Genomic DNA, 425157 nt, shown 5'->3' on the forward strand with positions numbered 1-425157 from the left:
GTGACTTAGTTACAGGCTGTAACATGAAGCCAGTCATTGTGTTACCATGTAAGTCAGGTCACACCACTCTCAGCCCAGCGCCCTGCCCTGGCTCCCTGTTTCTCTCAGTAAAGCCAAATTCCCTACAGCGGCCCACAGGGCCCTACAGAATGTACACCAACTGCCCTACGCCTGTTTTTCTCCCCCACACCTGTTTTTCTCCCCCACACCTGTTTTTCTCCCCCTTGCTTACCCTGCTGCAGACAACCTGGCCTCAGGGCTGTGCCTTGGAACATTCCAGATGCTCCCATATTAGGACCTTTACATTGGCTGTTTCCTCTGCCCAGAATACACTTCCCTGGACACCTGCATGGTCAGCCCCTAAACTCCTCTAAGCTTTCTTATACGCCTTCTTTTCAAGGACGCCACTCTGGCTGTTCTGTTTAATATGACGAGTTATCTCAGCTCCTACCTGTCATCCCCTCCCCATTACTAAAACCCCCTACCTGAGCTTTTGTTACTTTTTCCATAATAACTATCACCTTATAATAAGGCATATACTTTACTTATTTATTATGGCAAGAGTTAATTTTCTGTCTGCTCCCACTATTACATAAATTGTGAATGGGCACAGTCCTCTGTCTGCTTTTTCATCATGATCTGAAGCACCTAGAACAGTGCCTGACCAATATTAGATACTCAGTACATATTTGTTGAATGACTTTTTGTAATTATTTGATAACTTTACACTCCACCAGACATGTAGGTCCCATGAGAACAAAGCCCACATCCACTTTGCCCATCGCTGTGTACCTGAAGTCTGGCAGATACCTGACATAGAATAGGAGCTTATTAAATATTGGCCTTACAAACAACCACAATGGAGGACATGTACCGAGAATTCATGTCCTGTTACTCTTGGTCTAGTTTCTTTCTGCATTATGTGTATAATGTTAAATCCTTACTGTACTCTAAACTCCTGCAGGAAGAGAACAGATTAGTGAGTCTTCCACAGCACTTTGTATAGAGCGAGTTGGCTGGTTTACTTATAAAAGGAACAGTCCATCAACCCATTTGTCAACAAAAATAGTTTTAGGGCTCCCTACTTCTGCTACCTATAACTCAGGAAAGGAAGTAAGACATACATGTATTAGCTTGAGAAATTCTAAGAATACTTGTGTGCTTTCAGAAATACAAGAGGAGACCCAAAAAACCCCAGAATTATCTTCTTGGGGGTGGGCCCCTTGTAGTACAGGCTTCCCCTGCTAGGTGAGTGTTCTAGGAATCCACCTGTATCAGTGTACCAACTGGCATTATTGTGAGAGGCTGCGTTTAGCTTCAGTGAATTTTTTTTGAAGACTCTTTCAGTGCACTTACCCATTTAATGATGGGTGATTTACAAGTGCACCTGCTCACACTGCACTGAGTGGTCAGCAGTTTTTAACCCAAAATTGCAGGACCCCCCCATGCCCCACCCTCTCTGTTCATCTGATATCACCCCAAGCAACTTCTTTTGGTTTCCCTGGATGAAAAAGTCCTCATATGGAAACGTTTTGCCAATGTGGAAAAGGTGAAACAACAAATGGCAGAAGCACTAAAAAGCATCAAAATCAACAAGTTCAAAACTGTTGAGCAGTGGGGAAAAAGTCTCGATGGGTATAATGCATCAAGTGGAGAGTTCTGGAGGTGACTGAAGTTTAAACATGTAAGAATAAATACACAATTTTTTACAAATAAATTACAGTCTTTTTGCCTCCCCCTTCATACACGTGTGCTCTGTCATACCCGCGTTTGGAAACCTTCAGTGGATCCCAAGCATACACAGAAAGATGTCTGTTCCAAGACCTTTCAGTTGGAACAAAGCCCGTTTGTCCAGCCAGCTTCCTCCCTCAACTATCCCCCAAATGTCCTCCTCTGTCACTGGAAAATTGCTCTTCTCTGAATCCGCTATGCCTTTTCCAGCCCCTGTTCCTGCGTTGCCTCTACTGGACAAAACTGTACCCACCCTACCATTGCAGGATATAAATATGCAGAAGAGGTGATCTGATGTGCACATACAACTGAGGAAATTTACAAATCAGTAATTCGACAGAAAGGATCCAGCTGGGACTTAGAGCAGACCTGCCCATCGTCTGGGACAGCTTCGGGGTCAATGTCTGGCCTTGCACTTTGCATGCGCAAAGACTCAATTTGGTTAGTTTGCACGGGGTTTGCCATACACTGTAGAATGGGGTCACTCTGACTAAACTCAAAAAACATCAGTATAGTAACTCAAATGCCAATTTATTAATTTATGCCCTCAAAAAAAAAAACCTACCAAATTAACTTGAACTCTTGCTTGAGTGAATAAGCATAAACTTGTCACAGCAGCAACGTCTGCATAGAAAACCAGTTACGATATCCTCTGTTTCTGTGATTTTTGTAGAAGCTAAGGCAATACCCCCTTTTTCCAAACTCAATATCAGTGATTTATACTGTTTCTTTTTATCTTCATCAGTCTAATTAGAATTTACCACTTTTACTTATTATTTTAAAGAATCTTTGGCTTTATTAATAATCTCTATTGTGCTTTTTTTGCAATTTCATTGATTTTTGCTCTTATCTTTATCACTCCTTTTTCTTCTCTGTTTGGTTTTCTTTTGCTGTTTTTTTTTTTATCCCGAGATAATCATGATGGATACTGAGACCACGGTGTTCAGCTTCTTTTCTTTTCTAATATATGCATTTAAGCCTGTTAATTTTCCTCTAAGCATAGCTTCATCTGCATCCCACGAGTTTTGATATGTATTACTTTATCATCCAGTTCAAAATACTTCTCATTTTATGTCTAGGGTTTTTTTCCCATTTGTTCATTAGTTATTTAGAAGTATACTGATTAATTTCCAAATAGTTGGAGATTTCCTAGTTATCTTTTTATTACTAATTTTTAGCTTAATTTCACTCAGGTCAGAGAACATAGTCTTCTATGAATTTTAGTCTATTGAAATTTGTGTTGAGACTTGCTTTGTGACCCAGCCCATGACCCGTCTGAAAGTTGGAACTGTTCCGTGTGCACGTGAAAACTGCGTGTGCTCTTCCGTTGTTGGGGCAGTGTCTGTAGATGACAGTTTGTACTTGTTAACTTTCATTATTCAGTTCTTTAATGTTCCTATTGATTTTCATCTGCCTGTTATATTAGTTACTGAAATAAATAAAATATTCCCTATACTTATCCAATTCTCATTTCAGTTCTCTCAGTTTTTGTTGTATATGTTTTCTGAGGCTATATTATGAGGTTCACATAGATTCAGGATTATTATATCATGTTGGTAGATGGACTGTTTTTTCAATAGAAAATGTCACTCTTTACCTGTAGTAATATTTTTTGCCTTTTTCTAATATCAGCTTTCTGTTGGTTAGTGATTATGTGTATATTTTCTCAAGTTTTTGCTTTCAACTTTTCTGTCCTTTTATATAAGCCTGAGATACTTACATATCTATCCAGTCTGACAATCTTTGCCTTTTAATTTGACCATTTAGTCTATTAACATTTAATGTAATTGAGATGTATTTAGGCTAAGTATACTATCTTGGAATTTGTATTTTCAAAATGAGTAAAAACTTGAATGGACATTTCACCAGAAAATGATGTATGAATGACCAGTAAGCTCATGGAAGAGAGCGCAACATCCCCAGCCATGAGGGAAACACAAGGAAATGAGGTCACTTCACACTGCAGAGACAGTTGACATGAGGAGGACAAACGACACCGGAGCTGGTGAAGATGTGAGCAGCTGGACCTCTCAGACATTCATGGCGAGCATGTAAAATGGTACAACCACTTTGTAAAATTGTTTGGCAGTTTATTATAAAAGTAAACATATATTTTCCCTATGGCTCAGCAATTTCAGCAAATCTTAGAAATATATCCAAGAAAAAAGTCAACATGAAAGTCATCATAACAAGCCTGTATGAAAACACTTAGAACACTTGATTCTTGATTTAAAACACTGGAAACTTCCAGCAATAGGGGAATGGATAAATAAACTGAGGTGTATTCACATCAGCCATGCACTGCATAATGATGAGAGACTGCATGTGCAGTGGTGGTCTGATAAGGTTATAATGGAGCTGAAAAATTCCTGCCTCCTAGTGATGTTGTAGCCTTGATCAGATCATAGTGCAAAGGCTACTCACATATTTGTGGTGCTGATCATGTAAAGGAGCCAGAGTACTACATTGTCAGTTGTATAAAATTGCAGCATATGCAATTAATTATGTACAGTGAATAAAACTTGATAATGATAAGTGACTATGTTACTAGTTTATGTATTCACTATCTTACATCGTTTGCTATTATTTCAGGGTGTAGTCTTTCTACTTATAAAAAAGTTTGCTGTGAAACATGCTGCATTACGCCAAACAGAAGCCTTACACATTTCATGTTTACCACATTCCTCGATTGCATCATTTTCTTCTGTGCTACATTTAATCTCCTGTTTGTTTTATGAACTCAGTTGCTATGTTTCTAGAGTCTATAGTAGGGTACAGTAGTAATGTCCTAGTGTTGGGAATTGCCTTACCTGGTTTCAGAAGTTGTAACCCCCCATGGCTCAGGCTGAGTAAAGAGACTTTGGGACCATAAACCAGTAAGGGACACCACCTTTGCCCCCTTTTACTTCACCCTGCTTGTCCTCGAGCGGATGACTGGTTGTCCAATGATGGGCAAGATTCCTCAAGGGAGGGATGATCTAAGACAAGCATGGTAGCGATGGGGGAATCAGGGAAGGACTTGGGGGACTATAGAAAAAAGGGAGTGATGGACCCTCACCCCTTGGCTTTGACATAGCCTGAGTTCTCATTCTGTCTGTAGGAAGTCTCTTAATCTCTTGGCTGCCTTATTTCCCCAGCCTGACTTAAACCTCAAACAATGCCAGAGGTGGGTGTAGGCCTGTGTTAGAAAGGGTGGGTTCTCTGGGGTAAGCAGGCCTAAGAAAGAATGCATAAAATCCTGTGAAACCTACTTTGCTAAGAATGTCTTCAATTTTCTGATAAGGGTCCAAGCATGAAATGAGTTTGTTTCCCAAAGTTTTATGGCCCTTTGGCTATCTGACCCTGACTCAGAATAAACCCTCATAGTTCTTTGAATGTTATCTGTTGTTTGGTCATTTCTGCCTGACAATGATTGATGAGCTTTACATATATGCCCTGTATTCCTATGCAAATTAAACCCAATAAAAGCCCATTGAGGAACAGGTTCAAGGCCCTTCTCCTTTGAGAGATCTGCCACCTTTCCTCCCCAAGCAGATCATGTCTTGGTAGACTTATTCTCACCTGTGGTGGTGGAGGTGGGGGGCTCTGTGGGTGGAGTCCCCCTACATCCTAGGCCTCCACATTCACTCCCCACACACTCACTGACTCACCCAGAGCACCTTACAGTCCTACAGGCTCCATTCGTGGTAAGCGCTCTATACAGCTGTACAATCTTTTACATTTTATACCATATCTTTCCTATGTTTAGATGTATTTAGATACACAAATACTTACCATTGTGTTGCAATTGCCTACAGTATTCAGTACAGTAACATGCTGTATAGGTTTGTAGCCCAGGAGTGATAGGCTGTATCATATGCCTAGATGTGTAGTAGGCTGTGTCATCTAGGTTTGTGTGAGTACACGCTGTGATGTTCACACAATGGCAGAATCACCAAACAGCGCATTTCTCAGACTGTATCCCCACCATGAGGTGGTACATGACTGTAAGGAATGCTAGTCAGCAATAACAAAAGAACGAACTACTGGTGCAGACAACAAAATGAATCTCACAGACAATATATTGAGTGAAAGATGCCAGACATGAGAGTATATAGCAAATAATTTCATATAATTATGTTAACTTAAAAATATAACAAGAGTGACATGATTTCTAATAATTCTTTTAATGAGTACTTGAGCAAAAGATTTTAAGGATCATATCTGTTATCCATGGGCAAGGAAGCTCCGTGTTAGCAGCTGTCTTAGTCTTCCTCCTCTGGGGGCAAAATTTCTTAGGTTCCTGTCATTAAGTGATGGTTAAACCCAACTTACTATCCCTGGAATACGGCCATCAGGCTGAACAAGCCAGGCAGAGGAATTTGCATGAAGCCCACGGTGCCAGCAACACCTGGCCACCAATGCTGGGAGACGGCCATGAAGACCATCATTAAGAATTTCCCAGGGCATCTTACATCACTTACTATAACCCAGGCATCAACGAGGGCCTCCCCAGTCCTTATACGCTTGAGGAAATATGCTTTAAAACCCTCAGTTTCACAATTTTCATCCTCAATTTTTTTCTCTGAATCTGGGTCCACCCATGTACCATTCAAGGGCAAAATGCCATCCTTTCATGTTTCCGTATAAAAAGAAATCTACCTATACCCCCAAATTACAGAGCTTTAATGGAGAGTTTGGGGTCAAAGGAAGCAGTGACATCAGGTAGCAAGATTTTGCCAGTCCCGCCCCAAATCCCACTTACCTCCTCTCTCCCTTCCTTTTTCCTTTCCCCCACTTTCTGAGGAAAAACCAACTCTTCCGGTCTCTCCCACAGAGCATTTTCAGGTGGGCTGCACTTACCCTTGGTTTTGGGGGCAGGGGTCTTCTCACTTTCCTTCCCAAACAGGCTTTCCAAGAACTTCTTCAGAACAAACCTGGTATCACCTTTGAAGAGAATTCTAATGAATACAATGTTCTGCATCTTATTGCATTTCTGCTCAGATTTGGTTAACTCCCTGATGAAGACCCAGTGGCCATGAACTTCCAAACAGAAGCAGTATCTCTGAATTGCTTGATCTTTAAAGCATGGAAACGGCTTAGCTCCCAAGAAGGCGAGCCGGCCAGAGCCCCTCAGGCCAGGAGCAAGCCTGAGCGTTGTTCCGCTTGGTCCTCCCTCCACACAGTTGGCCCTTGCCAGTGGTTTGCCGATGATGAGGAAGGGGAAAAGAGGACATGTCAGAAACGGTTGTTTGAAAGGGCTTGTTATCTGTTCAACCTTTCAAGGTGAAGGGGTTGAGAAAAGTCATAGGCCTACATTTCCCACAGAACTCAAATATTTGACTTTTGCTAGAAATACTCAATTGAGCTTAATACCCATTAATTCCAGCCACTCTGAATATCCTCAAAGCATAGACCCCAGCACAGGAAGAGAGAGCGAGGCCCTACCCTGCAGCAGGCCCTGCCGAGATGGAATGGGCCCTGCTGTTGGTACACCTGTGACTTAAAGCATGACTTTCCAGCCTGGGCCTCAGGGAAATCTTGAGAAGAGTCTGGCCTTAGCAGGGGAGGAAACCAGTTACAGTGAGGGGAAAGGCTCATGAGTTATTTTGAGAAGCGCACGTTTGTCTCCAGCGCCAATACCTCCACTTGTTTTTCTGCCCTTTTCTCCCCACCTCACCTCTCCCCTCATCACTACTTTCCCCTCTCAGGAGCCACCTAGTCTCAACAAACTAATGGCTTACCCACTCAGTAATATTTTCATTTCAAAAAATGCAAAGGCTGACCCAAAGGAATGAATGGCTAATGGTAAAAGCTTATTTCCCATTTTTCAGGGAAGATCTATTTCTCACTTCCTATTTTCTCTGCTAATTCTGTTTTTCTATATGTCAAGTGAGAATAACAGTATGTGTTATTGAAGGACTGACTTTAATACAGTAGGTAAGAAGCCTATTCATCGCAGTGCCTGGCACCACAGTAATCCCCTCTCACCCAGTTTTGCTTTTCTCAGTTTCAGTTACCTGCAGTCAAACATGGTCTGAAAACACCAAATGGAAAAGTCCAAAAATAAACAATTCATAAGTTTTAAATTGTATGTCGTGGAATAGCTCGATGAAATCCGACGCTGTCCCACTCCGCCCCACCAGACATCAGTCGTTCTCCCCTCCAACCCCCTCGAACCTCCTCCCCCCTCCCCTTCACACCCTGCCCCACCCCACCCTACCGGGACATCAGTTGTCCCTCCCCAGCCCTGTCTACCTGCCCCTCGTCCCCCCAGCACCCATGCTGTGCTCACACCTGCCCAGCACAGTCACTCAGTAGCTGTCTTGGCGATCATATCACCGGTGGTGTCACCGCTCTGCTGGTGTTAAGTAACACTTATTTTATTTAATAATGACCATCAAATGCAAGAGTAGTGGTGCTGGCAATTCAGATTCAACACAGAGAAGCTTTAAAGTGTTTCCTTCAAGAGAAAAGGTATGTGTGTGTAGGAACAGACATGGTATGTGCAGGGTTTGGTACTATGTGCTCCTGCAGGCATCCACTGGGGGTCTAGGAACACATTTGCCACAGATAAGGGGTACTATGGTATCCCTACTACTGCTATTATTATTATTATTATTATTATTATTATTATTAAACTTTGTCCCTAAGATAACAACATGAAATCTTCCATTGTCTTCTTCTGAGGAATAAGCAAACATTCTGGGTCCATCTAATAGATATGAAACCTGGAAATATAAAGGTTATGGAAGGGCTATAAGTTATAGCCCATGACATTAAGAGTTTAAAATCCAGTTGAGTGTAATATACAATATTCCAGCAAAAAAGTTAATTGACAATTTAAAGTATTAAGTTATATTTAGTGACAGGTAAATGGGGACTGATCTTTGGGCTGCAGAATTTCAGAAGAAAGAGGGGTCACTCTGGGCTGGGGAGGGGCAGGGAAAGTGAGGGTCGTGGGCGGTAGATGAAATCTGGACAGGTGAAGTGGAGAAGGGAGGTTGAGGCACAAATATGATGCAGAGTTGAGAATTCATAACAATAGAGAGTAGCTCATATTGAATGGAGTACGCCGATAATGGAAAAAATAGAGACGATGATGGCCTTGAACGCCAGGATCAGAAATTTGACTCTTATGCTCATTGAATTATACTGAGGGTGAGCAGACACATAACACAGAAAGAACTTCAATTCCACAATCATGAAAACTCCATCTGGACTCAATAGGGAGAAAGGTGCTCAGAGAAAACCATGTCCAGTAGCTGGTACAGCTTATTGGAGCAGCAGGTCTACTGGCACTTCCCAAGGTCACATCCACATTTCGATGTGGGCACAGGGAGGGAGCTGATGGGGTGGCTGAGTTGTTTCAGTCACTGTGAATGGGGGCTCCTCCCACGGGCCCTCCCGGCACTGTCTCCCCTGCAGCTCCACCAAACACCACCCCCAGTCGTCGCATACCCTTCGTTCTCATGACCTTCACAGTTGTTCCAGCTTTCTGAATTTCCTTCCTCATGATTCTGACTCTGCCATTATAGCCTACCATAGCATCGCCAAATGAATGCTTAGTTGCATATCATCCCCCAAATTTACTGTGCTTTCTTGCTTTTCAAATTGTAAATGGTCATCTGTAGCTTGACTTGTCATAATATGGTTGGCCCACCTCTGTGATGTCTGGTTGAAATTATACTACCTGAGAGAGGTCCTACGGGTCCTGGAGGAGCTATTTATGGTGTTTTACCACTTAGAGGAGGTAAATAAAGACAATAGGAAAAGGAGACACTAAATACCGGGGGAACGACAGATGGAATCCTTTTCACTGACACAATCTAGCATGAATGGGAAGGGACAACAAGGTTATTTCCATAAGTTTACTAAAGAAATTGAGCACCAAAAAGCAACACCTTTTAAAATAAAAAAACAAAAATATGTATTTCCTCACAGTCCTGGAGATCAGAAGTCAAAATCCATGTCAGCAGAGTCACACCCACCCCAATGGCTCTCGGGGGATCTGTCCTGGCTCTTCCAGAGGCTGGTGGCTCCAGCGTTCCTTGCCTTTGGCTGCGTCTCTCCAGTCTCTGCTTGTGTCTTCACACAGCCCTCTTCTGTTCTCCCTGCATGTCTCTCCTCTGGGCGTTCTTACATGTATGTCCAGCGACATGTGCCATTGGATTTTCAAAACAGAATGAAGTATAAGCCCCCACGCCCTTGGCAGGGCGATCCTTGCTTCACCCTCTGCCTGCCCCTGGTGCTCTGCCCTGGCTCCGTCCTCTTACCCAGGCTGGGACAACAAACCCAGCCCCAGGGCCCCAAGCTCAGGGGTGCCCTCCAGCTGCCCCTTGTCCTTCCTTCTTATAAAGAGTAGGCCTGGTTTCTTCCCTCCTCTTCCTCCCTGTGCGTCTCCAGCATAACCAAAGCCTCCTTGTCTGACCCACTTAGGAGCTCTGTCCCTTCTCCAGAACCTCTGGTATAGAGGAACAACAACTGGAAGCAGAGGAACTTGCAGATGCCCAAAGCCTGAGGTGCCCAGACAGCCGACGCCCAAGAGGAGAAGGAAGAGATGGGGTGGGCCTCCTCCTATGCAGGCCCACGGATGGAGGCAACCACACGAGTGCTGGAGGAACTTGCAGATACACTGAGTTGACTGGGCTGAGTACTTTGCATCTCACTATTCTGCCTAGAGAGAATGTGCTTTCTTCCTGCCATGGACAACTTCACTCCACTGGGCTGTCTTCATCTTTTCACATTACTCCATCTTTGGAGAAGTTATTTTGTGATTTCAAATCAGTGTTTCAGGGTTTTACTGTTTGGGGATTTTTTTTCTCCAAAGACATCTGGGAAGTTTGGTTCTGTATTATAAAACCAAAAGTAATCTATTTTAGTAGTCTGAGTAATCACTCTGTATATTCTATATATCTTTATATAACACATATAATGCAAATTGTTACCGTGAGCCATTCAGGACAGATGGGGAAAAGACTATGGGTTTTGAAATGCAACTTCATTCCCATAATTCTGCGGTCCTTTCACACACCAGCTCTACATTTTTAAAACAGTATTGCCCAAGGCCAGCACCCCTGAGCTCTTCCACAAGAAACACAGCTTTGCACTGAAATATGTACATGGCTGCCACTGTGAGCTTCTTGAGTTCCTGCTGTGGCATGAAGGATATTTTTACATTAAGAACATTTCTTTCTGATTATAAATGTAGTTCATGATGATTATAGAAAAAGGTGATACAAATCAGCTGTGATTCTACTACCCAAAGACAATTATGTTAATATTCTTACTCCTTTTCTACTCATATATATTTTTTAATTAGAATCATGTTCACTTTTTATTCTGCTTTAAAAGCTTTTAACATTATGCTTTCTGGGCTGATAGCACTCTCACAGATGTGGTGAACATTCCTAAAGCCCGCTGGACTTCCTGTAAGAAGTGTGGTGAACACCAGCCCCACAAAGTAGCACAGTACCGGAAGGGCAAGGATTCTCTACGTGCAGGGAAAGTGGTGTTCAGACAGGAAGCAGAGTGGCTACGGTGGGCAGACTAAGTTGATCTTCTGCAAGAAAGGCTGAAACTACAAAGGAGATTGTGCTGAGGCTTGAGGGCGTTTGAGCCTGACTGCAGGTGTAAGAGAACACTGGCTGGTGGAGACGCCAGCGCTTCGGACCGGGAGGGGGTGAGAAGATGAGGGTCCAAGCAGCCCACTCCTAAGCTTCATATTTTGTCTTATTATGCGACAATAAAATCTCAAGAATGTGTTCACTTCAAAAGAAAGTGTTTTCAACATTATATAGTATAAATACATGAAATGTTAACATATTTGTATAAGACCAGCAAAGTATTTTTCAAATTGTAAACTCAAATATTAGCTGATATATTTTGTTGATTTAGAAGATTTGAGGCTATTTTTCTTTATCGTAGAGCCAAATTACTTCTCAAAGGGCAAAGGGTTTTGTTTAAACAAGTGATTGGCCCAACCAACTGGACAACAAAACAGGAAACTCATTGTTCTTGGCTCTGTGTGCTTCCCAGGCTGTGGCACTGCCCAGCCCAGCCCAGCCGCAGCCAGAGGATGTCACAGCAGGGAAGGACACCTGGAAGTTTTGTAACAGATCCTCAGACTGCCGTCGATGTTTTGAAAATGTTTCTGTCTGCAGATAGTATGCTCAATGTATCTACACATATTTAAATTCTGTTTCGGTTTTGGTATACATTTGGGTGCAGAGTGGGCAGCCTGGGGACCAGCAAAAAAAAGAAAAAATGGAATTGTGGGGAGAAGAAAAACAACTTTAGGTTTATTGCGATGATTAACAAAAATTATGAAGACAAAGGGAGAACGAGCTGCAGAATGCTTTAGCAACGTGCAGCCTGGGGTAGGGAAACTGACTTGGGTTCGAGTGCTGACTCTGCCACTTATCTTTTCTGAGCTTTGGTTTCCTTATTTGTAAAAAGTGAAAATAACACCTTCCTCAAAGCACTGGAAAAAAGTTCAAATGAAAAGAAATATGTGCAAAACCTCAGAGCCTGGCCTATCACGTAGGCATGTTCAGTGTTAGTTTCCAACACTCTCCCACCACCAAGCCACACTGGTTTAAGAGCTAAGAATGAACGGATTATGGAGGGAAAAATGTATTAGTCACACAAGTAATCCTGACAAGTTAGTGTGTTCATTGGACTTAGTTCCACAGTGCATTGCATTTATTATTGTGCATTGTGGGAGTTATTTTCTTTCAATAACCCTGATACCTACAACCACTCTGAATCATAACTACAGGGTCCAGCAGAAGTAACCACTGAGTGTGGTTGGCAGGCGACGTGACTGTTTGCACCAGATGGACAGCAATGTGAACATTTCACCTAAAATGTCACATGGTGTGCTTGAATGTGATATTGTTATGTTACAGAATTACATGCTTGTGATTTTGCAATAAAATATTTTTAGGTAATAAAAAGAGGCATTATTTGTGCCAGACCTTGGACAGTTTGCAGTAATGGCACCCTTCAAAAGACATTGATAGACAGTAGTTGGCATGATTTTTCCAAGAATGCAGTAAGACAGGTATTTCCTAGTGTGTATAACACGTAGATTAGGGCCCGCGTACCCTAGCGGCTGACACTGAACTTGCACAGCTAAAGACTGCTATGATCATTAAGAGAAAAAGTTTAAAAGCTATGTTCTGCAAAAGTAGGTCTGTAGAGTCAGGGAAAATATCAAATGTCTATAACTGAACCAGAATGACAGATAATGCAATTAAAATGCACAGGATTTTAACAAAGGCAAACACATGTGATTGCAAGAAAGGATAAATTCAAAAATCATCCTCATGATTTAAAGTCTGGGTGCTTTTGCACCAATACTCCACCAGGTGGCACTGTTACCCTCCATCGGCGCGGACCCCGTGCCGCGTCCAGAGCCGTTCTAGGCTAACGCGCTAGGCGCCAGATGCAGTTCACAATTTCCAGGTCTGATTGCTCCTCCCATTTCTTAATTATTTTGCTTTGGGGATAAGGTGCCTCAAGTTCAAAACATATGGTTGAGATATTTTATTTACAAGTGTCACGTTAAAGCACAATCCCCCCTTTAAAAAAATACAATTCATTTAACAACTCTTACATTTTAAAATAAAGAGGGAAAGGAGGTCGTGAATTACATTTGATCTTCAAAACGACCCTATAGAGCAATTCGTTTTTCTATTTTACACCCGAGGAAACTGAGTTGCAGAGTAAGTAATGTGCCCAAGGTCAGGCAGGTTTTCTAAATGCTGAAAATTCTTCATAATAAAATGTTTACAAGAAAAAACAACAGCAGCGAGCAGACACTTCGGCCTACAACTGCAGACCTAACTCAGCTGGGAATGGTTCCTCTCTGGCACACTCGGAGAGGCCCGGGCAGCACTCTGCTGCTCACCGACTGTGCAAGTGAGGAAAAGCCGAGTGTGCTCAGACAGACTGGAAGCAACCTGGCAAAGGCCTGGAAATACTGGGCTCTGAGGGACCTTTGGTGACTTACAAAAGCGCTCTAAGCCTCCTGAAGAACACTGATCAACAGGGAGTGAGGCTGCCAGTGGCACCTGGAGTGGCTCACGGAGAGCAGAGGAGATCATCCAAGACCTGAATTTCATCATTCCAGGCTGCACATGATTCACAAGTACCCTAATGAAGTGTCTTGATGACTAAACTTCAATGTGTATTGGAATAGTTAGAAACATCTGCAATTCTATGGACAATATGAATATAACGCTCTGGGACATTTTGCTGTCATTTTCTCTTTTTTTTTCTGAGTTAATCTAAGGTGGTAACCTGTTTTGTTCACCGGTTGCAGGTGGAGCCAGTAACTAGTCAGCCGTTGCACAGTTGGCGCGCAGGACCACCGGATGATGCAGGCAATCTTCCTGCGTGGGATGCTGGTTGGAAGCGATGGTGATGCAGGCCCACCCAGGACAACTGATGGACATGGGGGGAGGGCAGATAGGAGGTGGGCCTGGGCACCTGAACTACTTGTTTATTTATTTATTTTAAATTTTATGTTAAATTTATTTAAACTAAAACAAAAACCAGTTCATCTATTTCCTCCCCACCCCACACCCTGCCTCTTGTAACCACCACCAATCTATTCTCTGCATCTATTAACTTGGCTTTTTTTTTTTTGAGGGGGATTGTTTGTTTGCTTTTTGTATCCACATATAAGTGAGATCATGTACCATTTGTTTTTTTCTATCTGATTTATTTCACTTAGCATAAAGCTTTGAGGTCCATCCATGTTATCACAAATGGCATGCTTTCATCCTTTTTATGGCAAATAACACTCCATTATATATAAGATATATGACATATGATATATGATATATGATTTATATACCTCTCACATCCTCATACGTTCATTCATCAATGGACACTTATGTTGTTTCCATATCTTGGCTATTATAAATAATACAGCAATAAACATTGGGGTGGATACATCTTTTCAAATTAGTGCTTTGCAACAAACAGCAAGTGTTGGAAAGGTTGTAGAGAAAAGGGAACCCTAGTACACTGTTGGTGGGACTGCAGACTAGTGTAGCTACTATGGAAAACAGTATGGAATTTCCTCGGAAAACTAAAAATGGAACTGCCTTTTGACCTGGCAATTCCACTGCTAGGATTATACCCTAAGAGCCCTGAAACACCAATCCAAAAGAACCTATGCACCCCAATGTTCATAGCAGCACAATTTACAATAGCCAAGTGCTGGAAGCAACCTAAGTGCCCATCAGTAAATGAATAGATCAGAAAACTATGGTACATTTACACAATGGAATATTACACAGCAGAAAGAAAGAAGGAGCTCCTACTCTTTGCAACAGCATGAATGGAACTGGAGAGCATTATGCTAAGTGAAATAAGCCAGGCAGTGAAAGACAAATACCATATGATCTCACCTTTAACAGGAACCCAATCAACAAAACAAACAAGCAAGTAAAATATAACCAGTGACACTGAAATAAAGAATAAAGTAACAGTAACTAGAGGGGAGATGGGAGAGAATAATGGGGGGAAAAGGGTGGAGGGTTTTCAGGAACAACCATAACGGACATGTGGACAAAACAAAGCAGGGAGTGGAATCAGCAGAGGGAGTTGGGGATGGATGGGGCGGTAAAGAGAGATGAGGGGAAAAGGCAGAAAACTGTACTTGAACAACAATAAAATGTTTTAAAAAGTAGCCCTTTGGATTCCTTTGGACAAATGCCCAGAATTGAGATTGCTAAGTCAGTGGTAGTCTTATTTTTAATTTTTTAGGAACTGTCACACTTTGTCTGCAGTGTCTGTACCCATTTACATTCCCACCAGCAGTGCAGCAGGGTTGTCCTTTCTCCACATCCTCACCGGCACTTGTTATTTGTTGTCTTTTTGAGGGCAGCCCTTCCGGCAGCCGCAAGGTGATATGTCATTGTGGTTTTGATTTGCATTTCCCTGATGACTCATAATGTTGAGTGCCTTTTCATATAGCTGGAGTCCATTTATATATCTTGTCTGGGAAAATGTCTATTCAGATATTCTGCCCACTTTTTAAATCAGATTGTTTTTGTTTCTATTCAGTTGTATGTGTTCTTTATATATTTTGAATATTAGCCCCTTATATTCAAATATATTCAAATGTACATTTATATATTCAAATACACATACACACATATATATACATATATCAAGTCTCATATGACTTGCAATCATTGTCTCCCATTCAGCTGGTTGCCTTTTCCTTTTGCTGATGCTTTCCTCTAACATACAGAAGTTTTGTTTGATATAGTCCTGCTCGTTTATTTTTGCTTTTGGCATCAGATTCAGAAAATCATCACCAAGACCTATGTCCAGTGCTCGCTGCCTATGTTTTCTTCCAGAAGCTTGATGGCTTCGGGGCTGTGCAGATTTGCTTCTGAGCACTTCCTGTGTGTGGTGTGAGACGCTGATCCGCTTTTACTCTTTTGCATGTGACTTCCAGCTTCACCAGCGCCGTGCATGGAAGAGGCTGCAGCAGAGGCCTGGGCACCTGTGCTTTGTAAAGCCACCCTGATGATTTAATATTTATCACATAATTAGACCTTACATTCTTTAAGCTAAAAACCCTTCAAACGGGACTGCAAAAATAAATAACTTTACTTAAATGAACGCTGTTTAAAGATTCGTAAGGTCTGAGGGCGTCTGTTCCCTCCAGCTCTCAGACATATATATCAGTGTGACGGGTTGATGAGTTCACACTGTAATAGAACAAACTTCAGGTCCAGATTCCCAGAAGCAATAAGATCTCATTGGCATAAATTACTCTAATCCTGTAGAAGCTGATATCTGTGAAGGTGCTGCAGGTTTCCCTAATTCTGATGTGTGTATTTCTGGCCACCGTGGCTGGATTTCCCTATGAGCAGGCTAAGCATGTGTTTAGGGCAGGCTCCAAAATATTCGCTTGAAAAATATTTTATACTTAATATTTCAAAAGTAGTATTGAAGGAGTCACTACAGCCAAAGTAAATAAAAATTAGAATTGTGTTGGCATTCCTTACACTTATCCTATCTGTGAAAGGTGGGGAGGCACTCCTAGACTGGTTGGGGTGTAACCATTGCTTCCTACCCTCTTACCTCCCACCCCTGTGGACGCCCGTCAATCAGAACGTGCAAGTGCCCCAGGAGGGAGCTTGTGCCTGGCTCAGAGGCTTTAACACTGTGAACTAGATTGAGAACAATGTGCTAACTGTTCTTTGTTTGCTGAGCAGGATCTGATGCCAGCACAGAGCTGGCTCAGAATCCTCCAGAGCCTGGTGAGCAGGTGTTGGAAACCAGGCTGGCTGTCCTGCCGCCTGCCGGGGAGGTGTTGGTGCTGGTGGGCACACCGCAGGTGCATCGTAGAGGGATTAGAAACTTCATGGAACTTACAGGCCCGGAGTTTTTCTAATTAGAGCAAGGGACAGAAGACGGCTGACAAGTCAGGCCAGTAAGAATCAACTCAAAACACTAACTTCCAGGAAAACGCAATGAGTTTATCCCACTGAACTCTGAACACACAGGCCCTCCCCGGAGAAGTGGTCTCGCCCAAATGTCAGGAGTCTTCTTGGCCTTCAGGATGTTTGACTCCCCCCACTCCTGAGGGAGGGGGCCAGGTAAAAGACCAAACTGAGCCTCCAGAGACCTGCTGGATAATTCTTTCCACTGCAGGGCAGCCCCAGGGTGGGAGTAAGAAAGAACCTCGGGGAAGTAGCATCCCTCAAAAGCAGGGCTGTCTGTGTAGGAGAACACAGGCTTTTCCCCCTTCATCACTAAGCATTGAAAGGATGAAAACTATAGAGCTAGAATTTTTCTATTAGTCTTTCTGATGTAACAATACAGGAAAATGTAAATAATGCAAAAGGAAACATGCCTTTCAAAACCACACGCACAAAGTGGTCATGAGCAGTTATCTCTGGGTGGTAAGAATTTTACTCTTTTTTTCTACACTTCTAGACTGTCTTTCTTATTTTATGTGTGTATTTATATGTGTGTCTAAAACTCAGGAAAGCTCTGAAGCGGGTTGTGTAGTAAGATCAGAATAGAATTGCAGGTGTCGCTGTCCGTGCATGCATAGTGGGTGTGTGGTACACCGGTCTTTGCGCTGGCGTTCTCTGTGCCACATCCTTAGGGAGGGAGGAGACATTTTTTAAAAGCATGTTTTCTCATTAGCATGACTGAAAGAATAGTGATAGTTTGTTCATGGAGGCTTCTGAAAGGATAGAGGGAGACTTACAGCTCAAGGAAAATCTTCAGGGTGCTCCTTTGGTCATTTAAAATCCATAAAGCCATCAAAAACAGGGCGGAGACCTCTTGTCTGCCACTCTGACAAAATGCCACTAGTTTTCTTTTCTTGGAAACAACAGTTTTTAGGTCCCATTCTTAGCTCCCTGGCGATGCCAGGCAGAAGAAGGTCATTAGGATGGCATCAGTGCCTTACCGCCTTCCAGGCGTGCTCTGGTCACTCTGTCTGCCTTTAACCCTTCACCTTGTTTCCCTCCATCTCCAGTCTCTAGGTCACAGCTACAGTCTCTAGGTCACAGCTACAATGCAAGGAAATATCAAGTAGCCAGGGAAAACAAAACCAAAGGAAAAAACAAAACAAAACAAAACCTAAACCCTGTGAGTTTGCTGGGACTGATATCATTGCCCTTACTCTCATTCTAAAGAGGAGAAAACGGAGACGTGGAAAGGTTCTGGGATTTGCCCTGAGTCAGCTCCCCCACTCGGCTCTGCTGCTGCCTCCCGCACCACAGTGAGGCAGAGGCCAGCTTGGATGCCATCAGTGTTGGCACGGGCCGCAGGAGCTGCCCTACCCCACACTGCAGACTCACAGCCACTGTGCATTGACCCACCCCCCTCAGCCTTCGAGCTCCAACCACTAAGGACACGGTGGTGGTGACTTACTGGGGCCCAAGTGGACTGAACCCCAGTTTATTCTAGTTTGTGAAAATCATTTTATATACTTTTTATTTTAAATTGTATAGGAACTACATGAATGCAGATACAATATAAGAAATTCAAACTGTATACAAATATAATATAAAAAGTAAAAATTCTTCTTAGTCACCTCCTGTGCTCAACTGCCTCCTGCCTCAAGGTACACATCCTACACCTCACTTACCTGTTAGGGGTTAATCTTACCACCGAGATCTTTGGTACATTTTATCCAGCAAAACTTTTGTCAAAACAGTTGCCATGAACAAGTGATTGCTCTGTGCCTCCTGTTCTCCTAACTATTTTCAGTTTAATGTTCTGTAAATATGAGGGCCTGGGCTAGGAGAGCGCATAAGGATGACAATTCAAGGTAGGGGAGGAGCAGTGGGGGTCTGGCACAAGCCTCGGTGGTAGAAACAGCCCTGAAAAGCACAGGCGTGAGTGGACCTTATTCAAGCGCAGCATGTGCGTGAGCACATCACGGCTTGCCTAGCCTTCAATCCCTCATCTCTTCTTCCACCATAGGTGAGCGCTGAACACCTCTTTCCTCATTCTCTAGAACCAAAGCTGGCCTTAAGAAGGGGGATTTAATGAGCTCTTTCTCAGCACTCTGTAACTCAGCTTTTGGTCTTGGTCCAACCTTGTTGCTGGTTTATACAGTGTGTCTCCAATCCTGATTTTATACCCTAGATCTAATCAGTGGGTCCGTAGTATGTCTCTTTCTTGGAAACACGCCGATTTTATCAGATCCTCTTAACTTGGTGGACTGTCGTCTGCCCTTTAGTCTCAGTCCGAGAGCGAAGCCTGTTGGTCGGTGGTGGATTTCCCCAACACAAGGCTCTGCATGCTTGAGTGAACTTCCTCCTGGCATCTGCAACTCAGCTGATCTCTTTAGCACCTCCCTCCCCATTGTGAGTGGGGCCAGTTATTGGTAACTAGTTACGCCCTGAGACAAGGCAGGTCACACAAGCAGGAGAGAACTAGAAGGCAAAGACATATGCTGCCAGGTACCTGGGCCACATTGATTGGCGTGAGAGGCAGGAGTGGCAGAGAAGCACGGTTCAGAACACTTGTCTGAGAGCTGGGGAAGGAGTGTAGGTCACTGACAACCTCCCAGCGATTTCTGTGGGCATGCTCTACAGCCTGGGCACCAGCCACAGAGGTAGTACCAGTTGACCAACCAGTGTTGCTGGTGGTGTTTTCCTTCCCCATCCACCTGAATCCTGTGGCCCACTGCAGGACATGCTATGCTGGGACCAGTGTGAGATACCGGCTGCGGAGCAACTTCAGAGTGCCTTCACCCTAAACTTTACCTTAGGAAAAGAATGCATTCTGATAGTGAATAAAGCAAGGAAACCTGCCTTTCACTCTCCTGAGATGCCTGAACATTGGTGAGAATCCCCTAAGCGTCTGCTGTCTGGACCACAGCGTTGGGTGCATCAGTGCAGTTGCCCCAGAGCACTGAGCTACTGCTTCAAGACAGGGGCAGTTACGAAGACGTGAAGAGAGGAGGCAAGAGCTCAGGACTTGCAATGGGAACCCAGGTGGAGGTTCCAGATCTGACAATAAGAAGCTGTGATTTTGAGCTTGGCCTTCTCTGGGCTTTAGCCTCTTTACCTGGACAGGGGGTGGGATGGGTTCACATACCTTCAAGGTACTTTGTAGCTTTCACATGTGATGAGTTTATGCTTCCCTCCATTACTGAAACAGGAGAAACCACTAAGTTTCATTCTCACCCAAGCCACCCATGTTATTAAGACCAGGAAATGGCTGATGCATAGGTTTAATCAAGATGATGCACCTGACCACCACCACCTAGGCATTTGCTTGGTGATACTCTCCAAGTTGGGTTGACAGACAACCAGATTCCAAGGTCTTTGCAGAAGCAAACTCTTGATTATTCTTCTTGCTTAGGTTAGCACAGAGTAATGCACGCAGTAGGTCCTCAATAGTGTTTTGAATGAAAAGGTATGGATTGAGACATCCTACCTTTTCCACCTAATTCACAATTGCACAAAGAAAGTCCTGTGGGAATTTTCAGCATTGTGAAATGCCTCTTGTAGAAAAGTCTCTGTACTCAACTAATTGCACCAGGGTCAACACGCACCCTGTGTCAACCCGCTAAGCAAATAGATTCAGACACACAAATCTGCTCAGATGAAAGGAACTTGGGTTACAAGCCTGCTCCACTGCTTAGAAAGTTTCTAACATACCCAAGAAATGTATACTAACGTGCCTCAGAAAGCCATACAAAGGATGACAATATAATCGAATGGCTTTATAGTGTCCTCGGGAAAGGAATGACTGACATTCGCTATTTAGAATTAAGCAGCAAATTAAAGCTTCTTACATGTAAAAGACAGGGTTGAGTTCAGTAAAAAGGATCTTTTTGTCCTCAACTTTCTTTAGTCATTATTAAATACCTTTAGAAATAATCATTTGATACATTATATACCATTCTTAGGGTTTATTCCAAGTACATTCTAGACATATTGAGAAATCACAAAAAATGTGTGTGGGAGGGTGAAGGGTGAGTTAATAAAAATTAACTCACACCCTAGGTTATTTTAATGTTTCCTGCTTCTTTATTTGCAAACTGACTTCAGCCATCTTCAAACTGTGGGCTGAAAAGAAATGGCTTATAAAATACACACCACAGAGCTCAAAATGCAGTTGAATTCTTAAAATAATTTTTGAAGCATGATTCAAGTATGTAAAGGATAAATGCTGTTTTAAAATATATTTGTATGTGACTTCACCTTATTCCAGAAAGCACTTACGGTGGCCTGACATAAACTACAGTAAAAACCAGAGAAGAAATCAAGGTTGGGCCGAGCTCCAACACAGAATGCCGTGTAAAAGGTCACTAACAGTGTTCTCCCCATCTCCCTTGTGGAGAGACGCTTACTCAAGTATAGCATGAAATATTCAGATGAGTTAAAAAAATTGTCTTGTCTTTGACTTGCTTGATATTTTCTCAAAGTAATCTCTCATGTGAAGTGGGTCCTATGTGAGCACCATGCAGCTTTTTGAAGACGGCAAACATAAAATTTTACAGGGGACTTGAAGAGGTTAAGTAATTTGCTTATAGTCATATGAACAATTTTGGAAAAATTCATAATTAAGATCTTGAAACAAAAGAAAGGGCTTCTGAAAAATTGTCTGTCCAGAAAAAATCTAGTCATTGTTAATATAACAAGAATGGTTTCCATGACATTGGCATAACCTGGAAAGCAAGGAGAGTGGACCAAAATGCACAGGTGTGAAGAATGATGACTTCACTGTACTAGTCAGTGGGGGCAGTAGACACCACTGAGTGAGCGTGTGTGCTGTGTGGTCATTATATCAAAGAGACTGAGTGAGTAGAGCAACAAATCTGCATCGAATTTTGCGTTAAGCTTGAACATTCCTCTGTGGAAACTATTTGGATGATTCAGAAGGCCACAGCTATGGGCAACTGATGATTGGCAGCTTCATCACAACAATGTGCCCATTCATGCATCACGTCTTATGCAGAGTTTTTTGGTGAAACATCATATCACCCAGGTGACTCCGCCCCACTACAGCCCAGATTTGGCACCCTGTGACTTCCGCCTTTTCATAAAACTAAAATAACCTTTGAAAGGGGAGAGATTTCATACTCTCACTGAAATTCAGGAAAATACTACAGGGCAGCTGATGGTGATTGGGAGAAGTGTATGAGGTCCCAAGACACCTAGTTGAAGGGGACTAAAGCATCATTGTCCTATGTACAGTGTTTCTTGTATCTTGTATCTTCTTCAGTAAATGTCTCTATTTTTCATATTACATGGCTGGATACTTTCTGGGCTGACCTCATATACTCTTCCTTCCTGTGGGCATTTAAGAAATAAGATAACCATATATCTAGGGTTCCTTACATGTCATTCTGAGAACATTAATTAGCATAAATTTTATCCCTATAAGTTTAACTGTTTACAAAATTGTAGTTTTCAAAACATTTAAAATTATTAACAACTGTATGGACTACACTAACTAAGAGAATTTCTACTTAAGCAGATTTAATGAGTATGGGGAGTGAGACATGCTAAGCTTGTGTGGACGGGGGTTTGGGCTGTGGGAACTGGGCAGAATTTCTGAGGCAGGAATAAGCTTCATGTCTTCAAGATGTACACAGACCAGTTTGTCAAGAACCACGTGTGTGTGTCACTGAGCTGGCAGGAACTGAGGTTTAAGACACTTGGGGGTCAGGTGATATGGTCGTCAGCAACTGCAGAGAGCCTGAATTAATTCTGAATATGATGAGTCACCATGTGTGAGGACCAAGTCGGAGGCCACAGGAAGTGAGTTTCCAACCAAAAAGCTGTGTCTGGCTGCTGAGCAAGACTAGACATTACAGGGCAGGAAGGGAAGCCAGGAGCTCAGCAGGTGGACATAGCAGGGTCCAGGGAAGAAAAGCGGGTGACTTGAGGTATAGCTGGAGGTGATAAGAAGCAAATTGGGGAGCCACTTTGCAAGTAGGTGATTTGGGGAATCAGGTTATGGTGTTTTGAAGATAGGACTTTTTTTTAGCACAAAGGTTGGCCCCCCCGGGCAGGTAAGCAGTCATATGACATGGGCCAAAAAGTGTGGGACACTGACTAGCAGGTGGGGCACTCCTTTCAGCAGGTAAATCATACTGACAGGTGGACCAGCCACCTCTCTGAGTAGATTGTGTCATGGGCTGAACTGTGTCCCTTGCAAATTCCAGTGTCTAAGTGCTAACCCCTAGTATCTCACGGTGAGACTGTGTTTGAAGATAGGCCCTTTAGAGAAATAATTAAGGTACAATGAGGTCTGACAGGTGGACCCTAATCTATTATAGCTCGTGTCCTTATAAGAGGAGATCAGGACACAGGCAGGCCCGGGGGAGACCATTGGAAGATACAGAAGACATAGGACCACCCACAAGTCGAAGAGAGAGTCCCTCAGGAAAAACTAGCCCAGTGTACACCTTGATCTTGGACTTCTAGCCTCCAGAATTGTGAGAAAATAAATTTCCACTGTTTAAGCCACCCAGTGGTGCTTTGTTACATTAGCCCTAGCAAACTGATCCAATTGGATAATGTTCTTGAATCTCTGGGAGGCCCTGCACGAGAGCTACTGTAAGCAGTGCTCCGTGTATGGGAGACATGGCAGAGTAACACAAAGTGAATGAGCTTCTGCAGGGGGGGAGGTCTACAAATCTTTGGATGACCCTGGCAAAAATCCAAGGTGATAGCAAAACAGTTTATTGTCACAGAATAACTGAGTGCTCCAGATGAATTCCACGCAGAAGAAAATGAGAAGATACAGGATTTGGGTGAACAGCTTGGTGGCTCCACTGAATCCCTAGATGTTGAATAGCAGGGGACCCTTGAAAACATTTGGGCCTATGGTTGAGAAACTTACGTGGGCTCCTGAAAGCCATGGTGCTGGGCGTCATGTGGGGAGCTGGGTGGAACCAGTAATGGTACCACTATCATCTAAAGCAGCAATGTAAGAAGTCAGGACTCCACTGACTTCTGGAAAAGGGCCAGAAACTAACCTTTTTCACTGAGGTGGTACCTTGGAGCTGAGTGCAGAATCTGATATTTTCCTCCTACCAAATATTTGGCTTCACCACATTTCTTGCTACCTAATCCATGTCCGGGTTTGCAGGATCTGTTAGGAACTGAGCTAGGTCTGGGTAGGCAGCACACAGGGGCTGCTCAAACACTGTGCTCTCATCTACACCTACAACTTTGTTTTATTTTATTTTATTTTAGGCCTACAATTTTAGAGTGATCATCTCTTTTCCTTTTCCAACTTTTGAGTTTCACTATAAAGAGTGGCCTTTATTAAAGTTCCCATTTTGTTTGTTTGTATGATTTGAACTACAAGAAGCACTAAGACAATAGAACTACCACTGACCGATTTTGTCCTGCTTTTAGAAACATGACTCTAGGAAGCAGAAGCAGCCTTCTCTGTGCCTCCGACAAATTTTGCTAACGGGACAAGTCACAATGCTTGGGGCTCCTGCACCTGGAAAAAAGATGTGTGACATTTACATAACTGCCCCAGATGGCTTAGGTTAAATAAGGCGTATTGCACTCAGGACCAGTGAGAAATAGGAAGGCCCCAGCTGGAACTCCTCATGGGAAATAAGAGAAGACAGGTATCTTTAGGAATGAAAATTCACCTAAAACAATCTAAGGCAGTTCAAAGCAAATATGAAGTTATATGGAAATCTTGCATATAATTATAAAAGTCATGCTATATTTTTCATCTTCCCCTATAATGTACTTGTATTGTTTTGTTGTGTGTGTGTCTCAACATTTAAGGGAGTTGGGTGCTAACCTTTATACTGTAAGGATAAAGCCATCACCAAGACCCCAGAGTCTTGGAAGCAACTACAGGGACAGTTTGGGGCTGGATTATTCTGTAGATTACTAGTTTGTACCTTCATAAGCGTCAAATGTCAAGGCTGGCCTGTGCTTTGCTGATTTGGGGCATCTTGGATCACCAGGCTGACAGAGCCACAAGGCAGGGCAGAGGACACGTGGTTCAGCCCCCAACATCTGCCAGACCTGAGTTTGAACACTCGCTCTGCCACTCAGTAGCTGAGCAATCTTGGGCCAGCATCTCAACCTGTTTGAGCCTCCATTCTCATCTGAAAAATAGGCCCTCTTACATTCCTGACCTCTTAGGGTTGTTGTCCAGTAAATGAGGTAATAAAGCAAGTAAAGTACTCAGTACCATGTCTGACATGGTGAGTATTAGTGATTATTTGCACTATGAATGTTCTCCAACCTGAACAATGGTCAGGGGAAGACTGAGTTCTGGGGGGATTTATGTAATGTCCAGCTGAGTAAAACTTACATATCCTGGCATTTGGGGCATATTGTCATACAGATCCTATGTGTTCATCCACTAGGTGCATTATGGCTTAAACAGCAGACAAAACTGACCACTGTATAGATCAGATGTGTAACTGGGGACAGGTGAATGGGCATTAGGATAATGGGCTCCTTCATCCACTGCCACTGCCCATGTGGCCGGGTCAGATCAGGGCTCAGGGCTCAGCTCTGACCTTCCCACAGAACCATAGGTGAGCACCCCCGCTCTGCGACTTAGGAACAGCCAGGTGTAAATGGCATACTTATTTACAGGCCAGTTGTGAAAGTCAAATAAGACCCTTATGTAAAAGCACGTTATAGGCTTAAAGAACCAAGCAAATTCAAAGTTCAATTATTATCCTAGACCCTCTTCACTGGTGTGAGCATTTAGTGACTCTAAATTGCCCTGTGCCAATATGAGGTGCCTTTCTCTTCAGTGAGAAGGGCCCCCGTGCTTCCCATAATAACCTCTTCCTATGTCAGAGTGTCCCTGTGGCGTCCTGTTCTCAGGTGCCGTGTGAGATTTACTGGATCCACATCTTTAGGATAGGGGCATTTTTAACAAAAGTCACGGGCGATTCTGGGATTTTGCAAGTTTGTGAAACAGGGAGCTAATGTATGCAAATGGGTTAGTTCAGTAATATATTATTCTATCTGGACCCAACCCAATTAAAATGTTTGGCTTCTTAAATATGCTGAAGGAGTTATACTAATTCTGAGGATTTCAAGCAGAACCCTGAAAGTAAGTTATGGGTAAAGAATTCCTTAAATCATACTGTTAGTAGAATGTTTATTAAATTCTACATACATTTTTTGTAGTTCCATAGTCTAAGAGAGATATGACTATCCTGGTAAGAAAATCTAAAATCTATAGATTGATCAAATGATTGGAAACGCCAAATAATAAAAAAAAAAATGTACATATAAAATAATGTGATGCACTTAAGTCCAGAGATGAGCCACTTTAGCAAGAGTCTTTACATTTGAGAAGAGATATTTTCTTACTTCACAAATTTTAAAATTTATATTTTTTCACATTTTAACATCCCTGAAATCAGACTGTATCAAGCTGATTAGCTACAATTTTTCTTCATGGTCCATAATATAGTAGGGCTTCTTGACCTAGTGTCTTAGAGTCAATGAAGTGCTGAAATGAAGCTCAGACAATGGTGTTCCCCTCCAGCCCAACCGACACCTAATGAGTGATCGGGCGCCTCCTGCCCCTCTCATCCCCACAAGCCTGGCCACACCTGGAGCTCCGGCAGCCGATCTCTCCACCCCAGCTGCGCAGGCTGTCCTGCTCACCCAGGCTGCAGGGATCTCGGTCTTCTCACAGCCCTTACTGTCTGAGGCGCCTCTCTCTGTTTCTCTTGCTTAGCATTTCTGCTGCTGCCCTGTTGACCGATTAATTTTTCCACTACCTTTCTGCTTTATAAACATCTTTAGACCCTAAAACTAGATGGTAGACACTTTGGGCACAAAGTTTGCCTCTGTCTCTTGCTTTTCCTCAAAGCCTAACACAGAGCTCCTATTTTGTAGTATTTAATAAATATTGCGTATCATGGCACTTAAGTGGGGGAACCACATACTGTATAATCCAAACCGGGACACTTTTTAGAATGAAGCAGTGGTGGGGGATGGGCACTATGAATGTTTATGTCGGAAATGGACAAAAACTGACACTATCTTGAGCAAATGTGGTTAATCTACATATAGGCCTTTCTCTTCTACTAGACTGCAAACTTCTGACCCCAGGGGCAATATTGTATTTCCACAGTGCAAACAACACAGAGCTTGGTATCTCATTACCTACTAAATCAAGTATAGCTACCTCCCTGTCTACAAAACGACATGGCTTTAACCCATCCAGCCTCAACCCTAACAACTCCTCCGATATATATCATTATTTTCTAGAAAAAAATGGAATTTCTCTAAAGGACTAACACACTTTTCTGTACTGATGTTATTCCCTCAGCCAAACTTTAATGACTTCCCAAAGATGTCTACCTTGTATAGTAAAAGGTACTGCACAGATGTGATTAAGGTGAGGATCTTGAGATTGGGAGATATTATCCTGGATTACCTGGGTGGGCCCAGTGTAATCATGTGGTTCCTATAAGGGAAAAAGGAGGCAAAGTCAGAAAGAGAGATTAGAAGATCTTTGAGGACAGAGATTAGGGCCATGAGTTAAGGAAGGTACTTGGTCTCTAGACAATGGAAAAAAAACAAGAAAACAGATTTTCTCCAAGGGTCTAGAAGGATTACAGTCCTACTGGCCCATGCTAGACTTCTAATCTGCCGAATTGTAAAATAAAAATTTTGTGTTGTTCAAGTCACTAAGTTTATAGTAATTTGTTGCAGCAGCCATAGGAAATGACTAAACCGTTTAACCTGCAAGAACCAATAAAAACCAGCTCATCCAGGATCCATTTCCTGACTCCTGCTGCTGAATTTAAAACCTGCGTGATTTAACCTCCCCTTCTTTTGGGTTTCTCCTATAGCATTTGCATTACTTGATAATAAAATGTAAGAAAATGTTTGCTTTTCTTATCTCCTTTTTAAGATAAAAATGATATAGACCCAATGAAACCCAGCTCTTAAAAAGGAGAATTGAGCCATGTGAATGGAAGAATGCCAGGATGGAGCTTCAGGGAAACGGGGTCCAAGTGCTTGATGGCATCGGTGTCAGGACCCCTGCCGTGGCTGTGCTCTCCCTGAGCTGGCTTCATTCCCAGGCAGACATTCCTGACGCAGTGACAATGATGATCACCAGCAGCTCCAGGCTTATATTCTACCCATTTAGGTGATGCTACTGAAAGACTGAGTCTCTCTTAATTATTCCAACAACAGTTTCAGGATTGAGTCTTTTCAGTATAGCCCAGGGCCTGTTTCCATCAGGGCACCAAATCCTGTGGTCAGGGGAATGGAATTGGCTCTAATATGAGCCTGGAGCTGCTGGTGACCCGCTCATCCCAGTTTGCCTGGAACTTTCCTGGTTTCAGCACCAAAAGTGTCCCAGGAAACAGTTTAGGGCAAACCAGGATAGTTGGTCACCCTAGCAGCCCGTGCTGGAGCTGGGGAGACTTGTGGCCAGCCTCACATGACTCTTGCTGTTACTGGTGGACAAGTCCATACCCTAGTCCTGCCCCTTCTTGGTGAGCCAAGGTGCCTGATGCTCAGCAGACGGTGCCAAGCTACGGGGAGGAGGAGGTGCCCCTCTGCAGGTGGACGGAGAGCCCCCGTCTCAGAAGTCAAGGCTCTGCTGATCACTGCAGAAGACCCTCTGGCTTTCTGCAACCTTGGCCACATGACTTCCCAGCACAGAGGTGGCAGGAAATCCTAGCAGACACTGCAAGTGGCAGGGGACCACCTTCCCCCTCAGTGGGAGGGGTGGTGGGGTCAGGCTGCGGTGGAGTTTTCGCTCAGAGATGGCAAAGCCATAGTGACTCAGTGGGAGGCTGAAAGTAGAGAAGCCAGGTGGCCCCAGCATGTGGCACAGCCTTGGGAGTTGCCCCCATCAGCTGAGATGACAGTGAGGTAGGTTCTTGCCCTGAGCATGGGAAAAGCCCTCCGCTTGTCCCTCAGGTACCAGACTGGGGGTGAGGCAAGGGGAAGGCAGGCACATGCGTGTGGAAGTCAAAATGACAGCGGGGGAGGTTCTGAACAAGAGAGTGTATCAATCTAGCCTGGGGAAGGAGAGGATTGGTTGGGAGGTGGACCAACCCAAAGCATGGAAAAGTTTGGGAAGTTGATTGATCATTTTGGGAGAACACCTGGTCCATCCCATACTCAAAACTAATATAGGCCCAAGGGAACAAAGAAACTCTCTTGCTTGTGGCTCACTGCTTGGGACCTGCACTGAGACTGTGCACTGGCCTGTCCTCTCCAGTGGCTCAGGGCCTCAAAGAAGGAGGTTCTCTCGCTTTTTCATCCACCTGGTGATGCCTGAGCCAGTGCATTTGTGAGACCTTGCGACCCTAGCAGTCACATAGCCCATGGCTTCCAGGAGAGAGCCTGAAGTGGACAGGAGCCAGGAACAAGCTAAGCTACAGGGGTGGCCACTGAGCAGCAGCTTGGGCGTTCTAAAGGGCGGTACCTTAAAATGGAGCAGGAACTCTGGGCACTGGGTTTTGTTTTGATCTTGCTGAGGACAGTTGTACTTTGCCTTGATTTTGTAGAGGACATGAGCTTTAAGGTGGGGAGTCTACTGTTCTCCCAGGTCATGCAGCATCTGAATGAAACCGCTTTCCTTTATTACTAGCAAATGCCTCACGAGCTTGGCTTTCGTGGTGACAGGCAGATAAACTCCCCTTTTTTGTTCAGTAACAGTTTTGATGACCCGGATGTAACTGCGTGGACATCAGTTAGTCCCAGAGTTCTCGGGCACATGTCCAGCTTCCTGTGGCAGGCAGACCTTGAGAGCGGGACTGTGGGGATTTTCCAGGCTGGGGGAATTTCCCTGAACTCCTGTTTGCCCAGCTGGTGAAAGAAAATGGGTCTGGGGATGAGACGGGCTCCAAGACTGGGTGAGTCAAACTGGCAAGCACACCAGTGATCCTCCATTCCTGCTGCTTTTGTGTTGCATCATTTCAATCCAGTTAGACCATTTGTGGTACCAGCTGGCAGGCAGATAAGGCACTAAAAACTTGCTTGTGAGCACTCATTTGGAATAACGGAAATACAGATTCAAGTTTTGTTTATATGTTCCCTCTTTATGTGGGGCCTTGTTATGATTATGGTTTGGGATTTGTACTTTCATGTGAATGGGAGCCCAGCTGGGCCAAAGTTTGGCAGTTTGGCCCATGTACAGCTATTATGCAATGTCTTAGAAGGAACTGGTTTTCTACTGTAACACTGCTTGGCTTTAGTATACTTTAGACTAGAGTGGGAAAGGACCCCTAAATGGTTCCCTAAATTACTGCAACATCATGCAATTAAAATTTTTTTGGCAATGGTAGGGAAATGGAATAAAATCCTTTATATCCAGTAATTTATAAAGTCTGTCCAGAAGGTATCCAGCCATGTAATATGAAATATATATTTATTGAGAAGATAGAAGGTACAAGAAACATTGGACATAGGACAACGACACCTCAGTCCCCTTCAAAGTAGGCACCTTGGGACCTAATGCAGTTCTCCCAGTTGCCATCAGCTGTCCCATTGTATTTCCCTGAATCTCATCAACAGTCTGAAATCTCGTCCCTTTCAAAGGTGATTTTAGTTTTGGGAAAAGCCAGAAGTCACAGGCTGCCAAATCTAGGCTGTAGTGGCGCTGAATCACCTGGGAGATTTGATGTTTCACCAAAAAAACTCTGCATGACACGTGGTGATGCACGAGTGGGCGCATTGTTGTGATGAAGCTGCCAATCACCAGGTGCCCATGGCTGCAGCTTTCTGAATCATCTGAGTAGTTTCCACAGGGGAATGTTCAAGCTTAAACCAAACTTTGATGCAGATTTGTTCGTTGTTCAACTCACTCAGTCACTTTGAGTGTGACAGCCACACAGTACACATGTTCACTCAATGGCGTCTACAGCTCCTACTGGCTAGTACAGTGAAGTTGTCACCATTCATGCATGTGCACTCCATTCTACTCCCCTTGGCTGCCAGGTTACACCTATGTTGCATAAACTGTTCTCATTATATTAACAATGGCTGGACTTTTCTGGACAGACCTTGTATATCCTTACACAACAAGGGTTCTGCAAAGAAAGGGAACCACCTAATGATGTAGAGAAAGGAAGGTGGCTTCAAAACCTCTCACTGGGAATAAGATAAAGGACAATGAAGAAATGAGTCTCTTTAATGCCCTGAATCCAGTGGACACAGGAGTAGCAATAGGAAGATTTCTGCTCTCACCACCCCTATTGCTAGAAGGAATGGTTTTCCCCTCAAAGACCCAGCAGAGCACCCAATTTGGCCAGGGAGCATACCTATCTGGAGCAGGACAACTCACTTTTATTGAGCAAAATGCCCCAGATATCAGAAGGAAACTCCAATGTTTAGATGGTGTGTTGGGAATGAATCTCTCCTAGCTGGTGGATATAGCCTTTAAAGTTTACCATGCCCAGAAAAAGGGAAATTAAAGCAGGCTGCCATTTTCTTAGAAACAGTGTGGATACACTGGCCATCCCTGGTTTTTGGTGTGTGACAGGGAGCTAGGAAGCACAAAGGATGCTCTGACCTCCCTCAGCACCCATATTTCCCTCTCTTATGAGGATGAAATGGTTTTCTCTCCCCAGAGACTCTGGATTTCTGAAGAAAAGGACTTATCAGTATTTGGCTTTGTGAAAGCAAAGTCTGCCTTTGATATGCAAAAGTACGGTCTCCTAGATTTTATCAAGACCAAAAGCCTTGGCCATCTGAGCAACACCAATTGAACTTCTTTCACCTGTAACTTTAAATCACTGAGTTTTGCTTTATAATACCTGTCCCATGAAAGTATGCCTCTCAAAAGTGTGAGTATTTGCCAATCAAAAAGCCTATGTTTCTAGAATTTATGGAATGTATTTGCTAATCTAAGGAATGCTAATTGCCTACCTTTAGCTGTCTAATACACAGTTGGAGTTTGGTCCTTTTCACTGCTAAAAGGACAAGGATTTTCACTTATGCTTTATACATTTTCTCCTTACCTGAACCCTCAGAATTTGGCAATATTTAGTAGGTGAGTCATGACAGTACATTTCTTTCCATAGACCAATTTCCAATCGTGGTTTTAGTAACCAAGACTGTGACTGGGATGTCATGTCGAAAAGAGACATGCCTGGACTCTGAAAGTCACAAGAAAGACTTGAGGAATTGAAATTGACTTTAGAAGCTAATGAAAGTCCATTGCGGAAATAGCCTGATACAAGGTGGCTGGGTCACCTGGTTCATGGAAGTGTTTCCAGGTAAGGAACCAAAGCTGAAAGAATGCAAGGAAGGAACCTCAACACATGCTGGGGGACCCCAAGAGCTTGAGGAATTTACCCAAACCTTTAGGTATTGCAAGCAAAGCCTTATGGGAGGTGTGTGGCTTGGCTTCTATGCCAAGGCTGACTAAAGCTTGGTCTAAAAATTCCTTGTGTAAAGAGCCTATGTAGTGAATTGCTATTCTTGTTCTGTTTATGCAAATGATCAGGCCAAATTAAAACTGTACTCAATGCAGTCTCTTTGATGACAATGAAGATGATTTTAGGGAGAAAAATTATGTTTCAATGAAAATCACAATGTCTAACTATGGATATTGGACTCTAATACAGCTTACTATCTTCAAAGTTTTGTTTTCACTTGGAAGCTGAACTGGTTCCTGAATTCTCCTAGTTGCCTTCAACTCTTCAAGCTAATGTTTCATTTTTTCCCCTCCTGTTTGGACTGGTAATTATTGAAAACTAAACTTTTTTTTAGGACTGCATCTGTTTGTGCCGTAGAGACTTTACCTTGGCACCTGATGACATCACCAGAGATGCTCAAATTACAGACACGAAGAATTTGTCAAATTGTCACTGCTTAATTTTATTACAGCAAAACCCTTGCTATTGGACATCTTCTGAACTGACAGTCTTACAGGCTCAGAGACTGGGTTATGATTTGCTGGGCTCATAAACCTTTGTATTCTTCTTTCCGTTTTCATATGATGCATGTTTATGACCTTATTTACCTGGTTGCTTGTTTACACAATGGGCCTCACTTTAAAAGCTCATCTGTATTGCCTTCTCCTGAAATGAGACTCTATGGTTTGGCTGGATTGACTTGTCAGGACTAGATGGTTGAACTGTGAAATATGGGGCAGTCTATCAGCTTATTTAAAACTACTTTCTTTTTCTGCCTTAATAGTTAAGATAGAAAAGGCCCACAATTCTTTGGGGGGGGGGGCAGAATCTTAGAATATTCCCTTCAGCCTAATTTGAGTTAAGTATGATGGACAAAAGGCTTCAGACAGGTGTGGCATGACCTTTAGTTGCTGTAGTTCTCCTCATTCTTGGACTATGTCTGTTAACCTCTTGTCAAGTTTTTTACCTCTAGAATACAACAACAGTGCCCACTTGTTCAGCAATGCCATCCTTTGGACATCACATATGCCACTTCCTAGGGACAGTCAACTGATCTGGACTTTGTAAAATCATTCTCCCTCATAAAAAGGCTTCCCCTTCATTCCTTGAGCCTTACCTCTTACCTTTGTTAAATAGCAAGACCCTCTAGCCCCAGAGATAGGTAAGATTATGCCTTTGTCTCAGGAGGACAAAGAAACTCTTGCCCACAGTTCACTGCTTGGGACCTACACTCAGATGGTGCACTGACCTGTCCTCTCCATGAGTCATGTGGCTCATGGCCTCCAGGAGGGAGCCCCTCTTGCTCTCTCACCCACCTGGTAATGCCAAAGCTGGTGCGTTTGTGCAACCTTGTGGCCCCAGCAGCTGCATAATCCATAATCTCCATGTGGAAGCCTAAAATGGACAGCAGCCCGGAATAAAGTAAGCTACAGGGATAACTACTTAGCAGCCACCTGGGCGCTCCAAAGGACAGTACAGTACTTTAAAATAGAGCAAGACCTCTGGGCCCTGGCTTCTGTTTCGGTATTGCTGAGGAAAGTTGTACTTTGTCCTGGTTTTGTAAAGGACATGAGCTTTGAGACACACAGTCCACCATTCTCCCAGATCATACAGCATCTGCGTAAAACCTCTTTCCTTGTACAGCAGCAACTGCCTCGCAAGTTTGGCTTTTGTGGTGGCACACAAATTCCCATTTTTTGTTCAATAACACAATGACTAAGAGTGAAAATGGAATGGTTTCCTGAGGGATCATCAAAAGATGAGGAAATGAATTCTAGGCAGGCTAAAGCAAGAGAATCATATCCCTCTCCATTCGGCTGTCTAGACTGGAGGCACATTGAGGACAGGGACAGAATCTTACTGATTTTTGTACCTTTTGAAAAATTGAGCCCATTGCCTTCCACATAGGAAAGCTTCAAAAGAATTTATACTGTTTCTTGCACTATTTTATCAAATACTTGAAAAAATTCTTTAGAGTGAAGAATGTCTAACACTAAATAGTTTGTGATGAATGTTACAGAACCACTTTTTATAGGAGCATTTAAAAACAGTTTACAATCTTGATTGAGATTATTTAAATGCAACCTTGCTGAAAATGTAAAGGGTGAAGAGTTTTAGTTAAATAAACTTTCAAAATCACTAAAGTACTATGATTTCTAAGGCCCTCCTGTAACAGAGAGGTCAGACCTAATCACCAAGAGAAGGCAGGGGGCAGGGAGAAAACCCCAAGGTAAAATTGAAGGTTAGAAGTGGCTTGTCCTGCCCTGGCTGGTGTGGCTCAGTGGATTGAGTGCCGGCCTGCGAACCAAAGGGTCACTGGTTGGATTCCCAGTCAGAGTATATGCCTGGGTTGCAGGCCAGGTCCCCAGTAGGGGGGATATGTGAGAGGCAACCACACTTTGATGTTTCTCTCCCTCTCTTTCTCCCTCCCTTCCCCTCCCTTTAAAAATAAATAAAATCTTTTTTTTTTTAAAAAAAGATGTGCAAATTGCCAGTTATAAAAAAAAAAAAAAAAAGAAGTGGCTTGTCCTCCCTGTGAGGCGGGGTGGGGTGGGGGTGGCGCCAGAGAAAGGAGCTTGTACAGAGCATGTATGACTGGAGTGTTTGTCCCCTTGTTGAACGTGGTGACCAGAAGAGGGGCAAAGGCACACATGGCCAACACTGGCCCTCATTGGCTTGAAAGCGGGGCACTCCCACTGGCTTTCAGAGCACATGGGGTGCTGGGAGAGGACCTGTGAATGGAGCACACTGGAAAGCATGAAGTCAGTTGGTTGTTTTTCCTCTCCTGGTGAGGGCATGCCAACAGTCACCTGTGGGCCTGCCAGTGGTGGCCAGGGCAGGCCTGTAAGCAGAGGCCTGGGGGCACAGACTGGGAAAGATGCCTGGGGCTGGACAGAGACTGGAGACCAGCTAACCCACCTATGTTTATGATACCCTTGGGTTCCTGGTACAACCTTGAACTGAGCTAGAAGAGGGTGTCAGGGTGATTTTTCTTTGGGTGTCTTAGAGGAGATGGGCTCCTCTATGGAGATCAGGTGAAAAATTGCCATTACTTCCAAACACCATGGTGATAATAGTCAGCACTGTAAATAGATTTGTTATTTTCAGTTCGTGAAGGTATGTAGTAGTTATAATGACAAATATTTAAAGAGCTATTTTTGATGCATGGTCTGACTTTTTCTTTCCCCTTATTTTTATTACATTATTAAATGAAAGATTCTTGTCTTTTCCACTGAACTCTGTCTTTGGAGATTTGCCTGGTAGGTGGCGAGCTATAGGAACCCCGCCCCCACTTGTTGGGTTCGGTAAGACTTCCCTGTTATATTTAAGATAAAACCTCTTTGATGTTTTTGCATTGACTTAATATCTAATGTATATTAAAAAGTGAAACTCAAAATACTCTCCTAATGATTTCAAATTCAGTTTACTAGTTTCAGTTTTGTTGTTTAATCAGAGCTGGGCAGTGGACAGGAATTGGGCAGGGTGTGGCTCTTGCTCTCAGAATTTTTTCCTGTAACTTCTAACTTTTGACCCATTTCCGTCAGCATAATTAGGAGTTTAAAAGAGAAATAACTGTATAAAGAGCTGTCTTTTATTTTGAAAACAGGGTAAAATTTTAGAAGTAGTTTATGCTAATGAATAAATGCTAAATCTTAAGTCTAGATAATGGGGGTGCATTATGGAGCTGGGGGTTGGGGAACTGCCTTATCTAACATGCTGTTGGGAAACCTGACATTGACATGAAGGTGAAGACTGTATTTCTACTTTAGTTTTGTAAAGTTAGCCAAGTTAGTTGGCTCTGTGATAAGATGTTCATTTATAAATGACAGATTTAAACTATTGCTCCTGCTGATGGTGGAAAAAGCATTCGTTCACAGGATCGAAACAAAAGCATTTCACAGACTCACGTGTAGGAGGTTATGGTGTGGCAAGATTTATTTGGGTGGAAACAAATGGTTTCTCTGTATCACATTTCCATTTGGCCTGCCATGGAAATAGTCCAAATGCATCTTCAGCAAAGGTCAAAACAAAAGCCAGTGTCCAGGTTTCTGTTTCATACTAAAGCTTAGTCCTTTGAAGCCTGCAGGTGGCTGCTAAGCAGTCTCAGTTCCCATCCAGGTAGCTTAGTGGTGTTCCTGCCTTCACTGCTGCACCCAGGCTCCCTCCTGGAGCCTGCGTTTAGAGTCCACACGGGCTGCTAGACCTGCATGGTCACTATGGAGAGAATGCATGAAAAACCGGGTGAGAAAGAAGGAAGAGAGAGAGAGAGAGAGAAGGGGGAGAGAAACATCAGTTTGTTGTTCCACTTATTTATGCATTTATTGGTTGTTTCTTATAAGTGTCCTGACCAGGCATCCAACTTACAACTTTGGCATATTAGGCTGATGCTCTAACCAACTGAGCTATGGGCCAGGGATATGACTAATATTCTAAATCCATTTAATTGTACATTTTTAAGCACCTGCTGGAGCTACAGTAATGAACAGGAAAGAAAATATCCTCGTGGAGCTTGCATTTTAACAGTGGGGATAATAAATCCAGAGCACCTTAAAACATTTCATTAAATTCAATAATCATTTAGTAGGTACTTTTTCTATGCCAGGTTCTGTATTTAGCACTGCAGATACAAAGAGAAAAACGATTCTGTCTGCTGTATGCCAAGTGTACCTGGGTAACCAAAGTGTTAACAAATAAATTTACTTCTGTTTGGTAATTTCTCTTTCTACTAGTAAGCTTAAAGTTACCACAACTGACTAAATTTCCAGTTAAAGGGATGAGCACAATACCCTGTGCAACTGTCAAAAGAGATACCCGTTTCTTTGCTGATACCGATTATTAGTTCCCTACTGCAAGGGCTGTGTTTAGGTGTTTCTTGTAATTTTGCTTGAAAACTGCCTCAGCATTTTCCGTGTAAAGGTGCTCACCTGTACAGTAAGACAGACAGACAATGCTGTGATGAAACCACGCCGTATTTATTCAAGCTCACCGGGACTGGTTGAAGCTGCTCCAGATTTATGCTAGGTCCTGGTGACTCCAGAGTCGTTTTCCCTGGGGACACCTAAACCGCAGGGTGTACATTAACTAGGGGAGAAAGTGGGCGTGGCAGTAGGCGGGGACTGAGCAATAGCCAGGACCTTTCCAGGACTTACTTTGTTGCAGGTCCCCTGAAGGGCACTCAGCCCTAGGATGATATGAAAGGGGCCTGGGAGAAGAGAGGAACGAATCTCCTTCCTTAAGTGCAGTTGGACTCTACCAGAGCAGCTGTCGCCAGGTTGTACCTGAACCTAACCAATCGGAAAGAGAGTTACATTTTAGGCTGCTCCGGCATCCAATCCGAGGACAGGTCTCAGACTCCACCGCCCGCGGCGTCCCGCCGGCTCCAAGCCTGTTCCGCAGTCGCCTGCGGGGCAGCTGCGCACTTTCTGAAGCGCCCCAGGCCGGGCAGATTCCGGGAGGCTGGGGTTGTCAACCGCTGTAGGGGCGCCCGTTATTGCGCAGGCGCCTCAGGAAGAGCTGCGTCTCGCTCTGGTCCCTTCAAGTCTCCCTCGCCCCCCGGACCCGCGAGCGCGGCATTACGCGAGCGCCGGTTGCGTGCCCTGGGAAGAGGAGGTGGCGGCGGGTGAGTGTGAGCCAACCGCGTGCAACGTCCTGGAGGGAAATGCCACCCGTGCCAGTCCACTAGGGGCTTTTAAAAGTACAGGTGGTGAGAAACAGCCACTTCCTCCTCGTCCCCCTTCCTCCCCCTCACGACTGTGCCCCCGACCCCCGCCACCAAGTCCTGGGACGCCGGGGGCGACGTCCTCGAAAGGACCTGGCGGGCACGGACGTCGCGGCGGAGGCGCGGGAGGTGGGCAGCGTGGGGAGCGAAACGACAGTTTAGCAGGTGGGTTAGGGGTGGGGTTGGGGAGGGCTGTGGCCTGAGGGGTGACGAGAGGGAGGTTGGCTGGAGGCCGCGGAGGGACCGAGGTGGGCGAAGGTGAGGAGGGCGGGCAGGCGGGCGGGGCGGGCGTTTGATTCTAAAGAAACGCCGTCACAGGCGTTGACGTGCACCTGTCTGAGAGTTAGATTCGAGGTCATGGTGATTCTATAATCCCATTTAAAAACGAATTTCCTACAAAGCCGGGCCTTAAAAGTAATACCTTAAGTGCTTTTTTTAAAGGCCGGACTGCTGTTCGTCAGGCACTTTACAAACAAGGCTTCCCCTCGGGGCGCAGCAGCCCTGCGCGGTGACGGCGTGCTGTCGCACAGCGAGGGTCGGGCTGGGGGACGCGGCGGACTCCGGAGGGTTTTGCTGAATCACCGAGTCATTGGTGGACCGGGCCTTGGCGTCTTGCCAAGTACAATACTATGTAGGAAGTCGTCTAATCATTTTAATATTATGCTTTTCTTTTCTTTCCTCCTTTTCCCAGAGTTTGTTCCAGGAAATTTAATATACATAAAATATCTCCTCCTTCCTCTTAAATTAGCTACAAAATATTTGGGAGAAATTTTGTTGAAAGCACAAGGAGTATATGGGGAGTATTCTATTATGTAGAAAGTAACATAACTGTAGCTGTTTTGAAGATATTTGGTAGACAGTTTTCTGCGCTCTGGAAAATTGGAGAATCCTGAAAAAGACTGAGAAAGTCTTTTAGAGAGTAGTTACTGTTTTCCTCTTCGTATAGTAAGATAATAACTAGTAATAATTTAAAGGAAATTATCTATGTTATTTGTGTGCATAGACTTTAAAGCCGTATGGGAGTTTCATTACAAATAGTATTTGTGAAGTGCTGAGAATAAAGCTTTTGTGTTGTGGAGCAGATGGCACACTGATGGTGACAAATATCTTTTACCACATCCTGTCACAGTTAGACTCTCCCGACTTCACATGGGCTAAGAGTGCCAGTGAGAACTGCCTGACAGGCATTCCATCCAGGTATGAAAGTAGTCCCAGGCGAGGCAGAGTGTGTTTTGTCTCCCCAATTGAAAAAGACTACCTACTCCTTCTGGGTACTGTTGGGGATATTTGGATGTCGTCTACATAAGTCTGCTTTCTTTTCCCTTCTTTTTTTTTTATTTTTTGCCTTGAAAAATTACAGAATGTCTCCGAATGTTTTCTAATATAACAATTAGTGATTTTTATATCTAGAAAACTATTTGAGAACTCACTGTTGTTTTGTTTATATTTTAATACTGCCTGTTAGAGTGAAACAGTATGTGGTAGATATAGATACAGGCACTGCTAATGAAAGATGTCCTGGCAGGGAAAGTTCTGTTAATAGTTTGGAGATTATTACTAGACTTGTAAACTTGTAGAGGACATGAAATTGGTAAGGGCACAATAAAGCTACTCATTGTCTTCTGAGCTTGGGCAACCACTGACCTTCAGCTTCATCATATGTAAACCGGTATTAGACTAAATTATTTCTAGTTATTTTATAGTTTCACACTAATATCACCTGCCCTTCATGGCACAGACTTTTTTGCAACATAACAGCTTGTAACTAGAATAGATAAAAGGAAACAAAATTTGATGGTCTGTTCTATAACACTTTATGCATCCCCATTTTACACATAAGGAAACTGAAACCGGTAAAAGTTAGATCTGTCTAAGACTGCCCATCTGGTAAGCATGGGCTCAAATTCTGGGATCCTTATGGTTTCAGAGCCTATAATCTTTCCCCATTGCCTGTGCTTCTAGTCCTGGGGACAAGGACTGGGGCACCTGGATCCTAGCAGTGTACTAAGGGATTGCTAGCCTCAAGATAAACAGCCTGTGCACAATGAAGCTCCTTTTCACTCAAGATTTGGGGAAGAAAGATTTTGATTTACATGTATTTCATGAGAGAGAGGAGCAGATGCTGGTTTTTGTTTGTTGTTTTGCATATGGGAAGTAGTATAAGATATTTTTATATTAAAACACCCAAGTCTATATTGTGAACTACAAATTTCACATAACTTTTGAGGGAAAATGAGACTTCAAAGATGTTTCCTGTTGTGGCAGGGCATTTTCAGATGCTTTTAAGATTATAATTTCATTTTCTTCTGTTATATATGTAATTGTTTCATTGAGATATAATCCACATACTATCCAATTCACTCATTTACAATGTAAAATATTACAGAATTGTGCAACATCACCGCAAACAATTTGAGAACATTTTTATCACTCAAAAAGAAACCTACCCGTTGGCATTTGTCCCTCATTTCTCCCCAACCCTGTGCTCGAGGCAACTACTAATGTACTTTACATTTCTATAGTTTTGTCTATTCTAGGCATGCTATCTAAATGGAATTACAATAAGTAATCTTTTGTGACTGCCTTCTTTCACTTAGCAAGGTTTTAAGGTTTAGCCAAGTTGTAGCGTATATTAGTACTACATTCCTTTTTATTTCCAAGTAATATTCCATTGTGTGATATGCCAGATTTTATTTATCCATTCACTTGATGGGCATTTGAATTGTTACTACTTCTTGGCTTTTAGGAATAATGCTGCTGTGAGTGTTTGTGTACAAGTTTTAGTGTGGACATAATGTTTTAATTTCTCTTGGGCATGTGCCTAGTAGTAGAACTACCGGGTCATGTGGTAACTGCTTACAAGGGTTCCCCTGGAGGGTGCTGCTCCAGAGAGTCTGCAGGACCTCCAGGCATGGCAGCTAGGTGACATGCCTTCCAGTCCTGCCACTCCCTAGCCCAAGACATCACTAGTCCACCATGGTGAGATTTCTTGCCAGGTTGGGGCCATGTATGTTTTCTCAGTATGACACTCTAGGAAGCCACAGGTAGTGACTGGAGTTGGAGCTGGGAAGAATGGAACCTGTTTATTCTCCCTGCTCTGGGGAGGTCCTGGCGTGAGAGGTGCCCTGCCACGTTCCACACCTGCTTGGTCACTCCCCAATGTAAGGCGCAGTTGGACTGCAGGCTGCTGGGCTGGGGTGGGGATGCATGAACATTAAGATGGAGAGACCTGGGAGTGAGGCCAGCAAGGTAGGGGGCATCTAAGTGGTTGTACCATTTTACATTTTTACTAGGAGTATACAAAAGTTCCAGTTTCTCTGTATTTTTCCCAGCATTTGTTACTATCTTTTTTATTATCATTGTTATGTTACAGTTGTCCCAATTTTCCCCCTTTGCTCTCCTCTGCCCATCCCACCTACCACCCCCACACTCAATCCCCACACCATTGTCCATGTCCATGGGTCATTCACACATGTTTTTTGACTCATATCTTCCCCTTCTTTCCACCATTACCCCTCACTCCCCTCCCCTCTGACAGTTGTGTCTCTTCCATGTTTCCATGTCTTTGGTTCTATTTTGCTCATTAGTTTATTTTGTTCATTAGATTCTTCTTATATGTGAGATCATATGGCATTTGTCTTTCACCAACTGGCTTATTTCACTTAGCATAATAGTCTCCAGTTCCAACCATGCTGTCACAAAAGGTTACACAAAGTCTTCTTAGATACAGCACCAAAAACATGAGTTACAAAAAAATTAACTTCCTTGAAATTAAATACTCTTGTGTTTCAGAGGATACCATGAAAAAAAAAGACAATCCACAGAATGGAAGAAAATACTTGCAAATCATATATCTGATAAGGAATTTGTTTCTGGAATATATAAAAAACTGTAACAATTCAATAATAAAAAGTCAAATAAGCCAATTAAAATATGAAGAAGGAATTCTAAAACACACTTCTCCAAAGATATATAGATGGCAAATAAGTACACGAAAAGATGTGCAACATATTATTCATCAGGCAAATGCAAATTAAAACCACAATGAAATGTCACTTCACACCCACTATAATGGACAGATACAGCTGTTATAGGTCACCTGTAAGTCACTTAGATAAATGATTATTGTCTTTACATGTTTTTGTAATTCATTTCAAACAGATTGTGACAGTGAAGTATGATAAATGGAAATTAAGGCTGGCAATTATTTCTTTAACTATTTTATAGTAATTTGCATGTGGGTTGGGCCTGGGTAATGGAGGGACCTGAATGTCAGGCTGACATCTTGGGGGACACTTTGAACATTCTTTTTAAATTAGGGGAGCATCATGAACAGAGCTATGCCCGGAAAGATTACGGTAAGTTGGAAGGAGATGCTGGGTGAGAAAGGGGAAGGTGATTGAGGTAGAAAGGTCAGTTAAGAGGCAGAAGTGTCCCAGACAGGAAATAGTGAAGACTTTAAGGGCAGCAAGCAGCAAGGATGGAAAAGAATGGATAGCTGTTAAAAATGCAGGTTCCTGGCCCAGACTCTAGACTGACTGAATCACAATTTTCTAGTTGTGGAGACTAGGCAGCTGTGCTTTTAGCAAGGTCCACTCAGTGATTTGTGTGTCTACACTACTGTAGTACAGTGATTTTCAACTGGTGTGCCACAAGAATTTTTAAAACATGCCACATCTGACTATTTAGTCAGGGGCACTGACCTCTTTTCCCTTAAATTGTCTAATAAAAAACAGTAACAGCCAACACAACAATAGCCATCCTATGTGAATGAATAAAAATTATATCTATGTTTGTGAAATTGGGAAAAATATATTTTTGGTGTGGTGTGGAATTTTAATAATTAGTATGTATGCCATGAGATGAAAAAGGTTGAAAATCATTGCTGTAATAGATGATATGAAAATAGAGTTGACTAGGCTGGCAACTGATGATATACTCAGGACATCTCTGTGTGACTCAGAGAATGGTGAGCTGTTTTAAGATATTAGGGAACTCAGGAAAGGGAGAAGGTTTGGAGGTGCAGAGAATGCATTCAGTTTGCCATAAATCAGATTTGACCTGGCAGCAGAGTAGTTTGTGCAGTGGGATTGGTTGGGAAAGTAGAAGGGTGACTCGGGGCAAGAGTCAGGGCATTAAATAAAGAACTTTTGGGACTGCTTAAAGGACTGCTATCTAGATTCTTGATAGCTGAAATTGCTGAGATGTGTGAAACTGCTGAAAAGCCTGGGCAAAGTATGTCTCTTATATTTAGAATTGTTACTGTTTTCTATGGAGAGGTGGTTTTTGTTATTCTATACTGGTTTTGGTTTCTTGGATGGCAACAACAAGTGATCCATGTACCACACTCAGAAGACAGCCCATCTCAGGCTAACATGCTAGATTTTCCAGGACTACTGGTATGGCTCAGTGGATTGAGTGCTGGCCTGTGAACCCAAGAGTCACTAGTTTGATTCCCAGTCAGGGCACATGCCTGGGTTGAAGGCAAGGTTCCCAGTAGGGGGTGTGTGAGAGGCAGCTACATATTCTTGTTTTTTCTCCCTCTCTCCTTCCCTTCCCCTCTCTCTAAAATAAATAAATAAATAAATAAATAAATAAACAAACAAAGAAATAAAATCTTTTTAAAAAGATGCTAGAGATTTTCCAGACCCAAAGATCTTCACAAACACTATTCTGTGTGCCTTTGATCTTCAAAATCTTAATTTCCTGGTTTTTAGAGGGTCACAGCTTCAATCAGTAAGTATTTGAATGACTACATACACAGATCATATGGGTAGCATGTTTGAAAAAAAAGTTTCTGCCTTCAAGTAATTGCAGAGTAGTTGGGAAAAAAAACAGCACTCAATAAATGACTTGTGAACTTAATCTTCCTGTTATTTCACTGCTGTTTATGCCTGGGACCTCCAGGGGCATATCCCCATGGCCATACCTCAAGTCTTCTTACACTGACATAGTGAATTCATTCACTTCACTCTGACTACAACCCACATCCTAGCAATGTTCACTGAAAGGTACATTTAAAACACTGGTTCTTTGACTTCATCAGAGGCTGTAGTCTAAAAACCTCTCTACTTGCAACTATATTAATTTCAGTTTAAATGCTGCTGCCCAAATCCCATTCTTTAGATTAATATCAACTTCAGCTTCCTTCATCAAACTTCAGTTTCTGGCAGAATCTGAAGCCCCAGGTGTGTTCAGCCACCTGTTTTGTTCATGCCTGAGCCAGGAAATTGCTAGAGAAGACCTGTCAACAGTGTCACTATAAAAATTCATGGCACCGGCTCTCAACATTGACCACAAATCCTGCTGTTTCCATGTACTCTCTCCCATTCTCCACATTGGCCATTTCTTTGTATTCATCAAATCTCCAACCCTTATACCACCCTATTCCCTTTCAATGAATGACCTACCTCTTGTAACTCGGAGAGACTGCAACTCCCTTCACCTCCAACTCTCAAACCTGTTAGCTCACCCCTCTTTGCTGCTCTTGCATTGTTATGATGGAGGAGGTATCCTGCCAACCTACAGCGAAGCATTCTACCTAAATCACATATCCTTTTTATCTTAGGGCCCAAAGAAGAGAGAGTCTGAAGGCAGCAAGATTTATTAGGGGAAAGCTGTTTGTAACTCATGGATTGTTTAAAAAGAATGAAAAATCAGGGAGAGCCCTGAGCCTGGGTTATTAAGTAGAATGATATCTAAGAGGGATGTGGTAATTCAACTCATTTCAACAGCTGTTGGATTTCTTCAGAAGTTACTGTGGCATCCAAGTCCCTGTAGGCTTTCTCTGTCTGTCGACCATGGGGAGGTACAGATTGAGGTGGCACCTTTCTGTCATATAATTTATATATTTATTTCTTACTCCTTTTGTATGCCAATATTTTTCAACAAGAACTGGTGGTGAGGCAATGTGGCAGAATTTCTACCACCTTTGTTAGCCATTAAGCTAGAAAATGATCTCCCGCTTTGGAACTTCTGAAAGCTCGGCATTATTTCCATTTCGTAAAAAAAATAATAATTTTCATTTATCTGTTTTCATTAAGCTTTTAGGATAATTTCTAAATGTCTAACTGCAGACAAGCAAGGTTGCCAGACACAAGTATTATATGGATTAAAGGAATGGCCCAATTCCCCCTTCAGAGCATGAAGGCTGGGGCAGGGCGTATATAAGTAGGAAACTGGACAAGTAAATACAATTTTTAGTTTTTCCAATTTCAGCTTTATTCAGTTGTCTTTCAATAAACAGTGTTATTTAACTTTTAAGTTGATAGAAGTAAAGCTGGTATAGAAAAAGTTTGTAAATGTTGGTTCTCTTCTCTTGATGGTTAAAGTTTTAAAACCTAATCCAATTCAAATAGCATTACTATTTATGCATTGTGTTTTTATGTTTTAGGAACCCTGACAGCTCTTCTTCAACACGTTCAATATGAAGTTATTAGGAATACTTTTATTTTCTGGACTTATGACTGCTTGTAGAGGTAACTCTTCTAGTTTTCCACCAAAGTTACTACTGGTATCCTTTGATGGCTTCAGAGCTGACTATTTACAGAACTATGAATTTCCTCATCTTCAGAATTTTATCAAAGAAGGTGTCTTGGTAGAGCATGTTAAAAATGTTTTCATCACAAAAACATTTCCAAACCACTACAGTATTGTGACAGGCTTGTATGAAGAAAGCCATGGCATTGTAGCTAATGCCATGTATGATGTAACCACAAAGAAACATTTTTCTGACTTGAACAAGGATCCTTTTTGGTGGAATGAGGCAGTACCTATTTGGGTGACCAATGAGCTTCAGGAAAACAGATCAAGTGCTGCTGCTATGTGGCCTGGTACTGATATACCCATTCACAATACTACACCTTCCTATTATATGAATTATAGCTCCTCAGTGTCATTTCAGGACAGACTGAATAATATTACCATGTGGCTGAGCAATTCAAATCCACCAGTTACTTTTGCAGCACTCTATTGGGAAGAACCAGATGCAAGTGGACATAAATATGGACCCGAAGATAGAGGAAACATGAGCAGAGTCTTGAAAAAAATAGATGACCTTGTTGGTGATTTAGTCTACAGACTCAAGATGTTAGGATTGTGGGAAAATCTTAATGTGATCATTACAAGTGATCATGGGATGACCCAGTGTTCTAAGGACAGACTGATAAACTTGGATCTCTGCATCAATCGCTCAGACTACACTCTTATAGATTTGTCTCCAGTTGCTGCAATACTTCCCAAAAGAAGTAAGTAAACTTTTAACCAAGAGATAGTCTAATGGGGCAATGGATTGGGAAGCAAGGTTTTGTAAAAGAATGAAGCTCTGGCTTTTGCAGTTCAGGACCATATATTCTTACACTTAATCAGAATGGGATTTTATGTTTTTCCTCTACAGGTTTTTAAGCAATTAGCTAAAGGTTTAAGTTCAGAACGATTATTTCTTTGCTTTTTGATATATATAATTATTCATATAAACAAAGACATTTTGACTCTTAAAAACATCTTGAATTTTTGTGTGACATATACCCTTTGTTTACTGATCTTCAAATTAGTATTTGAAGATCATAATTAGTTAATTATTTACTACATATCTACATAATTAGTTAATATTTACTTAGGAAGATAGTAGCTGTGAGAACTGCCCTCTTTGTATAAAAGGTCCATCAGGAATAATAACAAAATGAAAAAAGCTATATGAATGTTTTGAAGAAAGTGTGTGTGTGTGTGCATGCGTGCCTGTCAACACTGTCACATGATTATTATTGCTCTGTTGTATAAGAATTAAAAGTGACTCAGTAGGTGATATTGTTCAGTATTTTTTCCAGTTATTCTAGGTAGAGGTACCTTTTCCTTATCAATTAACCATGACTTTTTTCTTTACTATTTCCTTTTGCTTCAGATAGAACAGAAGTTTATAACAAACTAAAAAACTGTAGCTTTCACATGAATGTTTATCTCAAAGAAGACATTCCTGCAAGGTTTCATTACCAACATAATGATCGAATTCAGCCTGTTATTTTGGTTGCTGATGAAGGCTGGACAATTGTGCTAAATAAATCATCACCAAAATGTAAGTATTAATGTAGGATATTTCTTGTGTCCTAGGAATAAATCATACATAACATTGTTCAGTTAACAAAGAACTTTGATTTAAAGATGTTGCCACAGTATAATTAGTTCAATTTTCAACTAGATAATTGTGAGGTCTTCATTCAGTTTTCAGGTTTTTATTTCATAGCAATTCAGAGTAACCACAATTTCACCCTTACATTAGAAGGTTGGGTGACTTTAAGGGTGAAGGTGTAGTTTTACTTTTGTACCAAAACTGCAGTTACTTTCAGTAACTTTCAAGACTGCTCCTCATGATTTGTTAGGCAATGAAAGAGAAATAAGGAAATAAAGAAATAAAAGGAAAGTAAAGGACAAGGTAAACAGGGAGGTATTAGTTCAAATTTCTCTTTATTTTTTTATGTTAAAAAAATTTGTCCAAGTAACCCTAAGTCTTTCCCCAATGATGAAACCATTTGCCTGAATGCAGCTGTTTAGAACATAGGACAGGAACGAGAAAGTAAACAAACAAAAATCTACTAGGTAAACAAAATAGATGTATCAAAATCTTTCCTAAAATTGAGGAAATGTGTAGGGGAGAGTTATAGGTCTTTCCTGAAATAAGCTTATTTAATGTCACATTCAATTTGAATACTTTTTTCTAAGTCTGATTTTGTAGTTGATGGCAGGGATCAGAAAACTTTCTGTAAAAAGCCAGATAGTAAATACATATTTTAGACTTTGTGGGACATCTTGTCTCTGTCCCAGCTACTCAGCTCTGCCTTTATAGTGGGACAGCAGCCATAGACAGTATGTGTAAATAAATGGACATGAAGTGTTCCAGTGAAATTTTGTTTACAAAAGCAGGTGGAAGGCTGAATTTGGCTGGGAACTATTGTTTGCAGATCCCCGATCTATAGCAATTCAGAAGTATCAGGCAAGAAGACTAAGGGTCAACGGAATTACATATTATTTATATTTATTCATATTCCCATTGTTGAAAACTTAGAAAATACAGAAAAGTTTAAAAAAGAGAACAAAAATTATCCATAATCCCTCAGTACAGAGGTGCAGACAAATGTTAATTGTGGGAGTTTTTCCCCCTTCTAATCTTTTTTTTTCTATTACATATACTTGAATTGAAATCATAATATCTATATATGTATAGTATTATATTCTACTTTTTATTATATTGGTCATATGTATTTTCCTTATGAAATATTTTAAATATACAATTAAAGAATAATAAAACAACCACTGGACTTCACTCAGTCCCTGCACTTCATATGAAAATGGGAGCTTATTAAATGTAAGTGGTGTACATTAAAAGGCAATATTTGTTAAAATAAAGCTAAAATTTGAGAATCTGGTATTGGAGTTACATTACGGACCATCACATTTGGGCTGGAGTCATCTGGGTAGACTTCACATTCAGTAGTACAAGAATGCTATCTGTGACATTGGCAGTTACCAAGCCCTCCAGGTGTTGAGTGTTCATTAACCGTCAATAAACCAGTACTATATTCTCATCACAGGAGCAGTTGTTAAAGGTAAGTCTGCAGGTTTACAGTACTTCTTCACCATTGACTGGTTTTAGCTCATTCCTGCTCTCCCTAGTTATTCAGGACTTTACCTGTACCACACTTTTTATCACTGGTGCTGTTTACAGTGGGCTTTGGTAAACACTGCTGGAGATTAACAGGTGAAATAAGTGGGTCTAGGACTGAAAAATAAGTACCTAAGATTGAGAAATAGTTTTAAAGCCTGAGACCATGACCAGTTGGGGAAAGGGGTATGTGTATAAAAAAGGGACATGGCTGAGTTGGAAAAAATAGAAAATTTTATTTCTGGCCCCCAATTGGTCCAACTAATCAGAATTCTAATGGATGGGAATTACACTGGCAAGACTAGTATTTTACACTTAAAGCAACTTATTTTGTAATAGAAAGATTAACCTTATTTGCTAACATCATTTTGTTCTTTTTCAGTAGGTGACCATGGTTATGATAATTCTTTGCCTAGTATGCATCCATTTCTGGCTGCCCACGGTCCTGCATTTCACAAAGGCTACAAACACAGCACAGTTGACAGTGTGGATATTTATCCAATGATGTGCCACATCCTGGGATTGAAACCACATCCCAATAATGGAACCTTTGGTCACACTAAGTGTTTGTTAGTTGACCAGTGGTGCATTAAACTCCCAGAGGCCATTGGAATTGTTATTGGTGCACTCTTGATCTTAACCACTCTAACGTGCCTCTTCATAATCACGCAGAATAGACTATCTGTCCCACGGCCATTTTCCCGACTTCAGCTACAAGAAGATGATGATGATCCTTTAATTGAGTAACATGTGCTGGAGCTTATACAAAGTGTTTTTGCTTAGTCCTAAAACCAAGGATACACCCAAGGTATTATAACTATGAAAAAGTATACTTGGAAAGACAAAGAATTTATACCAAGCACACTAAAATTATTTTGTTTCCTTTGTGCCTTCTTCTGGTGCATTAGCTACTACCAAAACAAACAAACAAAAAGCAACCAACCAAACAAAAAATACACCCAACCCAAAACCTGACCATGGCAAAAATTGCTAGTAAATCATTAGTTAACACTATGTCTCTAATTAGAAACATTTATAAAGAAGAATACTGCCTTTTTTTCTTTTTTCAGTGAAAACTTGACACATTTTTAGATGAAAGAATACTAAAATTTAGTAGGCATGCTTTTCTAATAAATTTTTATATCTGTAAATCAAACAATGGAATCTTGTAATTAGTGGAATTTGTGTATCAGGGAGGAAAAGTTTCCTATATTTTTATATTTACCTTTAATAAAGTTTGTATCCCAAGTAAACCCTTGAGTTAGGAAATTCTCTGTGATGGTTAATAAAATCAGTTAACCAGGCAGAAAAGATTACACATGTGAAGATATTATTTTAAGAGTAGCTATTATAAAAAGACTAACAAAAACAATGTGATACAAGGCCTCTGTCTTCACCTCTGTGTCTTTGTTACGACCCTTAAGCTATTGAAATCTTGAAAGTTTTATCTTTTGAAGATTATTGCTAATAAGAAATTAAGAAAATAGAGAAGTGCATGTCCCTGTGCTTAATGCCTTTGTGTAAGTTATTTGTACGTGTGCACAAGTGTGTTAGCATGTATGGGAGTGCAGACTTTATGTGACCTATAGAGGTGCTCAGAGATGGACTTGACCGTAGGTAGGCTTCCACATTCCCATGGAACACAGCTGTCGGGAACGGTTCTGTTTTCAGTCCATACTTGTTTACCTTCTTCTAACTCACAGGTTCAAACCACAATTTTGAAAATTCATTCATACTTGTTACCATCGTTAACTTCTCATGATAATTATTATAATCAGAGGTATCTAAGTGCTACAGAAAAATTTATGACCTGATTACAGATCTTGTGTTGATTGGGTCAGAATAAGGAAGAGAGATTTTTAAGTTAACCTTTGGGACTTTATGCCTTACTCTTTGGACAACAGAGTAGTTATATTTAAAATGGAATTTAGTATCTTTTGCTCTTTTACATTATTCTTATATTAAGTGGTAGAATAAACTCAACACTGGCTAACATTTCCTAGTTTGAGTGCAAGTTGGTACCTTTTAATAATCAAAATTAATATGAAGGAAAGTTGTGGCAGACTAGATTGTATCTATCAGAGGAAAAATTGGGTTAAAGAACAATTTGTTAGGACCTGAGGCAAGGTATTGATATTAATAGTGTGATCTTTAAAGTTTTGACAATATTAAATAAACTAGGCAATTGTTTGGCAGACACAAAAATAATCTACAGTATTTATGCAGCCAGTTAAATATTGAGTATCTGAGTATATTGGCAGAGACCTATTTGGTCTCTGCTAATTTCCTGATCCTGGTATTTAGTGCCTATAGTATTTGGGATACTGGAGAAGCATTTCCACATCCTGCATAAATAATTCATGCTGTTATTGGTCATAAGTTAACTGTATTAAGAACAGCATAGTAAATAAATGAAATAAACCAGTAGAGCTAATTTTGCTTTTTTACAAATTTTATTTCTGATTTTTTTCTTCACATAAAAGTTATCCTAAAAGTTAATAGTTGATCTGAATGAAATAATAGAAATTTTCTTTTCTACTTCAATTACCATTAAAAAACAATAACAAAGGATAGAACAGTCACTTTTAAAGCTGTGGACATTTTAAAAATAGTAGCAAGTTATTTTACATTCTTTGAATAGAGTTTGGTCCTTGGAATCATGTGAGTTTTAGTGACGGTATTAGCTCGATTGGTGGTTATGACTTTCAGAGATCTGTATGTGGCATCCAGTCTGCGAGTAGATTTTATCTAGGATAGAATAGGAACGGATGCCCTGTATGTGTCTTAACCTTTGAACAAAAGACACTTACCTATTTGTCTTGCCTTTCATTCTCAAAATATTAACTTTAAAATTGTAAGTCTACATATATGTATATATATATACATACACACACATACATATACATATATACACACATGGGAGAAGAATAGAATTTATTTAATCAAAGAGATGTTTATATATTGTTACATTGAACTTTGTGTTAACTCATTTGTATAAAGCATTATCACTGTTAAAGCCAGTGACCCTTTAATGCACTGAGAAAATCTTTTAGTAAAACTGCCCTTTTACCTTAAGATGTTGCTATATTTTGTTAAATAATTGACAAATATGCTGCTATGTTTTCTGGTTTGTAGAAAGTATTTGGCTGTTTATGACATTTAAGTGCTTATGACAACAATACACAAAGGTAATAAGAATGCTTTTTATTAAGTATTTTTTTACTAATTCAGTGAATGAATTCAGAATAAGTACATTTACTTATAAAACAAGAACAGTTCTGCTGCTTTCACTATTGTGCAAGTTGTTCTGGTAATTATTTCAATGCTTAAAGTAGGCTTTGTGTTATTGTTCCATTAAGCTTGGTCTAAGAATTTATGGATACATTTTTGGATTAAAATGCCTTCGAATTGTTCTTGGGTTTCTCCTTCTTTAGCACATATCTGATAAACTTTAAGGGTGATTTCATTTAATTTCATTTATTTGGAGGGTTTTACTTCATTGTTAATACATAAAGCTACAAATGAAGGACAAAGATGAGATAGAAATAGCCTATTTATTGTCAATTCTTAAACTAGTGTGTAAATAAAATGACATGAGTGTGCTTTAAAAAATTTGTATGTGGTGCCTTAAAGTTAAAATAAAACATATTTTGATTATATTGTTTGAATTCATAGTTCATGACTTTGTTTATGATTTTAAAAGTTATCTGAATAAAATCTGTCAAAACATTTTACTGTAATACTAAATATGGAGTGCAATATCATTGATAATATTTTTAATTTGTCAGCTTGCATTATATACATACTGTGACAGATTTTGACATGACTTGGTAATACTACAAAAGTCCACATAAGCAGTCACTACAGATTTTTTTAACCAGGATTAAATGTATAACATTTAAAACAGTGTATAAATATATAATCCAACATAAGTACATTATTGGAAAGAAAGCCAATATAAATTTTGCAGAGCTTCAGAACTATAATTTACTGGATTACAGTAGAAAGGAAGAAGTTTGAAAAAGCTGATTAGAAAACACTAGAGTTAAGTGGGGGGTATAGTATTTAAATTGTGTTTTGTACATAGCAGTTAAGTATTTAATGTCTAAGTGAGTGTCAGTTCAACAAAGTTTCCTCTGGTAGAACAGTGACTAATTCATCCCCTACTCTTACATTCAGTAAACACTGCTAGGAACTGTGGGAAGTACGATAAAAGGCACTTCCTTTACTCTGGAAGAGTTTGGTAGTGTTTCAAAAGTGGTAAAACTAACAAATTACTTCACTTTTATAGCCAGAGGTGGTGGAAAGGATCAATAGAAAGTAACCCCAAAATAATTCTAGACAACCCATAATAAAAATACACATTTTTATAAAAGGGTTCCATGTAGGTCAGACCCAGACACTAGTATTTATACATTGTTTGAATTGGCCACGGAGGAGAGAATATTTTTTATGATTTTATAACATCGATGTGAGAGAGAAACATTGATCAGTTTCCTCTCAGACATGCCCCAACTGGGGACCGAGCCTACAACCCAGGCGTGTGCCCTGACTAATCAGACCAGGGATCTTTTTCTTTGCGGGATGATGCCCAGCCAAGAGGCACACCAGTCTGGGCAGAGAGTGATATTTTTTACACAGCATTTCTGTGAAGGCATGTGTGTGTGTGTAAAGATATGCAGGAGTTGTGTTTCCAGTAAAATGGTAGAGTATGTCGTTCAAACCAACCCTCTTGCTGAGGTCTAGAAATCTGGTTAAGATATAACAGATCTGCACTATGGCAATGAGGAATTACCATGACAGTGAAGAATCAAGAGGCCAGGATTCTGAAGAGGGAAGAAATCTGTAAAAGTGAGCTCCTAGTGCAATCTGAATTCTGCAAGAGGCAGCTGAGAGCCTGAAAAGCTAGTCAAAAAAGGAGTTTCAAGGGGAAATGTAAGGACAGAAATCAATGTAAAGAAGATGAGGAGAAGCAGAACACATATAAATCCTAAGAGCTTACTGTACACAATTTGGCAGAAATAACTTGAAAATACAGATTAAATGGGTAATTTCCTAGGAAAAAAACATTTAATAAAATTGATTTCAGGAGAGAGTGAAATCTAAAGCCAATTTCTGTATTAAACATTGGGAAAATTATTAACTACTGTACAAAAAAGTATCAGGCCCAAAAGACACTAGTACCCTTTTTCAGTGCCTCTTTATCAGGTTTGACTATAGTTAAAGTTACCTCATAAAACTAGCATTTTACTAAAAGAAAAACATGAGTTTTGAGGTGAATATAACATTGATCTCTAACCTGATAAAAATAGCACCAAAGAAATAAAACTATAGAACAATCTCAAATGAGGGGAAAAAATTGAAAATCAAATCCACTACATCAATAGCTAAATGGAAATAGACTGGGCATTCCAGGGAAATGGCAGAGATTGTCTGACGGGATGATAAAGCAAGATCCAACTATATGTAGCCTACAAGACATAAACTTTAAATACAAAATTGCAAATTGAAAACAAAAGAATAGAAAGTTGTATCCCATGCAAACTGTCAGATAGCTTGAGTACCTACATGGTCCAGTACAAATAACACCCCTTGTTTATTACAAAACCATAAGCATGAAATTCTGTAACATAACAATATTATACCCAAGCACACCATATGACATTTTAGGTGAAATGTTCAAATTAAAACTATAAATTATTACACCCATATTATTACCCTACCAACCACACTCAAGCAGGCATTACTTCTGCTGGGCCTTGTATATGAATATTAGATAAAGTAGCTTCAAGAATTCCCAGAGATAGGGACATTTCACAACAACAAAAGGGCTAATACAGATAGCAATTTAAAATGTTCACACCTAAAACAAACCTTAAAAGTTCGTGAATCAAAAAAGTGATGGGATAGAAGAAAGATAACCATAAATGTAATTGAAAAATTTAGCTCCTTGCATAAGAACTGATATAACTAGACCAAGAAAAAAATCAGTAAGGACATAGAAGAAGACGTGAGTGATGGCATCAACCACATTGACTTAAATGACATTTAGAGAAGATGCAGCCCCAAACTGCAGAAGACATATTTTTTTCAAGTGCATGTGGAATTACCACCAAAAGAAATTATATGTATGGCCATAAAACAAGTTTCAGTAATCTCAAAAAATTGCAATCCTACAAAGTATGTTTTCTGGCCACAATGAATTAAATTAGATTCCATAGTAAAAACATTAAGAAAAACCTTAACTATTTGGAAGTTAAACAATATACTTCTAAAAAGAAGCCATAGCATAAATGAGTGAATGTACTGAACTGAATGAAAATGAATTTATAACATGCCAAATTCTGTAGTCCACAGCTAAGAAGTACTTAAAGGTAAGTTTAGAACCTTGAATGCCTGTCTTTGAGAGGCAGAAAGGTTCAAAATCAATGATTTAAGCTTTCTCTTTAGGGAGCTTGTAAAATGATGGAGAAAATCCAAAGTAAGTAGAAGGTAGAAAATAGTAAAGATAAAATTAGAATTAATGAAATAAAAGTAGAGAAAATCAATAAAGCCAAAATTTGTTTTTTTAAATATTAGTAAAAATTGGCCAGCCCTTAACAAAACTGATGAAGAAAAAAGGAGCTGGTACAAATTAGCAGTATCAGTAATAAAAGAGGGGCCATCACTATAGACCTCATAGCAAAAAGATATTAAAGGACTATTATGGCAATAAATTTGACAGCGGATAAAATGGCAAATTCCAGAAAATACAACTTATCGAAATTGATACAAAACCAAATGGATAACTTTAATAGTTATACCTATCACAAAAGTTAATTTGTTATCAAAAACATCCCCACAAAGAAAACTCCAAGTTTAGGTGATTTTACTGATTAGTTCTACCAGTAAATGATTTTACTGGAAGAAATGATTTTCACAAACTTTTACAGACAACAGAGGAAGAAGAAACATATCCTAACTGAATTTATGAGGCCAGTATACCACTGCAACGAGAACCTCACAGAGAAATTAGAATCATAAGCCAACCCCTATGAATAAAAATTTCATAACAAAATATTGTCTAATTGAATTCAGCAGCATTTAAAAAGGATAATGCACATGAACAAGTGGAATTTATCCTGGGAGCACAGCATCAGCTCGATATTTGAAAATCAATGTTACCCATATTAATAAGGAAAAGAAAAAAAGGAAAAACAATAATAAATGTAGAAAAATCATTTGGCAAAATTTACTACCTATTTATTATTCAAAACAAAACAGCTCACCAAATTTGGAATAGAAAGGAACTTAAAGCTGATAATTAACACACATAAACATATATATAAAACATATCACATATGTAATGCCACATCTATATGCCACAAATCTACAGCTGATGTCATACTGAATTCTAATACTTAAATATCATAAACCTACCACTAAATGACTGAATGATGAAATATTTATTAAATTTTTTTCTCCTATTCCCAGCCAGGGTACATTCCTGTGTTGCAGGCCAGAACCCCCAGCAACCGCATATTGATGTTTCTCTCTTTCTCTCTCTCTCTCTATCTCCCTCCCTTCCCTCTCTAAAACTAAATATAAATTAAAATCTTTAAAAAATTTTTTTCTCCTAAAATCAGGAACTCCTAAAATAGGACTTACTCTATATGATACCAAGAGCTATCATAAAGTTATAATAATTAAAACAGTATGGTTTTGACACAAGGATAGTCAAATAGATGAACAGAATTGATGACCTTTATTAAACTGAAGAATCCATACATATGTGGGTGTATTAGACATCTTTTGTATACACCTCAGGTTCACTGAACCCACCCTTTACCCCAGTCTCATCCTGGTTTAGACCAGCTTCCCACAGATGCAGCCTAACAACGCTTAGCCTCTTTCTTCCTGGCCCAGACACTATGGCACTAGGTGTCTATGAGATCACATTTGGCACTTACGCATGAACTACCCAGGAGTAATTGGAGTTAATATTCATGTACCGCTCACCCAGTGGGGTTGGAGGTTGATGGGAAAATGCTGTGCTTCCCTCTTCCATTCCTCAGGCAGGCAGTTCTGGGATACATTTGATAAGGTTCCTCTGAAGAACCTGTGGGAACTGGCACTCATAACTGGCCAATTCTCTAATTTAGGCTTTATAGGCTTTCTCTACTTCTTTCCTTCATTCCCTGTCCTTCACTCTCATTTCTTGGGATCACTTCGTAGATAAATTGCCTGCATAACAGGCCTTTGTGTCAAACATGGCTTTTGGGAAACCCCAGGTTAAATAGTGGGTTCACATACTATATCCAACAGAAAATGTATACGTATATGCACCAAAATACACATAAAAGAATGCTCATAGCAGCATTACTCATATTATCATCAGATTGGAAATGATCTAAATACCCAAAACTCAAAACAATACATAAATTGTGGTATATTCCTAATTGCATGAAGCGATGAAAATAAAGCACTGGATGAATCTCACATAATCTTGAGAGAACAAAGCCAAAAAGAAATGGATATATATTGTATAATTCCATTCAGATAAAATTTTAAAATAGGGGAAAGTATCCTATTGTGTTCATAGTCAGGGCAGTGTTACCTTCAGGCATGAGGTTGGAGGAGTGCTGGTAATTTTCCATCTTGTATTTCCTTTCTAAAGTGAAGTTACATGAATTTGTTCACTTATTGATAATTAGCCACATTTATCATTTATACACTTTTGTAGTATGTTTTACTTCAATAAAAAGGTTAAGTAACAGTACGTTTTAAATTTCTTACTGATTATGCTATTACAGCTGTTCCAGTTTTCCCCCCATTCCCACCCCCCCCCAACCAGCAACCCCCCACTCCCTTAGTTCACGTCCATGGGTCATGCATCTACCTTTGTTGGCAATTGCACTTCCTACGCTTGCTCTTAACATCCCCCTGCCTATTCTGTAACCACCAATTTGTGCTTTTTAATTCCTGCACCTTTCCCCCACCATTCCTCCAGAACTCCCTCTGCACTGGCCACCATCCCAATGTTCTCTGTATGATTCTGTTTCTCTTCTGCTTGTTTGCTTAGTTTGTTTTTTAGACTCAGTTGTTAATAGTTATGTAATTTTGCCATTTTAATGTTCAGTTTCGATCTTCTTTTTCTTAAATAAATCCCTTCAGCCTTTCATATAATAGTCATGATGAACTCCTTTAGTTTTACCTTGTCTGGGAAGCATTTTATGTGCCCTTCCATTCTAAATGATAGCTTTACTGGTTATAGTAATCTTGGATGTAGGTCCTTGCCTTTCATGACTTTGAATACTTCTTTCCAGCCCCTTCTTGCCTGCAAGGTCTCTTTTGAGAAATCAGCTGATAGTCTTATGGGAACTCCTTTGTAGGTAATTATCTGCTTTTTTCTTGCTGCTTTTAAGACTATACCTTTGGTAGTTTAATTATGATGTGTCTTGGTGTGGTCCTCTTTGTGTCCATCTTGTTTGGGACTCCATGCTTCCTGGACTCCCATGTCTATTTCCTTCACCAAATTAGGAAAGTTTTCTTTTATTATTTTTTTCAAATAAGTTTCCAATTTCTTGCTCTTTGTAGTCTCCTTCTGGCACCACTATGATGCGAATGTTAGAACATTTGAAATTGTCCCCGAGACTCCCTACACTATCTTCAACTTTTTGGAATCTTTTTTCATCTTGCTGTACTAATTGAATATCTTTTTCTTTCTTATGTTTCAAATTGATTTGATTCTTGGTTTCATCCACTCCACTGTTGATTCCCTGTAACTGTTCTTTATTTCAATTAATATATCCTTCATTTCTGCCTGGGATTTTTTTATGCTGTTGAAAGTACCCACTGAGTTCTTGGAGCTTCCTTATAACCAGTGTTTTAAACTCTGCATCTGATAGATCGCTTATCTCATTTGTTTAGTTGTTTTTTGTGGAGTTTTGTTCTGTTCTTTCATTTGGGCTGTATTTCTTTGTCTTCTCATTTTGACAGCCTTCCTGTGTTTGTTTCTATGTATTAGGTAGAGTTACTTTGACTCCCTGTCTTGGTAGCATGACCTAATGTAGTAGGTGTCCTATAGGGTCCAGTGACACAGCCTCCCCTATCACCCAAGCTGGGCGCTTGAGGTGCTCTCTCCATGTGGTCTGAGTACTCCCTGCTCTTGTATGAGTCTTGATTGCTGTCAGCAGCTCAATGGGAGGGATTTACTCAATCCAGACAGCTGGTAGAACTGGCTGTGACCTCTGACCAGCAACTACCTCCCTCTGTAGTTTGTGGAGGTGGTTGAGTCATGCTCCAATGTGGTCTGTAACTTTCCACTGGGTGCTCAGGCTCTGGGGCTTCCTGGGCAGTGTAGGCTAAGGTCAGCCTCCACCTATGTTCTGTCTGCGGCCCACTGGTGTAAGCTATAAAGCAACTTACACATGGCTGCTGCTAGTGTAAGGCCTGAGGCCACTCAGCGAGAGGTACGGGGGCTGGGTCCAGCTGTTGCTTATTTGAGCAGATTTAGGAAGGTCTGAAGCCTGCACCTAGCCCAGCCTTTCATATGGAAAAGCCTCATGGCTTTGGGTGGGTTTGTAATTTGGATGGGGTGGACCCTTAGGTAATTGTTTGGTTGGGGTTTACCGTGTGAGCCAGGTTGATGGAAATTCATACATGGTGCTGCCACACTGTGGCTCTATTAGGGAAGGCGGCTCAGAAAAGGAACAATGGCTGCTGTGTACAGTTCTGTCTGGGCAGAAGCTGCCCCCCAGCTCTCGCCCTAGTGCTCGTCACTTCTTTTCCCCTCCACATGCTACTCGTGCCCTTCAAGATGCTGCCCCTGTGCTTGAGCCCAATATGTGTCTGGGTAAGTCCATGCGCAATGTGAGGCCCTTTATGAGAAGAGGCCTGAGAATCCCAATTTCCTCTGCCAACCCAATCACCACTGGTTTTTACAGCCAGAAGTTATGGGGACTTATCTTCCTGGCACTGGAACCCTGGGATGGGTGGTCTGGTGTGGGGCTGGGATCCCTCACTCCTGGGTTTGGGACCAGCTGGTTCCACATCTGCACAGTTCTACCCCTCTACCCTTCCTACCCGTCTGGATGAATGCGGTTCTTTAACTGCTTGGTTGTTGGTCTTCAATACAGCTCGATTTCCTAATGGGTCTGAGTGCTGCATGTTCTGTAGTTTAGCTGTAATTTCGATGTGGTTGTGTGAGGCGGCGAGAGTTTACCTACCCCTCCATCTTGACTGGAAATCCTCAGTACCAGTACATTGTACAAAGAAACAGAACTTCAGACAAATAAAAATTTTGAATGTGTAAAAAATAAAAGACTAAGGTTTGGAAGATGAAGAATCTTAAATGGTGAAATGAAAAGTTGGAAAATATCGAGACGAACAACCAACCAGTTCAAAAGGTTCAATGTCCAACTAATGTGAGTGCCAAAAAGGGTAAACAGAAATGAATTAAAGGAAAATATAAACTAAAAAAATGAGAATTTGCTAGAATAAAAAAGAGATACAAGCCTTAAAATGAAAGGGACCCCTAAGAGGCAAGTATCCTTAGATAGTAAGTGTAACATTTCAGGGAACTGAGGATTTTAAAACATGTTATGAAAGGAGGGATGGGGAGGGGGTAGGAACAGAGGCAAGGAGAAACATAAACTGGCAGATTTCCCAGTAGCAACCCTGACCCCCTTTGTAGATGATAATCGAGTTAAGAGCTATCAGTACATTTTCTTGTCCAGATTCCCATTGTTCTAGTTTTATTGTTTTTGGTTTGCAGTCCCTGCCTGTTACGGACTGAACTGTGAGCCCTCAAACTTCATCATACGAACTCCTAAGCCCCAAGCCGGATCAGGACACCGGGGTCCGGCTTCCATCTCACACTAATATGTCACACAAGCCACTTCACAGCTTTTTTTAAATAGTCCCTCAGGTCCCTCCTGGCTTATTGCTTCTTGAGCGTGTTGCCCTAACAAACAGCTGAGAAGAAGAGAACTAGAGGAGCTGGGGTCTTCATTAGATTTTTCTAGAAATGACAGGGTTTTGTAAGAAACTGAAACTAATAGGATTCTAGTTTTACCTTAAGAGGTCAGAAAGCATTTTGAAAAGCAATTTTAAATTTACTTCTAGAAATTCTAAGTCAAAATGGCAGATGACAAAGGGAGAAGTTGCAAAGCACACAGTAAGAAAAGTCTTTTTTTTTTAAGATTTTATTTATTTATTTTTAGAGAAGGAAGGGGGGGAGGAGAGGGAGAGAGAGAGAGAGAGAGAGAGAGAGAGAGAGAGAGAGAGAGAGAGAGAGAGAGAGAGAGGGAGAGAGAGAGAGAGAGAGAGAGAGAGAGGGAGAGAAACATCAATGTGCAGCTCCTGGGGGCCATGGCCTGCAACCTAGGCATGTGCCCTGACTGGGAATCAAACCTGCGATACCTAGTTTGCAGCCCGTGCTCAATCCACTGAGCTATGCCAGCCAGGGCATAAGAAAAGTCTTAACTGAGTAATTGTACAAAATAGGTGCTAGAGGATGTTGAACAAAAATGATGGAATAGGAAAAGTTAATTCTTCTGACCTTTTACAAAGTCTTATTTACAATTAGATTAGCTACTGTAAATTTCATTTCTATGTACTAATTTTTGTTAACTGCATACAAAGTATGACCATGAAGATATACAGGTAAAACCTAAACAAAAAAGCTTATCAAAGGATGATGAGTGACTAGATTTTCCCAGCAAACTTTAAAATTTTATTTTCCTTCTGGTAAACTCTCCTAATATTTCACAGGAAAAGAATTATCAGTAAACGAAAGAAACCATTCAATAGTCAAATGTTTGTATCAGAATTTTAATGATTTCATCAAAGTTACAGAATTTACTTTGTTCTTACTATTAAGGTAATAGCACCTTCTAAAAAGAATTTAATGAAACAATTTGATTAAATGTACAGATAGCACTTAAATAGTAATGAATAGACCAATTTCCTTTCAGTCATTATATTGGCATCTCAACAATGCAGGTAAGTTCACAGCTACAAAGCAAGCCAAAGTGACTAGTCCCATTTCTACAATGTCTAATCCAGAGTTCAGACTTCTTGAGTTTGCTACCTGCCATCTAACTTCTTAGTCTTTTAATCCGTAGTACACTTCCAGTGATTCCATTCTATCCTATTAAGAGGTTGTATAATAAAATGAGAGTTAGGTGCTAACATTTTTTATATTGGCATCCTTTTAAAAATAATTCACCCACCTCATTTTAGGATCACTTAAATTCAATTGTATTTTTAACAATGCCACATTCATTCTTTACATCTAATTTATCCTTTCTTTCTGAAATACATTTCCCATTTTTCCTAACTGTCCAGTTGGTGAGTATTTATACATAAAATTACAGTGTCTTCTATGGGCCATGTGTTTCTATTGGTTTCTATGTTCTTCAAGAAAAGTTGTTCTTCACAGGGATTCCTCTTTCCTCTGAGAAACCATGGGCAAACACTCAAATGTTTCATGAAACAAGGCTAGAATCCAGCCGCCTCTTGTTTCAACGCCCGTTACTTCTAAGCGTTATTTTGCTAGTTTTTGCCATCAGGCAGCTTTAGCACTGCACTGTGGACAGTGATGGTCCTGCCTCATTTTTCCCCCAGGCTCCACACACCTCATCAAGGACTCAGTGGCCTACATTTTATCTAAGAGTTTATGCTAATTCTGGAGCCTCAAATATTCACATCTAAAAGATGCCTGCACTCTGTTACTGCGTGTTACCAGAAATGAAACACTGTTTTTATCTAATTTGATTTTTAATGGAATTAATAATGTTTAGTTTTCAAAAGAACAAATAATTGCAGAACAAGAGAAAACATTGCTGAGATGATGCACGATTGCCAAAATTCAAGCCAGTGTTGGACTACAGAGGTAAGAAATGTATATTCATGGTGTTAAAAAGTTAAGAGTAAAATGACCAATCAGGAAATAGCAATAATGAAATTTATGACAGAAAGAATCTGTTTAGACTGAATCTGCCAGTATTTTTCAGAAAATAAAATGAAAACCCCAGTCCCTTGGAAAAAAATATGACAAGGAATGCCAGACACAGCCTGTTGTTAGGACTGCTGCTCTCCAAAATCCGATGCACAAAGGTCATCCCATTTAACTTTCAACAGTTTTCACTTTGTTCTAGCTCTCCCAAGTTAAGTAAATTTCTGTATTGTTCAGGAATTATTAGAAATTTCATTCAGTTTGAACGACAAACAAGTATTGTGACATGGGCATAAAAAGTTGTCTTTTTCAACCAGATCATAAGACATAATTGTCAATAAAGTGCATTTTACATAAAAGTACCCACTAGGAGAGTAATTTAAAGTGCAATATATAAGGTACTTCAAATAGTGCAAAGTTGCTAAATATATACATTATATATGCCAAGTCAAAATAAAGCAGGATCTTATCTCTCTGTAAGCCAGACAGGACAATGGAAACATACTTCCACCCTTTTAACGCTTTGCAGATATGTGTGTTTTGGTCCATCTGTATGTGCATGTGTATGAGGAAGAGGCTGTGCCTGCATATGTGTATAACTGCTTAATGGTCTGTGCAAAGGTCTGAAGGTGGTTTCCTAGAATTTGAAACCTTTAAACACTGACAGAATTACGTGACTTCCACTCCTAAGCAGCATTAAGCTTGTAATAATGGTTGAACTATTTCAGCCTGCATATCTGGTAAGGCAGGCATCTGACTTCGAATTAAATGTTTAACAAAAATGATAAAAAACACAATAACTATAACGCTACCGAGAGAGACCCCTATGAAATATGCATATGATTCTTCTTGCTCATATTCTCCTGGTTTGACACTACCGTGGAGGAGTGTGGTACTCTGCGTGTACGGAAGTGCTCTCGGAGCTGCCGAACTGAGCAGGTCCTGGACGTTCCCGAGTGACCCGTTGTGTGGCATGGCAGGGATGTTGAGAAGGTGGCAGAGCAGTGGGTACAGATCTGTGGAGTTCATGGCTTCTCTTGTGAAATTCTTTCTGAAGGCAGGTCCGTGGGCTAAAAATATCGGATGCATTTCTGCTAACATATTATCATAACCATGGTTGCCCACTGTAAAGATAAGATACATGAAAGGTTAGCCAACCAAAAGGCATTAAAGCAGAAATAACTGTTGTACTGTCAAAGTCTGAACAAGTAAATGCAATTTTTATCCAATTTGACTTGTAAAATAGTCTTTCACAAACCATCTTTTCTGTTGTCAACATTGCAATTCACTTCAGGAACTAAAACAGCAAATTACTGTAAAGCGCACTCACAGGCCAATGCTGCCTCAGCAGCACAGGAGGGAGGGTGAAGAGCAAAGCTGAGCCAAGTCGAGGGAAAATGGATCAAACATTTTTTTTTGGAGGCAGGTGAACTACTTGTTAGGACCCTACTTGTTCTAATGATTGTTCTAACAGTGCTCTTAGTCATAAAGACAATAGAGCCATAGTTACTAACAGAGGGGGAGAAACAATGGATAAAGCAAAACAAAATATACCCCCAAAATCACACCTCTAGTTACAGTTACAATCTCCTATCGAAAAATCGAGGTCAGGACTTGAGGGTAAAATCTTGACGTTTGTGGTTCAGATCAGCATCCAACTCGGCACGACGTGCCTCAGTAGGTGTACAAAAAGGAAAACCTTGAGCGGTCTTCCGACTCACCAAGTGATACAAAATCAAAGGGTGAAAACTGCAGAATCAAAGCTGCACTTTATGTATGTGGTGATGGCACTGTGAATTTTTATTTTATTTTTCAGTTACTGTTTGCAGCCAACATTTTTTTTGTATTTAGTTTCAGGTGTACAGCACAGTGGATAGATATTCATATAGATTATACAATGTTCCCTCCAATAATGCAAGTGCCCACCTGGTACCATAGATAGTTATTACAATATTGTTCACTATATTCCCCATGATAAAAGCTGCAAATTAAAAGCATGTGTGCCGAGCATGGCATCTGCTGCAAAGGTGAAGAAGCTACTGTTGATGGCAACCTACGAGACAGACTTTATTTTAAAGGTGGTGAGGACAATGTCTAGCAAATCAGCCTCTAGTACCTACATTGCTATGGGGAAATATGTAACAGGAATACAACATTAAAAAAATAATAATCCTAAGTCAATTTCTCCGCAAAGTCATGAAATGACCCTTAGTCATATCCTCAAAGCAATTCCAAATCTGCCTGGCCAAATCCATAAAAAAAAAAAAAAGTCCAAATGCCATGATTCTTTTGTATTTATTCAAGTAAAAATAATGCTGGGATTATGAAACCATCTGTAATTATTTGACAGGGTACTATGCAATTGTATGGAATTCTTTGAGAACATCAAGATTGGGAAATCGGCTGTTATATAACTGGTAATTGATGGGATATTCCTTCATTTCTCTAAGAAGTTGGGATCTAGACTCTCGGTCATGAAGGTGAAGGTCATTCTCCCAAATCCTACTTTTTACTAGGAAATCCGATTTGACATGAAACCATTCTGACTTATAAAACCTTCCCCATGAAGAGGGACTTTGTCTTCTAGTGGTAGCCCTACCAGAAGTGCTCGACCCAGTGGGTAACATTTAATAGTGGATGCCTGCGGGCAGCGGTTCTCAAACTTCAATGTGTCTTCAGCTCCTGAGGGCACATGTAAAATCAGACTGCTGGGCTTTGCCCTCACAGTTTCTATTCAGTAGATCTGGGTTAGGCTCTAGAATTTGCATTTCTAACAATTTCCCAGGTGATTGGGTTGCTGCTGGTCCAGGGAGCACACTTTGAGAACCTCTGCTTTTGAACATCCAGGCTTAATCTCTTACAGAACTCAGGCTGAGAAGAGTAGTGGTCAATATTTAATTATTTTGTTGAATAAATGAATATGATGTAATATAAACAGGAACATTATTAAGGTTTTCTGTCAAAAATAGGTGTGACCAACCTATTGTGCAATTGTAGTTCCGCAAACCAAATCTGAAGAGGGCCCCTTACAGTCACATCAACTGTACAGTTCTGGGCAGCTCCTCTGACGTAAGAGCTGACTGCATGACACACGGAAATCTGAGCAGGTAAAGCTGGCAACTATTCTCATGGCCGAAGAAATTATTTTTAGAGGCCATCTTAAAATGGTTCCCCTGATGCGATTACATATCAGTTTACAGATCATTATCTGTATATAAAACCAGTTTTTAGAACTAGAAACCATGTACATGTACAAATTATATAATAGCATCTACTCTGTCACTATGAATCATGTGTGCTTTACAAGAGTCACCGACAGACAACTGCTTTTCTTTTCCTCAGTAAACATGCTAGGAACCTAATTCTACCTAAATGGACATTTTTGTACATCTCTTGAGATACACACACACACACACACACATCAAAGACAAATACCCCAAAAAGCATTTCAAGATAGTTTCACACAATGTGGTTCCTGCAACATTCAAATAATGAGGAGTAGAAACAAATCCCAGTGAACTGTTAACTGCTCATCAATGTGTGCTATCCCTCATCTACCAGGAAGGAGCCCATGCCAGGTGGTCCAATACAGGGGGCTGAATACAGGGACTAGTCATAAAAGTGTTGAAGATCTGAGAAGCAAATGTGATTAGGAACAGTGGGAACCTCCTATGGACCCGAGGGGTGGATGGACAGCAGTTTTTTCAGTAAGAGCTGAGGCCATAGGAACAGTTGTCCAGAGGGAGCTGGGATCACAGAGGAAATGCAGCCAGTTAGGCAAACAGCCTAAGGCCGAAAGTAGGGAACAAATACTCTGGGTGTGAAAATGTTCCATTGGCCAACCTCACCAGAAACCAGGTCACAAAGGAGCCTAGGAATTTACCATAATTTGCCGTGCATAATGAGCTCCTGTGTATAATGTGTACACATAACATTTTGTGCACATTATACACAGGATTATTATACCCATGGTATGTGACATTATAACCCTGTATAATGTGCATCCTTATTTTACCCTCAAAAATCTGGGCAACAGTATGCATTACATATGGCAAAATGCAGTAAATCTGGAGGGTGATACAAAGCTGAGCAGGGAGTTTGAGAGCAAATATGCAAAGGACAGAAACAATGAAGATGAGTAAAATCCTGTCAATGGGATTTCCATTTGGCTAGCTTGTTAAAAGTGGTATAAGAAGAAAAATTACACATTAAGGATGGCAGAAAGTGCCTCATTTTGCATGTTTGAATTTTAAATGAAAGTTCCATTATATTACAAATTCATTCAGTGGCGATAGCTCCAAAACTGTATCACTAGGTATTGGGAAAGCACAACTTGATATATATATATAATTTTTCATGATACATTCACTTCTTTTTAGAAATGGCTCCAAGGTGTAAAGCAAAGCTGGCCTACATTTGGTAGAGCCAGAGGGGCAAACAAAACAAAACAAAACAAAACAAAACAAAACAAAACACACAAAAAACCGAGAATGCTAACAATTGCGAATAAAAACTAGTTCAAATTCTAATGAACTCAGAATATAAAATGGATAGAGAAAATAATTCAATTCATGAATTTCAGTTACGTTTTTCTCAGAAACAGAATGGTTATTATAGCTGACAGTATAGGTCACTGTGCCTATTTTTGGTTTGATGGCTTCAAGAGAAATAAATGTTTCGTTTTTAGAAGGTTGCCTCTCATAAAAGCCCCAGAGATCTTTAATTTGCTATTAGTGTATGATATTAGCTAGTTATTCAATCAGTAAGTGAACTGCTGTGTTATCCATAGTGTCCACTTTAGCAAATGGTGATGTAGAATGGGGAGAAATAACTGTAACATACTTACACATAAAATCATCTGACTTATTCTGTAAAATATACCACCCTTCGTCAGCCACTGCTATAATTGGCTGAATGCGACTGTTGTATTTGTAATGCCATCTTTCTGGAATCTCTTCTTTTTTGTAAACAGTCATATTAGGATGAGCATGAGCTAGTGCCTCATAGACGTCATCAAATTTTCCTATAAGAGAAAGGAGAAGGGGGCACTCAGAACAAAGCTGTCAATGCTATAATCAAAGAAAACAACCGCAGCAACAGAGGTCGATCACTGCAGATGCCCCACTGAGGGAAAAGCCAGCAAGCTGCACATAACGGAATCTAGCCGGACACTTGAGAACTCCTAATCCCTTTGAGAAAAAAACCTTGAGGGAGGAAACAGAGAGAATTCATCTCCTATTCTAAGGAAATTCACCTTAAACAATTAAGAGATCATTGTAAAGAATCTGAAATCTCTAATTTGAGATTTCTTAAACACACACACACAAACACACACTAATACTGCAATACCCAAGCTAAAACAAAGGGTTACATTCTGGTAGTTATTGAGTGCAGAGATAGAGAATCTCTAGGTAAGAAAATATAGTGAGTGGAGGGTGAGGGTTGGGTGGAAGGCAGATTGTAAAGTGGAAAAGTTCTTTAAAACCCTGGAGGTCTTGCAAAAGTGCTCCCGATAACTTCATACACAGTGAACCTGGGCAATGTCTCCATTCCTTTTCTTGTTTTTCAAATCCACTCAGCAGGGGTTCTTCCCTGCCTCCCACACCCAACAAGGCAACACATATGAGTTTTATAAGGGAAACTGAAGAGTTACTGCGATTTTCTGAAACAACAAACTTGCTATTTGATATTGAATTTGTTGAAATGTCTACATGTAGGCACATGTGCATATTTTAACATTCACTGTTTCCTATGATTCTCTAAATTCCCCTTTGAGGGATAGATCTCTCATTTGTTCGGCAGACAGCTTTTCAAAATCTGTTCTCTCATTTGATACCTAGACTAACCCTAGGAGGTGATAAAACACAGGTCAGAGGAGTTGGCCCAGGTCTTGCTGTGCACTTACACTAGGATCTGGGGATGTAATACCAGGTGACAGGCTATGAGGCTTTGAGGAGAGGTTATAAAAACTCAAGGTATTGTTATTACTTCCCCTACTCGTTGTTAGGAAAATGAAATCTCAGTTTGACCAAAGCTTTCTCCTTCCTCCACTCCACTGCTTTGCTATTATGCAGGCCCTAAGGATCTACAGAAGGCTTTGTGGGCTTCTAAGAAACCACTGCCATTCTGTCTTTCCATTTCAATCGTTCTGAGAAGGGGGCTATAGCTTTCATCATATTCGATGATTCCAAAATTGTTAAATCCAACTGCTATAAATATATGGAGAGCATCAATTCTAATACTCTAGGGAAAAGGTGAAAAACTACACTCCAAGTGATTGGAGTTGGTTTGAGGAAATAACAAAATATTGTTAGGTTGCTTTAAGGAAACAACAAAATATTCTGTTAGCCACTGACAGCTGTCAGAGGGGAAGTGGTTGTGGGGATGGATGGGTGAAAAAGGTGAAGGGGGTAAACAAAGAGAAAGAAACTCTTAGGTACAGATATTGGTGTGGTGATTACCAGAGGGAAAGGGGGTGGGGGAAGTGGAAGAGAGTAGAGGGGGATAAATGGTGATGGAAGGAGACTTGACCTGGGGTGGGGAACACCCAACACAATATACAGAGGATGTATTATAGAATTGTACACCGGAAACCTATATAATTTTATTGACCCATGTCACCTCAATACATACAATAAAAATTAAAAAAAATATCCTGTTAGTGTATATTCCAGGGAGTAGCTAGGGCCTGCAGGTAAACACCTGCAGGTACCACTGAAGGAAGCCAGAAAGGAACCAGCTCCAACAGGTTAAGGCATCTATTACAAACTTAAGGCAACCAAGAGCTTGTTATAAAAATAGTAAAACCCCTGCTTCTGGGAGGGCTTTGAATGCCATTTTCTGAAAATAGGACACATGAAGAGGCACGGCCTGCTAATGTGCCCGTGCCTTCCCTACACCAACCCTTACCACTATGACAAAAATTTCCATCAAGAATACGCATTAATTTGACAGGATAAAAGTTGCTTTGGATGTTATTCCCTGTGGGCTCCTTATCCAGCTGCAGATAAATGTCACTCTGTGTGGCAACCATTCTTGTAAATTCTGGTACCTTGCTCACCCAGAAGTGAACCCAATTCACCAGTTCTGTAATAAAAAAAGAGAGAGAACTAGAGAGAGAGAGAGAGACAAGAGAGGTTTTATTTTTTCAGGGCCTAAGGATTAAATCCCTGAACACGACCACGTCACAGGCAAGCATGTTAAAGCCACAGAAATAGAAACTCCCCACCCAACTGCACTGCACACACGCAGACCTGAGTTTTGACTCAGGTAGAACTTACCTTCCTTTGGCAAGATGGCTGCTACTGGTGACTGGTCAATCAGGACATAGTGGTCTTTATCCAGGTACTGGTCAAGTTCTATCACCCTTTCCTCAGAACACTGGGTCATCCCATGATCACTCGTGATGATCAGGTTCAGAGTGTTCCACAGCTTTGCCTTTTTCAGCATTTGTATGAGATACCCTAACTTGTTGTCAATGTCTGAAATGACAGGGCCCATGAGTGGGCTGTCAGGCCCCAAAGTGTGGCCCATGTCATCAGGGTCTTCCCAATAAAGGAGACCGAGATTGATGGGTTCTTTTGACGTAAACCATTCAATAATTTTGGCAACTCTATCTTCAAATGAAACGGACTCATTGTAAAGCATGTAGTGAGTAGGAAAGCTCTGATGTATTTTTACATCTGTTCCAGGCCACATGGCTGCACCACTAGTGTGTCCGGCCCTCTGATTTGTGATCCATATTGGCGTTGCTTCTTCCCAAAACTCAGAATCATAAATATTCATGGTATCCAAGGAGAAAGATTTGTTCAGAATAGAATCAAACATGTCATTTGCAACAATCCCATGATTCTCTGCAAAGAGGCCAGTTACCAAAGTATAGTGGTTAGGATAGGTCTTCGTAATAAAAATATTAGTAACCTGCTTCACATGAACACCATTTTTCATAACGTAATGAAAATGAGGTGTTGGAACTCTATATAAGTAATCCCAACGGAATCCATCAAATGAAACTAGCAGAACCTTTTGCTCGTCTGGTTGGAGAGAAAATGTAATTGAAAGTGTTAATGTAGCAAGTATGAAGGCCACCCAGATGAATTTTGAAGTCATTTTCAAAGTAGTTGATCAGCTCAGCATAAGATAATCTGTATTAAAAAGATACAGAAGTTAGTAACATTTGGAAAATAATTTTATTTTGTATACTTTACCCAAAACTGAGAGTGATAGTGCTTAGTAATCTCAGTTATATCATAAATCGTAGCCTTGAAGGATTATGTTGCAGAACTCCATCTTAAACAAGATACCTGAGACTACCTGTAATAAAGCTAAGAATTTAAGCTGCATTAGAATGTTTTAGTTTCAAGAACTTAACAAAAATGAAAATATTTCTCAAAGGAATTATTTTAATAGGTTCTCAAATATCATTTTAAAATATGATATAATTTGCATACACATTTTCAGGTTGACCCAGACTTCTGACAGTAAAACACCTGTGAACATTGGCAAATCCAATAATAATGCTTAAAAAAATGTATGGTTTTCAAAGTCAAAGCCTTATATTGGGTTGGCCAAAAAAGTCCATTATATTTTTTTACATAAAATAAAATAACTATTGATTTGAGTATTTTGAGTATGTCAGCCAGCTCCTGCTATTGGTTTCTAATGGATAGAGGCCAGGGGTGCTGCTAAAAATCTTCCATGCATAAGATAGCCCCACAGCAAAGAATTATTTGGTCAAAATGTCAATATACCAGAAAACTTCGCAAACCACTTCTGACATGGATGATCAGTCACAGCACCTTCTCCATATACTGCACAAACCTTTTTTTTGTGCTTAGTTGTGTTTTTACCTTTCTTGAAATAATAAAGCATGATAATGCTGAAAATATTACATATTTTCTTCCATTTTCAATATTAAAATGGATGCACAAAAATGCACCAATTTTGATTTTTTTAAATGCATGTTGATATGACAGCTGCACGATACAACACAATTGTTTCAAATGAAGTTAAAGATAACTAAGCACTACTAGTTATCTTTAGAAAAAAAGTAATGGACTTTTTGGCCAACCCAATATTTGGCTCATCATGATCAGAGCTGTTGCTAGAAAAAGGAGAAAATACACTGACTTAGTTTCTTGAAGAGACATAAAATTTGTGACATTAAAATATATTTGTGAAATGTAATCTGCATTAATTTAATAATCAAATTATAGCCTTCTTTAAACTAAACAATTAGATTCTGAAGTAAGTACGTACAGAAACATATTTCTGAAATTTGATGTTGACCTTCCTAATGTCAAAATTTGTTAACATTTAATCTTATCAGTGACATGTGGAAAAAAAGCACTTCCCAGATTAAATATTATCTCTCTGGACCAAGGTTCTTGGTGTATTCATTTTTTTAAATCTGCACATATTTCTAAAAAGTTTTTATTCTATTCAAGAAAGCTAATAAGAGGCCATATGCAGACCTCCTGCCAAGATGGAGGAGTAGGTAAATACATTTTGCCTCCTCTCACAACCATAAGAAGGACAACAAATTTAAAAACCAAAAATAACCAAAACTGCCAGAAAATCGAACTGTATGGAAGTCCCACAACCAAAGAGTTAAAGATGACACATTTGTCCAGACCGGTCAGAGGGGTGGAGACAGGCAGCCATGCAGAGAGGATTCATGGCAAGGCGGTGACTGGAGGATGGGCACAGGCGAGGTGGTGGCTGGCTGAGCTGGTGGTCCCACATTTGCATGCGGATAAATCAGGAAGAACAGCTGGGGAGCAAGACAGACCATGCAACCCAGGGCTCCAGTGTGGGAAATAAAACCTCAAAACCTCTGACTAAAAAAACCTGTGGTGGGTTGAGGCAGCAGGAGAAACTACCAGCCTCACAGGAGAGTTTACTGGAGAGACAACACAGGGTCCTAGAACGTACACAAACCCACCCACCCGGGGAATCAGCACCAGAAGGGCCCAATTTGCTTGTGGGTAGTGGAGAAAGTGATTGAAAGCTGACTGAGAACAATGCAAGCAGCATTATTCCCTCTTGGACCCCTCCCCCACATACAGCATCACAACACAGCAATGTGGGTTGCCCCACCCTGGTGAACACCTAAGGCTCTGCCCCTTACTACATAACAGGCTCGCAGAGACAAAGAAATATGGCCCAAATGGAAGAAGAGATCAAAACTCCACAAAAAATACAACTAAGTGATGAAGAGATAGCCAACCTATCAGATGCACAGTTCAAAACACTGGTAATCAGGATGTTCACAGAATTGCTTGAATTTAGTCACAAATCAGATGAAAAAATGAAGGCTATGCTAAGTGAGATACAGGAACATGTATGGGGAACCAACAGTGAGGGGAAGGAAACTGGGACTCAGATCAACAGTGTGGACCAGAAGGAAGAAACAAGCATTCAGCTAGAACAGAATGAAGAAACAAGAATTCAAAAAAAATGAGGAGAGGCTTAGGAACCTCCAGGACAACTTTAAACATTCCAATATCTGATTCATAGGGGTGCCAGAAGAGGAAGAGCAAGAAATTGAAAACTTATTTGAAAAAATAATGAAGGAGAACTTCCCCAGTCTGGCAAAGGAAATAGACTTCTAGGAAGTCCAGGGAGCTCAGAGAGTCCCAAAGAAGTTGGACTCAAGGAGGCACACACCAAGGCATATCATAATTATGTTACCAAAGATGAAAGATAAGGAGAGAATCTTAAAAGCAGCAAGAGAAAAGGAGACAGTTACCTACAAAGGAGTGCCCATGAGACTATCAGCAGATTTCTCAAAAGAAACCTTGCTGGCAAGAAGGGGCTGGAAAGAAGTACTCAAAAGTCATGAAAAGCAAGGATCTACAACCAAGATTACTCTATCTAGCAAAACTATCCTTTAAAATGGAAGGGCAGGTAAAATGCTTCCCAGAAAAGGTCAAGTTAAAGGAGTTGATCATCACCAAGCCCTTATTATATGAAATGTTAAAGGGATTTATCCAAGAAAAAGATAATCAAAAATATGAACAGTAAAATGACAACAAACTCACACCTATGAACAGAACCAAAACTAAAACCAAAACCAAAACCAAAATGAATTAAGCAAACAACTATAACAGCAACAGATTCACAGAAACAAAGATCAAATGGAGGGTTATCAGTGGACAGGGGAGGGGGCAGAATGGGGGAAAAGGTATGGGGAATAAGGAGCATAAATGGTAAGTACAAAATAGACAGGGGGAGGGTTAGAATAATATGGGAAATGGAGAAGCCAAAGAACTTGTATGTACAACCCATGGACATAAACTAAGTTGGGGGAATGATGGTGGGAGGTGGAGGTACAGGGCAGAGGGGAATAAAGGGGAGAAAAAATGGGACAACTGTAATAGCATAATCAATAAAATACATTTTTTAAAAAAGAGACAATATGAATAAACAATACATATGTATATTTTGTCAGTTCTCATTGGGCCTGCAAATCAACTGAGGATGTTTTGTTTTCCCTTTTTCCTTTCCATTCTTGCAGGAAGGTATTTATAAGCCCACCAAAAATTGTAACCAACCATATTTTGTGACAAGAAATCTCTCTCTCTTTTTTAAAGATTTTATTTATTTATTTTTAGAGAGGGAAGGAAGGGAGATAGGGAGATAGAGAGAGAGAAAGAGAGAGAGAGAGAGAGAGAGAGAGAAACATCAATGTGCGGTTGCTGGAGGTCATGGCCTGCAACCCAGGCATGTACCCTGACTGGGGATCGAACCTGCGACACTTTGGTTTGCAGCCCGAGCTCAATCCACTGAGCTATGCCAGCCAGGGCACAAGAAATCTCTTAAATTCAGCTCTGACATCTTCCTAATTTGAGTACACTTAAGACATTTTTAAACCTCAAAAATAGACCCTGTCTTGCCCTGCTCTATATATTATAGCTATAGGGAAATAAAAACTGCTTGGCATACTTGCATTGTTTGTTTTTTAATCATGATTTCACCATACACAGAACTGAATTAGTTAAACTGAAATTGTCTTATTAGTCTCTAGACAATGGTTCAAAACACATTTAAAAACTATTGCTCAGATGGCAGTAGTGTTTCCAATTCTGGAAAGGACCTTAAAAATCTGTTCCAATGGGGAACTATAAATATATTCACTAACATACGTGGATGAGGATGGTGGTTACTTCTTCTTTCTCCTTTTTCTATTACCTTCCTAACACAAGAAAGGTTAATATGAACCAAATATAATTTAGGCCAAAAAATGAATCAACTACGTGAACCACCTGATTTTCCTCTGCTAAGTAAATTAATTTAGCAACTGTGGTAAGCAGTAAAGAACTGCTTTCCTGGGACAAAGGAAAACAAACAAAGGGTAAGTGTTGTCTAAAGCTTAAGAATGTTTGCTAAGCAGAACCAACGTTATCACATGGATGACACAGAGCAATGCACAGAGAGTGGGGGTTGGGATGAACGAAATCTCAGTTTTCTTTTTTTTATGTACAAAATGCTGCACAGTGCAACGGAATCCTTAGCTCTGGGTCCAGATTTCACTGGGCTGCTTTCCAGTTCCTTTTCCCCTCCACCCCCCACCCCCACCCCCCTGCCCCAGACAAGTCTTGAAAGTCGAAAGTCTGGAGCGAAGGACGCTAAGAAGCGAGAAGAGGGGAAGTGCAGGAGGATTAAGTGTCTATTGAGCGAATAGACCTTAAGAGGGTGATGCATCGCCCCACCGTCTCCACAGGCTTCCATCCTAGACTTTGGGCAGGGTTTCGACGTAGGGTACGCCCACCGATGCTGGCAGATGCCCCAACAAGAGCTGGGTGTGGAACTGAGGGGTCGTCTGGGGGCCTACCAGCAGCCCACTGGAGCCGCGTAGGTCCCTGGGAAGGAAGCAGCTCATTCTTACCTTCGCAGCGATCCGGTCAGTGCCCACCGGTTTCGGACAATGGAAGGGAGGATCTAGAGGGGGTTCCCTTCGGCAGTCCCTGGGCAAGAACCGGCAGGTGGCAGAAGCGAGGGGCACCCTCGAACCCCCAGCCACTCAGCAGCAAGCAATGTCTGCACGGAGCACCTGACCACCACGCTTCCACCCCGTAGGCCCCGCCTCTTGGCTTTCATTTGCTCCAGTGGGGCTGGTTACTGTTAGCGGGCTCCTGGGAGTCGCTGAACTAACTGTCAATCATGGGGAAACGGCGGGTGCTGCTTGGGTTTGGATGACTGGGGGTGGGAGGCGGGAGCCCCTAGAAGCAAAAAGCCATAGCAGACTGCGCTGGGAGGTCGGTGCGGTCGTTCCTGGTACTTGGTGTTCCCAGCGGTCCTCTCTTTGTCTGGGCACCAAACCTTTCCGACGTGTGCCTTTTCTAGACGGGCAGTAGTGCTGTAAATAGTGATGCAGAAAGGTTATAAAGCTCTACCCCAGTGGTTTGTGCACTCGCTGTTTTTGTTAAGAGAACTTTTAATTCTCTTACCTGTTAAGGGGTGTTGTGTGTGTCTTACCACATTGGTCAATGACGCCATACCCTGGGTTTTGTTCTGAGGAACGCCAAGGGATATCAATAGGACGTTAAAATTTAATATAAATCTTTTTATTAGTTGGTGTTGGCACCTCACAAAAAATTTAATTTAAAAGGATTTAATTTAGCTCTCTGGCCCCCATGGTTGTTGTCCAGGTTTTGGTAATACTTGCGTATAAGGTCTCAGGGATCTGCAATAGCGACGGACCTGAGAATGAACAAATTAAACCAAGCCAGGTTCAGGATTAAGTTAATTTGCACAGCCAGAGAGGAAGAACAGCTACTGATAGTTCCATCTAGGCTCTAGACTCTTTCAGGCTTGGCTTCCAACCATGCGTTAAAGCTGTGAACTTGGGGTACTACTGCTCTTTCAGGAAATCTTCTTTGACCCTGTTTCTTCTGCTCCCTTACTGTAGTGAATTAATTTTTCAAGTTTTTTTGGTAATTGGTGGTAGTTTTAGGCCGGCAGGAGTGTGGTGGGCAAGTGCACAGGTTGCCAATTTGATGCTAACTATAAATATCATAAATTGTAGCGGTGACTTCCAGCTCCCCTGAAAGGATTTGTCCACTTAAAACAATTTCCTAGGCCTAATTCTGACCACCCTGCAATAGATGTTACTGCAATAGGCAGTAATGTCTGCTTGGTTGTCGCAACTTAGGTTTCAACATCTAATCACCCTGTAAAACAGCGAGCAAAACCAGTGGCTTCGGCTCTGTCTGGAGTTCATGTTTCCTGTCTGATATGCAGAAGCTGTGAAATAATAGACATTCCTGTTAATATTTAAGTGAGACAAGCATTTTGGTCATAGTTCTTTCTTTTCTCCTTATAGATGGGACAGTCCCTACCCCATTGGCTCCTTTTTGATTATGTCACACCATCCCAAAGGGCATCTGGTCACTCTGCTTGGGCCTTTTATTTGCAGTAATGTGAGTTTATGGTTTTCTACATGTGGGATGGGGATTAAAAGGGAGGCTGGTTTTGTAATTAGCCAGACACTGTGACAATGAAATTGTACGAGTTGTTCCATGACTCCAAAGCCCTGTCCCTTGAAGTTGCCCAAACCTGGAACAAGTGGTCCAATATTATAAATCCTTAACCCCTGAAAATAAGCCAAACCTGTGTTCTCCCCAAACACTCAAAGAACAGCTTATGCTGATTAGAGAGCAGAAGTAGGGAAAACGAGCCTTTTATATGGGTCACTGAACACTCTGCCTTGCTCTGCAAAGTTTTTATGGAAGGCATGACTGTATTCTCCAGCCACCCCTGTGAAATAGGATGGTACGGCTGGTAACCGCAGTACACAACTCAGAAAATGACTCGTGAGGGGCTCAGTGAGTGCCAGACACGCTTTCCAGATCTCCGTGTAATGATATTTAGTGTTCCACTGGTAGGCCTATTATACAGCTCATGTCCCTAATGGGAAAAAATCTGGCTAAAATAGTATAGTTAGAGGAACAATGGTAAAAACATGGAATTCTGCTTACACAACTGTACCAGCCCTCCTGCCTGACCCGTTGCCTCAATTTCTGTCCCACTGCAATAACTACTCAGCAAATCATTGCAGCATAAGCCATAATCTGACACTGACTGTAGCTCTTCCTTTATATTATTGAATTAATATAATCATCATTGAGCTAGTAATGATTTTCTGAATAATGGAGGGACAGAAGAGTCAACTTCTCTCATGGGTTTTGGGGAAAGAGTGAGGGTCTCTGTTGCCTAAGGCAGTCAAATCGGGATTTGAGGGTCGGATTCTTTTCTTCTTCCTCAGGAGCTGGAAGAGGTTTGTGCTAAAACTGAAATATGATCTGTTCTTGATGAAATAGCTAAGACTGGCTCTGCCACAGAAGTTCATTTTCAGATCTGGTCTGTATGCTGTGGTGGGGAAAATGAACAAATGATTTTACAATGTTAAAAATCTGTAAGGTTGCAATACATCAAACGACTAAACTAAAAGTCTACCTCTTAATCCTGTACACTAACATATTCTGCAAAATGTGGACCTCACATATTAACAGCCACAGGTTAGGAACCATTGGGACTGTGGTTCTGGACTGACCTTCGTTTTTAATGCATAGTAGGAGTTCAGTAATTTGGACTCATCAGAAGTTCAGTAAAAAGATGATTTATAGATTAGTCCAAGTATTTTTATGCCTATTAGTAATTGATATATTGTACTAAATAGAACTATATTTTTCACAAAAACAAGTATCATGCTTTATCCTCTAGAGGCTTTATGTAAGTCAAATATTACCTTATAAACTTCTGTGTATTATTGTATTTTGTAAATTGTATCACACTGTATTATTTTCCTAGGAATACTGTAACAAATGACCACAAGCAATGTATTCTCTCACAGTTTTGGGGGCTAGAAGTCTGAGATCAAGATGTCAGCAGGCTACACTCCGTCCAGAGGCTCTAAGCAAGCATCCTCCTCCCTGACCCACGTGGCTCAGTTCACTGGATGTTGTCCCATAAAGCAAAAGTTTGATTCCTGGTCCTGGTCAGGCAGGTCAGGGCACATGCCTGGGTTGCGGGTTCATCCCTGGGTTGGGGCGGTATGAGAAACAACCGTATCTGTGCAAATTTACTATGATTGTGGGATGACCTAAAAAAGAAATATTATCTTTCTCCAAGATAAAAGGACATTTTTTCCATTCTAGATATTTATATTTAAAATGTAAATGTAAACATCCTTTGCAACTATTACGTAGCTTGAGAGTATACTGGGTTCTTTGGTAAGTATTATGCTTCATGAATATGCAAAGCAGGTAATAATGGCTTTATGCCTTTATTGCTTTCTTGGCACGAGGCTGGGAAAGCCATGGGAGGGCGTTCCCTGCCCCATTCCTGGATGGCTGCAATTTCATAATTGGAAATTTGTTTCCCTGTTAAGGCTTTTCTTCTAGGAGTGATGCCAGATTCATTTCTCCTAGCCTTTTACTCACATGTGTGTGCATGTGTGTGTGAGAGTCTAAGTCTGTCCTATTTACTCAGAGTAACGCAATTTCTTGGGGAGAAAGGCCCTAAGAGGAATGGGGCAGTTGATTGAGCATTTTCATTTGAGAGGCAGCTAAAGGAATAGACTGGGACCCCTAGAGGAGAGTGAAAACAGGATAGAGAGTAAAGGGAGCACACCCAAAGCTGACATCTCTTGTGATTCCTTTCACGTAGCTCTGCTCTTTGACAGACATGAAGCAGCAGTTCCCTGAAGGGATACATAAAGTCACAGGTGACAGAGAGGACACTTGGTTTATAGAGGCACTCCAAGTTTTTCCTTTAGTATTTTGAATAGCTTTTGATCTAAAAACTTTATACTCGATCACCAACTTACACCATACACAAAAATAAATTCAAGGTGGATATAAAACTTAAATATAAGTCGTAACACCATAGAAGTCCTATGGAAGAACACAGACAGGAAAATCTCAGATATTCCATGCAGCAATATTTTCACTGATATGTCCCCTAGAGAAAGGGACATAAAGGAAAGAATAAGCAAATGGGATCTCATCAAAATAAAAAGCTTCTGCACAGCTAAAGAAAACAGCATTAAAATGAAAAGACAACCAACCGTATGAAAAAACATATTTGCCAATGATTCTTTAGGCAAGGGTTTGATCTCCAAAACATATAAAGAACTCACATGACTCCACTCCAGGACAACAAACAAGCCAATTAAAAAATGGGCAAAGGGCTGGGCGCAGTGGCGTGTGCCTGTAGCCCCAGCTACCCAGGAGGCTGAGGCAGGAGGACCGCTTGAGTCCAGGAGTTCTGGGCTGCAGTGCGCTATGCCGGTCGGGTGTCCGCACTAAGTTCGGCATCAATATAATATGGTGACCTCCCGGGAGCAGGGGGGCTACCAGGTTGCCTAAGGAGGGGTGAACCGGCCCAGGTTGAAAATGGAGCAGGTCAAAAAATGGGCAAAGGACTTGAATAGACACTTCTCCAAGGAGGACATACAAAGGGCCCAGAGACATATGAAAAGATGCTCAGCATCACCAGCCATTAGAGAGATGCAAATTAAAACCACAATGAAGTATCACAGGTTTGATTCCCAGTCAGGGCACATGCCTGGGTTGCAGGCCATGACCCCCAGCAACCACACATTGATGTTTCTCTCTCTCTCTCTCTACCTCCCTCCCCTCCCTCTCTAAAAAAACAAATAAATAAAATCTTAAAAAACAAACAAACAAACCACAGTGGGATACTGATTCACACCTGTAGGAATGGCCCTCATAAGCAAATCAAAAAACACCAAGTGTTGGAGAGGTTATGGAGAAAAGGGGAGCCTAGTGCACTGTTGGTGGGAATGCAGACTGGTACAACCATTATGGAAAGCAGTATGGAATTTCCTCAGAAAACTAAAAATGGAACTGCCTTTTGACCCAGCAATTCTACTGCTGGGATTATAACCTAAGAACCCTGAAACACCCTGAATCCAAAAGAACCTATGCATCCCAATGTTCATAGCAGCACAATTTACAATAGCCGAGTGCTGGAAGCAACCTAAGTACCCATCAGTAAATGAGTGGGTCAAAAAACTGTGGTACATTTACACAATGGACTACTATGGAGCAGAAAAAAGGAACCCCCACCCTTCACAATAGCATGGATGGAACTGGAGAGCACCATGATAAGTGAAAAAAGCTAGGCAGTGAGGGACAAACATCATATGATCTCACCTATAAGTGGAACCTAATCAATAAAACAAACAAGCAAGGAAAATATAAACAGAGACACAGAAATAAAGAACAAACTGACAGTAACCAGAGGGGAGGTGGAAGGGGATAAGGAGGGGGAAGGGGGAAGGGTTTTCAGGAACATGTACGAAGAACACATGGACAAAACCAAAGGCGGGTAGGATCAAGGGTTGGAAGTGGGAATGGCTGGGGTGGGGAAGGGATTGGTGTGGGAAAAATGGAGACAACTGTACTTGAACAGAAATATAAAAAATGGGGAAAAAACTTTATATAAAATGTTTCATCACAAAATTCAATATCTTGTGAATTAGACAATACCTGTTGTCTGATTTCACAAAGGACTCTGGCCCCCACACCTTGCTATGAGCCATCTGCTTGCCAGGTCTCTGCCCTTTAATGGGGACTCTAGTTCACAGGAGAATCTATCCAGTGTGAATGGAGTTTGGCTGATTAACTCATCTATTTTTGCTTAGAATCAAAGACATATGCATGTCTGGGCTCATTGGCTGGAATTAGTGGTGCTATTCATGGTGGTGGGCCAGAGTAAACCTACTGACCCATCTGTACAGAGATTTAAGCTGCTATTTTATAAATAATAGTTTTATTGAGATATAATTGACATAACATAACATTCACTCATTTAAGGTATACAGCGTTAACCTGCCATTTAAGGCTTCATTGGCCTGCTTTAACCAAGTGATATAATTGAGAATGACCATTCTGTGGAGTCAGACAAGTGTTCATTCACAGGCTAAGATAGAGTAGTGAGACCATTTTACATTTGTATAGTGCTTGATAGTTTTTGAATTATGTATTGAAGACCTTCACAACATTATAGAGTTTCTCATGGCCATTTACTATGTTCAGTGAGACTGGATGAATTAACCAAAGCTATATATCTAAGCATTTAAATTCAGGGCAAAATATAGTAATTTCCTACAAGAGAGAAACAAAGGGAGGTGATACAGAAATAGACAGTACTGAGATATCAGCTCTGACTGAAGAAAACATTGGGATTTCACAGCTGTAGTGCGCTTGAGAGTGGATCATGAAGTGGCTCATATTCAAGCAAGACCTTGAGAGATGGGTGGGATTTCAACAGAGTAGATGCAAATGACACAGAAGACTGTAACCAAAATTGTGGGGTGAGAAAGTCCAAGACATATTCAGGAAAAGTGAATTGAGGCCATGTACTAGAGGGCATTGAACACTGGGCTGGGAATTGGGAGTCATCCATGTGGGCAGGAGGCAGCTGAAGGTTGTTGAAGAAGGGCCATTGTGACCAGAGCAGTGGAGATCATTTAGAATCAGCAATAATGCCAGCAGGCACATGATCCAACACATTGACAATTTAATTAATGTCAATATTTAATTGACTTTAAAATTAACATTACTTTTTTAACTATCTCATTTGGCAGGAATTGCCAGTTCTCATGCCATATCAGGTTAACCCATTCTTTTGACACTCTTACTGGAAAATATAAAGACCTTTGGTTTTTTGATTAGTGCACATTGAGAATCAATATTCTTTTCTTGTATTTTTTTTTCTGGGTAATCTCTATCGGTCTATTCTTAGTGTATTGTGTGGCATGTGTTGCCATGTCCTTGTTTCAGTACCACCCACTTGTCATCGAATCATAGCCTTGTGAATGAGAAGACATGGGGGTGTCAGTATGAATGCATGTGTGCTTTCTAGTCATTTATGGAGGTGACCTCATCGCCATATGCTGCAAGTTGGTTTTCACATTTTTATTAATGACAAGGTCAATAGAAAAGGGGGAGAGGTGCAAGGCAACAAGAAAAGTAGGAGGGACAGTTTAAAGCTTTCCAGAACACGTACTAAAACCTCATGGAAAAAATAAATTCCGCTAGGCAGCTGTATGTAGGTGTAGGAGGAGTATAAATAAAATGGGTACAGAGGGACAATTATAAAGCTGGAATAAGAGTCATCTCCATGGGAGGGAAAGTGGGAATAAAATAGAGTAGATAACAACATTAATAGAATTATAATAACAAAGCTTATTATTTAGTGGCAAGCAAATACCAGCCCCTGTGCCAAGCTGGTGAAATCCAAATGGGTCTTTTCCAATGCTAGCTCAGGGAAGGGGACCTAGAAGAGACTGAAACTCATTTTAGATCCCACAACTACTGCCGTGGTCAGTGTGACTCAGTTGGTTGGAGCTTTGTCCAGTAAACCAAAAGATTAAGGGTTTGATTCCCAGTCAGGGCACACGTCCAGGTTGCAGGTTTGGTTCCCCATTGAGGTGCATGTGAGAGGCAACCCACTGATCTTTCTCTCATCTATATTTGTCTCCCTTCCTTCCCCTCTCTCTAAACTTAGCTTGGTAGGAATAACTCAGTTCTCTTATCATGTGGTAGAGACAGGGAGGTCTCACAATGTCTTCCTTCAACAGCCAGCACACAGACACTGTGAGAGAGAGGTAAGCAAACGGGACTGGCATGGCCATCCAGAGAACGGCCGTCCTTAGAATTGAAGTCGCATTGGGCTAAGAATGGCCATTGTATATTGAAATAAGAGGTAGAAAGATCTGTGGGTAAGGGTTTGAAAACCTTGATGGATGGTGTATAGAAGAAAGCATGAGCATCAATAACCAGGGCAAAGTAATCATGGCAGAATTGGGAGTAAGAGCCCCAGGATGGCGTGTGTGAGGATTGATCAGTCTATTGAAAATTACTAATTTGAGTAGCTGCTGTGATCCTAGCCTTGTGATGGGAGTGGGGGGAGTTGGACACAAGAAAGCATAAGATACACTCCTGCCTCCAAAGAGATGAAAATGCTGATAGAGAGATGACATAAAAACACATGAAATCATCACAAACAGTACAGAGTTGTATTTAGTCAAACACCAACTTGCTACTTTTCCAAGTTCTCAGAGATTTAGACCATTTTCATTGGGAGAGGTATTATTCTCACAATGCCTGAATGCTAACATGTTGCCTTCCCCACTCATACCGTTCTCACTTTCCCTTCAACTGCTATGAGTTCTTTTCTTTTAAGGAATTTTACTAGTAATGAATTTTTTCAAGAAATAGCTTTAGCATGGAACAGCACTGGTCCCGAGAGTGTTGTGGAAGGCTGCCTCCCATTCCTTCGTCACCCCTTGTCAGATCTCTGTGTAACATGGGCACAGTGCATGGTCTGTTTTGTGTGGGAGGAGAAGTGCCCATGGTAATGGAAACAGAATAGTGGTGAACGACCAGGCTCATTTATCAGGGCCTCCAAGGGACCAGAGCTGAAAGTGTGAGGACAAGGCGGCAGGAGGAAGAGGTAAGGGGGACCATTGGGTTAGAGGACCAAGCACACAGATCCTTCTGTCTCATGTCAGTGCCCACAAGGCTCCTTCTGCAAAAAGGGATCTCAGTCATCTGGTGGACAGATGACTAAACCTGTGAATGTCAGCCAAGCTCTCTTCTTGGTCATTTCAGTGCTAGTGCAATAGGGCCCATGAGCACACAGTCAATAGATCATGGTGGCACCTAACTGAATGGGACTCAGTTCACCAAGGCTTACCTAGTCACTGCTGAATGTCAGCATCAGAGACTGATGCTAATAAGCTCACACTTGAGGAAAACAGCAATGATTGGTCCTTACTGAAATTTATACCTATGCCAGTAATATCTCCATCAAAAGGCATCAGAACACCTAATCTATCAATGTGATATCCTACAACAACATTCCTTCAGAGAAGGGGCTAATTTCATGGCCAGGGAGGGGTGGCACTGACCCCATGTATTTATTCTCTTGGGCAGACACAGTTGGCCTAGTTGAATGAGGCTGTGGCCTCTCAGAGAGCACATCCTGTGGGTTAGAGTTTAGCCCTCTATTATGGAGCTTATGCACTAAAACAAGGGCAATACATGGTGTTATATCCCCGACAGTTAGAATGCACATGTCTGAGAACCAGGATATGGAAGTAGGAACGGCCCCTATACTGTCACTCCCAGTGACCATGTGTGGAATGTGTTCTTTCTATCCCCCAAACATCAGGTCCTGTTAGGTTAGAGACCCTAGTGTCCCAGGAAGGGCTATGTCTACACCTGTAGCAAAGTAAGGGCTTTACTGATTTGAAGATGTGTCTACCGCCTGGCCACTTGGGCTTCTCATACCAGTGGATCAGAAGGGAGCTATAGTAATGGTGGGATAATTGATTCTAATTCTCTTGGCGGGGGAGGAGGGACACCACATAATAGGGCCCGTAGGAAGTATGCTTAGCTTTTCTATTTTCTAACTCTTTAGCCTTCTGAGGACTGAGAGATTTCCTTCATGTCTGATTTTCCAATTCACTAATTCATTCTTTATCTGTTTCTGTCCTGTTCTTTATTCCACCCTTTGTGCAATTTTTCAGCTATCGTGCTTTACATATTTCCATTTTTAGTGATTTCTTATTCTTCATATTACTAATACGTTGCTTTATCTCTTTAAGAGTAATTATTGTGTTTACATGAAATTTTTGACTTGCTTCAATATTTTTACTTTAGGTGGAACATCTTAAAGAGATTTTGTTGGGAACTGCCCTGTCTGGTATCAGAAGCTGTAGCCCCCGCCAAGGCTAAGGCTGAGGGAGTGACCTTGGACTGTAAGCCAGCAAGGAGACAAAAGCTTATCTCCCTGGCAGGAGCACTGCTTCTGCTGCTTCATTCATAACTGACCCCCAATGCTTGGTTGGTTAGCCAATGATGGGTAAGATTCCCCAAGAAGGGAATGATCTAAGACAGGCACGATCAAGTAGGCAGCCCCCAAGGAAGGACTTTGGGGGCTACAGCAAAAGGGGTGATGGACCCTCACTCCTCGGCTTTGACAAAGCCTGAATCCTCGTCATCTGGGAGAAAATCTCCTAATCTCTTGGCTGCCTTACTTCCCTTGCTCCACTGAAACCTGAGACAATGACAGAGGGTGGTGCAGCCCTGTGCTGAAAAGGGCGGATTTCCTGGGTGATCAGGCCTAAGAAAGAATATGTAAAATCCTGTGAAACCTGCTTTGTTTAGAATGTTCTCAGTTGAATGATGAGGGTCCCAGGAAGAAGTAAGTTTGTTCCTTAAAGTTTTTTACAGCCCTTTGACCCTGACTCAAAATAGGCCCTCAGACTTCCTTGTTACCTATTGTTTGATCCTTACTTTCTAGCAATGAGTAATGAGCTTTACCTGAATTCTTATGCAAACGAAACCAATAAAAAGCCTCTCTGGAGGGGGAACGGCGCTCTCCCCACCCGAGAGACTGGCCATTCCGTTCCTAGTTTCCCACAGAAACTGCTTATCTCTGTGTGTGTCTTTCTCGCATTTCGACGAGCCATCCGCAGCATTCTGTGCTCACTGCCGGCCAGTGAGCATGTGCCAAGATTTGTGTCCTTTTTTGAGTCTGAGGTGATTATACTCTTTAATTACATGGTAATTTTGGACTTTGAATTCAGGTTTCTCTCCAAATATATAAGGAGGTGCTGGGAAGGACCCTAGCCAGGCCCTAGCCTAGACTAAATCAATCCTGATGCATTTAAGACGATCTGAGCCTGCAGGCCGATGCTGTCTCTTATACACTTTACTTCAAGGTTCTCGAACACCCTTTTGTAGATCTTTCCACTGTGTAGAATTGATTTTTTGTGTGTGGTGTAAAATAGGGATCCAAGCTTTTTGTTTGTTTGTTTGTTTTCCACATGGATAACCAGTTGTTCCAGTACCATTTATTGAAAAGTATTTTATTTGGCTTTGAATTTCTTTGATTCCTTTGTCAAAACAATATACCTCAGAAGTGTGAGTCTATTTCTGGACCCTATTCTGGTCCATTGACCTATCTGTCTATCCTTTTGCCAGTACCACCCTGACTTGATTAGCAAAGTTTATAGTAAGTCCTGAAGTCCTGTAAGTAATGTGAGTCTTCCAACATTGTTCTTTGCAAGAGTGCATCAGCTAATCTATGTCCATTACCTTTTCACATACATTTTAAGATCAGCTTGTCCATTTCTATAAAAACACTGACCTAGACTGTAATTGGGATTACATTAAATCTGTAGATCAGTTTAAGGAGAACATTCAGTTTACCAATAATAAGTATTCCAGTTCATGAATGTGGTGAACACTCCCGATTTTTAAATGAGCAAACTGAGGTTTAGAGGGCCTAAGGGACCTGCAGGGTCATAAAGCTAAAGCAGCAGAAACTCTCTTAATTTACTTATAGTTAACCCGCTCACCAGAATGACCTATGTCTTCCTCTGCCCTGCAGATTGTATCAACTCCACCCCGTAGCACAGGAGGATTTGTTGGCTACTCTGTTTCTGTGTAATATTTATGCTTCTGCCGGGTGAATTGTAGGCTCAACAAGAGTCAGTTGTGTTTTTTCCCCAGTATCAATTTTTGCTGATAATGTGCGTTGTTATAATTAAATAATTTTAAAAAAAGAATATAAAGTCTGACTTTGTAATGTTATGTTTTTAGAATTTATCCTGTCAGAGATGGGAACAAAGATTTTGGTATAAAAATATTCACCAGAGTCTTATCACTAATATTCCACAATGAGAAACAACCCAGTGTCTCCTACAAAGAAATGATTGAAAACATTTTAACATTTTTATATGATGGTTATTATTCAGCTGTTGAAAAGGACATTTTCAAGGAATAGTTAATGCTAAGGGGAAATTCTTATGACAAAATGTTAAAAGAGAAAAGCAGCATGTAAACTCTGTGTAGAGAAGGATATTTACATGTATGGTATTTATATTCCTGATTTTCCAACTACCCTTTGCCTAAATTTGTGTGGTCTTTCTTGTCATATGAGAGGACATTTCCATAATCACCCCAGTGCTTTGTGTAAAGCACACAAAGGGCCAAGTCGGCACACCAACACTGACTTTGCCTTTCCTACCCCCAGTGGCTTATTACCAGGCAATTCCATTTCACCACAGTTCTCCCTACCTGTGTGCCCAGTCTGTGCTCTGCACCTGGGAAGGCAGGTGCAGAAAAACAGTACAAACTTCCAAAATATGAAGCAAAGTAAATCCTTTCAAGAATTGCTTGATTTGGGTCTGTAATCCCCTTTCTAGTAGAAAAATAGAGAAAATAAAATTCTTTCTTCTTTTCCTTCTCGTTCTCCTCTCCCCCCCCACCCCCCTTCTCCTCCTCCTCTTACTTCCCTTCCCTTCCTCCTCTAAGAACAGTTCAGTACTGGAGATTCAAGTCACCTCTGAAAGTCTGACCAGAGCTCTGACCACATACTATATAGCCTTTTTGTGCTCTTATTTCTCCCTAATATGATGCCCTATGCTGCTGTGTACCCTGTGAAGAACAATTTTAACAATTTCCATGATTAAGGGCATTTTGTGACATTTAATTTCCTCTGTGGGATCTCAGTATACACTGATCTGTTTTGTAACCCAGAGCTGGCCATAGAAATTTCCCTTTTTTGTAAATAATGATAGATGAGTTTTCTCACATTCTAGATGATGCCTGTGTGACTCTGTTTGTATCACTGTTTATACTCAAATGATGGATTATATTTCTTTTTATAAAAATGGGCAGAAAAACAAAATAAACAGGACCAAACTTATCTCAGGATTCTCAGATCTTCTATATACTTGTTCATAATTTTCCTGAGAAATGTCAATATCCTGTACATTAGATTCACTGTCTCATGTTCATTGCATCAGAGTTAGAAGGGGAAGGAATCTATGCCTGGAGGAAAGTCAAAATGAAATCAGGAGGTAAGTAATGCTCACACATAAAAAAACATGCCTTGCCCAGTATAGTCACTGGCTCAAGAAAATACAGAAACCCCATGGGTATTATCTGACAAGGAATAGATAAAAAGACTGTCAAAGATGACTGTGGGTATTTCAGTTGAATGTGATATGTGGAAAAGTACATTGCTACTATAGTGTACTGTATACCAACTACATGTTACATTTATTATACTTTGCCAACTGCTTTAGCTCTTGGGCTGGTTCTAAAGTAAGTACAAATACAGCATCAACTCACTATGGGGCCACAGGGAATTCTCGGGTGACTGGATGGGATCCACTGGCTGCATTCCATGCCTACTCCTCCACTCAGAGCGTACCTGAGGGCCTGGAAAACAGAACTTGATATAGGACTTGACAAAATCCTGCTGGAGGAAGCTACTCATTAATTTAATACTGGTAGAAAGTCTGTAATCAATTTCTTCCTACTAATTTTTAGTTCTCATGTGACCCAGTGAACTGGGTACTACTGTTATTCTCCATGTTACTTACCAAGAAACTGCCCCAGAGATATTAAACAACTTGTCTAGTTCAGACAGCTCAGATTGGTCAGAGCTGGGATTTGAACCTAGGGAATTTGGCTCTAGTGTACAGGCTTTTAAGGGTATCCTGTCTCCAATATATCCTCTAATGCTAATAATAGCACAAAGATAATTTTTAAAGCAATTTGTTAGCTTGCACCTTCAAGTCTACACTTTGGCATTTTGTTTAAGTTTATTTCCTGTTGATTTTTTTCTTTCTTGGAATGATTAGTTCTCAATTTAGCAATATTGTGGAAATGAATCTAGAAATCTCATTGTCTCACTGGTATGTGTTTAACTTGGACATCACTTATGGCAAAAGACATATACAAAAGAACAAAATACATTTTTTATTGTCAAGCCATTATTCAATCTAGTAAAAAGGAAATCAGAGAAAAAAACACGCCATCTCATTTATAACATTTTCTTTAGTTCTGGGCAAGTGTGATGCTTCCAGAAAGCAATATTCACAGCTATAGATGAAACAGCTGGGAGGAGAAAGCTCATGCGGACACTTCTCTGTCTACTCTTTGCCTGGTTACCACCTTTGTAGTTTTAAAGACCAAACTCAGGAGTAACCTCTTGCAGGAAACCTCCCTGTCCCTCAGCCCTGCCTGGTTATCTGCCTCTCTGCTCCCAGAGTGCCCTGGATATGTCACCATTGCACTTACAATTGTTGGTTAATGTGCCAGGTGGCTGAGACTGGGCCTGATGAATCACATATGAGCAATAACTGCTCAATAAAAGTTTACTGAATGAATGGATGAGCGAATGAGGAAGAGAAGAAAAGTGTTGAGAGATGCAGAGTTAAGTTACCTTCTTGGGTTCTAAACTTTGATGTCTTTTGAGAGCAAGGGCTGTGCTTTATTCATAGCACCGGACCTGACACATCAGCCTTGTTCAATGTTCTGAATTCACTGTTCTTTAATAGCTGAGGATGAATCTGTTCATTAAGTTAAATAAGGCTTATCTATGAATGGTTTGCCACATCTGGCAGCTGCATATTCACAACAGCTTTTCTACCAACTCGTTTTATTTTTAGTGGACACATGTGGAAAATTTGCAGGATAGAGACTGGCATGTTCCTGGGGATGAATACAGCAGGAACAACTGGTGGTTGGGTGATAAGGAATAGTCCCCTGATCCCGAACAGAATCCACATGGGGAAGGAGTGGGAGGGGAGATTAAAAAGACAATTATGGACTATATTTTACTGACTATCTTAAAAAAACATTGTAAAAACCCTGTATGGTGTCAGGATGATCACTTCACAAGTTACATCAGAGTCTAATTGCTATGCTGCTCACCTGACATTTCTATAGTATTGTCTGTCAATTGTAACTGAGTATTTTTAATTTAAAAAAAAGATTAAATAAATGAGCAAAAAAAAAAAACAAGGCAATTGTGGAAAGCTCTGACAGCCACCGAGGAGCTGGCCTGTAGGCAAATGGAAACCGTAGAAGGCTTTTGAGTTATAAAATATGAAGAATACATATTTACTATAAGAGATACCTTTTAAAGAGAAACTTAAATGAGCCTATTATCTGTTTGAAATGTATCTTTAATAAGCCCCTGGATTTGGAGCTTTATTGGTAAGCACAGTTTAGTTTGCCCTCAGTAACACCTCAGTGCCTAGAACACTGCAGGAGCTCAATAAATATGAATGAGTGAAGGATGCCAGCAATTTAGTCACTGCAGAAGTAAATCCAAGAAATAATGTTATGTGTTTTTAGACCCAAACATATAGAGCAAATAGAAACCATAAGCTCCATTTAACCGTCTGAGGGTGAGTAGAGCAGCAATCTGTGGGCTGAGGAAAGGCCGAGCAACGGGACAGGGGCCTGCAAGCGTTTTTCGCAAAGAGCCAAAGAGTATATGTATTTTAAGTTTTGCAGACAATGCATGGTGTCTGTTGCTTTGTTTGTTTGGGGATTCATCTTGTTTTACAACCATTTGAAATGTAAAACCATTCTTAGTCTGATGACTGTATGAAAATAGGCTGCAGGTCAGATTTAGCCCAGGACCTCCGCCCTGGGAATTCGGGTCATTAGTAAACTTATTCTTGATCCCTTTGCTTTCAGTTTTTTTTCTTTTTTTTTTTTTTTGAATAGGCCATAGTAAATTCAGATTTTGATATTAACTTTTTAATTTTACTAAGACCCAGCATTAGTAACTTTAAGAAAACTCAGTGAATGAATTACTTAATCTCGGGGACAGAATTCAAGTAGGAGACAAGGAAGCAAGAGAAATGTCAGTTTTTTAAAGGTCTTTGTAAAAATAGGGAGGAGACACAGAAGGCAAGAAAAAAAAACAGCAGCAGCAAAAACAAAACAAGAAATAAACCAGGACCACTTACTAAGAGCTCCTGAGTGTTTATTTTTAAAAGAAAATGGAATTATTTTCTCAGATTGCATTTTGACCTGGAAATATATTCTTGTTCTTCTCACACTGCTAAAACAGTTCCATTTCTTAGAATCATAGCACATATTCGTACTGGAAGCTCTTTTATAATGAGATTGTAGTAGGCAGTTAGACTGGTGTGAGCAGAGCAAGGATGATGGGAGAGGCTCAGAAGGTCACTAGGTTAGAAAACCCTGGGTGCTCCTGGGAAAACAAGGAGCTTGCCCCCAGGGTAACCTTCCCTCCCCTAGCATGTCACTGGTCACGTGGTTTGGACCCTCCCCTGGCATTTCCTTCCCTGGCTTGTTGCTAGTCATGCAGGTTAGACCCCCTTGGAGGGAGAATGAACAAGGGGGCCAGTAAATAGTCCTTAAGCATTAAGACCCCAGAACAAGGAGGCTCTGACCCATAGTAACTATATGCAGGCCTCCGGTGTATTTCAGGTCCAGACCCAGAAAAGCAGCAAAACTGGGTGGGTGATGCCAGAACCAGCTGCATTGACTAACTTCCCCCTGCCCTGGTGCTGACCAATCAGTGGAGACCACGACCCTGAAAGGGCACACCTGGGGGATGGATGAATATTGTATTGAAACCCTCTCCTAAGACCTCCCCTAAGATTCCCACCTGCAAAAGAGAGCTAAAACCTCAAAGTGCACACTCTCCTCTGGGGAGCACACCCAGTGCTTTTCCCTTCCCCTTCTTCTTCCCACAGGCGTTCATCCCCTCAACTCTAAGGGTCCCTGCAAGACTTGCAACCAGGGGAGCAATGGGCAGCAGCAGCAGCTTGTCCTGAGCAAACCCCCTGAATGTGTCTCCAAGGCCTGCTTTTCTCTGGCTTCCCAGGGAGCCAAAGCAGCTCGGCCTGGGCTCTCCTGTTGCTGCTTCTCTGCTAAGCTCTTCCTTGTTCACTGTCCCCACTTTAATAAACGTTCCATCTGAGTGTGCTTTTGTTGCGGCCAATAAATGCTTTCTTTCTTTGCTGCACTTTTGTCTCTTGACTGAAATCTTTCCTTCAAGAAGACAAGAACCAAGGTCTTGTCATTTTGCCAAGAACAAGATGTTTTAAACTCTATTTTATAAAATCAGCTCTGATTGAAGTTGAACTGCAAAAGACTATAAATCTGCCCCAATAACCAATTTCAATTCCACAACTTATTTTATAAGAATAGTAGATAGAAATAAACAACCTATTTCCAGTCATAGCCTTTTTATAAAAAGGTGGGTTGACTAACCTCAGTTTTTTGGAAGATGCTATAACAAGTGAGAAAATAGATTTGCTAATGACCTTGATGCCCCTTCTTGGATTGGCTGTTCAAAGAAAATCAGTAAACGACATGATGTACTATGTTTCAAATGTAGTATGAAGCTGGTCCCTTCTCTTCATCCTATTTTGAAATACCCTAAATACATTTCTGGCTTTGGTTGACTCTTCAGGTGGTGTTGATACTTTGAAGTTTCCCTGGCTTGAGGACTGAATCTAGTGAAGAATAAAGTGGTGAAATTATCCAGAAGAAGGCAGGAAGCTGTTGTCTTTGAAGGGAGGAGTGACAGTACCCTTGAGTGAATTCAAGTTTCAAGGCCCTCGCTGGACTTCTGTCCAGGTTCAAAAAGTTTTGAGAGCACTGCAGATGAAATTTCTGAAATATGGTCTGTAGAGCAGACTTAGTAATCACAAAGAATGTAAATAAAAAGAATGGAAAAGAAATATTCAGAGGGAAAAAGGAATCACCTGTTCACAACATGTTCCACCGAAATTCACTTGTCATGGAGACTGTTGATTCTAACCCTTTCCTTCTAATGACTGGCTCACATGCATGTACTTGTGTAAATGCACCACTGACTCAGCCAGTGTCTGGCTCAGTTAAAAGACAAATCATAAAGAAATCCAAGAATCTGACTTCTCATCTATTCTTTAACTATGCAAGCCTAAGCTATTATTCTAAAATTCTCTAAAGCAGTAGGAAGTTATAAAACTTTATCATTATAGCCTTTAGGAAAAATAACAGAAAATTGTTTTGGGGGCGTTGGAGATAAAACGTCTTAAGTAGAAAGGAAGAATGAAAATACAACATAAAATAATAAAAGCAGAGGAGCATTTTCTCAATTTGATGAGATTTTGCTTCTTGGCAATTGTCATCAGTTTGGCTCAAGTAAACTCATAAAAATCTAACAATAATAACAACAGCAACAACAGAAGCTGCAAAACAGAGTGGAGTCCACCGTCCTCCCTCGCTCTGCCTCCTCCCAACCCGGCTCTGCTTTCCCCAGCAGCCCCCTGACTGTGCCCTGTTCCCCAATGCACACCTTACGTGTCTATTGAATCACTCTGGACCGAGGCCAGTAAACCAGGCTGGCCTGGCTAAAGACACAGAGTCCAAAGGGAGTGACTGCGAGGGACGCCAGGTTAAGGGGAGTTATTTTTCTTGAAACTACTCAGGACGTAAAACAAGCGGGATTTCAGCACGGGTTAATCTGGATTTTAGGGGGGAATATCCTTTAAGACTCACTTTGCCATTGTAATTTATTTATTCAAATGTAAATGTAGTGCTAGCAATTGTTAAACTTGTTAAACAGGGAGGTTGTTAGACTGAGGTGGCTTGGGTGCCACTGTGGTTGTAGGAAGCAAACCAAGGTCTAGGCTGTCAATGCCTCATGGTTATGAAACTGAAACCTAAGTCACGAATTGCCACCTGGGCTTTAAAACACAGCCAATCAATAATTGTCTTAATTTGCCTCTCTTTTTTCTCCTGTCAGTGGGGCCCTCCTTATCACTTCTGGTTTGGCCCTACCCAGTTAGAATTTATTTTTGCTAAAATAAATTTAAAAATTTTAATATGCCTCTTTTTTTTTCTTTTAATATTATGTTCAAGGTATTTACCAATGCTAACTCATTCAATAAATTTTCTGAATGTCTTCATTTACGAACGAGGTAAGTAAAACACAGAAATGTTTATAGGAACTTGCCCAAAGTCACACGGATGGTAAGTGACAGAGCCAGAATTAAAACAGTGAGGACCTACTTGGAACGTCTGAGTTGGTATAAAGATTATTTTTTAAGCTGAGGACTTTAGAGATTCGACCGTGGCAGAAAGAAGCTCTCAGAGCCTCCCTTATCTGACTGACCAAAAGCAGCAACTTCTACTCCCAAGAGCAAACCTCCCCCAAATCCCCCGCTCAGGCGGCTCTGTGGTCCTGCAGAAGGGGAAACACTGCCTAGACCTGCAGAGACAAATATTACCACAAACCTCTTTCCTGCTCATCCTTCTGAAAGCCCATTTGCCTTTCCTAACGAAACCGGTATTTCTGCCCACAGAAGACTTCCTCCCTCTCCCTTTCCTCTACTAAGTTCGGTACAGAATCTTTACCCCGTTACTGAGCCAGTGACCCCTGTCACAGGCCTTGTGTATGCACATGCACACACCCTGTTCTCCCATTAATCTGTCTTTTGTCCATTTAATTGGCAGGCTTGAGTCATCACCCCTAAGGGAGCTGAGGAACACGTTTTTCCTCCCACACAAAATGCCGGCATCCAGGCCACGGGCTCCATGCTCACAACCCAGGTTTTTCAACCCCGGGCACACTGACATTTGGGACTGGAAATTTCTTGTTGGGAAGGGCTGTCCTGTGGATCATATGATTTTGTCTGCATTCCTGGCTTCTACCCACTAGATGTCAGGAACATCCACCTCCCCCAGTGTGACAACTAAAAATGTCTCCAGACATTGCCAAGGTCCCCCAGCTCAGGGGCGGGGCACAAAAGCTGGCCCCGGTTGAGAACTGCTGCTCATTGTGTTGCCCGGCCTTGTTCAGGGGTCCCATCCTCTGGGAAGGTCTCCCTGATTCTCTGTGGGGGCTCAGTCAGTACTCTGTGATTCTATAACAGTTCATGCTAATAATTATTAATATTTGTTGAGTTCTTTCCATGTTCTGGGGGTATACTCAGCTTTTTATAGGACTTTTCTTATTTAATCTTCACAAGAAACCAATGAGGCAGCTCTTACTGTTGCTTTTTCTATAAACGAGAAAATGGAGTTAGCAAGGTTGAGATCTTGGCCAAAGTCACAGAGCCAGAAGCCCTGAAGCTGAATGCACAGGTGGGTCTGTTAACTTTCCAATGGGTATGCTCTGAACCACCCACTCCTAGGCCTGGGGCCCTGTTGACGTCTGTGCACCTTATGCGTCTCCCCTTGTCTTTGAGGCCTTTGAGGTCAGAGACCGGTGCGTCCCTAACACCCACCACACAGCACTCAGCTCACTGTTTTTTTTTAAGCAAATAAATAAAAAGCAGTAGATTAAAATCCTAGCTCCCTAGGCAGGGGAAGATTGGGTAAAGCAGACACAATTTTCTTATACAAGAGAGGGATGCATTCTATCTGCAAGAAGCAGTGTCCAGGAGCTCACTGGCTCTGAGGTCAGAACTTCTGCATTCATAAAGCTAATTCAGATGTCCCAAGAGAGAGGACAAATTAAACAGACTACACATTCTTTCTAAAAAAAAAATGCTGTACAGGCTTTTAAGATTAAATCACAAAAGTTGTCCCAAAGTTGTTTAATAAATTCATCCTAAGTAAAGCTTTATAGGTAAATATTGTTTAATAAAATGTAACTTGAACCTAATATTACTTCCCCTCTCCCAGAAATAACATATTTTCTACAGTGTCAGAATCTCAGCACTGGAAAGATGCTGAGGTGGTTTCGAGGCCTCGGGGACAGACCCGTCACCCAGAGCTTTGTCAGGCGCGTCACCTTGTTGCTCCCCTCCAAGATGCTTTCTGCCCCTTCGTCGCCCGACAAGCCCAAGGAAAGAACATTAACCTTGGAGTGACACCTGGATCGAGTCTTGGCTCTGCCACCTGCTAGATGAGTAACTTTAAGCAAATCTCTGCTTTTCTGAGTTGTTTTTTTAATCTGAACATTGGGAAAGTTTGCATGGTCTTTTTCTTGTTTCCCCCCTAGTGCTGTTATGAAGTTAAAAAATAAAGGAATACCTTACTTAGGTTTTTTAAAAATATGTTTCTCCTAGTTGAGCAAAGAGTTTAACTCTGTTGGGGGTGTTGGAAATGGCTAGTGCGTGAAGTGATTTCCCTGCAGCTACAGCAGGGCCACTGCAGCTCCGGGTTTCTTCAGGGGCAGTTCTGTCTTTGTCTTGTCGCTCTCTCTCCTTCCCAGACACTTATCAGCCTCGTTGAGGAAGGCACAGACCCCTCTTGGGGGCATTAAGGCAGGGAAAGGTACGCTGTGTTCTTTTCTGTCCCCAGCACCCACGAGTTCTCGGGCTAAGGGAAGTGTAGCTGGTGGCCTCATTGGAATAAAGGAGCCCTGCAGTGTGTGGCCTGAGGGGTTTGTGGGGAAGCAGGGACGGGCAGTCCCACAACGCTTATTCTTTTGATTTGGACCAAGTAGTGGTTTCTCAGTGAATTGTATGCCTGTGTACCTTCAGGTATCTTTAGCTCCTGCTCTCTGGGTAACTTCTTTCTCCATCATTAACTTGAGTCAAGAGTCAAGTGCTCTTCTTTGGTCAAGGCTGGTTTTGGCATATGCCGGAACAGTTGCATACTTTATTTATCTTATCTGGTCCCTTTTTTGTATCTTAAATCATTCAGCATGAACTAGAATCTATTTGATCTTTAAAAATGAGATTCTACAACTTTTGTTAGTGTTAAATGTTAATTTCTGTTTGAGTGGTTGAGAGGGTGAAGTGCTTACAATATTGCTCCATTCTCATTTTTAGGACTTCTAAAATCTTTTAAAAAAATTCTGTTCATTGTGCTTTCTCAGGAAATATGGAGAAAGGTCTTCCTTCCCTGGAAGACAATGATCAAAGGTGCATTCACACACATGCACATCCCCAGGCACAGTCCCCGATGCAGTGTCCAGCCAGTCCCTGGAATGGAGTGACTGCTTCCCAAGCAAAGCATCTTTCTTCCCAACGGAACATCCATTGTTACTATACCCAACTGGGAAATGGGAGGGCCATTTCTTCTTCAGTTACATGGGCATTTTGAACATATTTTCTTTTTATTTGAACATCCTGGCTTTTAGAATCACCACCCACAGGAGAAAGGAGAGAGGAGAACATCATGAAAAATTGTGTCATGAAGATTCATGGGCTCTGCCAAGGAGAGGTTTTCTGACTCTTATTTCTCCCAACCCTACCTGGGAATTGTCAATTTAAACAAAGTCTAGGAATGAAACTGTTTTGTTATTGTTTTTTATGCTTTGGATTGTGACCCGGTAGCAAGCCCTGAAATCAATTCAGCGTGATACTTTGTCCCCTCTCTCCACCTCCCGGCTCCTCTGGGCTGAGACAGGGTTGTGGCTGACTGACTGGGATGGAATCTGTGCACTGAGAACAGAGGTGCTGGGAGTGAGAGGGAATTTACTGCCAAGCCCCACAGACATTGCTCCCATCAGAGGAGAAAATACTCCCCTTGAACCACATTTCTTTCCGCTTATTAGTGGATATCCCACTCCGCTGTAATCTTGTGGGACCACCGTCCTGCATGTGGTTTGTCATTGATGGAAGCATCACATGTGCCCCAGGATTGCAGTCTTCTCTTCTGTAGGCTGGGGGGTATGACGGGACAGGGTTACAGGCTTAGTGTGGCTGTTTTGTAAGTAAATCCCATGAGGGATGTGCCTAGTGCCTTTCTTCAGAATGTGGAGTTACTTTTGTTATTCTCAGAATCGAGGCCTTAGATGTGTTTTTGAGCAATCTGGCAAAAGGCACTATGCCAGGCCCCGAGAGTACAAGATAAAGAAGACTCCCGGGGCAGATCCTTGGTGGAGCAATTCTCTCACTTCCCAGTAGCTGCTTTCTCCGAGGCAGGGAGAGCTTCTCCGTGAGGACAAGGAGGAGCAGGAAGCCCCGGAGTGCCTCTGAGAAGCAGAGAAGGAAAATGTGGAACTAAATGAATCTTATTTAAGGAAACAAACTTAACTCACATTGGTAGAGGTGTTGATTCCCCAGAAGACCACCTGAAAACCTGTTGACCAAGCGGTGTTAATTAGACCTACTATAGCTAAGAGAACTTCACTTTGACAGTATTATCAGGGCCCAGGGAGAAGGTCAGGAGAGGTTATTTGTAGGCTTTGAGGGGGTCAAGGGGTGTAAGGTGGGTCTTTCCCGGCAGAGAACTAATCGAGATTTGGACAAAGTTTGTGGCAGTGTGTACTTTGGATGGGTAGGCACAACAAGCGTTGAGTCTTAAAGTGAGTCTAGACACCTACTGGCCAGAACTGCCGTCTGGCTAGCCAGCCGCTTCCCCAGGTAAGCGATCTGTTGTCTTAGCAGGAAAACTGCTTCTTCATTTAAGCCAGTTCTTTGTGTTTGCAGGAATTTCCTGACAAAATCAAGTTATTTATTGGCTGTATATTTTCCTGGGCAAAAAAAAAAAATTGGCATAAAAGTTAAGTCATATTGACTCATGAATGAAAGGGTTGACTTATTTTGGTTATTGAGAACTTGCTGAACAGGATCTCTAGACATAAAGAATTTATGATTTTTTACAGTTAATTTTTATCCTGCCTAGAGTTTTTAGAAAGAGCTGGAGTCATTAATGATATGTTATCAGATACCACTATTGTGTTTAAAACTGGATGAGAAAAATGTGAAGAAAAAGAATGCTTGGGATTAGGATATTGAATTTTATTGCAAGGTTTGAAAATTTCCAAGATAGAATAAGGAAAGTCAAAATAAAAATGTTCTAGAGTCTTTTTTCTTTTATAATAGATTTATAATGTATAAGAATACTGAGTTTTCTTTCCATATAGAGTCCTTAAAATATAAATGGTATTATATTGTATGTATTATTCTGCAGATTGTTTCTGACCAGTTAATATAATAAGTCTTGGGAGATATATAAACATATACACACAATTATATATAATTACATACAATATACATAAATATAAAGCTACGTACAGGGTGGGGGAAAGTAGGTTTACAATTATTTGTATGAAAAATAATACAATTATTAATAGTGATACAAGAATAAACTCTATGTTTTGCATAATCACAACTTAAACCTACTTTCACCCAGCCCCGTATAGCTATGCAATATATACTTTTTGAACAGGTAGGACTTAGAACAGCATCAATATCCGACTTTATCTTTATCTCTGCCATCCCTTTACATTTTGTCTTTGGGGTAATTGCCCCTACACTAGATGAAGCCTGTGACTGTTCTGCTTGCTCTTAGGTGGTTGACCTTTCCACGGTGATTTTAAAAAGCAAACACAGCATTAGTTCTGGCATGCTGGTGATTATGGGGTGTTCAGTTACACATAAATGTTACAGATGGGAACTGGTGGTTTCTACTGAAGCGGGTGGCCATAGATCCCGTGGGTGTCCTTGCAAGGGAGGCAGGTCTCCAGGGGGTCTGAGACCGTCTTCCTATTTCTTTTCCTGCCGTCTGGTTTCCTCTGTTCTTCCCACAATGTCTTCCCCAGCTTTCTTCCTAACCTAGCCTTTACGTGAGGGGTAAGGCAATCAAACTGGCTGCTATTTTATTTGCCTTTTGCTAAATTAATTTTCCCCAGATCTTTCTGACACAAATCCTCAACCACCATATGGAAACAGCACAGCACGGTGGGAAGTAGCATGTGTGAGAGGTGGCTCACAGAATTTGAAATCAGGTGGATATGAATCTAAGATCTGGTTCTTACTAACTTTGTAATTCTGGCTGAATTATTTAGCCATTGTGTCCTTTAAGGTTCCTGTTTGTAAGCTGGAGATAATGTTTAGGCAAATATTGTGAGAATTTAATAAAAAATGCATGTGTGCGAGAGAAAGACAGAGAAAGGGAGAAAGGGAATGGGAAATGTTATTTGTCTGGAATAGTACTTAGAGCAGTATAAAAAACACTCAAGAAATTCATGGTAGCTTTTCTGTATATGAATGGCAACTATATGGGAAATAATTTAGGAAACTATATTGTTGGCATTGGAAATCCACAGATAATTCAAATACAATCAATGTTAATGAAAAAATTTAATATTCAAACTGATAGCGGTGCTGTTATTCAGTGAGGGTTCCTGTCTTCCCCAGCAAGGCACCAGAGGTGAGAGTCAAACCACTTAGCGCCCTGCTCTCACCAAGCTCTCTGTTCTGCTAGGGTAACAAGACATGTGCAGAAAAAGAATTCAACTATAGACATTACAAAAGGGAATATAATCAAAACACGAATTATGTGAATCAGAAAATGTTTTAAAGAATAATGGTAGAAGTGACTCATTTACATTTAACTTATTATCTTTATCATTATCATTTAACTTCTTAGTTTAAAAAAATTCAGTAGTCATAGCCATTAGGAAGTAGTAACCTGCAAATGATGCTATAGAGTTGAATATGACAATGGGATTTGTTATCCTGCTTAAAGCAAGCCAGGGTAGATTCGAGGTTTGGGTATGTCAAGAATCCAGCTGCATTTCTTGTTTCTGCTCTGGTATCCTCCAATTCGAACCTCTATGATCATTAGTTGGCTGCCACAGCTCCACACATCTCAGCCTTCCTCCACTTCCAAAGGCACAATAGTTGACTAAATAATGGCCTTCCAAAAGATACCTGCACCCTAGTGCATGGATCCTGTGAGTTCTATTTTAGACGGCAAAAAAAAAAAAAGACTTTGAGATGTGATTAAGTTAAGGATCTTGAGATGAAGAGAGTATCTTACATTATTCCAGTGGGCCCTGAACGTCATCACAAGTGTCCTTATAAGAGGAAGGCAAAGGGAGATTTGACACACACAGAGGAGAAGGTGACATGACCCCAGAGACCACAGAGGCTGACATTGGGCTGATGCGGCAACAACCTAAGGAATGCCAACAGCCACCAGAAGCCGGAGGGGGCAAGAAACAGATGTTTCCCTCAAGTCCCCAGAGGGCATATGGCTGTGCCAACACCTTGACTTTGATCAAGTGGTACTGATTTTGTACACCTGGCGTCCAGAACTGTGAGAGAATAAATTTCTGTTGTTTAAAGCCACCAACTTGGTGGTAGTTTGTAACAGCCATTGGAAACTAATATAGGGAATGAAAGGGACATTTCTTTTTTATTTAATTTTTAAAGATTTTATTTAGTTATTTGTAGAGAGGGAAGGGAGGGAGAAAGAGAGAGAGAGAGAAACATCAATGTGCGGTTGCTGGGGGCCATGGCCTGCAACCCACGCATGTGCCCTGACTGGGAATCGAACCTGCGATGCTTTGGTTCACAGCCTGTGCTCAATCCACTGAGCTATGCCAGCCAGGGCAGGGACATTTCTTGTATGTTTCATTTTATAGGGAGGAAACCTTCCCAGAAAACCCACTATAGACTTCTTTTGATGTCCTATGAACTAGTCCTAGCTTCAAGGATACTAAATAAAGTATCTGGTATTTTTAGCCTCTATAAACCTTTACCAGCAAGGAAAAAAAATCTGGTGTGATAGTTTGGGGGAAAGCAACTAATAGCATTTGCTGTAGCAGTAAAGTGACCACTTCATGGACAGTAAAAGGGAGATGGAACAGATCATAGTGTGCGGGCCAAATCCTGGAGTCCAGCATTGGTACCTGAAGAATCCGGGAGCTGACTGCACCAACATCAGAACATCGTGCTGAGTTTCTTAGCCAGAGAGCCAATGGGTTCCCATGTTCTTCCTCGAGGGAATGACAGACACAGCCGAGGAAACTGGCCACTTTTTCCAGGGGTCCCTTCTTATCCAGCCATGGCTTGGCCAACCTTCCGAGTAGCACACAGCAAGGGAAGTTCTTCTGCAGGTAGGTGAGTTGTCGTAGCAACATTCTTCTGCAGCATTCCGTCCACAGCAAGGCTCTTAGGTTTGTAGTCCTCTATACATGGCTTCCCTACAGTCCCATATTTCACTCATACTCAGTAGTCATCTGTGTTACTTTCCCGGTGGCTGTTCATTAGTGATTTTTGATTGGGGTGGGGAGGAATCTTTGTCTCATATTTAGGGTTTGGGGCCTGCCTTTTATACCCTTTGTGCTGGCTGATGACTTGAAGGCTCTGGAATAGCTCAGCGTCTACTTCAGAGACAGGAAGAAGCCCTTGCCAGAAGACCCCATACTTAGGCATTTGTTGGAGTTCAACATCCCTCAAATCTGACTAGTATTTCCACCCCCAAGTACATGCATTTTCTTTTTGCTCGTTAATTTTAAAAATGTAGAAGGTTTCAGGTTTGGCTCGTACAACATTGAAAAATGCAGTCTTGTCATCTGGTAAATGCCTTTTTTGGATGTCCTCAGATAGGACTAAATTTAAAAGGAACCCACACAGAGACCACCAGGTAAGGTAGTGGCTCTTTGCCCAAACAATAGTTGGAGGCAAATGCTTCTGCTGATCCTCAGCTGGGGCCCAGTGGGGTTTTAAATCTATTACTTATGGGATCGTAACGCTCCTACTGGGCCATTAATCTGATTGTTTATTGAAGTTCTGCTGACTTGTTCATTTAATGGGTTTCACCAGCACAGCCAACACTCTTCAGAGAGAAAGTGCAATAGGACTCGAGGCTCTTAATGGAAACTGACAATATATCACCGGCGGTGGAGGCCTTGAAGGCTTTAAGCAGAGGATGGATGAAATCCTTGGCCTGCAGTCCATTTCAAGAATAGTCCATCAGTTCTGTGTCTGAGTTAACTGCTTAGGTTTCTGCTGAACAGAAAAACATTTGTCACTTGGGTTCCATTTGCTCACCTTGCAACTAGAATTCCATAGTAACTCCAGGGCATTAACATCCTTCATCATACCCGGAGTCATGGAAAGTGCTAAAGGAAGCAGCAAGTAAAATAGCTTCTGGTGACCGGCAGTCCCTGAGACGGTGACTGAGGAGACAAACTGTACAGGAAACAGAGAACCACCCAATGAGAGGGACCGGACGGGCCCCGGTGGGATGGCACGATACCCTGACCACGATTTTGGAGCCAGCTGTCTTCGTGAAGGACGTTCCCTTTCCTCTACGTGAAACTAAGTTTGCTCTCCATTTGTCAGACTCACCCCACTTAGATCTCTCCTTTCCAATCTCTCTGTCCTCCCCATGCAAATGCCCACATCCTGTGGTTCATCTCTTGAAAGCTCAGTTTTTTTAATCTGGTAAACGAGATTGGGCCTCTGTGTTAATGAGAGCCATCATGTTGTAAGCAGTATTTTCTAGTAAAAAAACAAACAAACAGTGAGAGCTACATTATAATTCATAAATTTCTAATGACCCTATTAAAATGAGTTGTGAATAATAGGTAAATTAATTTTAGAAATATATTTTACTTGAGCCCAATATATACAAAATATTTTCATTTCAAAATAGGAAACTGGCCGCATTTCAAGTGCTCCACAGTCACAAGTAGCCAGTGGCCACTGCAGCCCTCGAGTCGCCTTTTGCCCGATCATCTGTGCCTGATAATCCTCAAGACAGCACTTCAGCCAGATATTGGCATTTCCAGGTAGACTACAGACCAGGTATTTTGTAGCAGGCAAGTCCTCACTGGGTCCTTAACTTACACAGGTTAGGCACACATCTACCTATAGATATTTTTGCATATTACCCATATGATATTTATACATATCTCTTATGGTCCTAAAATACCACCCTTAGAGATTTTTAGGGAAGGATCAGAATAAGAGGGAAGTCTCATAATAAATTTACTTCTGTGGGCAAAGTCTAAGGCCCATACTGTAAAAGCTTTGGAAATTAAGGGTTGATGTTGAATACGGTCATATCAGTACGCTTTTCCCCTCCCCCTTTGATTGTTTTCTCTTTCAGAGGGTCTGCCTTATTTTTTCCCCTCACACCTTTTCTCTTCTTGCTTCTTCTTTGACATAATATTGGCAACTTGACTATGTGGAGTTCTCACTGTCAGAAGTATAATTTTAAAGTAAATATAATAAATTAATAACAATAAGAAGAACAAATGGAATATATTATGAAGTTCTCACAATTTTTCTGCATTTATAGCATCTACAAGAGCTTACACAATATGGAGAAAGATAATTTTAAATCTTGGATTGATAGAGGTTGTGACTTTGGCCAAAATTCCTGACCTAAAATTTCAGATATTTGAGTTCCGAGCTATTGAAACATGTATCTGTTAGAAGTGCTTTCAACTGCAAATAGCTCTTTTCCAAAGTATTTGTACCATTTTACAATTTCCTGGACAAGAGCCAGCAGGGCACCAGGGCCCTCAGTCCAGCAGACCTTGAGGAACAGAATTTGGACAATAACCCTGTGACCCTGTAAGTGGATCAGTCTCCAGTCACACCTTCAGGTGACATCACAGCTCTGTCAGCATCTCGATGCAGCCTTGGAATAGATAAGACCTGGAAATAGATAAGACTTGAACTTGATGATATCCTGAAGTAGAGGACCCAGCTAAGTGAGATTCTAGACCCACAGAAATGAAGAGAATAGGTGTGTGTTGTTTAACCACTAATCTTGTGGTCACTTATAGAATGGCAACAGGTAACCAACACAAATGTTGCAAGTCTAGCTGTGAGAGCCAGGACCCACCCACGCGGCAGTTAGCCGGGGTATATGCTCACCGGAGGCCAAGAGCCAAGGGAGAGCAGACTCTCTTTGCGATTCAGGAATCCTGCAGAGAGATTGCTTGTTGATGGAAATAAATTAATCAGTTGGCCAATTAAAACCAGAACAAGGACCAAAACATTTGGTTCACAGGAAAAATGAGAAAACCCCAAGAGGGATGCAGCTATATTTAGGCCAGACATCGAGCAGTGGCCTCTGGCGTGTGAATGAGGCTGAGACTGGCTGTGGAAGTACAATAGACAGACTATGGGCCTCGGGAGGTAGATAAACATTAATCATAACCCGACAGCGAAAGGCTTTAGACAGGGGTGAGAGAGCCAAGTAATCCTCAAGGGGAGTATCAAGGGAAGTGGTAGATTCTCCTTTACTGGGATTCATAAAAAACTGGTATGGTTGTAACTGTTAAATAAATGACATGAATCCTAATTGATAGTCAAAATCATTCAGTATTTTCATTCTGTGAGCAATTTCCTTTTTTTCCTTTCTCCTTGCCTATTTTCTTACAATAACCACTGATGCATTCATCTTCTCAGGCTGTCATAACAAAACACCACAGACTGTGTGGCTTAAGCCTTTGTCATGGTTATGAAAAGGGGAAATCCAAAGTCAAGGTGCCATGAGGGGCAAATCCTGGTGAGAACTCTCTGGCTTCTAAACAACCACCTTCTCTCTGTGTCCTCACGTGACCGTTCCTCTGTGGGAGACACAGAGATCTCTGGTGTCTCCTCATCTTCCTGTAAGGACACCAATCCTATCATGCATATTAGGACCCAAAGCTTGTGACCTCATTTGTTATTAATTTCCCCCCTAAAGTCTTTATCTCCAAAAACAGTCATATTGGGTGTTAGGTTTTCACTGTATGAATTTCTGGGGGACATAATTCATTTGTAACATTTTCCAACCACTAAATGCCTATAAAAGTAAACTCAGGGCAGGAACTCAGATTGTATTTTTCATTGAGTCTCATTTTTCTAAGGCCTATTACAGTGCCTGGAACACAGTGGACCTTCAACAAGTGTTTGTTGAGTAAGTATGTGATGGCCTCTTTTTCCTCTATCTGACTGAGATTATGATTGAGGAAATCTGTGAGAATAGGTGCATAGTTTTCATGTAGTCTTGTATAAAGTCCTCTTCCATTTTTTGTAATTTATACCAATGAGATTCCAAATCATCTAGTATTTTTATCCATTTCATTCATTAAGGATTTACTTAGCGCCTAATAGATGCTTGGCACAAGATCAGGTACTGTGGGTCAAACTAAGAAGGATAAGACATCATCCTTGCTCTCTAAGCATTTGCTATCTGCTTATTGAGGAATGTAGACAGCACAGGAAGCAGTTATGTGACCACACAATTATAACATGTATCAAAGAACATTGAGAAGATCACACTTTCCCTCCCTGAGAAATGATAAGAGAATACAGCACTAAATAAAAAAGTAAGGTACCTGCTAGATGAAAGGTAGAGATTCCTTTGTGACAGGGCTGTTTAAGAATTGGTAGGACTAATTCAGGTGAATTTAAGAGGCACTTAAACCTCATTAGTGTAAAACTCCTGTAAAAAGGCACCTGAGATAATGTGAAATGAGCACGGCTGTCTCTGATCTCCTGCCACGCTTCCATGCACGAAAAGGAGCAGGCCCCAGTGTTTATCTTCACAGGTGCAGACAGGGCAGAAAGGAGCACAAGGAAAGGAGGGAAGGCCCTTGTGGGGAATGGCAGGTGACTGTCTCCAGAGGCAGGCATGGAGGGTAGGGGGTAGGTTCCCATTCTTGGGGGTCCTTCTAGACTGATCTTCCCAGGCTGGGGCAACATCTACAAGGAAGTCCCTTGACTCTTTGCTGCTGTCCTGAGGACCCCAGAGAGCAGCAGGACCCAGCGATGTCCACACTGGTATTTGTGATGCAGAGGGCAGCCACAGCCAGATGACGTCAAGTCGCTCCCTGAGCCTGATGCCCAGCATTTTGGGCTTAACTTCTGTTAATCCAGTCTTCCTCACCTGCAAAATGAAGAAATAAGAATCAACTTCATAGATTGCCTTAAGGATTAAATGAAAAAAAATTCATGGAAAGAACAACACCGAGAACAAAGTATTCAATAAATGCTCCTGTAGCGAACAGAGGCAGATGCTGACTTTTCTTAGGTCTCTTTCCCTTTACACTTTCTTTTCAACACAGTGAGTTCACACTGTCACCCAGGTGGCAGTGGTCTAGCTAAAGGCCAGAATGGGGCATATGATTAGGAATTGTAACAAACAATGAAAAAAGATAATGCCCTTCTGTAGGCTGGGGAAATCATCACCTTATAGGATATCACACGAGGCTTTGAGAAGAGCACAGGTGTTAGAAAGCTCTTGTCCAGCACTGTTCTCATTTGTGGGAAACTGATAAATGCCGGTTTTTGGAGGTTTAAAAACCAACAATTGCTTGTCTCTTCTCCAGCTTCACCCAGGTAACTTGACACATTTCTTACTGCAACACATCCAATAGAGAGGAGAACCTCAAGTCCCATTTTCAGAAATCCTGTAATTGTCTGCAGAGGAGAGAGGGTATGAGCGACTATGAAGGAGCACGTTCCTTTCAGGAGGGCTCCATGCTGCTGAGCCCTCGGGCCACGAAGAAAGATCAACAACATATTTTCAGCACAAAGATTGCTACAAAAGAAAGTGACTCCAATTTCTGGTTACATATGGTGAATCAAACCCACGAGTTTATTTTATTGTTTTCAAAATCTTAGTGGAAAGAAAAAGAAAGTCCTAAGGCCAAAAGGTCAAGGAGAATGGAAAAAGAATAGCAACACCACTTTGGCAGCTGGAGACCTGGAGTGAGCATGCTTGCTTACTTACTGCAGAGGCTAGAGAACAATGCTCAGCGGGTGCCAGAGGCAGGCAGGAGACTAGTGCTGGGGGTTTATTAGGCCCCAGGTACTTCTGCAAGTGGGGGTGCAGGTGGGGTTAAAAATAGGAAGATTATTTGAAACATGAATGAGAGACCACTAGAATCCTTGCTCAGCCTTCGTGCCCAGCCAGACACACGGTTTCATGTGATAGATTCTTGTCATTTTCTGCTGTCAAGATCCCTTGTTCCCATGGTGATATAATTTGATGTTTTCTGTTTTGGCTGCTTTTTTTCCCCAGACTCCCTAGACTCTCTGGGGAGACTGAACCAGAAAGACTTGGGTGTCGGGGACACTGGGCACCGCTCGGGGTGGGCGGGGGTGAATGTGAGCCCCAGAACTGAAGACACACTGCAGACTGAATGGCTGTCTTTCTGTTGGCACCTAGAGTTCCAGTTGCCAGACTTCAACCCTCCAGGCCGGAGACAGGACACAGCTCTTCTCTGGGGAACTGACTCACTATGAACACTAGTTAATGGTAATGTATTCATATTGGCTCATTCATTGTAACGAATGACCTTGCTACTGTAAGCAGCTAGGAGTGGGGGAAGCTGGTATATATGAACTCTCTGTCGTAGCTTCCCAAGTTTTCTGTAAATCTAAAACTGTTCTAAAAAAATAAAATCTATTAGGAGAAATGGCTGCAATGTATCTAACTCCATAATTATGTAATCAAATTATTCTTAAACTGCACACAAAAAGGGTTTGAAGTTTTACAACAAAAGTGACATCCAGATCAACTTACTGTCACATCTGCAGTCTTGTACTCACAGCCACAGAAGCAATTCCACCGCATTTCCAGTGTCCCGCCTAAAACACGAGCAAAGCTCCAAGCACCACCAGACGTTGGAGAAAATGTCTAACGCAGGGTTTCTTAACCCCAGCACTCCTGCCACTTGGGGTCAGGTGATTCTTTGCTGCGGGGCTGTGCTGCGCATTGTAAGAGGCTTGGCAGCATCCGGGGCCTCACCCACCAGATGCCAGAAATGCAAGTCCCAGCAGTGACAAACAAAAGTGTTCCCCGGGGTCAAAATCTTTCCCTATTGAGATAGAGATAGAGATGGAGATAGAGAAGTCAAATTAGAAAAAAATAAATAGGAAGAAAACAGAATGTGCAGGAAATAGAAAAAAACAGGCAAAAGATAGAATCTCCAGGGTAAGAAGAGAAAATATTGTATAAAACAAGAATAAAAGGCAATAGAGAAGAAACCTTCTAGGAATAAACAATATTCTCAGGAATTACATACATGCAAACAAAAAGAAAAAATTAAATAGGAGATTTGGAGAGGAAGTTGAATAAATTTTACAGAAAGTAGAACAAACAGGCAAAGTGATGGAAAATTGCAGAGGGAAAGAATTAGGGGATAATTTCAAATATTTCAAAAGAGAGTAGAAAAGATAGAGAGAAGGGACATTTCAAATAATTAGTCAAGAAAAGTATCCATGAAAGCACCCATGAAGTATTTAACATACTTCACAACAGTAGGGACAAAGCAGTCTTGAAAGCTTCCAGGGAGAAAATGAGGGCGACATAAAAGAATTAGAAATGAGAATGACTCGGGGCTTATAGAAGCTAGAAAGCAAGGAGAGATGCCTTCAAAATTCTGAAGACATTCCAACAAACCAAACTATCATTCAGGTGTGAAGGTGCAAACATGCAAGGTCTTGTGAAATTTACCTTTCATGCTTCCCAGGGAAGCCACTGGAAAATGCCCTAAGTAACTGGGGAGCATGTGTGTCTCTCATCCAGTCTCCAGGGAAGGTAAGGAATGGTTGTGAGGCCCTGATGGACCCCAGGTCCCCGTTAGGAGCACACACCAGGCAGCCCTTCGCTTCATTAGAAAAAACGTTTTGGGGATTTGGCTGTGGGGCATTTCTGCAGCTATAGATAGTGGTAGCGAGGGGCTTAACTGGCCTCCGGTCTTCCAAAAGCAGCCCTTTTATTTCCTGCCCACTCCTGTGTGTACTTGCTGACTCTGGGCTCAGAGCTTCTCCTGGGCTCGGGTGGAAAGAATGGCTTCCATGGTAGCCTTCCCCTGGACAGGTTTCCTGTTATGGCTTTATCAGGTCTAGTTTCTCCGTTAACCTGCTCTCAGCATTCACTCCATAAGTGACTCCGATTCTGTGGACAACACACTTTTCTTGGGTTTCAGAGCTATTGTGTATATTTTCTTTTGATGACATTTTTGGCAATATCTTAGAGATTTGAAGGTATCAGCTGGGCAGTAAATATATGCGTTCCATTTACCATTTTAAAGAAAAGACTCATGAATAGAAGATTTTGCCCCTCCCCCACACAGGCACATATTGAGCTTCTCCTCAACTAAATCCCTCAAATGTTTATTATACTTTCCTTCCTAAAATAATCACTTCCTCCATAGGCTTGTGTATTTTTTTAAACTGTTAAACATAGGAGAACTTAAACATAGGACTTTACGATTATGCCTACTACATTCTCTTTACTATTTAGCTGGTCATTCCCTCATTTGAGAGTTAGGAAACCCCACTTACACTGGGTTAAGCAAGAGGGAAGCTGTTTGCATCTGAAAAGTCTAAGATGATTTTAGCTTCAGGTATAGTTTGATCCAGATGCCCAAATAATGACATTAGAATCTCCTTCCAATCTCTCCTTTTCTTTTTCAAAATCTTTCAGCCCTCCTTTTCTTTGGATTGTCTTCATTCTTATGGAGAAAATAGCCACATGGAAACTCTTGGTCTTTCAAGTTTAAAATGTCCAATTTAATAATTTAAGTAGAAAATATTTTCCTTCCCATTAGTACCTGCAAAAATCCTGGTATTGGTTCCGATTTACCTACCTTGGATCATGTGACCATCCTGGATCATTCACTGTGACTGGGGGATTGGCCAGACCTGAGAAGGTACTGGAACCTCACACTGTGAGATCCCGATTGACTTACAGTAGGATGGGTTGGCTCCCCAAAGGAAGTCCAGTTGCCACTAACCAGAAGAGGGAGCGGGTTAAAAACAACCTAAGCAGTAAAAACATAAAATGGGTGCAAAATGGTTTGCTAGGTATAATACACATTAACACTTTAAGCACTCATTCTGGAAAACTTCCAGCATACGTGACCTCTCACATACCAGCAGTGCAGGTGACATGGTTGCTGGGTCTGACAGGTGGAGTGGCCGGCCAGCTGGGGGGAACTGGAGAGAGGCAGGGTCCTCTGCTTAAACTAGTGCAATTGCATGTTGTAGAAAAGACATTCTTTTATAGAGAGCTGCAAAATTAACATACCTATTTATTACTACATTTTATTCATTTGAAGGTTCACCTCTTCAATTTTGTAAGGCTAATGCAAAATTGAGTCAATTATGATAATACGGACCGTCTCTCTACTAAGTTATGGTAAGCAGAATGAAAGCCAGGTGAACTGTGTTTAAATGCTGTCCATTTGTTGAGGGTAAAGGGAACTGGCTGCTCTTTGTAGCTCATCATCTGCCCTTTTTTCAAATCTGGGAGAGGGCTCCTGCTGCTACGGCCCAAAGGACTGTAATCCACGGTTTGACTGGGTTCTGGGTTTTGGAACTTACGTTTCCCTATGTTGGAGGAGGTCATTAGGAGGGCGTGACCGCCGAGATGACCCAAGAGCTGGACCTTGGCCACTGGAGACTCCTCACCCCTCCCCTGTCCTTCCATGTGGTTTCCTCCCACACTACGAGCTGTTTCAAGGATGCACCCTTGAGAGAGCAGAGCATGGTTGAGCCCATCTGAACAGAGTATGTGACTGAGTCCAGGTAAGGTCTCTATATAACTTGAGAGATTCTGACAGATGGGTGTGAAGATCTACTCAAGACAAGCCTGTTATGTAAATTCCCCTCGTTATTAACACTGCCACCTACCAATCTGGAGTGGCCTGCGTCTTTCTTCCATCTTTTCTTCCATATATAGGGGCCAATTCCAGATTGCACCAAGGAAACTCCCGAGGTTCAGAACCACACTCTGTAACCAGGTTCATCAGCGTGGGAACAACAGAGTAACATGGTTTCCCACATTCCAGCATGGTGTCTGAGAAAAAGGATAAAGGCAGTGGCTTCCTTGGTAGTTCACTTACCCTAACTAGAGGTGATGACTTTATTTTGGTTAGCCCAGTGGACACCGGCTTGCCTGCCTGAAACCACCCTGTTATTCCTACTATCTCTGGGAGCGTTTGGTACTCAGAACTCTGGCGTGCTGCTCCTGGGGTCACCGCCTTTCTGGAGCTCACACTGTAGCTTATGAGAAGCACTATTTTTTTTCAAATTTTTATTAAATCATGGAGGTTACTTTGGTTAATAGGACCATAGGTTTCAGGTGTATATTTCTATGATACAAGATCTGTATATTGCACTGTGTGTCCACCACCCAAAGTCAAACCTGCTACTGAGGCATAAGGAAAGATGAAGTACAGCCATTTACAACAACATGAGAATATTATGCTAAGTCAGAAGCACTTTTGCTGGCGATCATTGGAATGGCCATTGGCAGAGCTTTGTCTGAGCCTGAATCATGGCAGTAATACCTCAGTGTTTTAGTCAAAACGGCAAGGTCAGAAAATGGAAAGAATGTCTGTGGACAGGGAGGGAGAAGTCAGCTTGGTCAAACTAACGATTACTTGGAGAAAGGAAATTATACACTTTGAGCACTTTCTGGATGACCACTCTGTACACAGAAGCAGTTACAAGTATCTTCTCTGCTGTCATAGCTCTGCTAGGACTTGAGTGCTTTTTAATCGGCACCCTGCATAGCAGTGATGGGAGGGAGGATCTGGTTAAAACGTAGGTTCTGATTCAGTAGATCAGGGAGAGGCTGAGGCTCTGAATGCTAACCAGCCCCCAGGGGATGCTGGTGCTGACGTGGGCAGTGCATGGAACACTCTTCAGGTATCACATCTTCAAGTAGCTCTTTGGGGCTTCAGTTGCCTCACATGTACAATGTGACATCAGTGCCTTCTTCATAGGGTCATTGAGAGAATTAAATAAGAAAGTACAGAACTCAGAAGAGGACCTGACATAGAGTAAGCACTCCAAAATAACAACTATTATTTATGGAAAATGAGAGCAGTGAAATCACCACCGAGAAGACCAGGTCAGAGTACGACTGTCAAGTGCTCCACCTGGGACTTGAGGCACAAAAGTGTTGGCTGTGGATCTCCTATGTGCCCAGCTCCTGAAATGTTTCTCACTTAATCCCTCCTATGAGACAGTTACTAATATTCTGCCCCTTGGCAGATGTGCAAAATAAGATTTAGTCTAAGAAACTTGCAGAAGACCATGGGTTTACTAAGCAGCACAACTGGGGTCACGTGACATCAAAATTTGTGAACTTAGTCACGGACTTTAGTAATTTGCCTAAAGTTAGGTACATCATCTCTATCTCTTTCCCATACATGAGGCTGGGCCAACGTGGCACACAGGGCCCTGATTTTCTTGCCACAGACCCCTCTGTGTTTTTCACAAGGGCCCTGACCGTATCTGAAGAGGTGTTCATCATCTTCCTCATGGCCCAGCAAGTTTGGGAGAAGCTCTCCTTCCTGCTTGGTGACACTTGTTACCAGCGCTGCTTCTGGCCCACCACGCACTTAGCCACCCAACACAGAGGAAGCAGGCTGGAGCTTTGCTGTGCTGCTTTTGGAAAAGTTCACCCCCAGATAAGACTGGTCCATGTCAGAAATGCAAAGGCAATGGGATGGATGGAAAAGCACTGTATAGTTCCGGAGAGCACCAAGTGATGGAGAGGATGAGGATGTAATACCGTGTTAGGCCAGTCTGTCTGGGAAGACATGCACACAGGAGTTTTGTAGGGGAGCCTTTGGTGTCACACCTATGGGAGGGTGAGGGAAGTATGTTTAGGCAGAGGAAAGAGTTGAACTGAGATGCAGAGGCCTCAGGCAGTCCCATAAGTAGCTCTGGAGCTGGGGTAGCCCTGGAGTAGTCATACTGGGTCATCCCACTACTACATGACCAATCACCGTGTACAGGCTCTCCCTGGGGTGGGGGATCTCTCCATCTGAGTGCAATGCCTGGCCACTCAGTGGAGAGTCATGAGCCACCAACACCCCAGTATGTAAGGTCATGAGCACCTCCATCCTGAAGGGGGCGCTGGGATGTATGACGCGGTGCACACTGCAACACATCACGTGAGCTGCTAGGTGCTGACTTCGCAGCATTATGAAAACAGCGATAAATCTTGGTTTAGGGATAACATGATGCCATAGGCAAATCCAAAGACTGTTCGGGGAATAATAATGATTTCACTAATAATGGCAACTAGCCAAGGAGGCCCTAGTCACTCCCAGCCTTTAAAGTTTTCAAACTCAATTATTGGATAAGATTGAGAAATAAGACAAAAGAACCAGAGAGGTGGTATGCATTAAAACTTTTAGCACAAAGTATTTCAACCATTTTGGCCTATTCTGGATTTCCTATCTCCAGCTCATACCAAATACACTGGAATGCACACGCACATGTACACATGCATACCCACACGCCAGCTTGGATACGGCTTCCTTTTAGAGACGTAAAGTCTTCTGAATCAACTCCACCTACGTTTCCCTAGACTATCTTTGAAGGGAGCAGATAAATGAGTTTGACAGAAAACTTTTTGCTTGAAATTTTCCCTTCCTCAGATTGCATAAATTTAAGGGGAAAGTCTGCCAAGTGTTCAGTGACGCTCTGCATGGTGGCTTCTGGCAGGGACACACTGTACCAGCAGCTAAATGAATGTTTCCCTGAATCACTGACTTATGATTCTTTATCACCCACTCTGTTCCCCCTTGCTTGCACCAGGGCCTTCTAAATGACTTGGAGAAAGATAGAAAAGAGAAGCAAAGTTTTCTGGAACCATGAACCGCCCTGTGTATTGACATCAGCTGCTGAGAAGGTGTTTGGTAGATAAACTGCAGTGATGAACACCCCTGGTCAAAGCTATCTTTTCAAGCCTAAAGTGGGCCGCAAGGGGTCAAGCCCCCCAAACCAGACTATCTGGAGATTTAGGACTGTGGCTTTGTCTCAGGAAGCTTCTATGAAAATAAAATGTCTCACGATAAATTGAGTCATTTAATTCCCCTGCTAAAACCCTTCTCATTGTGCTTAAAATAAATTCCAACCCCTAGCACGGCCCACCAAGCTCTACAGAGCCCAGACCCGGGCCCTTTCCCAGCCTCATTCGGGGCCCACATTCTCTGCATTTCTGCCACACCAGTGACACCCATAGGCTCCTCCGACACGAGCAGGCCTTTTCAGTCCATGGCCAGCACCCTGCTCGTTCCTTCTTCAGTTCAGCTTCAATGTCACCTTTTTAAAAAATATATTTTATTGATTATGCTATTACAGTTGTCCCATTTTCCCCCTTTTGCTCCCCGCTGCCCTGCACAGTGCCCCTCCCCCGCATTTCCCCCCTTTAGTTCATGTCCATGGGTCATATATAATAAGTTCTTTAGCTTCTCCATTTCCTATACTATTCTTAACTTCCCCCATCTATTTTCTACCTACCATTTATACTACTTATTTTCTATACCTTTTCCCCCTCTCTCTCCACCCACTCCCCTGCTGATAATCCCCCATGTGCAGAATCCATTTATGTGATTCTGTTCCTGTTCTAGTTGTTTGCTTAGTTTTGTTTTTGTTTTAGGTTTGGTTGTTAATAACTGTGAGTTTGTTGTCATTTTACTGTGCATACATTTTTATCTTCTTTTTCTTAGATAAGTCCCTTTAACATGTCATATAATAAGGGCTTGGTGATGATGAACTCCTTTAACTTGACCTTATCTGGGAAGCACTTTATCTGCCCTTCCATTCTAAATGATAGCTTTGCTGGGTAGAGTAATCTTGGATATAGGTCCTTGCTTTTCATGACTTCAAATACTTCTTTCCAGCCGTTTCTTGCCTGCAAGGTTTGTTTTGAGAAATCAGCTGATAGTCTCATGGGCACTCCTTTGTAGGTAACTGTCTCCTTTTTTCTTGCTGCTTTTAAGATTCTCTCCTTATCTTTAACCTTGGGTAACTTAATGACGATGTGCCTTGGTGTGTTCCTCCTTGGGTCCAAATTCTTTGGGACTCTCTGAGCTTCCTGGACTTTCTGGAAGTCTATTTCCTCTGCCAGATTCGGGAAGTTCTCTTTCATTATTTGTTCAAATAAGTTTTCAATTTCTTGCTCTTCCTCTTCTCCTTCTGGTACCCCTAACATTTGGATGTTGGAACATTTAAAGATGTCCTGAAGGTTCCTAAGCTTCTCCTCATTTTTTTGAATTTTTGCTTCTTCATCCTGTTCTAGTTGAATGTTTCTTTCTTCCTTCTGGTCCACACCGTTGATTTGAGCCCCAGTTTCCTTCCCGTCACTGTTGGTTTCCTGTACATTGTCCTTCATTTCACTTAGCATAGCCTTCATTATTTGTAATCTAATTTGTGACCATATTCAGCCAATTCTGTGAGCATCCTGATTACCAGTGTTTTGAACTGTGCATCTGATAGGTTGGCTATCTCTTTGTTGCTTAGTTGTATTTTTTCTGGAGCTTTGATCTGTTCTTTCATTTTGACCATTTTTTTTTTGTCTTGACACACCTGTTATGTAGCGAGGGGGTGGAGCCTTAGGTGTTCACCAGGGCGGGGCAACCCACATCACTACTTTGTGATGTTGAATGTGGGGGAGGGGTCAGAGAGGGAACAGTGCCACTTGCTCTGCTCTCTACTGGTTTTCAGTCACTTCCTTTGCTACCCACAGGCAAATTGGGCCCTTCTGGTGCTGATTCCCTGGGTGGGCAGGTTTGTGTATGTTCTAGGACCCTATGGGTCTCTCCAATGAACTGTCCTGTGATGCTGGGAGTTTCTCCTGCTGCTTCCTTAATCCCCACAGGTGTTTTCAGTCAGAGGTTTTGAGGCTTTATTTCCCCACACTGGGGCCCTGGGTTGCACGGTCTGTCTGGTTCCCTAGTTGTTCCTCCTGGTTTATCTGCACATGAATGTGGGACCTCCCAGCCTGCAATACAATGCCTTGCTGCAAGTCCTCTCTGCCCGGCTGCCTATCTCCGCCTCTCCTACCTGTCTGGATGAATGTTTCTTCTTTAAGTCCTTGGTTGTCAGACTTCCACACAGTTTGATTTTCTGTCAGTACTGGTTGTTTTTTGTTTTTAAATTTGTTGTTTTCTGTCTTTTGGTTGTGCGAAGAGGCACTGTGTGTCTACCTGTGCCTCCATCTTGGTCAGAAGTCCAATGTCACCTTTTCAGAAGGGCCTTCCCTGCCTATGACCATTTCTTTTTATTCTCTATTCTCACAGTGTATTCTTGCTTTTCTTCACTGTGCTCATGTACCAGAATTTGTAGTTATTTATTGGCTTATTTCCTTGTTTATGGTCTCTTTCTCACACTTGATTTTACTCTGTGAATGGTGTGGACCCTAATATCTACCTGTTCACACCTGGAAAACCAGTATCAGGCACACAGTAGGTCCTTGGTAAATATTTGTCATTGGAGTGAACAGTGTCTCATCCGGCGCTGCAGTCCAATGCTTTCTATTTTATAAAATACACATAGATGTTAAAGAAAGGCTTTGTATGTATGGAGATATCTCACAGGCATAACCTGGATGTATTTTTAGGATGGGGGTACATTCCAAATTATTTTCACAACTAATGGCTCCTTCCGCCTGGTCTCACAGTGGTTTTGTTTCACTTGAGGTGTAATTTACATACAGTGTTGCCCGCATTTTAAATGAATTTTGCATATGTGCACCTCTGCAGAACTCTAGATGGAGATGTGGAATGCTTACCACACCCCAGAAGGCGCCCGTGTGTCCCTTCTCAGTCACGGTCTCCAGAAGGCAGCCACTGTCATTTTTGTCAATGTTGGTCACTGCTGACTATGTCTTACCATCATAAGTGGAGTCACACACACATCATGTACTCTTCCATATCTTTTTTTTTTGCTCAAAAGGATGATTTTGAGATCCATCCAATGTTGTTCTATGTCCCAGTAATTTGTGGTTTTTATTGCTTTGTGGTGTCCTTTGTGTGAGTGTACCAGTGCTTGTTCACCCATTCTGCAGCTGAAGGACATTTGGGTTGTGCCCTGCTGCTGGCTGCTGTAAGTGATACTGCTGGGGATATTGTTGTGCCCGAGCTTTGGCAGATGTGAAACTCGTGTCTGCGGGGTGTATACCCTGGAGAGGGTGGCTCCCAGCGAGGTGAACGTTTGCTTTGCCTTGGTGGGTATTTCTGGTATTCCAAGGTGGTGGCGGCACCAGCCTGTACTCTGCCTCGCTGCCTCTTGTCACCAGCACTTTACATGTCCCCATACGCAATTCCAGCCATTCTGATGGGTGTGTGGTGTGCCCCTTTGAGATTTTGATTTGCCTTTCTCTGAAGGGCCATATGGGTATTTCAGGTATGAGTGTGTATGCATAAATTGCCAACATATGTGAAGTGTCTATTTAAGTATTTTGACCATCAAAAAACAAGGAAGTACTTGCCTTTTTCTTATTGATTTGGAGGAGGTTTTTTGCTTGTTTGTGGTATATTTTGGGTATGAGTTATTTAACACCTACATGTAGTGCAAATATCTATCTTTTCCCAGCCTGTGGCTTTCCTTTCTTACAATAGTGTCATCTGGTGAATGGATGCTCTTAATTTTAATGAAATACTACGTACCCCTTTTTATGATAGTGTTTTTTTTTTGTATTCTATGTGGCATTTTGCCTACTTTGGGTCTTGAGGGTCCTAGTACACTTGAGAAGGCTTTTCGGACGAAGAAGGTGCAAAGATGACGATAAACGGGCTGTTCCACCTCCCTGATCAGAGCCCAACGCGTCCTCCTGGCCTGGTCCCAAGTCCTCCTCCTCCAAGAGGCCTGGCCTCACCCTCCGCGCTCGCCCAAAAAAGCTCAGGCGAGACGGTCTCCTCCGAGGGTGGCGCCGCCCTCCGCCAGGATCACCCCGCCACGATCACCCCGCCAGAACCACCCCTCCAGGATCACCCCCACACGGTGGGCTACGCAAACGGCAAGGAATCAACCACACGGACAGAGTCATTCACCAGGTTTATTTGAAGTAGAAGCTCTTTGAGCTATGCACGTGCACAAATGATTCAGTTGGTGGAAATCACCCCCTCCCCCCATATTTAAACTCTTCAAACTTAAAATAGTGCTAAAGAGGTTTGCATAATGTGCGTCATGGAAATGCTGAGGCAGTTCTGACTTGCACAGTGCTAGGAGCTTCCTCTGAACCGCTTCCCGCCTCCTGCGAAAAGTCCCTCTTCTCCCTCCGAAAGCCCAATCTAGTGAGAGAATTGCTTCATCGGAGACCAATTCACACGGACACTTTGCGGTCAAGTTCAGCAAAACTAACCATTTAGGTCACACACTCCACTGAGCTTTTATTTTATGGCTACACAGACCGGTCGTTTCAACTTTTACTAAATTTGGTTGGAAGTGCCTTATGTATGTGTTTTTAAGCATTGAAAAGCCATTTGCAAATATTTTCTCTCATCCAGACTTTCCTTAAGACCTGCATGCTGAAAATTCTGAGTATCTGAAAAAGTCAACCTGCAGATGACTGGGAAGATTCAGCACAAAATGGCCGGCAGCGGCCCTTCTCTGTCCGGCTCCCTAGCGGAGGGCGGCGTGTCTGCCACTAGAGGGCGACATCTCCCCACTAGTGCGGCTCATCTCTTGTTCGTCCGAGAAACACCGAAAACCTCCGCAGCAAAGGAAAGTCAAAAGCATTTGCTTATTATACACTCCTCAGATCTTATTTTTAAGAGGAGCCTTCATTTTTCTTATGAAAACTCGGGACTTTACAAGCAATGCTGTCCTCAGTTTCACCTATACTGTGTCCAGTACTATATTGCTATATTCACAGTAGAACGGACTTTAATTTCTGAGTGATCAGTCTGTTTTAAGTTTCTGATAAAACTAACATACACCTTAGTCAAAAACCACAACAGTCCTTCTATCGGTTGGCTGTGTTCTTGTTCTCGCGTGTTTTTCTGAGGCTTGGGTAATGAAAGTATTTCCCCACTCCGTCGTAATTGGCATTTGCATCTAAAGTAATTCATTAAAGTACAGGAGTAGACGAGGCCTGGCACATGGAGCAGAAGGTAATGGTTCTATCGGTGTATGCTCTGTAATGCACTTTGGGCTAGAGAAATAGAAAAATCACATGTGACGAAAACAAATAGGTTTCTGGGCATATGGGCATTGCATGAGTAGTGTCGGCGTACATTTACCTACCATCCTTTGCCTCTCAATACGCTCAGCAGCTGCTACATTCTGGAGATTTGGCTTCATCCGCATTGTCTACAGCTGACATTAGCATCTTTATTTTAAAACAAGTCGTCTTGATAGCAAAGATGTTGGCTAATCATTTAGATACTGGCATGAGAAGTTTTCTGCCCTTTCAAAATTCAGCATTATCCATAATAGACTGTAATATTATCTGATTATCAGCATTAGTATATGAATGCATTCATAAGCAATGCACATATTATGCTTTTAAGCAGCAAATGGCTGAGCAATCACTAAATAAAAAACATCCAGATTTTAAAAGCACAGCTGAAACATTTGTACAAATATACAAAGAGAAAAAACAATCGTTCAGACACCATGAAACTTCTGTAATAAATAGGTTTGTCTGAAATCAGTCTCTATCATCCTGGACCAGCCTCCCCAACGAGGCTGGGGAAGTTCTATATGGAAGTGGTGTTCAAAAATCTACTGAGGAATATCTTTGGGGCCAAGCTCAATTTTGCCTCCAGGAATTCTGATAGAGCTATGAAGTATTGACTCAGAGTAGTGAATGCACCCAGACTTGTTGAGCTGGACGATGCTGATACTTTTCCTAATCTACGTAGGACATGGCTGGATGCTGACAATCTGTGAGTCAATAGTACATCCTCAAATCATGAAAATAAATGCTGGTGATCATGCATGTCCTGGGAATGTCGGGATGCAGAGGACTGAGTGAGACCGGATAGGGATATCTCATGCAGTCAAAGTCAAGTTTAATTATGGTCCTACTTAAGTGGCCAGGAATAAACAACACACACGCACATCAGGACTGGGACCGAAACGGCTCACAAACAACACAGGTGCTATTTGTCACTGATGTCTCTGGCTTGGATCACCACGAGAGAATGAAGATATAGGCTGTGCTGATTGTTTAATAAGAAAATACTACTTTTTTCCTAGAACCTTCTAGCTAAATAATGGATTACACTTGATGGGTATGATATGATCAGGAAACATATCACCTTTCCTAGCCCTTTTGTCTGAGAGGCTTAATTACAAGGGAGGAATCTCAAACAACCGAACACCCAGTGATTTAAAGGCAATTTTTTTTCAACAAACAACAGGAGGGGAAAAGCGTGATAAAGAGGAGACAGATATTATTGTCGAGGCGGAGCGGTGAGCTCAGTTGGACACGGAGGGCGAGGGTGGCAGCCCAGGACGCCGGGTCTGGATGATTTTTGGCTTTGGGGAAGTCTTTGGGTCCTCTTCCTCCTCGATGTCACTGTCGCACACGTGCACGACCACACTCGGGGTGGACTCAGTCCCTGCGTGGAGCTCATACTTCTCTCCTGTAAAGCAAGAAAAGTGGGAGTGAGAAACAGATGCTTTGGGGAGGTTTTCTTAGGAAGTGAGAAGAATTTACAGTCTCAGGAGACCTGGGATCTTACCCAGGGGCAGCTCGGGGCAATGGGGAATGGATTGCGATCTACCTGTCACTGTGTCCCAGACCTGCCACCTGTCAACTGTACAACACTGAAGAGGCCACTGAACCTCTCTTAGCCTCAGGTCCTCAACTTAAATGTCAGAATGTCAATGCCTGCACACCATGGGATTGTGGCGAGGCCTGAATGGGTCTGTTGGTGAGTTACGGGTTTCTTTTTGATCTCCCAGCATTGCTGCTAATTCCAGAGTCGCCCTGAGCCAGTCACTACACGTCTTCACCTTTTGGATAAGGTGGTCTCTAAGTTCTCCAGCTGGACATATCTTACAGCAAGAGCTGCCCCAGGATGGAACAGGTGGTGAGGCAGGATCACTGCTCTTTTGGAGTTTGTCGCAGTTATTGGGGAACTGAGTTAGGTGACTATCAAGGTCCTTTTCAGTCCTTTTCAGTCTACCATTCTTAACTTGCTTATCTTACAATCAAATTGCCGTCAACCAATTGGATTCTTTCTGTCTTTCTTCACTTCAGGAGGTATTGACTGAGCATCTCCCAAGTTCTGGCCCATGGCTCACCATAGAGGTTACAAAGCACAACAAAATAAGCCGAGCCTTTCACAAGAGCACAGCCCAATGGTGGCATGTGGAAACAGGAAGTGTCACAGTTTCCATGCAAGTGCTGGGTGTCAATACATGTCGAGGACTATGGTACCCAACTGTAAGGAGCAAGTAACTCTAAAAGGCTGCCTAGTGGACATGACAGTTGACCTGGGTCTGAAAGATAAGGAGACCTCCAGGGGGTGGAGCAGGAGGAGGGGCATTCTCATTCTGCATGCTTGCAACTGCTCCTCTTAACCTTCTCCTGACATCCTATCCTTTACTCACTATCCTTCATGAATCAAAAGAAAAATCTATAAGCAATGTCTCCCAGGCACACTCCTGTTCAATGGGTCTCCAGGTCTCACTAAGATCAAGTCCTAATTTTTTAGGCTAGGACAGAAGACTCTGTATAATCTCCTCAATCTTTTCCAACATTACCTCCATCGATTCCCTGTTTGCTTTGGTCAAACTGGCGTACCTGCTGGTTCCTACTCATGACAGCCACGTGTTATACCCAGCAACCCAACAACTTTTACTTGGCATAGCCACAGCTCTCTCTGAGATTCCCTGAATCCTGTCTCCTCTCCAGGATCACAGCCAGACACCACCCAGTCCAGGAACCTTGCCTGTCACCCTCAGTCTGCAGTGGCAAATGCCCCTTCTGGGCCACTAGGCAAGTATTGTCAGTTCTGGGTCTAGGGTATGATTTATGTGCTGCTGTGCACACCTGGGTGAAAACAGCAGCCTCTAGCAGAGGACAGTGTTAAATTCTGGGGCTGACATTGGCTAATGAGGAACACTGATCATGCAATAAATGTTAAAGCTCTTCTAAGTCACGCTGGGAAGGATTGAAACATTCAGAGTCAGCTACTGTTATGGGCTGAATTATGCCCCCTGCTCCCCTCAGAAAAGATGTTGAAATCCTAATTCCTAGGACCTACTAATGTGACCTATTTGGCATTAAGATCTTTGCAGATGATTAAGTCGAAAACAGGCTGTTAGGAGGTCCCTATTTTAAAACGGCCAGTGTCCTTGTAAAAAGGGGAAAACAGGACGCGGGAGAGCTCCTTGTGCTGCCACACGCCGGGGCCGCCAGAAGCCAGGGGAGACTAGAGTCGGTCCTTCCCTAGCACCTTCGGGAGGGAGCATTTCCCGGTCAACAGCTTAACTTCAGACTTCCAACCTCCAGAAGTGGAATTCATCAGTTTTGGTGGTTTAAGCCTCCCTGTTTGTGGTACTTTGTTATGGCAGCCCTAGCAAAGCAATGTAGTCTCACGCTGCTAAGCGTGCCCTCTTTCTGTGAAGAGTCCCCTGAGACCAACCAGAACCATAGATGCATGGCTCATACAGACTCCAGATCTGGTGAAAGTGTAAGTGGAGAGAGTTGTGTCAACAAGTACTAAATCTCTAACATAAACAAGCTGACATGGACCAGTTTAGATTCAGGGGAGGACAGCGGCACAAACAGGGTGCACAGAGCAACGCCAGGAAGGAGACACTGGGCGGGATCACTCCTGCTACACTTCACGTGTCCCCTGGAGAACAGAAACTGATGGCACAGCCTGACGGCACTGTCGTCCACTCTGAAGTCATGTTGCATATCCTTGCAGCTGGGGTGTATATATTGATGCTACCTATAGCTCATTTAAATGTTTATTCTGTTCCCTTAAAGCATTTTGTCATTTTTGTCAAAATCCCAAGGTAGAAGAACCATTTCAGATACTGCTAAGGAGAGGAGCCCACATGAACCGGCTCTTTCTGAGAGGGGCGTGAAAGGCTTTGGGCCGGGGTGGGCGGGCTGGCTGGAGAAACCTTTGAGCAGGGCTTCTCAGACACCTGATAGCTCACTGTTACAGACAGAGGTCTCCAGGTGCTCCACGGTCACCGGGCTTTGTGTGGCAGGCAGGAGGCTGTGGTCTGGGAGGGCGCTGGCGTGCCAGAACATGCCCCCTCTAGTCGGCCACTGAGTGTCATGATTTTTCACTGGAAAATGATAACGGTGCAGGCAGAGGGCAGTGCAGGGAGGGGTGCTGAGGATGCACAAAGGAAAAAAAGCAGGGAGTCCAGGTCAGCCCCGCAGCCACCCCAGCCATCAGAGCTAATTAATCTCTGACATTCTCATTTTTTTCTGGGAGAAGAGGACGTCTTGAAAAGTTCCACAGCAAATGGTGACTGAGTTCACTGAATCCAAGGTTTCTTCGATTTTCTCTTTCCTCGGGGAACACTTTGCGGTTCTGAATGAGAGACTCTCTCAATGAAGACACAGAGGAAGAAGTGATGTCTAAGTAATGAAATGAGGTGGCTCTTGTTTCTGTGGGTAGAATTTCTTCAAAGTTCACACATTGGGAGAGGTGCCTTTTGAAGAAACACAGGTGGCCGCTGAAATGTCCTTCACAGCTCTGCTGGTTGTGACGCAGGGAAGAAGGAGCAGCAGTCTCTTGTCCTTGGAGGTGGGGATGACAGAAAAGTCAGTCACAGCAGGGCGGGCATGGAGACTGTGGGGCCTGGGCATGAGGAGGTGACACAGGGACCCTGTCCGGGGGCTAACCAGACATCCTGCCCCTTTCCTCCTCTGTTGGTAGGAAGTTAGCTTTTTTTTTAAGTGGTAGTAAAATATACATTAAGAACCTAGCCTTTTGATCAAACCATTGGCTTGTCCTGGCTTGGATAAAAAACATCCCCTTACAGATCCCTCTAGTCACGGTGTGTTTACTCTTCGAAAGTGGGTGCCTTCCCCTCAGTCTGGGGGTGCGGGGGCCCAGCACCTAGAGGGGGAGAGGGGCCAGCACACCGTGCAGGGCACCCTGTGGTGGGGGACACCCTGTGCAGGACAACTTTCACACCAAGGGGCCAGCATCAGTTCAGCCTGGTGGTAGACATATTTTATTGCCGTGACTCCATTAATTCTGACATTCCACTGTTCTATTTTTGGAAACGTTCTTACTATAGAAGTCTAGCAAAGCTAAACAGCTGTTGAGAGCCCACAAAGTAAATAGCCCAAATAGCTTTGGTCTGGCTGGATTGAATTTCCCTTTTTTTGGGCCTCTCTTTCCCCTTGGTCTTCAGCGTAGTCCTCCTGTACCATGAGGGCTGACGCCGATGCTGCCACCCTGCATTGGGCTCAGTAGGGGACAAGGGGCTGATTGTGCCTCATGTTCACAGGGCAGGCAGGTCACGTCCCCGTCCAGTGGGCAGGGCCACGCAGAGCAGCATTTCTTGTGAAGAAAAAGCAGAGTTTCACCCAGCTCTCTCTCCTTCAGTCTGTGTTCAAACTGTCCTTTCCCCTGCAAGCAGGAAGCAGGCCAGGCTCAAGAGTCCCCAGAAATCGCAGTGATCAGGGTTTTATAGCCACCCCCATGAAACAAACTCCCAGATGTGCAAATGCAAAGTCCTCTAGCATGCGCTCAAAATTAAATTGTCATTCAGGCCTTTGGAATTGATATAGGCTTGGTCACAGCTAAAAATAGATGCCGAAGTTCAGTCGCCTCTTTTCCTGAGTGGATGAAGACGGGTTGCAGATGAAGTCTCTGTTCCTGCACGTCTGGAGGAAGTGGAGGTGCCCACGGGCTGCTTTCTGTTCTCAGGAGGGGGGAGGTTGGGTCCCTGTGCTGATGAGGCGGCTGGGGGACATCGTGACATGTTCTGGCACAATCACAGAGAAATGTGTTGGTGATCGTTGGTCCCAGTGACCCAGGAAGTTCTCCATCACATTATCTTTGACGTATGGTCCATGAGTTGGCCCTTCCTGAATACAATAACCAGTATGATTATGCGTGGTTTGCAAAAGTCAGCATAATGCAGCTATGTTAAGAGTGAGCTGACAATACACAAAATACTATATTTGTGTGTAGCCAAACAGAGTGGAGACTGCTCCTATTCCTCATAAGAAAGCTTTTGTGATGGAGGGCAAGAGAAGTCTTCCTAAAACTTCAGCACCTCCCAAAACAAGTCCTTACATGAGTTCTCCCAGGAATAGGTGTAACCCCTCCCCTGGAGGCTTTCAAAACACAGCAAAGTTCAGCAGGCGTAAGACGAAGGTTTGCATCATTTCCCAGCATTACTGCTGTTCTTCTTGGAAGATTCCTTCTCTGGAACAACAGGAGCCCCCATTCCTGTCCCTCTGAGAAGCTGTGTGCGTACTCAGACCTGATCTCACACTTGATGCACCAACATCTCCACCTGCGTCTCCTACTCTTTTCCAAACTCACGTGTCTAAAGTAGAGCGATGTCTTCTCCCTGCCAATCTGCGTTCACTTCCCAGCTATCCCATTTCTCTTGGCGGCTTCTAGATGCAATTCCTTGGAGTCGGTCATCCTTGAATCTGCTTTCTTCCACCCACTGTAACTATGTCACAGAGCATTGCTGAATATCGTTTTGAAAGAGTTCTCGTGAGCTCCCTCCGCATGCTGTGTCCACGGCTCACCTCCTCCCACCCAGAGGAGTCTCAGCTGGTTTCCTCACTGCAGGAAGTAACCTCCCTGCCAGAACAAACTTCCTCAGAACATTCGGAAGCTTCACCTTTTCACTTGCTAGTGATGTGACTCTCAGTGTTCTACATTTCCATGCATCAGTTTCCTTATCAGTTAAATGGGAATGATCACCACATCCTTGCGATACCACAAAATAAAGACCTAGGTGTCAAATACTTTATACAGCCCTCCCCAAATGCATGATATCATTATTTAAGGTGTTACTGCGGTCAATGCTGCCCTTCAATTTCTGGTTTTCAGCATGATGGACTAGTCTAGTCATGCTACACGATAGTTAAAGAAAGAAGCAGCTGGAAAGCACTTTGACACAGTGGAGCCCCTGTTAGAAACAGAAGTAAGGGGTGCACGATGACTCCCTGGGTCCCGAGGAACAGTGGGTGTCATCGATTCTGATCCTCAAGACTGAATGATCCTTTCCCCCTTGACCACCATCCCCTTCTCTCCTTGTTGGTAAGTTCCTCGCCTTTTCCTTCTTTCTTCCTCCCCATTTCCAAGTTGCCTTTTTAATGAGCTCTCTGATTTCCTTTTCCTGAGATAGTGTGAACCTCTCATTTATAATGTTTGATTAGATCACCTTTTCTATTATTCATTATTTTATCCGGTGATGTTTCAAACCACAGAAGCCAGGACTTGAACTTCTTTTGTGACTGCTGCAATTTAAGGTGTAAGTAAGTGCTCAGTAAACACATGACTGATTTATGAGGCATCAAGCTCGACTATTTATGGCCTACTTGTGTCATATCTAGTACACATATATGCACATGTGTATTTTTCTTCTGTAGTTAAATGTGTAAGTTTTAGCTTTTCAGCTGAGCTGAAAACCATCGAAGGGTGGGATTTCGCTCATTTTCTGTGGGCTGTCAGTGCTAGGCCAGAGAGACTCACCGTCTGCCTTAAACGTAACAGCTACTTATGGAGCACTTGCCAAATGCCAGACCCAGCTCTTAAATACTTCACATAAAGTAGATATTTAATTACGACGGCAGTTCAGACCCATGGGGTTTATAACGTCTTATTCACACAGGAGGAAAGTGAGATCACCCAGGTAGTAAATGGCAGAGCCGGGATTCAATCAAATCCAGTCAAACCCTGTCCGACTTCAGAGGATGCGTCGCTGGGTACCACTCCTGTCACTCCCGCTGTTCTCCTGCTGCACAAGAGGATCTACGGGAAGGGGCCTCGTTTTATCTTTTACTTTTAATGCATTTTCATGGCAACCCATATTTTCAGTGAATGTTTGTTCTTTAGCTAAAGACGCAGTATCTGTTCCTTTTGCATCCTGCCTCTTTTTGTTTGGCTAATCGCTAGTTCTTCTAGGCATGATCTTCAAGCAATGAATCTTCTCAAAAGATATCATTTAATAAATTATAAAAAGAAAAGGACTGTAAATTATAGACAGAGTTAATCCATATCTCTTATAGTGACTTTGGACTCTGAAAAAAGACCCTCTATGTTTCCTTCTTGCTTTGAGTTTGTTATCTTTCATGTTAAAGGTGAGTTCTCAACCTAGGAAAGTCATGGGTTGTAGCAGCCTATTTCTGTTTTGTGAAGACAGCCACACTACTTCCTGCACACAGTGCTCTTCAGTAACCTTGCTGCTCCTTCATGAAGGCCTGTCCCTGCTGCCCTCTCTCCCCTCGGACCTGGTAGGCCTTTATGCTGCCTTGGCTGATACAGCACAGTGGTAGTGACCAGTGTGACTCCCGAGTCACATCACAAAATGCCACGCACTTCCACATTATTCTCTCAGCATGCTCACTCCTGGAACCTCACCTCCATGTTGTAAGGGAGCCCGAGCAGCCCATGAAGGGCTCAAATGGAGAGGCACCAGGGCCCCTGACACGCAGCCTTCCTGAGCTCACAGCCAACAGCCACATCCCACCTGCCAGCCATGTGAGCAAACCATCCTGGGAGCTGATTGGCCAGTTCCCTGCTGAACTGCCCCAGCAACGATGCACAGAGCAGAGATGAGCTGTCCTCTTGGGCCCTGCCCAAAGGGAAGGAAAGAGGGAGAGACAGAGAGAGAGAGTGTGTGTGTGTGTGTGTGTGTGTGTCTGGGAAGGGGGAGGGCAGCAGGTGACACTTCTTTGTAGTGTCCTCCTCTTTGTTCCACACTGGCACCTAGAGCTCCTTACACGACAGTCCTTGCCTCTATGTCTCTGTCACATTTGAGAACCACCTAATAAACACTGCTAAGGTGTAATTAGTGCAGTTCTCAAACACTCCCAGTTGTATCTGAAAATGTGATAGGGATTTTTTTTTGTCATAGGGACTGCATTGGGTGTGGGTGCCGGGATGTTTGTAGGTGATGCCTGAGGATGCTAAATGTACTGCAATGTGTAGGACAGTCAGTTCCAAAGTGCCACGTTGAGAAAGCCAGGGTTAAAAGATTAAAATAGGCACTTATATTTTAATAGGAGACTAGGACACGGTTTGAAAAACAAGTTATAATAAAGAGATAACACACACTGAGCATTTACTATGTCCAGGGATGGACATGTGGATGTATATGGATTATATTTGTTGATGCTCACACCAATCTGATTTTACTCCAGAGGACAAGGGGGCATAGAGAGGTTAGGAAACTGTCTCAAGGTCACGTGGCTACTCAAAAGTTGAGTATGGATTCAAACTCACATCCTGAATTCTACTCATTCATCCTAAAGCAAGAGAAATACCTCTCCTTTTGTTGGAGCTTCATTTACAGAAAAAAGTAAAAAGAGGAGTTATTTCAGGGCAGATGGATTTATTGGGAACTTAATATTACAACTTCGATTCGAGGGTGGAGAAAGAACTTATTTCTAAGTAGAATTGGACAGAGTGATTTAGTATTAAAAGAAATCTTGCAGGATTCCAGGGCAGGAAGAGCTTTGCAAATGTTTTCCTGTCTAATTTCTTTGGGTTTCCATGAGCCCATAGTTAGTTTTGGCGGGGCCTGGGCATGAGGGTGGGGTCATCCCTCCGCAGCAGCTCTGTCCCGTTTCCTCTGTGCACCCGCCGTTTCCGTCCAAGAATGCCCTCTAAGCCTGGGCACCAAAGAGGATGACGCGAAGCATAGGCCACCCCAAATATTTCACTGGCAGTTCGGAGAACAGGCACATTTAAATAGCACCCATCACCACCTGCATATCGTTCTTTCTGGCTGGTAGACACTACTCTGACAGCTCCACCTCCCTTAATTTGCACGATGGCAGAGGGAACGTCTGTCTGAGGAAGCCCTGCTCATCTGTGCTGCTCAGAGGACAGTGATCACCACCATGAAGGCGACAGTGTCTCTGTGCCAGCCCCAGGGCCAAGTAAGTGCTTCACCTGTATTAATTATTCCATCCTCAAGATGACCTTGCAAATCGTCAAATAATTACCATTACTAAAAAGACCCTGACAGGTGAAGTACATTGGTCAAAGTCACAAACAAGTGGTGGAGCCAGGACTCTGAGGTTGGCGGAGGTCAAAGCACAGTAATCACGTGGGCTCCGAGGTTTAGGAATAAGGTTCGGATGGTGCATACCATCGACTTCCCTGCCTCAGCAGGTGTAGTATTTTCCTATAATGAGAAAATACTTTTGACGTGAATGAATGGAGTCTTTATTCTTGTCCTATATCCTCAGTCCTTCCCCACATCAAAGTAGGAAAAAAGAAGGGGTTTTTGGTAAGATGAAGGTGTGTGTGTGGGGGGGGGGGTGGGAAGAGAGAGAGAGAGGAAGGAAGAGGGGGAGGGGAGAGAGAGAGAAAGAGAGAGAGAGAGAGAGAGAGAATACTTCTGTGGTTTCGTTGTACGTGGTGCTGTATTCCACCTAAAGAAAATGTGCTTATCTTCTGGGGGTTTCCCCTAAGACTGGATTAGGGTCGCCATTTGTCTTCATTCCCTCCTTAGCTCCTTAGGATCTAGGTACTTTGCGGGACAACTGATTGACTGCAGACCTGAATTAGTGGTCGCAACAGAGAGGTGGGGCTCTAGGAGAAAGGTAAGGGTGAGAAAGGCTAAGGGAACCAGAGAGGGAGAAGGATGGGGAAGGTCAAGGCTGACCAGAAACAAGGGACCCTCTACAGCTTGTGAGGTGAGGCCCGTCCACATGGGGTGAGGGGAAAGTCGCCGACACAGGAGAAGAAAGAGCTGTCTGTCCGAGCTCTTTGTGTGCGGGTCACAGAGCCACGAGGTTCCGCCTTGGGAACAGTCGCTCTGCTCTGCCTTTCCCAGTGTGGGCGCCTGGCGGAGGGAGTAGCTGTGGTCATGTCTTCTGTTTTTCCTACAATGTGTATGTTTTACCTGTGAATTTTAAACAAGGAAGCATTTTCTGTAGCTACTCAATAGTGATTGAAGATAATTGTGTAATATATGCTGAGACGAAAATCCATTTAACATTTTTTCCAGGAAAGATTCACTGAAAGGAGATGGAAAATGTGAGCCTGTGTCCCAGGATCACAAGTCCATGCCCCGTGGGCGAGAATGACCCAGAGACCACACTGACTGCAGCCCTGGGGATGGGCTGTTTTATCTGCTTTTCATATTTGTGGTCAGAAAATAGTAATTGTTTAGCAAGAATTAAGGCTTTTACAATAGTTACCTGACATATGCACCCAGAATAAAGCTGTTCATGTATATCTTCCAAATGAAATGTTTGCTCCCTTTGAATCAATGAGCCTGGGCTTAAATTTGTCTTGTAAGTTACGTGGATTAATGAAATACATTTTCCATTTAGAGAAAACAATACATATACCAAGCAGCAAACTGGCAAAATCACTTTACTATGACATGTTTTGATGGAGAAGAATTTGGAAAAAAGCTAAATATAGCAGATGTACATAACTTGAAACTCGAGCACCTTTTCAAGCCTTCCTCTGCAGTTAACTAAAATTGATTTCCCTAACAAGAGCTAAAAATAGCAGGCAGAAAAAAGGGACTAGACAATGACTTTTCATATCGCTCCCTGCAGGCATTTTCGGTGACAATGAACATGACCTTCCAGAGCCATCCTAGAGAGCCGAACAAAGCCTGGCATTTCACGCCTGCCTCTGATTTACCCCCCACATTCAGTGCAGCCTACATCTCTATTTTGCCATTTTTGCTGATTGGTCGAGATAAGCGCTTTTGCTGGGCTGGGTTTTTGTTTTTCCTATTTTGTTTTACGTTCAAAAAGAACACAGCGCTATACTCTCTCTGGACTCAGGAACAATGGGTATCAGACAATAAACTGACATAAACATTCTATTCTTTCTCCCCCTGGTCAAAGCCCGTCTTATTCTGCCTAGGTCATTGTTGAATGATGGCTTCTCCAAATTCCCCAGGGGGACGAACACAAATGTAAAAGCCCCTGTTTTACAAAGGTGATGACTGCGCTTTAAACCGAGGGGAGGAAGGCAAGTTCTGATCCACTGGTTCCACCGGACCGGAGAGGGAACGCCGAGCTGCTGCGGGGTGTGTTGTGGGGTGCCAACGAGCACAGAAGTGAAAAGTGCAGGAACCAAATGGATAAGGTGTTTTGTATTTTTTTAATTTCCTTTTGCAATGATCTTGAATTTTTTCAGGATAAATTAATTTTATTCTTCAAGAAATCTCCCTGGCTTCTCAAATTTTTTTACTCCCTGGGGCAAGGGTGGGGGCATGATTAATCCCTTCTGCTTCTGGCCAGTGGTAGAGGAATGTATTTTAACTTACCAGCTGTGCGGCCTCGGGCAAATTACTTAACCACTCTGTGCCTCACATTCCCCGCCTGAATAAATGAGGAAAATAACAATGCTTATCTCAAAGAGTTTCTTTGGGCATTAAATGTGATACTATAGTAACGTGTTTAGAGCAGTGCCTGACACACAGTAAGCCCTATATAAAATTTTAGTCATTGTTTCTATTTAATTTTTTCCTCTAATTTACCTGTTTATTTACTTTCTGGATCCAAAACAGAACATACAATCATGGGGATATTTTCCAGAATACAAAGTTGTTCTCTCTGATAAATGGAACTGAGAGATGCCTCAGTGTTAGGGGGCTCTGGCCTCACACTGTACATCCTGTTAAGGGTTTCGAAGGCAATCCACAGGTGTGGGTTGATCGAGGTTCCTTGGAAACCGCCCTGTCCTCTCCATGCTTGTTTCAAGGGCCTCTCTAGAATTCTAGGGCGTTTTGGACGACAGCCACCAGTGTTCCTTTCTTAAAGAACAGGGCTGCTGTTTTGCCCTGCTTGTCTCAGCCGAGTCCTGTGTCCTCATCCTCACCTTTCTTCCATGAAAGAGTCCCAATAAGGCATGGCATTAACAGCTTGAGATGTTAAAGCTCCCACAAGTCAGCGGTTTGCGGAAGCGATCGGATCCCAGCCCTGGATCCTAGTTCCAGGATGCTCTTTCTTTAGACTTACTTTTGTCAGCACCTTTCGATTTCTGCATCTCCCCTGTCAATTTAGCACCATTAGTCATTCCTCGGAAGCAAAACCCCACTCCTTCAGTTGTTCGAATGGCTGTTCTCCGCTCTCATTCTAATCTGCCCCTGTACTCCTGGGACTGAGGTCGTCATCCCTTCACATGGAAAACATTATACTTTGGTACCGAAATGATTCTGCCAAAGGATTAAAAATGAATTTTGCTAAATCATTATTTTTTAAAAATTGAAATGCTAGAAGTCGTCTCATTGGACAAAAACATTAATTTAGTGCTTCCTGGCTCGATTTGGCTAAAGCCATAAGAAAGCAAAAATTCACCAGTGAAAAACTTATCTCTAGGCAGGGTGATAGTTCCATCTATTCACTTATTCACTAATTGTTTTTAAATCCTCACCAGAGGATATGTTTACTGATTTTAGAGAGAGAGGAAGGGAGAGGCAGGGAGCGAAAGAGAGATAGAGATAGAGAGATAGATAGATAGATAAAGAGAGAGAGAGACAGAGACAGACAGAGACACCGATGTGAGAGAGGAACGTCGTGTGAGAGAGGAACACCCACTGGTTTCCTTACGGACCCTGATTGGAGATAGAACCCACAACCCTTTGGTGTTCAGGATGACACTCCTACCAATGGAACCACTTGGCCAGGGCATCCAATATGGATTGAGCGTCTGCTATGTGCAAGGTGCCATCAGGCACTGGGAGTACCAAAATGAGTAAAACATACTCATAAAACTCTCTCCCCTCAAAAAGCAGGGAAGACAGTAACTTAAATGATAAAAAATTACCATGTGGAAAAGTGAGTGTTGTAAGAAGTGCCACGAGGAGACTGAAGGCGGGACTCCTCCTGTCGGCACCCCCTGGGGAGGGGGCTGAGAGGTGGGTGGGGAGGAGGCGCCCTCGTTGTTGCAGCTGAAACAGCTGCCAGAGGCCCAGGCCTCTAATAGAGCTTTCTGATATTTTCAACTTGATCGCTGGATACAAATCATTCATCTTTATGGGGCGAAGAAGCTTCAAGGACACAGGAAAAGGACAAATGGATGACTAAATCAAGAGAAATAGCCTCAAATTGCTGTCAAGGGATGGAGAGAAAGCTACCCTAGGGAATTTGTCCAAATTACAGCTGTTTCATGGGACGCAATGTTAGTCATCCTTAAAAAGCAGGAAACCTGTGAGATTCGCTCTTGCACATGTAGTGCACAGGCCTTCATTTGTACACTCACCAGACCCTGGGTTAGGTGTCGTGGAGTCACAGTGGTGTCACAGATAATTGTCAGTTCAGGGACAGGATGAACGTTTTGCCCGTGTCAGAGCACAGCGGACATAAAGTCCACCGAGGCAGCCGGCGCGTCCTTCACCCGTCCCTGGATCTGGCCAAATGGGGAGTCAGAAGAGAAATAGCCACCAACCGGCTGGTTCGCTCACCTTTCTACAGCTCAGTGTTCTGATCTGTTAAATGGGGGAGTTCCTATCTTGTTGATTGTGCAGCAGGGCACTTCAGGGATGGTAGACAGTACAGGAACGGTGAGGCTCATAGGTGAGTAGCACAGTTAAGCATTCTTATCACTGTTGACAAGTTATACACCACTCTTAAAAAAAAAACCCTGTTTTTTCTCTGCCTCCTTAAGACCATTTCATTCTTCCTCCTCCCTCGTCCATGCTAGGCTTGTGTGCATCCCTTCAGAGGCCGAATTCCCATTCCATCCATCCCTTCTGCCTCTGTCAGCCCCTGGCCACCCTGGTCCCTGGAAGTGCCCTCCACACCTAGACTCACCTCCATTAGCTGTGAGGTGTCGAGACTTGCCTGTATCTTGCTTTTGCATCAAGCTTTGTAAACATGAACTACATAGGAATTTTCTTTCCCATTTTGGATAAAACATGTTTTGAAGTCATTGAATTACCAGCTCCAAGTGAGCGGACAAGACGCCCCTGGGCTTGGCTGGTCAGAAAGTCTGACTCGGCAGGAGGAGCACGGCGTAGGAAGCCCTGTCATTGCAGGTCACTTCTCCTCACCCCTGGGCCTCAGGGTCATTGCAGGTCACTTCTCCCCGCCCCTGGGCCTCAGGTTTTCCCTCCTGTAAAACAGAAGTTGGCCAGTGACTCCTAGTTCCTCTAGCCAAGACCTTAGTGATTCTGCAAAGGACTCCATTTGTTGACTTTCAGATTAACTGCACAAAGTGTTTAAATGTGTTCTCATTAATATCTGTGCACAGGAGTCAAACAGGCAGTGCCAAGGAGCTCGGCTCTGATTGGTCCATTTTGGGAGCTGTGCTTGCCTGTTTCTGAAGCATCCTGAGTTACCTTGGGAAGTGGCTTTGCAAGGCTTGACTTGAGACCGACTCAACTTTTACATTCGACGTTTATGCATATCACAGACACGGCTCTCTTTGGACAGGGAGTGCATATGCTCAGGATTCCTGTATGTGAGTCAGACTCTTAAGGAAATCACCCTTGACAAATATCTCCCTTATTATTATACTGCTTCTTTCGTCTGCCATCTTAGTTAGACATCTCCTGCTTCTCACAATGGCTCTTTGAGGGAAAACAATGGCCATTTTAAAGGCCCTAGAAGCTGAGTGACTGGGTGGTGATTTCACAGAAACCCCCAAAGAGCTTGCTCTTGAGAGCCCCATAATTTAACTGCTGGCCACACGTGGGACAGCCAGTAACTGTCTTGCAGGGAGTGCTTATTAATCAAATTAGCCTCATGCTAATTTGAGGATCCCATAGGGTGACCAGCTCTTCCTGCTTTGCCTGTCAGTTGCCTGGTTTTAGCATTGAAAGTTCCCAGGAACCCCTCAGTACTGGGCGAAACAGGACAGTGGGTGGCTCTAATTCACCAGTTTTCAAGATTCAGTGTATATAAAAATCAATATGTGTGATGATGAAAACTGCAGTTTTCTGAGGTGGATGATTCTGGTCCCAGTGTTTTCCTGCCCACACTAAGGAACAGAGCTTAGAAATGTATCGTCCCTGGCATTTGGCATTTGGCCACCAATGGTTCTTGAACTCATCTGTACATCAGAATCACCTGGGGAGCTTTTAAAAGAAGTGCTAATGCTTGCACTTGATTCAAATCAATGAAATTAGAATTTGTTGGGATGCAGTCATGGCATTGGGGTTACATATTTAAAGCCCCACCCCTCATACTGGAAAACTACTGGTAAGTGGAGCAGACGCAATGCCATTACTTCCCTTGGGATCCATAGTGCCTTAAACCTCAGCTGCCACTGGTTGTAGCCCCGCCACCATCCCCTCACCTGCTATAATACAGGAAACATACTCTGGAGTGCAAGGTGGCAACATCTGCTGAAATTGAGGACAACATCACTTCTAGGTATAAAACAGGTAAGAAAATTTGGGAAAAGTGGATAGGAGATATGCACAAGAATGTTAACTGTAGATTTAATTGTAACAGCAAGAAACTGAAAACAATCTAAATGTCCATCAACCAGAGAATGGATGCATAAAGAATGATGGTTTATTCACCCAATGGAACACTATATTGCACTGAAAATGAGTGAATCCGAGATACATATCCCAACATTGGAACAAAGTGACCGTAGGACTTTTCTAAAGTTTGAAGCTACTGTGACCAACTTCTTAGGGACTCAGAAGCTTCACTTTGGCAACCAGACTGTCTTGTAGCAGAGGGCTCCTGGGCCCAACTGTGACAGCAATAAAACAGTCACACAGCATAGTAGCCTCACACCAGCTGCTAGAGTTCATGCTGCTTGTTCTGAGGAAATAACTTTACTGTGGTATAGAGAGAAATCCCATAAGAATTAAGTAGTTTTTTCTGATCTTAAACTGTCTCCACTGCAATCCGGATGCCACATTTTAGAACTGGTTCCTGAGTTGCTTTTAAACAGCTACAAAGTCTGATGCTGCAGTCTCATTCCTCATGCCTCTCGTTGTCCACATACAGCAATAAATCCATTAGAAATGCAGATGTGACCACGAACTCTGGATTTCAAGGTTGTTAATCTCATTTGGCTTTTCTAGGTTGCTGACACATGTTTAATTTTAAAAGGGCCACAGAGCTTACCTGGTCCTAGTTTGGCCACGGCATAGAGGAGGTCGTAGTTGAGGACTGGGGTGGCATCGCTGATGGGCTGCCAGCCAACAGGAGGAGATGCAGGGGGTGAGATGAGAAACTGTTTGGCCGGCTGTGGTGGGGCCAGATGCAGTTTGTCTCCATCTGTCTCTGGAGTCTGAACCTTTTAAACAGAACCGAAATGAAGACACATGATTCATCATGGCTCAGATGCACCACATTGGTACACTAAGGTGCAGAGTCTCACTTTTAGCCTTAATAATTATTCCTTACCACCCACCATGTGCTCAATTATCATAAAACAGTGGCTCTCAACCTTTAGTGAGCATCAGAATTGCCTGGAAAGGTTACCAAAATACAGATTGCTGAGCCCCACTGTGGAGTTTCTCACTCAGTAGATCTGGGATGGGGCCCAAGAATTTGTGTTGCTAACAAGTTCTCAGGTGAGGCTGATAGTTCAGTTCTCAGATCCACTCCAAATCCATCCATCTATCCTCCCTTCCTTCCTTCCTTCCTTCCTTCCTTCCTTCCTTCCTTCCTTCCTCGAGGTGAAATTCACAAACTATGAAATTAACCAGTTTGAAGTAATTCAGTGGCATTTGGTATATTTTCAATGTTTGCAATCACCATTTCTATCTATATCCAAAACATTTTTATCACTGCCAAGGAAAACCTATACCCAGTTACTACCATTTCATCTCCAAGCAGAGTGTGGCAAGCACCAATATGATTTCTACCTCTGTGCATTTACCTATTCTGACCACTTCATATAAATGGAATAATAGAATATACAAGCTTTTATGTCTGGTTTCTTCAGTTAGCATAATGCTTTCAAGGTTCTTCCATGTTGTTGCATGTATCACTATTTCATTCCTTTTTATGGCCAATAATATTCCATTGAATGAATAGACCACTATTTGATTACCTGTTCACTCACTGATGGACATTTGGGTTGTTTCTACCTTTTGCCTATTTTGAGTAATGCTGCTATGAACATATGTGTGCATGTATTCGTTTGACATCAATTTTCAATTTTCTTTGACAAATACCTAGCAGTGGAATTGCTGGGTCAGTTGGCACCTCTATGCTTAACTTTTTAAGGAAATGGTGGGGTTTTAACTGATGAGGAAACTGAGGTTTCTCCAAGGCACACACGTTATTAGCAGTGTAGGCTTTGAACAAGGGTCTGAGTCCAAAATCTAAGTTCTTTTTCTTTTGTAGTTTTTATTTTATTTCATTGTGGTGAGAGCACTTAACATGAGGCCTAACCTCTTAACAAACCGCTAACTGTACAATGCACGATTGTGGGTGGTAGGCACAGCCCTGTATGGCAGGCCCCTGAGCTTACTCACCTTGCCTGACAGAAACGTTATGCCTGTTGATCAGTAACTTCTCATTTCCCTCTCCCCTGCCCCTGGCTATCATCATTCCACACTTTGGTTCTATGAATTTGACTATTTTAGTTACCTCATATACATGGAATCATGCAATATTTGTCTTTCTGTCTTTCTGTCTTATTTCACTTAGCTAATGTCCTCGAGGTTCACCCATGTTATTGCATATTGCAGAATGTCCACATTACCTACAGTAATCTACAGATTCAATGCAATCCCTAGCAAAATCCCAGGGATTTTTTTACAGAAATAGGAAAAAATAATTCTAAAGTTCATATAGAACCATGAAATACATCAAATAGCCAAATCAATCTTGAGAGAAATAATATCACACTTCCTAGTCTAAAAATATATTTAGCCCAGCCTGGCATAGCTCAGTGGATTGAGTGCAGACTGCAGACCAAAGGGTCACTGGTTCAATACCCAGTCAAGGCACATGCCTGGGTTGCAGGCCAGGTCCCCAGTAAGAGGCATGTGAGAGGCAACCACAAATTGATGTTTCTCTCCCTCTCTTTCTCCTTCTATTCCCCTCTCTCTAAAAATAAATAAATAAAATAAAAATATATTTAAAAGCTATAGTGATCAAAATAGCATGGTACTGCAATTAAAACAGACATAGGAAACAATAGAACAGAATAGAAGCTCAGAAATATATCCACATATAGAGGGTCAACTGATCTTCAACAGTGGCATCAAGAACACACAATCAGGAGAGGATGGTCTCTTTAACAATAGTGCAGGGAAAACTGATTTTCACATGTAAGAGAATGAAACAGTATCCTTATCTTACACTATACACAAAAGTTAATTTAAGTGAATTAGGGACTTAAAATGTAAGATATGAAACTGTAAAACTCCTAGAAGAAAATATAGGGGAAACATCTTCATGACATTGGCCTTGGCAATGATTTCATGGATATGACACCAAAAGATAACCAGGCAACAAAAACAAAAATGAACAAATGGGACTACATCAAGCTGAGTATTTCGAACAGAAAATAAAATAACAAAGTGAAGTGGCAATCTACAGATTGGAAGAAAATATTTGCAAACCATGTATAGGATAAGGGGCTACTCCCAAAATATATAAGGAACTCCTACAACTCAATAGTAAAAACACAAACAAAAACTGATGATTAAAAAGGGGTGTAAAGACTTCAATAGACATTTCTTCAAAGAAGACATACAAATGGTCAATATATATATGAAAAATGCTCAGTGCATTCATTATCAGGAAAAGGTAACTCAAAACACAATGAGATATCACCTCACACCTGTCAGGATGTCTATTTTAAAAAACAAAACAAAACAAAACACAAATCCCAAAACAAAAACAAAACAAAAAGACAAGTGTTGGAAAGAATTTGGAAAAATTGGAATCCTAGCCCTGGCTGGCGTAGCTCAGTGGATTGAGTGCGGGCTGCGAACCAAAGCGGGCTGCGAACCAAAGCATCGCAGGTTCGATTCCCAGTCAGGGCACATGCCTGGGTTGCAGGCCACAGCCCCCAGCAACCGCACATTGATGTTTCTCTCTCTCTCTCTTTCTCCCTCCCTTCCCTCTCTAAAAATAAATAAACAAAATCTTAAAAAAAAAAGAAAAATTGGAATCCTTGTATATAGTTGGTGGTTCTTCAAAAAACTTAAAATAGAACCAGAGTATGATCCATGAATTCCACTTCCAGGTATTTACCCAAAATAATGAAAACTAGGCTCTTGAAGAAATACTGGCACCCCCATGTGCATTGCAACCCTACTCACAACAGCCAGACATGGAGCCAACCTAAATGTCCACTGACAGGTGATGAAGGAAGAAATGTGGAATATACATAAAATGGAATGCTATTCAGCCCTAAAAAGAAGCAACATCTGTACCACCTTGTAGAGTCCAAAGGTGGAAATGATGCTTACTGACCAAAAAGAGATGGATCAAAATATTTACTGATGGCACATATGGCCACTGATTGTCCACTGTGTGGTCACTGTGTGCTTTGCCAAGAATTACCCATTCATTTTTGGAATAGCTAGAATTTGATTTTGGATTAAGTAAAACACAAAATTAGTTTCCTTATGTTTGTACCTTTTATCCTGCATGTGAACACTGCAAAGTATACAGTCCACTAAAACTGTCTTAAAATTTAAGTTTTAATTATAACCTTGCCAGGAAGGTTAGGGGTAGTTGTGATTAGAGCATTCTTTACAACTATTAGCTGGCATTTCTTATGCATCTACCGAATGCTAGGCAATTCAATACCCAATAATTTATTTAATCCTCATAACAACAGTCTTGGGTATATATAACCATCCCCATTTTATAGGTGAGGAAACTGAGACCCAGTGATACAATAATCTGGGTTAAAGCCCAGACTGTCAGTCCTCAGAGCCTGCTTTCTAAACCTCTATGCTAGCCCAGCTGGAGAATCATGATACAGGCTTATTTCTCAGTGGCCTACTTACAGACTACAAACCAACCTGAAAGTAGAAAAGAATTCCATTTGCATTGTTTAAAAAAGGCAAGAAATACTGTACGGCAAGAGGATTAACTTTGGTAAAAATTACTTTACCTGTGCAAAGTAGAGTTTTAATTTCTTCCCTCTGAACTGGGTTTCATGAAGCTCTATCCTGGCCCGGGCTGCAGATTTGGGGTTGCTGAAGTTTATCCGGACACGTCTGAAACTCTTAAATAGCTGGAACGTCACACAGTCATCATAAGTCCGGAACAGACCCTCAAATTTTTCCTGGTAAAAACAAACACAGAGAAACATCCATGGGTCATGTATTTCACATGATACCTGATCTGACAAAAACAAATAACTAAGTAAATGAACAGGCTGTTCCCAACATAAAATTAAAACAGAATACTGTTTATGTATTTGTTTCATCTGTCAGTCTGTTGCCAGGTGCCAAACATGCCTGTGGATTCAGCAAAGCATCCATAACCTGGCTCCAGAGATCCGTAGAATACAAGTGAATGGGGTTTAAAGTGCACAAGGAATCTAAACATTATGCAAAATATTTAGTAAGTTTCTGTGTATATGTGTTTTCTCCTCAGGGGAGGGATCTTAGCTGTCCTAAGATTCTCAAAGACACCCACTATTTCCAAACTGTTAGAACAATTGAGTAAAGCATGTGGCAGATGTTGTTAGTGACTCTTGATCTTGGTGGCACTTTTCTTGCCTAAAGGGATGGGAGCCCACACTCCTCAAACTCTTCTAGCATCATGTGATTAGTCCTAGTCAATGAAATGTGTGTAGAAGGCAGGAAAAAGCTCTTGAGAAATTTTTCAGTCTTTTTGTCTGCAGATGCCTTGTGTTTGAGGTGGTACAAAAGTTGGAAGCAGGGAGAGATCCTCAGCCTGAGTTCCTGAGTGGCTGCATGGAGCACAAATATATTTCTGCCTAACTCTCGCCCCATCCTATAGATGACTCTGCTTTAACAAGGGAAAAAAAGGCCTTCTGTTGCATTCAACCACTGAGAATTGTGGATCATTTTATTCCCTCAGCATAACCAAGTCTATCACAATACAAAGCAATCATTTAAAAATTTTGATTCAATGCAATTTTCAGTTCAACTGAACGACTCTGTTACAGGTTCACTTTGTACATTACATGGTCTCCAGGCTTTAGGAGGATACAGAAATGGGTATCATTTTGTTTCGACTCACAATGATCTAACATAATGTGAGAGGCAGACAGAGACACAAATAAGAGAATTCTCATATGATTAGGAAAAGACATAGAGGGCTAAAAAAATTGTGCATTAACACCATCTGTCTGGTTCCTCTTAGCCTTAGAAAAAATCCTTATTATAAATAACAAAATGAGTGCCTGTTAAGTTATTGATTGTTCTTAATGGAGAAACTACCACTAAAGACATAACTTCTATTAAAAATCCCCAATTCTTTTATTTTTACAGTTAAAGTTATTTTTTCATAAGAGTGAGTACAAGTGGGACTGAAGATGCACAAAAGATTCTGTGAGACTCGATGAATTTTGATTTGAAAAGGACCTAAAGGATAATTAACTCAACTTTTTCCTTCTCACCTCTATCATTTTACAAATCAGGACCTCGAGGTCTACAGAGAGAGGACTTGCTCAGAGCCTCACTGGCCAAAGTCCTTGAAACCCTGAATACAAAGATGCTTTCAACTACAGAAAAAATTGCGCCACTAGAGTGAGAGGAAGAGATAGTTGCTTTAATGAGAGAAAGAGATGGATGGCAATAAAATGACCCAAGCATCTAAGAGAATCAACAACATAATGTGGGGTTGTAAAATCCCTGACCTCGAGGTTGCATAGGAAGAGGAACTCACACGTCACAAAGGTCTCCTGGGGCATCCAGATGAAATTGTCTCAGACCCTCAAGTCCCTGGTGATCCTTCCAAATGCTGTTGCCCATTTCTGAGATTCCCCAGAGGAATCAGTTCCCCCATTTCAGACTCCTGCGTCTGTACACTTTCTCTTTTATACCAGGTCTATTCAGCTCAGAACCCCAAAGAATACACTCAAAGCAAGTTTTATTTGTTTTGTTTTGCTTCGTGAATGAATGGAGATTTGCTCCTATCAAGAGCAAAACCACAATCTTTCCTTGTCTGTTCCATGGCAAGTTTTTTCTTATCTTTAAAGCCTTGGGATTGGCCAACTCCCAGGCCCAGGGCCTGAACTACACGCCCCCATGGGGACTCATCATGGAATTCTGTGCTTTCCTGAACAGAAATCCTAGTGAATGCAATGTTTTCTGGTCCCTAACAATGATGGCATTCCCAGCTGGTCAAATAACAGCTGGTAGTTTGATTAACTTGGAGAATTTTTAGGAGTGGGGGGAATTAAGAGACTAAAAGCTCTTATTGCTATACAGAGTATTGCCTTCTTGAGGACAAAATCTTTGGGTCATCTCTGTGGCTCTATGCTTTTCCATTTCCAGTTTGGGAGCTCCATCTCCCTATGGCCACCCCAAGGCCTCAGCAGGAACATTAAGATTAAGAAAAAATGGGTGGTGGGGGGAGGTGCTCATTTCCTTTGGGTCCAAGTCACTACTTTTTAGTCTCTATTTCTCCCTAATGCCTCACATTTCAGTCATTCAGAGCTGTTTGGCCTCAGGGGCCTGGATCACTGAGAAAGGAATCAAGGAGTCCTGGCCCTGGGCTTAGGGGAGAGGTGACAATAAATGGCCTTTGTGCTGCCTCTGCTGAGAGGCTTTGGCAGGTGTCAATAACGATTTGTAATTTTTTCTCCACTGCTCCTCAAAAGAGGGATCCAGACAGCTACTACCATCAAGTTGGAACTGGCAAATGACAGAAACCTCTTTGACATCCCTTGTTTGGGGCTGGGCCATCTGGGGCTCAAACTCGACAATGATGATGATGATGATGATGATAATAATAATAGACAAATTACACTTGATGTGTTCTCTCTGCACAGGTCTTTTAGGAGTTGTAGGGGCAGGTGGGAAACAAATGAGGTAAAACCTGGCCAAAAATTAGGGACTTGCTGGCCATCTCTATTTTTTTCATAAGTTATATGACAAACATTTCATTTGCTAAGGTGATATGATACCAGGCCAAATTGATTAGAGGCAGATTTAGCACAGTGAACCTGCCTGACATACTCTTGGCCAGATGTATCCTTAGGCAAAATGGTGCCAAGAACAAAGCCAGCCACAGGGGCCCTCCACCTGCCCTTACAGCAAATTTCCCGTGTTTTGAACGCTCAGTGTCCCACCAGGCACATAGCAATATTTTGCTGACCACAGTCTATCAGACTGCTCGCATTTACTACCCAACAAATCCAATAAATTACTCATTTTTCTCAATGGTTAGTTGGTTTTTTTTTGTAGTCACTGTTTTGAATAAGTTCTACAACAGTGATCTTAAATTTTGGTCTCAAGAGCTAGCTATAGTCTTAAAAATTGTGGAGGCTCCTAAAGAACATTTGTTAATGTTAGTGTCATCTATCCATGTTTATTGCACTAGAAATTAAAACTGAAAAATTAAAAAAATATTTATTTATAAATCCATTAGAAGTAATAATAATAAAACAACTATAGTTAAAATAATCTTTTTTTGGAACAATAACCTTTGCAAAACAAGAAAAAAATTAATAAGAAGATTGGCATTGTTTTACATTTTTTTCCAAATTTCTATAATTTCTAACTTAATAGAAGACACCTGGAATCTCACAACGGCTTCTGTGTTTTCAATCTATTAACACTTTGCTGTTTTGTCTACACAGGGCATGAAGAAAAGTAGAGTTCCGGCCAAGACGGAGGGGTAGGTAGAAACCCTTCACTTCCATGCACAACCAAAAGGAGGATCACAACCAATCTCAAATCAATAAACAATCAGAAGTGCCAGAAAATGAAACTGCATGGAACTCTGACAACCAAGAAATTAAAGAAAAAGTCAATCAGAACAACCAGACAGTAAGAACCCACAACAGGCAGTGGATTGTGCAGACGGGGCTGGCTGAAGGCAAAACTGAGACTCAGAGCTGACCGTGGACTATGGCGGTTGCCGCTGCAGGAGAAACTCCCAGTCTTACAACAGGCTGCGCTGAAAAGTCTGCTAGAGATGAGCAGGTGAGCTGCACAGTTCCCTCTCTGGCCCCTCCCCCACAGGCAGCACAGCAAGGAGGTTTGCCCTGCTTGGGAGAATACCTAAGGCCCTGCCCTCTTATGACCTATTGGGTGTGCCACAACAAAGAAATAGGGCCAAAATGAAAGAACAGAGCAAAGCCTCAGAAAGAGAACTAAGCGATGAAGAGATGGATAGCCAACCTATCTGATGGAGAATTTAAAGCCCTGGTAATCAAAATGCTCACAGAACTGCTTGAGCTTGGTCAAAAAATGAAAAAAACAAATGAAAGATACCCAGAATGAAATGAAGCAAAATATTCAGGGAACCAACAGTGACAGGAAGGAAACCAGGACTCAAAGCAACAATTTGGAACAAAGGGGGAAAATAACCATCTAACTGGAACGGAATGAAGAAACAAGAATTCACAAAGGTGAAGAAAGACTTACAAACCTCTCAGACAGCCTGAAATGTTCCAGTATCCAAATTATAGGGGTGCCAGAAGAATAACAACAGCAAGGAATTGAAAACTTATTTAAACAAATAATGAAGGAAAACTTCCCCAATCTGGCCAAGGAAATAGACTTCCAGGAAGTCCAGAAGCCCAGAGAATCCCAAAGAAGTTGGACCCAAAGAGGAACACACCAAAGCACACCATCATTAAGTTACACAAGATTAAAGATAGAGAGAGAATCCTAAAAGCAGCAAGAGGAAAGGAGACAGTTACCTACAAAGGAGTTCCCAAAGGACTATCAGCTGATTTCTCAAAACAAACCTTGCAGACAAGAAAGGGCTGGAAAGAGGTATTTGAAATCATGGAAGGCAAGAAAGGACCCACATCCAAGATGACTGTATCCAGCAAAGCTCTCATTTAGAATGGAAGGGCAGATAAAGTGCTTCCCAATAAGGTCAAGTTCAAGGAGTTCATCATCACCAATTCATTATTATATGAAATGTTAAAGGGACTTATCTGAGAAAAAGAAGATAAAAAATATGAACAATAAAATGACAACAAACTCACAACTATCAACAAATGAACCTAAAAGAAAAGAAAAACAACAAAAACGAAAACTAAGCAAACAACTAGAACAGGAATAGAATCAGAAAATGGAGATCACACAGAGGGAGTTCAGTGGGGAGGAGGAAGGGAGGGATGGGGGAAAAAGTACAGGGAAGAAGAGGCATAATTAGCAGGCATAAAATAGATGGGGAGAGATAAAAAATGATATAGGAAATAGAGAACTCAAAGAACTTATATGTACAACCCATGGACATAAACTAAGGGGTGGGGAATGCTGGAGGGTTGGGAGCACAGGGCGGAGAGGGGGAAAGGGGGGAAAATTGGGAAAACTATAAAAGCACAATCAATAAAAATACTTTTAAAAAAAGAAAAGAAAAACTGGCCTTACCCAAATATGTGGTTGCAAAGGGAGGAGTATTTTAATAGCCTTGCAAATAATTGTGAATATTCTTTATTGATACATCATTAAAACTCAACAAGTGATATTTTCTTAAAGTATATTGTGATGCTAAATCAGAAACCATAATCAAATACCATTTTTATTTGATTACTTTAAAATCCATTTATCTATTGGATATATTTGATGGATTTTTTGGCCTATGTATGTTCTGTAAGTGTGTGAATTGGTCATTTGGAAAGTATGAGGTCCCTGAGTTACACAGCTTTTCCAAATGCTGACACATTTCATTATACATTATCAAAAATCCCACTCATTCGTATCACTGTATATCTTAAAAGGTGTCCAGAGATGGGAAAGCTGTCAGATTCATGTTGGTACATACACGTTTTCCAAAATGTTTGCAGGAAAGTTTATCATTCCTTGATGTAATCCGCTTGCTCTTTCATTTTTGAGAAAATGGCTGTCAAATATCAAGGTCTGCACAACTATTGTGTGTTTGTGAGATGTTTTTTTTCAAGTCAAAATGGTGTTCCATGAAAGAAATTAGTGCCCGGTTCAGCTTCGAAGAGCTCAGGCTGTCTCCTCAAGTCGAACGCTGTACTTTGGTGTGCTACAGGGTGCTGCACGTCTACTCCCCATCTTGTTACTCAGATTGTTAAAAAGGCTCAAAGACATTCTTATGTGACAGTGGTATTTTGTTTCTTAATTTTCTTTTCCTTTTCCTTTCTTTTAAACCTTGAGTGTGAGGCCATGAAGGATACAAATACTACCACTAGGACAGTGTGAAGTGGCTGCACTGATTTATCCCTAGAGACTGTTGCTTTTGCACGTTTGGTGTGAATGCCAATGTGGCTGAAAGGTCAAATGTTCTAGTACTGTTATGAAGATAGTTTTGACCTCAAGGGAAATGGTCTTGGGAATTCCCATGAGTCTGTAGACCATCCTTTGAGAACTGCTGTGCAATAGAATCTCAGAAAAAGTAAGGATTTGGTCAGCTCGGGGTGAAGACAGGAGGGCTAGTGAGAATCTTAAGGATAAGAGAGATCGTTCCAGGACATGCGATGAGAGCAGGGGAAAGCTGTGGTAAGGCGAATGGAAAGAGGTTGGTCTTGGCAAATGAGAGGCTGCTGGTGACCCTACTGAAAGCCATTTGAAAAGGCGTGGGGGTGAAACACAGACTGTTCAGATTGTGGAGTGAATGTGGCAGGGAAAAGGTCGGAGAAAGAGAGTTTGGCAAAGCCAAGGAAGGAACTGGGATGATAACTATGTGGGAAGTCAGGGTCACAAAAAAACTCGGTCACGTGGGGAGTCACTCCTTTGTTGAAGGAATGAAACTACTGATGAAGGAGAGAGAGAAGACAGGGAACGGGAGGGAAGTGGATGGTGGAGATGTGAAGAGGGGCTTCAGAAAGAGCTGAACAACTTTCTTCCTGTGAAGACGATGTAAGGGTGGATGAGTCTGGAAACAGAACAAGCGGAACTAAATTGCTATTTTTAATGTTAGGGAAATGGAAGGTGAGGACCTCTGTTCAGAGTCGAGAAGGAGAAGGAAGACAGAACTTGAGGAGCTTGAGGAAGATGCAGAACAGCTGCTGTAGGCAGAAGTAAGAAGAGTCAATGTGGCTGAATCTGAAGACTGTCCTGGGTTGAATTATGTCCCCAAAAAGATAATCTGAAGTCCCCAGTACCTCAGAATATGACCTTATTTACAAATAGGGTCACTGAGCATGTAATTAGTTAAGACAAGGCCATGCTGGAGTGGGGTGGGCCCCTCCCTAACTCAGTGTCATTGTTGTGTTTACGAGAGGACACCGTGTGAAGACAGAAAGACACGAGGAGGACATCACACAAAGACAGGGGTGGGGTGATGCATCTACCTGCCAGCAGGCTGCAACTACCAGATGCTAAGAAGAGAGGAGGAATGGCCTCCCAGAGGTTTCAGAGGCAGCATGGCCTTGCTGGAACCTTGATTTTGGTCTTTCAGCCTCCAGAACAGTGAGACGATAAACTTCCATTACTTTAAGCCACTGAGTTTGTGGCACTTTGTTCCAGCAGCCCTAGGGAACTAAGATAGGCAGTTATGCAGTGCTGGTGACCACCTGGGTCTGGGAATAATACAGTTTGAATAGAGCCAGTCAATACAATTATGGCATTTTTCCCCCAGGACAGCAGTAAGTAGAGAGCTGGGTCTTTCTAGGGTGGGGTGTGCAAGACAGGTGTGTGTACACATGTGTATGTGGTGGAGGAGAACAAAAAGAAAGAGCATTCAATTATTCTACTTGATTAGTTGATACAAAGCCCCAAAGTATTTTGTAGAAAATCTGAATATTGAAATATTACTTTCAGTGTAACTCTAAACCAGGCTGGCTGCAGATAAACAATATCATCTAATATACTATCACATTGAACCCTCACTTTCCTGAACAGGCCCTTTGAGGGAGAGCTGGAGTTGCTATTGTACTTGAGTGGCATATGAGGCAACTGAAAGCCAGAGGGGTGAATGACCTTTACGAAGTCACACAACTAACTAGTTAGCGAATCCAGAACTAGTAAGCTCAAGCTGGTTATACTACGTAAAGATCACTGATGATGTACAAACGAGTGAGAAGTCTGGACATCAGAAACAAGAAACTCAGCTCTCCTTGTCCTTCTGAAAGGACTGGGCTGTCACGGGAGATGTGGCTGCTAAGAACTCCAGCGACTTTATCTTCATTCCTAACGATGCTGTGTGCCTTCATGCGCTTTTCAATTTTCTCACAATCTCTTTGGGTATAAATTATCTTAATAAGAAATTCAGCTTCTCTTAAAATCACAAGGCTCTCATCTGTCAGATAATACCTCCCAGAAACTGCCGAAGAATGAATGAGACAATTCATTTAGGTTTATCACCTCCCAGTGGATACCACCGACGGGTCGTGCGCAAAGCCCAGTTGAAGGAGCACACTGGGCCTCCCAGGGCCTCTGGTCCAAAGGGCTGCCATGGGACATTCTCCACAGTGCAGGCTCCTTATGCAAAGGGTGTAACTAGGCCTGCATGTGTGTGGGGTGAGGGGGGCCCTACATCTGCATTTTAACCTGTCAGGATTTCTCAGGCCAGGTGGACATGTCTTAAATTATGTGTTGTTCCACCTGTGGTCTTGATATTGTCTAAATAAAAAAAAATCATCATGAAAGGGAGGCCTTCTTTATTGATAAAAGAAATGGACAGACTTCATGTCCCAAAACTGCTTTGAAAAAAGGTATTTCACTGATAAAGGCACAGAAGCCTTTATCCCTTCTCCCCGGAGTCCCTGTGCCAGACAGAGATCTAAAACTTGACCCAAAACTCCAAAAGGACCCGCTTTGTCCCCAGACCTTATGGATTCAGCACTCGCTTCTCTCTGCAGAAGGCTTTCCACGGTCTGTGTTCGACCCCATTCCTCCCCTCCCAGGGGTGCTCTAAAGCTCACTGGCTGGATGGCATCCCCATGCAAGAGTACATTTTACTTCTCTTTAGTTACGGATGTCTTCATTTCTCTGATCCCACTGAGCCATCATCTATGCACTTAGAACTGGAAAAGCAAAAACCAAAAACACCTCCTCCGAAACAAAGAAAATGCACAGGGGCTATAATTGGAATGATCTTTGAATAGGGGTGCATCTAAGTATTGTGTAGCCTGGAGCTTTGCCAACACTGGAAGCCCCCTTTCAGCAAAAATCATGCCAAATCAGGCACCAAAGGGAGATTTTATTTTTTTACAACAAGAACAAAAACATAAGGAATAACTTTTGCAAATTTTATAGAACCACATGGCCCCGTGAACACACTGTCAGGGCCTGCAGGGTTCGGTGGAGGCCCATGTGCGTGAGGGCCCTGCAGCGGGTGCGTCAGCCACTTTTCAGGAAGCGTGACTAAGACTGAGTCTGCTGCGCCATCACCAAGCAGTCTGGAGTCTGGGTTTTCAGAACGGCTAAAATCAGTACAGTGCTTACATCACTCTTACTGATGAGGTTCATGTCCCTAAGTGTTTGAATCACTAGAATGAGAGCCCAGAGATTTGCATCCATGAAGTTACAGCCCGTGAATCCTATTACAGATGGCTCTGTGGCTGCCTGACTTGAACCCATTTTGTAAATGCACCCGATGGAGAACAGGAGAGAAACGAGTTAGGGGGTCTTGAAACCTGTCCTGCAGAGGCTCAGTAAGGGGCAGTAAGGGCCAGATGAGTGGACCAAGGGAGGAAACTGCAGGTGGCACCATCTGCATGCCCAGGACCCTTCAGATGAATGAGACCCTTCTAGCACTGGAATCCAAGGCTTGTTCTGGGGGGTCACACTGTCCCTACCAAGTGCCCAGGGGCTACAGAGTCTGGTTGTGCCAAGCAAGATACCATTTGTATCTTGCCTCCTTGTGTCTTCTGCCTGCCTCCCAGGAGATTTGTAAGCTCCCAATGGGTCTTTGAGTACCTGGGGATTCTCGGGGAGGAGCATGTATGGGAGGTGAGGAGGGGGTGGACCAGGAAAACTTGGGACCTCTGAGAGGGCAGTGATGAGCACAGATCTCTTTTATGTGCCACAAAATCAGACATGTCTGCATAGTTATAAATGCAAAGAAACGATCTGACAGCCCTTTTGTAGCTGCCACATTTCAGTTTACAATTCCAATGGCTGCCTTGGTTCAGGGCATTCCTGAAGGCTAATGACAGCTTCATCCTTCTCTGGGCAAGCACCTCCTCTTCTCTGATCATCAGTCTGCAAGAGTGCCCGTGGCTGTCATCAGCCTGATTAGATATATGCTCTCACTGTGCATGTGCAACTCATGAAATGCATAGCCTCCTTTACAGTTTGCCCAATCTTGTAAGACAGGCATTGCCTTCCAAATTCATCTAAACACTGATTCACCTGTTACATATAGGTAAAGAGGGGCCATATAAAGCCATGTTACTAGCACAGACTCTAGAGTCACTCTATCTAATTCAAATTCTGGACCCAGGGCTTGTACAGCCTTGAGCAACTTACCTATTGACACCTCAGTTTCCTTATCTGTACAATGGGGACAGATAACAGTATCTATCTCATAGGGGTATTCTGAGCATTAAGTGCATTAATATTTTTAAATCACTTAGAAAGTTGCTGAACACAATAAGTGAGTGTGAGCTGTTACTATTATAAATCCCAGATTGAAAGATGAGCAATGTTTTGTTTTTATGACTGTATTTGGCCTGCTAGCTCTAGCTGCACAAATCTCTCGATCTATAATTCAAGTAAATCTTTATCTATGCCTTCATCTATCTATGTTTATATCTATACGTGCACCTGTACCCAATCCTTACAGATTGTGAAGAGCAATTAAAGGAATACATGGAGTAATATCTCACATAAATTAAATCTAATTCTACTAACATGAGCTTATTAATGTTATTACTAACTTAAAAGGTAGAGCCCAAATTAACCACCAAGATTTCTTTCTTGCCGGCTAAGCTTTAAAAGTTTCCCTTACAAAACCAGCATGGTAAATTAAATAATTCTAAGGCAGAAATCAACTGCATAATTGCTTTCAGTCCTTCCCTATGGACACCCTGCACCATCCACAGGGGCTGTGGCTCAGCCAGTGAGCAAATGACAGGTGCCAGGCACTGGTGAAAATCTCTGACACTCAGACACTTAAGAGAAGTGTTAAGGCCCTCCCACCTGACTCCTTCCCCTGTCCCAACACACCTCAGCCACCTTTTCAACAAAACCATCTCCACAAATTCTGTTTTCTATATTCAACTGTTTGCTGAACATTTCCTTTGGGATATCCAACAGGTGCTTTACACTCAATGGCGGCGGCCTCTAAATCTGCTGTCTGTCTGTCTGTCTGTCTCCCCACCCCCAAATGGCCCCCAGCTACCCAACTGCTCAAGCCAGAAAGCTTGATGTCACCCCGATCTTTTCCCTCGCCCTCACCTCATTTACCACCAGTTAGTAAGCCTAGTGTTCTCTGCCTTTCATTGTCTGCCCTTGATCCTTCCACCAAGTCTGTGGCTCATCACAGCTCTCACTATTACTGCAGTGGGTTTCCGCAGTCCCAGTTCAGCTACCCTTGAATCATCCTTGAAAGTCTGCTGCAAGAATGTCTTGCTTAAAAAGAAAATTTGGATTATATTTCTTCCTCTATAAAATCCTTCAGGTGCTTCACAAAGCTTTCGAATACAGGTTGGCTTAGCATTAAAGGCCCTTAATAAAATGGCCATCACTCACCCTGCTAACTTCACATCCCACCTTTCCCCTCACCTATCCCCAGACTCCAGCCAGACTGGTGCCTCCAGGTTCCCAAGGGCAGGCTGCTCTCTCTCTCCAAGCCTTCTCTTACTCGTTCTCTCTTCAACCAGAGACACCCTTTTCCTTTAGATAACTTATTGTTTCTGTATTCTTATTTTTCCAGTTTTACTGAGATATAGTGACATATAATTGTATAAGTTTAAGGTTTTTACATAGGATTTCATAAATGTATATATTGCAAAATGATTACCACAATAGTTAGTTACTATCTAACGACTCACAAATTACAAACAATTTTTCTTGTGACGAAAAGTTTCAGATCTATTCTCTTAGCAACATTCAAATACACAATCCAGTTTTGCTAACTATAGTCATTGTGCTGTTTATTACATCCCTATCAGATAACCCCCAATTGCCTCTCGAGTCCCAGGTTAGATCTCTTATCTGAGAAGTCCCTCCAGAATCCCACTGAGGTTTGTACATCGTCCACTGTGCTCCCACAATAGACCTTCTAGTTTGCGAGGGTAACTGCTCCTCATTAACGCGATTATAAGAACTTCAAGGGCAAGGAGGGTTCATTTTCTTTCTCCTGTGTCCTCTGCTCACGTGTTCACCATTGCATGCCAAGTGTGCCCCGTGCAGGATGCCTGTATGGAAAGGGCTCACGTGGCACTGAAACGCACAAGGCCCCATGGATGAAACAGTGGGTGCAAGGGGAGCTTTCCTCTCCCCCTTTGAATATTTTTTTTCTTCTCTTCAAAGATACTGTTCAATAAAACCAACAAATGTGCACTAAACACATGGATTAAGATTCTCCATACTATCCTATGATCCAAAAATCAAATTGAACACCTTTCTTCCCAGAAGCCTTTCTTGACCCCTTCTCCCTGTACACCCTTCCTCCATCTAGGTTTAATCTATACTTCCTTTAGTTTTAAAAAAACACTAGGAATCTCCTTTCAGAATAACATCATCAAAGTATCTGTGTGTGTGTGTGTGTGTGTGTGTGTGTGTGCGCGCGCGCGCGCGTGCATGCAGGGGGGTCAAGAAAGGCTTCAGAGGAGAAATGGTGCGTGAAAGATGGGCAGCACTTTGACATGTGGAAAAGAGTGGTGGTAGGAGCCTTTTGAAGAAGCTTTTGTTCCAGGCAGAACAGCAGCATTATCAAAGGATTTATAGATATATCTGACCTCAGATATATCTGCATCTATAGATATAGATACCTATCTGTATATATAGATATAGATATCTATCTGTATCTATATCTAGATATATCTGAGGTCAGATATATCTGTCTTTTGGGGCACTGGCTAGAAGAGGACAAAAATAATAGCTGGCCCTAAGCCACTGCTTCCCTAGGCATGGCCACTCACACTGCTATTAAATGCAAGGAAATTGCAACAAAAGGTGAAACAAATGAGATTTGAGATTTTATTATTTTAAAGGTCCTTTGTGTTTCTTACAACATTTATTTTCCTAGCAATATGCCCCACTGACTGCATTTCATTTGAATTCTGAATGACAGGTCATGGGTTGCTGGTGCAAATAGGACAAATGACTCACCAGCGTGAACTCCAATTCAGGAAATTACTTTTTTCCTGAATGCCACATCATGTTGTAGTTAAGTGAGGTAGGAAATGTACTTCTAAAAACAAGTAGTGTTCTATCTTCTCAAGACTGAAGTGAAGCCTCTGTTTTTATAGTGAGCAGTCAATAATTGATGAGGACATTTTTAGTATGTTTAATGTGAAATTAAAGGGCTAAATCCTAAATATGTCCCATATCACATCCTTCTGAAGAGAGGCAATTTAAAATTTAATACATTCATTTTGCCATTTGGCATAAGACAAAGTAAGCTTTTCAAAGGCAGTGTGGTACCCTTAACTTATTTTTCCCACAGTATTGAACTGGCATTTGCATTTTGCTGTTATTGTTGTTCAATTTATTTGCTCATTGGTTGGTTCTTTTTTAAGTATGTTTTATTCATTACGGTATTACAGTTTCCCAATTTTCCCCCTTTGGCCCTCTTTACCCAGTTCCCTCTTTCCTCTAGCGGTTCCCCCTTAGTTCATGCCCGTGGGTTGTGCATGTTAGTTCTTTGGCTTCTTCATTTCCTATACTGTTCTCAACATCCCCATGGATATTTTGTACCTACCATTTATGCTTCTAAACCTATACCTTCCCCCTCTTTGCCCTCTTCACCCTCCCAGCAGATAACCCTCCAAATTGTCTCCATATCTCTAATTTTATTCCTGTTCTAGTTGTTTGCTTAGTTTGTTTTTGTTTTTTTAGATTCAGTTGTTGATAGTTGTGAGTTTGTTGTTGTTTTAATATTTATAGTTTTGATCTTCTTCTTTTTCCTAAATAAGTCCTTTAAAATTTCATATAATAAGGGCTTGGTGGTGATGAACTCCTTGAGTTTTACCTTGTCTGGGAAGCACTTTATCTGCCCCTCTATTCTAAATGATAGCTTTGCTGGATAGAGTAATCTAGATTGTAGGCCCTTGCTTTTCTTCACTTTGAATACTTCTTGCCACTCCCTCCTAGCCTGAAAAGTTTCTTTTGAGAAATCAGCTGATCGTGTTATGGAACTCCTTTGTAGGTAACTCTGTTCTTTACTCCTGCTTCTTTTAAGATTCTCTTCTTGTCTTTAATCTTTTTTTAAAACATATTTTATTGATTATGCTATTACAGTTGTCCCATTTCCCCCCTTCACTCCCCTCTAGCCTGCACACCCTCTCCCATCTACATTCCCCCCTTTAGCCATGTCCATGTGTCATAAGTTATTTAGCTTCTACATTTCTCATACTGTTCTTATCCTCCCCTGTCTATTTTCTATGTACCATCTATGCTACTTATTCTCTGTACCTTTCCCCCTCTCTCTCCTCCTTCCACTCCCCTGTTGCTAACCCTCCATGTGATCTCCATTTCTGTGGTTCTGTTCCTGTTCTAGTTGTTTGCCTAGTTTGTTTTGTTTTTGTTTTAGGTGTGGTTGTTAACAATTGTGAGTTTGCTGTCATTTTACTATACATACTTTTTTATCTTCTTTTTCTTAGATAAGTCCCTTTAAAATTTCATCAAATAAGGGCTTGGTGATGATGAACTCCTTTAACTTGATCTTATCTGAGAAGCACTTTATCTGCCCTTTCATTCTAAATGATAGCTTTGCTGGATAGAGCAATCTTGGATGTAGGTCCTTGCCTTTCATGACTTGGAATACTTCTTTCCAGCCCCTTCTTGCTTGCAAGGTCTCTTTCGAGAAATCAACTGACAATCTGATGGGACTTTTGCATTTTAGTTATGATGTGTTTTGGTGTGGACCTCTTTGGATCTAACTTGTTTGGGACTCTTTGTGCTTTCTGGACTTGTATGTCTATTTCCTTTGCCAAACTGGGGAAGTTTTGTTTCATTATATTTTCAGATAGGTTTCCAATTTCTTTCTCTTTTCCTTTTGGCATCCTTATGATTCGGATGTTGGCCCTTTTAGAGATTTCTCAGAGTCTCATTAAACTCTCATTTTTTTGAATGCTTGTTTCTTCATTTTGTTCTGGTTGAATGTTTATTTCTTCCTTATATTCCAAATCATTGATTTGAATCCCGGCTTCCTTCCCTTCACTGTTGGTTTCCTGAGGATTATCCTTTATTTCCCTTGGTAGAGCCTTCATGTCTTCCCTTATGCTTCTGCCATATTCTATGAGATCTTTGAGCATTCTGAGCACAAGTGTTTTGACTCTGGGTCTGATAGGTTGGGCATCTCATCATCGCTTAGTTCTTTTTCTGGTGTTCTGTTCTGTTTCCTCATTCAGACCATATTTCTTCTTCTCCTGATTTTGATAGCCTCCCTGCATCTGTGTACTAGGTAGACATGCTTTGATTTTTTTTTTTTGGCACACCTGTTAAGTTGTGTGGAGTGGAACTTGGGTATTCACCAGGGCAAGGCAACCATGGCTCTGTGTGAGGGGGAGGAGTCAAAGAGGGGACAATGCTGGCTGATTTCTGGGGGCTTGCCTGGCTCTCACCCCATTTCCAGTCACTTCACCCACTTTCCATATGCAACTGGCACCCTTTCATCTGCTGTCCTGAGAAATTGGCAGTTTCTTCCACCACCTGAAACCCCACTGCATTTATAGCCAGAAGTTATGAGGCTTTCTTTTTCTATTGCTAGAGCCCTGGGCTGCGTGGTCTGGCCTGGGGCTGGGCTTGCTCACTCACAAGGTGTCTTCCTGATTTTTATGCACCACATGTGAAGATGGGACTGCCCGTTCCAACAGCTGCCACAGCCTGTCCGCCTCTCTCCCCGGGGCTTGCTGCCACCACGCTGAGTCCCCTCCACCCCAACTCCCCGTCTCAGGCCCTCCTACACATCTGGGTGAATATAGCTGCTTTAAATCCTTGGTTGTCGGACTTCCGGACTTTCGTACACTTCTGGGTGTTTTTCTGGGTGATTTCCTAGCAGTTCTGGGTGTTTTTTAATTGTTGTTCAGTTATAGTTGTCCCCATATTCCCCCCATGCTTTTTGTTTTTAAGTTAGTTGCGTTCCTTCTCATGATTGTGCAACTAGATGAGGTGTGTCTACCTGTGTGCAAGTCCACAGTTTGTTTTGCCCTTAATAGTCTTCCTTAATGTTCCTCTTCTTCCTCTCAATTATACCTTTTTAATTTTGTTTAGGTTCAGCTCTCTCTGTTCTTTATGTAATGACATAAAAGAAATCCACGTTAATGATTAAAAACCTGATATAAAAGTAAATCTCTTATGCTCAACTTCCTTGAGATTTGAAACTAAAATGATTGTTTCAACCCAACACAAAGTTGGGATGCAAGATACCCAAAGAAGGCATCGTTCCAAATTGAAATATGACCATCAACGCCGACCATGTGAACCAGCTCCGCAGCTGTAGCTAACACTTAGCATAATTTTGGATTGCAATTTCGCTCAGTGGTTATATTTTTACTTGGACATTTATGAAACAGCAAATAGGTATGACTAAGAATGGCTAAGGGGCAAATGCTTTTGATGTACCACCCTTCTCTAAGCCCCTTCCACATGATATCACATTTCATTCTCACAATGAGCTTATGAGGCAGATAAAGAGATGGGGTAAAAGAGATTCCACAGTTTGTCTAATATGGCCAGCCAGTCACTGACAGAAAGCAGATTTCATTCCAGAGAGTCTGGTACCTGGAGGTACAGTCTTAATCTCCAGGCTGCCCCACCTTTGGCAGGGAGAGGTTGGACTGATATGGTTTATCTCCTATTGTTGCATCTCACCCAATGAGTTGGACACATCTTTTGTCTTCAGCCAGTTTTGCTCATACATATCTCATGGACCAGCAGCAGTGTGAAAAATATCTGTATAATCCTAGAGAAATGGTTGGAGCCCTAAAAGAAGCTTTGCCTGTCAAAAGGAAGAGAGCTTCATGTAAGCAGTTCAGATGAGGAGCATCTGCAAATTGTGTCGCAGTGATGAAACAAACTATGTTTCTCCCACACTGCACACACACCTGTGTGTGTGTGTTACACACAAAAGTTCAGGATTATTGAACATAAGCCTGACTTACAGCCAGTACCATGGCCAGCCAAGGGATGATTTGGTTAAAAATTCTCTTCTCTGCATGTGATAGAAAGTTTGTGGAGAAGCAGTAAGTTGAATGAAGCTGGTAACTTGTCATCACTATAATTAGGATGACTGTACAATGTGTTGCTGAAGCCAAGACTTTGAAGGGGGTTGGCTGCTACTGATTATGCTGTGACCTCAGGGTGTCCTGGGCACACTGGTATGTGCTCACCAACTGGCTAATCCCTGAATCACTGATTCTGAAACTGTGGTCCTCAGCCCACTAGAAAGATGTGGTGGCCCTCCTGATGGGCGGCTCCTGTCTGAACATGTAAGCCTTCCCTGCAGTTCCCAGCAGCAAACCATGCACATACTATAGACTTTTTTCCTACTAAGGTCTACTTATTGTAATCTAATGAGGGAGTCACAGATTCAGTTTTTATGGGTTACTAAAATCCATACATGAGTTTATCAAAAGATTCCGGTCAGATATTTTAAAAAATGTGCTGCACAACTCTTGGTACTGCTGCACCTGACACACAGGGAGTTGGGGTTCCTGAACCTCTCAGCAACACTAATCACTGCTATCACTTCCCAGACCTTCTGAAGTGCAGACAGTGTTCTGAGTGCTGAACGTGGTCCTGACAGTCTAACCTGTGGAGCACAGAGCACCAGCAGCAGCAGGCCTGGGGGCTTGTCCAGTAGGTCTTATCTCAGGTCCCACACCCTGAGACCTCCTGATTCAGAATCTGCATTTCAACAAGAGCCCCAGATGATCAGTGGGTGTCCCTTTTACATTTGAAAAGTACCAGATTAGAAGACAGGGTTGGACCATCTGAGACTAAGAACTTCCTGACTTAATGAATAACTGATTTATGTAGTTGTGCTGGGAATTACAGTGCTGTTTGCTGGTGTGAGCATTTTCATTCTTTGCATTCATTCATACATTTATAGAATTGAGCCTAGCAATTACTCCTGTTGATTATTTTATATTTGCAATCACTATATTGTTTTTACTTTGATTATTGTATCATTCTTTGCAAGTTTTTGTTTTCTATGGGCTTTTTCCCACTGTATAGGAGGGAACCCATTGGGTTGGTGAGGCACTGTGTTGGAGGTTCCCATAAAAAAGTGAAGAAAAGCCTGGAAAGATTTTTAAGAGGCACAAGCCTTGGCCTCACCCCATCAATACTGTGAATCCCAGTCTGCCACGTGCACACCCAGGACAATTTACTTCTGTGGCGTGTCACTTAGTCCACTTTAGACCAAGAAGTATAAACATATGAATAACACTGTACTCAACATGAGTGTGAGCATCAAACCTCCTTATTGCATTCAGTTTTAATTACTTTCCCCCCAAATTCCCAGTGCTCAAGTTTTCTCTTCAGCATCACTTTAACCTTCATCTTTAGAAGGGGCAGTTGAGGTAACTTACTCCATTCCCTTTACCTGAAAGTTGAAAGGCATAAAGCACAGAGCCGTGAGGTGACACACGCAAGGCCTTATCACTAGTCAGAGGCAAAACTGCACTGCAACTTGGGGCCTGAATGTGCAGACACACAAAACCCAAAGACATTACAGTAACATTTAATATCAAGGATCTTCTCTGATACATCTTGACCTCGTGAAGAATGCAAGGCTTTGAATAATCTAAAGATTTTCAGATGTGTAGTCCTGGAAATCAGCTATTCCCTAAGAAATACAGGTCTGTGATGATAAATTAGTTTTTAGAAAGCTTCAAATATAAATTTCACCCCAATTTTCCATTTCATAGAATCTAGGCCGAAAGAGGTTAAGTGATTCGTAAAACATTAAGGACAAGTGGCAGTAATTCTAGGCCCCTAATTCACATCCATTTACCAAGTTCTAGTTCTGACCTGATTTATCACTTGAAAGGATTATTTTTGCTCTCTTTAGAAAGTAACATGGTCACGGTAGACCAGTTAAAACACACACACAAATATAAGGAAGAAAATGACCCCATCTATCAAAGATAAACATGTCAACATTTTATTAAATAAAATCATTGTATTTATCAATTTTATTTAAATTTATCAGAAAATTAAAGACGAATAAGAAATTATTGACTTTCAGAAAAAAAGGCTTCTTCAAAACAGGAAATATTTTCCTAAAGGAACCTTCTAAAGTTTTAAATTAAAAGTCTTAAGAAAAATAGGTTTATGTTTTCAGGTATGAAACCTACTTCAAGTATCATGAAAATCAGAAAATAATGCTGATATCTATATAAAAATTTAAAACACCTATTATTTAATTTGAAAAAGAACCTATGCCTACTAAAAAAAATCACAGAAAACACAAATTTGTAAAATATGTAAATGTAACAAAAACACTCGTAGGAAAAAATAGTATAGAAAAGTAACTACAACCGTTATGTACAATAAGCATAAAATAGATTGACTAGAACTACTCATACATTACTAATTCTCCTTACTCTTAAATTTCTTAACCTGTGGTTTGGATTTATTGTTTCAGAAAACACTATTTCTTTTACTTTGTCAATGGCATAAAATTTCCTTTGTTTCATCATCTTTCATGACTACCTCATTTTTTTCTTTCCAGAATTTGTAAATGCCTTTCTATTTCTATTGAAGAAAAGAGACATAACCTTTATTTCATTAGTAACACCACACATATTGTACCTCCAGGTTCCTAGTTATATAATTTGCAACTTTCATCACAGAACCCTCTGAATTGCTGGTCCACTTTCAACCAATTTAGTTTAAGGTTAAGGCCTGTTATGCAATGGTCACAACAAAATTTCATTTTATCTCAATCCTAGGCTATTTCTACCATTCTGTGTATCTTCCTCTTTCTTGGAGTACTGTTTCTGGTATGTGCGAAAACATTTCCCTTCCCACACAAAGGTGAGAGCTAGTAAACATTCTGAGTCACTGCATCATCCAATATGCGTATGTTTTGCTATTGCATTAGACCAGTAGTCCCAACATGGGACAATAGGTCCCATGGCAGCAATGGGGGGAGGCCTGGCTCTTCAAAGGCAGCCCCAGTTCAGGACCTTGCTTCCCTTGGAACTGTCATTGGATGGGAGCTGTGCCCACAGTAGGGGAATGGCCATGGCGAGGTGATTCCCCCCTCTCCTTGGCTGAGGTACATTCCCACAGGGCTTTCAGCTGGGAGCCTTCAGCTGCCAACACTTCAGTGACAGGGGAATGTGCGCCTCCTGGGCACAGGAGGACCTGCAGGACTCTGAGAGCTCCTGGGTGGGATGTCCCGACAAGCTTCAGGACACAGAACATGGGAGAACGCATGACTGCAGGATCCTGGGACTAGCAAACTAGGGTGACTTTGTTTCAGCTTGGTGCAAAGCCTGCTGTGGGCAGAGCTGTGCTGGAGTCATTTTGGAAGTTGTTTGGCCTTGAGTTGCCTCAGGCTCAAGTCTGCACTTCCCTGCAGCCTCAGTAAACCTCAAGTTCATTTAATGATTGTTTACTCACAGGGTCAGCCTGGGAGCAAATGCTGAGGCTTAGAGTGTGAAGGTGGCTGCCCTGGGGAAGCTGTGCTCTTTCACCTGGGTAGCCAGTGTGATCCTCAGTGAACTGGGTGCTCCCGGGCTCTGGGAGCAGGCGCCACCCCTGCAGCAGCAGCAGCCTCTGGCCTGTCAGAGCCCATCTGCCTGCTGTCTTCCAGAAGGGCTTCTGATCCTCTTGGGGCACTTCCCCTATTCCCAAATCCATAGACTGCCTCTTATTATATTTTGTTCCTGCCATTTCAGAGAGATTTGGGTAGAGAGAGAAGTTAAACACCTTCTAAGCCTGCTATATTTAGCCAGAAGTGCACCAGTGATTTCTTGACAAGACTATATTAGGTTGAACCACATGAAATTGCATTTTATGGAGGTTAAAAACCTTCAAATCTTAGCAATTTCATGTAGCTCAATCTAACAGTAAGTCCAGAGAGCACTGAAAAAAACAGATAAACCAAGGAATACCTTCATAACTCCCTTTAAAGACACAGCATTAACCACCAAGTTTTTTAAAAAGTATCTTTTTTATTAACTCATTTTTCAGTTCCAAGAAGGGAACTTATAATTTAGTTCTGACGCAATGTCAAACACCATACCGGGAATTTCCTCCTGTTACCTCACTGACTTCTATAGCACTGCTGTGATGTGGGCAGCCCACCTACTTCACGGTGAAACACCAGTGTCTGTGGAGCATCGTACCTTGACCAACCAGCACAGGGGACGGCCTGACCCAGCCCCGCACGTGCTATGGGGACACCTGGGGGGAGGTGGCTGTGTGAGTGTGGGCTCTAGGGAGCTAAGAAAAAGCTGAAGAAGCTGCCTCCTTGGGTGCCCAGTCCTGTGGTGGCACATGGTTCCTGGGAGGACACCTGCCTCATTCCCTCCTGCCCCCTGAGAAGCCACTGCCCACAAGCAAGGGTAGCTTGTGTCCTGTCCTTGAAAAAATAACCTCTTGCTTTAAGGTCAACAAAGGTGCTGCTGAGGCAGAATTCCTCAGCAGCCTGTGCTGGATTCCAACCCATCATTTAGCTGAGGTGAGAGCAACAAGAACTGACCCCATGGACAACTGGGTTCTGGATGCATCAGAGGCGGAAGACTCCAAGGAAAAAGAAGTTATTTCATAACAGGATGCACAGGGCTCAGAGTCCTGAATTTGAAGGAATGTGGCCACACCTTGTGTTGAGAAGATGAATAGGAACACACAGATCATATCACTATATATAAAGATCATGTCACGTGTGTGTGTGCATGTGTGTATGTGTGTGTGTGTTCCTGGAAAATTCAAAGTGGAATCAAAGTTGCCAAGGCGGGTTTCAGTACTGTGTGTTGGGTACTCTGGAAAACAGACCCAGGCTCTGAAAGCTGTAAGAATGCCTGGAAGTCCAGGAAGCTCAGAGAGTGCCAAGCAAGTTGGACTCAAAGAAGCACACACCAAGGCACATCATAATTACATTACCCAAGATCAAAGAGAAGGAGAGAATCTGAAAAGGAGCAAGAAAAAGAAGACAGTTACCTACAAAGACTATCAGCTGATTTCTCAAAAGAAACTTTGCAGGCCAGAAGGGGCTAGAAAGAGGTATTCAAAGTCATGAAAGGCAAGGACGTACATCCAAGATTACTCTATCCAGCAAAGCTTTCATTTAGAATGGAAGGGCAGATAAGTGCTTTCCAGATAAGGTTAAGTTAAAGGAGTTCATCATCACTAAGCCCTTATTGTGTGAAATGTTAAAGAGACTTACCTAAGAAAAAGATGATCAAAACTATATACAGTAAAATGACAATAAATTCACAACTATCGACAACTGAACCTAAAACAAAAACAAAAGCAAACTAAGCAAACAACTAGAACAGGAATAAAATCACGGAAATGGAGATCACATGGAGGGTTATCATTGGGAGCAGAGAGAATGGGGGAAAAGGTACAGGGAATAAGAAGCACAAATGGTAGGTACAAAGTGGACAGGGGGAGGTTAAGAACAGTATAGGAAATGGAGAAGCCAAAGAACTTACATGTATGACCCATGGACATGAACTAAGGGAGGGGAATGCTGGTGGGGGTGGTGCAGGGTAGAGGAGAATAAAGGGGAGAAAAAAAAGGGTCAACTGTAATAGCAAAGTCAATAAAATATACTTAAAAAAAAAGAATGCCAAGGACTTTTCTGAACGGCAATGTGCCTCACCATGATCTGGAGTATTATTTAAGGCCGGTCGATTTTCTCTGCTTTGTACCTGCCCGCCATGTGATCCCTGGGTTGTGGATTCCTGCAGAGGAACTCCCCCAAGTCTCTCTGAGGTCTCAGAGGGCACAATGGAGATGGTAGGCTCGAGTCAGGCTGAGCTTGTCTCACCAGTGATGTGTATTGACTGGCTATGTGTGGTGGGCTCCCTTTTCTTATGGTTCCCAGTGATCCTCACATCCTGGAGTTCATGCCCTGTGTCATCACCTCACCCTCTTGCATGTGGGCTAGATGTAGAGACAGCTTTAAAGACCAGAATGTGGCCAAAGTAATGGGATGTCACTTCTGAAATTAGTTTACAAAAAACTGTGACTTCCATCTTATTCTCTCTCTTTGGCTCTTCTCACTGTCTTGCTCTGATGAAGCGAGCAGCCCTTCCTGAGCCACTCTCTGGAGGGCCCCACATGACAAAGAACTGAGGGTAACCTCCAGCCAACAACCAGAGAGAAACTGAGGCCCCAGTCCAATAAACTCTGATGAGCTGAATCCGGGCAACAACTACTAAGTGAGCTTAGGAACATTTTCTTTTGCACTCATAACCTCAGAGGAGACTGTAGCCCCAGTCAACATTACAATTGCAACCTTGTGAGAGTCCCTGAGTCAGAAAACCTGGTTGCCCCATGTCTGAGTCCTAACTGCTCCACGCTATGTGAAAAGAGACAATAGGATGTGTGTGTGTATGCATCTTTGTATATGGAGAGAGGAGAAAGGAGAGAGGAGAGAGGAGAGAGAGAGAGAGAGAGAGAGAGAAAGAGAGAGAGGAAGAGAAATTTATTTTTAAGTGGTCTGAGAAAAAAGGAGTAAGGACTCATGGACATGGATAATAGTGTGGTGATTGCGAAGGGCAGATGGGGTATATGGGGGACTAAATGATAATGGAAAAAATACAATAAGGATCAAACTTTAAAAATTGGTTTATGTGATTATGGAGGCTTGGTGAATCTAAAAATTCTACAGGGTAGACCAGCAGGCTGGAGATCAAGGGAAGACCTGTAGTTTGAGTCCAAAGGCAATTGGCTGGCAGGATTCTTTCTTGGTTGGGGAAGGTAGTCTTTGTTCTATTAAGGACTTCAATTGGTTGGATGAGGCCCACCCACATTTTGGAGATAATCTGCTTTACTCAAAGTCCACTGATTTCAATGTTAGTTTCATTCAACATTCAGAAGTATCCAGAATATCTTTGACTAAATATTTGGGCACCATGGCCCAGTCAAGTTGACACATGGAATTTACCATCATGGCTACCTTGCCATAGGAAACAAATGCAGTGCATGAACTAGGGCCAGCACTTAATCCCATTAAGCTTCCATTCCTGCATCTCCATAAGAACAATTCTAAAGGATACTGTAAAACACTAGCTGATAAAACATTTGTGCAGCACTTGGCACATGGTAGGCAAGTGTTGGCTTCTTTCTTTTGTTCCAGCTCCCTTTCCTCTATGTGTGGAAGCGGTAGTAGGTATAACTTGGATAATGTTCGTGGTTATTCTGAGGATGTGGAAAGAAACACATATCATGGTGAATTAACACACTGGGACTCTGTTTTTTAGGTTTTATTATTTCCTCATTTCTGAAAAACTGGTGAGTGTTGAATATATAGCCAGAATAAAGAGCAAAATTGTTCTAAGGCAACGCTAGGCTTAAGTGCTTTTTGGCTTAAGCATCATATCATTGAAACTGTGACAGATATCATCCCCTTTAACAGACAAAACTAACTGTGGAGACGATTACGGACCTTGCCTGAAGCCACTCAGCTAGCAACAGTGCAGCATGCGTTTTAACACCAATATTTGTCTGGGGCCCTTTTCAACATAGCGTAACTTTTTCAAGTGCTTACATAGTGCTGTCCATAGTTATCCAAAGTAGCCGATACTGCTAATAAGATGGACATAGCAAAATATTAACATCTTAACAATCACTGAAAGCTTCTAACTGAAGCTAATGCAGGATATATCTTTATGAGGTCTCTCACCTCTGCCTGGAAAAACTACCCTATCCTCATTTGACTATGTACTTTTTTAAAAATATAAGCATCTTTTGTTTTCTCCTAGTCTAACTGAAACATAATGGACATATAATCATTATATAAATTTAACCTGCCCAACATAATGATTTGGTACATGTACATATTACAAAATGTTCCCACAAGAGCATTAGTGAACACATCAATCACCTCACATTGTTACTATTTTTTGTGTGAGGTGAGAAATTTATAGTGTAAGAGGAGAACTCTCCTCTTACAACTTTCAAATATATAATACAATAGTATTAACTGTAGTCATCACACTGTACATTACATCCTAGGACCTACCCATCACATTTAACAAAGTAGGCACAACATCTTCCCCTCCCACAACCCAGCCCTGCCTCTGACAACCAGCAATCTGTTCTTCGTTTCACTTAAAATAATGTCTTTGGCATCTATTCATGTTGTCACAAATGCCAGGATTTCTTTCTTTCCTATGGCTGAATAATATCCCACTGTGCATGAATACTACACTTCTTTATCCATTACTCTGTTGACAGATACTCAGGTTGCTCCCATGTCTTGGATACTGTGAATCATGCTGCAGTGATTTCATCTCCGTCAAACATATTCCCAGAAGTGGGATTGCTGGATCATATGGTAGTTCTATTTTTAATTTTTAAAGGGGTCTCCATAATCATTTCCATACTGGCTGCACCTATTTTTATATTCCTATCTCTCTCATGAAACAACATTTGTCCCTTGAGATAAGGAGCAATGACCAATTCCTGAGTAAGGCGGTAGGCTTATAAGGGTTTATTTTATTATGCTTCACAAGTTGCATATATATTATATAAATATTATGTAATAAATTTCACAAGAAAGAAAACAATTAGGAAAATGTACATCAAGATGTAAAAATATTTTTCTGTTATAAAACTTAATATTCTTTATCATTTTTGGTATATTTTTATATAAATATACAATTCTTCCATTATTAGTAAAAATATATGTTATTAAAAGTAAAACAAGACTTTTTGAATTAAAAGAATATTTTTAGCCTGTATTACTCATAGAAAATATTAGTTCTGTAAGTTTATTCCAGATTCAGTAGACTATTCTATAAGAATATAGATTTTTGGGTTCTGGGTCTGGCTTTTGTAAGTTTCAAATTGAGGTTTCCTGGCTTTGCTGTGCTGAGATATTGTGAACAATGACTATGTTCACCTGTGCAGGTCCCCTGGGTAAGCATCTTCCATTGTAGCATTTGTCTTTTGTTTGAGTCTGAGGGTATTTAATGTTTTAAAACGGTCTAGAATATTTTACCTGTCCAGCTTAATGGCTTTGCCGACCTTGGCTAAGTTTTTCTCAAGGAATGGCAACCAGACTGTGTTATTATTATTTCAGGACCTGGTATTCCAAATATTGGATGTGGGCAGTGCATGCTCACACTGTTTTTCTAAGTGCCTTTCCTGATGGTACCAATATTCTGGAGTTTTGTTTGTTTGTTTGTTTGTTTTTGCCGCTGAAGCAATTGGGTCAACAGACTTTCAAAAATTTGTTTCTCCTTTCACTAAAGATGAAGGCATGGGATTCAGAATTTATCTGCTCTCCCAGTTGCATCCATGAAAACATGTGTATGTACTGCTTACTATTAATGGTGGTGATGATGGTAACATCCACAGCAGGATTTTGCACTTCAGAGTTTATACATTGCTTTTACATATTTTATATAGCTTTTTAATAAATTATATTGTTAATGAGCACAATCCCCCTAGGTATGTAGCGGAAGCGTTATTATTATTATTATTATTACCTCTTTTCAGATAAAGAAAATAAGACTTAAGGAGCTTAAGTAATTTTCCTTTGCTGAAGTTAATCTCTTCATTCTAGTTAGAATAACTGAAAATTATTACCATACTTTTTTATTACATTTAAAAATCTTTTTGTGCAAGAGTTTAAAAATGCATGGATCTTATACATACACAGATATAAATGAGATTGTAAATATCTTACAAACATTAAGTATTTTGTGCTTATATAGTACAGAAAAGATTTTAATCAACAGACCTAATTAAAAAAAAAAAACAAGCAAGCAAAATATGACCAGAGTCATTGAAATAAAGAACAATCTGATTGTGACCAGAGGGGAGGTGGGAGGGGCATATTGGGGGGAAGAAGGATAAGGGCCATCAAAAAACATGTACAAAGGACACATGAACAAAGCCAAAGAGGGTAGGACTGAGAGTGGGAGGTGGGGTGGATGGGCTGGGGGAGAGTGGTGGGGGGAAAATGGGGACAACTATACTTGAACAACAATAAGAAAAGTATTTCTTAAAATAAAAAAGTCAACACAGACTAGCGGAATGGCTGTGTCCATCTATGGCACGGGCATGTTCTCCAAATGGATTGCGGTTGTCGTGTTAATCATGATCATCTCCAATTTAAGAGCTGAAAGAATGGGGAAAAAAAACAAACAAACCCCACCATGATCTGTGTGTTTCTGTTGTGAACAAGCCTGCTCACTGCATTCGGTTCTCAGGGCACAGGTGGCCTGCGGTCAGCTCTGTGAAAGGCTGAGAAAGATGATGATGAGAGTTTTGGCTGAGTGGGGCACAGCATGGAGGTTTCCTGTGGATCTTGCAGCAAGCAAATACAGACTGTGATTATTTTATCATCTCCTTTCCAGCAGCATTCTAGCGCTGCCATTCGTGATTCAAAGATTAACACAGAGCTTACTTAGTTCAGACAAGGAGGGGTTTAATCTGTAAACACTGATAAACACAGCAAAATGTTCGCTAAAGTTCTGGTTTTGGAATGTTGGTTGTATTTGTTGAGGAATGTACTATGTGATGGTTTCTTCTCGGAATCCCATTACTCTACTTGGTGCTAAATGTAGGTCATCTGCCCCTTAACTGTGGAAGCAGAAAACCAAGGGGTCAGATTCTCAGCTTTTGAGTTCAATATAAAATATTTAGAAGAATATGTGCAGAGTCAGTTCCCATCAAAGTGGATGAATTTCTCTAGACTAGAAAGTTGGAGGGAGAGCCATACAGTTATATGCGGGTGTGTGTCTGAGTTGGGGACCTATAGCCTACTTCACTCTTGGTCAAACCTCCCAGGGGTGAGCAGTGTTCTGAGACCCCCAGCTGAGTTTAGAGATCTGAGAACAGATAGCACCTGGGGAGAGGGGCCTCTAGGAAAGCAAGGCCGAGGACTCCCTCCCACACCCTAGTTTGTGCAGGGACAGCAGACTGGACATGGGTGTGTGGAATGTTCAGGCAGAGATTTCTCATAGCTATAGAGTCATGGAAGAACTTAAATAGTTTTTTGGGTTCTTCCAAGAGGAACACAGATGTAGAGAGGGAGGGCAGGAAGCCCTACATTGTTGTCAGGACAAGAAGACTAGAGAGTAACCTCAGAGACTTTTATGGACATTCATGCCAGGACAGATGGATGTAAACGCCTGGGGCAGCAGCCTGGGGATACAGTAGTGGATGTCTGATTGGCTAAGCATTAGGGCTTTTAACTCAACTTTGGTTTGGAGGTGGTCTAAACTGACTGAGAAAGCTCTGTGGCAAACAAGAAAAGGCAGAAGTGGCTAAGATTATGTTTGACAATCAACAGTCTAGGGTTTCACAGTAGGTATTATTTTGGTTACCAAAAATAGAGGACATTTTTGCCTCTAATCCCCGAGTCTCTGGCCCGTGAAGTCTATCTTTCCATGGCCCTCTGGAGCACATGAGAATGCACTTTCAGTGCAAAACAGCTGGTGAGTTTGCCAAGACCAGCCTTGGCTCCACCACCTTCTTCCAAACACAGATTTCGTCTAAGCTGTTGGATGGTGCACATAATCACTGTTGTTCTTTCACTAGCTTATCATGAAAAGTCATGAATGCTTTTTTGTTAGCTTGGTATAAGCATCACCTACTCTGTAATTCTGGAGAAAGAAAACCTATCAGAGGCCAGTGATGACAAGAAGCTTATAGGATGATCATAGCACTAGGACCCTCACTGCTACACAGCTATTGAAACACAGACTCTTCCCCACCATTAGCTCTCGGAGTCTGGCTGGTTTCTTATGCTCTGTCCATCCAAAGGATACATTAGAAATAATAAAAACAGATTAAGACAGTCTCTTAAAACATGGAAGATGTTCTACAAATATAACAACAGAGAAGGAACATTCACTATGAGTTCATTGCTATTTCAGTGAGTTGGTTTCTTTTCCCAAATAAAAAGTGTTCAAGAGAAAAAAAAATACAGGTCAAGGTTTGATGTGTAGAATTCTACTGGATATCTTAATACACCATGCAAGATTTCCTAAGGGTCAGACCAGAGCTTGTAACATCTGCCTTCAGTCAGGAACATCAGCAGTGCACGTAGAAGGGCAGTTTCTGCCACCACATAATCTTTGGGGAGCACCAAGCCACCTGCAGGAGCAAGGAGCAGATGAGCTGTGGCCACAGCTAGGGGCTCTGTGGCCCCAGGAGGTAAGTGTTCCTCCATCAAAAGAGGCATCCATGAGACACGGTAATGTGCCTTAGCTATATCAGGATGAGTGTGTTTACATTTTAATCTTGTCACAATCAAACCATCCCTCTCTCTGATCTTATGAGCTACAACAGAGTCTTTCCCTCCAAATGCTGCTTTGGGGAGCACTTTAAACACGAAAGCCTGTTTGTGTTTGAAAGAAGCCGTCCCACACTCTCATAAATAACTTCAATTGTAGTCACACTTTTTCAAAGCTCAAGAATGGGAGTGAAAATTGCACTGAAAACTCTCTGGACTATATTAAATCATCCCTTTGGCAGCGCCTCAGCTACAATTTATGTCATCTCGATGGAGCCTTTGCTTCCCAGTTAGTGTGTGCATCATTTTGTGAGCTAGACAGGGACAGAAGTTGGACAAAAGCCAAAGAGGCAGTGAGCGGCAGCCTCCAATACACATTTGGTTGACTTCCCCTGAAACTTGATGTGAGTTTCATTAACGTCTTGAGCAGATACTATCAGTACTGTCCGACCCTTTTGTGGAAACAGGACACAAGTAGGGGATGAGAATGCAAGGCTCTGTCTACAAGGGTAAGCAAGAAACATGGCTTCATTCCATAAAAAATAATTTAGGATGCTGGTGAAGGAAAAAAGACAGAGAAACGAAGAAGTCAGATTCAACCGACTTTCAGTTCTCAAGTCTTTTATTGTTACATTTGGAGAACGCCTTTACTTTCTATTTTTATATCCATCTCTGTTCTATCCCGAATGGGTTCAGATTTCCACAAGGTTAGTTACAGGTTAATTTTTCTATTATGAGGCAAAATGATCTGAGTACTACCACCTTTGGTGTAAATTATTCTCCCACATGAGATGGAAATGGCTTTCTCTGCAGGTAGATCACAGTAGAAGTTAGTATCCAAACTGGCAAGTGTGTAAGTATAAAATGAGGCATTGCTAATTATGCTAGGAGGACTGGTACCCACCAGGACTGCACTGAACTAAATGAGATGTGTGGTCACCCTACCCATGGATCACAGAGAACAGTTAAAAATGATTTTCTCCAAAATAGACAATCACCTTTATGCTGAGAAATGCTCATTTCCTTCACTTTTTCAGTTTCTGGAAAGTAGCTTTTTATTGTGTTCCAATCTTCTTGTCTATAAAGAAGGAACAGCGCCTGTACCCATTTCTCCACCTATCTTTTAAAAATGTATGCCAGAAGGAGGCATCGATGGGGCAGTGTTATAAACTATGTTTGTGTCCCTCCAAAATTCATATGTCAAATCCTAACCCCTCATGTTATGGTGCTTAGAGGTGGGGTTTTGGAGTTGATTAGGTCATGAGGGTGAAACTTTCATGAATGGGATTAGTGCCTTTATAACAGAGACCCCAGAAAGCTCTCTCACTGGTTCTGCCCTGTGAGGACACAGCAAGAAGGTGGCTATCTATGAACCAGGATGCTCTGACCAGACACTAAGTATGGGGTGCCTTAACTTGGACTTCTCAGGTTCCAGACTATGAGAAACATGAGGGGGAACCCCCCCAAAAAACTGGAATTATCTTCTGGAGGACAGGCTACTTTTAGTATAAGCTTCCCCTGCTCGGTGAGTGTTCTAGGAGTGCATCTGTATCAGTGTACCAGCTGGCATTGTTGTGAGAGGCTGCATTTGGTTTCAGTGAATTTTTTTGAAGACTCTTTCAACCTGTTTGCCCATTTCATGATGATTTATGAGCGCACCTGCCCATGCCATGCTGAGTGTTCAGCAGCTTTGACAGACACAAAAATGGCATGACCTCCATGCCTCACCCTCCCTATTCACCTGTTCTTGCCCTAAGAGACTTATATTTTGTTTCCCTGGGTGAAAAATGTCCTCAAAGGGAAACATTTTGCTGATGTAGAAGAGATGAAAGAAAAAATGGCAGAAGCACTAAAAGGGATCAAAATTCACAAGTTCGAAAACTGTTTTGAGCAGTGCAAAAAAAAATCTTGATAGCTTTATTGCATCAAATGGAGAATACTTTGAAGGCAACTGAAGTTTAAATGTAAGAATAAGTACACATTTTTTCCAAATAAATTCTGGGTTTTTGGGTTCCTCCTCTGGGAAATGTTTATTGTTTAAGCCGCCCAGTCTGTGATATTTTTGTTACAGCTGCCAAACAGACTATAAGGCAGACAGGAAGGGAAGGGAAGTGTTCTGGAGGATTATATGAGTATTTAATGAACTAATCTATATCTCTCTTCCTGAGTAGCCACTCCCCCAACCTTCCATCCCATAATATGAATAAAGAATTTGAGAGGAGGACTGAATCCTCTGGGATAAAGTGCTAAAAGTAGCTGCAGCATTTCCATGACTAAGTCACCATAGTGCTGACTTAGATGAAGTTGATTCAACATTAGTTGTTCAAAGAACGAGGCTCTGAAGAGATGACTTAGCTCTATCAGGAGACCCATTTACAAGAGGCAATCTCTTAGCTTAGAAGCCACAGTGGAACTTCTCTGATGGTTACATAAATATCTCATAACCTTCAGACCACCTCATAAGATGTCATCTAAGTCATTCATGAAAAATGGACACAGATCTTAGTCCCAAGTGACTTCAGAGACAGGAATCTTTCTATTTTGGAGTATTTTAACTTTGTATTTTGGCATAATTTCAAAATTTATAGAAAAGCTGCGAGAAGAGAATATAAAGAACTCCCACGTATCCTTTACCCAGATTCCCCAAATGTTAACATTTTATCACCTTTGTTTTATCCTTTGATCCCTCCCACCCCCGCCCCACACACAACTTCTGAATCACTTGAAAAGTTGCAGATGAAATGTGCTTTTAACTTTAAAAGCTTTGTGTATATCTAATAAAACAAGGACATTCTCTTACATAACTGCTCTATGGTTATCAAAATCAGAAAGTTAAAATCAACACAGTAACCTACAAACCACTTTCAGTTTTTACCAATTGTTCCATTAGTGTGCTTTATAGCAAAAGAAAGTCCACATCATGTGTTGAATTCAGTTACCTACCATGTTTCTTTAGTCTCTTTTAGTCTGGAACATTCCTCAGTTTTTGATATTCACTTTTCTTATTAAAGAGAGGGGAAGAAAGGGATAAAAGTAGGGAGACAAACATCAATCAGTTGCCTGTTGTACTCGCCCTGACCAGGGACCAAACCTGGAACTGAGACATGTGCCCTGACCGGGAATGGAACCAATACCAGTGACCTTTTGCTTTGCGGGACAACATGCAACCAACTTGGCCATCCTGGTCAGGGCTGATATTCACATTTTTGAAGTGTAAAAACCATATGTTCTGTAGAATGTCCCTCACTTTGGGTTTTTTTGCTATTTCTTCATGGTTAGATTCAAGTAATTCATTTCTGGAAGGCTATTGCAAGTATTTTACATTTTATTTTATTTTATCTTATCCTATTTTATTTTGTTTTACTTTTTAATCCTTACCCAAGGACATGTTTTTATTGATTTGAGTGGGGTAGGGAGAAACATCAATACGAGCGAGAAACATTGATCGGTTGCCTCCGATAGAGGTTTGATGTATGGGATGAGGCTCCAAGCACCCGAGCCACCCAGCTGGGGCCTGTTGCAAGGATTTTAAAGTCCCATGTACAGGATGCTTTGTTTTTTATGGTAAAGTCATCTCTAAAGCTATTTCATCAAGCTTCTACTCTCAACAGCCTACCTTGATCTAGCATAGCAAGTGATTCTCAACCTTGGCTGTCATTGGACCAACTAGGTCACACCAGATCCTGTTAACCAGAAACTCTTGGAATGAGACCTGAGCACTAGTATTTAAAAAACCTTCCCAGATGATTCTAACATGCATCCAGGAATTTTTTTCCCTTTTGAGTAGTTGTTAACTTTTCTTGGCAAATGTGAGAACTCACATAATTAGAAGATCTTTTCTTCAACTCATTTGTGCACTAAACTGATTATTAAAAGCCAAAGTCTTGCTTGCCATCAAGGGGATCTGTTGACCCTCGCTGTGGCCCACCTCCTAATACTCTGAATTCTTCATTTCCTAGTGGACAGAGAGGAGACTTTAGCAACCAGGCAACACCACAAGAGTTCCCAGTTGTCTCTTCCTTCGGAGATGCACAAACAGAGTAGTCTTGCTCTAGAGCAAGGTTTCTCAATCTTGGCACTATGGACATTTGGAGTCAGAGAGTTTTTTTGTGGTGGGGTTGTCCTTTGCATGTGGAATGTTTAGGGCCAGCCATAGCTTCTATCTATGAAATGTAAGTAGCACCCTCTAATCATGACTATCTAAAAGTGTCTCCAGACATTGTTGAATGTCCCCTTCGAAGTGGGTAATTATCCCCTGTTGAGAAGCACTGGTTGAGACTTCTCTGCCTCCAGGCCTTTGGTCAAACTACTGTTGACTCTCATCTCCACTTGTTTAAATTCTACTTGTCCTCTAAGACCAGGTGGATTGGGGCAGTGTAGCATATATGTAATTATAATAATGGGTTGGTTATCACATTGTGCTGGGTTCACTCACTATAGGAAAGCCTTTCTCAAGGAACTTGGCCTTTGTAATGCTCAGTCTTCTCTTCTGCAAAATGGGAATAACAGGAATAGCTTCTTCACAGAGTTGTTGTGAGAACTCAATGAGACAGTGCATAAAATGCAGCCAGTAAAGACTAATTGCTAAAAAAGAAAAATTATTGCTTAATGGGATGGTCCATGTAAAGAGATGAGAATATGCTTGGCAGATAAGAACTCAGCAGATATTAGTGGTTGCTATCATCATCCTCATTGATGAAGAAATTGTACCACAGAGTGATTAAGAGTCTTGGTCAAGGTCACATAGCTGGTTAGTGGAAGAACTAGAGATGGAATCTATGCTTTAGTAGGTAAAATGCTCTTTACCCTGCACAAAACTTTGAAGGATCAAGGGCAATCCCAGGGGAGATGAAACTTTTGGCCAGGAGAGCTCTGGGTAGTGCTGTAATAACCAGGACTTGGCAGTATGGGTGAGGTGATTAATCATTCCAAATTGGAAAAGTCAGAGTTAATGCTGTCCAAGGGAACATTTAAAGGCACAGAATCCTTTAACTAATATCTCCTGAAAATAATTTCTAAATAAGGAACAGGAAAATATTAGAAATAGTTTCAATCTCTTCAAGCAAAGAACCTGCATACCAGAGCACAGAACCTTCATAATATGTCAACTGTTAACTGTTAAAAGGATCTTTGTTTACAAGGACATAGACAGATAAACGGGAAATATAACTTCCTCAGGTTAGAAGACTAAAAAACAATTAGCAGACATCCCCAGGCACCCAATAAACATAAAGAACTAAGAAGGCTTGCTCTCCCTACAGAGCTGTATTTTGACACAGATTCTGCTGGTTCCAATGGAGCCTTGGAGAATTACTTCTACTGCCAAAAGGCTGTAGCTTCTTATAAAATAATAGGCCAGAGAAGTTCATTCATCGTAACTATTGTCAACTGTTCTTTCTCCCCTTTAGTAAAGAAGCTGGGTATTAATTATACTAAAAGACTATTAGTAATGTGGTTAGCAAGCTGTAGATGCCTTGGGGAGGTCTGTGGGGAGGTCTGGTATGCTGAGTGCACACATGCGTGTGTGTGTGTGTTTCATCTAGAAACAGAGCTGTCATGTTTTCCCTATAAAATCACTCATTTTCAAGGACAATGTTAAAACTATCTGTAAGTCAGTCCTGTTCTAGAACAGATCTCAGCCACTTCCCTCTAGCAGAGGCCCATGCTGTGGTAGGCTCTTGGGTTGCTCATTGATTGGGAGCAACCCGAAGAAGGCCAGGTAGCTGAAGTTTAGGGTAGGAGGGAACGAGGGGGTGAGAAGAGGCCCTCAAGTATTCTAGGCGGCAGCTAGTTACTAGTGGTTATAGGAAATGAGCTTGATATTTTAACAGATGTGTGCTGGCTAATACCAGCCCTGGACATATTTCCAGCTTATGGCATTTGCTTGCTTATAGGCAGATTCACAAGGCCGGCTCTCAAGAGCAGAGTTTCTCAACTTGTGGCCACAGTTGGTCTGGGCATGGGAAGCCTTTGGTTTGCTTGTCACACAGATTCCTAAGGTTGCTCTCCAGGAATTTGACCAAGGCTGAATAAGTAGCAGTGTTTCTCTAGTGCCTGCACCATTACCACTAATTTGCCCCCCACCATCACTTTTAATAACTTTCTCTGAATACCAAATGTACTGGAAGCACTATGAGGCCAGGGGCCACTTCTGTCTTGCTCACTTCCATTTTCTTTGGGTCTACCAGAATCCTGAGCTTCCCAGTTAAAACAATTTAATTGCATAAGAGAAAACTTTAAAATGTGTATTTTAGTACAAATACTTCACATTTCCCTTAATGATTTAAATATGTTTATCAAAAAGAAACCGCTTAAATAGCTCCCATGCAACTTAGGTTACTGTTCTATTCTTGTGGATGCCAATAACTCAAAATAGATCATACAGATGTTTTAGGAGAAATTGATGCAGTCTTAACCCTTAGGTTCTTCTGCAAAGAAGCCCTCTATCTTCATCTACTGAAAATATTGTGTTCATTTCCTAAATTATACCATGAAAGCAAAGCCTGCTTTGTGGCCCACTGAGCTACAGCCCTGCCATCTGTCTTTATAATGCAGTGACAGTGCCACAAGTACTCTCATTCTGGGAGCATTTGTGATACACCACAAACTTTCCGATCAAGTTGGCAAAGAACTACTTTCAGGCTCTTTCTGACCTCCAATGTAGATAGAACTTCATACCCTTTCCCAAAAGCCAATTCCAGAATTTTGGCTCTAAGTGAAGTCTAAATATTCTAAGTTTTTTCTAAATATTAAACAAATAAAATAAAACCTCAGGATTTCAGAGCTAGAAGAGAGCTTAGGGATTATCGAATCTATCTTTGCATTTCAGAGATAAGAAATCCTAAACCCAGAGCAGGTGTGATGCCCTAGGTACTTCCCCAGGAATCTTTCTACAGGGATGCGGATCAGCCAGACACAGGCAACAGGCCTTGGTTGACTGGATCACAGGGAAATCCAGGGTGTTCTAGGAAAGCAGCCGAAGAGGCCTTGCAAGGGGCTTAGGCAAAGGCTATTTTCCAACTAATATAAAAGTATTTTAATAATTTAAACAAGAGGTATAGACACGCCAGTGTGTACTGACTAACATTGGCCTTGGCACAATGGAAAAGTGACTTAACCACAGGAAGTCAGTGGCAGGGACAAGAACTCTGGTTTTCTGATTCCCCTCAAGACCACCTTGTCTCTTTGTCCTCAACACTCACTTACCTTGGTGATGGGTTGTTACTAACATGATACTTTGGTTACAGTTTGAACACCCTGGCTCCTGTTGGTCTGGTTAACTGAGAGATTAGAATCCTTTTCCATTTGATTCTAATGTTTGAAAAGAATTCTTTATGACTATAATTAAATATGAACATGAATGTTACAAAATCATCCATGGATTACAGGTGGAGAAAAGAAAGGTGGGCCCTCCTAATGGTAGAAGTCACACAATGATAGGCACTGGCTTAAGACCCACTGTGTGCCTGGATTCTATCATACTCCACAAAGCTTTCAAAGGATCTAGACACTGAATCCCAGGGCTAGCTGGTCACATCGCAGTTACCAAGTGATTTAGAAAAAAGGGGGAATGTGATGTGTATGCATTTTTAAAATTATGCTTAGAGAATACTTTATTGTCTTTCTCTACAACTGAGGAACAGTTTAAACTGTATGTAGTTTTAAAGGGTAAAGGGACAGAGGTAATATAAATAGGAGCAGTAAATTTGTCTCTGCTCATTAAAAACAGAGGTGAAAGGTTGAGAAGTCTAAATAACAAAGAGGAAGGAACACTTCTTAATCTCCTCTTGAGTTTCTGCCAACATAATGGGAAACAAAAAGGAGACGGCCATTCAGAAGTTATGGTGGTGACGGTGATGGTGGTGGTGGCAGGGAGGATGATTTGGCTGACGTCTGGGTAGGAAAGACCTGGAACTTGAAGTAAGCACCACAGCTGCACCTGGAAGAAGTTGGTCATAAGTGCTTTGATCATAGGTAACTGTGGCCTCAGCCAAAAGTTACCTTCACACCCCAGAGGACTTCTGACTTCAAACTAGAATTTTCTAGGGAGAGTTAAAAGAGACTAAAGCTTGGGGGTAGAAAGAGAGACAGTTGCATTAACAGAGTTGCCACTTTATAAACAAAAGTGCAAAAGAAATGTGTAGTATTTATGTATAATAACTGTTGGAATATTTAGTTGAAAGGCTTACGATCTCAAAAGTGGCCGTTAGGCCAGGGTAAGGGTGGACAGAGTGGCCAACACTACAGCGATGGGCTCTTGCAAGTGCCTGGGGCTGTGGGGAGCAGAGCGCCGAGGGGATAGTGGTGAATGGCCCAGCCCAGCCTGGACGCTTCCCAGCCAGGAACCAAAGGTTCCTTCTGGCCCAGAAGGAAGACAGAAGGTCCCAAGTGTCTAGGTGGGAGTGCTCTGCAAACATGGACTATTGGTAAAGGAAAGAAAGATATAACTAATTTTAATGAAATTTAACAGATCAGAATCTGTAGGCACCAATGCAGGAGACAGGAAAGGAGAAAGTGACATTTGATGTTGACTCTCCCTGAATGGCCCTGCAGCTAGGACATGGAGCAGCTGAATTTTGCTGAGAGAGTATGATAGTATGGGCCTGAGTCACGAGTGACGCCAGGCTGATGCACAGAGTGAGGCTGAGTGAGTCATTCAGGCAGAGGGAGCTGGCAAACACGTGGCATTCACTGCTGCATCACTTCAGCGTTAGTCGCTCCTGGTTAATACATTCCTGGAACTGTGACTCTGAGTTCCTGATGGAATTATTCTTCACTTCCGTTTATTTGGGAAAAACAGTATGCCACTGCAATCTTCATGAATTTAGGGTTTAAACGAATTTAAAACCTACACTTTAAGTTGCACTGCGAGACACCCTCCATCATAAAAACAAACTGATTCTTTCTACTGATTCTTAGTTTTCTTTTATTTACTCCTAATGCAATGAGATTCTGTACCACACAGTTGGTATTTAATTATATGGTGTCTTATAGTGTCTACTTATTGATTGATAATATGTGTTTGCCTTTCTTTATCTATCACTAGTTCTTTATTAAACACCAGGTTTTAACTTCTTTACCTTCACCTAGATATACATTCACACATACAACCTAGAACCCTCCTGAACCCCTAGTTCTGTGTGTGTGTATGTAATTATGTATAATGGTAACATGCCGTGATTAATAAAAATGTATATCTAAAAGTATAAATAGGTCTTGAGCTTTACCCTATTGCCAAGGATAGAGTCTATAACTCCGCATTTTACGTAATCATGCTGAGTGATTTGATGACAGTGGTCCAAGATCACACTTTGAGAAACAATAGCTATTTGCTACTTGCTGTGGGGTAGGCAACATTCTCGGGAATGTAAGAATCCCCTGGAAGAGCTAATAACAAAGCCAATTCCCAAGTCACAAACACAAAGATTCTAACTGAGTGGGTCAGGGGTGGAGCCCGTATGACTTCGATATAGGTGATCTTTGACATTAGAAAAAGACCACTCTAGTAGATGCCCAACAAATACTTATTGACTGGTAAATTGTCCTAGCTACTTGAAAATACCCACATCCCAAATTTGACCACGGAAAATGTCTTCCTTGCCTTTTTCTAAATGCAACCCTAGGGTTAGAGTTGAATTCTGGCTGTGCCATTTACCAGATGTTAGGTAAGGAGCCCATTCTTTGAGTCACTGTTTTCTAATCTGTAAAACGGGATAATAATGACTCTCTTGCATGGTTGCTATGAGAACTAAAGATGAATTGTGATAAACGTCTGGCATACAGAATCTTATTAACAAGTGCTAACTATTGTAAGTAGCCAGCCATTTTACCACATACTTTTCCTTGTGGCTGGAAAAATAAAGATATAACATTTCCCCCAAATGTTGGAACTTTATACAATATCACAGATTTCCAAGGACAGCTAGTGGAAAATGTAAGATGGAAAGGAGAAGCAGAAGGCATGGCATGGGATTCCATTAGGGCCCAAGCCAAGAGGACCCCTCCAGGTTGGTGTGATAGGACTGGCGTCGTGCCGAGGAGCTACAGACATGTACTGAGCTTCTGGGGAGTGGGGAATGCTCCTGCAGCTTCTCTCAGGGGCTGAAGAACAGATGTGCCCAGGCAGTTAGAAAGGGCACCTTATGAACACAACCAGGCAAAGAAGCCTCACTCACTGTGGTTATTTGGCAAATGGCCGGCAGAACTTCTATCATGCTGTGGCGGGACTGGGAAGAGGTCCTTTGTATGGACACAAAACCTCCCTAAAACAGAGAAGTGAATGAACGAGACCATATCCAGCACCAAGGCCTCTTACTTGCATATGGAATGACTCTGCAGGTAGCAATGTCTTGTCAGCATCATAACAGAAATAGACTAATTCCACCTTACAAAGTAGGACTCAGTCTCTGCTTCCTGTTCAGTCATGTGACCATTTATGAAGCCGGGTTCTGGACACTGGCTAGGCTCTCTGTGGAGGAAGATGAATCAGACAGGCTTCTATCCTGGAAGGGTTCAGTGGTTATACACAGTTCTTCCTTTTCCCACTATGACCCCTGAAGCAAACATACATCATCCATGAGAGATGAAGGTGAACATTTCATGGAACTAAAGCTTCTGTCCTGTGAGATCATTATCAGAGATACAACCTCCCTTACAGGTCCCTTTTCATTCAACTTCTTATCAAACTTCACACTGAAAACCTTTCACAGAAATAAAATATTCATGATTCTCAAGTATACGCACATTTAATAGGCTTTTGCTGTCATAAATTTAACCTCTTTAAGGATGACTCAAAGCTAAACTGGAAGGCCATGTTGTGGGATTTTTCTGGGGGCTCAGTTTGCAACCTCCTTTTATTTTTTTCTGGAAAGACTGTGGGAGTCCTGAAAGGAGCTGTGGATTCTGTGAGTAGATGGCTATTCTTAAATCTCAGTTTCCTTATCTATGGGGTTATATTTGCCCTGCCTACTTCAACAGTGATACTGCAATAATCAGAAAAGTATTTGATATCAAAATGCTCTGTAAGTAGCAAAGCACAATACAAATTGAGGATACTAATTTTTTCCCTCCCTCTACTCCCAAACCCCACTCTCTTTTTCTTTCTTGCAGAGAGAATGGGTGGGTGGTGGGGTGGGGTGGGGGGACTTACTCTTATCCATTGGATGAACATGTTCCTGAAAGTTCTCCATAATCTAGAATTTCAATAAAAATGCAGTCAAGCCCCCTGCCTCTCAGTGTCCCTTTCTCTGCCCTGCATTCTCCAATTATAGCAACAGGGAGCTGGGGCAGAGAGATACTTTCACATACTATAAAAGATTGGAATGAAGACACAATATACAACACTCAACTAAATGAAACAAAAGAAATAAGTAAATATGGAGGTGGCTTTTGAAGGGTAGGCCAGCTTTTTTAGCACTGCATCTTTAGCTCTGGTGAGGAATCTCTCCCATTTGGGAATCCAGGCACCAGCAAACAAGGAGTAAGTAGTAGAAATGAAGACAGGGAGCTTCTTGGATCCCAGACATAACTGCTGGGTCTTGAGTTCACTTACCTTCTAAACCTCCTCTAACTGTGGCTGATAAGAGGTTGATGCTGGATGATTAGGATACTAATCTGGGAACATGGCTACTCATTTAGAGACTACATTTCTCAGTGTCCTTTGCAGCTAAGTATGGTCATATCACTACATTTGGGCCAATGGAATGCAAATGGAATAGTACAAGCAACTTCTCAATCTCATTTTTAAAGAAACCTGGCTGTCCTCTACCTCACGTTTTATCTTCCCTAAGCTGGTAAATGGAGAAAACTGAAGCAGTCAGCCACCTTGAACACAGAGGTGGAGCCATGTATGAAACCTGGCAGGGCCTGCTGCCTGGATGACACTGTGGAGCTCAGGTAGTGACCCACCATGGACTGCCAACTACCCCAGAGCTATTGTGCAACGAGGGAGAGAGAGAGAGAGAAACACTTCCACCTTATTGCATGTTTAGTTCTCTTTCAACAGGGCCTTTGCCTGTACCATAATGTAAGATTTCATCCATCCAGCACTCTTGCACATGTGGAAAAAACATGGGTAATCACAAACTAATAGAAAGAAGGAAAGAAATTCCAATTGTGTAGATGAAATGAACAATCATGATATCTTGTGCAGTACATACGATCACTCAGTGCCAAGATGTTAAATGACGAGAAAGAGGAAAATACAGAAAGACTAACTGGAATGTAGCTCACAGGAGGCCACTTGGTTGTTGGTTTATTGTTCAGTTCAATGACAACTGCAGCACTGAACTCTCTCTCCCCTCTCATGTTCTTCATAGTCGCCCTGAAATTTTGTATGGATTACTATTCCAGAATAATTTTAAATATCAGTAAAATATTGTGCCTAAAATAATAAAGAGAAAATCCAAATGGAAAAATTACTTGACTTGCAAATAAAGAAAAAGCATAGAGGGAAAGAATCATCAGAGCAGTATTAATATGATGTTGTCAAGTTAATAATCAAGGATATATGACTAAAAAACATGAAGATGGAAGCCTAAAAGTATGAGGAAATATAGCAGCAAGGTCATGGTGATCAGGTTTATGTAAAATTACAGTTGATCCTTGAACCACATTGGGGTCAGGGCACTGACACCCTCCTTCTCCTGTACAGTCAAAAATCCATGGATAACTTTTGACTCCCCCAAAACTGAGCTACAGTCATCCCTTGGTACCAGCAGGGGGTGGGTTCCAGGACATCCGAGGGAACTAAATCCATGGATGCTTAAGTCCCTTATATGAAATGGTGGAGGACAATGCAGACAGTTGGCCCTCCATAGCTACAGATTCCTAACTATGGACAGAAAATACTTTATGATCTTTGGTTCATTGAATCCACAGATGTGAATCCATGGGACTACAGAAGGCCAACTGTATATTTATTGAAAAAACAAACAAACCACATGTAAGTGGACCCATGCAGTTCCAACCCATGTTGCTCACGGGTCAACTGTATTTTAGAAAAATCATAAAATTTTTGGGTAAAATTTAGAATCCCGATAAAAACTTATGGGGAGTCATAAAATTGATACAATGCCATTTCCTCACAATCCCTGGCCTAAAGGCATCACAGAAAGCACAACCAGGACAGATCCAGAAAGCAATGCCACTCAGTAACTGTGGCCAGTTACACCCTGCACCCAATGGACAAGCCCAAGTTCATGAGTCGAAAGAACTGAAGGTTCAGGGGAAGTAAAAGGCACCTCTCTGAGGTCTAGAAAAAAATAGAAGAGGACAAGAAGAGCTTCAATGATAAAATTAGGAGAGATTTAATTGGTGTTTCTAAGAGAACTTTTCTTTATATCCTAAACACTTAACAATAGAGTTTTTTTAAAAAGCTGAATCAGCTGAACTGAAAGACATTAAATATAATTAATTTCACTGGTGTTGGTTTTGCTTTTTAAATAAAAGCAAGAAAGGTGGAAGAAAAAGAAGGGGTGAGGGAAGATAAGAGGAAGGGAGTGTGCCTTCATTACGCTGAGCACCACGTAGTGTGAAGTCAGACTGCTCTGGAGCCACACCGAGGTGAGTGACGGGCGGGTGAAGGCTGCCTACCAGCCAGTGGATGGGACCCCATCAGGACGCATCAGCTTTGGAGTTTTCCCCACCCCCACCGCAATGCCCCCAGCTGCTGCAGTGCTTTGATTAAAATCTCACAGTTAAGGAGGAAACCAAATGATGATAGTTTTTGACCTTTTCTTAATAGCTACAAAAAGATTCACACAAAAAATTTCACCACAGATTCTACATATTCTGCCATAGACAAGGTCATGTTTACTTATGACAAAATTTTGCCCATGACTATTTTTATAACTGGCAATTTGTTCTTCTCAGGCCCTTTCATGTTTTCATCCACACTGGTCAGTGATGTTGTAATAACTATATATGATGTCAGATGGGTACTAGACTTATCGGGGTGATCACTTACAAGTTATATGAATGTCTAATCACTCTGTTGCACACCTGAAACAAATAGAATACTGTCTGTCAATGGTAATTGAAAAGTAAATTTAAAAAACAATGACAAATAACAACAACAAAACATTTTATGGCCTTTAAAAAACCTCAACAAATAACACAACTTTTTACTTTATAATCAGAAAAGTTTCACAATTCTATAGCCTTACTTTCACAGGATTTTTTTAAATCAGCGTCTTCTAAGGATATACCTGTCCCTGAAATGCAGTTCTGCTGTGCCCTGTGCCTAAGAAAGAACCCTAGTCATACATGCTTTCTTTATCCACTAGGAGCCCCTGGAGGATGGGGAGGGAATCTGAAGTGCTAGACAGTGTTTTAGGCAGACAGCCCCGTACTTGCAAAGGACAGAGGCATGAATGAGCAGGCAGGATTCAGCAACCAGCGCAAATAGCTCAGATCTTTCTAGATGCTTATTGATGCCTAAAATTTCTTACATCCCCAAACTGAAATTAAAAGGCTTAAAATACAAATACCTCCTGAAACTGCCCTGTCAGCAAACTCATTACACTAAATTGTGATTAGTCTGTCAGGCAGCAGAGATAATGCCAACCACAGTTCTCTCCTGTTTTATCGGGAAGAGAAAAGAAAAAGGTAGTGCTTGGGAAATTCCTAAGAGATGAGGCTGTGGGCATTAGCAAAGTTGGCCAACTTTATACTCCAGAGATTGGTTGGTCTCCAAATCATTAACCAAAACCATAAAGTAAATTATAGGCATGAAATTATTATTTTAATTTCCTCTAAGATAAATGTGTTTAAAAAGTGACTTTTGGCTTCCTAGTATAATTAATTGTTTTGGGATATACTTGTCATGCTATCATTTTGATAGATTCTTGGGAGTGATTGTTGTTTTTTATTTGTTTGCTTTTGTTTTTTTCCCTAAATGCACAGCAAAATTTTTGTCAGCTTCCTTTTTAGAGATGTACTTATTTTTATTTTAACATGTAATTTAATTGAACCTCAAATGGTCTGCTGAAATAACATAAAGGCATTCTTAGATTATAGAGAGTGATATGGTATGAATATTTGTGTCTCCTCCCCCCAGATTCATTTGTTTACACTTAATGGTGTTAGGAGATAGGGACTTAGGGAGGTGCTTAGGTCATGAGCCTTCCTGAGTGAGATTAGTTCCCCATCACAAAAGAGATCCCCGGGGCTCCCTACTCTCCTGTCACATGAGGTCACAGACAGTAGTTGTCTGTGCATGGAATAGCAGGCTCGCACCAGATACTAGATTTGCTCGCACCATTACCTTGGACTTCCCAGCCTCCAGAACTGCGAGAAATATTTGTTGTTTATAAAGCAACTCAGTGTATGATATTTTGTTGTAGAAGCCTGAATGAAATAAGGCAATAGATAACGTTATCATTCCCAAATGTATATGTTTTCTACTCAACAAGTAAACTTTAGATCTATTTTCCATCTACCATCCATCCATCCATCCATTATCCTGCCATTTCCAGGTTCTTAGCATTTCACTATATTTTCTGTTAAATTAAGCTGAGAAATCAAATGCTATATAGCTGAACATATGTACTTACAATACCCAATTCTTTATAGTAAATGCTTAATAGTAAATAAATTCTGGAGACAATCAAATCCATGCCGAATAATTCTTTTTCGACAACTTCATAGAGATGTATAGACACACTAGATGTATGTAACTATACATTCCAGCTATGAGGGCTTTAATAAATTCGAAAATACCATATCTCTACCTATGGGAATATATGAAGGGTATAGAGGAGGTTATTACATTATTCATATAAGAGATTTAAATTTTGGTAAACTTCCCAGAGCAAATATAGCTCTTTTTAGATGGAGAATAACAGCTTTATTCATTCTCCCTCTATTTCATCAACCCTATCTGCTACCTATTGTTAGGCCCTAGGGAAGCAAAAACCAAAAGACTTGCCCTCTTTGTGAACAGGAGAGACAGTATAGTGTGGTGAGGGCTTTGCAAGAGGCTTTTCCAGATACTATAGAGCACAGAGGAGAGACATGTGATTCAGACCAAGAGGGGAAGAGCAGTTCCCACCCAGGGGAGGCAACTCCTGGGAGTTTACTAGACAAAACAGCAGGCAGGTAGAGAGTGGTGATTTGGGTAGAAAACAGACCGTGTTGAGAAGACATGAGGCATAAAGGACAAATGCATTATTTTGAGAACTGAAAGTAGTTCAGAATAACCTGTGGTGTATTTGTATGCATCTTGGCACAGAAAAGGCAGACAGTCAAGGGCACAATAATGGGAGGCATTGTGTGCCAAGGGATTTCAACTTCACCCTGAGAGTTACAGGGAACAATGAAGGATGTTTAAGCAAGGCTTACATTTCAGAATGACTGCTCATTCATGCAAAATAACAATGATAATAATAATACTACTAAAATCTTAATACAACTGAAAACATGAATAGGCTATTCACAGAATAACAAATAGCTACAGCTAATAAACAACATATGAAAATACATAGTAAACATATGAAAACACATCCAATTACATTTAGAAAATGCCATGGTTTTATTTTTCAATTACAGGATCAGAAAATATATTACTTAATTGTACACATTCAATTCTGGCCCATGTGGGATGTCTAATCTCATGTAATACAGAGGGAATAATTTGTTCCCTCTTTTCTGGGAAACAGTTGTACAAAATATGTCAAAAGCCTCAAAAATATTCATATTGTTAACCCAATAATTTCACTTCTAGCAACTGATCTCAAGGAAATAATTCAAGGTAAAAGCTAGAGATTCAAGCACAAAGTTATTCATTTAATATTAGTTAAAATGATAAGAAACAAAAACCACAATCCAAATGCTCCACAATAGAGGAGTAGTTAAATTACAGCTCATTTGTTTCATTTTCTAGACGACACTAATATCTCTATTTTAAATGATTTTTTAATGACATTAGATAAGGTCCTGAGTTGTGGGAAGAAACTGAGCAATAAAATGACATATGGAACATGATCCCAACAATGATTAGGAAAATTATACGTTTTTTTCACTGAAAGGATGCATTAATATGTTTACAATGGTTATAACTCAGTTTTAAGAAATGAAAAACTTGTTTTTAATTTTTTTTATGTTTCCAAGGCTTAAGAAAAACAGTGTAAGCATATATCACTTTGATATTTTAAGAGTTATTTTTAAAAAAGGGCAATACTAAATGTTCTATGATGTGGAGACAGAACTAGAACATGGTTGAGAACGAAGGCGGGAAAGCCACACTCGGGGGCTGCTGCAGTAATCCCAGAGAGAAAAGGTGTGGGTCTGGGTCAAGTTCGTGGCAGAAGCACGGAGAAGAAAAGAAAGCATCAAAAGACGTCAAGGAGGAAGAAGCCTCAGAAAAATCTGCATCGCTTGGCATAGGGGCAGAAGAGGAAGGAAGAGCTGGCTGGCTCCCAGATTTTTGGTGAATCTAGGGGAGCAGCTAATTTGCAGGAATAAAGATATGAAACACTCTACTTTGGACATGTTTTGTTTGCTGTGCCTTTGGAATACCCACATGGCTATGTCTAATAACTGTACAAGCAATTAATGTCTAAGTTCCTCCCAGAGATCTGGGCCTAAGAGACAGACAGAGAAGTCACCAGGATTATATGTGAAACTTTAACTCAAAATCTGAGATGGGGAACAGAGAGATGAGCACTGGCTAAGGACAGAACCTGGGAAGACTGATGTCAAGGAGAAGAATGGAAAAGAAGGTGAGAATGAAGGTGAGAAATAAGAAAGAGAAGAAAATCAGAATAGAAGAGCTTGGGGAAAACGCAGGAAAATATTAATTGCAAGAAGTAGAGAGGGGTCACCTGTGTGAGGGTAAGGGTGGGGCAAGATCCAGACTTGGCAGTGTCCGTCAGTGTTGGCAATGAGCAAAGGCAGCTTCTGTGGGCAGGGGAAGAAGACAGGACTACAGGGAGACACGGAAACAGAAAAACATAGTCGACTATTTAAAGACCTTTAATGGTAAAGAGAAGGGAAAAATGATGGGAAGTGGCCAGAGGGAACACAGCTTCCAGACGGCATCTGCTGTCCTGATGAAGAAATCTGAGCAGGTTTGCAGATTGAGAGGAAGGAGCCAGGGAGATGGGGCTTGATAATTCAGGGGTAAGAAGAACAGTGATGGATCCAGGAAGGCCATGGGAGAGAAGGTCCAGACACAAGTGTTATCTTAGGCCAAAGAAGAAACACTTCCTCCAAGGAAACAGGAAGGAATGAAGTAAGATAAGGTAAAGGAATGAAGCAAATTTCTATTAACAGTTCTTCTCATTGACTCTAAGGTCAACCCCTGTGCCATGGTCAAGAATGCCCTGGAGTCAGACTGCCTGGGTTTGTATTCCAGTATCTCCACTTGGGATGGGGGAGATACATGGAGGGGAGGGGGGGTTGTTTACACCAACACTTAAAGAGCACTAACTATGGCAGTGATTGTTTTAAACACAATCCTACAAGGTAGGTCGTGTTATTAGCCCCATTTCCTACATATTGGCTTAAGTTAATGACTTGCCTAAGATCACACAGCTAAGATGCAGGAAGATAGTACAAATAACTCAGCTGTTACATGAGGGCCTGGGAGCTGCGCTACCTGGGTGCAAATCCTGCTCCTACCACTGAACCTTCTGGGCTGCAGTCTCCTCCTCCATGCAAATGAGTATGATATTGAACTGGCCCCTTATCTTGGTAAGAAGTTTATAAATGATTTAATATCTGGAACACAGTAAGCACTCAATAAATCTTATTATTATTGAAGTATTGTTTATAATAGTGAGATATTGAAAGCCACCTAAATGCTTAATAGAATAGGACTGTTTAATTATACAAGGATAAAATCAAGGTCCTCCCCACACCCAGAAACACACACACACACACACACACACACACACACACACACACTAGATATCAGAAAAGCTTTTAAGAATGCATTGTGGAAAGTCACCGAAACAGCCAGGCAGTAAGACATTAACTGAAAATTGCCCTGTGTCTGGAGCCCTGTGCCCAGCAGCCTGAGCGTATCTGCAGCTGCTGCTGACGGCTGCCTCACGGGAACCGACAAGGGTCTGCTGAGCCCTCCCCGCAGGGTGCGGACACTGAGGTCTCCTGCGGGTACGCCGCAAATACAGAAAAGGATATGTAACAGTTATGGGTTGAAGTGCTTCATCCCCCAAAATATATGTTGGAGTTCTAATCCCTAGTACTTCAGAATGTGACCTTATCTGGCAGATAAGATTTTTAGAGAGGTAATCAAGTTAAAATGAGGTCATCAGTGTAGACCCAATCCCAAGAAAACTGGTGTCCTTATAAAAAAGGGAAGTTTAGAGACACATACAGATACACTTCAGACATGTGAAGCTGGAGGCAGAGATTGGGGCTCCTCAAGCCCGGAAATGCAAGGATCGCCAGCAAACCACCACAGCTGGTGACAGGCAGGGAACAGATTCTCTGTCACAATCCTCAGAAGAAAGCAACCCTGGCAACAACACCTTGATCTCAGCCTCTGGCCTCCAGAACTGTAAGACGCATCTCTGTTTTTGAAGCCACCCAGTTTGTGGTAGTTTGTTATGGCAGCCCTGGCAAACTAATACAGTAGCCATAATGCTAAGCCATATAACACACAGCTCTTGCTCTGTTCTGCAACCACCAGGCAGTCTTGGGGTAATCTCGGCCTGCTGTGTGGACTTCCCTATGTGGGGAGCTGGTCAGAGCACGTGAATACCTCGTTGCTTCAGTGGTTCTATTTCTCACGTCACGTTAGTGAAATGGCTGCACAGTTTACACATCAGTCTCTTATGAGTTTACATGTTATCCATTCTTGGAATGTTCAGTCAGAAAAGTGGATGGCCATTTGCTGAAGTGTTATAACGACTTTATCAATGCCATGTCACCTGAGGACAGTTCTTGTGCTTTCTCTGATGACATATTTTGGCACCAAACATTTCCTTCCCACTTAAAAATAATTATTCTAGGCAAAAGTTTTAATCAATCCCTAGTAGATCCCATATGACTTTAAAGGCACCTTTGAAAACAATAAACAAATAGATCCTTATGTTTCTTTTCCTTCCTTAAGGTCGCATTTACTTAATATGTAATTCTTTGTAGCTAACTGAAGCTCACATTTTATTATATGTTTTTAAGTTCTAAAATAATTTACATCACTATAAATCATTAAACATTAAATCATGATGGAAGGAGGAATAGGAGAATAAATTGTATGATACCCAGAGACCACCTGACCTGCCATTTGACCTCTTACTTGTACATAAATAACTCCCTGAACATGTGTCTACAATGTTCGGAAAAGCTCCAGGTAAAGATAAATTGCATAAAGAGATGACCAACCACCCATGACAAGGTTCATTCCAACACTGAAGCATTTATGCAGTAAGTTAAAAAAAATGTATCACCTATAAATTTTTTCCACTATGTTTCTGCTTTTAATGGAGTGGCCACATGGGTATTCAGTCACAGAGAAGGTTCAAAGCCAAGCCTTCCTATTACACTTTGATGCATCACCCAAAACACTCTGACTTCCTTCTTCATTTTCTTTCCTTATAGTGAAAATTCTTTTCTCATTTCTGAACTCTCTTCAAGAGAACCTTGTGATAAAGCTCGATACTGCTAGGAGTGTCCCTTTGTCATATGTGAAGGACCTGATCTGAACCTACGGGGCCTTGCAGAGCTGGCACCCTCATGCTGCATCAGGCCTCCTGCAGGCATCCGACTTTTGCAAGAAAGGATTTCAGTGCAAAGGTTCTGCAGACACTGATTGGCTCAGCATGGGCTCTGCTAGCCTTCTAGATGAGAAGATGCAGCCTCTCATCACTTCAAGGGGCAGAGGAAGAACCCAGCTACTCTCAGAAAAAAAATAATCATCAGAGTACAGTTCTAGCCCAGGAATGGTGAAAGGGTTATATACAATCAGCACCTCTCCTTTCCCTCCCTGAGGCTGCAGAAGTGCCAACCAGCCCAGTCTGACAATCACTGCAGAGCCCAGATGGGTAGAATCAACCAAAAAAGAAGAAGAAGAAGAAGAAGAAGAAGAAGAAGAAGAAGAAGAAGAAGAAGAAGAAGAAGAAAAAGGAGAAGGAGAAGGAGGAGGAGAAGGAGGAGGAGAAGTAGTAATGTGGAGGAGAAATGCTAAGAACTGCTAGGATTTCCTATAGGCAGAGGCACAGAATGTATACTTTTCTGCAGATTCCCTGAAGGACCAAATTAAATGTGAACATGTCTGTGCATTCTAAAACATTTATCACTGCCAATATAATTATGCTGATGGAAACAGAGATAATAGTCTCCAGTTCTTTGACTTGATAAGAAAACTATTTTTTCATTTATACTATTTATTAAGACAGAGACATATGTAACACATTTTCTGAATGCTTCTTGTTAAAAAGCAATTCAAATAAAGGAATAAATTCTAGTTTTCTGTGAAAGTCACTTTGCTATAATTCTTTTAGCCCAAAAACATTTTCATAGAGAGAATGGTCAGCGAAAGAACTAATAGTCTAAGGTGAGAACTTTCCTCAAAGGGGTGAACAAAGTGAGTAAAAGAAGTGGAACACCTTGAAAAAAATTTTACCTTCTTAATATTCCACCAAAGTCAAGCTGGCTGGAAAGCTTTAGTCAAATCCTGAAGGTTCACCATACACCACGACAGAGTTCTTAGTTCATGTAAGTTGCATTACAAAGTCTATTCAATTACTTAATGAGAGAGTATCTAACATTAGTACTGTGGTTTGAAATGCAATTAATTATCCTCTCAGCAGCTTGCAAGAGAAAAAACATTAAAAATTAATTTAAAAATACCATACCTTCAATACTGTGAGATATTTTATATACTTTCCCAATTCAGCTGACTTTTATTCCTAGTTGTAAACATGACTGATTTTATGTGAGCGTCATAGATGCTGGTCAGTGTAGGGCAAAATAAAAGTCTTTTTGTTGGGCAGGGGGCAGTAGAGAGGGCACCTCAAGCAAACCAGGTACCACACTTCCAGAGGTCTGGATTGGGTTTCCTGATTTTAAACTTTATTCTCCACTAACACCTCAATTTTCACATTGCAGTAGGTTCTCTCTCACTGTGGTAGATATTGTACAAACCAATCACAGGCAGAGATGCTCTAAACAAGAGTAGAAACTATCTTTGTCCATTCAAGCTGCTGGAACAAAGTATGGCAGGCTGGGTGGCTTATAAACAACAGAAATTTATTTCTCACCATTCTGGAAGCCGACAAGTCCCAGATCAAGGTGCTGGAAGACTTGGTGCTTGGTGAGGGTGTGTCTGCTTCCTGTTCCCAGGTGGCTGTCTTCTCTCTGTGTCCTCCTAAGGCAGAAGGGGTGGCACTAATCCCATTCACGAGTGCTCCACCCCAAGCACCTCCCAAAGTTCTCACCAACAAATACCATCACCCTGGGAATTAATTTTCACCATATGAACTTTGGGGCAACGCAAACATTCAGTCTGTGGCACCATCTCAACATAAGTGCAGTGCAGTTACGAAGGCTGATTTGTCAGGACTATATCAGCAATGCATATGGCTCTCAAGAATACCAGTACTGGTCCCTTTAAAAATGTTACAAACATTTGTAGGACTTGTAGTTCATAACAGAGAACCTGATTCAGGATTGCTCTCAGCAACAATAATAAGAAGTAGGTTACCATTTGGGTACCTATTTTACATCAAATGTATAATTTGATCTCATTCATCATCACAATAACTCTGCAGAAGAGGCAGATCCCATCCCCATTTAATAGACGAGAAAAGTGAGCCTCAGAGAGATGGTGAGTTGCTTGCCATAGACCCAGGGCTGGAACCAGAAATGAATACACAAAAATGCAAAAAATCTAAGAAGCATATCTATATCTAAATCTCTTGTCTCTAGCTATCTTCCTACTGAAAAACTCACAGATCCCTGAGAAATAAAACTAGGAAGCAGAATTGAATTAATTTTACTTAATACCCTGCCTCATGTGCTCTATAGATACCACACCAATTTTATGTACATCTTTTTATTTTATTCTTTGGAAGCATATGTTATGGTATTTATTTCTTTGGATGGAGTTCAGATAAAGTCGAATAATCACTGAGCAGAAATGTTGTACTGAAAGCTGTATATGAATTCTAACTAGCTAAAATCAAATTTGAATTCTTGTCACTGAGTGGGTACATAGTTCACTATTAAATGACTACATTCTAAAGATATTATTTAGTTAAAAATTTTAGAAAAACTGAAATAAGATCCTATTTTGAGAAATTGCTAGCTAGTACTAGGCCTTAATTAAATCTAAACAATACAAAATAAAACAAAACAGATAGCTATCTAAACTAAGATTTTAGTGACTAAAGGGACAGCAAGATTTTATTACTTAAAATAATCAGAAGTGCCCCTCACCCCACCAGAAAAAAAAACCCCACAAACCCAGCATGGGAAAGCTGAAACATCTTGCAGCACAATGAAAATCTGGGAAATCTGGGTCATATTTCTTTCTTGTAGGAGGAAATGAGAGTTCCAGCACTAGTGTTAAAATAGAGTAGGTGTAGATGATGGAAAATATTTATCAACATGTACTTAACACCATTGCTGTTAAAAGAGATGTTTCAACAAGCACATTCTGCTAACATAGAAAATGACAGGATCCAATAATTGAGGATGTCCCTTATTCACTCTGGCCTCAGTGACTGCATCTGTGAAATGAGACAGCCGTCTTAGAATGGCTGTCAGGGCTGCAAAGATACACAGGGCTGGGCCTCCAGAAGGCCACACCTGTGCGCAGGGGCCCTGGGCCCTGTGCCGGAAACGAATGATCTATGGGAAGACAACATACCCTCCAAGATGGGACAATCATATCCTTTCTGGCATTTGACATTTTACAAACAAGTTTACACATTCATTCATTCATTCATTCATTCCCTCCCCCATTCATTTATTCAGCAGATATCTATGGAGTTCCTGCTAAGGGCACTATACTAGTCTCTGTCAAACAAGACTGACAAAGCTATTATCCTCTTAGAGCCTACATTCTGTTGGTAGATACAGATAACCAACAAACAAATAAGAAAATATCAGATCCTATGCAATGGTGGAAAGGGAGCGACTACTTCTAGTTGGGTGGTAAGAAAAAGTATCTCTGGAGAGGTGATGAAAAGGAGCCAATCAGGTAGAAAATCAAGGGAAAATCACTCCCGGCAGAAACGGGAAGAAGGCCAGTGTGGCCTAAAGTATAATGAAGAGGGAGGGAATGAGCAAAGTAGAGATGAGTGAGTTTAGATAAACAGATCAAGTTATGTAAGGCCTTGTAGGCCATGGTAGTGCATTTGGATTTTATTCTAAGAGCAACAAGCGAGCCATTAAAAGATTTTTGCAGAGTAATATGACCCAATTTGTGGTTCCAAAAGATCACTGTGGTTAAGTGATCTAGAGACTCAGGTACGGACTGGATTATAGAAAAGCAGGTGTGGAAATCAGGGGACCTGTTAGAAATGACATCAGTGTCCTGAAGGAAGGTGATAGGAGTAAGGTTACAGTGGAGTCGGAGGTGAAATCAACAGGATTTGCTGATATGGAGAGTGTGGGACAGGATCTAGCCAAGGAAGACCGCTATGCTTGTGACCTGAGTGACTGGGTGGCTGACAGTACAATTTCCTGAAATGGGGAAGATTGTGGGAGGAGCAGGTTTTTGTTTTATTTTTAACTGAGAGCTCTGTTTTGGCCAGGTTCAGTAAGAATGCTGCATTCGACATCGAGTGCCACCTAATGGGAGACATTTGAGCTGAGTCACAACAATGATGTCCAAGGGAGGATCTGCAAACCCTGCTGTCCACAGAGTGGTCCCCTTTCCTGCCACTCTGCAGTATCGGTGTTTAGTTTTTCCAGCAATTGCATAAGACACTCCTGCGTCCTTTCAGTAAATTGCCGTTTTTGCTTAAGCTAGCATTTCAGCATCTATTGTTTGCAACCCAAAAGGACCTTAACAAATCCTTGGTGATTAACAAGATCATTTCTAAGTTTCCTGCTTTACTATTTTATGAAATTAAGAAGCCATTTTATAATTAAACACAGTGTCATCAAAACTTAGGGCATGCTGGTGGGCAAAGAGGCGCGAGCTACATTAAGAATAATGGCCACACTTTGTTGAGTACTGGCTATCACGGAGGCACAGCTCTAAGGGCAATGAAACACTTTGTCTCATTTAATCCTTAAAACAACAACTCCGAACTGGTGGCAACCTGGTGGTAACTATCCTATTTTATAAAATATTGAGGCTCAAAGACAGATGTCGACTGTTTAAGGTCACAGAGATGGTAAGTGTTAGAACTGGGTTTCAAACCCCAGCCGTGTTACCCACAAAGTGGCTCAGTAACCACCCAGCTGCACTGCCAGGAGCAGGCTTGCCCTGCCAGGCCGGGTGGTGATTCAGCGAGGACCCGAAAGAATGGTCACGGTCCCTCTGTGACCAGGAACTGCGGCAACCTGCTGCTGGGGTCTCTGCAGGGCTGTCCAGTAAGCAATCTGCCACGGGGAGCTCTACATAGAACGTGTCGAGTTCTGAGCTCTATGTTCCCTTCAGCTCGGGGCTCTGTTCCTCAGAGTCCCTCAGCAGAGCAGAACCAGCACAAGACCAGACCTTCATCTTGGCCTTGGCAGGGAGGCAAACCCTGGCATGTTGTGATTTGGAAGCACATGGGATATCCTCAGCAGTTGGACATTTTACAGATTGGGAAAGTTAAACAGGTTATTTTCCAGGATCACATGACTAATTAGCAAAGGATTAAAATCTGAAGAGCAGGTTTCTTGAGTCTATGTCTTATTCAGTAATTTCCAGTCTTGTTATGGTGCTATCTCCTTTCCCACCTGAACACAAGACTGGGAACCTTGCCTGATGGGGAGTCGGGGTGGGGGCCATCAACTTTCTGTTCTCAACCTTGCCCCTTCTTCATTTATTTTTATGGAAGTATAACATATAAAACTCACAATCTTGAGTGTACAACTCAGTGAGTGTATACAGCATACCCACCACCAGTGCAACGACCTCCCAGCTCCAGACATAAACTGCTTTCAGCACCTCACGAAATGCTCGGTTGCCTCTTCCAGGCAGTAAGCGCCTTCCCAACTCCCCGGGGTAGCCACTATTGTCCTATCATCACAGATGAGTTTTGTCTCTTCTTACACTTTTTGCAATTGGAATAATAAATATGTACTTTGCAAATCTATCTTCTCTTACTCTATCTGGTTGTGTTGTGTTTAGTGGCTTATTCTTCTCCATTGTTGTGTAGCATTCCACTGTGTGCATGTGTCTGGATTTGTCTGTCCATTCTTCTGGGGATGGGCATTTGGGCATTTTCCCCTCTAGAACTATTATGAATAAGGCTGCTATAAATATTCTTGAGCATACTTACTGGTGAACATATGCACTCATTTCTCAGGGAAGCAGAATTACCAGGTTATAGGGTAGACATATATTTAGTTCTAGAAGGCCACAGTTTTCCAAAGCACTTGTAATAATTTGCCCTCCTGCTGGCAACAGATGAGAGTTCCAGTTGTTCCCATTCCTGCCAGCCCTTGGCATTGACCATGTGTTTGCTTTTGACCACTCTGTTGGCTGTGTCATGGTATGTCATTGTAGTTTTTGTTTGTATTTTCCCGATAAATAATGGCTTGGGCCATTTGGATATTTCTTTTTTGAAATATCTGTTCAAGTATTTTTCTGATTTTTAATTGGGTTGTTTGTCTTTGTCTTACCGATTTCTAAGATTTCTTGATATATTCTGGAAACCAGTCCTTTGTAGATGTTGGTATGACTGTTTTCTCCCTGTCTGTGGCTTGCCTTTTTATTCTCTGAGTGGTATCTTTTGATGAACATGAGTCATTAATTTTTAATACAGTCCAGTCCATCCACCTTTTTATTATGGTTAGTGCTTTTTGTGTCTTGTTTAAGAAATCTTTACCTTCTCCAAACCTTGGCTTTTTAAACACCAGAAGCCCAGAAGTCATTTTAAGTTGTGTCATTGACAGGCTTGGAAAATGCTGACAATGAAGCTTTATTTTCAGGCTCAGGAGAGGAGAGATGTTGAAAAGTCAGAAGGAAAAAAGCACAATGCTGCCGAAGCAGGTGGAGACTCGTGGGGGCAGGTAGGAATTAAGGACTTAGAATTGGAGCTGGCGGGGGGGAGGGGGGGAGTTTTCTTGAGAGAAAATAACAGTAGCAACCATCAGACACGTCTGATCTATATCAAGCCTTGAACTGATACCACCCCCATACCCTGGATAAAGACAATAGTCAATACCTCCCAGGGCAGCAGCTGGGAATTCCCTGATCAGATTTAGAGAAGCATCCCAGCAGAGAGCTGTATACAATAGTAGGTGTGCAAACAACCTTATACCTTTCTTAGAACAAGGAGAGGACTATAAATAAATGTTAAACAGTCATAAGTATCCAGAGTTTGTGTTGGATGCTTCTAGTACATCACTTCACATTCTGTTGGCCCCACCTGTCTCTTATTTCAGCTATTGCTGCAGTAACTAGTGTTGTGTGTTCTGATGGACTCTGTGCAGTTTGCAGCCTGAGGACCTTGCTTCACCTCCGAGCCTGCCTCTTTCCATCCCAGGCTTCTCCACTGGCACAGAGGGAGGCACGCCTGGTATTCACACATGCGCAACCCAAAGGTCATAGGAGTTAGTTATCAGTCTGCGGGGAGAAACTGGGGCCCGTGGTGGCTGGGCGCCAATGGTAAGTGCTTCCCTTTTTTTTACCCTGCACAGAAGGTTCTGGACACAGATCACAGAGCTTCTCAGGCTCTCCTTGGAATACAGCAAGCAGTCATCATAGCAGAGGCCAGCTCCACTACCCATGATCTCTGCACCGGCTCCCCACCTCTCCACCTGGCCCCCAACCCTGCTCCTTGGCTCCTACTCCCCAGTGGAACCCTTGTAATTAAGCTTTTGTCTCAGGCTCTACTTTCTGGGGGACCCAGGTGGAGAGGGCACTTCCTAAGACTTTTGCTTGATTGATTTTACTTCATTAGATTTCAAAAGTGGATCAATTTTACACCATTATCATGTCAAAGGAAGACTCAGACCTTTTATAGGAAAGGTATCATTATGAATTAAATTCAGCCAATCAGGTACACAAATCAGCTACATGGGAAATTTATTCAAGAATCAATGTGACTCTTTGTTAGCCACAGAGCTGAAAATGTTTCTCCTAAGACATCTGCTGGAAAGCAGCCAAAACCAGAATCAAAATTTATGTTGGTTCATGAGCTAATGAAGGCATTGAACTCAGTTAAGTCAATTCATTATGTGAGAAACAGTACGAAGCTGACTGTCCAGGAAATGCAGACTTGTCGTTTGCTTCCACAAGCGGGGAACAGTCCTGTTCCTAATTGCAGGCCTTTTTGGTCACGATTGCCACTTTCTGCAGCTGGCACCCAGGAAGCCGAGGTGCTCAGAACATGTTGCCGAGGTGGCCGAGGAGTTTCCAGAGCCCCTGGCACAGGCGGTAAGGAAAGTGCTCTGTGACGGAGCCAGCGAGCTAACAGGGGCTGCGGTGTGCAAAGTGCCACCGGTGAAAGGGAACGTGGTGAGAAGCAGACAGTGTGTCAATGGCAGTGTGACGCCCAGGGGGCTGTGTGGCTCCAGGATTGGCTTGTTTCCATGTCCAAGGAGCTAAATGATGAGGACTGTCAACAGACAGTTTAACTGAAATCACCTTCTCCCTAGCATGCATACTGTATTTCTCCTCTGTAGGAGGAGACAGATAGTAAACAAAATAAATAAGTGAATTATAATATGTTATAAAATTAGTGCGAGGGAGAAAACAGAGCAAGGAAGGGGGATGAGGAAAGCTGGGGAAGTACATTGTTTAGAGTTTGAGTACCGTTCCTCTCTTTGGATAACCCCCTAATATCCTCCATTAGAAACCTTCCTGCAGAGGGTAGAGACCAGCTTGTGATTTTAGAGGCTTTTTTTTTTTTTTGAAGCAAGCAGGAGGAAGCAAAGAAGTCTTCATGAATTATTAGTAATGATAGCCATAATTGCACTTTCTATTAAATTCTGTGCAAAGCCTAAAGTAATTATACAACAAATAAACAAATGAAAAGACTCTCAGAAACAGGCATCGGACAAAGATGCCAAGAGAAGTCCAGAGCAGGGATGGGGAGCGCAAGCTCTGAGCCAGGCAGCCAGGGCTGGGATTGCAGCTCTGCCACTTTCCTACGGAAAAAGGGGCTGTTCATTAATCTCTGTAAACCCACACTCTCTCCAGCTGTGCAAGAGGAATGGCGATAACGGAACTCACCTTGCACAGCAGTGTGAAGATTCAATGAGATGATATGAAAACGCACTAAGTACAGCACTAGCTATCCCTGTACCTACGTGTGTCTCCCACATTGAATCTTCCTACCTCATGCGGCAGCATGAATGGACCTAGAGGGTATTATGTTAAGTGAAGTAAGTCAGACAGAGAAAGACATACTGTATGATTTCTCTCATATGTGGGATCTACAGAATAAACCAAACAAACAAACAAAATAGAAACAGACTCAGATACAGAGAACGGAGTGATAGTTGCCAGATGGGTGGGATTTGGGGGCTAGATGAAAAAGGAGGAGGGATTAAGAAGTACAGATTGGTAGCCACAGAGCAGTCACAGAGATGCAAAGTGCAGCATGGGGAATATGGTCAATAATGTTGTAATAAGGAAGAATGGGGCCAGATGGGTACTTGAAATATTGGGCGGACCACTCTGTAAAGTACGTGATTTTTCTAACTACTACTATGTTGTACATCTGAAACTAGTACAGAATAATACTGAATATACACTATAATTAAAAATAAAAATACATTTAAAAACAAAAAGAAACCTCAGTAATGTTGAACATCATTAGTTTAGCCAAATGTGACCTCTTCAATGACCCTGGAAAATATGAAACTCTCATTTCAACAAATAGGACCACTTTGCAGCATGAAATGGGAGAAGTTTGAGTTAAGAGCAAGGGGAGGCCAATGGGGTTGGGAGGGCCAGGGGGCTCTTTTGACACATTCCAGGGTAGAATGTGACCAAAGTGCAGGTGCAGGACTGCTGGATGAGGTGGGGCTGGAGAAGAGCAGTCGTTGATTGAAACACGGTGTAAGTTGGGCCAGTCCACAGATGCAGGCGGGAACTTGTGACCACATCATATGAAGGATAACCTGCAGGAACTTTGAATTTAGTCCAGAGAGGGAGATCCAGAAGTAGGGGGAAGAATGAATAACAGTCTGCAAACAACAAAAGTATTTTTTCTGGCACAGAAAGAGACTTGCTTTGTTTGCTCACAGAGTACGCTACCATTAGGATAAATGAATTGAGGTTATAGGGTTTCAGGAAAAATAAAGTGAATAATCATGGAAACAGTCTCAGTATGGAGTGAGGGCTCCATCACTGCAGGGAATCAAGGAAAGGCTGGAATGCTGGAGGAGAGATGGCTACATTAAGTAAGAGACCCTTAGTTGTCTCTCAAGTCATTTCCAACCCTGAAATCTTGACTTAAAGCCTCAATTAAGGAGGCAAAAAAAAGCTTATACAAGCTTGGAAATAATTTGAATAAAATTAAAGTGATCAGTAGAAAAGAGATGGAGGTGAGCCTGCCAATAGAGAAGTTTACAGAAATGAAGTCACGGGGTGATCCTAATACAGTCCCCAAAGACTGTCCAAAATGTCACTTTGCCTGATCCTAACCGTAATCCAGGGAGGGATTCAGTGATGTCAGTTCTATCAGTCTTCTAAGAGAAGCTGGGATATAGACTTTAAATATAAGATCTCCCTAATTTTTAAAGACTAGACACGAATTCAATTTTATAAAACAACACTATACAGGACAAATAAAACCCACCTACGGATCTGGTTTGAAGGTGGGCATTTTGCAACTTCTGATCTAAAAATGTTACCTTTTACATGAAGCTGGTCCTCATTTGCCCAACTTGAAGTGAGTTATGCTTCTGGAAGCCCCATGTTATGGAAGGTGCTCCCTTCTTGTGGTGCTTATACTAGTCAGCCCTGCTAGGCTGGATGATTTGAAGCTAACAAGTCCCTTTTGGGACTACACAATGCTCCGTTCATATTAAGTACTTAATGAATAGATTTTGAACTTGGGCTTTGTGGAAAAAGATCTGAAAAGATCTGGTCTTGCTTACATGTGAAGCCAATTAAAAGGGGGTGATGAGAAAAGATGGTTCCAGATTGTAAGCCCAGGTAATGACAGTAGTTGCCTGGAGTAACTGCTTTAGTGGATCAAGCAGGAGGTTCGAGGGAAAGCTGATGCTTTGTTATTGTGCTCATTCAGAGTTCAGGAGGTTAATGTCCTTTTGAGTTTAGTTCACTTCCATCTGCTGGAATGCCATCAAGGAATCAAAATTTTTGTGCTCAGAGCTTCTATTCTATAATACATATTAGAAGGAGGATCGAATGAGAGCTCATCATGTCCTAATCAACTCACTCAGTGAAGAAACTTTGTTTTCCAATACTTGTAAAAAATAGTACTGTATTTTGCCATGTATAATGCACGCTGTTTTGCCCAAAATTTTTAGGGAAAAATAAGGATGCACATTATACATGGGTAGTGCTAGTTCCATATCTGTATACATGTTTTTAATTCTTTTATTTATGCTTATGCATTAAAAGTATAACTCCAGAAAGCAATAATGATATCCGTATACAAAACAATATCCTGGAATATGATAATCAGTTTTGTTTCTAACTATTGATAAACAAAAAATTGAATTAAAAAATTAAAACAAAGGATTTTTTCCCTTAAAGTTTGGGCCAAAAACATGGGTGTGCATTATGTATGGCAAAATGCGGTATAAAGACTGGTTCATATTCCCTCCAAAGCAATCTTTTAGTTGACTTAACACAAGATCGCTGCTTGCTTATGTCCCCTTAGTACCAGCAAATAAACAGTTGCTGTCAACAATTTTCCATGTTTGCCACAGTGTTGAATCAAAGGAAGCAACTGATATCAGCAGCATTTTCACCCTTGAAAGACTGGATGGACTTTTCCAGTCTTTCCACATGGACTTTCCATAAATTGGATGGTGTCCTGTGCAGGAGTATTAATCATAAATTGTGTGGATTTCAGGAAAATGACATAATTTTTGTGGAACTAGCTAATATGTGATTCTCAATATAGCAGAACTCCTATGCCTTTAGCAGCTAAATCTCATTACTGGACTCAGATAAATTTAAGGGATTTTCATCATTAAAGTTTAGAGATGAAAGAGGCAAAGAAAAGTAATAGCCATTTATTGAGTGCCTTCCAGTGTTAAGTACATTCTTATTTTTATCTACAACACCCTAAAGAGTAACATTATTATACACACTTTACAGTTGAGCAAACTATAACTTAGAGATAAAGAAAACTTCCCAAGACTGTGGAACTAGTAACTGTTAGGGTCAGTGTTCAAGCCCAGGCTGGTTTGGCTCTAAAATCCATTCCTTCTACATACTGCCCACTGCTCATGTACCCATCTTTCATTGCAATGGACTTGCCCAAAGTGAGTGACCTGCAAACCTTGCACCAAGAGCATCTGCCTCTTTATTTAGCCCTCGTCTGTCTTCCCACAGCCAATGGCTGCATCATGGGTTCTGCTGCACCTAGCAAGGATGCAGGAAGGCTGAAGACCTCTTAGTACCCACATGGGCAGAAGCTTGATGGCTTATTTCACATAACTCTAGCCCTGTCTATCGACTGTAAAGGATTTGAATGACACTCTGGATCTGATTAGAGACTTGTGTGAACTGCCTGCTGGATGGGAGCAGTATGTAAAGCCAGGTAAGTGTGTGGACTGCCCGGTCAGCACAAAGGAACAGCCAGTGCCAAGGCATGGGGATGTTACTGCACAGGCAGCCTGCATGCCCTGATCTCACCAGTTGACCTAGAAGAGAGCAGCCACATTGGTGAGTGTCTAGTACCTGCCATGTCTTTCAAACCCCAGATCAAAGCTTACCTGTTACTTGAAACTTGACAAACTTCTCCTAAGAATGCATGTTTTGAAATTTCACTAGCTCCTTCTGGGCTGTCATTTAACATATGTGATTTCTGAGACTTGAGTTCTCATGTCATTTATTTGAAGGGTACATTCATCACCTGCACTAGCAACTGCTACTTTCCTTCAATATCCGCTTCCCTCTTCTGTTTATCATAGAATCCTGGTGGTATTCTCAGCCTCTATCGCACCTCGGTGTGTATATGTCCCATGTCTGTACAGGTGAATCGGAAAGGAAGTGAGGTGTGCAACTTTTGGAGCTTGCCCTGACAGACAGAGAGCCTCACCCCACCCCCTTCCTCCATCCTGCTGCCTACACAGGCCTGCAACAAACTGAAGCACCATTCCCTCACCCCCTCACCTGTTATTGAGTATCCGCTCAACGTGGACTACTGCTCTGAGGCAACTGCTGGTATGACAGCAACAGGAAACTATAGGGGCGTTGTATCAAACTTCTCTTTTTCTTTGCTTTGTGTATGATAAGTTCAGGGAATATGAGTCTCTATAAACATATTTTAGCAATAATATTAAAGGTTGAGGGTTTTGCATGTGTATTTGTTCTTATGGGGAGCCTAAAATATTCTAGCTCTAGCATTTAACATTGAATTTTTATCCCAAGTAGAAGTTTGATGAGGCATCATGGCAGACAGTTTGGGTAAAGGACATCCGTGATTGTAAGTCTGCCTCCCTCACCCACAGACTAAGGGATTCCCCAGGGCAGGGAGCAGGGTTTGGAGCCTTGATTTTATATATCTTTTAATTTTTTTCTGTGTTTTTTATTGTATTGTTTTTCTAATACCATTTAGTTCCCTCCATCTCTTTTGCCCCCACCCCATCACCACACTGTTGTCTACATCCATAAGTCCTTATTCTTTTTTGGGAGCCTTGATATTAGACTCCTGGCCCTAGAAGACAATCAATCCATGCCCTCTGAATTGAATGCACTGGCTGCATACCCTAGGTGCAGCAATAACATGGATGCCCTTCCCGTCCCTCAAATCAACCTTGCTGAATGGCAATCTAACGACATCCTCAGGATGGCTGCATTTCTGTTTTGATTTCTTTCCTGCTTAAAAAAAAAAGGAAAAGACAGAGGAATAACAAAAGATAATCAGTGTGATTCAAGGATGCTGGGACTCTGCAGCTGAGTCCCACAGGCCCCCTTCCTGTCTGGACCGGAGTGAGTCAGCCCCTCCTCTCTCTGTGCAGCCACATTCACACTACGACCGGAGATGGCCACTGTCAAACCAGGTGGATGGTCACCCCCTGCTGAAGATGCTTCCCATAGTCCAATCGGTAAGGTCCAGGCTCCTTCAGAATGTGGGCCCAGCCTCTGTATAATCCCACATCCACCCAGCCCTCTACTTCCCAGAAGTTACCATTCTCCCCAGCACTTCTGCTTTGGTGCAGGTCCCCCCCTTCTCCCAGAGGTGCCCTTTCCTACTTCCATGTTTCCTTCACCTGTCCAACACCTACTTAACCCATCAAGCTGTAATTCAAGATTTACCTCTGTGGATAATTCTTCATCATCCCTGACCACCCCGCTCTAGGTTTACTCAAACCATGGCATTTTCTAAACTCCATGCATCTATTCCCAACCTACACTCCTCTACCATCAGCCTGTGAACGCCTTGAGGGCAGGAGGCATGGCTCCACTCCTGAATTCACAAGGGGTAAAGCAGTACCTACTACCTAACAACTGCTCCATCATGTTTGCTAAAGGTGGAATGAATGGATGAGATGCCTCAATAATGCTGTACACATGCACCAGTGATAATTTATTGATCACTTGCATTCTAACAGCCCCTTAAGATACATCTGCATCTTTCTGTACATATGAAGAAAGTCATAAATAAGAAGTAGTGTGAATTCAGGCCTTCTTGCTTCCAAAGACTAAGCTGTTTTCCACTAAACCATGAAATCAAGTTGTTTCTTGCTTCCACCTCCAAGAACTATGTAACAAAAGTGCAAAGTCAAAAGGAGCAAATTTAATCTCTTTATTGACTGGATAAATAGTTTGGTGCATACTTCTAACCTGAATTTCTCATTGAGAAACTAATACTTCCCCTTACATCAGCAGGGTGAAATGAGGAAGCATTCACTGAAAGAAGGTTCAAGTCTTCTGAGGTTTACATAAATGTCATTGTTGTTGATGCTAAGTATTATTTATATATAGAATATTATTTTGCTGAGCACTACACTACATTATTTTGCTGAACACTTTTTCTTACAAAATGAGAATATAAAATAGACCATCCACTATCCCTCTCATTAATAATTCAGACCTGCTGCTTATTCATTCAAGCATTGGACAGTAGAATGTTTGTCTTTGTTTTATTAGTTTTATTGTCTTCATTTTTATTAAGTACCACAGACTTGTTTACTAGTTTTATGATACAACTTAGTAAACAGTCAGAGATAGGTGTGCATGGCAGAACAGTTTCTAGGGCAAAATGCCTATTAAGCAAAAGAGAAATTGAGCTCAGCTTGGGTAATTAATCTAAGTTCCACCTATCTCCACAGTTTTAAAGTAGAAATGGGAAGCAAAGGTAAATATTAAAAATACTGCAATTACAATTTAACATTACTGTGATGAAATGAGTCTATAACTCCATTTAAAATTCCTGTTCAGAAACAGATGTAAATATGTTTTGAAGTTAATTCTGAGCTCAATCTCTGTTTTCTTTAATGGGCATCTTGTCTGAAAACCTATGTATTCTGCCATATAAACCTGGCCTTGGGTCTGGAAATCTGGACCATCCCTTTTGAAGAAGGTGGTCTACTAGCATGTTCAAAGTTACTGAGAACTGGAGTCTATCATGTTTGTTAACACATTTTCTTGACACTACTGCATGGAGTCTCTAGGAACTCAGAAGCGGACAAAGGGGAAAGCCCCTGACCTCCTGAAACTTGCATTCGGGGGTGGAGGGAGGGGGATAGAAATGAACCAATAAATAGACTATGTCACCTTGTGATTGTGCTGTGATGAAACACAAGTCAGGGTGAGGAGTGGAGAGTGACCAGCAGGCTGTGCTATTTTAGAGTCAGCAGTCAAGAAACAGCTCTATGATGAATGAGGAGCAAGCCAGGTGGATGCCAGGAGGAAGAGCGTTCTGGGCAGAGGGCATAGCAATTCGAGTTCAAGGGGATGCTGGCATGTGCAGGGAGCAGAGTGGCTAGAGCTGAGTGGAAGGAAATGAGATGGGCAGGGCAGCTGGGGCAAAGTCTAATGGGCCTTGAGGACTGTAACAAGGACTTGGGCTTTATTCTGAGTGAGATGAAAGGCACTGAGTCTCTGAATTTTGGCCAGGTGAGGGTGGGAGGCTCACTCAGGCTCCTTCCCTTCCCATTAACTCAATCAATATCAGCAACTTCCTTGGGGCTTTATCTCTATACCCCTCCTCCATCCCACAAATGGCTGCAGAGGACACTTCCTGTTTATGCAGACCCCTTATTTCCTGCTGCCAACTGCTTTGAAGGGATCCCTTACCCAGGCACAGTTGGAAGACTTGGAGAAGACAAGAGAAGTCACAGACAAGGGAGGAGACACAGCTTGAGCTCTGTGGTTCCTCACTCCCTTGCTTATTAGCCAGTTGCTCTGCACTCTGATTCTGTGACCTGAGTGTCACTGAGGTACGTCACTGCTGTCCCTGTGCAAAAATGAGTTGAAAATTGCAGGTAAAATATGGTGCCCTGCAAGAAAACTCAAAACCCCACCTAAGAAGTCTGCTACTAATAACAATGATGGAGATGGTGATGACAGTGACAAGGGTTAACCTTACTTGTGTATGTTCTGTCTGCCAGTCACTGCTAAATCTTTTATACACTCAAATGCATTTAATCCTCACTGCCAGCCTACAAGGTAGACACTATTTCTTCACTTGGTAGTTGAGGAAACTGAGGCAGACAGGTAGGGATCCTTGCTCAAGGTCACACAGTAAATGGCCGAATGGGCAAATAGAGAATTTCAATCAGGATGTTTGACCTGGAAGCTGAGCTCACTTGCTTCCTTCTCACACGCCCTATGTCAGCAAAGGAGACATCTCTAGAGGTCAAAACAGCATTGTCCCTTTTGGGAAAAGTGGAACTGAGGGAAATAAAGGGCAGCATCGCATAATGACAGAGCACAAGCTTTTGCATCCAATGGACTGTTCTGCTCTATATCTCCAGAGCCCAGTAAGAGGCCTTGAATATGGAACACACTCAATACATATTTGATGTATAAATGAATGAATAAAAAGCACTTTGCATAGTGCCTGACAAATAGTAAGTGCTCAATACATTATCGTTATTACTAAGTTTGCTCATCGCTTGCATATCCTGTTCCAGGAAAGGTGGCCTGAGATGACTGAGTCAATACCTAAAGGCACAGTGAAGTCACAGAAGACGAAATCAATTCTATCAGCAAACTAGTGACACAGGCTATAATAATACGCTGAGATCTTGTGTCATAAATAGAATCCCAGTCCAAGTTTCCCCTTATGAATTGTGTGGTCTTGCTCACCTCGGAGATCTCCTGTGAGAAAGCTGAGTTTTGTATAACTTAGAAAGCAGTGTCTAAAAGTATAATGTTATAATTATTACAATGAAGTTTTACTACCATGTTCCTACAATTCTTCACAGACAGCCGCTCACCAAGTCAACAGAGAAAATCCGGAGACATCAGGAAGAGGTGGAGGAGCTCTCACACCAGGTCTTAGTTGGTTGGTGGGCCCTGGCTCTTCTAGCAGGTTTTTTGTGTTCCAATGACATGGCATAATTAATATTTTTTTAAAAATTGAAACAAAATCCAAAACAGATGCTATACCTAGAATTGAAACAATCTTAAATTTATTGAGAAAAATGAAATGAACTCAACTACTGATTTAGGTAAAAGTAGTATTCCCACCTCTGATAAGCAACAGAGCCTAATCAACAAAATGAACAAGCGAGCAAAGAGAACCAGAGACATGAAAATAAAGAACAAACTGACAGTGATGGGGTGGGGGGGAGGGGAAAAACCAGGGAAAGAAGGGGGAGGGTCAAGTCAAAGAACAAGGATAAAGAACCCGTGGACAAAGACAATGGGAGGAGGATTGAAAGTGGAAGGGGGGGGGCAGGGCAGGGGAGAGTAATGAGGGGGAAATGGGGATAACTGTAATTGAACAAATAAAAACTTTAAAATAATTCAAAAAAGGAGACAAAAGCAATGTGTTTTTTGTGATGTCTTTGAAATTTGTTTTAAATTTATTTATTGATTTTAGAGAGAGAGTGGAATGGAGACAGAGATTTGTTGTCCCACTTATTTATGCATTTATTGGTTGATTCTTATATATGCACTGACCAGGGATCGAACCCACAAACTTGGTGTATAGGTACAACACTCTAACCAACTGTGCTACCCATCCAGGGCTCTAAAACAGTGTTTTGAACACTAGAGTAAATATTATATATGAGCTCATTGTCTTATGTTCTAAGAGTTACATCTTTCCCCCCCCAATAACTGATTGACAGATTGACAGCTTATTAATTGATCCCTAGGGATATTTTGGTAGTGGAAAAAGTGAAGCAGACTATAGTTTGAGTTTCCCTTCTGTCAATAGCTGTGTGATCTTGTGCAAAAGTTTAACTTCTCTGATCCAGAACCTATTTATAATGGGGCAGATAAATAGATGCCTTGGGCTAATATGAGGATGACAAGTACTTGGTGTGTGCCATGCACCTGGTACTTAGAGATATTTAGTAAATGGAAAGAGCTGTTAGAGTATTTTAAATTGCCCATCTTGATAACATATGATATTGATCCCTAGAGATGAATGTCTCCGAGGGTTTATGTTTGTCATCATGTGTGATGGTTTGATGCTTAATTTAGTAAATACCCACTCCAAGGTCAAACCTTTGGAGCACAACATGAACACAGTTCACATATTCCTTTAGAACCACTGAAAACTGGGGGAGGGATCTTACAACTAAGAAGAAAACTACTCTATAACTGGGACAAGTAGAAGATGCTCTTTGGTGGCGTGGCAGAAGGGTAGGGAGGCATGAACCTGGTCCATCGTCCAATCTAGCAGGTAAAAGGTAGATTTGGTAAAGTCATCTTTCTGGAAGCTCAAAGGTCAAGATCTTTTCAAAGGCCTTTTAAAAATGTTCATGGTTCAGAGCTCATATGTTAGATTCTGGAGAGAGTAACTATGCTATTAGACTATAAGGATGTAAACATTCCTTTGCTATGACAACAACTTAAAAGAGGCTAATTTCTTAGTATTTCCCCCCCCCCAAATGAATTGTTTAGCAATTGTTTAGGTTTCTGTTCAATTATTTTTCCAGGAGCCTTCTCCAGGCTCTAAATGTAGAAATCAGTTCATAATAGCTAGTTCGATTGACCACAGTCAAACAGAGAAAACCCCCATGACCACAGGGAAAAGAGAAATACAGAGTAGGTACATGCGTACATTTTCATATGCATGTATATACACACACATATATATAATTATATATATGAAATATATATGAAATGAAAATACATTTTCATATGTATGCATGTACCTACTCTATATTTCGTATATATAATTATGTATGTGTGTGTATATACATATATACTCTATAATTATATATATATATAAAATTCCCCCCCTCTGGATACATTTGCCCTAAAAGAGGAATATGAAAGCCCATGTAGTAAATATTTTCTAGGGAAGTTCTGCCTTGGTGGATATTTTACTCTCAAATACTTTTAAAATAAATTCTCCATTCTACATGAAGTGGACAGTATATAACTTTTTCTCTGCTTGAAATCCTCATTATATGATCTCTATATGTTTACAATGTATTTTGGAAATAGCTTATATTTAGAGCTGGGAAAGGTTACCTTCCCTTTACGTCAAGAATACACCAAGAAATTGTCCCATTATATAAAGACACATGAGGCCAAGCATGTATTGGAGAGTTTAAGACCTTGGAAGCCTGGGCTATTCACTACAAAGTTGCAATGCCTACTAAGCTTGCAACCTAAACACATGACAGGGATATAGTTTATGCAATCAGATCCTTTCTTATGTGTCAACTCTAAGCTTCATGAGAAAGTACTAAAAAGTCCATTATAAAAATTACTGATAGTGGTACTCAAACAGAATCAATAAGAATGTAAATGGAACTCCCTAAGTTTTTACATTAAAATCTATGTCTTTGGGAGAACAGTGTTAATGAAGATGCTGTTTTGTTGTTTTTAAATAAATCTGACACCAAGTTAAAGCATCTGTCAGTGTCTCAGTTACTTTCCAAAAGTTCAAAGACTCTAAACAGACAGGAGAGTTTTTAGTTGACTTTCCTGCTGAACAATGTCATTAGCTGAAGACCATACCTTATCTTTCCCGAACACGGCAGGTGGCTGAGAAATCTGCCTATTAACCTCCTCCTCAGGGAGCATCTATTATTTGCATAAAATCACTGCTCACAATGTGAAAAATGATGGCTACTTTCTTCTGAGGCAAGAAAAGGTTTTATATTGCATGTTTAAGAATTTTAAGATTGTTAAAGTATTTCTTATGCTTAATTTTTAATATTCAGTTTTGCATAATCCATTTATTTCAAAATGGCTTCAATTCTCACCTATTTTATTGTGAGAGAAAGAACAAGTGTTTGTTTGCTCGGCTGTTAGTATCTGTTGTGATGTGCCACCCCACCCCCACCCACCCCCAGCCCCCATCCTCCCACATGCTCCCTGTTGGTTTTCAGAAACTAAAAGGTGGTCTGGAGATATGTAATAAATATTTTTTAATATCACAGTCATTGAACAGAAAATGAGAGTTTCTGTTACATTAGCATTGTGGTTCCTAAAAGTTACCATAAATCTCTAGGGGGTTTCAATCTTTGAGAATTGAATCACCTGCAACTCAAAGTCTTCTATGTTACTGAGTGAACACGTGGTTTTTGAAGATGCTGAAAGAGCATTAGCGTTCTGCAGAGTCCTAAGGTCGTGGCTGCTGCCAGGTCCTCTCCCCAGCACTGCATTTGCAATAAGCATAAGAAATAGGAATGGTTGACCAGCTCTCCTGGCAAATATCCACAAGTTTCTTTTCCAAATCAGTTCCTGACACTCAGTTCCTCTGTGTGTCACTTGTCTCTCTTCAAACCAGGGTGCAAAATGTGTGATACCAACTCTGCTCCATCCTTCTTCTCTTATGACTTCCACCAAACAAAACAAGCAATTAGAAATTGCCAGTGGTTCAAATGACAAAGATTTCATTGTATTGAGGGACCATAATGTGCTGGGGTTTTTTCATAACTCACCCAGCAGCATGACACAGAGTATGAGTCAGTCATCATACTATTGTGTGAAAAAGAAAACAAATACGAAGCAGTCGAGTATTTTTCTCATTATGTACAGAAGGGTTAAGAGACTTTTCCAAGGTAATATGGATTAGTCTCAAAGACAGAGGAGAGAAAGTAGGGCTGTGAGTCACTTTAAAAGGGCCTTGGCTTTTCAGAAGGAGAAAGAAAAATCCTAAGATTTCAGCATATAAAGAATTATTATGCTGAGGATGAATATCTGCTTATATTTCTCCCTCCCCTATGGAAACAAACAGGCTTAAAATACAGCATGTGGGAATTAGGTTAAGCACAATTTCTAAAAAGGAACATCTTTACAATATAAAATAAAATATGCCATAGGATAGTGATAGCCTCAGTGGGTTCCAGAATTAATAAATAATTAAAATAAGTTAAAAGAGGCTGGATAAGAATACATCAGGTAAATATGTCTCTCTTTGCAACTACTGCTCCCTCTACTGAAAAGCTTTCCCCTCAGGTCAACTCATGGCTCTCTCAATCACTTCTGAGTGACATTGGAACAGTGACATTTAATAAGCTGTCACCTCCCCAGAGATGCTTGCACTGGCCTTCCATTCAAAAGTGGCCAATGGAATTTCTAGAGAAAGACAAATATAGCAGAACTGCATTTGCCCAGTTTCCTCTGTTTCTTGGTGCTATGATCCAGCACTGCTAGGTAAGGCTCAACACGTGGAGAGCTTCGAGACATTGTTTCGCCAACTGCGCCAACACATCAAGTCTCCATTTGGGGGATTTGGAGCAAAGCATTTAGGCAGAGGTTACTGCGGCAGCTCCTTGGCTGACATCACCCACACTCGCCTGTGTCCAGGAGAGCCATGACACGGACACTGACTTTATGTGATAATCTGTGACCAGGCTCCTTTCAGATCAGCCAAAGTAGAAGTTCTGGGCATGTGGTCTGGGCAGCATCAATATTGCTAAAAGCTCTCCACGTGATACCAAAGTAAAATCAGGTTTAAGAACCACTGGACTAAAATAAAATATAAATTTTATTTCCCATGTTTGGATCCCTTTCATTTTCCCAAGAGTTTGGCTCCTTGGGGAGAGAGAAGACTGTTTTCATAAAGGTAAGAAGAATACTGAGAAAACCAACCCTGCACATGTACACACACACTTTGGTTCATCATATCACTTTTCTTCTATTAAGAGTTTCATGTTTCTTCATCTCTCTGAGTACTCATACCATGAAACAGACAGCTAAATTCATGACACCACTAATGGAATTTCTGGAGAAAGACAAATATGGCAGAACTCCATTTGCCTGACTTCCTTCTCTCTTTAGTAGTATTGCTCTAGCAGCTTTGGCAAAATTTAGGAAACTGGTGTCTGAAGGGCCCCGGTGCAACCAGCTAACATCCTCCACTGAAGATAGATAAGGCTTTCCAAGTCAAGATCAGACACTGGATTTGCATGGGCTTTCACCCCTTTCAAGTAAACCACCGTGTTTACAAAAGGTGCTCGCTGGTTGCCTACCCCAGGTGGCTCCTTTTCCATGGGGGTTACATGTAGAAGGGGAGGGTCTGTAAAGAAACTGAGATCAGGCAAGCTGGATGCAGGCAGGTGAGTCAAACACTCAAAGAGGCTGCCCTTTTCTCTGACAGCAAATATTAAAGACATTGAGGAAAAGAACTCTGGTTCTGCCAGGTATCTGGCAATTAATGAAGTTTACCTTTGGGGAAACTTTGGTGCCAGACTTTTGCATTTGAACATGACAATGAGCAATGCCCACTTTTGAACAAGGAACATACAGGCTTTCTCAACAAACCTCTTTGGCCTACCTTACTTTTTTTTTTTCCCTTTCTGGTAAGGACGAAGTAAATCTTAGCTTGATAATAATGTCGCTGTTTTAACCTAAATGATTAAATGTCTGAAAGGAAGGGTTATGTCTTCTAAATTGCCAGGGTATGTTGTGTATGTGTGTTCATGTTAACAGCTGCTATGTCCTGGATTGTCATTGCAAACTCAGTTCGAATTAGGACATTCCAATAAACTGGTGGCAAAAAAGTGACCCATCACCTTCAGAGAATGTCTAAAAAGATGACAATGATGATGGCAATAGCTAACATTCATTAAACACTAAATATGTGTCAAGCACTGTGTTAAAATTTTTACATGTATAATTTACTTTAATCCTCCTACCAAGCCAATGATAGGAGCTACTATTATCCCCACATTACAGATGAGAAAACTAAGGCCCAGAAAGATTAGGTAAATTGCCCTAAAGAGACATCCATTGTGATTTAAAGCTTTTTGGTAGTAAGGACATATAAGATATCTTTCCAGTGGAAGTCTTCCCAGAAAAACCCAATAGATTTCTGATGAACAGTATTAACGGCTCCATAATCTGGTCCTGACTCACCTCCTTCCCCTACTTCCCCTCCCATCTCTCTGATCCTACTGCAGTCAAATTCATTGACTCACTCTACTGCAAAATGGAATGCCTCCACATCCCCAGGCCTTCCCTCTTTCTCTATCAAAATCTACTCATCATCAAGATCAAACACTATTTTCTCTGTGAAGCCACCCAACCACTCAAGTATAACCAGCTGGAAGAATGTGTTCCTTTAATTCCACAAGACACTCTCTGTCTTTAAGAAATATTAGGTGAGTGATTATTTTTGTGTCTATCTCACAGATACACAGGTCATATAAGCATATGGTAAACTCCTTTCTGTATAAGCACAATGCCTGGCATATTGCACATGCTTAATCAATATTTTTTCATGATCATTTCTTGAACCAAAAAAGTTTATATTCTCTTATGATGTCTGCAGAGCAAGCATGTAAACAGCAGAACTGTTGAGGACAGAAGAGAGCTACGAAGTTTTAATTCTGTTCCAGCAGTTGGTGGAAGATGTCTCTCTACCCAGTTACCCAAAGCAAACTTTAAACTGGTTCTAAACTGGAGGGGCTTTGACGACTGCTCTTCCTTCTGAAGTGCTATGGCAGGTACAACAGGAAGGACGGTGAGTCTTTGCATGCAGGTTTCCATTCCAATGCAACCATAGGTAGCAGCAAACCATTATATTCTAATTATCTGACCTCAATATGACAGATGGCAGACACTTCTATGGCATTGTCATAAGAGTTGGTAAATGAAGGACCACACATTATAAAATGTTCAGAAACAACAAATCTGATTTTTAAAATCTATTTCAAAAGAATGTTCAAAACCCAAATCTTGAGTGACAGAGCCAGGCGTTATGCTAGTGAACATATAAATCCCCACCTGGGAAGTACCAGGGTATCACCCGCACACTCAACAATGAAGATTTCAAGGTCTTCCTTTAAGTAAAGACCAAGGCAAGGATGGAAAATGATTATGAAATGTAATTCCTCTTTTCTTCCTCTCATCACAAAATGAGCAACTGTCCTGTGTGTGTGGGTAAACTGTTTAAATAAGAAGCTCCTGCTCATTCTTACATTAAATATGAGAGAAGAAATAAAAATTCTCATTTCATAAGCATGGAATCTTTTTCATAATATAAAGCCAAGTGGGAAAATAAAAGAGAATGAATACCATCAGGGGACAATGACCCATGACAATTATACAATTCTGCAGGCAGTCAGTGAGGACCAGTGCCATGGAATACAAAAGTCTTAAAGATGCAAAATTTATTTATCCCTGAACTTTCTTTTGGACAACTGCTCAGGGAAATGACTTGCTTCCTTTGCTTGAAAAAAAAAATTAAAAATTTAGGCAGCAGCTCTCCAACTTTGATTTCCAGGGAGCTGGAGATTGAAACTGTCATCCTTAGAAGAGCTTTTGTTCAATCAGAAGACCACGTCGTGGCATCTTTAAGTGACATGCCATGAAGGGGTTACTGTCCCACTAGCAGGGTGTCCTGGGTGCGAGGTTTATTTTGTGTGCTTTCTTCCTTTAATTACTAATTCAAAACCCCTCTCAACATTAAGGAGTGACAAATTCTCCTTATTGTCACAGATATGAGACTACAAAAACATGTCTGCTGTGAAATCACCTAATAGAAAAGGCAGGAAAAAACAGACAATGGTAGACTTTATTGCATTCAAAATTAATGTGCTAGTCCCTCTTCTAACTTACTCTAATTAATACAGCCATGCACTCACAACATGCATTTTAGCACAGACCATGAGCTGAAAACTGTTCAACAAAGTCTTGTTTCCTTAAGCTAAAAAGGCTCTGCCACACTGCTTCAGGCTTCGGGAAAAGCAATAATGAAAAATGAGATTGCAGGTGCATACCTTAACCTCCTGATTGGTAAAGACCTCGACATCCACCACACAGGCGACCAGAGTGGAAACATCACAGTCCATGCTAGGGGCTGGCATTCCCCCTCCTGATTTTCAAAAGAGTTAGGCAGCCTCCGAGTCGTGTGTGACAGGGTGATGGGCAGAGCTTCCAGGTGGATGTTGCCGTGGCTGGTGGTGCTGCCTTGCCCTGGATACCGCCTGAGCTCGGCACCTGGAGCCCACTCCTGCTGCACGCACACAGCCTGCCGCGTCTGAGGCAGCACAGCAGAGTAAGGAAGGGCCGGCTTTCTCATGGCAATGACATCACCACAAAGACTGACAGAGGCTGAAGCTATTTTTTCCCCCCATGCCTTTTATCTCTAGGCAGTGCAGTGGAGCAAATTGAACATGATTAGGTGCTAAATCTGAACTCAGAGTAAATCAATTCAGGCAGCGCTAGCTAGGAACTGAGTCATAGCTGTTGTTTTAGCCGAGTGCTTATGTTTGCAAAAAGCTGGGAGGAGAGGCTGAGACCAGAGGCTCTGTTTGGGGGAGGAGATGAGGGGGGAAGAATTCTGCAGATGAGCCTCCTGAGGTTAAGGTGTGACAATTTTTCTGTCTCAGAGATGAGCAGGAAGTTGAGACATTTTGCAAATTGCTTGCCTTCTGTTAATCGCCCTGTACTGCTCAGAGCAGCCACACATGTTCTGGGCATCCTAATGCATCCTGGGCACTGACTGAATAGAAATCCACTCTCAGAGTGACTAAAGAGCTAGTCGTCAGTCATTCAGGCAGCCTGGTAAGAGGAGATAATTAGAGGTTTGTGAAATTCTATTTGAAGCCCATAAGTGCACACCAGTAACTCTAAAAGCACTCTTCCAAGCTTGGCATTTCAGGCTGTTCCCAAGGTCATTCAAACCAAAAGAGGCTCGTGGAAAAGAGTTATAGCAAACGTCTCATGTGGGGACAGATGGCACAATCTAATGGGCAAGCGCATAGATGTGGGTCACTGTCAGAGCTTCGGGGCTCTATTTCACCTGAGACTTTGAACACGTCCTGATGCTTATTCCCTTTTTCTGATTGTGAACCCTTGAAAGGCAGGACCGTGGATAATTCACCTTTAGATCTTGAGGTTTTAGCAGAGTGCCTGGCATGAGAATGCAGTCATTGCTTAATGAATGAAGGACAGATGAGGAATAGCCTTCTTTCACATCACGGTAGGAAGGAGAAAAGGAAAAATGCCAGATTAGTTTTCATTTCATTATTAGTTATAAAAGTACCAGTAGAACTCACTAACATTCTAGCAGGATCTGGCCCCAGGAGGAGTACAGTTGCATCTTCAGTGGCCATCAGAGTGTCATGATTTGTAACAGATTGGTGCCTTTCTAAGACATGAGTGAACAAAGTGGTCCAACTTTGCATGCAGATGAGGAAGGTGACATTTCTCACTGAAGGTAGAAGTTTTGTCATTGGTCCTCACTGGGCTACATTTGAGCCTAGGGTTCCCCTCAGTAAGGCATTTCCTATGCTAAATGAAATCAGTCCACATATACAAATATTTAGACTGATGAAACTGTGTGTGTGTCACTTACTATGCTGTCCAGGGCACGGTGGGGAATCTGAAGTCATACATGCAGATAACTGAACTAACCCTGACAGAGTAGTAACTATGCAAAGCTCTGCACCAGGTGCTATGAAAGATTAAATGATAAATAAGCAAAATGCACAATCCTCAAGGGGCTTGCATTCCAGGGGAGGAGATACGACATGCAGACAAACACCTACTCAATGAGGCAGCGGTGTCTGTGGAAGGACAGCCAGCATTCAGTGGGAGTGCTGGAGGAAGAGCAATGGACAGCGAAGGGAGCTATGGCAGAGCACAGGAAAGCGTCAAGGGGAATGTGACCTCTGCCCTGATCTTCAAGTATGGGTAAGACTTCGTTAGACAGAGAGGCAGTGAGGAGAGCCCTCCAGGTAGGGGCAACAGACTAGACATGTCCAGAAGGAAAAATAGGGTACTTGGGGGACAAGGCACACTGAAGGTTAAATTTGACTGGAGTCAGGGGTAGACAAGGCAGCAAGAGTCAGATGACCCAAAACCATGAGGGGCCCTTGGTGTCTCTCTGGTCAACCATGGAATGCCAGGCAAAGTTTGTGAGAAAGTTAATGGGATCTGTATCTACATAAATATAGCTAAATTGTACAGATGAATACCATTCTGAATACCATTAATCCAAGAGGCAAAACAAAGAAATGGCTGTTTTTTCATATGCCAGGGCATATGCTAAAATATATTTTTTAAGGTTTCATGGAAGTGGCAAGCTGGTGTTTAACAGTCAGCTCTCTGAAAAAAAAAAAAGTCCAATGTGTAGCGTTTTCTTTCTGTGTTGTAAATAATCTTATCATGGCTGACTTCAGGCAACCAATATGAAGTCACTTGAACGCAAAGTTGGAAAGCGGTGCCTGTAATCTGTTCATACCAGCTGTTTGAGCTGCCTCTAGCACACTGTGTTTCATTGTCATTAAAACGTTAGTCCGCAGACGTTAAGTCCAGCGTGCATGTCCAAAGCCGATCGGGGAGCATCAGGGCAGTAGGGGCAATGCACTGTAATCACTGGGTTCTGTGAGTTATTTCACACTTCCTATTTAGGAAAGAGCTATTAAAAGACACAGATGTGTCATTTCAAGAAAAAGAGCCTTGCTATAATAAGTCTTGGCAGGAGGACATTAGCCTATCCAGGAAGCAGAGCACAGCTCAAAACTGTAAAATAAGTAGTTTTTCTGATGTATCCTCAGTTTCTCCTTTCTCATTTGTTTCTGCCCTGAAGATTCCTTCCTATACCTAAAAACACACAAACTACACTTTTCTATTTTAAAATGTCTTTTCAAGGACACAGCTATCAATTCATTTATATTAGCATGATGTAACTGATAACTCATAGTGTTACCCATCACAGAGGAATCTGTATTTCTACAGGGGACTGAATCTTTAGTTGAGTATATGGTGTTTTTAAGCTGGAATTATAAGGCATCAAGAGCATATAGTGATTCTGAAATTAAATTATTGTTTTTTTAATAGGCAGGTGCAACAAATTTGATCTACAATTCAATTGGTTATACAAAACACTAATTTTCCTATAGATCAGGGCCCCTAAGACTTACCTGTTTAAAAAGTGCCCTATTTCTCTAGAGAAAATGTACTTCTTACAGCTGGGGGATGACTGGCAGCCATGGAGGTGTCTACGGTAGGTAAACACCCTGGCTGATGGCCACAAGGCCCAACATGCCCTACCTCCTGCCTCATTTCACTTGTCACCTCGTACCACTTTTCCCTTTGCTCTCCATGTTCCAGGCCCACTGGTCTTCTTGGCATCCAAAAAAATGCCAAGCTCATCTTAGAACCTTTGCACTCGCTCCTGACTTTGTCTGAAAATATCCAGGTCTCTCATGGTGGCTGGCTCCTTCTTCTCATCCAGCTCTCAGCTCAGATATCATCTCCTTGGAGAAGTCTTCCCTGATCATCTAAAATGAAACATGTGTACACATGCCTGTGTGCACATGTGCATGCACATACACACAGCATCAGTCACTATCCCCATGTCTTCACTTTAATTCATAACACCATTCACTGTTTGAAATTACTCTGTTCATATACTGTAGTTCTTTACTTGTTAATTGCTTATTTCCCCAACCAGAATTTAATCTCTACAAAAGCAGAGATTTTTGCCTATTCTACTCCCTGCTGTATTCTTCGGGCTAGAAAATGCCTTGCACTTAGTAGGTGTACTAATAAATACCTGGAGTATGAATGGATAAGTAAATGGATGGATCTTAACAGGTAAGTGGAGGGACTCCAACCACAAGAGATGGCTCCTGATCCACCTCTTAGAAGAGATAGAAGAGATGGCTTCCATGTCAGGAAGGTCCTTGCAGGAGGACACATGGGCTCTGAGTTCAGTGACCACCTTGTCTCTAACAGATGAACCCACTAGCACAACACCCTTCCCAGTTGAAGTGGCCAGAGAGTCTTAGTATTCATCCAAACCACTGCTCTTCCTATGACTCACCAGTAGAGGAAATGAAGGCAACATGATACAGACCATTGGTGTCAAACTCATCTTCACTGGGGGCCACACCAGCCTTCTGGTTGTCTTCAAAGGGCTGGCTATAATTTTTGGACTGTATAAATGTAACTACCCTTAACAGTTAAGTGAGAGCTCAGCACTGCAGCCAGGTAGAAACAAGGTGCCAGGCCGGATAAAACAAGGTGGAGGGTTGGATTTGGCCCACAGGCCTTGTGTTTGCCACTCATGATGTAGATACTTTAGACAAAGACCTCTTCCCTGCCCCTCAGGCCAGGTAGTTCTGTAAGAGCGTTGACAGCTAAGCTGATGCACTCATCTCCACCTGGGCAGGAGCAGATGTGCCCCTTTCAACTCAGAGGCCAGTAGCCAAGTCTGTTTTATTAACAAGCATAGATATTCCCATTACAAGGATGGGTTGTCAAAGGCTTCACTCATTCTATGTGTCTTTTAGGATCACTTAAGTCTGTTTATTATAGAAAATTTCAAATATGTTCAGAAGTAGACAGAATACTATAATGAGCTTTCATGTACCCACCACCCAGGTGCAAGAATAACTTGCAATAATTCTTGTTTCCTCTCTGTCAGTGGGTCTCAGGGTGGTTCCCAGACCAATAGCAGCATTAATGCCACATGGGAACTCGTTAGAAAGGCAAATTCTTGGGCTATACCCGAGGTTGAATAAAAAACTCTGAAGGAGGGATCAGTACTTGTAATTTAATGAGCCCTCCAGGTGAATCTGATGCAAGTTCAAGACCGAGAACCCCTGCTCCATGCCCCCACCCACTCTCCCACTCACTCCGGGTTATTTTGGAGCAGGTATCTGACATCCCATCAGTTCAACAGTAAATATTTCAGCATATAGCTCTAAAAGACAAAGGCTTCTATTTTGAAATCACAATAGCTATCATCATGAAACAGAAAAAGCAAGAATAATTCCTCAATATTATCAAATATCCTGCCAGTGTGCATGTGTCACCAACCACATGACAGAGGTTCTCTGTACTCCCCATTCCCTCCCCAGGCCCATTCTGCTGCTCTTTCCTTAAACAGTTTTCCTTAAACTAAGGTACTTCTCATATCTCCTAATCCATAGGGTCTTCCTCCAACTCTTCTTTCTTTCTTCCTTGCATTTTCTTATTGTTGACCATGAAACCGTATTTGCTCTTTAGCATTTTCCCCAGTCTAGATTTTCTTGATGAACTCCACAGTGTCATTCCACCCATTCCTCCATTACAATTAGCTCCTGTTAGTTAGATCCAGAGGCTTGTTAGATTCAGGTTTGGCAAGACTCCTTCCTAGATGGTGTTGTGTACTTCCATCAGGGGCTATATGTAATTCTGGCTGTCTCTCTTTTGTGGCATTAGCAGCCTTTCATGCTTAAGGCCTGGATTCATTCTTTCATTAGGCATTCAATGTTTCAACATGGTGGTATTCCTTCTTTATTTATTCATATATTTCCATTAAAAGGAACTACTTCTCTCTACCATGTAGTTACTCTGAGCTACATTTTTGTATGACAGGCAAAATACACACTTGATTCTTTGCCTTTATTAACAAGTTTGTTGTTGTTGTTGTTGTTGTTGTTGTTGTTGTTAAAAGTGATCTGTTCCCCTTATCCTTCAAAGATCATTGAGGGTTGTTTTTAAAGTGTCATTATGAGTTCACTAAACATATCTGATGGGTTTAAAACCATCATAATTTGCTGTTGATGCTTCAGTTGTCCATCTTTGGCTGATGAGAGTCTGACTGACTGGGTTGGCTCCTGGGTGTTTTTGACAGTCCCAGTAGTCTTTGAGAACGACCTCACCTCTGGCATGACAAGGAGTTCCAGGTAGGTGCATGCTGTCCGTTTCTTGCCTCAGGTAAGGAATCAACCTTTTCTCCAATCAACCCAGTTCTGTTTCAACATATTTTAATATCCTAATCTATATCTGTACTTAGCTATATAGAAAGTGCTCTTTGTACTGGGTTGGTTATTGTATACAAACCTTTTTTAGTGGACAGAGCTGGGAAATACACAAATATATTTTAAAGGTAGCATGCATTATGAGTTCAAACTGATAATTCCCATTTAAACACAGGATTACTGTATTTTTCCTGAACTTACCTGTCTTATATCTGCATCCTCTTGCTTCCATATCAAACACCTTGATCCTTACCAACAACATAATTACTCACTTCCCTTATCTGATAGTATATGTACAGCAGCCTCAGAATCACATTATTAACACTACCAGGTACAATTTCAGATATTTTCCCCAGAATCTTTTATTTTTATCCTTTAGGTATATAGCTCATAAAGGGGGTACAAATTCTTATATTTTATAATCATTTAGAATAGCTTCTCTATTCCATCAACCAGATGCCAAGTTAAGTTCATTTGTTTCTAAAATGTTTACTTTTAGAAATGTTTACTTTTAAAGGTTCATTTGTTTCTAAAATGTTTCTAAATTCGTTTACTTTTTTAAGAGTAAAATTTTTTGATTCGTGAGGATTGCCTTTCCCATGAAATTTAATTTTGTTTTATAAGAAATATTACATGGCTCAAAAATCAAAACCAATCTACAAAGAAATTTAGCTTCTGTTCCTGCGTCCTCCACTCCACTCCCTCCCTATTAGGTTATTGTTATTTTATCTTTATTATTTATACATTCTCTCATTTAAAAAATGCTAACTGATCCAGTCAAGATGGGGGTGTAGGTAGACATGCTTCACCTCTTTGTGCAACCATAAAAAGAATTACAACCAGATCTCAAATCAAATAATACCCATAACCATCAGGAAATCAGGCTGTATGGAAATATGACAAGGATTTAAAGAAGCCACACTCATCCAGACAGGTAGCGGGGCAGAGTCCCAGAGACAGCAGAGAGGCGATGCAGCGGTGGTGGAATGCCAGTCCCTCATTCAAGTATGGTGGTAAAAATCAGGAGGGATACCTTGGGAGTGAGTGATTCCAGTCCCAGGACAGACCACACAGCCCAGGATTCCAGCACCAGGAAGATAAATCCTCATTATCTCTGGCTGTACAAATCATGGGGGTTGGGGCAGCTGAAGAGGCTGCTGGATTTTCATTGTTTAAAGGGCCCACACAGACTTAGAACGTATGCAAACCCACCCACTCTAGGTTTCATCACTAGGGCAGCACCTGGAAGAGTACCAATTGCATATGGAAGTGAGCAAAGTGACTGGAAATGGGGTGAGGTGAGTGCCAACAACAAGCCTCCAGAAGCCAGGCAATGGCATTTTCCCCTCTCTGAGCCCTCTCTTCACACAGAGCCACAAAGCAGTGAAGCAGGTTGCACCACCCTGGCAATTACCTAAGGTTCTGCCCCACACAATTGACAGGTGCCTTTTCTACATACACCATGCTACTAAGACAGGGAGTAAAAGCAACTCTACTTAATACACAGAAATTAATATAGGAGGCTACCAAATTGGGGAGACAAAGAAATATGGCCCAAGTGAATGAACAGAATAAAACCCCAGAAAAGGAATGAAATGAAATGGAGATAGCCAACCTATCAGATGCAGAGTTCAAATCACTGGTGACTATGATATTTAGAGAAATCATTGAGTATGTCAATAACATAAAGGAAGAAATGAAGGTTACACTAAGTGAAATAAATAAAAACCCACAGGGAACCAACAGTGAAGGGAAGAAAGCCAGGATTCAAATCAACAACTTGGACCATAAGGAAAAAATAAACATTCAACCAGAACAGAAAGAAGAAAAAAGAACTAGAAAAACACAAAAAAAACAAGAATAGGCTTAAGAACCTCTGGCACAACTTTAAATGTATCAACATCCAAATCATAGGGGTGCCAGAAGTGGTAGAGCAAGAAATTGAAAACTTATTTGAAAAAATAATGAAAGAAAACTTCCCTAATTTGGCAAAGGAAATAGACACACAAGTTCAGGAAGCACAGAGAGTACCAAACAAGTTGGACCCAAAGAGGACCACACCAAGACACATCACAATTAAAATACCAAAGGTTAAAGATAAATAGAGAATCTTAAAACCAGCAAGAGAAAAGCAGACAATTACCTGCTTAAAGGGGTTCTCATAAGACTTTCAGCTGACTTCTCAAAAGAAACTTTGCAGGAAAGAAGGGACTGGCAAGACATGCTCGAAGTGATGAAAAGCAAGGACCTACAGCCTAGCTTACTCTGTCCAGCAAAGCTATAATTTAGAATGGAGGGGCTTATAAAGTGTTTCCCAGACAAAGTAAAGCTCAAGGAGTTCATCATCAAGCCATTATTACATGAAATGTTAAAGGAATTTATTTAAGAAAATAAGAAGATCAAAACCATGAACATTAAAAAGGCAAAAAATTCACAACTATCAACAACTGAATCTAAAAAACAAAACAAAACAAAACAAAAAAAACAAACAAACTCAGCAAGCAACCAGGACAGGAACAGAATCATAGGTCTGGAGATCATTTGGAGGGTTATTAGCTGGGGTTTAGGGGGAAGGGGGACAATGGGAGAAAAGGTACAGGGATTAAGAAACATAATTTGTAGGAACAAAATAGACAGGGGGATGTTAACAATAGTATAGGAAATGGAGAAGCCAAAGAACTCACATGCATGACCCATGGACAAAGACTAAGCAGGGGGGTGTTTCTTGATGGAAGGGAGGTACCAGGTAGACAGGGGCAAAGGGGGAAAAAGGGGGATAACTGTGGAAGCATAATCAATGAAATATACTTAAAATACTAACAAATATTCATGAATGTCATTTTCCTTCCCTTTCTTAGACAAATAATAGCATACTTGGCATATTTTTCTATCTTTCCCTCATCACTAAAAAACATGACTCTATGGAAGTGGGTAGGGGGTGGAGGAAATGAGCAAAAAGGAAAAAGGACTCATGGACATGGACAACAGTCTGGTGATTGTGGGGTGGGGCATATAGGGGGGTAAAAGGTAGTGAAAAAAATGCAATCAATCAATCAATCAATCACTCAATTAATAAATAACATGAACCTAGAGAGCATCCCATAGTAATATGTAGAAATACCCCTATTCCTTTTCCACCACTGCATAGTTTTCCACTGTGTGGTTTAGTAAGTTTGTGTAAGTAGGCCCCTATTGATGGGGGCCTGTTTCCAGTCTTTTATTTTTATTTGTTTTTTTTACACTTTAATAGCTTATTTTTTATTGTATTTTTCCTTTTACCACTTATCTCCCTCATACCCCTTTCTACCACCACTACCCCTCTCACCCCTGAAATCACCACACTATTGTCTGTGTCCGTGAGTCCTTTTTCCTTTCTGCTCACTTCCTCCACCCTTAACCCTCCACCCCAGAGCTGTCAGCCTGCTCTTTATCTAGGAGCTTGCCTCTGTTTCGCCTGTTAGTTCTGTTTGTTCATTAGATTCCACCATTCCACCATTCTCTTATAGCTGTCAGTCTGTTCCATGTTTCCATGTCACTGGTTCTGTTTTGCTTGTTAATTTATTCTGTTTATTAGATTCCACTTTTAAGTGAGATCACATAGTATTTGTCTTTTTCTGATTGGCTTATTTTACTTAGCATAATGTTCTCCAGGTCCATCCATGCTGTCACAAAGGGTAAAATTTCCTTCTTTTTAATGGCTGAGTAGCATTCCATTGTGCAAATGTCCCACAGTTGTTTAATCCATCATCTACTGATGGACATCTGTTTCCACATCTTGGCTATTATAAATACTGCCGCAAAGAATATATGGGTGCTTATATTCTTTCAAATTAGTATTTTGGGTTTCTTCAGATACATTCCCAGAAGTGGAATTACTGAGTCAACAGTGCAGTAATTGATAGACTTTTCCCATGCCTTTTCATATTTTGTCATTTTATCTTTGGAACAGATTCTACAAGTGGAATTGCTGAGTGGAAAGGCAAATGTCTATGTAATTTTGCTAGATCCAGACACATTCTCCATAGTTGTGGTACCATTTTGCTTACCTAGCAACAATTTATCAGAAAAAGTGGTTCCCCACAGCAGAATGTGTGGGACATTTGTCCATCTGGTGGGTAAGATGCAGTTATCTCAACTGAGCTTTGATTTGCTTTTCCTTATAATGGCACATTTAAGGATCTTTCTATATGTGAATTACCTTTTCTCCAGTTAGTTCAGATTCTGTGTCTGACCCGAGTAAACAAAAGTCCTAGATACCCACTGGCATTCCTCAGGGAGTTTTAGTTTGCATTAATCTAGTTAGGAGCAAAATGGAGCATTTGTTCTTCTGTAAGAGCCATTTGCCTTTCTTCTTCTATAATACCTCAATTAGGTCTGGTCATCACATGCCAAACACAGCCTCCCATAGGGATCTTGCACTCTCCCTTGCATGGAGTGCCATTTCCCCCGATCTAAGCAGGGCTTACTTCTCTACAGCATTCAGGTCTCTGCTCAAATGCCCTGCCCTGAGAATCCCAACCTAATCAGCCTAAGTAGCACTTGACTCACTATCTCCTTGCTCTGTTTTATTTTTCTCCAAAGCCCTTATCACCAGTCAACGTTATATATTTATCCATGTCATTTCTGTCTCTCCTCCATTGGAATGCATGCTCCAGGCATGCAGGGCTCCTCTGCCTTGCTCACTGTTGTGTCCTGCACAGCAGGAGCTCAATGGAGGCATTTGGTGGGAATGAATAACTGAACGAGTGGAATCCTTTTGCTCTGAGAGCTAGCTGCTGGGGACATGGACCTGAAATAAGTCTATCAAATGGTTCTCTGTGAAGGAGAGTGAACCTGAAAAGGGAGGGTAAGCAAATGAAGGTGCCTTAGTCCCTGGATGGCAGGGTAAGGTGGGGGCAGGGGAGGTCCATAAGAAGTGAGAAGGTCACTGGAAGGGGAGAAGGAGGACACGAAATGATGCGAACTCTCCCATCTGTACAAGCCCCAGCTAAGTGGCAGCTGCTGGGCCCTCAGTCAGACTCAGGGACTGTCCTCATCCCACTGCTGCCTGGTTAGCACCTGCTGAGGCCCCACAGATATCCTACAGCTAATTCCTGAGTGACACTCTGAAGAAGCCACTGCCACTTCTTCTTTGCCTTGCCCTCCTTCCCAGTTCCCATGGTTTTTTCCCTGCCCTCATCCATCCATTAGGAAGACACATTTCCCTTTCCCTCCTTCACATCTAAACTGGATGGTGCATTTTGTACCAAGCAGTGTATGCCCAGGAAGCTGACACACGTGACAAATCACAGGGATGAACATAAACAGGGTGTTTGCTTAGTAGCTCTGTCTTCTGGGCATGGAATTCTCTGGGAACCGTTCCTCCTCCTCCCATCCTGGATGCATCTGAGGGAGGTTCTGACCAGGCCAAGGCAGTCAGAGTTGTGTAAGGATTTTCCAAACCAAAACTGGGTCAAGAGCACCAATCCCCTGTGGTGTCAGAAGCTTGGGTTTACTGCTGGCCAAGTTTTTTTATTATAAAGCCAAAGTCAGACATAAATGGACAAAAGTCAAGAAAAAGAAGCCCTGGAAGCATTGGAGTCCTCATCCTCAGCTGCTTCTGAGGCCCAGTGGCACCCTGTTGTTCCACGGGTCACTTATTCAACTCTTCCCTTAGTTATGTTAGATATTCTAGCGTTAAACCAACCAACGCCTCCCTTTCTCTCCCACCCGAATTCAGGTATTGTTGCTGTCACTAACAACTGGAAAAGTCCTGGCTAATAAACACACACACACACAGAGCCCCCAATTAAATAACAAGGGACCATAAAGTAGATGATATTCATCAGGAGCCACACATTCAGATTCCCCAATTGCCCCATGGAGATGCTCTCCTTCCCCACTTAGACTTGAGGTGAAGGAGTGGCACCATCCTAAACCTCTCTCCTGGGGTGATGGCAGAGTTGCAGGATGGATTTCTGCAAAAAGCAAACCTCCTCACAGAACCATCTCAACTTGCTTCACCTTATTTTTCCACACTACTCGCGCATTCTGCTTGTCCATCCTTCAGGTTTTAGAGCTAGCTACGTAGCTTTTGGCTACCTGCTTTGAAAGTCTGTGTATTGGTCTGGTACCTAACTTTTTTTGGAATGTCACATTTACTATTTTATCTTGGTCTCAGTTGAAACTTGCAACTTGACATCCTGTCACACTATCATTTACTCAGAGCTAACCTTGTGAAGTCACTCTACAAAAATCCATTCGCTCCTTAAGCTTCACAACAGGCCCCATTTAGAGATGAGAAAGTACTTTGCCCAAGGCCAAACAGCTGGGAAGCGGTGAGCTGGCCTCCAAAGTGTGATCTCTTACCTTCTCTGCTATACAAACTTGAATGTTCTGCAGGAGAGAACACAAACACATCTGCACCTTGGACAGAACTTTAGTAGTGGTGTCAAGGCTGGGTTGGAAAGTAACAAAGGCAGGAACAAAGGGAACTGACACCTCAAAGGAACTTTAGGAGGGCAGAAATCAACTCTGCTGCATTTTGATAGAACTATCCAAACCAGTGGCAATGAGGGACCAAATTAAGCAATGAGCAATGCTGTAGACATTGTAGAAATACAAGAGAGATCTCAGTGACCACACTGGATGGGGTGGGGGAGTGGGGGAGCTCATTTGAGGACCCCCGACTAAACCATTTAGTTGGAATGTAAAGCTGACCAGGGTAATGGTGAGCTATGAGATTGGAAGGGAGAATTGTGGGCACAAAGCTAAAAACTGAATTCCAGGGTAAAGAGTGAGTATATTTCATTCATTTTACAAACAGTTTATGAAAAAGAAAAACTGTGCACTAGGCTGAATTAGAGTGGAGAGAGATTACAAATTTTGGTAATTCCAAAGGCAATGAGGGGCTGTATTATGGAGATGCAATAGTAGCATTAGGAAAGGAGTGGATGTGAGAAACATCATGGAAATAGAATGTTCAGGATTTAATAATTAACTGGCTGTCAAAGTAATGGTCAGGATGGGGAGCAAGCAGGTTGGAGGTACCAGAAAAAGGAGAAATGGAGGTAGAGAGGGCAGGAGGAGAGGAGACTGTAAAGTTCCAAGCCTGGGTAGACAGAGGTCACTTCATGTGAAATGGCTCAGTTATGTAGGTGACAAGAGCAAATTGTGATCAGTTTTATACATCCATGACAGTGAGATACAGGTCCACATTCATACATTTCAAACTTCAGCTATTATCATTAATCTTCACATAAGTAAAATGGCAAAAAGGAAGAGTAAGGGGGAAAACTCAGATTAAGACTTACAGTGGTAACAGGTACTAGTCTTCAGTTATTAGTTAAGAATGGACAAGATCGCAAAGCTCTTACAGTTCTGATTAGTTAAGACTTCACAGATTATTCCTTTTCACCTTATCCTGTTCTCTCATGCTAAAACCTAAAGCATGGGAAAAACATCAAATCTATGAATAATTGTCCTTCTATGCAACTATTTCTACTCTCTTTTAGAAGGGTCTAGATTTTTTTTAAAGATTTGTTTATTTTCAGAGAGGAAGGGGAGGGAGAGAGAGAGAGATAGAGAGAGAGAGAGAGAGATCAATGTGCTGTTGCTGGGGGCCATGGCCTGCAGCCTAGGCATGTGCCCTGACTGGGAATCGAACCTGCGATGCTTTGGTTCACAGCCCGTGCTCAATCCACTGAGCTACGCCAGCCAGGGCCAGAAGGGTCTAGATTTTTGTTTGAGGTATAAATACAGGATGTATTTGATGAATTTTATACTTTATTTGAAATTTTAAAAATATGGAAACAATATAAAAAATACTTTCAGGAAAGCAATGAACCTGAACTTCTGGACCTGAACTTCTAATCTTCCCATGAAGTCTGCCAGTCTTCTCATGCTTTCTGATTCAACTTTGTCATCACCTTCCACCCAGTCACCTTGTACTGCAGCCTCAGTCTCCTCTGATTCCTCCCGTCAGCAGTCCACAGCCTGACTAGGCAGCAGGGCTGGCTGGCCCAGAGGATCAGTGAGGTTGTCAAAGGGCCCTGTCGTTCTGACCGTGTCTACTGAAGCTCAGGATCATTCTAAGAGAAAAAGTGTCTAAGTTTGCCATAAGGAGGTGGCATTAGAGAAGCTTTCCCTGAAGAAGTACCATTTTGCTGAGCATTAAAAGGCAGATGGCAAACAAGTAGGGAGATGACATTTAAGAGTAGGTCAGAGCATAGGATGAGACACTATGAATAGACCAATATTGCAAAAATTTCCAGACAGTGTTAGGGATTAGGGGTTAAAACCATGGAAAACACAGCTAGACTGTGAGGCAAGGGCTTGTGAGTTATGGGTAGTAGTTTACATTTTGTCCCAGAGGAAGAAAGAACTACCGAAGGTTGTAACAGTTGCATCTTAACTCTCCCTGCCTCTAATTTCACTGCTATTTAATCCATCCTGCAAACAAACTGGCCAGAGAGATCTTTGTACTAGGGAAATAATATCACATTCCTGTACTTGAGAGCAGAGGGTAAAATTGGAACTAGAGCTGCATACATGCAAAGATTATACAGCAGGTCCTCGAATAACATCGCTTCATTCAAGTTTTTTCATTATATCATTGATGAGGAAAAAAATCAATTCCCAGAGGGGCCAATGTCTATGTGGAGATTGCACACTCTCCCCATGTCTCTGTGGGTTTTCTCTGGGTACTCTGGTTTCTTTCCCCACCCCAAAGATGTGCACATGAGGTGAACTGAGTGTCTGCATAGTCTCAGCCTGAGGGAGTGTGGGTGGGTGTGATGTGCCCCGTGACAGAAGGGTGTCCTGTCCAGGGTGGGTGCTGCCTGGTGCCCTGAGCTCTGGTCACTGTGACCCTGAACTGGAATAAGCTGGTTGGAAAATAATTATCTTACTTGTTTTTATTACTTTCTCACATGTATTTTAATGTTTAACATTAGAAATGTTCAGGCTCTTTGTTTAGAAATTTGGTGATGTTTCTGTTACCAGAAATATGTTGTAGGAACTTAACTCTTGTTTATATCAGTGCCTGTGGTAAAAATTGATTTCAATGTATGCAGTGTTGCTTAATGTCGCAGTTTCCAAGAACCTATTGATGACGTTAAGTGAGAACTTACTGTAGTAAGGAAATATTGGAAATCCTACAGACAGATAGACCTCTGACACCTTGTGCAGAGATTTTCTCATGCTGCCTTAGTAAAAGGCCAGCCTCTTCCACTAGAATAATGTGTATTACTTCTAGACACATGATGCACATAAATCCATTATAGCACTTACCCATCTGTATGGTTTAAATGTTTTATTGCATCCTCAGCACTTTAGCACATTGCCTGGCATAAAGCAAGTAATCAAGATAATGTCTGATAAATGGATGAAAGAATGCATATGTAAAAGGCAAGACAAGCTAATGCTATCCTCACTTCTTTTCATGAATGGATTATTTCTAATTCATTCTATTTCTAGTAGCAGCTCCACTAGCTTCAGTCCTTGATGTTAAGCAGGAAGTCTCCTACCCCACCACCCTTATTCTTTGCCTCCTTAACTTTAAGAGTCCTGGAGACTTACAGTGAAAAAACTAAGAAGCAAGGCATGAAGCCTCATGTATTTCTGTGTATAGAGATGGCTGAAAGTCCACTGAAGGTCGTACTCCTTCCATAGCATAAATCTGTCACTACAAAGTGGTTTTCCAATCAGGGCTACTGTTCCCAGGCCAAGAGGAATCCTGTGACTGAGTTATGGCCAATGGAGTAGGAACAGAACAACTGTATGACACGCTCATGCTTGCTTGCCCTTAAGGGCTCCCTGCAGGACCCTGTGTCTCTTCTTCAAACTGATTTTTGAAGCCAAGTATTGAAGACGGCAGAGCCTCTATCAGCCTAGCTCTCTGAATGACTGCATGCAGCGTTGCCTTCATCCTCCTCCCTGATCACACTCTTAATGGGGTTTTACATGAATGGAAAATAAACATTTTCTCTGGTATGTCCCTGAGATTTTAAGACATACCTGGTACAGCAGAGAGCATTACTTTAATGCATACAGCATGCATGTGTACATGTGTGTGTTAAAGTATATTTTCTCTGAATGCAAAGTTGTTTCATACAGTGTTCAGAATCAAAAACCACATGGAAATAGAGCCAGAAGAGGATTTAATCCTTGAATGTGGAACTCCTTGATTTAAAAAATTAATTTGAATGTCTTAAATCAGCAAATGAGCAGGTAGTCATATTGTTATTTGATATATCATGGTTAGAATGTTTCAAAATAGAGACCAAGGGAGAAAATGGTGGTGGAGAAAAGAACTCGAAAGCCAAAAGGGTAAAATGGGTAAGATCATAAAAGATTTTCTGGTGAAGTTCATAATTTTTTAAACAGCTGAATTAGTAATAGACACTCACTACCATTGGTGAGATTTCAAATGAATAAATAAATAAATAAATAAATAAATAAATAAATAAGTAGGATCACATGCAAGTAACATATATTATAAATAGATTATGCTTATGTCACTGTCCCTTGCCCAGCTGCAGGCTGCTAATGCTCTGTACTTTATGACCACCTACCTGAAAATGGCAGGTAATGGCAGTGACTTGCTCTATATTTCTAACTATTCTAAGGCTAAAGAAGACATCTAAAAAGGTAAACTTTCCTTTACTTTTAGATTACCTATGTATTCTTTCATTTGCTCTCCCTTTTCAAGGCGGGTTGGTGGTAAGTCCAAAAGCTAGAACAGAGGAAAGCGAAGTGGAAGAGGTAAGAAGCCACATGGAAATGCACAAAAGGACAGTTTCTGGTACAAGATGTCAGGGTGATTACACACATTCTTATCACCTAGATTGGGGTTTTGGATGGGGGTGTGTATTGGGCATGTCAATATTTTGGAAATTTCCAAAAATTTGAGAAATCACATTCCTTGACTAAGCTATGTCTTTTGAGTATTTCCATAGAGTTGGAATGTCAAGAATACAAAAAACAAGAAGCTCTCCTTGGAGGACTGGTGCTAGGATCAAAGAAACAAGGGACAAAGAGATTTTCAAGTTACTTTTCAAGTTAGCCAGACTAATTCATCAGAATAGGTAAATAGAGAGAGTCTCAGAGCAAGTGCTCTAAAAAAATTAATATTGCACGTTTAGGTGGAGCTTTCTTTGTGCTGTGTCTTTGGGACATCTGCTACTGAAGGCAAGGTGTAAAAAGATAGAGAATTCCAGTGGTGAAATCATAAGTAAACTTATTAAAGAGGAAGTATTCAATTAACATGGCTCTGGGATATGCATTTAAGTTTTTGGTGGTTATGTTTTTCAATCCTCATCCCAGGACATTTTTCCATTGCTTCTAGAGAGAGGAAGGGAGAGAGAGAAACAGCAATGTGAGAGAGAAGCATCAGTGTGAGAAAGAAGCATCAATCTGTTTCCTTCCCATAGGTGCTGTACTGGTGATGGAACCTGCAACCTAGGCATGTGCCCTGACCAGCAACTGAACTCACAAGCTTTTGGTTACAGGGTGGCACTCCAACCAACTAATCCACATCAGACTGGTATTGTTATTTTTGGTACAGGATAAATGGAGTTTTCAACACTCTGTTAGCAAAAATATAACTCAGAAATCCTTCTGGAATGTAGGAACCTTAAAAAAAATAAGCACAGAGAAACTTCCACTTGTAGTTAAATATAGAAAGTTGTAGGAAATCACTGTACTACTCTCAAAAAAAAGCCACATGCACTACACAATCACAAATTTTTAAAACCTTGTCAGAAGCTGATGAAAAAGAAGCCTAAATGAACTAAATTCCATAAAGTGGTGAGCCCATCACATGAGAAAAGAAATACATGTCTGCTTTCATATTTTGTATAGTAGTGGGCAAAAGAATTTACCAGACAGGTATAAGGAGGGACCAGATAAATCCTAATAAACTTAGAGTTCCACATGGGCTAGAATAATGGATTAGAATCCCATAAGTATGAAAGAGACACTCTGCAAAGCCAATAATTTATCCAGACAAAAACTAAAATAAAGATCTGTAGGACAATATAAAGTATTCTAACACATATATAATAATAGTACCAAATGTCGAAGACAGAATGATTCAGAAGAAATATTTGAATATTTAATGGCCAAAATTTTCTCAAAATTGATAAAGATATCAATGCCTAAATCCAAGAAGTTCATTCAACCTCAAGATGACCACACCTAGAGACATCATCGTTAAACTCCTAAAATTCAAAATTAAAGAGAAAATGTTAAAAGCAGGAAGAGGAAAAACACATACTACATACAGAAAAATAACAATAAAAATGATGACTGACTTATGAGAAACGGTGGTGGCCACAACACAATGGAACAACATATTTAAAATAAAGAAAGAAAAATGATAAACTATCAACCTAGATTTAGATATCCAGCAAAAAAATGACTTTCAAATATGAAAGTAGATCCTTCTCTGTTTGTGAAAATGTAAAATGGTGCAGCTACTTTGGAAAATAGCTTTGTAGTTTCTTTAAAAGTTAAACATAAAATTAAAATATAACCAGAAATTCTCTCATACAATATCTACCCAAAAGAAATGCAAATAAGTTTATGAAAGACTTGTGTGCAAGAGTTCATGGAATTATTATAATACCCCCAAATTGAAAACAATATAAATGTTTATCAAGTGGTAATAGATAATCAAAATTTATTATATTCATACAAGAAAATATTTACTATCTATCAATAAAAAAGAAGCTATTGATAGACTATAACATGAATAAACTTCACAAAAATTATGCTAAAGAAGTGAAAGGATATATGTTGTATAATTTTGTTTATGTGAAATACCTATAAAAATAGATTAGTGGTTGCCTGCCTACCATTGTGCCTGAACAAGGGGATGGTCTACAAATGGGACTTAAGGGCCTTTTGCAGGGGACAGAAATATTCTAAAATTGGACTGTGGTGATGGTTGTACAACTCTCTACGTTTACTAATAACCATTGAACTGTATAGTTAAAATGGGTGAATTTTATGGCATGTAATTTATGCTTTAATAAGGTTGTTAAACAGTATAAAGACAAAACATAAAACAGTCAACAGAAGTACAAAAGAACCTATCTATTGCATATCTAAACTCCTAGAAATGATTTTTAAAAATCTTTCTAATGGAGGGAAATAATTCCTAGTGGAAATTCTCACTGGCAGACATAAATCAAGAACACTAGAAGGGGTGAATTCACAGATATACTATTCTTAGTATTATATTTATTTTAAAATTCTTTAAAAAATTATTTATTATTTAAAATAAAATAACAATAATGAACTGTGGAGTTTACAGCTATTTAAAAGCTAAGTATATGACAATAAGAGCAAAAAGATGGGGTAGGTAAGGAGGAAATCATACCATTGTGATGGTCTTTGTGAAGTAATATTGTATAATATTAGTTGAAGGTAAGCTGTGATATGTGAAGATGCATATGGTAGTCTTTAAGCCAGAGCAACCATTAAAATGAATACGAGGAGGACATGCTAAAAAGTACAGAGAAGAGAATCAAATGGAATAATTAAAACTGATAATTGGAGACAGAAGAAACCACTTCACCACAACCTGACTGGTATGGAATGTGGAGGAGACACAGAGGGCTGGCTGGGCTCCCACATGTGACAGCTGAAGTGCCAGAGGGAAATTTTCAGTGGCTGGGGGGTTCCCCCTGAGAAGCGTGAGGTCTAAACCCCAGGATGAGCTCCCCAGCCTATAGCACCAGGGCAAGAAAGGGGCCCAGATAATATCCAGCTGCCAGGTAGATACCACTGGAGACACAAAGAGCCAATGTGCACAATGTAATTGTAGCCATTTACCTTGAACTCCCACATAGTTAAGGATAGAGTGGACTAGAGATGTCTGAGAAGAGTCTGGGGATGGTGACTTTGGGTAGAGAACTGTGGGGGCAGCTGCCAGGATCTGTATGCTGAGTCATTCCCCATACTGCAGGAGGCATCTTGCTCAGGCAAACCACTTCCTTCCAGGAGGCACTAGCCTGAAGGGAAGCACTAGCTCCCCCCAACAGGAATTTCTCTGCTCCACCACAGTGCTGCTTAAGCCTGACTGCTGATTACAGGTTGACTAGATTAACAATGGAAGGAGACAGCACAGACTGTGGATTGCTGGTAGTCTCCAACAGGCAGCATTGAGCCAGACTGGGAATCATCTGATATCAGCAAGAGTGGATCCAGAAAGGGAAAACACACCTGAACAACAGCATGCAAGATTGTGGACAGAGTGACTCACAGTCACCCAGCCCGATGGAAGCACCCAGCAAAGAATGACACAACAACAACCAAAACCCAATTACAGCCAGACAACCCACATAAATGGCATAAAGGGCACCCCAAGAGCATCAGGTTCAGAAGATCAAGGAGACTACACCACTGAATCCGACAAGTCTCCTACCACAAAAGGTCACTCCACAAACACAGGGAATCAAAGCATATCACTCCAAGAAGCAGAAACAAACAAGAAGAGTCCCCTACAATGGAGAAACAAACAACCCCCAATCGAAAGGAAAGGAGAAATCCACAGAAAGAGTGCTAAACGAAATAGAGGCAAGCAAACTATCAGACATTAAGTTCAAAACAATAGTTATAAGGATGCTCAATGAACTCAGTGAGAACTACAAAGAACTCCAGGGAAGCTACAAGGAACTTACTGTGAATGACAACAGCATGAAAAAGGACATAGAAACTTTATCAGCAAGAGCCAGGAGGAAATGAAGGATACAATATCTGAAATGAAGAACACAGTAGAAGGAATTAAAAGCAGGTTAGATGAAGCAGAGGATTGAGTCAGTGAGCTGGATAACAAGGACAAGGTAGAAAAAAATTCTCAGAGCAACAAGATGAAAAAAGGCTCAAAAAGAATGTTGAGTTTTTAAGGGAGCTGCAGGACAACATGAAATGTGATAATATCTGTATCATAGGGATACCAGAAGGAGAAGAAGAAGGGCAAGGGATAGAAAATCTGTTTGGAAAAGTTGTGACAAAAAATTCCCTAACTTTTTGAGAGAAAAAGTCATGCAAAGCCCAGGAAGCACAATGGGTTCAAATCAAGATGAACCTGAAGAGGCCCAGTCCAAACACATCACAACTAAAATGGCAAAATTTAAAGACAAAGAAAGAATCTTAAAGGTAGCAAGGGAGAAGCAGGAAGTAAAATACAAGGGAGCTCCAATTTGGCTGTCAGCTGATTCCTCAACAGAAACACTACAAGCCAGAAGGGAATGGCAAGAAATATTCCAAGTAATAACAAGCAAAATCCTGCAACCAAGACTACTTTACACAGCAAGGCTTTCATTTAAAATGGAAAGTGAAATGAGGTGTTTCTCAGACAAAAAATAAAAGCTAAAAAATACATCTCCACAAAACCAGCACTGCAAGATATGCTAAAGGGACTGATTTAAGCAGATGAAGAAAAAGAGAGAAAGAGAGTGAGAGGAGCAAAGGTACAAAGGGTGGGGGGAAATGGCAGTGAATAAGTACCTATCAATAATAAACTTAAATGTAAATGGATTAAATGCTCCAATCAAAAGACATAGCGTAGCTGAATGGGTAAGAAAACATGACCTGCATATATGCTGTCTACAAGAAACCCACCTGAGAAAAAAAGACCTACACAGACTGAAAGTGAAAGGATGGAAAAAATATTCCAAGCAAATGGATATAAAAAAAAATAAATAAAGAAGGACACTACATAATTCAGAAGGGAATTATTCATCAAGAAGATATAACCCTTGTAAGCATATATGCACCCAACATAGAAGCACCTAAATATACAAGGAAAACCCTAGAGGGCTTCCAGAAAGATACTGATAGCAACACACTCATAGCAGGAGATTTTAACACCCCATTGTCAACAACGGATAGGCCTTCTAAGCAAAGAATCAACAAGGATATTGTGGCACTGAACAACACTCTACATCAAATGGACTTAATGATACATACAGAACCTTTTACCCCAAAGAAGCAAAATACACAAATGCACATGGAACATTTTCAAAGATAGACCAAGTGGTAGGACACAAAACAAGCCTCAACAAATTCAAGAAAATTAAAATCATATCAAACATCTTCTCAGATCACAATGGCTTGAAACTAAAAACCAACCTCAGGGAAAAAACTCAAAAACATTCAAATTAATGGACACTGAATGACATGCTATTACACAATGAATGGGTTAACAATGAGATCAAGGACAAAATAAAAAAATGTCTGGAAACAAATGAAAATGAACCGAAAACAGCCCAAAACCTATGGGACACAGTGAAGGCAGTCCTTACAGGAAAGTTCAGAGCAATAAAGGACAATCTAAAAAAGAGAAAGATTTCAAATAAACAACTTATCACTACATCTACAAGAACTAGAGGAACAAAAACAAAGTACAGAAAAAGTAGAAGGAAGGAAATATAGATCAGAACAGAATTAAATGGCATAGAGACTGAAAAAACAATCCAAAAGATCAATAAATCTAGGACCTGCTTCTTTAAAAAAAATAAACAAAATCTACAAGCCTTTAACCACACTCACCAAGAAAAAAAGAGATAGGACCCAAGTAAATAAAGTCAGAAATGAAAGAGGAGAAATCAAAATCAGCACCACAGGAATACAAAGGATTGTAAGAAATTACTATGAACATTTATACACCAAGAAATTTGACAACCTGGGTGAAATGGAAAAATTTCTAGAATCACTTAATATTCCAAAACTGAATCAAGAAGAAGCAGAAAGCCTGAATAGACTAATAACAATGAGTGAAACTGAAGCAGTAATTAAAAAAACTCCTGGCACACAAAAGCCCTGGACTAGACGGCTTCACAGGTGAATTTTACCAAACATTTAGGGAAGAGCTAACTCCTATCCTTTTCAAACTATTCCAAAAAATCAAGAAGAGAGAAGACTCCCAAACTATTTTATGAGGCCAGTATTATGGCCTCATAAGCCCGAAACCAGGTAAAGACACAACAGAGAAAGAAAACTATAGGCCAATACAGCTGATGAACATAGATGCTAAAAACCTCAATGAAATATTGGTAAACTGGATTCAACAATACATTAAAAAGATCAAACAAGAACTGGAGGAACAACAACAAAGATAGCCCAGAGCAAGTGGAAGGAAGGAAATAACCAAGATCAGAGCAGAATTAAACAATATAGAGAGTAAAAGCACAATTCTAAGGATCAATAAATGAGGGGCTGGTTCTTTGAAAAGATAAACAAAATCGACAAGCCTTTAAGCAGGGGTGTCAAACTTATTTTCACTGGGGGATCATATCAGCCTCGTGGTTGCCTTCAAAGGGCTGAATATAATTTTAGGACCGTGTAAATGTAACTATGCCTTAATAGTTAAGTGAGAGCTCGGCGCTGCTGCCAGGTAGAAACAAGGTGCTTGGCCTGATAAAACAAGGTGGAGGGCCAGATTCAGCCCTCGGGCCTTGAGTTTTCCACCTGTGCTTTAAGCAGACACATCAAGAAAAAGAGAGAGAGGACTCAAATAAATACAACCAGAAATGAAAGAGGAGAGATTACAACTGATACCACAGAAATACAAAGTATTGTAAGAAATTATTATGAGGAACTATATGCCAAGAAATTTGAAAATCTAAGTGAAATGGAGAAATTTCTAGAAAAATATAATCTTCCAAAATTGAATGAAGAAGCAGAAAGTTTAAACAGACCAATAACAGCAGACAAAATTGAAGCAATAATCAAAAAACTCCTGACACACAAAAGCCCTGGACTGGACAGTTTCACAGGAGAATTCTACAAAGCATTTAAGGAAGAGCTAACCCCTACCTATTCTTCTCAGACTATTCCAAAAAATCCAAGAAGAGGGAAGACTCCCAAACTCTTTTTATGAAGCCAGCATCATCCTAATCCCAAAACCAGATAAAGACATAACAAAGAAAGAAAACTTCAGGCCAATATCACTGATGAACATAGATGGTAAAATCCTCAACAAAATATTGGCAAACCACATCTAGCAATACATTAAAAAGACCATACACCATGATCAAGTGGGATTTATCCCAGGGATGCAAGGATGGTACAATATTCTCAAATCAATAAACATAGTACATCACACACAAAAAGAGAAAGACAAAAATCCCATGATGATATTAATAGATGCAGAAAAGGATTTTGATAATGCACAGCACCCTTTTATAATAGAAATACTCAGCCAAGTGGGAGTAGAGGGCACATTCCTCAACATGATAAAGGCCAAATATGAGACACCTACAGCCAACATCATACTCAATGGGCAAAAACTAAAATTTTTCCCACTAAGATCAGGAATGAGACAAGTGTGTCTGCTTTCACCACTTTTATTCGACATAGTATTGGAAGTTCTAGGCAGAGTGACCTGACAAGAAAAAGAAATAAAAGGTGTCCAAATTGAAAAAGAAGAAATAAAATCTGTCATTATTTGTGAACAACATGATAATGTAGATAGAAAACCCTACAGGCTCAAAAATGCCCCCCTCCAAAAAAAAAATTACAAACCTCGACCCAAGAAGTGAATTTGTCATAATAGCAGAATACAAAGTCAATATTCAGAAATTGAAGGCATTCCTCTACACCAACAATGAAATATCAGAAATAGAAACTAGCGGGGGAAATCCCATTTACTATAGCAATAAGAAAAATAAAGTACCTAGGAATAAACCTAACCAAGGAGGTAAAAGACCTGTAATCAGAAAACTACACAACATTGAAGAAAGAAATTAAAGAAGATACAAATAAATGGAAGCATATACCATGTTCATAGATTGAAAGAATTAACATCATCAAAGTGTCCATACTACCCAAAGCAATCTATAGATTAAATGTAATTCTTATTAAAATACCAATGACATACTTCACTGATTTAGGAAAATTTTTCAAAAATTTATGTGGAACCAAAAATGACCCCAAATAGCCTCAGTAATCTTGAGAAAGAAGAACAAAGTAGGAGAGATCACAGTACCTGACATCAAACTATATTATAAGGTCATTGTAATCAAAACAGTCCAGTACTGACATAAGAACAGACACATAGATCAATGGAACAGAACAGAGAGCCCAGAAAAAAATCCACATCTTTATGGTAAATTAATATTTGACCAAGGGTATGAGAGCATAAAATGGAGTAAAAATAGCCTTTTTGAAAAATGGTGTTGGGAGAACTGGAATGGTACATGCAAAAAAATAAACTAGACCACCAACTTATACCATACAGCAGAATAAACTCAAAATGGATAAAAGACTTAAGCATAAACTGTGACACCATAAAAGTCCTAGAGAAAAATAATGGCAGTAAAATTTCAGATATCTCATACAGCATATTTTGGTTGATATATACTCTAGGGCAAGGGAAATAAAAGAAAATCTAAACAAATGGGACTATATTAAATTAAAAAGTTTCCACATGGCTAAAGAAAACATCATCAAAATGAAAAAGGAACCAACTGTATGGGAAAACATATTTGCCAATGATACCACATACAAAGGTTTGATCCCCAAAATATATAAAGAACTCACACAACTCAACACCAGGAAGACAAACAATCCAACTAAAATAATGGGCAAAGGACCTGAACAGACACTTCTCCAAGGAGGACATACACACGTCCCAGAGACATATGAAAGGATGCTCAGCATCACTAGCCATCAGAGAGATGCAAATTAAAACCACAATGAGATACCACCGCACACTGGTCAGAACGGGCATCATTAACAAATCAACAAACAAGTGCTCATGAGGATGTAGAGAAAAGGGAACCATAGTGCACTGTTGGCGGGAATGCAGACTAGTGAAGCTACTGTGGAAAACAGTATGGAATTTCCTCAAAAAACTAAAAATGGAACTGCCTTTTGATCAACCAATTCCACTGCTGGGATTATACCCTAAGAATCCTGAAACACCAATTCAAAAGAACCTATGTATCCCAATGTTCACAGCAGTACAATTTACAATAGCCAAGTGTTGGAAGCAACCTAAGTGCTCATCAGTAAATGAGTGAATCAAAAAACTGTGGCATATTTACACAATGGAATACTATGCAGCAGAAAGAAAGAACTCCTACCTTTCGTGACAGCATGGATGGAATTGGAAGTATTATGCTAAGTTAAAATAGCCAGTTGGTAAAAGACAAGTGTCATATGACCTCATCTATAAGAGGAACCTCATGAACAAAACAAATAAAGAGCAAAATAGAACCAGAGGCATGGAAACAAGAACAGACAGCGACCAGAGGGGAGGAGGAGCAGGATAAGTGGAAAAGAAGAGGAAAGGTCTAGACAAGGAACATGTATGAATCACCCATGAACATGGATAGCAGGGTGGGGATTGACTGTGGGAGGGGGAAGGGGGAGCATGGGTGGGGCAGGGGAGAACAATGGTGGAAAATTAGGATAACTATAATACAACAATAAAAAATTTTAAAAAATAATTGTTTTATTCAAGAGAAGGCAGAAAAGAGGAGCAGAGAGACATAAACCAGCTGGAACAAATAAAAATCAAATGCCAAGATGGTAGACTTAAATGACACCATATTGATAATTACTTTAAATGTAAATGGATTGTAAACACTTTAATTGAAAGGCAAACATTATCAGACTGGATGAAAGCAAGTAAGCTGAATCTCTGTCTCCATTTCTCTCTGTCTCTGTCTCTGTCTGTCTCTCTGTCTGTCTGTCTGTCTCTCCCTCTCCCTCTCTCTCTCTCTCTTTCTCTCTCTCTCTCTCTCTCTCTCTCTCTCTCTATATATATATATATATATATATATATATATATATCCACACACACATATATATGCAACATGGTTTAAATCTAAAGACACAGACTGGTCAAAAGTAAAAGATTAGAAAAATATAAACCATGCAAACAGGAAACATGAGAACCTTGGGATATCTATAGTAGTCACAAAGTAGACTTAGGTTAAAGAGAATTACAAGAGATAAGAAAATATATTTTATCATTTTAAAGTCAAGACAATGTAACAATCCCAGATACGAATACACTTAATTTAAAAAGTTCAAAATACAGAAGTAGAATTTGACAGATTTAAAGGGAGAAATACAGATCTACAATCTCAGTTCGATATTTTGATACCTCCCTCTCAGAAACTGATATAATTTTTTTTAAATCAGTAAAGAATATTGGACAACTCTACAAACCACTTTGACCTAACTGACATTTATAGAACAGCACGTCCAACAACTGCAGAGTGCACATTCTTTTCACACGGGCACAGAGCATGCGTCATGACAGACCATATGCTAAACTATAAAACATTTCATATGCTCAGCTATAAAACATCTCAGTAAATTGAAAAGGATCAAAATCATACAGATCAGAGTTTCTCCAAACCTCCAAGTGCTTGGAGTCCCTGAGACCCTTTTAGGAGGTCCATTGGGTCAAAACTATTTTTCAAATATTGAAACATTGTTTGCTTTTTTCATTCTCATTCTTTTGTGAGTGTACAGTGACGTTTTCCAGAGGTTGAATGACTTCTGATATCATAACAGATTGAATGAAGAAGTAAATGTGAAAAACTAGTCATTTTTAAGCCCAATATGAAAGAAGTTTGCAAAGACATAAACCAATCCCACTTTTTCACTGTTTTTATTGTCTTGAAAAATATAATTCTTTCTAAAAAATGTAATTTACATTAAAATGCTATTTTTAAATGGCTCAAATTTGAAAAAATCCTCAGTTTTAATTTCTACCCACAGATATAACGCACGCAAAGAAAAGCTCTTTGTGTCTTCAATAATTTTTACAAGTATATAGGTGGTAAGATAAAAAATTTTGATAACCACTGATATTGAACATGTTCTTTGACCACAATGAAATTAAATTAGAAATCAGTGAAAATAAGATATCTAGACACCTCCAAGTATTTGGAAATAAAACAAGACTCTTCTAAATAATCCTACAGTCAAAGAAGAAACCTAATGAAAAATTTAAAAAACATTCTAACCCAAATGATAATGAAACAACACATCAAAATTTGTGGAATATAGCTAAAGCAGTGTTTAGAGGAAAATATATAGCTTTGAATTCCAATGTTGATAAGAAGAGTAAAATTAATAAAATATGCCCCAATTTTACACATCTTTCAGAAAGTAGAGAAGGAAGAAACACTTGACAATCGTTTTATGAGTGCAGCACAATCCTGATGCCAAATTTTGTTAAAGATATGAGATAAATACGCATAATATATTTCTGGTAATATATTTAGAAATTTCCTCAAAGAAATCATCAAAAACTTAGATAAATATTTAAGTGCAAGAGTTCTAACAGTCAAAAATACATATCCAAGGACTAGGGACTCGTTAAATAAATTATGATAAGTCTGTAGGATGAGACATTATGAATCTATTAAAAGTATGTCCTCAAAAAAATTTATGCTAGGGGAAAGACATAAGTAAAAAATATATAGTCTGATCTCATTATTATATGTCACATACATACATATAAAATCCTGAAAGCAAATGCACAAAAATATGAGTAGCGCTTAACTATGAATTGGAGGGATTACCAATATTGTTTTCTTCTGCCTCTATATTTCCTAAATCATCTGCAATGTAAACGTGTCACTTTAACAGTAGAAAAAATTCAATCTGTTATTCAAAAAAATTTTAGATAATGCAACACCATAATTCACAGAATGCTATTTTTCTGAAGAACCTTTGAAATTCATTAGTCCTATGCTTCCATTTTATAAATGAGGAAATGGAATTCCTCTTTCTGGGTGGACACATTTATTGCACTTAGGTCATACATCAAGTTAGTGATAGAATCAAGTCTAGAATCTGGGTCCCCCTCCTCCCAATACCATGCCTTTCACTGTAGGTCACAACGTAAAGAAAATGACATTGTTACCAGGTACATGAAAATCCTTCAGATTTAATCAATGCTCTTCAGCCTGTGAGCCCAGGAGATGTATTCTGGCTTAAGCCATGAATTCAAATGTAAAATACCTGAATTTATGCTTAAAAGTGTACTAATAACAATGTGAACAAAAATCAGGTTCATGCTCTAATTTTACCCCTAACTGCTTGGGTGGAATAAGTTAAGTTCTACATATTTTAAGAGGAGATGGGTATTTTTCCTATTTGATTTTAATAATAGTTTCCCATGTTACCTAAAATACTCCAATTCAGTACAATCTCATGTGAAGGCAATCTATTAAACTTGGAATTATCAACCGCATAAAGAGTTTAATGGTCTGTTAAAGAATTTTGGCAAAACCCCCCGCAGTGATTGTTCCACATGCTCCGGTTTCACTGGATGAAAGGCTCAGCTGAAAGATCATGCTCACATGTGCAATCTGTTGACTTCCTAAGAAATATGTCTTTAATAGAAACTTCTCAAAAACAGAAGGCATATTTCTTTCTTGGCATATTAATGAGTAAATCAAATCTGTGAGAGGATAAATGAGCAAGGCCTTTTATTGCTCAAAATCTGGAGAAGGTGGCTTGGGTATCTGTAAGTCCTGAGCAGAACACAGCATTGTGATTTAAATCAAATCATCCATCATTTGCAACCACACAGGCTAGATTTCTAGTGATGACACATCTAGTAAAACACCTGAAATAATGTTTGTGTCAGTTTCTGTGTTGAGGAAATTAAACGGCCATTCTGTGATGGATCAGAGGTGACTGAACCTGGATTCAGCAGGCAATGGGAGAGTGCTTTTTAATTTTGTAAGTATTTCATAAAAGGAGAAAAAATCTACATCAACAGCAGGATTAAAATGTCAAATCACATCGTCCATGATTTGAGTGGATGAAAGAGGCTAATGTATATGTCCTTTGTCCTTAAATAGTCATAAAGTGAATTAAGAATCCTAGATGACAGCCAACATTTCTCTGTGAAATAGGAAACATCTGTTGGGGGCACCAAGCTCTGGGGTCCCTTTCCACTGCAAGCCCATCTCGAAGGGCTTCTTTACCCACCCCACAACTTGGAGCCCCACTCCCGGCCCTTCACACACCCACAGAGTTTCTCCCTGCCCCACCTCATCTTGCCTGCACAAGCCCTTATCGTTCTGTCAACATCTGGGGGGAAGCATGTTGGCCTGGGATTCAGGGCTCAGATTCGTGCTCTAGTTTTACCCTCAACTGCTTGTGTAGACAAGAGAGAATTATTTAGTATCTCTGGACTTTCATTTACTCAACTGTTGGATGAGCAGATGGCAACTTAGAATGCTATGTGAAGAAAGATTCTGAGGCCATTTCCAGATCCCAGGAAAGAACACTCCATCGGCAATGTGTGCCTGTGACACAGGAGAGAATGGTGACAATAAACCCTCTAAGTCTGAAATGCATGCTATTAAATGGCAGTTCAGTAAGACATTTTGCCTTAATTATTTCCACTATTGTTTCTGCCTTGCTATAGATAACTGAGGACTCCCCACTGCATACCCTCCGATTATTTGCCACCCATCATCAGGTAAATTCAACACTGACACTGCACTTAGTGTTGCAAAGACAAATATGATGACTCTTCAGTTGGAAAGTGAGCCTTTTTAACCCAAACCATACAGCAAATCCAGAATAAATATTAAAATTCAGGGACAATTTATTCACAAATAAACATTTTATATTTATTTGTTTCACAGCATTTAAATTGTGCATTGACTATGTGCAAAGTACTAGGAGAGTCACTGTTTAGGAGAGAAAAGGAGAGAATAATTAAAGATTTCTGGTCCAAGGAATTGTGAATCTAGTGGACGAGAAAGAGATACGCAGATAGCGGAAGTGATATACAAATGTCATCTCAGGGGAAGACAGCACTGCTCATCCTGGGGCCTGCCTCCATTCTTCTCTCCCTTGCTCGGCCACATCCAACCTGTAAGCAAATCCTATTGACCGAACTGTCCGAGTCCACCTCAAATCTGACTGTTTTGACTCTTCCACCCCTGGTTCAAACCATCATCTCTCACCTGGAGTCTCCTGACTGGTCTCCTGGCTTACCTTCTGGTTCTACAGTCTATTCCCACACAGAAACCAGAATGATCTACCTTTAAAAAAGCCAATTGGTTCATGTTCTCACCTCCCAGTGACTTCCTATTATACTGAGAAAAAGATCCAAAATCTTTATCATGGCCTGTAAGAATCTGTTACATCTGGTCACGACCCCAACTTGACCAGATCGTCCCCTGCTTTCCTCCTCTTTTACCACATTCCAACCATTAAGATGTTCTTGATGCTGCTTTAACCCCCAAGCACACTCTTGCCCAGGGCCTTTGCACTGTTTTTGCTTTGGTTGGAAAGTTCTTCCCCCAGACCTTCGCCTGACTTTCTCCTTCACTCCATTCAGGTCTGATTTCAAATGTCATCTCTTCAGGGTGGCCCTTGCTTACCATTCAATCTAAAATAGCACCTACCCATTCCCTAAAATCTTATCCTGCCTTATTTTTTGCAGTAGCATGTATTACCACCTACCACATCATAAATTTGTTTATATTTTTATTGGTTTCTCTATTAGAACATAAGATCTCTGAGAGCAGGGACACTAATGCTCACACATTCACTGCTGTATCCCCAGAATCTACAATAGTGTGTGGCAGGCACAGAGTAACTCTTCAATGAACTCAGGGATGGAAGGAAGGAAGGAAGGAAGGAAGGAAGGAAGGAAGGAAGGAAGGAAGGAAGGAAGGAAGGAAGGAAACAAGCAAGCTAGGAACTGGGGAAAAACCTGATAGCAAATAACACCAAGGACTATTGCATTTTAATGTGTGTCTACACTTCTAAGTTCTCTGTCAGAGTAATGGCTGATGGCAAAAGATTTTGCTCAGTTTATGAGCAGGTGAGCAGGTTGGGCAGAGGTGTCTGGAGAGTGGCTGAGCTGGAGGTGGCTATCTGATGATGAAGGCAGGTCCCCCTGGGTCAGGGCACACAAGGCCACCAGCTGTAGAGTGGAAGAGGAGCACAGAGCCAGTGATCCCAGAGAAGTGAGCCATTTGGTATAAATTACATTATTTCTGGGCATCTGGGTCTAGATTCTAAAAATAGGAATAGTAAAACCAATCTAATTCTTTACATGCTGAGGCAGGCTATAGGCAGAACATAACCACTGAAGAGGATTTATAGGATTCACTGCTGCTCTAGGAATTGAGTTGAACGGTTCCTGTTTCTGCAAACAGAAATTACTTTGAAATCTGCAGACACTGCATGCATCAATGACATAAGGGAAGATTTGACTTCCCACAGAGTAAAATACTACATGGGAATCTTTATGTAGAAAGCACTTTTCTAGTCTTTTCCATGGCTACTTATCAGGGCTGTGAGTGGAACCCACAAAGTCTGGTCCACACACTTAACCGAGTTCCACGCTGCCTCTCGTGAGAGTACCGACTAACTTGACCTTGGGTGGGTCATCCATTCTGTTCCTCAGTTTCCTGTGGATAGCAACAGTATTACCTCCCAGAGTTGTGTGAGGGTCCGATGAGTTAACACATGTAACACGCTCAGAAAGGAGCCTGGCTCACAGTAAACATCTCCTGTTGTTGTTATACTGTGGGATCAGTTCCTAGCAGTGGAATTACGGTATCAAATACAGATGTTAAAGAACTTCGCCAGAGTCACCTCATTGGTAAGTGTGGCCAGAATTTTAAACCAGCTGTATTTGGCCTGAAAATTCTTGTTCTTATACCCTTGCTAGATATTGCCAGCTGATCCCTCTGGCATTTGACGAACCTGAATCAAAGCTTTCTGTTCCCTTTCAGGCATTCAGCATGTAACCCACTGATGATCTAGCATTCTAGCCAAACTGTTTCAGCTTGGAACATGTCTCATTATGGCAGAGTGCTGAAACCAGTGAGGACGGCTAGTGTGGATGCTGCATTTTGGTTCTTATCTGAGATTCCTTAACAGGGATTTGAAGGAAGCCATGTCCTTGAAATTCCTCACATACCAATGCTCTACACTCCACGAGGCTTTATCTTCTTGCTGCAGCTCTTACCAGATACACAAGTGAGAAATTGAATAGCTTCTCTAGTAAACAGCACACGCTGCCAAGCTGTCAAAACAGGCCGGCTCACGGACAGGAAAATAAGTGACTCGGCAGGACCCAGATAATAAGTACCTTTGGCAGTGATGAATGAACAAAACAAAATACACCTGCATGCAGACTAGATGGTCCAGGGAGGTTATGTTGCAGGTTGTTTTTGTTTATTTTTATACTTAAGGTAGGGTGGGTGGGGAGCCAGGAAATTGAGAGGAGTGGCATTTTTCTGCAGTAACCAGCCCTACAGACTTCCCTTCCCAGGTCCTCAGGACTCACTGTACTTGGAGTGCCCTTGTTCTTTATCTCCTCCCTCTATTTAGTGCTAGCTTTTAGGAAGGGCCAGACACTTAGCAGTATGCTGTAAATAAATGATTCTTCCATTTAAAATAATGTCACCCATCTCTTGTGATACTTGGATGTCAACAGGCCCTCAGTAAGCATAAACCTCGGGCGTAAAGGTGTACACTAAGGTGTACCCTAAAGGCATTCTCCATCGGGGAAGGAAATTCTGGAGTAGACTCCTGCTGGGTTTTCTGAAAGCACAGTAATTAGCAAATCTTATTGTTTTAATCCAGCTGAGATACGATAATCAATATGTTCCAATGACTTTCTTTACCAAGGGTACTACTGTAAGTTCACAGCTTAAGCAAAAAACGATGGATCAGTGGATGGAAAATGAGGAAGACATGATTATTTGTACCAAAATCTCTGAGAATGGCTGGTTTCCTGCCCTCCCATCACATCCTCCTTCTCCTTTTATGCTGGATTTCAAAGGCCTAGGTTCAGAGCAGGGAGTTACCTGGTCTGGGTCTGAGACTCAGTCAGCCTTGACCCTGGGCTGACGCATTCAAGGCTCCAACACAGTCCCTGCAGGGTCTTCAGCAGGCCTCCCTGAGCTCCTGGAAATGCCATTCCAAACCTAAACCTCTCCCTCAAACATAGGTGGCAAACACAAAGCCCGGCACCTTGTTTCTACCCAGCGGCAGCGCCAAGATCTCACTTAACTGTTAAGGGTAGTTACATTTATACAGCCCTAAAATTACATTTGTCCCTTTGAAGGCAACCAAGAGGCTGGTGTGACCCTGGTGAAAATGAGTTTGACACCCCTGCCCTAAAATATCAGGAAGAATATTCTCAAAACTCTGACTCAAACATTCACTGTGCCCTGTAAATTCATGGACCTCATCCACGTAAAGTTCCCCTGGGAGACCCAGGCTTGGGGCCAGAACCAGAATAGGCACTGGTCTGGGTAACATGGGGACACAGAGTACCTGTGAGGGAACAGGGAAAAAGAGGGGCTGTGTCACTGAAAAGGAAGAAGACACACAGAAAGTCTGTCCGGAGAGGCCTCCAAAGACAAGAGGCACTCCTTCCACATGTGAAACTCTCAGCCATAATCTGCTCCTCACAGGAGGCATTCCAAGGGCCTGAGAGACGGGCAGTGCCTGCAGTCAGTGCAGCTGCAGCCGAGGGCAGGTGGCCTCTGGCACGTCCTGCACAGATGCCCTTTGGTAACTGAACCACAGACACTAGAGCAGGGTTCTCCGCCATCTTCATGAAAGTTTCATCCCACACGAGAGGCAGCCTTTTTGTGCAAGGTCAGGGCAAGTTTTGTGATCTAACCCGGGTTCAGCTTAGAGTTTGTCATGGTTACTAAATGTCCTATTTAGGTTCACAGTTAATAATACCTGAGAGTAGACACTAGAATGAGATGTGAGGTTTATTCATTATTCCCACTGCTTAACGGACTAATACCCATTTCAACTCTTTTTTCAAGTGAAACAGTATGAAAATTTGCCCAGAACAGTGTTTAATTTCCTACTCTGCAGGAAATTAAACACTGATTTATTTACAAAGAACAACATATAAATTTTCCCATTATCATGCATTTGAAGCATGATAAATGGGAATTTTTTATACATAATTATGTACACAAGAAGTTTTTTTTACCATGTTACCAGACTTTAAAGCTGAAATTATGTCTCCAAATGACACTTTCAAAATCCATAGAATTTCCATAGAAATCCATAGAAAATCCATAGAATTTTCTTCTCATTCCTCATACGGACTTTAATTCTGGGTGTCACAAGCCCTCGTTTACTTTTTCAGGTGTTGCAGACATCTTTGGTTTGACACAGGATCCAGACCCTGGATCCTATGGGCGAACTGCACTTTTCTGGCAGTTATGTTTACTTCTAAATGTCAGTCACTTTATCCTGATATCTGTTATTAAATGTCTTAAGTGTTTAGGATGTATATGTGTGAGTGTGGTTTAAACTTTCACACACACACATATATACCTATACTTTGTGTGTGTGTGTTTGTGTGTATGTGTGTACAGAATCAGTTTGCGGTTGGAAGGGACCTCAAGCAGCACTCAGTGCGGGGGTTTCAACCTTCACAATTTAGTAAACTTGCCTGGAGACCTTTTGACAGTCCCGGTCACCCAACTGGTAAAATCTACATCACATCTATGGCCTTCTAGTTAACATTATGAATCCAATGTCAATTTCTTGGCTTTGATGTTGGACTGTAGTTACATGATGTTACCACTGGGAAAAGCTTGGTGGAGAGAACAGAGGATTCTCTGTTTTTATCTTTGCAACTTCTGGTGAGTCTATAATTATTTCAAAATAAAAAGTTGTAAAATGCTGATGCGCAGGCTGTGCACTGGACCAATTAAACCAGAAGCTCTGGGGGTAGGACTCTGGCTGGAATCAGTCTCTTTGAAATTCCCTCAGGCAATTGCAAAGTAAGGTTAAGGTAGACAGTCACTAACCCTGTCCAACTGGTTACCTGATACTTACCTGTTTTATAATCTCCTCACACAGTGCTTACTATATTAACAGTAATTAGGAACATTTCAATTACTGAGCAAAAGATTTATTACGAGCTTTCTAATATTCTAGGAAACCAGCAGTGATTTTGGCAGGGAAAGATTACATGTATGTTGCAGGCAGAATGTTAGGCTAACTTTGTAAATAATTTCTAGATTGTATTTGAATGGACATGAGCTCAATCTAAGAGTTACCTAGCGATTGTTCACAGGGCAGGACCACATGTTATCATTGCATAAAGACCTAAATAATGATCTTTTTACGTAAAACTCTAAATACTTTTCCCACAACTAAAATTGGTATAAATAAAAGGATGTTCTATTTGTTGTTTAATAGGTACGCTTGAACTCTGAAACTTTTGCCAGGCACAGCTGGATTTGTCTCCCCAAATACCCACAATAAAGGCAAAAGACACTACCTGGATTGCAGCCTGAAATAAATATGAATTTGCAAAAATTTTATCTCTCAATCTAATTCCATGGTTCTGATCTTGAATGCTGTGTGTCACACCTATGTGACATTCATGATTACAGCACACTTAGACAATCCCTCTGTATATCCATATGCATGCAGGTTAAGAGAAAATATTGTAATAAAAATGGAAAATCATGAACTGAAGGAAGTTAATCATTATGTCATTGTTCCCTTTATTGAGAAAATAGAACACATTTCAAAGACTAAAGAAAGTCATTAGAATGTTTCACATATCAGAAAACCTGGAGAGGTTTTGAAGAGACTAAATTGGCCACATAGCTCCTTCTCACCACTGGCTAAAATCGCCTGTTCAGTCCTCCACATGAGAATGTACAACAGTACAGGAAGTAAGATGACTCCAGAGGAATAAAGTACTAATTAAAAAAGAAAAGAAATTATTTTCCACAATAACAGCCACTTGCATGTCCACATACATGATTTGATAGATAAGCAATGGAAAAGAAACACATCTTGGTATTTAATAATTTATACCTTAGCTTAACCTAAGCCTCCCTTGTCATCAGTCACCAAACAAGCCCAAGGTCAATGGCTGTCTGTTAGACCACTATGGGGGAGTAGGCCTGCTATCATTTTTTTAAAGAACAAATAATATTTTTATTACAAGCTCTCAGAGAGGCAAATTTAGGACAAACACAAGCAGACATGGTAACCAATTCAAAGGTATATTAAATGGAATAAGCCTGGGCCTATGAAATGAACTTATATTCATACTTTCTAAGCCCAATCTTAGATCTGATCTCTTCTTCTAGTTACCACAGGAGGTTAGCCAAGGGACAGCCAAATCTTCTATCAGGGGTGTCCAAACTTTTGGCGTCTCTGGGTTACACTGGATGAAGAAGAGTTGCCTTGGGCCACACATTAAATACACAAACAGTAACAAAAACAAAAACTCTCACAATGTTTTAAGTAAAATTTATGATTTTGTGTTGGGCCACATCCATAGTCATCCTGGGCCATGGGTTGGACACCCTTGACTAGGCCAATGATCATGAACTCGACATCTGTGGAGACCAAAACACATAAGGAAATAGGCTGAAATGCAAGGAAAACACCCAAGTTACAGAGTCAGTGGTGAACAGGTTTTTTACTTGTTTTTAAATATATTTTATTGAGATAATAACATTGTATTAGTTTCAGGAGTGCAACATAATGACTCAATATTTGTGCACATTACTCAATGACTACAACAAGGGTAGTAGCAACCATCACCACGCACAGTTACAAGTCTTTTCTGGTGATGAGAACCTTTAAGATCTCTTCTAGAAATTTTCAGATACACAGTGCAGTATCATCAATTTTGATGACAGTCACTGCAAGTCACTGTAGTCACTGCAAGCCTACTATTTTGAACTCACGCCCTCTGACATACTCAGCCACACCTCTTAGATCTTATTGTGTCCCAGTTTACCCGAGGGCCTCACAAAAACGCACATTTGGGACCAGGAGGTCTGAAATAGAGCGGAAATTCCACATTTATAACAAACTCCCAGGGACTGCTGCAGCTCCACAACCCAGCTGGGAGGAGCCAGGCCCTGCGGCGGCCAGGGCAGCAGCTGGCTCAGTGCTGCCAGTGCTCTGCTGCAGCGCCCGGGCGAGGCCGCGGTCGCCCTGAAATATCTCACAGGGAGGGTGTCTTTGTAATGGTGGCATTGGTAAAGTTATACTTCAAGAATCAGGCCACATGGTAGAAGAGAAAAATGAGAAAGCTAGCCCCGGGTTCTTTTTGTTCTGAATAACATTAAATGTGTGTTGTTTCCTTTTATCATCAAATTAAGATTGCATTCTTTTTAAAAGTATAAATAGAGACAAATCTGAAATTATGTTATTATTCAAAACCTTCTTAAGGATTTCACTGAAGTACATGCTGTGGTTTCTTAGGGGTTTTAGTGCTTTAGGATGAGATAATGCTATTCCTGGCCATAAACAAAAAAAAAAGTAATGTTTTATGACTTATAGAATTGATCTAGTAATATGATTATTACATCTTTAATGTGCCACAAATATCTCTACTAATAGTTATGAATGAAACTTGCCCAAGGTCAAAGAATGAGTGAAAGAGCCCCTGAGGTGAAGCCTCTACCCACTTTTCTCACGGGAGCGTGCTGCCTGTCTGCAAGGAGCACTTTCAGAGGAGCACCGACATCGCTGCTTCCCCCTGTGCTTCTGGGAGCAGTCTTTTCAACAGCCCTGAGAGATAACCATTATATCATAGCCATTTTGGCAAATAAGAAAACTGAAACTCAGGTTTTAAGGGACCTATCCAACAGCTAGATAATTAAATAGGACATTTCAGTCTTCCCATTATTTACTTTCTGAAGCCAGTCTTTATTTATTTAGTTCTCTTTGTAATTCCATTGTGATGAACTTGATCCTCTCTGGCTCTGCTGACTGGTCATTACCAGGGAGTTGGCTCTCTCAGTATTAAGGAGTAAGTGGGGCAGGCTGCCACACCATGCTGCCATTGCCAACACTGAGGGCCCAGCTGTCCACAGGCTAAAGACAGAGTGAAAAACTCATCTCCAAGTGCTTGGGACTATCCCAGTATTAACACTGAAAGTCCCACATTCTGGAAACCCCCTCCTTAGTTAAGAAATTAGTAATTTGTAACATTTAGTTAATGATTTTAAATATGTCATGGTAATAAAACATAAAATATTTACCTATTGCATCCAGGCAATGAGTGCTTTAGAACCCACAGTAGCCCTGGCCAGATAGCTCAGTTGATTAGAGCGTCCTCCTGGTACGCCAAGGTTGTGGGTTCCACCCCCATTCAGGGCCCACACAAGAATCAACCAATGAGTACATAAATAAGTGGAACAACAAATCTCCCTCTCCCTCCCTCTCTCTCTATAAAATCAATAAAAATAAATTTTAAAAAACCCACCACAGTAACCATTTAATCCTCTCAGGAGCCCAGTGATGAAGGCACTAGCATTCTCCCTGTTTTAGAGGCACAGGAGGAGAAGCCCAGAGACTCTGACATGTTCAAGGTCACACAGCTGGTATGTGTTGAGGCTGGGATGGTTTTGTCTTAAGGATTTCTCAACTGCAGCACTAACCCCTGGCAGATGTTAGCAACGGGAATTGAAAATTGCCTTGGAGATGCAGACAATGACAAAGAAGAGGCCAGGGCAAGGAAATGCATTTAAAATACTTTAATTTTCACCTTGTCCAGGGCAGAAAGACTCAGGAGATGTCTTGGAGTCTCTCCCAGCTCCCAGCCAAGATATTATCTTTCCTTTCCGTCACCAGAGGGCGCAGAGGCTTAATGTGCACTGGAAAAATCTATTCGGTCACTTCGGAGCTAATTTTTGTATAAAATCTTTAGCTTATTTTTACAGCATGCAAATCAGAGGTGCAGACGGAAAATTCAATAATGCTATAATCCTGGTGATGCCCTAGGTCTAGGATGACATTTATCTAGGCAAACGCACTTTTGCAGCCCTGCGAATGGCAGTATTGTAGAAATCCTTCTCCCTACTTTTGTAAATCCTATGCAGTAAGATAGAATTTATCAAGTCAATGAAAAATATGGTTCAATAATAATCCTACTGTGTGTTTGGGTACTCCTGCCCACTCACTGTGGCGAGCATACTTCAGAGGGCTTCTCTGGGGAAGCTTGTTTGGGGCAAGGGTGGTGGCAAAGGAAGGAAAGGTACTCTACCCCTGGTGGGTTGGCCCCAGGCCCCCAGGTATTGCCAGTGGACAAACGGTCTGGGCTTATCCCACCCCAGATCATCTTGCCCAGCCTTAGGTGAGAGGCCCCAGTTAAAATCTGTGTGCCCAACACAGTGGGACATTAGTGAACACTGACACCAGAACATGGACCGTTGAGAGGAGTTTTTCACGTTTCCTGACCTGTAAAGTGAAGCATTAAGCTTGATGAGTGATTCTCAGTCTCCCCTGAATATCAGTGAAGAGGTCCTTCACCACCTAGGTCCTAGGAGATCTGGTTTCAACTGGTCTGGCCCGGGGATTGTTAGAGCCCCCAGGTGATTTGACTATGCTGGCATGATGATGTTCACCAGTGGTTCCCAGCCCAGGCTGTGGATTAGAACCACCTGGGAGCTTAGAAAAAAACCCCTGTGCCCCAAAGACACTCCAGGCTAATTAAATCAGCATCTCCAGGGAAGACCCAGACAATTGGTATCATTGAAAGCTGCCAGGTGATTGATTCTACTATGTAGCTGGACAGGTGATGGCCAGGTGACCTTTATAGTAGAGGATTTTAGCTATGTTTAGAACACAGGTGGCAAACACAAGGCCCATTGGCCGAATCCAGCCCTCCACCTTGTTTTATCCAGCCCGGCACCTTGTTTCTACCTGGCAGCAGTGCCACACTTAACTGTTAAGGAGTAGTTACATTTATTCAGTCCTAAAATGACATTCGGCCCTTTGAAGGCAGCCGAGAGACTGATATGGCCCCCGGTGACAATGAGTTTGACACCCCTGCTTTGGAGTCCTGCAGGTCCTTCCACATCTAACATTGCACAGTTCCTTCTAATGCAGTCAGTTCCCAAACTTGAGCACCTCAGAGTCACGTGGAAAGCTTGTAAAAACACAGAATCCTGGGCCCCAACCCCACACAGGCATTCATGTTTCTAACAGATTTTCAAATGATGCTACTGCTCGTTCAGAGATCACACTTTGGAGACCACTGCTCTGAGGCCTCATGGGCACCGGACTTCAACATCAGAGAGAACAGAACCCAGAACAAGTGATGTTTGTTGGATAAGAATAATCAGAGGGAGAACAGGAATTACACAGGGCTGCCAAGATCAGCACCACAGACAGCTTCTGAGCAGTGGCGCTGTGATACGGAGATACTGACTAAGCACTAAAATGCAAAGAAGACGATGGGCTGACACAGGAGAAGATAGTACAGACACACTTCATCTCCGTCAGCGTTTGGCCTGGAGCCTGGAGCCTGGAGCTATTTGTCAGTCAAATCACAGGAAGGTAAAATGTTGGAGCATGTTCTGGTTTCATTAATAGCTTCATTCTAATTCTGTTAACATTCTATAGTGCATTTGTTTATAATCTTACGACTATTCATGTCTGAACAGAAGTGCGTAATCATTGCTTTGAATGACTTGGGATGCTCATAAGACAGAACCATAGAGAATGGGGGACAGGCCTATGGCAGGGATGAGTGAGGATGTCCTATTTGTATGAATATATCTTGTTTAATTAAACAAGATATATTCATATCTTGTTTTTATGATTCATATCATAAAAACATAGTTTGATAACAGAAGTTACAATACACAGATGTTAGAGCCAAGGCTCAGAGATCATAAATCTTGTCTAAGTTCTCAGAGCTCCAGGAACAAGAGCCAAGATTTGAATCTGGGCGTGTGTGACTGTAAGCCAGGAAATGTCCACCACATTTCTGGTCCCTCACTCCAACATACCCTATACCCTTATTTATTTCATCTACTCAGAGCCTCTGCTAGCCATCCTAATCTACTGCTTTAATGTGATAAGAACGCCCAGGGATCTTGTTAGAAATGCACATTCTAGGGCGGGGCCTGTGATTCTACATTTTCGAACCAGCTCCAAGTTTTTACAGATGCTGCTGGCCCAGGAAGCAGACTTTTCATAACAAGGTCTTAGGAGATGTGGTTTGAAAGAGAGCTTTGTGTAAATGAGAGAGGGAGAGAAAAATTCCCAAAGAACTAGTTTGAAGAAGACATTCTTAGTCTATGAAATGGAGGATAAAAGGGAGCAGAGGCTGGGCTTACAAGATACAGAACAACTGGTTACATTGTGCTTTTAAATGGCCAATCAGCCATCTGTTTGGTACCAAAAATGCAGATGAACCATAATCTGTATTGGTTCAATCAAATGAATTTTCGCTTTGCTACCATGGTGAAGAACCCAGAAAAGTGGCTAACCTGTGATAATAAAGGGAGAAATACATTCTTCTATTTGCATGTTTTAAAATGGTCATTAACTTTGTACAATGGTGGTTGAAGAGTGATTATATAATATCAAGCCTTCTCCCTACTCCCGTGTGTGTGTGTGTGTGTGTGTGTGAAACTTGACTTGGACTTTTAGAAAAATTATTCATCTATAGACTTCCCCACCTTGGGCCCAATTTTGCAGTTCTCGGAACAGAGACTGTCCAGTTCATGAAGTGTTAAATAGAAGTGTTAAATAAAGCTTGTTTGTAGCACTCAAATTATCTTTGATCATTTTTTAACACATGCGAGTTTAAATAGGACAAGCAAAGGGACTTCTGTTAACAACACAAAGGGGGACTCACAGTTGGAGAGAAGCCACCATCTCAATCTGTCAATTATTATTGGTATGGTGTAAGGAGTGGTTTAAATAATGGGAAAGCCTTGACTAAAGGTACTCTCAGGAGTGTATTTTACTTGGTTATTTGTCTACAAAATTCCTGGCTTATCAAATCACACCACCGGTAGAATTATTGTTTTTTTTCTAAAGAAGGTTCAAAAGAACACCTCTTCTTACCAACAAATATCCCAAATATCTACTGACAGCCTGAAGATTACATGAGAGCTGACCTATTCAGAAAGCTCTTGAAAGCCCCAAAATTAACATTATGCCACTGTGGAAGCTCAAAGGCTTGGTGGGTAAGATGAATCTGAAATGTCAGTTCAAGATCAAATGTAAGTCGCTGTATTATTCTGACTCTTTATTTTTGGTTAAGATGGAGAGTCATTCTTTCATTCTTTATGCTGCAGGATCCCTTATCAACAGTGCATGATGTATTCTACACATCATCTTTTAAACTAAGTATGGGGATTTTCTCTTGCTGACTTAGTTTTTCTTACTCTTGAAATACATATAATCTCAGATTATAAGATCAGAAAATAAACTATATGTAGGTAGATGTGCTTTTCTCCTCTTTTTTGTGTACGTTATACTTTACAATTTTTGTTGACATAGCTGGCAATTAATTGTAGCATTTTGAAATGCAAGTATGATGCAAATGATAATTAACAACAAATGTATCTCGTCTCGAATTTTCCTTAATTTGTCTACAAATTCCACTGGCTCCAACAAACTTCTCCACTCTCTGCTTCAAATTGCACGTAGCATCCGGATATGTAATTTAAGAGTTGTTTACCTTTCGGTCTAGAGTGGGGGTGGGCACATTGTTTTCTGTAAAAGGTCTCTTGGGGCTTTGTTATTCCACACTCAGATCATCTTTCTTCTGGACTTGACCTCTGCACACGTCTCTGGTTTGCCCACCCCGACCATGCTCATCACTCACATTCCTAACCTTGCCTGTTTCTTTTTAGTTTTGCCTAATCCTCTACCCAGGTTGTTCTACATGCCTTCTATATTCATTCCCTACTCTTCTCTGCCATGCTCTGGGCCCCAGGAAGCTGCCCCATGGAGTGCATTCCCCTAGCTCCTTTATCTTCCAGTTTCTGGTGGAGGTCAGGCAATGGGAGGCCCCGCCAGAAGATCAGTGGGCAGGAAAGAAGGAGTTGGGGGCATGTTTTTGTTCTTGGGTGACACAGCTCCCTCCTGACAGACTATTCAAGCTCCTACTAGGCCTAGTAATGCTATTTCCCCTCCTTGCTCCTTCATGCTGAGGGTGGTAACACCACCCAATATTATGAGAGGAGTGACAAGCTAAGTTGAAAACTCCGTACCATTCATAAGTAGAATCGATTCATATTGAGTGAGTGTCTCAGAATGTTCACTCTGTCATTTGACCGTCATTTCTTTCATTTGACTTCAAATGACAGAAAACTCAACTGAAGTTGATTTAAACAACATGTAGATTGTTTGGTTTACATAGCTTGAAGCATGGATGCCCATTAGTGAGCCAGTCACTGCTGAGGCGGGTAGGATTACTTTTACACTAATCACACTTATAGTGGAGAACAACATGGGGTCAGCTTCCCCTGAGGCACAGGCACTGAAATGAGAGCAGTGGGTACATCTGGGAAAAAGGGGGGTTCTCTGGGAAGAAAAGAAAAGTAGAAAACTAAGTCCAGTATAGTTGTTGTGTTCAAAGTTGCTCCTTCATGTACAAATAACATTTTGGCCTAGCATTGAGATACAGTTTCAATCAGTTGAATTTCACAAACAAGGAACAGAGCACAGATGTTCAATTAACATGTGTTGAATAGAAACCAAATGTACGGAACTATCAAATGTGTGGCCTGAAACTGGGGTTGGACTAGGTAACCTCAGAGACCCGTTCCAGCCCTAATTCAAAATTCACTCACGGGAACTCTATGGAATACAACCAAAGGAAGATTTCTCTCCCAGGCAGCATGCCCTAGGATGTTTCTTATTACCTGTGGAAAAGGTAATGTTGAAGACTAGTACATGATTACAATAATCACATTTCCTACCAGTCAGCTGGGACTGGAGACACAAACAGATGGGGTGGAATAAAGAGGTCATGACCACAACAGCAGCAGCTACCACTTATTGAGCACTTCATTGCACCAGGCTCTGTGCTGGACATTCAGATACATTTTATTATTTAATTTAAACACTGCAGCAATTCTATGAGCTACGTATTACCTCACCAATGTACAGACCAGGAAATTGAAGCTTGAAGGTCAAGCACGTTGCCCAAGACTACCTGTAAGCCCAAGCATGTCAATCTGCAGCCCTCAAACTGAGAATTGTGGACATAAACCAAGACCACATCAGGGACTCTTCTTATTTCAAAAAAACAACTCTTTAAAAGCTATGCTAACTACTAAGTGTCAAAAGAAGAGTTACGTTTAGGTCTTGACTAATGTCCTTCTGGATCCTTTAACTCTCAGGATAAGTTGTTCTATTTGGAAAATAAGGAAAGTAGCTTCTGAGCCAAGGATACTATAAGATAAGTGTTCTGAGCTTATAGGAAAATAAAAACAAAATGGTATTTCAGCGGTGGAAGAGGCATTAGAGATCCTGAGGTCAAAGGAAAATGAGCTCCAAAGAAGTGGAATCCCTGTGCCCTGCCCACTCCTGGTGAACGGAGGAGCTGGGCTCAGCACCCACAGCTCCCACTGGGGGGCCAGGGTCACTCTGCATGTCACCATCAGTCACAGACACAGCCCGGCAGGAGCTACAGTGAAGTCATTGGAGAATCACTATCACTTCATGTAGATTGCTTTCGCTGAGTTCCTAATGAATTATTTTTAATTTATGTTTGTTGCTCATTATGCAGTTTGGTCATTGGCAGATAAACTGGTGTTTGCTACAGGGTCAAGAATAATAAAACCTGACATAATTTCCTGCTGTTATTACATTGGTATTTTATTCTTCTCACAGTAAGAATTAACTAGTCATTAAGCAAGAGAAAGTGTATCACTACATTAGCCCACATTTTTCCTTACCTTTAATAATTAATCAAAGAAGACAGTGATATGGTACTTGACATAGCTTGTAAAGCGCAAACAAGGAAGGCAGAGGCACAAAGCAGAGGCTTCAGGTAGAACTTGTTGACTGAGACTCTTAACTTATGAGAAGAAGGAAGGTGAGTCAGTCTCCGTTTCTCCTCCCCCAGCCCTGATTGTATTCCAAAGTGCCACCCTCATCTCCCCTCTCTCCTCTCCCCTTTAGAACCAACCCCAGACCTGTCTTGGATACTTCAGGTGAAATCTATCTCCTGATGTTCTGGCCGACAGATGCCATCATAGGAACATCCCTAAACCTCTGCATCAACTATGCCAACCCAGCTTGTCGATGGAGCCTGCATTACAGAACATATTGTAATTAGTTCACTGGTGCTCCTTGGAGACTGTAAGTTTCTTGAGGGCAGGGACCATGTCTTTTGCATTTTGATTTCCCCATCGTGTAGCATAGTACATGGGTCATACTAAATCACTGGCTATGTGATCACCCCCCAAACCTGCCATGGAGCCCCCAGTACCTACTACACAAAAACCCCTTTCATTTTTCACCTGCCATGCCCTCTACCATAGGACACAAGAGGTGAAATACCTTCCCTTGGCTTTGTCTTCCAAACAAATTCACCTTCTTACAGTCCATCTCAGGCTTACCCCATTGCTCCCTCTGAATGTCTAGGCTGCACAGACATGTTCTACCTTGTCCTATTATCTTAATATTTCATAAGTGTCCTTCCAGCTCATGAACAGAAAATAATTTTTTTATTTTTAGTCTCCTATTTCACAGACTCCAATATATGTGTATATATATATAGTGATATATATACATATATACATACATATGATGATGCTTGAAATTTGATGCTTGATATATATATACATACACACACACACACACACACACACACACACACATATGGTGATGCTTGAAATTTGTTGCACAAATGAATGGATAAAACATAATGCCAATAGACTATAACACCCACAGCCATTTTTAGCCCTATGGATCTAGAATTCCATCTTTAAAAAGTGATTTCTAGATTTCAATCTTTAAAAAGTGATTTCTAGATTGCATGCATCTAGGACCATACAGAAGCCTAAATTTTGACAGTGAAAATAAATAAAGCCAGTGTGAAAATTTCACTCTATTTTAAATTTAAATCCATCAAGCCTGTCTCTCTGTTTGCACGACATCACCCAGCATTTTTCCTTATCAAACCATGTTTGTCAGGGGACCATTTGCAAGCTACGCAAATGCAACACATATTTTTCAAGTAGCTCAGTTACAGAAAGATGAAAGAAAACACCTTTTGCTGGCAAGGCAAAAAAATTCCACTTCAGGTACTCACAGTTTAAAGTTCAACTAATGAGATTCCATGAAAATCACCACATGGTTCTTTGGAAATTAAAACTGGCCCAGAATAAACTCTTCCTATACTGACCTGTTATATCTGGCCTCCTCTTTAAGTCTGCTCTTCTCAGCCTTCTGGGTTTCTTCCCAGCACGCATAGGATCCTATCACGCCCCGGGGATCACATCTTTCCCTCACTCAGAATCCTTCAGTGGCAACTCATGATCTGTAAACTGAAGTCCTAAAGTCACACCTTTCAAAACCTTCTTAAATGTGGCCGTGGGTTACCTTTCTGGCACCTTCTGTGCCCCACGCACCAATCTCATCAATCGATCCTTTTTTCTAGGAAAACAACCCTCCATATTGATGGCTTGCGTTAGGCAAACTTTTTCTACAAAAACAAAGAGTAAATATTTTAGGTTTCTCAGGCCATATTGTCTCTGTCAAAACTACTCAACTCTGCCCTGGCTGGGTTGCCCAGTTGTTTGGAGTGTGAGCCCACGTACCAAAAGTTTGCAGGTTCAATTCTTGGTCAGGGCACATATCTCTACCTCACTTGTGGGTTTGATCCCAGGTTGGGGTGTGTACAGGAGGAAACTGACTGATGTTTCTCTCTCACATTGGTTTCTCTCTCTCTTCCCTTCCTCTCTCTCAATAGCAATAAACATATCCTTAGGTGAGGATCAAGAAATTAATAAATAAATAAAATTACCTAACTCTGCCATCGTAGTGTGAAAGTACCAGTAGACAATACATAAAAAAAATAAAGGAGGTATAGCTGTGTTCCAATAAAACTTTATTTATGGAAGCAAAAATTTGAATTTCATATAATTTTTACATGTTATGAAATATATTTCTTCTTCTGATTTTTTTCTATCATTTAAAAGTGTAAAAATCATCCCTAACACTAGACCATACATTTGGTGGCCAGATGTGGCCCATGGGTTGTAGTGTGCCAACTTCTGTCCTGTGACACTGGACATGCTCTGCCTGCCATGCCTCTCTTTGCCTTTCATCTGCTAATCCCTTTTCATTCTTCAATGTCCAACTCAAATACCATGTTTCCTGGAAAAAGTACCAGTTCTTCTCAGAGGTGATTCTGCACCTCTTTCTTTCTGCTCCCCAGCACTTTCAGTTGTACCCCCAACAAGGGGCATGCTGCGGTCAGCTTTGCCTGTTGTCATGTGCTGAGCCCACTAGATCATGATGCTCTGGGATTCTACATCTAACTCAGCTCTCCAGGAGCCCTCTTCCCCCAGCTACACAACGCTGAGCACAGAGTCGACGCTCAATAAGCAATTATTTAATTTCAAAAACCTATTCCTTGCCTCTTTTCAAAACCCTCCTTAAGTATCAATAATGAGATCAAACTAGAGCACTAAGACCATAAAAGTAGGGGTGAGCAGATCCTAAGGGCCGATGCCATCACTGAGGCTGGGCTCTGGGCCCCCCTGCTAAAAAGCAAAGGCAATAGTTACAAGGTCTTATCAGAAATGAGGAAGCAGATGACATCTTCAACAAAAGCAAAGTTTTGTTTCTTTTTTCCTCCTGGCATAAGTTTTAAAGGTAGTTGCTCATGTGGAAATTTGTGTAGAGCACTTGGCAACAGGTAGGGTATTGTCCTCCATGACAATTAATACTGCAAAAAAGGGATGTGATTTTTTATATGGCTGTACCTAGAACAATTTGAGAAATGCAAAGGAATTCCTTGAGGAGGAGAGGTCCAAGGATGCTGCCTTCTGAAGCTTGCACTTGAAGCAACCACACAATTTAGAATATACCTAATGCAGAGTGGGAGACTCGTTCTGCCTCTCTCCCATAATTCTTCTTCTTCAAGGTCGGAAGCCCATGCTTAAGAGGCTGGAGGACCCAGACCAGGGCTGGCATGTAAATGAGGGAAAGGTAGAACAGACATTCTCTCCTGTACAATGAAGGGGCAGAAACACACTCCCCCCAGGTGCATGCTCAGGGAAACCTACTGACTAAGTTGCTGGCGTGCTGCAGTGGAAGCCTGGATGCCCCTCAAGCACTGGTTCAAGGATTTAATTAAGACCCCAGAGATCTCCAAAGAGCCTAGTGGAAATGACTTTAGCTTGGAAAATGTTCAGAGTGGGCAGTGCCCCATCCTGGCAGGAAGAAACCTTCCATAATGTTTTCTTACATGACTTAATCAGAGTAGCAGAATTCCTAGCAGAACTGGCAGGGTGAGTCAGCTGTAAAGTGTAGGCCAGGTAAAAGACCAAGGGCCTTGGTGTACAGAATTATTTATTATTAACTAACTGGAAGAGACCATCAACATCAAGAACCCGGCTGTCTTTTTCTGGCAGAAGTTAGCTAGTGGGGCAGAGTGCCTCTGGAGGGTCACTCCCAATTTACACTATCAATACTATTCAGTCAGCATAAATAAGGACCTTTTTGCTTTTCATAAAAATTTGCATTCACTTTATCTGTAATCATATTAATCCATTATACTACGAGTTAGAAAGATAGGGGGAAATGCTGAGCAGCCTAGGAGGTCAGGGAGGGAAGAACAGTGGAGGGTACTATTTTGGAGCACAAAATTTGGAGTCATAAAGACTCGGGTTCAAACCTCACCTGGGACAACTCATTAATTATACGACCTTTGGTTACTCTATCGGCCCTACACTGCATTTACAATATAGAGATACTGACGGTGGCCTCAAAAGCTTGTTATAAGATGAAAATAACCACCACCTGTGTAAAGCATGAGCACTCAGAAAACGCCAGCTGCTCCTACAATTACCCGCATCCCACAGTATGTCAGAGCAGCTTGCACACAGTAGGCACTAACTAAATCTTGCTGATAGATTAGCTAATTTCTTGTAATTAAGCTGATGGCCATTCAGTTGCTAATCATGATGCCAGTTCAGAGGAGGTGATTCTCCTCCCAGGTGCCTCGAGTTTCATGGTTTGTTTACAAATAGTAAAAGCTTGTCATTTATAAATGGCTTCTTAGGAGTGAGTAAACATGAGAAAGAGAATGGAATGTGATGAAAGACAACTTAATAAGCATTACTCAGCACGGACATCTGGAGGCAGAGGCCGCTCAGCAAAGCTAATGAACACCTGGCCTGGGGCCCGGGCCACTCAGAGGATGGCAGGTGCTGTTGTTACCACCGTTCTACCCATGAGCACGAGGTCCAGCCTTCTGGTGCAGTGACCCTGTCCTGATAGAGAGGCAGGCTTTAGAGTATTGATAACCAGGGATTTACATAAATCCCACATGTCTGGGGAATGTATGGGCCTGATGACGGCTCAATGAATCCTGTGTTCTTAGAATATTCATCAAGTGTGAGATGGTAAAAGGAGCCACCACCTTTGGTTGTGCAGGCTGTTCACTGCACAGGCCTCAGAGCACAGGTCACATGGACCGAGATGTCCCCAGGGCTACAGATGTGCCAATCAGGGCCGTAGCAGCCTTGCACAACAGTGCTCGGCGCTCAAGATCAGAAACTTCCTGATCCTCATTGAAGATACCCAACCCTGAACAGAATTTCTTAATAACAAAACTGGTATACATTTTGAGGAGATATTCAGCCAATGTATTCATTGTAATTGTGATGGAGTAGAGAGTTACTCTTTTGGGGAGATTAGATAGCTCATACTTTGGGACTGTCTTGAGGGTTCTGAATCTAAGGTGCACATCGAATCAAATTGTTTGAATAGAATAGTGACCTGACATTCAAAATAGGCCTCCCAGAGCATTGTAGCCAAATAGGGACACACTAAGCTTTGTGAATTGATATGACTATTCATTCAAATCCCTTCTGGCCCTAGCTGAGGAGTGCGAGTGGATCTGGAAAATAGGAGGCTGGTAAGTGAGAATTACAAAGCTGGGAGAAATAGGTCTCCAAGGGAGGAGGAAGTTTTCTGATTATGTGGGTACAGGAAACCTGCTGCTTCTGAGACACAGGAAACAGAGCCTCTGTGCTCCTGAGAGGAAAGGCTGATCGCTTGCAGTCACGACACTCTCTGTTTGGGAGGTGCCATTGTGAAATGACTAACTCTCTGACAACGATTAACTATTCCAGCTCTCTCTAGCACCATCCACAGGGGAGAGGGTTCAGGAAAGCATGGGTAGGGACCACAGCTACATCATTTCAGTGACAGAGAACCTCAGTGATACTAGGACTGCAACACAAAATTGTAAGCTCCAGGTAAAAAATTGTGAGGGCTTAATTCTTTTTCCTCTGTAATTCAGTCACAATATGTGTTGGTGTTTCCTAATGAATATGCTTCTTATGATTTTATAATAGTTTTCAAAGAAGCATTCTCGTTTATATTAAATGATGTTTGAGAGATTGGAATAATTGTCTCATGATTTAAAGCTTCCTCATTATTAAATAAAATACTAAGCTCTCCTTTCCTCCCCCCTCACTCCAATCTGTGGCCAAATGACACCGCATTCACGGGCAGAACATCAAAGCTTTAGGGGAACGTGGTCAAAAGTGTATTGTTATTGATGGCGTCCCTGTTAAATGCACTTAAGCTTCAGGAAATTCTCGTCTCAGATCACTGTGTCCTTGGAACTTACGCAAGTAACAGGGGAAGGACTGTCACTGTTGACTTTTTCTTGCAGCTCAGCAGGAAGCAGCGTTTCTGCAGCTGGAGGACAAAAGCTTTTGGAAAATCCTCCAAAAGGATGTCTTAAAAGGTATATATTGAGTTCAAGTGTGTTGGCTGTCTAAAAATGGCATTTTTTTTTTTTTGCAGCACCAAAAGCAAAGCTCACAATCCCTTCTGCCAGGTTAGTACAGATTTGCAGCCCCTTATCTGAAATCTCTGGCACTAGACGAGTTTTCAACTTCAGAGTTTTTCAGATTGTAAAAAGGAATTACAGTATGCCTATCATGGAACACCCCCAGGAAGGTCTGGGGCTCCCCTTTCAATCCAACATATTAACATATCTGTAGCAACCTGAACAGTCACACCAAGGGATAAAGAAAAACTCTTCATAGCTTCACCTTGGCACAGGCAAGGCGTTGCTCCTGAACCCTGGTACAGGCCATTTGAGTGTGCTCCCACCTTCTGGAGAAAAACATTAAGTGTTCAGATCTTTTGGGATTTCAGTACTGCAGATGAGGGATTGACTCCTTGCCAAATGTTCGAAGATATTATGGCAAAGCCACAGAGCAGTGGTTCTCAAAGTGTGGCCCCCAGACCAGCAGCATCAGCAGCACCTGGGAACTCTTTAGAAATACAAGTTCTCAGACCCCACCCCAGACCCACTGAGTCAGGAACTATGGAGGTGGGGCCCAGCAATCCGGGTTTAATGAGTCTTCCAGGGGATTCTAAAATCTTGCAGGATGAGAACCATTACTGCAAAGGCTCAAGCATAAATCCCCGTCCAGGAGTGAAGAGAACAGAATCCTGGTTAACTAGCTGTGACACGTAATCTTGTAGTAATTTGTTTTCAATCTACAAAATGGGGATCGAGTCTACTTGCCCTTTTGTTATGCAGGATTGTTGTTACACAGATGTACAGAGATAAGACATGTAAAAAGGCTTTATAAAGGATAGCACTATGTACTAACCTTTAATATGCACTATGCGCATATTAGTTATTTTAAATAAGAATAAAGTAGGATTATTGGCTGGATATAAGAAAATACACACAGGTTTCCTGGCTCTGGAAAACCCAGTTATGTTCCCAATCAGCTCACATGTAACTGTGGCAATATGTGAAAAGATTGAAATAGCGTAGTCTAACACATGAATGCATTTGCATATGTCCTGCCCCATGTCATTTCAGAAAAGACTGAAGACAATGTTGAAAGATGACCTGTTCTGCTGTTTGGGTTTCTGTGCTATGAATAGCAAGGAGAAAAATCCAGACAGGTGGATAATACACAGGAAGGTTCTTGAATGGAGAATCAGGAAACCTGAATTCTAATCTCAGGTCTGCCACTAATGAACTGTATGACCTTGGGCAAGTCCATTGAATCTCTCTGGGCATCTGTTTCCCGCTCTGAGCACTGCTCTTCTGGTTGAGCTCATGCATTCAGTCCTGGGAATTAGACTATAAACTGAGGGCAGGGGTGACAATAAGTGAATTCAGTGAGAATGAACATGAGATGTCTCCCCTTCTACAAGCCCAGGTGGGTAACAGAAATACAAGCTGAACTGGTTTCCAGGGTATCAGGCCTTCATAAAGTATTCCTACTACATGTTCTGGCCTCCTTAAAGATGAAGAGTTTTATTTGCAATGAATTTCCTATAATAGCTATTATTACATTAAACAAAAATCTCATAGGGAAAGCTCAGTCCACATAGAAATTCTCCTCTCTGCTAGGACCACTGTCCAATGATTCAACTTTAGCCTAGGCCACTGCATCCTGTTCCAACTGCTCACCTTGAATCAGAGGTGACAGCATACAGCTGTCCTATCTAAGCCCTTTTTGGCACTTTTTACCTTATCTGTCAAAGCCATGACTTCCAGGGCTTCTTGGCTGAGTCCCCTGCCCCACGAGGAAAACAGCCCTCCAGAGGCATTGGCTTATATTCTACCAGGCCTGCGCTTCCCAGTGTCCGTAGATCACAAGCTCTTAGAAGCACCTGCACGTTCAGAGCAGAGGGGGCTGCCTAGGAATTAAAAAACTGGCCCCTAACAGCATGACACACCTTTTCCAGACTTCCAACATATGACTTCCCAGTTCTATGTGCTCCTGTGGGAGGCAGTGAGGCGGTTGAGGACAGGGCTGGAATATCAGGTGGCCTTCTCATAGTTATTTTGGTCTTAGCTAATTCATTTAACTTCTCTATGCTATGATCTGCACATCTATAAACTGGGTGAAGGGGGACTAGGAGTATTTAATATTCTTCATTAAATACCTACACCACTACCTAGAACAGTACCTCCCACATGGCAAGAGCTCCCAAGGGAGATTTTACACCCATCTTCCAGCTACTTGCTAGCGACTAAGCCCTGGAGCACCCAGGAAGCCACGGTAGGACAGAATATTCCCCCTTGAGCACAAGAGCATTCCCAGAGGAATGAAAACAGTCCCACTTGTACTCAGGGAACTCAAACAAATGCGACGGCACACGTCCAACCGGCACAAACCCAGCAAAAGGAAATCCAGCTCAGTTTAGAAAAACCACGTCGTCCACCAGGGTGGTTCTATTAATAACATTCTCTACTTCATGATTTGGTTTAAATACCATTGTGGTCATCTTCTGTTTTTACAAGATTTCTTCATTTTTTAGGTAAAATGAGACTCCATAGAAAGTAGTCTAGAACATAATGTTAAAATAAGTTCTAATTGTAGAAGACTAGAATACTCTATAGATGGAAACTAAAATGAATAGCATACTTTTCATTACAATTGCTTCCTGGTAGCATGTTAGAAAAAAAACATCCTGAGAACAACTTCCTCCTCAAGAGATCCAGCGTGAAGCTACCCTAGATGAAGGACCTGGGTTCGAACGGTAATTTGCTCACCCTTCAATAGCTACAGGTACAGAAACTGAAGACTGGGTCCCCAGCACAGTCTTGAAACAGCACAAAGAACCTATCATATGCAATATTTGGTGCTAAATTCTGTGTGGGACAAAGCTAACCTAAAACCTTCCCCCAAGGGGCAATTAGTCTAGTAAAAAGAAATAAATCTAGATCAAGAACTTTAATGTAAAGTATGACAGTGGAGTTCAAACACCAGAAGTTCAAAGGAAAGAAGAGATTCGTGCAGCCAGGGCAGCAGTGGATCTGTGCAGAGAGGAGGGGTGTTGAAGCACCAGGGAAGACCAGTGGAGGAAGAGGCATTTGAGGTGCGCCTTGAAGGAGGAGTAGAATTTGTAAGAGGGAACTGAGAGAAGAGGAGTGAGGGAAGAAATATGTCTGGGGGTCAGGAACAGCCTAATAAAAACCTAAAGGTAGGCAATTTCCTGCTTCCTCTTCCTACAGCCTTTATTCTTTCTAAAGGAAATAACTCTCATGATACAACTTCTTAAATTTTTCTTGCTGGATAAGAAAAGTTTGAGTTCCTTAAGAGTGAAAGCATAGTTTTAGTCCTAACGCCACTAGTGTCTGGGTCACACTAGGTATTCATAAAATACTTACTAAATATACATATGAAATTAATGAATGGATGATGCCCTACAAGCTATAATAGCAATACAGTAGCCACTACTCATTTATTTAAATGTAAATAGTTAAAATAGAATGTAAAAATTCAGCTCCCCAGTTGCACTAGCTACCTCTCAGGTGCTCAGCAGACTCACGTGGCTAGTGAGCATCACATGGACAGTTAAGATATAGAGGATTTCCCTCATGGCAGAAAGTTCTCTTGGCCAGTACTACTATAGAAGGCAAGAATTATGTCAAGTGTGCACTGGCTGGTGTGGTTCAGTGTTGTGCGTGGGTCACCGGCCAGCAGTGACCACGGAACGCTGTGGATGGCTCGCCGAAAAACACGTGAGAAACAAACATACACAGAGACAACCAGGTCCTGTGGGGAAGTAGGGACAGAATGGCCACCCTCCCTAGTGGGGAGGGCCCTGATTTACCGTCCATACCTGCTTTTATTGGGCTCATTTTGCATAATAATTCAGGTAAAGTACAGTACTTATCAGGGGGAAGTAAGGAACTATAGAAAACAAGGAACTCTGCCGGTCTATTGAGTGGGGGTCAAAGAGCTGTAAGACTTTGAGGAACAAACTTCCTCCTTGGACCCCTCTCATTCAACTGAGAGCATTCTAAACAAAGAAGGTTTCACAGTAATTTACATGTTCTTTCTTAGACCTGATCACCCAGGGAATCTGCCCTTTCAGCACAGAGCTGCACCATCCTGTCATTGTTTCAGGCTTAGCGCGGGAACTAAGGCAATAAAGAGATTTTCTCCCAGACAATGAGAACTCAGGCTTGTCAAAGCCGAGGAGCGAGGGTCCGTCACCCCCTTTTTCTGCAGCCCCACAAATCCTTCTTTTGGGGGGCCTCCCAAAGTGATTGTGCCTGCCTTAGGTCGTTCCCCCCGTGGGGAATCTTACCCATCTTTGGCTAACCGACCAAGCTTTTTGGGGTTCAGTTATGAATAAAGCAGCAGAAGCAGCATTCCTGCCAGGGAGATAAGCTTTTGTCTCCTTGCTGGCTTATGGTTCCAAGGGCGTTCCCTTAGCCTTAGCCTTAGCCTTAGCCTAGGCGGGGGTTTCAGCTTCTGATACCAGTCAGGGCGGTTCCCAACAGTTCAGTGGATTGAGTGCTGGCCTGTGAACCAAAGGGTTGTTGGTTCAATTCCCAGTCAGGGCACATGCCTGGAGTGTAGGCCAGGTCCCCAGTAGAAGGCACGCAAAAGGCAATCACACGTTGATGTTTCTCTCCCTCTCCTTCTCCCTCCCTTCCCCTCTCTCTAAAAATAAATAAATAAAATCTTTAAAAGAAATTATCTGAAGTGCTAATTATTTTGTACAATTTTTATATGGTCTACCTATTTTATATGTTTTATATGTATATATATATTAAGCAAATATACATATATTTGCCTACACAGGCTTATCGTTTTCCTGTTGACCCTTGCCCTCCCTACACTACACTGTAGTATGGATCCCTGACTCCTGCTGCTGTTTCCCAGGCTCCGTGGACACTGCATGCATCAGTAAGACACTGGGCTCGGCACAAATGGAGGGTCTGTCTCCACACCCTGCCCATGTCAGCTGTAGGAGGCATCCTGGCAGTGGCTGCATCCCCTCCATATTCCCAGCAGCTTCCTACCCACTGGTGGCCTTTACTGCGGGCACTGGGGAAATCACGTCTCCCCCACGCCCTTCAGTTTTGGAAGTGGGGGAGGGGACTGGTTTACTGCTTTGTTAATCCCTGGTTTGCCTCACTATTGCCTGTTTGGCTTCTCAGCTCTTTCAACACCTTAAACTAGGTCCCAGTCAGTATTAAATTCTATTGAAGTACCTGGTATGAGATTGTTTTCCTGGCTGGATGCTGAGTAATACATGTGCCTATCCAGGTATTACATTTGAAGACAAACAATGTATTGGTAAAAACTAGCAAATATAAGCCATCTTTTCAGACAAGAAGTAAACATAAAAGGTGTTCATATTCCCACATCCCAAGTGCAAACAACATAGTTAGCATTAGGTTACATTAAAGAAGACATTTCTATTATCCTAATGCCCATTTAATTTTTGTTAGAAGAGGCCTTATAACTCATCCAAGGACACACAGATACAAAGAGAAACTGAAAGCTAAGTCTGTCACATGATGCTGAACAAGTAATGTAGACTGCACGTTCCATTTACATGAAATCCGTAAGCAAGAAGAACGTATCTAAAGTGCAATCAGTCAAATAGTGCTTGCGTTTGGGGAATGGAGAGGTTGCTTGGAAAGTGACACGAGGGGACTCCCTGGAGAAACAGGTATATCCCCCATTGTGAAAGGTGGTGGGGCACACAAATGCATACATTGTCAAAATTGTCAAAATTGTCAAGTTAAGATTTTCATAACAGTGTGTGTGTGTATAAATATGTGTGTGTGTGTGTGTACACACACACACACACACACACACAGTTTATGTGGCATATGAGGCACTGAAAAAAATCTAGTCAAGCATGAGGGGTAGATGGAACAACGGATGAAATGAGAATGGCTGAATGCTGGTCACAGCTGAAGCTGGGCAAAGGCGCTAAGGGATTCATCATGCATAGTACCCTCACTTCGCACCTGTTTGAAATTTCTCATAGTAAACCATGTCTTTAAATCACAGAAGGAACTTCTAGGTTTTTCTGACTTCAAGGCTCAAGCCCTTTTACTAAACACTTTGCTTCAAAAATGTTTTAAGTGTATCTGAGCACAAGAGAACAATTTCAACCCAAGGAAAATAGACAAGAGAGGTGCAGATCTGCAAAGAGGGCACTGAGCAGACAGTCAGAGCTCAAGCAGCATCCACAACAGGCAAGGAACTGCATCCCTAGAGGAGGCGCCATCGCCTCGTCCTAATTTGAATCTTTGCATTACCTCTATAAATAGCACACAGACTGGAAAGGGCAGAGCACCACTGGCACAAGGAAGTAGAAATGTAAAACATGAAGGTATGCAAATGAATCAAAACTCTAGAAGGAGAAAATTCTGTGTGCAATGTTGGAGGAAAGTGAAAAAACAAACAAACGAACAAAAACCCCAAAGAGCCCGAAAACTAAAGTCAGGCAAATACTGCCCTAATTATTTAAGAAAAAGAGGCTGGAGGCCTCCCTGTGACCACAGGACACTGTGGGTCCCACAGGGGCAGGCAGCAGTGCTCTGCACGAAGTGGGCTGCAGTTTCGCCTCCTGTCTCTTCTGGTTCTTTCTTTGCACTCAGATCATAGCAAGTGTTTTGCAGCTGCCTGTGCTCAACCTGCTGCTATAGGCCTCCACAGTTGCTCATTTGTTTGTTTGTTTGTTTCCCCCCATGCTGTTCCCTCTCACCAGAATGCCCTTCTCCTCCTATATATTCTTGCAGACTCAGCTCAGGAATTATCTCCTTGACACTGCTGGTTGCCATATGGGAGGGGACTGGAGGCAGGGTGAAAAAAGGTGAGGAGATTAAGAATCACAAATTGGTACTCATAAAACAGTCATGGGGGTGTAAAGCACAGCATAGGGAATATTATCAATAAGATTATAACTACGTGTGGTGCCAGGTGGGTACTAGAAGTATCAGAAGTACCACTTTGTAAGGTTTATGATTGTCTGTCTAACCACCGTGCTGTACACCTGAAACTAATACAAAATTGTATTGAATGTAAAGTGTAACCGAAAAAAAAAGAATTCTACTATTCAGGAATGGTCCCCAGAACCTGAAGCCCTCTCTCAAGGCTCCCAAAGCACTCTACTTGCTTGGCCCTCACAGCTCTGATGACGGTGAAGGCATGTGCTTAGGTCCCCACCTCCCCACTGGTCTATCACCAGCTCCTCCAGGGCTGGATGATTTGCTATTATCTCTGCACTCCCAGTTCCTAGCCCAGGGCTTCGTACTCTGCATGTGCACAGTTAGTGTTGTCACACTGTCACATAGCTGTTCTGAAGCTGGTGATTCCATGGAGCATGAATATACAAAGAAAATAAATTTGTAGTGGCCTTAGAACCGCCCACCTATTGTCTCCACTGAGACGGAGAGGCATGCCTTCAATTCGGTTGCCAGCTGCTGACAGAGCGATGTTAGTGGCGGTGGGTACAGAGACAGCCAAAGAGCCTCTCACTGTCACTATCAGGTTGGGGATTTGGGGGTGGAGACTAAAGTGACGCAGGTAATCTTTCTCTACCACATAAACAGCAATTTGTTAAACACCCACCTGGACGATGGTCCTTTACCTTATGAAATGATAAGAACAAAGAGAAACCAAAAAAAAATAACATCATATCTGAGACAGAAAAACTGAAAATTGGCGAAGTCACTCTCTCTGAATAAATTCGGGTTAAAATATTTAGATGTAAAATGTTTGGTTGATGTTGCAAGCTAAAGAGTTGAAGATGTGATCATAGGAAAACCAGAGGAGATTTAAAGGCAAACGATATCAGAGAATAATCTTTTTGAAGTGGAAGAATCTGGAAGTGAGCTCAGGGTGGGGAGAGAAGGCATATTCTATACCCCTGATTCCGTAGTATTGTGAAATTGTTCCTACCTGACAACCTTGTTCAAAACTGTTCACATTCTACAAATATTCAGAGACAAATGGGCAGGATCATGTTCCACTGCTCTGTGTTCCTTTTAGGACACAGGTACTTTTAGGACACCAGGGCTGAGCCTCTCCAAACAGAGTATCAAGTCTTTTTACTTTGCTTTGCATAAGACATAATTATAGGTGGGCTTCCTATGGAATGTGACATTTGGAACTTTTCTGTCTTCCTCTTTTACTTTTTACATAATCATTTCTGTTTAGTTATTGACCTGTTATAATTAAAAACAAACAAAAATCTGTGGTAACCACAAACCTTCACTACCTGACAGAAGCCCAGCTGAGCCATGTTAACCTCATGTCTGTCCCCAACATAAGGATCTGTCCTAAGCAGAGTGTTGGGAGTAACTTCAAGTAGAGAACTCAGAAGTAGGGAGATAAAGGAGTATATTATTGGGGCGTGAGCAGTAAGAGTTATTTTTGGAAGCATATTGATCTTGAGAAAGTGTCTTTTTCCATTTCCTGACATATAAAATAGTGATAATAACAGCTCCCTGGTAGGATGTTGAGTGAAAACACATACGTAAAGGTCCCCGTGGAGTATCTGGAGGTCTCAACAGCCGCACTAATGTCAGGAGGGACAAGAGTACTTCAGAGCAGCCCTGGACAGAGGAGACTGAGGCACAGGCCAGCCAGGCTCCTGTGTGTTTGTTCTGTGGCATCAGGAGCCTGGTGCACATCCCAGCTCCATTTCTCGAGCTCCTGGACTTGGGCACGTCACAGAAGCTCCCCGCACATGTTTCCCCACACATGTTTCCCCATTTGTTAATATGATCAGTCCCCTGAATTGCTTCCCCTATGACAGAGTTTTCAGACAAATTGGTGATAATAACAGCACCTACACTTCCTGAGGCTATTGTGAGGATTGATTGAGATCATTAAAGGAAAGTGCCTGGCACATACTGAGGTCTCAAAAATGTACCTGCTTCAGCTTCAGCTGCGAGGCTGGGAGGGCAGGCTGGTGCAAGAGGAGGATGTGCTGAACCACGGTGGAGGGGGAGAGTTATGGAGCCTGACTCTGGGGAAGTTGGGCGTGTTTAGGGTGGGCATGCATCTCTGTTTACGAGGCCAACATAGTACACAGACCTCAACGATTAGAAAGCAGTCAGCTTATTCATCTGAAAGTGGCAGAGAATCAGCTTTGGAATACACAGTGCTCAGACCGCACGTCTTGATATTGAACTCCACAGATAATGAGGCCACAGCCCTGAATCTTTGACCAAAGGAACATGGCACTCCTGGTAGGATGTTTCCTCCTGAGTTGGAATGACTTTACAACTAGTGGTTGTAGAGTGCTAGAGTAGGTTGCCATTTGCTTCCTTCTTTAGTGGACCATCTACTCTGTTCCTGGGGCCACATTTCAAATCTTGAGAGCAAGAGCTAACAAAAGCATGGAAAGTATCTAATTCCATCCTAAGGTCCAGAGTGGCGTAGAGGAAGGTGAAAGTTGCTGGATTTATAGCTGATTAAACTAGGACCACAAGAGTACTGATTATCAAATCAGTACTTAGAAGATGTGAACTCAGTGGAGTGTAGCAGGTCAGGGAGGTGACAATACAAAGAGTGTGTCCAAAGGCAACAGAGAGGTGGAGAGGAAGGAGGCTTTGAAGATGGAGCCTGACATTCTACAGATGCTCAGAAATTATTGGTTGAGTGAATAAATAAAAGGAAAATCAAGGTTTAAAAAGCTCTCAACAGGGTAAATGAAGGTCAAAAATAAAGATGGAATGTGATGAAGATAAATCTTAAGTTTTGCCAAATGGTAGAGATTTTGCCTGATAGAAAAATAAATGCAAGGTTTAGGAGATGCCATCAATTATAAGCTTATTGGGTAACCATATCATGTGACTTAGAAATGTAGACTGAAGCCGCCATATGAGATTCAGGGAGGAAACAGACCCTGCCACTGGCCATGGCCAAGCCTCACGGTGCTCTGTCTTCAGCTTTAAGAACTGCATTCACTCTCTGGAGTGGAACACCAGTAGGAGTCTGAAAACTCTACTGCAGGCAAAGCAATTCACAAGATTGGTCCTTCTTAGTTCAGAAAAAGAAAGACGACGTACTGGGGACATAAGAACTGGCTTCAAGTATTTAAATCTTTGAAGTACCATCAAGTAGAAGATGAATTAGCTGTATTAGTAAACTGAGCAAATACATATTAAATGTGTTTCCCAAACATATTTTACAAATATTGATTGGCCACCTATTCTGGGCCAGGCACTGTCCTAGATGCTGGGGAAAGGGTCTCTCCTCCTGAAGCTGACACTTAGTGGACTTTGGGGAAGACAGTCAGTAAGCAAGTAAACAAAGAATAATTTCTGATAGTAGAAAGACGGAACGGTACATGGTGTCTTCCCTCACACATTTGCCTTCAGATCTAGTAGGGTATTCTTATTCTATGTTGTTCTATTAATTAAAGGTTGTAATTCAATAAATTTCTCCCAACAGAGCATGGGCTTGGTCAAAAAGTGACAGCACGGACTTGATTGTTGGAAGTGTTAACAACAAATCTGCATGTCCAACTTTTAGGGCTCTATTGGGGAATTCCTGAGTAGAGAATAAAACTGGATCAATGATAAAATGATCAAATCTAAGTGTTTGTATTTCTAAGTATGTTAACAGAAAACCCTACCAACTATTTAACATCTTTTAATTAAAGAAAGATCATTTTTTAGAGACCTCCCAAGAAAGAATGGCCCCGTATCAGAATAAAAATTTCTCAGTCAATTTGGTTATATTACAATTTCATAACATTGGCCTTATTTTTCTAATTTTGCAATAGACCATCAAAAATTTCATCAGCAGCCTAAAATTGTCCAGAGACTAGAATTTGAAAATGGAACCAGATGACCTTTAAGTTCTTCCCAATATTTTAAAAATGTTGATGTGTTATTAAAATCTAGTACTGTTTACATGTGAGATTTTGAAGTGGATGTCCATGAATTTAATACCAAGCCTCAAACTAGCTATGGGAAAGTTATCAAACTTCTCTGAACCTCAGTTTTTACTCCTTGATGGGGGGACAGTATTGCTGACTCATGGTGCTATAAGAATTGACTGGGAAAATGCAAAGGAAGCACTCAGGGCAGCCAGTGGCATGAAATAAGCGTTCAGTAAAAATGATAGCTACTACCCCTTTTCATCAGATCTCCTGTCCCACAGGAAATGACAGGGTGTGAAGCATCTCTTATGGATAATGATGTCAGTACACACCATTTTCTAAACACTCTCATCTCCACAAAAGGAGTAGATTGCCTTATTTAGCGTGTATACTTGACCCATGTCCCCTATTGCCAGAGGAGAAAACAAGTGTCACAACCAGTCACTAAAGGATGGCTTTCTCTTTCCCTCCTATACCACTCATTATCCTAGGCTCCTACCTCTCACTGCTGTTGCCCCCCTTCTTTGGCACTTACCAGCTTCTACAGAGAATGCTGGACCACTTACAACTTTTTCTCTTGCCTCCAAAAGCCTCTTCCATTTTCCCTTCCATCTGCCTGCTTTCTTGGCAGTCTACCAATGGTACTGCTTCCCCTTACCTCCTCCCCTGCTTGCCACTGCCAATGTAGGCAGCATTCACGGCACACTTTGGGAGAAAATAAGAACCTTTGACATTAATATCAATAAATCTTGCTCCATCTCTTTAACAGGCAATAACACGTGTCGGAAAATGCTGTAGAAACTTATGTCCTTAGGCCTGTGACTCCATGTCTGAATGCTCAAGCAACGGGAAAGTTGACTGATGTTTGAAAGCTGAGCTACCAGCCAACCTTCCATGGTTCATGCTTTGTGACGATGCATGGCAGTGTCTATGCAAGAGAGTGCATTTTTCCAACAATAGCTAATGCTCGTTTGGTAAGAAAGTGATATTGTGATGTCATTAACAGTGATCAGAATTAAGTCTTTGATGGAATTCATGGACTCTATTCTTTAGAAGCAGTAAATCCAGAGAAAAAGGTGCTGACCTAAGATCTTTATACACAGTCCCTAACTGAGAGACGTCAGTGGAGTTCCTATGACTTGGCATTTGCGTAAATTAAAATGTGCTGAATAAGTCCTGAACTACTTTTCATTACTGCCTATGCCAGCTCCATATTTATGACTTATTATTTAAAATGTGGCTGGGTGTGCTAGAGGACTAAAGGTATGGAGTGGTATAATTAGTGAACACAGGCCAATGGATAAAAAACTGGTCCAGAAGTCAGGAACTCAGACTCATGTTAGAGATTGCTTATAGATGTGGGTTACATCTAGGCAATGCTACAGGATCTTAATAAATAAGTGGAAGTTCTTTTCTGACTGAGATACTGCTATTTTTATCCTTTTTGTGCCCTCTATTTTTCTTTTTCCCTTTAAGTTTTCTACATAAAAGTAGACCATTTGGGGCCTCATGGGCCTTTTACTCTTACCTTTGGTGAGATGGGAGCCATTGGAGGGTTTTGAGCTGAGGGGAGACAGGCCCTGCCTTAGATCTTAACAGGATCTCTCTCCTTGCTGTATGGGCATCAGGACAGAGCAGGAAGACCAGTTAATAGGTAAGTGCAGTAACCCAGGTGAGAGATGAGTACTTGGTCCAACCGGAAGAGAATCAATGGACATGATGAACATGGCAGTGCTCATTTATTTTGAAGAAGCACTAAATGAACTCACTGATTGACTGGATGTGCCTTGCAAGCAAAAGAGAAGACTCAGAGATGACTACAAGACTTTTGACCTGACCAACTAGAAGGCTGCTAGTTCCTGAAATGGGGAAGACTTCAGAGAAGTTGCCAGGCTTGTGATAAGGTGGTGGTGGGAATAGATCATGAATTTGGCTTTAGTTGTGTAGAGTTTGAGAAGCCTTGACATCAAGTAGGGGTGTCTAGGAGAAGAGTTGGGAGTTCAAAGCAGAGACCCAGGCCACATATAAGCATCTGTGAGTCGCCCATGTATCTTTGATGTTTAAAGCAGTGAGATGGGATGGGCCCAGGGAGAGAGGGAAAACAGGTCCAAGCCTGAAACCAGGGCTCTTTAACCTGAGGTTGGGAAAAAGGAAGAAAATGTTTCCATAAGGGAGGAATGATTAGCTGTATCAAATACTTATTTCTTAAATATTAAAAAACAATCTACCAATGTAATAAAATTCTTTTACTCCTTTGAAAATAAAATAACTTGTCTAAAATTAATTACATGTTTTAAATCAAAATCTCAAGGCAAATTTGTCAGATAATCTAACAAGTCAGACTGTTTCAAATACCTTTAATAACAAATAACCACAAATAAAATCAATCATGACAAGATATATTCCTAAGCTAAGCACAAAAGCATTAAGACTAAGGAAGCTGACTCATTTCATCACCTCCTTGCTTCATTTAATATCTTCCATGGGTTGTGAAGTCATTCCAACTCAGGAGGAAACATCCTACCTGGGTGCCTTGTTCCTTCGGTCAAAGATTCAGGGCTGTGTCCTCATTATCTGTGGAGTTCAATATCAAGACGTGGGACCTGAGCACTGTGTATTTCAAAGCTGATTCTCTGCCACTTTCAGGTGATAAACTGACTGCTTTCTGATTGTTGAGGTCTGTGTGCTATGTCAGCAGGGGGCCTTACGCCCAGTTATTCCTGCAGGGTTCAGTTTCACAGCTGTGCACATCACACATTTCCGGGAACACGTTTCAAGTTATATCTTCACTCAGTTTATATCATAAGCTTATTTGAATGTTTTATCACCTAATTTAGGTAGAGGAAATTCTGTACCTTTAACCAAGTCGCAACTAATGTCTTTTATCCTTCAATTAGATTCAACTAACATCTTTGCTCCCTAATTGAACTCCACAGTCCTTTTCTGCTTTTCTTGTCTGGATGGTGGCCATCTGCTGGAATCATTCTTACTGACAAGAGAAGATTAAATTTAGGTTCCATGGAAGCAGTAGGACCAAGCACAAACTGGATTTCTTTACGACAGTGAATAACGCTGAGGGCTACTACCCCAGGGTCTATTACCCTCATGAGTGGGATTAGTGTCCCCAGAAGGAGAGACACAAGAGCTTGCTTCCCCCTCTCTTTCCACCATGTGAAGGCACAGCAAGAACATGGCCATGTGCAACACCAGGGAGTAGACCCTCACCAGACCCCAGATCTGACAGCACTTTGATCTTGCACTTCTCAGCTTTCAGAACTGTGAGAAATAAATTTTTAAAAAACTGTTGTTTAAGCCAACCAGTCTACAGTATTTTTGTTATAGCAGCCCAAGCTAAATGATACCTACCATTTCCCTGGCACTGTGCTGAGGTGCTAGGCAGGGCGGTGATGCAGCTGTCTCCACCGGCATGGCTGTGCCCATCATTTACAGCTGGGGCCCAGTCAGACTGGCCAGTCACTGTTGCATTCAGGCCATTACATATAATGGGTATCATCTGTGATGCTAGAGACACTAAAGTAAATAGAATTCATTTTTCTTCCAGGGACTTTTGTCTGTTTTAACAATTTCAAAAAGATGTTTCTTCCTTCTGATCCTCATTATAATAACCTTGATAGCCAAACAGTAAACAGCAACCTTCTAGGGTTGCTTAGGGTTGCTAAGACATATCTTCTAGACCTGTTGAAGTTACCATGTTTACCAACAAATGCCTTAGTGTGACTCCATTTATGTAAGATTCCAAAACTGACAAAATTGTAGAAACAGGCACTAGTCAGGGTTTGCCACGGGTTGGGGGAGGGGAGACTGTACCATGTCATCCAAGTGGGTCCCCTTGCAGTGAGGGAGCAGTCCTGTCTGGTGGCTGTGGTGGTAACGCAAGTCTGCACGTGCGACACAGTGTCACAGAACTGCCCCCCCCCCCGCCCCCGCCACAATTAGTACGTAAATGTATGTAAAAAGGTATGTGAAAGCTTGGTGAAATCTTAGTAAATGCTGTAATCTAATTAATAGTGTAATCTGAAAGTCAGTTTCCTGGTTTTGATAATGTACTCTATTTAAGATGTTACTTTTGGGGAAAGCTAGAGAAAGGGTACATGGAATTTTCTGTACTATTTTTGCATCTTCTTGTGAGTCCATAATTATTTCAAAATAAATTTTTAAAGAAGAACCATGTATTAATTCATTAAAAAATAATAGACCTTTTACATGTAAACAAATTAAGGTCCTATAATGTTAAAACCCTTCAAGTTATCTCTCTCTGTTCTGAAGTAGCCAGGAATGAACAGTTTTTAATTATCCGTGGAGCCCTAGATCCTCATCCAGCTCTAAGTTAACACCATCACATGTTTAACATGATGGATTCATAAAATTAGGAAGTGCAAAGATCTTTTAAAGTTTCCATTTTCTTTGATGCAGAAGTCCTAACACTAGGAGATGCCCCACAAGTACACAGACTCACTGTCTATGAGCACCGAAACCCAGGAATAAGTGCATTCATCCCGACACAACTTGCGGTGGCAGAAAGCTGGAAACTAAACATCAAAAACAGGTGGCTTGTTAAGTATGTCTTGAAAGTTAACCAGAATTGACAAATTAAAGACAAGCAAAATGTTATTGAAGAAGAATAGTTACGCAGTTATTTGGAAAGCTGTCCTCTGTGTTTGCTAAGTGAAAAATAATTCTCACAGCCACAACAATGCATGTCCCTATGGACCTGCACAGGGAAAGTGCAAATATGTGCATGTTAATGGTGGTTTTGTCTGTGTGACGAGTTTTGCATTATCTCAATTTTCAAAAATGTCTACAGTGAATATTTATTACATTTGCAATAAATGTAAAATGAAACAATAATGCACATTGTAAACCCAGTTCCTTACAGACCAGTGTTTCTAAACAGTGGTGAACAGATGAAGCTCCCAAGGTGTCTTCGCAGTTATGGGAACTTGCAATGTGGTGTTCTCCTTCAGCTGATAACCTTCACATAATACAGAGACACGTTCTGGGTCATCTGCACGATCACGGTATGTTGGAGATGACCACTGCCCACACTTGCATTTATTTTTATGTCTGCAAGGTTGACAGTCTCTACTCCCCCAATCCTGAGAAACGAAAGTCAAAGGCAACAGGCAATGTGTTTGGAGCTTGTAAAGAGCACAGCCCACTGCGCAGATTAGGGTGTGCAGAACTGCCGGTGGAGAAAGCCCTGGAGCACCAGGCACTCCGCACTCGAAAGAACCTGCCCTCAGCAGTCAGTACCCGATCGACACTGTGATCAGAGGTTAAACTTTAGCAAAGAGAATCATTAGTCACACTCAATTAATATTTGTAGCTTTTTACTTTTTATTCTATTGAATTGATAAATTTGTTTTGATCTTATATAAAAGTAACAAGTATAGGCAGTTAGTGCTTTATTTGTCTTCGTTGTGCTCATTTAAGTAGCGCAACGTTTTTAACATTGTTAAAAACATTAAATTGTCTGGAGCCTACAAAAATCTTTTCCTTTTGAAAGTGCCAAGTTTTAAAAAGACAATTTCGAAAGTCATACTATTTACAGTAACAAAAAATAAAGTATCTAGAAATAATCTTAAAAAAGACAAGAAAGTGCTGAGAATGAGAAACATGGTTCCAGAGTCACAAGTGCCCCTGTGACTGAACAGGCACCTGCAGCAGCTCCTTAAACTCAGGGCGGCTCCGCGCAGGATATCACGAACAGACTGGCGGATCCGGCTCCAAAAGTCTGTTAGGAAATTGATTGTTTGGAACCCCCAAAACATTTTTCCTCTCAGAAATTATATTAAAAACAGTGTTAGACTCCCAGATCAGTCGACCAAAGCGCTTTTAATATAAAATGTTCCTGAGTCAGGAGGAACGATGTGTCCTGGTGATAAGAGGGCACCTCAGTGTTCCCTGCTGCCCGCAAGCACGGCCGCACATCGCGCAGCCTTCCAGCGCTCGCTCGCATGCACTGCTCACAGCCGCCCCGTTTCATCTTCACAGTGTGATGGTGCGAGGAACAACATCGCAATGCTCCATTTATAGAGCCGTGAGAACAGCTTCTCTGCTTTTGGTCCCTATAGCAGGAAGGCACTTTTTAAAACATGCCCTCTGCAGCTCACCCAAATGAAAAAGAACCTGATAAATTGTTAATGGTTAAACATGTATATTCCTCAGCCCCAGTCTAGGTTACTGTTACGAAACCACTGGAGAAGGACACAGGACTCTGCTTTTTTTTTTTTTAATTTTTATTCGAGAAAGACAGAGACAGACATTGATTTTTTGTTCCATTTATTTTTGCATCCACTATTTGCTTTTCCTAGGTGCCCTGAACGGAGATAAAACCCCCAACCTTGGCATTTCCGGACAATGCTCCAACCAGCTCAGCTACCCTGCCAGGGCTCTGCTTTTTACCAAGTTTCCTAGTGATTATTATATACACCAAATTCTGAGGGCCACCAGCCTAGTATAACCAAAGGCACAAACACAGACTTGTTTCCAGAGTTAAATGAGGCTCAGTCAAGGAGCCCAATGTTGATCACTGTGGTGAAGTTACTCTCCCTTCTGTTCATTCACAAGGCACTTCCATGCAGCCCAAGCACACCCACAGGTTTGGGTCAGAACCTCAGCATCCCAGAATCACCTTTCCTTCTCCATCCTTCCAACTTGGGCCAGGCCCAGCCCGGAGTCTTGTCTCTTTCTGCTTCGTTTTGGGGAATCTGTTGCCTCTTCCTGCCACTAGGCCATGGTCAGCATGCCCAAGGGTTTGCTTACAGTTTGAATTGAGGAAAGAGGATTGAAATTTGGGTGCCTCTCCCCACAGAATATCCTTGGATTCTTTGTGCAAATAAGTACATCCCTCAAGAAGTTCTACTTATCAAAGTCATCGGGAGGTACAGCAGAAGACCCCCACCCCTTTCCCAGGAGAATGCACGCCGTCAACGTCCATCTGCACAACGAGGGAGCCAGCCTGTGGTGCTGCCGATCTATCTGCATGTGCCCAGGTCCACTGGGAAGCAACTTGCAAACTGCAACTGGAATTCACTGGTGTTAATTTACCATCGCTCCTAACATTTCCCTGAAGCCTTGGCCAATGTCTGCATGCCCTTATGTGGCAAACTGCAATACTTGAATTCTAAATAATAAGTACAGTAACTCCTTGGACATGAAAATACTGATAGTGAAATCTAATGTGAAAATACTGATAGTGAAATCTTCCTTCCTTTCCCAAGAGAGCCCCAAGGACACTTGTGCGGTGTCTGAGCTTCTCTCTGCCATGGAGGAGACGGACTGGTGTTCCCCAAAGCCCAGCCCACTGAGGCCCTGGAACCAGAGGTTTACAGAAGCTCTGCTGCACAACACACAAGTGAGGCCTCGAGTCAGGAAAGGTATCTGAGAACGTGGACAGATGTGCATATAAAGAAATACATATACACATACATACATACATACATACATAAGGTTTTTTTTTATAGTGCTTGTCATCTGGGAAAGTAGGTGATGTTGCCACTAACAAGGTACACCTGCATTAAGGCTGCATGTATCTGAAAGGCTGAAGTAGCACAAGTACAAGACACAAGCCTGAAAGAGCTGGATGCAGCTTACTGAAAAGCAGGTGATCACCGAGTACTTATGTGCTATTTTAAAAATACTTTATGTGTGTGCTGTAGGCCCAGATGTGTGTGTGTGTGTGTGTGTTTTCCCAGGCCTGCTAGCTAGATTCAGGTTAGTGGGATGTGCCAACAAAGGATGGAATCTGGAATATATTTTTCTTCCCCAGTCACCCTTACCTGCTCCCGTACTGCTTAAGGTAGATTGCCATAAAGTGAGTTGTTAACAGTAAAAACAGTTTTACCAAAGGAAAAATGTCTCCTAAACCCCAGGATAATGCCGCAGTGCTATGGGGAGTGCAGGTGTGCGGGCCTCTGAGGCCAGAGGACTGGCTGCTTCTCATTTGTGTTTTGGGGACGTGGGGAGGGAGTGGCGTAAGCTACCATGAGGTGATCTGAAAGAGGGAAATGATTACTCTTTAGATCGCAGACCACGCTGCCTTGAAACAGTAATCTTTATAACTGCATAACTGCCAAATACTTTTTCCTAAGGTGCTACATAAAGGTAATTTGTTGTATGCAAAGTAAGTACCTTCATATATTTTGTTCATGTTATTGGGTACCTTCCTATTAAAGTTGTTCTTGAAACTCTATTCTTAACATTTGCCCTCCAGCCAGGTCTAGAGTACCTTTTTAGGTTTATGCTAAAATCTTAAATGTAGGTTGAAGTGAAACTTATTCTACAAATTTAATAGAACCCATAAAATAAGTACACTTTTAATACCTTTAATAACTTACAAATGTAGTTCTCAGATATGTACCAAACATGTTGATTTTGTGTCTACCGATTCCTTTTTAACTATAATACAAACACAGTCTGGGGTGCTAAATGTTGCCCAAGCGGACAAAGGCTAACCTGGCAGTTACATGGAGGGCAGGGGTCAGGAGGCCCGAATCATCTGACACTGAGCAGATTGCTGATCTCATTGCTGTATCAGCTTCTCCATGGAAATTTGTAGAAAAAGCAAAAATCCCATATACAACTATCCCACAGTTCTATTTTTTTCTACACACTGGGATAAAAGCACTTTTCCAAAATGTGAGCAATTTTTCTTCTGAAGAAAACTATGTTCTCATGAGTACATTGCAAATATTAAACTACAGCTGGATGAAACCCACTTCTCAATAAAAAACTGCACTTAGCATTAAACTGTAATCTGCGAAGACCTGCACCCCTGTCATAGCACAGGCTTGGGGGATTGGGTGGAAGGGTCTCCACGCACACTTGCCGTTAACAATAACAAGATGTTTTATCTAATTTTCTCAAATAAAGCCGTTCCTGCAAATGTCATTAAATTCTGGCAGATATTTCTTGGTCTGTTTTCATTTCTTTCTTAGGCTTCAAATGTGTTTATCAAAGCAATAAACCTTTAGCTCAGTCCTCACTGATCACTCAGGCTTCTTGGCATTGATGATTTGGAAGGGAGACCAAGGACAGCTGTTTGAGTTTCTGGGCAATTTTAAGTAAATGTTTTTGTCAGCTCTTCCTCTTAATGCTGACAAATGATCCACAGAGAGAAGAAGGTCTCAGTGCCCTGCTTTTAGTCAACCCTTTGCTTTAACATCAGTTGGCTGTGAATGCTTTGAAGGACATCTTCCACTCACAGAGGCTACTTCCTTGGCTTGGCTACTAATTACCAGGGAACTTTCAGTGTAAATAACAGCACTTTAATCCCTGACATTTTACGCTTTATTCTCATTATTTTATGTTTCAAAAAAACTAGACAGGTAGCTGATGGTTTCTGTGAAATAAAAATTAAAGCATTTCAGTTGGAAAATAACTATGCATTAAGTGCTGAGGGATTCAATAACAAATATACAAAATCTGGGTTCCCCTTGACCCTTGCTGTCTAATAAAGGGGGCAGAGACCTCTAAATGTGACTCTAAATCCCTCAGTTTACATGTTGGAGCACAGGTCTGAGACTTCATTCTATCCCAGGGCCTGGAAGGCAGTCAATGGCTCTTTTTCTTGTCCACTCACATTATTTGCTTGTTTGGTGAAGTAGTCCCAGACTGACGGGTGGGGACAAGACAGGAGGCGTCCAAGGAGACAGAGATGGACAGGAGAAACACAACATTGGGGCAACACCAGGGCAACACCGGGCCAGCTTCTTTCAGCATCTTTAGCACAACTACACAGACATTGAAGCCAGATCCAAAGCGAATGCAGCCATGAGTCAACAGCAGTGTGTGCCACTATTTCTGACTATGTCTTTACTCTCCAGGTGGCAACCACTCAAGTATAAAGATCTTTCTTTGCCTTTTTTAAAGTTCTTCATTTTTAATTATATTTTATTGATTATGCTATTACAGTTGGTTCAATTTTCCCCCCTTTGCTCCCCTCCACCCAGCACCTCCCACTCCCTCAGGCAATCCCCACACCATTGTTCTTGTCCATGGGTCATGCATATAAGTTCTGTGGCTACTCCATTTCCTATACTGTACTTCACATGCCCGTGGCTATTCTGTAACCACCTATCAGTACTTCTTAATCCCCTCACCTCTTCACCCATTCTGCCCCACGCCCCTCCCATCTGGCAACTGTCACAACACTCTCCATATCCAAGATTCTGTCTCTGTTCTTGGTTGATTAGTTTGTTTTTTAGACTGAATTGTTGATAGATATGTACTTATTGCCATTTTATTGTTCACAGTTTTGATCTTTTTTCTCTTAAATAAGTCCCTTTAACACTTCATATAATAATGGTTTGGTGATGATGAACTCCTTTAGATTTCTCTTGTCTGGGAAGCTCTTTATCTGCCTTTTGATTCTAAATGATAGCTTTGCTGGGTAGAGCAATCTTGGCTGTAGGTTCTTGCTCTTCATGACTTTGAATATTTCTTGCCAAGCCCTTCTAGTCTGCACAGTTGCTTGGTTTTTTTGTTTTGTTTTTTTTTTTAGAAATCAGCTAATAGTCTTATGGGAACTCCCCTGTAGGTAACTAAACGCTTTTCTCTGGCTGCTTTTCAGATTCTCTATCTTTAATCTTTGGCATTTTAACTATGATGTGTTTTGGAGTGGGCATCTTTGCTTCCATCTTGTTTGGGACTCTCTGTGCTTCCTGGACTTGCATGTCTATTTCCTTCACCAAATTAGGGAAGGTTTTTTTTTCATTATTTTTCAAATAAGTTTCCAATTTCTTGCTCTTTCTCTTCTCCTTCTGACACCCTTACGATGCAAATATTGGAATGCTTGAAGTTGTCCCGTAGGCTGCTTATACCATCTTTATTTTTTTGGATTTTCTTTTCTTCTTGTTGTTCTGATTGCTTGTTGTTTGCTTCTTTATGTTCCAAATCATTGATTTGATTCTCAGCTTTATTCACTCTACTGTTTTTTCCCTGTTAACTGTTCTTTATTTCAATTAGTGTATCCTTTGTTTGTGACTGGATCTTGTTTTATGCTGTTGAGGTCCTCACTAAGTTCCTTGAACATCCTTATAACCAGTGTTTTAAACTCTGCATCTGATAGATTGTTTATCTCCATTTCATTTAGGTCTTTTTCTGGAGTTTTGATCTGTTCTTTCATTTGGGCCATATTTCTTTGTCTCCTCATTTTGGCAGCCTCTCTGTGTTTGTCTCTATGTATTAGGTAGAGCCTCTATGAGTCCTTGTTTTGGTTTTGTGGCCTAATATAGTAGGTTTCATATACAGGGTCCAAGTGCACAGACTCCCTGTCACCCAAGCTGGGTGACCTTTGTGTGGGTTGAGTATACCCTCCTCTTGTAATTGAGCCTTGGTTGCTGTTGGCAGGTCAATGGGAGGGATTTACCCAGGCCAGTCAGCTGTGAGTACTGGCTGTGACCACTGACCACCAACCTCTGACCTTTATAGAGGATCAACTGTGTAGGGGCTGGGTGGTGGTGCTATGATGTGGTCTGTAGCTGTCCACTGGGTGTGCAGACCCAGGGGTTTCCTAGGTGGTACAGGCCAAGGTTAGCTCCCACCTGTGTTTTGCCCAGAGCTACCCTGCCTGAGCTATAAAGCAAACTGAGGTGGCTGCTACTTGTGCTGGGCTTGGAGATAGCCAAAAAAAAGCCAAGCTGTGAATCCAGGCTGGTTGCTAGTGCTATATCTGTGGCCATTTAACAAGGGGTACTGAGGTTGGGAGCTCACTAAGGCTGGCTATTGCTTGTTTGAGAGGATTTAGGAAGTTGTGAAGAAGGAGCCCAGACCAGCCATTCATACAGAAAAGCCACTGTTAATAGCTGTAAATTGTGTGGAACAGAGCCTCAGAGGATCTCCAGGGTGGGGCAAACAGCATTAGCTGGGTTGATGGACTCTCAGATATGGCACCTGCCTGCCAGCTCTGTGCCTTTGTGTGGGGACAATTCAGAAAAGGGACAATGGCTTCAGCCTGCATTTCTGTCTGGGGAAAAGCTGTCCCCCAGCTCTCACCTGGATGCCAGACATTTCAGTTCCTCCCTCTATGCCACCGGTGCCTTTCAAGCTGCTACCCTGGTGCTGGAGCTCAGAGGGAATGAGTCTGATTAAGTTTGTGTGTGGGTTCTTTAAGAGGAACTACTTGGGACTCCAGAGGTTTCTTCTACTGACTCAATCCCTACTGGTTTTTGCAGCCAGAAGTATGGGGACTTGTCTTCCTGGCACTGGAACCCTGGGCTGAGGAGCCTGGTATGGGGCTGGAACTCCACTCCCAAAATATCCCTGCCAAGTTTTTATCCACCACAAACACAACCAGCTCATTCCAGGTCTCCGTCCCTCCCTCCAGTCTGGACGGATGTGGTCTCTGTAATTCCATCATTGTCAGATTTCCATTCAACTAGATTTCTGACAGTTCTGAGTGATGGTTGTTCTATAATTTAGTTGTAATTTTGATGTGGTCGTGTGAGGAGGCTAGCTGTGTTTACCTATGCTGCCATCCTGACTGAAAGTCTAAAGATCTTAGTGGAAATGAAACTTTGATTTCTCATGAGAAAGAAAGAAAGTGATAATCTAAGCATTTTTAAATAACTGCTTTCTGTAAGTTCCCACAAAGAGTTCCAAGAAGACTCACACGAAGCTACCATCTTTAAAAATAAAAAAGGCCGCATTCAAATAGCATTAAGAACAGGAAAAATAACAATGCTTTAATCAAAAGAATGAAAGCACTCTTTTTGGAGTGGGCAACGGCTTCATGGGCAAAATGCTAGACCTCGAAGGATGAGGACTTAAAAAATATAGAGGGCAGGGAATCCATTTCAAGACTTTATACCATTTTTATTTTGCAACAGGGTCAGAAAACACATGTTTGTCCTACATTATTTTGGTGATTTTGTGTTGAACCAAGTGTAGAAACCCATACGTGGGCCCACAGCTGTGGTTCTCAGGGTGTGGGCCCTGGACCAGCAGCATCGGAGTCAGCGTCACCTGGCAACTTGTTTGACGTGCAAATACTTGGGCCCCTTGGCAGAGCTACTGAAGCAGAATCCCCAGGACGGGGAGGTGGTGTGCAGAAACCTGTGGCTTAACCAGTGGCCAGGTGGGTGGGATATAGCTGAGGTTTAGCACCAATGGCCTACAGAGATGCAGGGGTTCCCAGGTGCCTCTTCAGATGACTCCTGAGGATTTCAAATAGATGGATAACTTAATAATACTAAATAAAAGTCAGATTACATCGTCTTACAGAGCAGCAGACCTTTATAAACATGATTCTAAAATGAGAGGAAAAGATGAAAAAGATTAAATGAGAACTACAAAAAAATTAAAACCTTGGTGTGTCCTAAAGGACTGTAAACACTGTAAGAAATGAAGGTTAAAATGGAATCATTGTAGCCAACCCTGAAATTACCCATCCGGAAAGGAACAGCTTTGATTTTTCAAAGTCATCAGGATGTTGAAATTGATATTTTCAAAATCTGCAACTATTCTCTCAGGAGGGAAACTGTTTATAAAACAACTTCTGCGGACTCTCTGGTCAGAATCCTTCTGGAATCGTGAATATTTTGTTTCCTAGGAAGCCTCTGACAGATCCTTGAAGAGACAGCTTTCTCAAACTCTTTGATGATTCTCCTATTACTTCCCTGCAAGCAACTCACACAGCTCCGCTCTACATAATTTTGCTCAGGTACCTGTTTACATGTTTAGAGCTTCCGAAATGGGGCTAAGCAGCCGTGATGTCTGCAGGCTCTCCGAGGCAACCTGCTGCAGATGGTGCCGACTGGCAAGCTGCTCAGGCTCCAGCACGGCTGCTCGTGGTCCTGCTCTGGAAGATGGTGACCGACCAGCTACATGTTTTAGCTTCACCTCTCTCTACTGTGATGGGAAACCTGGACGTGCCGCCACTCACGTGCAGGAGCGTGCGTGATTTCAGTATTTGCGGCAGTGTTCCCATTTCCGGTGATGGTGACAGACGGATGCAGAACACTAGCTCCAGGACTCCCAGGGCATTGACCGCGGCTGGGATACAGTCCTGCCGCCAAACAGAGCAGAGCTTCTGGCCCACACCGAGAAGGAACTCAGCTCCTAGACCCCTCCACCTGGGTGCTCCACCCAACTGGCTTTCTGGACCACTTTGACTAACCAGACAATAAAGAATAGAAAATGATTGGTCAGGGGCTTGGTAAAAAGATAAAATCTCTACTGTTTTGTTGTTATTAGTTATTCCAACAGAGGATAATTTGGCCAAGAGAAATGCCATCCTCCAGAGGATGCCTGGCACCATGTTTACTCTTGTACATTTCTATTATGTCAGTGAGTCATGAAGAAGCTAAGGAAGGACCATCATCTCATAAAATCTGGGTCCTGGCAGACTTTCTAAGGTCCATGAATTTCACAGGGACATAGAAAACTACAAAAATATAAACCAGGATTATTTGCTACTAAGATGTCTTTTTAATTATGCTAATAAAATAAATTCCTTATACACTTATTTATGTCAGTGAAAAAGTTGTCTTGGAGTCTTCAGGACCAGAGTATGTAAGTATTAGGAATTCTGTATGAAGAAAGAGAATAGTCTAAAATAACTCCTCCGGGCTCTCTCCAACCCCAGAGTCCTACCTATTGCATTTCTTTTCAATGTACTGTATTTTGCTGTGTGTAATGCACACCTATGTTTTCGTGTGCATTATATACAGGGTGTTATAACCATGGCATGTAATCATTATACTCATGTATAATGTTCATCCTTATTTTTCCCCTCAAAAATTTGGGCAAAAAAGTGTGCATTATACATGGTGAAATATGGTAATTCTGCAAGCAAATGTGAATTCAATAAGTAAAAATCACATTTAGTAGATACAGAAGGGTTGTCTAATGAAGTCGGGAATATTATCACACAGAGCTTGTTCTGACATTATTATTCACCTTCGAAAGATTTATTAATTCCCTCATAGGCTTCAAATACCACTTCGTCAATTTTGGCAGCAGTTCAATTCATATTTTAAATTGACTTCTAAAACACACTCTAGCCTTTCGTTCTGCACTTTCATTCGACAGTGTCAAGAGAGTAGAGATCAAATAAGGTGGACTAAAGTTCACATCCACGAAAGTACTAGATTATTTTTTCAAATATCACTTCTGTAATAGGCCCTTAGATGCGCTGGTCAGCCATTCCTTCAGTCTTTAAGTAACATATACAGAGAGAGAGGCGTGTGCTAGGAACTATGCTAACATTTTACTCATGCTTACATTTTCTTTTAAAAATTTTTTTCCTGACACAGGAAATTTTTTTCCTGACACAGCCTTGTGTCAGGAACTATGCTAACATTTTACTCATGCTAACATTTTCTTTTAAAAATTTTTTTCCATGTAAAAGTTCATAAATATTTTGACCAAAGTTTTGTGATATCAGTTGATGTGAGCTATATCAGTAACACACCCCATTTTATTTGAAGTTGATTAGGACATGCTCAAAAATCCGGATGGGATTTCCTGAGAAAAATTTGAAGCAGGGAACAGCAGTGAAGTATTTGACATGATATGTCTCCACCTTGTGGCCACACCACAAAAAGGCATGCCTGAGAAATATTTAACCACTTCTGGGAACAGGCCATCTTTTCACAGAAACTCTTGCCTGTTAGGATTTCCTGAATGCCAGGTCTGGGTGAGGCTCCAGGTGAGAAGCAGCCTGATAAGAACAGCTTGTAGGAAATACGGTTCTCTTACTTGGTGAAAAATCCCATCTTTTAGAAAAAAAAACTCAAAATAATTCAAAAGCATATTACTTAATAATGTTATCTGGAAAAAACATTCCATGTTAACAAGGATGATATGATCCTAAGCTGTCAATTTGTGGTTTTCAAAGTCCTTTTATATCCATGACATTGGTCATCCTCACAACAATCGAAGGGACCATGCAGGAAGCCCACAAGCAGGGAGAGAGGGAACTCAGCCTTGGAATTCAGTAGGGCCAAGGTTGTCCATCAGCAAATCCACTTCTTAGCACCTCACCTGAACAAATACCTAACCCTGTGAAGGCTCACTTCAAATATCAGTTAGAAGAGCCTGTGGCCCCTGGGAAGGTCACTCAGAATAATCTATTTAAAAGTGCACAGAATGCCCATCAAGGGAGGAATGGATATACCAGATATGGTACGTACATACATAAAATGAAATATTATGCTGTCCCAAGAAGGAAGCACATTCTGACACACAAACATGGATGAGTCTTGAGGATATTATGGTAAGTGAAATAAGCCAGTTGTGAAAGGATAAATACTGTACGGTTCCACTCATATGAACAAGGTCCTTAGAGTCATCAAATCTACAGAGACAGAAAGCAGAACAGAGGTTACCAGGACTTAAGGGAGGAAGGAGGAGGAGTTAACTTTGATGGGCGTGGAGTTTCAGTTTGGGAAAATGAAAGGATTCTGGAGATGGATAATAGCGATGGTTGTGCAACAATGTGGATGCCCCTGAACTCTACACCGAAAAATGGTTAAAATGGTAAAGTTTGTTATATGTATTTTACACAAAATAAAAAAAATAGTTCGGAGACAGAGAGTTGGTGCGTGGTAAGCGGGGTGACCCAGAGCTCCTAGAGCTTACAACAACTCCCATTTCCTGCTACCGTGGCCACTGCTCACCTAGCAGGTGAAGCCTTCATCACCCACCGAGATGAAGGCTGGGATTTTAAGTGGTGGGCCTGTGGCTGCCCTCTGCGGCAAAGCCGTCACCGGGACCTTCCACGGGCTGACTGAGGTAAGCATTTCCCTGGGAGCTTTGCATGTTTGGAAGCAGGCCGACAGCTTGTGCCACGATGTAGGGAGGGGACGGTGTCTAAGAAAACAGGAATCATGCCAACTAAGGCACATTTCAAATTTTTCAGTGAATGTGAAAAGAATATGGCTTTCATTGCTTATTATAGCTTTGTCACGGGTGGCAAACACAGGGCCCTCGGGCTGAATCTAGCCCTCCACCTTGTTTCATCCCACCCAACACCTTGTTTCTACCTGGTGGCAGTGCTAAGCTCTTGCTTAACTGTTAAGAAGTAATTACATTTACACAGTCCTAAAATTACAGTCGGCCCTTTGAAGGCAACCACAAGGCTGATGTGGCCCTGGTGAAAATGAGTTTGACACCTCTGCTTTAGGTGAAATATATTTTTAATGTAAAAGAGCACCTCCAGCTCTGAGGCTCTGACTCATATAGTGAATGAAGCAGGATATCATTCCATTGTTTTATGGGGCTGGCATCTGCCTCTGCCACATACAAACTCCAGTTTTCAACGGCAAGGTCACTGGCTGAGTCTAGGACACGGCTCACCCTATAGTGTAATCAGAGTCCTACAATCCTCACTTAGTCATAGAATTAGAACTAAAGATGTGTTTTAAAAAATAATAAACTGGACTAGGTTTCATGAAGAGACCAGGTGCCTAGGTAGTTTTTGCGTGTGCTGGTTGGCATGTTAGGGAAGTCACCCATCTGCCTGCTCTCTGAGAAGGCCACTGCCAGAGGGACCAGAAGGCTGTGGAAGACACCGTGGAGAAAGTGTATCTGCTTTGTTAACTCACATGGCAAAGCATCCCTTCAGTATAGGATCAGCAGGGGCTGAATGGATATTCAGTAAAGTCCTTTCCTTGAGTGAAAATGCTCAAGAATTTCACTGTAGGATTCCAAGTTTCTATATAGAATAAGCAAAAACTTCAGAAAGCCCAAATTAGTGACATAATTGCCTCCCAAACAAACCCCCTAGAAGCAAACGAGAAAACATTACAAAGTTATTTCTTAAAAATTTGTTTACCCACATATCAGGTCATCTGTTTAAAGAACTCTTGGTGACCTTTTAATATTTAAATAAAAGTATGGAATAACAGTTCTTTGTTATTTTTATTTTAGCTACTCTCTCTTGAACACTTCCTGTTTATATTTTTCCTATGCTGCAAATCCCCTGACATCTGGCATGTGAAGAACCAAGAGTCAGAGGTACTGAGGAACTTTTGCAAAGACACAGTAACTAAGTGGCTGAGCTGGGTTTTCAGCCGAAGTCTGGCCTCCAGCAAAGCTGTGCAATTATCTGCTGGATCTGCCCTAGTTCTTCAGTGAGGGAGTCAACTCATCCCCAAAGTGGAGAAATGGAACCGTGCTTTCCTCGCTAGATTTAATTTCAGTAAGCAAAGGTAGAGAGTTCGTTTTGCTGTCTGCATCTAGCTCAGTATCCGACACTCAGGAAATGTCGGTGGAACCAATTAATCAATGGGCTCCACGCAGCTAAATGAAGCTTGTTGCAAGACAGTACTGATCAATACAAGTCATGAAAAGCCCACCTCCATAATTAATGAAAAAATTCCAGTCTCTTCCTTGGCCATATTTCTATGTGATAAAAATGCTACAGACGGACAAAGTGGTCTGAGAGTTGGCCATGGTTGGGAGACTGGAGGAAGACAAAGCAACTGGACAGGAAGGAAAAGCCCCAGCAGCAGCCTTGGTGCCCAGCACAGTGCCTGGCACACATTGAGAGTGCGATAAACATGGGAATAATTGCACACCTGGGAATAATGGCAGATCTGCCCTTAGAGAGACCATAGGGGCACAGGAGGCAACACACCACGACAGAGGTCCCCATCCTTCCTGTAGGACAGGACATCTTCCCACACACCCTTGGGCAGGAGGCACAGTTTAGGGAAGGAGCTCTGCTTAGGTACCTGCATCACCCAGCCCACTTAGCAGACCCTCAAGTTGCAGCAGACAGCAAATGCCTTATTAGGAGAAGACTGAAGAATCAATATGAAGAGGGGAGATAGTGATTATAAAAACTTCTTTCAAAAAGATTTTCTGTGAGGTGGACAAGAGAAACAGTTGGAAAGAGACGCAGGGACTGTTTTGTTTTCAGGCAGGAGACATCTTTACATGCTGATAGGGATGACCTTGTAGAGAGACAGTAATTCATCATGTAGGAGAGAAGGCTCCCTGTAAGTACAAAAAGATTTGAAGTAAGAAGGGTTGAGACCCTGAGCACAGTGGAGGGGTTGGGCCTTTGCTAGGAGCAGAGATGCTTCAGCCTTTGCCAAAGGAAGGAAGGCAGGGAGCCTGGGTGAACATGAAATCGGACTGGTAGCCATGGCGGTGGGAAGATGAGGGTGGCGAGTTCCTGCTTGTTCCTGTGTTACCAGTGAAGAATAAGGCAACACCACCATCTGAGACTGGGTTTGGAGAAAAGATGGAGAAGTGTCAAACAACTATTTTAAACAGTCAAAACGTAAACATCTACCCTCGAAACACCAGTAGCATTAGAGTGCCTGATTGTAGTTTCTTGTATTCAATGTGAGAACTAATCAGCCAGTTAGGTACTCTTCTCCAGCAACTGTCGGAGTAGACTCATGAATTAAGCCAGGGTGAAGCCTCTACCAAGAGAGTGTAGCAGGATAGCAATAGTAAGGGCATTCTGAAGGAGGCTGTTATAACCATAGGCCGTAACATTTAAGCTGGTGAGAAGGGTAGCAAGGTCATGAAGAGAGATGGGTTGGACGTTTATCCTAAAGGACTTAATGGTGGCACTCAAGAATTCCTAGAGTGGAAATATGTGAGTAGATAAAGGATAATAAAAACCAGGAGGCTTGACTTCAAGATTTTAAACTTAGGATGTCCCCTCCACAGTGCAGCTTCTTCCTAGTGTAGCTCCAGCTCCAAACCTATGAGAGTGCACTCAGCACCTCTGCCTGCCTTCAGTATTCCCTTGGGCAAGTCACACTCCACCCCTGAGCTCTTATCTGTAAAGTAGAGATATTCATCTCTTCCGCTTACCCTGAAGGTCAGCAATCAAACACTCCATTCATGGCAGGGGCTCAGTCTCGGTTGCTGCTTATAATTATTTCCATTATAGTACACAGACCGGCAGCTGTCTCCACACCACGTGGCCACAGGTTACCATTCTCTGGTAACTCACCTTCCTGATGTTTTGCAGCCTTTTAAACTTTTCTTGTCAAACTCATAATGGTAACTGTTTGCAGCTATCACTGTCACGGCATACAGAATAGCAGCGAGGACCTGGAAATCAGATCTTGAGATCTATAAGTGCACACGGCCAGAGAAGGACACTTTGGAGAGCCAAGCTTTTGCATATGGACTTTGCGATGCTTCTGCCCTTATTCAGATGTATATTTTAATGATTTCTGGTCCTCCTGTGTTGTGCCAGATGCTTGAGTTTTGGCCTTGAGAAGAGTTACTATCTGTGTTTTGTTTGTTTGGTTTTTTTCCCTCCACAATTCTGCCGTGTAAAGCAGGGTCTTTTCCTGCTATGTTGAGAAAAAGAGGCAGAAAGGGCCTATATACCTCTGGGGGTATACTTGATTTCATCTACATTAAAACAAGAAGAAAAAATAGACACTGTAATGCAGAAATAAATGGGGTGGGGGGATGGCATTCTGTGACTTTGCTGGCCGAAATGCCTCCCATTTAGGCTCCCTGTTCAGTGTCCCAGTGGCTCTTCCTTTATCATCAATAGCAACTTAAGGGCTCATAGAGCAGGGATGGGACTCGGGTATCATCTAGTCCATTATCAGCCCTTCTCCATCCCTAGATGATATTGCAAGTTATTCCCTTGATCCAGATTTAGCCTACACAATTATCCAGAGGAGTTGATTTTGCACATTTTACTTAATTTTGCACATTTTTTCAAATTTCTAACTTAGCCCAATGAGCAAAGAATAAATTATGAGGCAATCCCTTAATTTTGTGCTCTTAAGCTTACTCCTATTCCTTTTTCTTCCATTAAAAATGATTCTCTTTAACCAAAATTGTTGCTTGAATAAGAGACAATGAATAAACTGTATAATAATAAAGATTTAATTTCTACTAAGAAAAGCACTTTCACTAATAGTGGCAGAATATATAAGTAGGAAAAAAGAAGAAAAAAGTTAATTATATTTTTAAAAATTCTCCCCAGGAAGAAAGAGACAGTATGTGACCAAAGGTTCTCAGAGGCAAACTAAATAAAAATAATGCCAAAGTTGAAGTGTGTGTATCTTTTAAAGAAGGGATTGCATCCTGGAAACATGGTAATAATTAGTCAGCACTTAAATATATTAATTAAGCTAATTAGATTAGGAAGTGTGGGCAGTTCTATTGATAGACTTCCTGCTAAGATTTTTAAATGGAAAATTCCCTCCAGTTCTGTAGGGCAGTTAAGAGTCCTCTAGTGACTTGTGGATTAATTGGAAGATATTTAAGGAAATCAATAGAATGGAACAACAGTGTGAATGCAATTTCATATGTAAGAGGCTTTTCCCCCTCAACTTTGAGGTTGTAAAAAACTAAGAGCATGTGATTTTAAAACACACATAAGATCTATGGACCAATGGATCTTTCAGACCAGAGCTGACCACAGCAGTGAGCACTGAGCGCCCTGCCTTCCTCTTTGCCGCCCGCTGACAATGCTCACTGGTGCAGGGCCCAGGAAATGCAGTCTGTCCGTGACAACAGAGCACAACACACGGTTCTGAACGATGTCTGCTCACCACACCCGGCAGGTCGACCCCCGCAGAGTGAAAGCGAGGCTCCAGTGAGTGAGAAGAGTGCTTCTGCCTGGAGCTGCAGGAGGGCTGGAGCCAGGGATGGGACTGAGTCACAGCCCACTGACCAGTCCCAGGGTTCCCCCTCGGTTTGATTCTGAGAATGAGACCATGGGGCTGGCCACTTCGTCCTCCAAATGAGTAATTACGGTAAGTGCTTGTTCAGATTTAGAAACATTCCAGAACACTGCAGGGTTGCACGCAGGTAAGGGTAATCTCCCAATCTGTGGGGGCCCTGAACATTCTATAGAAGAAACCAAATTAGAGATTAAGATACCAGTATGTTGCAGCACTTTCCAGTGCTAAACATAGTTAAGCACCTGTGTTGCACAGTGCCCTGTGCTGCTATCATGAATTATACAAAGATTAATGAGGCACAGCAGCTACCATGAGTACAAGTGAGATACAAGCAAAAGGCAAAATTACACAAAGACCATGTAGCATGTGGTAAGTGCTTGAAGCTTCCAGACGAAAGTGATAGAAGGTGGGAAAGGTTACTCACGGTACAGACATGACAGAGGACTTCCTGGAAGCTGGATCATTGGGACGGGTCTTGAAAAACAGCCCGTGGTTTAACTAGCAGAGATGGAGGAGAAAGTGGATGATGGAAATAAATGCACCACGGTGGCGAAGGGCCAGGGGTGTGCTCAGGGATCGTCAGTTCTCAAACTGGCTGGATGGCAGGAAAGTCACAGAGCCCTACAGCGGTATGTTTATGTTGGCTTGGAAAACTAGCCTAGGACCAGACCATGTATGTCTTTTACCATGGAGCCAAGGAGCTTGAGCTTCATTCCACAGCAAGGTTTGAGGCAGAAGAGCAATGCAGTCAGGACTTTCACTGGAAAGCTGAGCCTGGTGACAACATGAAAGACAGAGACAGGACACCCAAGAAGACTGCACTACCCACAGGAGAGGTGCCACACTCATGAGGGCAAAACCAGGGCACTGGTTATGGGAATGACTCAAAAGGTACAGAGTTAAGATATTTAAAATGGCAGGGTGGCAAAGGAAAAGAGGATCGAAAAGAGGATCGACTGTGTCTCTAGAACCTCCACTGTGCCTGACTAGCAGGACCAGGACACCTCTAACCAGGCTGGGATTACAGAGGGGAAGCAGAAATGAAGCTCTACAGCAAGAGACATGGACAGGTAAGTTCACCTGTGCACCTGTGAGCATCTGGGCATTCATGGTACATGTGGGTGAATGGATTCCAGACATACGGGGCCAAGGTGAACCAACAGCATCTACACATGGAAGCTAGTGGGGCCAATGACGAGAGAGAGAGAGAAAAGAACTTCATGGATGTTGCTATCTGAGGGCTGGGCAGAGGAAGAGGACAGCAGAGAGGACTCAAAAGGAAAGGCAAAATCAAGTTAGGGCAACGACTGGCTGGCACACAGGTGGCACCCAATGACTAAAAAACATGAATTGACAAACCAGGGCAGTGCCCAGGCATAGAAATTAAAAAAGAAGATATTTCAAGACTAAAAGGGTGATTATATATTTTAAAGGATGAATTCTACTGTATGTGAGTTATATCTAAATAAAGCTACTATTAAAAAAGAATAAAGGGGTGATCAATTGTGTAAGATGACGTAGACAAATTAAGCAAACTGAGGGCTAAGTAGAGGCCTGTGGAGCTGACAATCTAAGGTACCAAGACCCTCCGACAGAGCAGGGCCAGGGGAGGGAGGGAGCAGAAGTCCCACCTGCGGGGGCCAGGAAGGTGGCTGAAAAGCGGAAGAATCTAAGTTGTGCCTTTTTCTCAATCAATTCATCAACTTCTAGTGTTTTATTTTTAATATAAAAATAATCCATTGTTATTATAAAGTATTTGGGAAATGTAAAGAGGACAATAAAAATCATCTGATTTTCCACCACACTGAAATAACAATGATTAATGTTCTGATAGATTTATTGCAGTCATTTATCTTTGTGCTTATTATCTGTAGAATTGGGATTATGCAAAAGCTTCAGTTTTATATTTTGTTCTGTTTTTTAAATTCAGTCTTACAGCATTTACCACTGTATGGATATGCCATCATTTTAAAAGTCATTCTGCTATTGCCAGACTTAGGTTTATATCCCCCCTTTATTTATTTTGCTATTTTCATTTTAATAAATAAATACATGTTTTTCTAAATCTTTTTCATATACTATTTTACTGTCTTCTTAGAATACATGTCTAGATGGGGAAAGGCTGTCTCAAAATAACATGGGCATCATTATGACTCTTGCTGAATTTTCAAATGGTCTTTCAGAAAGATTGTACCAATTTGCAATCCTTCAAGCAAGGATTCACTGCATGTTCTTGCCTGTTGCATATTATCATTTTCTCTTCACTCACTTTGCCTATTTGAGAGGTAAAAAATGGTATCTCACTGTTGGATTAATTTGCATATTTTAGCTCAAAGAACTCTCAAATACGATTTCTCCTTTAAGACCTGTGATTTGTTTCTAAGACTCTTGATTAAAAAGGCAATAGAGAGAAACAAATTGATGAAGAAAGATTATGAAAATGAACTCAGATGAAAATTTAGCTCTGTGAAACCAGCAGAGGGCCATATCGATTTAGACAGAGGGAAAGACGCTGTTCCTTCTTGACAGCCGAGCCCTGCAGGGCGTGCACGTCTCTCTCCCATTCAGCTGCCATTAACCCTTCCGGCCACTGTTGGAACTCTGCTGTTCCCCAGCCACAGCGGGTAGGGCAAAACACTCAGGTACCGATTTTTTCAGATTCCTTATTCACCTCATTGGCATAATCCAACACATTCCATTTCACTTGGGGTGATGTGTTTCAGAGAAACAAGTTGAAACTCTTTTCTAATTATTTGTGTTCATGGTCTAATGATATAGGAGTAAGAATAGAGCTGTCATTTCCAAAGTGTCAGGAGATTTACATCCATGGCTAACTCTTACAGCACTCTTGCAGAAAACTGTCAGACCCACTGCCCTGATGAGAAAACTGAGGCTTGTGGAGCTTTCGCTGTGCTCCAAGCCACACAGCTGCCCGGTGCTAATGCCTGTGCTCTCTCCCACAAACCCCACTCCTGTTTTGTATGTCATTTGACATTAATAATCTATGAGACAATTATCATTATCCTTATTTGAACTTCAAGAAAGGAAAATTATGGTATTATAAGAATTTGACAGTATCTTGACAAAATATCTTAAGTATTATAGCTGACTAAAGTCACTTATGAGGAGATCAGGAAAAAATAACCTGAGTTTTTAAAGCAAACACTGCACGCATCCCCTTCTCTGACTTTCCCACAATTCTCCCACTTCACTCAGCTCTCTAATCGTTAAGGCTCCCACTCTTCCACTGTCCAGAATCAAAGGATGCCATGCCCCCAGTTCCCAACACCACGTGGCTTCCACATCCCACCATTGGAACCAGAGCCTTGCCTGCGCCCTCCTTCATCATGCTCGCCCTACCAGCCTGCGGCTCCCCAGCAGGCCACCTCGTCTGCAGCAGGCACCTGGCAACTCAGGTTACTAGGGAAAAATGACAAAACCTTGCCAGTCATGACCATTCAATTTGACATTCAATTTGACATTCATGACCAAACATTGGAAATGGCCACTTAACATTGCCCAGCAACTCTAAATTATATACTTCCTCAGAATACGTGTTTTTCTCCTGCTCCAAAATGACTGTTTCACATTTCACAAGATCATTCCCCAACTCACAGGCACAGACTTCACGGGGAAAGCAGCAGCAAGCATGCAGGACCCAGCTCACTTTAACATACTCCCTGCATCTGAACTCCATGAGGCCTCCCTGGCTGTCACGGCGGGCGAGCTAACCCTGCTCCTCCAAGGAAGTCCCAGGATCAAGTTCTCTGGATTCCAGCTTTTCCAAGTCCAAAGTTTCTCAAGGTTCAGGGCTCACCCCTCACATAACCTCCCTTCCCAGCCAAACTGGAAAAACACCCAGTCACTTTCTAATGTTCTATTCTAACACCATGGTTCTCAGCATGGGCCATGCCATAGCTGCATCGGCACCGGCATCACCAGGAATGTCAGAGACACAAATTCCTGGACCCCGCCTCAGAGCCAGGGAACTACACCAGCCCCTGTGGGGTAAGTCGAGTTTTGTGCTGGAGCCAGGTCCTCCCCACACTGGAGGGGGGACTGTTACAGTTCTCCAAGCTGATTGTTCAACAAGGTCATTACTAAATATGAACTATGTGTTCAAGTAAGCAAATTTTATTTCAAATTAACATATTCCATAATAAATAAATATTCCAAGTTCAATGCTCTCTAAAAATAACTACATTTTATCTATGCTATCGAGGTTGTGCACATCTCGTGTGGCTGTAAGGTGGAAATGCCACCGAATGCCGTGCTGCAGGGCGCCTCTCTCAACTTCACGTTTAGTGCTGCCATACCGGGCACCTGAAATCGGCTGTGGTGGGAGCTTTCACATTGTGGGAATCAGACACCACCACAAACCAGGGTCTACAAACCAGGGTCTTTTTCCAAAGATCCTGTTTTTAAAGGTTTCCCAGTCCATCACTGGGTGAAGCCCAATAACCTTCATTCTAACAAGCCTTGCAGGGGATTCTGAGGCAGCTCAGGCTTGAGAAGCATGGATTAGAACTTTCCTGCTTGCCTCCCATCACCTCGTACTCGCCTCTCACCATGGACCAGTCTCATTTCTCCCTCGTCCACACGAGGGAGCTAGCTTGCTTCACCTTAAATCTTCCTTGGCTTCATACAACCCGATTTCACCCAATGCAGGTAGGCTTTCTATAGGAAAGACATGCTTTTCCTGGGGACCCAGGGTAAACCCCTGTTTTATTTCCTATTTATGTCCAAGCTTCTATAAAAACCATTCTAATATATAGTTTATTTGTAACCTAATCTCATTTTAGTACACACTTCAATTTTAATAACATAAGGAAATTACAAAAAAAAATTTTCTCAAAATCACCTCTTATAGAATCCTGTCATCCAGTCTCCATTTAGAAGGTTGATGAATAATAAAACCAGCAGGGGGCAGCAGGGGTTCTTGGAAACAAAACCATGTGCACAAAGCATTTTGGCTAAGAACATAAAACTGTTATTGCAAAGTCAAGCACATTTCTGAATAGTTTGCTGGTTCATCATATTCTTTGTGTCAGCAAATTGCCTTTTAAAATGCAGGACAGATTACGGTCTATGGTTTCATAAGAACAATAACCAGAAAAGTCTTTTACTCTTCTTATGCAAATTGGTCCATGTCAGGGAACAGTAAGTTTAAAATTTTCAAATTCTTAGAGATTCAGATTTAGATTTTACTTCATTAATAGTTTTTTTTTTTTTTTTTTATTCCAGAGAGAGAGAGAGGAGGAGGGAGAAAGAGAGTCCGGGTAAGAGAGAGGGAGAGAGAAATCAATCATTTGCCTCCCGCACACACTGCAACCAGGGACCAAACCCACAACCCAGGCATGTGTCCTGATGGGGAATCAAACCTCTGACCTTTAGGTTTATAAGATGACACTCCAACTAACTGAGCCACACTGGCCAGGGCTACTTCCTTAATAATTTTAAGTGTCTTTTATGTTATTGCTTCCACAACTAGTTTTCTTGTAAATACAGGAGATAATATACAAATAAAAAGTATACATTATAAGCCACGGAACCCCCACACCGTAAAACAAACATGAAAGGCCAGAGTGTTGGAATAGATTCTCTAGGTCTATGACATCATACAGCATCACTGAAAGACGTGTGAGGCAATTACACTGAGTTAGATACGAAGAATGATATAAACACACTGCTGTGTGCATGGGGACTGGGCCACGTAACTAAAGGCAGCGGTTCCGCGGAGGGTTCTGCGTGCACACAGCACGGAGTGTGCGGAGCTGCTTCAGAATCCTGCGGTCCAGTGACGGTGCCCGTCACAGCAGAAACGGGGGGTTCTCCGACTGCTGAGTGAGTAGTGTGTGGATAAACAGTATCATCACTGAAATAGGGTGGAAATTATCTATTTTATGGCTCGATTTCAATGTCTTCTGATGAAATGATTCCTATTGGGTACACAAAGATGTGTGGAGACTAGGGAGAAACAAATACGTGATACAATTATTTACTAAACACCACTTATGGACCAGCATTGTGCTAGGCACTGAGGGTGCTAAGATGAACAAAACGTCCGTTTTCCAGGAGCTCACAGACCACTGCATGATAAATTTAGGAGCTATTCAGAAGAGCACAATATTTATTTCACAAGATTATTTTGATAATTAAATTAGATAACTTAGGGAAAAGTACCTCACAAACTAAACATTGACTAGATGAGTGAAAACAGTTAAACTGGTGTTCATAGAAGATTGATAAGACAGAATAAATTGGGCCCTGGCTAGTGCAGCTCAGTTGGTTGGGCGTCGTCTTGGTTCACTAGTTTGATTCCCAGTCCAGGCACATGCCTGGGTTGTGAGTTCAGTGCCCCCAGACACACACAGAAGGCAACCAATCGATGTTTCTCTCCCACATTGATGTTTCTCACCTTCTCTTTCTCCCTCCCTTCCCCTCTCTCTAAAATAAAAAATAGAATAAAATATATATTATAAAAAAATTAAATTGGGAAAGTAACCACAGGAAAACTGACCAACTAGGAGTCCACTGTAGTAACCCAGGCAGGAGCTGACAGAGTGTGTACAACCCGACTAACGTAGTGGCAATGGCTGAACGAAAAAATGAACAATGTGGACAACTTTGCATTACACAGCAAGTCAATAGAGAGAAAAAGAGACACAAATGCCTAAAATGTCCTCCATGGATGGTTGCAGGAGTAATAAAATAGGAAGTCCAGTGGGCGATATCATTTAGGGAGAAAGACGAATTGGACTATTGACATGCTGAGTTGGCGGCAACAACAGACATCAGAGCAAACACGACAGGAGGCAGTCTGGAGATGTCACAACTCACAAACTCCTACTCAGCCTTCCCGACTCACCTGCCCTGTCCTCTCATCTGGAAAACCTTTCTTTGATAGCTGTCAGGGATTTAGTTACTTCACTTCTCCATGTCCCAAAAGCAGCTTCAAAAAAAGAAATCTATCTTAGCATCTGTTATTTGGTTGGCTTTATCAGACAGGCTTTATCACTTTAATTAGACTTCATCAGAATTGGCAGGAGGTAGAGAAAGTCACCCATCTTTACATCCTTAGCTCAGCACTGCACACTTCCCAAGGTACTCACTTAGTCAATGTCTGGCGAATGATGTCAGCAAGGAGCTGATGAAGAAACTATCTAACAGCAAAATAGAGGACTTGGAAGTCATCTGCTGAAAGGGAATGTGAAGCTATGAATGAATACAACTTCCAAGGAAGACTATTTAGAAAGAAGTGAGAGTGTCATAAGGATACAACATGTATAGGGAGTCAAGAAGAAAGAAAAGCTAGTAAAATAAAAAGAACATGAGCCAAAGCTTCAGAGAAAAAGGATACTGTCACTAACAAAAACACACATGCTCCAGCAAAGTTTCAAAGTGCTCCTGGCATCTAAGTGAATGAAGATAAAGAAAAAAACCACTGAATTTCAAAGCCACATTTATTTGAGAAAGCTCAGGTTTATTTCACCAAGAATAAAAATAAGAGGCATGAATAAATGCATTTAATTTAGTGAGGAAGCCAAAAATATGGGAGCCATCTATTCCTGTTATTTACATGCTGTACGAAGGCTGCACAAAATTGAGTGCAGGCCGGGTGCATATCGCAAGGCAAAGAAGTTGAAAATATTAAAAGGATTAAGAAGCTAATTTTAAAACATGATGAATAACAGGAACATTAGCACCATGCTATTGATGAGCCGCTGATGAGGAGGTGAAGAGGATAAACGAAGCCCTCAAGGGCATTTTTCACAAGGAAGGAGGCCGGGTGCGAGACAAACAACTGCCTGTTAACGTCTTGTTGAGGGAGCATCGCTTTAGGACCAGACAGACTGAGCTCAGGCACCGTGCCCCTGGCTATCTCCCAGAGGACCAGGTGGACCGGTGTTCCTGGGGACCTCCAGATGCCCCAGCTGGGGCATCTAGTCCTTGCTGAGGGGTGGGTCTCCGCATTAAGGTTTAACCATCTGGATTCCTAATTTCATTCCAGGAAGTCCTAGTATTTCTGGATAGTCTGCGTGAATTCCCAGAATCAGCCTAGGAAGAATCTTTAAAAATAATTTAGTTTGGTCTTCTTATTTCCAAATGAGGAGACTGACGTCCTAGGAGGTCAAGTGGTTTCTCTGGGTCACTCTGTTGGTTATGAAAGACCAAGAATAAAACCCAGGTCTCCAGCTGGCCAGTCCTCTGGTCTCTCTGTTTTATACTTTCCAGGACTGTAGAGGATGAGGGGAGAAAAAACAGGAAAGGAAGAGACACGATGAGACCCGTGTGGACCAACCTGTGGGATTGGTCTTCATCGCACATCTTCTAATCCTGTGCACAAATTGTGGGAGCTCCATTATGTTATTGCTTTTACTGTGACTGAATTATCCTATTTAAAAAATCCAGTTTTCCTACCTAGTTATGATTTTTGCCACATCTTTGAGTGATTCTGGGGACTGGACTGAACTTCTGTTCCCCAGTCACTGAAGGCATAGTCTGATGCTGATAGTATTGAGGCAGATAGTAAGAAGCTATGGAAATTCCCTTACAGGTGGAATAAGAGAAACTGAGACAAATCGATTAAACAAGGTCAAACAAGTTGAGCAATTTACAGGCAGCAAATGAATCACAGGTTTGTCTTCCCTAACCAGGGACACAGGGGCAAATGCTTTCCACATTCCAGACCGTCCTGGGGCAGGTGAGCCTTGATCCCAGTCCCTCTTTGTGACATTCTTTAAAATGAAACTAACCGGAAAGGAACCTTGACTCCTCTTTACCCACATTTTGATGAATCATCATATTGAAGGACACACCTGGAAAGCTGACGGTTATTTTGTGAAGGCCTCCCCGGAGACCTCCCACTGGCCTCAGAAAGATAAAAAGCCTCAAGACAAAGGACACACAGTTTGTTCCACTAGAGCAGGGCCCTGCCTTGTACCCCTACAGCCTTTCTTCTAAACTCTAAGGGACCACGAGACTTGCAACCAGGGGAGCAATGGGCAGTGGCAGCTTGTCCTGGGCTAAACTCTTGAACCTGTTTTCAAGGCCCCTTTTTCCTGACTTTCCAGTGAGCCAACAGCATCCCACCTTGGCTCACTTCTGTCACTGTGGCTGTTCTCAGTGAGCCACACAGCCCAGTAGGGCATACTTCTTTCCTATGACATTTCTAAGAAGCCAAAGCAACCCCCCCTAAGCTCTCTCCTCTTGCTTCTTCTATCCTAAGCCCTTCCTTGTTTCACTGTCCCCAGCATTAATAAAGATACTCTCAAAGTCACCTGGACCTATGTTGTGAAATCTTTCCTGCACAAAGTCAAGAACCCACACACTACAGGCCAGCCCAAGGCACAACCACTCTGGGCCCAGTTCCTGCCTGGTAAGAGTATGAACTATGCCAAGTACTTAACTATGGCCCAAGCACTTTTCTAAATAGTTCATATTCATTACTGCCTTGTTTTCTACAATTCATTGAGGCAAGCATTCTTATCTTCCCAATTTATAGAGAAGGAAGTTAAGGCACAAATAGGCAGATAAGTCATCCAAGATTTACAACCAATAAGTAGCAAAAGTCTGGTTCCAGAGCCTGAGTACTAACTACTTTATGCCACCATCCTAAGAGCCCTGCCTCTGATTCTGTTGGAATCATCCTATTTTCCTTCCAATCCACATTTATGATTCCCAAACAATCACCAATAAAAATATAGCCCACACCCTGGCTGGTGTGGCTCAGTGGATTGAGTGCTAGCCTGCAAATCAAAGGGTCACCGGTTCAATTCCCAGCCTATAGCACATGCCTGGGTTGCAGGCCAGGTCCCCCGTAGGGGGTGCACAAGAGGCAACCATAGATTGATGTTGCTCTTTCTCCTTCCCTTCCACTCTCTAAAAATAAATAAATAAAATAGTTTTTAAAATAGCTCACACTTACAAAGACATATGTAGAATTTACTAAGTGCAAGGCACTGCCTGAAAGGCTGCACATATCTTATTAATTCATTTAATAACAATCCTATGAGGTTGATGGGAATATTATCATCACACTCACTTTACATAGGAAACTACAGTACAGGCAACTTAAACAACTTGCTGAAAGTTAGACAGCCACTAAGTGGAAGAACCAGGACTCAACCCTGAGCAGCCTAGCTCTGCTGCCCTCCCTTCCTGGCCACAATGGCGCCCTGCCTCCCTAACAGAGAGCATAAAACAATTCAGGAAGTGGCCTTTCTTTGTCCTGGACTGAATTTATCAATCCACCTCCAGGGCCTCCTTTCTGATCTGACCTTGACACTAGATCCTTGTTGTTCTCTCCCTAAACATGAGTTGACTTCTCTGAACTAAACTCAGATTTGTGATACCCGCATGGCCCTACTTACTGGCCTCGCCAGGAGCAGTGCAGCAGAGCTGTGCAGGCAGAGAGCAGACAATCAGGTTAGCAGACCTGTGCGTCAGGCCTTTGCTGCTAATGACTAGCTGTGTAATTTGGGGCAAGTAACTTCACTTCTAAAGAATAAAGGCAGAATGGAGATAAAAACAGCACCTCCCACACAGGGCTGCTGGGAATATTAGAAGTAATGCATGGTATAAGATTAGCACATAGTAAATAGTTTATAGATATTTCTTTTTTTAAGAGTTTTTTTTTATTTTAATGATTGTTCAAGTACAGTTTTCTCCCTTTTACTCCCATTCCAGCCCACCCACCCAACCCTCCCCACTTCCCTCCCATTACCACCCTCTAGATATTTCAATGTCTTGGTTTTGAACCCATTCACTCAATAATACTGATTGGGGGCCTTCTGAATACTACTGCATGCACTGGAGATGCAGCAGTCAACAAAGCAGGCAGAGCCCTTATCTTCATGGAGCTTTGGCCTTGTAGGGGAGCCCAGTAACTATACAATACCTATAAAGTAATGATCTTGACAAAAAATATTAACTTCCAAGGCCATTTACATGGTTCTCAGTCCTCAATGGGCTGGACATCAGCAGCACTTGCAAGATAATCCCCTTATCTGTCTGAAGCTCTTTCTCTAGAGCAGGGGGTCCTCAAATATTTTGGTCCCTAGAACCTCATTATGTTCTTAAAAATCACTGATGATCCCAAAGGACTTTTGTTTGTATGGGTCTACCAGTAGACATTTCCCATATTAAAAATTAAAACAGAAAATTTTAAAGGACAAGAACGTACAGAGTATATTATACTGTTCGGCAGAGAGCGATGCCATCATCACACAGGCAGCCTCCAGGAAGTTCCACCATGCACTTATGAGAGAATGACAGTAAAAATGATCAAAAGGTTTTAGCCTCACAGACCCCTGAATGGGTTTGGACAACTACCAAGACTATACTTTGAGAGCTCTTGTTCTAGTGAAAATATTCACTAGAGACCGGCACCAGGTTATATTTTTTTCAAAAAAGTTAATTTGCTTTTTCCATCTCTGCTGATGTCTTCTTGCTTATTTCTCAACAATGAGAAGCTGGAAATATTAAATTACAATTTGAAGTCAAGTATGAACACCTATGATTAGTTTCTCAAGTTGTATATTTCTTTACCTTCTTCCCTTAAAAAAACAGCAAATATTAAAATTTAACTCTTCATTTTCAGAAGCACAGACAACCTTATGAAATGCAATGTACTTCCCCACTAAAGATTATATGTTCAATGTTTCTCAGCACTTCACTCAGCAATAACTTTAACTCTCACGGTCGGCCAGAAAGAAATCGATTACTTCCTTTAGAGCTGTATCATATTCCTTCTGAAAGAAATTTTATTGGTATTTAGTGGCCAATTTAAAAGAATAAAAGAATAAAATTCTTCCAAGTGTTTCCAAACATGATTAAAATGGTTTCATAATTGCATTTCACTACACTTTTGAAGGACTGAGTTGTATTTTCAGTATTCCCATAAAGTAATTGTTTCTAAAGACAATAGGAATTTTTGCAACTGTAATCTTTTCATCATTGAGCAGTTTTTAAGAAGACCTTATTTTACTACTTCTAGCACTAATCACTTTTAGTTCATCTACATGAGAAAAGAGCTGGCAGCTGAATACTCTGTATCATAGACACCCTTGAGTAAAAGGAGCAGCTGGCTATGCAAGTACGTACGGTAAATGAGTGAGTTCTGGAGCTCAGGACAAAAAGCTAAAATTCCTCAATATGAAACCCATCTAGCATACTGTAAGGGAAAAGGAAAACAAATAAATCTGTTAGCAGCAGAGCGGGTATTTTTTTATTGAGCACTTATAGCAAAACGGGTCATATTCTATGTACTTTATGTAAACCATCTCATTGAATCTTCACCCTTAGGTATGCAGTTGACAATGAGGAAACTGAAACACAGAAATATTGTCACTTCCTCAAGGTCACACAGTAAGGGGTAGAGATGGGACTTGAACCTGTGCAGATGTGTGAGAAGCATAGCACAGGTTTTGAGTCAGCAGACCTTTTGTTCACTTACTGGCTACGTGACCTTGGGAAAGCTGCTCTGCTTCTCTAAATAGCATGGAGATAACAACGCCCTCCCCCGTGGGGCCGTAGGGACTGTTACAGAAGGAACAGTCACCTCACTGAGGGGGTGAAAGGAGGCTCTAGTTGCCTGTGTCCCTGAAATAATTACAATGATTTTGAATGACCAGAATTTAGAAACCTGAAAAATAAGAAATCTTGATAAATGCTTAAACATGATTTTAAGGCCGACTAAAGGAACTATGTAAATCAAAATCTCAGGGAAATTAAATGAATAATCACAAAAAGTAGAGTTAATTTCTTTTTAAAAAACCATACTTTCATCTATTACTATGTGCCTTTGGCATTCCCTGGGAATTACTACCTACTCCCCCAGGAGCCCAGCCTGGTGGTTCTGTGCATGGGCTTTAGAACCAGAGTTTCTGGGTCCACATCCCCACTTGACCTTGGATATACTACTGCACCTGTGCCTCAATTCCTTATTGGCAAGTGAGCATAAATAGTTATACCTTCTGCACTGCATTATTCTTAAAGTTAAGTTAGTTCATATGTATAAAATAATTAAAATAGTACCAGGCACATAGTAAGAGCTCATTAAATACTACCAATTATTTTTCATTAAATTGTTTCCCAAGGGCTTGTGTATACCAGGACTGACTAAATATCTGTACTGAATAAATAAATGATGACATACCCCTCAGATGAATACAGCAGTGCGCCTCCTGAATGCTTGCTAACATCCTACTTCCTCCGCCCAGCTCCCAGAGGCACATAGCCTGGAAAGCAATGTACCTCTATTGACACATGATAGGCTCTGGATGTTCAAGAGAAATGGGAGAAACCAACAAGTGGGCAATTGAAAACTGCAAGCAATCCAAAGCTGAAGTTGGTGGCGGACACTGTCAGTTGACTACGCAGAAGCCATTGCTTCCTCCCCGCTGGGGACGAAAGAGCCCCAGTTTTCTCAGGACCTAGTGCAGTTACAGGGCGAGTCCTGCTAGGGCTAAGCCAGGCGCATCTATCCCAACCCTCTTTTATTTTAATTCCTGAAAGAGACAGATCGATTCCATGGGAAATGATTCTGTCAGGACAGGCAGGATCTGGAGGTACTGATATATAAATGCATGCATGTAAAATTTTATGTAGAAAATCTAGAAGTTATCACACATACATTTCTTCAACAATAAATATGTCAGGCACTGTGATAAATGCTGAAGAAGGGCAAGTAAGGCAGACATGCCTCTGCCCCCATGGACCCTAGAATGTGTCAGTTAACAATCATGTAAATATATAAACCAATTCATGATGAGATAAGCACTGTGAAGGAAAGAAACAACACTATAAACATGTATAACAGGAACTCATGAGGTCTGGGGCTGGCCCAGAAGGAACAGGGAATGTGGTTATATATAACAGCAGGTGCAAAGGCCCTGGCGCACCACCATGGGTTATGTGTCTAGTGTTTGGGTACAGCCTATGGGTCACGGGCACAATATCTCAGGTCAAACCATAATAATGTTTGTAAACTGAAAAAGGAGAGAAAGTCAATGTGGCTGGAGGCAGAGAGGTCAGGATGCAACAATGTGAGAGAAAAGCTTTGAAGGGGGTGGGCCTTTAGAGCCCAGTCTAAGAATATTAGAAATTAAAGGATGATTCCTCTATTCTTGAAGGAATAGAAAACCTCTGGTGGATTTTACACATATCAGATTTCAGTTTTGAAATAAATAAAACAAACCACAAAAACCAAAGACAGCCTACAAAGCAAAATGGCTTGAAGAGAAGTCAGAGATCAGGACAGACAGAAGCGACTGCAATGGCTCAGAGGAGAGGTGCCAGGGGAAGAAGAAATGGTCAAACAGGAGGGAAGTTTAGAAGGTACGATCATCAGAATTAGCTAATGATGGCGGGGCTGAGGGAGAGGAGAATTTCTGATCTGAAGAAGTGGGCCAAGGGAGGTCCAGCCCAGGAGCCGGAGACCCGGTGATCAGGGAGAAGCAGAAGTTTGCCTGTGAATGCACCGAGTTTCCACATCCTGAGACATCACGAGGAGATGGCAGATGCCTCGCTTAGAGAGGGTTAGATGAGGGAGAACACTGGGTAGTTATTAATTAGGGTGGAGATGACAATTAAAGACTTGGATAAAATTGCTCAGGGGGAGAATAAAGAGACAGATGAGAGAAATATGTGAGTGAAAATGCATTCACATTTACAGCCTAAGAAACAGCCTTCTAGTCCCCCTAAGTTGGTGTAAAATTTGTCTGCCCCTGGGGGGGTTTGTATTTGCAACCCCCTATTATCCACTAGTGTGGTGTCACCTCTATTTATACCGACTGAGAAGTAAAAGATTGCTTTCTTCAGAGAGAAGGACAACAGCAAATCCCCCACACATTTGTACTAAGAATATGAAACAGGAAACAACAGGCAAGGGAACAAAGGGAGGCTATTAGCTGTAGAGTCGACAGGTTATTAAAAATTGAGGGAGGAGGAGGAAAAATAAAAAAAATCATTCTCCCTGCTACAGCCTTCAAAGTACTTCTGTGCGTGGCACCCCAGGTGCCATCCATCAGGAAAATGATCTCTTGCAGAGAAGAATACGGCTGGTGTAAATAATTAATGAATAAAGACAGAAACAGAATATGGAAGCGGGAGATGCTCTTGGAGGGACTTTCTGCTGGAAAGTTTAAGCAGCACTAAAGGATTTTTTTCGTTGATCGTCTTCCCAGCATTGTGTGTGTGTGTACCCTTTTATTTTCCAGGTTACATTCTGAATATCATGGAAGATTCTTATCTCTTAAAAAATGCTTTCTTTTAAGTGCTGGTGAAGCCACTAGAGAAAGAATAAGATTATACCAAAGTCATCACTTAATACTTATGGGTCCTCAATAAATTCACTCAGGGAAAAACAATCTAAGAAATTCACCTCCTCATCCTGGAGAGCACCGAACAACAACAAATGCCGCAGTGACCCACATGCCTTCACGGTGCTCTCCGATGTTAGAGCAACTCAGAAATATTTGTTCCTAGAGACAATCAAAAGGACTCATGCAACAATATTAAGACTGCTCTCTATATCCCTCAGGAGGGCACATATTAAAGTCCTCACATACAATAAACCATTTATTAACTGGTCTTCTTTTTTTGTTTTTATCCCAACAAGTATTCAGAAGTCAGAGTTAAAAGGAAATAAAACCACACTCCAGAGCTCACCCAGCCCTGTGTTTGATTGGACAATGAAAAGTGTGCTTAGTATTAGAAGAAATTTCTACTTCCACAGTATCAGAATAATTCCATGTCATTTCTAATTAAAATAGGAATACTCTGGTTTCTCTTCAGATCATACAAATCTTTTTGCCTTTTCTAATTAAAATAAGAAAAAATCCTGATATTTATTGGCTTTGTATGACAAGCTACATCTGTACAGTTATACATCAAAGTCAGGGATATTTCATTTAAAATTAGACACATGGGAAACCAACCGCAGAAACAAGAGTGTTGAGCCTGAGATAGAAAGTTCATAGTCAATGCTTGCAGTTACTGTCACCCCACTTACCAGCGAGTGAGTCACACACTGCTCTTCAAGGCACTCGACGTGCACTGCACTTACAAACTTGCATTACACTTGTATCAGCTAATAAAAGCCAATTCACCAGAATAACTAATTTGTGTGTTATTTTTATCATCTGATCCTATTTATTTTACATGCTTCCTCAAAATTTATCGGTATCTTCAGAAACAGAGCTGTGTATGAAATATGAAAAAAACAATTACCAGCAAACTTAGGCCAGTGTGTTCATTCATTCAACTTGCATCATAGCTGCACAGTTAATATGTAACGAAGATGTTAGCAGTACAAAAATATCTTCAGTTGCAATGATAAACAATTTAGCTGAGGGCTCGTCTGATGCTGCCATTTTATTTCTTAGCCATGAAGTGGGATATATACCTATATGTCATTCTGCTCTATCAAAAGTCAGAAAGTTCACTTAATAAAACCTGAAAACACAGGATTGTATTTTGCAACATTTTGAACAAAATTATCCCTGAATCTTTAAGTACATGTATTTTACTTTTGCAGGGGGGACCCACCTTGGCCCCTCAATTTAGAAAGTCCTAAATTATGAGCATTTTCCAGATGGCTTTGGGTAAATAACTTTTTAAACTCTAGGTGTCTTTAAAAATTAAGTTAATAATAATGATCGGGCATATAATAATATATCTTAGTGTTCCTTTTGCAATGCTGAAATTGTGGCATAGGAAGAAACCTTGGAAGCAGGAAGGTGTGAGTCCATCTATACATGGTCTCCATACTGGCCCCTTCTCCCAAATCCAAAGGAACTTCAATATACAATATAGCAATCCAAAGAAGTTCCCTCATAAGTGACTTCCAAGGTGTGATAGACAGAATAATGTCACTCACCCCCAAAGATCTTCATGTCCTACTCCCTGAAACCTGTGACTGTGTTACTTTATATGGCAAAAGGGACTTTACAGATACATTTAAGTTAAGGACCTAAAGTGAGGAGATAGCCTGGATTATCCAGGTGGGCAGAATGTAATCATAGAGTACTTAGGGAAGCAGGGGGTCAGAGTCACAGAAGGAGGGAAGAGACAGAGGGAGGGGAAGATGGATAGATGGATGGATGGATGGGTAGATGGATGGATGGATGACAGAAAGACAGACAGGTGGACGTAATTTGTTACAGCAGCAATAGGAAACCAATGCCTGATTTACAGAGCTTGCTCATTTCCATGCTATCAACACTCCTGTAACCAGTTTGAAGCCTTGCCATTAAATGCTGCTCACATCCAGTTGAGCCATTAAGGGCCCACTTCAACACACTACTAGGTATAACTATAAAATGGCACTAACAACATAGGCTACCTGCAAAACCCTGACCCAAGACTTTCTTGTGATTCTCATAAGGTCATTAACTTATCTTTAGTTTTTACAGTTTCCTTCAGCTGACCCACGTGCTGAGTAGCCAGAACCCGTGTTGCCCCGCTCCGAGCCCCTTTCACACCGAGTGCCCGACAAAGACAGAGGTTCTTCCTGGGAAACCAACTCTGCACCACAATTATACAGGTGCTGACCTAACCACACAGGTGTTGGCCCAATGATAATTCAGGAAACAGATTTTTTCAGACAAAAGTCTTCATTGGACTGAATGCCACAATTTCTGGTGTCCTGAATGTGGGGACAGTTGAAGGGCAAGGTCACTGAAGCCAGCTCAAGAACAAGCCTCCTGTCTTGGAGGGACAAAAATTCTTGGGGGATCTTACAAAGCAGTTTTTGAGGAAGGACTCCTCAGAGGGCTGCTGAATGGGAGCCTCCATGTCAATAAGCTAGAAACTGTCCAAAGGAGGTTTATAAAGAGAAGACAAAGAACTTCAGCATCCTCATTTGGAATGAAGGAAAGAGAAGAACTCGGAATGGCATGTAAAGAACTGGATTGTAACTTTTTAAAAATGTGCTGCATCCAGACACACACCCAGCTGATTCTTACCCAGTAAGATGAGATCCTGGAATTGGTCTTAAAAAATGCCCAGGCATTGCCTCTAGTCTGTGGCTAGGACCAGTGCTGCTCCACCAGGGTGATTCTGCCTGCCAGGACACATGGGCAATGACTTGAAACATTGTTGGTTGTCACAGTGGCAGGTGTATTACCGACACCTTGTGGGAAGAGACTAGGGATGCTACTAAACATTCTGCAATGCACAGGGCAGCCCCCACAGCAGAGGACTCTCAGTCTGCAACACCAATAACACCAGCGTGGAGAAATCCTGAACTAGGCCAAGCCATGAGAGGGTCTACACTTCCCGTCTTATTTCTATTTGTGGTGACAAAATCTCTGACAAGTAAGTATGCTGTTGCAGTGCATTATTTATTAATGATGACATTTCTGTATAGATCAGAATATAAATCCGCACACTTTGTTTGTGCCAAGCAATAATTACTATTACACAAATGACAGCCTGTGTTGAGGAAAATTTTAAAAGGTTACCATGAAATGGCATTAATTGTCATTCTGTCTGCACCAGTTATATAGGAGTCTCTCAAATGATTATTTTTTCAAATTGCTTCTTTAAATGTAATAAAGTCATCCATACAAATTCAAATCCTCTTTATAATGATGTTTCTCTCCCAAAGAAATGCCACTTTTCATTCGCCTATTTTGTTGAGGTTTCCTGTACTATTTTCTTCAGAAAAAAATATGCTTAGATAAATGAAGAATCTTCTAAGCCAAACTTTAAAGTACTCAATGAATATAAAAAAACACATTCTGATTTTAAAGTCTCTCTTCTCATTTACATTCTCTTTCTAATGTAAATGTTAATCCCTTTTAAAGAAACTGGGCCCACATGAATTGCCAATCACAACTAACACACACTTAAATTGAGGAAGAAACACAAACAGAAAAATATCTAATATTCAGTAGACTTTTGGTTCCTAAATTAAAATTTGAAATGATTTTAATTATCCACAGTGAAGGCTTACTTGACCAATAGAGTTTTTTCCTGGAAACCGATGAAAAGATAGAATGAATGGAAAGAAAATCCACTTGGCAAAATCCACGAAGGCAAAACTAACTGGTCTTTTCAGAAAACTTTGAAGAAGACTGTGTGGAGTGTAACATAAACTCCAGTACAGAGTAATTAGGCTTCCCACTGAAGTATATAAATGGAATTGCCAAGTGACTTTATCTAGTCTTTTTGACTTGACATTCAAGATTAAAGAAAATGTAACTTTGTATGAGTATCAGGGGAACGAGGACACAGAATTGGCGATTTATTGGTACGGTCAAGAAACGTGTGGCTGTTCAGGGTGCTGTGTGCAGGAGGGTAGACAGTAAATGGGCATTCCTCAGGGCTGACTGTTATTAGTAGTTGGTATTTGTCCAAGTTTCAGAAGGCAGTCCTCTGGTTTACCCCGAGTCTTGACCTAGACCTTCTTCTGAGGGCAGAGAGAATACACAGTGGGGCTGGCCTGTGCTCACTGCTCCATGGCGAGTTATGCAACAATGATAGGCAAGCAAAGCAAAAGAGTTTTAAATGACACAAGATGCAGAAGATCAGGCCGACAAGCAGAAATTACTATCATCACTAGCCAACAATTGCCGTCACTGTGATCGAGGCATTGCGGATTTTCACTTATATCTTCACAGCAACCCTGGGAGGTAAATACTGTTATTTGATGCTATTTTATAGGTATGGACACCAACGTTTGAAAAGGCTAAACAAACTGTGCGTGGTTACATACGTAATCAGCAGTGGAATTGGGTTTTGGACCTGCACTTAAGCATGCTAGAGCCCTCTCTCTTAATCACTCTGCCAGACCATTTCCATGGTTAGAGACGGTGGTGGAGGAGGTTTGAGCTGTGACATATTAAAAGTGGAACCCACCCTGTCAGAGTACCTATGGCTCCAAAGGAAGCTCGGTCTTCCCAGCATGCACCTGGTGGCACGCCCATCATAGGCACTGGTCCTGTCAGCCATACTCAGACACAGATCACATGACAGACCTTCTGTGGTCCCCAGACACAAAAGGCACACTGCAATGTAATGTTCAACAAGTGCCTCATTTTATTCCGAGCAGCTGCTTCCCTTTATGCTTCAGTTACACTAGCATTTGGCTGTGCTCAGGAGCCATTAGGACTCCTATGGGCTTAAAAGTGCCACATAAAATGAATTGTTCATATTTGGGCATATGCTCTGAATAGGCAATGGGGAAACCAGCCTCGGTATGGACCCACCGAGATCCATTTCTGGGCTTACTCAGTCCTCTTTAGTGCCCTGTCATCAAGTTCCAATGTGGTTCACAATTTACATGCTTATTGAGTCTACCAGGCTATAACAACATTTATTTTGGCTGGTTTTAGTTGATCCAGCAGAGATGCCGACAGCAGCACACTCTATCCCTTGTCCTAAGATGAAGGATCTAGAGTCACGTAATCCACAGAACACCAGGCATGGGACTATATCTTGAAGTGTTTAAAAAGTGGGTAAAATCACTGAGTAAGGCATTCATAAACCAAATGGGCATTGAGTGCAGACAATAAGAAGGCCTGGAAGAGGAAAGACTTTTTACTTTGTTGCTCTTCTTGGTATTTACAACAATGAGTATATTTAACACCCGGTTGAACAAATTCAAGTGAGAGCTTGCAAAGCCATCCTGTTGTCCACAGACTGCCTAAAAAGGCAGGATGTTTGGGAGGTAAAATTCTAAAAAGAGTGCCCGGAACCTGGAAATTAAGAATGCATTCCTATCCAACTGAGGAGTGGTGACAGGCTCTTTATTGAGGTGACTTTCTGTAGAGTCCAGACACAAGGGCTATTCATAGAGCAACCAAGAAAAGCATGGAGCCGCCTAAAAATAATGATGACTCAACACCTAGAGGCTTCAGTGACGTAATGTTGTCAAAGAACACCCTTTCTCCTCACAGGTTGCAGTTTTAAAATAAGCAAGCTCACAGCTCACCTTCTGAGGAAAGCAAAAATTTCACACACTGAAGGAGAAAATTAGGACACGTGGGTCACAGGTAGAATGTTCCATCCACGCATCGCCTGTTGCCTTGCCTTGGTTTGGAGAAGTCACCACCACAGCCAAAGCCAGACTCACCCATCAGGTGTCCTTTCAAAGCAGGTCCTGTGAGACAGGACAACAATGCTTTTTACACAAAAAGCAGGCCTGAAAACTCCAGTCCTCAAGCACCTGTGTGCCAAAGGATGGGTCCGCATGGAGGCTCCTGTACAGGTGCAAGGCACAGCTCAAAACAAAGATCAAAAGCACATCCCAGAGCCTTCTCTCGCCCCTCTCAGGGTGCCCAATGCCTGTGCTCCTGGAATACACTGCATCCACCTCCATCTCTCACTGCACCAAGAAACATTAAGCTTCATGAGGGCTTGCATCTCACTCAGCTTGGTACTCCTAGTTCCCAGAGCAATAATTGTTAAATAATTGATGACTGGATTGATTGGTTGGATAATGCAGTACTCTTTCCCCTTGCTAGCACATTCATGAGTCACTGTCCTTCCCTGGGTATGTAGATCCTATATCTCAGGGTATCTTAGGATATATCTTAAGTGTATTTTAAGATATAACGTCTCCTAGCATTACATTCATTAAAAAGAGAATTCTTGATCAGAAAATAGCCTTTGAGTTCCAAAAGATGCTAGACCATTGCAGGAGATGCTTGGGGACAGGAAGTTGCCTGCACCGCAAAGCCAGTCTTCTTGTTTTTAAGGCTTTTTTTCTGTTCAGCAAGGAACAAAACAAGAAATAAAAGTTGGAGAGTCAGGCTAGGTACGTTACAAGTTGGTATAATAGAAGAATTCTGCATTTCATCTAACACATACAACTGAGTGTTTCTTTTTCAAGAAAGGCAACCTCGTTGCAGGCATGCCTTCATCATGTATTTCTGGAATTCCCAAAAGTCAGTTCCCAAGCTCCTCAAGAAAACCATTCCTGTTATTTTGCAGGTCTTTCTCATCTTGGTGTTTTGTATATGTTACTTTAAGTAAAAATGATTTTAATGGGGTTGATTACCCACCTGAAGCACCATATACATGACTCTGAATGACCTGTTTCCACAACTTCAAATCCACCCTGAATACAAATCCACCCTGAATACAAGGGCTTTGCACAGATCAGAGCAATGCAAAGAACATGCTATCAGTGGTGCCAGAAGACGAGTCCCTTTGAAAAGGACCCTACTTGCACAGCAGTGTGAACTCAGAGATGTGTCTTTAGGGGAAGACAACCCACTGGAGGTGAGAGCCCAGTTGTCAAAAGGAAGCAGGTCAAAGGCACAGCCAGGAAACCAAATGTGCTGTTTCTTATCCTCTTTCTCAACCATGATGTCCCCATAATCCAGACTCCCACGTTACAGCAGGACTATCTGTAGGAAACAGATTTAATGAAAACCAGTTATTGGTGCCAAATTTCTGACACCGAAGACTTATTTCTCTGAAAATTTCAAAAGAAGCTATTGGAAAAGCTAACCTCCTTTCCTCGTCTATGCTCCTTGTAAAGCCTTGAACTCTATCTACACAGTAATAAATTTAAGTGGACTTCTGGTCCAAGTTTTGCAACTGGACAAAACACAACACCAAGAAGGAAAATAATCTGAGGGAAAGAATAAAATCTCAGGGGTCAGGCATTGAAACTACAGTACCTTCCCATGAAATACTTTGGCTCTAGGCCTTTAGGATTCAAAATTAGACTGATTTATAATCTCATAAAGACAAACACACATATCCTCAAATGATTTATATGTGTTCATTTCTCACCAATTAATATTAGACTAAAGATCAGGTTTAAGGAACAAACTTAATATGTAGTTAGTTATGGGACCAGGTGCTCTTCTAAAAACACACAGATCCCATGTGCTGTAGGAGATGTTGTTAATTGTGATTGGCAAGTTACACTTTTTCCTTGAAGGTGTTTAAAAACAATTCTCCCAAACAATGAGTTAGAGGAAAAAAAAACATGTGTATGTTATTCTAAAACATGTAATCTACCAATTCAGGTGATTTTTTTCTACTTGTAGTGGAATTTCAAGCATCTGCAAAGTGTACCCTTAATGACTCCTGGCCAGCCTCCTCGTATGTACAAACATAATTGTTAAATTCTCATAAACATATACACAAAGTTTGATCAAATAATTCTGAATTTTCTAACATTACAACTATACATAATTAGGTTGATACAGAATATCAAGACCAGTAAAGTATAAATTGAGTGATTATGACTATTAATTTTTAATTTGAGCTTCTTGGAAGCCTAAAAAAAAGAGAGAAACGTAAGTTACATAATTTTGTTAGTGAGAAAAGTCTCCAGGAAAAATCTCCGTGCAGTTCTCCAGGGTAAACAAAGTTTTCTTGGCACAGCGTCTCATCACAGGAACCTTGCATGGGAAACCGTGAACAACACGTACCCTACAATAAATGCAGAAACAGTTTCTATGTGGCAAAGGCTGAAATTAAACTTACCAAAGCCCAAAGTGAGGATATAGAAACACAACTTCATCAGGATTCTACAAATAGCTGGCTAAGTTAAGCCTTTCTTCCGGCTTCCACAGCACATGTGCCACCCGGGTCGACATGCTTTCAGGAGACCTTCCTCCTTCCTTGGACCGGAGGTAGGCAGCCACAGGCTTGGGTGGTGGGGAGGGGAATGAAGGAGAGTGAGGCCTGGAACCCGTGTTTACCAAGAAGATCTAGCATGATGCCACCTTCTCCACCCATTTCACCCCATTTAATCACATAACAAACCTATAAAGAAGGTATGGCTAACCCCGTTTTATAAAAGAGGGAACTGAGACTCAGAGAAGTTGAGTTAGTCAAGATCACGTAACCAGTATTCAGTCAAGGCAGGATTTGGACCCAGTCACTTCTGAATCCAAAGCCCTTTCACTGGGCTCTTCTGTTGCCTGTTAAGTGTCCATGTGACGTCTAGACCTGTGTGAAACATTACAGGATGCAGAAGAATGATCAGCTTGCTCTGCTGCCCTCAGGATACAGAGTCTGGCAAAAGTAATGTCATTAAGTGTGGTTGGTAGGGTACGGGAATGTCTCGCACAAGACAAGACAACAATGTGAACCTTTCACCTAAAATGTCATATGGTGTACTTGAGTGTGATATTGTTATGTTACAGAACTACATGCTCATGATTTTGTAATAAAAGATTTTTAGGTAACTAAAAAGGGGCATTACTTGTGCTGGACCCTGTACTTACAATCATCCAGCTGGCAGGTAAGACTAAGCCATCGACAAGGCAGTGTGCTCTATGTATGCACAGCTCAGCAAATGAAGTTGTTTGAAGTTGATCATACCTGCATTTTTGGAGGTGAGGAAGAGTAGGCTTCAAAGTACCAGATGAGATTTCAACATGTTTGATGAAAAACCTTAATTGTGTCGTGTCTCTACTCAGCGGGTCTCCCCATGGAAACACTGATAGAGATCACAGTGTTTCTGTTTAAAACAGTGGCTATGCTGTATAATACAACAACCCCAGCAAAACAGAACATTGCCAAAATATTACCAGAAACTGATCAAACTTAAAAAAAATAAACTGCACATGTTCTGTTTCTACATGTACTTTCTGCTTAAAAGCTAAAAGGTTTACAGTTGAACGCTGTAAGTATAATATGGTAAATGAGTAAATAATCATGAAATACAAGCAGCACACTAATAACCACCATCTCATGAAGGAACGGTCACACGGTGTTACTGGAATTGGCACTCAGCTTATCTACCGCACACTGATCTCCTCCACTGAGCCAAATGTCAGGCCTGCTGTGAAGGACACGCTGATGGAGTTTTAAAGTTCAAGTCCCAACTCGCTGACTTTCTCTGGTTATCTCTGAGTTGGTCAAGAATTCCAGGACTACTGAACTGAGGCCAGAATCAAGAAAGTCAAGAAAGGCAGGGTGAAACCCTTGCCATTTCAGCTTTTGAGAGTGAAAATAATAATAATAAAGCTTATTTCCCCCCATCTTTCCTCTGGGCTGCATCTCTGAAATGGTCTCTGAAAAATGAAAGTTCTCAGGCAACAGAACTTTATTAAGTTCACCTTGAGTTTGTACGTCCTTTTAAATTTGAGATACTGAAAACTCTCTCCTTACAACTGGGACATTGTAATGGCCGGTGCACTCCTCAAGGGCTCGCAGCCCCAGGGCGAGAGTGGAGGATGGAATCCAGCCGGCCTGGCGCTGTCAAGCCACCCACAGCTGCTCAGGCCTTCGTCCATGCCTTCAGCCCAGAGGAAAGGGCACATGTTTTCCCGTTCCCCTCCATTTCCCCAGGCAGGATAACATGAGACTGCTTCTGTGCGTGGGGCCGCCTTCTAACAACTCACGGAGTCACTCTACAGGCTAGCAGCAGCTCTGATGCAAACTGTTAGAAGTGGCTCCTAAGTACCTACATTTGTTCAAAAAGGGAGAAAAGCTCCACCTCCCTCTTTACTACCGTCCCAGACTGACTGAAACACCGCAGTCGTTTTTCTCCAGGTGCCATCGAGAATATAAGCTCACCTGCTCTTGGGCACAGAAACCAGATCCTCTCCACTCTGTCTGCATAAGGCTTAATTCTTTCCACTGCCTCAATTATTTCCAGGGAGTGGCGTGGGACATTTAGAGTGGCTGTCAGCTCTTGAGCCCCAGGGGATCACTCAGTGCTGGGGAGAAGCAAGGCACTAAATATGTCTCTGGAATATTTTCATCACTTCAAGAAAGGTTAAGGTTCCAGGGAATGTCCTACAGCAGCTTTCAAATCGGCCCCACGCTGAGCCTCTCATCTGGCAGGTGTCCCCAAGTGATTAGCAGTGACTAATTATGGCTCCCAGGCACCGCCCGGAGACAAGAGAACAGGGGACCAACTCACTGAGTACAATCACATGCACTGTCTCTTTACAATTTAAACATTCTGTAAAACAACAAAACAATCTGTACATGTCACTTCTACCTATAAAAGATGAAAAACACAAGCAAAACAGTGAAACTCCTCAGTATTCCATGAATGTCTGGTATCTGACTTAACTGTTACCTGCCTTAATAGTTAAAATGAGTGCTTGACTGCCATCTCCCCACCCTCAGGTCATAAGAGTTCACTTTATCTGTTTCACCTATACTCAGCGACACTTAAACTACAGTGTGTTATCATCTGCTTGCTCATCCTTTGCTACGTATCCTTGGCATGAATTTTTCAACCAGCCTAAATCATGCCCACAACAGTTTTCCTAAGGTTTTCCAAAGCCCAGAATTTCAGTTTTGCTTGCTGCCTTTTCTTTTTCCTTTTCTTCTTTAAGAGTAATTAGAGGGGGAAAAATATGTGCTTAAGATATTTCTAATTTTTTACTTACTTGGCCTCCTAAATAGGTCAGTCACGTCTAAAAGATCTAAAGTCCGTGTAAATATAAACTGACATAAAGAACACGTTTACTCATAGGAGTACTGTATCTTAACTACAAGAGTGATTTGCACTCAGTGCATCTTTTATATTTAGCGTGAGTCTTGCTGTTGAATCACCTGGGTTCTCTCTGCCTAACTAACATTGCTTTACTTGGAAGTTCATGCTAATGGACAGCCAACCTCACTTCTAGGAGGCTCAATTCAGTATTTACTGAGTACCTACTGTGTGTCAGGCCCAGTGCAAGGTGCTGGAAATACAAAGAGGAGAGAGAGACAAAGAGGAATTCAGTTTTTATTTCATTCCTTCAAGGAAATCAGAGCCTGGAGAGAAAAATGCAAATGAAGAGAAACACACTGTCTTACAAAGAACGCTCTAGGGAGCAAGAGAAATCTGAGCCTGGAGCAGGCACGGTCTCCCCCAGGACCCAGACCACACCACTGTCAGGAAGGAGGCGAGGGATGGGCAGCAGGAACAGGGACAGCAGGTCAAGGCACGAGGCTTTAAACTGTACACACTCAAAGGAGGAGCCTCAGAGACTGTCAGAGTTTGGTTCGGGAAGGCCACACAGGCAGGATCCAGGCACAGAGCTCATCCTGGCTCCAAAGGGTCTTTTGTTTCCAATAGACACCAGCGTCTTGTTATGGGGAAATAAATCTAATCACTCTTCCTGATGCCATTGCCTTTCCAGATTTTGGAAATGCATTCATCCTTCTTTTTGAACATGGAGTATGGGTATATTTTTATATATTCTATAGGTCCAAAACCTGCTGTCTAAAATTTGTGAGGCCTGATATGTTTGGGATTCAGAATTTGGGGATTTGGAAATGAAATATGTACATCCGCCTCACATCGGGTGGTGCCCCAGCAAGGTCTGGGGCAGCCCCCAGCAGTTAAAGACAGGAGTATTTCTGCAGAGAGAAGGCTGAATATGCACACCAGAAGGAGTTTCCCATTAGTGCAGGTTAGATTTTGAATGAATTAGGTCAAGCAAGGTGTTTTTTCAAAATGGGTTATAAAGAAAGTCTTGGTTTTCAGAAGTGTTCAGTTTTCAGTAGTGCAGATAAGGACTCGTAGGCCTGCAGTGGTCAGGTACAAAGTACATATTCACATTTCACTGCAAAATAAAGCAGAGGCAAATCTTATGTGGAGAATAAAGAAAAATCACAAATCATCAGATTTAACTTTGGAAACCCTGAGGGAGTCCTCCTAATGCTGCCAACATGAGGCTGGATCGCTGCCTCCTCAGCTGAGCTCAAGAAGGAATTGGGTCCTATTTAGTAGTCATGCTGAATGAAAAATACACATCTCTGAATATCAGAATTGCCCAGCCACTCACAATGTATGCGGATGATCCACTTATGAGAAGCACAAAGTCGAAGAGACCGGGAGAGCTAGGTCTCTTATCTTATGCTCATTCTGGTAGAATGTATTCTTAATGGTTAGCAGAAATGTCCCATTATAAAAAAAACTAACAAAAAACAACAAAATGTGTACATATTTGTGTGTGTATGTGTGTATGTAAGGCAGTGAAGATAGCTGAAAATATGAGCTCTGTCCAGAAGATATCCAGCCATGTAGTATAAAAAAATAGAGACATTTATTGAAGAAGATACAAGGTACAAGGAACACTGTATATAGGACAATGATGCCTCAGTCCTCTTCCAAGTAGGCACCTTGAGACCTCACACAGTTCTCCCATTAGCCATCAGCTGCCCCATCATATTTTTCTGAATCTCATTGATGGTCTAAAATCCTTGGGGAAAAGCCAGAAGTCTCAGGACACCAAATTGGGGCTATGGGGGTGGGGGCTGAGTCACTTGAGTGATTTGATGTTTCATAAAAAACTCTGCATGAGCAGTGGTGATGCATGAGCAGAGGCATTGTTGTGATGAAGCTGCCAATCACCAGTTACCCATAGCTGCAGCCTTCTGAATCATCTGAATGGTTTCTCCAGAGGACTGTTCAGGCTTAACAAAAAATTTGATGCAGATTTGTTGCTCTATTTGCTCAGTCATTTTGAATGCAAGGTCCACACAGTACACATGCTCACTCAACGGCGTCTACTAGCCCCGCTGACTAGTACAGTGATGTCATCATTGTTCACACATACACACTCCAGGCTGCTAGGTTATATCGATACTGCATAAACCATTCTTATTATATTAACAATGGCTGGACTTTTTCTGGCCAGACCCTGTATAGTATATTAAATGCCCTTTGGATTTAATATCACTGTGAGCATTTATTATGTTTATTTGTTTGCTTATTTTGAATTATTTTCTCTTGGCAGACTTTAAATCAATGAATTTATGCTATCTGGTTCACCACTTCATCCACAGGGCCAAGTATCATGCCTGTTTTCAATAAATATTTATATATCAAGAGGCAATATTGCAATGTTTGAAACCACAGACTCCATCACTTAGCAGCAAGGTTTGAATTCCTGGTCTCCTACTACTAGCTGTGAGACCAGGGGCAGCTCTCTGTGCTGCGGCATCTCCATCTAAAAAATGGGGACAGGGACTGTAGCAACATAGATGGACTAAGTCATACTAACAACAAACCCCAAAATTACAGTGGCTTAAAGCAACATAGGCTTTTTTTTATCACATTACATGTTCATCATAGGCTGGTCCCAATTCTCTGTGTAATCCTTGCCCTTACTCCATGACCCACACTGCCTGAGCAGGCAGTACCTGGTGCAGTGCCAGTTGTTCTTGTGGAATGAAAGAACATCTTTCATGGTCAAACACTGGTAATTAAATGCTAGGTCTGAAAGCAACATAGGTCGTTTCTGCTTACACATTGTGCAGAACTAGCCAGAGGGGTCCAGGGAACACAACACTGCCCTGGGCCCAGGAGGTAGAGAGGCAGAAAGACACCACCCTCCTAGGGTTATCTGGGCAATCAAAGGGCTTAGGGTCCATAAAGCACTTGGAAGAGTACCTGGCACCTTGTTACATGCTATGTAAGTGTTTGTTGCTGCCATTATTACTATTACTATTATTATTATTATTATTGAATTCACATTTTGGAACCCATTACAAAGACACCTTTTAGGTTTCTCCATATTAAATTGAATTTGGCTAATGGTGGTTGTTTCACTGCTCTCCTTTAGGTATCAGTGAGTGCCAAAGACCCACTGAGCACACCCTTCCCTATGATTAGTACAAAGAGAGAGCAACCCATGGGACACCCCCACCTGCCGCTCACCTGTCTCAAGATGACTTTTGCAGCCCCACTGGGTGCAGAAAGGCAAACCCAGAGGAGCATGCCAAAGAGAAATGGACCCTAGTAACTTTTAGGTGTTGTAAGCTGTGAACATCCTTGTTCTAAATGTGTTTCATACAAAAATATTTACGCTCCAAGCTGCAGCATGCAAACAGCAATCTGTATTTATGGATTTCAGATGCCAATTTCCTCCAGCTCTGGTTCTCCTTTGTGTTATATAAACAAATCTCAACCATCTGGACCACAACAAGCCACACCGCAGAATGCGCTCTCTCCTTGCAAAAGCATCAAATCATAATACAGTCTCAGAATTGTGCCTAACAGAAAAGGAGTGGACATCAAGGCTCTCACAAAGCGATTTTAAAAATGTTCTGTCAGAACTTAGAACTTAAATAGGATAGCAGAAATGAGCATGTCAGTATTTATCACTCTGATAAGCAGAAACAAACATAACGAGAAGATCGCATGGTGTGGTGTTACCTAGTACCTTCCAAATTACCTCAAAAAGGAGAAGGGCTTAGGAACGGTGACCCAGATGGGCGGGAGACAGAGAAGAGATTGCTGCAAGACTCATTAGTGAGTCAGAAGCAGAAATGCTGATTTCTATCCTACTCAGAAAGTTAAAATGTATGCTTTATAAGAACTGCAAGAAACAAGCTAAACTTTAACCCATCAATATCAAGAAGCAATGAATTGAAAGTAGGTTGTGCCCACCCCCCAGAAAAACAGATTCTGCCACAACGAGTCATATACGTGTACCATCTACCCACCTGGACTTCTGAAATGAATACTAAGCATCTTTCTGCTGCCTATCTCCCTGATATAATTCCAGGCTACTGCTGTAGGCATCTTCTCAAAGCCAAATATTTTAGACAATCACCATGGCCAACCTTGCCTACCGGCAAATTCAAGTGCTAAAAAGCCTCCTTGCTTTTTTTCCTCTCTGCCTAAAAATATCTCTCCACCAATTTAGCACAATGTCCAAAAGTCCGCCCTTCAGGAAAGATAACTATCTTCAGACTTTGAGGCTCACATTCATGAACTGTGAGCATTATGGTAAGAAGTTCCTGAAAAAATGGTGTATAAGACAATGAGTTTTATTCAGATCGCAAAACAAATTGAGGTAAATAGAAGAATTAAAGGCCTGGAACTTGAAGAGAAATATGTGGTAGTGAAAATGAGTAGCCAGGAGTGATCGTACCTTCTGGCTATTGCCAACGCATATGGTTTCTGATAATCTCGCTTTATGGCCCTTAAACTGTGTATATATAATGAAATCAAAACATAATCTACATCTGATTATTTGGTATCCTAGAGGATTTCCATTTTCTGTCTAATTTAATAAGTTTAATAGTGTAGATATTGGCTAATTATAAAATTCACCTCTTTGGCTGAAAAAACGTGATCTAAATAATCTGAACCTGGTTCCATTGAACCACATATGTACATCTGGTTGATTTCACCTCAATATTTTATCAAGGTCATTTTAAAACCAAACACTATTTGTCAAGATGCAATGTACCAACTTGGTATTCAAATTAAATAAGACTATTTTGTAACCCATGATTCGATCCCAGGTGAGAACATTAAAATAGATGTGGGCAAATTCCCAAGAACCCTCCCCAGGCCTTGGTCTTCCACATAACCAGTTCCGGCTCAGTTGGTCAGCTGTTCCCCAGCAGCAATCCTGAATGAGATTAGTTCCTTCCTAGGTGTTTTTGTTTTAATTTATGGGGAAATAGTTAACCAGGAAAGAATCAAAATCCCCATTAAACCTCTAAGGAAAATCCTCCTAATTGTTAACATTTAAATAAATAAGATGATAAAATGAGAAAACATGAAGCCTCGTTTCATAGTTAATGTCAGGTAGATTTCAGGGGATATTACTTGCTGTGAGTAAATTATAGCCTGTGTTATAACCTGATTATGATCAAAGAGTGAAATTCTCCATTTCTGTCCCAGAGCCTATGTGCTATTTTCTTATTTAAAATAGTCTGGTGACCCCAACACTGGAGGTCTTAATCACATCTAAGTCCTTGGATTTCAAGCTATTTTTAGTCCATTTTCTCAATTGTTCCACTCTAAAATAATATCATTATAAAACTATCTTTAAATGACTTGAAATAAAATCCTCTGGACTATCAGAATTGCTTACAAAACCAATAAAATCCAGAAAAAAAAAACCCAAAACATTTCCAGTAATTGTTTTCAGACAACAGAGCTTGGACTTCAGCAATCGGCAAAAACGGTTTTTGAAACAGCAATCATAAATCCTACTCTTACATCTGACACAGGGCCACATACTCTAGTTTTAGAAAAAAGGCCTTTCCCTCAAAAATACTGGCCACGTTTTATAACAGGATTATAGCGGATATCTACAATTAGAAATCCATGTACACAAGGCAAGGTTGGATCTATTTAGACACCACACTTAAAAGGTCAGAAAATTTTGAAACGAAAGATCCCCAAACAGAATAGTTACTCTGATTTCCAAGAATACTTATACTAAGTCAAGTTTGACTCTTCAAATGGAAAGCTTCATTTTCTGGAAAATGCTCGCACATAGACAACCTCATTCCCGTCATTTCAAATCAAGGAGTTAACCACTTTTGTTCAAATTTTAATAACACGCACATAACAATTCCACCCACTGTGGTATCAGTGGGTGAGACTCAGAGGGTTAGCCAACTTACCTGTCTTCCTACTGCTGCAGCACTTGGATAAAAGCTATTTTTAGAATATTCATCAAACTGCAGGAGGGATAGAGATGAAAGAGAGCATGTGCTGTTTTGAGAAAGGCAAATTATGTTGTTGGCATAATAAGGAAAAATAATTTGTTTTTAATGACATCTGTTAACTAGCCCAAGGGATATCACCTGCAATCACTATTCCTAACACCACTTGTTTTGTTAGGTAGGCCTGAGTCACAGAGGACCAGATCTGACTCCACACACTCTCATCTACAACCTTGTCATGCGTACCCGCAAAATTGGCTGATCATAGAGCAGGCTTTTCTCCTCCTGCTCTGCATGCCAAGAACAAAGCTAGCTAAACATTTTCAAGCACTTCAAAACATCAATCACAAATGAGCCACGGAAACATTTTGGGATAGAGCCACGCAGCTCCCTCCCCAAGTCTCAGGAGGAGCAAAGACTTCTTACCTTGCTCTCTTCTCCTTCGAACACGGACTGGTGAACGTTGCATGCAAACAAGGAGTTGGGGAGGTCATTGAAGTCAGTGATGGCTTGAAAGGCCTCCTCCGCGAAACACTGAGTTACAGCCCAGTCTCTGTCTATGCAGCAGAGCAAGAAAAGGCCTCCGTCTTCTGGGATGTGCCCTTGCTGCCCCGGGCTCCTCATGCCAATGAAGTAAGATTCTCCTCTCATTCCTGAGGAGACAAAGGCGGACACATGTCAGAGTAGAACTCGATGATTCCTTAAAACCTGGCATTTAGGTGGCTGTACTGGCATGTCTGGGGCAGAGCAGTGGAGAATGATTACGAGGGGAATCAGGGGGCTATTGGAAGTTTGGAGACCCACCAAGTTCATATTATCCCCTTGACCTTTGAGTCACAATTTCCCATATGGCTCTGCTTCTGGGCAAGAATCCAGTCAGTGTTATGGGGGAAAGAAAACACCAAAACAAAAAGCACTTAACCAGGATAAGAGTTGGAGGCCAAGGGCTGTAGCCGAGGTGCCCAGTGTTTACTAGACTTGGACCTGCGAAAGTTATGTAAGTTCCTTGAGACTTTGCTTCCTTTACAAGAATCAAATGGACTCAAACAAAAATGCACTTGGGAAAGTGCTTTGATAAGTTACATGATGAATTATATACCACCACCACTAATGCCTAACTATTATTGAGTTCCAGAAACTATTCTAAATGATTTACATTCATTAACCTACCCATTTAACCTCCATAATAGTCTACGAGATGGGTTCCAACATTATCTCCACATTACAACCGGGAAAATGGAGGAGCAAAACAAGTAAGAAATGTTCACAAGGTCAATGTCAGGACTAGGATGCAAACCCAGGGAGTTTGGCTCCAGAGCTCACTTTTCTAAATCTTAGAAATAAAGCAGATCAAAATTAGTGCAAGTCTTTCCTGGCTGGTATGGCTCAGTGGACTGAGTGCCAGCCTGTGAACCAAAAGGTTGCAGGTTCGATTCCCAGTCAGGTGATGTGCCTGGGTGGTGAGCCAAGTCCCCAGATGGGGGCATGTAAGAGGCAACCAATCAATGTATCTCTCACAGGTTAATAGTTCTATTTTTCTCTTTCTCCCTCCCTTCCCTTCTATCAAAAAGTAAATAAATAAAATCTTTTTTTTAAAGTAGTGCAAGTCTATATTCAAGGCAGTACAATCTACTTCATTTCTACCTGAATCCTGATTATGGCTCCTGTAATAGTTAACAGTTTACCCACAATGGGGACTCACACACACTTATACACGCACATCTTCTGCATGGGATGATTACTCTGAGTAATTTGTGAACACCAGATCTTGAAAAATCAGTACCATTTTGGCTGATTCATCGTACATAGATTCCCCTTTCTCATTACCCCCATCATGAAGCTTTCTAGTATTGATCTCATCTGTGTTCCACAATCTTATTATCACCCTTACATTCAAAATTCTACCCAACAACAACCATTTGGAAAGTTTTTCCATTTTTTTGACACTGGTATATAATTCAGTAAATTTTGTCTATCTCCCCACATATTTCAAGGACAGTATATCTATACTTTTCTATCTATTTTTGTGCCTATCATAATATTATGTTCCAACTTCAATAATTAGAGGCCCAGAAGCTTCAATAACCTGCCCATGGATATACAGGTAACACTGACTGGCAGTTAGGACGTGGCTGCTGGATCATCAGTAAACTCCACATCTCCCAACCCCAGCCGTGGACAACCTCAGAGAGAGGAATGGAAGGGTGAGTACCACAGGTGTCCCTCAGCCCTTACCAAGTTTAAACACAAAGTCTGGATCTCCAGACAAATATAAGTTTCTGTGTAGATATACAAAACTCTTGAACTTTGAATGTATCCTCATGATGAGGATATATTTTTAATTTTTTTTCCTGGAAACAAAACCTACATCAAGGAACATGTGTAAAGGACCCATGGACAAAGCCAAGGGGGCATAGAATCAAGGGTGAGAGGTGGGAGGTGGGAGGAGTGGGGGAAAGCAGTGGTGGGAAAATGGAGATAACTGTACTTGAACAACAATTAAAAAAACCTAAATGGGATCCTGATAAGTAATATTTGATGACAATATAAATAATGCATTATATATAAAATCTTAGGCATGGTTGGGACAAAGGCCAAAAATTAAAGAATTTGAAGTAATAACTCTAAAATCAGGTCACTATAATTGTGGTCAATAAAAATATTATTCTGTATAAAATATAATAGAAGCATTTTTGTATTGTAAAGTTCTTAAAACTCCAATTAATGAAACATTTTCTGTATGGGAATCAATAAGACATTTATTCTAAATACAAACTATGGTACACATTTTAAGTTTTGTTTTGTTCTATAGTTAATCCAAAATATATAAATATTTTTAACTAGAAGGAAAAACTTCAATGAAAAACTTATATGCATTTATTTTCCTTCATATTCAATTATACTGTTGTTTCAGATAGTTTAGTGTAATATTCATAATAGTCAATGTTTATTATTAGACTATAATTATTTTAATAGTAAAAATAATAACTAAGAGCATTAAAATAGTATTCTTTTGGTTAATGGATAGGAAGACCGTTTGATAATGAAGTCATAATCATCCAGTAGCATGAAATATATTGTGTCAACTCTGATTTTATTTTTAATCCTGTCTCTCTTATTTAAAAATTTTTTAATTAATCAAAATGGATCTCAAATATTATTAAACAGGCCTGAAAATGTTCCACTTATTCTTTTTCCAAAAAGAATTAAAATCTATTGCTGAACAAATTAATTAAACAGTTCAAATAATAAGCCTCACTCAGGACTCATTTTAATCTACTCAGGTCTTAACTTCTGTCCAAAGCTGTAACAATACAATTATCTTTGAGAGACTTTATTTTAAGCTCATTACTTTGAGAAAGATTTAAAAGGTGAATGCACTCTTGACAACCTACTTGACTCCTATGGAGAAATATTTGAGAAGTCAGAGCTTTGTACAAAGGAACCCTGACTTCTGTTTCCAGTCCCATTACTGACTCACTTCATAATTTGGAGAAGTCAACTGATCATTTTATGACTCAGTTTATCCCTATAAAACAGAGTAGGAAAGGTGGTGGAATGAAATAGGAATGAAAGAAGTGATCAAAATCAGCATTAACTATTCCATAAAAGGATATGTAATGAGATACTTTTCATATGTAATATAAAAAGACATCATTATGATAATCTCTGAACAAGACTATTATGCTTTGGTGTTAGCATTAATTTATAGTAAACCCAAAATATGCAGAAAGAAAAGGAAATTCTGAAGACTAGAAGAATGCCTTACCAAAGAAATGGTAAGGTCCTACAGCCCAAAATAACTAGTTTACCATCCTAAATTAATTTCAAAACTCTTAACTTTGTAAATATCTTTGAGGCAACAATTGCCTCATAGCACAAAAAGATGTTTTGTCATTACTTCTAAATCTGAGGGTGGTTATCCAAGAGAAAAGAGCTGCCTCAGGCTCAAGAGGCAACTCTTCTGAGAAAGCTTCCAGGCTGCCCGCAGGGCCCGTGGTGGGGGCCTCCTTGCTTTGTAGTCCCTGAGTGTTCTGCACAGCCTTCTCTCACTGTGATAGCTTTACTGGTCTCTATTTCACACCAGATGTGTACTTCTTGAGAGCAGAGACTGGGCTGTCTTCATCAGTGTGGCACATTGTACTTCATCTTCAGTCTGGTACATTCAGAAAGCCCTCAAAATGATGTGTGACTGAATTAATGAATCATGTAAAAATGAATCACTTTCAGAAAATAACAAACCAGCAAGTGAGTTATAATGGCCAATTTAAAATATAAATACTGCCCTGGCCAGGTAGCTCAATTGTTTAGAGCATCATCCTAAGATACCAAGACTGTGGGTTCAATTTCTGATCAGGGCACATACAAGAATCAATCAATGAGTGCATGAATAAGTGGAACAACAAAGCAATTTCTTTCTCTCTCTCTCTCCTCCTCTGCCTGTAAAAGTCAACAAAAAAATTTAAAAAATTAAATATAAACACTAAGAATATATTATTTATCTCTAATTTTTACACTAATAATAAAAGTACTTGATCATTTCAATTTAAGTTTCAATGTATGTAATTTTAGAAACCAAAGATAGCAAAAATTACTCAAAGGATTCCTCTAGCTAAAATAAAAAATTCTGTGGAGTATAATGAAAATAACATTTATGTTTTTGACAATATGAGTTCCTTGAGGCACAAAAACTGAAAAAATCAGAAAGGTATAAAAAAGAAAAATAAAATTAAACCACAATCTTACAATACAGAGAAAACTCTAATATTTTGGTACATTTTATTCCAGTGCTCATCTCACAAGTATAATTTTTTAAACAAAATTGAGATCCTGCTGTTTAGTATCTAGCATCTTTGACAAAACATTGATATAATCAAGAGAAGTTCCCTGTATCATTATATATTCTTTGAAAAGGTTCATTTGAATAGCCACATAGTAACCAAGTATAGGGATCTGTCATATTTATTTAACCATTCTTCTGTTGTTTGACATTTGGAAGGCATAAATTTCCATCATCACATGCATCAGGAAAAGGAAAACCACTCTCCACTTTAAAAGCCTCTCCTGGGAGGACCTCAAAACTCCTTTCCATGCAGAGAAGAGACATCTTTATGAAATACTGGGAAGAGCCCGGGGCGGGGGGGTGCGGCATACTTGGGTTCTAGCCCTTCCATAAATTTCATGCCTGCTGAGCTGTGGTTTTCTTGTCAGCAAAATGGAGAAACATTGTGGCCTTGTCTATGGTGACCATCAAATGAAATGCAGCAGTGAACATCTTCTGTAGCCTCCAAAATAACATTTGAACTAAAGCTATTTATTACCAGTATAAGCTCATCAAGAGCAAGTCCATAATGGAGAAGCCTGGCACTGCAGAAGGTTTGTCATCTACTTCTGACAAATGTGTGAACAAGTTTCAAACTTCCAGTGGATGTCCACAATGGTTAAACACAAATCATTAAAATGAGAAACAACTAGTTATGTCCCTTGAATATCTGATATGAGCCTAGTTGGAGACCGCATTAGAAGGGACAGATATTCCTTAGAAAAAAGATAGTAATTATATAAAAAAACAAGCAGAGACTTCCATCAAGATGGAGGTATAGGTAGATACACAGTGCCTCCTCACACAATCAAAAGAAAGACAACGACAAATTTAAATACAAAAAGCAACCAGAATGGCCAGAAAAATCAAACTGTATGAAAGTCCAACAACCAAGGAAATAAGGAAGAAACACTCATTCAGACCAGTAGGACGGGCGAATGGCAGACCTGGCAGTCAGTCCCACATTTGCGTGCAGATAAACCAGGAGGAACAACAGGGGAGTGAGACAGACCTCACAACCCAGGGTATCAGTGCAAGGAAATAAAACCTCAAAGCCTCTAACAGAAAAAAACTGTGGGAGTTGAGGCGGCAGGAGAAACTCTCAGCCTCAAAGGAAAGTTCATTGGAGAGACCCACAGGGTCCTAGAATGTACACAAAGCCATTCCCCCTCCCAGGAAGTAGCACCAGAAGGGCCTACTTTGCTTGTGGGTATTGGGGGAAGTGACTGAAAGCCAGCCGAGAGCCAAGCAAGTGGCACTGTTCCCTCTGGGACCCTTCTCCCACATCAGCACCACAACCCAGGGACTTGGGTTGCCTGGCCCTGGTGAATACTAAGGCTCCACCCCTTACTATGTAACAGGCACACTAAGACAAAAAAAAAAGGTCCAAATGAAAGAACAGACTAAAGCTCCAGAAAAAATATAAGTAAGCGATGAAGAAATAGCCAACCTATCAGATGCACAGTTAAAAACACTGGTAATCAGGATGTTCACAGAAATGGTGGAGTAGGGTCAAAAAATAGAGGAAAAAGTGAAGGCTATGAAAAGTGAAATAAAGGAAAATGTACAGGGAACCAACAGTGACAGGAAGGAAACAGAGACTCAAATCAACAGTTTGGACCAGAAGGAAGAAATAAACATTCACCCAGAACAGAATGAACAAACAAGAATTCAAAAAAAATTAGAAGCTTAGGAACCTCTGAGACAACTCTATAAACATTCCAAAATCTGAATCATAGGGGTTCCAGAAAGAGAGGAGAAAGAGCAAGAAATTGAAAACTTATTTGAAAAAATAATGAAGGAGAATTTCCCCAATCTGGAAAAGGAAATAGATTTCCAGGAAGTCCAGGAAGCTCAGAGAGTCCCAAAGAAGTTGGACCCAAGGAAGCACACACCAAGGCACATCATAATTACATTACCCAAGATGAAAGAGAAGGAGATAATCTTAAAAGCAGCAAGAGAAAAGGAGACAGTCACCTACAGAGGAGTTCCCATAAGACTATCAGCTGATTTCTCAAAAGAAACCTTACAGGCAAGAAGGGGCTGGAAAGAGGTATTGAAAGTTATGAAAGGCAAGGACCTACATCCAAGATGACTCTCTCCAGCAAAGCTCTCATTTAGAATGGAAGGGCAGATAAAGTGCTTCCCAGATAAGGTCAAGTTAAAGGAGTTCATTATCACCAAGTCCTTATTATATGAAATGTTAAAGGGTCTTATCTAAGAAAAAGAAGATCAAAACTATGAAGAGTAAAATGACAACAAACACAACTATCAACAACCGAACCTAAAAATAATAATAATAAAACTAAACAAACAACTAGAACAGGAACAGAATCACAGAAATGGAGATCACATGGAGGGTTATCAGCTGAGAGTGGGAGGGGAAATGGAGAAAAAGGTACAGGGAATAAGTAGCATAAATGGTAGGTACAAAATAGACAGGGGGAGGTTAAGAATAGTATAAGAAATGTAGAAACCAGAGAACTTATATGTATGACCCATGGACATGAACTAAATGGGGGAATACAGTAGGTTGTGCAGAGTGGAGGGGAATAAAGGGGAGAAAAAATGGAACGACTTTAATAGCATAAACAATAAAATATATTTAAAGAAATAAAATAAAAACAACCCTGCCTCTCCCCAAAACACCACCCAGCAGAATGGTCTGTTTAAATGTTACAAAATTAGTGGCATTGAGAATTTAAATGATTTCATTTGACCCACTTTAATGGAGGGGGGAGCCTGGAGAGAGGAATATTTTCAACTATTTCATTACGTTGCCATAATGTGAAAATAATTTCATCCAAGATCTTCAGATAACCTGATAGCACTTATTAAACATTAAAAGACCAAGAATGGAGACAGTATGTTTTCCTACTGTTGAGATTAGCCATCTGAAACTTAAAGGTGCCCGTTCAGCATCAAAGAAATGGTGACTGAATGAATGTTTGTTGCATAAATAGTGAATACGTTTTCTTTCCCACAATAACTAACCTTGGATGATCTAGACATCATTGGGTTTCTACACAAGGAATTGATTTTTCCACAACTCCCTACTTTTATTCCTAACATTTATGTGGTACAACTAAACCAAGGAAAAGGGACCTCAAAGAGACATCTGATTCTGTTGGATATTGCTGTTGTCCCAGCATTAACATTATTCATGAATTTCAGATTTCGGAATTACCAAATCCTAAAACATTACACCTTTCTAGAAATAGGGTAGAACTCATGAGAGTGGGGACCTGTGCATTTGCCTATAGGAGCTCTGGTCTAGAAAGACTTAGTCTGGGTATAAAAGGAGGGGAGAGATTACAAATAAGCCCATGAGAATGGTAAAGAGCCATGACGGAAAAACAAAATTGTAAACATCCATGGAGATGCTCATACTAGTTTCATTATCAAGTAAGGTCATTCTGTTAATAGTGAGATGTGTGATCTATAAATAAGGCTAATGCCACATCGGAAGGGTTAGGGTGCTGTTAATCTCATCTTGAGTCTCCCTGACACGGAGAGAACATCAAAGCCAATTCTGTGTATCACCCATTACAGAAAAAAAAAAGGCATTCTCTCTAAGGAGACTATCCGATCTAATGAGGGGCCAAAAGTTATGTCATCTAAGAAACAGATACATGGGAAGACATAGCATAGGGCAGTGTAGGAAAGAAGTCTTGAGTGAAATCACAGTTGCTTTCTAATCCTGAAAAAGTAAAAGAAATATTTGGTGTATGGCTCTTAGACAGTAGGAGTTGCCCCAGGGAGAAAGAATTCATTTTAATAAAAGGAGCTATGGATCTCTTAAAAATTAAAGTTAAAACAGAAATGTCTTGCCTCATGTCTAAGTGAGCAACTAGTATTGGTGGTCCATAGAGCAGATGATGGACATCTGGCGGAATGTCACAGAGGGGATCCAAGACCAAAAAGATGGGTGGCTGGCATTTCCTTTTAGGTCTTTTACCTCGAGAGTTTTATCTTTCCAATAATTAAAGAAAATACTCAAGAAAAGAGATGCCTGTTTATCTCTGGACTTAAAGGTACTTCAGAAAGGGGAACTTATAACCTTTACCAAAAGCTTCCTCCAGCATTGAAATCTTTAAACTGATGATCGTAACAACCTGTCTATATTTTTCATCTTCTAGGTTATTCAAATTAGAAAGTGAGAATTTTTAAAAAATAAAAAATAATGATCCACAAAGGAAGAAAAATGAGCAAGACATACAAAAAGCAACTTAAGTTTGGGTTTATTTTTCCTCAGATAAAAGAATGCTAAAGATTCAATTCATTTGCATTTTACATTAAGAACAGGAATCTAAACCATTTTGCAAAAAGCACAACAAAATAGAAACAAATATGCCTCAATTCCATGTTATGGCCAGCCAAGAAGGATCAATAAGGAGAGAGGATAAAGGAAAATGATTAATGAGTAATCCATTCCAACTTTAAGTTCAGTTTTGATTGGAAACCAAGCAAATGGATTATGGGAGATTAGTTAGTATGGAGGAAATTAAAGATGACAATATGAGCTTGCATATTAATGGTAAAAACTAAGAATGCAATGTTGCATTAAAAAGTAGTGGAGAAGATATTCCTATAGCTATTTTCAAGTTGCATATAAGGTTAAATGAATGCAGTTAAAAGTTTTAAACAGAAACCTCACCTTAAAGTTTTGCAGTGTTTAAAATTCCTTCAGTTCTAAAAATATGTGATTCTTTCAGATACTTGGGACAAAACAAGCTTATTAGAAGAAAATTTTTATATGAGTAACAATACTGTTCTTACCATTAAATCATATCATCAGCTTTCATTTTCAGTCTAGCCTTATGAGGTCCTTTTGATGCCTTTTGGTATTTTAATATCTAGACCATTTTAGGGATTAGCCAGGCCTTTTGCTCATTTTTGTCCCTCTTACAGGGAAACTGAAGTATATTAGTAACAAAAAAACCATCCCAGCCATCTGCGATACAAAGGTGAGACATGATATTCTTAGGCTGTGTTCCATAGAAATCCATTAGAGCTCTTTCTGAAATATAATGCACCCTATTTAATTCTGCTGAAGAATTTTCACACCTGCTGTGCTGTGTGAACCTCATGATGTTCTTGATATCATTTGGGATCAGTCTTGAAGGAATCAAGAACATGCCGTTTTCAGCTCCTGGTTTCAATAGAAATTATCCAGATTCCTCATTCAGGGCTCCCTTCAGGCCACCTTCTGGAGTCACTCTTCCACAGTAAGCTCCCACAGGAAAGTAATTCAGTGCATCCAGTTCCCCAAGAAAGCAGCTTCTTATGAAGATTTCTGAAGTTAGGGGGTGGGAAAGCAAGTTGTTTCCATCATCTGCTTTTGCACTGGATTCTATAGCAGCAATGACACTACAAATTCACCCATGATAATGCCTTTACCTGTATGGTTTTAATGCCCACCGTCTCCCAGAAGGATTTACAAATTCTGCATATTCTTCCAATGGACAAAATAAAAAGGAAAGGAGGACCCTCGAATTTATCCAGGGTCAGACTAGACAAGCAGGATATTTGTATTCCATTCTTGCAAACCCTAGTGACATCATCAAGAAAATGTGTTTCAAACAGCTTGCTTCAGGAGAAGAGTGTTAAATAGAGGAAACATCATCTTTTATGAAGGATAGAAATGTGAGGAGGTTGTTCTTAAAGACAGAGAAATACTTCTACTAAGGATGACCTACAATGAACCATAAGTTCATTATATAAAATAAGCAATATTGGAGCATCCACCCCAAAGAGAAGAGCTTTGGTCATTGTATTAGTCAAGGTCCAGCAGGAAACAGACAGCATGCACAAAACAAGTCACTTAAAAGGGTTTAAATTTAATAAAGAGACTGTTTACAAAGGTGTGGGCAGGATATGGAGAACCACAAAAGGCAGTGCAAATCCTGGGCTGGCACTACCCCTAGGCCTGAAGAGGAAAGAGGAGGGGAGGTGTTTCCAGAACAGGTTGATGTAGAGTGCTCAGTGGGGAAGCAGAGTTTGCCACCCCAAATGATGCCTTTTGGAGATACTGATTATTCTGAGATAGTTATTTTCAAGAAACAAGATGCAGGAAAAACCTTTGATCTTTTCCTCAACTTATTAAAAGAATTTAGCTGGAGGACCTGCACAGGAAGAGAGCTATCATCACAGATCACTGTGGTTCAATATAAACTAATGTGCGGTAGACAGGGAGGAACCTAGCAAGGCCCCTTGGATCAAAGTCCTCTGTGTCACATGGTCAGAGATGGCAAAGCAAACCTTTGTTTACCAAACATTTGCTTTTCCACCTTCATGTGAATTCCTTCCTACCCTTTGAAGTCCAAATCACAACTTTTTAGGTCAAGATGGCATGTAAGTCTCAACTGCTCAATTTCTCCTCAGGTCCCATATTCTTATGGGTCCCTCATATGTACATATGTAATAAACTTTTAGTTTCCTCTGTTTATTGGTCTCATGTCAACTTGATTAATAGACCCACCAGAAGAACTTGGAAGGGTAGAAGAAAAATTGCTTTTCCTCCCCAGAGCTGTGAGAAGGTTCCCTGACAGACCTTTGGTTGAGGGATATATTCAGTCCACAGTGGCACCATAAAGAGAGGGCCAGAGGAATAAACATCTCCACCTTTCTCTTTCTCTCATCTGCTGGCACCTTCTACCAGCCAAACCCAACTGGAAACTGAAGGAAATCATCCATGTTCCCAATTCATGGCTCCCTTCAAGAAATCTTTGCCTCTACGCTTCCACAGTAAGCTCCCACAGGACAATAATTCAATTAATCCAAATCCCTAAGAAAGCAGCTTCTTATGAAGTTTTATGAAGTTGGAGGGAAAAAGCAAGTTTTGGATCTGTGGATCAGCTTCTGGGATACCATACAGAATGGAAAAGAATGAAGACAGTTTTGCTGGGATCAACTAAAGAAATTCCACTTCTACCTGGGTAACAGTCTAGAAATTTCATATGTTGATTTCAATTGAACTGGCTTTTGAACTTGATTTAAAAATATAAACGAGTCATTTGTAAACTGACAACTCAAGCTAGAGCCCATATAATGTGGTCACAGATTCCCCATGTCTGCCGTGTCATTTTTTTCTTAAAAATAAAAGTAGAAGGGGAAGGAGGTGCTCTCTGCGTGGTACCCTCTGCCTGCACCACTGTGGAACATGTATTCTTGAGCCCAGTGTAGAGGAAGAAGACCATCCTTTCATCTGTTGCTCTGGATGAGCCAAACAATTATATGCAAAACAACTTTTCACAGGAGAATGGCACTTCAAAAGTGAATAGCAAAGCAGGTGAGGGTTGCTATGGCAGCCAAAGTAAGATTTATCCTGTTATCTTTCATCTTCTGCTTTCAGATGGGGTACAGAATGCATTGAGAGAAACCGAGTGAAAAGGGAAAAGAGCAGAGAGTGAGACATACTGCACCTCTGAGGAAAATCCAGCCAAAAAAATTCAATTTCTTTTAGTAAGAAAGAAAAGCCAGCCTAGAAGGTTTCCTGAAGGAGGGTTGGGGGGTTAGGAGGTGGATAACTGGTCATAACTCATCAGAAGACCAAGGAGGCAGGTTTCACTCCCTCTTACAGAATTAGCAGATAATATTGGCTTCATTGTAAGGGTTTTGAATGCAAGAAGGAAAGAAAGGTGGAAGAGAGAAATAAATATCCCTATCTCAGTGTCCAGCATACAGTATGCTACCTTTCTTCTTAAACACAGCTACATGTTCAGGTCACTTCCCCATTAAAAAGTCTGCCATAACTCACGAAGATCAATCAAATTCAATAAAAAACAGTTCTTCAAACTAGCACACCAGGACACCCCCAAGAAGATTATAGACTCCCTGTCCAAATTTGTCAACTCTTTTGTTAGTGCTGAGAAAAAAGCTCAAGTCTCCACATCACATTCCAGCTCTGTCAATAATGATGATGATGATAACACACAAGAAAACAATTATTGAGTGCTTCTTTTGTTCTAGGAGATTTATCTGTATCAAACTTACAGATGGTTGTATGGCATGGACCAACTTACTCAAGCCTTCCTCACGGCTGAGCTTTTCTCCTCCTAACCCCATCCCTCCATCAACATTCCTCCTGAAAGCCTCTTCTGGGGCCACTGACCTCATACCTGGCTCTGAACTCCACCTGCCCGAGATGAGATCAACCTCTCAGGGGCCTCATGATCCCATGTCTGTCCTATCTCTCAGGACACTATTTTGCCTCTCCTTGTGCCTTTCTTATTTTTACTTTCCACTCAATGTTGAGAGAAGTTGTGTCTTCCCCATCTGGATAACCTCTACAGCTGACAAACTGGAACATTTATAACCCTTGGAAAGTGGCCTCTGACATTTCTTAAATTGAATGAAATTCAAGGAGTTCTGAATGTAATTCTCCGCTCAACACAATAGCTGTCTGATCTTGGGCAAGTTATTTTAACTTCTCTGTGGTCAGTTTCCTCACCCATAAAATAGTCATAAAAAGAGTGTATATTTTAGAATGCCATTCTGAGCACTTAATAGCTAATAAAATAAGGCGTTTTGAACAATGACTGGGACACACTGTGATTGGTCAGTAAATGTTAACTATTATTAGTATTGACTACCTTAGTTCTCAACAGAGCAAGACCATAACTACGTCTCACGACATGGGGGCATTTCTTCTGTTTCCTAGAAACACCAGTCTTTTTACAAGTAGAGAGGCACAGAGTACAGAGAAAAGTAAGGACTTTGGTCTGAACCCTGGCACTGCCACTTTCTAGCTGTGTGACCTTGGACATGTTACTGAACATCTATGGGCAGTGTATGCAATATGGGAACCGTATGGTACCAACTTCATAGTTGTTATATGGATTGAATGAGTTATACGCCCTCCTCTCTATACAAAAATTTCCACATTTTTGGTGGAGATTTTTCAGCTACACTATTTTTCAGCTCTCTGGAAGAGGTAGCACTCTCACAGTAAGAAATGCAAGAAGTTTGAAGGCAGACAGACCCAGATTCAAATACTAGTTCTCCATCCCTTGCTGGCTGACCAAGGTGGGAAGGCCGACTAGTAGTGGCAACTAGACCTTGAGGTCTGGGTCTGAATCCTCCTTCCACAACTATAGTCATCCCTTGCTATATCACAGTTCACTTATTGTGGCTTCACTATACCATGGAAACCTGCAATAAGTGAACCACGATATAGTGAGGGACGACTGTATACTTACTTCACTGGTGAGCACCCATAGAGAATTTTATACATTGATAAAATTACGTAGGTTTAAGAGTGTAGAAAGTGTTTAAGAGCATATGAAGTGTTTATAAGAGTGTGGGAAAGGTTTATAGGAGTGTGGGAAGGGTTTATAAAGCCTTAAAGTATATAAAAATAATAAAATAAATATAACACTGCTACTTCAAGGATTTTCACCTATCGCAGGGGTCTCTGAAACGTAACTCCCGCGACAGGTTAGGGATCACTGTATTTCACTTGGTGATGTAAGACAAGTTGGTATCGCTCAATAAGCCTCAGTTTCCAGACCTTTAAATCAAAACTATTGAGAAGTCCAAATAAGAGCATAGTGGTCAAAAATTTAGTTCCGAGGCTAGCAGCCATGACCACTCAGGGAATGCTAGCACTTGCTATGACCACTGGCTTACACTTGCCAATCATATGGTCTTTGCACTTGTTTCACCACTCACCTGTTCTTAGATAATTGCTTACTTTTCAGAAAAACACATTTTATGTTAGGACCAGAGTTTGCCATAAGAATAAGGGCTTCCTTTATATTTTCTCAGCCCATGAACTTAGCTTTCTAGTAATATTACCTGTTTCAGACTTAAAGTTGTATTCTTGCCATTCTCTTTTTATTTCTCTCTCTCTTTGTTGTCTTACTACACTTGTCCCAATTTCCCCCCCTTGCTTTCCCCTGCCCAGACCACCCCCTCTCCCACAGTCAATCCCTACCCATTTGTCCATGTCCGTGTGTCAATTATACCTGTTCGTTGATCAGATCATTCCCATTCTTTCCCTCATTCTCCCCCTTCTTCCCTCCCTTCTCCCTGTCCCTACTCCCCTCTGATCACTGATAATCTGTTCTTTGTTTCCATGCCTCTAGTTCTATTTTGCTCATTTGTTTGTTTTGTTCATTAGGTTCTTCTTATAGATGAGGTCACATAGCATTTGTCTTTCTCCACCTGTCTTATTTCACTTAGCATAATGCTCTCCAGTTCCATCCATGCTGTCACAAAAAGTAGGAGTTCTTTCTTTCTGCTGCATAGTATTCCATTGAGTAAAGGTACCACAGTTTTTTATTCACTCATTTCCTCATGGGCACTTAGGCTGCTTCCAGCACTTGACTATTGTAAATAACACTGTTATGAACACTGGGGTGCGTGGGTTCTTTTGAATTGGTGTTTCAGGATTCTTAGGGTATAATCCCAGCAGTGGAATCACTGGGTCAAAACATAGGTTCATTTTAAGTTTTTTGAGAAAATTCCATACTGCTTTCCACAGTGGCTATACCAGTCTGCATTCCCACCAACAATGTACTGGGGTTCCCTTTGCTCCACACTCTCTCCAACACTTATTGTTTGTTCATTTGTTAATGATGGCAATGCTGACTGGTGTGAGGTGGTATCTCACTGTGGTTTTAATTTGCATCTCCAGATGGCTAGTGATGTTGAGCATCCTTTCACATGCCTATGGGCCCTCTGTATGTCCTTCTTGAAGAAATGCCTGTTCAGGTCCTTTGCCCATTTTTTAATTGGATAGTTTGTCTTCCTGGTGTTGAGTTGTATGAGTTCTTTATGTATTTTGGAGGTCAAACTCTTGTCCAAGGTATCATTGGCAAATATGTTTTCCCATATGGTTGGTTCCCTTTTCATTTTGATGATGTTTTCTTTAGCCATGCAGAAGCTTTTTAATTTGATGAAGTCCCATTTGTTTATTTTTTCCTTTATATCCTTGCCCTAGAGGATCTATTGGCAAAAATATTGCTGCATGGGATATCTGAAATTTTACTGTTTTCCTCTAGGACTTTTATGGTGTCACAGCTTATGTTTACGTCTTTTACTCATTTTGAGTTTATTCTAGTGTATAGTGTAAGTCAGTGGTTAATTTTCAGTTTTTTGCATGTACCATTCCAGTTCCCCCAACACCATTTGTTGAAGAGCCTATGTTTATGCTATTTTATGCTCCTGCCCATTTGTTGAATATTAATTGACCATAGAGACATAAGTTTATTTCTGGGCTCTCTGTTCTGTTCCACTGATCTATGTGTCTGTTCTTATGACAGTACCAGACTATTTTGATTACAGTGGCCTTGTAACATAGTTTGACGTCAGGTATTGTGATCCCTCCTATTTTGTTCTTCTTTCTCAAGATTACTGAAGCTATTCGGGGTTGTTTTGGGTTCGTCATACATTTTTGAATGTATGTTCATTTTCATTTGTTTCCAGCATCTTTTTTATTTCTTCTATGATCTCATTGTTAACCCATTCATTTGTTATAAATCTGTGAAGCATGTCAACTGGTATTTTAATAGGGATTACATTTAATCCATAGATTATTTTGGGTAGTATGGATATTTTAATGATGTTATTTTTTCCAATACATGAACACTGTATATGCTTCCATTTATTTGTATCTTCCTTAACTTCTTTCTTCAGTGTTCTGTAGTTTTCCCAGTACATGTCTTTACCTCCTTGGTTAAGTTTATTCCTAGGTACTTTATTTTTCTTGTTGCTATAGCAAATGGATTTTTTTTCCTAATTTCTCTTCCCGATATATTGTTGTTGGTGTAGAAAATGCCTTCAATTTCTGCATATTGACTTTGTATCCTGTTGTTTTGCCAAATTTACTTATTAGGTCAAGTAGTTTTTGGGGGGAACCCATAGGGTTTTCTATGTACACAATCATGTCATCTGCAAATAATGACAGTGTTTACTTCCTCCTTTCCAATTTGGACGCCTTTTACTTCTTTCTCTTGTCAGGTCACTGTGGCTAGAACTTCCAATACTGTGTTGAATATAACTAATGAAAGCAGACATCCTTGTCTTGTTCCTGATCGTAGCGGGAAAACTTTTAGTTTTCACCCATTGAGTATGATGTTAGCTGTAGGTTTCTTGAATATGGCCTTTATTATGTTGAGGTATGTTCCCTCTATAACCAGTTTGCTGAGGGTTTTTATCATTAAATGGGTGCTGTACTTTATTAAATGGTTTTTCAGCATCTATTGAGATGATCATGTGGTTTTTTCTTTCCTTTTGTTTATGTGGTGCATTACATTTATTGATTTGGGAATGTTACACCATGGTTGCATCCCTGGAATGAATCCCACTTGATCATGGTGCATGGTCTTTTTAAAGTATTACAGGATGTGGTTTGCCAATATTTCGTTGAGGATTTTAGCATCCATGTTCATCAGCTGTATTGGCCTATAGTTTTCTTTCTCTGTTGTGTCTTTACCTGGTTTTGGGAGTGGGAAAATACAAACCTCATAAAATAGTTTGGGAATCTTCCCTCTTCTTGATTTTTTTTTGGAATAGTTTGAAAAGGATAGGATTTAGATCTTCCCTAAATGTTTGGTAAAATTCACCTATTAAGCTGTCTAGTCCGGGGCATTCATGTGCTGGGAGCTTTTTGATGACTGCTTCAGTTTCACTTATTGTTATCGATCTATTCAGGCTTTCTGCTTCTTTTTGATTCAGTTTTGGAATATTAAGTGTTTCTAGAAATGTTTCCATTTCACCCAGGTTGTCAAGTTTCTTGGCATATAGATGTTCATGGTAATTTCTTACAATCCTTTGTATTGCTGTGGTATCAGTTGTAATTTCTCCTCTTTTGTTTCTGATTTTATTTATTTGGGCCCTCTCACTTTTTCTTGATGAGTCTGGTTAAAGGCTTGTAGATTTTGTTTATCTTTTCAAAGAACCAGCTCCTGGATTTATTGGTCTTTGAACTGTTTTTTAGTTCTCTGTGTCATTTACTTCTGCTCTGATCTTAGTTCCTTCCTTCTACTTGCTCTGGGCTTTGTTTGTTGTTGTTCCCCTAGTTCTTATAGATGTAGGGTTAGGTTGTTTATTTGAAACCTTTCTGTTCTTTTTTTAGGTAGGCCTTCATTGCTATGAACTTCCCTCTCAGGGCTGCCTTTGCTGTGTCCCATAGGTTTTGGATCATTGTTCATTTTCATTTGTTTCTAGAAGCTTTATGATTTCTTCCATGATCTCGTTGTTTACCCATTCATTATTTTATAATGTTATTTAGTCTCCATGACTTTGAATATTTTTTACTTTTTCCCTTGAGGCTGGTTTCTAGTTTCAAACCATTATGATCCATGATGATGCTTGATATGATTTCAATATTCCTGAATTTGTTGAGGCTTGTTTTATGTCCTACCATGTGGTCTATCTTTTAAAATGTTCCATGTGCATTTGAAAAGAATGTATATTTTGTTTCTTTAGGGTGAAAGGTTCTGTATATCAATTAACTCCATTTGATCTAGAGTGTTGTTCAGTGCCACAATATCCTTGTTGATTCTTTGGGTGTGCCTATGTTGGGTGCATTTTACAAGGGTTATATCTTCTTGATGGATGATTCCCTTAAGTATTATGAAGTGTTCTCTTTGTGTTTCTTTTATGGGCTTTGTTTTGAAATCTATTTTGTATGATATAAGTATTGCTACCCCAGCTTTTTTTTATGTCTATTTCCTTGGAATATTTTTTCCATCCCTTCACCCTCACCCTGCGTACATCTTTTGTTCTGAGGTGGGTCTCTTGTAGGCAGCATATATTCAGGTCCTGCTTTCTTATCCATTCAGCTACCCTATGTATTTTGATTGGAACATTTAATCAATTTACATTTAAATTTATTATTGATAAGTACTTATTCATTGCCATTTTTTACTTTGTATGTGTGTCCCCCCCCCCCCCCGCTTTCTCTCTCTGTTTCTTTTTTAATCTTCTTAAAGCAGTCCCTTTAGCATCTCTTGAAATCTTGATTTGGTGTATATATAATCTTTTAGCCTTTTTGTCTGGGAGTCTCCGTATTTCACCTTCCATTTTAAATGAGAATCTTGCTGAGTAGAGTAGTCTTGGTTGCAGGTCTTTGCTTTTCATTACTTCAAATAATTCTGGCCATTCCCTTCTGTGTTGCAGTGCTTCTGTTGAGTAATCAGCTCATAGCCTAATTGGAGCTCCCTTGTATGTTACTTCCTGTTTCTTCCTTGCTGCCTTTAAGATTCTCTTTGTCCTTAAATTTTGCCATTTTAATTGAGATGTGTCTTGGAGTGGGCAATTGGTTCATCTTGATTGGGACCCTCTGTCCTTCCTGGACTTGCGTGGCTTTTGCTGTCTTCAAGTTAGGAAAGTTTTTGTCACTTTTCAAACAGATTTTCCATCCCTTGTCCCTCTTCTTCTCTTTCTGGTATCCCTATGGTACAGATGTTATTACATTTCATGTTGTCCTGCATCTCCCTTAAAAACTCATCATTCTTTTTTAGCCTTTTTTTCATTTTGTTGCTGAGAATTTTTTTCTACCTTGTCTTCCAGCTCACTGGTTCAATCCTCTGCTTCATCTAGCCTGCTTTTAATTCCTTCTACCATGTTCTTAATTTCAGATATTGTATTCTTCATTTCCTCCTGGCTCTTACTGATAATTTCTATATCCTTTTTCTTGCTGTTGTAGTTCACATTAAGTTCCTTGTAGCTTTTCTGACTTTCTTTGTAGTTCTCTTTGAGGTCAATGAACATCCTTATAACCATTATTTTTAACTTAGTGTCTGATAGTTTGCTTGCCTCTATTTCATTTAGCACTCTTTCTGGGGACTCTTCCTTTCCTTTCAATTGGGGGTTGTTTCTTTGTCTCCCCATTTTAGATGATTCTTGCTTCTGATTCTGATTGATCTGCTTTGACTCTTTGTGTTCACAGTGTGACTTTCTGTGGTAGGAGACCAGTGGGATTCAGTGGTGCAGTCTCCTTGATCTCCTGAACTCGATGCTCTTGGGATGCCCTTTATGCCATTTATGTGGGTCTATGGTTGTAATTGGGTTTTGGTTGTTGTTGGGCGGTTATTTGGTGGGTCCTTCCTTCTGGCTGGCTAACTGAGAGTCACTCTGTCCACTGCATCTTGTAAGCTGTTGTAAAGGTGCTGCCATAACAAAACCAAACAGCCCAAAAGACAAACCCACACCCTCAAAATTTACCCCCACCTACAATAACACTATCAATAGCAAGTGAGCCAGTAATAATAAAGGTGTAAAGAGATTGAGACTATAAAAAGAAAGGAAAAATGAATATAAGATTACTAATTGAAATAAAAATGATTTTGAGAAGGTAGACAGAGAAGCAATAATAAGAGTATGGAATTAGGGGCAAGGTGAAGAGAGAAAGAAAGAAAAATTTACATCATAAATAAAAAAGAGAGGAGAGAAGGCAGAAAGGAGTAAGAGAGGGGAAGAGTATAGTATTAGGTTTAAACAGAATTTTTTAAATAAATAAATAAATAAAATGGAAAAAAAAAGTAGTGAGAGAGAGAAGAAAAAAAGAGAAACCAAATTGGAGAAAAAGATTCACCACAGCGCTATTAACAACAATGAGCAAAGATTAACATAAGTGGAAGGAAAATAAGGGGGAAAAAAGAAAGAAAAGCTTAAGAGATGACTGGAGGACAGAGAATTGATTTTGAGATGATAGTGGGAGAAGGAATACTAGGAGTGAGAAATGAAAACCAGGCAAAGGCAGAGAAAAATTAAAATGTAAAACAAAAAAAGGAAAGTGCAGGAGGAAGGCAAAATGGAGTAGGAGAGGAGAACAGTGAAATTTGATATTTGAAATACAAAAACAGTGAAGACCTAGAGATAAAATTGGAGAAATGCAACAACAACCACCATATCCACAATCAACAAGCAAAGACTGATAAAGGTGGAGAGAGAATAACAATATTTTAGGAACAGTAAAAAGAATGTAAGATGACCAATGACAAGAACAATGGTTTTGAGAGGCTGGAAGGGAGAGAAATAGTAGGAGTGTGGAATGGGAACAAGTCTTAGCAAGACAGAAAATAAAATTTAAAATGAAAATAAGAAGAGGAAAGAAGGCAAAATGGAGTAAAAGAAGGGAAGAGCAAAATAGGAGATTTGAAATAAACTATAATATAAAAACTAGTGACAACATGCACAAACTTGAAGGACAAGCAATGCATGTTAAAAAGTTATGCGGGAGAGGAAACATAAATCATGAAGAAGACCATGGTGGAATTTGTCTCACTGTTTTCTCTTTCTGGATCTGCCCCTAGTGATGTCAGATGGTATCCCAGTCTGGCCCTAGGCAGCCTGTTCGAGGTTACCAGTGGTCCACAGCCTGTTTCTGATTCTGTTACTCTAGTCAATCTGTAATCAGCAAGCAGGCTTAAGCACCACAGGGCGGGGCACAGTAATTCCTGGGGGCAGAGCTATTGTTTCCCCTCAGGATGAGGTCACTTTTAGGGGACTGCTCTACCTGAGCAAGATGGCTTCTGCAGTATCAGGGATGACTCAGCACAGGGATCCTGGCAGCTGCTCCCTCAGTTCTCTCCCCAAAGCCTCCATCCCCAGACTCTCCTCCAGTGTCTGTAGTCCACTATGCCCACAGCTTTGCCAGAGCCCAGGGTAAGTGGTGGTTATTTTGTTGTGAAGCGATTTCTTCCATCTGTTTGTGGTTATATGGCTTCTCTCCAGCTATTGTTTGGTAGGTTATTCCAGATGGTTTTTCTACACTTTAGTTGTAATTCCAGATTGTTCCTATGAGGAGGTTAGTGTAGCTTCTACTTACTCCTCCACCATCTTGGAGCTCCCTGTACATGTCATTCTCTTTTCTTACAGCACCATTTTCCAACCTAGATAAAAATCTCATCGATGCGTAACAGACATTCCAGTGGACTTCACAGGAAGGTGTCACCCCACCACCACCAGCCAAGCACCCTTCACCCAGGGAGGGCTGCCCAGTGTCTCATTTCTGCTCCCCTGTCTGTGCATGTGTTGTTATTTACAGTATTTGGTAAAGTGAGACCATTTATTGATGTTTTTACACCTCCTTCCATGTGTTGAACATTCTTGTTTCTTTCTTTACTGGCTGGCAGCAAGAACAGCTCCCAATCCATGGTGTTAACAAAACAAATGGAATGTAATATCACTAGCCTCTACCCAGAGCTATGGCTATTCTCTCATTCATTTCCTCTCTCTCTCTCTCTCCCTCTCCTTCTCTCTCTCTCTCTCTCTCTCACAATGTCCCATAGCTTTGTTCACCTTTGATTATTTCTTTCTCAACTGAGTGATTTCCTGAATCTTAGATTTCCATGTCTCCTGCTAGGTTAAATCCAGGAGGTTAAGCATTATCACTCTCCCTTTCCTCATCATTCATTGCTAGGGCAATTCATCAATTCAGTCTTTTTAAATAAATAAATAAATAAATAAATAAATAAATAAATAAATAGCCCTGGCTGGTATAGCTCAGTGGATTGAGCACAGGCTTTGAACCAAAGAGTCGCCAGTACAATTCCTGGTCAGGGCACATGCTTGGGTTGTGGGCCAGGTCCCCAGTAGGGGGTATATGAGAGGCAACCACACATTGATATTTCTGTCCCTCTCTTTCTCCTTCCTTTTCCTGCTCTCTAAAGATAAATAAATAAAATTTAAATAAATAAACAAATAAATAAATCATAATTTTTCTAGCTTTACTGAGATATAATTGACAAAACATTATGTAAATTTTAAGGTGGAAAATGGGATAATATGATACACTAACATATTGCAAAATGATTATCACATTAGAATGAGTTAACACTTTCCATAACTTCACATAATTACTATTTCTTTTTGGAATAAGAACATTTAAAATCTACTTCTTAGCATCTTCCTAATATATCGGAAAGTCCTGTTAACTATAGTCACCACACTATATATTAGATCCCCAGAATTTATCATCTTATAACTGGAATTTTATACCCTTTGACTAACATCTTTCCATTTCCCACAACCCCCAACCCCCAACCCCTGATATTCTACTCCCTCTATGAATTAGACTATTTTAGACTCCACATATAAGTGAGATTGTACAGTATTTGCCTTTCTCTATCTGACTTATTTCAACTTAGCATAATGCCCTCAAGGTCCATCCATGCTGTCACAAATGGCAGAATTTCCTTCTTTCTTGTAGTTGAATAACATTCCTCTGTGTGTGTATGTCTTTTTTATAAATTCATCTGTAGATAGATATGTATATATTACAAGGAAATTAAATCAGCATCTCAAAGGGATATCTGCATTCCCATGTTCATTGCATCGTCATTCACAATAGCCAAGTTATGGAAAGAACCTACGTCACCAATTCACTACTGATCTGAAAGTCAGTCACTGCCCTGACTGCTTTAGGTAACTTTTTAAATCCTTGCCTTCCTTTCATATCTTTGGTTGCAGTTGTTCCCTCTCTCTCTCTCTGTCCCTTTCCTTTCTCCCCACCCCCCACCCCTTTCAAGCTTTCAATCACAATGTCCATTAGGTTCCTACAGGAGCAAATGCTGGTTGGACTTCTGCATTGAGAACTCAAGTCTCTCCTCCCCTCTAGATGGAGCTGCCTGCCCCCAGCCTGTTTGACCAAGGGCCCCACTGAGAAGCCAACACAGGCTGGGCAGTTTTCCTTCACATTTTCAAAAAGTCACAATTCAGAATGAGCCATAATTAGTCCCCCACTTCTGGTGCCATGTGTTGTTTACAAGAAAGAGCTGACCCAGATTCTAGCTTGGAAAAAATAATAAAAACCTTATTAAAGTATTTTCTGGCCTGTTGCAATTGGGACCAGTTATTCTGAGAGGCCAATTCTGCCCATCTCTCACTCTTCCAGCAATTGATCAGGGGCCAGGCAAACGAGAATAGAATCCATGACGGTGGTAATGTTTCTGGGGAAGGCTTACAGAAGGGTGTAGGGAGGGACATGTTTCCTGAGCCAGTGGAGAAAACATATCAGGGCACCAAGTGAGTGGTATCACTCATGTACATTTAAGAACTGGCACTAATCTTTCGTCTACATTGTAAGGCCTCTACACTGACTTAAGCCAAAAACCATCCTTGAAAGGAAGTTAAGAAACTATGTATCATTCTCTACTTGTCCAAAAAAGCAGATGGAAACACTTGCAATGTTAATGAACCAAAACCATCAAGGTGGACTCCATGATAATCAAGATGGTGGCTTCATCACTGTAACCTGCAGACTGCTGACCAAGACAGGTAGGACAGTATGAGGACCTGTACAGAACTCCCATGCGACATTGTGACATTGGAAGCTTTACATCAGAGGAGAAAACTAGGGACCTTCACCCTCCTGCTTTTCTAATCAATCCCAGCACTATCCTACGTGTTTAACTAGAAAAACAGCCAACACAATTGAAACTTCTTATTAACAAGTCAAAGATCAGTGCTTACCACCAGGACCCTAAAGCCTAATTCAAGAATGGAGCAGTACAAAAGATAAGAAACATTATTTTAGGGTAGCTTGTCTTTTTGAGAAACTACTGCTATTTGTCTGTTTACATAGCTACCTGGTAGTTCTACCTTTCAGATGACAGTGTCTGTCACATAGCAGATGCTCAGAAACAGTTGTTACATAAGCCTAGAATGTTCTCTATTTTCCTTCTTTCCATGAGTTCACTTACTTTCTCATCTTCTCTATTTTTTTACATTTCTTAAAATTGGTTTAATTATTGCCTTTCTTCCAAATGGAACCTAAATAGTCTTTTCACTTATAATGTACAATTACCTCACTATGAAACATTAAAAAACTAGTAAGTATATGGGTCTTAAAAAAGGACATTAGTCTCCACATATAAGTGAGATTGTACAGTATTTGCCTGGAAACATGCATACCATGAGGGGGAAAGAGAGCAAGTCTAGTTGACTATGTAAACACAGTTCACCCTCGGATTAGGTGTGGGCAGGTGATCTCCCTCCACAACAGATCTTAGCCCCGGTCCCCTTCGCCCCTGGTGTTTTCACCCCTCAGCACTTTCAGGCACAGTTATCCTTCAGAGTATTCTACCAGTCTGTTGAAACTTATATAGTGTGACTATAGCATAGGCATTTGTGATTTTATATATTTATATAGGGACAACAGGAATGAGTGTCTGAGAAAGGAAGGGGTGAGCCATGCAGACATCTGAGGGAAGACTTGCCAGGTAAAGAGGCCTGCAGAAAAAAAGTCTGGACAGCAGGAGAATCTTGGTAATTGGAGTCCTGTGTGGCTCTGTGGTGAGAAAGGGAGGGTGGTAAGAAATGTGTTCAGGGGAAGGCAGGAGGTCAGGACAGGTAGCACCTTACAGGCTGTGGAGAGGATTTGCTATTTACTGTGGGATGAGAAGCCACTGGAGGATTTTGAATAAAGGAGTTTGACAAGCTAACTTATGCTTTAAAATAATTTCTGTGATGGCTATTTAGAAAACAAAACAAGACAATAAGGGTGGAAGGAGAGGACCAATTAGGAACCTATTGACAATAATCAGGCAGGTGGTGATGGTGACAGAGACCAGAGAGATAGCAGTGGAAATAATGAGAAGCAATAGGATTCCAGGTATTTTTAATGTACTAACAGCATTTGCTGATGGACTGGATATGGAGTAGGGAAGGGTTCAAGGATAATGCCAAGGTTTTGACCTGAGTACCTAGAAACACAAAGCTGCCATTTACTAAGATAGAGAAGACTACGGGAGGGACAGGTTTGGAGGGATGAAGTCAGTTCAGTTTAGGATATGCTAAAGATTCCTAGTAGTCACTTCAGTCATAAGCAGTTGGTGCAATGAGTCCCGAGTTAAGGGGAGAGGGGGTGTCTTAGATCATAGTTAAAGCCATGGGAGTGGATGAGGGAATCAAGTGAGAAAAGAGACCCAAGGTCTGACTTCTGGAACACACCAGCATTTTACAGGAATGCTAATGGTAGAATCTCATGACTGTGTTACAAGGACTCAATGAGATAATCCACGTAAAGCAATTAAAATAGTACTGGGAGTCTTCTTCAGCAATCAACAGCCACACCTACATACCTCTTACCACCTGTTACCCTCTGTCTCCACCACAGCTTGGACCTGGTGGAAGTCTCACAGCGCTCAGCAAGGTGGGGGCAGGAAGAAGGAAACCTTGTTCTCCCCACGAAGGTCACAGAGGGGACAGTGAGCTGACTTGTAGTCCAACCTGGAATTCTGAACACTTTTATAACACAGCAACATAAACATTTTCTAAAATATCCAAAACCAGAAATTCAGTATGTTATCTCAAGTATATCATGCATAGAATAACCTTGTTGGCTAGCCTGAGAACCTGGTCATAATTTATGATATTTCTCTGAGAAAATACACTCCAAATTCCAAACATCTCAATAGAAACCTATATTTAAGAGGAAACACTTTGCCTCCTCCCATAAAATGATATATGTATAAATTCTAATGATAAATGTACAGGGACTTCCTTTTAACAGCAAAGTTCTGTGACATGTAAGTTATATTTTAGATACTCAGCCATGAGTAATAAAGTCCGGCAATAGTCTCTTTGTAGTGTCTGGGTTAGTTTGCCTTGTCATATCTGTCCGTGACCCTCCCTACTTCCCACTTCATTCCCTAGTGCCAGGCAACAAATAGGACACTGATCATATTTAACTCCAAGATAAATTCCCTATCATGCTGCATTTCCTTATCATATCCTTTATCTTATATGTTATGATTGTTTATTGCCTTCTTCCCAATTAACTCTGTAAATGCTGGGCGTGTCTATCTCATTCACATTGCCTTTCCAGAACTCACCATAGGATCTGGTGCTTAGTAGAGAATCCCTAGAATTTCTTGAATGGGAAACTCAAAACTCAACATTGGTACTGGCCCACTCCAAGACTCATAAGTCTCCTGGAAAAAATGAATCCAGAGGATTCTTTCAAATGAGTGAAGCCAAACAATCTGAGAAGGAGAATATAGGAGCACTGGACTCTTCTGAAGTAATAAGATACAGGGATTTGCACCAGGAGTAGAACTTCCTGGGTGGCTTTTGGAAGCCCAGAGAGAAAGAACACCTTCTTAGGATTAGCTTCAAGGCCACCAAAGACTGCCAAACTTAAGCCTCAAACCTCCAATTTTCCAAAGGATTATTTTTCTTAAATGACAATGTGATGTCCCTAGGTGCCACAGCCCTGAACTCTTAGGAATCATGTTTTAGGAGAGTTTGAGTAGTCACAGGCATGCATGCTTGTCTCTTTCTATATACCATTTTTAAATCTACATTTACATTCATGTGTCCTTCCATTAATTTGAAAACCCCTAAAGCTTATCCATGCTTTCCTCTTCTTTCTTCATGGTACACTGTTTGATGCTTCATGATGATCAATTATGACCCACTCTGTATCTTCTGAATGGCAAGGATTACATCACACACACATACACAAACAAACACACACCCCTATGCACTCAATAAATGTCTAGTCAACTGTTGAATTGGATGCCTGGGCTATTTTTTCCTTCTCCTTATTCTTTTAAATGATAAACTATAATTTATAAACTACCAATCTCAGATTTTAATCTGAGATTTTAATCTCAGATTTCTGAACCCCTCCACGTCACCACCAGGAACCCAATGTTAATAACAACGCAATGAGAACACGTCAGCGGCTGTGTCTGCTCAGCCAGTTCATGGCCTCAGAAGTATTTTCATAGAGGAAACTACATGTTATTATCTAAAACTAACTGGGGGCTTTTTAAATCTGGTAATTGTCACATCAATCACTGAAATATTTTTATAGTGGACAATGAAAGACTGCTGGTTACCATTTAGGTCTGAATAATTTATTTAAAATAGGCACAGTGATTAAACCATTATTTTCTCTAATTTCATTTTTTAAGGGCACTCTTTACATAACTCCTCCTGAAAAGAATTGAGGATGAATTTACAAAACAGAGGTAATATTGTAACTTTTGAATATTTCATATACACTTGTATATTCCTCCTTTAAAATTATGTACTGAGAATCTACTGTGTGCAAACTCCCATGATGATTGGACAGACTACCCACTCTTGAGCAGCTGGTAGAGAAGAGGCACCACAACTGCACAGGGACAGCCAGGCCCAGGTGAAGGGAGCAGCAAGGTGGGCTCCAGAAGAGAAGAACGGGCCATGCTCTGGGGTCTCACAGGAGGAAGGGATCCAGCTGGAGGTGGGAGTCAAGAAATTACTCAGGAGCAGGCAGTACTGGAGAAGAGATGACGAGGAAATGGCAGACATTTAGAGAAAGAACCAGGCAGAGGTGGAGAACATTCCAAGCTAAAGGACAATCTTGAGCAATTGTATGAATGAGGAAGAGCCCAGGGCACATTTAGAAAACTAAAGAAGTCCAGACTGACACCTGGGAGAGAGGTAGAGTGAGGCCACATTGATTTGCATGTTTCACAGGCATAAAATCTCCTGTAGCTGACTGGCAAAAACACCAGGGCTAAGGAGTGTTGTTGGAGCAGCAATGTGTTATCATCAGAAATTCATTTTAATAAGATTCCCAAGCAGCTCAGTTAAGAGTGAGAGGGTTTTATAGTTGGAAGACCACCGAAGCAGCTATCAACAGGGTTTTGTAGGAATTGCTACAGGATGCCTTGTGTTTCCCCCAAATTCATATGTTGAAGCCCTAAGCCCCACTCTGACTATATTTGGGGAGGGGCCTTTAGAAGATGATTAAGGCTAAACGAAGTCATGAGAGTGGAGACTTATGAGAAGAGGAACTCTCTTTCTCTTTCTCTCTCTCTTTGTGTGTCCTCCACCCACACACAAAGAAAAGGTCATCTGAGGACACAGCAAGAAGGCAGCTTTCTGAAAGCCAGAAAGAGCACCTCTACCAGGAACCAAATTGTCTTACACCTTGATCTTGAACTTCTCAGCCTCCAGAACTATAAGAAACTTAAGCCAGTCAGATTGCGGTACTTTGTATGGCAGCCCAAGAAGAAAAAATACAAGTTCTGGTACAAGAAGTAGGGTGCTGCTGTAACAAATCCTAAAATTATGAAAGTGGCTTTAAAACTGGGTAAAGGGTAGAGGCTGGAAGAGTTTTGAGGTGCATGCTAAACAAGGCTGAGACTGTCATGAAGTAATGTGGATGTTAAAGGCAATTCTGGGGAGAGCTCAGAAAGAAAAGAGGAGAGCTGGAAAGAAAGCTTCCATATTCTTAGAGAATAGATAAACAATCAGGAACAGAATTAACATGCTTTATCATTCAACAAAGGGAAGAATGACCCTGAAGGCAATTCAAAATCAGCAGGGTTGCCACACCCATGGCTGGCCAAGGGGAAGACTGCTTCCTCCTTAGTTTCAGAGGACTGGGCCCTGGCACAGAGCCACATAGGGGAGGCTTTCCCAGGTAACTGTGCAGGTGGCACCCTATGGAGACAAGGGACAGGGTCACCCCACAGACCCATGGGGATGACACCACCACTCGAGTGGGCCTACAGAGCAGAACATTAGGCCAAAGATGATTATTCTTGAGCCTATATCTCATAAAGTTTGCCTTGTTAGGTTTTGAACTTGCCTGTGATCCTTCATTATTTTCTTTCTTCCTTCTGGTTTTATCCTTTTGGAATGAGAATGTCTGTCCTATGCCTGTCCCAAGGTTGTATTTTGAAAGCACGTGACTTGCCTACTTTTATAGGTTTGCAGCTAGAGAGGAATGTTGCTTCAGAATGGTTTCACCTCAAGTCTCACCCATGTCTGATTTAGATGATAAAAGATTTGGGCTTTAGACTTTAGATTTGATGTGGGAACGAGTTAAGACTTTGGGGTTTATTGGAATAGAATCAATGAATTTTGCATATGAGAAGGAAATGAATTTTGGGGGGCGGGGGCAGAATGCTCTGGACTGAATTTTGCCCCCCACCCCAATTCCTATATTGAAGCCTTAACCTCTGGTGTGACTACATTTGCAGATGGGCCCTTTAGGAGAAAATTAAGGCTAAGTGAGGCCTTAATCTGATAGGGTTGGTGACTCTATAAGAGGAAGATGGATCTCTCTCTCCCTCCTTCCTCCCATCCTCCCCTCTTCTCCCCACAGGCACAAAAATGAGGTCATGCAAGGACACAGGGAGAAGGCATCTGTCTGCCTCCAAAACTGTGAGAAATAAATTTCTGTTGTTTAAGCAACTCAGTCTATGTCACTTTGTTATGGCAGCCCCAGCTGACTAAAACAGAGATTATAGGTTTGAAAAGTGAGAAGGGGTGAGTATGGATCAGAAGGAGACTCCCGGGAAAAATCTTCTCATGGAAGCAAAGGGGCTGGGTTTCAGGAAAGGAAGGTGGTCGAAGGCATCCATGCTGTGTGAAAGTTGGGGAGGCTGAAGACAACCAATCGCTGTGCTTGCCATGACCTTCAACAGGAAAGTTACAAAAAGGAGGAGATGATAAATTGAACAGGATAAACGAGTGAATAGCTGGGAAACAACACAGGCAGCAGAAAGTGTAGAATTTTCTTTTCAGAAGTGATATGCCAAAACCCAGCCACATCCTTAGAAGAAAGTCAAGGCTTATTTTTCTCTAGTTAAACATATCTGTCTTAGTGTTTTAACACTTTTTTTTTGTAAAGCAGGGAGTTCTTTTAGGCACTGTTGGGGATTTCCAAGAATTTGTTTTGTTCGGGTGATATTATTCAATTTCTGACAAATACTAGATTAAAATGACTTCCCTGTTTTTCCACATAAGAATCTCCCAGAAGCTTTGGAAATGTTTCCCATTGGCCCAGGTAAGCGTCTGAGACCCTTTACTTCATTGAAGTTGATGTTAAAGTAATTTTCAAAGAATCCTCAGAAAGCCCTGACAAGCATCTCTGTCATTCCAAGTTGAGTAACCTCAAAACCTGCCTGAGAAGACAGGGCTGCTCTTGACTTTGTCATTTCCCCTCTTCCACCTGACATCATTAACTCCCAAGTGGTTTATTTCTGACCATTTCTTTTACCTCTGCTTTGTCCATGTTCCAACAAGGAGAGGCCCCATTTGACCATAGAGTCAACACAGTTTGGGTCCACAGTTCATCTCTAGTACCCAGCACATATCCTAGAGGGAGGTCAACACCACCTGTTAATACCTGGTCACCTAAATCAGTTTGGAGGTAAATTCATTATGCACAAACCTGAGATCTCTTCCTCAGGACTCTATGACTATTAGTTAAGGAGGAGGAAACCCTTTACTAAATGCTTCTATAGAAGTCAAGAGTGAACATGAACAGGATGTCATAGAAGCATCCCTTTGCCATTTTCAAAACATGCTCATTTGAGCATGCTTCTGGTAATTCAAGAGTCATGCTCTGTTCAGGCTGACTAATTTCCTGACAGTAAAGATCAGTGGCTTATTTTTAACTCCAGGCAGGTGAATTGTTAAGTCCATTGGGGTTGAAGGGGGTGCTTTCTTTGGAAAGGAGACAAGAGCAGGTCAATGGCAGACTGTCTGCTCCACCCCTTACCTCTCCAGTGTCAATTGACTTGAAGGGAAGTTAAGGATGACTTTCAAGGCTTCACTTCTCTTTAAACAGGAAGAACAATTGTAATTCAGCCCTTCTTTAGTCATTTCAACTTTAAATTTATTTTGCTATAATCACTTGTCCCCTCCACTCCAGTTGATTTCTGTATTTACACGCAACCAGTGTAGTTGAAATGTCAGATACTCTCCAGGGTCTGATGATGACAGTTGCTTCTGCTCCTCGGCAGAGCCTAATGGCTACTTGCCTCTACGAGCTACACTGGATGTCAGGAGTTGTTCATCCAGCCCCCACCCCACAAAAAAAAACACACTGAGAGTCTATCATGTGCTTGATGAACAAACAAAGCAAACTGAACAACCCAAGACTTCTGCCATCACACCTTTCATAGTCAAATGTCCTGGGATGTCGTGAATCAGCAAAAAGGGGTTTTATGTGTGGTTTATACATATTTATTTTACTATTTTTAATTTTTGAATTAAGGGTGACATACAATGTTGGAATAGTTTCAGGTGTACAACATAGTGATTAGATGTTTACATAACTTACAAAGTGATCACCCGGTAAGTCTAGCACCCAACTGACACTGCACATAGGTATTACAAAATTACTAACTATATTCCTACACTGTACATCCCTGTGACTGTTTTTATAACTGGCAATTTGTCCTTCTTAATCCCTTCCCCATTTTCATCCCCCAAATCCCCTTCCATCTGGCAAGCATTAAAATGTTCTCCATATCTATGAGTTTGTTTTCTTTCTCTTCTTTCAAAAAGGGGTCTTCTTTCTCTTATATCATTTCAGTGTTCATCAAACAGTTATTCTCAAGAATTCCTTTTTAAAATTTCAAACCAAAGAAGAAGTAAGAAGATGGGCTAAGTGGCACCACTAAAGAGTGGGGAGGAGATAACGGGGCAGCACTGGTGGGTGATGCTGAAGGTTAAGGCCTTTTATCTGGTGTCAGCAAATTGACTACGCTGCCTGACCCTCCACAACCTTATGAGATCACAGGGCAGTTGTTATTATTCCTATTTTATAGAGTAGAAAACTGGGGCTCAGAAAGGTCAGATGATTTGCCCAAGGTTTGACAACCAGAATAGTAGAATCAGGACTAGAATAAAGATCCCCTAAATCTTGACCTACCATTTTTTGCATTTTCCCAGGCACAAATAATAAGAAAATAACAATACAATATTGTTTTGCACAAAGGCATGCATGAAGTAGCACAAATGATCCATAAAGCTTATGAAACATATATTGATAATTAGGTAGAAAACAACCTAGTGAATATTAGTAACAGCTTAATTAGAATGCTATCAACCCACCTAGCTGGTGTAGCTCAGTGGATTGAGTGCGGGCTGCGAACCAAAGTATCGCAGGTTCGATTCCCAGTCAGGGCACATGCCTGGGTTGCAGGCCACGGCCCCCAGCAACTACACATTGACGTTTCTCTCTCTCTCTCTCTCATACTCTCTCCCTTCCCTCTCTAAAAATAAATAAATAAAGTCTTTTTTTAAAAAGAATGCTATCAAAAGTTATCTATCAATCCAAAAATTCTAATAACACTTCATGAGGGCTTCAGATGTGCGATGTGCTCAGGTATGGTGGAGACAACAGTAAATCACAAAACACGGTACAATCCCTCAAAGATTGTAAGGCTCCTGGAGGTGGAAGGAGTGCAGTCTTGTGCTCCCTATCTTGCCCAGGTTATGCACTCAATACTGATAAGTTGACTGAGTGATCAGTGCTGGCCTCTGTGCCCCTGAAGGCATGAAAGTAGTTAAAGAGGAGGAAGGCAACAAACAGTAGGCCTTGGCTGCAGTAAGTGCTCAGTGGCCTCCCTACTTTCATAGAATCATCCCCGTCATCCCTCTCCAACTCTGAAACTTAATGATACAAGCACTGCATAGATTTGTAATAGCTTATTTACTAGACATAAAAAGCCAAAAACAGGAAAGCAGGGGCAAAAAAGCCTGAGCACTAGTTAATCCTTTTTAGGATAAACTAACTGGGGAGCTCTTTAAGGCTCAATTCATAAAAATGATAAAATTGATTCCATAACATTTTTGTGTAATACATACATATAAAAGCTAGCATCAAATGGGGTTAAAACCACAGATGCTGGAGCACCATACCTGACTTTGAATCTTAGCTGTACCATGTATCAGCTGTGTGACTTTGGGCAAGTCATCTAACCTCTTTGTGCCTCAGTTTCCTTCTCTGTCAAATGTAGATCAAAATGTCATGTTATGAGCAAAAGTCTCAACACGTTGCACATAGGAAGAGTTAAATAAGCATTACTTATTTATACAAACATTATCTCCTGGAAAGAGATTTGCCAGATAACATATTCAGAACCATGAAAAAGTATAAATAAGGTAAAGTTAATGATTCCTACAAAGTCAGTGCTCTCCCCACAGTCAGTTGAAGACCTGGCTGGGATTTAGGGTTCATCCATCTCGCCATCCTTAGGATGAAAGTACCCTGCAGAAGGTAGTATGGTCAAAATCACCTTAGAGAAAGAAACAGCCACAGCTCCTACCATATAGTGCCTAACTCTAAACATATGGAAATGTTTGATGAGCTTTTGATCAAGCTCTCCCTGATGATATCCTGAAAAGCTATTGAATACCTGTTACTTAAGAAAGCAAAAGAATTTCCATAGCCCCTGCCTAAGAATAGCCCTACATTTAAAGGTAAACATTAATAACGATAATAATAACCACCAGTGGTCATTGTCACTAATGTAACACAAGCTCTCAGGATGTTATAATGATCTATTACAAAAACTAGAATATACAAAGAATGAAGGAGCTGGAAGGAAGTCTGTTGATCATTTTGCCCAACCCCTCTATGATGTAAACTAGGAAACTGAGGCCAAAGTAGCTAAGGGGAGGCACCATCTCTCATGGGGAAACCACTGCCAATCGGAGACAGAGGCCCAGCTCCTCTGACTCACCCACTCTGCCCCTGCAGTGTTCTCCCCATGCCCCGCAGGTTGTCGGGGAACAGCAACCATGACAGCAGTAACAGCAAAACACTCACTGGACATGTCCACGTGTTAGACACTTTTCTACTTCTGTTATTAAAATTTTAATAAGACAATGAATTGTATACAGAAATAAAATGTCCTTTGTTTTGAAGACTCCCCAAGGCTACCGAAGGTTGGCACTGCTCTTATCCAGCTTTTACCTCCAGGCTTCCTAGCGCTCAGCCCATAAGCTGCACTTCATGCCCACATGCTGTAAAATTACCCTCTCCTCTCTCTGCAGCAGAAGTCCCAGTCCTCTGTTCCACCAGTGCTCCAGAATCTTACTAGGAATTCACCAGAAGCAATACCAAAGAGCTACTGATAAATACACCACCACAAAGATCACTTCCTTTGATTGTCAGCATGTAACAAGGCTTTCCTTGTCTCTACCCAGAAATAACTAGTGCACTCACTTTAACAATCCCAATACATTGTCATTATCTTCTCTGATTAGATGGTGCTGGTACCACTTCTTCACCCACACTGACAAACCTTTATGGTGGTGATGAAAAAATGATTACAAACCATGGGTGATGTACGTACAACTGTCAGTTATCAGAACGAGGACTGAGAGTGACAGAAAACCAAAGGCACCTTGGTTGACAGGGCCAGTCAGAGAACCACAGCAAGGGAGAGTTTCACCCAAGGTCAGACCATAACCTCCCCAGATACCATGTACAGGTTGAAAGGAGATGTCAAGGTTTTATCCAAAGAAGATTTATCCTCCCCAGTGGGTGGAGGAACATTTTTGGAAAGGAAAGTTTCCATTATGTAGTGCAGAGGAATTTAGTTCAGAATTGAAAAATGTACAGATCACTTTTTTAAGGAAAAATATTACACTGCATCCTCTTAATTCTGACTTAATGCTTTTTATTGTAGTGATACCTAAATATATACACACATAAAAACTAAGTTCGTAGTTTTGACTCCTTTCTAAAACCATCAAAATCTAATTAAATGCTCCAACCAAATAAAAATGAAATTTAAAAGCCATTCAAAGTGACAACAATGACTTAATATTCAGGTGACGATGTTCTATTAAAAGTAACTTGCAATTTGATACTGAAAACTCCAACGCAGGTGTTCTGGAGTTCAGAATGTTCCTAGCACTCACCCCGCATCAGGACCCTCCTCCCACATTTCTGCATGCACAGCAAAATTAAACACTGCTGGACCAAGGCAATGCTCCACGCCATCCTGTGGCCTTCACTTACATAATCACATCTGCCAGTTCACTCCCATAAGTCCACAGCAACTGAAGTTACATTGGCATGAACTTGATTGTTAATAAAAAACACAAATTCAAGCACAAAATCAGATGGCAGTATTATTCATTATAAGGTGGTCAATCTGGATGATCCAGAATATGCTTATATTATTTTAGATTGTCACTGAAATAAAAAACTCACAAAATTTAAACACTATCATGTGGAAGTCCTATGACCCTCCCTTGAACGCCTCCACAAATCCCATGTGGACTCGCAGTGCTGGGCTGTGGAGGCAAAGAGACCATTAGTGAGTCCTGGTGCCACCACTTCCTACCTGTAAAACCTAGGCAGGTTAATCAACTTACCTGAGCCTCGGATTACTCATCTAAATAAAACAGAGATAAAAATAGACACTACCTCACAGGGTTGTTGAGGGGACTATGGGTGATAACATGTGGAAAGATCTTAGCCCCATGTCTGGCATTTAATTAGTGCAAAATAGCCACTATTATTCCTGATCAGTTACTTTACATCCAAGCTCCCCAAAAAAGGAAAGGATGCACTTTCTCACCAAATCAGAAGCATTTCAGTATAATTTGAAACAGAAGCCTTCAATACGTCTGACGGAGGAAAGTTCAGACACTGCTACCCATCATGTTTGTGCTTTGGTATGCAACAGAGATGTGGCACTACATCATATTCTGAGAAGAGGACTTTTGGCACGTAAAGTGAAACCAGACAAATTTACCTTGTGGAATTATTATTATAGTTAGCAACTGTGTGAGGAGACCAAAGGCTTTGAAGACATTTGAAGGCACTGAAATCTTCAATCTTGCGCTCCTGAATTATTTAGAATGGATATAATAATCAGTTCACTTTACCACCGACTGAGTGCACACCACATGCAAACCATTGTGATGTGCAGCAGGGGTCACGGGATGGATGTGTACAATAGTCGTCACCTTCAGTGCACTTTCCATGCAGAGGAGGTGCCGGTAAACAAGCAAGAAGCTGGAGTCTACTGGACTCTAATTTTGCTGAAGACAAGGGCTGTGTTATTATGTCTTTTATACCCTAGTGGCTAGCACAACACCTGGTGCATAGTAGGGGTAAATGAATGAGTGAACGAATGAATGAATGAACTAATATATGAATAAATGAGATATAAAGTTTAGACTATGTATGTGCTATAAATACAGGTTGAAATAAGACTGATGGCTCTTTTGACAGCTTAGGGGTTAAAGAAATCATGAAAAGATAGAATTTAGAGGAAGAATAGAATTTCAAGAAGCAGAGATAGGAGAATGTCCAATTATAATTTTATATAATTGCAATGTGTTTTAAATTAGTTATCATTACAAAACAGTTCTCATTCTGATTATTATTATTATGTCTAGTATTTCTGTAACATTCTACATCTGTAAATTAGATTCAACTGCTTCTTAGTTTGTTATTTATTATAAAGTTTTTGATTTATTTATAAGTAACTTAGTGGTTAATTGTTTATTAGAATAGGAAGCTGAAAAAATAATATCTGGACTCTAGCAGCCATGTCTAAATTATTGCTATTGGTCTCCTGGGGTTCTCAAATAAGTAGCCACAAAAAAAGTTATTTAGCAGTTAGGAAAAGAAAGGTGTATATTTGGCAGCACCTACATTGGCATGATTAACAACAGACATCGCTGACAGAAATCCTACAATGTAAGAAGGATAAGCTCATTGTAGTATTAGCATACAGTCTAAAAAGAAACCATTAGCAATCCTAGGATCATAAAAGAAGTATAGGAGTGGTTTGTTTAAGCAGTGGCAGGATACTAGAAAGGGTGCCTATAAATATCTCAACAGTAGAAATTCAAAAGCAAGAAATAAGTTTATTGATACATTGAAAAATCTTTAAAAATACTGGCCTGATTAAAAAAAGTAATTAAAACTGAATAAAAAGAAGGTTATTATCTCACTGATGATCGTTCAACAAACTAGATAACCATTTCTACTAGGTGTGTTTAAATCCAGATGATTTTAATTGATTACTGCTCATTTTAAAATGTTTAATATTCCTGGCTGGCATAGCTCAATGGATTGAGCGTGGGCTGTGAACCAAAGTGTCACAGGTTCAATTCCCAGTCAGGGTACGTGCCTGGGTTGTAGGCCATGACCCCCAGCAACTGCACATTGATGTTTCTCTCTCTCTCTCTCCATTCCCTCTCTAAAAATAAATACATAAAATCTTTTAAAAAATTAAAAATGCTTAATATTAGTATTTTAATATTAAAAAATTATCCTTTAGGTCATTGTTCATACTCCACCACCTGAACATCACTCCTTTTTCTCTTTTTGCTTTTATTTGTTTTTGCTTTCTTTTGGAAGGAGAAGTATTATTTTAGCTTTTCCAAAGCCTTATGATCACTGAGATGAAGGTGTGTGAAAAGAACAGATTGTAAGGAGAAAGTCCTCATTCAGAGCCAGAGGGAGGATCCTGCCAAGATCCGGGATCAGGATTCTGGAAATAAGACAATTCCAAGGGGGCTCGCGGTCCATGGCATTGGGTGCTATCATGATCAGCTGGGAAATCCACCATGTCGGACTGCCAGGTACACTGGGAACAGCCCCAAACACCCAGTGGTAGGTAAGGGTCCCTAACCTTTATTAGTGTTTAGATTTTCTTTCCTATAAAATGTGCTCTTGAAATTTATACTGTCATAAAAATACCTTGGATTCATTTTCACTAATATCCATTAAGGAACTTCTAATTTTGTTCAGATTAAATAACGTTCTCATAGTATCACACCTTGGCTTGAATTGTAAGACAATAGCCAGGTATGGTTATGATAACAAAATGGTTGAGCTACGAAAAGGTTCAATTAAAGGTGAGACAAAAGACTGAAAGCACGTATTATGTGTGATCTTTCTCACCCAAGACAAAAGCCTTTGTGATAAGCATAGTTAGGCTCAAATGATGTGACACCTAAAAACAATTTTAAAGAATAAAACTAGAAGCCTCACAAGAAGCTACTCCATTTGGAGATTTCCATAGTTGAAGACCCTGACAGCCATTTGATGAGTAACACAGGGTCATTCGCTACAGCACTGGCCCATGGGCCTCCCAGAATTGTCTAGGTTAATAAAAAGAAGTACGAAGGAGTAGACAGCCACACATTCATCTGCACCTTCTCACAGGGTCACTATGGCCTGTCCCAGGTCCCGTTGACGATTCCACTAGCACATTTCTGAGCCTATCTAGAGCCATCCAACATTTCTTAATGTACTCAGTTTCCAGGTAATGGTCTGAGCAGTTTTCACACAGCCTTAAGGAAGTGGCTGCCAGCTTGAATACAAAATTTAATATGGATTTTGGGGAGGGAAGGGAAGCAGCTCAGGTTTCCATTTACCTCACCTCCACCTGGACACAACCTTTCCAGATTGGTCTGCACACATGTGGGGGCTGCGAAAACCTTTGTGACCTTCCAGAAAGACAGCTGACCTCCCAGTGCAGTTGCAAACCAGAATGAGAAAGGAGATCCCCTCTTCCCATACATGGTGTCTCTTGAGGCCAAACCAAACCAAGGTCCAGCTGTGAGCCAAGAATCCCCATGGAGTAGTGGTGAGTTGTGGCACTTAGACATGAGGTTAGAAGGTACACTTTAAAAATCTGACCAAGCATATGTTTCATATCCGAGTTTCACCTAAATGTCACCTTGTCAAATTTTGAAGTTTAATGCAAACAACAGCTGTGTATGGAAGAGAAATCACTAAGAGACAGAAAAATAAGAAAATAAAGGATACCAAATAAACACATTTATGATATCTCAGTTGATGACCAAAATTTAACCTTGTTATAAAAGGTTGCTTGTACATCATAAAAAATCAAGTGAATATCATTACTGCCCACAGCAGGAAAAAATTAACATATTCATGAATTAGTACTTTGCTCTCACTTGTCTTGTCAAAGCTGGGACTCTGCTCTTGAGCAAATACATTTTGTTTGAACTACCACGAATTGATCCAAATTTATCATCCTCTATATAAAAATACATGGTGACACCTGTATTCAAATAAATAATTTTTTCCTGGACTTATTATTAAACCTCAAAAGAGAAGAATAAATTGAACTCCAATTTGTCCTGGCCAGACTCCATGACTAGGCTTTTATCTTTAACGGCTGCAGAAGTCAAAATATAAAATAAATTATATTAATTTAGCTCTTTCAGATAATTTTATGGGGTGAAATAATTCAAATTGACTGTTTACCTTATAACTTGGTCAATATAATCAACTTAGTTGGTGGACTAATAATGAATGCAGAGACTTTTTTTGAGAGACTGATTAATCATCAAATTAAAACTCTATGCTAATGACCATTCCAGTGATCTGTAGTTATTTACTCAACATGGTTCATGCTGCACTGTATCTCATTTTCGGAAGGTGAAGAAAGACATGTCTGTCTAACACTTGCCCACAACGCCCTGTCAGTAGTCAAAGGAGAACCAGTCAAAACCAGCTAAAAGCAGCAATAGGACTAATGCAAAGAAGCACACATACTTGCTATGATTATTTGGCGGGACTTGAAAGGCAAACTGAACCAGTTCTCACTTAAGCAGAGGCTGCTTCGTTCTACCGAAGTCAGCTACAGCAGCTCAGCAGGCTTCAATGACTTCAGTGTTCATAAAAGTTGTTTAAAATGTTCGGTGAATTGCACTAGATGCAAAATTCTAAACACAGTATGATCCCAATTCTACAAAAATATGCATATAAAAAGACGAAAGAAAATGCAACAAAATATTAATGGTGACTATCATTTGCTCATGGAAATGTATGTGATTTTAATTTTCTCTTTTTATATTATGCTGTGTTTTCCAAAGATTTTATAGAAAGCACATACATCCAAGAAGCCATTAAAAAAAGTAGGGTTCTTAGTTTTCTTGCTGAGTGGACAGACCTCGGCAGACACTGAGAAATGCTCTTGGCCTTCTTGAGCAGATTGCTTGTCCCACCTGTCGCTCACACTTCAGGTAAACCACAGGGATGACTTCTTGAATTCTGCATCATGCCTATGCCTTGCTCAATCTTGACTTTGACTTTCAGCCTTCTCTGTTTATACTGAAACACCCCTCTGGCAGTTAAAACTTCTCTGTAAACCACCCCTGATTCCCCCTTCACCAGCAAGACCCAGGTCCATGGCCAGGTCAGCCTCCTCCAGGCCCAGCCTAGTGGAGTCTTGGTTCCGACAACTAAGTTATCCTTAAAAGCAATAGGTATCATAAGACAAACTACCAAAGAATAGGGCAAAAACATACAGTTTCTTTAATGTATTCTACAGAAGTCTTTTATATACGGTGGACCTCCCTCCCCTCACAGACCTGGTGTTGAACCAGGCACAACTATAACTGATATTTTGGGAGGTGCCTACTGTGACAACCATCCCTAACATCTGCGCAGAGCCTTCCATTTTGTGAATGGGAGTGCATGTTCACAGACTCATAGCATTTCAGCCTCGAAGCTCTGTAAGGTGGGAAGATCACATATTATTTTCCTAATTGTAGAGATAAGAAAATTTCAACTCAGAGACCCGGCACTGAGTGGTTTATTTCCCCTAATCCTCAAGGCAGGCTCATCTGTAAATAATGACAATAATACCCACATGGTGGAATTGTTGTTGGGATTAAATGAGCTAACGTACGCAGTGTGCTGAGCAGTGTCTTGAACAGGAGCAGCGTTCAACAAATGCCAACGCCTATGACTGTGAGGTCAATGGGAAGCTCAAGGTTACATAGCTGGGAAGTGACAGTGCCAGGAAAGGAACCCAGGCCTTTTCATGCCAAGCCCGTGCTTTTTATACTTTATTCCCAACGCTGTAAGAGCAGTACTAAGGCATGGCCCGTGTCCTCAACGAACTTATAATATTTTATAGTAGGCACATCTCAATCACTTTAAACAATAAAGCTGTTATTCCCATAAGGAACTAAAGCCACTGGAATAAAAACTAGGATATAGCTCTCAAATTACACAATTCTTTTGTCCAACAGCTACTGTTAAAATCCTTTCTTATGCATACATTGTAAAGCTTAGGAATCCCCTGTCTCATCCTTGTTTTGAAGTGAGTTGAGTATGAGGAAGCCAGGTAAGAAAATAAATCCCTTTCCATTCTGACTATAGAAAATATTTTCTGTGGCCTTCTGAAATGCAGGGAGTACATGCTATATTTGGAAACTTTTCTTTAACTTCTAAAAAATACCATATTCTCAACCACACTTTGGTTTCAAGCTGCTTCCATCTTTAAAAAACAACCCAACTCGATTAATAACCTACAACATATGACACCTGGCAGTTGGCAACAAGAGAAAAGACAGGAGGACAATGAACAAACATTTTATAGGCAAAGGTAGAAAGTTCCTCCTGAAGACAAAAGCACAGTGTGCACCCAGACACACACAAAGCAGAAAGTTACTCTGTCTGCTGCATATTTGATGCCATTATAATGGAATCCAGGGTCGCCAACCCTAGGCAATACTATTTCTTCAAAGAAATCTTGGCCTATTTACAAGCTGGCAAAAAAAAAAAAAAGAGTTTAAAACTTTGTGTTGTGGAATGTTGATTCTTGCTTATACCTAGGAGGGTAATTTATTAATGAATACTTGAGGTTCACATTTTGAAAGGTATTTAACATGCTGTGTAATTTTGTATTTCCACCATATACTTCCTCTGATGCTCACTAATGGGAGGCCCTTAGCAAAACCATGAGGTAGGAGGTTTTTCTTCAGACATCTTTACATTCCTTTTCTTTCTTTTATCTTTTTTCCCCCAGTTTTCCCAAGGAGTTTGTTTGGACAGAGAGGCCCTGCATCTAAAAGAAGGTGCTGGGCCTCTTGGTGGTGAAGCGTGGCTTGTGTGCCTAAGAAGGACATGGTGGGGCAGCAGGAACTTGATCTTGGCGTTACTACTGCAGGTCAGTGGCACTTGCTGGCCCCAATCTCTTCCACCTTCATGATCTGAATTGAGTGGGTGTGGGCACAGTGCCAGGCCCCGGGGTCTGGGTAGCACTGGGTGAGGGTGCCCGCAGTGGTCAGGTCCTGGTACTCCCGGTGCATATTGAGTCCCTCTGTGGAAGGCCCAGTGCAGCCGGATACTGAAGATCTCACCCGAGCACCCGCCCACCGTAGATGATTTCCCCTGAAGATTTCATCTGTTTAAGTTATGAGGCACAAAGTACCAGCAGGGGGACTTGTCAACAACATGGTTAGGTGCAAAGGTGCACACGCTACAGAGGGGCAATGTGCGGCACTGTGAGAGTGCGGGCCGTGTCCCACCACCTTGTGCGGTCTCTGCATGCTGAAGCCTTCACAGCGTTCTTTCCTCGTTCGCCGCCACCCACAGAAGCTACCTCCCTCTTCTGCATGTCTGTTTCCCTGGAGCGAAAAAGGTGAGGACCCCCATGTACTGAGCAACTTCAATGAGACAGACTTGCACACTGTGCCTGCTTTATCTGTTTCACTCTTTACAATCATACAACATGTGTATTAATCACCCCAATTATTCAGAGATGAGAAAACCAAGTTTCGTAGAATTTAAGTGACCTGTCTAAAAGGAAGAAACTGGTCAGCGACTACAGAGATTCCTCCATTTCAGTGCTCAGCCGGCTTTCCACTCTCTGAAATGCAGGTTCCCGCGACATCGGACCCTCAGTGGCACTCTCGCTAGGGACTAGTTGGTATCAAGCTGATAAGGACAGGCCCCATTTTAGTTAATCCTTTTATAAGTGTTCGCAGTCTAAAAGAGATCAGGTGAGCCTGATTTTAACCCAAATCAGTGGTAAAATTTGAGACTGGATGAGAGAAATTTAGAATGCAGAGCCTCTTAAGAGATCACCTGGTCAACCTCTTTTCCGATTAACAGACAGATTTAAAATAATGAAAGCCTGAGAAGGGATGTGATTTTGCAGAGGTCACACAACAAATCAGGCTTGAGCCCAGATGAGAGTCAGGACTCCTGACTCAGTTTTACAGCATTAGCCACAGATATACAAACAGGAGGGTAAAAAACCAAACCAAACCAAAACAAAACAAAACAAACCCCAGGCTGGACAGGAATTATTTCAATGTTGTTCATTCTGACGATTCAGGGTACTTGCTGGTCAGACTGCCTAAACTTAAACTCTGGTGCACCTCTTACTCACTGTGTGGCCTAGATAAGGTTCTCTCTTTGCCTTGGGTTCCTTATCAACTGTACGAGGATAATAATAGTGTCTGCCTCATAAGGTTGTCATGAGAATCCAATGTGATAATCTAGGTAGAACTCTAACTTCTTTGTGCTTGCATATAGCAAACACTGAATAAATGTTAGATATTACTATCATAATTTAAATGATTTTTATTATTACTACTGCTAGTTCAGAATATGACAGTTACTATTTTCACTTTTGGGGAAGAAAGAGGAAAAAACTTTGTGCTATCAAATTCCCTTTCTCTTCTTCAAAAACAGCCATAGACAATCTCAGGAATGAAAGTAAGATGAGTAGAAGGTTAGCACCAGGAATGAAGAAATTACCATTGGAAAATAAAAGTGCCTGCGGAGCATTTTCATTTGATGTTCAAAGTCAAATTCCCCATCTTTCTCAAAATTATTCTTCCTTGCTTACTCTCTCATTACCTCCAGTTTTATAGAGATTCAATTAACATATAACAATGTATTAGTTTTAGGTGCACAACATATCGATTTTGTCAGATAGATAGATAGATGATAGATTACCACAGTAAATTAACATCAATCACCTCACATAGTTACAACTTTTTTCTCCTGACCGGAACTTTTAAGATCTCTTAGCAACTTTCAATGATAAAACACAGTATTGTTAACTACAGGCACCAGAGCTTATCCTAAGACTGAAAGCTTATACTCTTTGACTCTCCTCGTCCATTCTGCCTACCCTCACCCCAACCTGTTCTCTGTTCTCTGTACCTGTGAGTTCAGTTTTTTTTAGATCACACATATAAGTGAGATCATGCAGTATTTGTCTTTCTCTGACCTATTTCACTGAGCATAATGCCCTCAAAGTCCATACATGTTGTCGCAAGTAGCAAGATCTACTTCTTTTTAATGGCTGAATAATATTCCATTATATATGATGTAATATATACTATATATTTAATTACATATAGTATTTTTATTATTAGTTATAGAAATGTAACTGATTTTTGTATATTGGTTTGTATCCTACAACTTTACTAAATTCAATGATTAGTTCTAACAGTTTTTTTGTGTGTAATCTTTAGGGTTTTCTATATATAATATCATGTTATATGAGAATAGAGACCGTTTTACTTCTTTATTTCTGATCTGGATGCCTTTTCATTGTTTTTCTTGCCTAAATGTTGTGGCCAGGACTCCCAGTACTACACTGCATAAAGTTGTTGCAGTGAGTATCCTCATCTCATTCCTGATCTAGAGGAAAGCTTTCAATTGAAACTCATCATATCGCTCAAACCTACTTGTTCCTATTTACTTCCTAACCCAGTTAAAAGCCTGACCACATCCAGACATCTAGTCTTATCCTTCTACACCCCCATCCATGTGGTGACCTAGTGCCACTGACTGTCCCTCTGAAATGGCTCTCTGTAGATCACTCTTCTCTCTCCTTATTCTCCCTGGTTCAGGCAAATTAATTTCATTTTGGGGGGATTGGTTTAGACCACTCCAGTGGTCTAAAATCTGAGCTTGTTCTTCTTTGTAATCCCACCTATTCATCACCTCCAAAGTCATTTTTGGAAAATACAAATTAGATCAAATCATTTTTCCCATTAGACTGCATGGTTTCTCCTCAACAAGGTATAGGCACAGCCCAGGTGAAGTGAAACCCCCCTTCCCCTGACAAACTTCCCTGCCACCTCCCCATTTCAGAACATCTAGGCATTTTTTTAGTATGACCTTCCCTTCAATGTGGAAGGCTAGTCCCTTCTGGAGAGACCTCCCAGTGCCTACAGGGATCCAGTCCAGCTGTGAACTCTGCAGGCTCTTCCAGATTCTCTCCACCCTTCTTTCCGTGGGCTCCCACTGAACCTGTTCCTATTTCCATTAAACACTCACGATGCTGACCATTATCATTTATTCTTATCTTTTATTGCTAGATTGATTTCTAAAAGGCATGGCCTCATTCATGCAGTCTCTGGCACAAGGCCTACACAACACACAGTGGATGCTTAACAAATAACTGTTAATAAACTGAGTGGATGGTACAGAAGTATGGGGAATGAGACCACAGAACCATCAAAGTTGGTCTAGCAAAGCTAGTTCTGTAATATATATGACTAGCTGCAAATGATATTCCAATGGTTTTTAAAAGTGTGTGATATTTACTTGAAAATGACAAAGCTCTCAAGTCCCTACTTATGCCTGTTAAATGTTCCTCACCGTACAAGGCCACACCCTTCCAAATTTAGGGGTTTTGCAGGGCCTGCACACACAGACATTTTGAAAACTCTTGGGATTCTGCAGCTTTAGTTGAGAACACATTTCCCACACAAAACTCTATGGATTGGACTGGGGCAGTAGGTGATCAATAAATACAGATTTGATTTGCAATGGATTTAAAAGCCAAGTGCAACTCACATTTCAGTCTAATTCAACTAAATGACTGATCATATTTAATAGCTCTATGGCTAAAGAAAATCTATGTGTCGACTGAAAAGCAGCCAGCCTTGCCTTGTTCCATGGTCAGTGCTGACCCGCTTCTTGATTTTTTCCAGCTTCTAGGTTTCTCCATCTTCCTTGCGTCCCCAGAATGGAGGGGCCACTTAACAAGCATTGCCCTGTGCCTGTGATGCATTTGTCCTGTGTTTCTAAGTTGATGTAATATGTGTGAAAGTTGAGTTGCATTATTTAAAATGTCCTACTTTTCCTGAAGTTTCCCCTCCATATGATAGGTTAAGTGGGATTCTGGCTGATGGAAGGGAGAAGTGCGGGCTGGAATGGTCTAGCATTCTTTCTTCTCCAGTTGTGGGATTGTATGTTAAAGGAAGCCCAGAAACTTTTGTTTTCACTAAAATGATACTGTAAAAAGCTTTGGCCTTTGAAGCATCCACTAAACACTTTTATCCCAACGTAGGAAACAGAAAATTCAAAGCATGCACTGTACTATATAATTCATTTTAGGATAAGAAAAAGACTGCAGTGCCTTGGAGAATAAATCATTAACTAAAAGTCAAACTGAGACACCTTGGAAACCAGTGAGACCAGGAGGCAGCAGAGGGATCAGGTGGCTGAGATTTGCCTGTTCCCTCTGGTGACTTCCACAGCGAAGCATCCCACAGGCAGGAAGAACTCAGCACACTGTGCTCCCTTCTCTTTCACTTTTCCAACTTGAAGTTATTTTTAGATGACCCAAGCCGGCTAATCCCAGGGAGGACAACCCCCCCACCCGCACCCCCCCCACTGCTGCTCCTCAAAGCACCTTCCCCCTTCCCAGCACTTTTTAAGCATTGGAAAAGGAGTGTCTCCGTTTTCTCCTTTGCTCTCTGAGTCCAGTCCACCTCCCCTAACCACCACTTCAAACCTCAGTCCCGGAGACCACAAGCGTCTTTCTTTATCCTCCACTTGTGCACCTGCTGCTGCTACTGAGAAGGTGAACCGTGGGGCCAGTAGAATGGGCAAGAGGCTCCTAGAGACCCACGCCCTCCAGAAGGGGGTCAAGGAAGACCCCTGTCCCCACAGCCACCTCAGGGGCTTACAACTGAATCCAGAAACCATCCCCCGACCCCCACCGCCACCGCCTCCCACTCTCTTACCCCGCGCGATTGGCCACCCCTTGTCACGGTCCTTGGCACGGTTGGGGCACCGCACGCAGCCCTGGCAGGACCCGGTGCAGGGGAGAGCCGGCCGGCGCAGTTACATAACCAACCTGATGGGTGTCCGCGATGCGCGGGCAGAGACAGACGGTGGCTCGAGCTGTCCGTCCGGGGCCGCGACTGCGGGCGCGGCGCTGCTGGCTCACCTGCCACCGGTGAGAGCGCGCGTAGGGGGCGGGCACGGTGCCTGCGGGCCTGGGTGTAGGGCCGTACGCTGCTCGCCCCGCCTCCTGGTCTCTGGGTCTTTTGATCCGTGGGTCTCTCCCTCTAGCCCTCTCCTCCCCACAACCTCCACCGCCGTCACCCGGGACAAAGCGGCTCCGGGGAGGGGCCGAGCCGACGGCTCTCGCTGAAGCCAGCAGAGATGGGCGCGCCCCCAGCTCCGACTCATCGGGCCAACCTCCAATCAGACCCCAGGAAACCGAAAGCCCCTGTCTGGCCTCTTCTCATCTCCTCCACCCACCTCTCCCACCGTATGATCCGGTGCCTACTCCACCTCCAGGGCTCCCACTCTGCCCTCAGCCCCTTACCCGCTCTTTTCCACTGGGGGTGCCCAAGAGGAGGTGAAGACCCTCTGGGGACCCAGCGCAGGATCCTGGCCACAAAAGTCTCTGCCTCGGCAAGGAGGGGTTTCTAGGGGTCACAGCCGGAGTGGGGGGCTTCCTGGGGTTTGGAGTGGGGCGGGGCGGGGGGCGATGAATATGAAGCACAGGGTGACTGGGCAGCAACAGCCAAGAAACTGGCCGTGAAGCAAACGGTGCATACAGAATACCGGCAGCGAGACTCTTCTTGTCAGCGGACTGGGCCCCCCAACTCCCGCTACCTGAGTAAATGCCGGGAAGCCCCTGGGAGGTCCTCGGGGCGTTTTCGCAGGGTGGGTGCTGGCGCCCTCTGGCTGAAGCCTTACGCCTGCCCCGCCCACAAGGCTGAAGGTGCCCTGCGCGGGTTTCACAGCTTTGCCAGGATTAGCAGCCACCAGACCTGGGGGACGGAAGGGCTTCAAGGACTCCTATTGTGTGAGGGCTTGTGACACAAGGAATGGGAAGCTGGTATTATACAGTAAACGGTTGCATTTGAAATAGAATCTAGGGTAGATCTGTTGCTCAAAAAACTTATCCCCAGGAGAAGTCTCTGCTGTACAAAATAAAGCAGTCAGAGCCCCAAGGAAGCCTGTGGCTTATGGGTGTCACCGATAGGGGCAGAGCTGAGTCTCCTGGCAAGAAAATGTCAAAGATCATAATAGAGAAAGTGGGGAAAACTGAAGGAAGAAGGTAAGAGTGCAGACAAATCTGAGTGAAGTAATGATACCGATTTGTCAGTTTTGTTTTATCTTTCTAATTGCTACATAAAAGGCCTTATTCCCTTTTCTTTTTATGCCTTTCTGTTTTCTAAAACAATACTAATATTGGATCGGAACAAGCTATAAGTTTCACAATTATTCTTCATTCATTCAGACACCACATTGTTTTTTTCCCCAAGGCTGATATAGAATGCATCCTTAAAAAAGCAAACAACAGAAAAAGGTAGGCTGTGGCTCTTGTCTCTGATTAATCTGCATTAATATAAAAAAAAGACAGGATTTTGGTGTTGAAAATGAACTTAGACTCCTCCTCTCTCAAACTTCTGAATGTATAAATTCATAAATAGCCACTGATTGAGATGAATTACAGTGGTCTCTCCTCATCCACAGTTTCCTTCTCCACCACTTCAATTATCTATGGTCAACCTCATTCCAAAATGCTAAGTGGAACATTCCAGAAATAAACAATTCATAAGTTTTAAATTGTGAGTAGCTTGATGAAATCTGTTGGCAGGCTGTATCCTGCCCAGAGATATAAATCATCCGTGTGTTCACTGTGTCCGGCTCATGGTTAGTTTCATAACAGGCCTGGTTATCAGACCCACCATGAAGGTATCACAGTGCTTGTGTTCAAGTAACATTTCCTTCTCTTAACAGTGGCTTCAAAGTTCAAGAGCAGTGGTGCTGGCCATTCCGATATGCCAAAGAGAAGACGTAAGGTGCTTTCTGTAAGTGAAAAAGTGAAAAGGAAAAAAAGTCTTATGCTAGAGTGATAAGATGGACTGTAAGAATGAAACTTCTATCCATGAAATTGCCTCATTTATACATTATACTTCATCATGGGTATGAATATATGTATAGGAAATGAAAATAGTGTATATGAGGTTCAGTACTATGGATGGTTTAGGGCATCCACTGTGCGATCTTGGAACATACTATCCCTGCAGATAACAGGGGACTACTGTCCTTTTTTGATAGAATTGTCTGAAAGGGCATTCTTATATTGAACTCAAACTTGCCTTCTTAAGATTTTCTCTCATTGTTTCCAGTTTAATTTCTGAAGTCATGGAGACAGTCCGATTTCTTTTCCAACTGGCTTCCTTTCACATATGTGAAGGTGAACATCATGCCTCACTCACTCTAAGCCCCTGCTCTGAGTAAAACATCCTCAACCCTTTAAACAAAATCTCACTCTCAGGAGTTCCTGCAATCTCCACCAACCTGAAGACTTTCATCTCAATAGGATCTATTTGGTAAATGTGTTCATAAATTAAAGTTTCTGGTTATAGAAGTAACATATTTATTATAGAAATTTTGAAAAGTTAGAAAAACAAGATCCAATGTGAGGATTAAGTGAAGTAATACATGTAAAGCACTTAGCGTAATACCTGGCCCACAGCAACACTCATGTATGTTAGCTGTGCAGAAAATGAACTCGGTCACTTCCCAACCGTGCAGATACAAGTACTCTTATTTTTTTATAGAATTTATATTTTAAAGTTAACTGCAAAATTGAGTGAGAGGTACAGAGATTTCCCCTATACCCCCTGCCACCGCACATGCATAGCCTCACTGTCAACATCGCCAGTTGTCAGTCAGCAACCCTCACCAGAGTGGTGCATTTATTACAATAGAAGAGCTCACATTGACACATTATCAACCACAGTCCTCATTAGGATTCACTGTTGGTGTTTACATTCTTTGAGTTTTGACCAGTGCATACTGACATATCCACCATTATAGTGTCATAGAGGACAGTTTCACTGCCCTAAAAATCCTCTGTACTCCTCCTATTCATACTTGCCTCCCCACTACTGGGCAACCACTGATGTTTTAACTGTCTTTATAAGTTTGCCTTTTCCGGAATGTCATACAGTAGGAATCATACAGTATACAGTCTTTTCAGATTGACTTCTTTTGCCTAGAAATAAGCATTTAAGGTTTGTGTGTTTATAATGGTTTGATGACTCATTTCTTTTTTAAAATTTTTATTGGTTTTGAGTGAAAGAGGAAGAGAGAGAAAGAAACATCAATTTCTTGTTCCACTTATTTATGCACTCATTGGTTGATTCCTGTGTGGGCCCTGCCGGGGGATCAAACCCACAACCTTGGCATCAAGTTGGTTAGAGCATCAGGAGGATGCTCTAACCAACTGACCTTCCTAGTCAGAGTTAATTCTTTTTAGTGCTGAATAATATTTCATAGTCTACATGTACCACAATTTACTTATCTATTCACCTACTGAAGGGCATCTTGGTTGCTTCTGAGTTTTGGCAATTATATATATATACATAGATACCATAAACATCTATGTGCAGTTTTCTTTGTGCACATGTTTTTCAATTTGTGTGGCTAAATACTAAGAAGTATGATTGCTGGTTTGTACTGTAAGAGTATATGTTTTGTAAGAAACCACCAAGCTGTGTTCCAAAGTGGCTATACTGGTGCACATCCCCACCAGAAAAGAATGAGAGTTCCTATTGCTACACATACCCACAAGCATTTGGTGTTGTCATTGTTTTGGAATTTCACCATTCTAATAGGTGTGTAGTGAAATCTCACTGTTGTATTAATTTAGAGTTCCATAATGCCATGCAATAGATATTGAACTTTTTTTATTTGCTTATTTGCCATCTGTATTTCTTTGGTGAGGCATCTCTTTAGATTTTTTACCATTTTGAATTGGATAGTTTTCTTATTGTTCTTATCGTTATTGTTTTAGGAGTTCCTTTACATTTAGAATAACAGTCCTTTATAAAATATGTATTTTGCAAATAATTTCACCAACTTCTTGGAATGCTCATTCTCTTGACAGTCTCTTTCACAGAGAAGTTTTTCAATCTTAATGAAACCCAGCTTATTGGTGACTTATTTGATGGATTGTGCCATTGGTGTTTTGTCTAAAAAGGCATTATGATACCCAAAGTCCTCAAGATTTCCTTCTATATTATGTCCTAGGAGTTTTATAGTTTTGCATTTTACATTTAGGTCAATGGTCCATTTTGAGTTAATTTTTGTTAAGTGCGCTAGTTCAGTGTCTAGATTTTTTTTTTTTTTTTGCATACAGATATCCAGTTGTTCCAGCACAATTTGTTGAAAAATCTATCTCTTTATTGTATTTTTTTTTGCTGTGTTTTCAAAGGTCAGTTGCCCAGTTTCAAATGGGTCATGTGAGGGGGGTTTTGAGTCCATTATATATTCTGGATATGAATTACTTATCAGCTACATGATTTTCAAGTACTTTCTCCCATTCTGTGGGTTGTCTTTTCTCTTTCTTGATGGTATCCTCAAGTCAGAGGTGGCTCTGATTACCTCCCAGGATATCCATGCTTCTCTCCTTTCCCTTCCATGCAGAGTCAAGTCTCAGTTTTCTTGTAATTAAACATTATTAATATAAGCAAATCATATCTCTTAGGTCCATTGGGGAACACAGAGTGAGAATTACCACTCTTTATATAGAACTCTTTATTTACAGAATATTCAAAGTAACAGAAAAAATTAAAATATGTACAATACTTGTCTAGGTGACAAATATTCATGTATTCATTTAAAAAATACCTGTTGAGTGTCCCCTATACTGCTGTTGATGCTACAGTTACAGCATTGAGTGAGATAAAGTCTTTGTTCTCATGAAACATATGTTTTTAAGTGAAAAGTTTTCCTCATAGTTTCGTCTAATTCATTATTCTTGGCTTAGAGAAAAAAATTAATTTACTAAGTGTAAAATTTATGAAAAGTCCCTTGTGACCCTATAAGGATTTCAGATTTTCCAAAGATACATATTCAGATCTTTTTTTCAAAGAGAGAACTTCATACTTTTTGTTTCATCACTGGAAGAGAATGTAAGAGTCTAAATGTGTAAGGAAATTTGAAGCTTACTTATCACTAGTAATAGAAGCTAAACAACAATATTAAATATATATTTTAAGTGGTTACTAAGCACCAATCATTGTTCTCAGTTTGTATATATAAATTCAAGTGTTCTGATGGTACCCTCTGAGATGGGTGCAGCGACTGTTTCCATTTTACAGATAAGGAAACCAAGGCATGACTAGACTGAGTAGTTCTGGCAAGATGAGCCAGAGTGGAGCCCGGCAGTCAGGTCTTTCATGTAAGAAAATGCAGTCATTTTTAATGACCACTCAGAGTGAGTGAGGCCTTCCTCCTCAGTGCCTAGTAGCACTTTTTTACATACCCCTGTATGTTCCTGTCACACATTGTCTACAAATTACTATATTGTTTACAAATTACTGTCTGGCATGGAGTGTACTTTCAATAAACGTTTAGTTGTTGATAGGGAATTTAGGCTTAGAGAGCATAGCTCATTCGAAAATTTAAGTCTTCTCAATTAAGTTACAGTTCTTTTTTGCATCAAACCAGCTCACCCAGTGCCACATTAATTACTAGAACAGTATTTTGTAGCTTACCTAAATTTCAGGCTATTCCTTATTGAATTAGTTTAGCTATAATGCCGCATCAGAAAGATGCAAATTTCTTTACACAGCAGTTCATACTTTACAGTGGCAAATATAAAAATGGGCTGGATTTTAAATTAAAATAAGGTAGAGCAGGCCAGATTCTGGTCTGAAAGTGGAGGCTGCCATGTATATCATTCTGGGTTCACAATATTTTATATCAAGTCATGGAAATGTATAAGGCAGAAGAAATACTTCTCAAAACATTCTAAGTTCCTTTGTTTTATTCTTCTCTTGACAATATTTAGAGTGGGGTAGAGAGGTGGAAAGAGATCACAAAAACAGGGAACAGAGTGAGTGATACTATGGCCAAGTTCTTGGTTGCTCTCAACTGCTCTAGAGACTTTCTTTGGGGAGAAAAATAGAATACATATACTCCCTGAAGGAGAAAAATAAGGTCAAGATGACTGAGCATATTTCTGGTAACTCAAGGAATCTCTGGGTGTCAATATCCTCCATCCAAAGAGCACCAAGAATACATATGTAGTTAAACAAGTTGAGTTTATTTCTCATTGCAATGAGGAAGACTGCACCATAGAGATGGTGAGCACGGCAGTAAGAAAACATTGGAAAGAACCCATCACAGCCCTGGCCAGGTGGCTCATGTTGTTGGAGCCTCATCCTGTACACCAAAAGGTTGTGGGTTTGAGCCCAAGTCAGGGCACATATATAGGTTGCAGTTTCAATCCCCAGTCAGGGTGTGTACAAGAATCAATGTTTCTTTCTTTCTCACCCTGCCCCCCACCTCTCTCTCTCCCTTCCTCTCTCTCTAAAATCAATAAAAACATGTCCTCAGGTGAGGGTTTAAAGAAGGAACCCATCACAGCATTTGGACGTAAGTGATATGGGGGAAGTTTCAAGGAATCAATTCTTTGCTCTAGATTAGATGCTGTTGGTAAGCAGGCATAATTCTTCACTTGGGAATATTAATATATCTTATCTACAAGGCAAGAGGATTGAAGCAAGGCTACAGCTATAATTGATTTAAAAAAAGCATTCATTCCTATTAGCCAGATTCCTATTAGCCAGGATAGGGGAGTCTTCGATAATTTTTGTAGGTTGGGCATGTTCACATTTTGCCTCTGTTTAGATACGACTGTAGATCTTGCTTTTGTCATGACTAGGCATGGTCCTAGGATGTTTCATGGAATAGTCTTTATCAGGTATATGATAACTCTAATGCTAAGCTGATTGTGCCTGTCATGGCAGATCATCACTGTCAGGGCCACTTTTCTCTTTCTCACTATTAAGACATTGTCACTGTGATAGATAAACCCTCCCTTACCTTGGCAAACACACAAAACAATCAGCCCATTAACAATCCCTAATAATCAGCAATACCTAGTACCTAATACAGTAATGACCATCATCCTTTTCCACAAGCAGAAAACAAGGAAAAGCAATATGAGTACTTTTTAAAAAGCTTCTGAAAGAAAAATAAGTAAGGGTAAAGCTCCGAAGACAACTAGACAAAAACAAAAGACGGGGCCTTGCAATGGGCATTGAAAGGAAAGAAAGTTCTGCAAGTACTGAGCGGTGGGGGAAGATGTTACAGAGGGTGGCACCTGGGCAGGCTTCAAAATGAATTGAATGTGGAGAAGAAAATAAGAAGGTGGTTGACCTTTTGTGTGAGGAGACCCGCACTAACTCTGAAGAGGATGAGTGTGGGCCCCATTAACCACTGTACCACAGGGCAGACAGGAGGGGCCACAGCCAAGACCAGACCAGCCTTAGGGCTGATGGAACATGGAGATGGGGGAACCTATGAGGAGAGGGAGAAAGAGGTTGGCTTTCACACTGGGCCAAACCCAGTCCAAAAGACTCATTGTGGTCCCAAAGTAACACCACAACAGACAAAAATAACAGTCTAAACACATTATTACCATCAACAAGTCTTGCATAGAGAAGCTGGCTTATCCTCACAAACAAAGAGCTTGGAGAAATGAAATCTAGGACAAGAGAGAGACTCTATTGCCAGAATCTGAAGGTGGGGACTGGTTCTTGGAAACCAAGGGCAGCTTGGTAGTAAATTTATCAATGAAGCTGGAGCTCCTTACAACATCCTTTTCACTGAAAATTTGGATCGATTCTAGAGACTAGGATGGGCTCTTGACTCTTGCCTGCAGACTAGAACTGTAGGCAAGAGTCAAGGGCCCCAGGTGGGAGATGTGGAAGGCTAGAAACACTGGCGCCCGGCACAGGTCTGAAGTTTGAATCTCAACTCTATTTACCAGCTGGATGTCCTTGAATAACTAAATCACTTTATTCCTCTTTACATAGCAGTCTGTACTTTACAGTGGCAAATATAAAAATGGGCTTGAATAAATAAATCACTTTAAATTATAAATTTAAAAAGATTTTAAGTGATTTACCATCATTTACCATGATCTGTAAATTCAGGATCATGGTAACACGTCATATATTGTTGTGAAAATGGAATGCTCTTATTCTCATAAAGCATTTGACTCAGTGTCCTGCTTCAATAAATTTTTGCCATCATCGTCATCATCATTATCATCATCATCTGCCTCATCATCTGCTGTATTATCATCATCAAAAAGAGGAGAAAGCTCTAAGAAAGGGATCAGCAAATGATGACTCCCAGGTCAGATCCTGCCTTCACATGTTTTTCTACATAAGGGTTGATTGGAACACAGCTCACTCACTTATGTGTCGTCTGTGGCTGCTTTCCCTACAACAGCAGGGTGTAGTTCCAATGGACCTCAAAACCCACCCAGCTAAAAATGCTCTCTGTTCCTTTATGGGAAAAGTTTGCTGACTTCTGCTCTAAGGCAAGAAAAGTCAAATGACAGCAGCTATATTGGAAGCTATGAAGACTCCCGTGTGAACAGAGCACAGGGTGACATAGGAAGTAGCAAGAAAAATTTGTACAGGTAAGTTGAAATGCATAATTTTGGGGAGGGGGCAGTACAAAATAAAATACAGGGCCCCTTGATTACAAAGTGCTAACAATTTCAAGATGATGACAGCAGACCATTAAACCAAGCATGGGGACCTTCTGCACAGGTCACACTGCTCTGTCTCTGGAGTATAGAAAGTTGTACAGTTAAAGTGTTGAGGAAATGGTGCATATAAGAATAGCCTCAGGGCAGCTAAGTTGATCTGTGTGTGTTTCCTGCACAAAAGGAAGAATGTGCAAGAGGCCACAATATGGGAATACTGTTAAACTAAAACTCATTAATTGGTTTGTCCAAAAGTGGAAAAATAATCACAAACACAAAAAGATGGGTGGGTTGCTTTATTTTTAACACTCTTGTGACAGTCTATGGAGAAGAAGATGGGTGTACAAGCAAGTCTTTTGAAGCCCATATTATGAAAAATTAGATTAGATAGATAGATGATAGATAGATAGATAGATAGATAGATAGATAGATATGATGTGATATTAGAAGCTTTCCAATGTTACTGTATTTTTTTAAGTGTACAGATTAAAGGATGATGCTTTTGGATAGCAGGAGGATGAGTGTGCAGGTGCCAACAGACCAATTCCGGGTGTGATCACAGAACCAAAGTCCCATGGTGAGGTAGGTCCGCCCACAGGGATCTGGACAACTGTGCACCACCAAGGGTTCCTGTGACTCGTTGGTGTGGCGTTGGTCCATGAGGGATCCAAATTGCCAGGCATGGAGATTCCTCCAGGGATTGACAAGGTGACAGACTCCTCTGATAAATTTATTTGTGCTAAGGTGCTAATGGCCTATAATTCTCTGGTTACTTTCAGATAATGTCAATGGGGCCAGTTTCTTTAGTCTAGAGGCTACAGTTGTCCTGTGTCTCTGCCAGCCTGTTTCTCCCTGTCCCTGTCTTCCATGCTATACACTGGCTGCTCCCTCTCTGCACTGGGACAATCTCAAATTCTTCCACCAAGGAGGAACTAAAAATAATAGCAACCAATGCTGCTTACCATATTCTAAGACAATGATCCTCAAAGAGTGATCCGGGACCAGGAGCACTAGCATCACACCAGGAAATTGTCTAAAATGCGAATTCTCAGGCCCACACCAGATCCATTGACTCAGAAACTCAGCTTGGGACCCAGAAACCTATGTTTTAACAAGACTTTCAGGGGATTCTGACACTTGCTAAAGCTTGAGACCACCATTCTAAGTGCTTCACTTACATCAGCACATCTAATTTTCACAAGAGCACTCTGAAGTCTGTAAAGGTTGCCTCCGTTTTACAGATGAGGAAACGGAAGCACACAAAGTGTAAGCAACTTGACAGGGGTGCGAAGGGGGTGCACAGCAGAGCTGGGCTTTGAGTCCAGGCCGTCCGGCTCAAGAACACTACCTCAGCTGTGTAATGTACCTCAGTGTGTTACACACCTCTGCTCTGTTACCTCAGGAATCAGTGCTTCTGTGAAGCCGTTTTGTGAGTCCAGTCTCCCAAATGTCACCATATAAATAGTTCCCATATCACCTTCTTCTCTTAGAATGCTTGTGTTTTCCTGTCATTCTTTCCCCAGTACCCAGGACCTATACTGTCACGGACAAAATGTGGTATATGATGAAAGAATAATAATTGAATGAATTGACTAGTGTGAATGAATAAATGTTTTGATTCAAAAGTAACTTGACTAGTATTTTCCAGAGGGCTTTAAAAACAATCAGCTTCCAGAATCCTAACTTTCTCCTACTTACTCAGAGTCTGAGAAGGGGGCCTGGGAGCCTGTGTTTTAAAGAGTAAAAACAGAAATAAGAACCAGGTTTAAGAAATACTGTTCCCAATACACTGATTCCACACACAGAGAAGCCCTGCCTTAACTGGCACTGATGATTTCAGAGTTTGACATTATTGAGGTGAGGGCATAAATGGAAAAAGGGGGCTCTGTGGACCCTCAGCATCCTACCCTATGGGAGTTGCTAAGCCTGTAGCCAACACTTCCCGGAAGAAAGCCTGAACACAATCCAAATTTAGGCACATTATATGCTATTACTTGAATAAAATCAATATAAGGAATGCCTGCAGTTGGTACAGTCACCGAGCTGTACGTGGTGCCTTTTTTTACCCCTGGAACAGGCAGTCCTCAGCATGTGCATGCATATATATACACACACATACACACACATATATGTCATATTACAAAAATGTATTTGTAAGTTGAGTTGTTTGGAACCAGAAGCACTTTCCCACAGAAATAATATTAGAAAAGAGGGTTCCATTCCTCTGCCAAAACACAAAACCTGATTTAGAACACTCTGTCTCAGAAATAGTGGTTCAGATGGCCTATATGGGCGTCCATGAGAAATGTGACTGGGACCCCCTCCCCCAGCTCAGAACTGGGGATTATTGGAGCACAGTGACTGCTGGGTCAGACTGGGTTGTGGCAGCATCATGCACTTGGCCTGGCTCTCCACCCTCCCTCAGCTCCCACCCCCTGCCCCACTTCACCCATACATACACAATTTAGTGGCTGCTGGTCACTTGATAGAAAGACAAAAGTGTCACTCAAAGAATACTACTTGGGATTCGGTGAAACCTTTACTCCCTTTGCCTGTGCAGTCAGGCACTGCCCCAGACCTCAGAGTTCCCCAGATCAGGATGGACCATCAGTAGTGCTTGTCCCCTCACCTCTGATACTATTTTATCTGGATTTTGGAAATATTACACAACCTGTATAATTCTAACTTCAGGACAACTACAACTGCCTTCCCTAGAATGCCTAGAATAATATTTTGGAATAAGAGCTATAAACAAAATTGCTGCTAAAAAAGTGTATAAAAGAGGATTAAATTTCCAGATTTTCCTTGGCCATTAATTATTAGTGGTATGGTATCAGGTTAGGCTCTGTGAACCTCAATTTCCTCATTTTTAAAATGTTGGGGAAGGAGAATGGTTTATAAAATTTATGCTTTTTCTAGATCTAATATTCTAGAACTCAGTAAAAATGGTTGCCTCTATGTCCTTGTAAAAAGATTTGCCAGTCTGCCAGCTGTCCTACCTTTTCCATACTTGGCAGTGCAACACAGAAAACCCATCTCATCTCAGGCCCTAAGATGCACCAAGGAGAACAAAGGCTGACAAGTTTTATTTCAGTTGTATTAAATTAAATTTATTTTCCCCAATTCTTGCTTGCCCACAGCCAAGCTTCCTTTGGTCAATCGCTTACTGAGTTTAAGCCCTGTGCTCATAGAGGTGTTCAGACATTTCTCAGCATACAGAAAATTAAGGGTCCCAGGGGTAAAATGATGATGATGATGATGATGATAATGATGATGATGAGGTGATGATGACAGTGGTAATCATTAAAATTTTGACATGGAAGGCAAAAAGAGGAAAAAAGGTAATTTGAGAGAATTTGAAGTTATTTCAGAGAAAAGGCTTTAAAATGAATCAACACAAATTTAACATGCACCATCATCAACTTGACTTTAACTCAGAGCAAAATATACTGTTTCTTTTCTATAATGCCCTTTCTGAAAGGTCATACTATCTGGAGGAAAAGAAGTGAGGGGATGCAGTTATTAATACCCAGTTGTGGTTTGGGATTGGTGATATCTGATAGACCTCAAGCCCAGCGACTCCGTGTCAGCTGTTAGGGCAGTGTGTCCCCGCCTGCTGGGGGTGTGCCTGGAGCTGGCATGAGGAACCTCAAGAAGATCCAATGAGCCTCATCTGCCTGCCATGTATCTTCAGAAAGATTCAGTTCTCTGACCTGGAAAAAACCAGAAATTTTTATTTTCACTCCCTCAGGAAAAAGAAAGCCAAGTTAAAACAAATAAAAACAAAAAACTTCCCAAATATTACACAACAAAAATTTTTCAAACCCCAACATCTTCTTGGTCAGCTGCATAAGGATATTTGGGGTCCTGGCTGGGTGGGTCAGTTGGTTGGAGCATAGTCCCATACACCAAAAGATGACAGGTTCGTTCCCTGGTCAGGGCTCATACAGGGGCAACCAATCCATGCTTCTCTCTCACACTGATGTTTATTCTCTCTCTCCCCCCCATGCCTCTCCATCCCTCCCTTCCTCTTTCTCTAAAAAAAATCAATAAAACTATATCCTTGGGTGAGAATTTTTTTAAAGTGTTTGGAGTATAGCAAAAAGAAAGTCTAGTTCTAGAACCTTTGGAATTTCATTGGTCTGAGAACCAATGATTTAATTTAAATAATAATGTTTTATAGGCTTTCTATTCACTGTGTGTCAAACTCTGTGCTGAGTGTTTTATGTTCATTTTTTAATTCAACCCTCAAGACAACCTAGTGAAGTATGTATTGTATTGTTTTCACTTTGTATAGTAAGCATTGATATTCCCATTCATAGAAGAAACAAATCAGAAGAGATGAGCAAATGGTCCAGAAAAAGGCAGAACTGCATGTGCCCCAACCCCAGTCACACAAACAACCCAGTGCACCTGTAAAGAGCCTCAGGTTAGAATCCTTTCTCCCCCACAGCCCATGTCTTAAATGAAGTTACTCAGTTTTCTAATCTATAACATGGGAATAAAAATAATGCCTACCTTTCAGGCTTGTTATAGGTTTTCAGTGAGACCCTACACACAACGATTTTGAACGGTACCCATGGATGGTAATATTCAATGACTATCAGGCTGTACTTTCACCTGGGCTGGTGGCTCCCTGTGTTCCCACACACCAGAAGCCTCCCTCCATCTGGGAAGATTGCAAGGACCACATATAGCTGAAGGACAAAAAAATAAAACCAGGACTTTCAAAACAATTCATTTTTATTCCCAAAGTCTAGGCCTTGATTCTCAGCGGGGTCCCTGGGCCAGCAGCATTAGCATCACCTGGGAGCTTGTTAGAGCTACAGAGGGTCAGGTCCCACATCAGACCTCCTGAATCAGATTGTGTAGTTTAACAAGATCCCCAGGTGATTTGTATTCACATTGAATTTGAGAAGCTCTACTCTCAGGCTCACATGGAACAGCAGTTCTCTCTGGCCCTCTGATGGTGCACACCCAGAGGTTCCTTAGCCCTCAGATATCAGGAGAAAGGAGGAACTTGTAGTGTCCACAATATTCCAGGCTGCTAGGCCTTTCTCTGCCTTTCCCATTTTGCTCTTGTTTGTTCAGAATGTCCTTCACTATTATCTGAGACTCAACTCAAGCATCAGGGAGACTCCTATCTGCCCTCTTCCTGTTTCAAGAGGGAATTTATCACTTCCACTTTTGTTTTGCTATTGAAGTTCAGACTGATGCTATAAGTATTCAAACTTTGACTGTAATCCATGATGGGAAACGTATCTTATAAAGGCATATGAACATACACACACACACACATACACACACACAACCTGTATATTGCTAAAATAAAATTTCAGGAGAGTCCTTTTACTTACAATGGACTCAGATATTTTTCAACATTACTGTGTTCTATTTCATGTAGTGCATGCTACATGTGTCAAACTACCAATTTGTAAAGCCAAAGAATACACTGGTATTCTTTCAGAGGAATGACAGCACTGGATTGGTGATTTAGTTTCATGTCGATCACCAGTTACAGCTGCAGAGAATGTGATCTGACACGGACATGTAAAGGGACTGAGCATTCTGTTAAACAGCAGTGAGGGGACAAGTAAAGCTTGTTTTCCTGGTCTGACACCACTCCACCCCTTACTCCTTGGTCCCACTGCCACAATTAATGGAAAAATAATATTATTATGTAATAATTTATTATGTAACAATTCATCAGCCACTAACCAAAACTATAAACCTATGCAATCAATCTTTATGCTGCCCATAGGAATTTTCAAATGAAAAGTTGTTCTCTAGGCTATTGTGTTGAATAAAAGCAAAGAAAAATTGTGAGCTTAAAGAATAGTGTAGTTTTAATGGAATACTATGCAGCAGAAAGAAAGAAGGAGCTCCTACCCTTCACGACAGCATGAATGGATCTGGAGAGCATTATGCTAAGTGAAATAAGCCAGGTGGTGAGGGACAAATACCATATGATCTCACCTTTAATGGACCTAATTAACAAAACAAACAAGCAAAATATAACCAGAGACACTGAAATTAAGAACAAACTGACAGTAACCAGAGGGGTTAATGAGGGGAATGGGGGTTTTCAGGAACAACTATAAAGGACACATGGACAAAACCAAGGAGGGTGGAATCATGGGAGAGAGATGGGGATGGCTGGGGTTGGGGGTAGTGGTAGGGGGTAAATGCAGACAACTGTAATTGGACAAAAATAAAATATTTTTTAAAGAAAGGAAATAAAAATACAAACTTCCAGTTATAAAATAAATAAGTCCTGGAAATGTAATGTATAGTATGATGATTTTAGTTAATAATACTGTATTGTATATTTGAAATTTACTAAGACAGTAGATCTTAAAAATTCTCATTATAAAAAATATAACTGGTGATGAATGTTAATGAGACATGTTGTGGTGATTGTTTTGCAATATATACAAATACTGAATCATTGTGTAGAACACCTGAAACTAATATAATGTTGTATGCCAATTATGTCTCACTTTAGAAAGATAAATAAGTACTTTTGTATGGTATATTTACAAGTTGTTAAGAGAGCATATCCTAACCGTATTTATCATTAGGAAAAAAACATGTTTTCTTTTTCTCTTTTGTATGTATTTGAGATGATAGATGTTAACTCAATTTTATTTCACAATAGATATAAGTCAAATCATTTGCCATACACCTTAAACTTATACAGCACTGTATGTCCATTATATCTCAATAAAACTAGAAAAAAGAATAGTGTAGTTTTGCATATTTTTGGAGTTTTTGTCATTTCTGTTCATGCCAATATTTTATTAGTCTTCCCACTGTAAATTAAAGTTAGCTCGAGTCATTGTATCTGAGACGCATTTAGAATGTCCCGCGTCAGGGAGACGCCAGCCTGCCATTCGAACCTCTCCATGGTACTGTGCCAGTTCACCTCTATTTTTTCTTTCAACACCTCTGCTCTTCTAGCAGAGATCCCTGGTGGGGAAAAATGATGACCAACCACATTCATTTATCATTTATATGCCGGGCTTGGACATGACACTCTAGCACATAAGACAGGGAGGGAGTTTGACCTTCAGGAAGGTGTCTCAACCTTCAGTTCTGTTTCTGCAAGTCACAAGACCCCTGCATGCTGTCCTCTTTCATTTTAAGAAGTGGGTAGAAAACTTGAAGACCTGGAAAATGAGACCAGAAGGAACAACAGTGTTTTCAGTTTTACCTGTCACTACAACACAATAATAAAGCAAGACACCTAATAATTTTTCAGATCTTTGCAGCTTATATTCAAATATTATATTTATATATAACACTTGAAAATCTGACTACCTGGGTTCTAATCATGGCTCTGAGACTTCCAGTGACATGAGCACCCCTGTTTTCTATCTGTAAAATGGAGAAAATAATGCTCCCTACCTCACAGAGTTTTTGTGAGGAAAAAATAAAATGGTATCTACGAACCACTCAAAATTGTTCCTTACACATAGTAAGTATTTAGTAAATGCTGGCAATTTTTAAGGTTATTATTATACACAGAAACTGTGATTACATATATTATTCTTTTTCTACTACATTTAAATACTTAAAGTAATGAAAAATCTTCATATTAAATGTTACACATACTAAGTGAGGTGCAGTACCCTGGACTGGCTCCTGGAACAAATGAGGATGTAAGTAGAAAAACTGGTGACATCTGAATAGAGTCTGTAGTTTGGTTAATTTAGTATCAAAGCTGATGTCTTAGTTTTGACCAATGTACAAAGGTTACGTAAAATGTTATCACTAGGAAAACTGAGTGAAGAGTATACAGGAACTCTCTGTACTATCTGCAACTTTTCAATAAATCTAAATTATTCCAAAATATAAAGTTTATTTTCAAAAGTGCCATGCACAGTTGTTGAGTATGTGGCAATGACAGAGATGTGCTAGGCACCATGACATCCTAGAGATAAGGAAAGTATGACTGTCTTCCAAGAGCTTACCATCTCATTCTGAGAGGAGGACAGCAACGAACTTACTATAAACTGACCAGAATACAGTAAATGTTCTAATGGAACTGAAAATAAACTCATGTCAACCTGATATTAAGGACCAGCTTCATACTGACCATTGTTCTCCATGATTAAATCCACTGGTTAATAAATTAATGTGCTTCACAATTACCACGTCCTCGAGCATCACCTCAGCCTGGTTGGTATTGAAGAGGTGGCATTCCTTCCATGTTAGTGGTGCCGTCTGATTCCTGACTAATGCAGGTATAAGCTGTACTCATTTACTAAGTTTTCATAGACTGTGGAGTGCAGGAGAAAGAGCATAGACCTTATAATCAGCAAAACTGAGATTAAACCTAGTTTCTCACTAACTTGGGCACATTCACTGAAACTCATTTTCCAATATAAAATTGGGGAAGCAATACTAAACTTGTTGACTGTTATAATAATCAAGTGCTCAAATGAGATAATGTCAATAGGCAGGTTTTGTTATTATTGCTATTATTAGAAATTATCTGCTAGACATGTGCCCTGGCAACCACACTCAAGTACCTATTCAATTGTCAAGTACTCACTTCACTTGTCTAAGACCTTACTTTAAAGGGTCTAGGACTGCTTTACCAAAGGAGAGGATGGCAAGCTTTTGGTGGGGGCAGGGAAGCTGGCATAGATTAAAGGTTAATTTCATATGCTTTAAAAGTTTAGAGCCAGTTGACCTGTATTTAAATCCTAGAGTTTCTATTTATCAGCTTGCTACCTGTGTGCCTTAGGGAAATCGATTTAACCTCTCATGCATCTGTTTTCCTATTTGTAAGATGTGATAAAAGTTGCATTATGAGGAATTCACACAGGTATAGTCTCTAGAATAGTGCTTGGTACATAGATAGGACTCAATACTATCATGGTTAGCTATTAATACTCAATGAACATTTCCTCTTTTCTTATATGTTCAGCATCCCCTGTGGTTTGGATATGGGGATGCAGGGTGCTCAGAGAATGGGAGACTCTTTCCTCCAGAGCTGGGAGATGAACGAGGACTGGTGTGAGTATGTGGCTGAGTATGGCGAATGGACCCTACAGAAAAATATGCTGGTAGCTTCTAGGGAATCCTTTTTGTGTTTAATGCTGTCACAAGGGGTTGTGATGGCAGCCATCACGTGGCCTTGAAAGGAGCCAGGAGAACTCTAGAGAGGCCACCTCAGAGCCCAGACATCACTGAGCTGCAGAAACTTCTACCTTTGGACATCTTGTTGTGTGAGATAATAAATTTGCTGATTGTTTCAGCTGCTTTTAGTAGGTTTTCTTTTACTTGTAGCTGAAAGCAACCTAACTAATATTGGAGGTCATAGAGAGTGAGAGGCGAGTACCATTATTCCCTGTATTATGCATGAAGAAACTAAGTATCAGAGAGGTTAAAGTGATTTTCCACAGCGCTACATAGCTGGTAAAGAGAAGAGGGTCAGAAGGGACTGAATAGAAGACTTTTATTTCTTTCCATTAAACTTCTTCTTGGTCCATTATTTTTTTATTCAAAAAAATATGCATTGGGTCTACCCAGACACTCTCATAGCCCCTAAGGCATATTCTGAGTTCAGTGTGTGAGTGGAGCTTCCCGAGGGCAGAGCAGGGTTAGCACCTTTCCAGGGGTTGCCCCTGCCCAGGGAGAGGTCTGCCACTAGATAACCAAGGGATGAGTCTTAAGTGAGATAAAGTATTTCCAAGAGGTCTGGGTGGAGAATTTTGTTCCCCACATATTTAAAAAATCAGAGTCCACAGCTGTTTAGTAATTAATTATTAAAACCAGTCTGACGAGATACTTGATTTGATGCCAACATATCTTTAGAACATAAAAAGACAGGATGGGAAATAACCAGCCACCAAGTGTAAGCTCTTTCCTTCCTTTCTTGGTTTACAGTGCTTTGCTGTATCTCTACCTTTAAAAATAACTTAGATCTTCCAGCCTGTTCATAGCTTTTCATCTTACTCATTCTTTTATTTATTCAATGAATATTTTAAAGTAGCTACTATTTCCTTATCAAGCTGGGGAGAACAGTTAATATAAGCAAACACTGATAATTAAAACCAAGCATAATGGTGTCAAAACAGCTATGATTCCTCGAGATGCTTTATATATGTAGCTTTAGTCCTCCAAAACATTTTTCAGGGTTGGTACCGTTATTTTCAAAATTATGGCTGAGGAAAAACTGTTTTACAAAAGCAAAAGCAATTTCCCAGAGTTATACAGCCAGTCAAGTGTAGATCAAGGTTTGAACTCAAGTCATTCAAACTCCAAAGGCTGAACTTGTCCAACATGAAAGCAGTATAGCAAAGAGAGGTGGTTGAGGGACAAAATCTTTGAAATACTGGGATTGGAGTGAGAGGTCTGAAAACAGAGTGAAGCTCAGTCACAGGCTCCTCAGTGGAAATGAGGAATGTGTAGAGGATGGGAAAGAAGTGAGTCTGAGAGGAACAAATGGACAATGAGAGGGGCCTCCACGAGGGCAGTAAGCTGAGGCAGAGAGCCAGAGGTAACCTAGCTGACCACAGTGGGGTTTTGGTTGCTTTGTAGAGAGAATGAGCCCATTTCCCCCCCACCCCCAAGAGATAGAAGAAAGAAGGCAAAGTAGAAGGATCCCCCAGAGAGGGTAGCCGCCTTACCAGCAGCTCAAGGACCCAAGATCGTCCAAAGCCGTGAGTTCTTTGTCCAACATAAATTAGTTGCCAACACTTAATAAGGAGATTCCTCATGAAAGCCTGCATTTTTAGTGTCTGTTGAAAACAAATCAAAATATCTTGTTTTAGTTTTCTGGAGGTCTCCTGAGTAGGTAACCTGAGCTAACAATGGCCGCCATCTAGGTCAGCCATAAGCCCGCCAGGCCATGCTATTTCACTCTTAGCCCGCTTCCCAAATCTGCAAAGCTGCTGGGGCCCTGTTGGCATTTTAGTTTGGACCCTTAATAAAGACCAAAGTATTAGCTGCAGATAAATGTGGATAGTGAGACTGTTGTGCTGTTATTGTTTTTTTAAATCAGCAAATTAGCTAACTGCATTTTCTAAATTTCCTTCAATTATCGTGCATTGCTTATATAATAAAAGAAAAAGTAAATGTTATATTTATAACTATCAATTTCACAAATATTAAGGGAGGAGCCGTGGTTTGGCAGGAGTCCCTGTGAAAAGATCCAGGGGTTTTATTGAAGGCAGGCTCAATGTGAGCCAAGACCACGACACAGTAGCTAGAAAACAAAACAAGACAAAACAAAATCTTAGCCAGTCACTGGAGGCCACGGCCGCATGGTGCTCTGCACAGGTCAGGCCTCATGGAGCATAAGCCACATTTTACTGGAGGAAATAATAAACTAGAAAGAGTTTGTTGCTGGGAAACCAGGACAGAAGGCTTCTAGAAGTCAAGTCACGTTAGGAGCAGTTAGGAGAAAATGGACATTTTTAGCTTGGGATTTTTACAAAAACCAGAGACTTGTGACGGCTATCTTCAGGATTTGGAAAGATGAAATGTGGTCAAGGCAGCCTTCACTTACCCAGTGTTGACGGAGAAGGCAGGGAGAGCACCAGAGAGAGTAATGGGGAAGGGATTCCACTCTGATTTTTTAAAAAAGAGAGATTTTTAAAGTACATTAGTGCACTGCCTTGTGAATTAGAAAGCTCCACCTCTGAGAAACCTTCAGGCACAGACAGATGGCAGCCTACTTTCCGTGGAAGTTTGGACCCGATGACCTCAGTGCGCCCTCCAGCCCCAGACCAGGTTCCGGGCTATTCACGGCTATCCAGGTGCAGACCGCTGGGAGTGCCAGGAAGAGTTGGTAGCAGGAAGACACGTATCAAGACTGCCAGTAGCTAATGCACTTTAGTTCCCCCAAAGTAATTTCCCTTGGTGAGGCAGAAAACAAAGTGTTTTTCAGAAATTAAAATAAGCAAAAGGTACATTAGCCATATGTCTGTTGAAACAGGCAAATACCCTCAACATACCTATTGTGGAAAGGCTGAGGGAGCTCACATGCTGTTGAATTCAGTTTGTGGTGTTAGCACTTCCAGGGGAACAGGAGTCCTTAGGTTTAGACAGCAGTGGACATTTGCTTCGATGGTCAGAATTCTGATTTCATGTTTGCATTTAAACTTAAGCCCTGTAGTCTTGTATTTTGAAGATGCTGGTCCCTATAGCCAACTAGTCTGTCCTCACTTGAGCACAGATCTCAAAGTTTTCCCAAAGGATAATTTATCCTCCTTCAGATGAAAGAAAGGGGGTGGCATCTGAGGAGTGTCCTTACTAACACTCCTAGTCTAAGCAATTTTTCTGGTGAAGCACTGGACAAATAAAAATGTTCTAAACCTCGGCAACAGAATGATGAGATGAGTTGTACCAGGGGAAGGTTTGCCACAGGGATGAACAGCTGAAACTGCAGATTCAACTCACCTGGGAGCCAGCTGCTAAGGCAGAGTTGTCGATCTGGTTTTCAGGGAGCAGTGCCTTATCTAGAGGTTCTTACCTAGAGGTCTCTGACCACATACACACCTCATAAATATGAAAGGTGGGTGGAGGAGTAGATATTAACTTTTGGATGAGTTAGCACTGGGTTTGGAAATTGACATAGCTCTCTGTGGTGCTTCCCTCTTTATTCTCCCTTTTTTCCTCTGCATCCATTTCTGCCCTGCCCTGGCTGCATCCCATGCTGGCTAGTTTCTGGTTCCCAGTGGGAGGTCCCAGAAGAAGATCAGGGTGTAGAGGAAATAAATCAAAGATTCTTATTCCCACTCCAGGCTCCCTCTCCACTTTGCATTTTTAGCAGTGGTGGTGTGCCTCCATCAGTACTGCTCCTGTGAGTTGACCTCTCCTTTTGGGATCCTCAGACCTCAAACTGATCCTGCTGTGCCTGGATGCCCAGATCTTTGACTGCCTTTGTTGGTTCCCTTCACTCTATCTGCACCCCTGCAAATAAGTTCATCATTAGTCTCTAACTACCTGAGCTAGATGCTGTTTCCTGCCAGATTCTGGCTGGTACAGTTGCTCTCTGGCTGTGTAACCTTAATTATTTTGAGTCTTCGATACATCATTTGTGAAAATAAATCAAATTTGTTATTATCACATGTTGCCTGGGTCTCTGCCCTATCCCTTGTTTAAAAGCACCTTATATTTGGGAAGGAGGGAACACTTCCAGTGAGGTGAGCATGTGTCTGAGAGTGTATCCAGGACATGGCCAATAAGAACATCCTATCACTTGGCAACAATGATTAGGTCCAGAATGATCACATGACCCAATCAGAGACAATGGGATACTATCTAAGATTTAGGTCTTTTGAGCAAAGGGGTTCTTTTTCCCTCTAGACTTGAAACTACAAAAATGTAAGAATCAAACTTCTGGAGGTCACAAACGTAGAGAGCATCTGCCTTTGCTGTATCCAACAAAGAAAGAAAGGAGAACCAAGAAAAGAAGAGAGACTATGCCAAAGAGGTTGTTGACCCAACCCCTGGATGTAGTCATGCCTGCACTCCACAAATTCTGGGCTTTTCGCTTTTTAAGCCAAGAAACTCTCTCATTTTGCTTAATAAAGCTGGAATTATATGCAGTGTCATTGTCATAAAGGGCCCTAATAGATACGGAAATATATATTTTGTAGGTTTTCAAGGAGAATTAGAAATAAGACATGTATTTACTTCTACACTATCAAAGAGTTCATTATCATTACATATTTCAAAGGCACAGAGACTTATCCACTGTAAGAAACACTACCACAGCATTTTTAGTGAAAAAAAAATTATAGAAAAAAATCTGGATTTGAAGGACAAGGATTAGAGTCCCCTATGGCCGAGAGAGAACAAAACATCATCTCCTGTGTGGCCTCGTTTTGCAATCCCGGGTCTGGAATTGTGGACTACAGTCTGGTCTGAGATTCTATAACCACCAGACCCAGATGCTATAGGCAAGATTATTATGCTCAGTGGGAGAACAGGCCCAAATGACCTCTAATTTCTAGAATGTCTAGGTAACAGTGTTAGGGAAGCATGCTATTTTGCAGTAGCATCTCAGTGGTGTCACTGACAGTGGTGGCAATTGGAAAAAGGTCCCACCAGTGTTTGAAAGCTTGTTTAAGTCTCTCCTTTTCTCCAATTCACCTCATCATTCTATCAAATATATTTCCTTGCCTGTTCTCTTGGTCCTTTTCCTACGTGTTTCCATTACAACATTGTTTCAGCCTATTTTATGTTTCCAAAGAGGAAGGCAAGCCTGAGGAGGGCAGGTGCAACTTGGCATTCATTTTCATACCATTTTTTCATTCATTCATTCATTCAACCATTCATTCTAAAAGTGCTTACTTATTATCTACCACCTACCGAGCACTGTGACAGACCCTGGAGCTACAAAGTCAAAAAGAATCACAGGTCCTACATTCATTACCTGGTGGTGAAGATCAAGGTAAATGAGTGAACTAAGGATTTCAATTGCATGACAGGGGTTTTGCCCTCAGAAAACATTTTTAGAATAAAATTGTTTTGAATCAGAGAGTGGGGTCTGTTTCTAAAAGGTTGAAGTCCTGGTTTCATCCAGATATTCAAGTGTGGGGGATGTGCCCAGGGCAGCTGGATACTTGAGACCAGAGGGAAGAACCCAGCTATCAAAACTGATTTTGGAGTTATACACAGACAGAGGACATCTGGAAGCTAGGAGTGAGAAGGGGATCTCTGAGACAAGGGGTTCAGAAGAGCGGGGGCAAGAAAACCACTTTTCAGGTCAAAGGCACAGATAGTAGTACCATTAAAGTATGGGAGGCCGGACCCATATGTCTTAAAAATTGTCTTCACACAAAACATGCAGTTTTTAAAAAAGATTTCATTTCCTTAACTTTAGAGAGAGAGGAAGGGAGGAAGAAAGAGAGGGAGAGAAACATCGATGTGTAGGAGATACATTGATTGGTTGCCTCTCGCGTGTCCCAATTGAGCACCTGGCCCTCAAACCAGGCATGTGCCTTGACTGAGAATTGAACTGGTGACCTCTTGGTTCACAGGCCAGTGCTCAGTCCACTAATCCACACCATCCAGGGCAAAACATGCAGTTTTTACATGACCCAGATACAAATTCGTTTGATTTATGGATCAGGATTTAAGTAGCTGATATTATCAAGTTCTGACATTTCTAGCATTTCCTTGGTAAATATATATGTACATATATTCATATATACCCCCACACACACATAGATATTTTTTTAGCTGTAAATTGGAATGTTGGATCTTTTGCCCTTTACTTGCCTGCTTCCCCACCTCCCACCTCAGCTGAAAATTCCCTTTCCTCTGGACCTCAGGGTACAGAAAAAGGGGAGAATTTCCAAAGCTCCAGACTTCTAGGCAAGGTCTCAGGGGGGTACTGATGAGAAGAGGCTCAAGCAGTTGGTGTAAATATGAACCTGAGGTTCATCTGTGAAGCGTGACAGTCAACCTACAACCCTGCACATATTCATACACAGTCTGCCGAGCCCCATGGTCCCCAGGAAGTGTACGCACTGACCATTGCTGACATTTCTGCTCTTCTTTGCCATTTATAGTGACTTCATTTCATTTCCTGTGTGATGTCACTTAAGTGTCTGGGCACAGGGTAGTGGGGTGGCATGGAAGGGGCCAATGCGTGCTGCTTTTTCCCTGCTCTGTTCTGTGACACACACAAGGTAATGGTCCAGAGCCTCTCTGCCTGCTGACTGCCTTTTTCATCTGGGGAAATCCAGAGCAGAGCACAGAGCGCTGAGCCTTGGCAGATCATAAAACAGTAATAATGAACGAATGATGATAGCTAACCCTGAGTGCACAGTTCGGTATGCCAGACTCTTTTCTGAGCACTTTCCATGTAGTCTTCACTAGAACTCAGTCCAACCAGGAGGAAGCTGAGGGACCCAGAGGCTAATGGCTTGTCTGAGGTTATGGAATAGGGAAGTGACAGGATTGGACCCCAGGCACCTGGCTCCTAAGCCTGGCCAGGAGCCCAAACACATACCAGTGTTGCAGCTGCCACCTCCCCTGCCCCCAGTCGTCTGCACCAGCTTCTCCTTCCCCAGCAAACACCACTAGAGCGTCTCCTCTGTGGGTGGGTGACCATCCACATTCCTGCCTGGCAAGAACACCCCTGAGCTGGGACAAGATTCCCCAGGAGCTGGGGGAACGCATTTGCTTTAGTCGGATCCTGGCTAAATTTATAAAAGCATTCAAAGCACGAGCTACAAAATCTTTCTGTTCCTGGAATAATGTACAACTATTCTTTTTTCTATAAATATCCATGAAATAAAAAATGAGGGAAAATAATTTAATACTTTATTTTATAAAATTAAATGAGTTCCTCCTAAATGGAGAACATGACTAGATTTTGAAATGTCCTTAATACTATTTTTAGCACTTTAAAAGCTCTATGCACAATCCCTTGACATTTCCTAATTTTACTGTTTGAATATTTAGAGTAGAACGTTACATTTTTCTCATGTTTTGTTCTCTTGATTGATTCATATGAAAGAATTTGATACTTCAAGTGCCAGATCTGCCCTTATTGGTTTAGTTGTTTTTCAAGTACTACTAGAATATCTTAAAATGTTCATATATATATTTTTATTATATAAAAATGTTCACCATATTGTAAGTACTAAAAATAAGTTTATAAAGTTTACTATGATGTGATACCCTTTTTAATAAAGAGTTAAAAATGTATGAATACATATGAGAGAGAGAAGCAAATTGAAGATGTGTATCAGAATTTTATCTGAGAACTTTATATCTGAGCATTGAGAATACGGAAGATTTTTAGTTCCTTGTTTTTTCCTTACACTTACTTTCTAAATTTTCTGTACTGCTTTCACAATAAGAAATGAAACATATTCTTTATAATAAGAACTAACATTCGGTGAACAGGCACTCTTCCAGGTAGTTTGCATGTATTTGTTTTCATTCTCACCATCAGCTCTTTGCAGTGGACACTGATGTTATCCTCACTTTACATATGAGAAAAGTAGGGGCATTCCATAGGCTGAGCAGCTGGCTTTCAGGCCTGCTCTGAGCCATTTCAGTGTCCGGTATTGCTGAGACAGTAAGTCTCCCACTTATATCTGCTTTCCTTGCCCCACCACAGGGAGACAACCACCCCTATGCTCTCTGTTTCTTTTTTTTTTTTTAAGTTCTTTGACCTGGAATCAGCCTTGACAGTCCACTATAAGACAGTCCACTTATATCTCTTACTTATTTAGCTCACAATATTGTTGAGAAGAAAAACACTCAGATGTAAAAAGGCAACCAACATTACAGAGCAGCAGGTGCCTTGGAAGGTGCCAAATCCAAGTGTGAGTGCTTCAGGGTCAGAGAGAGAGAAGAAGGCTTCCAAGAAAATAAAGATCACCACTCCCTTACTCTTCAAAGATAGTCACTAGTGATGTTTGTTTGTTTGTTTGTTTACAATTTTATCTGAATGTTAATGACATGATATTTTATTATTTGGATCTAAAACTAATTTATTTTTCCAACCCTATTCTGTTGGATATTTAGTTGTTCCTGATTTTTTTGCTATTGTAAACAATACTATAATTGTGAGAATAAATCTTTTTTCCACATCTATGATTTTGTTAAAATAATTACTAAAAGTGATATTCCTAAACCAAATTTATGTTTATTTTGGTAGATTTTAATATATGTGACCAAATTTCCCCCTAAAAATGTTTAACATTGGACACTCACCAGCCAGCCATGAGGGTGCCTGTTTTTTTCCTCACTGAGGATTGTAATTTTTAAAGTCCTCTTTCTAGCTATCAATAAACCTGCTATAAATATCTGTGCAGGGATTTGTTGAGGAGATAATCCTTGTTTCATTGCATTTTCTTTGCTTTTTTGTCAATGATCAGTTGATCATACTTAGGTGAGTCTAATTCTGGGCCCCCTGCTCTTTCGCTGGTATGCTGGCTGTTCTTCTGCCCATGAGCGCACTGTCCCCATCACTGTAGCTTTCTAGTGGAGTCCTGAAGTCAGGAGAGTCACTCTTCCAACTTTGTTCTTCCCCTTCGGTATTGTGTTAGCTATTCTGGGTCTTTACCGCTCCATGGAAACTTTAGAATCAGTTTGTTCATATCCACAAAATAACTTGTTGGGATTTGATTTGGATTACATTAAATCTGTAAATCAATTTGGCAGGACCTGACATCATGACAGTACTGAGCTTTCTATACTTGAAGATGGACTATTTCTCCATTATATAGTTATTATTTGATTTCTTGAATCACAAGAAATTTTTATAGTTTCCTTATATAGACCTTGAATATATTGTGTTAGATTTATTTTCACGTATTTCATTTTCAGGGGTTTTAATGTAAATGGCATTGAGTTTTTAATTTCAAATTTCACTTTTCACAGCTGGTATATGTGAAAGCAATTAACTTTTGTACTTTAACCTTGGATTCTGCAGCCTTACCATAACCATTTATTGGTTTCAGGAGTTATTTTCAATTGATTTTTTTCAGGCTTTCTACACAAATTTCAAAACATTAATTGTTTTTAACATTTTGTATGTACTTGACAGAGAAGAAAAGCCATAAAACTTGTATTTACAAGATAAATTGAAACTGTAACAGTACCTGAAATATACATGTCCCTCTTATTCTTTAATAAAAATAATTACATTTTTTACCTGGAGAAATTACCATCCAGCTAAAGATCACATTTTCAGGTGTCCTTTGTGGTGAAGGAAGGCCACGCCACTAAATCTGGACCAATGAGAAGTGAGCAGAAGTGTGTGTGATACCTGTGGGTAAGTTCCTTTTAAAAAAAGGGTGGCTTTTTTGCATTTGCTCCTTGTGCTTGGTGGCTGGAGTTCCCAAGGCCACCTTGGAGTGTGAAGTAGAAGCCACCTGCTGGTAAAGGTGGAGCTGCAGGGGCAGAAATTTACACTGGCACCATGGAGCCACCAAAATAAGAGAAGCCCATATTTCTGGGCTTCTCTTATGTGAGAGACAAATATATTGGTATCTTAATAAATTATTTTGTAAAATTTAAAATCATGTATGGCCAAATTTCAATGTAACTAGTATAGACTTTTAGGTATCTACTTGATCGCCCCCCCCAAAAAAGAATGCCCTTTTCTCTTAAAGTTAGTCTGAGTGTGTTAATGTTACTTGCGACCAAAACGTTCTCACTGAGCTAGATACGCTCTGTAATGTAGTGTATAATTATGCACACTTATCTGCGTGAGCACATATAACATATATCTGTTCGTTCAAACTATTCAGCACATAAGAGCATTTATTATATACATAAAAATGTTTATGTGTGTGTGTAAAGTTTAGAAGGGAGTCTAGAATGTTCAGAGGAATATACTTATTTCCAGTTTGGGGAGCAGGCTATGGTAACAAATATATATACTTATATATTTATATTTATATGTATATTTTATATATTTTTATGTACAAATATATATATATATTTACTTTAGAGAATGCTGGAAAATATTTGTAAGGTTTAGAATTTATTATTATTTCAGAGCCTGGGTCACACTCTAGTTTCACTGGCCTGGAGCCAAGTCGGAGGGGGCAGGCCCACCAGTCCGCTGGGATGGCGGCTGCTGTTTGGGAGACAGTCGGTACCCTTGTGTCTTCACATGGAATTCCTTTCTCTTTATGACAACTTTATGAGGTTGGTGTTTTTGCTCCACTCCTAGGAGTGAAAACTGAAGCTCAGAAAGGTTAAAGACCTCTTCTTTAAACTCTAACAACTAAGTAGACACAGGCAGAGATAGGATTCTATTATTCATTAAGGAACAAACATTTTCTGAGTGTTTGACATGTAATATGTGCATATTGTTGTGCAAAATGTAAATGAAAGGTAAAATGCAGCCTTTACCAACAAGGTGTCAGTGGGCTTAGTGGAGGTACAAATTAAGGAAAAGAAAAGGTGAACATACTATACCATACCTAGGTTGCTCTTAGAGCCAGCAAGTTCCAGACAAGGGTGAGAGATGCAGAATGGGGAAGCTGGGCAGCTGGACCTAGAAGAAAGGATAGGGTTGGCATAGGAAAGAAAAGACATTCCACAGTAAGCCTTGTTGGTCTAAAGATATGGAGGTGGGAACAAAAGCAGTATGGGTGGGGGACAGTGGAGAATGCCCAACCAGAACCAAACAAGTAGGTCCACCAAGGCAGGGAAGGCTGGTAGAGGTGTTGGGCGTGGTCCCGTCCGAAGGTCCCTGTGATTCCAGCAGAGCCGCATGGTTTAAGGAAAGGACCTCAAAGGACACCTCCTTCATGTGTGGTCAGGGAACCAAGGCATTTTCATTTCATACTGAAAGGACATTTTATGTTGATTCAGGTTAATGATAAATAAAAAAATAAATCGACTGGCTTAGAGCTTTTAAAACATTCCAAACTTTGTTTATAGAAGAAAGGATATTTTAAAGGTCAAACTTCCACTGCTGCAATCACCTTTATATATCTATGTTCAGGATTATTCTAGTTCCATAAACAAACTTAAAATAGGAGTAGATAACACCATCAGCTTTTTAAAGGAGAAGACCTTGACATTTCTGTATATCAACAGCCAAATACATTTTTTTTCCAAGCAAGGTCAGTAGTTTTGGAGAAAATGCATTTCATGAAATGGGTTTAAGCAATTCACCAGGTATGGCTCCAACTCTGTTTCTGTGTAGACTCAAGAATGAAGTTATAGAAGTATATACACTTGCATGAAAATTTGCTTATAAATATTAATTAAAAAGAGTATACCATTAAAAGAGTAAAATACCATTCGTAGGTCATAGTCGGGAAAGCAGAGAAAATTGAACAAAGAAATGGAAAGAATGCAGACAAACCTGAGTAAAGAAATGAATAACAAATTTAGGTCACTTTTGTTTTCTGTTATCTCTCTAATTGCTACATAAAAAGATTAGTTGCTTGGTAGCCATCTCGGTTACCAGATCAACTGTGTTGTTATCACAGTGCTTGTGTTCAGTTAAGCCTTATTTTACTTAATAATGGCCCCAAAGTGCAAAAGCAGTGGTGCTGGCCATTCGGATATGCCAAAGAGAAGCTGTAAGGTGCTTTCTGGAAGTGAAAGAAAACAGAAAATCTTATCCTGAGGTTGGTACGATCAGCTGTAAGAATTAACCTTCTCTCCATGAAATTGCCTCATTTATAAACTAAACACTATCAGAGGTATATAGGTATAGGAAAAAGGTAATATATATAAGGCTAGGTACTATCCATAGTTTAGAGCATCCACCCTAAAATTCTGAGTCTTCTTATCCCCCATATAAAATGAAGACCAGGATATGCTTAGTGTCCCATCAAGCCGAAAAATACAGCTGTATCTTGCACTTTTCTTGACAGTCATGGGCTTAATGAACACTTTCATTATCTTAATGGCAAAAGAAGGTTTTGATCCTTACCTACATGCCCAGAAACAAACAAACAAACAAACAAACAAACAAACAAACATTATCTAACAGAGTTAACGTTAGTGAGCAGGGGTAGCCAATAGGATCCCTCATAACCTGAAAGCTCCTTAGGCCCTGGGATGAACTCAAATACTGCAATTGCCAGAGAAAAATCAAGTTAAGTACTGGAGTTCCTGGTTTTAGACAGCATTGTACATTCCTGTGCAAATTCCTTTCCCTTTTGTTTCAGGAAACTTCCTCATCCTTGGATGTTTGCCCAGGGGACTGTCTTTGTCCTTGGAGCTGCAGCTTGGCAAGTTTTCACAAGATAAGACAATGGGAAACCAGTGCCTTTATCGATCCCCTTTTCATATTTTTTTTCTTTGACTTCCCCCAATTGTTATTCTATCTGCCATTTCCGTCCTAATCCTCCTGACTCCCCAAGGGTTAGTATTCATTTTCCTCCCATGAAGCATTTCCCATTTGCCCACAAAAAACACTTACTGTAGGAGTTTCCATGCACTTATTTCCAATACCACACAAGTTATCACTTTTGATTTTATCTTTTCTATGTTGTTATCTATTCCTTTATACAAGCAAGCCTTTTCACTCTAGCTGGAACATAAAAGACTTCAATTATAGAGACAAAGCTTTTCCACTATTTCAGTAATTCCTTAAATGTCATTTAGGTCAAAGAAGATGGTAAAAGATACTTTTTGATTGATGAAAGAGTCAGAAAGAGTCACTGATTAATGATCAGTTTTATTTTTGCCAAGATCTGGAATCTAATATAGTACCTGCAGCAGGTATAGAAAAAGATCAACACATAGAACTAAAAGTTCAACCTCATGATTTTTGTGATTCAAGAAATGGGTTTTGTCTCCACCATCACAAACACTACCTAATCTCTTCTGGCAACTCAGTAGGAGCCCTGTGGAGACTGGAGTAACCTGGGCTGCTTGTTAAAACTTAACAGAAAGTAAGTGGGTAAAGAAATAGCACAAAAATAAGGTGTCTGGATTCCTTGAAAAATCAGAACAGAGAGAAAAGCTTATGGATTTTAGACCATGATAGAATAAGAGACCTGGAGGATTTCTTTGAAGTCTCTGAAATCATCATTTTACAGAAGAACATAGTAAATCTCAGAACATAATTTGCCTAAGGTAGACAAATAATACAATAGAATTGATACTTGAACCCAAGTCTCTGGCCTCTTCAGTCCAGGATTCTTCCTATTCTAGTCATGATTTGGTTTTCTTGTGTTTTCTAACATTCTGATAAAACAGAATGCACTCAATAATCACCCACTTTCTGTCTGGAGGAAATGCATCCTAGAAGAAGGAACAATATGCAGTGGAACATTCCTACTCCTTAGTTCCTGTGCTGCACTGCTTCCCTTTCTTCATGCCAGTAGTGTGATTTCACTTTTATATTCCACAGCTCTGAAATCAACATTGAGATTAAAACTAAACAATCAAAGCAAACAAGCATACCACTAGTTCAACTTTTGCTTACTATTAGGAATGACTCATGAGGCAATTTCTGAGAACTAAAAACATTGTATAATATGGTGGTACTCCATACAAGTGGGCTCAAAATCCTTCATGGATGTTCTCCAAGGCCTAAAAATATGGTTTGGTAAGTATTCTTCTAAAATGGTGTTTTTACTTTAGTCATTAGCAAAGTCAAATTATTGTTGCATTTAGTTATATGTGGTCCATTGGAAATAGTTTAGGCAGGCTGACTCCTCCTCTCCATGATGCTGTGGTGGAGATAGACCCTACTGGAGATAGACCACAGTATTATTATATGGCTGGGGTGATGAATTCAAACATTACTTTTTGAGACTTTGTACATCTTTAGAACATTTTAGGGAGCAAAGGAAGGAATATTTCATTAGCCAGGGACTATTGTTAGCTTGCTTTGGGTGACATAGCGAGGTATTTTGATAAGTCCTGGCTCAGAATGTTGTGTATGTTACACGGTACTTGCTGAACAGCTCATTTTACACCTATAAAATAGGACAGTAACTTTACTTCTTCACTAATGGATTAATAAATCAGTATTCTGTGAGTCACCATTGTAGGAACAAACAGCACTCTGTTTTTCCCATGGAATTTCCAGTGGGGGATTGAAAAGACTTTTAGAGGGAGAATATACAGTCCCTAAGCAGACTTTTCAGAAAGAGGCTGGAATGACACTCTCTTCCAGGCCATTTATATCAGCCTTACTCCACCTCCAGAAAAGCAGGGTATGTGATTACTATCCTTATTTGAAGCTTTAAGAGTTTGAGTAATTTGCCTCAAACTCTAGTAAGTGATGAAGTGATGAGAGTGAGTGAAGCATCCCCACGTTAAAGCTCGTGAAGTTTCTGCCATATTTTACTGTTGCCTTATATTAAACGAAGCCAAACCAGACAAAAGGTGTATCTGCTCGACTGTTAACTTTATGAAACAAAAATAGAGAAAACCCACATGTATACCCCTTTCACATCAGAAAAATTTTTAAAAACCTCAAGTAGCCAAAACAGTAAACCTGAGCAACACTCTCATTAGTTCAGTGGGTTTGGGTAAAGTGTTAGCCAGAGCTTATTTTATGTTTCTGTTAAGTCTGTGTAAATATTCCATTTTAGAACCCCAAGGCTTATGGGCAAAGGATTACCGAAACCATCCTCATTTCCCCTTGTTGTCAAAGTTTCATTTTCAACTATAACAGTATTTTCAAACTTTGTTTTGATGTTAACAAGTGTATAGAGAGAAGAGAAATACATTTGAAAGAAAACGTTCAAATAAGTTGAGAAAATGTCAGGGTACATGTTATTCTATTTTGGGACTTCCCTAAGACTTTGGTATGCCAATGTTCATGGATGGGTTCACAAGCATATTTGATGACAGGAACTGCACTTTTAGAGGGACATCTAATGTCCATTGAACATTGTATGTCCACTGGCACATGCTTTAGAAAACATTACTCAAAACAAGAATTTCAAAGTTAGTTCCCTGAGACCCTGAAGTCTCAGAATTTCCAAGGTTTGGGAAATCTAGGAAGAGAGCACCTGTGACTGAAACTGTGTGACTAGTAACTGAAGAAAATGCTTCCAAAATAACCTAAGCAGAGCTCTCTTAATGTAATCAAATAAACGTAATGCGGTGTTTGTTGAAGAAATCTTCAACACAATCTAGGTTGTCCTATGACTGGTTCTTTCTTATTGCTCAGAACTTCTCTGACCATCTGATAGAAAATTCTCTTGCCCTCTTTACATTTCTTGAGTCAATTTCTATTATGTAATCCTGTTTAACTTTCCTCATAGCACTTAATCATCATTGGAAATCATCTTGTTGGTTTGGCAATACCTAGAATCTGAGATTCATGAAAATTGGGTCTTATTTATATTTACAGCAACTATTACAGTGCCAAGTATATGGCATAGAATAATGAAAGGTGTTTCATTCACCCACATATTTATTCATTCAACAAATACTTAATGAATGCTTCCAATGTTCCCCAAGCCATTCTGGTTCTGGATGCAATAGTAAGTAAAACTGACATCAGTTTGCACCTTGAATTGGTTGCACACTGGACTTTTTTGAAAATTAAAGGAAGCCTTGTAGTTCCTTTGGGAATGGAATGTTTTAAATCATTATAATTATTATTTAAAAATTTAAATTATCAGTAACTAATTTTCCTAATTCGGTAAACATGAATTTCCATATGATGTTTTTGCAGTAGTTTGTTGTCTGTTGTTTGTTTGTTTGAGGTAGAAAGGACAAAACATTTGTGTACATGACCTCACTCAATCACAGCTGCCCTGTGGAGACTATTACACTTAACACATGAGAAAATAAAAATTATGGAAATGGTTTACCTAAGACACTTAAGGAGTAGATGAGTAGTATTTGAATATAAGCCAAGAAGATCTGAAATCAAAACTCACATCCTTTCTGCCACAATCAATTCCTACTTGTGATATTAGTATAACCTAACAGTTATTAACAGAGGAAAAATTTAGAAGCCTCAAAAAGTGACTGAGTCAACAGGACCCTTATGTCCCATTTTGTAACCATGTGAATTCTCTCTGAGTCTTTGCACTTAAGCTCCCTTTCCAAGCTCTGGGCAGTGTATCTTTTTACATAATCTCTCAGGACCTTAAGTAGGTACCTGCACCACCTCAGAAGTAGTGACTTCTATATTCCTGACACTTACTGTCTTCCTGATGAATAATGCCAAGAAGTGTATTTCATTACATGGTCACTACAAAGGGAAGATAAAGCCAATAAAAAAGCTGAAGGAAACCAGGGGCAAGAAGAAGATAAAGAGAAAAAGGCAAGTTCAAAATAACTTAAATTTAGAAATCCTTTGGAGTTTCATTGTTCAAGTTACAAAATTCATCTTGTTTTCTAACTGTTCAAGTTCTGCAATAATTTGATGAGTGGCATGACCTTATCTGGTCTCTTTGCCCTTTTACATCTCAGGTTGATGACACCATGGAGTATGAAGCCAGTCCTGGACCGCTGACCTTGGACATCATTAATGTGAGCTCATGAGCCCTGGTATATTGACATTACCATTGGTTTGGAATTTTCTGTTACATGCAGCCAAATATAATACTAATTGAGACAATTGGTGTGCACTTTTAGTATTAAACAGTACATCTTGAAAGTATCCCTTGAGACCTGACTGAATACTCAAAGAACTGGTAAAGTGGCAATGTAAATAGTGATGTGGAAAAAAATAATCTGAAAGAAAAAGAGAAAGCGATGAATAGAGTAGGGGTGGGGTGGAAGAGGGAAGGGAAAAAAGAAGAGGAAGAAAAAGAACACAGGAAGAAGAAGGGGAGGGGAGGAGAAAGAGGGGGAAAGGAGGAGGAAAGGATGAAGAAGAAAGAGAACAAAAATGGATTGGGAATAACAACAAAACAACAAACAACAAAAGAAGAAGATTCCCTTCAAATATAGATTGAAACTCTTCAGTTGACATTCAAATAATAGTTTCCAAACTTTGTGTAACTTTCGAGCTCCCCTGCCTCATTGAATATAAGTTTTCCCAATGATCTCATTATTACATTCTGCTATCATTCCCATTAAAATCCATAAAACCAAGGTTCAAAGTTCCTATTGCATATAATGGGCAGTAACCTGGTCAAACACACAGCTCATTCATTAACTAAATTTAATCAATTACCACTTACTTATCTTAGAATTCTGCCAAGGTTTCCACTTTCCTCACTGAGGCCAAACTCTTCCTAGGGTTTGTATCTGACTTCAACATTTCTTTCAAGTTCTGAATCAAAATCCCTTCCCTTTGCCACCTTGGTGCTCCAGGCTGGAATAGGTTGGCCTCTGACTAGTCTACAGATCCAATCTTGTCTACAGAAGACTAGCTGGAACGAGCTGGTGGCAGGATGACTATCGTTCCCTAAAAAAGGACTATAATGCTCCCTACATCGATATTCAGCTAGGGTGTATGAATTGCTTTGGCCAATGAAGAGGAAGAAAAGTCAAACTTGAGAAATATAAAGCCTTCTGTTCACCCCAGATTAAAAAATAATTCTGAGGCAGAATGAAAGGAAACATGAAGGAAAAATAGCTAAGAGAGGTCACTAGGGAAAGAGGAAAGAGGTGGTGGCATGATCTGAAAAGAACTAAAGATGGCACAGCCTCTATTCCTCCAGTACCTTGCATTAGACACAGCTGGGGACCAAAAAGGAGCCAATTCAGTGGCCCAGGCCCCAACCTTGTGAGCCCTGTATATCTCCTATACTCAAGAACCACACTAATTTTTCTCTCTGAGGCATAAAATATTTCCCTTAGCAGTAATCAGCATGATGCCTATTTATCAATTAGTAGGTGTGATACTTATTTGAGCCCTGTGTCTTTGCTTCAGCCGAATTTGACTTGCATCATGTGGATAATCTACCCTTCTCCACCTACTCGTGTCCACCACTCACAACACTCAAAAACCCCATGGGGTTCATTAGACCTGCAGGGTAGAGCTAAATGGTAAGAGGGAAAAGCTTGGGACTTGGGTGGGGTAAAAGCATTCAACCTGAGATTCTCCCAGCACTGGCATCGAGGTCACATATATCTCTGTGAAGTTTGAACTTCTCCATTGCTCAATCTTTCCTTTGGCAGCTGTCTTCAGGCTCATGCACCTGCATGTGTCTCTCCTGCAGTAACTGATCCTTGGCTTCATTTGCAGGTTCCAATACCTGAAATGACTACACCAAGTCATTTTTTAAATTTCTTTCATATCTGCAGTCAGCCCAGTGCTGGGTCTGCTTTCCTTCTTTGCTTGCCAGCATTTCCCTTCTGCATATGAGCTTTTTTATTTTTAATTGTTGACACTATTACAGATATCCCCCATTTCCCCCCACCCCATGTCCCCCTCCTACCTTCACCATATTGTTGTCTGTGTCCATGGACTATGCATATATGCATATATGTTTTTTGATTAATTTCTTCCAGTCCTTCAACCTCCTCTCCTCTGAGATCTGTTAGTCTGTTCCATGTATCCATGCCTCTGTGTTTATTTTGTTTGTCAGTTTATTTTGTTCATTGGATTTCATATATGAGTGCAATCACATGCTATTTGACTTTCTCTGACTTGCTTATTTCACTTATCATACTGTTCTCCAGGTCCATCCAAGCTGTCATAAAGGGGAAGAATTTCTTCTTTTTATAGCTGCATAGTATTCCATTGTATAAATGGAATAAATACAGCTTTTTATCCATTCATCTACTGATGGGCACTTGAGCTGCTTCCAGATCTTGGGTATTACAAACAATGCTGCCACAAACATAGGGGTTCATATATTCTTTCAAACTCTTTTGGGATTCTTAGGGTGTATTCCCAGAAATGGAATCATTGGGTCAAATGACAGTTCCATTTCTAGTTTTTTGAGGAAATGTCATACTGTTTTCCACAGTGGCTGAGCTTTTTTATTTCTAAGTGTAAGAATTAGAAAGGAGTTAATTAACCCCTGAGCCCTGAACCACAATTCTGCATTCATATGCCTGTCTTTAGTCATAGAGGCCTGTACTAAAGAAGAAAAAAGGAAAAGAAAAAAAATTTTTTTAATTGTCATGGAGTTTTTCATGTGAAAGCTCCTTGTTCTTCCAAATTAGAAGAAAGTAACCCTAGTATACTCCCTCCCCAACACCACCCTGTTTTGGGCTTTTAAAGCCAGTGTTGGTGTTATTATTAATTTGCAGCAAATGGATGCTTAGCAACAACCAAATATGCTGTGTTAAATATAAAACTACTTTCTGAAGTAGCTAGAATTATAAAAACAAGCTTATTGGGACATAGCTCTCAAAGAGCCATATAAATAGAACATAAAAATTTGAAAAATATGTAAAGAGATTTCATCACATTCCATTTATTGATGGATGAACTACAGTAAATTAAAGCAGATAGTTTTAATCTGGTTTGAATTAATTTTGTTTCATTTTATTTTATGGTGCTTGCACTCAAAAGTGAGAAAACTCAATTTGGTTTTCATCATAGTACAGTAACAAATAATTTTGAAGTGATGTTAATTTAAAACTTACTTAAATCTGACCCAAAGGACAGCACAGCATTGAAATTATGTTACAAAACTCTTACATAAACATATAAGGTGAATTATCTGTTGGAACTAAAAATCCCCAGATTTTAGTGGCCTAACATGGTCAAATTTTATTATTCACTGTTTTTACATTTCAATGTGGATTGGACTGGGAGGAGATGACCACTCTCCACACAGTCGTTCAGAGACCCAGACTTCTTGCATCTGTGGCTCCACAGTCTCCTTGGGCTTCAGAGCCATTCACTGAAATCCTGATGGGAGCAGAGGACAGAGTGGTGTGTGGAAGGTGTCTTATCGGCCAGACCTAGAAGGGGTGTACCTCATCACTTATCTCCACATTGGTCAGAACTCAGTTGCACGATCACATGTGACTGCAAAGAAGCCTGCACAATTGAGGCAGCGGTGTTCCTAAGAGGAAAGGGGAATCAGTTTGGTGAAACTGTTTCTAGAGGTCCCAGTGAAGACTGGAAAAGGCTCCCTCCTCAACGAAGGAAAATCAAAGACAGAAGAAAGTGGCTCTGTATAAAAGGGAAAAAACACAGGCAAGGGATCTGCAGTTTCTACTTTTGTTTTTCAAGCATGAAAGAAGAGGTGGATTGCAACATTAAAAGGAGCTGAGAGCTTGTCTTGGATGATGTAACCTCCTCTGGGTCCTGGAAGGTGTGGATATAATGCCCACCACTGAGTAGTGACTCAACTCTTCAGCCACCCTTACTTAGCTTTAACAACAGCAGCTGTTTCAGCATCCATTGTGTTTAATTAGGCTCTATCTTCTATCTTTTGCTATATTTAAATTTATTTACATAATCTGTGATGAAGGTGCATGCCCTGTATTTCAGGAAGTCCTGGAACATACATGTGGTCTCTCTGTCTCTGTCTCTCTCTGTATGTGTGGGTGTTGGTGTGAGTCTTGGGTGACCATTGAGAAGGGAAGCAGATAGTGGGCTGAAATATAATAGTAAGAGCAATATTTCATGGAAACTAATGGTCTGGAAGAATTTGTGAAAGGTTGAATAGATATTTCCCTATAACTATAATATCAAGCATTATAAATGCTATTTATTGACTACTAGTGGTTGTTTTGTTGGAACTGTCTTCGAATTCTGTAGCATCTATTGCACTTGTCATTTACCATACATTAATCTCAGCTGTTGGTTCTGTTGGTTAATGGAATCTTGGTGGAATGCAGTAAATATTTTCAGAATGAAATCACTGGAGCATCTTGATAACATGGCTAACAAGCTAGACAAAGCAAATGCTTTTTATTACATTTTAAATCCCTTTTCTCTGATTATATGTTATTCTTCCCAATGATGGCATTGATAGGAAGTATGAAAACATTTAGAGAGAACATATTTTTAAAGTAAGAGCTAAAAATGCACTAAATCATCCATCTGGTGGACAGCGCTGCTCCAAGATATTTTAAAAGTCTCAGCTATGTTTGGGCTTGTAAATTACTGGAAGAGCTGACTGCCTATTTAATGTTTAGAGATGTGGGAATTTGAAAGGCTTCAATGTAGTATCTGAAATAACTGTATGACTCATTGCTTTGAAGTAAAGCTCTGACAGCACCTATAGAAGAAGGAAAGACAGAGTTAACTGCACAGATCCTGGAGCCAAAATGTCTGGATTAAATCTCGGCTCACCACCTACTACCTGTGTGGCTTTAGGAAAGCTACTCAACTTTGCCTCAGTTTCTCTTTTGAAAAATGGGGATAATGTTAGCACCTACATCATAGAGTTATCATAGGCACCTGATGTTGGATGGGCTCTTGGGAGGGAGATAGTCTAACTCCTCCACTAATAGGGACATCCTTGAGGGAGTCTCTCTCTCCATCTCTGTCTCTCTGTCTCTCTCAATGTCTTGCTCTTCTACTCTCTTTGCCCAATGCCTGGACTTTTGTTGATTCATTTTGGATGGATGGATGGATAGATGGATGAATATTCTCAAAAACAGTTTTTGACTTTCCATGAAGTCATCTTGAATGACATATTATGATACAGCAAAGGCTTAACAAAGCCTCAGTGTGTAGAATCTAACACATTGAGAAACATTTTTGAAGTTTAGTTCCTTTATGTTTCAGACCTTGACCTATAAAAGATACTACCGTATTTTTATTTTATTTTATACTTATTTTTCTTTTTGGCCAGATTACAAATGAACACAGCATGGGAAAGAATTCTGGGAATGCAACTTGGGGGCTAACAAGCGTTTTTATCTTTTATGTTTGGTTTTGGTCTTTATCTATCCCCAAAAAGTATTTCCATGGAAAAGGCAGTTCCAAGATCCATCGTGAAACAGGAGAAAGAAGAGGAGATAGAGATCTCTAGAAATTAACTTAGGAAAGAACTGAAGTTGCTCAGAGCAAATTGATTGAGAACATGAATTACATGGTTCTCAGAAAAGAGGATTTTTGTCTAAAATTGCAAGTAAGACTCAAGAATCTGCAACAGGAAAAGCAGCATGGCCGTGCTCACAGCTACTGGAGAAAAATGCAATTGGGTTTTTGAAAAAATGACAGCTAGAAATGTCCTAGGTCTAATAGCGCTGAGAGCTGCATCTCAAATATTTATTGACTCTAATTTGTAGGGAATCATAGGGGGTTGGAAAGTGGATCCAGACATGGTTTTGATCATTATTGTATCATAACTGTGTGCCACTGGTTGGGTTATAGAGTTTGTGAAGTGATTACATCTAAATACTAGGGTGAAGCAGTTATTGTAATTATTCCCGTTTTATAGACTAGAAAACTGTGGTTTGTGAGAGGTCAAATGTTAACAGAACTAGTAAATGCATGAACCAGAGTTAGGATGTAGAAGTTTTGAACTAAATTCAGTGTTCCCTCCCCTTCTCCAAACTGCCTTTGCTTTCATCCCCTGCATGACAAAAGATGCAGAAAAACCTAGATCTGTGACTCATTTATCCCACAAATGCTGTGTTAATGAGCACCTACAATGCAATGTTCGATTCACAATCACACGGGTGTAGCAGAGTATATGAGGCTAGAAGAACGGTAAAGCATGGGAAGTGCTTACACAACGCCAAATACAAAAAGTCAATCAATGTTTGTTATTATTATTAGCATTAAATTTTTATTATCATTTTTATCTTTAACTCATAGCATCACTGTATCAAGATATATAAACCTTCAGAATGCTCTAACAGTGCAATCCACCCACCTATTCTGTTTCTTGTTTCCCTTGCTACACTACAAGGACGAAATATAATTATTTCTCATCACTTCCTGGAAAATTTGTAAGTTTAAGCCATTTCTGTCCTTAAAACTCTGCTAGGTTGTAGGTTTTGTGAGACATCAAGGTCAGCTCTTAAAGAACAAGACTTGAGTTTCAGAGGCACCTCAGCAAAGCCTGGAAAAGTAGAGTGAAGAGAGGCCCCCCTAACTAGGAAAGGCTTCCACTGGGCTGCCAAAGAGTGAGATGGCTGAGCCTTGGAGGCTGAGTCTGATGGAGACCTGAGACAGAGGGAATGTGGGCAGAGACACGCAGGCTCCAGGGCTTCTGGCTGTGATGAACAAGGCACAAGCCATAGTACAACAGCTAAAGTCAAATTCTGAATGCAGTTATGAGTTTTTAATTTAATTTTTATTGTACATTTTCCATTACCATTTAGTCCCCTTGTACGCCCCTCCTATCCCCACAGTCACCACACTGTTGTCCATGTCCAAGACTCCTTTGTCCTTTTTGCTCAGTCCTTCCACAACCTCCCCTCCCCTCATCCTTAGCTGTCAGCCTGCTCTCTATCTGTGAGTCTGTCTTTATTTTGCTTGTTAATTCAGTTTGTTCATTAGATTCTACGTATGAGTGAAATCATATGGTATTTGTCTTTCTCTGGCTGGCTTATAAATGTTATTGTATATTGGGTATCAAAAAGCCATTTTAGTAGAATCCAGTCACACTCTTGATCTGGTATGAAGCATATTGGGCATATGTATTCCTGCTAATAAAGTCAGATCAAAGAGGACTAACGGCATAAATGAGAACAGGAACCAGAGAATTTCATTTCTGAGATTGTGTAGGTTGCCTCATTTCTGCTGTGGTCACAAGCATCAGTGTCTGTTGCTCAAGCTGTGAGCAGTGCAGAATGTGGGAAAGGCCTCTTCTCTCTGACACTTGGGGACCCAGGCTGATAAAAGCTCTGCCTTCTCGTGGCTGCAGAGCTCCTCTGCCGCAATCAGAAGAAGAGGGAAATAACAACAATCTATATCCAGATATCTGTGTTTCAGCTTGGAGTTGACACTTAACCATTTCTACTTACAGCCCATTAGCCAAATGGGTCACGTGATCCCGTGTAACTGTCCAGGCCCTGGGAAATTTGGGGAAGCACCTAACATTCAGAGGGTAGTAGCTGTCCTTGCTGCACAGAGCTGGTCTGGACCAGTGCTTTTCAAAATGTGCCTCTTTGACCCCTGGGCTCTGCAGAGGTATGTAATTAGTTCTGCAAACAAGGAAGAATAGTCAACTAAATGCTGAGTTGAATTTATCATCTTTTATTTGCTTTTTTATTGGGTGATCTATAAATTAATGTGCTATAGAAAGAAAAGTTGTGCTGCCAGAAGAAATAAAATTCAATCATGTGTTTCATTTTTTGTCCTCAAAGAATCATTCAGGTGAACGGTCTCACCCAGAGGGATATGTTTTTACTAGTCACTGAACACCCTTCAGGGGTGCGTGACCTGATGCTTCAAGTCCAGCTTGGACCTCAGCTTCTTAGGCAGTAAATCCAGATGTTAGGCTGGTGGTATCTCTACTTACATATTATGATTCTAATCATGCTTATCTTCAGCAGCAACAATGAAATCAAAGGAGCATTTGCATTGTGAAGCAAACACTACAGGCTCTCCTTTAGGTTCCTTTTTAATAATTTTTCCCAGAATTTCAAGTCCCTGGAAGATAAAGCTTAAACTAAGACTATTCCCTATTCAGCAAGTTCCTGTCTCCACCAGAAGAGAAAATCCATACATCTTCCTTACCCTACGGCCTAGCGAGTCTCTAATGACCAGGGCTATTTTTGTGAAAGAGCAAGGTAGAAAACTGCTCAAAAAAAAAAAATATATATATATATAAAGCCAATTGCTAGTAATAGACAATGCATACTATATCATCAGAACTTATAATATATTCAACATTTACATTTATATGCCCTTACTAAAAATATGCATTTTTATCAGGTATTTTTCTCAAACAGTCATCTGGAAGGTTTTGTTCTAGGCCAGCCTACTGCACAGTTCCCACAAAGGGGAAGGGGTTAGGGGCTCCTGGAGAAGAAAACTGATGAGGAAGGGAACTGGTACACAACAGGAGTCTTTGTCCTCTTAATTTGTAACTAGGCTACACAACAAATTAGCTACTTCCCCCCACTAAAGAATTAAGAGAGAACCAAGAGTGTGGATTATGACAACAAAGTCAAAGCTGCTGTCTCTTGTGGGCAACATGTTCTCTTTAGGAAGTATGCAATGTTGTTTGCTGTTAGGAAGACATGTTTTGGAGCCAGACTCCCTGAGTTCAACTCCTTCTTCTGCTGCTCACTAGCTGTGTGACCTCAGGTATGTCACTCAGTCTCTCTGAGCTCCCCTTCTCTCATTTGTAAAGGGGGGACTCTAATAGAAACAAACCTTACGAATTGTATTATTGTTAGAATAAGTGGGTGGATGAAATGGGCTTAGCAAAGTTCCAGGCATACAGTAATTGCTTAAATGACAAAAGTTCATATCATTGGTTTCTAGAAAGTAGGCATTTAGTTAAGAAAACAAATAGTTTATTCATAAAGTTGTACTCTTAAATTTTTTTTTATTTTAGAGAGAGAGAGAGACATCTATTTGTTGTTTCACTTATTTATGCATTTGTTGGGTTTTTTGTTTTTTTTTTTTAATTTTTTTTATTGTTCAAGTACAGTTTTCTGTCTTTTACTCCCATCCCAGCCCACAACCCCCAGCCCTCCCCACCTCCCTCCCATTTCCACTCCCCACCTAGTTTTTGTCCATGTGTCTTTTATACTTGTTCCTGTAAATCCTTCCCCTTTCCCCCTGAAATTCCCTCCCCTCTTCCCTCTGGTCACTGTCAGCTTGTTCTCTATTTCAATGTCTTTAATTATATTTTGCTTGTTTCTTTGTTTTGTTATTTAGGTTCCTGTTAAAGGTGAGATCATATGGTATTTGTCTTTCACTGACTGGCTTATTTCACTTAGCATAATGCTTTCCAGTTCCATCCATGCTGTTGCAAAGAGAAGGAGCTCCTTCTTTCCTTCTGCTGCATAGAATTCCATTGTGTAAATGTACCGTAATTTTTTGATCCATTCATTCATTTACTGATGGGCACCTAGGTTGCTTCCAACACTTGGCTATCGTAAATTGTGCTGCTATGAACATTGGAGTGCACAGGTTCTTTTGGATTGGTGTTTTAGGGTTCTCAGGATATAATCCTAGCAGTGGAATTGCTGGGTCAAAAGGCAGATCTATTTTTAGTTTTCTTAGAAAATTCCATACTGTTTTCCATAGTTGTTGTACCAGTCTGCAATCCCACCAACAGTGCACTAGGGTCTCCACAACCTCTCCAACACTTGCTGTTTGTTGCTTTCTTTATGATGGCCATTCTGACTGGTGTGAAGTGGTATCTCATTGTGGTTTTCTTATATGTGCCCTGACTGGGAATCAAACCTGCAACTTTGGTGCATTAGGACAATGATTTAACCATCTGAGCTACCCGGTCAGGGCCATAAAGTTGTACTTTTGTTAGTAATAACCTACAGTCATTTATTAAAATACAAAAAATGACTGTAAAACAAACAAAACTCAAGTAAGTTTTTAAAAATTATCCTAAGCCCAATATTTAATAAAGATAGAGACTTTTAGTTCTAAAACCATTTTTTAAACTAGAGATATTGATCTAGGGAAAGCCCGGTGTTGGCCCACACCCACTTGCAGACTTTCCAGCTGGTTAACCAGGAAGAGTGGGGCCCCTGAGCAGAGGGCTCTCCTAAACCCTGTGGGTGAGAGCTGTCCAGGGTCCTCCACTGGAGCAAAACACATAGTGGACTCTACTGAGAAAGTAAAACTGTGGAAGATTACTTCCTGCCATGGTCTGAATGTTTGAACCTCCCCCCAACCCCGCAATTTATGTTCAAATCTTCATCCCCAAAG

At 41.2% G+C, this 425157-nt stretch overlaps 3 protein-coding genes and 2 long non-coding RNA genes across 11 annotated transcripts; 2 read left to right on the forward strand and 3 right to left on the reverse strand.

The window, feature by feature from the left end:
• The first annotated feature begins 37916 nt into the window (after nucleotides 1–37916).
• On the forward strand, nucleotides 37917–52616 carry ENPP4 (ectonucleotide pyrophosphatase/phosphodiesterase 4). Of its 3 annotated transcripts, none has more exons than XM_028509990.2 (4): nucleotides 37917–38189; nucleotides 45682–46534; nucleotides 47188–47358; nucleotides 49325–52601. In XM_028509990.2, the coding sequence occupies exons 2-4, from the start codon at nucleotides 45715–45717 to the stop codon at nucleotides 49687–49689; spliced, it is 1356 nt and encodes a 451-aa protein (XP_028365791.1). In that variant the 5' UTR covers nucleotides 37917–38189; nucleotides 45682–45714; the 3' UTR covers nucleotides 49690–52601. The 3 variants fall into 3 exon arrangements, with proteins under 3 accessions (XP_028365791.1, XP_035880076.1, XP_028365792.1); XM_036024183.1 differs by having other exon boundaries at nucleotides 38054–38195; nucleotides 49325–52616; XM_028509991.2 differs by having other exon boundaries at nucleotides 38175–38453; nucleotides 49325–52616.
• A 7338-nt stretch (nucleotides 52617–59954) lies between these two features.
• LOC118500203 lies at nucleotides 59955–61731 on the forward strand. Its single transcript, XR_004902756.1, has 2 exons — nucleotides 59955–61108; nucleotides 61397–61731. It is a non-coding gene; the product is annotated as an uncharacterized LOC118500203 (long non-coding RNA).
• Nucleotides 61732–61736: 5 nt separating this feature from the next.
• ENPP5 (ectonucleotide pyrophosphatase/phosphodiesterase family member 5) lies at nucleotides 61737–76236 on the reverse strand. 2 transcript variants are annotated; one of them, XM_028509657.2, is made up of 4 exons: nucleotides 75771–76236; nucleotides 70162–71025; nucleotides 67728–67904; nucleotides 61737–64005 (listed from the first exon to the last, which is right to left on the reverse strand). In XM_028509657.2, exons 2-4 carry the CDS (start codon nucleotides 70988–70990, stop codon nucleotides 63578–63580), a joined length of 1434 nt encoding a protein of 477 aa, XP_028365458.1. In that variant the 5' UTR covers nucleotides 70991–71025; nucleotides 75771–76236; the 3' UTR covers nucleotides 61737–63577. The 2 variants fall into 2 exon arrangements, with proteins under 2 accessions (XP_028365458.1, XP_035880075.1); XM_036024182.1 differs by having other exon boundaries at nucleotides 62217–64005; nucleotides 75717–75959.
• Nucleotides 76237–119191: 42955 nt separating this feature from the next.
• On the reverse strand, nucleotides 119192–381159 carry RCAN2 (regulator of calcineurin 2). 4 transcript variants are annotated; one of them, XM_028509078.2, is made up of 5 exons: nucleotides 381143–381159; nucleotides 333375–333601; nucleotides 141302–141475; nucleotides 137338–137509; nucleotides 119192–121741 (listed from the first exon to the last, which is right to left on the reverse strand). In XM_028509078.2, the coding sequence occupies exons 2-5, from the start codon at nucleotides 333597–333599 to the stop codon at nucleotides 121575–121577; spliced, it is 738 nt and encodes a 245-aa protein (XP_028364879.1). In that variant the 5' UTR covers nucleotides 333600–333601; nucleotides 381143–381159; the 3' UTR covers nucleotides 119192–121574. The 4 variants fall into 4 exon arrangements, with proteins under 4 accessions (XP_028364879.1, XP_028364878.1, XP_035880077.1 ...); XM_028509077.2 differs by lacking the exon at nucleotides 381143–381159 and adding an exon at nucleotides 380373–380703; XM_036024184.1 differs by lacking the exon at nucleotides 381143–381159 and adding an exon at nucleotides 380466–380675.
• LOC118500204 lies at nucleotides 184519–189664 on the reverse strand. The gene is made up of 2 exons (XR_004902757.1): nucleotides 184921–189664; nucleotides 184519–184656 (listed from the first exon to the last, which is right to left on the reverse strand). It is a non-coding gene; the product is annotated as an uncharacterized LOC118500204 (long non-coding RNA).
• Nucleotides 381160–425157: the final 43998 nt, after the last annotated feature.

This window comes from Phyllostomus discolor, chromosome 4, assembly GCF_004126475.2.
Source record: "Phyllostomus discolor isolate MPI-MPIP mPhyDis1 chromosome 4, mPhyDis1.pri.v3, whole genome shotgun sequence".
NCBI classification, from domain to species: Eukaryota; Metazoa; Chordata; class Mammalia; order Chiroptera; family Phyllostomidae; genus Phyllostomus; species Phyllostomus discolor.

What these genes read in the sequence shown, in the direction of transcription:
- ENPP5 (XM_028509657.2), bottom strand. Translation starts at nt 70,990, where the DNA reads ATGACTTCAAAATTCATCTGGGTGGCCTTCATACTTGCTACATTAACA. An exon ending in AGCCATCTTGCCAAAGGAAG is followed by an intron (nt 67,905 to 70,161) that starts GTAAGTTCTACC and finishes TTTCTCTTATAG; the next exon opens with GAAAATTTGATGACGTCTAT. An exon ending in TAAGTCAGATGATTTTATGT is followed by an intron (nt 64,006 to 67,727) that starts GTAAGTATGTTA and finishes TTATCTTTACAG; the next exon opens with TGGGCAACCATGGTTATGAT.
- ENPP4 (XM_028509990.2), top strand. Translation starts at nt 45,715, where the DNA reads ATGAAGTTATTAGGAATACTTTTATTTTCTGGACTTATGACTGCTTGT. An exon ending in TGCAATACTTCCCAAAAGAA is followed by an intron (nt 46,535 to 47,187) that starts GTAAGTAAACTT and finishes CTTTTGCTTCAG; the next exon opens with ATAGAACAGAAGTTTATAAC. An exon ending in AAATAAATCATCACCAAAAT is followed by an intron (nt 47,359 to 49,324) that starts GTAAGTATTAAT and finishes GTTCTTTTTCAG; the next exon opens with TAGGTGACCATGGTTATGAT.
- RCAN2 (XM_028509078.2), bottom strand. Translation starts at nt 333,599, where the DNA reads ATGAGAGGAGAATCTTACTTCATTGGCATGAGGAGCCCGGGGCAGCAA. An exon ending in TCGAAGGAGAAGAGAGCAAG is followed by an intron (nt 141,476 to 333,374) that starts GTAAGAAGTCTT and finishes TGTTTTTACCAG; the next exon opens with GAAAAATTTGAGGGTCTGTT. An exon ending in CGTGGCCAAACTAGGACCAG is followed by an intron (nt 121,742 to 137,337) that starts GTAAGCTCTGTG and finishes CTTGCTTTACAG; the next exon opens with GAGAGAAGTATGAGCTCCAC.